The sequence below is a fragment of the Panthera onca genome, chromosome C1 (genome assembly GCF_046562875.1).
Source record: "Panthera onca isolate mPanOnc1 chromosome C1, mPanOnc1 haplotype 2, whole genome shotgun sequence".
NCBI classification, from domain to species: domain Eukaryota; kingdom Metazoa; phylum Chordata; class Mammalia; order Carnivora; family Felidae; genus Panthera; species Panthera onca.
In genome coordinates, this window is record NC_138346.1 from 9,037,788 (window position 1) to 9,511,495 (window position 473,708).

Below are 473,708 nucleotides of genomic sequence, written 5' to 3' on the forward strand. Positions count from 1 at the left end.
CAAAAAAGTCTTGCATTCCTGGAATAAACCTCACTTGTATTGATCTTTTTATACATTACTGGAGTCAATTGGTTGATATTTCATTAAGTTTTTTGTTTGTTTTGTTTTCATCTATGTTCATGAGGGCGATCAGTCTCTCTTTTCTGTAACGCCGGTTCTTGGTATCAGGGTTATGCTGACGTCATAAAATAAGTTAGGGAATTTCCCGGCCTCCGTTTTTTTTGTTGTTTTGTTTTGTTTTCTGAGAAAGTTTGAGATCGATGTTATTTCTTCTTTAAAATGTTTGATGTAATTCACCAATAAAGGCATGGGGATCCAGCATCTTTATTATGGGTGGGCATTTGATTATGAATTCATTTTCTTTAAGAAACATGGGGCTATTCAGATTTTCTATTTCTTCTTAGTCAGTTTTAGTAAATTGTGTCTTGGAAGGAATTTACCCATGCCATCTAAATCATCAAGGTGGTGACATTTTGATTGGAGAGGTCAGTGTGGAAGTTCGGGACCTCAGCAGGCCAGAAGAGAGAACTCTAGACCAAGGCCTTTGCCTGGGCTCTTTCAGCACACTACAGAGAGAATACAATAAAGCTGGCCTGGTGATCACGTGCCATTTGTGAAGGAAGAACAGGTGAAACATTCTTGGGAGTGGATTCACCACCAGAAAATTCTCATAAGGGAGCAGTGAGGTGCACGTAAGTTTGGCTTAAAGTTGTAGGAGCCTGGACACCCCCCTCCCCAAATTTTAATCTATTTAGATCACTGGTTCTCTAAGTGTGTTTTGGGGGCACCTGGGCATGTCCACAACTCTTTGTGAGGATGTGGAGGCCAAAGCTATTTTTCTAATAACACTAAGATGTTATTTGCCTTTTTCAACCTCATTCTCTCATGAGAGTACAGTGGAGTAATTGAGAGGTTACATGACATGCGGTGTCATAACAGATTGGCAGCAGAAGCAAGTAGGAGAACGCAGCTCTCTCCTCTGAAGCTAGATATTAAAGATATTTGCAAAAAAGTAAAAGGCTCCACTGCTCGTCCGATTTTTTTTTTGCTTTGAAAAACACAGTTTTTAAAAATCAAAATGTTATATATATTAACATGTAATAGTTTTGTGCTGTTACTTTTATATGACTTGATAAATATCCCATATATGTCTCAGTTTTAATTTTCAATATGTTAAATGCCATTAAATGTATATCCCACATAAACAAAAGATCTTTAGCCTCCTTGATGTTTTTAAGAGTTTAAAGGGTTCTTGAGTCCAAAAAATTTGAGAACTGCTGATTTAGACAGTTTTTTTTTGGGGGGGGGAGAGGAATACATTTTATGGAAGTATAATATATATACAGAAATGTTCTTAGATTATAAGCGTGCAGCTCAAGGAATATTCACAAACCAAACCAAAACGGAAATATTCGCACGCATGTAACTAGCAGCGACAGAAACAGAACATGAACATTCCCTTTTGTCCCCACTCCGGACCCAAGAGTAACCATTATTTCCCCGCCCAGTGAGGAGCTTTGTCTATTGAAAAAAAAATTTACCTACACATGAATCTCACAGTATGTGCTCTTTTCTACCCAGCATCTTAAGAAAAAAAATTTTTAATGTTTATTCATTTTTGAGAGATGGAGAGACTGAGCATGAGTGCGGGAGGGACAGAGAGAGAGGGAGACACAGAATGCCAAGCAGGCTCCAGGCTCCAAACTGTCGCGGAACCTGACACGAGGCCCGACCCCCCCGGACCACAAGATCATGACCTGACCTGAAGTCAGATGCTTAACGGACTGAGCCCCCCAGGCGCCCCACCCTCTGGCATCTTTAAGGTCACGACCGTGAGGATGGCCCGCGGGGAGGGTGCTGGGGGCTGGCTCAGCGTTGAGCGCACCCCCATGTGCTCATCCGCTCTCCTGCTGGTAGACCCTTGCGTTGTCTCCAGGGTGGGGCTCTTACCAACAGAGCTTCTGTGCACATTCTTACAGCGTCCTCCGGGAACGTTCCACCCGTTACTGTTGGGTACATACTGGGGGCCGGGTTTCCTTTGTAGTGTGTCGTCGTCAGGCCACAGACCGGAAGGTGAGACTTTCACGGCAGCGAGCGCATTCCACCAGAGCCACCCTGGCCGAGGTGGGGGGACACAAAGCTCTCGGTTATCCACTTGGAATCTTCCGCCAGCCCTTTCTTTTATCCTCGTGCCACACCCCAGGGCCGTCGGTGTGACCCGCAAAGCTGGATCGGTGCCGTGGAAGTATTTTGGTGGAAAGTGTCACTTTGGAAGAGAGGTGGGATGGCGACTGGGCTGCGGCCATACAGCCCTTGGGACTGAATCTCCACCCCCACCCCTTGCTAACTCCAGGGGCTTCTCACTCTCTCCAGGTCTTGGGAGCGCAGGGACAGGGGACTCTCCCGCAGTGACCCCACTAAAAAGGCTTCCTGCAAACTGTCACATCAACCTAGCAGCTTTGGCACAGGCCGTCGGCGCTGGGATGGGTGAGACATTCCCTTCAAGAGAGCGAAACCACAAACGTCACATTCCTGGGAATAAACTTGATGACCTGTGTAGAGAAAGGCACAACGTTTTCCTGAAGGCAGAAAGCATAAGAAGAACGGAGAGGCGAACCGAACGGTATTCCTGGACGGGAAGATGACGAAAATGTTGATTCCCCTCCAAATCGAAGCAAATCCAATTAAAATCCTAACAGCCTTTTGCAGACAAGTAGAAATACTATTCTCAAATTGGTCATTGCAATCGCCAAGAACTTTAAAAGAAAGAAAAAATGACTACAGTTTCAACCTAACAAATGGTGTGCTGAAATTTAGAAGAAGAAGATACTGGTGTGGACAATTTTCTAACTACACGAGGCAAGAAATCGTGATGGAAATTTTGATATATTTACATATATGAAAATACCATGTATGAAACAGAGAGGCGGATGTCAAACGGGAAACGTTCTGGTTATTTCCAGAACTAGTCAGAGGAGCGTGCGTTGGGTGTAGAGATTACTAAAAAAAAAGTAAACCAAACCTCAACAAATTAATAATACGAGAAATGAAGATGAAGTGAATGACTTAAGTATGGACACCAAGAACCGAGGGAGGGAACAACAAAACAAATCCGACGAGAAGAAAGGGAATGAATTAATGAAAAAATGGAAAAATGGAAGAACTGGTAAGTATATATATTGTTTTTCTTTTTTCTGAACTATCCCCCCCCCCCCCCCCCCCCCCCCCGCTTTATGGAGGTAAAATTGACTAACGAAAATTGTGTATGTACTTCAGGGGTACAGTGTGATGGTTTGATGTAGGTATACATTGTGAAGTGATCACTATGATTAAGTTACTTAACACATCATGCACCACCTTACGTCGTTGCTATTTCGTGTCTGTGTGATGAGACCATTCGAGGTCTCCTCCATTGGCGAATTTAAAGTATACGGCACAGTACGATTAACTAGTCTCCACGCTGCACTTTAGATCCCTAGGACTTAGTCATCTTAGAACTAAAAATGTGTACCTTTTGACCAGCCTCCCCCCCCGCCCCCCCGCCCCCCCCCCCCCCCCCAGCCTGTGGTAAACACCATTCTACTCTTTGGTTCTATGAGTTTGACTATGTCAGACTCCACATGTAAATGAGATCGTACAGTCTTTCTCCCTCTGGTTTATTTCACTTAGCATGATGTCCTCCAGGTTCGTCCATGTTGTCCCAGGTGTCAGGGTTTTCTTCTTTTTTATGGCTGAACAGTATTCCATTATATAACTAGTTTTCCTTATCCATGCATCCGTCGACAGACCCTTGGGTTGTTTCCAAGTCTTGGCTATTGTGAATAATGTTGCACGGAACACAGAGGCGCAGGTATCTTTTTTGAGACATTGATTTCATTCCCTTTGGGTATATACCCAGTAGTGGAATTGTTCAGTCATATGACAGGTCTGTTTTTTATTTTCTAGGAATTTCCATACTGTTTTCCATAATTGCTATACCTGATGAGTATATGAAGAGAGAGTTCTTCTGGAAAAATCAGTGGAAAGAGACAAATCTATAGACCATCTTAGTAATAAATAAGAGAGAAAATATTAATTCAGTGAGAAAGATATAATTATAGATAAGGTGGATGTTATAAATTATTTTATATACAATCATATCTAATCAATATAAATATTTTGAATTAGACGAGTTTATGGGAAAGTGCAAATGGCCAACATGAACTAAAGAAGAATTAGAATATCATAATGCCCTGTAATCAAGGAAGCTACTGAAGAAAGTTCTCAAAGAAATGATCTCAAAAAATGGTCTGAACAGGCAGACCCCTTAACGAGATAGTTCTTTCTTAATGAAGGAACGGCTACTTCTATGGATGCTTCTATTTATTTTAGGCACAGATGATATATTCTGACACAACAATCTGACAAAATAAACAAGAAAAATAGAATTTTAGCTATGAATATACAAAAATATATGAATATACAAAAAATGCAACAGTACAGGAGGAGGGCATTGAAGTGCCATCAAGTAGAACTTCTCCCGAGAAGAAAGACACAGATTTCATGTTTGAAAACCTATCTGAGGAGAAATTGCTCTGGAAAATAGTGCTTAAAAGTAATGGCCATTCAAACTTGAAAAGTGTAGAAAAGCATAAGAGAATAAAACAACTATTACGACAAAACCCACAATAACCACTGTGAATACTTTGCTACTTTTCACCCAATATTTTTTACTCCCCACAACAAAGAATTAATTATCCAGTCTAAAATACCAATAGTGCCAAGGTTGGGAAACCCTGATTAATATCTTGCTTTTTTTCTCTTTAAAATAATTTCAGGGGCGCCTGGGTGGCTCAGTCGGTTAAGCAACGGACTCTTGGTTTCAGCTCAGGTCACAATCTCAGGGTTTGTGAGTTTGAGTCCTGTATTGAGCTCTGTGCTAACAGTGCAGAGCCTGCTTGGGACTCTCTCTCTCTCTCTCTCTCTCTCTCTCTCTCTCTCTCTCCCCAAATAAATAAACTTAAAAATAAAAGCAGTTATTATAAAAAAAAGTCAGCATTTTCTCAGAGGTGGGCAGAATCCCCCCACCCCACCTCGCCCACCTTGCCCAGAACCTGTGAATTTGTCACCTCACATTGTGAAAAGAACTTCACAGAAATAACTCCGGTAGGAACCTGAAGGTAGGGAGCACATCCTGGATGATGTGCGTGGTCCCACTCTCATCAAATCAAAGGAGCCCTTAGAATCAGGGAACTTTCTCTGGCTCCAGTGAGACAGGCGAGGCAGAAGAATGCCGACAGACTTGAAGCGTGGAAAGACAGGGGTGATGTCGCCGATTGGGGATGGGGCAGGGGCAACGTGACAAGAATGCAGGTGCCCCTCGGGTGCAGAGAGAGACTCCCGGCTGAGGGCAAGAAGACAGGGACCTCAGTCCAGGCACCTCACGGAACTGAGTTCTGCCAACAACCTGAATGAACCCGGGTAGTGCCTTCCCCCCCTCCCCAGCCAGACCCTCCAGATTTGGAGCTCCAGCTGGCCGGCACCTTGCTTTTGACCTTGTGAGCCCAGGAGCAGAGCAAACGGCAGAGTCTGCCTACACTGTTGACCAGCAGAACCCTGAGATGGCGAATTGTGTGGCCGCGAAATTTACGATAAGGTTCCCGCAGCAATAGAAAACAAATACATCTGGCACGATGAACAATTCCACCGTATTCGCGAACATCTGTGTATGTAGATCTTTGGCCCCATCTCATGGGCTTTTTATAAATGTCGCCCGGTTTCTCTCTGGAAATGTGCTTTCAATTCATCATCAGCCATACTGGAGAGAAATGGCTACATCTTGCTTTTACCAACATTTAGGGAAGTCACATAAGACGTACCCTTTAATTTGATAAGTAAAAACGTATACTTTGATATAATAAGAATTTGTCAATTTTTTCATTAACATAATTTAAAGTGCCAGATATTTGCTAATTATGTACTTTTTAAAAAGAATTACCTCTTGGGTCTATCAGTTCTGTTTTTTCCCCTGTTTTCTAATTATTTCTGCCTTAAAAAATTAATTTCCTTCTCTTTTCTTCATGTGTATTCTTTTCTTTCTCTTCCTTTCCTTTCCTTTCCTTTCTTTTCCTTTCCTTTCTTTTCTTTTCTTTTCTTTTCTTTTCTTTTCTTCTCTTTTCTTTTCTCTTCTTCTCTTCTCTTCTCTTCTCTTCTCTTCTCTTCTTTCCTTTCCCTTCCCTTCCCTTCCCTTCCCTTCCCTTCCCTTCCTTTCCCTTCCCTTCCCTTCCCTTCCCTTCCCTTCCCTTCCCTTCCCTTCCCTTTCTTTTCTTTTAATTGCAACTGAAGATGAACTTTCTTTTCCTGATGTTCAGATTCGGGGAAATAAGTAATCCCATTTCATAGGTATTAATGACTAAATCATAATATTAGGCTTGGGGCGCCTGGGTGGCTCAGTTTGTTAAGCGTCCACCTTTGGCTCAGGTCATGATCTCGCGGTCTGTGAGTTCGAGCCCCGCGTCGGGCTCCGTCCTGACAGCTCAGAGCCTGGAGCCTGCTTCGGATCCTGTGTCTCCCTCTCTCTGCCCCTCCTCTGCTCGCTCTCTACCTCTGTCTCTCAAAAATAAATAAATAAACGTTAAAAAAAAATAGATTTCGAGGCAAATTGTTTCTACCTGTCTTATCACATGACATCAGAGACTTAATTTTCAATGAAAATTTACTTAAAAGGGAGATGCTTTCTTTTTCTGAGGATAAATTCAGTACATGCACATTGCAGAAACTTCAGACAGTAGAGAAAGTCAGCTGTATTAGTTAGCTGGGGCTGCCTTAATGAAGAAAGTCCCACAAACTGAGTAGCTCAAACAACGGAAATGTAGGGTTTCTCAGTTTGGGAGGCTAGGAGTTAAGGTCACACTGTTGCCACAGATGGTTCCTTCTGAGGCTGTGAGGGGAAGTCTGACCCAGGCCTCTGCCCTGGCTTCTGCTGGTTTCCTGGTCATCTCTGCTGCTCCTCGGTACGTAGAGCACCACCCTGATGTCTGTCTTCTTCACAAGGTGTTCTGTGTGTGCGTGTGTGTGTGTGTGCTTCCAAATTTCCCCTTTTTGCAAGGACATCTTTTATATTGGATTAAGGCCCATCCTAATGACCTCATCTTAACTAATTACCTTGGCATTGACTCTATTTTCAAATAAGGTCAAATTCTAAGGTCCTGTGAGGCTTAGGACTTCAACATATGAATTCTCGGGGGCGCGGTTCGACGCGTAACAGCGGCCTTGTTCATAGTCACCCTTCCCCAGGATGACTGCTGTTCTCGCCATCACCGTGCACTTGGTGTATTTTCTTCCAGGTTTGCTCTACACGCATACGAACACTCGCGCAATTTATTTTGTAAAACATGGAATCATACAGTTCTCTAATTTGCTTTTTTTTTTTCCACTGGACACAATGTTCTGAACACCTTTCCACGTGACCAGACACAGATGATATTTAAATGGGTGTATAGAATTCTATGCTTTGATGAGCCATGTTTTATGGATCTGAGAAATGTTCGTTTTTCCACGTTTGCCCTTCAAGCAGAGCAGCCACGAAGATGCCCATATGCAGAGCGCTCTCTGGATTCCTAGCTGCAAGCGAGTCCGCTGGTTTAAAATGGCCCGTGTCTTGCAAAATATTTTGATACATATTGACAACCTGCCCTCCAGAAACGCGGAGGTGACCCTTCACACTCCCCCCGCCAAAACCCTTTCTCCTCCATACCTGCTTCTCCCCAGCCTTCCGTACTGCAGCGAGGACAGCTCCGTTCTAGCAGCCGGGGTCAAACCTTTTTTGTTTTTAATTTTGTTATCATGCTTACTTATTTTTGAGAGAAAGAGAGACAGAGCGTGAGTGGTGGAGGGGCAGAGAGAGAGGGAGACCCAGAATCTGAAGCGGGCTCCAGGCTCTGAGCTGTCAGCACGGAGCCCCATGTGGGGCTCAGCCCCGGGGATCATGACATGAGCCGGAGTTGGACGCCTAACCACCGAGCCACCCAGGCGCCCCGAGGTCAAATCTTGAAGTCATCCTTGTTGCCTTTTTGCCTCACACCTCGCACTGAAGCTCTCAGCAGGTTCCCTGAGCTCTGTCCCCAAAGTCTATCCAATCGGACCGCTTCTCCCACCTTGGTCCACATCATCTTCTCACGTGGACCATCTCCCTGGTCTCTCACCTTGACCTGACCGGGGTCTGCCCCGCCCCCTCAAAGTCTGTTCTCCCTACAGCCGCCAGAGGGCGCACCTTAAAACGCAAATCAGACCCAGCCCGCCTCTTCTGGGACTTGCCAGAATAAACCGCAAGGCCCTAGCCAGGGGGCTCCAGATCCTATTCCGTGAGGCCCTGCCTGTGTCCTTTCCCCGTTTTTCCATTCCCGTGTTTATCTCATAAAAACACAGAGAAGACTCCTTTGCATATTAAGATTATTAGTTCCGTCCACCAGAAGTCACTGGTATTTTTCCCATTTGGACATCTGCCTTTTTATCGCATTCATGGACTGTTTTGATATGTAAATTCATCACATTTTCCATTAGGATTTCTTCCTTGCCTGTACACTTAGAAAGACTCTCTCCTCTTTAAACTTATATATTCACCAATATTTCCTTCTAGCATTGTTATATATAGAACATCGAAAACATTACTCACTACTTAAAAAAAAAAAGTTCTTGACAGTTGTAATGTATTGGCTTCTCAAGACAAATTTTAGAATGAATTTTCTTAGTTGTCTGCAAAACCCTACTGGGATTTTTGTTGGGGGCTGCTTTAATTTGGGGGAGAATGCGTATTCCTATCCAGGAGTTTGGTTTGTCTCTCCATTTATTTTAAGCTTTAGGGCCCCCAGTACAATTTTGTGACTTTTTAAAAAATTTTTATTCATTTTTTGATAGAGACAGAGTGTGAGTGGGGGATAGGCAAACACCGAATCCAAAACGAGCTCCAGGATCTGAGCAGTCAGCACAGAGCCAACGCGGGGCTCAAACTCGCGAACGGTGAGATCATGACCTGATCAGAGTCGGACGCCCCACTGACTGAGCCACCTAGGCGCCCCTTGTGGCTCATCTTTACCCAAGTATTGTATATTCGTAGTTGTTCTCGTGAAGGGAATGCTTTCGGGGCCGACTCTTTTCCTGGGGACCCCGTAGCAGGCCGGGCCCCTCCTGCTGCCCCTGGGATACCTGGAGGGCGAGAGCGCACCGGCGCCGCGGACAACTGGAACTCCCAGTTCCGTCCGCAGCCCCGCGGTTCCGAGCTGCCGCCTCCGCTGCCTGCCACGGCGATTCGGTGGCGCCCCCTGGTGGCCGTTACCAGTGTGGCGCTTCTGCTGCCTTTCAATGCCACGCAGGCATCACCTTCCCGGCTAGACTGTTGAGTCACCTCCCCATGAAGGAAGGCAAACGATTTTCAACATTTTGGATTCAGCAAAATACACCTCGGAAGATGAATACGAAAAAGTCACCCTAAAGCCAAACCGCCGCTTGAAAATGTAGCAGCTATTTATGTATTCACTCCGAATCGGCTGATGCAACGGATCTTAGGGGCCAGGCCACCGCAACACAAACGCGAACCGAGACAGACAAGGGCCCCACCGTTCCCCTGCACAGTGTATTCTAGTGAAAGGAGACACAGATAATCAAATAAGTCAATGTGATTATTTCCAAGAGAAATAAATAATTTGAAGAAAAGAAAGCAGGAACAGAGGCGGTGGGCGTGGCCAGCACTGGCTAGCGGCCAGGGCAGGTGAAGAGGTGTCCCATGGAGGGACAGGGGAACGAGAGGTCCACGCGTGGAGACGGGTGAGCTAGATACGACTCACTCTTGTCCAGTCCGGAGCCCGTCTTTTCTTTACAGAAGTGGAAATTCAGTTAGGAGAAAAGTGGAATATATACGTTCTTGCTGCCTTGTCCCTTCCTTCATAGCCATAGTTTACAATGCTGTTATGTTTCACCCACAAGAAAGAGCACAGTTCCTATTCATCACGTGGGGAAGTGGGGTCTGCAGGCCCAGAAAGTGACTCTTGTTCCCGGAATGTGGCTGTCGGGGCTTTGGCCTGGGTGTGGGAGGCATTTCTCTTTTGGCTTTGAGCTTTCGGGCTGGCTTAATGACATCTTTTTAGGCTGTAATTATTGTTGTCGATACGAAAGAGTAAGTCTAGGAATCGATGACACATAGCGTCCTGGGCTAAATTGGGTCCCCCCCCTTCCCAAGTCGAAGTCCTGACCCCACTACCTCAGAACGCGATGGCATTTGGAAACAGCATGTTTGAGGAGGTAATTAAGTTAATGCGGGCTTGGGGGTGGGTCCTCATCCAATACGACCGGAGTCCTTATAAGAAGGGGAGATCAGGACACAGGCACACACGGAGGGAAGACCACGTGAAGACAGCGAGGGGGCGGCCCCTACGAGCCAAGGGGAGAGGCCTCAGTTGGAACCAACACTGACCACAACTTGATCTTGGACCTCCAGCCTCCAGAATTGCCAGAAAGTAATTTCCTACGGTGTAAGCCAGACAGGCTACGGTACTTGTTAGGGCAGCTCTAGGGGACGAATCCATGTAGATGAATGTTCTCTTTAGAACGAAACTTAATGGTTTCGTTGAAATGAAACTTGATGATGGTTGAAATGAAGGGCTTACTCTAAGAAATGTTTGTAAACACGAGCTTAGAAGGTTTAGGAGCACCTACAAGTGGGGAACCACGAGGTGGGAATGCGGTGAAGCCGAAGGAAGCGGAGACCTGACGGATCCTGCTGGCCCTGGGGTGAGGAGGGAATGTGTTAGCGGGAAGAAGGTAGACCGTGGATGCTCAGAGGGTGGGGACCAGGCAGCTTGCAGAAACTCACTCATTCAGCCGACACTGAGTCAGGGTCACCTACCGGCCAGGGGATGGCAGTGAATCAAAGCTAAGGAAGGGACGCGTGAACTTGGGGGCAAACAAGACAACAGAGAGATGCGCTGGTGAGTCAAGGAGACGTCATCAGGTTTTTCCAGAATCTGCTGAGATAGCCCCTCAGCTCTGCCCTGTCGTCACCCACCCTTCTGCCCTGCTGGACGCTCACCAAACAACCTTCTGGTTTCCAACTGAGCTTTCCACGTCCCCTGACTGGGAAAGAGATATCCCCTCCCTTCGCCACCCCCACCCCTCCCCTCGCCACCCCCCCCCCCTCCCCCGGCCAAGTTTTATATGTTGAGGACCTGCTTTGTGCCAGGCACTAGAGATACACAGCGGGGGGTTGACAGGGTCCCTGAAAAGGGAGGCTTTGTATTCTGGATACGGAGAGAAGTGGGTGGATTCAAGACTGGCTGGAAGTAGAGTCAGAAGAATGTGGGAGGGATTGGATCCATGGGGAGGTGGGAAGGAAAGAGAATTCCTAAGGATGATTCCTGGGTTGGAGGGCCAAGGAATAGGATGCATGATGGGGAAATGGAAGGGGAATCTAGAATTTTCTTAGGCATCTGGGGTTTTAGATGCTCTTTATGCATCCAGGAGATACCAAACAGCAGCTCGATTTGTGAACTCTGCAAGCAGGTTGGGCCAGAGCTAAAAATGTGGGATTCGGCAGTTTGCAGACAGAATTTAAAGTCATGGGACGAGGTCAAGTCACCTGGATAAAGAAGCCGGAGGCCAGGATGACTTTTGATATATTAGGTTTTTATTTTCATTTACATTAAAATACTTTCTCATTTCCCTCATCCTTTCTTTCTTTCTTTCTTTCTTTCTTTCTTTCTTTCTTCTTTTTTGACACAGGATTATTGTAAAAAGTGTTTTTAATTCCTAGATATTTGGGGGATTTGAAAGCTGTCTTTATGTAATTGATTTCTAATTTATTTCCACTGTGGTCAGAGAACGGACCCCAAATAATTTAAATACTTTTTCTTTCAGATTTGTTGAGCCTCACTTGGTGATCCTGTATACAGTTGATCTTGACACACGTTCCACGTGCACTTGAAAAAACTGTGTGTTTTGTGCAGTTTGGGGTTTTAACTTCTACAAATGTCGATTATGGCAGGTTGGTTGGTAGTATTCGAATCTCCTGTATCCTCAGTAACTTTTTGTTTTATTTTATGATTTTTAAGTTTTTATTTATTTTTGAGTGAGAGAGAGAGAGAGAGCATGAGTGGGGGAGGGGCAGAGAGAGAGGGAGACACAGAATCCGAAGCAGGCTCCAGGCTCCGAGCTGTCAGCACAGAGCCCGATGCGGGGCTTGAACTCACGAGCCGGAAGATCATGACCTGAGCCGAAGTCAGACGCTTAACTGACTGAGCCACCCAGGCGCCCCTCCCCAGTAACTTTTTAAAAACTTAACTTCAGGGGCTCCTGGGTGGCTCTGTTGGTTAAACGTCTGAGTCTTGATTCCAGCGCAGGTCATGATCTCATGTTTTGTGAGTTTGAGCCCCACGTTGAGCTCCTCGCTGAGTGTGGAGCTGGCTTGGGATTCTCTCTCTCTCTTCTCTGTCTGCCCTTCCCCCGCTCTCTCAAAATAAACAAACATTAAATTTAAAAAAAATTAACTTCATTTATTAGAACAGTTTTAGATTTACAGAAAAATTACATATAAAGGACAGACAGTTCCCAGATGCCTCACATCCAATTTCCCTCACAATTAACATCTTACATGTAGATGTTTTATTCACATCAGGAATCCATATGGATATACTATTATTAACTACAGTTCATGCTTTATTCAGATTTCCTTAGTTTTTAGCTAATGTGACTTTTCTGTTCCAGGATCTTACCCAGGATCCCACACGGTGGTAATTACATTTCCTTAGGCTTCCCTTGGCTGTGATATTTTCTCAGACTTTCCTTGTCTTTTTTTTTATTATTATTAAAAAAAAATTTTTTTTAAATGTTTTTATTTATTTTTGAGACAGAGAGAGACAGAGCATGAGCAGGGGAGGGGCAGAGAGAGAGAGGGAGACACAGAATCCGAAGCAGGCTCCAGGCTCTGAGCCGTCAGCCCAGAGCCCGACACGGGGCTTGAACTCATGAACCGTGAGATCATGACCTGAGCCAAAGTCGGACGCTCAACCGACTGAGCCACCCAGGCGCCCCTGACTTTCCTTGTTTTTGATGACCTTGACAGTGTTGAGGTATTTTGTAGAAAGTCCCACTGGGGGATTTGTCTGATGTGCTTGTTACGATTAGATGGGGGTTAGGGGGTTGGGGGAGGAGGACCAGAGGTGAAGCGTCATTCTTACCGTGTCATGTCAGAGCTATGTATTATCAACATGCCTCACCCCTGATGCTGCTGACCACCAGGCTGAGGAGACACTGGTCAGTTTACCCGGGCATCCTGCCTTTTATCGGGCAACCCTCTCCAGGGGTCCTCCTGGCCTCTGCCAAATGTCCCCGTGGAACATCGGGGATGTAAGAATACTCTTCCAAATACATACATTCTTCCCCAGTGACTTACATCTGGATGTAGGAATGTTCTCAACGTTCCAAGCGTTTCTTTCCCAGCCGCCAGTGCTCTCCGCCCATCACCGAGAGTGTTTTTTCTCTCGTGGGAAATAAATCGGCTTCGGTAACGGCCCACGATCCTTTTGAATTTTCCCGATGGAATTTTGGCTCCTGTTCCGCAGTTGTCCAGCGCGGCCGGTCCTGCCATCTGCTTTGGAAAGATTCTCCTCTCCCGTTAAAGGGCAGATTCCTTCCAGTTGGCTATTTGCTGAGCGTTCGTTTGTTTGTCTCGCTGTAATTCAGGAAGGACTCAAAATTTCTGCTGGTGTTATTGCCTCGCCCTTTCTGTGTTTTCCTGACCTCGGCGAAGCTTTCGCAGTTTGAAGACTCTACATCTGCGGGGTTATACTTCGTCTTCCTCGGCTGATTTAGTGTGCATCTGATTTCAAGTGTTTTGAAATAACGCTTTTAACTCAGTGGCATCAACCAGTTTCTTCAAAAGTGCTTCGATTTGTCCAGGAAGCGTCTGTTTGCTCCTGTGTTCCTTATGCCGGGTCCCCGGCCCCACCATCCAGGCTATCTTCCCCCAAAACCACCACCCAGGCGCTCCTCCTTGGTGAGTGGTCACCTAGAGGCATCATCTGATTTTCTTCCAAGTTTTCTTTTTTTTTTTTTTTAATTTTTTTTTAACGTTTACTTATTTTTGAGACAGAGAGAGACAGAGCATGAACGGGGGAGGGTCAGAGAGAGGGAGACACAGAATCTGAAACAGGCTCCAGGCTCTGAGCTGTCAGCACAGAGCCCGACATGGGGCTCAAACTCACGGACCGTGAGATCATGACCTGAGCTGAAGTCGGACGCTTAATCGACTGAGCCACCCAGGCGCCCCTCTTCCGAGTTTTCTAACATTCCACTTTGTTTCATCTGTCCACTGACCCTCCTATTCCCTTCTTTGGCTTCTTGTGAAATCAACTTCGTGCATCCCTGAAGGTCATCATTTTCATCCAAAGTGTCTCTACCGTCGTCCCAAGCTGTCCTTTTTTTCCTTCTGATGTATTTTGAAGATTGCTCTGGCTGCAGGTACGTGACAGCGATGTGTTCTGACACATCTTCTGAAGACTGAAGATTTCTTATGATGCTGGCTGCCCACTCCACCTGTTCTGAATGTTCAGATTTCCCTTTGACATGTCCTTTTCTGAAAGCCTCTATTTTAAGTCCAAGAAGAGTCGGTGGTTTCCAGCTCTTTATTAATGGTACCCAGGTTTTTAAAAAGACTATATTTTTTAAAAAAATTTTTTTAATGTTTATTTTTGAGAGAGAGAGCATGCGAGTAGAGGAAGGGAGGAGAGAGAGGGAGACACAGAATCCAAAGCAGGCTCCAGGCTCTGAGCTGTCAGCATAGAGCCCGACGCGGGGCTCGAACTCACGGACTGTGAGATCATGATCTGAGCTGAAGTCAGACGCTTAGCTGACTGAGCCACCCAGGTGCCCCCAAAAAGACTATCTTTTTTAAAGAAACATCTTGAAGTCACGGTAAAATCGAGAGGAAGGCACAGAGACTTCCCATATCCCATCTGCCTCCACTCATGCACAGCCTCCCCCGTCATCAACCTCCTCCACCAGAGTGGGGCATTGTTACAGTTGATAAACCTGCATTGATGTGTCCTTATCACCCATGGTCTTAAGACCCTCCTCAACAAGAACTTGGGCCAGTCTTCCGGTTGCTTCCTGGGCTTGAAGACCCAGGAACGCTCAGGTTCCCAGCCTGGGGTGGACAGTCGCCTCCCTGCCTTCAGCAAGTCTGAGCTCCTGGCCCCTAAGAACCTAAGCCACCAGCCCAGCTTGGGTTCATGTTATTTTGTTCCATCACTGAGCGGCAGCCCTGATGGTGGTTTGTGGGCATTTGTCCCCAAGACGCTCCCCTGCCATCTGCTGGAAAGCTGTCAGGTTGAATAGACAGACTTGGATATGATAGGAAGGTGATGGTGCCCCTAGAGGCGTGCAGTGTGGTCCCCTGTTGGGATGTAGCTCTCGAGCTGAGCTTGAGTGATGCCCGACCCCTGAGCTCCCCAATCGGGGGAAGCTCATGGTCTAGGGGGACAGGGACAGACCCAGAAACAGAAACAGAAGGTGTGATATGCAGGAGAAGGATGGACAACCAACTGTGGGGGTCCAGCTCAGACCCACACCCTTTCTTGGGTGGCCGCACTTCCGGGTGTGGGTCCAGGCCTGGCTCAGTCCTCTGGCCCCCAGGCTGGTCCGCACCACACCCAGCCCCCCTGGTCTCTCTGGTGACGACGGCCATCGTGGGTGGCATCACAGCCCTGCCCTGCGCCCGGGGCCCATCCTCATCCTGGAGAGGCCCATCTACCTCAACCCCCTCAATCCCCAGCCTGTGCCTGGGGGCTGCTCCTTATTCCTTTGCATGGAAGCCGGATAACCAGCGGTTGATGTCACCTGCCCTCTCTTGCTTCTCCAGGTGTGGCCCCTGGGCCGCAGCACCTGGGGGCTGGTTAGAAGAGCAGAATCTCAGGCCCCATCCCAGACCCTCCGGACCAGAACTAGCTTTTTATCAAAACCCCTACGTGAGCAGCAAGCACATCACTGAGACCGGGCAGCACCTCGGAGGTGGGAGCACCTCGGGGCTGGGAGAACCACGGAGGTGGGAGCACCTCAGGGCTGGGAGAACCACGGAGGTGGGAGCACCTCAGGGCTGGGAGAATCACAGAGGTGGGAGCACCTCAGGGCTGGGAGCGTCACAGGGCTCCAGGAGCCTATGACGGTAAAACACTCCAGTCTAACGTACAAGGAGAGTGCCAGACGAATAGCTGCTTTGCTGTTAAACAGGCGATCAGAGTGGGAGGGATTCTGAGACCCCCCCCCCTTTGCTACTGTTCATTTTGCTCCTGGGGTGGGGGGGTCACAGGTAGAAAGTACACCAGGTGAGTTGTCTTGCAAAGCAGATACAGAGATCACAGGGAATAACTTCTGAAGCTCTGACTCCCCGGCAGGGGTGAGTGGGTTTCCTTTATTTAGGGTTAGGATGAATATTTAGAAAGGGGAGGGCGTCATCGTATGTGGAGGGCGTAGGGCCGCGCATGCACCGTGAGGAAACGTGCCTATTCACACAGTGTGATGTAAGTGAGGCTCGTGTTTGTCTTCGGGTGGGGACTTCAGTATCGTCATGAGGTACAGGTAACTGGGTCACTCGTGGGCCATTCCACGGTCCATCTGCGCAGGTGGAAGTCAGGGCTTGAGCTCAAACTGGTCTGGGCCGTCTGGGCCGCTTGAGCTCTCGGTCCGTCCGCGCGGTTATGGCTTGAAGGGTAGTGTGGGTTTCCATCAGAGGATGCTGTGCCCGTCTGGTCCTTTGCCTGAGTTAAGAGATAAACTGGAAAGAAGGGCTCAAGGCAAACATGTGGGAGAGAGGCTGATGGGTATAAGCAGGTGAGCAGTAAAGGTTAGGTGTTGGGCTGCAGCTGGTGACAACTGGGCCTCAATTATCTGCTTACTGATGATTTTTGGAGGAAGGCAGGCAGCTGGAAGAGCGTGTGGAATGTCGGACTAAAGAAGAGGTACTGCCTGCCGGGTCCACTCCTGGCTCTGCTGCCTGCTGCTGTGTGGCCTTGGCCAAGTTGCTTGACCTCGCTCTGTGCCTGTTTCCTCATCTGTCAAATCAGGATCCCAGAGGACCCACTTATCGGAGTGTCCTGAGGATTGAGTTAGCCCTTGTAGACACTTGGTAATCACTCAGTCAATATTAATGAGGGTTGTAGGCGGTTAACAGAGAACCTTGAAAGAGTGGGGCTCTGTTGACATGGGTGGTTTCGGAGGATTTAGCACATGGAGGTCAGCAAATATTTACCTGCCAGTTACCACAAAACAGAAATTAAATCAATACTCATTCTTTTAAAAAAAAAAATAATTTGTTTTTGGGAGAGCACAAGCAAGGGAGGGGCAGAGAGAGAGGGGGACAGAGGATCCAGAAGCAGGCTCCGCGCGGACAGCTCGAACTCATGAATCGGGAGATCACGACCTGAGCCAAAGTCCGATGCCCAACTGACTGAGCCACCCAGGTGCCGCATCAATACTTCTTCCGTATTGCATCATCACGCAATCGAATTTCTAAGTCTGTTTCCTAAGGAGGGAAGAGAGTTTTCCCGATTTGAGAATGCTTGTTATAATTATCGTAAGGATGACTGATTTGCAAGTCCCAGACCAACACATCTCAAGGCGGAGCCAAGCAGGATTTGCTGTCGACTGGATGGGAGGAGGGGGTAGCCGATGAGGCAGGAAGTCCAGGATGCTTGTTGACTTAAGGAACCAGGGCTGGAGGGGCTGGGGGGGTGGGGTGCCCTGGCAGGTGGGCTGATGTGAGTTCCGGGTTGGGCCCGCCTCATCCGGGACTGCTGTTGGACGCCCATGGGCCGTGGGTGGCTGCAGCTGGAGAGTGAACTCCGGAGGACGGGTTGTGGGTGCTGCTGGGTCCCCTCACATCCCTCAAAGCCACGTGGCCCTGGGGTTCAGCGGTATCTGCTGGGCGTATATCCCCCTCCCCGGGGCAATATTTTTGGATCATTTATTTTGTTGCCACCATTGTATTACAAAACATTTCAAGTGTTCAGAAGATACTACGAGGGAATTTTACAGGGGAAAATGATCTGATGGGGAGAAGAGACAGATGTCTCATGCAGAAAAATTCCAAATAATCGACGTAGATACTTGCTCTCAAGGAAGTGGAGCCTAATCCCCACTCCCTGAGTGTGGGCAGACATAGCAACTGTTTCCTGGGGACAGACTCGAAAGAGGGAAAGCGAACGAGCAGCTTTACTGCAGAGAAACCAGACCATGCCGTCTCCACCAGGTGATCAAGGTCAACATCAAGGGATTGAGTCACGGGGCTGCGCGCACCCTTGATGAGCTGTGATGAGGGCAGCGCTCTCTCTGGGTGGTCTCCTAATCAGGAGAGAAATAATCAGATCCCACCTGTGGGGGATTCTACCAAGTGCCTGTCGTGGAAAACACGCAGAGTCTGAGACACTGCCCAGCCAAGAGGAGGCTACCGACACAGGAGGGCTAGTAAGTGTCATCGTGGGGTCCTGGATGGGATCCGGCACAGGGAAAGGGAAAACTAGGGACATCTGAGTAATGGATGCGCTTTAAGTATTAATAATACTTTCACATATTAATAGTAGGACATCAATATTCGTCCATTAATTATGACAAATACACCACGCTAATTTACGACGTTAATAATAGGAGAAACCAGGTGCAGGGTGGATATGGAAACTCCCTGTATCATCTTTGCCTTTTTTTCTGCAACTCTAAAATTCTTTCAGACAATAAAGCTGCTTCAAAACCAAACAGCCATATACCCACCACCTAAATTCTGCCCTTCACACTTTACTGTCCACATCAGACATTACGTGTGTATCACGCATCTATCCGTCTCTGTTTACCTCTCTTGACTGCCCTCTCTTTTTTGCTCAAGACGGCACGTGGGAAGCTGGGACAGGTGGGCTCTCAATGCCACGGGGTCTCGGGGTCTCCAGCTCTCCGGGTCTCCGAGTCTGGTACGCTCTAGGAATGCCCCGTCCCCAGCCTCGGCTGTAGCTGGAAACAAAGAACTCTACTGTCACCCAATGGATACTTAGAGAAATGAAAGTTGAGTGGTTGAGGGCCAGCTGAGGAGGCCCAGCAAGGCAGGGAGCCCCTCTGGCTGGGGGCCAAGGCAGGACCCCTGACCCCTTGGCCAGTTCTAGCCTAGACCCGGACGTCTGCCAACTCCGGCCCCAGTTCCCAATGGCGCAGCCATTTCGTAAGGTTATGCGTACTACACTTTTCAAAAAAGTCTTTTCTGGAAGGAGGTAGAGCATGAGGGAACCGGGAGTCTTCTTTCCAGTTCTGCTAGTATTTTTGATGACCAGGAAGAACAATTTCGGAGCAGTGGCAGGGCCTGTCCAGCTGCTTTGGAAAGAGAAGTGTCTGGGGGCAGGGGCGTCGGCTGACGGGGCTTGGGGGGGCCCCGGGGCACCGACGGGAGGCCCAGGTCTGCGGCCTGTCTGGGGCCACAGGTACCTGGTGTCCGGCTTTGCCACACACGCTGTGGCCACGGCGCCTCCTGAATATGGAGGCGAGAGGGACGGGAAGCGTGTGACCTGAAGGGCGGGCGGCACAGCTTGGTTGTTCCACGTCCTGCTCTTCTAAGAGGGGCCCCACCCATGAAGCGGCTGACCACAGGCGTGGCTGCTCATGCCTCAGGGTTAGGAAAAGGAACAGAGTGTGCCTTAGTCTGGGTTTCCCCAGCAGCAGAGCCCGGGACAAGGGTTCGAACACTGGTCATCTATTCGGAACTTGATCCCAGCAAGCCCCTGTACAGAGTGGGACGGGAGCCAGGGGAGGGAAAAGATCGGATACAGGGTATGTCATTACACCACTAACATTGTGGTTTTGGGGCTCCGCCCTGCTGGGAAGCCCCCCCTCCCCCCGCCCATCCCAGCTGACGGCTGAGGACGCTGGGGCGAGGGCTGCTTCCAGGGACTCTTAACTGCCACCCTTCTGGTGCCCTGGCCCAGGGTAAGTAGCTTCTAGAGGGCAGAAGCGGGTGCTACGGGGAGGCTGGGGGCACCGCTCGGTCCTCTGTGTGTTCATGTGTTGAGGGCTGGCACTCGACCCTACCCCGCCCGCCTCATTCCCCACGGGGAGAGGTCCACGGTGGGGCTGCCCGAGGGCCGGGGAGAGGACCCCTCGCAGAGTCAACGGAGCACGAGAAGGTACTATTTGGGTTAGGAGTGGGGCCGGGACGAGGGGACCCTCATCCCTTCTCCACACAGGTGACACCGTCAGGTGGGGAGATGTCAATCTCTCTCAAGCGTGGAAGGGGGTGTGTGGGGCAGCTCACCAGGGAGGAAGGAGAGGAAACCGGCTGGGGCGCGGCCTCATCTGGAAGCTTCCCCTGGGCTGGCCCAGTGGCTCCCCCTACAGCCTTGTCCGCTGCCCCCGCTTCATCTCCACCGAACCGAAGACCCAGGTGCTGAAGAACAGAACAGGACCGTGTTATTTCCACAGATCACCAAGTACGTAGGTGATAAAAATTTGTTACCGAGGAACAGGAGTCCTGAGGAGCTGAAGTTCGTCTGGTAGAGAATGCTGAAAAGTTGAAATCTTCCCCCTAAATCTCTAGTGGCTGTCTTCCGGAAGGGCTACCTAGAAAAAAGTACTGCACGTTATAGAGGACACGACCTCCTACCTAGAAACCTGGCTGTCCCTGTACTGGGAGCCCCAGGTCCCCGGGGACGAGCCCAGCACTAGCCCTCGGGGCCCGAGGTCGTCGGCTCCCACCGGACCATCACGCGGGCAACCACACACCAGCGGGGCCGCGGCGGTCGCTGTGAACAGACGCCGTGCGGAGGCGTCACGCCACTCCTGAGGGGACACAGCTCTGTGCGAAGATCACCACCTCTTCGGTCGGCGTGAACTGGGGCAGGGACGAGTCTCCACGACAGGCGGTGAAGGCCTTTGTCCCTACTGACCGTGTCTTGGGTTCTAGACCCCGTGGAGGATCGCAGGCTGACCACAAGCGGTCAGGCGGGCGGGCGCTGACCGTCAGCGTGGAGAGGTGTTCAGACGGCTCCTGAGGGAGGCTTCCCTGTGGGGTTAGTTCCTGGGATCCAGCGCACAGGCCTTTGAGATGGTCGTGTGTGGGGTGTCTGGCCTCGTCCCTCACACCTTCCAGAAACAAAACGGCCGGAGAGAGGGCACGAGGCTCTGAAAGTGGCGGGAAGGCCGCAAAGGGCCGGGGAGGAAGAATGCTCCTTGTAAACCGAGCGGTAGCTGAAGGGCAGTGTGTCTGGGGGCATTTCTGGCAAATTCTCAGGGGATCGCTCATTCATGACCTCGGAATGGCAGAAAAAGCCATCGGGCACTGAGCCCTCACAGAGCTTGGAGAGTCATGATCTTCTTTGGCCCTTACAAATAATATATATACATAAGGAGGGCAGGGTAAGGGCTACACGTTGACCCCCGAGCAGCCCGAGACTCGCTTTTTCTTGGTGCGGGGAAGTGACACCGACAGGTGACCGGTGGGAAGTAGAACGTGAGCTAACGCACAAGTCCAGCCCTCAGCGTGGCCACTTCCTGTCTGATCAGAGAAAGGGCCAAGTCACAAGGTGTGACCTCACGGGGCCGTGTCATCTCTGGAGACGAGGGACCGAACTACCTGGAAGAAATAGGCAACGAATAAGATGTGTTCGGATGCGGGGTTGTGGCAAGGACACGTCCCAGGCCACGGCCCCAGAGAGCGGCGATCCCATTTACAGACAAGGGTTAAATTAAAAAGCGAGGACAGGGCTGTGCACCCCACAGCACAGGCGGCCCGGGGACAGAGGGCTCTCTCGCCCTCACTGTGATCTCACCCTTGGAACTTCTAATCCTCCTGCCGAATGTACAGTTTTACCCCCGAACGTTAATAATAAAGGGTCACAGAGCCATGGGCAAAGGGTCCGCTCCCCAAACGCTAGGGTCTAAAAAAGCGATCAAACAAGGAGTAATATCGTGCACGTGAAAGGCAGGGCGAGGGAACTGGGAGCCCGGTCGCATAACACTCCAAAAGTCGTGTAACTTTTAAGGGAAAGTCGCACCAGACACCAAAAATCAAACCCTGAATAGGAAAAAGGACTTAGAAAGGCATGTGTGTTAGCTGTTTCCCGTTAGCTTGTGACAAAATGTGGGCCGGGGTGTCTCCTGACGGGGCTGTTCACAGAGACACAAGTGCAACTCTCTGGAAGACACCATAAAAACGGAAGCGCTGTTTCTCCAAAATTTTATTTTTAATTTAAATTACAGGGCCAGCCAGATATTCTGATAAGAAATTTACGTTTCCTCAGGAGAAAGGAAATGCTTTCAGGGCACTGTTAACAACTGTATACATCTCCACCTTTTTTTTTTTTTTAAGGGTTAAAAATCACATTGAGTAACTGTACCTGACTCGTGTAAAATTAAACCTTTGTAACACAAAAAGAAACCACTTCCAGTATAATAGTTTTGGTGATATGAATATATTAAATGATCGTAACTTTTCACCTTTGAAGGTTTTCACATTGTTGTTAGAAAACAAAAACAGAACGGGTCTTAACTATCCCCGGCTCCCAACGCAATGGTGGCACATCGCCGATCTCCGGGACGTGCTGCACCCTCGCTGTGTCCCACACACAAGTGCAGGTGCCACCGCCCAAGTGGAAGCTGTTTTGTTGTTTCAAGTTCTAAGAGCCAGCTTGGCGGGGAAACTTTTCTGCCACTTGGTGTAACTGATGTTTTCGCACCAAATCCAGACACCAAGCACTGGACCGCGAGACCCAGAACGTCTCCTCACGGTCGAGTCCCCCGTTCCCTTCCTAAGTATCTTGGGTATTTTTCATTTCCGGGAGTTTGGATCGCTTTCCCGACTTCCAGTAGAAAAACGTGACTTATTTTACACAGATTTTGGAAAAGACAGCCTCAGGAAAAGCAATTATAATGCAGACTGCCTTTTGACTGAGATAGGATAAAACACATTTATATCTTCTGGAGCTATTTTCCTCGCCGGTATTCCCAGGAGGTCTGAAAACCTGCCGATGCTTAAAACATCAATTGGGAGTCTCATGTTGCTGGCTGATAAATAATTCAATTAGTAAGAGAGGCTAGCAAAGAGTAATTATATAAATTTCTTAATCAGCTACAGCCATGCTGAATTCAAACTGGCAAACTCTGATTTGTTAAGTTGTTAGTTGTGATCTTCGTATCACTAAGATGAACAGATACCATTCTAAGAACTTGACATAGATATGTTCTAGGAGACGTTCTGCCGTGGTCACAGTAACAAAGTGGTGCAAAATCAGTTACTTTATAAATACTGATAATTTGCAGCATTAAGGAACAGGACATTAAAACAAAATAAGTTTCCCCATAGGACACCTATGACTAGGGGCTCTTCTTTTCCTAAGAGAAGCCAAAGTTTTAATTATTCAGTTTCACAACTATTGTACTGGATTACTTACTCTAAGAAAGAAAAGGTGCTCTACAGAGGTTCCCCCCCCAACCCCACGAAGAATCAGCATGAACTTAGCATAATCAGCATCATTCATGTCTGGCGAGCTCATGACTCATTGAAATGAATAAGGCCGATACTGCGCAGGGAAGCGTGGCTGGCTGAGTGCCAGGCCTACCGAACGGCACCCCAGTAGATAGCTGAATACAAAGGATTGGTTTCCATTTTGTCTTTTAATGCTGTGATACTTAAAAGTTAAATCAGCATTTTCATGTGATCGGAAGTCTTTCAATTACATATGAGCATTCATTTTTTTTTTTTTTTGCAAAAACTCAATATTAGGTAATAGTTACATACTAATACAGTAACATTCCTCTGCTGTACAAATTAAATCATTTAAAAGAAAGGAGCATTCTAAGAATTATATACAAAAGAAACCTGTAAGCATTGTTGAAATGAAACGCAAGGTGTCACTGTTAGCTCTACTGGTTTAAAATACCTTCCAAAAAGTAAAATTAACAAATACCCTTCAACATATCCAGGTTTACAAGTCTCAAGAAAATCAAATGTCAAAAAATTCTAGAAAGCTGTGAAAAGCATATATACATTTTCCTCATGACCTTATGAAGCTTCACGCCTTTGAAAAGTTGCTATCGATTCATTCGCACACCAACTTTATCCACCCCAAAAGCTCCTACCTTGGATACAGCTCCCCTCTGATCTCAAACACAGCTCTGCTCGATCTTCCTTCAGCGAAGGCGTACAACCTCACCACGAACCCACGCTCAGATCTTTAACAGAGATCAAAGCAAGCACGCAGGTTGAATCTGAAAACACCAACCCCCTTCTTCCCTAAACCACACCGTCATCTACACATCTGCCTGCAGGAGCCTAGCCAGCCACGTTCAGAACTCTCACAGCAAACAGAGTCCTCGAATTCTGAAGCGACACACAGATCAAGAAAAAGTCCACGTGTGCTCTAGTGGGCAAGAAAGCAGCAGCTACGTTCTCCAACTTGGACTAAAAAAAAACAAAAAAGGTAAAATGAAAAACCGTTCACTTAACAGCAGGTTAGCAGTAATGTTCCTCATGAACCGAGAAGAGTGCCTGATGCTGAATAGCTAACAGCAAACGCTGAATCTGGATTTACTATTTTAGGTGTTGATTGGAAATTAGGCTTCTTGCTGAGCTGGTCTCTTCAAATCCCTGATCTGTTTAACTAAATAGGTCTTCTCATCGTTAAATTGTTCGTCCTCGGTCCTGTCATTCTGAAACTTGCTGAGGAACTCTATGAGTTTGGTCTGGTTCTTGAGGAGGATGTCTAGGATGGGCTGCGTCTTGTTAGGATTGGCTACGAACACCTGCACGGAGAGAAAGCAGCATCAGTTGCAGGAAGGGATGAGACCCAGATGTCCGCCCACAGCCAGCAGGGCACGCGTGGCACACGCCTGATGCTTCCCCGGGGCCTGTGGTCAAGTCATGGTTCAGAGGATTTTGTTTTGGAAGACTGCATTTTACAAGTGGGGGGGGGGGGGTGAGGTGGAGAATTACATGTTTCAGCACAGAAAAGGACTGACAGATTCATTCATGCTCTGAAATTCTGCAGCTTGGTATTAAAATATAGACTGATTTTAGAATAAAATGGGCAGAAATTATTTCTGGGCAAGGAAAGTCAGAATGGATTCCAAGTACTAAAACCTCCATGAAAAGCATTAAAAAATGCACTAAAAAATGCTTTACTTTGTGATTAGTAGTAGTCTACATCAGAAATGAATGATTCTCCCCTTGTCCCCCAGTGCAGATGGTGTACCTTTCTGGGTCTGTTTTTGTCAAATGTTGTGCTACACAAATAGGAGCTCAGATGACCAACACGAAGCTAGTAAAACCACAGCTAGTGGTAAATGAAGTGAGATGAACAACTGGAGAAGGAAATCCTGTCTGTGGCTCCCATGCTGTACCTTAAACACGTGGAAGGCCTCAAACTGGATGTTACGACTCTTGTCTCGGAGGAGATTCATCATCAACTTGAGGTTCTCTGGTTTACTGATGTATTTTGTCATAATTGTGAAGTTGTGTCTGTCTAACAGTAGTTCACCCAGAAGCTGAGAAGACATTTAAACAATTACTCTTACATTATCATCGAGATTTCAAGTAAATCCAAAGTTTAAAAAAATAATTCACTTTATAATCATCACTGTTAAGCCCAGAACAGTAGGCACTCAAAAGACCGATGAGTGGTACCGAATTACGACCTACAAGCTACCGAGAGCCACCACCTGCCACCCGACCACGTACACCGTTCTTCTGGGGGCTTAACCTATGCGGTGTCCAACAGCGCTCCCTGGTCTTGACATGTGCCAGCGCACATTTGGCCCAGAATCTGAAACTGTCACAGCCTACTTTTCACATAAGCATTCCTGTTGTCTCATTAAAAAACAAAAACAGAAACAAAAAACTATCAAAGAAAATGGTTAGAAGATAGGTTATTGATAATTCTTTAAGTTTGACTTAACTACAAATCTTAGTGTAATTAATTAAAATTATTTTATTTACTTGGATTTCCCAGGAAAGAGTGTTTCAGGGCCAAAGGTTTCCACACACTTACCCTTGAACTCGCCAAAGTTATGCTTTTATCATACCTGATTCAGGAAAGTTTATGAGTATTTCTCTGTTTATTCTTTCTTTAGCAAACTATCCTGAAGATACTCTAGTTTTTTCTTAATGATTCATCATCACTAATGACATTAAGCTAAAAAAATGTCTGTGTCTCCAGGGCTTACTGAGTTCTAGAGTCATTATATACCACATCGGTGCTTGATTTTCCAACCGTCCCTGCTCGCTCTAGCTGTCTTCGTCTGAAACCAGTAGTCACCTCCTCATGTCAGTGAGTCAGCTTCTAGGTGAGGTCTAGCATGCCCGCCGTGGAGGAGGAGTAGAGTTGCAGTCCTTGGGGCTGGGGCTGGGGCTGGGGCAGGGGCAGGGGCAGGGGCAGGGGCAGGGGCAGGGGCAGGGGCAGAGGAAGAGGCAGAGGCAGAAGCTGGGCCCCTGCATCAGCCCACCTGGGCTTGAATCCTGGCTCCCCACTGCCTGTAAGCTATGCAACCTTGAGCACATTAATTTCCTGGTGCCCCAGTTTCATCATCCACAGCGGGAGTGGATGACAGTACCTATACCTCCTGAGATACATGCATAGTGGGAAATAAAAGCACGAATATGTGCAAGGCCCGTGGGACTGGAGTCTACATAGAGACATGGACTGAGCTCTAAGGGAAGGAAAATGCATGAGTAGAGTTATTCTGCCCTGGATTAATTGCTCTGGTTAATTCCTTTCTGGATTCTTGACTGTGTCCTAGATAGTTGAAAATTTCCAGACAACTATCTCTAGATAAGTAATATGTAATATTAAATAAAAAATAACCTGATGTGCAGGAGAACAAATCTATTCTACTTAGGATTTATAATGAAATTCTAGAAAGAATTCAAAAGCTCAAGCTCAGGTTTCACATCAATCTGAATCACAAAATGTACAACTATCAGGGCACCTGGTGGCTCAGTCGGCTGAGTGTCCGACTCTTGATTTCAGCTCAGGACGTGATCTCACGGTTCATCAGTTCGAGCCCTGCGTCTGGCTCTGCGCGGACAACTCAGAGCCTGCTTGAGATTCTACCCGCCCCCCCCACCCCCACCCCGTCTCTCTGCTCTTCCCCAGCATGCGTGAGCGCACATGCACTCTCTCAAAATAAACTTTAAAAAAAAACCCCACAAACCCAAAATATACAACTTTCAAGGTAAGAAGCAACAAGTATTTACTCTTACAAAGACTCAAAAGTTACTATTAAGCATGTGAAGGGGTACAGCTTTCCTGGTGTTCATTTTCTATCACAGAAACCAAAGAAATACCAAGCATGGCTCACTTGGTTATCTGGAGGAGGATAACTGGTAATTCTTTAAATTTCTTGAGACCTAAACAAAAAAGTTGGAGGTCTTGCACAGGGAATACACATTTGCTGGTAAAATAAATATAGGAATACTTAATGCCTGTGTAGCTGGAAAAAAAGAGCACAAGTAAAAATCCATGTTTAAAGTACCACTGGTTCTCACAATTGCTGCATGCGCCCTGAGGTGTCACAGAGCCGCGGGAGCTGGGGACCGGCCCCATGTCCGTGACCGAGGGCTCGCACACAGCGGTCTTAACCGTCCTTTTCAGGTTGGCAATTCCAAAGTGGCCAGAAGGTCTTGAATGCCCTTCTCCTTATCGAAGCAACCCCAAGATTCAGAATTTGATTTGCGGACGCACTACCTTCCTCCCCCTCTCGTGAGAGGTATTGGCCCTGGAAGCTACTATCCTAGGTAGTCCTGCCTGGCCTCCTTGGCCTTGGAAGACACTGGCTCCATCCAGCTGCTCATCCCTGTGTGACTGCTGGGGAGACAGGGCATCCTGGCCCTCAGATATGAAGAGGTCACTTTACTGTGTTGAGAATCACAGGGGAGCCTACATTATACTATAAATATTACAAGTATATATGACATTATAGTACACTGATGTACAGGGAAGACAAATTCCTGAAACAGCTGCCAGAATTTCCACACCCACCCCTGAGGATGAAAGGACTGGCCTTACTGGCGGCCGTCGCCCAGCCAGCGCACCTGGAGAGATGACAGGATGGGCTGGGTGGCGAGGCCCCAACAGCGGCAATGAGCAGAAAGCACCCCAGCCTGAAGGGCCATTTCGGCCGTGATATATTTCCAAGCTGTGTCTATTACTGGTCCCCAACTGTAGGAGTTAGTCTTAAGAGAAAAGAAGGAAGTATCTGGCCAGATGGAAAGGATTCTTTTGGACATTTGGGTGGTAGAGAGTGTTCTAGTCAAAGGATACAAAGTCTAAAAGAGGCTCCTGAGGTCCTTTAGTCAATCCCCAGAGAAAGGCAAGGTCTTGAAGAGTGCTCTCCCTCTGGCAGGAGGGCAAGCAGGAATGGAGTCCCGATCAAAATGAATTTGGACACCTCTGAGAGGAACGACTCGGAGCAGAACAGAATTTGAAGTGGACCCAGCAAAAAGTACAGGTCGAGTTAGGATTGCGCCTTCCACCCCCAATCCTTTGTGAGCTGTACCTACAGTTCCTGTCAGCACCACTTACTGACAGAGTGAGGGGTATGCTTTTGTTAACTGCATTGAGAATCTTCTAGAGCAGAGGTCAGCAAACTTCCCGTAATGGACCAGAGACAGTCAATGTTTCAGACTTGGCAGGCCCATAGAGTCTCTGTGGCCACCATTCAAATCTGCTGTTATACTCTAAAGAAGTCTTATATGATATAGAAGTAAATGAATGTATCTATGTGCCAATAAACCTTTATTTACAAAAACAGGCATTGGGCTGGATTTGGCTCATGAGCCCTAGTTTGCCAATCCCTGTTCCTGAGTTTTAACTTTTTTTTTTTTAAGTTTATACATTTAGAGAGAGAGAGAGAGAGAGAGAGAGAGAGAGAGAGAGAAAGTGTACGCGTGTGCATGAGCAGGGGAGGAGCAGAGAGAAAGGGAGAGAGAGAGTTTGCCCAAGCAGGCTCCGTGCTGTCAGCGCATGGACCAGGCCAACACAGGGCTCAAGCTCACGAACCGTGAGATCATGACCTGAACTGAAATCAAGAGCCGGCACTTACTAGGCCACCCAGGCGCCCCTTGAATTTAAATTTCAAATGGAAGTATGCATGTCCTGGTCTGATACAAAGCGGCCAAACCTGCCTGCGGTTGAAGGTTTCACTGCTCATGGCCGCCCCGCCCCCTCCTCATGCAACAGCCTGCGTCATCCCGGAAGCACAACAGCTACCAAGACTTCATCTAGTTGGTATGAGTCTAAGTTTCAAAAACAGGCTTCCAAATCTAAAATACTGCATTGCTAAGAGGTAGAGACCTCTTCAAAATTCTGCATATTCTATGTTGATTTCTCCACTTACAAGCAGGTGGGCAGGTGCCCTGTGCCGACCACAGCTGGACTTCGTTTCCACAAAAATCCTGACCAAGGACAAATGTATTTTCCTCTCAAAGGTCTAAGACCCACACCAGCATATCTCCCATTCCCCAAACACAAATTTCACGCGCAGGGTGAAGAGAAGTAAAATACATAAAATAATCAGCCATACCTTGAGTGACTGTCTTTTTGTCACATAGTTTTCTGAATGAAGTAACTTCTCATATTCACTGAAGAACTAAAAGACAAGAAAACATGTATCAGGAATTATTTTCTTAAAGACTGGCAGAGGACCTTAAAAAGCTTGAGCACAAACTTCTAACACCACGAAGGCCAACCACTACCCATCTGTCTCACACAGCCTTCCTCAGTGGCGCTCAGAGACCCTCAGGCCCCCGCCCCGAGGATTACCTCCAGGAGGGGGGCTCCTGGGACCGAGTCCCGCCCAGTGCCGGCCAGGCCCACACAGCTGGAACCTGGTCCTCCTCTGTCATCCAAACTCCACGTGCATAAAACAGAACTCCTACCCTCCAGCTGTCTGCTCAAGGTGGAGTCTGGTCTCATTTCTTGGTTTTAGGTTAGAAGATTTCCTATTTTTTTTTTATAGTTCAGTGAGTCCAAAGCATATAGACAAAGAGAAAGTCACCTATTCTTTCAATGCATCAGGCAAGAGGAGAAAATAATTAAAACCAGACAAGAGGAGAAATTCAACACTCTCAAATAGGTAGGTGTCCTAGAAAAGGTGGGATTTGGGCTCAATCTTGAATAATAGCAGGGATTTCATTTAGAAAAGGGGAGGAGATAAAATGGGAAGGACACAGCATGAGTGAAGGCTGGAGAATGCACAACGTGACACACTTAGGAAGTGACACATGTCCACCAGATTTACACAGTGCTGCTCACTAACAAGCACGGTGTCACTGGCATGGTGAGGCGTGGCAGCCGATCAAAGCAGGAGGTAGGAAATGGACAGGAGGGACACAGGGTCCAAGGCCACAGTTGCTAACACGGGGCCTATGCTTCATGAGGGGTCCTGCTCAGCCACTCAGCTGTGATGCAGAGCAGGGACTCCTCGAGGAGCTGCTCTCAGGGAACTGCACTTCTGTCACCTCACCTCGAGGGCTGCATCCGCTACAGGCCACCGCGATCAGATCCCCCTGAGAACGCCCCTGGGAGAATGTGTTTTGTTTTACAGATGTTGTCATCTTTCGGTTGATTTTGTTCCCCTGAGTGCTTTCGGTTATTAGAAAGCTCAGGGCCGAAGTGTACAGGATTTGAGATCGTGTGATTTTGTAATTTTGTGTAAAAGCAATCCTCCCGGTTTAAATTACCTGCCTCCTCACTTTCCTTCTCCCTCCCTCAGATCTGACTGCATTATCTACACATTTCTGTTAGTTGCCTCACATAAATATTCCTGAAATTTTGTTGACCAATGTCATCTATTGATAACCTGGCTGAAGGTTAATAATTGTAGTAATATTAATTACTAGCAAACTGACGTCAGTGCCTGAAGTTAAATTTCTTGGAAATTGGTTTGTATCTTTGGTAGGCTTTAAACTAAGATACTGGTATGTCGGATTCTTTCGAATCTTTGAGGCCATGTCGTAGCACAAACAATCCGACTGAGCTGACGTTTACTGACGCTCACCGAGTTCCGGCAGTGCCTTCAGGCACTCGACACACATTCTTACTTAATCCTCACAACAACCCGCCACAACGCTTAGGTGCGATCACGAGCCTTCTTTTAGGGCTGAAGATCCTGAAGGCAGAGGGTGAACGAAGGCAGCCGCCCAAGGTCTGACAGCACAAGGTGGGGCTGGCGCCCGAAGCCCACACTTCTAATTGCTGCAGAAAGGCACCCGTGAGGTGACTGTGCTGCCGTCTGAAACCAACGCACAAAGACACACACCACATCCCGGTGGAAAATCAAAAAAACCTGACCGGCAACGTTTAAGCCCCTCCTGAGACTGCCTCCGAGGGACCGGGATGCACTCAGCACTGCATGCTACCGAGTGGGAGGGAGAGGTGAACACACAGTTCGAAAGCATAGATTCTGCCTCTGAGAACCTTACAACTGAAATTTAGTTGAAGAGTAAAGTGAACAACGAAGTATCAGCAGTGCCTAAGATTTCAAAAATTCAAACGACAAGTGAACAATGAAAACCCACGCCAAATCTCGCGGGTCAGACGGGAATTTCAAGCGGACTGTTACTATCCTGACTTCTCCAAGAACACCCATCGGGCTGTGGGCAGCGTGTAAGTCAGGCCGGTCCGGCCTAAGGATGCGCCCCTGGGCACGGCGGGGGCAGAGCTGGTGCGAGGTGGGGGCGAGCACCTGACCCTGGGACCTGAAGGCTGCTGTGCGGGCCAAGGGCACTCAAAATTGTTTATGTCGCTCAGGATGTCGGACATCAACTCAAACTGCTGGGCTAGTCCAGTGTCCTCACTTTACAAAGAGGACGGACTTCTGAATCCCCGGGGTAATGGCCTCGGCCATGGCCCCGAGGAGCCAGCGGCAGGAGCAGGGCTTCCCCAGGCAAGTGCTCTGCTCGCCCTCGCAGCTGCCGCCCCCCTCTCTCTCCCGGAGGTGGCAGCAGTGTGGGCAGCCGATGGAAAGGAAGGGAAACTTCAAGTTTGATAATAATTTTCTTTTTATCTTAAATGTATTAACTGAGGGTCGATGGGGGGTGGGAGATGCGGGGAGGGTGGGTGACGGGCATTGAGGAGGGCACCTGTTGGGATGAGCACTGGGTGTTGTATGGAAACCAATTTGACAATAAATTTCATATTAAAAAAAATGTATACTGTCCTTTGGCAGCAAAGGGCTTTTACTTCCTCCCCTAAAGCAAGAAAAGAAGGGTAGCGTGTCAATCAAAAGATAAAAATTCTGCTTCTGACCAAGTAACAGTCAATACCTTAGTTCAGTAGAGAAATGATTACAGCACCGTCTAAAACCATTACATATGCAAAATAAGTATCTGGGATACAATCTAATTTCAATCTTTCATTTCTGGTACAAAACTTACAATTTTAAAGTAGAATTTCATATACTTACTTTATCATAATGCTGTTCCAAAAATTCTGCACTGAGCAATTTATGTCTTGTAAGTAAATCCTAGAGAAAGAAAATACACTATTTTACAGCGGTTCTGCATTTAAGTTCTTTTAGAAAGAGAATCCTAAAACATGCCACGCCATTTTACCTGATAAAAACTGTTGTTAAACTCACTATACTTAAAAACATTTGCACATGAGTTGTACTGAAAATGTGGATTCTACGCAAGAACAAATAAAATCATTAATAACTGGCAACTGTGATTGTGATGGTGATGATTGGTCACGGGTCTATAGCTCTTAGAAGGAAAAATTTAAAAACAAACACATAAGGCAAGAGAAATACAAATTCAAAGAAAGGGAACATGGCAATAAAGTGAAAGAAAAGTAAATGATTGTGGTAAAGTATCAAAGAGAATACTGCTTCTGGAGGAGAAAGAGGGAATTTCTTTCATTAGAAAAAGTACTGGAGGTTCCATTTTCTTCCTCCTAACTTCTGTTATATCTAGTTTCATATCTAATGAAGTCTTTTTTTTTTGGATGCAAAAAGGTGATTTTATTAAAGCACAGGGACAGGACCCGTGGGCAGAAAGAGCTGCCAGAGACAGACTGTTTTAAAAAAGCCCCATTGTGTTATAAACATTAGCTCCTAAGTAAGCACAAGGCTGCCAAAGTGTAGGATCAAACATCAGAGTGACCTGGAGTACAGCTGCATTCCTCACCACGTGGCTTTCCCAGAAAACAACTCCAGGATCATTCATTCAGAAAACATATACTATGTGCCAGGTAAAGTTCTAGGTGCTGGGGCTCCAAAGACAAAAAGATGTGGTCCCTGCCTTTAAGGACCTAAAAGTTAGCAATGACTAGCCTGGGTCTCACCACGTGGGAAAGAGAATGGGAACTCAGGACAGCATAAATGGTCGATATTTGGTGAATTATGGAATAAAATTCCTTTAGAGCGGCCTACTGGAGAAGTTAGTGCCAATAATCCCCTTTCTCCGAACCAACTTTCCTTGTTCTCTTAGCTGTTTGTGTTTGAGTGGCCCAGGTCACAACGAACCATTGTTTCCTGAGGTATGTCCAAGTGTAAGATCGGTCCTGAGAAACGTTCGAGGAAACGTCCCATGGCCAAATGCACGTGGAAAATGCTATAGCTCTGGTTCCCTTGTGGGGAGCTGGCAGGTCTCGAGAGACCCTACAGGGAGCTCTTCTGTCATGTACTTTGTTACTGCCCTTCCCAAAAGGCCTTCCTCACACAGGCTTTCCCCTTGGCCTGCTGACCTACTGATCACCTTCGGATCTCGCCCCCACATCACTGCCATAGCTTCCAGACTGGTCACCAGCATGGACAAAGTTGTCTTTACGTCTGTGAGATTACATGACTGCCATCTCCCATGCTAGACTATAAGTTTTATAAATACCACGTTCATGTCTATTTTTACGAATCTTTGAACCCCCAGCACCGATGCAGTGCCCAGCACATAGAAGAGTGTGATATTTAATACATAAATGAATGAACCAACAAAATCAGGAAACAGGTTTGGGAAAACATCACATCAAGCAATCCTTAAAGCATGCTTTTAAGAAGGTTTCTAACTCCACCCCAAAGATTTACCGGTGTTCAAACTGCTGGATAGGGCACGCATCGTATGCCTTTCTTGGGCCATTTTTTCCAAATCCCCCTTGGGGACTCAATAGACAAAATTAGAAAACCTGGAGTTTGAGCATCCTCAAGAAGCTGGAAGAGAAATGCCATGAAGCTTCCCAGTATGGGGGAGGAGACGGGGGCGGGGAGAGGAGAATTTACATTAGTGTCCTGGCCCACAGGGTCAGCTATTAGGGAGACAGGGACATGAGAACTTGAGGGCAATATATGAGGCATGCTTATTAAAGGCACCTCCTCCTTCTATAGCTACTGCGATCTGCTTATGGTGGTCCCCCCGGTGTAGGAACCTCAAGGGCAGGGGTTTGTCTGGTTCACTGTTGAACCCCAGCACCTAAAGAACAGTGCCTGACACAGGGTAGGCAGACTCGTGGAATGAGCCGAATGAACAAATGAGTAAACGGATTAAGGGATTAGTGTGTCAGGATCCATATAAGACTGTGTCATTTCTACTTTTTTTGTGGCTAAATCATTCTGGAGACCACTAGAAGGAAGTACAGAGAAAAGAACTTGGTGTTCACTGCTCTGCCATAATCTGACAGAAGAGAATGCCAAAGGAGGGGATCTTAGAGACAATGGCTCTCAACTACGGTTGAATTTCAGAAACAGGAAGGTAGAAGATATTGCTCTAGAAAGCAAAATTCCTAGACACGTTGTGCACACATTTTTAGTGAAGTTTTGAGTAAGAAAACTACTCTGAAGGATAGATCTCAAGTAGGAACAAGAGCCTCGCAGCTGGGCCACACACGAAAAGGGGACCTCCAACGTTTCCCCAACTAGGAAAGATTTTCTTCATTATCATCTGGTTTAAAGAGACCAGGAATCTCAGGAAACCACTGCCAATGTAGGAACCAAATCTCAATGGCCTTGGAGTAGGAGAGACCGAAGGGGCGCTCTGAGATGGCTAACATAGGAGATGGACCCCAATGCACAGCAGGACGAAAGCCCCTTGTTAAGAGGGCCACACCAGGGCCTGGAGAGGAGAGTGAAACACTGGTAGGAGAGAAGAACTGCCGAGAGCCAGCACAGAGAAAAAGGCTGATTCCAAGCTGGGAAGAGAGGAGGTGGGGACTTGGGCAGAGCCTCTACCTACTGAGCGATGAGAAGGAATCTCACCCTAGGAGCTGGAGCCACGTGCTTTGGAGGGCTCCCCCAGGGTCGGGGACAGAAACCGACAGAAGAGAAGATGAGGGGGAAAGGTCATGCAGTCAGTGGTCAGTGAGCTGCAAAATTTCCAGCGTGCCACATGGTCCCAGACCACGAACTGCTGGGTCGGCTAGCAGTGGGGAGGAGAAGCAGGATCTAATTTCCCACCTCCCTAAATTCCAGTACATCCAAGGCCCTGGTAGCACTGGCAGACAGGGGTCATCTCCTGAGCCCAGCAGATTGAGCACCAACTTCTGGGTACACTGAATTTAGAAAGATTCCTAAAAGTGGGTCTGGGACTCAAACAGCATGTTGCAAGGACAGTCCTGGGATCCCTGAAGAAATGCTGTTGACCCCGGGGCTCGATTTCACAGAGCCCTGGCAAGTTGTTTGGCCCAATTTCTTCCTTGATGCTTGACCATGTACCAGGACGAGAGACTCAACTCTACCAAATGTGTGTGGTTCACTTTTGGAGCTCTTAACAGAAAGTTCTCCCTGTGCTAGAGTCAAACCTGTCCCCAGGTTATTTCCAGAAACTGTCAGAGCCGACAGAAATAGGTTCAACCCACTTTCTATAGGACCCCAACTCCACATACATGAAGTGCTCTCACGGCAAGTCCCTACCGAGTCTTCTCTTCTCCAGGCTAAATACGTCCAACTTCCTTTAACCACTCCTCGAAAGACAGGATCTGAGTCCCCCTCACCATCTACTGTCTTCTGAAAGCCATCTATTTGTCTATGTGCCTCTTACAGTGTAGCGCCTGGAACGGAACACATTTATGTGCTGTTACCTTAATGGCTCATAGTGGGGCCAGACCGTCAACAGCTCCTTAGGTCACACACTACATGGTCACATGTAGCTCTGGGGCAGCATCATCATACTGTTTAATTTTTACTGCACGTATTCAGAATTCTGTGTACTCAGAGTGGGCTCTGTAGGCAGACTGCCTGGGTTCAAATTCTGGCCTCCCATTTTTTGCCTGACCTCACCCAATACTTCTAGGCTTCAGTTTCCTTCTCTGTAAAGGAGATAGTAAAAATACCTCCCCCAGAGAGTTGGTTGAGTAGGGTATGGAATTGCCTGCACTTTAGTAATTGTTATACTTAGCAATTATTATATTTAGTATTGACTATATTATTATGCCTCATTCCCACATCCCTTATTTATAGAGTTGGGTCTTCAAGTGGAAGACGTCAGTTTGTTCTGTTCCATTCTGGCCTCTCTGGATCATTCTGAAGCCTTATTTTAGGATTACCGCGGTCTGCTGTCTTTCCCTTTGTAGTTCTCACCTATACATTTGAGAAGTTGTAGGTCTTGTCACATTTTATCTAAGTCATTAATAAAAATGTTCAGCTGGACTGAGACAAAGCCCACTGGAAATCCACTAGAAATTTCTCTCCAGGGTGATGGCAATCCATTTTGCAGCACCTTATGCATATGACCTTTAGTTAGATGTAAATCACTACACTGAAATTCTACCTAGCTCCTGTCTTTTCATTGATTCCATCGAAACAGATCTGTACAATTATTTAACATCCAGTATATCCTCATAGTTATAAAGGAGTAATTCTAATAGCTGCTGTTTGCTCCACACATAGTGTGTGCCCTGACATCCTAGTATTCTTACCTCCATTTTAACAGATGAAGAGCTTGAGATTAAATCCGCAGCAGGGCCGGGAACCGAACCCAGGCAGCCACACTCTGAGTACCCTCATCTACTGGCAACTATGAGATTAATATGACTGAACTTACTCTTCGTGAATCCATGCTGGCTGTGGGTACACGGTTTCCTTTCCAAAATGCTCAGATATCATCTCTTTAGAAACACTTTCTAGAACCTTACACAGGTAAAACATCAAGCTCCAAGCTCCACCAGCCTCTCTGGGGAATCTACCTTCTTTTACTCTGGAAAAATTGGAAATATATTTGTTGGCCTTCTGATGCCCCTCCCGTCTCAAGTCCTCAAAAAAGAAATCACGAACAATATTTGGCCACTGAGTTACTATCTTAGTACACATTCATTCAAGCTACGGATCTTGTTAGTTTTAATTCAGAGGGGGTAGTTTTAATTTCCTTTTGAGACCCAGCACCCATTCCACAGATTTGTAAATTCAAGTTTATGGATGAGCTGCATTTCTTCAAATTTTTTTGTGCACAGTGCAGTTTCTGGGGAGACGGGTCTGGTCACATTCTTCAAGGAGAGTGCGAGCCCCGGATCTACCCTCCTTTTCCGTTATGCAAATATTCTCTCAAAAAGGACGCCAGCAAACCAGGACAGGAGAGTTCTTCCTCCCCCTAAGCACCTTTGGCGTGAGGCTATCAGACTCTCACCGCTCTGACCGGGTTCCCTCTCGGAAGGATGGGGAGGGAAGGTGTGTTCTGATAGGTCCCGTGCCTCTCTCTCTCACATGTCGTCTTGGTCTGGGCTCTGCTTGATTTTGTCCTGGGCAGCTCTCTGTTCAGGGGCCTCTTTAGGGAGTGCTGCCCTTTCTATGTAATCAGGAGTGGCTGAGATACAGAAGCCAAGCCAGCTTCCCAACAAACACGGTCTCTTCCAGAGTCCATCCTTCGAATCCTGAACCATCTTTGAAAGCTTCCCTTCTTCAGGGAGACACTACCTGCCTGGCTCTGCCCAGTCTTTTCCTCTCTGGCTTAACATGAGCTGACAGGGTTGATTTACCCACAGTGATTCCATCACCACCATTTTCTCCTTGGGGAGAATGGAATTCAAAGAAGCAGCCCTAACTGAGGGCTGATAATGAAATTATCAGCAAGGCCAATCGAGACTGTCAGATTCTGTGAATCACATTTCTGGCACAGTGTTAACACGTCTCCCTTCCCGTCAGCCAGCCGTGCCACCTGCGCCAGGCGCATGGCATCGAGCACTCCGCTGGGCCGGGAGGTACGACTGTGCCCCCCGCCCCCACTCCTCTCCTTCCCACCCCCACCCCCACCTCTCCCAGAGTGGCCGCTCGCAGCTCATGGCTTGCTTTCTACACAGGATCTCTTCCCAACAGGTGGTATTACCACACCTCCCTTCATAACAGGCCTGCTGCTTTTCAATGGAGCATCCCCTTCCACCAATATATCCTGATTATGAGTCCTAGCCCCAAAATGCAGTGACACAAAGACATCAGATTTGTCACTTTATGTTATAACCTCGAATTCATTTCATTCTGCTTTATAAATTGACATATAAATATCTGAGATCTTACCTAAGGCTTCTGACATCCTCTTTAATAGTTTCAGGAAAATAAATCCTCGGGTACTTCTCACGCTATTACCTTATTCTCATTCCAGGTGAAACCCTAATGGCCAGGTCCCCAGGTTTTCATCCTGTTTTAAGGGTGTTCATTCACTGTGAGGGACATATTTTACCTAGAGACCAAGGCGGATGCTCATTATCTCAAGGGCTCTTTACCCTCATAAAACTGACCCTCACGAGGAAGTGGCTGCTTCTCACCCTAAGAGTGTCCATGGTTCCTGAGCATAGCTGTCTGCAGGTTAGTATGTTAAATCCTGATTAAAGTAGAGGTTCTAAATAGTCACCTATGAGGTCAGACATTTTATATAAGGGAACGTAACATATAAAGGCGTACTTTCATTGTGAGGAACACTAACAAATATTACTGCTTTATTTACCATAAACAGCACAGAACCTTGCAATTCAAAACAAAAATCTGCATGTTGTACAGTGCTATTGAATCCTAGGTGCGTTTAATTTATACAAATATAGAACAGGGCGATAGGGTGTCCTGGGAAGGGAGGCCACATAAAAACGTGAACAGGGCAGGCAATTCTGCTCCCCTTGCCCCGAGCGTTCAATAAATAAGCTTTGGCATGAACATGGGACGGAGAGCTAAGTCCGTTGTTCCCCAGGGCCTGTCCACAGTGTGGAAACTTCTGCCCTGGTTGTGCTTCTAATATTTGAAGACACGCATACCCCAAATTAGCATGGCCCTGAACAGAAGACAACGGCTTGGTGTTTAACCAAAGCAACTGCGACAGTACGTTCCAACACAGGAGAAAAACTCGTTTGTCCCACACACTGTGTATCAACATACCACGGCTGATGAGTATGTTCACAGAAAAGTGTACTTGTGACCATACTGCCCGTACTTTTAGACAGAGTTTGCAATCTAACCCTCCCACCCTGTCGAAGCTGTGACTCTACTGCACACACCTAAGTCATACATACACACAGAACGCAGATCTTCTCTCTTGCCGCTAGAGGGCAGACGGGTATAGACTCAGAGGTTAGACGTTTAGGAAAGAACAGCAAACTGGTTAATCTCACAAGTATATTTAGAATTCTACAGTTTTTATGTTACCTTGAATGTGGCAAATGCATCTGAAGCTATGTCAAACGTTGACATTTCGACATATCTGAAGAAGTCATAGAATTGTTCTGACCACAGAATGATTTTTGCAAGTGGTTCATGTCTGATGCATTCTCTTAACATTATCCCACAATTTAGAGCTATTTCAGGAGATTCATACCTGCAAAACGAAAAAAAACAACAACAAACCAACCATGATTGCTGTTTCAAAACCCCTATCACTAACCGTTCACATTTTTAGAACAGGAAGTTGAGATGTGTCTTAATTAAGTGACCAGAGTGGGTTACAAAAGGCATCTCTGTCACAGCAGGTGTGGTGAGCTCAAGTGGGTTTACCCCAGAGGGTGTGCGCACGCACGTGTGTGCACACACGCACACATACACACACACACCTAGCTGGCAACAACTGCTTCAACCCAAAGAAAAATAAAAGGCATGGGAGTGATCACATAAACAAACATTCCTTATTGAAGCTAAAAGATTTGAGGAGAAGTATTCGGGGTCACACCCCCAAACGAATTCGTTTTACGTGGGGTGCCGTCAAGACTTCAGAAAACCCAAAAGCTGAATTAAAAAAACACAACAGGAAACAAACAAAATCGTTTCCCAAACTCAGAGTATCTACATAGGTCTATCAAATATGCAGCATTTTTACTTCGTTGTTTCAAGTCAATACTCAAAACAGCGCCTCCAAGGCTCTTGGCAATGCCAAGCCTACGAAGCCGAAGGCCTGACCCTGCGGTCACAGAGCGCTTGTCGAGGAGGCCCTGCGGGACTTCGCAGTGGGTACTGGGGACGCCCTGGCATCTGTTCGGCACCCATGGCTGCGTCTCCCCTCTGTCAGGAAGGAGCCCCGTTTTCCTCTCAGCCCCACCACCCCCAACCCCCCCACTGCCTCTCGGGCTGCACGTGCTGGCCACGTGTCCTTCCCACGCGGCGTCCCCTCTACCCTCCCGCGCTCGTTGCATTTCCCCACATCCAACTAGCAAGGACCTCCTCCTGGCCGAAACAGACTTCTCTCATGACATAAATTCCACTACTTAGTGTCCCAATGGTGCTAACCTCTGCATCTCTGTCTTTGGAAAAGGAAAGAAAAAGCTCTCTCAGTTCTCCTTTCCACCCCTCGGACTGTTCCTCTTTCTTGCCTGGCCGAGGGCATCCCTCCGGTGCCGCCAGCCTGCTGGTGGTGGGGCATGCCCCCCACTCCCGCCCCCCGTGACTCCTAAATCCCTGCTCAGGTCTGCTCCTGGACCCTAGTCAGGCATTTTCTGTTGCCACTGGACACTTTCAGTGAAAGGTCTACCGCAGCACTACATCTCAAAATTCGAATCTCTTCTCCCTCCACAGAACAGCCGCCCTCCCCTGCTTCCTCATTTCTGTTTTCTGGCACCGTGATGTGGTTTCAGAAACCGGGTCTAAGGTCTTGCAGAACCTCCTCGTCCGATAACGGAAGCGTCCTAGAGCTGCAGTTACTACTAGCCACACGTGGCTACTGAGCACTCCAAATCTGGCTAGTTTGACCGAGGGACTGAATTTTACGTGTTAAGTTAACGCAAAATGAAATGACCGCCTGCAGCTTGGAAGAACTGCACTGGACAGAACAGTTCAAACCTCCCACCTTCGTCTCTTCTCAACGCTTCCATCTTTAGAGCCACCACTGGTCCTCGGGAAGACTTCTTTGAAACATTTTAGTTTCATTTCCTTTCATCCATTCCCACAGCTGCATTAACCCACACCTAGAGAAAGGTTAAGTGCTCCCTAACCAGCATCTTTGCTTAAGCTCTGTCTTAACGAATTTACCCAGCACACAAGTAGATCAAGAGCATTTCCAGTTGAGGAGTTCAAAATGATTTCTCCTGCCCATCAAATAAAGACAAACTTCCGGGCTTAAACGTCCAGGCTCATGAGATCCGCTCCTTCAGGAAAACGTCACCGCCCATTCTGCCATCAAGCACTCCAGTTATCTCCCTATTGCTGCCAATCACCATGTTCATTCCTGTCCCTGGACCCACTCTCCTTTTTTCTACTAGAATTCTAAACCCTCTGGAACTTCAATCCTTAGTCTCACCTCTTCCACCAACCCTTGCCTTATTGACTAAACCCACACCGCACCCCCTGTTATCCCACAGTCCTAATCGTTATCTGCAGTGTTATCCTTCTGTTACACATAGGTTCATCACAGAGCCTCAAGAAATGACTCCTTTGGATCACTTATGGCACAGCTTCTAGCAGGCTGACTGGCGCTTGGGTGACTACAGTGTCTGCCCACAAAGTGGCTGGTCAAACAATTCACCTTCGCTGATCTGAATTTAACAAGCAGGAGACCGGAAAGACAAGAGTAAGACAGTTTGGTACAAGTTGGGCAGGTTTTGAGTGGTTTTTCAAGCTTGTCTTAAATGACTAAGCCATAAACTATCGAGTACAAGGCAAACAGTTATGCTGTACAACCTGTTAGCACCAGAGTGGAGAGCACATTCACATTTAAGTCACCGGGGGAAAAAACTGCTGCCTCCAGATGCAGCCTAACACTAGCGACAAGCCTATGTTGAAACGCACAGTGACTCCGCCGGATGGCTAACGTCAAAGCACTTACGGCCTACACAGTGGTCACACTGCAGGAGAGGAGTCTAGACTCGTTAAGTGAAGTACAAAAACCTTAAAAGGTAGCTCACAAGGCTCCTTGAAGAAATGGCTGTTTCCAGGTCTGAGGCGGGAATCTGTACAAAATCAGCATGGGACGTCTTGTGCCAGAAAGCAAGGAAGCTATCAAAGACTGATGGGGTCCTGCCAAAAGGACACAAGAGCCAATCTGAAGGAGCTTCCCGATGGCCCAAGATGACGCAATTTGGATATAAAAATTTGGACATCGTGACTGTGATGGATTGAAACACACCAAGTATATTTTTAAAAACCCCACAACTGGAGTTCATAACGACCTGATCACCAATTTAAGAGAAAAGAGGACAAAGGAACATGTTAAATGAAACCACAGGGATGTAAAATTCAAAATATGTGATTTTTCTACAAAGATATGACCCCGTTGCTTCAACAAGTAAATGGCATTAAAAAAAAAAAAAAAAAAAAAAAAAAGGTGTAAGAGTCATATTAACCAAATTCAGTTTGTGCACCTCGCATGGAACTGGATTTAAACAAACTAACTGAAAAGTGACATTTTTGTGTGTGAAAATCAGGGACATCTGAACACTGGGTACAAGACAATGTTAGGTCTGTAAATGGTATGGTGAGTATGCTAGGGGAAAAAAAAAATCCTGGGGTGCACTATGTACTGGGGACGCACGCTGAAGGAATCTTATGTGTGAGGAGGGAAAAAAGGAGGCAAAGCGTGTGAAGTAATAACGACAGAATGTCAACAACCGTCCGCACTGGGTGACGGGTAGGAAATGGCTATTTTATTCCCTCCAGTTCTCTGCGCAGTTTCTACTCTAAGGGCTACGCGGGACGGGGAGACAGGCGCTGGCGGGCACGGGCACCGGCACCAGCTGCACCGCCCGGGCTCCTCCTCGCCTCCCTGGCGGACGTTTCTGCTGCAGCCACTCACGTGAGAGCTGTCAACTTTTAAGAAAAAGATAATTTAAAGATAAACTGTACCTTAAAATTCTTACTTTAACAACGTTTATATCGTTCTTTTGGCTACTCTTAAGCGAAAACACAGGCCAACTAATTTATGATTTTTAACCACCACTGCTTTCTACGGAAAAGGAAATACTCAGTTTAAAAATACACAAAGGCATCTGGAAGGTGCTCTAAAAACACCAAAATTTCAAACTACTCACTACATGCTTACACACACAACTCTGGATTGGTAACAACAAAAAATGAGATGCCAAAAGTTCTGTATGGCACCATCTGAAGAAGCAACCAACAGAGATTTAGAAACAGAATGAAGGAAACAGAATGCTGGCATCAAACACATGCACTGACTCATGCTTTGTCTAAACAAGTTTGAACTTGGGGGAAGTGTTAAACCACAGAGATGTGAATCAGAGGGAGGCAAGCTACGATGCGAGCGGTAGGAGAGCAAGCTGATTCACGCCAACAGTCGTGCCAGTAAAACGCCTGTCCGCCAAGTTAATAGAACAGCACCAACACTGGGACAAACAGATACACACCAGACCCAGAGCTGGCGAACAACTCCTGTGTGAAGCAATACGGTGACCCTGCCGATCGGGGAGGCTCACTGATGAGGGAGAAGAGGACTGGTTTTCTTTTGAGGTTTCAGTTTTTAGGCTTTTCTGGTTTTTGTTTGTTTGTTTTTTTCATACTGACAGACTACCACAAATGCCTGCTTACTAGTCCAGTAGTTAAATGCGCTGTCAATTACCAACCACGTCGGTTGGTGAGTGGACACAAACAGGTACAAAGCAAAGAGCACTACTTCATGAGCATGTTCTTTGTTGACCGAACAGAGTCAAGCTATGTAGCATCCAAGCTCCATTTACTAGGCAGCTTTCACAGCCTCACAGTGTGCATGTCTGCCCAAAGATGTCTTTAAGCACACGATTTAACTGATATTTCATATAAATAAACTTCTAAAATCTAGAGAACAGAAAGAAGACCACAGAAGACTTTTTTCTTCAGTTGCATAGGAGCTGAGAATTTAAGGGCTCACGATTCATCCACCTTTAAACTCCCATAGGTATTTGCAAACTCAATTTAACTCACTGGCTGAATTTTAAGAGGGAAGTGTGTTCAGGGCACCTGGGTGGCTCAGTCGGTTGAGCGTCCAGTTCTTGATACAGGCTCAGGTCATGATCTCAACAGTTCATGGGTTCAGGCCCTGTGTCAGGCTCTGTGCTGACAGTGTGGGGCCTGCTTGGGATTCTCTCTCTCCCTCTCTTTGCCCCTCCCCCGCTCATTTTTTTTTTTCCTCTCTCTCTCTAAATAAACAAAAAAAAAAAAAAAAAAGAGGGAAATGTGTTCAAGATCTATGGGAAAATGAAATGGCTGAACTACAGAGAGAATACTTTCCCACATTCACCATCGTGTTTTTGCCTAAGACCATCTTTCCTTTTTATTTTTCAACTGAGAATATAAATTTTGTTATATTGTACATACCCTTTCAATAACATGAACAAAATATTCTGTTGAGTGCAGATGTATTCAACAGTAGGAGTTCTTGTACCAATTTGTCTTCTGAGAATATTGTTGAAAATTTGAGCCACGTCTTTTTTGCCCTATTAGGAATACAATCATTAAAATATTTACCCGACTAACCACCAAAAAGCCCAGCCACCCTCCCAAATAAACTCAAATTAAGGCATTGCATATTTATATAATTATGACTGAATAGCTGACTTTAAAGTGCTCATAGATACTAAATTTTCTTTATTTATAATTTCAAATTCTAAGTCTTAATAGTATACTATATTTACCATGAGCAATGTATTCAAAGTGAAATGTTACTACATATAATTTCTAACCCTTAAAATCATGCAGACTCAGATATGAAAAATAAAACCTTGCTATATGCTTACAATGTTCAGGGATCTGATTCCCACCCATAGGGAACAAACAGCCTCAAATAAAATGCTCGTGTTGTAAACAATACACGTAATTTCCTCTTATACTGATGGATGAGGAGAAGCTGCACGCTGCTAGTATAATAAAAATGAAAGAATTCTGTAAGAAGCTGAGCTTTCATGGCAAGTAGACACATCCCCCTATTTAGTTAGGTCTGTTCAGGAGAGATTTTCTTTGATTAATCATGAAGGTTCTAAGTACCACATGATGTAGCAGTTCAGAGACCAGAATTATGTAACTGTGCTTTACAAAACGCAATAGAAGGACGTGACTGCTATACAGTGAACCTTATAATAAGAAAACTGCACAAGAAATTAACAAACGGAGAACTGAACCCCAGGAGAGGTTTCAGAAGGGCCACTTGTTACGAGGCTGACGAGCCTGCAGGGCACTGAGTGAAATGCTAGCTTTCCAGTGCCAGAGATCATCCCGGGGCCTGTGCTAGATCAGGAGCGGCAACGGCAGTCTCGAAGAACCCATCTCAAGGGCACACGCTTCTTGGTAAATTTAAGTCACTAAAGTCCCAAGTGAACATTAAATTCAGTGACCACGTTGGGGAATGAGATGTGTGGACAAAGGAGAAGGAACTGGACGTTCCAGTGCGTTCCCCACTTTGCAGGCAATAAAAACTGTTGTTGGTGGAATTTGATACACTATTAAAAATACATGAAATCGGCTCCCTAAATGGAAATATCATTTTTATGTGTTCTACAGGAGAGCAATACTTTCTATTGTCCTTTATTACCAATATTATTCAAGCAACCTACGAACCACACTCTCTCATGACTCTTCAAAACTGAATCTGGCTATGTATCTGCCATTCTTTCCCCTGGTTTTTCAGGCACCTGCACAGACATCTGATCGACCACTCAGGATGATAAACACTGGGGCTTAAAACAAAGCCCACCCGTGACAAAGACTCAGAGGAACCTGCTCATAACCATGCCACAGCCCTTCATTACCATATATACTTCTCAGACTACTTTTCAGACTGCTGTCAAGGACCATTATTCTCACCGTTAAATTCACTAGCTAAACGGCAGGGTTCCGCTGCATAAGCTTGGGCAGTAATAGCAAGTGCCTCCCAGGGCCAGGCAGGAGATGCACATGGGCCCAGCAGGCCTTGAGACAGAACAGCAAGCTGCTGTGTGCAGCACACCCAAGCACGTCATGGTGTAGGGGCTGCTCTGTTCCAGCTGAGGGGCCGGGTGGGCCCACAGGCTCAACGTTGCCAGAGCTAAAATTTTCAAGGGAAGCCAGAAATTCAAGACTGTGCATAAAATCTCCTGCTATTTAACCATTATCCTAATTTAAACATTTAAAAGTAGTGCCAAGCGAACAAAACGCATGATCTCTGCTGTAATGAGTTCTCAACAGGTTAAAAAAAACAAAAAACACAAATACATAACTGGATGTCTTCTAAAATCTCTTCTACCTCTAAAATTCTAACATTCCACAGTCTTTAGATTTATACTCTGAGAACGAAAGGCCAGTGAATTAGGTGAAACAGCAGGTGTTTATTAACTACGATGTAAACAAAAGGGCACAATGAATACCTAAGAAGCTTCATACACGACGTGGTGGAACAGGAGAAGAGAGACCTGGCCCAAGCCTGGGGCGCCCCTGAGCTCCTGCCCAGCTCTGCTAATTAGGTGGGCAGCCTGGGCTCGCTTACAGGTCAGTAACCCCTGGGCCAAGAGCTCGACAGGAATCTTAGGATGTTTCAAAGGACGGAACACAAGGAAAAGGACCGTGAATAAGGTACTGTTTTTGAAAAATAAGAAACTGATTTCTGACCTCAAAGTCAATGAGCTGTAAATCTGCTACCAGGGTGCTCAGGAGCCCGCTGTTGTAGAGTTCTTGAGCGAGCTGCGCCACCGCCTCTGTTTGTGGCTCTTTCTCATTCGTGCCATACAGAATTTCTTTCATGGCAACCAGATTTTTGGAAACTTCTTCTGTAGCCTAGATTTGGGGGGAGAGGAGAGAAACAACTCATTAAAAAAAAAAAAATATATATATATATATGTATATATATATAAAAAACATACCTACACTTGTTAAACACCTTCTCTCTACAGTACCTACCCAGAAAGCTACATAAAAGACACAGAGGTGTGCAAGCCCTGTGCCTGACCTGGGAGCTGAGCACTGTGGACGTGTGTACACGTGGGCCCCGACACACGTGTTCGAGGAGGGGCCGGCAGGTTACAACATGCACCCTTGAATACTGCCGACAGTGGTACTGTAGCAGGAACAGAACAGGGAGGGAAAGTTTAATCCGCCCCACCTGGCAGGGAAACAACACGGAAGAGGCACCTGAGCTGACCGGAGAACGGGGAACACTGACAAGCAAGAATGAGGGAAAAGGAGACTGAGGACAAAGGAGACGCATGAGGTGCCGATGAGGGAGCGGGAAGAGCACAGGGTCTGTCCAAGAAAAGGCATGGGGGAAATAAGGGAATGACACAGAAGGGGGCTTTGAACGTAGAGTTAAAATGTTAGGAATAAATAAAAAATCACTAAAGAGCCTCCACTTCTGGCCAAGACGGAGGAACAAGCGGCCAATTTACCTTCCTCCATGAAAAAGATGAAAAAATAGAAATTATATGAAACAATAAATTTTAAACCCTGAACTTCGGACAGCACAGGGCAGTGATCCTTGAGAGGAGGGAAACAAATGAAGTGAGGCTCACACCTGCCCCAGCTTATTGCCTGGAGAGGGTTTCCAGGCCACATCACAGGGAGGGAGAAGGCAGGCAGAACCAGCCATCTCCACAAGTTGAGGAGACAGCTGGGAAACTGCAGGGCAGGGTACCAGAGAGGAGAGAGATTAGCTTCTGTAGTGGAGTACTGATAAGCAGGTGCATGGGAGGAACACACCCAAAGTCAGGGAACAGCCATGGAGCTCTTTCCAGGCAGCCTGCCCTTCTCTGGTCTTCTCCAGAAAACCCCCTGTCAGGTTCTGTAACTGTTCTTTAAGAAAGGGGGGGGGGGGGTGCCTAATGTCCCAATCCCATCTAGAATGGAATGATGCAGAAGACACTAGACCACAACCTCCCTGTAAATGTCACAAATGTTAATGTACCCTGAGGCTACCATCAAGAATTTCTGCAACTAAATCAGAGAATTCATTTGAAGCCAGGTCTCTGAATGACACTGCAATGAAGGCTTTCATTTGGCCTCATTAACAGCCCATCATTCAACTCTGTGGAGGTAGCTCTAGACTGTGAAGGGCATCCAACATATCAGCTATCACTCTCATATTTGCAATCATCCGCGGATCTGACACGGCCACCTCCCATGGCCTCCATCGTTAACCACAACACTGAAAAGGAAATAACTGAATGGAACCCACCGTTATGCCTTTGAATCATCATACTCTTTTCAGTTAACAATCTACTAATAATCTTTGGGCATGGTCCTCAGTGACTTACATATAAACTTATTTCCAAATCATATGCAAACGACTTTCTGTTAAATACTTTGATAAAATACGAAAACATTTGACCCATGAACCACAAAAGGGTTTGAACTGTGCTAGTCCACTCACACGCATCTTTTATAGGACAGTACTATAAATGTATTCTCTCTTATGATTTTCTTAGTAGCATTTTCTTTTCTCTAGCTTACTTTAAGAATACAGCATCCAACATATATAACACACAAAACGTGTTAACTGTTTATTTTATTGGTAAGGCTTCTGGTCAACAGCAGGCTATTAGTAGTTAAGTTCTGGGGGAGTCCAAGGTTGTATATGGATTTTTGACTGTGTGTGGGGGGGAAGGCAGTGGCCTTATCCCCGTGTTGTTCAAGGGTCAACTGGATACTATTTCTTCCACATTTCCTGAACATAAGAAAACGAGATAAAGTTAATTTGGTATGATCTTTTTATTAGGCCTATGCTGATTTCTAAGGACTACTACTTTCTTTTCTAAATGTTTAAAATCATCCTATTAATCCCATACAAAACCTTATTCAGTACCAATGATAAACAGAATCTCTAACTTTTCCAGTCTGCTGTTACTACCCTGTTCTGTTAACGCCTTAGATTTCTGATCGCAGTTCATCATCCAATACATCAATTTTAAGCATCCCAAAATGTACTTTTTGGGGGCCAGTAGGTAAAATCATTTATCAATAGTCCATGTTCTCTTACAAACTAAGTACATGTGTTACCTCTGTAATTTCATTTTATTCATCTTTATTCTTCAGATGATTTTCTTTGACAGGGAGGAACCTGACATTCAGCAGGTTTTTGGAGTGTATTATCTGTGGGTTTTATACCAGTGACCCTAAGTAGTAGGCCTCAGCCCCCTGTGCTTCTCTGGCTAGCTTACCGTTGTGAGGCTCTTGGTAACCTTTCACATGCCTCAGCTTACAAATGCTCTTCTTTGAAGTCACGAGTTTAGATCTGAATCCAGACCATACTCTGTGCTGTCTTCCGACAGCAAAAGACAAATAAGAAGGAGGGGCGTGATAGTTAAAAGGTATGAAGTTTCTTTCTGAGGCGATGAAATGTCCTAAAATCGACTGTGGTTATGGTTGCACACTGTGAATAAACTAAAAACCACGGAACTGTGTGAGTTACCTCAATAATGCTACTTAAAAGAATAGGGAGGAGAGAAGCAAGGAAACAGAAAGCAACTTACAGTATTTCTGAGATGAAAGGCAACCTAGACCCACTCTTCTTCCCTCTCAGAAGACAACACTGTCACCTGTATTATGGGTGGTGGCGGGATGCGGGGGGCCGACGGGGGGCACCAATGGCCTTCCCACATCTGCTAACCACTGTACTCATCTGCTTATGCTGATCCTTCTGGATTCCACTCACTGTCTGGCTTTCTCAGGAACTCAACATGTCTATTTTCTCACCTCCTTCTCTAGTCAACTCCGTCTCACTTGTTTTTCCCCCAATCAGGTTTTAAATATGACCAGAATCATTAACAAAATCAAATAAGCTCTCCTTTCACCAACCACACAGAACCTTCCCGGCTACTGCCCACCCGTAATTAAGCCTCTAAAAAGCATCTACCTGTGAGTGCTACAGTCCACATCTCCTTCCTAGTCACTTCCAGCCCAATCCCACGTGGCTTCTCCACTGAGTACATGACAGCTTTTAGCCAGTCACCAATGGCCCGCCTGCCAGGAAACACAATTCTCAGTCTTTAGTACATGTCAGCTCTTGGCAGCATTTAAAGGTGTTGATTACACCCTTCTTTTAAAACTGCTCCTCCCCTGTCCTCTGTGACTCACCACCACCCTAATTTTTCCTGCCTGTCTCCCTGGTTGCTCCTTCTTGGCTCGTCCCTCTTGAAGAGGCCATTTAAATATTGGGAATTCTTCAAGGCAGGGTACAAGGCCTCTTCTTCTCGTTCTATCATCTCTCCCCCGGTGATTGTCATCTACACCCACAGCTTTAATTAACACCTAAATGCAGATGCCTCACAGATTCCTATCTCTAATCCAGTTCTCTTACTAGTACATTCCGCAGCCTACTTGAAATGTCTCCACTTGAATGTCTTGAGGTACCACAAACTCAATGCTACCAAAAACAGAACTCCTGATCTTGCCCTGATGCCTGACACATTTTTCTCTTGTTCTCTATTTCAGGGGATGATACCACTCCCGCTGCTCTTGTGAATGTCAGAAACTCAGAAGCCATCTTCAACCCTTTCCTCTTTCTCACCCCATCCCAATACCTAATTCAACACCGTGTCTCCCCAATCCATCCATTTATCCCCGTACCACCACCACCCACATCAGAGTTCCCATAATTCTTGCCTGGACTATAGTTTACTGACTAATTTTCTTGAATTCCTTATAATCCATTCTCCGTATCACAACTAGAATGATCCTTTTTTTTTTTTTTTAAACTCTATTTATTTAATTTGAGAGAGAGAGAGAGCATGAGTTGGGTAGGGACAGAGGGAGAGAGGGAGAGACAATTTTAAACAGGCTCCGTGTTGTCAGCACAGAGCTCAACGCAGGGCTTGAACTCACAGACCGCGAGATCATGACCTGAATTGAGATCAAGAGTCAGATGTTTAACTGACTGAGCCACCAGGGCGCCCCTAGAACGATCCTTTCTTAGCACAAATAAGATTGTCATTACCTTTGCTTCAAATGCTCCAATTACCTACTGCTCTCGGGATGGAGAAAATTTCTTAACTTGGCCTGTAAAACCCTGCATGGTCTGACCCCATCTTACCTTACCCTGGGCTACAATTTCTCCCCCACTATCTCTACGTCAATACTCTGGTCACACCGGAATTCTTTCAGGATCCCTGCGCATGTGGTCTGCCAGGCCCATGCCCTGCCCCCACCTCCCGGCCACCTCACATTCTTCCTTCATTGCTCAACTCAATGCTCGCTTCCTCAGAGGTGATCTTTCTAGGTAAATTCCATCATACATTCACCACCACCACGTACTTCTTTTCTCACGGTTGCATGTAATTCTGCTTTTCCTTGTGATTTCTAATTAACATGTTTTCTTCTGCTCTGTCAGGAGCCCAGTGCTTGCAAGTGTGCTATACACGGTCGATGAATGGCTCAACATCTGCATCATGATCATCGGGATGTAAAAAAAATCCAAATGAAAACCGAACATAGGGAAATATGATGTTATCACACCATGAAGCCAACGAATTCCTAAGACATAGTGCATCCAAGAAAGGTAATCTACCTGACAGAGCTACATCAGTGAGCAATGAACATAAATCCCTGTGCCATCACAGAGAACAATCTGGAAGAAGACACCCCAAACTGAGTATAGTCTGCCTATGGCAACAGGTAAGAAGAATATATATATATATATATATATATATATATATATATATATATATATTTAAAGTTTATTTATTTTGACACAGAGAGAGAGAGAGAGAGAGAGAGAGAGATCAAGGGAGAGAGTGCGCACACATGTGTGAGAGCAGGGGTGGGGCAGAGAGAGGGAGAGAGAATCCCAAGCAGGCTCTGTGCTGTCAGCGTAGAGACTGACTCGGGGCTCGATCTCACAAACTGTGAGATCACAACCTGAGCTGAGATCAAGAGTTGGATGCTTACCCAACTGAGCACCCCAAGGAGAATATTTTCACTTTTCACTTGCTCTATTTCAGATCTGTATATTTTACAATTCACATTTTATTTTTTTTTAAAGGAGCAAAAAAAATAAAGGGAATGAGATAAATAGATCAAAGTGCTTACTACACTGGTGCTGATTTATCTTCTTTAAAAAAATTTTTTTTTAATGTTTATGTGTATTTGAGAGAGGGAGAGAGAGTGTGAGCAGAGGAGGGGCAGAGAGATGGAGACAAAGGATCTAAAGTGGGCTCTGTGCTGACGCGGTGAGCCAAATGTGGGGCTTAACTCCATAAACCGTGAGGTTGAAACACGACCTGAGCCGAAGTCGGACACCCAACCGACTGAGCTACCCAGGTGCTCCTGATTTATCTTATCTCTGCTTCTGTTCACTTTTTTCACTCCTCCCCAGAAGATATCCCCTCTGAATTTCTAAAACTTCAAACAAATACTAGTATTACATATGTAAGTAGTTTACATATGTAAGTAGTAACTAATCACACCTTGAAAATCAACAGGGCCACAAACAATGCCAAAGGAAAAGCTAAAGACTGGAATGAGTTTAACAATAAAAGGCTAACTTGAACTCATCAGAAACAGAGAGTGGCACTGGGGACAGGAGACTTCCAAACCTGGGCATATTGTGCTCTCTCTGTATCTGAACATCTAGCTTCACTCCTGCCATATTGAGATAAGACTTCATAATGAGGAAATCCATGGTTAGTTAGCATCTACAGAAGATAATCAGCAGCATGATATGAAAAAACTAAACCTCATCAACCTTGTTATTTACTAGCAGTCCTGATAAATGAGAGATTAGGTGCATATTTCAATTGAGGACTTTTAATTTTATGCATATTTCAACTGTTTCTGTGATGTCTGTTCCATATGACATGGATAATTGTAAGCTGATTAAACTACAACTTAAAAAAAAAAAAAAGAAGAAGAAGAAACCTGTCCAAATTTTACTAAAACATGATCAGAAAACCTTAAGAAGTATTTCACCTGAAAAGGTGATGTGGCGGGTGTTTACTGAATGAAGATACAAGAGAGAACAGATACCCTCGCCTGTTCTTGTGTAGATTTGGCTTGGTTCCCTTCATCAGCATTCACAGTGGTGACCCCGCCTAGCCCCCCCATCTCTGACCTGCTTGCATTAAGTCAACATGTTCTCTGCCTCTCTGACCACATCCTCCTTACCTGCACCTCCTTGTCCGTCCCTTCACACCTCATGAGTAAGCTACTCACACCTGCGTTTCTCCAAGCCCTATACCCTTTCAAACTGCTGACATCATCATGTCACCTAAGCCACTGGGCTCCTTAATGACCACGTGGCCTATCCTGCTAAGACTGCATGTTTTAGTGCTGCCCGTGCCCACAGCTCCAGGTCTCTTGCCCCCCTAAACATTGGATGTTCTTCACTGGAACTTTCTCTATTTCAGCAACCAGGGTTCTGAGCACTGTAGAGAAAGGGCCGGAACCTGCGGACACTTGGTTTGCCGAAGTGCATGCTGTTCAATTGCCTTCAATCCAGTCAGAAACATTTCTACAAACTGGATTATTTCTAACCAGTAACTCCTAGCAGCAGATGTTTCAAAACTGCTCTGCTTTCCTCAAGAGACTTCAGTCTTTCTCTCTGCTCCCTATCTGAACATCTAGCTTCACACCTTCCATGCTGAGATAAGACTTCATCATGAAAACATCCCTGACTTCCTCCATCCATCTTGATGTATTTCTGCCATGCTCCATCTCAACTCTGGACACACACCATAATCACTTGGGGCCTTGAAAAAAGATGCCCCATCCCCCCGAGAGACTTACTAATGACAAAAGGAAAAATAGTACTTTCACATGCAGACACCGTCATACATGAGATCAAAGTAAATGGCAACGAGACCATTGAGCTCATAGCCTCCTGAGGAGGCGCTGCAAAGGGTACAGCATTCTGTGATTTTCTTGCCAAAAAGGCCTCACCTGCATTGAATCATAAGGAAACATCGGCCAAACCCAAACAAAGAGACAGTCTACAAAATAACTGGCCAGTACTTTTCAGAAGTGTCAAGGTCACAGAAGTCGACAGAAGACTGAGACACTGTTCCAGATTAAAGGAGAGCAAGGAGACGTCACAACTAAATGCAAAGTGACATCCTGAACTGCATCCTGGTCCAGAAAAAGGACATGAGTAGGACAACTGATGGAATTTGAAAAAGATCCATGGATTAGTTAATAGTATCCTATAAACGTCAGTTTCCGGATTCTGATCATTAGACTGTGGTTATGTAAAATGTTAACATTTAGGGAGGCTGGGTGAAAGGCAGTCTCTCTGCAATCATTTTGTAAGAATAAAAAGTTCATCTACTCTCTTATTTTGCTTTTTCTTCACAGGTGAGAGGCATCTCTCCTTAGTTCCAAGGCTGATGGCTCAATATATGTGTGCTGGAGAAAAGGCCCCTAAACAGAGAGTCTGGTCTTTCCTCAAGTCCCCCCATGTGCCATTTTGCCAGTTGTGTGGCCTTGTGGAAGATGTAGATTCCATACCTTCAGACCTGAGACTCCAAATAAAGGTCCTCCCTATTCTCTACTGCCCTCTCCTCTCCTCACCTTCCTGCCCTGATATCTTTGTGTCTCCTCAAGTGACCCTGAATGCTCACACTACTCCTCTCCACCCTCGGAACCCCCCCATTCACAAAGCCTTCCCTCGCTTCCCCCTCTCGTCCTCTGATGCCACAGCAGTTGCTACGCTGTTTAGGCCCCTGGCCTTGTAGCCTTAGATCTTCTCCTCTCTACCTCGCATTTCCCTAACTTACCCTCAGGCTATGGAAAGGGCTTGCTTACACTTTTTTATCCCCTCCCCTCTCCAATGTCTGAGATGGTGACTTACACGTGGCCTGACTTCATGATTTTGTTAACTGACTAAACCAAGCCTTTTAGTTAGTCGAACTCGGTGTTGTGGGACACAGATGTTACCCTTGGGTGTCCACTGAGCATCACATTAAGTTTCATGGGCACAGACTACTAACAGCAGCCAATTGTTTTACAAATACATGGTCATGAAGAAAACCATGCGGAACAATTAGCACCCCTCATGACCAGCCACTCACGTGACTGGAAAACGATGTGGATCATGCCTCACTAATCGTGCTGCTGCCCTGTCTGGGTGAGAAGCACAGAACTGTAAGTTCTTAGTTGTTTTCTTGAGGCTTTTGAGCCACACACAGTGGGAATTTGGGGATACCCCACAGAGCAGAGTCACAGGGACAAGAGTCCGGGGCTTGGTAAAGCTTCTTGGAATCAAGGCTCCAAGGTGAGAAGCCTTGCTGCTAACTGCCAGAGGTGAGGCATATTAATCCTATGCCAGAAGCCTCGCTGACTTCCACCTACAGCTTACTGGTAACAACTTCATTTCCAATTAGTATCTTCAAGAAATATTTTAAAATTTAACAATGTAAGTTACAGGATCAACCTAAAGCAGTAACCACCAACACTCCGAAGTTCACCTCCCACACTCACTTCACTAGTAACGATATCAGATCCATACCTCTTTCCCTCCCAGCGTGAGGACACAGGAACTACTTCAAATTTTTCAGTGTAGTATCCATATGATAACCTCTCCAATTAGAACTAAGGCTGGGAGCCTCTGCACCACCTGGTTTCCCATTAAAAAAATACAGTGAAGTGGCAAAATAATTGGCAAGCCAAACATTGGTGAAAATGGCCTATCTCAAGACCACCACCAACTCAGAAGGTTTCGTGTGAAATCTCTTGCCTTAGCCCAATGTTCCCACAGCACCCATCACTGTACTATTTTACCGTCATTAGGGGCAACCACTAGGCACAAAGTAGTGATACAAAAATACCATTTTAGAAGAGGAGAGACTCACTCACTCATTAGTGCTTGCAGACCATGTCCCTAAAGTGCTCATGTCCCTTTTCACCCTCCTCGTTTGGACCCAGGCCCAAATACTCAGTAGATCTCAAAGTGGCCTCACAGCAGGAATGCGAGGTGACAAGGTAGCTACTCATAGGTGCAGGCACAGGGTTGTATCTGGTGGGGTGTAAGACTGGGTCTGTCCGCTCTCTTACCCCCAGTTTTTAATACTGTTACTAGGTAAGCCTAATGTTAAGATACAAAGCACACTGAAAAATAAACACAGCTAAAGTAGTATGTTTAAAGTACAGATATGCCTGATTGCAAAATTAAAAAGTAAAAAACCCTTTAAAAAAAGATATTCTACTTCATAACGATAATTAAGTTAAAATGGTCCAATATGTTTTCCCTCCTACCAGAGGCAAAGACTTCTAAAAGATACACTGGGGTGGGGGGGGGGGGGTGGAAAATAAAATGAAACAACACACTAGATGGCAATTTGGCAAAATGTAGCAGAAAGTTTTAAAAGGTGCAATCTCTATGAATCCCACATTACACCTCTAGGAATCTATCCAAGGGAAATAGAGAATTATGCAAAGATGTAAGTATAAGCAGTGTGATTTACAATAGCAAAGAATTAGAAAAGTTATCCCACTGACCCGGTTAAATTATAATGTACCCATAAAACAGAAGACCATGGCAAGCTTTAAAAATAAGTAGATCTCTACTGACATGCAAAGATGTTAACATTAAAATGAAAACATAAACCGGGTTACAGAACAGTATGATCCCACATTCATTTACTTATTTGCCCCAGAGACAGAGTGAGAGGGAGGACACTAGAACAAGAATGAGAATCTAGAAGGATATCCCACCATGTCAACACTAGTTATTTCATGCAGTAGTGGAATTAGGAGGATAAAGCTCCTAAAGACAAAGATACACATATGGAAATCAATCACAACTATCAGACATAACGAAAGGAGCACAGCTCTCTCAGACACGTGCACCCCCATGTTACCCACAGAGTGTTTGAGAAAAGAGAAAACAGAAGGTGCCGATGTCAGCCTCCTCTTGCCCCACCAAATGATTTCAAATGAACAGGACTGTGGCAGATAGATGCTAAAGTAAGGAGAAAGAATCTGATGACTAAGGTTGTGAGCCATGAATACAAAGGCAACATTTCTTTTTCTTTCCTTTTCTTTTCTTTCTTTCTTTCTTTCTTTCTTTCTTTCTTTCTTTCTTTCTTCTTTCTTTTTCTTTTCTTTTCTTTCTTTCTTTTTCTCTCTTTCTCTTTCTTTCTTTTTCTTTCTTTCTTTCTTTCTTTCTTTCTTTCTCTTTCGTCCTCTCTTCCGTTCTCTCTCTCTCTCTCTCTAAAGATTTTATTTTTAAGTAAACTTTACGCCCAATGTGGAGCTCAAACTTACAGCCCTGAGACCAAGAGTCGCATGTTCCACTGACTGAGCCAGCCAGGCACCCCAAGGCAACATTTCTTAAACCAGTCAGTCAGGAGGAGAGGGACCAATCCTCTCCGAGAAAATGAATCATGAAATGAACTGTTAAGTTTGAGTGATGCTGCAGTATGCAGTCAGAGCACCTTAAGTGTTGAAAGAGACATCAGCAATCCTCCAAGTAAGTGGCTTTTAGATCCTTTTGGGCCACTGATATTCTGTTCTCTACTCTGTCCATAATCATTTTTTCAAAATAAAAATCTTACGTAGAATCCCAATATACAAATGAGGATAAAGGAAAACTAAAAAAATGTACAAAGGGAGGAGCGCCTGACACCAGAGCCTGTTTCTCGATCTCGAGCACACACCCTTGGAACGTCAGGCTTAAAAGCAAACACACACACAAAACACACATTTCCACCTGCCCCCACTTCTAACCACACTAAAACTCCCTGCTATAATCTGTCTCATTAGAAGTATCAAGCTCCTCTAGATAAGCAGGTAGCAAACTTTTTGTGGGTCATATAGTCTCTGTCACAACTACTCAACTCTGCCGCTGCAGCAGGAAAGCAGCCAGACCGTGTCAATGGATGGGCATGTGTTTAATACTACTACTTTATTTATTAAACCAGGTAAGGGGCCATCCCGGGCTGTAGTTATTGACTCATGCTCTGGAAAATATCTGGTGGGTAGAAAATAGGCCAAAGGGCACTTGACCCTAGAGTTGGCTACAGGCAAGCACCACATCCTCTCAATTCTCCCTCAGAAATCTAGTCTCCTATCTCAATCCTCCTTATCCTTTCATGTTCCCTCTCGCCGGAGTACTCTTCCGAAGTGCATCTTCTGCCATTACGTCCGTCTTCTCCAACACACTTCCCATCTCGCCCCATCTCTGACTGAAACGCAGCTGGTGGGAATGGGAAGTGGTACGGCAACTCTGGAAAAGAGTTTGGCGGATTCTTGCAAAACCAAACGTAACGGTTACCTTATGACTCTTGTACTCTTGGGCACTTATCCCAGAGGAATGAAAACCTATGTTCACACAAAACCCGTACAAAAATGTTCACAGCTTTATCTGTAACAGCCAAAGACTGGAAACAGTCTAGATGTCCCTCAATGGGTGAATGACTAAACGCACTGGGGTATATCCACAGAATGGACTGAAACTCAACAATCCGGAGGCATTACTGTTACTCAAAACTACCTGCATTGATCTCGTGGGAATTAAGCTGAATGGAAAAAAGCCAGTCTCAAAAGGTTATATACACTGCATGATTCTATTTATAAAATATTCTTGAAATAACAAGATCACAGATTTGTGGTTGCCTGCAAGGGTTAGGGAAAGGGGGAGAGGAGATGGGTGTGGCTATAAAGGGGTAGCAAGGGGGGCCACTGCGGTGATGGAACAGTTCTGTGTCTCGATTGTGGTGGTGGTTACAAAATAACCACATAGCTACACAGACAAAATTGGTGAAATGTGAACTAGGCCTGTGGACCCCACCAATGTCAATGTCCTGGTCCTGATACCGGACACAGTCATGTGCCATGTTACCACTGGGGGAAACTAGAAGAAAGGCACATGGCATCACCCCGTATACGTTTTTGCAACTTTCGTAAATAAGTAATTATTTAAAAATAAATTTAAAACAGAGCAAAACAACGACAACAAAGATTTCTCCAGCTCCCTCGGTATATCTTTAGGTTGTACAAAAGGCCTTTTTCAAACCACCACAACCTACATCTGTAGCCTCACTTCCCACCACAATCCTCTATCCAGTCCCCCCATCATGTCACCCTGAACTTGCAACCATGTTCTGGACATTCCATTCCCTCTCACACTTTGCGTGGCAACGCCCTAAAATCCAGTTCAAATACCACTTCAAACCTAACTTTCTACACGTACCTCTCCCTGACAGAGGCCATAACTGCTTTATCCCCTTGGTTCCCACAGAACTTCATTCCTACCTCCAAGCCTCTGTATACTATAATATTTATATACCTATTTCATCTAGTAGATTATAAACTCCTTAAGAATGGGGATAAAATTTGATCCATGTGCCCATCTATCTGCCCACATATATGAGGGCACTAAAATGTCTGTGGATTCAATCAAGTTGGGAATCATCTTTTGCAGAAGATGACAATGGAGGTAATGAAGTCACCTTTTGCCAGAGACTGTCCTTCCAACCACTGTGCACATGAAACTTGGCATAAGGAAACATAATTCAGATGGGAATCATTGTTTATAAAGCATTCTTTTTTAGAAACAATTTTGAAATGATCTATTAAGCAGAATTTTCCATGCTTCTGTTCACCATTAGTTTATATAATCGAGTTTATTATAATTTACATGTGACTAGTTTTTATTGAGAAATGTCTCAAAAGAGCCCAGATTTTTGGGGGACTGGGGAGGGAGGCTTAAATAGTTTATTATTTTGTCTTATATTTTTATATTTTTGCATTTCTTTATACCCATTTTAGCAAAAAAAAAAAAAAAATCATTTAGCAAACCAGAGTCTTCTAAACACGTAGCAATCTATATTTAATACCTTAAATATCAATTCATTCTCAAAAAGGGATCTATTAAATGACCTCATTGAAAAAAAGTAAGTTCTTAAAGCAAAGTAAATTAAGATAAAGGATGAGATGAAATCTAAAAGTAAACTGAAACATGTTGATGCCATTGATAAAAGCAATTCTATTTTCACAGTAATTCTTGTGTTAATTAAAAAAAAAAAAAACTCCTATAAACACACACACACACATGCACCTCTCTACTAAAGAAAATGTCTGAGTCTTCTAAGCGGAAAGATCATGGGCTAAGAATAACCTATTAATAACCTTATGGTGTCAAAGATTACTCTAAACAAGTTTAGTAACCATGAGTCACTATTAAATGGCCATGCTAGGAAAGGCTACTCCCTCTGCCCCTCTTAAATATGCCAACATAGAGCAAACTTATTCCTCTCATGAAATGAGTGAATATAGCTATTCAACACCGTGAACACATGCATTCACAGCGATGAAGGGACCCAAGTATAAGCTGAACGAGGCAGTCATACCTTCTTTATATAGCATGCCGTGGGCAAAGAGCATGTAAATAGTCATTACATACACAGATTTATGTGGCTGTTAGCAATGAAAGAAAAAATTCCACTCCATCCCACTCCACCCCCATGCCCTAGTTACCTAAAAATAAGGATGGTAAGATAAACCATTTTTTTCCTAAAGGTATAAGGAGAGTAGTTTTTAAATTCTTTTAAAAAGGTGTGACACGGGTCCTAAGGGATTAATCTATTTGTATTATACACAATTCATAATATGGCAACTGTGTACATATTATAAAATACCAACACGTTACAAATAGGGGAATAAGCACTCAAATGTTGTATTTATCATTTTGTCCACAAGATCACAAGAAATGAATGAGAAAATGCACATGGATGTAATGAGTAAATCAGAAACAGGCATAATTTCACAATGGGTTTGGCAGAACTGGGAGTGAATTCCATCTCTGACTCCAATACAATGGGTTGTATTAGAAACAATAGCTTTCTTCATGTGGATCATGAGAATAACAACAGGAAACTGCTCTACCTCGAAATAAGATGGATGCCTATTCTTACGAAGGCACGTTGCAAAATACAGTGCTGTATGCACATAAGGATGTGTCAACCATGAAAGCCTGTATTCCTTTTACAAGAACTAAGTGGGCTCTTAGCCCACACCAAATACATACCCTTTCCCATTCCTTAGGAGACAGAAATCTGCTATCTCATAAGGAAGACAATTTCCACCTATTATTTTTCCTCACGGCAAGATGAAATTGGACTCCCTGTTTTACTTCCACTTACAGGTCTTAGTTCTATCTCCTGCGACCATCTAGAACCTTCCCTTTCCTCATACGAGATATTCCCTTAAAAACATTTTACTAAGAGCCTAGGGCCCACATTTTATTCTTTCTCTACTTCACATCTCCAGTTCATTCGATTATTCCTCATGGCAGAGTTCTCAATTTCTGTGTCAGCTGGTCACTCCTCTCTCAACACATTCTAGTTTCTCTACATTTTCAAGTAAGGATTTGTCTACTCAGAGCAGATGATCACTTTGAATTTAAACAGTGTATTTCTATTATTGCCACCTAGGCTTTCAACAGTCTTTCTGGGTATTCGATGACATGATCTATTCTCAGGGCAAACATATGTGGTTTGTAAGCCAACTCTATCTCAGTTGGTCCATGGATAGTCTTTTCTTACTCTTTACTGACTTATAACTGACATGCAACAAACCACAAAGATTTAAAGTGTACAATTTGGTAAGTTTGGACTTACGTATACACCCATGAAACCATCAAGACAGTAAACATATCCATCACCACTAAGATTCCTCTGTAGTCCCATACTTTGCCAACCTCACTCTAACCCTCCACATCCCTGCCAATCCCAAAGCAACCACTGATCTGCTTTCTGTCATTATGGCTATCCATAGAGTATTGTATAAATAGAAGCATACATTATGTACTCTTTATAGTCTGGTTTCTTTCACTCGACCTCATTATTTTGAGATTTGTTCATGTTGTTGTGTACAGCAACAGTTCCTTCTTTTTTGTTGCTGAGTAGTATTCCATTGTATGGAAGCACCACAACTGGTTTATTTACACACCTAGGCTGTTTCCTGTTTTAGACTATTACAGATAACGTCGCTATGAACAGTTAGACACAAGTCTTTGTGTGGACGTAGATTTCTTGTTCTCTTGCGTAAATACCTACGAACGGGATGGCTAGATGTAAGTTTAGCTTTTTAAGAAACCGTCAAACTGCTTTCAGAAGTGGTTTATCATCTTACATTCTCACCACTTCCAGATGTTCTACATAATAATCTACATTTGCTACAGCCCAAGTTTTCAATTTTTGCCATTTTAATAGGTGTGTAGTGGCATCTTCTCATGGTTTTACTTTGCAATTCCCTAATGATAAACATCTTTTCAAGTGCTTATCTGAAATCTGTATATTTTCTTTGATGAAGTGTATATTCAGATTTCTTGCCTGGTTTTTACTGGATTGTTTGTTTCCATATTGTTAAGTTTTCAGAGTTCTTTACATATTCCGGGTGCAATCTTTCATCAGATATATGCTTTGCAAAGATCTTCCACCATTCTGTGGCTTTTCAGTCTTTTAACAGTGTCCTTTGAAGAGCAAAAAGTTTTCATGTTGATAAATTTCAATTTATTTTTTCTTTTAATAGAGTATGCTTTTGGTGTCACATCTAAGAATGCTGTGCCTAGCTCAAGGTCACAAAGATTTTGTTTTCGTTTAGAAGCTTTATGGTTTTAGGTTTTACATTTAGTTGTGTGATCCATCTTGAGTTAATTTTTGTATACGGCATAGGTTATGGGTTCAACATTTTTTTGCATATGTGGCTATCAAATTGTTTCAGTACCAACTGTTGAAACAACAACCCTTTCTCCATTGAACTGCATTTGCTCCTTTGTCAAAAACTTTCCATATGTGTAGATTTATTTCTAGATCCTGTTCTGCTTCCCTGTCCTATTTGTCTATGTTGATGCTACACTATTTTGATTATTGTATCTTTAGAATTATTGGTATTAGATGGTGTGAACCTTCCAACTTTGTTTTTGTTCCAACTTGTTTTGATTATTCGAAGTCCTTTACTTTCCACACAAATTTTAGAACCAGGCTGCCAATTTCTATAAAAAGCCTGTTAGGATTGCAATGAATCTATAAATCAATTTGGGAAGAACTGACATTTTAACAATACTGAGGCTTCCATGAACAAGGTATATATCTCTCACTTATTTAGGTCTTTCAACTCTTAGCAATATACTGTAGTTTTCAAATGCACAGATCTTTCATTTGATTTGTAAGATTATCCCTAGTGTTTCATATTTTTGATACTACTCCAAATGATTTTTTTCATTTTGATTTTGTAACCTGTAACTTTGCTGAACTTATGTATTAGTTCTACTAGCATTTTTGTAAATTCCTTCAGCTTTTCTAGGTTGTGTCATCCATACATAAAGACAGTTTTACTTCTTCCTTTCCATGCTTTTTATTTTTTTCTTACCTGACTTATAGGCTAAAAACTCCAAGCACAAAGTTAAACAGAAATGGTACTTTTATTTAACAGAAACTAAACAGACATCCTGTTTTCTTTTTTTACTCCTTTCTTATTTTTGATCTTAGACATACATGATTCAGCCTTTCGCCATTATATGTAGTGCTAGCTGGAGGGTTTTCGTGGATGCCCTTTGTAGACTGTGGAATTTCTATTCCTAATTCGCTGAGAGTTTTATCAGGATCAGAGGCTGGTTTTTTTGTTTTTCCCTCTTCCTCTTTTTCTTTCTTTTCATGTACTGACATGAGTTTGTCAATACAATGAATTACACTGATTGGTTTTTGAATGTTAAACCAGCCATGGGTTCTGGAAATAATACATCGCCTGGTCATGATGCATTGTCCTACTATTAGATTCAATTTGCTAAAATTTAGTTTATAATTTATGCATCTATGCTCATAAGGGATATTAGTCTATAGTTTTCTTGTAATGTCTTTGCCTTTGGTATCAGGATAATCCTGGCCTCACAGAATGAGTTAAGAACTATTTCTTCTTAACTTTTCTAAAAAAGTTTGTGCAGAAATTGTGTCATTTCCTCTTTAAATGTTTGGTAGAGATCGTTAGTGAAACCATCTGTGCCTAGATTTTTCTTTGTGAGAAAACTGTTAACTAAATTTTGAATTATTTTAATGGATATACGGCTACTAAAGTTACACACTTTTTTCTTGAGTGAGTTTCAGGATGCTGTGTCTTTCAAAAAATTTGCCCATTTCATCTAGTTGTCAAATTTATTGGTATAACGATGCTCAACTCACAATATCCTTTTATTACCCTTTTAATATCTGTAGAATCTGTAGTGATGTCAACTCTTTTGTTCCACATACTGGTCATTTGTCTTTTCTCCTGATCAGACCTAGCTAGAGTTTACAAATTTTATTCACCTCAAAGAACCAGTTTTGGTTCTGATTGTTTTGTTTGGTTTTGGTTTTCCTGATTTTTATTTGACAGATTTCTGCTTTGATCTTTATTTCTTGATGTTTAATTTGCTTTTTTTTTTCTAGTGTCTTAAGGTAAACACTAAGACTTTTCTTCTCTTCTAGTATTTGCACTTAGTGCTATAAAATTTCCCCAAGTAATGCTTTAGCAACATCACACTGATTCAGATGTTGTGTTATTTTTATTTCACTCAAATAATTTTCTAATTTCTCTGATCCATGCATTATTCAGAAGTATGATGTTTAGTTTCCAAATATTTAGGAATTTTTCCCAGGCTCTGTTATCGATGTCTAATTTAATTCTATTGTAGTCACAGAACATATGTTATGTAAATTTATCTTTTTAAAGTATTGGACCTTCTTTTAAGGCCCAAAATATAGTCTACATTTACTAAAAATGTGTCATATGTCAAAAGGGTGTAGGAGTGTTCTGCTGTTGTTGGATACAGTGTTCTATAAATATCAATTAGGTCAAATTGGTTGACAGTATCATTCTGGCCTACTAGAAGATCCTTGCTGATTTTCTGTTTTGTTCTATCAATTATTGAGATTGGGGCACTAAAATCTCCAATTATAATTGTGGATTTGACAGTTTCATCTTGCAGTTTTATCAGTTTTTGCTTTGTTTTATTTTGCTTTAAGGCTCTGTTACCAGGTGCATATTTAGGATTGTTATGTCCCTTGGATTAGTTGAACTCTATTTTATCATGAAATGATTTTATCCCCGGTGATATTCATTGCTCTAAAATCTACTTGTGTCTGATATTAATAGAGGCACTCCAGCTTTCTTTTCACAAGTATTAGCATGGTATATCTTTTTTCATCTTTGTAATCTAAATGTGTCATTATCTTTAAAGTTCATTTCACATAGGCACATAAAGTTAGGACTTTTTCATTCAATCTGATGATATCTGCCTTTTAACTAGGTTATTCAGCCCGTTTATATTTAATGTGATTATTGATATGGTACATCTGAGTCTATCAACTTACTGTTTGTTTTCCATTTGTCCCATCTGTTCTTTAATCTTTTCCTCTTTTTCTGCCTTTTTTTGGCTTAATCAAATATTTTATTTTCTCCTTTGGAATCTAGTCTGTTGTATTGTTGTTGTTGTTTTTTAAGATTCTAGTACAAAGCTATACTTTGATCTGTACTGCATTTTATCAGTTAGGATCACGCCCTTCCTTCAAGCCTTACCCTACCGACCCTAACAGCTAACCCTCTGGTGCCTGATTCAGTTACCTATAGAGTTTACTATCCTTCTACAATATTTGTAATTCACAGACTCTGCTAATAATCCCTTTAATTCTCTTCATATAAATCAGTAACAATAAATGTCACAGTTTAGAGTTGAGGACAGTATCTTACAACAGATCACTAGAACCCTGCCTAGAAGCTTAGAGTGATCCACTAATCATGTACTAGGTATAATTATTCATCCAATCATTAAAAATGTCCTCTGAGTATCCTGAACTAATTAATGAACATAAACCTATGTGGAAGATACTAGGCCCAACAGGGTAGATCTCCCAAGAAGGGTCATTTATCTCACTACTTCTGTGTGTGGTAGCTTTAAAGGGAATGTGATCCTTGGCCACCATCATAAAATCTATAAGATACCTGGCTATTATACCCTCTTATTGGTCACAAACTCAAAATACAAATTGTTACATACTCTCAGTAATACCTGTTTTATCCTATTAAGTAGGAATTAAGAGTTCAGAAGAGTCATAAGGTGACAGTATTTCAAGTTAACTCTGCTTTGTATTCCATTTTCAATAAATCCAAATAGTTATTGAGCTGTCTTTGGAAGGTTTATATTCTAACAGGAGGAAGAAAAAGTAAACAAACATCATTAGTATATTAAAAATGTTAAGTGCTACAAAGGAAAATAGAATAAGATCAAGGGGAACAGGAAAGCCAGGGAGGAGAGCTGCATTTTAAACAGGCGGTTGGGTGAAAAGTGACATTTGAGCAAAGATTTGAAGGTGATAAGGGAGTAAGCCAAGCAGAGAGCTGGGGGAAGAACATTCTAGGCAAAAGCAACAGCCAAATGCAAAGGCCTAAAGGCAAAAGCATGACTGAAGTATATCAGGAAAGGAAGTCGATGTGGGGGGAGCACTTGGAGAAAGGCCCATTGAAGCCCTGGGTCTGACTGTCCAGGGCAAGGGTCATTGTTTATTTTTTTGCTGAAGGGCAGATAGTAAATATTTTAAGCTTCGCAGGCCACATAAGGTCTCTGCTGCATATTCTTATTTGCTTTTTAAACCAACCCTTTAAAAATGTAAAGACCATTTTTTTTTTAATGTTTGTTTATTTTTGAGAAAGAGAGAGAGACAGAATATGAATGGAGGAGGGGCAGAGAGAGAGGGAGACCACAGAATCTGAAGCAAGCTCCAGGTTCCCAGCTGTCGGCACAGAGCCCAATGCAGGGCTCGAACTCATGAACAGTGAGATCACGACCCGAGCTGAAGCTGGACACCCAACCGACTGAGCCACCCAGGCGTCCCAGTAAAAATCATTCTTAGCTCACGAGCCTTACAAAAACAGGCCTAAGCAAAGATTTGGTCTGTAGAACTTAGTTCAGGTCCTTGTAAGGACTCTGACTTTTACTCTAAGGGAAATATTGTTTGACTCATGTTTTTTTTTTAATTTCGTTTTTATTTTTTAGGGAGAGAGAGAGAGAGAGTGCGCGCGCAACCAGGGGAAAGGGAGCAGAGAGAGAAAGAATCTTAAGCAGCCTCCATGCTCAGTGCAGAGCCCGATGCAAGGTTCAATCCCACAACCCTGGGATCATGACCTGAGCCAAAATCAACAGGTGGACACTTGACCAACTGAGCCACCCAGGTGTCCCATTTGAGTCATGTTTTGAAGGAACGAATATGGCCGTAGGGAGGCAAGAGACACCAGTTCAAAGGACACTATGGTATTTCAGAGCAGAAGACAAGGGGAGACCACACCAGAGTGTGTAGCAAAATGGGAGACATGGTTAGAGTCTGGCTTTTAAATCCCCCCAACCAAAGTGAATGGATTTGCTCATGAATTGGATTTGGGAAGTGTGAAAGGAGTCATGGATAACACAAGACTTTTGGCCTGAACAACAAGGACAGAAGGACCAAATTTCATTAACCATGCTTGGAAAGACTGTGAATGGATGTGTGAAGTGGGTGTTTTGCTTCCAAAGTAGAATTTATATTTCTTCAATCCGGCTACAACTTTGTGGCTCATTTATTTATTCTTCTAAAGCTTCAGAATAATTAATTACTTGTCAACTTACAAAAAGATCCTGCTCTGATTTGAATGAAATCACTTTAAACTTAAACATTAATTTGAAAAGAAACGACATCTTAACTATATTCCATCTGATAGAGTGGACCAGGTATTCTTTGGTGCCTCTGAACAAGGTTTTATAGTTTTCTTCAAACAGGTTCTGCATCCTTCCTGATGAAAGTATTCTCAAACATCTTATTTGTTGTTGTTGTTGTTGTTGTTATTGTAAATGAAATACTTGCTTAAAAAAACTACAATTTCTAGATAGTTTTGATTGGTATTTAGGGAGGCTATGGATTTAGCTGCCTTGTAAATAAACTCATTTTTACGTTGATTTGCTTGTGTTTTGTACAGATATATGAGAATGTCAATAATGTAATTCTCCCTGTTTATTTGCAATAGCTGTATTTTTTATTTCTAAACCATTTCTTCCTTCCTTCCTTCCTTCCTTCCTTCCTTCCTTCCTTCCTTTCTTTCTCTAAACCATTTCTTTATGCACTGGCTGGATTTCCAGAACAAGGCTAAATAAGTCATAGCAAGCACTCTGGTTTTATGGGACTACCTTCAAGCTTTCAGTCTTAAGTATGAGGTCAAAGTTGTTTTTCACGGTTTTTAATTTAGTGGTTAGATTTTCACCTTTCCATGTATTTTCAGGTCTCTGTTCCCTTTTTTGCCATTTGCATCAGTTGCTACTACCTTTTGAATGTTGATAACAAGGTGAATTGGGAAATTGCAGGGTTCTCCTCCCTCTTCTTAATCTATTTCAGAAAAAGTAATTTCTACAAGTTGCCTTTCAGAGTTGTCCCTTTCCACTGAAATGAAATTTATTTTTCATAAATTCAACTATTTTCCTTTGCTTTGTTTACCCTAATAGCAGGAGGTCTATTCTTCCTAAGGTTTAAAGAAATAGCTCTCAACCTTGGTGTTATGGATATCTGGGGCCAGGTAACTCCTTGTTGTGGGAGGCTGTCCCACGTTTAGCAGCATCTCTGGCCTTTCCTAACTAGATGCCAGTAGCCGCCTGTGCTCCAACACAGATTAAAACCAACAATGTCTTTAGACATTGCCAAATGTCCCACAGAAGGCAAACTGCCCCTGGTTGACAACCACTGGTTTAGTCAAGTAGATGATATGGATTCTAACGGAGACTAAGCATGCTTTCTATAACTTACAGGACTCACCTCCAGTGCCACCTCCTCATATAGCCCATCTAAGTTAGGACACTCCCCCTACCTGCTGCCACCCCCCACACACCCACACACCTTCAGTCGACTACCACAGATGTCAAAGCATGGACTCCTGTGGACCCGTGAGACCCTTTCAAGAGGCCCAGGAGGTCAGAACTGTTTTCAATCAATACAAACACATTTGCCTTTTTCTGCCGAATTGCCATTTGCACTGACAGTGCTGACCCTCTAGCCTGAGTCAAGGCGGGGACAACAAACTGTACCGGCCATCATTGCCATCTTCATCACCATGTACTCAGTTTAAAAAAAAAAAAAAAAAAAATGCCATTTTGCTTAAGAATGTCATGGGAAAGCAGAAAAAAATATTCATTTTATTATATTTTGATATTTGAGTACACATCTTTTTAACATTTGGTGTGATAAATACAGGGGGTATACGTAAAACACCTTCTGCCCCTTATTAAAGTAAATGGGTTGTCTTAAGGAAAAGTAATTGTATGACAGAGCTACAAGCTGAATAAGCCACTTTTTTAATGGAACATCATTTTAACGTGAAAGAAAAACTGACGAATCATTCAGGCTTAGATATTTGGCAGACATTTTCTCAAAAATGAATGAAGTGAGAGCTTGTCACTTTAAGGAAAACACCCTATAGTATCTGCTGCCCAATTTGAATTCTGAAATCTGAATACAACATGCATAAGTCTGACCACTTCCCAGTACTTCCAGACTTTTCTGATGGGATTAGTGGTAATACTTAAAAATGTGAATTTTTGAAATTGTATAATGTGTCAATATTTGGAAGATGTGTATACATCAGTGATCCAACACTTTCTAAATGATCAATGCATGTTACAACATCATGCATGGATAAAAGATCTTTTCAGGGTGCCTGGGTGGCTCAGTCAAACATCTGACTTCGGCTTAGGTCATGATCCCACGGTTCCTGAGTTCGAGTCCCACAGTGGGTGAGCCCTGCTTCCGGTGAGCTCAAACCCCGCTTAGGGTGAGCCCTGCTTCTGTCTCCCACTCCCCCCTCTCTCTTTCTCTCCTGGAATTCTCCCTCTCTCTCTCTCTGCCCCTTGCTCACTTGCGCCCTCTCTCAAAAAAAAAAATCTTTTCAAAATGCAGAGTATGAAAGTTTATTTATATACTCTCAGATTCTATTACAATCAAGGAGCTATCAATTGGGTTTTTTTCCTTTTTTATTAAAGATTTTTGTTTATTTATTTTGAGAGAGACAGAGACAGCACGTGTGGGGGAGGGGAAGAGACAGAGGGAGAGAGAGAATCCCAAGCAGGCTCTGTGCTGCCAGTTCAGAGCCTGAGGTGGGGCTTGAACTCATGAAACCGTGAGATCATGATCTGAGATGAAACCAAGAATCGTAAGCTTAACCAACTAGGCCACCCAGGTGCCCCAAGGAACTATCAATTGTTGAATTTTGGTGTGGCTATCAAAAATATTCAGAATTATCTGAAAGGCTATTAAAACACACCTCCTTTTTCCACCCATACATCTGTATAAGGCCAGACTTTATAACTTCAACCAAGGAACATATGACATCAGAGTGAATGCAAACACAAATATGAAAATCTAGCTATCATCTGTTATACCCAAATTTTTTAAAAAGTTTTATCATATCATAAACATTTATCTATTATCTTACAACGGGAATGCAAGAAACTCTAGAATTTCCATGAAAGATCTAAAGTTGAATTATAAAAAAATTTTACTAATTTTAGATTGCTTCTTTGGTTTTAAATATTTATTTGGGGGTGGGGGCAAGGGTTGAGAGAGACAGAGGGAGACAGAGGATCTGAAGCAGGCTCTGCACTGACAGCACAGAGCCCGATGCAGGGCTCAAACTCATGAACCATGAGATCATGACTTGAGCCCAAGTCAGATGCTTAACTGACTGAGCCACCCAGGCACTCCTAGATTGCTTCCAATGACAGAAAGATAGATTAATTCAATAGCCTGTAACAAATCTTAATCCCATGGGTGTGAACTTCGTTTTTTTATAGGAACACAGGTAAACCACATCTTAAAAAGATGGTAGTAGTTAAGCAGTCTACTATTCAACCCAAGAGAGGAAACAACCTCCTAAAGTAAACAATAGGGTGGAAGTGGTCATTCCAGTCAAATACTCATTCAAGAGACAGCAGGTATCCAGCCCATGGTAGACAGGTACTGTGGAGGGCACAGGTGGGCCAGAAATAACACTGGAATCAAAGAGCTCATGTTCTAATAAGAGAGAAAAAATCCAACACAAATAAAATCATGTTCAAAGATGGAGGCAGTGCTGGCATTTCCAAAGGAGGTGACCAAAAGGTAGAGATTTGTTTTAGGGGGCAAGCATGAGGAAGCAAAGGGAGTATTCTGGGAAGCCATCTAGGAAAAAGAGAGGTATGGGGTGGTTCTGAAAGATGAATGGGGGCTGGGGTGAAAATTCAAGGGGGTGGACAAGACAAAGGCATTAAAAATGGTATAGCTGATCATTTGCTTTAGTTGCTCTAGTGGACAGAGGCAAGCTGAGATTGCTAGAGCTCACAGAATAGTGGGGAGAAGGGTTGAAAACTGCCTAGAAAAGCAGAGACCAGGTCATGAAGGGTCTTGTGTGCTATGTGAGGAGTCTGCACTGAAGGTTTAAAGCAGGGGAGATATTTTAGAAAGAGCATTAAGGAGGCTACTGCTAAGATCCATAAGAGAGGTCATGAGGATCTTCATCAAGTGGGAATGGCAGTCAGGATCAATTCCTAATCCCTTAGGAAGTAGGATTCATAGTATTTCACGAAGATGACATTTTAAAGAAGGAGGAGAAGGGGTGCCTGGGTGACTCAGTTGGTTTATCTGACTTCGGCTCAGGTCATGATCTCATGGTCTGTGAGTTCAAGTACCACATCGGACTCTGTGCTGACAGCTCAGAGCCTGGATCCTGCTTCAGATTCTGTGTCTCCCTCTCTCTCTGCCCATCCCCGGCTCGTGCTCTGTCTCTCTCTCTCTCTCAAAAATAAACAAACATAAAAAAAAAAAAAAAAAAAAAAAAAAGGGAAGGAGACAGATCAGGATGAAAGCCAGGTTTTGGACTATGGTGACTGGACAGAGGGAGACACTTGTCATTGATACAAGGAACACAGAAAGGAAACTGGGAGAGATGCCACTCCAAGAAGACCACAGGTAGAAACACTGATCAGATAAACCACTTCAACAATGAACCCCCCTCCCCACCAAATTAAATAAATTTGAGAACCTGAAATGAAAAACTGAGAGAAAAGTGAGAAAGCGATCTGTTGGATGGCAGTATGGAAGAAAGTATGTGGTGTCTAGGCAGCAGCAAATGCCATTTGAGGACTCTATTTTAAAACCCCAAATAAACCCAAATTGGGATTTACTGATCTTTTAAAATCACTTCATAATCTGTCTTACATTTGCTCCTAATCAAAAGATTGAAAATATAACATAAAACCAAATGCATACCTTTTCTGCTTTTTTGTCAGAAATGTCTTGTTTTTCCAGAACAGCCATGCTCTCCTTCAGGTTCTTCACAATGTCTGCTGGGGATTTGTGAGACTTCCCAAATGGGAACGGCATGGCGGCAGCGACAGATGCCTCGCTGCGCTCTGCCTGCTTCACCTGGGGGCACAGCACAAGGCACAAGTGAGAAGAAGTGGGGTCAACAGAAGACATACTTTCTAAACCCTAATCTGGGAAGAAACCCACTGTCTGAGAGAGTCATTTTATGACAAGACTTGCAAAGTGAGTAGGAACGAGGAAACCTATAAATATACACAGGAAATGATAATGCAGAGAGATCTTAGAATTACAGAATGTTTCGTACCTCTCGAAACACCTTTTTTATCACCTGCACCCCTAACCACCCATTTGAGGAGGAACATGCTGGTGCTGGTGAGCAGGGCAACTCGCACTGCCAGGCCCCACGCTAAGCACTTTAATTCATCATCTTATGGGATCTTCTCAAACAATTCCCCGAGGGACATTATTACTCCCATTTACAGGTGAACTTTAGTGAGGTCAAGAAACTGGCTCAAGGTACCAAGCTGTAAAACCAGCTCAGGTCTATCTCAATCCAAAGTGTCCTTAATTACCACACGGTACCTCTAATTAACAGGTATCTCTTACGGTTGAGGAAACTGAGGCAAAGAGCTAGGTAAGGAGCTTAGCCAAACAGCACTAGCAACAGGCTCACTATCTAAGTCTCTCCAGATATGCCCTGGCCTGTGTTCATGCTGTTTCCTCCTAAGCACCCCGGGGGCACCCACCACCTTCTCTTCAGTCAGTCAGGGTCTCTGAGTTGGAGAATCTTGGACAGAGCCTTGGGCAAAGCTCCCAGCGGATCCTCAAGTCCCTTATGTGACAGTTTCATCATGTACTCTTTCTGCCTGGATAGGACTATCTCCTGTGAAGGAACTCACTGGATAAAACCCTTGGGGTAATGAACTTCTGGAAGTTCTTAATTTCTTATGGGCAGCAGAAAACAACATTCCAACCACATAAACCACAATATTATATCATGTAAAAGGAGGACATCCACTAGAAGTCACCATGAAAAAACAAAGTTAACAAGACAAACAATGGAAAGTAACTCGGGAACCAGTCAGAACTTACAACTTCTTTTACTAAATGGAAAGAAGCTATATTCACAGACATTAAACGACCTCATGGAGATACCAAAAGATAACTTTTTTTCCCACATGTGAACATGAAATATCTCCACTGCACAGCATCAGTAACACTTCTTTTGAGCTTTGCCTAAGACTTTATTTGAATAAAGTATTTAAATGTTTTTTTCTCCAGGGTTTGAGATACAGTGACCTGTTTACAAATAAACATATAGGGGGAAACAGCATGCAAATGAAGGTCAATGTTAAGCCTACAATTAAATCATGAGCATGTATGTTAATTCTTGACATGTTTTGATATGATCTGTCCTGACCAATCTTTACACCCAAATATCACCTATATAGCTCACTTCCTACTAGACTGTAAATCCTTCTTTGATCGCATTAAAACCACATCTCCATTAACAAAAGAGATATGTCCTCAAACACAGGTTTTTAAAAACCAAAGACGAATACATTCGTTTCTAAATATCTTTTCTATGATAAGAAGTTTGGATTTTATAGGTGAGTTATCCCAAGTGGCTGTTACATTATCTGATTACCTGGCTAGATGGTACATAAATCGTGGTCACTCTTTTCCATTATTTTCTTTTTAACCTTTTGTTTTTTGAGGGGGTAGGGAGTAATGCAGATGCTTTTCCATAAACACAGTGGACTCAGAATCACAGTAAATCCTCTGAAAATGCAATCTTTCCTATTTGTACTCTGCAAATAATAGCAACGATGCTACAAGTCAATGTTGGGTGGAGGGTGGGAAGAGTTTAATGGTATTTTGCAGGAAGTGTTATGGTGCTATGCAACAGAGATATTTTCAGCTTGGGCTCAATGGTGGAAGAAGTGACTTTCCAGGGCAAAGGGGGTTTTAAAAGGTTCTACCATAAACCAGATACTCGTCATAGCAGAAAGAGTACAGCTGGTGAAGATAACACATATAAAGTGCTTCTGTGAGGGAAAGAGGAAGCATGACACAATCATTCCTTTTTTAATTAGTATACCTATGCAGCCAAGATTTTGCAGAACATATATACTAGTAAGACTGTGCTTTGAGGAAATACAGTTAGTATTTCCTGTACTAAAAACAAGAAGTGGACACTCCTCAGCAAGATCCTTGAAGGATGTGAAACACACAGGCGTATGTCTGAGTTTTGGAACTGACAATCCCAAGAGTATGGACATAACCAGGCTGGAAGCAGCAATGGTTAAACAAGCATTAACATGGTTAAGAGACACCTTTCACCATAACAATCTACCTATCTTCCCTGTTTTCCTTCTTCCTCCTTTATCATCAGCAGTATTTCATTACAAATATCTGAGGGAGTTTTAGGGACTAATAACAAGAGCCCACTGGCGAAGGCCCTTCGATAACTCTTCACCGCCCTTATAATAAAATACAAATTCCTACCATGGCCCTCCTAGGCTTTGCCCATCTCCAACTCATGGCCCAGCATCCCGACCTTTATCATAGAGGTCCAGCCACACTGAGGTCCTTTCTGTTCCCAGAAGATGCCAACTACTACTAAGCCCGAGTGCCACATTTGCAAATATGGTAAGAATCTTAATTTTTAAATCTAGATGGTGGATATATGGATTTTCATTGTTACTCAGCTTTTGTGTATGTTCAAAGTATTTCTTAATACTGTTTTAAAACTGCCTAAACTATGTTTTGGACATAACTGGAGATCATGAAAGAGATAGACAAAAATATATATTACAATTGAAAAATCATTTAGCTTTCAAATACAAATTTCCTCTGTCCCTCAAAAAAAAAATACATATATATGTGTATGTATGTTTTTGGCTCATAATATACCTCAGCAGGATTCTTTGGACTGAGTCAAAATTATTATTGCGATTGGGAGAAAACCGACCACTGTTAGGATTCTAAAGAGGGCTGTGGAAACCCATACCTACAAATCTCAAAGTGGAGATAAGCCTGCTCCTGATGGTAAACAAACAGCAGTATATGCTTGAATCCCAAAGATAAAGAAGACTTGGAGGGGAAATTTAGCTTGAAATTTTGAGGGATTGGGGGAAGGGTGGGGTGGGAAATAATGAAACATACTAGTTTCATATTAAAATTAACATTTATGGAATTGCACACTAAAGCTGCACGAAAGGAATCTATGTGAACATGTAGCACTGCATACCCCTTAGCTTCCATGCACTGCTCTCCCTTAGTTGTTGTTTTCCTTTCTCTCTGAATGCCCTTTCTTTCTGCATTTAATTCAGTGCCTCATCTCTACTCCAATGTTGATGTCCTTCAGGGTTCCACCCTCAGCTGTGTTCTTACTCTGCATTCTCTGATTGATCTCACCTACCCATGGTTTCAATAACCTGAAACCCATTTCCTGCTCCAACCAAATGGACTACATTTCCAACTACTATTCTCTATAAATGTCTTCCAGGCAACTCAAACCTCACCCCAAGTCCTGTTTCTAAGTTCCCCTTCACAGTGAATGAATCCATCGTTCACCCAATCACAAAACCCAGTCATCATACCCCTCTTTCCACTTGTTAACTCTTCCATATGTGATCAATTCATAGTTTCGGTCAATTCTACTTTCTAAATCTCTATCCTACAGACACCAAATGTGGATCTTCACTATTCTCCACATAGGGCAGTGGTTGTCAATGGGGCCAATATATGACTTTTAGGGGATGTTTTGGGAAATCTCGTTCACACAATGATTGGGACCACAAATCACTCTCTCTCTCTCTCACACACACACACACACACACACACACACACACAAAATAACAACAACAACAAAAAAAAAACAAAACCAAAAACAATTTCTGTGCTGTTGTTCACATAAGCATAGCCTTCAGCTAGATTCTATATATTCTTGGGGCTGTGGGGTTCGGCTAGGGATCAGAATAATGAAAGTCTTTCTATCTACTTCTGCATCTATGTCAGCCACCGAGAGTCAAACTTAATAGTTTTTAAGAAATGGTTACATTATTCATTAGCAAAATGCAAACACTGAAGCACTACACAAGGCAGACAGTGAAAATCACCTGCAAAGCCTATAGAGACAACAGGTATTAACAGTCTGTCGTACATTCTCCTTTTTATTACTTGCTCCATGTCTGTGGTCGTTCGTACTGGGAGTCTATTCTCTTCTTCAAACAGAGACCAGATGATACTAGAAACGGTCACTTAATTTCTTACAAAGAACAAAAACTGCACATCACTGTTCTGTTATGTGAATGCTCTGAAAAGTACAATGTTCCACCCCCAAGAAAGTGCTGGAGAACATACAGAACACCTACTGGGAAAATAAAAGTCTAACATAATTAGAGTTAGCATTGCTGGGCACTGCCCTTCTTAGGCAATCTGTTTTGGCTTGTGCGGACACCCTCCTAACTGTAGCTAACTCTATTCACCTGTGTATTGACAAATACCGAAAAGTAGTCAAATGGTCCATAAGCCACTGATTAGGACATCCATTCATTTAAATACCAACTATGCACTCACAATATGCCACAAGCTAAAGGCATCAAGGGCACCTGCTCTACAGAAGACAGCATTCTGGTGTGTATGGATGTGGGTGTATGTGTTTAGAGACAATAATGAGAAGCTGCTGAATGACAACACATTCCTAGACAGCTGAGTTAATGGGATTCTATACTAACATACTGTTAGATCTGACTCATAAACACTTGGTGGTCAAATGCAAAAACTGAAAATTGACAAATAGTCCCACATACAATAATAAGACTTGCACACACGGCTGCTAAGGTAAATCAAGCAGTCATGAGAAGTGTGGAATGTACTGCACACTTAAACCCATTTTTAGACAGCTGGCTCTGAGACCTCACCTCCTGCTTCTACAGTTAGTGTGACTTACTTCAAATTAATACTCAATATCTAAAACATGCCAGACTATCCATATAGTAGTGTGGGGCAAGTATATAAAGCACAGTGGTTAATTACACAGCTTTATTTTTTTTTAATTTTTTAACATAATTTATTGTCAAATTGGCTAACATATAGTGTGTAAGGTGTGCTCTTGGTTTTGGGGTAGATTCCCGTGGTTCACTGCTTACCTACAATGCCCAGTGCTCATCCCAACAACAAGTGCCCTCTTCAATGCCCATCACTCATTTTCCCCTCTCCCCCACCCCTACATTCACCCTCAGTTTGTTCTCTGTATTCAAGAGTCTCTTACAGGTTTGCCTCCCTCCCTCTCTGTTGTAACTTTTTCCCCCCTTCCCTTCCCCCATGGTCTTCTGTTAAGTTTCTCAAGATCCACATATGAATTGAGAACATACGATATCCGTCCTTCTCTGACTTATTTCACTCAGCATAGTACCTTCCAGTTCCATCCATGTTGCTGCAAATGGCATGATTTCATTCTTTCTCACTGCCAAGTAGTATTCCCTTGTATATATAAACCACATCTGCTTTATCCATTTATCAGCTGATGGATATTTAGGCTCTTTCCATACTTTGGCTATTGTTGAAAGTGCTGCTATAAACATTGGGGTACACGTGCCCCTATGAACCAGCACTCCTGTATCCCTTGGATAAATTCCTATTAGTGTTATTGCTGGGGTCGTAGGGTAGTTGGTTCTATTTTTAATTTTTTTTTTTTTAATTTTTTTTTTTTAACGTTTATTTATTTTTGAGACAGAGAGAGACAGAGCATGAACGGGGGAGGGGCAGAGAGAGAGGGAGACACAGAATTGGAAACAGGCTCCAGGCTCTGAGCCATCTGCCCAGAGCCTGACGCGGGGCTCGAACTCACGGACCGCGAGATCGTGACCTGAGCCGAAGTCAGACGCTTAACCGACTGAGCCACCCAGGCGCCCCTATTTTTAATTTTTTGAAGAACCTCCACACTGTTTTCTAAAGTGGCTGCACCAGCTTGCATAATTACACAGCTTTAAAGATAACCTGGGTTCAGATCCTGACTGCCTCATGCCTTAGCTTAGACTTTTGAGACCCTTTTCCACATCTCTAAAATGAGAAAAATAGCTTACCTTACAACTTAGCACAAGAATTAAATTATATGTTTGAACATGCTTATTAGCACAGCATCTGCATATGGTAAAATTTGAATAAATAGTAATAAAGGATAGTTATGCGGGGTTTTTTGTTTCTCCTAACATCTGATTTGTGGGGTGTCTGGGTGGCTTAGTTGGTTAAGTGTCTGACTTGGGCTCGGGTCATGATCTCGCAGTTCATGAGTTTGAGCCCTGCAACAGGCTCTGTGCTGACAGCTCAGAGCCTGGAGCCTGCTTTGGATTCTGTGTCTCCCCCCCCCCCCCCCCCCCCGCCAAAAATAAACAAACATTTTTAAAAAAATTTAAAAATAAATAAAATCTGATTTGTGATCATTTCTAGAATGAAAAATGGGTAAAAAAAAAAAAAGGTATCTACACAGATTGGACAGCAATATAAAATGAGTGATCTTATTCGTCTTTTTAATTTTTTTTTTTTTTAACGTTTATTTATTTTTGAGACAGAGAGAGACAGAGCATGAACAGGGGAGGAGCAAAGAGAGAGGGAGACACAGAATCTGAAACAGGCTCCAGGCTCTGAGCTGTCAGCACAGAGCCCGACGCGGGGCTCGAACTCACAGACCATGAGATCATGACCTGAGCCGAAGTCGGACGCTCAACCGACCAAGCCACCCAGGCGCCCCCTTATTCGTCTTTTTAAACCTGCATCTTCCAAGTTTTGATTCAGCTTTTGGATGAAAAGGCTACATGCCCTTCTTAGCTGTAAATAAGATGCAATAACTTACCTCCATTAAAATAAACCATGAATAGCTTTAAGAAGCATTTGGACCTTTGGTTAATTACCAAAGCCACCAAATACATACATAGATCATCATTAACTATATCAAAACCAAAATTAAGTGTCCAAGAGATACAAGACTTTGGAGTGTGTTTTGCAATTAATATACCTTGCAGGGGCCAACAGTGTTCAAAACTGGGTACTATTCAGGAGTCAAACTGATACTCTTTTATAGCCTAGATGGTAAACCAGAGGGTTGTAGTTGTAATAGTAGTATTTAAATTATTTGTATGATCTCTCATGCACGTCACAGTTTATAAAGCACTGTCGCTTCTCTGTTCAATACCTCCCCCGATGACTTCCCATTTCACTCAGAATAAAATCCAAACTCCTGACCAAGGCATATAAGGCTCATTGTGATCCACGCCTTTCTATTCTTGTCTCTTACACCCCAGACGTTAGCTACACTCCCTGGCTTCAATTCCTGGGCCAGGCCTATGTACATTCCCCACACTGTCTAAGGAGAGCTTTCAGCTCAAATCCCTGTGGCTCTCTCCCTCATTTTACCCACACTTCTACTCAAATGACACCATATGAATAGGGCCTTCCCAGACCACTGTTTCCAAAATAGCACCTCTCCCCTACTTTCATCTCCTTATCTTGCTTCATTGCTCTTCCAGTACTTATCACCATAAACTGACATATGTTTATCTGCTCCTTTCTGTTAAAATAAGTCCTATGAAAACAAGGACTTCACTGGTTTCACTCATTCATTGCTGTATACCCAGAAACTCTTGATTTCAGCTCAGGTCATGATCCCGGGGTTGTGGGATCGAGCCCCACATTGGGCTCTGCAGTGAGAATAGAGCCTGCTTAAGATTCTCTCTCTCTCTCCCCACTCTGCCCTTTTTCCCTCACTTACGCTCTCTAAAATTAAAAAAAAAAAAAAATTAATACAAGATCATTTCTCATAGAGGAATCAGGTCTCCATGAAGGAGCAGGAAATACACAAGAGGAGCCTGGGACATGTTAGTTACTTCAGAAAGCAAAGATGAATGAATGGGTTCATACAAAAAAAGACACAGGAGCCAATCTGAGTAGGCTTCCACAGGCCAAAGATGATACAATTGGGGCATAAAAAGGGAAAATGACTACAATGAATTGGCACACAAATTGAACCTTTGCGTATATATTTAGTAGTAATATAAGTATATATAATTAATAGAAGTAAAACATTAAAATCTATGAAAATTATGGTACTAAAAAAGAAAATTTAGTAGTCACCTTAGAGCCTGTGAGAGCAACACCACAATACCCTCAAAACTGGTAAATGAAGGGAACGGCGCATTTATCCTGTCTCTTCTATATAGCCTGTATTTGAGGGTAACCAAATAGGTGGCAAGGAAAAGTTCTTTATAGAAGATTCACATAAACGTACTAAATGTAGGAAGAAAAATTGAAAATTACCATTTTGTAATCCTTATGAAATAATGGATCTAGGCAACAAACATCAATGGCCATTAAAATCACAAGTGAAAGGGTGAGGGAGAACTTCATAATGGATACACTGGAAAACACTCATCTATTGCTAAAAATAGGACAACCAGACATCAATCTGTCTCATGACATAATGCAATAGGAAATACAAAGTTCCATCTATAAAAATCTGATTTCCTTTCCCCTACTAGAAACAAAAAATCTGAATAACCAAGTTTCTAGAGCTACCAGCCTAAAGGAACAAGTTGAACAACATCACTAGGAAGCAGTAAGTCAAGCCCAGAACAAGGGACAAGTCAAATAACTGGTTTTCTCCAACAGATTAAAGGGCATAAGGCAGGGTGAGGTGAGAAGCAGAGAATATTAAATAGTGAGACACTCACAAGACATCGTCAAATATATGGACCTTCTCTGGACCCTGATTCAAATAAACCAACTTTTAAAAATGATATATTGGCAGCCAGAAAAATTATACACTGGACATAATTAAGGAATCACTGTTAATTCTGTCAGGTATCATACTGGACTATAGCAGACAGTCTAACCAACATGTCCCAGGCTCATCTTGTTTGTGTACAGTAGACAAGAGTAGATAGGAAAAAATATCCTCAGTTAGACACACATACCAAAGTTTGAGTGATTTGAGATTTCCTTTAAAATATTCCCTAAGAGTAAGGTGGGGGGGGGGGCAGATAGAGGAAACAAGGCTAGCGAAGTATTAATCACTGTTGAAACAGGAGATTCATTATACTACAGCCTATTTGTATATGCTTGAACATTTTCATAATTTTAAAAAGATGAGTAATAAGGAAAAGTTCCTATTCTGAAGAACTGGCCTGTCTACTGTGCTTTGCTTTTCCCCTCTTATTTGCCAAAACATCCAAAACTATGTGTTAACTGCAGACGACCACCTTAATCCATGTTTCTGACTTAAAAACAACACATTCTCCTTTACAGAGCCTCAGAGCTCTCTTACTGCACTGTTCCCATCTACACGTGTTCATTTTGTCCCCTGCAGTTCAATAAGTAAACTTTCCTGTTGAAGGCAGCTAGGAGGAGGAAGAACATTCACAGAGAGTAAGTACATGGGCAATGACTTCAAAAGCCGACATGCAGTGTCCTTCCTTGAAATAATCCTTGGAAAACTACAGCGATACCACCATGGGCAGTCCCTCCTTGGGAGCACAGTTACTTCTCTACTTGCCCCAAACCTGGCCCCTCCCCCTACCACAGATAAATGCCAGTCGCTCCAGGAAGATCCCACAGTAGAGGTCCCCACCCTTCTCACACTCTAAGCTTTTAAAATCCGGATGATGCTGTGCTGTTGTTATTTATATATGTATCACCTCCAAAGAGTCAGGAACCCCTGTGGTGGCCAACTGAGTATTACCCATCACGTTACATGCTTTGTACAAGACTCCAGATAAATTTATTGACAGGGAACCGAAAAAACACTTCTCAAAACAAAAACAAATAAGGCCACAGAAATGACTGATACATAAATAACCAGGAGTTAACTAAAAAATTTTAATTTGAAACCCAGCCTGAAAGGGGTTAGGGGCCACCACCTAAATAGTTTGGGAGGTCAAGTGAGCAGGAAATCCTAGGAAAGTCCCTATAATTTACCTGTTGCTATGCACAAAGCTGGACCCCTACTTACTGAGCAACTCTAATTTACCATATAAACATGGCAAAATTCTGATTAAAGTGTGACGGATTAAGGTATAATTAACCAACATGGAATACTGCTGGGTTCCCAAGATGGTGATACAACTGTAGAACTATCTTGTTTTGATTCGCACAACTTTTTTTGCATGGATTGCTTCTTTAACATTAAACTAGAATGAACTTAACAGCACTGATCACTTGTGCATTATACTGTGATGTATATATATTCTCTAATCCAATGTCTACACTTTTTTTTCATGTTTATTTATTTTTGGGAGACAGAGACAGAGGGCCAGTAGGGGAGGGGCAGAGAGAGAGGGAGACACAGAATCAGAAGCAGCTCCAGGCTCTGAGCTAATCAGCACAGAGCCTGATATGGGGCTCGAACTCACGAACTGCAAGATTATGACCCGGGCCGAAGTTGGATGCTTAACCGACTGAGCCAGCCAGGCTCTCCAAAACATTTTTTTCCTTAATTCAAGTGTAGTTAACATGCAGTGTTATATCAGGTGTACAAGATAGCAATTCAACAATTTCATGTATTACTCACTGCTCATCAAGTGTACTCTTAATCCCCTTCGCCTAATTACCCCCATCCCCCCACCAACCTCCTCTCTGGTAACCACCAGTTTGTATAGTTAAGGGTCTGGTTTTTGGTTTTTCTCTCCTTTCCCCTTTGTTCAATTGTTTTGTTTCTTAAATTCCACATATGGGTAAAATCATATGGTATTTGTCTTTCTCTGACTGGCTTAAGCATTTTGCTTTAGCATTATACTCTCTAGCTCCATCCATATCGTTGCAAGTGGCAAGATTTCATTCTTTTTTATGGCTGAATAATATTCCATTGTACATATATACCAGATCTTTATCCATTCATCTATCAATGGAAACTTGTGCTGCTTCCATAATTTGGCTATTGTAAACAACACTGCAATAAACAGGGGTGCATCTATTCCTTCGAATCAGTGTTTTTGTATTCTTACTACAAACACTTTATCCATTCCCACCTTCTTGAATCCTATGGTAAATACTTTTATACATCTTTCGAGTCACAGAAAAGGCTATCCCTGAGATCCTATAATGAGTGTGTCAGTCAGGATACAAGGCAAGTGTCTTGACTCCAAATTCTCTTTGTATTTACCTGTCCTTTCATCTTTAAAAAATTTTTGTTAATGTTTATTTATTTGAGAGAGAGAGTGAGTGAGAGAGAGAGAGAGAGAGCGAGCATGAGCAGGGGAGTGGCAGTGAGAGAGGTAGACATAGAATCCGAAGCAGGCTCCAGGCTCTGAGCTATCAGCACTTGGGGCTTGAACTCATGAACCATGAGATCACAACCTGAGCCAGTCGGACGCTTAACTGACTGAGCCACCTAGGCACCCCTATCTGTCCTTTCATCTTACATACAGATGAAGTATTACAAAAATGTACAACATAACGGTAATAAATTAATAAGTATCTAGAAATAAATGTTCACCAAGTCACTTTTTACAAAATATTGATTTTTAAAATTCTGATCAAATAGGCAAAAGGCAATCTCTAAGATTATGGAGTTAAATAAATGTGAAAAGAATACCCCTGAATGTCCCCTAGCCCTAAAAAACACACAAAATGAAAACTGGTCCATATCTCTGTTTCACTTGGTTTGGAAAAGATTTTTACTACTCGTTACTGAAAACCCAAGTTCCTTTTCTATTAAATATCAGAAATGCACTGCATAGAGAGCCAGGCTATGAAAACTGTATACTCCTCTCCAGTTTGAACTAGTATCTCAAACACATGCATCCGTCTGAGTGATCATGTGCTTCTCCATCCACTCATCCTTCATTCTAAGTAAATTATACAATGAGTACTTAATGAAATGGGCTGAGTAAAAGTGATGTTTAGGAATAATTTCACTTTTGTGTTCTTCTAAAACAGGCTGTTAATCCTTGAGAATTTCTTTTATACTAAACATGGAAATGTCAAATTATGAATGCTTATGAAATATTCTCTAATGGTAAAATTCATCCTATATTTGAGTAACAAAGCAACAGACACATACTTCTAGGAGAGGGCTCTGCTTTAAGTAGCTGATTTTTAGAAAAGTAATTTTACAAGAACTTGCTTTAAAGTATGAGATCTTATTTAAAAAAAAAAAACAAAACAACAGAGCTCTGTGTTAATTTTGCAAAGAGAAACCTCATGGTAAATTTCAAACACTTCTTGAAAGAATCATACTACTTGTGGTAAGTTGTACTGTGGTAATTCCAGAGTAGCATACAGTCAACATGGACTTTCAAGACTAAAATAAGATAACTAAAGTAAGACAACTAAGTACAACAGAATATTTCAAGCTAAATCCTCTCTGAAACAAAGGCGGGGCATATAGGAACATCACTCAAACAGTTCCAGGATTCACTTAAAAGAGTGGGAAGTATTTTAACTGAACACAGCTAAATTAACTCTTAGGAGTTAAGAATGTATCACGGATCAGAGCTCTGGGACTTCCTTCAGCACACACACTAGTAACTTCACTTCTGCAGAAAAAAGTTTGCTCTTTGAATACATATTTGTTCTTTGCCCCAGTTGAATATTGGCCTCAGTAGCAGTTTTCAAATGTCTTTTGTTGATTAAAAGAAACGTGGTTTGCTCAGGACTAAAGCAAGATGCCATGAATGGGAGTATTCTTAAAAATGGTTTTCTTCCTTAGATGCCTGGGGGGGGGGGGGGGGGGGGCTCAGTCAGTTAAGCATCTGACTCTTGGTTTCCGCTTGGTTTCCTCATGGTTCGTGGGTTGAAGCCCCATGTCAGGCTCTGCACTGACAGTGTAGAGCCTGCTCGGGATTCTCTCTCTTCTCTTTCTCTCTCTCCTCTCTTTTTTCCTCTCTCTCTGACCCTCCCTGCTTTCCTCTCTCTCTCTCTCTCTCTCTCAAAATAAACTTAAACAAAAAAAAAATTTTTTTTTAACGTTTTTTTTTCTAGAGGCGACTGGGTTGCTCAGTTGGTTGAGTGTCAACTCTTGATTTCAGCTCAGGTCATGATCTCACAGCTCCTGAGCTCAAGCCCTGCATCTCCCTCTCTGTCTCCCTCTCTCTCTCTCTCTCTCTCTCTCTCTGCCCCTCCCCTGTTCATGCTCTCTCCCTCTCTCTCTCAAAAATAAACAGTGAAAAAAAATGTTTTTCTTCTACTTGTGACTAAATGAATATCAAATTCTAACTCAGCTTAGTAATATTACAAATAAAGTTGAGTTTTAAAAATTAAGGTCCATGTCTTTTTGTTTCAATTTTCTGCATGAACACAGCTTCGCAAAACTTAATATTTTATATAAATAATTCCATGCAAAATACACCTTTAACAATGTCTTTTAAATTCATCATGAAAGTAAACACACATTTCAAAGCTGAAATTGTTCGATCAACACACTCTTTACTGAGTCAGCAGGGTGCCACTGTCGCATTTCTCCAAAGGACAGGCTGGTTTGTAACTATTTCAGCAGAAATACTCATGTCACAGCCTTTAGGTCTTATTTCTATTGGGCACCTGTATGTCCCCCCCATTGTGTTCAGATCTGCCCAGCTTTACTTTGTATTAAGGTACCGGGGCCAGTTGTCCCTGGAAGTCACGTAAAACGAGTGACGGTAAAGAAACTCCTTGTCTTCCCTCTCCTAGCCAGACGTACTGGACTCAGGACTGACACTGAGCATTAAGTGTCAGTTCTTCATCTTTATCAACTCTGAAGAAATGATCCCTGACCTACCCACCTTAGAAGGCAATGTCTCATATGGGGCGCCTGGGTGGCTCAGTCGGTTAAGTGGCCGACTTCAGCTCAGGTCATGATCTCACAGTCCGTGAGCTCGAGCCCCGCGTCGGGCTCTGTGCTGACAGCTCAGAGCCTGGAGCCTGCTTCGCATTCTGTGTCTTCCTCTCTCTCTCTGCCCCTTCCCTGCTCATGCTCTGTCTCTCCCTGTCTCAAAAATAAATAAAAACATTAACAAAAAGTTACCAAAAAAAGAAGGCGATGTCTCATAAAGAACAAGTAAATAATGGGTTTCTCTGGCCACAAAAAGACCACAAAATGTTCTGTACCAGAGTAAAACAAGCCAAGGAGATTCTGAGGGACTCAGGTAAGGCAGCAGTCTGAGTCAAAACATGAAGATTGTTAACTTGTACCAAAAACGGATGCCAATTTACACTGCCATCAACAGTGTACCAGCTCACTGACAGCAGGCTCTAGTAATCCTTCTGATTTCTTTTGTCAGATTGAAAATGCTATTTTCTTGACCTCCTCCTCTCCCTTCCCCTCTCATCAGTGCAATTCTTTTTATTTGAATTGCTGATAACTGATAACAATGAACACATTTGCATGCCTACTGTCCACGTGTACTTTCTTAGTAAAACTGTACATCTCTACTGCCCGTCAGTCTACTGGGTATGGAGTATGTCTTTTTCCTACTGATTTGTAGGATATTGTATAATTATGAATATTATCCCTTTGGCTGTTATTTTTTTGCAAATATGTTATCCTACTTTGTCATTTTCATTTTAACTTTTTAAATTTAATGCACAAATCATTTTCTTACAGCTTTATCGACAACCTTTCTCTTTATGAATTCCAGAGCTTCTACCAGACTTATAACTGCATGCTGAATACGAATGTAAGATTCCATATTTACAGGTATCAGACATTAAACAATGAATATCCTTTTCTGAAATAATGTTCTATGAGAATCTAATCTAACAAACCTCACTACATTATCCAGTTTGCCAAGGCATGTTAACTTTTACATTAGCACTGCTTAGCAGTGGGGAAAAGGTCAAGAAATCTACTATAACATGAATTCATGACCTTTCTCCAGTTAATCACCAACTAATTAAGTTAGTTGGGAGGGAGGGCGCACAGAATGCATTCTTTATACATAACTATACTAAAACGCATGTTAAGTACAATGTTAAATAAACACGAAAGTTGGTATTTTTCAAAATTATAGATGTATGGCTTGAGAATATTTTAAGATGAATCTATAGACATGCCTTTTAGACATGGATTCCAACATGATGTGATGAACTTCCTTTTCCTACACTTTATCCCAGTCTAAGCAAGCCCGAGGCAAATACCACGATTAGAAGGAAATTGACAATATGCCATCAAACCGCGGTAGCAATTTCAGTGAGCACCAGGTAGGAATATTTTGTAGTAGACATGTATCCTCGTGTCCTAGGGACTGACGCATCCAGGACTAGAGTAAAAGGAAAGTGAGAGATTCCTGTAGAAGAAACTCAAAGCTTTTTGAGCAGCCTAATCAGACATGTTGCTATGTAAATTACCATCACCACACTAGCCTGTGAGCTGTATGTGTGCAAAAGCCATAGATCCACGTCCAATCTGCACTACATTAAGCACAGGTGGCAATCAAATTCCTATAAAATTTATCCGGTTTTGGTTTTGTTACAGAGAACTGTGGGGGAGGTGACTCAGAGGACCCCCTCAGGTATTCTCCAGCATTCCAGCCTGTCACTGTCCTTAACAGTGCAGTGTTTCACAAATCAGAGGAACATATGGGAAGGAGAAGAAAAAAGAAGAGAGAGACAGGGAAGCAAACCATAAGAGACTCTTAATGATAGAGAACTGAGAGTGGACAGAAGGAGGTGGGAGGGGGATGGGCTAAATGGGTGATGCGTACTAAGGAGGGCACTTGTTCTGCTGAGCACTGGGTGTTATATGGAAGTGATGAATCACTAAATTCTATACCTGAAACCAGTATTGCACTATATGTTAACTAGAATTTAAATAAAAATTTGAAACAAAATTTCACCCACAAAAAATGCAGTGTTTCAGACTGAACCCTGCATTCCACATGTGCTCTGACTGGCTAACATCACCCAGCCATGTATTTCATAAACATAATCTTGGACTCCATGAAGAGCTTTGATAGTAACATACATGGCTGTTTTCTATTAAGCAATTTAATTGACCTAGGTCTTCTCCACATGTTCCCCATCTTATTACTTCTCCCTACCAGATTCCTGTCAACTACAAACCTGATCAGTAAGTCACACAGGTCTTTCTTTACTTATTAAAAGTACGTATACTGAAGCTTTCCAAATAAAGCAGGCCACCAAACTGCATTATAAGTTTAAACAACCACCAGGCCATCAGGCCACCTAACTGTATTACCACTAGTGGTGATGGCTTACAGATTTCTCTGACCTTATAACACACATATATTCACACGTTAAAAAAGTATCACACACACAGTATGAGCGAACAGTACTTATCCTTAAGAACTAAGATTGCAATGATATTCTCTCTTCTATTTCATTCCATCCTAGTCCCTTGCTCCCTTCCTCCCTTTAAAATGCTACTCAGAGCCCTCTGAGCCGATTTCACAAACAAATGACAGGATGGAACCTGCAGTCTGTAAAACAGACTTCTAATCAATTAGGGTCACTCTTTTACTAATGACAGCTAACTTATTTACAATGTTGAACTTCTCAAATTATCATAATATGGCAAAAAGATTTCATGACTTGGTTTAAGACTTGAAATTACAATTACATATTACAAAGCCTTATCTAGAAACATCTGTAATACATGACTGATTCCATGAATATGTTAAAGGCCTTTTATCAATATGATCTGTTATCTTTAATTTTATCTACATTGATTCATATACAGATAGTCTTTTTTTTTAATGTTAGCCTGCTTTGTTTTTTTTTTTAACGTTTACTTATTGAGAGAGAGAGAGAGAGAGAGAGAGAGAGAGAGAGAAGGTGTGCTAGTGGGGGAGGAGCAGAGAGAGAGAGACAGAGAATCCTAAGCAGGCTCCGCACTCAGCACAGAGCCAGACGCAGGGCTAGATCTCAAGAACCAGGAGATCATGTACCTGAGCTTAAACCAAGAGTCAGACGCTTAACCAACTGAGCCACCCAGGCACCCCTCATTTACAGATAGTCTTAAGGAATTAGGAGTTACATTGTTACAGTTTGAGAATTCGTTCCAGAAAATGTGAACTGCACAACTATTTCTTTACAACCTAGCACTGTATTTCAATAATAGAGGTTAATCAATGTTCACGTTTTAAAATGTGACACCACTCGTCCTCAAGCATGAAATCACAAATCCATTTTTCTTCTAGTTAAATTTACTACTCCCTTTGCTGCAGGGTTGTGTAAATATAGTCCATCTGATCATGGGCAAACATCATGGCTTCACCCATATTTTAGTAAACGAGAAAAGCAAACAGCCAATCCTGCTCTTTTAAAAAGCTGGCAATTCCTTAAAAAGAATGTATAATTCAAACTGGAACTGTAAACAAGTGGGAGAATATGAAACAAAGTTCAAATATGAAGAAAAAAGCCTTTTAGAAAATTATTTTTGTGTCAAAGAAAAGAGAGATTTTTAAAAAAAAATTTTAAAAATGCTGTGGTTCTAAAAAGGTATACCTGAGAGGGGTGAAATGTTCATTTTTCTCTTTTGAGAAAACAATTTCCTATATTTCGAAAAAAACAATTTCCTTTTGAAAATTTACACCCTTCAAACTTCTATCTAAAGGATCAGATATAAACCTGGAAAATCACTTTCCTTCAGGGTCCAGCACTGCTATTTTTGTTCTGGCCAAATGCCCATGAAAGCACAAACATGCCACAAAACCAGCCTGAGCCGAAGCACCATAGTTGGGGATTTGAAGGTTTATTTCCTTTTTAAACCACCGTATAGTGGTATTTAGTGTAAACAGGCTTTTTCCAGCACAAGTATTTGGAGCCACAGAATATATAGTTCCATGGCCCTTCAGAGGATGGTGTAGGACATTTTATACTCAAGGAGGATCTCTCCGAACCAGTCAGCAGATCCCTTCCAGCCCTCCATATCAACATACTAAGTGGCTGGCACGCAGATGTCTGATCCTGGGTTGGGAGAAAAATTCTAGGTGAGATAATGAAGCTAAAAAACAATTCATTTCAGAGGAAGTAACTGGAGGTCATTTGTCAACTGACTGGCACGATGAACTAGAAAAACTCTTGGGAAAAAGCTCCTGATCCTAGAGCCCAGACTCAGCTCATGGACCAAAAGATGTAGTCATGCCTCCTCCTGTGGTGCACATTCACTAGTTGTTGTTCCAGGACTCCGTTTACCACTGGGGAGCCACGGCACACCCACATGGGATGACCGAAACCTATGGAGGACTAACAGACACCATCAGACCCCGTATGAAAAACCCAGATACGTGACATGAGCAGCAAGTTCAGAGGACAGACACAGCACCCTGTGCTGAAGACCTCAGACTTCAACTGAGGGGATGTTTCTTGAGCTGTGTTCTGTAGACAGGATAAAATTGGGTAAGAGTCAGAAAATGTATTACAATATACTGGAAGGCTTTATGCAGCAATCTGAATTATGGTAAGAAAACAAAAATTATTTTGTAATTTCATCAAGCTCTGGCAGGAAATAAAGTATCAAGTGAAGAGGAAGGCAGAAGGTAAAAAACTCACGGTAAACCCAAGTGCTGTTTACAGAGTAATCACATGCCTTCTTTTATTGCCCAAAGAACATTCCACACTTGATGGAGTGGTGCTTTCCAGGTGAGTGTTGACATCACAATACAGTCACAATGGAAAACTGCTTTTTAATCTGAAAGCTGTATCTAAAATACACAACAAAAACATCTTATATCCAAGGGAGTACAAAAAGTTAAGTTTTAGGTAGAGATCCCACGCATCCAGGAAGAGCTATGATGGATGCAATTACTTAACACTGAAAACATATTTTCTTCTACAAAAGTTCTGAATATGGGATTCCATGTTTCCTTTACTATTTCAGCAGAAGAATCTACTAACTCAAGTGAATGTGGAGACTAAAGTATTCGTTTAAGTGCTATACAATCTGCAAAAAAACCCATACGGAGATTATCCCTTCTGTGCAAGCTTCAAAAGCTACTTTCTTGGGTTTTTTGTTTGTTTGTTTGTTTTTAATGTTTATTTGAGAGAGATTCCCGTGCATGCAAGAGGGGCAGAGGGAGAGGGTGGAGGCGGGAGGAGGGGCGGGAGAGGGGGACAGAGAGAGAGAGAATATCCCAAGCAGGCTCCTCACTTGTAGCGCAGTGCCTGACATGGGGCTCGATCCCACGAACCGTGAGATCATGATCTGAGCCGAAATCAAGAGTTGGACGTTTAACCAACTGAGCCACCAGATACCCTAACATTCCCGGTTTTTAACTTTATCTCCCAAATGCTTGGATTATTGCTAACCATATCGCCAATCTGTCAAAATTTTAGTGGTTCAAACAGGAAGTTAATGTTAATGAAAACTGGGCTTTCCACAGGTGTTCCTGGGAGTAGGAGGTTGCACAGGGTGAGCCTGTTCCGGTGGGTGCTTGACGATGCAGGCTTTTTAATTTTTCCAGACTAAAATGACATTAGTCATGAGTCGGACAGTGGCTTCTAAACCTAACTCTAAGGTCCAAGGAAGGCAGGTGACGGGCCATCTCTTCTCCAGCCCAAACACCTCATTCCTATCGGCTTTTTATACGGAACTTCAGTGTCAGAAATTTAACAAAAATTTTTAAACTACTACTTTATAATAAACATGTCTGCACGTTGAACACAGAACTATTTTCTGAGAAAAAACACTGACCTAGCCTCCAAGTCAATTTATATAACTAGATTTGAAATCAAGTCCCGGTTAAGCTTTCTTTTTTTCACTTTTACTTAAAAAAATGTTTTAACGTTTATTTATTTTTGAGAGAGAGCGACAGGGTGCGAGAGGGGCAGAGTGGGGGGTGGCACAGAATCTGAAGTGGACTCCAGGCTCTGAGCTGTCAGCACAGAGCCCAACGCAGGGCCTGAACTTGTGAACCAGGAGATCATGACCTGAGCCAAAGTCGGAAGCTTAACTGACTAAGCCACCCAGGTGCCCGTAAGCTCTTTAATTTTCAAAGGCTGATACTGGTACTGCTGGCCAGCTTAGCCAACTGTTAAGGCAGAGTGGTTACTAGAAAGTTACAACCTTGGACTTCTCTGCTACCCAATTTTAATAAAAAGTTCAGTGGTATGAACGATTACAGAGGGCTGCTCCCAAAGCTCCAGAGCATCAGAAAAATAATGATTTAACTGAACTGTACTCTGGCCTAATATTATTCTTTATGTTTTTATACTAAGATACGTTAAACTCGAACTTGGGTTTTACAGACACTGTAGAGAATTGAGAGAAATGTAGTATGGACTCAGAGCCTGCTAATAAAGGATCCACAGGGTCTCCATTCCTGGAAAGATTACACTTGTCCTAAGCAGCTGGTTTGTTTTTTATCTCAGGAACAGTCTTGCAATTGATCTTGTTTTCTTCTTTGTTCTGGCCACTAAAACTTAAGAGCCACAGGTCTGGTGCCTAAGTACGTAGTGTAAAAGACATGCACTTATCTGTGTACTTACCCTGCCCCAAGAATCATTCTATTTGCCTTTCTTTATTTTTCCTTGGCTCCTTATGTAAATCTTTGGGTGATGGTGGAGGAGGGGGAAGGGACACGAGGGGAAAGAAAAGAGAAGAAAACACACCCCTAACTTTTTCCATTTCCCTAAATTAGAAGGCAAGGAACATGAAAGAACAGCTAATTTTAGCACGAGGGTGTGGCTTTTAACCTTACCAACAACAGGATAAATTGGGTAAATACTGCAAGGTCTAGTGTGTCGATTTTCTCATTCAAGTGAAAATAGGTAAGGCTGCTAAGGGGACATCCTGTCTGGGAGAGATGACTAAATTAAGTCAAACAGGTAAAGTGTATCAAGGCAATCAACGGGTATGGGGTACGTTAAAATAAGGTACTCGTATCATTTTTCTTCAGAGTCAAATAATTCCTATCTGTGATAACAATGGCCCAGGCGTCCCCGTAATTCGAGAGGTGGTCGGAACAAGCTCATCTCTCAAACAGCACCTTCTCCGGTGTGCAACGCCTATTTAGGCCCTGTCATTCTCCTTTCTGGGAAGTAAGGATGAATAAAAATATTTCCAAGTTTATTCGACATATTTTTCAAGTCTCTATTATGTGTGAGGCATCGCAGACATTAAGGTCTAAGTGGCTGCCTTTCTAGAAAAATACTTTTTAAAACCACTTATACAAAATGTATTCTATTCAACTAGTGTATAAAATACCACTCATAAATTTAAATGGGTGAGCTGTACTTTCAAACTTTTATACTCTATTCCACTCTCTTCTCACATAAATTAGTAAAAGCAGTAAGATTACAACTTGCGGGGAGGGGACAGGCAAAGGGCACAAGGTAAAAATGTAAACAAACTGCAAATAAGGAGAGAAAGCAAAACGCCACCTAGTCAAATACTGGTGTTTTAGACTAAAGCAGATTAACAAAGTGGAACATTCCACCCTTGGGGAGCAAACATTCCAGTCCCTCCTTGTGTATTTCTGGGACTGCTGAGTGTCAGTGCAGTAGCTTTCAGTCAGGGCTGGAATTCCTTTGGGATTCTGTGATCCAGTCCTTTATAGACTCCTCTGGGCCCTGAGGATATCTAAGGGCAGAGGAGCTACAAAGGAGCCTGCTTTTCAGACTAAAATGTGAGGACAAAATGAGAACAGGAAGGGGTATGTGGCCTCAGGGCAGACAAATAACCAAGCAGTTCACCTGAACTTATTCTTGGTCACCTGAACAAAGCAGACAGGAGGATAAGAGCCCTAACAATCCTCCCGGCTGGGAAGGTCACAGGGTCACTCTGAAGATGCCCCCCCCATCTCCTTCTGGCAACTGCTCCCCCTCTCCGCCCCCACCATTAACACGGCTCCAAGGGGAGGTGCTCCAAGTGCTGGAAGAACCATACTCCCCCTGGCCCTAGCAAAGTAACATAGAGGGGCAGGCAGACCTCTCAGTGATAATCTCAACTGCAGGGCTGAAGCTCCGTGAAAGGACTTTTACGAAGTGCAGGGGGCCAGGCTCTCAGGTGGAGAAGGCTGGTCTGCGCAGAGGATGTGGTGAGCAAGCAGAGCAGAGAAACGCAGCAGCAAATGGAGACTCATAATAAAGTCTGCGTTCCTGGTTCCGACTGCTGAAGGCCCGGGTGCGTTACTGCCTTTTCCCATACTCCTCCTGAAATAAGCTTCCACCGAATCCCTGCCTTGTTGGAAGAAACAAGAGAGTTCCAAGTAGCACAGGGGCTACCTCCTAGGTATCGCTGCTCCAGTCCTGTGCCCCAAAAAGGCAGCTCTAACAGAGGGAGGGCTCAGACATTTCTCCTCTTAACTGGACCGGAACCCACCTAGTGAAGACTGAGAGTGGCACTTTTATTCCTGTATGTACCCTACACACCTCCATTCAGAGCTGAATATCTGAAATGCGTCATTAAATGACAGTGGAAGAAACATGAAAAAATTTGAAAATAGGTCTGTTTATTATCACAAATTGAGAATAAAGCTCAAGATTATACAAGCAAATGTAAATGAAATGCAGGTTTTTTTCCCAGCCATCCTAAACTGAACTCTCAGGATGATCTTGCAAAACTCCTGATCTTTCCCTTCAGGTACTGATGCTCTAAAACTTGGAAGAAATACGGACAGGTATAAAGACTACAAAATTACATAAATTAAAGTGTATGAATAGTGGTATATCATCCCCCTAAACTGTTATATGGCACCCAAGAACAACCATTTAAAAACTAGGACTCCACACCTTCTCTTCTTATTGAGCAGTTCCTGAGAACTGGAGGGAGAGCAGATGAGGGAATCTGGGTGAAAACAAGGTGTTTACATTTCGAGTGTCTCAGTGTCTGACCTGAGGCAAAGCAGAACATTTTAGAGTTAGAACATCACAGCTCTCATTCAAAGAGAAGCCAAGCCAATCCAGTGAAAAGTCCTCTGGGTTCCAGAGGGACTACGTAGCTGCTATGCTCCAGAACTAGTGCTTCGAAATCAAGCTATTTAAGGATCTGATGGACAGCCTTGTACTCTAAGCACCAAAAATGGGGGGGGGGGGGGGGGGGGGGTCAAGAAACAACTACTTTTGCAACTGCTATATGTTAGATGACATAATTTATCATCCAAACCAGGACAATTTGGGGAATGAAGGGGGATGCAATGAATAATTATGTGGGGACCAGAGGCATAAACCTGGACTTTCCCTGGCGAACAGGACATTTGGTCACCAATACTAAATTGTGGCTACCGTGCCTCCCCTATGACCACCCAACTTTTCTATTTCATTTCCCCCGATTAAGGAAAGCACCCTCCACTTACAGCAGGGCTTAGCAGAGTCACCTGCACATAAATAATTTATTAGTGGTGATAAAAATATGTCTCCCTTGGCAATATTTGGTATTTCAAATCAGTAAACATCAAAATTCACTAGGTTGATGAAGGAATACGCCCATGGCACAGAGTAACTGTAACTCTCCACTTCCCACCAAATACTCTTTGCTCCAGGCCAGGTGGTCAACAAGTTGCCAGTTCCCTTATAAGCTGAAATATTAGTCTGATTCACCCCACCATGCTGTCATTGCTGAAGGGATCACAACAGGCTGATCTAACTGATCTAATTTCCGCAAGAGCCCAGCTCCCCATCTCCATACCCTTGCCCAAACCTCTGAGCTATTTTACCCTGGCTTATGTACCCTTGTATTGGAAAATTACAAGAAATACATTTCATGTTTGCCCCTACGGAACAAGGGCCATCTTCACATCATCTTCACAAGGTAGGATACTAAAGGAAAATCAACAGTGAGAGGTGCGTTTGTGCACACACATGAGTTTTAAATAAAGGTTGGGTGTAATGTGTCTCCTAACATCCAAGCACGTGATCTTAGGAATGACTTTGATAAACCTGAAACCATAAACCTTCTGAGCTCCCTGCTAAGAGATGACTTCACTAGGCTTCCAGCTGTCTCTACTTTGACCACTAGGAGGATATCCTCAGCACTAATTTCACCTTCTTTAGGTTTATGGTGCTGCATCAGATAGGGCATTCCAATAAATCAGTGCAACATCAACTGGAAGAATCTAATTTTGAATATCTTTAACAATTCAATGATTCAGAGAAGCAAACTCCATTTTCTTCCTTCACCCAATAGCTAATTTAAAATAACAGCTTTACTGACAATAATTTACATACCACACAATTCGCTTGAAGTATACAATTCAATAGTTTCAATAGTTCAGAGTTGTGCAGCCATCACCACAACCAATAAAATACCTGGATTTTTTTGTTTGTTTTGAGACGCTGGAGATCACTTGCCGTGAGGATGAAAAACAAATGCGTGTTATTTTATCTTCTGGCTTACATGAAAGGAATATCTTAAGAATCTGGATATATGCTGGACCAAAATATTTCACAGAAAAGCCAAATGGGCAGCATATGAAATTGCCTTACTCTCCCTCTCAATGCATCCCTACTAACATAAGCATTACCACTTAAAAAAAAAATCTCAATTAACATCCCCCTCATTGTTTATTTGTATTTCTTTTATTTAGCCACTACCTGAATTGGCTGTTTATTTATCCAGTGTTTGAGTCTTTGACATGTTTGAAAAAAAGCACGTTTCAAGGGTTAAGAGGATAAGCTCTTACCAGACCCAAGTTGGAACCCCAGTTCTGCCATTTAGAAGAGAGGTATATACCTCTTGGGCAAAACATTTACCTGATTATAAAATGATAGCATGACTTAAAATTTTAACATGATTAAACATCCAAGGTAGCATTTACTAATAAACAGCAGTTGCCAGTTTGAACAAGCTTTTGCTATACTGAGCTAAATATTAACCCTTTGTCTATGATCATGCAAACTTTTTTTCACACATTTATCTTTTTTGTTTGTTTGTTTGCTTTTTTGCCTTTTGATCACTTGATAGCAATGGAAATAAGCCTACTTCCTCATCCAAAGGTCTATAAATATTCACATAAATGTTCTTCTAATTTATGTTTTTAAACTCATTCTTCCATCAAATTAATTTTCTGAATTGATTTTCCCAAAGAATAACCAATTATCGAAAAATCTTCTGCTAAATAATCCTTCCTCTTTCCCTACTGATATGTGATCTCACTCACCTAGTAGGTACATATATATGTACCTATATATATGTATATAGGTACATATATATATGTATATACCTTTCACTAAGCTCCCTAAGTTAACTTTTTAAATATGACTTTACTCTCTGGCCAACAGTAAGCTAACTTGGGCAATTTTCTTGCTTCCTAACATTCATTCAGTCTTCACATTCAAAAACATGGTAACTCTCCATTCTTACATCTTCTTTCCACTCAATTAAGTTTGTAGTTTTCTTCATAGAGATCCTGCCCATCTTAGGCATTTCATTGTTTGTTGTATGAGATTTTTCTCCTAATATATAATATACACAAGAAGGGGAGGGGCAGAAGGAGAGAGAATCCTAAGCAAATCCTAAGCAATCCATGCCCAGTGTGGAGCCCGATACTGGGCTCAATCCCACAACCATGAGATCATGACTTGAGCCAAGATCAAGAGTCGGATGCTTAAGCGACTGAGCCACCCAGGAGCCCCCTAATATTTTTACAACTGGATACGGCAGGAAAGAAAAACAAATGCTACCAATTTTAAATACCTTTATGTGGTATATGGCTACCTTACCAAACTTAGTTTTTCAGTTGATTCTTGTTTTCCTAGGTTTAAGACTGTAACATCTGCACGTATTGCTATTTTCTGCCGGTTTTTCCTAACAGTTATACATTCTACTTGATGTTTTCTAGCATTGGCCAGGTTGATACTGAGCATCAGAAGTGTTACTGGACATGCCTATTTCACCTTCTTATTTCAAGGGGAATTCTACCACAGTTTTCCCATTGGCAGGTTGTTGGCTGTTGGTTTAAGACAGATACTCTTTAATCTCCTACCAGCTTTTGAAGAGCTCATAATCAAGAACTGGTAAATTAGCACTGTTATCTTGGCGCATACTGAGATGACACAGCACAAGGGTGCCATATACACTGGTGCTGGACCCCAACGTACCCCGAGGGTTTGAAACCCCAGGCTGTGTGACTTACTACCCATTTATCCTCGGGCAGATTATTTTACCTCTTGGTCTAAATTCCTTCATCTGTAAAATGAGGCTAATAACACTAATAACCACCTCTTTGTCAGGGCTGTTGGGAGGACTGAAATAATTAGAAAAATGCCTGGCGCGCAGTAAATAGCAAGCGTTACCTGTTACCTATCTTCTTAAAGGAAGAGAACTGCCTATTTAATTATTTGCTGGTGTTTTACTTAGGATTTTCATGACTACTTTCCTAGGTGAAATTGAAACATAGTATCCTTCCTTTGTAATGTCTTATCAAGTTGCCATTCTTATATTCTATCAGGTTTGTAAGAGTTTTTGCCAGTTTTGAAACATGACTTCTTTATCTTTTGGTATTATTCTTCTAGGATCTAGAATAAATGAGATCATTTATTGAAAAATCTCTTTAAAATTTTAAAGAGAACTTATACTTTCTGTATCATCCAGGTCCAGAGCTCCACTCACTTTTTTGGTTCGGAGGCCATGGCCTTTTAACCTGTATCTAATACATTCCATGGTTAATAACCTCTTCAAGTGCTCTACTTCTCAAGACAGTTCTGAAAAGCAACCAGTTCCACCTTCATCGTTAGATCTTTCAAAGTCATACATGACACATTCACTGAGAGCCAGTGTTTCTCTGGTCAATTCTTTCTGGAGGCACTCCTCTGTCTTGTTTCTCCTATTTCTTATTTCTTCCTCCTCTTAACAACGAAAGCCTCTGTAGAAGAGAGTTTTGCCCTTTTCACACACCCACAGAGCGTCTGTATACAACATCCTATGCTAAGCACCCTCATCTCTCTGTCTTCCTTTCACTATATTTAAGTGTAAAATAAGATAAACAAGGAAAAACTAACATGCCTCACCCTCACCACCATCCCCCATAAGGTTTTGCCTTGTGTGGAGGAGGAATGCACTCTATTGTCCAGCCCTCTTCCCAAGGAGGCAGCTTCTAATCACACACCATGTAGTTAGTGTTCAGGAATAAGGGCAAGACAAGCTCTTGAGTAAACAAATGGGTTATGACCAACTGTAAAGAACAGGGATGAATAATTTTAACAATATAAAGCTAGAAAGTATTTACTTTGCTGTGTGCACATCCCAGGAAGCTGCTACCAGTTCTAGCTCCTTTGTGTCTACTTGAGAAGGCAAGGCACAGAGGATGTGGGCCACTGAATTTGTGTCTAATGTGCTCTACAGTACTTCGGAAGAGCATAATATACAGCTTACATTCCAATGCAACGAACAGAAGTAAAATGATCTTGGAAAAACATCAAAATGACTTCAAATCCTAGAAAATATTCCAACTTACACACTTGTACATTTTTCAGATAATCTCAAATATGAATGAAACTATCTTTACAGACATCTGTATCCTGCCTACATCCTTATCCAAGACACTTAGAATTCTATTACAAAAGGAAATAGTTAATAAACTGTTTTGTAGCTTCTAGAAATCAACACTTTGCTAATGACTCACTCCCTTCTGGAATATGTCAGCAATCAACATCAATTTCAGTCTCTATGATTTGTGGATTCCACCTTTCCCTTTTTTGGAAAAACAGTACATTAGTGTCTCTAATCTTCCTCTCTCTAATCTCCCTGTCTTGAGTGAGTCTTGACCTTGAGTGACTCCCTCAAAGGTCACTGACAGAAAGGGGCACCTGCGTGGTTCAGTCAGTTAAGCATCCGACTCTTGACTTCAGCTCAGGTCATTGAGCCCTGTGTCAGGCTCTGTGCTGACAGCCTGGAGCCAGCCTGGGATTCTCTCTGCCTCTGCCTCTCTCTTTCTCTCTCTCAATAAATAAAACATAAAAAAAAAAAAAAAAAAAAAAAGACAACTGACAGCCAATCAGTGATGTGAACATTCTCTCAGTGTCCTAGGATCTCACACATCCTGACCAGAAGATTTGACCTCATGTTTCTGTTACAGAAATTTCCTGTGTTCCAGGATAATTCTACATTCCAGTACCTTGTGGTGGAGGCAACATAGTGGTGGGTTACAAGTGCACACTCTGGGACCAGGGTTTCAAACCTAGATGTAGCACTTCAGGTCAATTATCTAGCTTCTTTTTTCTCCATTTACTCACCTGAAAATATGGGGATGAAAACAGGGTTATTACGGGATTAAATTAGGTTAACAGAGAGGTCAACGTGATAGCAGCAGGTAACATACGTGTGTTATGTTAGCAATTATTTATTCTTTTTACTTTGTTTTTGCTTACACAAGTAGATAATCTTTATGCTGCCTAACACTGAACTGGTGGTATACCTCAACGACGCCAATCAGAACCTCTCATTTCAGCAACTCCAGGCCCTACTCAGGACAAATAGGCAATAAAAGAAACAGGGACAGACAATGCAGATGTCTCAGCAGGTTACATAAATGTAGGAGGCAGCCAGCTATGTTCAGAACAGTGAACAGTTTGCAAACTAGATCTGGCACCCACCATTGTTAATCTCCTATAAATGCCCCTTTTCTTAGGTCAGGACACAAAATTAAACTCCCAATAGCAATGTAAAATATCGAGGATGGAGAATTTTAAAAACTGGCATAAAACAAGAAAAGGCAACTTTTGCCTTGCCTTGTTCTTCCTTTAGTGACCAAAATTACAGGAATGCTAAATTAATCATTGATGTGGGTATGTACATATTTCTATTTGATGACCTGTTATAAAGAGAAATTATTCTACCTTTAAGATATTGTTTAAAAAGAATGGTTTAAACAATAACAGTAATATAGCATAAAGTTCAGCAATTATGAGTCCATTTGCAACTATGAGACAAAACAACTCTAAGTGGGTCCTTTTGACTACTTTAAAACTATTCCAGAAGGTTGATATCACAATGAATGATACATCTAGCTACAGATCAAAAGAGTCGATGTTCACATAGAGTCCGCTTTAACACATTCAAAGGCTTAAAATATTTGTGAGAACGCGCATGTTGTAGCAGAGTCTCAGAGCTTCGGTCATCATAAAAGCTAAATGGACTGGGCGCTCGGAGCACATCAAACTCATGATGCGGAGCATTTCTCCCTGAATCTTCACAACTACTGAATGCACAGGTTCGTTCTATTCTCGCTACTTTACAGAGGAGAAAGCTGAAGCGGCATGGGGATTAAACACCCGCCCAAGAAAACACAACCAGAATCTCAACCCAGGAATTCCAAGGCTAGAGACCCTCTTCTTATCTCTACGCCGAGCTTTAGTGTTTTAAGTCTCTCCACTGCCTTCTCACAATAGCATCTGAGGCATTTATAAACTCATGTAATTTCACAGTGTTTCTCAAATTACATGGTGCATTATTTTAGTAGCTCATAGCATACATTAAAAAACAAAGCAGAATGAGAAGTATTCGAACACATCATACACAGGAAGGCCTAAGTATTGTTTCATGAAACTTCCTTCTCAGTTTTGACAGTGTGTTCATGTATGATGCTGGGTCACTGATTGAACATGTAATTTCTCACATGGGTTGAGGTTTAAAAAAAAAAAAAACTTATCTAGAGTGTTCATTCTTTTACTTAACAAAACTGAAAATCAAATTATTCCAATCTTAGTTGGATTCCAAACCTGATATAAGTAATCATCCCAATCAAAAAGTAAATGCTTTGAATTCCATACTATGTATGGATATGTAAAAAGTATGTAAATAAGAGGCTTTCTCAAATTGTGTTCCAAAAGAACCCTCCTTCAAGACTTTGAGGGGAGTATTTCCTAGGAGGTGGGGGGGGGGGGGGTGTTCTTGTAAACAAATTTGGCAAATTGGGAAATACTGCACATTATATTTCCTTTGTGGACAGCCACAATGCACATTACTAAAAACTCTGACAAGCTCTGCAGAAAACAGTAACACAATTACTACCAAAAATTAAAATCCGATTAACTGTTTTTAACCTGGTGTTTTCCCAAACTTAAACTTCATTCTGAAACTTCTCCCAACTACTACTCTCTCATAAGACTAGTGTTCTACAAAACAGAATTTGGGAAACGCTGTTTTAAGTGAGCTGATCTGGAAAAGGGAGATCGATCTCTAAGAAAGTTCAGTTGTTATAGTACATAAACCTTCAAAAATAAGCACAAATATAGCAGAGATAAATAAAACACACAGAAAATTGTGTTTTGGTTAATCTTTCATCTCTGAGCAGTTTTATCAGAATATCACACAGCTGTATCATTTAATAAACATTACCAAATAATGTGTTACACTATGAAAACACAGGGTGGGGGAAGAAGGAAGAAACGAGATATGAAAAGAGATTTTAAAAATCTGCAATTCAAATAAATTACAATCTATTGTACAAAACTTACATACATAGGAAAAACTTAAAACTCACACACGAACACCGAGTAGAGAATGAAACCATACTGTGAAGACACAGCCCAGATCTGCAAAAGTCTTGATAGTGACCTGAGTTTCTGTCTCACGACTTAGAGAATCTGGAAGTAAACGAACTGGCTGATAACATGCCAGAAAAGAGGGGAAGAGTTGTTTACCTAGACTAGGAACACTTTGAGACTGGTATATAGAACAGGACCCAGCATAATGGGCTACAGAAACTTCTTGTGGAACAAATTAGTTCATAACAGATGTTCAGGAGTTATGAATGCTCAGGGGTGGCAAATATGTCTGCCATCTCCTGCCAATGATAGAACCCTGGGCTGGAAGTAATCCCCTGATCTAAACCGGCACACCACCTTTCGTAGAGGATTAGTATCAATTATAGCCAAAGAATATTATCTTTAGTATCAATTATAGCCAAAGAATACTATCTTAAGCATGTTCTTCACATCTTCAAATTTGATTCTACATTTTGGTCCTTTCTTTTCCACCTCCATGGTCTCTGACTAATATTTTTCTTTTTCCCAAAGCAAAGAGCTCCTAGAACTCCACAGCATATATATTTAAAAGCTGACTATAAAATCTGATGTGAAGCGCTTGAGAATTTGTTAATCATTAGTTAGACTTATTAAGTTTGTATTTTACCACCAGATAACATTAGTTCTTAGCCATTTATTTGTAAGTACAAAAGTAGAAAATTTGAAAACACATATTGTGATGTTACATTACCTGAAGCAGAGAACTGCCGTACTGTGAAATAACACTAGGCACCTGACCAACCAGAAGAGAAAAATGTTAAAGCGTGGTTACATGCCATAAAGCCCTCATAAAGAAACTGACTTCAAGACCAAAGGCAAAAGGAGAGGTACCTGGTACAGGAAAAAAAGGCAAGTCAGAAAGTTTACACATAGGATCACTGAAAATAAGGGCCAAAGAGGGGCACCTGGGTGTCTCAGTCGGTTGAGTATCCATCTGATTTTGTGGGATCAAGCTCCACGCTCAGTGTGGAGCCTGCTTAACATTCTCATTCTCTGTCTCTCTCTCTCCCTGTCCCTCTGCCCCTCTCCCTACCACCCTCTCACTAAAATGAAGAGGGGGAAAAAAAAAAAAAAAAGAGCAAAAGAGACAAGGGGTTCTCAGTCTGATCCTCTTAGCGTAACAATGGCATGACTGGAAAGGCCGAGAGGTGGAATCACTTGCCCAGAGTGGACTGATTGGACACTGAGTCAGGACCCAGCCCAGGCCTTCCAATGCCCAGGCTTCTGTGTTGCCCGCTGTAACAAGGGCCTCCCATCTCTCTACAAGGCTACCATGAAAAATAAACACCACCTACTGGCCTAACTAAAACTAGAAACCACTAATCAACTCACAACTCCATACAACCAGAGCATGTAGAACAAACCATCTCATTTTGTATTATAACAGGTGGCTACTGTCTGGAAACCTATTAAAAGCCTCATTAGGCTATATTTACAAACTTAATTCTAAAGTACTAAATCAAGAATGGTCAGCAAAAAAACTAAGACTCTGTAGAAGAAAACAAAACTGAGAGTCATACCGCATTCCAAGGAGCACACATTTTGAAGTGAGGCAAATCTAGGTTTGAATGCTAGCTCAACTGTGCAGTGCCTGTGCGACCTTGGACAAGGCCCTCAACTTTCACTTCCCATCTGTAATGATGCTAGGGGACAACACTACCTACCTCAGAGGTTTGTGCAACACTCAATGGTACTCAAATGGTAATTTTCTCCCCTGATCTATTTTGTCCATCTCCCTTGATTCGTCGTCTATTCCAACTTTTAACTTCATACAACCACCCCCTAAGACTTGCCAGCTGCATCACAATTTTAAACATGAACACACACCTTTTAAAAGGGATTACGTGCCAAAGAGCATGTAATATGTGAATACAATCTTTGTAAATGTTAGTGAAAAGGTTTAAAGAAGACAGTGCTGCATAAAGTATAAAACTTAGTTTCTTTCAAGCAAACTGGATAAAGAATGAACAGAGCCAGGCTCCAGGATCAGCCCTGTGTCTAGTAAGTCACAGGACCCTGAGCAAGTGACTCCACTTTGCAGAAAGCCCCACGGGTTACTGCTCAAAGTTAGCCACACACGACTCTAGTTATAGTGGGCCCGTGTTCCCGTCTGCAGAAAGAACTATTCTGACCGCAGGGTCTCTAAAATGCTCAGGTTTCTTCCCCCTGCAACAAGTTTGGCATCAGCATCATCACAAAACTTATTGTGTCCAGTGCTTTTTATTTGCCAGGCCCTGTTCTGAGCACTTGAGATGCGGTACCTAATTTAATCCCCCTATGGTTTTCTCACGCATGGGCTATATTACACCTGTCCAAGAAATCTAAGCTACAGAGAAGTCAAGGAACTTGCCTAAAGTTACAGAGCCCGCAGGATGGGCGAGGGTTCAACAATCCAGGGAGTCTGGTTGCAGGGAGTCTGTTAGTGCTTTTAACCACTAGTAATACCGCCTCTCAGAATTCCATAAATCCCAGAGTGGGCCTTAACTATAGGCATGTAAAAAGAAATGTGCTCATGCTATTTCTTCCTCATGCCCAGATACAGCTGATACAGAACCCACTGTGGAGGGAGAGAACCATGAGTAACACGTTAACGGTACTATAAGACCAAGCTATTAGACGAAGTTATAAAGTAGCAACTTAATTAAGATCAAGCAACAAAATGTATATTTTGTTTCTCAAACATTTCATCAAAATAGTCAAAGCAATGTGATGCTTTAACATGATCATACTTCCTTAGTCATCAACAATTGATCTTCTGAGTAATGTTCACAGGGAACAATTCTAAAAAAAAAAAATGAGACTGCCACTAAACATTGGTTAACTAGATTTTCTCAGTCTTTGTAACTACGCATATGGAAATGCATATATACATACAAACAAACAAACCCAAATATACAACACTATACTTTCAGTATCAAAGTGTGAAGTTAGACACTGTGTATTAAGAATCATGCAAATAGGTATGTACCGGACGCTGCCAATTAAATGGCCAGAGCGTCTACCTCCCTCCTCTGGGGCCACTTTACACCTGACTGACCTCTTGCAATTCTCCGCATGCCATTCTTCCTTCCTCTGCCAGCTTAACATCACAGATGCTAATAAGGCACAACTCCTCCATCCCCTCACCCCTTGTATCTCAAGAGAGAAGTTAACAGCACAGTGGAGCCAGGAAGCTCAGGAAGGTAGAGAAGGACGCATACACATATGCACACACACAAATCCCAAAACAAAATGCTAATGGCAACCACCTGTTAAGCTTCATTTTATCACTATCAGTCTAGCATCTGTCACCCATTCTATAGTAACTCTGCTCCCAATCCTTGGAAGGCCTGAGAACCAGAAGCAGAACAAACATTTCACGCTTACCACCGGACGGGTCTACTCCACAAACGCTGGCGGTGGAAACGCTTGACTCACTTTGCTCTGCCGCCATGCTCTGGACTGATAAAGGCAGTGACGAGGGTCCAGTCAGATAGCATCGAAGGGTGAGACACACAAAGGAAGAGCGCTCGTACAGCTCAGTTCCTCCTTTAATTAAGGATGGCCCCGACACCAGGCTTCTCTCCAGTAACAACCAAACTATAGACTGATGACTAAATCTTTATGCCATTTTTAGGCTACTTGGCTTGATCTGCATTCACACAAATACAAGATCTTCACACCTCAGTAATAATAAAACAAGTCACAAGCAACCTCACCTGGAGGTTCAGAGATTTGCTCTTTCCCACAATCTGATAACACAACAAAGTTTTACCATTTTGCTATGATCCATACTAATCCACCTAACACATTCCTATTTCTGTAACACCAGACAACATCCATGAAATTCCAAATCAAAAGGAGCCATGGAAAAAAAGAAAATGGATTTTTAAAACAGAAATACCACCAGAAAGGTAACCAGAAGACACTTCCTGAAGTGAAATTTTACCCTATACTGGATTTTATATTCTGTGTGCTGGGTGTGGATTTGGATTTGTCTGTATTTTTACGGCAGATGGCAAAACCGGGAATGATCAGAAATCAATCCCTCCTGGAAAAAAGACTCTTTGGTAAGCGTGGCAGTAATTACAGAAATCTGCAACTTACCAAAGTTGATCAAAAGAAAAAAACTTTAGTAAATATTCAAAAGTAATAAAGGGTGCTTTGTGGTATATACATTTGGAATATAAAAATAAAGATTCAAATAAAACCAAGTTATAAAACAAAACCCCATACTTACATTAGACTTTTTAAACTATTTTTATATTAACTTTATGAAAATTTATAAAACCCAACTCAACATCTCACTTTATATGAAACAGAAGCAGAGTCCTCATTAATACATTTTAGAATGTAAAGCAAAAGGGGAAAAAAAAAAACTGTTTTAAATGAGAACCTGCAGTCTGAAATGCAAAGGAACTAACTTGAAGGGTCTTGAAATTAAAAAAAAAAAAAAAAAAAAAAAAAAAAGTCCCTTTTGTTATAGCAGCAAATTATTTCACCAATTTCTGTATTTTACTAAAGAACACCAACAGAAGAACTAAATATATACAGACTAAATCTCTGTGATATCATGATCAAAAAGTAGTTAACTTATATGGACACACCTAGCATAAAGACTATTGGGGGGGGGGGGCAGTGCTGGGATGGGGAGTATATCACTGTGTAAGGGAGATATTATACCAGCTAAGAAAATAATCTTTTTATAGTGCCTTTTAAAAAAATTCATACACTCATACAGCAGAAATGTGTGATCTCTTCCATATCTGACGACAACACACACCCCAAATAATAAAATCTTTCTTTATTCAACAATAGGATCCAAATCCTACAAAGAAGTTAATAAATATACTCCAAACAAAACGCCTTTAGAAAAAGTTCTGCCCACAGTAGCAGTTATTAAGCATGACTACTGCATTTGATCTGAGATAAATAATGAAACTTGTCAGAAAAAAAAAAATACATTTAAGACTTCCCTTACTTGGGTAAAAATATTTTTACATAAAGATATTTAATGACAAAAAATTTTAATAAAATCTCTCTCTGTCTCTCTCTCTCTATATATATATGCAGTTTTTATTTCATCACACAAAGAAAAAACAAGCACAAAAAGACTGAAAAGAAAATATGCAAAAATGTTAACAGTAACCAAATCTAAACGGTTAAGATTACAGAAGATAATTTTTAAAAATTTTCTAGTACTTAACTGCATTTTACAAGTTTTTTTAACTGAAAAAGTTGACATTCAATTGTCATATAAGCAAACAAGTAAGTGTTTACAAAACCAACACGGGTCCTAAGCTTCTTCAACAGATCATATTCCAGACTTCAAATACAGCTATTTGCCAGTAATTTGGGAAAAAAATGTACACAATCACACTAGATTTTCACGTCTCACTCTCCTACATTTTCATAACTAAAAACTAATAAAGGAATGTTTACCTTTTTCTAAATAGGTTCTATGTCCAACTTGCCATCCCAGAATATTAGTAACAATCTGATTTTTTTTTTAAATATCAATTTAGATTGCTTTACACAAATGCCACTTCAAAGACGTTATGATCAGCTCAGTAATTCCAAAGCGTAGCCACCTCATAATACACAGTGGAAGAAGTTTTGATGCATCTTAGTGAACTGCCTACAGAAATGCCTAGGTGCAGACAACCTTATTTTATACACATCTTTCCAATACCTCTTAAGCACCTGATATCTAGTGAAGCTTTTTGCAAAAGGTACTTCTCTTAGCTTGAACATGAATTTATTTGTAGCTGTCAAAATCGATCTCAAACTGCATTATATTCAAGGCACAGAATGTCAACTCTTTACTGGGCCTCCTCTTTCTTTCACAAGAACGCCTTTAGTATCTCCTAGCTTACATTTCCGGGCCCATGAGTCACTGAGAAATGAGCTCCAGGTTTACCTTAGAATGCCGTTCAAACAGCTCCTCTACAGTATTCATGGATCTGGCCCCCAAATACCTCTTTAGCCTACCCTTAACTGCCCAACATGGTCATAGGCAACTTAATTATCCACTACTTCTAGACTATGCCTTTTTATCTTTGTCCTCTAGTTTGCTGCCCCTCCACATACCGTCTGTTGCCCAGCCGTCCTCTCCTAAACCCCATAAGCCTTCAAGACTCCGCTTAGCACCACCTCGCCCAGGAAGCCTTCCAGATTTCTGCTAGGCGGAAGTGATCGATCGGTTCGGTCATCCCTGGGTGCCTTCCTAGCACTTTGTAGTTCTTTCACAGGACTTATCACCTCCTTCCTGGTACCGAGGTTATTTGTGTACTGGTCTTATCTCCCACACCAGAAAGTGAGCTCCTCGGGGGAGGGGACCGTGGGCCCCTGTTCACCTTTGAATCCCTCCGGCGCGGACCGACTAAGGCACCTGCACGCAGTGCAGCGGTCAGCCTGGTTCGACCGAACTCGGGAACGCTCTGGCCGCACAATTCCTAACCAGAAGTCAGTTAGGCATTTTCCCGAAATGAAGATCACAAAGATGCTGCCTGCCGCCCCATAACAGGAAGTTTACCAGGGGCCAGGAGCCCGTGCGCGGTGGGAGTGACAGCTGGCCCGGCCCGCACCTCCCTGCCCTCCCGACTCCGGCCGCGGCCGCCCCCACCCGCCATCCCTGCCAGAGAACCGCGGAGGGGTGGCAGGAGAGCACCGGGCTCCCAGAGCTCCGGCCGCAGGCCTCTGGGCGCCGCGCCGGCGACGGCGAGAGCAAGGGAGGGAAGGCTCCGTGAGGGGCCCGGGCCGGGCCGGGCCGGGCCGAGCCGAGCCGAGCCCAGCCGGGAGGGCGGGCCGAGCCGGGCCCGCCGCCTCCGCCACCCGAGAAAATGGAGGCAGCCCGGGGCCGGTGACGGGCCGGGGCAGGCGGAAGCCGGGCGGGCGTCCGCGCCGCGAGCAGGGCCGGGCCGGGGGTCACTCACGGGGCTGGGCCGGGCGGCTCCCTCTCCGCCTCCGCGTCGTCGCCGTCCCCGTCCTCGGCCGCCGCCGCCTCGGGCTGCTCGCTCGGTCCCCGCGGGGCGGCACGGGCGCTCGGCCCCTCCGTTGTCTTCCGCCTGCTCCTGCTCCCGGCGACGGGCTCCCGCGGCAGCGGCGGCGGCGGCTGAGCGGGCGGACGGCGGCCCAGGGGCTCCCGCGGCGGCCGCCGCACTGCTGCGCTCGCTCGCTCGGGCTGCGGCTGCGGCTGCTGCTGCGGGGCCCGGCGCCGCCTTCGCCTTCGCCTTTCAGCCGGCTTCTGGAAGCTCAGTCTCTCCCAGGCCGCGCCGCTCCCCGCTCCCGGCCCGAGCCCGGCTTTGACGTACGCACTGCGCAGCCGCCGAGGGCGCGACGTCGGGCGGTGCCGCAACGCCCCCTTCAGCCTCGGGCGCCCCCGGGCGGCCGGGCGGACTCGAGCCACCGGAGTCGGCCCCTAGGCCGAAGCAGAGGGGGACGCCGAGAAAAAACAGCAGCAGCGGAGGACGCGAGGTCTTGCCCCTGCCACTTTAAATGTTGGTGCTCAGCCCTTCTTTGTCGGTCTCGGCTCTCTTCCCGGAGGAACCCTACGTCTGCTTTCTACGACCACTTCCTCAACTCTTCACAAAGCCTTGTTTCTGCTAAAAGCTTTATTTTTGTTATTCGCTATTCTCGGTGGTGGCCAGTGAACGAAACAGTCCCTGCTCCTGAGACAACCAATAAACAAAGAAACCAGCACATATATGTCATTGGATGTTTCCAGTGCTATGGAGAAGCTAAGGAGGGGAGAGAACGGAAGATGTTGTTACAGCACTCCTGCAAGGAGAAGCTGCTTGAAGAAAGAGCGTGCTGTGGGCTTCGTGTTATGGAAAGGCAGAGGGAACAGCAAGGATGAAGGCCCTGAGGTGGGACAACAGGGAGTCCAGCAAGGCAAATGCACTGAGGGAGGGGACAGGGGAGAGAGAAGGAGAGAATGGGGGCCAAATAGAACACAGTGAGGACTTTGGTTTTTACTCTACTGGAGATGTGAAACTATTTGAAGGGTTTTCAGCAGAGAAAGTCATGATCTGACATTTCAGACGGCTGTAGAGACTAGCCTAAAGGGCCCGAGGGTTTCAGCCAAGAGACTGAATTGGGGTGATAGTTGATAGGGCCAAAGCAGATTTTTTTTTTTAAGTTTTATTTCATTTTGCGCACTTCAAGAGACTGGTTAGAAGGCTTTTGAAATAGTCTAGTCAAGAGAAGACAGGGGGCACCTGGGTGGCTGGGTCGGTTAAGCATCTGACTCTTGATTTTGGCTCAGGTCATGATCTCACGGTTTGTGGGTTGGAGCCCTGCATCCAGTCTCTGTGCTGACAGCACAGAGCCTGCTTGGGATTCTCTCTCTCTCTCTCTCTGAAAATTAATAAATATTAAGAGAGAGAGAAGACAGGCTCAGTCCAGGGTGGTAGCACTGAAAAAATAAAGTAGTCCGGTTCTAGACACATTTAGAAGGGAGCACTGACAGATATTTGCTGATTCCTAAAGTTTTTTTCTTTTCTCAAGCAACTGGAAGATGCAATTGGTAAAGTGAGGAAGACTTAAATAAAAGCAGACGGGAAGGGAGGAACTTGGGAATCCATTTGGGGGCATGTTAACTTTGAGCTGCCTGTTAGACACCCAAGTTGGAACCGGATATAGAAGTCTGGGGCCTGGGGGAGAGGTCCAGGCTGGAAATAGAATTTTGGGAGTCCTTGGAATAGGTAAAATCTGAGGACTCAATGAGAACATTTGGGAAGTGTTAATGAAGCGTAAGGTCAGGGATGAGCCTGAGGCCCCCAACGCTGAGAGGTCAGTCGGGGAGATAACAAGGAACCAGCAAAGGATTCTGAAGAAAGGAGCAAGGGTGCCATGGGAGACTGAGGAAAGCATCATGTGCTAGAAGTCCAAGGATAGAGGACGGATTAATGCTGCCATAGCAGCTAATGGTTCAAGTAAGGTTAGTGTTGGTGATTTGGACATGGGTATCAGCACCACAGAGGTAACTAGTGGCCTTGGTAAGCGCTCTTGAAGCAGAGATGGGTGGGAAAGTCTGACTGGAGTGGTTTCCAGGAAGAATGAGATCTAGGAAGATCTCTAGAAAGAATGGGACTGTAGAAAGGGATCACGCGTATAGACAACTTTTCCATGAAGTTTTTCCCCCGAGGATGAGCAGAGAATTAGGGTGATAGTTGGAAGGGAATACAGGATCAAAGCAGATTTTGTTGTTGTTTTATTTCATTTTGCATAATTCATTTAACCTGTTTGCGTGCTGATGGGAATGATTTGGTAGTGAGGGAAAACTTGGTAATGCAAGTAGGTGGGACAGGGGGCATTTTCTGGAGAGCTTTCTTGAGCGAGCAAGAAGAGAAGTTCTGGCCTTGGATCCCAGCGAGACAGGTGTTCACTGGCAGTAACAGAGGGCAGGCAGAGTGTGGGCCCAGGGGCAGGGAGCCAGTTGGACAAAGTGCCAGAACATGTGGACTTGTCCTTCTAAGAGCTTCTCTTTTCTCAGGGAAACAGGAAGCAAGGTCATCAGCTTGGAGTGTGGAGAGGGAGGAGGTGTTGGAAACTGGAGGGAAGAGGAGAAGGTGTAAACAAGGATCAGACGGCAGGGTTATTCTGTGTTTTTCACCAGCCACGTTGTGCTGGGAAGGTGCAGGCACAGGAAGGTGGGGAGTAGGATTCAACCGGGGTTGTTTTCTTCAGCTAACTCCATGGAGAGAGAAAGGGAGAGAAAGGAGAGGATATATGCAAAGAAGTAATAGTGACAATGGCCAGCCGTTGAATCCAAACCAGATAAGAGGGGAGTGAGAAAACTGGGGTGGGGGTGGCAGGGGCAGTGGTAGGGGAGGGACCCTGTAAAAGTGGTCGGATCAATGGAATGATGGATGAAAGGATTGTTGGAATCAGCACAGTAAGGGGAGTGAACCGGAAAGAAGGAGGTACTGGTTGAAAAGCCAGATTGCTTGCACTGAGATCGCGTGAGGGACAATTTTGAGTACATGCAAAAGGCCTGGGACAGCTTCTCAAACGGTAATGTCCACGCGCATTCTCAGGAGATCTTGGCAAAATGCACACTGATTCCATTGGTCTAGGGTGGGGACCATGAGCCTACATTTCAAACAAGTTGGGGGTAGAATGGGTGAAGATGCCGATTATTTTTACTCTTGTTCATAGTCTTGATACCCAAACCTCTGTTAATGCAACACACACACACAGACACACACACACACACACACACGAAAACTATACTAATCTTGCTAGTGAAAAATATATATGAAAAATCTAAACAAAGAGCTATGAAATAGAAGTACAATGACAGTATGTTAAAAGCAAAGTCCACACCAACCAAAGACAATTGAGAAGCCCTTAGAAAGGCCATAGCTGTCTAGGGACTGTCTCTGCTCACAGAGAAATAAGCTGACAAGCAGTCCAGAGCAAGCCCTGGACCTGGGGAGTGGCCGGTGCCCGGAGCTCTCTCTTTGCTTTGCTCTGGTAACAGTGGGAGGGAGGTATCCAGCGGTCTCAAGTTTTATCTAATTTTGAAACTTTGTTGCATGAGGACTTTACCCCCATAGCATTTTTATTTGTTTGTTTGTTTGCGTTTTTAACTGTAGTCCCAAAGGAAGGCCTTTGGTGTCCTCACATTCTGCAAAAACAACTCAAGACCCAACTTCCCACAGAATAAAAGAATGTAGGGGGGTGGATAATCCCATATGAAGGGGTTTGATTCCTTTGTTTCAAGGGTCAGAGCAGGGTTCCGGATTAATCTCTTAACTGGAATAAACCCACTGCAGTGGCAAGATGGCACATATTTCTGGAGCAGGGGTTTGTAACAAATTCTGAAGCCCAGGTGGAAGGAGTCATGTCATTTGACTGCTTGAATTTAGCTGGGAGACACCTTCTCAATCCTTCCATAGAGCCTTCTGGAAAGCCCTTTCTATGAATATATTTCTTTGTAGGCACAACCTCTTTCTGGGAAATTCTTCTATGTCTTCATCTTGAAACCCTGTTCACAGCCCCCCCCCTCCCCCTCCCCACCCCCACCTTCCTGTGCAGTGTCTACAGATCTCAGGATCATAAGGCAGGGTCATCATGTTCAAGGAGAATCAGTCAGTGATGGTCCTGTGTAAATGTCTTGTCACTTTCATTTCCCTTCCTCTCTGTTGAAGCTGGGCCATCAGATGAAGGCACCTCCCTAACCTTCATCATATCATCTGTGAAAGGACTTTGGAGCCTGACTCACAGCTTCCTCTCCTCCCCACCCCATGCCTGACTTCTCCTGGGCAACATAAGTGCCACTCATCTAAATATGTTGGATCATAGTCTCCTCGTATGGTCCGCCCCGGTGACCTTCACTTCCCTTCCACTTCAACAACTGCTTGATTGGCCCTACCATAGTCTCTGCAGCGGCCAGACTCTCCCTTTGAGACTTGAACTCTGTGACTTTCCTGGGTAACTGCTCCTCCCATCCACCCACCCTCTCCACACCCTCACACCCAGAAAACCTGCTCTAAATCTCAATGAAACCTTAGTTATTCAACAAAGACTTTTTGGAAGCATATAATTACTGAGCATAAGCAATGGGAATGAAACACTGAACCATCCATGGTCCCTGCTCTCAATGAGCTTATAGTCCAGGAGAGACACACAAGAAAACTGGCAATTACAGTAGGCTGAGACCTGAAGCATAAATAAGATCTAGGCAGTTGAAGATGGGGGTGAATGTTCCAGGAAAATCATGCAAATACCATGAAAGCAGGAAAGCACAGTGAATTTGGGGAAGTGCATATGAATAGCTCAGTATACAGAGCTTAGAGTTTTACTTTTTTATGCTTTTTTAAAAATTTACATGCAGATTAGTTAGCATATGGTACAACAATGATTTCAGGGGTAGATTCATTCCTTAATGCCCCTTATCCATTTAGCCCATCCCCCCTCCTACAACCCCTCCAGCAACCCTGTTTGTTCTCTATATTTAAGAGTCTCTTCTGTTTTGTCCCCCTCCCTGTTTTTATATTAGTTTTGCTTCCCTTCCCTTATGTTCATCTGTTTTGTATCTTCAAGTCCTCATATGAGTGAAGTCATATGATATTTGTCTTTCTCTGACTAATTTCACTTAGCAAGAGCTTAGAGGTTTAGAAGAGAATTTTTTCACTGCGATTTTTCCTCAGCTTTATTAAGATATTATTGACATATACATAAGTTTAAGGGGTACAATGTGATTAGATACATGTGTATGTGGCAAAATGATCACCATGGTCTTATTTCTTAGGAATGCATGATCCTACCTTATTCAGGTGTTCAAATCTCCTGACGACGTTTAATATTTTGCCTTCCCCAAGTTGAATCTAAGTGATACCTTTTGCACCTAAAACGGTCTTTTGAGCTTTCCCAAGGGAAAAATCACAAATGATTTGTTCTTCTATTTGTTCTTAAGAAGAGAGATGCTAGGGAGAGTTGGGTTTACTTGATGCTTGTTCTTGATGAGTTGTATAGGAAGAGATGCTGCTTAGCCTGTCCTGGGTTAAATCGGTATGGTCAGATTTCTAGAACCGTATGTTGTGCGGGAAATTCCCAGAGCTTTACCCACGGCCTTGCTGGCCCTGACATTTTTGGTGCTGCTGTAGCTGATAGTAGACAACCAAGGTCGATGTGGTCAGTTAGAATTTCAGATATTTCTCCAAATGGTGATTTGCTTACAACTTGCTTAATTTGAATCTAGTATCTCTTCTGGTGGCGGTTTCCAACAGGAACTCACATCACTTAACTGTGGAGTTATATTCGCAGGCCAGTGTTTAGAACTTATTCCAGATTTCCAGAGTATCTCTACTTGACATTCTTTATATGTTCTTAGTGTATTCTATCTGTATGTTGAGTAAACTCATGGAATATTATGTCAGGATTATTCAGTGTTATATCTGAAGATTTATTTTCTCTGTGAAGATGATGGTCTTCCATTTTTATGAATTAGATACAACATCTGCTCCTTTTTGAAAATACAGTAAGGCATTATGTTAATTGACATATTTTGTCTACAAGTTTGTCTGGATTGAGTTTATTATTTTGGTTTGCATGCCACATCAACAGCCAATGTCCTTGTCTGTTGTACTGTTCTTGTTATGAACTCCCAAGAGATAGTACACTTTTGAAAATTGTCAGTAATAGGTTAACTACAGACATTTTATTTTGTCATCGCAGATAGTTTTTTGTTTTTTGTTTTCTCTGATGCTTCCCCGAAAGTACTTGCAATCAGCTGCATTGTAGGGCGAATGTCCTCGAGGCACGTTAGGTTGCCTTGTAGCTGGCCTTTCCTCCAGAATCTGAAGAAGGCCTGTGAGCTAAAGCCCCATAACTTGGCATCAACCTCAAGGGGTCCAGCACACCGCAGCAGACCATGCCCGGGCTGGAATTGTCCCTTGACAAGCTGCTGCTGAGCCGCGAGGGAAGTCTGACAAAACGCTTGGGTCCCATGTGCTTTTGAAGACTATGAACATCTTAGCTTTGAGAAACTCAAGAAGGGATATTGCTAGATTTTCTTCTGTTGACCCCCGGAGTCCACTGGACTGGTTAATTCTCAAGATTTAACTCCTGGCTCCTAACTCTAATAGGACTACTATAGTATTATTTCTCTTTTTGGGGCATCCCTCTTTGAAGATGTCTGATCTCTAGGACTCTAAAACCATTGACCCAATTTGCCCCACCTCTCAAGAGACGGCTCACTGATTTTACAGGAACAACCCCGGCAAGAGTCTCGGAGGAACTATTTCTTAGGCCTTGCTTCATCCCGCTTGGGAGGTGTATGATTACTGAGTTATTCAGTGCCAAATGACTTTCATCTTGATCAAAAGGTGGTTCTGACAAGGTTGAACTTTATCTGAGCCCGGGTGTACCCTCAGCCATGATGGTTAAGAGATCCCTGCCCCCACCCCACCCCCCAACCTTTTGTGTTTTGGAAATGGCGAACCAGCTGACCACAAAGGGCCACACTCCCCTCAGAATTTCCAAAAGGGTCTCATCTCCATCCTTCCTTGTGATTCCCATAAGATTCCAAGATGACCCCTCTTTTGCCTGTCTCTATAAAATTCTAGGCCTCCTTCCTTTTCTTTGAGATGTTCCTCGTTAATGTGCTTTTTACTGCAATAGCCAGAATAAAAAACATCTTCTTAATTATCAGGTGACTTCTCTCTGTTGCAGCCCCAGGAAGACCTCCCTTTGGTGGCAGCCTGCGCCTTACCCCTGACTGTCCCACTGAAGCAACTACTGCAACTACCCCCGAGACTCTACTCAGCCCCACTGTGACTTAACCCTGTTGACAACCACCCTTTCAACAGTTCAAGATGTGAGTAAGCTGAGAAAAGGATGCATGGCCCTAGATACTTTGGGTCCCGGTGGAGTTGTAGAAGGGAGACAGAAAGAAATCAGTTTGACATGCTTCTGAGATGAGCCAGGGGCAGACACACCCAGTTACGCCTTTAAAGGAAAGAGGAAATGACATTGAGGCAGCTGAGGTCGCAGTCCAGACAGGTGCCCGACAGAGCGCAGAGCCACTCGAGTCTGGGAAGCTGTCATGGTGGCCAGTATGAAGGTCAGGGGTGACCCTGAAACACACAAATGCCAGGGGGCAGCTCTATAAGCTGGGGGGAGTGGAAGCCCCAAAGAGGGAAAGTCCAGGGGATAAGACTGGCCAAAAAAGTAAATAAAATGCAAGCCTTTAACAAGCCCCAACCCCTCCCATTCCTCTTCTTGTTGGGGGCTGGGGGCAGGCGGGGAAGGCTCCACTTCCCTGGGTAGAATGTGCATAGTCAGGGGTGTTTGAAGGCAGCATGCGACAGGATTCGCCACCTCTGCAACTTTACAGGAATCAGAAAGTGGCCTTCCCAATTTCAGCAGGGGCATGTCGCAGAGAAGGGTTAGAAGCCACCGTTCTGGAATCATCTCTCTAGTAGCCTGAAGGCTCTAGACATGTATGGTGGTTTTTTCTTTGATGTGTCAGATATCGGACTCCCCTCAGTGAAGGGAGCATGTCTGGAGTGAGGTCCCGGGGCCAGTGATATCCAGGGAGCCCCTGAGAATTTTCGGGGCCCTTGCATATTCTTTGTGCTCAGGAGGCATCTCACAGTACTAGAGAATCTATACTCACTGGGCAGAGTGTGTTCTGTATTATATAGAGACAGGCAGAGCCAGAAAACTCACCAGAGGCAGGGTAGGAGAATGGGTCATGCTTGACCATATGACATGTAGCCAGTGGTCATATTAAAACTATTTAATAACTAGAACCACACAAACACACACTGAGCAGAATGGAATCTGGCTGAAAATCAGGCCTGTATAGAACAATGGTAGGACCTCTCTGGGGTCTGGCTCACTTATTCTTTTAACAAAAGTGAGGGACAGAGGAATGGATTGGCACATATTAGGCTTTGACCTATGCCTCCAGAATTGAGGTGCCCACTGAGGCCCCGTGGACTGGAACTCAACCTTGATGAGCAGGGCTATGATGGCTGGAAATGGGGCTCTGGTCCTAGAGATTGTGCTCATTATTTGATGATGTCACCCATAACACCAGCAATTCAAGAGCCTGAGACATTATGGGGGTTCAGGTTTTTGGGGCCTGTGGCATCTGAGATGGATAAAGGAGGCTTTAGGGGCTTTCTGGGCCTCACCTTGACCTAAGTATATTCTGCCAGAAGACCTGACATCTGGGTCCTTCTGGGATGGTGTCCTGGCAGCAACACATACTTGTGCTCTGTTCCCCAAGGAACATGCTGGAAGGGTAGCAATGGCAGAGGAAACTTCCCATATCCCCTGCACCTTGGAATTCTGTATTGCAGGACCTTGTCCAGGGGCTGCTGAAGGCAACACTCTGTTGCTGGTGCCTGATCATGTTCTAAGAGTGCTTAGCCACAACTTTTTTTTCCACAACAGAGGATCTTTTCAAGTTAGGGTGCCCTCAGCTGGTTCCTGTTGTTTGGGATGGTACCACAAGGTTTTCGTTGAGTGATAGCCTAGGCTAGTTGTTTGCCCATCACTGAAAGTCAAGTGCCCACTCCAAGTGGCCAGGGCTAAGTTTGCCTGCCTCTTAGAGTTGTTTCAAGCCACAGTGGTCAGCCTTCAAGGCCCACCAATGCCAGTTTCCACTGAGTTCACCTCTCCAAGCCGTAAAGCCCCAGGACACAAATTGGCTGCACGTATAGAACTAGAGTCTTCAAAAAACAGGCATAAGAGCAAAAGTTCTCTAGCAACATGGTGGCCCCAAATACATGGTTGGGAAGCTTCTAAGTCAGGCAGACATGGGTGGGCTGAGTTAGGACCGTCTTTTTTTATTTTTTTAATGGTTATTTATTTTTGAGAGAGAGAGAGAGAGAGAGAGAGAAGGAGAGAGAGAAAGACAGAGCACAAGCAGGGGAGGGGCAGAGAGAGAGGGAGATACAGAATCCCAAGCATGTTCCAGGCTCTGAGCTGTCAGCACAGAGCCCCACGTGGGGGCTCGAACCCATAAACCATGAGGTCATGACCTGAGCCAAAGTCGGATGCTTAACGGACTGAGCCACCCAGGCACCCCTGAGTTGGGGCAGTCTTGAGGACAGAGGAGAGCAGGCTCATGGTTTCCTGAGGAATTTTGGCTCACTTTGGGGTCCAAATAATTTTCCTTTTATTTTGAGAAGGTCCATTGACAGGGTGGTAATGGAAAAGTGGGTTTTTGGATACCTATAGTAAACAGAGAATTTTTATTATTCCTGGGTTTGCTATTTGCCTGAAGAAACCTGGTTGTGGTGACCTCAAGTATTTTGAATATATATGTGGGGGAGAGGGCACTGGCCAGGGGTTCATGGTTAGATGGGGCCAGGAGCAGTGGGGCCTCCAGTCGCAAGGACTCATCTGTGCTGTCTGCCCGTATTGGTGTGGACCAGAGTTCAGAAGTCTCTTTGACACCCTGCCATCCGTCACGACAAAGATTATAGTTACCTGCAATTCCAGAGGTAGCCAGATCCTTTCTGCCCTGGGTTTTAAGGTTAGAGGGATGGGTCTTAATGCCTGACGAATATTATCCTTGGGGGCTAACAGGGGATCGATGCAAAGGAGCATCTATTAAGCTGAGGAATGTGCCATGCGTGGTTCCCTTGGGCGGCTTGCCCATTCGGTGGTGAGGACGTGTGAGTGTGCAGCGCATACAGGTGAATGAGCATGTGTGAGAGTAAGCATGAATGTGTGGAAATGTGAGCAAGGTACAGCAGGAGGTGGCCTATAATACTTCCGTAAGAAACCACTGCCCCTTCCCAGCCAGTTCATGCTGGGCTGGTCAGGAATGCAAGAAGATGTAGCTCTCCATCAACCTGCCGTCTTCCGCCTCGTCCATCCCCTACCAAAAACAATGAGTTGAGTGTGTCAGGTGAGGCAAGCCCCAGTGGAGGCATACCCGACCTCCCATGGAAGGGCGATCAGTGACTTCTCCCAGTGTGAGTCCTGGCTTACCTTCTGGAAGGAGAAGAAGCATCAGGGATCAGGGCCATCCAGGCCCACGCTCAAGCAGAAGCCTTGGCTGGAGTTCAGCCTTCTCAGGGAGAGAGCCCGGGGAAGCTGCCAGCCACTGTGGGTTAGGCTCACTTCTTCCAGAAAGGATCGTTCAGACCTAGAATGGTGCAGAAGACAGGCTCTTCCCCATTCAGGCAGTCTGGATGACAGTGCACCGTGGCACATGCCCAGATTGGTGCAGTGAGGACGCAGCTCATAGACTTGGCATCCGGCCCCCACCTGCCAGCAGGACCCCCAAGAGGGAGCGGAATCTCTTCAGCTATTTTAAGATCATGCAGGAGATGTTATTTGGATCGCCACAGTGGCTGAGGAACAGGACGTAACAGTATATAAGGTGCGTAAAATGCGCTGGAGATGGCCCAGATCAAACTGATCAAACTGGAGCTTGATTTCTTCCAGGCTGAGGATCCACGTATATAGTCACAGTCTCCACGCAGCTTCTGCACACCCCAGCGCATCCAGCCCGAGCAATTCCAAATTCTCTGCGCGCTTTCCCAGCCACCCCCAGGATCTCGCCAGTACATTTCCAGCCATTACAGGAACCAGCTGAGGGAGAGCTACTGACTAAGCAGGAAGCAAGTTTCAGATTAAAGGAGATAAAAATTACTTTCAAAATATATAAAGTATCAACAATGTAACATGTTCATTAGAAGTGTCTATTGTCGGGGCGTCTGGGTGGCTCAGTCGGTTAAGTAGCAGACTTTGGCTCAGGTCATGATCTTGCGGTTCGTGAGTTCGAACCCCGCGTCGGGCTCTGTACTGACAGCTCAGAGCTTGGAGTCTGCTTCGGATTCTGTGTCTCCCTCTCTCTCTGCCCCTCCCCCGCTCACACTCTGTCTCTCGCTCAAAAAATAAATAAACGTTAAAAAATGTTTTTAAAAAGTGTCTGTTGTCTGTTTGTAAGCTTGGGTTGATCCCAAGGGTTCAGATGGCCGGGCCTATTTTATGGTGATTTCACCACAAACCACCCCAGAAGACAGGCCAGGTTGTGGGTAGATGAGATACAGCTAAAAACGTAAAATCCCATTGAGTTCACCAATAATCATTGCGTGTGCCCATCAAAGTTACCAAGGAAATTAACCCTAACATGGAATGTTTTCAATTAAAATTACATTAAAACAGCCCATTTTCCATCTCAGCATTTCAAACGTAAGTTCCATGCCTGACTGTTTTAACACAAATTATCTCCAAAGAAAAGGCATCTTGATTAAATTAAAGCACATGTTACATCATAGAAAATATTTATAAACATGTTGTTACTTGCCAAGCTATCTTATGATCAGAAACTCAGTTCTGCATTTTTGTGTGATCTGTCTTTTCTGAGTATCATCCTGTCATACAATTTTATACTTTCCTTGAGCAGAATTGGCCCCACTTACATAACTGTATGGTGAATTATGTACAAAACCGAGCATTTTCACTGGGCTCTGTTCAGCCACAAAGGTAACGTAACAATTGGCAGTTCTACCCCTAGAGTGATTCATTAATAATTCCCTTTCCTCCAAATAATGAGCATCCTGAGTCACTACTTACACGAATTTCTTGGTAAGCTTATTTATCTTGATATTCTAACGTCCTCCCCTGATTCTTGTAACTGAGACCTGCAAAACCGTAAACACTTTGCATCCTGCAGAGAACTTCTCCAGATGCATACAGATCAGACCTTGATTTTACTCTAAATATTACCCCACCGCATTAAGAAATGAAATCTTTTTGTAAAAAGCATTTCAAAAACCAAATGAAACGTTCAAACGTTCAACTCAAGTACAAATACCCAGCTATTCACACACTAACAAAATTTTAACAGAATTGATACAGGGGCACCTGAGTGGCTCGGTTGAGCGTTGGACTTCGGCTCAGGTCACGATCTCACATTCGTGGGTTCAAGCCCCGCGTCGCGCTCTGTGCTGACAGTTCAGAACCTGGAGCCTGCTTCGGATTCTGTGTCTCCTTCTCTGCCCCTAACCCACGTGTGCCCTCTCTCTCACTCTTTCGCAAAAATAAATAAACATTAAAACAATAAAATTGATACAACCCAAATTGAACAAATCACTTGTGGAGGGGGGGTGGGGTGGCAGTAAGTGGGGGAACCGGCTGGATTCTAAGCTGAGGTAAATTCAGGCATTCTTTCCAGATCTACTGCCATAAACCTAACAGTGTTTTTTCATTTCTTTGAGAATCAGTCGGGAGCTTTGTACCAAGCAATGGGCTCTAGCTTTCCCATTAAAAGGAAAAAAGAAAAGAAAAGGTCGTATGTTTTCAGCTGCCAACTTTACGATAATCAAAGTTCATGGTTTCTTGATTCTTTCAGGACTGGCTCTCTGAGGCTGAGGATTATTGTTCTAGATGTTCTTTGCCCCTGGCTGAGTCAGTCACCAGGCTTCATTCTTTGCCATTCCCGGGCTTGGAACCAGCATCTTTTACATTTAAATTGCCATTGTAGGGTTTCAATGAGGTGATTGATTAATATTTCACCTTTAGTATTTCCTCTTGCTAAATTCTCTCTGCCCTTCCCCTCCCTCAATCTTCCAGCCTTTACTCTAGTCTCACCTGCAAAGTCAGAGCACATCACCCAAGTCTTGCAAGGATACCTCCTAAGGCTCATACAGGGCCTGAGGCTAGGAGTCAAACAATTCACAGAGACTTGGAAGACTTTTTTTTTTAAGTTAATTTATTTTGAGAGAGAGAGAGAGAGTGAGAGAAGGGCAGAGAGAGGAAGAGAGAGAATCCCAAGCAGGCTCTGCACTGTCAGCACAGAACCCGATGTGGGACTTGATCTCATGAACCACAAGATCACGACCTGAGCCAAAATCAAGAGTTAACTGACTGAGCCACGCAGGTGCCCCCGAAGACGTTTTACATATGTTGAAGTAATAGGGTTAAAATAGCAAATTTTTCTTGAGTCTCTAGTATGTTCAGGTCCTGTGCCAGAGGCTTTACCTATGTGCTTGTTGATCCAAAAATAAAACGGAAATACCATATTTCATTAAATCCAGCACACTTCGGTCGTTAGACTCACCATTACTTTATGTAACATTAAAAAAAAAAAAAAAAAACAACCCACAATCAACTCTAGGGTAACCTGTCACTGATTGCAAATTGCATCTGAATTTCAGAGGTGTTAAAGTGTGGGGCGGGGGGAGGGGAGGAGTACATGTTCAAACTGATGACAAAGAATTTTTCAGAGACGATGGGTAAGGTGGCCAGAACCACAGAGCTAACAAGAGGCAGAGCTGAGTTCAGATTGTTCTAGGGTTCACTGCCTCTCCAGAGGTTTGCAGGCTTTGTTTCCCTGAGCAGTTTCCTCCCCCCAACCCCTGCCTGCCAGTAGTCAGGGACCGGGGTCTAAGCCACCTGTCCTGGAAAACAGAGTCTCCCCTTTAAGTTGGCCTGACAGCTAACTGAGCTGAAACAACTAACCGGCTTTCGGTGACCGCTTCCCCTCTGCATGGAGCCTAATTATAGAGACCATTCCGCGGCCGTGGCTACATTATTTTTGGTGGCGTTGGGTCGGAGGGGAAGGAGTGGGTGTCGGCAAAGGCCACGCAAACTTCCCCAGCTCCCAGGCAGCCAGGGGCCACAGCACAGCAAGGAGATTAACCAAATCGGATTTAGGGAGCTGGAAGCTGCCGGGATAATCTACTCACGCCTCTGCTTATCAGATCTCCCTGCTCCTCTCTGTCTCAATGAGCTGCTGCTCCGCTCCCTACCTCAACTTCACCCCTGCGACTCGGTGTCTCCAGATGCGAACGCCCATCTGCGGCGCACGTCGTCTGCTTGTCTGGCTTTATTCATCCATTTGTTCATTCGTATTTAGTGAACAGCTACTCTGTCCAGGTGCTCTGAAGACGAACGGCAATCAACACACACAGTTCCTGCCTTCGTGGGGTTCATAGCCTAGCAAGGGCCACCGATGGCATCTCAAAAGCTTGCAGCCAGATGTGAAATGACAACGGTAATAAAAGATTCTCAGGAATTTTGGGGGATGGCTCAGTCAGGTAAGCGTCCGACTCTTGAATTCGGCTAGGGTCATGATCTCACAGTTCGTGAGTTCGAGCCCCGTGTTGGGCTTGAAGTGCAGAGCTTGCTTGGGATTCTCTCTCTCCCTCTCTCTCTGCCCCTCCCCTATGTGCTTGCTCTCTTTCTCTCTGTCAAATAAATAAGGATTAAAAAAATAAAAATAATAAATAAAAATTTCTCAGGAAGGAGCACCTGGGTAGTTCATTCCGTTAAGCATCTGACTTCGGCTCAGGTCATGATTTCATGGTTTGTGGGTTTGAGCCCCGCGTCGGGCTCTGTGCAGGCAGCTCAGAGCCTGGATCCTGCTTCGGATTGTGTTTTCCTCTCTCTCTGCCCCTCCCCAACTCATGCTCCGTCTCTCTCTCTCTCTCTCTCTTTCAAAAATAAGTAAACATTAAAAAAATGCTTCTCAGAAAAAGCTGCACAGAGACAGTGCTCCCCAAATATTCCGTGTTTTCCCTTACTTTTCCCAGCCCCTTTACAGTTTAGGTTGGGGCCATGTGATTAATGCTGGTCAAGAACCTTCAATAGATGTGCTGTGTGGGGCCTCCGTGGAAAGACTTTGAGAGCTGGGATGTCAGTTTCAACTCTCTTTGCTCTGCTTGATGACCTTGGGCACCGGGTGTTCCAAATGGCATAGCTACAGGATCAAGGAGGGCTACCCGCCCCACATGGAACTTTATGGTTAGGAGAAATAAACCTCTGTTGTGCTTGCTCACTGAGACCTCAGATTTGACTCAGCAGCTGATGGTAATTCCCTTAACCAATATAGAATCACATGTTCCTATGAGGGAAAACAGAGAAAGAACTGATCAAAGGGTCAGGAGAGACATTCTTAGGAAGAGATATTTAAGCAGGGTCAAAAGGAAGAGTGGGAGTTAACTTGGAAAACAGTGTGGGGAGGAGTATTCCAGGAAGACTGACAGACAGCTTGTACAAAGGTCCTGTGGCTAGAGGGTGCAGGACATATTTGGTGAAATGGATACAGGGCAGAGGGGCAGGAGGAGCTCAGTAAGAGGGGCTCATCTACTCGCTATCAGGCTGATCTGAGACAAAGCCTCACGTCCAGGCCACACACTGGGATGCCAACGCTTCCCAACTCCCCTGGACTGCCATGGCCTGCAGGATGGGTCACCCAGGCTGGAAACGGGGTCAGCTTTGCCCTCCCACCCTCGTTGGCCCCTCACGGCCAGTGTCTCGCCCGTGGTCTTTCCCTCTGTTGCTGTGTCTATTCTTCTAGTGGGACCCGAGGGCCCCGGGGACGGGGTGGAGGCAGGAGTCCTGGGAAGCTCTTACTCAGCATTGCTAGGGCATGGAACCTGAATACTGTTACAGGAGCCTCAGGGTAGCTGGGCAAGAAGCCCAGCATCCAATGAGAGGACCATGGTGAGGACCACAAGGCATGCAGAAGAGGCTGGAGGGATGGGACGCTGAAGCCTGCGGAGGACTGATCTGACCCGAGCCCCCTCCCATGGTATGCCACAGGGTCTTGACTTCGCTCACGCACAGAGCAGTATAACACGCATCCTGGGTTGCCCATCTCTGGGGGGCCCAGAGGCCTAAAGAGAGTACGGGGGACAGGGCAGTTTGGCACCCAAACTGGTGCCATGATCGTTCCCACCCCCCTCCCCCACCCCACTACATCTACCGAGGCTGGCTCGTCCATCTCCCTGAGTGCACCTGCTGAGAGCTCCCCCTCGAGCACAAAGTAAACTTGGGCATGGAGTCCAAGGACCCTGAAGCTCTGGCCTCTGACTACCTTCCTGTTACTCTCCTTCTGATCCTGCCCCTCACTGGCCTGAGTCCTACCCCTCTGGAGCAGGACGAGACCCGTTGCAACGGAGCTCACCCTTGCCTAACCAATATCCAGTCCCTGCTTCTTCCTTGAATTTAGTTCCATGCAGCCGTGTGCCCAGCCCCCAGGATTTAAATCTATCATGGCAGTCTCATTCCCAGTTGGCCCAGTTCTCTTGTAGCCAGGGAAGACCATGTGACTGTTTTCTCAAGGAGAGCTAGGCGGGGATCTCCGGGGGGCGGGGGTGGGGTGGGGTGAAGCAATGTCTTCTGGAAATGCTTTTGCTTTCCTAATAACAGGGAACACCTATCATTGTTATGGCTGGTACCACCTTTTCTCTTTCTTCTCTTCTTGACTGCACATGTGAAGGCTGGGGCAGGGGCAGCCACCTTTGAACCATGAGGAAATAAATGACCGAGTTCACCCTGTCATCATTAACAACTGTCCACGTCCGGACTTCCTGTTATGTATATCCTGTATTCACGTAAGCCTCTGTAGTCATTTTCTATTGCTTGCAGCTGAATATCATTCCTACCCGGTACGCCTATTCAGGAGCCTAGCCTCAGATTTCTTTGATCTCCTCAATTCCAATGACTCTTACCTCTGCCCCATTTCAGCACCATACCATCTCCAAAGCTTGGGCCTAGAACTGTCCATGCCCAAAATATCTGGTCGTCACCTAGAACTATTCCATGCCTGAAATATCTGATACAAACTGCTCATATTCTGAGCCCAACCCTGATCCTTCCTCATTCCTGGGGTGATGGTAAGAGGGAGCCATTGATTTGGAATTGGGCAGTTATTTTGGGCTCCTTGTGGAAAGGGTCAGGTTCTTCAGGCCAGTTCTTATTAATATTTCTCTCTAGTGTTCACCCTACTACGAACTATGTGTTTCCCCTGTGTTTCACACAGGCCCCCCCCCCCCCCCCCCCCCGTCTCTGGTCAAGTACAGCCCTTCTACCAACACACTCGATCCTGTTTCCTCTGGTGCCTCCAGAATTTACCCCATCCACTCTTACTGCCCTCTGATGTCTTCAACCTCTCCCCACTTACCCTCCACCTGGAAACAGGCCCAAGCCCCCGCCCACCCCCCACAAGCACCTTCCTTTGACCTTGTACTTCCTCTTTCCTCTCCTTTTGCCCTGAGCTTAATAGAACAGCCATCTTCACTGGGTAGAAGTCCCTCACCACTCAGTCGCTCCCCATCCACTCTGCCTCTATGACTGTTTACAGAAGTCTCCAATGAGTTCCAGATTATCAAGCCCGCTGGACACATTTCATTCCCTCTCTCTCTGGACTGCTTTGTTGATTCGACATGGTGACCATGATCTCATTCTTGGGGCTTCCCACTTCCTTGGCTTCCAAGATAGCCTCTCTCTTGTCTGGCAGTCCTTCTACTCATTAACCGGTGCTTCTGAGACTCCTTCATGGAGGCTCAGGGTCTTGAGACTTGAGTCTTGACTCCTCAGGGTTCTGTGTTCACACCCTTCTTTTCTTTCACACCCTGCCTCCTTTGTCATCCACGTTAGAATTTCTATGACCTCTTTGGTGTCAGTGCTTTGATATATATCTTCAGCCCTGATACTTACTGCTTCTAAGGTTTAAAAAATTATTCTATCACCTGTAGATTATATCTCTAGCTGCCCATGAACATGGCCGCATGGCTGGCCACCAAAGCCAAGTTCCTTGGGATGACATATGTGCCCTCGGGTCTCAGTTCCTGCTCTTTCTTTTGTCTTACTCCCTACCTAGTCATTCCAGACCCTCTGGGCTTCCCAGCACATGGCGTGATGCCTCATGCCTCTGCGTTTTGATACACACAGCCTGAAACTCCCTTTGCCGCTTCTTCCCTCCATGCCTCATTCTTACTCACCTTCAGTGCTCACCTCGGGCGTCACCTCTCTGCCAGGAAGCTTTACCTGTCTGGCGTCCTGAGACAGAGCCACGTGCCCCCCTTCTGGGTGTGCCTTTACCACTGCACGTATCCCAGCACATACCAGACCCAGCCTCTCTCTGTCTCTCTCTCCCTCTCTCTGTCTCTCTCCACCTCTCCATCTCTCTGTGTCTGTCGTTCTCTCACAGCCCCCACCTCTCTGCACACTTGTTCCACGGTCCCCTTGACGGCTTGTGGAGCTTTGCCTCACGTGCGGCACTGACACATGTCACCTCCCAGCTGCACTGCCCGCGAGCTAGCTTCCGAAAAGCCGCAGCAGCTCTGGAACTCGGGACTCACTTCCACATCCCCAGGAGAAGCTGGTTAGGTCACGTTGGGTCAGGGACAATCCATGGGAAAACTGGAGAGAGATCTCCTGAAACGCAAGCTGCCTATGTGAGCTGTGGCCTGGAAGGAAATGATACCCATTTCTAGCCTAACTGATTAAAAAAAATAAACCATGAAAAAGAAACTTCTAGAAAACAGCACTAAAGTTGGCTTCTTTTCCCCATGACCAGAGCCAGGGTCTCTGAGTGGATTATGGTTCCTCTGAAGTTATCTGGGCAGGGCTGTCTGCTAGTCATCTGGCTGTCACTACTGCATCGTGATTCAGAATTTGGATTGATTCTTTGCCTGAACTCCTCTTCTTTGAGGGCTCACAGAAATGACATTGGCCCAATCCCCAGAGTTGGTTTCAAGAAGGCCTGAATTGGCAGAGGTTCCTCGGGTGGTCCTGGGATCCAGGGAGAAGCCTTGCTTTGACTTTCTTGGACCCTTGCTCCTGGGAGACTCGTTGGGTCGTCTGGGGAGGGAGAGGCACAGGTTCAGACACCCAGGGATCTCTGGGGTCTCAAGGGGCAAATGGCCACGCGTGTGGCAACGCTGGGAGAGAGGACCACTCAGTAGGGTGCCTGGCAAGGCAGAAGGGAAACACAACCAAATGCCTTTCCTCTGGGAGCACACGGTGAGAGAGACGCGCCCATAACTGATCTCTCTGGCCTCATCCCCTTTGCTACTTTGTTTATCTTTATAGAACTTCAACTCTGACATGCCATGTAGCTTACTTACTTACTTATTGTTTTGTCTCCCTCACACACACTAGAAGGTAGCTTTCGGTTCTTTTGTTCACTGCTGCATCCCCGGGACCTGGGGCAGGTGCATAGTAGGTACTTAAGTATCTCTTAGAGGAACGAATGACATACTAGAAGCAAGGTTGTTACCAGTGTGGAAGTTTAATCCATACTAGGGATTCAGAGACGGCTCTCTGGAGCCAGTCCAGATGTGCTTAAGCTACATCTCTGAGCATCAGCCAGGCAAATCTGGGTAGGAAGAGGAGAGAGGGGATCGAAAGCAAAGGATGGAAGGAAAGAACAGCCCGGTGTGTGCTTGGCTCACCTGCCCGCAGGGTGGGCAGGCTTCTGGATGTGGGTGTGTGGCAGTGGCTGTGGGTCAAGGGCCCAGGCTGGCGGGTACTGATCGGGTGAATGAAGGGCCTGAAGCCACAGGTGTCCCTCTTTGGGGGTGGGCACCGCTGGGTGACACACAGGTGCTCACTCTTGTGTGGGGCCTCAGTAAAGGACCAGAAGGGGGGATGTGGCCCCCTCTCCCAGTAGCTGGACAGCCAGGCCCCTCTGCGGGCACTCACACTGGACCGTAGAACTATGGCACTTTGGGATTCCGGTCTGTGACGGGAGAGGGGCTCAGGATCTTGGTCAGCAGAGGGACAGAAGGGGCCAGGACCTGGATACACGCACTCCAGAGGGCACAGGATCCCCAGTGTCAGGGGAAAGTGGATGGAGACTTCAGTCTGACTGCTCACTTTGGCTGCCCCCGCTCCTGCCCCTCCATGGGGAGTTGCTGCTGGGAAAAGGCGCTGCGTGGAAGAAGGCCTCCTTGTTCTTGCCTGGGATGATGCCCTTACTCCGCTTTTAGCTCAGAAGGCAGAAGAGCCCCACCCTCAGCTTCCTGAATGTTCAGTTTACAGCCTCGTACTCAGCCACTGTCTCTGAAAGCCACTCCAGGGGGGAAGCCGGGTTGTTGAAAGCCCTTGTGTTGAACCTGGGCCCTGAGACCTGTCACCACCGTCCTCATGGTGACTTTCCCTCTGAGCGCCTTCCCTCACAGATCTTCATTTGGGACAGCCTCAGCTCATCAGAGGTGCTCATGTGACGCTGAAGCCCGAGAGCCCTGGGGCCAAGATCTGGGCTGCTTTGGTTCTGGGAGCCTCTTGGCCTTTATGCAAAGATGCCCACCCATCCCCAGGCCAGCTCTGCAGGGTCAGGGGCGATGACCTTGAACACCAGCTGCTGCGTCCTCAGAGACCATCTGTGGCTCCGCAATGCTCCCAGCAGCGTTGCACCTCTGGCTCTTCGTACCCCGCTCCTGCCAGGGCCACGGGCCCCTGTGTGGTCAGCCTGGAGCTTGCACTTGGTTCCGCTAGGCGTCTGCTTGCACCCGAACTCCCCTGTTACATTGTCCCCTGCTGAGAAGCTCCCCGTCTACACTGTAGTTCCTTCGAAGTCTAGCCCACGTGCAGCCCAGGATCCAAGCGTGGCTTTCAGAGCTGAAACCGGAGCTGAGGTTCTCCTAACCCTCAGGGTGACATAGACGTGGCCGCATCCCAGGCAGCTATGAGTATCGTCTCCCCAGAGACTTGACCAGGGAGTAGTGAGCAGGGGTGGGGTAGGGCTGGTGGCGGAGAAGGGTTCCCCTCTACTATCACCTGGCTCTTGTTAGACCCTATACACCTCCCACTGACTGGGACATACATGAGGTTGCTTTGTACCCACCCCCCCCCACCCCCACCCCCCCACCCCTGCTTTGCTCAGGCTTTTTTCTGCTTTTTCCTGGGCTGGAGGGGGTTTCTACACAGGATGGGGAGAGCACGTTTTGTTAAAAGCTAAGTTGGAGGGAGGGCAGGGAGAGATCAAGTAATTTAGAACATCTTTTTCAAGGCAATAGCTTGACTTGCAAGGCGATTTTTTTCCTCTATAGAAGCTGAATGGCACCTAGATGTTTTTCTTGATTTAACTTCCACAAGAAATCTTAAAGTGTCCCCAGGCAGATGGAGCACAGACCAAGGCGGAAGTTCAAGTTCTTATTAATGTTTTTTAAGCTAATGGCATACTTTGGTACGCATCCATTCCTCGTGTACAAATACAAAGTTCTTGCTCAAAAGAAAAACAACAACAGCGACAAAAGATTTGGTTTGGCTGTCTGAGGAAAAGGGCTGAGATCTCCTCTTTGTTTCCTTCTTCGCATTTTCTGAGTAACGAATGAGTCAAACAATGAAGGCGTCTGTTGGGGCAGCCTTTTATTCTCTCCTCTCAGGTGCCACCATCTCTGCTCCTTTTCTGGCCTCCCTCGTGACCCACACAGCTGTCCTACAGATTGTGGAAGAACGTGGGGTCTCTACCTGCGGTCCTCTGCTGTGGAGAAGCCCTTCCTGCTGGAGACGATGCCAGGATCTCAGGACACAACCTGACTGCGATCCCTGAAGTTGTACAGGGGACACAAATGGGTGGGTTGAGGCCCTCCCCTGGGACATTTGCTCGGTGGGGTGGAGGGGCGATGATAAGGGAGAAGTAAGTTGCACTTCTCACAACTGCCCGTGTGTCCTGAGTATTTATGGAGGGAAAGCTAGCAGAGGAAACCGAGTCCCTTGCTCTGTGGGACTCTTTCTGTAGGATGCACGACTCACGCTCAGAACAGAGAACCATGGCAACGGTGACAAAGCGGCTCTGTCCACCTGAGCCTCAACCGGCTGCTCCCTCACCCCAAGCCACACCCATCGGCATGGGAACCCACACGGTCCCCTTTGCCCTACGTCCCATCTCTGGCACCTAGTGGCTAAAAATCTGGGACTTGGCTCCTGAGTGGCCAGTTCAGATTCTGCCTCTGCTCCTTACTGGTTGTGTGTCTTCTGTTCATCTCTCTGAGCCTCAGTTTCCTCATCTATAAACCGGGGATCGTGCTAGGACTCGGCCATAGGGTTTTGTGAGGATTAAATGAGATGGAGTTTGGAAGGGGTTAAGCATAGTACGTGGCATGGAGTCCATAAGGAACCCTGGCTAAAGAGCTCTGAGCTGGAGCGGGAAGAGGGGAAGGTGATAGACTCCGGTTGGGGAAGTAAGACTAACCCATGGTGAGAAAATAGATACTGGCCACAAATAAATTAGGGATGAGATACGAAGAAAAGAAAGGATTGGGAATGGCTAAGGAGGTCTTAGAGCCACTAGAGCTGGTGTCCAATGGGACCAAAAGGACCCTCTTTGAGTACGTAGAGGCCATTCTTCCGAGGCCCAGTTGGGGCTGCTGAGGCCTTCCCCAAGGCGATTTGCACTTGGACTTAGTAAGCACCTGCTATGTGATCAGCATACATTTGTTGAATAACCCCAGTTTCACGAAACATTATTCCGGGAAGTGTAAAATACATGACTTGCAAGCTTGTTGTTAACTATATACCTAGAGGCTTCCTGGGTAGACGTCTGGCAGAGCTGAAAAGCTCGCTTGTTCTTCTGTGACGAGCACCCGATTGAGAAGTTTTTGAGGACAAACCCAGGCTTGCGTTGGCATGATTTTACTCCGCAATCACTGACCCTCCCTTATTTTCCTAGCCATGCCAAGCTTGTTGACTTAGAAAAAGCATTAGTTACAAGTTCCTGTTGTTGTTGTTGTAATTCAAATACCCGTTACACTTGGTTTTGCGATTCTGCAGGAGAACGGACAATTCTTCGGAGATGCCACTCAAGGCAATGAGGGCTGGTGGGTCACCATGTCTACAACACGTCATCAGACGTCTCAAATACAGGTGGGTGGATGGAGAAGAGGGCAAAAGGTCAGCAGTTGTTGCATCTGGATGGAGGCTTCACAAGTGGTTGTATGTATGTTCTTTCCATTGTTCTCTGTGTTTGGAAATTGTCAAGTAAAAAGGTGGGGAAAATACTATCTGGGTAAGGTAAGAGGAACAGCTGTCCTCTCGTGGCTGGTAGTTTGGGGCTCTAGCCGAGGACTTCCCTTCTTGTGCCTCAAGGTGCAGTGTTTCCCCTATACTTCGGGGTTCTTTAAAACTTGGGCATAGTGGCTGTTCACGACAGGTTTCCATTTTCTGCTGTCTGCCCTGGGGCCACCTCTGTGCCTCTCACTGGCTTCATCCTCGGCCGGTTGGACCTTCTGAGGAGCTACCAGACCCTGCCCTGGCTGCCAGGGCAACAGAGGAGCAGCCCTTGGAGGAACGTGAAAGAGAATGGAGAGCCTCTTATTTTTAAGATTTCTAGACGTGAGTTCTTTGGGGGACATGTTGCATAAACCCTGAGAATCCCTGTAAAGCACCTGTCAGCCCCAAAGCCTTGGGAAGACATCTTGGGGTGCGTGGGGAGTCGGGGGAGTACTAGATCCCTATCCTTAGGTTTTGTGGGGAGTGGGGGGGGGCGTTGTCTGAGGAGACAGGTCTTGTGGAGGCAATATGGTCCCATTGGACTTACCGAGAGATTTATGCCTTCCTGTTGGAGTTTCAAGGGTGATTTAAACTTTGAGCTCTTCACAACTTATTCGCTCCCTTTAGACCTAACCTCTACATAGCACACGATGCCACTGTGTAATAAGGTGGTCATTCATTCCACCCATACTACCTAGTGCTTGTTTGGGGCCCGGTACGTGCCAGTGCTGGGAACACAGGGCTCCACTGTGCCTTCAAATCTGCAGTTACCCCAGGCACTGGGAGAGGAGAGCGCTCTTTGGGAGGTGGTGGTTAAGGCAACGTTCTTTGGAGGGGTGGAATCGGGGCAGGTAAAAGAGGGATCGAAATTAGATAGAGGAAGGTGCTTTCTTGCAGGCTGGGTGTGCGGGACACCATGAGTGAAGGCAGCATCTGATCAATGTGCATTCTCTAGGCAGATGAAGATTAGTGGGCCTCTGTCAGGCTGGGGAAAAACCTAAAATTAGCCCGACCAGCTGGGCCTGGGCTGTGCAGGACCCACCCCCCCCTTACCCCCCTGGCCTCCTCAAATTTCAGAAAGCACGAGGGTGTGCAGGAACAGTGTGCTTTGCCCGGGTCACCAGAGGCAGAGCAGGTCACCCAGGGCTAAGCTGGGCAGGGGGTATGGCTCCCAGCAGAGATACGGTCTCTCGTATGGGCTCCCCAGTCCCACAGGGGCCAGGCATGAGGGAAGGGGGAGCCCCTGCCCTTCCCCTCCCTCTCCTTCCTGACACTGCTTCCTCTTTTGCTTCCTCATTCCCCTTCCAGATCCGTGGGCTCTGGCAGCGTGGCCAGAGGCAGGTCAGAACATTCCCCGGGCCAGCAAGCTGTGACCGCCACGGGGCAAACCCAACTGGGACGGAGGCCTGGGCAGGCACCTTCCTGGGGTATTGGGGCAGGAGCAAGCAGAAAGCCCTATCTTCACCCACTGCACCCCGTGCCAGCCTCCTTGCTGACCTTGCCTGAAGGTCCCTCCATCAGTCACCACGAGCAAAGAGCAGGTGCTGACATTAAGCCTTGGAGGTTGTTTGAAAAGCTAATCTTGCCTTAGAAGGTGCCGGGGCTGGTGTGAGAGGTAAGGAGCAAAGTGGCACCTTGGGAGTTGTGGGTGAAGCGGGGAGGACCCAGGTGGCGGCACTAGCGGGGGCCGGGGAGCTGGGCAGCCTCCTCAGTGTCCCCTACTCTCTCCCACACAGTGTCCACCCCACTCACATCGGATGGTTTTTCTTATGGGCTGAGCTGTGTCCCCCCCCCCCCCCCCCCAGTTTCGTGTTAGAGCACCTCACAATGTGACTGTATTTGGAGACAGGATTTTTAAAGAGGTAATTATGTTAAAAGGAGGGTGGGCCCTAATCCATTATGACAGGAGTCCTTGGACACCCGCAGACAGAAGATCATCTAGGGACACGGGAGAAGATGGCCAGCTACAAGCCAAGGAGAGAGGCTTCTGAAGCAACCAACCCTGCAGACACCATCTTGAACTTGTAAACCTCCAGGACGGCGACGACATAAATTTCAGTTGTTCAGGCCTCCCAGTCTGTGATGCTTGTCATGGTGGCCTTAGCCCACTAACACAGTCCCTGTCCCCAGAATGTCCTGTCTGGTGCCCCATCTTCTCATCTCTCTCCACTCTGGGGTCTTCCCTCCCGGGCCACCAGCCCCGGCTTTCACAGTCTCTGAGACAGTTGCAAATGCAAGCCTGGTCAGGACGTTTCTTGAACTGCAGGTGTGCTGGAACCTTCTGGGGAATGGAGCACAATGAGCATGAGCAGGGGGGCTCCGGAGCGCTTCCTGAGAAGGTGTGGTGAGGGTGAGCTCCCCGTGCCCTTTCATAAATGGCTCAGCATAAGCTAACAGCAGCAAGAACCTTCCCTGCAGCCTGCTAGGCGGCCCACATGCCCAGCAGCAGCATCCAATGATATATGACTTTGGGGTTCCTCTCCCTACATAACTGCCTTCATCCCCTTTCCAGCGCAACGCCTTGCTTGTACATCCCAGCCTTGGGAATTGGTGGAATATAGAATGGCCTGTCTGCGAAAGGCCTCAGCAAGTGCAAGCTGGCCCCGATTCCCAAGGAATAACAATAAAACTAGCACACAGACCCCGTCTCCCAGCTTCGCATTCCTTCTTTGGCAGAATGGAGAGGGAAGACCTTTGAGAAGCAGCGATCCGGGGTGATCTCCACCCCTCACCCATTAGTACCATGCTCACGGCATCAGGGAGCCCCCGTGACGAGTATGTGTGAGCGATAAGAGGACGCCAGTCTGTAGGATGGGAGCCGCGGACGCTGGCCCACAGGGGCCCCATGTGTAAATGGGAGGAGAGGGCACATTGTTAGAGAAGGGAAAAAATCTACCTACCCCTGCCCTGCTCATGCCAGGCAGGCTCTCTAGACACGCGGCCCCAGGCTCTGCCCTCCCAACTCTGGACTCTCCTGCCAGTTCTGGGGCCATTGCTGCTGGTGGGGGTGGTCCCAGGCCAGCCTGTTGGCTCCAGTTCTGGCCTCGGCAGGGGTCTGGTGCATCACCCACCCTCACCGTACCAAGCTCTGCTGAGAGCAGTGTGCCAGACATCTACCCAATGTCTAGTTTCCCCTTCTTCCTACCAGCGGGACCCTGACTGGGGTTGGGGGGTAGCCATGTGCCCAGGTAAAATGCTTCCTTGGATCCTTTGTAGCTAGTGGTGGCCACGTTGACCCAGTTTTGCCCAATGGAATAAGAGGGAAGTCGGTGGGGAGATATTAAAAAAAGAAATGACTCATCTGGCATGTTTGTCAGCCCTTGACCTCTGACTGCTGACTTCACCCTATCCCTTTTTGCCTTCCTAGAAGACCCTAGAAGGCCCTAGAAGACCCTAGAAGTAGCTCCTTCTGAAATCTCAGCACCTACCCCAGCCCCACAGCAGCCTGGCCCATGGATGGTTGGGCCTCTTCCCTGACCCCACCGCACGGAGGTGATGGCCCGAAGGTACGGGATCGCACCTTTTCTTCTCTGATACTAGAGCTGTGGGTGTGGGGGGCTGGCGAGCAGAGATGAGGGGGTTCACAGCCCAATGAATCTGATATGATTTCCTAGGAATAATAGATCAAATCCTCACTGAAGGTTTTGTCAAATGTTGCCTGAACAAGGCCTACCTTGACTACGCTGTTCAAAATTTCAACCCTTATTTCCGGAGTCCTCTCACCTTGCTCTCTCTTTGTTTTAAATTTCATACAATTGATCACCTTCCAGGACACCACTCGGTTTACTTTCATTGTGTTGGCTGTGTGATGTCTGCGCCTTTCTCCCCACCCCCAGGATGAAGCCCCACACAGATAAGGGTCTGGGTCTGCTTTGTTCTTTAATGCCTTTCTAAAAGCCTGGAAGCATTTCTGGCATAGAGAAAGCATTTGCTGACTGGAATTCATAGCTATGTGTCCTAAGCACCAGCTGTTCTGGGCTGACTTGTGTCCCCCCCAGTTTGCATGTTCAAGTCCTAACCCCAGGACCTCCGAATGTGAACCGTATTTCGATAAGGGGTCTTTGGAGAGGTAGTTAAGTTAAAAGGAGGTCAGTAGGGTGGGCCCGGCTCCAATATGACTGGTGTCCTCGTAAGGAGAACTGATTAGGGACCCAGAATGCAGAGAAGGAAGACGATGTGAAGACAGAACGGAAAGATGCCCAACCACGAGCCCAGGAGAGAAGCCTTAGAAGAAACCATCCGTGCTGACATCCTGATCTCCGACTCCCAGCCTTCAGAATCATGAGACATAAATCTCTGTAGTTTAGGCCACCCACCACGTCCGTGGTCCTTTGCTATGGTGGCCCCAGCACACGGATACAGCATCCATACCTGACACAGTTTGGAGGGGTTTGTACGCGTTGTCTCATTTGATCTGAACCACGATCTGAAGAGATAGTACCTACTTTGCAGATGCAGAAACTAAGGCCAGGAAATGTTGACGCGGGGGCCTGAGGAGGTCTACGTGTTGGGGTGCTGGGCCTCATGGGGCTGGGGTGGGGGAGCCCGGGTTGGTGACCCAACAAGGGCCCCTCCTTATCTGGAGTTCTGTGGGCAATCAGGCCGGTCGTCCCTCTGCCTCACTCCCAAACACACCTCGAAACAGGCCCATGCTAGCCCCTCACACCCCAACCTGCTCTACAGGTTTTTTTTAATATTTACTTTTTTAAAATAATTTTTTGATTTTTTTAATATTTATTTTTTTTTAGTTTTGAAAGACAGAGACAGAGACAGAGCGTGAGCAGGGGAGGGGCTGAGAACGAGGGAGACACAAAATCCAAAGCAGGTTCCAGGCTTCACGCTGCCAGCATAGATCCCGACGTGGGGCTTGAACCCATGAACCGTGAGATCACGACCTGAGCCAAAGCCAGTCGCTCAACCCACTGAGCCACCCAGGCACCCTGCTCCCTGCAGCTGTGTGCAGAGTCCTGTGATCTGAGACGCTGCCTGACGCTCTATGGGGCAGTTTCAACGCTGAGGCCAACGGAGGGAGGAGAAATAAGACAGCTTTGGGGACAGTGACCCTCAAAGCAGTTATTGCTGATGTGCTGACCTGCAGGTCTGCGCAGAGAGCCAGGTTCTCCATGAGGAGGGTGTGGGGAGCCCACGACTCTTTAGCTGCCACTCCTAGCCGGGACAACAGCAGTGGCTCACGTTAATTGAGGTCCTGGCAGCTGCCAAGCCCCGTGTTAAGTGCATGATACAGAGTTTCTCATTCAGTCCTCTGAGCAGCACTGCAAGATGGTCACTGATATTACCACCATTTGACAGCTCGGGAAACTGAGGCTCAGAGAGCTCAAGTAAATTGACCCCTCAGCTAGGAGTGGTCAGCGCTCAGCACTCCAGTGCTGGTTCTCTTCACCAGTAACTTACATCAGCTGTATACCCTGCCGCGTGCTTTCTCAGGCTGTAGTTGGAAATGTTCCCCCAAACCCCTTGCACTGGGCCGAGAATTAGGAAGGAAGTTTGTGGGGGGAGAGGACAGAAACTCTGCCAACCCATGTGACACAGATCCGAGCTGCTGAGCGTGTGGCTGGTAACCTCTCCTGCTCGCTCCCGCCTCCCCTGCCGACGACCTCCATCGGGGAGCTGAGGCCATCCCCTCTGTGTGAATCCCCCTTCAAGGCCACCCTGTGCTCATCTCAGCCAGGGTCATGGGGAAGGCAGAGGTGGCCCCTGCCACCCGCTCGTTGTCATCGGTGGCTGGTTGCGAAACACCCTGGCCAGTCCATGGCAGCAAAGGGGGAAGGAATTCCCTTGGATAGTTCCCTGGATAATTCCAGCCCCTTCCTAGGGGTACAGGGACAGCCTGGGGACAGTCTGAAGTGAGTACCCGGTGGTGAACCGCCTGTGCTCTGTGACAGTGTGGGGCTGATTCCCTTTGTGCTAAGAGTCCCGAGGAGGGGCCATCTGGGGCTTTGACCGTCTGCCGTGTAAGCTTGGCTTTGGACTTCACAGCCTGGGACACTGTGGGTCGGAACCTCGGTGCAGGTGAAACAGGGCAGTCTCTTCTCCACTCCTTCCGGAGGGTGGCTGCCGGTGACCTAGCCGTCTCCCCCAAGAGTGGGTGTGGCCCAATCTGGTGGGGGTGGTGTGCCCCCCACGTCGGATGTGCCTCTGTGTTAGGGGTTTGGGTCTCCGGTGCGTGTGCCCAGGAGCATGACCCTTGCCTGCTCGTGGGCCCGCCCCTGTCACCAGACCCCAGGCGGCCTACAGGAAGGTGTTTGGCATGGGAAGAGGGCAGTGATGTCCATGGGCCCAGGGCAAGAGGCAGGAGGACTGGATGGCCTTGGTGGGAAGCCAAAGTGCATGACAAGGCTGCATAGGGCCACGCCTCCTTGCCCGAGTCTGAGGAAGTGGCAAGGCCCCAGCTCCAGGTGCCCGAAAGCCACAGCAGGGCAAAGGCCAAGGGCTTGCACATCCGGGGCCTCTCAAGCTGCCGGCTGCAGGGGCTGGGCTGGGCACCAGCTGATGGAGGAGAGCCTCGAGGGAGGGGGTATTCCTGTGTGTCCTGGTAGGGCTCCCTTGGCAGGGCTCCCCCCTCCCAACCGCACTTATCCTGCCCTGCAGGCTGGCTTCTGGGCTCTTCTTTAGAAAAAGTAGCGTAACTGTCATCCTTTCTGACCCTCGCCTCCCCATAACCTGCAACCCCTCCAAACCCTTATCTTCACTATCAGACGCCCAGCACCCTGCTTCTCATTTCCTGGATGACTCTGTGGTTCTAGAAATTCAGAGCCACTGTGTTCTGAGAAGGTGCTTTCTGTCGCCCCTGGGAAGCGGGCAACACAGGCTTCATGACTCCACGGGACGCCCGTGGCTGCTTACAGCAGAAATGGTGGGAGGAGAGGCCCCGGCGCCTGGGCTAGGGCTGGCGCAACAGGCCAAGTTCTTGACGTGGCCGCAGGCGCTTCGCAGGGACAGCTGGGCCAGCAGGCCTCACAGGGGGAGCGGGAAGGGTCAGGGAGGGAGCGCTGGTGTCTTCCTGGTTGAGGGTAGGGAGCAGGAGCAGGTGGGAGGCAGCGGAGGCCTGGCTAAAGATGCTGGGGATACACCGGGCAGGGTAGAGTCATTGTCAGTGGGGGCGGAGGGCCAGGCAGTTTCTCAAGGCAGGGACTATCTATCCCAGGGGCCGTGGTCACCGGCGCTGTGGAAGAGGGTCCCCGGGGCCTCCCTGAGACGGCTGGGTAAGGCCTGGTCAGCCCAGGTGCTGTTTGCTCCACGGCAAGGCTGTTGGGGTCACCGGGGGCCTAGGAGGAGGCACGTGAGGCCCTCTCTGTGGGTAGGTGTTCAGGTCAGGATGGGGTCAGAGACAGGAGGACAAGGAACTTTCTTCTGGAAGAGTGCATTGCTGCTGCAGGGGGCCTGGGTGGCATCTACACCCAGGAGGGGGATGGTGGCCAGAGGAGGGATGACCAGCATGTGCCATCCGGTCCCTTTGGGGCTGTGGCAGAGACCTGCGGTTTGGACACAATAACCACTGAGGGGTCAACTGCCCCAGTTTGGGGAGCAGAGGCTACCACAGCTCCCTTTTGGGGACCCCCTACTCAGCCAAAGGACTAGTTTCTTCCCTTCATGCAGTAGGTCCTTCCAGGTGCCCACGAAGAACCTGACGTGTGCAGGGCACCGTGAGAGAGAAAGGTGAACGAGGCAGAGCCCTGTTTCCAGCCCTGAGGAGAAGCAAAAAGGCCCATGTGTCCAAAGAAGTCTTTTTAAATTTTTTTTTTTTTTTTTTAAGACTCAGAGCGTGGGCTCCGGAGTGAGACCGTCGCGGTGGTCTGGGGTGCAGAGCAAGTGACACTTCACTCGGCCCTGAGGGCTGTGTGGGCCACAGACAGAAGGACGACGGGGCCAGGATGGTGGGAGGGGCACGGGATGGCCTGAGGAGTCGAGGTGGAAGCGACAACCGCCAGTAGTGACTAGGGATTAGTAGTCATAGCCCCGGTCGCTATGGGCGTAAACCAGATGTGCAAAAACACTGGCTCCGGGCCTGGGAAATGGTAGCTGTTAATCCTACAGAAGTTGGCTCCCAGCAAACTGAAAGGCAGAGGTGTGAGTATGAGCCACCTCTTCTTTGCCCCCACGGGCGGGGCTGGGCCCCGGGTGGACCCAGCCCTCTGGAGCGCGGCCCTCCGGAGCTGAGAGCCTGGGGGATGGCAGGACAGCCCCATGCCTTACACATGCTGCCCACACTGCTTGGGACAGCACCGTGTGGGCCCCTCCACAGCGGATTAAGATGTCCTTTCACCTTGGCCTGGCCATTTCCACTGGGGGAATAGCAGGGTCAAGTTTCTTTGCGACTCGGGGAGATGCCTTCACTGCCCCGGAGCGGGATCTGGGTGTCCTTGCGTGACTCCGAGGGCCCAACTGCGGCTCTGAGGCACTTTGGGGTATGTTCCAGAACGCAGATGAGGAAAGCCCACCCCAACCCCACCCACAGAAGTCAGGGCATCATTTGGATGACTGTCTGTGCCTCAGAACCTGCTCCCTGTCCGGAGATGTGGCCCTGTCACCTACCCAGGTTCTGATCTTTCCACCCCCTCTCTGACTCCTCTCCCACACGTACCCAACTGACTCTGACTGTCTCGTCCAACCCTCTCAGACTCTCTCAAATCTTCCCTCCTCTCCTCCCCGAGGCCCTGTCTTCTCCTGCCTGTTATTACATTAGCCTCTCAATGTCTGGCTCCCCTCCAGACTCTCCCTTTCCGGGCCATTCTCCAAAGACCAAACCCCACGCCAGAGTTCCCCTTAATGACACTCAATAACCTTCTAGATAAAACCCCAGTTCCTCAGCAAACCAGGCTCTCTGTGACAGGGTCCCTCTTTTTCCCACCTGCCTACCTCTTGGACTTTTGGGTCCAGGCCCATTGAGGTCTCCACCTGAAGCCCCTGGCCCTTGCTTTCTCGGAACTCCCATACCTTTGTACCTGCTCCCTCTGCCCGGAACACCTATGCATCGCAAGCTAACTCCTACTCAATATTTACATCTCTATTTTACTTTCGTTTATTTTCTTTTAAACCGGAAATGTCTATCGTTTGCTGGCTATCAGTGTGACCCAGGATCGCTCTGCTCAGGGGTCACCGCCTTGACATACTTTACTCCCCACCTGGGTGCTCTTCACGTGGGTGCCCTGGTGCCTGTGAAGAACGCACAGGTAGCATGTGCGAGAGTTTTCGTTCTCCACCTTCTCCTGTTTTATCCTCCCCCAGCAGTTCCTGAGTTGCATTAGGTGCCGAATAAAGACATTGATTAAAACATCTAACTCATAGAGCGGCAAATTCTATTTCAAAGCTGTAGATCCAAGTGTACGAATTTAAAGCTGAGTTTAATTATCCCACCATTCAACTCTGTCTTCAGCCCCCTTTCTGGTTCATGGCAGAGATGTTAGCCAATTCCAGAAACCCACCACTTCTGTGACTCTCCTCCCTCACAGCCCAATTATGCTCGATTTATTTCATTTCCCCCTCTTCACTTCTGTAGCAGGATCCGTGTGGGGTTGCGTCTGTGACATGTCCAGACGTGGGGGCGAAGAGGTGGGTCATTGGGGGGCATTCTGAAGCCTTGCTGGCATCAGCCCCGTTCTCTGTTTGCAGTTGGCACCTGTCCCTCAGCCTTTGCTGAGCTGAATTCTCAGCACGTTACAGAAGACGGAAGGGGACAACCATTGAGTGCAGGGTCTGGTGGCTTCATTTGCTTCAAAGAGCCCTTTCCTCCTGCAAATCCCAAACCTCAAGACCCTACCCTGAGAAAACAGCACCTTAGAGAAGGAGGTGGGTGAGCAGGTGTCCACTCAAAAGTGGGGAGGGACCCGAAGAGAGGACAGATGTGGAGAAGGTGCCCCTTTATCTGGTAGAGCACACTTATGAGTCAAAAAGCCCTGTGGGGTCCAGGTTGGTGGTAGGAAGTCCTAAGCACATTGCTTTGCATAACGAAGGAGGGAGGAATATCTTTGGAGCTGGAGTTGAGGGTGGGGTTCTGGGCATCAGCAAAGGGGGTGAGTGGGATGAGTAGAGTGACTGCTGGCAGAATGGTCAAGGGACCATTCTTTGTCACTTCCGTGGGATGGGCCCCATCTGTCTCCCCAAACTTTCATAAAGTAGGCTGCACAAACTGAGGGGTTCACCTTTGCAAAGGAAAGGAGGTTCTTTCCATCCCATGTTCAAACTCCCTTCCACCCCCTTGCCCTTGGAAAGGCCCCCGGGAGAGGCAACCACATTTACCCAGAGCCTGCTATCTTGATGTGCCCAGCAGCAAGGAGTTCAGTGCCCGGCACGGCAGACAGTTTTGAAAAGGGTCACCTTTTGGCAGTAGGGTCTCTTGGACACACTTGGGGCGTGGAGGAATCAATCCCCGACCCTCCTCTATGAACACATTTGGCAATCTTCATGCCAATGGTCTGTAAAAGAAAAATTGTCCCCAAACTGCAAGGGGACAGAACTTTTTTGCGTGTGACGAAGTTAGCAATTTTCTTCTGGGAAGAACTCAGCGTTCCTGATGAAATGCACGAGCAGATTTCTGATGAACTTCAATGGAACGAAACCAGTGCCCTGCCCACCCAGTTGCCTTGAAGAAGGAAGGGGGCAGCGGATATGCCTGCATATAACAGAGACATGGAAATAGCTCTTTCCCAGCTCCTCCCCCGAAGAGAGGCTGTCCACAAACAAATGCCCTAAAACAACAATAAAATACGGGGTAGAGCGTCCACTGGAGTCTGGATGGACTCAGACAGAAACAGGCCCACGGCCACTGTGTGCCGAGATGGGTCTTGGGTGGGAGCACCGCCCACTGGGGGATGACGGAGCTGTTCATCATGAATGGGATCCTCTGTCTCTTTGTCCAGAGGAGGGTCGTGGCCCCGCCTCCGTTCCTTGAAGGCTGGGATAATCAAATAATCCCCAAGGATTAGGTGGGGACATACCTGGAAAAGTGGAAGGCAGCTCGTAAATCAGGGATTTATTATGATTACCATCTGATTCAGAGATAATCTGCCTCACGCCAGTGAAGTTCAAGATGCAGGTTCTATGCTGTTCTTCCTAAAATAGGCCTTCTTTTCGGCGGCGTGCAATTCCCCAACCACCCACCTTCGCCCCGTGCATTTTCTCTTTGCTTGCTGCAGCCTCGAAGCCTCTGAAGTGCATGGCTTCCTTCCTCCCTGCGACAGCTTCCTGACTCTCTTCTGAGGCCTCCCACGCAGGCTCCCCAACATTCAGACCGGCCCAGCCGCTCCCCAGCAGGCCCCCGCTGCTTGTTTTCAGCAAAGCCAAGGCCACCCGAGCCGGTGTTGGGAGAACAGGGCTACTCACCTTCCCAGCCCACAGCGGCCCCTGCCCAGCTTCTGCCCACCCCTAGCCCAGGCCCCGCGAGGTCTGCCTCTTTGCTGATTATGAGATAGCTCATGGCTGTTAGGTCCGCCTGAATAAGCTCTTTTGTCCCAGAGAATTTTCCCATGTCAAACATTTAGTCTGTTGTGTTATGGGTCAGTGAGCAAGGAGATAAGTCTGAATTCTTAAACAACCTTGTGAACGCAAGACATCTGTCTGAAAGGCAATCAAACAACATCTGTCATGCTGTCCCTAGCTTTCAAGACACTTAAAAAAGCAAATCATTATTTTATGTCTTTGTTCTTAGAGAAATACATTTTATTTATTTATTTATTTCATTTGAAGCTCAAATCTTCCTTTTCTTTTTTCTCTTTTAAGGTTATTTATTTATTTTGAGAGAGAGAGAGGGTGCGAGCAGGGGAGAGGCAGAGAGAGAGAGAGAGAGAGAGAGAGGGAGGGAAAGAGGTAATCCCAAGTAGGCTCTGTATGGGCAGCACAGAACCCGACCCGGGCTCGAACCCAGGAACTGGACGAAACCAAGAGTCAGACGCTATACTGACTGAGCCACCCAGGCACCCCGAACTACAATTTCTTTTAAAAATTCAAATATTATAGGGGCGCCTGGGTGGCTCAGTCGGTTAAGTGTCTGACTTCGGCTCAGGTCATGATCTCACGGTCCGTGAGTTCGAGCCCCGCGTTGGGCTCTGTGCTGACCTCTCAGAGCCTGGAGCCTGTTTCAGATTCTGTGTCTCCCTCTCTCTGACCCTCCCCCATTCATGCTCTGTCTCTCTCTGTCTCAAAAATAAATAAACGTTAAAAAAAATTAAAAAAAAATTCAAATATTATAGAAATATATACTTTAGAACATGAGAAATCCCTCATAAATTTGTGCCTCCCTTTCCTCCTCCCCTAATGCCAGAAAACTATTGTTAATACTTTGGTGTATGTTGCTAAGATTTTTTTTCCTCTGCACCTACTAACATAGGTAGTATTATTATTATCACCATCCTTTCTAACACCGTACCATAGATCTTGTGTTCCAACTTGCTTTTTGACTTAGCACATCTTCAACGTCTTTCGGTGTTAGGATCTCTCTAATTTAACAATTATAGAGTTTGTCTATAACTGTGTCTATGAAAAATCATCTATTTCATAAGTTTCTTACTGACAGGTACTTGAAATTCAACCCCTTCTAATGCAGTTTTTCCTCTATATAAACAACACTGCATATATGTGTTTGTAGAGTCATGAAGATGTTTCTATGAGCATAGGAAGCAGAAATGCTGGGTCAAAGGTGTAAACACCTAAAATTTAGTAGGCACTGCCAAACTGACAAAGCCAGCGTTGTTGTTCAGTTTGTCGATTTCTTGAAGGTGGAAAATGTCACCGGGCACCGAGAGGAGTCAGTGCCAGTAATAAGAAATGGCCGTTCATTTGGGTGTGCTCACGAGAGTGCAAGGCTTGGGACATCTTTTGAGTGTGAGGACTGACTCAGGAGAGGTCAGAGGCATAAACTATCGGTCTGGAAAGTACAGAAATCATCAGTTGAGTGAATTCCAGGAAAGGTGAAGCCTGAATGACACAGACATTTTTTTTTTTTTGAAGATGTGATTGGGTTTATTAATATGTCCCAGATAGCAAGTAGAGAGATGTTCCCCTGAATGACAAGGACATTTATGAAATTGTCCGTCTGGCACCCATTCTGTCTTTTGGAAACAGCGCATCCCTTTGAGAGAGACCTCTTTCCAATGCCCAGCTCCAGAAATTGGGTTCCAGTAGGATCTGCCTAGGTTATTGTTTACCAGCCTCGGCAGGGTCAGTAAACAGAATCTCTGGCTAATTAGAAGACTTCCCTAGAATTTTTTGGATGGGGAGTAAGGGAGGAGAGGTCTTGTTTCATGTAAGAGGTTGGGGATACATGTGTTCAGAGGGGGGCAGGGGCTATGGTTTCTGCCCTGCAGAGACAGCTATTTGGAGAGACTGAAGTTGACTTCTAAATAGAAACTCAATCAAGGGCAAAGAAAGCCCCAGAGCCCAAGTGTTGAGTGAGGCCCTGATTCTTGTCATCCCCAAGGCCCAAGGGCTTCCAGTATCTTCCCATACTTCTGATATGGGCCGAAAGATTAGTTTTGCCTGGTTTTGACTGTTGTATAAATGGAATTGTACAATTTGTGCTTATTTGTCCTGGTTTCTTCGACACAACAGTACATTAGTGAGACTCATCCATGTTATTTCATATAGCAGTAGCTTTTCACTTTAACTGATTTATAGTATTCCAATGCTCTTGAGTGCATACCCATGAAAAAGATTGCTGGGCTATGTGATAACTCCATGCTAACTTATTGTTATTATTGTTATTTTTGAGAGAGAGATAGAGAGAGAGACAGAGACAGAGACAGAGCATGAGCGGGGGAAGAGCAGAGAGAGAGGGAGACACGGAATCCAAAACGGGCTCCAGACTCCAAGCTGTCAGCACAGAGCCCGGCGCAGGGCTCGAACTCACGGACCACAGGATCATGACCTGAGCTGGAGTTGGCCGCTTAACAGACTGAGCCACCCAGGCGCCCCTCCATGCCAACTTTTTGAGGAACTGTCAAATAGTTTCCCAAAGCACTCACACCATTTTAAGTTCTCACTGAAAGTATGAGGGTTCCAACTTCTCTACATCCACACATATATTTGTTATTTTCTGTTTGTTTGTTTGCTTGTTTGTTTGTTTCGATTATAGCCATCCTAGGGGATGTGAAGTGGTATTCCATTATGGCTTTTCTTTGCATTTCCCTGATGGCTAATGATGTGGAACAAGTTTTCACGTGCTTATTGGGCATTTGTATATCATCTTTGGAGGAAAATCTATTCAAATTCTTTGCCAAGTTTAAAACTGGGTTATTTGTCTTTTTGAGAGGTGAGTTGTAAGAGTTGTTTAAATATTCTGGATACCAGACTCTTATTGCGTATATGCTTTGCAGATATTTTCTCCTGTTCTGGGTTGGCTTGTGTCTTCAAAAGATCACTCTGTGTTACTATTTGGACAGTAGGCTCTGGGGAGGGAGAAGAGTTGGAAACTAGGAGAACAGATATGAGGCTAACGCAGTCATCCAGCAAGAGAAGATGATGGTCAAAATGAAGTCAGACTCCCTGAGTTGTAAGGCAGATCCTTGTGTCTGCTCTAAAATCTCTGTCTGGCTCTGGCCCTGGCATTGTCTTTGACTCTCCCTGGCTCTGACCTATTTTTCTTTCTTTTTTTTCTTTTTTTTGCCTATAGTTTTGCTTGCCTCTGCCTGATTTCATTTTATGTCCATGTCCCCATTTTCCCTTCCATTTCTTCATATCTTGCCAAATAGTAGGCAGTTCTGTGAATCACCTCATATCCCCTTTGCAATGGGTACAAAACATGAGAAAATAAAGATAAAGCGGCTGTAGATAGGAAAATGGGTAGATAGGAAGATGGACTCCTGGCTTCCACGGACTTACGGAAGCTAGGCTCCTCCTGGCACTCGCCCTTCCACAGCTATTTATCTGGCTCTGATTTCTGGTTCCACTTTCTGGATTCCCAGTTTCCCATGATGCCCTGGGAGCCTGGTAAGTGACTCAGAAGTGGAGGGATACAATCAAGAACTTTGGGAGGCAGCCTACAGATCTCTGAAAACATAGAGACTCCATTCCTTTTTTTCTTTTTTTTTGTCTACGGGGCAGCTCCTTCTCAATCTTCATGTCACTGAGCTTTAATAGGCAGGAATCATGCCATGGATGGCCCACACTCCTCTCTGGGATCTAAAAGTCAGGGCTACAAAAGTCGCTAGATACAAAGTCTGTATACAAGAATCGACTGAATTCTTACGCATTGGAAACAAATTAGTAGAAATAAAAATTTTAAAGAAATATCACATAGAATAGCCAAGGCTAGGATAAGGGGGAGGCTAGGGTGGCATCTGGGGTGCAAGATTTAAGGAGGTATTCCCTTTCATTTTCTCCTCTTGCCTTACTTTCATCCTGGCCCTAAGAAAATACAGGAAAATATCAAGTAGCCAGGAATGAATCTAATGAAAAATGTTCAATATTTTGCCGCAAATACTCTCTGACCTTTACTGAGAATTTAAAGGACAAAATAAAGATCTCTACCTTGTTTATGGATCGGAAGATTAAGTGCTGTTAAGACCTTAATTTGTCAGTTCTTCTTAAATTCGCCTACAAATTCAGAGCAATCCCAGTAAAAATCCTAGCTGCTTACTTTGTGATTCTGAAATTTATATGGAAATTCAAATGATTTAGAATAGCCAAAGCAATTCTGAATACACACCAAGCTGGAGAATTCATACTACCTGATTTTGAGACTTACTATAAAAGCTACAGTCATTACGATAGTGTGGTGGTGGTCTAAGAATGGACAAATACACTGAAGCAATAACAAAGACACTTAAGAAACTGCCTCATGTATGTAGTACCTGGACTTACTTGCTCCATGGTAAGTCGGTAAGGAAATCCTGTGTTTTTCAATAAATGATACGGGTCAGTTAAAAATTCATACGGAACAAACGAATCTTGACCCCTACCACACACACAATAATTACTTTGAGATAAATTGTAGTCCTGCGCTTGAAAGTTAAAACAGTGAGTGTGATGGGATATCTTGATTTTGGTGGTAGTTATATGAACTTGTTAAAAGTTTGTCTACTTTGTGGCAGCTCATCCAGCTATATGCGTATGTTTTATGCTCTTTTAATCTATGGATTACACTTCACAATAAAATTTATTTAAAAAGCAAAAAAGAAGTGGGGCACCTGGGTGGCTCAGTTGGTTAAGTGTCTGACTTCAGCTCAGGTCATGATCTCACAGTCCGTGAGTTGGAGCCCCGCGTCGGGCTCTGTGCTGACAGCTCGGAGCCTGGAGCCTGCTTCGGATTCTGTGTCTCCTTCTCTCTCTGCACCTCCCCTGCTCATGCTCTGTCTCTCTCTGTGTCAAAAATAAATAAAAACATTAAAACAATAAATAAAAAGCAAAACAGAAGTGTCAAAGCTATAGATGAAAATTTCACTGCATGTAAATTATGCTTTAAAGAGAAAATGGACGAACAAAGTAAACAGGGCTGTTGGGAGCTAGCTACCCTGACATAGACTAGCCACCGACCCCAACTTTATGAGCTGTGCATCATGCAAGCTCTGCCCCCATGAACAATTCATCTCACTTCGAGGGCACCATGGGGGGAAGTGGAAAATTCACTAGGCAGGAAGAAGTCAGAAGAGTTGTGTGATTAGCATCTGACTCTATGCAGATTCAGTTTCAAGATGTGATGAGTATACAGCAGAAAATGGAAAACCCCACTACCTCCTGTCCCCAGGTTCTAATCAGGAAACTTCATTATGAGTAAAACCTGAATTACCAGTGTGGTTGATGTGTTGAATGGAAAAGCAGCAAGAAACCATTCTTTTTTTCTCCTAATGCCAACCCCAACTTGATTTTTGAAATCATCTTATCTTTTCCTGGGGTCTCGGTTGGGTGTCCCCAGAAGCAGACCCTGAGACACGAATTTGAGAGCAAGTAGTTATATGGAGGCAATCCCAGGACCCACGGGTAGGTGGAGTGTAGAAGTGAGATAGGAGAGTGAACCGGCCAATGAAGAGGAAGTTTTCAGGCCAGAGAGCACAGAGCTATCCCAACTGGGGACAGGTGGGGAGTGAAGGGCAGGAAGCTGTGCCCTTACCCTGCAAACTCCTGGTCCTCAATGGTTGAGGACTGCTACCTGGCCCTTGAGCTCTGCAGTGCTTCTGGTCTGCCTTTCTTGAGAGTTGGGCGCCCTCCCCAGCCAGATTAAAACCCTCAGCCAGAGTCGTAGGAATTGGCAATACACAGCCTTCCTGCCTAGGGTTAATGTCATGGCATATGGGTATGACCGTGTCTGCTAAAACTGCTTACAATCTGGGGAGGGCCCATATTTTTTCCAGGCCCTTTAGTCACAAGACTATTTTTTAATAATCAAAAAAGTCTCATCTGCTCTCATATTTGATATTGCACTCTAATCCTCTCCCAGACATTAGCTGGAGCCGGACTTAGTCTGGGGACCAACAGGAAAGTGATCTGATTGCTTTTCTTTCCTGATCACTCATTTTCCTCTATTACCACCTGCTCTTTTCAGTTTCTGCAGGGCTGTAGTGGCAGGGGAAGAGAGGAAGGGACAGGAAAGGCTTTGCTTGACCTGTTCCATTGTAGTTTTGTGATGGGGTTCTCTGCATGCATGGAGCAGATGCCCCGGCACTACATTATTTTCTCAGGGAGCATTTTGGGGAGGCTTGGGGGGGGGGGGGTTCTACCATTTCTGGATGTCTTGCACCCACAGTTCCCTTGAAGTGGTTGATGTCTCCTCTTGCTGGCCAAGTGATTACTAGCACAAGATTCCCTTCTGCTTTCTAATTCATTCCCCTGCTGTACTCCCATGCAGTTCTTTTGGGCAGAGCCTCCCTCAAGAAGACCTATTTGGGCTCCCTTCAGCAAGCCCCCTTCTGGCCTCTGGGAGATGCACATCCATCTTTGTCCATCAGGCTCTTCAGTGCAGGCATTTCCACCTCTCTTCCTCCAGCTGCTGGCTTCCTACAACTCACAGGGTGAGTTCAAGCCACAGCCTCCAGCCTTCAGACTCTACAGGTGTGGTTCCATCCCTGTGTCCTTCATGTCTAGCTCTCCAAGAGTCCCTTTTAAAGCCTCTTGCACTGATTGGAAGTGGTGGATATGCCTTGTGATGCCAGCTTGACATCTAGGAAGTGTTGGGTTGAGAGGAATGCAAAATTCAAGTCTTAAACTATAAAGCCTTTAGCATTAAGATTGGTGTGTTTCAGGGCAGACCGATCCAGGGTTTTAGAGATATCTCCAAGGAACCAGGGTGTTTGCATTTCTCTGTTCTGTTGCTCACCCTGTCGGCTGCAAATGAAGGTGGCTGTTACCAGATGTGGTCCACGTTGCATGGTTTTTGGTTCACATCTGGTGGCTCACATCCTTCTCTGGAGATCCCTCTGTCCCATTTTAAGGGAGAGTCCTGAAAGTCACTCTGGCCCAATTTAAGATATACAGCCACCCCTTAACCCAGTGACTCACAGGTGAGGGAATGGAAGATGCTGATCAGCTAAGCTGACCAGAGTTTTGACTTGGCATTGGAGTAGGTCCCTTCCTATGTGGTATGTGGTTAGTGGCAGAAAGGAAAATCTGGGTGTTGTTAGGGAGAGAGGAATGGATGCTGAGTGGACAACTAGATTAGTTCCAGGGGCAGTTGTAACAAAGTACCCCAGACCAGGTGGCTTGAAACAGCAGAAATGTATTGTCCGACTATTCTAGAAACAAGATGTCCAAAATCAAGACGGTGGCAGGGTGCTGTTCTCTCTGACATCTCTAAGGGGGAATCTTCCCCTGGGTCTTCTAGCTTCTGGTATTTGCCCATGATCCTTCGTGTTCCTTGGCTTGGAGATGCATCACTCCAGAGACATAGCTGTCTGTATTCTGTGTGTTTCCACACTGTTTTCTCTGTGTGTGTGTCTGTGTCCACAAGATGTCCCCTTCCTTTACGAAGATGCCAGTCATTGGCTTAAGGGCCCACTCTACTAGAGTATGACCTCATTTTAATGACTCTGCAATGACTCTACTTCCAAATAAGGTTGCGTTCTGAGACACTAGGGATTAAGACTTCAACATATCTTTTAGGGGAGACACATAAACAACAATAAATATCTACTTAAAACTATTCTCACGGCTTACTTTTTCACAAAATTATTTAATTACATTATATAACTTATTCATCACTCTTAAATCCCAAATTAAATTTGTCTAGTTCTTATAAGAAGCTTCACTTAAAAAAATATTGAGTCTCTCTGAAATTATTAAAAGGTATATGTTATCTATATTTTGAAGATAAATTCCAAAGAGAAGTATCAAAAATATTTTTATCCTGGTAGCATCATTGTGAATATAGGTGAAACCTCCAAAGGATAGTGTTGTGGACACTCACTCATTCAAGTGAATACCTTCTGGTGAGTTTGGGGAACAGTTACTCATGTTATACCCCTCTTAGAGGAACCTAGAAGAAGGTCAGAAGAAAATCTCAGTGGAGTGGCCTCTTTAGCTGCTATAAGTTGGTATTAGCTTCATAACTGATCTGCCTCCCAATGGTTACACGGTATGTGGGGTTTCTTTTGATGTTTATTTATTTATTGAGAGAGAGAGAGAGAGCACATGAGCAGGGAAGGGGCAGAGAGAGAGAATTCCAAGCAGGCTCCACGCTGCCAGCCCAGAGCATGATGTGAGGCTTGAACCCATGAATCGTGAGATCATGACCTGAGCCGAAACCAAGAGTCGGAAGCTTAACTGACTGAGCCACCCAAGTGCCCCTACACTGTGTGTTTTGTGTATATCCCATGGTTTTTCTCACATCTATCTATATATCATCTATCTCTGTCATGATTTATCTATGATCTACTTATGGCATATATATTTCTACCTAATCTATACATATTTAACTTTTTGATTACACAAATAAATCATGTTTACTGTCAAGTTAGTGGTTGGGTGTAGGGGTCATGATTTTGCTCCCCAGGAGATATTGGGCAATGTCTGGAGATACCTTATTTATCACAATTGGGGGATGTTACTGGCTTCTAGTGGGTAGAGGCCAATGATGTTGCCAAACATCCTAAAAGACACTGAATGGCCCCCACAATAAAGAATAATCTGGCCCCAGATGGAACCAGTGTCACTGGAGCTAAGATTGAGAAATCCTCCTGCAGAATAATAGAAAATTCAAGGAAAATCATTACCTCTGGGCATTTTCCCAATTAACATTTTGGCCAAATTCTTCCAGATGTTTTTTACACACGCAAATAGATCTATATGGGAATAATTACAGACGTATAGAGAAAAATGTGATTATAAATATACATGCTCTTTATAACCTGGCTTTTTTCACTTAAAAATATTGCTCCATGTCAGGAACTTTTTCTCATTGAAAAATGAGTTTTTTAAAGACAAAAGTGTTACATTCATGTGGTTAAAAATGAGAACTGCAAAAGGGTATACAAGAAAAACATGTTCTTTCGCAAGTGGTTATGTATACTTGAGTGAATGTGGATTCTTTAAAAAGCCACAAATTTGATTATGCAATAAAATTCCATATACTTTGCTTTCATGACTTAATAATCTATCTTAGGGCAATTTCTATATTGACACACAGAGACCCACCCCAGTCTTTACTCTGGTGCATGGCATTACCTACTGCCCTCTTGATGGATCCTTAGCTCTTTGCATATTTTGGCTGTTCCAATCAGTGATGCACCAATACTTCTATACCACCTCTCAGTAGACTCTGGGGAGTACACCCCAAGAATTGGAACTGAATCAAAAGGTCTGCCCTGACATTTTTGGCAGCTATTGCAAAACTACTCTACAAAGAGCTTGTCTCGTTTACCTTTCCCACTGTCTTCCTCCCCATAGTCTCACCCAAAAAATACTTAAATTTTGCACATCTGATTTAATAAAAATGCTATCTAGTTGTTTTCATTTGTATTTCTTTAATTATTAATTTTTTTAAATGTTTATTTATTTTTGACAGAGAGAGAAACAGAGCATGAGCAGGGGAGGGGTAGAGAGAGAGACACACACAGAACTCGAAGCAGGCTCCAGCCCCTGAGCTATCGGCACAGATCCCCATGTGGGGCTTGAACCCACGAGCTGTGAGATCACGACCTGAGCCGAAGTCAGACGCTCAACTGACTGAGCCACCCAGGCGCCCTGCATTTCTTTAGTTATTAATAAAGTACAGCTTTTATTTTTTCATTTTATGTTTAATTTTTAAATATAATTTATTGTCAGATTGGCTTCCATACAACACCAGTGCTCATCCCAACAAGTGCCCTCCTCCATGCCCATCACCCACTTCCCCTCTCCCCCAACCCCCACCAACCCTCAGTTTGTTCTCTGTATTTAAGAGTCTCTTATGCTTTGCCTCCCTCCCTCTCTGTAACTTTTTTCCCCCTTCCCCTCCTCCATGGTCTTCTGTTAAGTGGCCAACAGACACATGAAATGATGCTCAATGTCACTCATCGTCTGGGAAACACAAATCAAAGCTACATTGAGATACCACCTCATGCCGGTCAGAGTGGCTAAAATAAAGACATTTTTTAATGCTTAAGTGGTTGTTTTTCTTTTTTCCTATCAACTGTTCATTTCCTGTACCCATTTTTTTCTCTATTGGGTCTATTGGGTCTATTTTTATGTTGTTGACTATTGTGACCTCAGGGGATTAAAGGAAAGTAGCCATATGTCCGTAAGTACTTTCTCCTGGTTGGTCTATTCCCATGCAGAAATTTACATTTGTTTATTTACACAAAAATTAAAAAAAAATTCTGTTTATGGTGTCTGGATATGCTATACTACAAAGGCATTCCTTTCTTTCTCCTTTCTTTCTTTCTGATAATATTTTTAAGTAATCTCTACACCTAGCGTGGGGTTTGAACTCACAACCCTGAGATCAACGTCACATGCTCTTCTGACTGAGCCAGCCAGATAACAGCTGGCTCCCCATAACAAAGGCTTTTTTCATGCCAAGGGCATAACCAGATTCATTCATGTTTCCTTATTTTATGGTCTAATTTTTTTATTAAAAAAAATCTGTCTTAACCACAATGAGATACCACCTTACACCTGTCGGAATGGCTAACATTAACAACTCAGGCAACAACAGATGTTGGCGAGGATGCGGAGAAAGAGGATCTCTTTTGCATTGTTGGCGGGAATGCAAGCTGGTGCAGCCACTCTAGAAAACAGTATGGAGGTTCCTCAAAAAATTAAAAATAGAACTACCCTATGACCCAGCAATTGCACTACTAGGCATTTATCCAAGGGATACAGGTGTGCTGTTTCGAAGGGACACATGCACCCCCATGTTTATAGCAGCACTATCAACAATAGTCAAAGTGTGGAAAGAGCCCAAATGTCCATCGATGGATGAATGGATAAAGAAGATGTGGTATATATATATACAATGGAGTATTACTCGGCAATCAAAAAGAATGAAATCTTGCCATTGGCAACTACGTGGATGGAACTGGAGGGTATTATGCTAAGCGAAATTAGAGAAAGACAAAAATCATATGACTTCACTCATATGAAGACTTTAAGAGACAAAACAGATGAACATAAGGGAAGGGAAACAAAAATAACATAAAAACAGGGAGGGGGACAAAACAAAAGAGACTCATAAATACAGAGAACAAACTGAGGGTTACTGGAGGGGTTGTGGGAGGGGGGGATGGGCTAAATGGGTAAGGAACATTAAGGAATCTACTGAAATCGTTGCTTCACTATATACTAACTAATTTGGGTGTAAATTTTAAAAAAATAAAAAAATGAAGTTAAAAAAACAAAAACATGAAAAACAAAAAAGAAAAAACAAAACAAAACAAAACAAAAATCTGTCTTAAATTTATTTTAGGGGTAAGGACAAAAGGTAGCTACTCACCCTGAGACCATTCATCAAATCATCTATTTCACCTCACTAATTTGACATACACCCTCACCATAATCTCTATTCCTTAGGCATTTGGGGGCTACTTCTGGACTTTCTGTTCTGTTTCAGAGATCAGTCCACTTCTGTACTGGTGTCAAACTGTTTTAATTACTGATGCTTTATAATGTTTTTAGATACAGTAAGTCTGATTTCTCCATTATTCTTTTAAAGAAACGTCCTGAATAATTTACATATTTATTTTAAAAACATAATTATGTAATAACTCAGCTGTATGAAAATGTATGAAGAAAAATATAATGACACTCAGTTAAAAAAAAATTAAATGTTGCTAGTAAGTTGAAAGTCCCTGGATCACTTTCCTCTCTTCCAGTAGTAATACATATTCAGACTCTAGTGTTTATTTAGCATTCCATAAGCTTATAATATTTTTAACTTTTCTCTCTATTTATCCCTGTAATTATATGCAGTATTGTAATTCATGTTTTAAATGTGCTTATTTGTTTTAGAAAATATGCACATTCCTAAACAAACCAACTAGTCAACTAGTCTACCCTGGTGTGATGATTAATCTTATGTGTCAATTTGGCTGGGCCAGAGTGCCTAGATGTTTGGTCAAATATGATTCTGGATGTTTCTGTGAGGATGTATTTGGATGAAATTAACAGTTAAGTTGGTAGACTTTGAGGAAAGGAGACTGCCCTCTGCAACATAGGTGGGCCTCATCCAATCACGTGAAGGCCCGAATAGAACTTGAGACTGACTTAACCCGAAGCAAGAAAGGCCTTCTTCCGACAGACAGGCTTTGAACTTGAACGGCAACATGGTTCTTCTCTGGGTCTTCAGGCTGCCAATGCACCTTGCAGAGTTTGGACTTGCCAGCCTCCATAGTTGCATAGGAATGCCTTAAACTCTCCCTCTCTCTCTGTCTGTCTTTCTTGATTCTATTGGCTCTGTTTCTCTGGAGAACCCCAATATATCAGGTCCCTGGCCTTGGCAGCACGAAGAACTGATGGAAAGTTTAAATTCTATTCTCTTCCCTCTGTGGCCTCAATATCGTATTTTAAGGAAGAGCTCTCCCTTCACCAAGGGGAGGTGTGAAGCAGAAAGGTATCTTGGTCAAGCCTTTAAGAGTGAGTAGGAGACGCTTCTCCTATTGACCAAATAGTGCTTGGCACAGGGTGTATCCAGTCTATAGTCAGCAAAAAAAAAGGCCTCTCTAGAAGCACCATGTCACAGAGGCAAGCCTCCTGCCACACTTTCAGCGACATTTTTCACCATCACATCCACAGAGCCACAGTTTCACAAATATCTTATCCTTATAACTGTCTAATTAGAGGCACTGTGTTAGTCTCCCATTGCTGCTGTAACAAATTACCACACATTTAGCAGTTTTTACCAACCCCAAGTTACTGTATAATCTTTTGGTCAGAAGTCCTAGCTGGGCTCAGTTTAGGGTGTCACAAGACCAAAATTAAGGTGTCAGCTAGCTGCATTCTTTAAAAAATTTTTATTTTAGAGAAAGAGAGAGAGAGAGTGCAAGTGGGGAAAGCAGCAGAGGGAGAGAGAGAGAGAGAGAGAGACAGAGAGAATCTTAAGCAGGCTCCACGCTCAGCATGGGGTCTGACACTGGGCTCGATCCCATGACCCTCGGATTGTCCTGAGCCAAAATCAAGAGTTGGATGCTCAACGGACTGAGCCACACAGGTTCCCCCTCACCTAGCTGCATTCTTATTGGGAGGCTCTGTAAAGAATCTGCTCTAAGCTCATTCAGTGTGTAGGCAGAATGCAGATCCTTGTGGTTGCAGGACTGAGGGTCTCATGTTCCCATTGGCTGTCAGCTGGAGGTGCTTCTCAGCTTCCAGAGTCCACCTGCCATTTCTGGACTTGTACCTCATCCCTCCATCTTCAAAGCCAACAATGGTGTAGCAGGTTTTCCTGCTTCTCTCTGCCTTCCTCTTCTGACTTTAAGGGCTTGCGTGATTGTGTTGGGTCCTCCTGGATAATGCAAGATAATCTCCCTATTTTAAGGGCAGCTAATTAGTAGCCTTAATTACATCTTCAAAGTCTCTCTTTTACTCTGTAAAATAACATAACCATAGATACAACACCGGAGAGAGAAGGTCATGGGAGCCAAAATTACTGCAAGGACCATAGAGATTGGTTTTCCCAGACTAAAGGATCAGCCTGGTTCAAAAGTATGTTCAGATCTCATTTCTTGGGAGACAGAAAATTGCTTTCAATGTCCAGTTTTTCTCACTTGGAGGGATCAAGAATAGTAGTTATCACCGTTACCCAGGCACTATTTATCAGGCAGTGGGGATACAGCAGAGAATGCAACAGGGGAAGCACCCATCACGGGGGCATAACTGAGCAAACCTATGACAATTATATGAGGACTCCAAGATACCATTGGGACAGTGTTATGGTATGTCTCAACCTACTATCAAGACATTACAACAGGATTTCAAATAAAAAATTAACTGAGACAAAGTGCAGGAAATGGTGTACACTCTAAGAAAGCTGCAGGAGGAAACTCCCATGAGGAGCTGCGTGGAGATCTGGCTTGAAGGAAGACTTGGAGGAGGCAGAAGAAGAGGTCCCAGGGTCTTCCATTCAGGGAAGCAAGGGTCAGGTAGGATACAGTAATGAGACAGCCGAGAAGGAGAATGGAGGGAAGAAAGTGGTGGACACAGAGTCAATGATGTAGGAGACAGAAGCATAAGGACAGAAAACCATGAGGCAAGAGGAATATTCCAATTCTAAAGGAAATTGCTATGAATATTCTTTAAGTCAAGTTTTCAGATGTTTTGGTAATATCAGTAGCCTCCAGCCATCAGAGGCGGGTGAGGGCTCAGAGCAGACCTACAATGCAACCTTGCTTTCCCCAGCAGAGGCTGTGGAAGTTTCCAGCTTCTTACAGCTTCTTCCCCACATGCCTGGCCTCTCCCTTCTCTGCTGGACAGATGTCTCTGCACTCTGGCTGGTCTGTAGGCAGAGGACTTGGGAGTTCCCAGCAGTTACTGTCCCCAGGAACACCCCACCAGCTCTCCGGAGCCAGTGCTGAATCATGGGTGACAATTTCTCAGAGTTCCCTGCAGGAAGGAGCCCCAGATGTCCTCTCCCTCAGGACCAGGCCACTTGCTGGAGTCTCTCCCTCCTCCATCTCACTCTCTTCATCACATTTGTGTCTTAGTCCGTGTCATAAGTAAATCACCTGTCCCCAGGTCCTTGCCCTTGTCCTGTGTGGGGGAGTCAAACCTTCACCTCTCCCTATGTTAGGTTGTTTGGTTGGGGCTCTTTAACAAAGAGATTGACAAGAGGAAAACAGTTGGTTAACTTGTGTAGCACACACCATGTGGGGAAAATCTCTATACAAAATAACCCAAAGCTGTGGCTAGAACCTGCTTTATTAGCATCTTCAACAAAGAACAAAAATCTGCAGAGAAATAACTAGACAAAGGAAAGCAGTTTTAGGCTCCCAAGGGGACTTTCTGTGGGAAGGGAAATATATGGAGATCATGGATGGGGAAAGGTTTGTTTGCAGATTCCTCTAGTGTGGATAAGTCTATCTCCAGTATAAGCAGAATTCATATCTGGCCTTTAGGCCGAAAAGGGGAGGGTGGAAAAAGCTTTTTGTGGTTGCAACTTCTTAATTTCTTTGGCTTAAAATAAATTTTATGTTAAAGAGGTCTATTGGGGTGACATAGCTGGTTTCTTTCACCTGCTTCTGGGGAAACCTGAGCTAGTACCGGGGCCATGGGTCTCCTACTCCCCCAAAACCTCTTGTATTGTAAGCGGATCTTAGAATCAATCCAGAGCAGGTCACAGAAGTCCAGGGAGGGGGTCCTATAGACCAGTTCTATGACTTTGACTTTTACTCTGAGCAAGGTAGGAACCCTTGGAGGGTTTTAAGCAAAGGGGTGGTAAAGACTCCCACCTTACAGGACTGTTCTAGCTCCAGGCAAAGATGTTAAGTAGGCAGCACACATTCAAAAAGGCTCAGCTGGGAAAGGCTGCTAGGTGATAGGCTTTGAGAATCCTCAGCTCTGAGATGGTACCTGAAGCTGTGAGGCCAGGTAAGATCTTGGAGAAATGAGCACAATTAGGAAAAGGATGAAGTCCAAGGATTGAACCCTGGGGCATGTTCTCATTTATGGGGAGGAACCAGCAAGAGACTGGGGAAAAGCACCTGGTGAGGTAGGAGGAAATCCAGGAAAGGGTCAATTCCTAGAAGTCAGGCACAAAACTCATTAGGCTATGGCCAGGGACTGATTTTGTTCAACAGTGCCAGGAGTTTGAGTTAGAGTAAAAATTCAGCAACATGGGGCACCTGCATGGCTCAGTAGGTTGAATGTCTGACTCTTGATTTTGGCTCAGGTCATGATCCCAGGGTTATGGGATCGAGTGCTGCATGGAACTCTGTGCTGACAGCATGGAGTCTGCTTGAGATTCTCAGTCTGTCTCTCTGCCCCTCCCCAACTCATGTCCTCTCTCTCACTCACTCTCTGTCTCTTTCAAAAAAAAAAAAAAATCAGCAACACAGTTTGCTCCTGACCTTGAAAAGTGCAGTGCTGGTGAGTGGTGAGGTGGGAGCCTTCCTGCACTGGCTCAAGAGAGAAGGGAGGACAGGACTTAGAGAGAGTGAATAGAAACCTTTTTTTGGAGCATTTTGCTGTAAAGGCATGACGAGAAATGGAGCAGCAGTTGGAGGGGTGATGGGACAGAAAAAAGGCATTTTTAGAAGGGGAGAAACAGTTACGTTTTGATGCTGCTGGAAGAGACCCATCAAGTAAAAGACCTGATGATGCTATAGGTGGAGGATAGAATTGCTGCATTGAGGATTTAAGAAGGAATGGGCTTCACTGCGCAAGTAGGAGGTGTGACTTAGCCAAGGACATAATTATCGAATTATTGGTGGTAACTTTATAGGCAACGTAATAGAATATTACAAATGACAGCCCCGTTGTAAACACTATAACAACATGTCAAAAAGAAACAAAAAGTATAGATCAGAGTACCTCCCTCTACAGATGACTCCGCTCTGTTGGGATGATTTTGCACATGCAAATTTATGTCACGGCTCATGTATTGCCTCCTTTTTTTAAAAAATGAAATTTATTGTCAAATTGGTTTCTATACAACACACAGTGCTCATCCCAACAGGTGCCCTCCTCCATGCCCATCACCCACTTTCCCCTCCCTCCCACCCCCCTCCATCAACCCTTTATTCTCAGTTTTTAAGAGTCTCGAGAGGGAGGGAGGCAAACCATAAGAGACTCAAGTATTGCCTCCTTAAGGAAGCCTTCCCAACCCCCAGAGCCTATCAAATCACCCTGTCTTATTTTCCTCAGAGCCTTGCTCACCTGCTGAAAATAGCTTGTTAATCAATCGACTAGTCGATCAACCAATCAATTAATTCTTTGATCTCCTCCTCCTAGAACATGTGCTCCGCAAGGGTTATGACCTTGACTGTTTAGTTTGCTGCTGTATTCCAAAACATAGTGGCTGGCCAATGGTATACAGGCAGACCAACTCTCCAGAAAAAAATTCCAAACACCCAAAAACAACAAAACCCTGATTTGTAGCATTTGCTGATTCCTGTGTGTAAACATTCCTCTCATGGCCACTTTCAAGCTACTGACATGACGTCAGTGAATGAAGAGCTGGAAAGACAGGAGCAGGATGGGCTCTCATGAACCGGTTCAAGCCAGCTGCGAGATACTTGGCACAAGAGCCATGCTCAGTAAATAATGCTTGAGTGAAAGAATAAATGAATTATCATTAGCTTGAGCCATTATTCCATTAAAGGTAAGCCTCTCGATATTCCCAGAAGGTTTATACTTTTCCTGTTTTTTAGTTCTTTGTGTCTGCTCTTTTTCTTCCCTAGGCATTCTGTATGTCTCCCTAACTGCCTTGCTGAAAACCTTCCATGATGCTGCTCATACCAAACTTTTACTGAGGGTTTAAGGCAGTGGAGGGCGAGGTCTGTCAGGTCCCAACCCTGGGAGCATCTTCCTATTTGTCTCTCTGCCCAGGGCTCCAGCTTGCAGGGTCAATGCCATATTTCTTCATTTTCCTCTCTATCAGCTACTTCTGTAGAAACTAAGTGTTTGCCTCCAAGCCATCTCTTTTTGGTTCCACCAAACTTAAGCTTGGAGACCATCTTTCTGTAGCCCCAAATTCACTGATGTGTCCCTTCATCACAAAGGACATCTCTCTATTTGGCACCTTCCAGCATCTTCGAGCATTGTGTTGCAGCAAGAGAAACTCTGCAGTTCTTTTTTTATAATGGGTGGGGTTAAATTTGTCAGCAGGACTGCTCTCGCTCCTCCTCCCCCGTCCTCAACAACTTTACCCATCTCAGAAGGCAAAGATGACTTCAATGAGGGCATTTTCTTCTTCACTGTGAAAGTCTTTTCTTACAAGAAGAAACAGTCTAAATGGGGAGAGACACTCGTAAAAGCTGTCCCTGGGGAATCACACTGAACTGGTTCTACAGCCTTGACTGCAGTGTTTGATGGTGTCTCTGGGGAGGGGCAGAGAGAGAGAGGGAGAGAGAGAATCCCAAGCAGTCTCCCCTCTCAGCATGGAGCCCAACTTGGGGCTTGATCTCACGACCACGAGATCATGACCTTGGCCAAAATTAAGAGTTGGATGCTTAACCAACTGAACCACCCAGGCGCCCCCACACCAAGCACCCCCAAAGATGAACTTTTGAGTCCTCTTCTTGAGTGAAAACTCATCTGAGCAGGGCTGTGAAATGGTCATTTCTCTGGTCCCACCAGGATTTCCCTTTGGTTGTGTCCCAGTTTAGCGAATTCTCTTCGTGGGTCCTATGCAGATACTGTCCTGCACTGTTCTGCCCTGTGTAGCTGCTTCCTGATACTGGAGACTCTGTCACTCGTTGGCAGGAGCGCTTGAGACTCGGTTTGAGGCTCCAAATGAAATCAAACTATTTTTCAACTGTGATGAAGAGTGTTTTGCTCCAAGGCTGTCTGCAAAATGACCTGTTGCCCATTATTTGTAAATTTGGGAATGATTCTTTTCTTTCCTTGTTGCATGGTTCTCTACCTCTCTTTAGCATTCTTTGCTAGCTGCCTTTGCATTTTCCCATTTTGTTAATTGTTCACCAGGGCTGCGGTGTGAAGGGATTTATAAGTGTGTTCCTTTCTTGTGATGAGTTTTCATTATACAACAATATTAAAGTCATTCAGCTTCCTACATGACTCTTAAGCCTCTTCTCTAAGGTTAGCAGAATTTCTGTTTTATCACGTTATAGCAAGTTATTAAAACCCTCTGGCAACTTTGTGAGCTGATTAAACATTCTTCAACTTTTCATTTCTACTCCAAACAACAATTAAAATAAAGATAGTGACAAAAAATAGTTACTATTTATTACTTACCATAGGCCAAGAATTCTGCTCTTTCCATGTTTTTTTTTTTAAATTTAATTCTCAGAAAAACCCTAGACTTATTCGTATTTTAATATAAGGAAACAAACATAGAAAAGAATGTGCCCTAGGTCACTGAAAGTAAATGACAATTCTAGAAATCAAATCCAGGGCTGGCTGACTCCAAAGTCCTTGCTGGTAACCTTTCCACTAAATTTTGAGATCTGTCTCTTCTAAGGCCAGTTGGAACCAAATAGTTTTCTGGGCTGAAGCAACTATGACAAAAGCCACAGTCACCTTCGTGGTGATGAAATTAACTCAAGGGCTGCGGCCCTTGGGTGGCTTAGTTGGTTAAGCATCCAACCAACTTAGTTGGTTAAGCATCCAGCTCAGGTCATGATCTCGCCGTTCGTGAGTTTGAACCCCACATTGGGCTCTCTGTTGTCAGCGCAGGGCCTGCTTTGGATCCTTTGTCTCCCTCTCTCTCTCCTCCTCCCCCCGTGCTCTCTCTCTCTCTCTCTCAAAAATAAACAATAAAAAAAAAAAAGAAATTAACTCAAGGACTAAGCCCTGCTCAATGGATGGAGGACATCTACCTTTAGATCTTTTGTGCTATAACAACTTGTATTTCGTTGATCAGTGCCTATTGAGGTTGCTTCTTTAAAGATTACTTACAAGAAGGGTGCCTGGGTGGCTCAGTTGGCTGAGCGTCCAACTTCAGCTCAGGTCATGATCTCGCGGTCCGTGAGTTCGAGCCCTGTGTTGGGCTCTGTGCTGACAGCTCAGAGCCTGGAGCCTGCTTTAGACTCTATGTCTCCCTCTCTCTCTGCTCCTCCCCCACTCATGCTCTATCTCTCTCTGTCTCTCAGAAATAAACCTTAACAAAAAATTAAGTTATTTACATGAAAGCCAAGAAATACCCAGCAATATGGAAGGTATTTGTTGTCCTCCATTAGGTGGTCCAAGATGACTAATGTTAGAGAAATGGATGTTGGATCCACCATGATGATGATGATAATGATGGTGGTGGTGGTGATTTTTTTGGTCTAGGTTTATTTCTTGACTCCATTACCAAAGTGTCAGATCTTGGATTTTCTTAGATGTTCTAGTTCCTCTGGAAGGTACAAAGAGCTATCTTTCCTGGTTACATTCAGCTTATAATTGAAAGATCTTTTTCTAAAATCAAACCATATTCCAGATGCATCTTCTTCTTTGGGAACTTGGTAGAAATACAAATTTTTGGCCCCACCCCTGCTCTCCTAGGAGCTCTCAACCACTGCCATGGCTTCAATGACTGTCAAATGTCTGTAGCCCAGACCTGCTTTCTGAGTTCTCAACCCAGTATATCTACCTTCCCAAATGACATCTCTACTTGGATATATCACCAACACCTCAAACTCAGCATCTTCATAAACATTTACGTTTCACCTTAAATGTCATCTTCTCATTGGACTTTGTTTGCTTTGGACTGATAACTCCTGCACTTTATTACAATTCCTTGTTTAAACTGCCTTCTTTGCCTCACCAGAGTTTGACGAGGGCAGGGATTGGATCTGTCTAGAGATGGCTCAGTTGTGAACACAGCGAATATTTGTTGAATGAATGAATGAAGGTTCTTGTATACTCTATACCAGGGTTATGGACTGAATTGAAGGACATTGGTAGGACATTGAAGACCTAGCCCCCAATATGACTGTGTTTGGAGACAGGGTGCAAAGGAGGCAATAAAGGTTAAATGAAGTCATAAAGGGGGGCCTAAATTTGATAGGGCTGGTGGCCTTTTAAGAATAGGAAGAGATACTAGAGATCTCCCTCTCTCTTTATCTCCACATCTGTACACACGAAAGGCCATGTAAGGACACAGTGAGAAGGTGGCCATCTGTAATGCCAGGAAAAGAGCTCTCACCAGAAACCAAATTTGCTGGCACCTTGCTCATGGACTTCCAGCTTCTGAGACTGTGAGAAAATAAATATCTGTTGTCTAAGCCACCTAGTTGATGGTATTTCGTTACGGCAGTCTGAGGAGTCTAACACACCAGGGATTGACAAACTATGGCCCATGTACCAAATCCAGCCCACTGCCTATTTTGAAAGTTTTATCGAAACACAGCCACATGATTCATTTTGTGTTGTCTGTAACTGCTTTTGTGCTACAGTGACTGAGTAGTTTCTGCAGAGAGCTTCTGGTCCTGTGAAGTCTGAAATATTTACTATCTAGTCCTTTATAGAACAGGTTTGCTCCAGGCCCACCCTAATGTGTCTCTACAAAGGCCAGGCAGACACTCTTCTGCATCTGGGATGCACACTGAGCCCTCTGGGATGCCAGCCTCGCCCAGTGGGACTTCACATGGTCCCACAGCTGGCATAAACATCCCTGAGACAAAGACAATGTTACAGGGGAAAAAGCCACCTATGGGCTTGGCTCAGAATTTATATAAACAAGCTTTGGCATTTGTATGAACAAAGGAGGAGGGAAATGCTCACAGCCAGGGGCCCCGGTTAATGTACACATTCTATTTCCTACATTGTCAAGAAAAATGAACACATCACTGGTTATTCTTTCAGTGGAGTGCTGGTTATGCACCTTTGGTTCAACTTTTATCCCCCCAGGTATTTTATAACTGTAAGAAGTAGAGGTTAACTGGCAGAGAGCCAATAATACCATAAATGATTCTTGCCGGAAAGTTTTGTAAATGAGTCTTGGCCATTGTAATGCAAATGGCTTCCGTCTGGGACAGTGCAGTTGATTGCCCTCTGGTAGAAAAGATGGCCTCAGATACTTTCTCGCCCAGAAGGATAGTAACCAGTGTCACAGATATTAGTCAATTCTTTCCAGCATTCCTTCGACTTGACTGACATAAATCTCAGTTCTTTGAAATCTCCTTGGAACTAGTTTTCATATCTATTCATTAATTAATGAATTTAATAAAACCATGGGTACATGTTCATTTTATATTTGCATGAAGTTGTTCCTGATATGTTGACAATTCTAACATAAGTACAACCGATTCACCCCTCCATGGATTCCTCTGAGGTTAGCTGTTCAGGAAAAGCCTCAAGCCATGCAGGGAAGGAAGGTGAGACCCAGTGGCACTTAGCAGGGGACAGGACGATGGAACACTGTGGTTCAAGTTAACCCTCTTCCAAAAGGCCGTAAGGAAAGAATACCGATAACAAACATTTGGAAGAAGTGATGGCATTTGTCCTGTAAAACGTTTAGGATTTATAAAGCATTCTTAATATTTGCGCTGGGGAGAAGTGGGTTAAAGATTTCTTAGTCACTTGGGAGTTTAACTTTCAGGACTTGTGGCCTGAAATTCGTTTGCAGTTTAGGGAGGTTGCTTTCTTCTTCGTAAGGCAGGGAAAACAGGTTGCTCTGGATGCTGTTGCACCTGCTCTAGATACTTGCTTGTCCCTGGCAGATGGTCTGCATGAATATTATTTCCTGGGTCCAGGGCTTCGATGCTGTCTTAGTCACGGCTGTCTGTTTGAGAAGACCCGCCCTGTCCTCTGCACGGGACCCCTCATGAATATACAAAGTGTTTGCTTCCTCCACTGGCTGCATGTTTCACAGAGAGAGCTCCCACTGGTAAGGAGGGCCCTCATCACGTCGCCTCTGATGTGGAGCCACTTCTCCACCACACATCATCTCTAGGGCAGTGGTCAGATGCTGTGCATTAGGTCTTGCTAGAAAATACGTGAGACGCTGCAAGGATGAAGCCCCCTCCCCCCCACCCGTGATGGTGTCCGCTTCATACAACCCGCTTCGCGTCTCCCCTCAGAAGACAGCTGTCTGGTGTGGTTATGCTCACCTTACTACTCCGCCCTTTCTTCTCTGTTCAAGCAACCATCGAGATTCTCCCTGCAGGAAGCACTCAGAGAATCTGTAGGGCAAGCCGGTGGGGGGGGGGGGGGGGGGGGGGGAGCTTGCCAGGGGGAGCAGCTAACAGGCTCTGTGCTTTGGTGGAGGCTCCAGGTAGGTTTCCGGAAACCATCTCACTGCCCTGAAACTTCAGATACCTCCTTGCTCACTGTGTGAGTCCTCCGAGGGCAGCTCACTTCAGAGCATTCCAACCTAGGTGGGAAATCCAGAGGCCAGGGATCTCTAAGCCCACTGAAGATTCCAAAAACCTAGAAAAATGGACCGCTTACAAAAGGGTGGGAAAGAGTCAAAGACACAGGGCCTCCCTCACAATTTGAACTAAGACTTCTGTTGAGGTCAGGAAAACCATCTCATGCACCATTTCCTTATATATTTCACTCTTATCCACAAAGACAGCGTGGACCTTCTAATCTTGATTTTGAGCTATTCGGTTAGAGGCTTGAGAAGAGAGTTCTATTTTTCCCTGATCGCCTACATCGTGAATTCAGAGTAAAAAGTACAAGACAGTTAAGGGGACTGTGCAATGGCAAGGTTCGGCCACCAGAGGGAAGTGTAGACTTTCTAGAGACTCTGGAGAGAGGAAAAGGGAACCCTAAGAATACCGCCGGGAGGTGGCATGCAAATTGAAAATTAAGTTTCCCCTGCCCAAAATTAGAATACCACCCCCCCCCCCCCCCCCCGGTGTAGACTCTCTTTCTTTTCATTCTTCTCTGTACCTCCTGATAAGAACAGTTGCCCCCGAAGTCTGGAGCGGGTTCCTGAACGACCCCTTGACATCAGGTCCCTGATTTGTGAGGTCTTGTGGGGTGGGAGGTTAGGGGGAGGGGAGGTGGCCAAGGGCAACAGCCGGTGGACCAACTAGGTCAAAAGAAAGAACTAGTATCTGTAACTTCCGATATCCCGCCCCACCACTTGAGTCTTCTGTGGGGCCTCGCTTCAGGAGTGGAACTGCTTGGTCACATACTATTCTAATATAATTTTTTGAGCCACTAAGATGTTTTCCACAACGGCCGTACCACTTTGCGTTTCTTTCTTTTTTTTTTTAAATATATGAAATTTATTGTCGAATTGGTTTCCATACAACACCCAGTGCTCATCCCAACAGGTGCCCTCTTCAATACCCATCACCCACCCTCCCTTCCCTCCCATCCCCCATCAGCCCTCAGTTTGTTTTCAGTTTTTAAGAGTCTCTTATGCTTTGGCTCTCTCCCACTCTAACCTCTCTCTCTCTTTTTTTTTTCCTTCCCCTCCCCCATGGGTTCCTGTTAAGTTTCTCAGGATCCACATAAGAGTGAAAACATGGTTTCTGTCTTTCTCTGTATGGCTTATTTCACTTAGCATCACACTCTCCAGTTCCATCCACGTTGCTACAAAAGGCCATATTTCATTCTTTCTCATTGCCACGTAGTATTCTATTGTGTATATAAACCACAATTTCTTTATCCATTCATCAGTTGATGGACATTTAGGCTCTTTCCATAATTTGGCTATTGTTGAGAGTGCTGCTGTAAACATTGGGGTACAAGTGCCCCTATGCATCAGCACTCCTGGATCCCTTGGGTAAATTCCTAGCAGTGCTACTGCTGGGTCATAGGGTAGGTCTATTTTTAATTTTTTGAGGAACCTCCACACTGTTTTCCAGAGCGGCTGCACCAGTTGGCATTCCCACCAAGAGTGCAAGAGGGTTCCCGTTTCTCCACATCCTCTCCAGCATCTATAGTCTCCTGATTTGTTTATTTTGGCCACTCTGACTGGCATGAGGTGATATCTCAGTATGGTTTTGATTTGTATTTCCCTGATGAGGAGCGATGTTGAGCATCTTTTCATGTGCCTGTTGGCCATCGGAGGTCTTCTTTAGAGAAATGTCGATTCATGTTTTCTGCCCATTTCTTCACTGGATTATTTGCTTTTCGGGTGTGGAGTTTGGTGAGCTCTTTATAGATTTTGGATACGAGCCCTTTGTCTGATTTGTCATTTGCAAATATCTTTTCCCATTCCATTGGCTGCCTTTTAGTTTTGTTGATTGTTTCCTTTGCTGTGTAGAAGCTTTTTATCATCATGAGGTCCCAATAGTTCATTTTTGCTTTTAATTCCCTTGCCTTTGGGGATGTGTCAAGTAAGAAATTGCTGCGGCTGAGGTCAGAGAGGTCTTTTCCTGTTTTCTCCTCTAGGGTTTTGATGGTTTCCTGTCTCACATTCAGGTCCTTTATCCATTTTGAGTTTATTTTTGTGAATGGTGTGAGAAAGTGGTCTAGTTTCAACCTTCTGCATGTTGCTGTCCAGTTCTCCCAGCACCATTTTGTTAAAAAGACTGTCTTTTTTTTCCATTGGATATTCTTTCTTGCTTTGTCAAAGATTAGTTGGCCATACTTTTGTGGGTCTAGTTCTGGGGTTTCTAGTCTATTCTATTGGTCTATGTGTCTGTTTTTGTGCCAACACCATGCTGTCTTGATGATTACAGCTTTGTAGTAGAGGCTAAAGTCTGGGATTGTGATGCCTCCTGCTTTGGTCTTCTTCAAAATTACTTTGGCTATTCGGGGCCTTTTGTGGTTCCATATGAATTTTAGGATTGCTAGTTCTAGCTTCGAGAAGAATGCTGGTGCAATTTTGATTGGGATTGCATTGAATGTGTAGATAGCTTTGGGTAGTATTGACATTTTGACAATATTTATTCTTCCAACCCATGAGCATGGAATGTTTCTCCATTTCTTTATATCTTCTTCAATTTCCGTCATAAGCTTTCTATAGTTTTCAGCATACAGATCTTTTACGTCTTTGGTTAGATTTATTCCTAGGTATTTTATGCTTCTTGGTGCAATTGTGAATGGGATCAGTTTCTTTACTTGTCTTTCTGTTGCTTCATTATTAGTGTGTAAGAATGCAACTGATTTCTGTACATTGATTTTGTATCCTGCAACTTTGCTGAATTCATGTATCAGTTTTAGCAGACTTTTGGTGGAGCCTATCGAATTTTCCATGTATAATATCATGTCACCTGCAAAAAGTGAAAGCTTAACTTCATCTTTGCCAATTTTGATGCCTTTGATTTCCTTTTGTTGTCTGATTGCTGATGCTAGAACTTCCAACACTATGTTAAACAACAGCGGTGAGAGTGGACATCCCTGTCGTGTTCCTGATCTCAGGGAAAAAGCTCTCAGTTTTTCCCCATTGAGGATGATGTTAGCTGTGGGCTTTTCATAAATGGCTTTTATGATGTTTAAGTATGTTCCTTCTATCCCGACTTTCTCAAGGGTTTTTATTAAGAAAGGGTGCTGGATTTTGTCAAATGCTTTTTCTGCATCGATTGACAGGATCATATGGTTCTTATCTTTTCTTTTATTAATGTGATGTATCATGTTGATCGATTTGCGAATGTTGAACCAGCCCTGCATCCCAGGAATGAATCCCACTTGATCATGGTGAATAATTGTTTTTATATGCTGTTGAATTCGATTTGCTAGTATCTTATTGAGAATTTTTGCATCCATATTCATCAGGGATATTGGCCTGTAGTTCTCTTTTTTTTACTGGGCCTCTGTCTGGTTTAGGAATCAAAGTAATACTGGCTTCATAGAATGAGTCTGGAAGTTTTCTTTCCCTTTCTATTTTTTGGAACAGCTTGAGAAGGATAGGTATTATCTCTGCTTTAAACGTCTGGTAGAACTCCCTTGGGAAGCCATCTGGTCCTGGACTCTTATTTGTTGGGAGATTTTTGATAACTGATTCAATTTCTTCTCTGGTTATGGGTCTGTTCAAGCTTTCTATTTCCTCCTGATTGAGTTTTGGAAGTGTGTGGGTGTTTAGGAATTTGTCCATTTCTTCCAGGTTGTCCAGTTTGTTGGCATATAGTTTTTCATAGTATTCCCTGATAATTGCTTGTATTTCTGAAGGATTGGTTGTAATAATTCCATTTTCATTCATAATTTTATCTATTTGGGTCATCTCCTTTTTCTTTTTGAGAAGCCTAGCTAGAGGTTTATCAATTTTGTTTATTTTTTTCAAAAAACCAACTCTTGGGGCGCCTGGGTGGCTCAGTCAGTTAAGCGTCCGACTTCGGCTCAGGTCATGATCTCACGGTCCATGAGTTTGAGCCCCGCATCAGGCTCTGTGCTGACAGCTCGGAGCCTGGTGCCTGCTTCAGATTCTGTGTCTCCCTCTCTCTCTGACCCTCCCCCATTCATGCTCTGTCTCTCTGTCTCAAAAATAAATAAACATTAAAAAAAATAAAATAAAATAAAAACAACTCTTGGTTTCATTGATCTGCTCTACAGTTTTTTTTAGATTCTATATTGTTTATTTCTGCTCTAATCTTTATTATTTCTCTTCTTCTGCTGGGTTTAGGGTGTCTTTGCTGTTCTGCTTCTATTTCCTTTAGGTGTTCTGTTAGATTTTGTATTTGGGATTTTTCTTGTTTCTTGAGATAGGCCTGGATTGCAATGTATTTCCTCTCAGGAAATTGGATTGTTGTATTTTCATTTTCGTTTGTTTCCATATATTTTTTAATTTCTTCTCTAATTGCCTGGTTGACCCATTCATTCTTTAGTAGAGTGTTCTTTAACCTCCATGCTTTTGGAGGTTTTCCAGACTTTTTCCTGTGGTTGATTTCAAGCTTCATAGCATTGTGGTCTGAAAGTATGCATGGTATGATCTCAATTCTTGTATACTTATGAAGGACTGTTTTGTGACCCAGTATGTGATCTATCTTGGAGAATGTTCCGTGTGCACTCGAGAAGAAAGTATATTCTGTTGCTTTGGGATAAAGAGTTCTAAATATATCTGTCAAGTCCATCGGATCCAATGTATCATTCAGGGCCCTTGTTTCTTTATTGACCGTGTGTCTAGATGATCTATCCATTGTTGTAAGTGGGGTGTTAAAGTCCCCTGCAATGACCACATTCTTATCAATAAGGTTGCTTATGTTTGTGAGTAATTGTTTTATATATTTGGGGGCTCCTGTATTCGGCACATAGACATTTATAATTGTTAGCTCTTCCTGATGGATAGACCCTGTAATTATTTTATAATGCCCTTCTTCATCTCTTGTTACAGCCTTTAATTTAAAGTCTAGTTTGTCTGATATAAGTATGGCTACTCCAGCTCTGTTTTGACTTCCAGTAGCATGATAAATAGTTCTCCATCCCCTCACTTTCAATCTGAAGGCGTCCTCAGGTCTAAAATGAGTCTCTTATAGACAGCAAATAGATGGGTCTTGTTTTTTTATCCATTCTGATACCCTATGTCTCTTGCTTGGCGCATTTAGTCCATTTACGTTCAGTGTTATTATAGAAAGATATGAGTTTAGAGTCATTGTGATTTCCATAGGTTTCATGCTTGTAGAGATGTCTCTGGTGCTTTGTCTCACAGGATCCCCCTTAGGATCTCTTGTAGGGCTGGTTTAGTGGTGATGAATTCCTTCAGTTTTTGTTTGTTTGGGAAGACCTCTATCTCACTTTCTATTCTAAATGACGGATTTGCTGGATAAAGGATTCTCGGCTGCATATTTTTTTCTGTTCATCACACTGAAGATTTCCTGCCATTCCTTTCTGGCCTGCCAAGTTTCAGTAGAGAGATCCGTCACGAGTCTTATCGGTCTCCCTTTATATGTTAGAGCACGTTTATCCCTAGCTGCTTTCAGAATTTTCTCTTTATCCTTGTATTTTGCCAGTTTCATTATGATATGTCGTGCAGATCAATTCAAGTTACGTCTGAAGGGAGTTCTCTGTGCCTCTTGGATTTCAATGCCTTTTTCCTTCCCCAGATCAGGGAAGTTCTCAGCTATGATTTCTTCAAGTACACCTTCAGCACCTTTCCCTCTCTCTTCCTCCTCTGGAATACCAATTATGCGTAGATTATTTCTCTTTAGTGCATCACTTAGTTCTCTAATTTTCCCCTCATACTCCTGGATTTTTTTTATCTCTCTTTTTCTCAGCTTCCTCTTTTTCCATAATTTTATCTTCTAGTTCACCTATTCTCTCCTCTGCCTCTTCAATCCAAGCCGTGGTTGTCTCCATTTTATTTTGCAGCTCATTTATAGCATTTTTTAGCTCCTCCTGGCTGTTCCTCAGTCCCTTGATCTCTGTAGCAAGAGATTCTCTGCTGTCCTCTACACTGTTTTCAACCCCAGCAATTAATTTTATGACTATCATTCTAAATTCACTTTCTGTTATATCATTTAAATCCTTTTTGATCAGTTCATTAGCAGTTGTTATTTCCTGGAGATTCTTTTGAGGGGAATTCTTCTGTTTGGTCATTTTGGATAGTCCCTGGAGTGGTGCGGACCTGCAGGGCACTTCCTTGTGCTGTGGTATATAACTGGACTTGGTGGGCGGGGCTGCAGTCAGACCTGATGTCTGCCCCCAGCCCACCGCTGGGGCCACAGTCAGACTGGTGTGTGCCTTCTCTTCCCCTCTCCTAGGGGCGGGATTCACTGTGGGGTGGCGTGGCCCGTCTGGGCTACTTGCACACTGCCAGGCTTGTGGTGATGGGGATCTGGTGTATTAGCTGGGGTGGATTGGCAAGGTGCACGGGGGTGGGAGGGGTAGGCTCAGCTCGCTTTTCCTTCGGAGATCCGCTCCGGGAGGGGCCCTGCGGCACCTGGAGGGAGTCAGACCCGCCACTGCCAGAGGTGTGGATCCACAGAAGCACAGTGTTGGGTGTTTGCATGGTGCAGGCAAGTTCCCTGGCAGGAACCGGTTCCCTTTTGGATTTTGGCTGGGGGATGGGCGAGGGAGATGGTGCTGGCGAGTGCCTTTGTTCCCTGCCAAGCTGCACTCTGTTGTCCCGGGGCTCAACCACTCTCCCTCCCGTTGTCCTCCAGTCCTCCCGTTCTCCGAGCAGAGCTGTTAGCTTATAACCTTCCAGATGTCAAGTCCTGCTTGCTGTCGGAACACACGCCGTCCGGCCCCTCCGCTTTTGCCAGCCAGACTCGGGGGCTCTGCTTGGCCGGCGAGCCGCCCCTCCGCCCCGGCTCCCTCCCACCAGTCCGTGCAGCGCGCACCGCCTCGCCGCCCTTCCTACCCTCTTCCGTGGGCCTCTGGTCTACGCTTGGCTCCAGAGAGTCCGTTCTACTAGTCTTCTGGCGGTTTTCTGGGATATTTAGGCAGGCGTAGGTGGAATCTAAGTGACCGCAGGACGCGGTGAGCCCAGCGTCCTCCTACGCCACCATCTTCCTTCTACCTCTAAACTCCCACTTTGCGTTTCTATCAACAAGTGAGGATTCCATTTTCTCCACATCCTCACCAATACTTGTTATTTTCTGTGTGTGGTTCTTTAAAAAATTTTTTTAGTATAGCCATCCTAGTAGGTATGAAGTGACATCTCATTATGGTTTTGGTTTACATTTGCATAATTATTAATGATGTTGAGCATCTTTTCATGTGTTTATTGATCATTTGCATATCTTCTCTGGAGAAATGTCTACTCATTTGCCTGTTTTGAGTTCTTTGTGCTTTGCTGTTGTTGTGAAGCTTTAGAAGTTCTTTATATATTTTGAATACTAATCCCTTACCAGTTATGTGATTTGCAAGTATTTTCCCTCCATTTTGCAGGTTGTCTCTTCATTTTCTTTTTTTCTTTTTTATTCTTTAAAAGTATTCTTTTTTAAATTAAAGTATACTTGACATACAATAGTAAATTAGTTTCAGGAGTGCAACATAGCGGTTTGACATCTTTATACATGATGAAATGCTCACCATGGTAAGCGTAGTTACTGTCACTTTACAAAGTTATTATAATGTTATTGGCTATATTCTCTATGCTATACTTTATATCTTCATGACTTATTTATTCTATAATGGGAAGTTTGTGTTTCTTAATTCCCTTCATCTGTTTTGCTCGTCCCCACCCTCACCCCCCTCTGGCAACCACCAGTTTGTTTTCTGTATTTATGAGTCTGTTTTTGTTTTGTTTTGCTTGTTCATTTGTTTTGTTTCTTAGGTTCCACATATAAGTGAAATCATCTTATACTTGTCTTTCTCTGTCTGACTTATTTTAATCAATGTAATACCCTCCAGGTCCATCCATGTTGTTGCAAATGGCAAGATTTCCTTCTTTTTTGTGATAATTTTTTCTATTTATTTTGAGAGAGAGAGAGAGACAGACAGACAGAAAGTGAGTGGCAGAAGAGCAGAGAGAGAGGGAGACACAGAATCCGAAGCAGATTCCAGGCTCTGAGCTGTCAGCATACAGCCTGACATGGGGCTTAAACCCATGAACCATGAGATCGTGACCTGAGCCGAAGTCAGATGCTTAACGGACTGAGCCACCCAGGTGCCCCTTGATTTCCTTCTTTTTTATGGCTGAGTAATATACCATTGAATATATTCCATTGTATATACACCACATCTTCTTTATCCGTTCATCTATTGGTGGACAGTTAGGTTGCTTCCATATCTTGGCTGTTGCAAATAAGGCCGCAGTGACATAATGGTGCATGTATCTTCTTGAACTAATGCTCTTGTTTTCTTCGTGTAAATACCCAGAAGTGGAATTGCTGTATCATATGGTCGTTCTATTTTTAATTCTTTGAGGAACCTCTATATTCCAGAGTGGCTGCTCCAGTTTGCATTCCCACCAACAGTGCAAGAGGGTTCCTTTTTCTCCACAACCTCACCAACACTTGTTATTTCTTGTCTTTTTGATACTGACCATTCTAACAGGTGTGAGGTGATATCTTGTTGTGATTTTGATTTGCTTTTCCTTGATGATTAGTGATTTTGAGCATCTTTTCATGTGTCTATTGACCATCTATATGTTTTCTTTGGGAAAAGGTCTATTCAGGTCCTCTGCCCATTTTTAAATTGGATTTTTTTTTTGGTGTTGAGTTGTATGAGCTCTTTATGTATTTTGGACATTAACCTCTTATTGGATATATAATTTGCAAATACCTTCTCCCATTCAGCAGGTTGCGTTTTCATTTTATTGATGGTTTCCCTCACTGTGCTAAAGCTTTTTAGTTTGATGTAGTCCTGATTGTTTATTTTTGCTTTTGTTGACCCTACCTGAGGCGACAAATCCAAAAAAATATATTGCTAAGGCTGATGTCCAAGAGTTTACTGCCTATGTTCTTTTTAGGAGTTTTACGGTTTTAGGTCTTACATTTAGGTTGTTAATTCATTTTGGGTTTATTTTTGTATATGGTGTAAGAAAGTGGTCCAGTTTCATTCTTTTCCATGTAGCTATCCAGTTTTCCCAACACCGTTTATTGAAGAGATTCCCTTTTCCCATTGTATATTCTTGCCTCTTTTGCCATAGGTTAACTGATCATATATGTGTGGGTTTGTTTCTGAGGTCTCTGTTCTGTTCCACTGATCTATGTGTCTGTTTTTGTGCCAGTACCATGCTGCTTTGGTTACTCTAGCTTTGTAGGATAGTTTGAAATCTGGCGGTGTGATTCTTCTAGTTTTCTTCTTCTTTTTCAAGATTGCTTTAGCTATTTGGGGTCTTTTGCAGTTCTATATAAATTTTAATATTATTTGTTCTGGTTATGTGAAAAATGTTGTTGGTATTTTGATAAGGATTACAAGTGTCTGTAGATTGCATTGAGTAGTATGGACATTTTAACAATAATAATTCTTCCAATCCATGATCATAGCATATATTTCCATTTATTTGTATCATCTTCAATTTCTTTCTTCAGTGTTTTATAGTTTTCAGAGTATAGGTCTTTCACCTTGGTTAAATTTATTCCTAGTTATTTTATTCTTTTTTGATGTAATTTTAAATGGGATTGTTTTCTTATATTCTCCTTGTGTTTGTCATAGTATATAGAAACACAACAGATTTCTCTATATTCATTTTGTATCTGGCAAATTTACTGAATTCATTAGTGCTAATAGTTTTTGATGGGGTTTTATATATATATAGCATGTCTTTTGCAAATAGTGACAGTTTTACTTCTGTACCAATTTGAATGCATTTTATTTACTTTTCTTGTATTGTTGCTTTGGCTAGGACTTCCAGTACTATGTTGGATAAAAGTGGTGAGAGTGACATCCTTGTCTTGGTCCTGATCTTAGAGGAAATACTTTTAGTTTTGTACTGTTGAGTATGATGTTAGCTGTGGGTTTGTATTTTCACTTTCTTGATAATTTACTTCCATGAACAAAAGTTCTTAATTTTGATGAAGTCCAATTTATCTATTTTTTCTATTCTTGCCCATGCTTTTGGTGTCATATCCATGAAATAATTGCCAAACCCAGTGTTATGAAGACGTTCCCCAATTTTTTCTTCTAAGAGTTTTAATGTTGGGCTTTTGATCTATTTTGAGTTAATTTTTGTATGTGGGGATTTTGTGCATGTGGATATCCAGTTTTCCTGGCATCTTTTGCTGAAAAGGCTATCTTTTCATTACTTTTTTTCAAAAATTTTTTAATGTTTTATTTTTTGAGAGACAGAGAGAGACAGAGCATTAATGGGGGAGGGGTTGAGAGAGAGGGGGAGACACAGAATCCAAAGCAGGCTCCAGGCTCTGAGCTGTCAGCTCAGAGCCCAATGCAGGGCTCGAACCCACAAACATGAGATCATGACCTGAGCCGAAGTCAGATGCTCAACCAACTGAGCCGCCCAGGAGCCCCTATCTTTTTGTTATTGAATGGTCATGGCACCCTTGTTGAAAATCAACTGACCATATGTATGAAGGTTTATTTCTGGTCTCTCTAGTCTATTTTACTTGTCCATATGTCTGTACTTATGCCAGTGCCATACTGTTTCAATTACTGTAGCTTTGCATTGCTAGCTTTGAACTTCATTCTTTTTCAAGACTGTTTTAGCTATTCAAAGCTATGAAAAAGGCTTTTGGAATTTTTGTAAGAATTGTGATAAATCTATAGACTGCTTTGGGTAGTGTTGACATCATAAAATGTTAAGTCTCCCAATCCATGAACATGGGATTTCTTTCCATTTATTTAAGTCTTCATTAATTTCTTTCAGCAATGTTTTATAGTTTTTAGGAAGTCTTTCACTTCCTTAGAGTTATGTTTAAGTACTTACTTCTTTTAGATGATTTTGCTTCCTTAACTTTTTTTTTTAACTGTTGAAGGATAATTCTCAGCTGTGGGTCAGCCTGAAGAAAAAGCTTAAGGTCTTTTCAGGTCTTCTCTGAGCCTGCACCTGTCCATGGGCAGATGTGCAGTGGCCTTCTAAACTCCCCTGTATATGGTTGCTTTTGAATGTCTGAATCTTAAATGTCTGGCTTCCAAAAGGGAAGTAAGGGAGAAAAAACCCAAACAAAAAACCAGATGCAGCTCCTTAAGTCCCCAGGAAGCCACCCCAACCAGTGGGGCTGCAATAATGGCTGCTTCTGTGCTGATACCTCAGCAATGAGAAGCTGTCATCAACAATCAGAACACAGAACCCTAATATTTGGAGGACCAGTTCCTTATCGGCCACCCTGGCTGCAACAAGCTACCCTAGGAATGTGAGCACAGCTGCCTGCTACTGGGCTTGGGGCTCAGGGATAGGCCGCTGCTGTAGGCTGAAATATATAAGCTAAATATATAGGCTACAGGCTGATATTGACCAAAGTTAGCCACACTTTCTTGGTCAAGCTTTCTCCTGGAAGCTGCAAACATTCAAATAGACTGCAAAGTTCCAAAGTAGTGACTTCTGACAGTTTCCCTCCCATTGTCAAGTCCCATAGTAAAATTGAGGAACCAGAATGAAATCTCCCCTCATTTTTAGGTTAGTCTCCCAAGGAAATTATAACCCCAAAGGTCCCTCTGGCTGATATCCTGGTTCTGCTCAGACTCAGCTGCAGAGGACTGGGTGCAGTCCAGATTCTCACCGCTCTGGCTGCAGCAGCCTGTGCTCTTTGGGAAATGTGGTTCTTAGCACTACTAATCCAGGTGCATCAACCCGTGGTCTCTTATGTGTCCCGCATTTCCAAATTCCAAGAGGCAAGAGGGTTACCAGAACTAAGAAGAATATTACAAGTCTGGTTCCAACCCACAAAAGAAAAAAAAACCCACAGAAGTTAATTTGTAGTCAAGCCAACAATGTGAGAATTCCCTGATTCCAGGACCCTTACAGCCACAGACTCTAGCAAAGACTTCCTCTTATCTGAGGTGTGGGGAACAGACAGGTCAAACTATAGAGGGAAGGAAAGTTACCAGTCAGTGTTGAGGGTCCATTGCAGAACTTAATTTTAACTGGGGATAGCTTCTACTTGAAGGCCAATTGTGGCACATAAGTTTCCCAGATCCTGGGGGAAATCTGCCTATTTGAACAACTTCCTTTTTCAGAAAGTGACATTTGTCCACTTGCCAGTTTTGTAAATTTTCAGTGTTCAGCCCTGTTCCCAAGGCTTCTTGTGATTCCCTTTCCCCATGCAGAATCCACATTGGTTATTTAAAACCTTTTGATTTCTATTTGCCTTATGAGCCCTGTGTTCTGGCACACAATGATGAGTCAGTGTTTGACCTGTCCAGGGAAGCAGTTTCATTTATACAAGGCACATCTCCAAGCAGAGGCTATTGCTATGCATCTTCCTTGGTTTTTGTGGGGATTTGAGGGCATCTTATAATAATACCTTCTATATGCTACAGTTCAAAGCCACTTGAGAGAGAAGAAGTCAGGTAGTTGGAGATCATAACATCAGTTTATTATGAATCAAAACTAGGTTGGATGATATGGCTTAGATATGTCACAGCAATGAGTTTCCTCATACTGGGCTCCATGATTAGGGACCTCACTGTAGCCGGGCAGGGCCTACTCTCACAATGCCTACACCTGGGGCACCAGACTAGAGGCCTTCTCTATGCTCCCAGTCTGGCTCCAGAGAGACAGGCAGGAAGAGACCACACTTTATAGCCTGTGCTTTTCCTCCTTACCACTTACCGCTCAGGGGAAGGAAGAGGGTGCAGGGAAGGATGAGGAGTATCATGCTGACTGATGTCCCTCTCCTGGAAAGAGGAGGCGTGGGGAGCTGGAAATGAATGTCCCCAGCCAAATTCCCCAGGCTACTTCCTACTCTGTGCTTCCAATTCTCATTCATAAGAGGAAGCCTGGACCCTTTATTCTGTAGCTATAGTGGCCACTGCTCCTGCTGTTGCCTCCTACCTTGAAATCTGCAGGCCCAGGGAGCCCCCTGCTCTAGATAATAAAGCCCTTGTCTCAGCTTGGACCCATCCCTAAATACAGAACCCTGAGCTGAAGCTGCTCTTGGCAAAGCCTACCAAGATGGTTATTTCAGTGGTCCAGTAAGGACCAACATAACTGCTGGCCCAGGCTTTACACCAGCCTCAAATCTTCCTCTGTTTCTGAATGTTCCAGGCTTTGAATAATCTGGGCTCTCCCTGTGGGGGCAGAAATGTGACAAGCCATGAAAAGGCCTCCTGTATGACACACTTCCTTCAAGTTCCAGCAGAGTCTTCAAAGTTCAACCTGCTTCTTATGTTCTGTCCTTGTCTTCTATGTGTGGGTCTGATGCTGTTTCTGAGAGCAGGACATCTTTTTTCTTTCCTATCCTTCATGTCTTGACCATGGGGCCAAAACCTAGCTCTTAAACAGAGCTCTTTTTATTTCATAACCCTTTTTTCTTCACATATTGCATTTTGAGGATTTTAAAAGTTAGGGCACTCTCTGTTACAAGTTAACAAATACCTTGGCTCAAATTGAGAACACATTTTAACTTTCATAATGGAAAATCTAGCGGCAAGACCCAGGTTTCAGGGTTGGTTGATTCAGTGGCCCAATGATGTCATCCATCATCTGGGTATTTTACATCTTTCTGCTCTGATGCCTCAGCACCAACTTCCACCTAGGGTTGTTGGTTCCTCTGGGGGTGGGGAGGTGTAAGATGGCTACCAGCAGCAACTGGGTAACATGCTGCCTTGTTTAGAGTCACATGGGATGAAAGACTGGCTGGTTTTACACAGAAGCAATAGGAAAACTTCTAGCAACTCACTGATCCAAACTGACTTAGTCCTGGCCATCCATAAACCAGTGACTAGAAAGGCAGAGGAATGGATTCCTGCCACTGGAATGGAGTGAGGGTCTGGGGCAGAGGAGTTTTGGGGAGCCAATGAGAATGTTCCCTTTCCCTGAGCTGAGTACTCCCAACATAGATATTTCAATCTCCTTAGCATGTAGTTTGTGTTTTGTGTTGATTCTACTGAGATTTCCTCTACCTCAGCCAAGAATCTGATGTATCTCCTATAGCATATGGATCCTCATTGCTTTTTATCTGTCTGCTAATACAGCCACCACATTGCCAGGACTGAAACAAGCAATCAGTTCTCTGTAGTTCACTCCATAGCCACCCCTCTCCAATGGGGGCACATGGTTCCTCCAAGGGAGGAGGGAAGATGGGGGTTGAGATAACCTCCACCTTCACTCTTTGAACCTGGTTGGAGTTCCAAAGAATTTAAAGACCAACAGAAGTTGAGATAGTTTATATTGCATGTCCACCCATCCCCAGCTTGAATAGCCCGAAGACCAAAGAGGTGTGTGTTTCTCGATGCGGGGTCTATGGACCACCAAATCGGAGCCACAGTCCCACCAAATCTCTCATATTCTGGTTTTATTTCATGTTCCCCCTTTCATTTTATTTTTTCCAATTTATATTTAACTTCTACTTACATATTTTAAGTATTTTGAAGACACTTTAAATGCTTTGCTGAAATGATGGCAGAGTATACATAAAAATAAATCTTTGTGCCCATATTACATTGTCTTACACTTGATCTTAGCCAAAAGGCCAAGAAGCGATCCATATTACGTTGTCTTAATAGCAAGTTAAACATTGTTATTCTTTTTCAAGATTGTCTTGACTAAGCTTGCCTTTTTGCATTTCCATTTATATTTTAAAATCAGTTGGTCAATTTCCACAAAAGTTTTACTTGAAACCAACATTTTATTGAGCTCTCTCTACTCCTCAGTAATCTATTCCAGCAGATTTTCTCTTTGACACAAACATCACAGACAGGGAGGTATGACCAGCATTCCACCCAACGCCCTCCATATAACCAATCCATGAGAGGAAGGCTCTTTCTCTGGGACAGGCCACCACAGAGCAGGCTGGGGTCAGGAGTAGAGCAGGTCCAGCCAGGTTTTATTGGGGCAGCTAACCAGGAACAACACCAGAGGTGTAATGAATTCATGTTTTTACAAAAAGACAAGTATGACACCTCAGTAGTGTCCTTCAGTAGTGACACTCAGAGTTCAAACATAAGAAGGGGATCAGAAAACAGTTAACAAATGCAACAAACCAAAGGCCCCCTTCAGGGTGGTGGTCAAGGACGAGGAGCTAGCCCTGCCCCCCAACCCTGTCCCAATGCACTGACCTGCTGTGTAGTCACTGCAGGAGGTGGAGCCCCAGCTGAGAGGTGGCACCAGCTCTAGCTCCACAGGTAGCACCAACTCCCACCATGATTGGGGGACACCCTGTTCCTGAGGATCAGGAAGTTCCAGTACCTTATGCTCTCCCTGGGTTTGGAGGCCATTGATAAAACTTCTAAAGGTACTCCTCAAGCCCTTCTGGCTTCAGGTGAAGGCCAAGGTGGGGAGCATGGCCATTATGGAGAGCTCAGCAATGGGGGATGGCATCAATCTTAATTCTGTCTAATCCATTTGAAGGCCAGTCACAGGGCCACATTGCTGGATGTCACTGTGAGAGGAGGACTTTCAATGGATGTTATCCTTGAGATTGGTCATTCTGAGACTTCTCCAGGGTCTAGGATATGCTCATACAGAAAAGCGCCCCCCAAAAAGAGGCACCCAGAGAGAGGTTCTGCTTGAGACATTTCTTTTCTTGCATTGGTGATGGTGGTGTTGATGGTGGCGGTGGGCAGAGCACTGGAGCCAGGAGGCCTGTTGTCTGCCTCAACTTGCATTTTATTGAAATTAAGTTGGATTTATAGCTTAGTTGGGGAGAGTTTATATTTTAACAATATTTAGACTTCAAGTGCATAAAAGGTGGATTCTGTACCTGACAGTCAGAGGCAGACGGTGCAGTTCCCGACACCCTAAACAGAGGAATTGGAATTTTAGTTTCATAACAAGGAAGTACCAGCAGTTCTTAAGCAAGGGGAAGAAAGAAAAAGAAGCTAAAATAATGTATGGAGTGTATTAGTGAAAATAGTGGATTGATGAAAATAAGAACAATATAATTTCTATACTAATATCTGAGTTAGAGAAAGGAATAGAGAGAATCAAACACCTGGGCGCAAATTTCAAGTCAATAATTTTTAAAAGTTTTTTTGAGATAAATTTACATACCTTAGGTCAATTTATTTGCAACCAGAATGCCCTGGGCCATGGGAATTAAGGGAATGGCAGTTACCTGTCAACTGCCTACATCTCAGCGGCTCTGATCGTCTCCTTGGACTGCAGGGACTCCCCTTTCCAGATTCACTGTCCACATCACACGTGTTAGGTTCCAGGGCTCCCCGAGCTGGGGTAACCTGTACCTACACTCGCTGCCGCCCACCTTCCTGCGGAGGTGGCAGCTGTCACCTCCCGGACGCTGTTGTCCCCGGGAGCTGTGGGTCAGCGACCCAAAGCCAAGATTCTGGGGGCTGTGGCCCGAGTGCGGCACCCTCTCCTGCTCCCCAATCCCCACCTTCATCTGGTGCTCAGAGGCCCCTGAGCCCCCACGGGACCCTCTACGCACAAGCCCCCTTCACCTTTCCCTTTGTTCTCTCATATCTTCCACCTGGTCTACCCAGGATCTGAGGCCACGTCCTGGGATGACGAAGCACCCGTGGCTCCCACCGTTTAGTGGAACTCAACCTCCCCCAAGGGGCGCTGCCCTAGGAGGAGCTTCTGCCATTGGCCCTGGGCAGTGGGTCTCCTCCTCCTTGGCGCCTCCCCCTCCTCCCTGGCACATCTTCCTCCCCGGACTCCCCGCAGACACGCCTCCCCCACCCAGGCTTCCTGGTTGATTTCCTTCCTCTCATGTGTGCTGGGTCACCAGCTGGCAGGGGTGCTGGGCTGGTGTCCCAGCCACCGGAGGCCCTGGGGTGGGTGTCTGGGGTCGTCCTCCAGCGCTGCAATCTGCTCTGTGATCAGAGCTGCAGAGTGTCCTTTGTTCCTGGGACCTGGGCCCCCGAGAGGTCTGTCTGGGTTCCTGCTGGTGTCCTCAGCTTTGTGTCTTTGGGAAGCCCTCACCCTCCCTGCTCTAATCCTCCTCTTGTCTAGCAGCATCTTTAAAGTAGCTAGGCTTTCTCTTTCATACCCAGGGATCTCTCTAGGAGCCTAGCTCTTCTGAAGAAATCCTCTGTTCCTTTGAACAGTTCACAGAGACATTCCACTTACAGAATTTATATTGAGATAAGCTTTCCCTTCTCCCTGGTCATCTTGTTGGGTGACTAATTACTATTTATAACTTTCCCACTGTTCCATAATCCTTAAACCTGACAGTCTCATCACTTATAAGATGTGTGTGTGTGTGTGTGTGTGTGTGTGTGTGTTCTCTTCGATGTCCCAGGGAAAGGAGCAAGCAACACCAAGTCAGGAGCCACTGAGATTAACTGATCCAGGGTCCGGAAGTCCCCACTGAAGTACATGGATTCTTGGGGAGGGGTCCAAATATGTAACTATGAGGTGGTATCCCTGATCACTTGGGTGCAATCACTAATTAGTTTTTCCTCTGTTTAGTAATGGAAGACCAATATTTCCCCCAGGAAAGTGAGAGAGAGGAGACACAAAAAATGCCCAGCACACAGCCAAGTTGTGAACAAGGAAATTATAACAGAATACAGTTTTCTGGCTCAAGAAGGGTGACTGTGGTACTGGAGAAGGAATCCAGAGGGGATGGGGAAGGTAGATGAGTGTGGCTTTGAATCGATTCCAAAATGGCATGACTCTGTTTGGAATCCAAGACCGCAAAAGGTGGCAAAGAGAGGATTTCTGCCCAGTAACCTGGAGAGTGGATAAGAACCTAACTGTGAATTATGAGTTTCCGGAGGTGACCTTCAGTGTGAAGTTGTGAAGGGCTAAGAGCTCATGGTCAACGTCAAAGAGAAGACCCTTGATGATGGTAGAAGGGACCGATCTCAATATGGGAGATGTCGTTCAAGAGCCCGGATATTCAAGGAGAAGTCCAGTCACATAGAGAGAGATAAGAGGAAGTGGTAGAAAGGTGGAGGGAAGCATGTGGGTATTTTGAGAGAGAGGGAAGGAGGGGAAATGAAAGGCAGAGAAGAAAGGGTTAAAAGATACAATAGAATGAACCATATTATTAATATCTCACTGGTTGACCGTTTACTCTGGCAGTTGTGGGTTTAACGCTCAGGCTACCGCCGGCAGTTTGCATTGCTTATGTGCCCATTTTGCAGATAAAGAAACTGAAATCTAGAGACCATGTGCATAGTTGGCCTGGGGTCAAATGAGCAGGTGTAGACTGCATTCTACTCTCAGAGGTGAACCTGGGCATTCTGAACCCAGTGTGTGTGTGTGTGTGTGTGTGTGTGTGTGTGTGTTTTAATTTTTTAAATGTTTTTATTTATTTTTGAGAGAGAGAGAGAGACAGAGTGTGAGTGGGGGAGGGGCAGAGAGAGAGGGAGACACAGAATTCGAAGCAGGCTCCAGGTCCGAGCTGTCAGCACAGAGCCCAATGCGGGGCTCGGACTCACAACCACGAGACCATGACCTGAACTGAAGTCAGATGCTTAACCAACTCAGCCATCTAGACACCCCTGTTTCTGTGTTTTAATGGGGGTAAAATTCACATAGTGTAAAATTAACTATTTTAAAGTGTACAGTTTAGTGACATTTGGTGAATTGATAATGTTGTGCAACTGTCACCTCCATCTAGTTCCAAAACACTTCAGTCACCTCCAAAGGCAACCCAATCTTATTCCTCATTCCTGTCTTTCCACTGTCAAGAGCCGTTGATATAACTAAAAGGTGTATCTTTTCATGTCTGTGTGTTGAATGGGGGAAATCAGAAAGACAGAAAGAAAGGGAACAGAGCCAGACATGGAAGATGGGAAGATGCAGAGGAAGAGAGCTGGGAAGGAAAATGGAGCGAGCAGGGACTGAGCAGAGAGTGTCGCAGGAGGGAAAAGTGAGACAAAAACACAAGGAGACAGAAGACAGCGGAATCCAGGATGCAGAAATATTTTCCTAGAATAGACCCAGCAGTGCCTGGGTGTTGGATTCTGGTGGAAAATTGAGGGAGGGAGGAAGGTAGTGAGGTCTGATGTGATGGAAAGAAGCAGAACAGGGCTTGCTTGGATTTTGAGTGGAGTCTTGGAGCAGGAAGAATATTTCTTCACAAGGAGCAGCTCACCTTTTTTTTCCAACCTCAGAGCTCAGTGTGGCCACAGTTTGTTCCCTGGCCACTGGCTCTGGGTTCTCCTTTCCTTTTCTCTCTCTTCAGTGCCTGGTGAATCTAAAGTTTTAGGAATGAAGAAGGAGAGGAGGTCAGAGAAAGTGTGTGGCTTGCTGGATGGTGAACAAGGTAACTATGATGGAATCCCATATTTTAAATAACCAGTTACCTGGACGGCTCATTATGTGGAGCGGGGAGTGGCCATACACTTGAGCCCAGCCTCTGGCCACTTTCTAAGGTGTGAGGGAGGCATGCATGCATGTGAGACCCGTGGAGGGCCTAGGGGATGAAATTTTTTTAATGTTTATTTTTTTTTATTTTGAGAGGTGGGGGAAGGGCAGAGAGAGAGAGAGAGAGAGAGAGAGAGAATCCCAAGTAGGCTCCAAACTCAGCACAGAGCCTGATGTGAGGCTAGATCTCATGACCGACCATGAGATCAAGACCTGAGTCGAGGGGCACCTGGGTGACTGAGTTGGTTAAACGTCAACTCTTGGTTTCAGTTCAGGTCATGATCTCACAGTTCATGAGTTCAAGTCCCACGTGAGGCTCTGTGCTCAGTGCAGAGCTTGCTTGGGATTCTCAACCTCTCCCTCTCTCTTTGCCCCTCCCCTGCTTTCATGTGTGTGCACACACACTCCCTCTCTCTCAAAATAAATACATAGACTCAAAAAAAAAAAAAAAAAAAGAAGACCTGAGCAGAAATCAAGAGTCAGATGCCTAACCCACTGAACCACCCAGGCACCCTGGGGTTGGGGGGGATGAAATTTAAAGAGAACCCTAGAGTAGGTGCCTCTTTAAACTTGTTGCCTTAGGCCTCGTGTTTGCTTCTCCTACAAGAGGCAAGAGGGAAAGGGGAACTAAAGTTCTCAGTGGAGAAAGGTGCGCTGTGTGGAGGAGAGTGTGGAAAGATAGATTGATAGGACCGTCCAACAGGAATTATAGGAGCAAGTGCGGTTTTACCAAAACGGACGTGAGATCCAAACTTCTCCCAGTTGGCAGAGGTGTGGCAGGGAAAGAACTTTATCCTACTTGTCAGAAGCTGTCACAGGAACTGGAAATAATGTATGTGATGGTCAGATGGACCAGTCAGTGAGATCGCTGTAGAAGACCCTAGAGGGAGAGGTGGGAAAGGGGCTCTGAGGTCTGGTCAAAGCCCAGTGAGAGACCTGGAGTGACGGAGGGACCCAACCTTTGAGATGAGGACAACACAGGACAAGGATTGGGAGTGTGGATGGTGAGCCTAAGAGTAAACAGAGGTGGAGGAGGGATGTGAGGCGCACAGCAGAGAGGAGATAAACTGACAATTCACACCAGACACAGGGACAAAGATTATATGGAGAGAGTAGGGGACAAAGTAAATGCCAAGGAAAGGGAAAGTAGGAGAGGGACGCAGAGAAGCCCTGAAGACCCAACGTTCAATGGGAGTGAATGAAACGTTGCTGGAGGTCAGTGAGGCAGGGAGAGAGGAGACACAATGGGACATCAGGGGGAGAAGCTTCTGCCACAGGGGGGCCATCCCTGTAACAGTGAGTTTTCAGAACCCTAAATGCTGGACACATGTTTTGGCAAACACTACATTACTGATGTATGGAAAATTCTACAGAAGTGGTTCTAAGAAGTATTATTAATGTAGACATGTATTAAACTCCCTTTGCAGAAAAGAACACAAGAATAAACACAAAATTCAGCCAAGATCATTTTCAATGAGCGAATGAGAAGAGCAGGTTAAGAGAAAAGAGGAAAAACAAAAAGGTAGAATTCAGGGTAAAAAGGAAAGCCCTTGAGAGATGGAGAGAGAAGGACACAGAGGTACGGACACACTTCTCAGGTGGACTGAGGAGAGAGGGGGACAAGGGGTCTATGAGGGAGACAGCTGAGGGGTCTTTATGGATCATTATATATCCCAGGGGCAGAGCTATCCAGATACAAAAATCTAGTACAGTCTTGTGTTGTGGGTCTGGTGGATATACAGAAGACAATTTCATCTTGTCACCCCAAAATTAACCAAGAGGGCCAGCCAGCAAGGACAGCATATGGCCAAGCACCTGAAATAATCAGTAAGGCTGGCTGAGGGAGTCTGATGTGGTGATGCTGTGTGTGTTGCAGCACAGTGTCAGAAGGTGGCCCAGGAAGGCAGGAGAGGGAGACCGGTGCACAGCAAAGGGGCTCTTGCCCAACAGACGAAAGTTGGGCGTGGAGTGGGGATGTACTGAAATGGGGGGGGGGGGTTCTACAGGGATGTGTAGAGCAAGATGGCAAGAAGAGATGAGGGGACAAAAGGCACATCAGGTCATAAGAGGCAGAAATGGAAAGCCCTGAAGAGAAAACACTCCGAGGCTGAGAAGAGGATAAGGAACCACGAGAAAGAGAGGCAGAGGCGGGGAAATGGGGAGAGACAGCTGGAAGGGGAAAAAAGAGTGAGTGGCCAGAAAATGGGGAGCAAGATGAGCAAAACTGGCTGCTTCGGCCACTTGTCCTTACACAGCGTCCGGTGAGAATGACTGGAGCACCATCAACTTATGGGCCACAGGATTCCTTGAGAAGATGGCACCATCTGGAGCAGGGACATTCCTGTCCGGAAGTTACCCAAGCAGCCGGATCTTTCCTGGTGTCCCCTTATTATGGGGTTTCCTGTTGGTTCCTTGGCCCCATGTTAAAACCGTAAGGGGTTTTGTTTCTTTGTGCAGTGATCAGCAGTGAATCCAGCGAGGAGGAAGAGCTCCCTAAGCTCTGAGCTCAGCACAGGGACGGGAACATGGGCCGGATGAGGAGGGCGAGGCTGGTGACTTGGGGCTGCAGACCATCAGACATCTGAATTCGGAGCTCCTGCTTCCCGATGTGCTGTACTTGAGCGCGCTCTACAGCCAGTGGTTCTGTCCACCCTGGAAACACATTCTCTGCATTTACCTCATGTGCCATTTTGGGAAACGTGAGAGACAAGGCCCTATTCATTGAGCATGTGTGCTCATATATAAATGTCAGAGTAGAAACAAACCAGCTTATCTCTGTTTGTTTTTTCTTTCACGCCATCATGCCTGTTGTGGTGTAACAAAAAATAGGTACTTGGTCTTTGTCCCCAGTTCCTGGCACAGAGCTCCCCAAACCCTTGGAATTTCTTGAGTGATAAGAATGTCTTTATGCTAATTAGAAGGTTAGAACTTTCAGCTCCACCCCTTGACCTCTGGGGAGAAAAGAGGTGGGCTGTTAAGTTCAATCACCAATGGCCAATGATTTAATCAATCACGCTTACATAATGAAACCTTGATTTTAAAAAAACCCTTGAACAGTGGGGTCAGGGGCCCCCGACTTGGTAAATACACTGATGCGCTGGGAGGGTTGGTTGCATGCTGGAGAGGGCATGGAAGCTCTGCACCCCCCCCCCCCCATCCCCATACTCTGCCCTATGCATCTCTTCCATTTGGTTGTTCTTGAGTTGTATTCTTTATAATAAAACTGTAATCATAAGCAGAGCACTTTCCTGAGTTCTTTGAGTCATTCTAGCAAATTATTAGACCTGGGGGGCATCATGGGAACCCCCAAATTTATAATTTGCAGGTGGAAACATGGGTAGCTTGGCCCCCATTTGTAGCTGGTGTCTGAAAGGGGGGCAGTCACATAAGACCGAGCCCTTCTGCTGTGTGGTCTGTGAAAACTCTGGGCAGTTAGTGTCAAAATGGAATTGAATTGTTCAACACCCAGTTGGTGGTGAAGAGCTGGAGAATTGACTGGTGTTGGAATGACCTAATTCCCATTGGAAAAGACACTGCACAGTTGGTGTCAGAAAAAAACCACACACACACAACTATTCCTACTCATGGCTTCAATTTAGGTACTGATTTCTGCCTTAACTAACCCCCATCATCTGTAGATCACGAAAAAGGTAAATAATTTTTGATTGCTTTGATACACATATTGTTATATGAAACTTGGAAATATCTAAAAAGCCCAACTAAGTCCTTCCGACAGGAGTTCTCCAGCATGCCATTAGCTTATACTCCAAAAATAATTTTGGAAATAATATCTCGTAATTCTGAAACATCAGTAAGGAGTAGGTGGAATAACTATTACCGTCCTTGTTTTATAGATGAGGCAACTCTAGCACATAAATGTTTAAGAACCTTTTCCAAAGTCAGATGGAGAGTTAAAGGCAGAGTCAGAACCGTTGTTCCGGATGCTCTGATTTCAATATAGCAGATGTGTTCCCTTTAGAAGGAAGAAAGGGGGAAAACCAATCAGACACATCTGCAAGTGTTCGTTGTTACAGGATTTATAACTTTTTAAACAATTTTTTTAACATTTATTTATTTTTGAGACAGAGAGCGACAGAGCATGAGCAGGGGAGGGTCAGAGAGAGAGGGAGACACAGAACGCGAAGCAGGCTCCAGGCTCTGAGCGGTCAGCCCAGACCCCGACGCGGGGCTCGAACTCACGGAGTGGGAGATCATGACCTGAGCCGAAGTCGGATGCTTAACCGACTGAGCCATCCAGGCGCCCCCAAGATTTATAACTTTTATCAAGCAGTTACTGTTTCTCTTCCATGGATTTTATGAACAAAATTAATTTGAAAATATACACCATGTGTAATAGCAAATAAGATAACTTAATGTCAAAATGCACATTTTTTTCCAACAAAAAGATTCATTTTAATTGTTTGCTATATTTTTCATAAGCAAAAACTAAGTTTATTTTTCTCACCGTCTGTTTTTAACAAATGTGTATTTTCTTGAACCCTAGAAGTCTATTTGTTACTCATGGAAACAGGTTCTGGGTTGGCGAGGGGGGCTGAGTAGGGCTGGGGGCAAGGAGGGAGGGGGCAGGGCTCTGATCCACACACTCATTCTGGGATCCATCTTCCGGTGTTGCCCTGGTCAAGAAATCGAGGCAGAGGAAATGTGTAGGGATTAGTTGGAAGGATAAGAAACAGAAAAGCGAGGTGTTAGGAAAGGCAGAGCGATATATAGCAAAACTGCCCAACTTGGGGGAATTTTCTCAGCTACTGGTGATGGCGACAGAAACAGTGTTAACCAAAACCAAGGGGGTCTGTTGAATTCAAAGAGCAGACTGGGGTTCCAAGAGTTTAATCATATTCCCTGGTCTTTCCTCATAGTTTTCTTAAGGAGTTTCTTTTTATGTTGGCTCCTTGCCTGCACACTGTGGATCTGATTGCTCTGTGCACACACAGCAGCCTCCTGGAGGGGAGGACTGCAGAGGAGACCAGGAGCCTCTAGGTCACCCCGTGGAATCATCAGCAGGAAATTCAAAGGGACTCTGGAGCATTAAGAAACAGAGAATTATATAGTTGGTAAAAAGGAATGTCCAAGTAAGATTGCTAAATTAGGTGTACAGCTGGTTAATTTCTATAGAGGAATAAATATCACCTTTGCAGTTAACTTCTCTACAAGCCCATAAAGCTATAGCAGTGTATTAATTTCTACAGTTTACCTCTAACCTTACCAGGCTATTAACTGTCTGAGCCTTTATAAGTTGTAAGTTGTTGAAAACATGAATACACACTTCTCTAAAGAAGACATCCAGATGGCCAACAGGCACATGAAAAGATGCTCAACGTCGCTCCTCATCAGGGAAATACAAATCAAAACCACACTCAGATATCACCTCACGCCAGTCAGAGTGGCTAAAACGAATGAATCAGGAGACTATAGATGCTGGAGAGGATGTGGAGAAATGGGAACCTTCTTGCACTCTTGGTGGGAATGCAAACTGGTGCAGCCACTCTGGAAAATAGTGTAGAGGTTCCTCAAAAAATTAAAAATAGACCTACCCTATGACCCAGCAATAGCACTGCTAGGAATTTACCCAAGGGATACAGGAGTGCTGATGCATAGGGGCACTTGTACCCCAATGTTTACAGCAGCACTTTCAACAATAGCCAAATTATGGAAAGAGCCTAAATGTCCATCAACTGATGAATGAATAAAGAAGTTGTGGTTTATATATACAATGGAATACTACTTGGCAATGAGAAAGAGTGAAATATGGCCTTTTGCAGCAACGTGGATGGAACTGGAGAGTGCTATGCTAAGTGAAATAAGTCATGCAGAGAAAGACAGATACCATATGTTTTCGCTCTTATATGGATCCTGAGAAACTTAACAGAAGACCATGAGGGAGGCGAAGAAAAAAAAAAAGAAAGGTTAGAGAGGGAGGGAGCCAAAGCACAAGAGACTCTTAAAAACTGAGAACAAACTGAGGGCTGATGGGGGGTGGGAGGGAGGGGATAGTGGGTGATGGGCATTGAGGAGGGCACCTGTTGGGATGAGCACTGGGTGTTATATGAAAACCAATTGGACAATAAATTTCGTATTAAAAAAATAAGTTGTAAGTTGTTAATCAAATTATTGTAATATTCTCTCAGAGTGGCAGACTGAGGTCAGTCAGGCAATTAAGAAAAATTATCCATACTTGGCAATAAGGCAATAAGGTGAAAGGCATGTCCTGATTTATAATTTACTATTAATTAGGGCCTGACTTTGTGAGGTTACATGTTAATTTACAGGGTTTTTGTCCGGTAGAGATGCATATTATTTGTTTGGTAGAAAAGATAATACCAAAGATTATGGGTTTATTGCCTTGTAGGACATTAACCAGTTTGGGGTCTCATTTAGGAAACTTGTTTCAGCCAGCATGCTATTACTGGCCAACTTTATAAACCTTTGTTCCTTGAATTCTATGTTGGGGGGGTCACACACACTGCAATTAATAAGGAAACTCATTCATTTATTTAGAGAATATCAGTGACAACGATTTGGAAACAAATGTTGGAAAAGAGAGCCAGGAAGCTTCTAGCTCACCATCAAAAATTGTGGGGCTCCTGGGTGGCTCAGTTGGTTAAGTGTCCGACTCTCAGTGTTGGCTCAGGTCCTGATCTCACGGTTCGTGGGTTCAAGCCCTGTGGGTTCAATAGCTCGGAGTCTGCATGGAACTCTCTCTCTCTCTCTCTTTCTCTCTCAAAATAAATAAGTAAACTTGAAAAAGGTATGTCAGGTAGGCACGCAAGTCTTGGGTTTGAGGATTTTAGGAATCTGAATTCAGAGCTACTTTTTCCTGATGCCTTTTACTCTAAGCACCAAACAGATGAAAATGAATCAATGATATTAAAACCCCATTCTCTGCATTTCTTTGTCCTACTACCTATGCAAAAACATAAGAAATCCTTATAAATTCATATTTAATAGTATGGCCGCTGTTGACTGAATAGATGCACTCATATTTTGATGCTATAGACACATGTTCATAAAACGAGAGCTTTGTGATTAGCTATTTCATGCCTATTAATACTGAAGTCTGGAATTTGTATGGTGTTTTCCACACCCATTCTCTTCTACCTTTTTATCTTCTGTGGAGCACAGAATGCTCAGTACTTCTCTCCTGGGTAATAATACTGTTATCATTTGGTCAGAAACCCCCAACAGCTCAGAAGTCCTGCTATCTAATTACTGTCAAAAAGAAAGGAGTCAAACAGCCACAGGCCAAGTCAAGTTTTAGATTTTGATGGAAGTCCTCCAGCAAGGTGTCCTGATCCAATCAGTTTAAGATTACCGGGGACAAACAAGCCTGGATTTCAACAGATTTATCGACTCCTTGCAACAAGAGAGAGGAACACACACCAGAGAACCATGGACATTGCCCCGAACAAAGATACAGAGAGTTATTATACGGTTTGGGAAAGGGTGGAGTTTAAGCGTAATTTGTTGGATGCAGTGATTTGATAGGTTCAAGCCAAGCCTGAGCTGTGTCAAGATCAGGTCCGGATTGTGAAGTGAACCCAGGGTCCTGTTGCTGGAAAACTACAAAGTTAGGAAAATGCGAAATGTTGTCTTTGGAAACCCTGTGTTGGAAGCTGTGCCCCTGGATTGGAATCAAGATTCCATTTCTATCAAAATAACTCAGGGACACGTGGGTGGCTCAGTCGGTTAAGTGGATGACTCTTGATTTCAGCTCAGGTCATGATCTCACTGTTCATGAGATCGAGCTCCAAGTCCGGCTCTGCATTGACAGCATGGATCCTTCTTGGTATTCTCTCTCACCCTCTCTCTCTGCCCTTACCCTGCTCATGCGCTCTCTCTCTCTCTCTCTCTCTCTCATGAATAAATAAATAAACATTTAAAAAAATAACTTAAACCTTCTGAGCAAGGGTGAAATGCTTTTTTTCTTTCTTGCTGATATCATTTCAAACAACAAGTTTCTGAGAGTGTGTGGATTTTGACAACAAAGTTCCTCAGTGAGTAAGAAAGCACTAGTCCTTCAAAGAAGGGTTGTTAGGACATTTTATAGCTGCAGCAAGTTCTTAGGAGAATGTTTCCCATTAAATTTGCAGCTGGCTTTCTCTGCATCTGTTATTGCAGTCTCATGAATGGCAGGGCAGGTTTTTGCTTCTCTGAACTAATTTCGACTTTCTCAATGCCCTTGAGTATGTGGTGGTTTACCAAAGGACTCTGCAAAAAAAAAAAAAAAAAGAAAAAAAGAAAAAAAAAAATCTCATTTTAACTTCACCATGATCAGGAAATGTAAGGCAGACCAAATGTTGATAGCCCTGTTTTATACATGAGGAAACCAAAGCACACACGTTTAAGGTTTTCCCTTCCTTCTTTTTCCACAATGCCAAATAGCAAATTAAGAGAACTAGAGGGGCATCTGGGTGGCTCATTCAGTTCAGCAGCCAACTCTTGATTTCGGGTGAGGTCGTGATCTCACGGTTTGTGAGCTCCAGCCCCGTGCCGGTCTCTATGCTGACAGTGTGGACCCTGCTTAGGATTCTCTCTCTCTCTCTCTCTCTCTCTCTCTCTCTCTCTTTCTCTCCCTCTCTCTCTCTGTCCCTCCACTGCTCTCTCTTAAAATAAATAAAAATAGAACTTAAAAAAATAAAAGAACACCTAGAATTACCACCTTTGATTTCTAGAACTCAGTCCCATAGCTGTTTATTTTCTTTAGAAAAATAGACAGAAATAATATTCAACATGTCTCAATTCTGACTGTGAGTTGTGTGAAATATCAAGATCTACCGCTCTTCAAGGTACAAGTTACTATTTTCTTCTCGTGCTTTATAAATCTCATGGGTATTGGAGACACTTTTTTACTCCTGACATACCTGTTAGAAGAGAAATGTGTGCAAATCAGATTCCTGGCGTGCAAAGGAATCTTCAACAAAATTTCCACAACACATTAAATCCAGTTGTCTGCGAGATCATTCAAAGGTAAGATAATAGGCGTTAAAGAGTCCAGATTAATCTTTTTTATTAAAGTGGGCCATCTGTTATATGAGATAGAATCTGAACATTTGTAATTGGTAAAAGAGAAGTTGTTTCTTGCTTGAGGGAACGAGCTCTGTGGTATTCTAGGCCATGAGTAGGAGGAGGGGTCTGGGGAGATTGGGTCTGGATTGGTGTTACCTCTGGTTTATAGATGAGAGGCAAAAGTGAGGGTCTCGACAATGCCAACACTCCCACACAATGCAGCTCTTATTGGTTTTGTAAAGGGAATGTCCCCCGGGCTCATCTGGGTCACAAGCCATATGGCATGTCTTCAGGTCTCATTGATACACCCACGTGAACATTCCTACCTCTCTGAGCCTTCTGACCCCTTCTTCGGTACTAGGCTAAGGCATTTGGTGCATCTCTCCACTTCATTTGCTAAATGCCATCCTTTTGTCCAAGCTTCAAAGAGCTGGTTCAGTCATAGACATGACCAGGTCCACGTGCCTGTGCCAGGCCCTTACGCCCTGATCAGAGGAGAGGGCTTCCGTGTCAATGAAGTCTCCATTATCCAATTTTTTTTAAGTTTATTTATTTATTTATTTTGACACAGAGACAGAGAGAGGGAGACGGGCAGAGAGGGAGGGAGAGAGAATCCCAAGTAAGCTCCTCGCTGATTTCATGGATCTCACAAACCGTGAGATCATGCATGACCTGAGCTGAAATCAAGAGTTAGGATGCTTAACCCACTGAGCCACCCAGGCGCCCCTCCATTATCCAGTCTTATGTTCTACCCTTCCTGGTCGTACACCCTAAACACCCACTGCTACAAGTGCTTTTCTCTCTTGTCTCCAATACATGTCAGCCAGCTCTTTCTGGGTCATGCTATGGCAATAAACAACCCTCGAGTTTTAGTGGTGTAGACAACAAAGTTTCCTTCTTGCTAACTCAAAGTCACAGTGGATCGGGGAGCCCTCCTGGGGTGGGGTCAAGTACCAGGTGGGGTCAATCTCTAGGCTCTCTCATCTCAAAACAAGGCCTCCATAATCAACGTGGCAGGAGAGGGTACACAGGGAATTCTTAGTGCCTTTCTGTGAATTAGCTTGCAAATGATGTGATCATAATACATTGGTTGGTGTTTTAGTCATTTAGACGTGCCTAATGCAAGGAGCTGGAAAACTTAGGGGGATGTATATGATATTTGGACAATACTACTGTTTCTGCCACAAAATAAAAATGGGAGGTTGAAAAGAACCAATCCTAGATAATAGTGAAAGAATGAATCCACATTACTGATCCCCGCAGTTCAACAAAGCAAACAAAAAAGAGTTAGCATTTAAAAGGTAAATCCAGTGGCGCCTGGGTGGCTCAGTTGGTTAAATGTCCAACTTCAACTCAGGTCATGATCTCACAGTTCATAAGTTCAAGCCCCGTTTTGGGCTCTCTGCTGGCTCTCTGTTGTTGGCACAGAGGCTGCTTCGGATCATCTCTCCCCCTCTCTCTCCTCCCTTCCCCTGCTTGTTCTCTCTCTGTCTCTCTCAATAAATAAATAAACTTAAAAAATATTTTAAAAAATAAATAAAAGGTAAATCTAAATGAAAAATAGAACTTTATCAGGAGGCAAAGGACTAAAAATAGAATATGTTAAGGAGAGATCTTCAAGAATAAAATGCTTTGCTTGGTCAGTGATGGAGTTTATTGAATTTTTCTAGCTAACTGTAGCCCCAGAAAGTTTATTTTCTGGCAGGACCCCTGAACTTTTTACCTGTGTAGGAGACCATTCTCCTTTCAGTCATAACATCAGGAAAGGGAGACAGAGCTTCAGTCACATTTGTTTCTGAATCACCCCTAAACACTCTCATCACTTGCATTAAGAAACTTCTCCCACTAGGTGTACCGGGAGATTAAAACCACATTTACTGCCTGAACCTCTTCAATCAGGCCATCGTGACGTTTCAGGCCCCAGAATTAGCTGAGGGTCCATATTCAATAATCTTTTAAGGACATGAGAATTTTCTCTCTTTTTTTTTTTTTTTCAGAGCATCGTTACCTTGGAAAATAGACAAAGGTCTCTTTGGGAAGGGCTATCAATTTTGGCTTTTATGGCCTCCATTTGTCTGAGTATCTATCAACTAGCTAAGTAGACAACTAGAAATGCCTCCTTTTGCTTGAATTAACATTCTGAATACAGAATCCCTACTGTGTGTAGCCACAGTGGTATATTCATGTGTCTCTGACATGATTTTAAACAGCTCCCATACGTAAATTAATTTCATCTTCAAAATGACCCATTCCAACAACAAAATTTCATGATTGAATGAAGTGGTGTGTTGGAGAGTCACCTTTGGAACGAGCTGGAGGCAATCATTCCCGAGTGGAAGTATTTCCCTGAAGGGCGTAGTGCGTGCTCTGAACCAGCTACCAATCTGGGGTACTCCTTGTCAGGTGCTCTAGCCAGAAGATGCTAGATCCGGGAACCTGTCCAGCAAGGCTGACTGATCTGGCTGGTAAGGAAACAATGCACTTTTTTTAGATTCAGACAGTTTATGACTTATGTAGACAGCAAAAGCAGGAAGAACAAAGGCACCAGCTCCCCATGTCCTTTGTCTCGTGGGGTGGCACCAAACAAAAGGGGACGTGGCCTTTGCAGCAGCCTGAGATGCGGCACACGCTCAGGTCACAGTGGAGCAGTTACAGGGCCCAGCAGCCAGAGTCTAAAACAAGAGGCAGAGGCCTCACACCTCACTGGAATTTACAGCCTGAGGAGAGAGCGTGTCGTGATAACCTCTGCAAGATAAGGCGGTGAATGGGACATGTCACCAGCCTCCTATGCTCTCGTGTTCTGGAATGATCGCAGGGCCGTCTGCCAAGACTCGGATCGAATCAGTGGCAGTTAAACTCTGCCTATGTGGTTTATGTGGAGACGTGCAAGGTCACGAGAGTGCCACGGCAGAGCCATTCATCGACAGAACCAAGAACTGTCGGAGATTTCAGGGCCCGAGTGAGGAATGCTTCCATCAGCTGAACCAATTATGATCCGTGAATTGAAAATTGGCTACTCTGCTTCCTGATGCCACTGGGTATGAGGCAAAGAAGGATGCTATCCAGTATTCAGTAAGGTAATCGGTGACCACAGTATATAAATTACAGTAGCTTTCTATTAGGGATCAATATTTGGTAATAAAATATATTGGGGGAAAAGTTCACTTTCACAATAACATGAAAAAATATTAACTACCTGAGAGTGTAAAAAAAAAAAAAAAAAAAAAAGGAAAGAAAGAAACAGATAAGTCCTGTGTGGAGAGGAGAAAAGAGGTGAAAAACTTTACTTAAGGACCTATTAAAAGATTCCAATAAATGGAAGCACACAAGATGAGCCTTTGTGGAAAGACCCAACGTTTTCTATTGTAAATTTCGCTCCAAATAATTCAATAAGATAACTTGACAGGATAATTTTAGATTTTATTTAGAAAAATAAATGAGTGGAAATGGCCACAAAAAATATGTTTGGAAAAGTTTTTTGCACAGCAACAGGCAAAATGTTCACATTTTGACCACAGCGCTTTATCATGTAGTTGCTAACGATGGAAGGGGGGGGGATGGGCTACTTTATAAAAGAGGGGGCTCCAACTGAGAACTGTTCTCGCTTCTTTCCTTAATTGCAAAGGTGTTTCTGAAATTATTCTGAAATACGTCCTCTACTTGACTTCCCAGTCTGATGAATTTCTGGTTGTTCTGGAAAAGCAAAGACAAAAACAAGAGTAACCATTGCTGCTGAGTTTGGTTCTCATTGTCTCATACAATCCAGGCTTCATTTTAGACGATCCCACGTGTTAAGTGAGAATTAATACAGTTAAGACTAGCTTATGTTCCCTGATAACTTGATCATTTCTCTCAGAGATCATCTCTTCTCAGAGATGCAAAAAATTGTACTGTATTATAGTCTAATTCTTCATCAGAAACGTATAGATTCATTTTTTTCCCAAAAATTCTAGTTGTTCGATTTTCTCACATAGCACCTATGCCTTGCATGACCACGGTGGTACGGAAATGTTGAAGGCAGATTCATGATGTCCCCTTTCCTCCTTCACCCCTTGAGATATTCCTTGTTTATTACTTTTTTGATACAGCCCTAAAAAATTCATATATAAAGAAATCCAGGATTTTGAAATTTGAGAAATGTGATTGGGTATCTTCCTTTAGAGAAAAGAGACACTAGTTGCCTTTTACAACACACTTCTAGCAAGGGAGTGATCTGGGAGGCCTGGCGCCTGTAGGGATGCCCTTCCTGGCACCATGGCCTTGAGGGATCTGTCTGGAAGCAGCCTCCCATGCTCTGCGTCCGGACTGCAGCCCTGGGAACCAATGGAAATAGGCATTTGCCCGGGTGTGAGGGGGAGGCCGCTGCCCGCACATCCCAGAGAGGCCGGATACCAGCAGGCAGGTGCACAGTGGCAAGAGCAAACTGTGCACGGGCAGAGTCTGTGCCTCGGCACCCGGTCTCCCTCCACTGGCTCCCTTAGTTAGGCCGAGTAAGCGTAGGAACCCGGGACAAAGGTGGAGACTCCTGGGACACGAACATAGCTACCCAGGTCCAGGAAAACATGCGTTTCCATTTCTTCTGGAAGCAGGTCATCAGTCTGCCGCTCTCTGTGGGCAAAAACTGAGTATCTACAAGTGAGTAAACTATGAGGTCCCAAGGTCATGTTTGCAAAGACACCTTATGGCTTGCTATAATTTTCCCCACCTTAGACCACGGGGCTTTTAGAATACTTCCAGAATTTGTACTTGTGTGGGCTGGCCACACAATAAGGGAAACTGCAACATTTCCCTGATATAAGACCATGAAAGGCAGAGTGGCTTTAAGACAGAAAGAGGGACGCCCTGGGAGCCGCTCACCTTGTAAAATGCCCTGTGGTTCTGAAAGATGAGGCTCATGTCCCGCACGAACCCCTCCACTCGGATGTACAGTTTCATATTCAGCTTTTTCTTGATTTTGCTTAGCCACATGGGCTTTTTCAGGCCATGAGATGCCTCTCGACCCTGTTGGTCAAAGTGCCAAAGGACAGGCTATTAGCACTGTTCCCAGTCTACCCGCTGTTACAGATGGACGGCTTGTGCCCTCCCCACCTCCCCCTCACCCCCCTCATTCCTGGGTTGAAATCCTGTAACCCCCACTGTGATGGCGTCAGGAGGTGAGGATTTGGGAGATGATTAGATTGTGAGGGTGGGCTTCATGAAGGGGATTAGTGCCTTTATAAAAAGACCCCAGACAGCTCTCTTCCTCTCTTTCCACCTTGTGAGGACACAAAGAGAAGTTGGGAGTCTGTAAGATCACACTGGCACCCTGATCTTGGACTTCCAGCTGAGAAATGAATGAAAATAAAAATGTGAAAGCTAAACATCTGCTGTTTAAGCCACCCTGTGTGTGGTACCTTGTGACAGCGGCCTAAGTGGCCAAGGGCTGAGTAACCTGACCCAGATATCCATCAATAAGACGAAAGATAACGCTGGTACCCACTGGATTCATCTCACAAATTTGAGAATGCCAGTTTGGGGCTTTGTTGCCGTTACTTACATAATGCGGTTTTGAGGCAAAAAAGGAGCTTTTTGAACAGGAGTAGACCTTCAAAAGGACAAACTCACATTTCTGCAAAAGATAGAGGAGATTTTAAGTAAAAAGCAGCTTAGAGAGAATGAGGTGTACATATGCTCGGACAGAATGCACAGCTCCCAGACCTGTGGTCTGTGAAACAAACATGGAATGGGAATTTTCTTTGGAATACAAACTTTAGTGTTAGGTCATGTGATCAAAGCACAGCAAGGAACAGCAGTTCACCCTTGGGCACCATCCCTCCAGCCCCTGCAAGACTGTGTTGCTTCTCTCAAGTCAACAGCAAGGAGGAGACTTCAGGTTTACATTTCAACTCACCAACTGCTCCTCAGGCAGCATCCGCCTCTTCAGTACCTCTGACTCCTGGTGACATACCTGGCTTTGTGGGTACCTTTCCATAATAGCTTTTACCCTGCAGATGATGCAACTCCATGGGTTCCTGGAAGGTTGGGCATAAGGTCAGCAAAGGTAGGTGCTCTGTGAATCAGCCACTGTTTCTATAGCTGCTGAAGCCCTCTGTTCAGGAATGACTGGTGGTTTCCACCTTTTATCCAGCTTCTCTTTTGGACACTCCTTTGCACGAGAGCCCCATTTGGGCACCCTTGCCAGGCACCCCTCCCACTAATTGTGGTACCAGGACCGACCGTTTGTTGAGTGAGATGCCGTGGTGGGTGATGGTCTTTCACCTCAAAACTAAGAGTTCTCATCTGAGCCACTGTGGGCTCAGTAATGAGCCCTGTGAGGATTGGAAATTGGTACCTTCAGCGCTGGAGTCTTGGGCTTCAGTAAGCCATCAGACCGTAGTAAAAATCAGGAAACCAGCTCTTGTTTCTCAACGTTGCTGAATTAGCACAAGACCACAGAGCTATAGGCATCCTCTCGTCTGGCATTGCCATATCTGTGCCTAGAATCTGCGCTGCAGAAATTTCTTGGAAAGGAAATCTATGAACAGAGTAGTGCCAGACATCTGCCATATTCCTCTAGATTCATTCTCCATTCTTCTCTGCCAGGCGACCTGTGCTGAAGAGCTCTCGATAATCAAGTGGATACAGTGATCCTTCTTAGACATGCCATTTGCCTCTGTCCCTGGCTACCCCAGTGCTTGCTTGAGGGGCCCACTATCAAATATCCATGGTGTGAGGTTGGGCACTATACATGGGCTCAACAGTAAAGCAGACCTGTCTTCTGCCTCTGCAGATTGCCCAACTACAGAGCTTTATGCCGAATCTCTGAGATGACACCATTCCCTGGGAACTACCTGGAAGAAGGTAGATTACATTAGACTCTCCCATTATGAAGGGACAATGCTCTGTCTTCATAGGGACAGACACAATCCTGGTTGAAATCATCCATCCTCCTTGGCCATAGCAATTCTGCTCACACTACCACTTTCAGAATGCCTTATTAGTCTCCGTGTTATCCAACATACCATCAGCTCTGACCAAAGATACATTTGCTTGGATTTTAGAGCAAAGGAATACAGTATAAATGGCCTTCTGAAGGCTCACCACAACCCCAGATTTGTCAACTTTTTAATGTTCCCATCACAGGTACGTTCTTTAAACCAACAGCTAATGTATGGTGTCGTCACCCCCATCAAAGTTCATGGGTCTGGGACCTGGTGGGGGGGAGTGGGGGTAACATCTCTTTCTATTACACTGAATAACCACTTGAAGAGTTTTTGCTTCCCATTAATCTGCTGCTTCTGGCAGTAGTAAACAGCTCTGGACCATATTTCTGGATCCTGATACTTTAAGACTCTGGTCCCTCTGCACCAAGACACATACGACCAGAGTCAAACTTTGCAGGATGAATGCGCATGGTGGCAGGAGCTGTGCCACAAGAAGGAAGGGCAAGAGGGGGCCAGGTCTCACCAACCTTTTAGCATCTACAGGGTGGATGTGGCATGTCTCATGAAAGGACCTTGAACAAGTATCACAGCAGAACAGCATCCCGCGGCCGCCGCACACCTCACACTCATTTGAGTTTTCCGGCTGGAAGGGGAGATAATGCAGACATCACTGCGACTAGTAAGTCCCCAGAAGGTCAACACATGGGGCTTTAGAACACATGGCCTTTGCCTGTACCAAGGTGACACAAATTTCTGTCCTCAAAATATTAAGGAACAACACTGAGTGAGAATTTCAAAAGAAGACATTCTGGTCTGCAGTGAAGTTTGGGAGGAGGTGGTTATTAGACCATCACAGTTTTCTTTATGAAGGCAGAGATTCTGATACAGACTAGCAACGACAACAACAAATGAGGGATTAAAGGTAACCTGAGAAATTTATTAACAAATAAATGTAATACGGTGAATATAATACAGTGTCTTATCTAGTTGTCTACATTACATCATCTACATTGACTCATTGAAGAGTGATTTATCTAGAGTTTAATGTAATGGATTAAACTTATGACATAACACTGCATCCCATTTTCTTGGCCATAAGTTTCCCATGATTTGAAGGACCTGAGAAGGAGTTCCTGCACTACGGCCTCTATGCCTGGAGGGTCCTTGGGCCTGTGGCAGTACCTCTGGGTTGGAAAGACATGGGCACAGATGACCAGAAGGATGCCAGAGCTCTTTGGTTTTGGGAGCCTGGGGGAAGACACCCATGACTCAGCTCGGCATGTAAGGTGCGGAGGTGCTACCTCCAAATGGCCAGGGAGGGTCCTACCAGCAACTGCCACTGTTGAAGCCCAAGGCCTTACCCTCATTTTCTGAGCACATAGAAGATTTGGTGTTTTTGTATATAAGGAAGATGGAGGGGTCCACAAAATTGGCTGATGCTGGATTTTTCACCTCAATCTGTGGGACCTTTAGCCAGATTTAATTTCATTTAGTGAAGTTAAACATTTGATAGTGTTTGTATCTAAGTATTATGGAGTAACAAACATGTTAAGAACAATAGAATTAATAGACCAAAATAATAATTGGTCAAGGAATGAGCCCATTGATGGGCAAAAGAAATCACACTTTTTTCCTCCTGTGTTGCGCGCGCGCGCGTGTGTGTGTGTGTGTGTGTGTGTATGATAATCTATGTGGCAATAACGCGTGAATCCCTACATACTATAATTTCTATGTAAGAAGGTGGTGTGTCTGTGCTGGAGAAATGCCCAGAGGATGAACACCTGAATACTCTCCTGGGACCACCTGGGAAGCAAGAGAACCAGTTGAGGAAAGCCGCATGGTGGGGGAACATTTCATCCAATGGGTGGCAGTTCTACACCTAGATGAAAATATCCTGTCTACACTGTGGACTGGAAGAAGGATTTATGTCCTCATGTGACAATCTAGGTACAAAATAGTGCACAGACTTGGGGACTGGCCAACCCAGTGATATGGTTGGGTCTCTTGATGGTGATGAGGAAGGGGAGCAGTGACAGGGGGCACCATTTCACCTCTTCCTTCTAGAAACACTCTTCATACTTTGTTCCAGGATATTCCACTCTCTTGGATTTTTTCCCTAACCCTCTGTCTCTTTTTGTTCAGGTTCTTCACTTGGAATGATGGGAAATCTTTGGGGCTCTGTCCTGTGTCCCCTGTTCATTCCACTCTGCTGGATGACCACAACTGCTCCCATGACCACGCCTTCCACATCTATCCCCAGACTTTAAAGCGGTATCTCTAGTTACCTTTTGAGTCCTCAAACATCCAAACTCAACTTTCCGTCACTTCCGGGTAGATGTTTTTCATCATGTCTGAACCCATCCCAACCCCAACCACATTCCTTGTCTTGGATCTGCTCCTCTTCGGTTGTCCCTCATCTCACCAAGCACTCCAGCATCCACCCAGAAACCTGGAAGTGAACATACATCCCTCCCTTTTCACATCCCAGATATCCAACCCATCACTGGTCCTGCTGATCTTATTTGTCAAATATCCCATCTTCTTCTTGGTGCCTCTGTGAGGTCTACAGCCACAAGGATGCAGAGCCCTTACTTACAATGCTGCCTTATTAGCCAAAGCACAGTGGTCTGGTTTTTGGGTTCCAGATCATAATAGTCAGAATATTATCCCTGTGCCCAATAAGCTGATGTAAATTGGGATATGTCTCAATTTGTAAATTCTTTTCGTCTGTAAATTCAATATAAGAAGGACACAAAAGTCACACATAAGAGGAAATTCTAGGCTCTTGTATCTAGCCCATGTCTTCCCTTTATTGAAAGGGAAAACTTAAGGAATAGCCTGTCAGGGACATACCTGGGCACATCCCCACATGGGCCTGAGGTGGTCCTGGTATGGGGCCATGTAACCATTTTTCTTTTTTGTCATAACAGATGACACTTGTGGATGCTGACCATTGATGGGTCAAGATTTCTGGACCATCATATTATAAAGTGCACTGCAAGTAGGCCCTGAGAAAGAATGAATAAACATGCCAATCCCGTGCTGGAATAAACATGCCAGTCTGTAGTCTAGGAAGCCTGTGCACTTGGCATACGTCTCTTCAGTCTTTTTTCTTATTTTCTTTTTTAAGTGTTTATTCAGTTTTTATTTTTTTAATTTTTTTTAATGTTTATTTATTTTTGAGACAGAGACAGAGCATGAACGGAGGAGGGTCAGAGAGAGAGAGGGAGACACAGAATCTGAAGCAGGCTCCAGGCTCTGAGCTGTCAGCACAGAGCCCAACGTGGGGCTCAAACTCACGGACCGTGAGATCATGACCTGAGCCAAAGTCAGACGCTTAACCGACTGAGCCACCCAGGCGCCCCAGTTTATTCAGTTTTTAGTGTGAACAGGGGAGGGGCAGAGAGAGAGAGGAGACACAGAATCTGAAGCAGGCTCCAGGCTCTGAGCTGTCAGCACAGAGCCCGATGTGGGGCTCGAACCCACAAACTGCGAAATCATGAGCCAAATTTGGAGGCTTAACTGACGGAGCCACCCAGGTATCCCTGTCTCTTTAATCTATTTAGCAAGAAATTTGTCCTTTTGCTTGGCAGCGGTTCTCAAACTGCTGTACAGTAGAATCACCTGGGGAGCTTTAAAAAAAACTCTGATGCCTAAGGCCCCACCCTCAGAGATTCAATTAATTGCATGTGATTTTGGTGGTTTGCTTCACCAGGATGGACACATAGTTAGTATGTTTTAAACATTCCCCTGGTGCAGTCATTAGTGGAGACCTCTGGCTTCTAAAGCAGTGGTTTCTGGATCAGCAGGAGCAGCATCCATTGAAACTTGTTAAAAGTGTAAATTCTCAGGCCCCCCACCTCACTCACTGAATCAGAAGCCCAGAGATTCTGATGGGCACTACAGATTGAACAGCACCGGCTCACTGTGGTCAACTTTGTGCATTAAAACCACTAGAGTTGCTTTGGAAAATGTCAACCTGCAGGCAACACCTTAGAAGACTACTATGAGAACCTCTGAGGGTGGGATCTTCAGCTGATGGCAATGAGCAGCCAAGGTTGGGGGCCCACGGTCTAGAGGGATTTCTTCCATCAAGGCCTGGGAGCTGTAAGTAGAGTTATTATCAGCCCACAGAGTCTGTCACAGAAAGGTTATGAAAAGGAGTGAGGACATTCTTGCTGGAAGAGGTGCCTTTTAATCTTCACAGAGGGCTTGGTGGTGAGCTGTAAGAAATAACCCTCTGTGTCCATTTCAGAAATCAGAAAAGTTGCACAGACCCCAGGATTCAAGGGTCCCACCTCCAGCAGAGGAATGGGAGTGGTGTGGATGCATCTAGATCGTGCTGGGCAATGCATTTGCTAGAAGGCCAGCATGGGCTTGGCGACCTTTTTCTATCCCCTCTCTGTTGGCGTCCCATATCAGTACAGCTGCACATCATACTAAAATGGGAGGTTCCCCCAGGAGTTGTGCAAAAAGCTGACTGCCTAAAATGTCCATCTTGTTGCAATGAAAGCAATCAAAGTGTGATTTATCTTAGACAGAGGGGTCATCTCTGCTGTTGGCCGACTCTAAAGCGGTCAGCCGTAGCAAAGCAGAGAATGGACAGAATGGTCTGCACATCATCGAGCACTACCCGAGCAGTTAGCGTAGAACTGTCTGTGACTTGCTCCGTGTTGATGGCTTCAGTCTTAGCCAGCTCAGCATCCTGATGGCTCCCTTCAGATGGACTCCAGGGTTTCCATAAGGACCGTGAATACGTTACTCTGCAGCACCCACTTGCCCTGTGTATATGTCTCTGCAGGACTCGTGACAAGGTCCACCCCTGGACTTGCCAGCTGGGCCCAGCCTGTTCCTTCTGGCTGATGCTTAAAACCATCTTAGCTCTGCCTGCACCTTAGAGTGGATATTTGAGGTTTTCCTTTCCTTCCCTATCACCTTTAAATGCTGATATTCTCTCAAATTTGCTCCTTACCCCTAATCTGCAGGCCAGTCTTGACTATTACCACTGGCTCTAGAGGCCCCAGTGATCTAGAGTTCTGCCTCTCCTACCCACTTTCGAGGGGAAATAAGCAGGAAAGTTTCCCTGAACAAATTGAAAGGATGCTTTCATGCAGAGACACCAGCTCCAGAACCATCTCCCTGGTGTGGGTGATGTGTCTGCCGTTCTCTGCCCATCACACACGGTGACATGCCCCAACTGAGTATGCACATGCTTTGGGGGAGCACAGCAGTGACACAGATAATGTATGGAGGAACAAGGCCAGTATTATTCTGGGGTTACAGGTGGGAATTAGTACTTACGTAAGGGTCATCTCTCCCACACTCTGGGACAGTCTGTAGAAAAGAGATAAAGATTGAATGACAATATTGTATATGATTTTTTATTGACCACACATTTGAGCAGACTTCTTTATGTAAAGGATTCATGCCACAGCCCTCCCTTTGTTTTATATCTGTTTTTATGGATCTATATATCTAACAGGAGAATTAAAAAGCATGAAATTGTTTGTTTCTGGCAGTTTGGCCCAATGAAAGTTCATTCTCTGGCTCTCAGACCCAAGGCAGGCCTTTGTGAAGCTGTGAGGGGACTCTGGCCCTGGATGCCACAGATGGGGTTGGGATTGCAATGAGAGAATCAGGCTGAGGACTGAATATCCACAGCCCCCAGCAGCCACAGTGCCCAGAATCCTGGACACCATGCAGCTGTCCCAAAGAACCCCACTGTCTTCTGCAGCTCACTCAGGACATAGCCCTGAAGATCAAATGGGTCTAAGGTCCCCCGTCCTATAGTTCTTCTTCCTGAAGCTAAGCACCTCACCACCTTCTCCTGAATCCCAAAAGCTTGCACTGACTGATATCTGTGGAATGAGTTGGCTTTCTTCAGTCTGGAACAACGGCGGCCTCAACTTTTACCTCCAGCCCAAGGCAGAGAGGCCATAGACAAGTCACACAGTGTGATCCAAAGTACGATGACTTGGGAGGCAGCCACATCACTGCTTGCCTCTCAGAAGGGCCTAGAACCTCCACCCCACCCCGATAGTCATGGTCCCATATTAGACAACAAAGCTGAAACAATCCTTTGGGTCTGTCTGGCCTCCCGCGCACTGCCGTTGGCCAAGCATACACTTAGTGCTTAGCGCTTGCTCCCCAGGTGTTTGGTAAGTGGATACATAAGAGCACAAACAAATGAACACAACTGTCACTCAGAGACAAGGTTTCTTAGCAGCCGGTAAATGATCGGATTGGAGTTTCATATCTTACTATCTTGGAACACCTCAGCTGTCACTATCAGGCTTAACAGGAATCGTATGAGCAGGGAAACTGCCAGAAGCACCACTTGTCATTTGATGACACAAAGGACAGAAGCCTAGGGTCTGGGGAAGGAAGAGACCCTCTGGAGCGATGCTCTGAGAACTGAGGTGGTCACAAGGCTGTAACCCTCGGCTCCCTAGCACGGGGTGGAGATGTTTGCTCTTAGTGAACAGAGCAAATAGCATCTCTTTCTCCAGAAAACCCGGTGGATGCAGACCCTGGTGACTGAGTCTCTAGCATAAGGTCAGTGGGGCAGGTAGTCCCAGAAACCAGCTTGGTGAAGACCGTGACTTTCTGGTGCGGCAGAGATGGGCCAAGGTCACCTCTCAAGGTCACCTCTATTGGAGGTCAAGAAAATGGAAGTTCTTCCATATCCTTTCTGCACCACACAGGTTATCTCTCACACGTACTCTTGGAGAGGCCATAGAAGACACCAACTATCCCACCACCTTCCCTGGAATCCATACAGCATGAAAACCACTGGTCCATGAGCTCCAGAAGGGGACTTCGAAGGAAAGAGAATGTGCTCCATAGACAGAACTGAGGTGTGCAAAACCCATCTGGTGAGGCCTGATGCTTTTACACAGAGACGCTCAGCTACAAAATCATGTCCATGGTGTCTCTCCACAAAGGAAAACTCTTCTGGGTCAACGATGTCTCGCCCAGTGTACATCAGCCTTCCAACCTCTCTATTCTCTAGGATTACATCTCCATAAAGGAATTGAAAGTTCCCTTAAAGAAAGACCTCTTGAAGAAGTCCTCAGTGTGAGTTTGTGTGTGTGTGTGTGTGTGTGCGCGAGCATGCGTGTGTGTGCATGAAAGAGAGGAAAGATATAAGAGAATGGGAGAGAATGTGATTTGGGTTTCTTGCTTCACCAGGTGACACACGACTATTATCTATTCCAAGGGGTGAGACATTGGTAGAAGGTCATGTGATAATTACCTTTCTTCTCCTTTTTCTTGGTGGGTCTGGTAGAAATTTATTCTGAAATAGAAATGAGATTAATGCCAAATGGGTCCTTGTTGCTACTCTGTGAGCTTTGTATCTCCAACTGCCTTCCAGATATGCCCCACTATCAGCACAAATTCAAAGTGTCTTCATGGAAAATAACATCCCTCTCCGAAGCCCTAACACACTGCTCTCTCTTACCCAGATTTAGCTTTAAGGGCAACTTTAAAAACCGTGCCCTCTCTTTTGCTCCCCTCATAGCCATGCCAGGTTTTCCTTCACAATGTCTTCTATACCCACTGCTTCCTGTCCAACCTCCAGGACCTCTCTAGCTTGTGTCTTTATACCTCACATGCTATAGCTACTCCACTGGCACTTAGCCAGTGAGTGACAGACTGGGGCAGGCTCTTAGTGGCCTTGGGCACGTAAAGGTGTCCATGCCTTTGGGGAGACAAGTGGGAAGAGCCATTATGTAATGGTGATGGTGATGGTAAGGTGATGATGGTAAGAGTGATGAAGTGTAAACCATGCTCTCACAGAGTATTTTGGATCCAGAGATGGGTCAGTATGGTAGGCTAAATAACGACCCCCAAAGATGGTCAGATTCTCAGACCTCTGAATGTGTTAAATTAAGTGGTAAAAAGGACTTTACAAATGTAATTAAATTAAGGATCTTGCAACAGGAAGATAATTCTGATTATCTGTGTTGGGCCAATGTAATGACAAGCATCCTTTTGCAAGGGAGGCAGGAGGGTCAGAGTGAGTAGTAGGAAGTGTAACGATGAAACATGAGGTTGGAGTGACGTCAGGAAGAGCCTTGAGCCAAGGAACGCAGGCAGCTTCCAGAAGCTGAAAAAGGCAAGGAAACTTCTGGAAGGTTCCAGAAAGAACCAGCCCTGCCAACACCTTGACTTGAGCCCAATGAAACTGATTTCAGACTTCTGGCCTCCAGAACTGTTAGGATAATAGATTTCTATTGTTTTAAGCCACCCAGGTTGTGAAAAGTTGTTACAGCAGCCACAAGAAACAGAGGCAGAGGGTTTTAAAGGACTTCAGAGAGTATGCTGTTTGAACTGGGCCTTGCAGGCTGAGTGGGGGTGTATCAGGCACAGAGGCAGTCAAGGTCACATGAGGTATCTGTGGCTGCAAGCACTCCATCCTCCAACCCATCTTGCATTCTCTGATCAGATTAATACTTCTATTTAAAAAAAATTTTTTTTTTAGAGAGAGAAAGAGAGCACAAACAGGGGAGGGGCTCAGGTAGAGAGAGAGAGAGAGAGAAAGAGAGAGAAAGAGAGAGAGAGAGAAAGAGAAAGAGAGAGAGAGAATCCCAAGCATGCTCCACATTCAGTGCAGAGTCTGACATAGGGCTGAGTCCCATACCCTGGAATCATGACCTGGGTCAAAGCCAAGGGTTGGATGCTTACCGACTGAACCATTGGGGTATCCCTGACTGGATTAATACTTCTAAAGCAGTGTCTCACCTATGTCAGTCATCACTAACTCAACACCCCCCTCCCCCCATGATCCCCTCATGATGAAAGGAAGGGTCCAGCCTCTTTCCTCTGGCCTTAAGATGTCTTCCATCCGCTCAGCCCACGTAACAAGCCTACAACTTCTTGACAAATCACAGGCAGGATTTTCACTCCATCCTTTCTATGTAGAATGCCTTGTTCCTACATTTTTGCTCATCAGGACTATTCTTTTTTTTTAAATTGTTTTTAATGTTTATTTATTTTTGAGAAAGAGAGAGAGAGAGAGAGTGAGCGAGCACTGGGGAAGGGGCAGAGAGGAGACACAGAATCTGAAGCAGGCTCCAGGCTCTGAGCTGTCAGCACAGAGCCCAACGTGGGGCTCGAACTCACAAGCCTAAGATCATGACCTGAGCCAAAGTTGGACACTTAACCAACTGAGCCACCCAGGCGCTCCAGGACTATTCTTTTAAGACTCAGTTCAGAGCACTATCAACAATAGCCAAATTATGGAAAGAGCCCAAATGTCCATTGGCTGATGAATGGATAAAGAAGACGTGGTATATATACACAATGGAATATTACTCAGCAACCAAAAAGAATGAAATCTTGCCATTTGCAACAATGTGGGTGGAACTAGAATGTATTATGCTAAGCAAAATAAGTCGGTCAGAGAAAGATAAATATCATATGATTTCATTCATATGTGGAATTTAAGAAACAAAACAGATGAACATAGGGGGAAGGGAAGGAAAAATAAGATAAAATCAGAGAGGGAGGCAAACCATAAGAGACTTGTAAGTACAGAGAACAAACTGAGGGTCACTGGAGGGGTGGTGGGTGGGAGGATGGGCTACAGGGGTGATGGGCATTAGGGATGGCACTTGTTGGGGTGAGCACTGGGTGTTATATGTAAGTAATGATTCACTAAATTCTACTCCCGAGATCATTATTACACTATATGTTAACTAACTTGGAAGTAAATAAATTTATGTTTTACTTTTAAATCAATGATTTTTTTAAATGTTTATTTAATTTTGAGGGGGGTGGTACGGGCAGAGAGAGAGAGAGGGAGACACAGAATCCGAAGCAGGCTCCGAGCTGTCAGCACAGAGCCTGATGCGGGGCTTGAACTCACAAACTGTGAGATCATGAGCTGAGCCACAGTGGGACACTTAACCGACTGAGCCACCCAGTTGTCCCTAAATAAAATTTTCAAAATTAAAAAAAAAAAAAAGACTCAGCTCGGTGGAAACCATTCCATGAAACTGTCCTCAACCCCAAGTTCAGAAATAATCCTCCCTCCCTGGAGCCACTGCATCTCTTCCTGCCAGCACCCTTCCTTATAGCACCGTGTGCTGTGTGGTCCCCTGGTGACGAGGCTCGTGTGCCACCTACTGCATCAAGGAGGTACCTGGGCCTGTGTCGTAAACATGTAGCCCTCCTCCGGCATGGCTGGGGCTCACACCTTACACCCTGTGGATTTAGATGCAACTCGGTAGATATTTGCTGAGCAAAGAGCTTTTCTTCATCATTAGAGTGGCACAAGGAAGGGACATCTGGGTCATGCGACAGAGTCAGAAGGCATGAGCTTGTCTGCAGTAGAGACCCAGCCTGTTTTGTCTACGTCAAGGGGCTGATATGGGGGCCAAAGGAGATATTTTGAAATGCAATTTATTTATATTCTCTTTCAAGAATGAATCTCAGAAAGCTATCAAAAGAAATAACGGTAAAATATTCTGCAATCCAAGAAACACTTATACTGATGTGTTATTTTCAGATACAGAGATCTACCATGGTCTCCCCCCCACCCCCGACACACACCAATTTAAATTACTTTGTGTGACCAGATTACACAGTGGCAATTATTAGTGCTTGAGTCAGAGACATGATTTACGGTTCTACCTTCAAAAGGATAAGAGCTTGGGGGGTGCCTGGATGGCTCAGTCGGTTGGACATTTGACTCTTGATTTCGGCTCAGGTCATGATCTCTCTGTTTGTGAGATCAGGCCTGCCTCAGGCGCAGTGCTGACAGTATGGAGCCTGCCTGGGGTTCTCTCTCTTCCTCTCTCTCTCCTCCTTCCCTGCTCATGCTCTCTCTCTCTCTCAAAATAGATATAATTTTAAAAAACATTAAAAAACTCCAAAAAACAAAAGGATAAGAGCTCATGCATTTAGAGGATTAACGTCTAATATAAAGCAGCCAAAATACTCTTGAGTGGAATGTTAGTACGTAACATGTGCATTGTGATCTGGGCAAGGGGGTCATGGCAGTTTTCCGGACACTGAGAAATTCTGCTGATGCTTGGAGCTGATGAACCGTGACACTAAACCCTTGATTTGAGCCCTGTGTCAGTGGGATACCTCAATCAGCTGTTTCAGGGGGAATCCACCACACCTCACGCTCATCTTCCAGTTCTTGGATGGTCCGTGGTTTCCTTCAATTTCAAATTCCCTGAGGGTGAACCACCTTCCATCCTCACCCTTTATACACCTCTGTGCGATTCCTGTGAGACAAAAATAAGAAGTCATAAGGGAGCGCCTTCTCAACTATAAAACCCCCCAAATATGGCCCCTCCCCCCCCCCCCCCCCCCCCCCCCGTGGATCTTGGCTCAGAATCTGTAGCGAGAGAGCTGAGATCCCTCTCAGGGCCCTACAAGCAGCCTGAAAGGCAAGGGCAAGAGGGGACTTCCTGCCGTGTGCACACGTATCATTGACCTTTGTGCAACAAGGAAAATAATTAACACCAACATGTATTTTTTAGAAGTATTTCACGACATTCAAAGGAGAAAAAACTGAATGGCCCTGAAGATGGATGAGCAGGCTTCTTTTTCTTGCCTTCTCTGAGAGGTAGGCTGGGTTTCAGAGGGGACGCGAGGGCACACAGGTGGATGAGTGGCTGCTGTCACCACCGCCACATCTGCCTCACCTTGTTGGTCATCCGGCTAATGGCAATCAGTTATTTCTCATATTTTGGACTCAAAGCTATTTTATGTGAAAAGCGTGGAAATGGCATCAAGGGGGCAAAGTTAAAGTACACACCTGAAATTTGGCCCCAGGGAAACATTAACACTTGTTGGTGCCTAAAGAACTATATTTGGGGAAGGGGTATCAATGATGACGGATGAATGTTTCTAGTGTACTTTAACAGTGATGATTTGCAAAGTATTTTATATCCATTATCTCATTTTTTCCCCCTCATAATAACATGGCAAGTTTTATTATTATTCTCACTTTGTACAGGAGGAAGGTCAAGGTAAGAAAGACCAGGAATTTGGCCCAGACGAAACACACACTTTTGGTATTGCTGAAACATGAATCTGGGGCCTCTAATTCTAAATCCTGTGCTCCTCCCAGCGAGATCAAGGCCATGCAGATGTTATGAGGATGGTACCATGAAGGTTGTTGCCAGATTTCTCAAACATGTACCTTTTCTGCCCTGATATTAAACTACTTGGTCTCATTGGGTGCTGGACAGCATCCTGTGGACCATTTCCATGGGGGAAAGGAAAAATGTCCTGTTACGTTTGCTAATTTTAAGTGTGGAAATACCATTTCTTCCCTATCTGGGATGCTGTGTGCAGAAAAGAGTTAACAGGGCAGACCTGAGGCTGCTACCTTTAGAAAGGTCTGCTTGCAAGGTTGGCTCTTGACTGGTATCTGGGAACTTGCATTTAGGGAGGGGTCCTACCATTCCTAGAACCTAAGAGTGTCTCGCTGCCCTAAACTGTTTATACAAACAATATGGTTTCCTTTTGGGAGTCTAGAAGTTTGGCATGTGCTAGGCAGAGGGCACCTACGTGATGACCCCCTGGTAAAAACCTGGACTCTGAGACTCAGAGGGGCAGATCCTCTGGTAGACAGCATTTCACACATGTTGCTACAATTCGTTGCTAGAGAATTAAGTGCACCCTGTGTGACTCCGCTAGGAGAGACCCTTGGAAACTGGCACCTGGTTTCCTTTGGACTTTGTCCTGTGTGTCTTTTCCTTCCTTCCAATTTAGGAAATCATCACCATGAGTTCACTATATGCCGAGTCCTACGGATCCTCCTAGGGAATCACCAAACCTGGGGATGGTCTTGGGAACCCCCTGACACAGGTGTCTACCCCTGAACAATATATTATTCACACGGGTACTTTCCAGTTGAAAAGCATAGAAGACCATGGAGCCCACCTTCTTTCATTTTTCTCTTATATAAAATCCCCTTTGCCTCTCCACAGGTCACAGGAACTTTTGGAAGGTGAAAATTCATATTTGTATCTCTGGGAATTCTTGGACCTGCAAAGAAGCATTATTGTTTTTATTCCATCTTTCTCTCCAACTGTGCACTGTTCCGACCTCCTCCCTCTTGAGATCTTTCTTTTATAATTTAAAATGTATTGGAGGGATTTGCCCCATGAACTCATTACCCTTCTAGGTCTTTCTTCTATAGCAGATTAGATGCACAAAGATAATGTCATCCTCTAAAAGCCTGCATTAAATGTCTTGTGTGGAGGTGTCTGAATCTCCAAGTTTGTTGACTACAACTCCCCATCATGCAATAATTTTCCTCCTATCATATTATTGCTTTGAAGTTATGTAGATGGAGATAAACCCTTCAGCTTTTAGTTTGGTCTCCTCACTTGAGGAATCAGCCGAGGGACAGAAAACAGGATTGTAATGGAGTGCCTAGAAGGGATGGTGTCTGTCTTCCCTCCTTGTTCTCTGCCTGTTGCACTTTTACTTCATGTGAGCTTTCTCTGTGGCTAAAGGAGAAACTCAGGGTGGAGTGTGCTAGAACTGAAAATTGCTCAGGGAGGGGACCTCTGCACATCCTTTGGGCAGGGTCACTGGGATCCGATTCTGCCGAAGCAGGGGTTGCAAGTCTTAAAACTGACTTCAGAACATTCTGGCCAACATTTAGGGGGATTCATTAAAGACACATGCTGGGGCTTCTCTCTGGGATGGGAAAGATGGGTGGCCATGGTCTTTCCAGAGTCAGTTCTGTTAGAGCTGGGGTAGGCCTAGAAGGCCACCCAGTCTAATTTACCTGCCACTCACCCAGAGAAGGAAAGGGAGTAAAACACCCACAAATGGTGATCCAAAGTCACACAACCAAAGGAAGTTTGGGAATTAGGACATAGGTCTTGTATTACCAGTGAGGGTCCCTCTTGATGGGCAACCTATGGCTCTCTAAGCTGTAAGAGATCAGCTAAAAATCATGTGAGTCACACCGTTTGCATTTTTTTCTTTATATTTTCCTTCTTCAAGTGTCATCAGTGTAGTGAAAGAAGCTCTGTATGGGCCCAAGGAGGCCTAGGATCTCTCAGATCAACTGACTAATCAATGGAGTGGGTGTTACTACCATTTTGTCTTGTTGTTGAAATTAACCAAGGCCAATGAATATCATAACATTTGTCACTTGCTCTAAGAGCCAATTAAGAAACTTTATGGATCACTCCAAACACAGAGTATAAAACAAGAATTTAGATACTTAATTATCAAAAGTATATTAATTCCTTCCTTTTACCTCTTTTTCTGACTCTTCTCAAAGGCCCAGTGTTGACTGTTTTTCTCCCTGAGAAAGTAAAAAAATAACATAAATGTGTCTTGTTTATAATATTACATTTCAAATAGTATTGTTTTGTAAAAACACCATTCAAATGTAACTTTTCAGAAGCCTGTCTAGTACTTCGAGAAAAACAGCAAATGTGTGGATCAGGAGTCAGGAACTTTTTCCTGTAAAGGACCAGGGAGTAAATACTTAAGTACATAATTGCTGTGGTGACTACTCAAATCTGGTGTTGTATTGTGAAAGCATTCATAGATAACACTGAAATGAAAAGATGTGGTTGTGTTCCAATAAAACTTTATTTATAAACAGTCAGTGGGCTAGATTTGCCCTGTGGGCCATAGTTTGCTGAACCCTGGCCTAGACTTAGTTACAAAGATGATACTTAACTGAGATTCATCCTATATTTCTTTTACTATTATCTGCAAGTCAGTCCAAATAAATTTGAAATAGTGTTTTATGTATTTCCAAAGCAACTGGGTAAGAAGAGTGAGTTAGACATCTATTGAGTGCTTCTTGTGTGCCAAGAGCTATCCTTAGACCTTGTCCTTATCAACTTACTTCATCCTTAGAACAAGTGATCAGATAGGAACTAATACTGTCCTCATTTTACATAGGAGAAAAGTTAATGCTCACAGATAAAAATACAAATTAAAGGAAGATGCTGAAGACTTCCTTTGGGGGATGGGGAAGGGGAAAAATAGTTTCAAAAAGAGAGGGAGGCAAACAATGAGAGACTCTTAAATACAGAGAACAAACTGAGGGTCAATGGGGGGCAGGGGAGAGGGGAAAATGGGTGATGGGCATTGAGGAGGGCACTTGTTGGGATGAGCACTGGATGTTGTATGTAAGCGATGAATCATGGGAATCTACTCCCAAAGCCAAGAGCACACTATACACGCTGTATGTTAGCTAACTTGACAATAAATTATATATGTTTTTAAAAGGCGGGAATATAAGGTCTCAAGAGAGATCACATGATGGATTCTACAAGTAGATAGCTGCCCAAAACTCTAAACTTGAAAGAAGATTTTTGTGTTGAAAGTGGTGGCAAAAAGGATCAAGGGGTTCAGAACTAACACAATGAAAGGGAACTTCTAGAAACTGATGCCCAAATTCTAAAAGGTGTAGGTAGTGATAGCACAAAGGGTTGATTTAAAAGAATCTTGAATCTTTAGTATCAATAGCTATGCTTATGATACTATGCTTAGATACTACCCAGAAGAATGTAGTATCTAATCTATGTGTTGATTGTGTCCAAAAAAAGATTGAGTCATGTCCATGTGCATATTTGTGTCTACCATTATTCAAAAGTGTTTGAATGTTGAGGGCAGGGACACACCTGGATGCTTTTTCTTTCTAAAGGTCTGTGCCCATGGCTGGAACCCTGGGGTACTAATTTGGGTAGTTCAGGGCCCAGGATAAAATCTCCTCCAGATACTCAACCATCTGATCTTTCCTTTAAGCAGACTATGATCAGATGAGGCTGGAAAGGAATCTTTTTCTTCAACCAAGCACAAAAAGCCTTCATTTTGGGGGCCTTTGCTATAACAAAGGGTTTTTTTAAAACTCATCAAGATACAATGGACCCATGAGATATTTATTGATGATTCCTATTCTAAGAGGAATCACATCCCAAGATCAAGCGTGTTCTACCCTACAAGGTATCACCCTAAGGAAGTTTATCAAGATGTTATGGAGGTACATAGAAAGGAGAGATTCCCAAACCTTCATAAAGGAATCATAAGCATAGCTATTGATACTAAAGATTCAAGAGATGTAAAATAAGTAACACGTAGACCTCAAATAAATAAATAAATAAATAAATAAATAAATAAATAAAACTTTCTTTAAAAATTGCTCTACATTGATCGGTTCCAAAGAACATGATTGTGCCAAGTATGGCAGTTAGTATGACTAAAAGTGACAAAAGCCAACCCACAAGTGTGGCTCTCTGTGGAACAGCCCTTTCCTGTCACTTGTGATGATGAAGTGGTAGGTTTGCCCAGGAAAACTAGCCAGTTCTGACTCAATCTACCTCCCTTCCTTCCTCCTCCCCCCCCCGCCCGCCCCACCCGTTCTCTCTTTACTTGCAAGGGTCAAGGCCCACTGTCCCATGAGAAAGCTCTCTCTGCTTTCTCCGTGCTGTCTGTCCTCTCCTTTCCCATAGGTGGCCAAACTTAAACCCCAGCCCTAGCTACAGTCTGAGTCTGTTGAGTAGTAGCCATTATTGGCAAACATGCGTTCTCTTGCTCTCAGTTTCTCTATGTCTAAGTCCTCTTGGGACTAGTGTGTGAACTAGACTCTCCTTTCATCAAAATCACAGGATATAAAGCTGTATGTGAGGTTGAGATGGGCCTTGGAAGGCAGTGAGTCTATTACTATTTATCTTACTTTATAGATAAGGAAACTGAGGCAGAAGGGAGAGAGTGACACACTCAAGTTCACATGATTACCTCAAGGTCATGGAACATGAGGAAGGACAGCTACATCATTTGTGAGTTACATAGTGTTTTATGGCTAAAACTACTTCTAAGCTAAAAAGTGTCAGCTCAGTAGAGGCTGAATCATGTTCAGTGCAATCATGCAGTGGCACTTGGGCCCCAGTTTCTGATTGCAGATTCACCACCAAATTACTTTTTTGTGGTGTTGCCATCTTTCTCTCCCTGTCACATTTTGGAAATTGACTAAATCTGATGTATTTCTCAACAGTACAGCTACACAAAGCAATAGGGAAGTAGGTTGTTAAAAACATAGAATAAAGCATGAAAATTTAGATGTTTAGTTACTGAAAATGGAAAATGCATACATATTTTACATCTTTTTTTTTTTTTTTTTACCTTTTGGTCTGCCTCTTTTCCTTGGAGCTCTGTTACTCAGATTTTGGATTCTACGTTTGTATCTCCTCACTGAGAAAACAAAAATATAAAAATATTGCTAAACATCCAATAGGTCAATGAAGAAATCAAAGAAGAAATTTAAAAAATACATAGTTATGGCCTTTTGTAGCAACATGGATGGAACTGGAGAGTGTGATGCTAAGTGAAATAAGCCATACAGAGAAAGACAGATACCACATGGTTTCACTCTTATGTGGATCCTGAGAAACGTTAACTGAAACCCATGGGGGAGGGGAAGGAAAAAAAAAAAAAAAGAGGTTAGAGTGGGAGAGAGCCAAAGCATAAGAGACTGTTAAAAACTGAGAACAAACTGAGGGTTGATGGGGGGTGGGAGGGAGGGCAGGGTGGGTGATGGGTATTGAGGAGGGCACCTTTTGGGATGAGCACTGGGTGTTGTATGGAAACCAATTTGACAGTAAATTTCATATATTAAAAAATTAAAAAAAATACATAGAAACAAATGAATATAAAAACACAACAGTCTCAAATCCTTGGGACACAGCAAAAATGGTTCTAAGAGGGAAATTTATATTGATACAAGAATACCTCAAGAAACAAGAAACATCTCAATACATAATCTAACCTTACACCTAAAGGAACTAGAAAAAGAATAAACAAAGCCCAAGGTTAGCAGAAGGAAAGAAATAATAAAGATCAGACCAGCAATAAATGAAATAGAGACCACAAAATAGAAAATATCAATGAAACAAAGAGATTTCTTTAAAAAGATAAACAAAATTTAGCCAGACTCATTAAGAAAAAAAAAGAGAGGAAACAACATCAGAAGTGAAAGAGGAGAAATAAGAACCAACACCACGGAGATACAAAGGATTATAAGAGAATGCTACAGAAAAAATTATATGCCAACATATTGGACAACCTACAACAAATGGATAAATTTCTAGAAACATACAATCTTCCAAAACTTGAATTAGGAAGAAATAGAAAATCCAAACAGACAAATTACTAGTAATGAAATGGAATTGACAATCAAAAACATCCCCCAAAGTCCAGGACCAGATGGTTCACAGGTGAATTCTACCAAACATTAAAGAGTTAATGCCTATCCTTCACAAACTATTTCAAAAAATAGAAGAGGAAGGAAAGCTTCCAATTACTTTCTATGAGGCCAGCATTACCCTTATACCAAAACCAGACAAAGACCACAAGAAAGCAAGAAAGGAAGGAAGGAAGGAAGGAAGGAAGGAAGGAAGGAAGGAAGGAAGGAAGAGGAGCACCTAGGTGGCTCAGTCAGTTGAGCATCTGACATTAGCTCAAGTCATGATCTCACGGTTCATGAGTTTGAGCCCCACATCAGTCTCACTGCTGTCGGCCTGTCAGCACAGAGCCTGCTTCAGATCCTCTGTCCCCCTCTCTCTGCCCCTCCCCTGCTTGTGCTCTCCCCAAAATAAATAAATATTGAAATTTTTTTATTAAAAAAACAAAAGAAAGAAAGAAAGAAAGAAAGAAAGAAAGAAAGAAAGAAAGAAAACTACAGGCTAGTATCCCTGACGAACATAAATACAAAAATCCTCAACAAATTATTAGCAGACTGCAATCAACAATACATCAAAAGGACCATTCACCATGACCAGTGGAATTTATTCTAGAAATGCAACGATGACTCAATATTTGCAAATCAATATGATGTACCACAACAACAGAATGAAAGATAGAAATCATATGATCATTTCAATAGAGGCAGAAAATGCATTTGACAGAATTCAACATCGTTCATGATAAAAACTCTCAACAAAACAGGTTTGGAGGGAACGTAACTCAGCATAATAAAGGCCATATATGAAAAACCACAGCTAACATCATACTCCATGGTGAAAAACTGAGAGCTTTTCTTTTAAGATCAGGAATAAGACAAGGATGTTCACTCCCACCTCTCTTATTCAATATTGTACTGGAAGTGCTAGCCACAGCAGTCAGACAAGAAAAAGAAATAAAAGACATAAAAATTGGTAAGGAAGAAGTTAAACTATCACTATTTACAGTTGATATGATACTATATATAGAAAACCCTAAACACTCCACAGAAAAACTATTAGAAGGAATAAATGAATTCTGTAAAGTTATAGGATACAAAAGTAATGTGCATAAATCTGTTGCATTTCTATACACTAATAATGAAGTAGCAGAAAGAGACATTAAGAAACCAATTCTGGGGGCACCTGAGTGGTTCAGTCAGTTGAGCATCTGACTCTTGATTTCTGCTCAGGTCATGAACCCAGAGTTGTGGGATGTGGCCTCGTGTCAGGCTCTGCACTGACCATGGAGCCTGCTTGGGATTCTCTATGTTCCTCTGCCCTTCTCTCCCACCCTCTCTCTCTCTCTCTCTAAAAAGAATTCCATTTGCAATTGCACCAAATATAACAAAATGCCTAGGAATAAACTTAACCAAGGGGATGAAAGACCAGTACTCTAAAAACTATAAAACATTGATGAAAGAAATGGAAGATGATGCAAACAAATCCAAAGATATTCCATGCTCATGGATAAATAAATATCAAAATGTCCAGAGTAATCAAAACAGAGGTTCAATGCAGTCTCTATCAAAATACCAACAATATTTTTCACAGAACTAGAACAAATAATACTAGAATTTGTATGGAAACACAAGAGACCCCAAATAGCCAAAGCAATCCTGAGAAAGAAGAACAAAGCTGGAGGCATAACACACCCAGATTTCAAAATATATTACAAAGCAGTAGTAATCAAAATAGTATGGTAATGGCATAGAAACCGATGCACAGTCAATGGAACAGAATAGAGAGCCACACTAGTATGGCCAATTAATTTATGGCAAAGGAGGAAAGAATATGCAATGGGAAAAAGACAGTCTCTTCAACAAATGGTCCTAGGAAAACTGAACGGCCACATGCAAAGGAATGAAACTGGACCACTTTCTTACACTATATACAAAAACAAAATGAATTGAAGACTTAAATTGAGACTTGAAAACATAAAATTCCTAGAAGAAAACACAGGTGGTAATGTCTTTGACATCAGCCTCAGTAACATTTTTCTAGCTCTTGCTCCTCAAGCAAGGGAAATAAAAGCCAAAATGAACTATTGGGACTATACCAAAATAAAACTTTTGCATAGTGAAGGAAACCATCAACAAAATTAAAAGGCAACCTACTGAATGAGAGAAGATATTCACAAATGATATATCCAGTAAGGGGTAAAATATATAAAGAAGTTACAAAATTCATTAAAAATGGTTAAAAATGGGTAGAGGATATGAATAGACATTTTTTCAAAAAAAAACCCCATACAGATGACCAACAGACACATGAAAGATGCTCGACATCACTAATTATCAGGGAAATGAAAATCCAAACCACAAGGAGATACCACATTATACCTGTCAGAATGGTTAGAATCAAAAAGACAGGAAACAAAAAGTGTTGGTGAGGATGTGGAGACAAAAGAATTCTTGTGCACTGTTGGTGGGAATGTAAATTTGTGCAGCCACTGTGGAAAATAATATGGAGGTTCCTCAAAAAATTCAAAATAGACATAACATATAATCCAGTAATCCCACTACTGGGTATTTACCCAAAGGAAAAAAAAATTCTAATTCAAAAAGAAGTATGCATTCCTATGCTTGTTGCAGCATTATTTACAATAGCCAAACTATGGAAGCAATTGAAGTTTTCATTTACAGATGAGTAGATAAAGAAGATGGTGTGTGTGTGTGTGTGTGTGTGTGTGTGTGTGTGTGTGTGTGTGTTGGAGTATTACTCAGCCATAAAAAAGGATAAGATCTTGCCATTGGTGACAACATGGATGGACTTAGAAGGTATAATACTAAATGAAATAAGTCAAATAGAGAAAGAAAAACACCATATAATTTCACTTACACGTGAAATATAAAGAATAAAACAAATGAATAAACAATAAAAAAGCAGAAACAGATCTATAACTATAGAGAACAAACTGATGCCAAAGGGGAGGAGGTGGGGGATGAGGAAAATGTATGAAGGAGAGTGGGAGACACAGGCTTCCATTATGGAAGGGCTAAGTCACAGGCATAAAAATTATAGCCTAGGGAATATAATCAATCTAGGTAGGGTGACTATGTGGGGGACCAGCTGCACACCCACTGACAGTAGGACCATAAGAAGACATGATTCTCATGGCTCTCTCCGGGGAAAGGAGGCGCTCAATTAGCTTTTCTTGAAAGATATTCTGTCCAGAAAGATGAGATGAACTCAGCGGGGGTGTGGACCTCCTCTAAGGGGGAAGTGGTAAGCACTCAGCTCCTGTTTTAGAGGAACTTTCATGGACAGATTCTCTTAAAGAGGAGTTCTTTAAAGAGCCCACAAACGTGGCTCATGCATCCTCCATATCTGGAAGACATGAAGAATTGATCACAAGAAGGCTATTCCTGCTCCTTCCTTCTCCTCCTCTTCCACAACTTGAATTAGCTGAAAACATAGATACTGAGTAGGGTTAGATAAGAGTATGCATAAAAGAAGCAGCTGGTCTCACCCAGCTTCTTCACTACATGTTTTCCAGTTGTAATATTATATCAGTTCAGGCTTTTTAACATTGTATGAGAATATCACCGCTGCCCAAAAGGATGAGCACAACTCCAAATCTTACCTAAGACTTCGCCTTGGGGCAAGAAGAGAACTATTTCAGAGAACAATTTTGAAAAGGAGTAGAAGGAACAAAGGTGATTTGTGCTTAAACTACCAACTGCAACATTTTAACAAAGCAGGCAAGACAGAGAGGTTTCACAAAAACTCAGAAGAACAAAATCTGGGACCTGGGTAAGTGTAACCTAAGAAATAACTAAGGTAGGCAAGTATGGAGGTAAAATGGTACAGATGGTAGGAATATATGTATATATTTATTCATATGTTTATATTTTATTTATATTATTTGCATAAATATAGGCATGTATTACATACATATGAAATGGGAGGAGTTCGGTTATGTTATATATATAACGATGAGATGACAGAAATAATCAGAAGAAATGGAAAGGAAACAAAATATATCCAAATATGTTTTGACTCCACAAGAAATACCCTGCCACCTCTATGTGCCATATCAACTTAGTAGCAGTATTTCATAGGATCTGATGTTAAAGAGTGAAGAAAAAGAAATGTACTCTATAAGAGGAACATAAGTAGAACAGGATTGGGAAAGAGAAAAGAAAGGACAGATACCATATGTTTTCACTCTTATGTGGGTCCTGAGAAACTTAACAGAAGACCATGGGGGAGGGGAAGGGCGAAAAAAAGTTAGAGAGGGAGGGAGGCAAACCATAAGAGACTCTTAAAAACTGAGAATAAACTGGGGGTTGATGGGGGGTGGGAGGGTGGGGAGGGTGGGTGATGGGCACCTGTTGGGATAAACTCAGGGTGTTATATGGAAACCAATTTGACAATACAGTTCATATTAAAAAAAAGAAAGAAAAGAAAGGAGAATAAGATGAGGAAAGAAAGGAGGAACACAATGGAAATAAACAATTGCAAAGCTGGATGCAGAGAATGAAGTGTCACTCATTTTTTTTCATCCTCTGCTGCATGAACACAGTATGGCGTATGCTCTGATTGAGCTTGGTTTAAGTAACTGTTTCCCAGGCTTAGATCTGATGTGATACCAGGACTCTAGCTTCTGCTTAACTGATTCAAGTTCCCTCTGTCTGTTTCCCCTCATTCTGTTGAGGGGTGTATTCATTAGTTACAGCAAACATTTCCAACATTTTCTCTTGGTGCCTCATTTCCCATTCAGGGCTAGTTTGTCTCTGACCATGTAGCTCTGTGCTATATTCAGGTTCTAGCTCCTATTCTTGCCAAAGAGTCTCAGGTGCCAAGAAGGCCAGGTTTGAATCAATAATCTGAGTTTTCCTCCATATATGAGGAAGTCAGTGACTTTGGATGAAAACGTGAAGGGCATGTAGCAGATTGCTATTTGTCCCCCATGATCATTCTCTCCTTCTTTCATAGAACTAGAGTTACAGCTGAACCCATGGCTGCCTGACTAGAGATTGTATTTCTTGGCCTCACTGGCAGCTAGCGCTGGCCATGTGAGTAAGTTTTGGGCAATAGGATGTGAGGAGAAGACTCTGGATCTTTCCATTAAAAGAAATAGGTGATTTCTCTGCCCATTTTTCCCATTCCCACTGGTTGGGAGACAAAGGTCTGGTTAGACCTGATTTCTTGGACGCAGAGAGGGAAACTATGTGTTGAGGAAGGCAGGTTCTTCCTCCCATTTCTGGACTGTTTGATGAAAGAGAAATAAATTATGTGGCTTAGACCACTGTATTTTGGGCTCTCTTTGTTACAACAGCTTAGCCTGTACTCTAAAAAATTCATTATTTATGAAGCCCATTGGAGATTTCAGAGGTGCAGCAAAGAAAGGTCTGGAAGGAATATCAGAGTTGCAGTAGCACACACATGTGAATTCACAGATTTACCTGTACCTTTTTTGAGACTGCTTTTTTTACATTTATATCTTCTCTTTTTTCCTTCAAACAGAAAAGAAAATAATCCTTTAGAATTATAAACAGAAATTTACAAGATTTACATGCCAGTTACCTTCAAGTATTTTATTTTTAAGTTTTCACTCCACTTTTGTAGTGCTAAATCTCCAGCTACTGACACACTATCTTGGTTGTCATTACACTGAAAACAAAAATAGCAGCAAACACAACCTACATTTATACAGTACTGGTCATTTACTGTATACTTTTACCTATTCACATGAGGGTTTCTCATTCACAATAAAGATAATGCAAAAGGCAGTTGAAATTGGATAGGGGCTGACAGAGAAGAGGGGGACTGTCAGAAGGATCAAGGAAAAGTAGGTATCAGAAATCACGAGTATATGTCCTGGGTTTTGGGGTTTGCCTTGAAAAGCTAAAGATATAATCCATGTTTATAACAACAAGAACTTAAGAAATAAGTAGAAAAAAATCAGAGAAATGAAGACAAATTTAGAAGGGGATAAAAGAGATTAGATGTTTCAGAAATTAAAACGAAGAACATAGATTTGTAAAAAAAAAAAAAAAAAAAAAAAGAAAGAAAGAAACAAAAGGAAACAGGAAGTATAAGAACAATTAAGAAATATTAGAAAAAAAATAACCAATGGAAGATAGTGAACAAGTCAGCAGACTTCCTAAGAAGAAATTCAAAATAATAGAAGTACTTCAAGATAAATTCAAGAGCAAAGTTTTTGAAATTATAACAAAAAATGAATATACATATCATAAGTACATGTATTTTCACCCTGTAGCAAAGAAAATTGACTCCAAACCATCAACCCTGAGATATAGTCCAGCAAATTTACTGGACTTTAAAGATAAAGAAAGAATGGAATGGGCATTGTAGACAAAAATGTCAAGTCATTTTCAAGGGTGGGGATCTTATTGGCTATAGAATTTTCTCCAGTAACACCTAATGCCACAGGAAAAATGGAGAAAAATCTACAAGATGCTTCTAGAAATAGTGAGTAAATTATTTTTCACATGTGAAAAACAAAACCAAATACTTCTAAACAGGGAAATTCTGAGAAGGTTGTTCCTAGGAGTAATTATTGAGAAAACTACTAGGGGATTCACTTCAGCAAATCAAGATGAGACAGGAAGAATTTTGGCAAAAGAATTACAATAAAAGTGGTGAGTGAGGTGACGGACCAGAATGTTAAACATACGTGCCCTGACAATGTAGAAATGGTATAACAGCAAAAAAATGTGTGAGGAAGGGGGAAATATGGGTGGTAGAGTAGGATCATTGACTGGTGGGGTCACAGCATGTTATTTGGGCAAATCAAGGAGTAATATAAAAAACATTTAAGAGCAGAAAGATAGGGGTGCCTGGGTGGCTCAGTTGGCTAAGTGTCTGACTTTGGCTCAGGTCGTGATCTCACGGTTCATGAGTAGGAGTCCCGCGTCGGGCTCTGTGCTAACAGCTCAGAGCCTGGAGCCTGCTTTGGGTTCTGTGTCTCCCTCTCTCTCTCTGCCCCTCCCCCCATTCATGCTCTGTCTCTCTCTCCTTCAAAAATGAATAAACATTAAAAAAATTAAAAGGGCTGAAAGATAAACATAAGGGTAACATCACGATGGATCTAGAGAATATAATGCTAAGCAAAATAAATCAATCAGAGAAAGACAAATACCTTATGATTTCACTCTTTTGTGGAATTTAAGAAACAAAGCAAATGAACAATAACAAAAAAGAGACAAACCAAAAAACAGACTCTTAACTACAGAGAACAAACTGGTGGTTACCAGAGAGGAGATGGGGTGGGTGGGTGAAACAGGTGAAGGGGATTTAGGGTAAACTTATCATGATGAGCACTAAGTAATGTATAGAATTACTGAATCATACCTGAAACTAACATAACACTGTATGTTAACTACACTCGAATTAAAAAAAAAATGCTATTTGACATCAAAGGAAAAAAAAAAGAAAAATAAAATCATGATCTAAACTTGGGTGGGAAAGGAAGAGTGGACAGAGAAATAGGGCACATGCTAAATTTATCAATTTGAGGGGACAGAAATTAATGGGTACTGTCTAACACAGTACAGAGGGTATATAAAAGGAAGGTATATGAAAGTAATGCTAAGAGTAATCACTAGAACAAAAATATAAACATTCCTACGTTTCACAAGTATATACTTACTCCTAACCAATGAAAATATGAGAAATGAGTACAGCTCAACCATTCATTTCTTTTAAGGGAAAGACCCAGAAGTGGCTTGCACTTCTTTAGCTCAGGGGCCTTTTGCCAGAACTTGGTCACAAGTCTGGGACTAACCACAGGGAAGGTTGAGAGGTTTAGTCTAGCTAGGCAGCCATGTGCCCAACACTAACCACTGGAACAGAAATGCAAACCTTCCCAGCTATCAGAAGTACGCACGTGCACATAAATGCATAGAAGATAATGTCGATATTTTTAATATCCAAGACACTAGAATACATAATATAAATTAGCATAACAGGAACCAGACCACACATTTTGGTCCTATCAATAAAAGTAAATGGATTTAAATCACTTGTTTAAACAAAGAATTTGAGATTGAATTCCAAACTCAACTCCAGCTTTGAATCATATATAGGAGACCCTTGGAAAAACATATTTTTAAGATGTTGAAGACAAATGTATAGGCAAAAGTATATTGAGCTTACATCAACAAAAGAAACCAGGGAGTCATCATCTTAATATCATAGGAAGTATAATTCAGGCGAAAAAGTTTTAAGAAAGTAGGCATTACGGAAATACAACGAGAAACAGGTAGAAACACATGACTAGTAACAACTTTATTTTTACCTCCCTCAGTCAATGAGAGGTCAAGTGCACAAAACAAGAAGGCCCAAATAATACGTTTAACAGGGTTGATATGATTAACTCATATTCAACTCCATATCCAAAAAATAGAGAATGTTCATTTCTTCCCAACTTTTCTTTTCTTTTCTTTTTTTTTTTTTTAAGGTTTTATTTATTTCTGAGACAGAGAGAGACAGAGCATGAACAGGGGAGGGGCAAAGAGAGGGGGAGACACAGAATCGGAAGCAGGCTCCAGGCTCTGAGCCATCAGCCCAGAGCCCGACCCCGGGCTCAAACTCACGGACCGCGAGATCGTGACCTGAGCTGAAGTCGGACACTTAACCGACTGAGCCACCCAGGTGCCCCTTCCCAACTTTTCTTAAACAATTCTTGGGTCAAAGAGGACTTACAAATCCAAATTGCAGACTATCTAGCAAATAACAATAATGAAAATATTTGCTGTGAGAACCTATGCACTATCTAATTTTAAAAAGCACTAATTTTGGAAAGAATGAAAAAAATACATGCATACAGTCAGTCGTTTATTCACAGATTCCATATTTGTGAACTCACTCACTCGCTAAAATTTATTTTTAACCCCCAAATCAAGGCTCATGGCACTTTCATGGTCATTCATGGGTGGGGACAGAGCATTGGGTCCTTTGAGTTGCTGATGGCGCGTGTTCCCAGCTAAAGTGGAGCAAGGTGATGTTCTACCTTCTTGCTTCCACTCTCATTCTGTACACAAGGGTCCCTTTGCCACTCATGTAGTGTTTTTGCTGGTGATTTTGTTGTTTAAAATTGCCCCCAAGTGTAATGCTGCTGTGCGATCTCTTGTTCCTAAGCAAAATAATTGTGATGCACCTTATGGAGAAAATCTGTGTGTTAGATAAACTTCATTCAGGCAGGAGTTCTAGTGCTATTGGCTATGACGTATATTGGATATGAAATATATATATATATATGTGTATATATATATATATGTATGTAAAATAAGATATCTTTAAGTAGAAACACTCATAAGAACACAAAGGTATGTGTTGATTGGTATATTGTGACCAGAGGCTCACAGGAACCTAACCCTGTATTTCCTCTAGAAGCCATAGTTCAGTATTAGCTAATTCTGTGTTTAGGGTGACTTTATAGAACATATCTACTCTGAATAATGAAAATTCGTTGTTTATGTACATATATATGGATATGTATATATGAGTATACAATGTATTTTCAGAATCCATCCACTTTTTTTCATTGCTTTTTATTTCAAACATATTTTTCAATCTCAGAATTTTTATTTGGTTCTTTTTTATAATTTCTATTTCTTTGTTGATATTTGCTATTTGCAGAGAAATAATTTTCTTACTTTTTACAAGACTTTATTAAGCGTGTTTAAAATAGTTGACTTTAAAGTCTTTGTCTAGTAATTCCAGTATCTGGTTTACCGCACATACAGTTTCTATTTTTCCTGAGCATGGGGCCATACTTAGTTGTGTTTTTTTTTTCTCTAATGTTTATTTATTTTTGAGACAGAGAAAGACAGAGCATGAACGGGGGAGGGTCAGAGAGAGAGGGAGACACAGAATCTGAAACAAGCTCCAGGCTCTGAGCTCTTAGCACAGATCCTGATACGGGGCTCGAACTCACGGACTGCAAAATCATGACCTGAGCTGAAGTCAGACCCTTAACCGACTGAGCCACCCAGGCGCCCCTTAGTTGTTTTTTTTAATTTTTTTTTTGCATGTCAAGTAATTTTTTCTTAAAAACCTAACATCTTAAATAATATGTAGTAACCCTGGAGATCAGATATCCCCCTTTCCTCAAAGTTTGTTGCTATTGCTGTTGGGTTTTGTTGCTTATTTTGTGCTTTGTTTGTGTCAAGTCTGTGTATTTTGCCATGTGGTCCCTGAAGTTTCAGCTCAGTTAGTTTAATGGTCAGCTAATGACTGGAAAGAGATTTCCCTGAAAAGCTAGAACCGATAAGTCTTCCAGTATTTGTCAAGGGGCTATAAAAGCCTGTGTCGATGCATGCCTTCAATGCACAGCTAGGCAGTTTACAATTCCACCTTAGCTGTCACTTCCTGCTTGAACAGAGCCTCCAGGTTAGAGCTGAGGGTTTTCTTAGGTCTTTCCTGAGCCTTTGCATAGCCCTGAGCATGTGCATTTCCCTAGACATGTGTGTGGCCTTCCACACGGCCAGGGATATTTGCAAGTTTTATATATACATATCTATCTATATTTATATATTATATATAATGTATTACATATTTATATGCATATAAGCTATACATATTATACTATAGTACTGTATGTTTATATTTATGTATAATATACAAACTGTAACATTTATATGTATAAAATATATACTTTTATAACTTTATATATATTTATTATTTATGTATGCATTGTCATATAAATATATAATAGCTTTATAGTTTATATTTATATATTTACACATTACATATATTATATAATTTATAGACATTTTATATATTTAATTATATATGTGTCACATTCTACCTGTAGTTCACTTATAATTTATAATTTTTATATATTTTCACATATGACACATTCATATTTATATATTATATATTCTATTTATCTATATAAATACATTTCCAGATTATATATATTTGCACATATGTAATTATATATCTTTAAATAAAATATATAAAAATATACGCTTACATACATGTTGGTGTGTTATATGTGTGCATGTTTTCAGAATCCACATATTTTCGAACACCTCTGCTGCTCCCAGCTTAGTCCAGCCCAACAGCCCCCTTGCCTAGATCATTACAACAGTCTCCTTACTGATCTCTCATGCTACCCGCCTAAAGTCTATCCTCCATGTGGACTACAGAGCAATCCTTTAAAAACATAACTGAGAGTCTACCATTCCCTAGCTCAAACCCCTCCAATGTCTTTTCCTCTTACTGAGACAAGAATCCAAAGTCATTGCTATGGCCTCTGAGGTCTATATGACCTTAAAAACCACTTTCCACTCACCCCTCTTTATCTCTCCAGCCAGTGGTCTCCTTGACATTCCTCAAAAGACCCTGCACATCTCAGCCTCAGCACCGTGGTTTATTCCTTCACCCACTCAGTATCTACTTATGTTTCAGTTTGTCAGTGAGGCTCTAACTGGCCACCCCATATAAGATGCATGTTTCTGCTTGTGCCAGGCTGTTGCTCAGTAAGCATCTTAGCTGCCACCGCTTTCACTACAAACATTTTGCTGCATAACTAATTGGCTGTAAGGCAATTTTCCCGTAAAAGATAAATCATGAAAAATAAAAGAGGGATGTAATGGAACATGAAAAATGAATAACAAAATTAAAAACACTTTATTGGCAAATAAAAAAATAACTGAATACATTTAAAATGTGTAGTGCAGATTCATGGCAACACTGAACACACAAGTAACTGATTTTATTTTGTGGATTATACCTAAGCCCTTTCTTTAAAGTCTTTTGTTCATAATATTATAATAAATATATATATAATATATAATAATATATATAATATATATAATAATAATATATATAACCATATATATTATATATATTATAATAATATATATAATATATATAATATATAATATATAACAATAATGTATATATATTTCTTTGCTTGTTGATTTGTCTCCATATTCAGCATTACACTTTTTCTTTCTTCACTAAAATTTCTTTCATCATTAAGAGAGGTGTCAGTTTCCAAATACTAGGATGTTTATCTGTAACTGAGCTTTGGAATGTGTTGTGAAAGTTTTCTACACTGTTCTTGGCATATTGTTACATGTCTATTGAGGGATATTCCAAACTTCTGTGGGAAATGTGGGCTCAAAACTATACTACTGAATAGACTGTTATGAGGGCTACGACTTATATAATACAAAAATGTGAGTACTGTGTCAGTGAAGAAACAAAACCAAACTGCCATCCAGTTCTTCAAAAAAATTTTAAGGCAAAATTGCCTTATAGCTGATTAGTTATGCAGTAAAAATGTTTGCAGCAAAGATGTCTACAGCAAAGATGCTTACAGTGAAAATATGAGACACAGTTTCTGTCACTCTACACCTTCAATTACTCTTTATTTTCTCTTCACTTCAGCTGAGGGGAAAAACATTTTATGTAGGGTCAACATCAAGTGCAAAGGTCCTGAGGCAGAAAATTATTTGGTTTGTTCAAGGATGCCAGAGTGGTGTGTGAAGAAAAGGATAATAGACGAGATTTTAAGAGATAATCAGGGGCATCTAAAATATTATATATTTATTTACTTGTGTATAGTCTATACCCCCCCTCCACTAGAATGTAAGTTCAGTGAGATTTTGCTCACTTCTTTGTTCCTATTGAGCAGCTTTGGCAATAGATACTTGCTGAATAAATAAATGAAGAATGTAAAAAGAAAATAGAATGCATAAGTAGTGAGAAGGATCGTGTTCGTGAGTTGAAAGACTCAATGTTTTAGAAATGTCAATTCTTTCCAAATTCATCCTAAGCAATTTCAATAAAAATTCAATAGGATTTTCAAAGGAACTTGACAAGATGCTACCAAAATTTACATGAAAGAGAAAATGTCCAAAATAGCTAAGATCATTTTGAAAAAGAAACAAGTTGAGAGAAACTTGCTTTACCAGATATCAAGATATTATTAAGTTATAGTGCTAGAGTGATGCAGAGTTAGATAGAGCAGTGGATCAGACTAGTAAGCCCCCAAACAAAACCATATATACACATGGCATCTCAATGCATGCCATATGTGACATTACATACGGAGAAGCTGGGACAACTGGTTATCCACGTTGGAAAAAAATTAACCCCCGTACCTTATATCACACTAAAAAAATCAACTCCAAAAGGATTAAAGAACTAAATGAGAAAAGAAATAAGAGTGTCTTAACCTGGTATTCCCCAAAACAAATTTTGAGTTAAGTGTTTGTGTTCAGGAAGTTTATTTGTGAAACCGTGTCAAGGATTGGGAGTCAGAATGGGAAAGAGGCAAAGAGTAGGAGAGACAGCCAATGGGGATGGTTGCCACTGTGGTCAACTGGGTCCTGATGCTGCTCATCTTAGAAATGGAAGAGAAAGTATTTATTCCTGGATCCTGTCCTTCATTCCTCAAGATATTCCTCCATTTTTGGTTCAAGCTGCTGAGTATATGTATTGCCATTTGCCGAGATAAGGGTGACTGGTAGTGAGTTACAGGTTTGGGAGTGAAATAAAGAAAATTGCTTGGGGTTACCTGGGTGACTCAGTAGGTTAAGCGACTGACTCTTGATTTAGGCTTAGGTCATGATCTCACTGTTGTGAGATCGAGCCTGCATTGGGCTCCACACTGAGCGTGAAGCTTAAGGTTTCTCTCTCTCTCTCAAAAAATTTTAAATTTTAATACAGTGTAGTTAACATACAGGGTTATACCAGTTTCAGGTATACAATATAGTGATTCAACAATTTCACATTGGCCATCATATTTTAACTGACATCTGGATCCGCAAACTGTATAAATGTTTATGAGATTTTTATATTCAATCAGAAAAAAATCCTTTGCATTCTGATTTCCTCACATGCAAGTAAGTAATAAAATGACCACAGATTTCCTATTTAAATAAAGATTTGAGAGCCTTGTCTCATTTAAATTCACTCCGGATTATGTAATGGGGAAAAAAGATATTCTTAGTAACAAGCAAATTTGTACACCATATAAGACTTTTTAAAAAGTGTAAGAAAATTCTTATTGGAAGAACATCAAATAAGATGTAAGTGGGTAAAAGTTTCTGTTCTCCTTAAATTAATATGCATTTTCAATGCATTTCTTTTTTTCAAGTTTTTATTTAAGTTCTAGTTAGTTAACATATATAGTGAAATTGGTTTCAAGTATAAAATTTAGTGATTCATCACTTACATATAACACTCAGTGCATTTCTGATCAGAGATTCCAGTAAACTTGGGAAGGAGGTGGGGGATCTTCTCAAGCTGATTCTAAAAATCACCCCCAGTGGGTCATCAGGATGGTGCTACCTGTGAGCTCTTTTTTTCTTTTCTGTAGCCCCTTTGATTACAAAAGAAAATCTAGTATATAGAGAGGTAAAGGCACCATGTGATTAAAGTGGTAGTTCAGTCACAGTGTAATAATGTAGGGAATGTTTTTTAAATTCCCACCTCACATAAAAGCAAAGGGGCAAAACCCATGGGATTATAGGTGTAAACATTACAAATGGGGCAACATATTAGCAACATATATGATGAAGATTTAATGCATATATCAGATAGGCTTTTCTATATTCATTTGACAACACAAGGAAAGACAACCAAACACCACAACAGGAAATATCGACACAGTACTCTATGACAAAAGAGTTCGATGAAGAAGAAAAAAGAAATGACCAGTAACAAATGAAGAATGCTCAAGCACCTTAAAAATGAAGATAGTGCATGTTAAAGCAATAGTTCAGTTAAGATGTTAAATGCTATTATTGTTTAGCTTTGATGTATGAATTTTAAAAGGCAAGATGGTATAGAATTACCATATTAAGAGAAATAACAATATATTCCAAACTGAGCTAACACATGCATAGAAAAATTCTGGGAAGGCATACACAAATGTTTATAAGAAACATTTTAAAATCAGAATAAAAGACAATGTGAAGATATGGCCATTTGGAAAAAATAGTTACTTTAAAGGCATTCACTTTTTGTCTTATGAAAGGTATAGAAAATAATGATAAGCTTTAGCATTAAAAAAAACCAGTTCATTTGTAACATAAAAATCAAGTAAATTCTTATTCACTCTTACGTATTTTCTCATTGTGTTTTCCCGAAGTAGAACTGTTTCCAATATCCATGGAATCTAGAAAGTAATAGGTGGTGGTCAGATGACTATAATTTATAAATAAAAATTACAAATCTTATGACAATTCCTACTGTGGAAGCCTTGAGTTTATAATGATCTGAGTACCATTTCTGTCTTCCTTCTAAAGGAAACAGACAAGTACTGGATTGATATCTAAGGTCTTCCTTTATTTCTCGGAGACTTTGAAAAAACTCTTAATCACTTAAATACATCAGTTTCCTCTTTCATGAAACCAGGGATAGCAACTGTTATCCTGTTAGGCTTTAAATTTTTTATGACAATAAAATAAGATCTTATTTACAAAAGTTACTGAGAAATCACCTGGTTAGTCAATAACATGTGGGAGGGCATCCTTCAAAAACATATGTTGAGTTTAAGAATAGTTATCTGGGGCCTTGGTTTCCTGACAGGTAACAGGGCCATTTGTCTTCCGAGCCTTTTCCAAGGTCGTGACAAAGTGACACTATTATCCACCAGCTGAAGAACACTTGGATTTCTTCATGGACAAGGGTGGATGTCACTATATAAATCCAATACTTTAGTATTGATATATTAATAGAGTAAATGAGATACTGCCATTTTTACCAGTGTATTTCTACTACATCATACATGTAAATCGACCAGCCCACCCTGTTAAACACGACTGTATAAAGATTTCTTGCCTCCTTGTCATTCCCAAAAGGCTCAGGTCAAGCAAATGCAAAGAATGGGATTTGGGCTTGGATGAATCCCTTCTTTATCAAAGGGTGCTCAGAGTCAAGTCCAGCAGGAAATGAAAGCTCTGATTTCAGACTCCTGACATCCTGTAGCCCGGGGCCATGTGGGGGGTATATCCACCCCAAGACCCTTGGGCAGCCTTACCCATCATGTCAGATGCTTGGCTACTCTTACCCCTTGTTCCTTGGCCTCTTGACATACCTTTTGAAAAACACATGACACAGGAACACTTCTTATTTCCAAGTCCTTGCGGCTCTGCTCCTAAATTGTGATTTGTAAAGAGTTTTCATTTGTATCTCCTCTCTTCCAATGATCCTCTGTTCCCCCACTCCTCCACCAAAGGGTCGCTCTACCTCTGAGATCTCTTTGTTTTTTCCCCCATTGTCTTTGGCCTTTCTCTTCAACCTATTTTTTCACTTGAATCATTTTCTCTTTGCCCCAAATCTGTATTTTTGTTCTTCCATTTTTCTTCATGTGCTTTTCCTATCCATTCATTTATGACATTTATTACCTGCTTTTGTATTTACTTTATGTGATATTCTTAAAATAGGTTTTGTAAATATTCTGTATAACACTATAATAAAGTAAATTTTGCCAGAGAAATTTCCAAATGTTGGAATATAGGAAGTGAAATTTTTTTTCCCACTCATTCAATAAGCTTTCAAAGCCTCTTTCAGGTGCCAGGTGCTGAGATGGGTGCTGATAATAATTCAGGCACAAGACTACTGAAGCATAGTGGCTGCCAATCTTATGAGCAACCAGGGAATTGACACAGAAATAAATGAGGAAACATATTGAAATATGAAGAAGCATGTGCAAAGATGTAGATCCATTAAGTGCAAGTAACCACAAGAAGTTTAGTATGTCTGAATACGAAGTGAAAGAATAAAGGGCAATGATGAGGATGGAGAAATAAACAGGAGCCCTGAGTTAAGTGACTTTAGAGGCCACATGAAGGAGACCTAACTTAATACTAAAGGAAATGAAAGGAAATTAGATGCAGTTTTGAAAGATCAATTTAGCTAAATCACTTAGCATACATTTGGTGGGAGCAAGATTAGAACAGGACCCTGTAGACCTAGTTCAAGTGAGAAGTGATACAGATGTGGATTAGCGTGTTAGCACTAAGAATGGAGATGAAGGGACAGGTCGGAGACATTTAAAAGGAAGAATTGATACAGGTAGGTTATAGATGTGGTATATCAATTGAGGAGACAACGGTATCAGGGATGACTTTGAGAATTTCATTGTGAAAGAATGCGACAATTAACAGTGTGTTTTAGAGACAGAGAACATTGAAGGAGCAGATATTTGTTTTAAGGAAGAAGATGATGTGCTCAGTTTTGGAAATGTTGTTTGAAGGTTTTGAAAGACACCTAAAATGGAGAAGGCTAGGACCTTCAGGACCTTGGACAGAGGCCAGCCTTCCATTTGGATGAGTGTGCTTAGCTGTTTTGAAGACAGGGCTGGGCTGGATATGTATGCTTAGGAACTGTTAAGTTGTGGGTGGTGATTGAAACCATAGGAGTGGATGAAATTCCTGGGCGAGGCAACTTGTAATCTGTGTGAGTTATAGGGGACACGGATACCTGGACACACATTGCCCTGAGAACTCACTGCTACTGTGAGCCACCCTTTGTGCCAACATTGCTTTTGTCTTGTGGCCGTTTCAGATCCCACAATTTCTCCACCTCACTTCTCTTCCTTTTACATTCTGCCATCTTTCTCTCATCTTTTAACTCTTTCTCTACATGGTTCTCTGTGTGCCTCCCCTTTCTCCTCTCCACTTATTCCCCTAGGTATGTACCTCATTCCATCTATTTTTCTATGCTTCTATCCCTGGATCTAGTTTTATTATTGAAGTAATCCTCTTCCTACTGTCACTTCCTTTTCTATTTTCTCTTTGCTTCTAGTCTGTTTCTTTTAATCTTATCTTGATCTTTTGGCTGTTTTTATAATTATAATCTTTGTCTTTATATTTTATCTATATTCAGCTTCATCTCACAGATTGCTACTTTCATCAAAGTCAAATGCCTACTCTTTTGACATTGACCACACTGTTGACCATTATTATTTTTGCCAGTTTCCTATGGGCTCTCTACATTGCAAGACTCAGTCAGTCATGGACTTTATTACCATGTTTCTTCATGCGACTTCTGAGAGGTATCTGGAAAATCATCACCCTTCTCCCTCCAAAACTCCCCAGTCTGGTGATATTTGGATTCCATGTCCACTTGAAAAAACTTGAAGCTTACTCGGTCAGATGTCTTTCCATTTGGAGACCCCGGACTATCTTTTCCATGCTTCCTCCTTACATTATCCACTCAGTGTCACCTCCCTGCATTCAGGAACACAGCTCATCTTTCTCTTTTGGCTCCCTCAAGCCTGTTGAAAGCAGTCCAAATCTGTGCACACATCTCTGCCTATGTATAGGAGTCTGTGTGCATGAGTGTGTGCATTTGTGTGTGTATGTACATGCTATGTTTTGAGGGGAGAGGTAAGGTAAAGAAAGGAGAGCTTTTCCTCTGTGCAGACAGGAAAACAAAGATAATTCATAATATCAAAACTGGCTTCTCCATCAGACGCTTATAGGTTGGCATCTCTTCTGACTCTCTCCCTCTACTCATCTGAAGAGCTTAGAATTCATAGGACACTGAAGAGAAAGACACACTATAGGCAGTGACTTCGATGTGGTCACACTCATCTATGTTCACTGCTCAGATGAGTTGAGAAAACACCCACTCCAATGACTACACCTTATATCCAACAAAGATTTGCACTGTCACCTTTTCTATCTGGCCGCACCTCATTCTCCTCCTTATTTCTCAATTTTTTGACCATTTTCCTGCCTCATGCATTTCTATCTCCATCACTTGATTCTTTGAGCTTCTCTCCCTGATTTCTCTTGTCCTCTGTGTGGTTTTCTGTCTTTTCGTCAGTGATGTTCTTCATCTCTATTCCTTTTTATTTCTCTATTAATCATTTTTGGTTCTTCCCTTCTAGGTATTTTGTACACCTTATAGCTGGCTCCACTCCTACCATCTTTTTTTCTTTATGATTTTCATTTTTACCTATTATCTATCTATCTATCTATCTATCAATCATCCAAATAGCTGTTAAATAAATTTTCTTGTATCAGGCACTGATACATTCTGCTGATACTATATATCAGTTCCCTTATATCTTCTTTTTGGACTTTGATCATGGGATACAGCTCTTATATTCCTGCCTGTTACATACAGCAGTCACACTTCTTGACCCTTATACATTTGTATGTGTATTTCCTCATCCCAAAATGTGGATGACAAGAATTAGCCTGCCTAAGTCTTAAGGCTATTGTTATGACTAAAGTAAAATCTTATTTGCCAAAGTACTTTAAAATAACACAATATAATCAAATTACAATGTAATGGACATCTGTTAAAAACTATACTAAAGTTTGAAAGTTGTTTATCTGAAGCTTTATTTCTGTCTATAATTACATAGCAGGACCAGTTGTTTTTTGAGGCTTTTACAATTACAAATGACATTGGGGTCAATTAATGTATCGCTATAGAAGTCTAAGATCTTAGTGTTAGTAGGCATAACAGTAGGTATTAAAAAAGATACCACCAGTTTGCTATTAATTTCTTCTACAACAGCAATGTATAATTACATACATTTATTCAATAGGACTCATCCTGTTAAACATGAATTTATAATAATTTCCTGTCTCCTTCTATTTTCTAAAATGCAGAAAAGGAGTTCCCAGGATTAACTGGATACAGGTCTTCAAGGTGCTCAGAATAAAATCATCAGGAAACAGTAGCTTTTAATTCCTGACATTCTGCAGGCCAAGGCTTGGCATCCTAATCTTCGTTACCTGACCCACTTCTTAGGTCTGAGCTAGAAGATTCCTGAGGTTCTTCCGTGTGGATCAATTCTGAAAAGTCATCACTGCTGATCCCTGCAGAAAGAAAGAAAATTCCTTAGCAGTCTCAGTCTGTGTCTTACAAACCAATCCGGCACCAAATCTTTTAAAAGGAAAATTGAAAAGGGAAGCTCATGTAGGAGGAGCAGGAGTATTCCTACTGCCAGGCTACCCTGTGGCTCCATCTGACCTGTCAGTCAAGGTTGCTCCAGGAACCATCCCGGGGCTGGGCTAGAGGACAACTTTGCCATCTGTCACTATGTCCTACCCTCTCCACTTGTCTTTGCATACTTCTTCCGGTTCTGTTGTTTATCCAGGAAGTCTGTGGAAGCAGCATTTTCAAGATGTCAGAGCCTCCATCAGCTAGGCCCTTAATAATCATGTGAAGCAGAACGCCCCTCCACCCTGGGAACTACTTTATCCTATTGAGGCGAATGAAGAATATACTTCTATTTTACTTGTGCCACTGAACCTTTTGAGGACTACATATTGTATCAATTAGCCAATCCCACCTATTTCAAAATATGTAATATGAATCAATTAAATTACCAACAAATTCATTTTTTTTTTATTTTAAAGGAGGTAACAAAAATTTTGGGCAACGTTTTAGTAGTAAAGAAAGATATTTGTTACATCAAAAGTTTTAATTGCTCTTACGTCTTTTCCTATTGTTTATCCCCCAAATAGATTTGTTTCCAATGTCCGCAGGATCTAAAAAACAAAGGAAAACACAACTAGTCATCCACAACTAAGAGTTGTAAAACTTACGACTACTCACATTGTAGACAGGATTTGGATTAGAAAGATACTACGATGATCATTTCTGTTTCTTTCCATCCAAAGGAAAAAGATCACTACTAACTAGAGCCAAGAACCACAGCTCTTTGGCCCTAATTGCAAAGTCAAAGAAGTTTTGAAAATCCTTATTTTTCCTACAGGTTTGCAGCTAAGTACCTTGGCAGTGAATCTGGACTTGAGCTGTCATGAGTCCGTGTATAATCTTTATTTCTCACACTTGGTGTGAATTCACACAATTTGTCGCAGGAACATCAATATAGTGTATTTGAGAATGCGATTCTGCCCCAGACCCTCTTGGATTTTTTTTTGTAATGTATAGGGTATAAACCACATTGTCTTTCTGAAAAGAGATTATTATTGTATGTCTGGCTTCAAATGTTTGAATAAAAGACTGTGGATGTTTGGTAGGAGTCCAGGCTGCTCTGTCTCTTCTGGTAACTTTCCATATGTAATGTGTAAAACATCCTTAAATGTTTATGGGCTAGAGTTTTCTCATCTGTGGAATGGGGAGAGAACAACAGTTATCTGGCCTATTTCTAAGTTGTTATAAACATAAAAGGATATTTTATCAGTGAAGATATTTTCAAATATCATTATATAGGCCAATGTCATATTAGGGTCATGTGTCAGAAGTTATAAATCGAATTTGATGGTAATAATCAGAAGCTTTTCCTTCTGTTGATAATCAGAGTCTATGATCAGAGTCTTCTGAGTTTTGAGCAAGTTTATGACAAAATCAAGCAATGTCAGATACCCCACTTTCTCTACAGAATAGGAGTGGACAGGGGTAGAAATCACTACATAATTCAATACTTTGGGGTTAATAAATCGGAGAGCACGTCGTACAGATTGTACTGCCATTCAACTAGAGTCATCTTGCTAAACCTGAATTTATAATGATTTCTCTATTTGCATTTTTCAAAATGGCCAAATGTGACAAATGCAGAGAACGGGATCGTAGACTGTGAAGTGTGCCTGGAGTAAAATGCCCAGGAAACAAGAACTCTGAACTCAGATTCTTCATGTCTGGGAGTCCAGTGATGACGGTCCTTACCCTCCTCATCAGGATCACATCTCAGTGCTGAGCTCAAGACTCCTGGGGGCTCCTCTTCTTCACTAGACTCTGAAGAGTCATCAAATTTTTTCACTGCAGAAGGAGCAAATATCCCTTGAAAGTCTCAGTGTATGACAAAGGAACCGAGAGGGAAACACTTGAGAAGTTCTAAAAACCCAGAGCAAGAATATTCCCAAGGATATTTGGAGTCTGGTATTGAAGAAGGCAGATCTTCCCCTTGGCAGCTTCCCTGAATCCCACTTGAAACATGGGGGATGTTTCATCTAAACTTCTAAAACTTCTCAGAATGTTTACTTGAAAAAAAAAAATAATTCTACTGTGTTTGAGTCCTTAACTTCTTTGGGTTTATTTGTTATGACTGTTAGCCTAACTAACTAATACAAAAGTTAAAACAAAACCATTTTAAATTAAAGTAAATTTATATTTTACTTTGAAGGATATAGCAAAGAATTAGAATGAATCTCTTGTGGAAAACGCTATTCATTTGTAACCATGAAGAGTTCTTATTTGCCCTTATCTACTTTCCGAACTCTTTTTTTTGGGTATAGGTGATTTTCTGATATCCGTGGGCTCCACAGGTAAAGGGGAGGAAATAATTATTCACACTCAAGAGTCTACAGACTCTGTGACAACTCAATGGGCTTACAATCATAATATATTTTTTTTATTCCTGAGGGAGAGAGAGAGAGAGAGAGCGAGTGAGCTGGGGAGGGGCAGAGTGAGAGAAGGACACAGAATCAGAAGCAGGCTCCAGGCTCTGAGCTGTCAGCACAGAGCCCGACGTGGGGCTTGAACCCACAAGCCATGAGATCATGACTTGAGCCGAAGTCAGATGTTTTACCAACTGAGCCACCCAGGTGCCCCAATCATAATAATGTTTTGATGATCATTTTCCTCACTTTTCTTCAACTGAATCCAGTTCTGGTGGCCTGGGTTCACAATGCTGAGTTCCTGCTTAAATTTCGTTTTCACTCTCCCTGTGAATTTGTAATTGACTTTGAAACATTACTAGCTCCAGTTTCCTGATCTATAAAGCTGGGATTACCTGGTTACCCTATCTCCCTATTAAGGTTTTTATGAAAACAAAATGCAGCTTAGTTTACAAAAGCCCTTTAAAAAAATCACACTGTAAGCCAATGGATTAAGTAATTTGGGTTTGAGAATAGCTGATCAGAGGCCGTTTCCTCACCGATAATTAAATGTCAGCACAAATTATGCTTCGAAGATTTTCTGCATTTGGGACTAATGACAATATTGTGAACAAATAGAGGAACACCATGGTTACCATGTCGGCTAGAATCTAAAGCATACAGGTAGAGAATAAGTACATTATTTCAACCTTTAGCACTAATACATATAATAGTGTATAGTAAAAAAAGTTTGTCATTTTACCAATTCGTTTTTGCTACATTTTTTATATACCAATCAAATGGATCGGTACAGTTAAACAACAATCAATAATGCCTTCTTGTCCCCTTCTTCGTCCCAATAGGCTCAGAGAAATTATGCAGAAAATAATCTCATGGAAGTAATAGCATTAAGGCATATGGGGCGTGCTCAAAACAAGATTCATCAGGAAGACAGAGCTTTGGATTTAGACTCTGAGTATTTGTTACCCAGGGTTTCAATCCTAATATTCTTACCTACTGTAATATGGAGTGGTGAGCAGGCAGCTTCTTGGGACTCTTTTCTCTTCCTCGATTCGAATGAGTCAAGGTCATTGGTCACTGCACAAAAGAATAGGAATCTTTAGGGGTCCCAGTGTATGACTAAGAAACTGAAATATTAGCAGGAAATCTCCTCATAAGAAAACTTAGAAAAATCTTGAAAACCAATGCATGTCATGGCCTGCAACAGTGCTACCTTTCTTGGTCTGTCCTTCTAAGCCACCTGCCTTGTATGATAGTCACCTCCATCCCCTGTCCCCAGAGGCAAGGGGCAACTTTGCAGTGCTTGAACCTTACCTTCCTACACTTCTTCCTCTTCTACTTCTTAGCCCCTCTACTGTCACTTCACACTTCCTATCTCTGCTGTTTCTCACACAGGGAACCCTTGGAAATCTTGTGTTGATGATAGCAAGCTTCCTCTACTCCTTGCCAACCTGGTGCCATGATGAAAGTTGGCAAGGCTGAGAAATAAGCTCTGTGCCCATATCATAGACATATTTTGGGGTTGCCTTCTAGAACAGTTTGCTAACCCTAAGACCAAAGCTAAAATGTTCACTCTTTAACATTTGAAGCAAATTCACATTTTACTTTGACGGATATAGTGAGCAATGAGAATGAACATATCATTTAGTTATGGTTCGTTTGTAACATCAAGACCAGGTAACATTTTTATTTGTTCTTACATATTTTCCAAGTATGTTTCCCCCAAATAGGCATGTTTCTAAAATCCTATGGGTCTAGAAAGTAGAAAGAGAAAACGAATCACCAATTTGTGCACTAAAGAGCTCCAAATCTTAGGACAGCTCCTGCTACCCATGGAATTGAGGAAACACATTATGATAATTGTTTTTAGCTCTGTGTGATAAAACAAAAATGCAGAATCCAGGATGCTAGTCTTGTCAGTCCCATTAATTTGCCATGATACTTTGTAGAAGACCTTGATATGATTGCGTTTTCTCTAGAAAACAAGGGTAACAGTGTTTAGTCTCCTTACCCCTTAAGATTGTTGTGAATTAAAAAGTAAGGTATTATTTGCAAAAGTCCTTTGAAAAATCACCATATATGCCATGAATTGCTGAAGAACTCTCAAAAACGATACTTGGGTTTCAGAGTACTTAATCTGAATCTTTTTTCTGCTAACACTAGATAGCTGGATGAGTTGTCTTTTGACACAATTTGTGATCAGAAGACAATATGACCTTCTAATAAAGGAATATTTAGCCTTCTGTTCCCTGTAGAAATCACTGTATAATTCCAACACTTTATAAGCATAGAAACTAGCTAATTTGAAAAACAAACTCATCATTTTGGAAACCTCTTTCTACTATAGAACCCATACATGGATGCATGTATTGATATCAGGCAATAGGCCTCATCTTCTATAAATATATATTTCTTATATGATTTCTTATCTCCCTTCATTTCCCAAAAAGGTCAAGTGAAATAAATGCAGAGAATTGGATTCCAGGATAAACTGAATCTATCATACAGAATAGGCACAGGGTAAGATGCATCAAACTGTAGCTCTTAATTCAGATTCTTGCAGCCAAAGCCTGCTTTCCCACTGTCCTACCAGGTCCATTTTCCAGTGCTGACGTGGAGGCTTCTGAGGGCTCATCTCCATCACTGGATTCTGCAGAGTCACTGCTGATCACTGCACAGAGGAGCAAAACCCTTTAGTTGCAGGTGGGGCCAATGAGCCCACAGAGCAGGCAACACTGTAAAAGAGCACTAGAAAGACCTGGAAGCTAAGTTAACGCAAGGCACCCTGGTCTGTGCGTGAATATGTATGACTTGTGGGCTGCTCCAGGTCCTAAACCAGAGGTGACGGAATCCATGCACGGAGGGCAGCTTTGCTCATCCTGCCAACACTCTTCTTTCCCCACTGTCCTGCGACCTCCTACGCCTGCCCTTATGCTACCTCTTACTCCTGCTCTCATGCTACCTCTATCTTTTTTTTCTCAATTTATTTCTTGACTTTCCTCTTGGCTCTGACCATTTCTCTTACTTAGGCCTCTCTTTCGGGCAACGGTATCTCTTCACACCTCTCTTTGTCTTCCATCTCCTCTCATGAATATCTTGGCTCTCTGACTTTTTTTTCCCTTTTCTTCCACATCTAACCCCATACTTTCTTCTTTTGATTTAGAAATGGTCTCCTGTACATTAATACTTAAACCTAACCTTTCTGTCTTTTGGTATTTTTCCAATTACTGGGACTTTCTCCTGCAGAGCTCACTGCCTAACTGGTTCCTCACCCCTTGCCTCCATCCAAGGCCACCTGGACTGCCTCGATGGACCCTGCTGACATGTCCCAGCCCCTTGCCTGGAACTGGTGACTCACATTACACACTCGTACAGTCAGACTTACCTATTATGTCAGAGGCCTGGTTACAGTTGGTCCTCGCTTGGGCTTGCCGATCAACTGTCAAGTTAAAAAATGGCTTTTCCTTCTTTATATCCACCAGATATACAGAACAGGAATTTATTTGGATCCCATGGCCTGGTAGCTCTACTCCTGGATCAAATTGTAATAAATGAAGAATTTTCATTTGTCTCCCCCAAAGGGAGTAAACATGCTTTACTCCTATTGATAAGTCCTTCTCCCTGTAAATCCACTGCAGGGATGAAGCTTCACCCCCCACCCCTCTCCCTTCCTGCTGCTTAACTGTGTCCCTTCCTCTGTGCCTGTCTGGATTCTGGGCTTTGGAGGTTTTTTGTTTTTATTTTCTATTCCCATCCTTTTATGAATTACTTTTTGCTCTTTTAAAAATAAGAAGTATATTGGGATACGTGGGTGGCTCAGTCAGTTAAGCATCTGATTCTTGATTTCAGCTCAGGGCATGATCTCACGGTTCATGAGTTCAAGCCCTGAATCAGGCTCTGTGCTGTCAGCTGGGGCTTCTCTCTCTCCCTCTCTCTCTCTCTACCCCTCCCTGCTCACATGCACACACTCTCTCTATAAAATAAGTAAACATAAACAAATTAAAAATTAAAATTATATTTTCTGTATAATGTACATAGATAAAAATAAGCAAATCATAAATTTTGAATCACCACAAAGTGAGCATATCTGGGTAACTATCACTCGGGTCCAGAAATAAAAGATTACTAATACCATGGAAGCCTTTTAGTGATGCCTCCCACCAATTGTCTCCATCATGTAATTCAAATTAATCACCACTTTGATTAGTAATTCCACTGATAATTAATTTTGTCAGTTCCAAAATATACACAAGTTTGTATAAATAGAATCATGCCTTTTCTCTCTCATTTGCTATTTCTCTGTCTTTCTGTCATGGGGCAGGGTGATCAATTCACGTCCCTTTCTCAGCATTATGTGTGTGGTAGTCATCTGTATTCACTTTGCTTTTTCACTGCTGTATAGTATTCCATTGTAGAAATAACCCATTAAAAATAAAACCATAAAAGTGAATTTGTGCCATTTCAAGATTTTAGTTATTATGAATAGTACTGACCTTATATGCATTTCTTTTAGTTTTTTTTGAACAATGTGCATTTCTGTTGGTTTCTGTTGAGGAATGCAATTGCTGAGTCACAGGGTATGTGTATTTTCAACTTTGAAAGAGTATACCAAACTATTTTCCAAAAGCATGTGTAAAGGCAGAGATATAATTGAGAGATCTAGGAAAATTCAAGTAAAGAAATGGAATTTGGTGTGGTGGGAACTTGGTGGAAGGGAGAATGAAGGGGGAATATGTAACTGCATGGGAAGTATCCTTCAATACTACATACCAAGCTGTGTTGACCTCATGCTGAGGGCCACAAGAAGGCACTGGGTTTAAATAGGAAAGACATACGAACTGGTTTGCATTTTTGATATGCCCATTGAACTGAAGTGTGGAGAATGGATCTGAGGGGAGCAAGACAGGGAGGAGGCCAGCAGGAGAGTTCCTCTGTTTGAAGTGAGAAGTGATAGGAATCTGGATTAGAGTGAGCATCCTGGAGATGGAGAGAAATGAGCAAGTTGGACATATTTTAAAGTTGGAATTGACAGAAGTGGCAAATAAAGTCAGTTGTTTTAATCCACTGAATTTGGGGATTGTTTGTTACACAGCAGTAGATAACTGATACGGCCTCCAAATAGAGAGAGCTTTCAGATCTTTGAATACAAAAATTTAGGCACTTGAAGGGATGAATCTAGAAAGCAGGTCCAGACTGGAGATGTGTGTGTAGGAATCCATAGATCACAGATGGTGACTGAAGCCATGGAGAAATGAAATGCCTGGGTAAATGCTTACTTTTATCTGAGGGGGTTAGAAGGCCATTTTGGTCATTGCAGACACCTTACCCTTCTCAACGGTCTTAGAAAGGGCCCTTTGTGCTTTCTTTCCAGTGACCGACTCTTCAAATTGGACAATGTCTTGATTTGTCTTCTGTCTCATCAGTTGGTCCACTCTTCACCAGTTTTTCATTTATGGTCCCTTAACTCATCCTCTACATAGCTCTCTCTATGCCTCCTCCCATTTTTCTCTATTTACTGGTATTCATTTCCTTCTGTATATTTCTCTATCATGCTCTTTTTCTCAACATTTTTTTATCACTGTCTCCCAGGGCCCAGCAGTGTCTAGGATGGGGCAGGGGAGGTTGTGAGGGCACAAGAAACCAAGAGTAAGATTTTCTTTACATGTGCCCAGGGCCTCGCTGCCTCCCCCGAAAACTGGCCCTGCTGTCCTCCACCTGATTTTTCAGTGTATCCATTCTCTGTTACATTTTCTACTTTCTCCTATTCTTTGTTTCTTAATTATTAAAGTGCCTCTTCTATACTGATTTTTTCTTTCTATTCATCTTCCCCATCTCAAGCATTCCAATGATCATCAAAGTTCTCCCCCTATGCCACTGTCCTCTGCTCCAAGTCCTTCCATCTGTCACTTCTTTCCTAAAAGTCCTTCACTGGGGCTTCCGTACTCACAAACTGACCAGCAGCATCACGCATGGCTTCCATGTTTCTGCTACAACTTCTGAAAAGCAAGTTGCAAATTACTCCTTTTCATCAACTCCACAAAGTGGTACTGTTTGGATTCCATGCCAATTTATCTAAAACCTATGTAGTTCATGTACTTTGCCACCAGTGTTCCATGGTTCGCTTTTTCATATTTTCTCTCCTCACATCCTCTCTTCAGGGACACCCCCTCCATTAAAGACCTGAGCTCTGTTTCCTGCTTGCTTACTTAAAAGTAGTCAGAGGCTGTGCACAAGGCTGTGGGTCTTGGATAGGGCCAGAGAGGTGGTTGGTAGAAAGAGAGAAGAGGAAAGCTTTTTTTCTCATGGAAAAACAAGGATAGAATTAGAATATTGGTAGGAAAAGTAACAATTACTTTCTTCATCACAGGGCAATGTGCTGGGTGTCTCTTCTCTTGTGTCTCCATTATTCACGTGGATAGGTGCTTGTTCACAGGACTCTGAGGATAAAATAGACCACAGCTGAGTTCTGACAGAGGGACCTTATTCTGCCCATTTCCATTTTGCATCTCACCTGACTTCTCTTTTCTTCTCATGTTTCTACTATAGCTTGTCTGCATATATTGCCACCTTCACCTCATGAAAGTGTCTGTGCTTCAGTGATTCTGTGGCCAATCTCTCCCTGACTTCTTTTGACTTTTCTTTCTGTCTCTCTTCCCCGATTAGGTACTGCAGAATTTCATCCTTTGTCTCTTTGTTAGTCCTTCCTAACTTTTCTTCCTCCAGGTCTCTCCCATCAATATATTAGCCTCCACTACTGCCCCCTCTGTGTCTGCATGAGTTTCCCCTTCTTTGTTAATAGATATTTCCTTGGGTTGTGCAAGACTCCATTCTCTACCACCAGCAAGGACTCCTTGGCCTCTCTATGCTCATGCAAACCCAGGCAATCAGTCTTACCTGCTGGCTCAGACTCTTGGGCACACTCTTTATTTGCTTCTTGGCTTTCTAGTGCATCATTTTTGTCACTCGTTGTATCTTTTCTGTTTGCATTTATCTGTTCTGTTTCACAGAGGTTCTCCGAGAGTCCATTTTCAGATGGGGTTGTACCTAAACCATGTTTTGATTCATAGATGTTTTATTCTCCTCTATATCAATCAGGGCCCAACAGGAAAATACAAATCGCTCTAGCTTTTACAGCAGAGGGAATTTAATCCAGGGGGGTGGTTATGCAGTTGAAGGAACAGCTAAGAAGTCCAAATAAAAGAATGCAGGAACCGGAAGAATATTTAACAGTAAGCTGTGGGAGGGCCGGAGGGTGAGCCCAGAGGCCAGGATCAATGGGTGGATGGAAGCTGGCCCCTGGCTGGCCTGCTTGGTGGGAAGTGGTATCACGGGCGAGATGCAGCCGTTGCCAGAATTATGGACAGATCCGACTTCTCCCTTGTTCCTACTCTCCAATCTCTTGTTAGTGCCCCATGTCGGGAACTCAACAGGAAGCCAGCAACAAAAGGAGCTGGCAAGTAAGTCCACAGGGGACAGTGTCCAGAGATAGAGGGCAGAGCAGAGCAGCGGAAGGTAAGGAATGAATTCCAGGGCAAACACCCCAGGACTTCCTTGGAGAAATTGCAGAAGGAAAGATGGACATTCTGGGTAATCAGCAATACAAAGAAGCAGCCCCCACCCTTCTAGCACATTCCAGAATGGAACGAGAACAGCAAGGGATCACAGAATACAGTCAACAGGAACAGACCGTTGTAAGATGAGGACTGTGGGCATGACCAGGTCAGGCTTCGATATGAGTTTTCACCAGTTCCTAAGGGGAAGAAATTGAAAGTTTCTTTCAGAAACTGAAGTATGGTCTGTGCTGTTCTTCCCTAATCCCCTTTTTTATAAAGTGGGAGGTGAAGATCCCCTCCAGGTATCAATACAGAGGCCATGTGGGCTTGGCAAATCCCACACAACTCTTGTAGTCAGACCCCAGTTGGCAGAGTGGAGGACGAGGGTCGCCCGCATCCCAGGCTACGAGGGCCTCGTTCAAGCCATCTCACTGCGTGTCCTACACGAGGTACTTAAGTAACTGGAGATGGTTGATCCTGACTCCCGTGGCCTCAGTGATGCCACCTTTGCTTCCAAAGCTGCCCTGACCAGCAGACTTACCTGGGTTCTTACAAAGTTCTGGGGCTTTGTCCCTACCTCCTCTCCCTCCACACCCTCCCTTTTCACATCTGTTCAGTCTATCTCGTTGGCCTGTTCATGAGGATTCTGGGTCTGATTCTCCCATTTTTGGTATTTTTTTTTCTGTATCTTTCTCTGCATATATTTCCCAATTTTTGTCTCATGTTTCTGTCTTTTTCATTAGATTACTGGAATGGCAGTACAGGGTTATTAATGCAGACTCTGTCACAGCCAAAAGGTAGAAACAACCATCACTGACCGAGGAATGGATAAGCAAAATGTTATATAGCCATACAAGGGAATACTAACCACTAATAAAAAGGAATGAAGGACTGATTCATGCTACAACATGGATGAACCTTGAAAACATCACACTGAGTGAAAGAAGCCAGACACAAAGTCCATGTTTGTATGATTCCATTTACATGAAATGTCTGGAAGAGGTAAATCCAAAGAGACAGAAACTGGACTAGTGGTTGCCAGAGGCTCGGGAAGAGGGGCATGGGGAATGACACGGAGCTTCCTTCTAAGGTGATCCAAATATGTTGGAACTAGATAAACGTAGTAGCTACACAACATTCTGAATGCACTAAATATCACTAAACTGTATACTTTAAAATGCTTAATTCTCGGGGCGCCTGGGTGGCTCGGTCGGTTGAGTGTCCGACTTCGGCTCAGGTCATGATCTCAAGGTTCATGAGTTCAAGCCTCGCGTCGGGCTCTGTGCTGACCGCTCGGAGCCTGGAGCCTGCTTCCGATTCTGTGTCTCCCTCTCTCTCTGCCCCTCCCCTGCTCATGCTCTGTCTCTCTCTCTCTGTCAAAAATAAACATTAAAAAGAAAAAATTTAAATAAAATAAAATAAAATGGTTAATTCTATGTTATGTGAATTTTACTTCCATCAACACACACACACACACACACACACACACACACACACACACACAGACTCTGGGTTCAAAATGCCTGGGTTCATCCTTGCTCATCTGATTCCAGGCTAACTGCCCACAGGGTCTGCAAAATGAGCACATAAGCAAGGCCAACCTCCAGTGGCAGCCTGAGCACTGTCAGGCTACAAACCTACAATGGTCAGAGCAAATGTTTAATCAGTGAGGTGTTAGTAACATGGGTATTTCGGGGCACCTGGGTGGCTCAGTCAGTTGTGTCTGACTCTTGATTTTGGCTCAGATCATGATCATTGTTTGTGAGATCGAGCCCTGTGCTGGGCTTTGTGCTGATAGCACAGGGACTGCTTGGGATTTTCTCTCTTCTTCTCTCTGCCCACACCCTCCTCTTCCCGTGCACTTTCTCTCTCAAAATGAATAAACAAGCTTTAAAAAAAATAACATGGTTATTTCTATTCTTTTAACCCTTTCTTCCCTGTTTTCATTTCCCTTCCTTCTCTCCCTCAAAGTGCCCACATCCTCCCCTCCACCTCTGTACCACTTCCTCTTTTCTGTGACTGGCATTCTCTGAATAGCATCTTGAACAACATCCCCCACATTGAAATTGGTCCCATCTGCCATTATTTAATATTGACCATGGGCCCAGTTCTTAGCCTTTCACAGCTTTACACTGATCTTCTCCTATAGGGGCCTTTCTAAATCTCAATTACTTCCTGGTAGTTAATCTGCTTAAATCTGGTTTTACTGACACACTGGGTTTCTGTCCCTTCATCTTGGTTATTGGGCCAATAGTCTCTTGTCATAGCTACTCCTCCAGGATTTTGCCTCTGGTTAGATGCTCACACGAATACCGCTCCTTGCCTTCTCCTTGGTCCTTAACATTTCTTCCCTGATTCCCCAAATGCACTCAGGACTCGGGCCTGAGTTCCCTTTCTCCTTTTCTTCTTTGCAGATGAGAATCGGTATTTATCAGGTTACAATCACCTTGTTCAAGGCTCAGTTGGATATTAGGATTGTTCACCGCCTCTTCTCCATCACTTTCTTGGTAACTAAGTTTTTCTTGGATTGCTGAAGAGAGGGAGACAGAGGAGGCAATTAGGGATCCCCATCAGAGACCAGGAACAATACCTCAATATTGCACAGTTACCAACTCCCATCCCCCAAGCTCAGTGTCTCTGATCCTCTTTGTAAAATTCCCCCATCATCCCTGGGATAGAAAAGAGAACTCCCAGCAAGAGAATCTATGTTTCTCACACAGAAAGGAGCTCCTCCAATATAAGGATAAAGGAAAACATCATGATGCTATTAGCCTTGTAAAAGAATTTGTGGATGGCCAGGAAATGTATGTATCAAAATAAGTAAAAGGACTGAAATGTGTTTCTGAACTGTTCAAACTGAAAGGAAGAAACAGGGATTTCCTTGGGAGATGAGCTAAGCTCCTAGAGAGATCCCTGGGTATGAAAGAGAAAGCCCAGCTACTTTAAAGATGCTGCTAGACAAGAGGAGGGTTGGGGTAGGGAGGGTGGGGGCTTCCCAAAGACACAAAGCGGGGGACACCAGGAGGAACGAGACAGACCTCCCAGGGGCCCAGGTCCCGGGAACAAAGGACAATCCGCAGCTCTGAGCACTGAGCAGACTGCAGCGCTGGAGGACGACCCCAGACGCCTTCCCCGTGGGCTCCGGGCTCCGGAGGCTGGGACACCAGCCCAGCGCCCCTGCCTGCAGGTGACCCAGCACACATGGGAGGAAGGAAATGAACCAGGAAGCCTGGTGGGGAGGGCTGTCTGTGGGGAGTCCAGAGAGGAGGGGGCACAAGGGAGGAGGGGACCCATTGCCTCAGGGCTGATGACGGGAGCTCCTCCTGGGGCAGCGCCAGTGGGGGTGAGTTCCACTGGACGGTGGGAGCCACGGGTGCTTCGTCATCCCAGGACGTGGCCTCAGATCCTGGGAAAACCAGGTGGAAGATACGAGAGAACAAAGGGAAAGGTGAAGGGGGCCTGTGCGTGGAGGGTCCCATGGGGGCTCAGGGGCCTCTGAGCACCAGATGAAGGTGGGAATTGGGGCGCAGGAGAGGGTGCTGCACTCGGGCCACAGCCCCCAGAATCTTGGCTTTGGGTCCCTGACCGTCAGCTCCCGGGCACAACAGGGTCTGGGAGGTGACAGCTGCCACCTCCGAAGGGACAGATGGGCAACAGCGAGTGTAGGTGTGGGTCACCCCAGCTCGGGGAGCCCTGGAAACTAACTTGTGTGATGTGGACAGTGAACCTGGAAGGGGGGGGGTCCCTGCAGTCCACGGAGAGGATCAGAGCCCCCAAGATGTAGGCAGTTGACATGTAACCTCCATTCCCTTTGTTCCCATGGTCAGGGGCATCCTGGTTGCAAATGTAATATTGAGTTGAAATTTCTGATTAGGTATTTAATTTCCTTTATTCCATTTCTAACTGTACTGACTTGCTGTAGAAATTTTGTTCTCAGATAAGGTTACTGTTGACACAAGTCAACAAAGCACATGCTTTTTAATTTTTTCCTTGCTTATAAAACTGTTGATATCTCTTTATTGCCTATTAATAAACTTCTAATTTCTTAGCTTTTTCTTTCTTTAAAGAAAATCTTCTTCAAACTTATCTCTCACAAATCAGATCCACAGTCTGCTTCTCACTCTCTGAGACAAATCAAATTTGTCTTTGGTTTTTTGTTTTTTGTTTTTTAATTTTTTTTAACGTTTATTTATTTTTGAGACAGAGAGAGACAAAGCATGAATGGGGGAGGGTCAGAGAGAGGGAGACACAGAATCTGAAACAGGCTCCAGGCTCTGAGCTGTCAGCACAGAGCCCGACACGGGGCTCGAACTCACGGACCGCGAGATCATGACCTGAGCCGAAGTCGGACGTTTAACCGACTGAGTCACCCAGGCGCCCCATCAAATTTGTCTTTGTTTTGAAGACAGGCTGGACCCTTGGACACTCCATGCCTGATCCCATAATGCCAGCCCTCCTCAGGACATGTGAGCCTTCTTCTTATGATGTGTCTCTCCCTTATTTGGAGAACTCCACTGACACTAAACTCTGTTGAAACAAAAGGTTTTCTAGGCAAGTAAAAAAATTACACATACACACACACACACACACAAGCATTCTCTTAATTCTTGCAGGCCTTAAAATAAATGAAAATAAAATCATTTTAAAAAATCATGCTTTCCCAGGAAAAAAATCGAGAATCAAACCTTTAGTTTTGTAGAACATGTGGCAGAGCATTGTTTTTGTGATTATTTGAATAATGTTTGTTTCACCCCGAAAGACTTAATAAAACCAATTCTCCAAGACACCTGGTTAGCTCAGTCAGTTGAGAGTCCAACTTCGGCTCAGGTCGTGATATCACGGTTTGTGAGTTTAAGCCTTGCATGAGGCTCTGTGCTGACAGCTCAGAGCCTGGAGCCTGCTTCCGATTCTGTGTCTCCCCTCTCTTCACCCCTCCTCTGCTCTCTCTCTCTCTCTCTCTCTCTCAAAAATAAACAAACATTAAAAAAATTAAACAACAACAACAATTCTCCTTCTTTAAGGGTAAATTTAACCTTGGGTTAATTTTCTGGCTCGTTACTCTGGAAACCTAATCAAGGTGGCCTCTCTCCTGTGTTATTAGGCCAACATCAGCCTACTTAAAACCTAGTGTAGGGGCACCTGGGTGGCTCAGTCGGTTAAGCATCTGATTTCTGCTCAGGTCATGATCTCACGGTTCATGAGTTCAAGCCCCATACCGGGCTCTGTGCTGACAGCTCAGAGCCTGGAGCCTGCTTTGGATTCTGTGTCTCCCCCTCTCTCTCTCCCCCTCCCCTACTTGCAGTCTGTGTAGCTCTCTCAAAAATAAAATAAGCATTAAAATTTTTTTTTAAAAGCCCTCGTTTAGCCCTAGTTTAGGGTTAAAAATGACTGCAAAGTGCATGTGGATTGGGAGGGATTATCTGGAGACTACAAAGCACACTCTGGTCTTCCTTCAGTGTGGTGACTCTTTTTAACTCTCCTTGTCCCTTGTGAGGTCCCTGAAACTTATAACTACAGCTCTGTTACATGAGATATTGATACCCATGGGCATGGTGCTGCTAAGCCAGGGTGGGTCCTTTATCCACAGCTAAGCTGACAGTTGAGTTGGGTAGTAGTCAACTTGGTGGACTGCAGTGTAGACCACTGCAAGGAGTCCCACAATTGGCCTGTTGGGATGCTGTATTTCCTGTAATGTGTCCTTCTAAGTCGATCTGATGCCATTTGTCTCTGGTCATCCTGTGAGTCTAAAGGCCTAGTTAAGCAGACCTCCAGATGGGTGTTTCCTATAGCCATTATACCATAAGCTTTAAGAAGGCTCATGATTTGTGTTTTCCTATATCCTCACTGCCCGGCACTGTATGTAGCAAACTGTAGTGGCTCAATATACACCTGTCCAAAAAAAGAAAAAAAAGAAAAAAATATAAAACATCAAAAGATAGATAATAAGCCTAATTACCATTTTCGAAGCTGTTATAAATGTGATTTAAATCAGGGTATTCTTGCATGTTGACCTCGCTGAACAATGCTTCTAGAAGTGGCAGGTCAAATGTCTTCTCCAGCTCATTTAGAACGTTATACACCACTCTTTGTACAGGGACCAGGTTTCTACAAGAATCTTGACAATCCTTAAAAAAATATTGAATAGAGAAAATATAAATACAGACTTCCAAGTTACAGAAGAGCCCCCAGAAAGTGATTTTATGGGTAATGTATTCCAGGTTCCGTCCATAGGTACCTTCTCATATAAAGTTTTAGAATTTCTACATATTTGTATGTAACTCCTTCCTCCTTAAAAATATTCACTTGTAAAACTGATCTCCTCACCGTCATTTACATTAGATGTGAGAGCACCTTTGAAGAGTAACAGTTTCAAAGTTAAATAATATGTAGCCCTTTAAGAACCTGGCCAGATGTTTTAGGAATACATGTTTAGGAATGATGAGCAGCTGTCCTGTTACGTGCACAATCGTTGCCTTTTCCCCAGGACTGACTTGGTCTTAAAGAGCTCAAGGAAAGCAGGTGACAGTTCTCCCCTTTTGTGAACGTGGCCATAGAGAAAGCATATTCATAGGGCAAAGAGAAGACTTGCATTGGGGCACCTGGGGGGCTCAGTCAGTTAAGTGTCCAACTTTTGATTTTGGCTCAGGTCATGATCTCACGGTTCATGAGCTCGAGCCCCTAGTCAGGCTGTGTGCTGACAGTGAGAAGCCTGCTTGGGATTCTCTCTGGCCCTCTCTCTCTGCCCCTTCTCCGCGTGTGCTTGCTCTCTCACTCTCTCAAAATCAATAAATAAACATTAAAAAAGGAAGACTTGCATCTCTGTATCTCCATTAATGCCTACTACTAAAATTCACCCAAATTCCAAGACTCCAGAGGTACCATTAAAAAAAAGAGAAAAAGAAAAAAAGGAAAAGAACCCTAATAGCTGAAAACTGCTGGAGAAAGAATAACAATCATCAATTCCCACGTTTGGTCCTAACAGGACACCAGTTTCCTGTAGGCTTTAATGTTTTCAGATCTAAGGACTCAAACTGATGTCCATTGAAATGTGTTTATTATTATTCTATTAAATTAACTCATTTACATTACACAGCAATTCATTAAAATTACCTTTAATTCTTAGTTTATGCTATATTCTATGCATTCCTACAAGGCATTACGCATCTCTGGAGAACTCCTGGTTCAGATCCAGCCCATTTGCAGTGCTGTTTAGCACAAGTCCAGTGGGCACCACAGAGCTCCAGTCCCTAAGTGAGAAGCAGGGCTGCCTCTGGTGATGACTGATTCTCCTTTCACTTTTTGCCTTATAGGAAACACTTACAACAGTACTTGGAAAGGCCTCCCACTCATAGGAGACTCCTCAGTCGGCCAGTTGTGCTTGATGTTTGCGTGCGGGGTATTAAAATACAATTTCATTTGGGGCCAGTTTACCATACTGTGACATAACATACGTCACTTACTTCATACATTTTATTGGTGATGAGTTCACGGTCACGGAGGCATTCAAGGAAAGGAAATGTCTTTTTTATTGCATTGGAAATCTCCACCTTGTGTCTTTTGAAGTGTTTGAATACAGTTTCATAGATGAGTCTGTCATCGGTGCTCTGGTCTTCTGCACACACCCTAGGAAGGAAGGATACCATATGAAAACGGTCATCGAGATGTCTAAGATGCTTGTGGTGGCTGTAAGATTTATATATAAAGGATAAGCTGTGAAAAACTAACGTATATAAGTTAAGTGGTCCTGAGTAGAGACAGAACACATGGAATTAAAGCAATAAGCAAAGATATTATGAACAAAGCATGGGGGTTAAGAAAGACTGAAATAAAAGGAAAAAAAAAAGAAAGACTTAAATGCAGGATTGAAAAATCTGTTCTAGTCTGTCTGGATCAAAGCCATTGTAAAGATATCTTCACATATCTGAAATATTTTTGCAATTAAAAAAATTAAATTTAAACAAAATTGAGATATAGTGAACAGAGGAATGAAAAGCAATGGAATAAACCACACTCAAATAAAACCGTTTTGAAAAAAAAGAAAGCAATGGACTAAAAATCTAACCTTGAAAATACTTCCCAATTAACAACTAAGAGAAAAATAGTATCAGAAAGAAAAAACAAGCTGTCCCCTTTCTGATGTATAGCTGTTAAGAGAAATGCCATCCTGCTAATATTATAAAACTAGTTTATAAAGGATAAGATGTGGTTAATAATGATATGACACAGTATAAATTGATAATTTCACAAGAATATCAAACATTTCTCCTGGGACATCTGCCCTTCTTTGTGTTAATATAAATCTGTCTGTGCTAGTGAATCTTTTCAGGCACCTGAATTTCAGAAATCGCTGATGTTTCCTGTGAAATTAATTTTAAACTGGAGTCTGTAATTCCAGTTGTTAGTTGATCATTTTATTGCTCTGATAATAATGTTTTAATCAACATCTTGTATCATGAAGACTCAGAAGCTTTCTTTGTCAAACCAGAAGAGAATCATTGCCACTTGCCAGTACTTAGCGTTCCTCAGGGAATAATGATGTCACATGATTGTGAAACATCCCTGAAAAAACAAGTTTCAGTTCAAAGACTGCAGGTTGAAAAGAAGCATGTGTCTTGTCTTTTATTAAAAGCCCTGCTAAAATGATAATAAAGAAATTGGATTCACACTGGCAAGGAGAATCGCTGGGCAATGAGGACAAGAGAGATTTCCATCAAAATCCGTAGACGAAAGTGGGCAGAGGGGTGCTCATTGCTGTTGTAGGTGAAGGATGCTCCCAGAGGTCAGAACAACAACTAGTTTGCCCTGAAGAGCCCTGAAGAGGCAGTGGAGATCACAAGGGATGGTTCTGGAAACTTACGTGTTAATTTAAAAATGGCAAATAGAACAGCGTACGTCTAACCTCTCCACCTACAAGCTGACCCCCTGGATCCAAGCAACCTCTCAAAGGCAAACACTGCTGACCTCTCTATCACCATGTGCGAATTTAGCCTGTTACCAGATTTCATGTACATGGAATAATCATACATCATGTACGCTCTGTGCCTGACATTTGCTCATAACCCATGCTGTTGGATGAAGAGAAGTTTGTTCCTTTCTGTTGTTGAAGGTATTCCATTGTGTGGACCTACCACAATCTGCTTATTCATTTTCCTGTTGATGGTTATTTAGATTGATTCCAGTTTGAGACTTGTGTGAAGAAAGTTGCTGTTCTTGTCCGCATCTTTTTATGGCATGATGCTTTCGTTTGTCTTGTGTAAATAACTAGGAGTGGGGCATGGTGTGAATATGCTTAGCTATTTTAGAATCCGCCAAACTGTTTTTTAGAGCCTATTAGATATAGTTTTCCTAATTTAAGCCACTCTCATGTGTATGGTGTGGTATCTTAGATAGTTTTAATTTGTATTACTTTAATGATGTTGAGCACACTTTCATACGTTCATTGGCAATTATGCATCTTGTTTTGTAAGGTGTCTGTTCAAGTCTTTGACCTATTTCTATTGTTGGGTTATCTTTTACTACTTACTGATGTGTAGCAGCTTGTTTTATATTATGGAAAGAATTGTTTTGTTTGATTTATGTATTATGAACATTTTCTCCCAGTCTGTGATTTGCTTAACCATGTGTTTTGATGAGGAGAAATTTTTAATTTTGATGAAGCCAAACCCATCACTTTTTTTCTGTGGTAAAAACCTTAAGGTACTACGAAATCTTTGCCTATCACAAGTTAGTGAAAATATTCACAGAGCAATTTACAATGTAGGCATGGGTCTATTTCTGGACTTCCTATTCTGTACCACTGATCTATTTGTCTATCCTTATGCCAACAGCATATCGGCTTGCACAGTGTAGCTTATAGAAAATCTTGAAGCCAATTAGGGAAAAATTGTCTCGACTTTTCTAGGTCTTTTGGCTTTCTATATAGCTCTTAAAATCATTTTGTCAATTTCTACAAGAAAAGCCTTTTGGATTTTTATAGGGTTTGCTTTGAACCTATAGGTAAATTTGGTAACAACTGATATCTTAATGATATTGAACTACAATCTGTTAACACTGTATAGCTCTCCATTTATTTGGTTTTCCTTAATTTTGTCTAGAAATGTTTATAGTTTTCATAAAGAAGTCATATACGTCTCTCATTAAATTTACTCTTAACTAAGAATGGTATTGCTTTTTTAAAACTGGCATTGCTTTAAATGGTATTGCTTTTTAAATTGCTTGTTATAATTGTATGGGAATAAACTAATTTTCAAAAATGTTAACCACGTATTTATAAGCCTGCTAAATTCTTGTATTCTAATAATGTATTTACATATTTCTTTTGGATTTTATAGAAAATAAAGGATCAAGCAAAACCCCTTCACTTTTTTTCCCCCAACAATTATTTCTTTTTCTTTCTTATTGTAATGGTTAGGAGTTTAGACACAATGTTGAAGAAAAGTGGGGAGAATGGACTGCCTTGTCTTGTTTCCAATCTTAAAAAAAAAGCACTTAGGGAGCACCCGGGTGGCCCAGTCGGTTAAGCATCGACTTCGGCTCAGGTCATGATCTCGCAGTTTGTGAGTTTGAGCCCCACATCAGGCTCTGTGCTGACAGCTCAGAGCCTGGAGCTTGCTTCGGATTCTGTGACTCCCTCTCTCTCTGCCACCCGCCCCCCACACTCATGCTCTGTCTCTCAAAAAATAAACATTAAAAAAATTAAAGAAAACAAGTACGACTGATATATTAATAGAAAAGATACGATGGGCTCATATAAAATGCTCACTTAAAACCAGACAAGGTAGAAAAAGAAGGAAAGAAGAAACAAAGCAAATGTAATGAATAAAGAACAATAATGTAGATGGTAGATATTAATAAATATATAAAGAAGTATTTTCAGTATGAATGGTGTAAACGTTCTAATTCAAAGCAGAGATCGTTGGCGCAGGAGCTAAGATGGTAACATAGTAGGAGAACCCTAGGCTCATCTTGTCCCTTGAACACAACTAGATAACAAATCATTCTGAAAACCCAAGAAGTCAGCCTGAGGGCTGACAGAACAAACTGAACAAGTAGAGGGAGAGAAGAGGCCACAGTGAAGAAGGTAGGAAGTGTGGAGACATGGTTTGGGGGAGAAAGGGATGGTGGGATGCTGCGGAGGGGAGAAAGCCCTCGTTGCAAAGAAAGGTGAGAGAGGAGCACACAGAGATATGCACAAGGAGAATACTTCCTCAGAACCGTCGGCTGGGGAAATGAGAGGGGCTGATTTTAGTGAGTTCTTGCAACCAATGGGGCTTGAAGTGAACTCCAGGGAGTTTTAAAGGTCTTTGGGCACGGCTGGGATAGAGCCTTGAGAGGACTGCCCTGCTCCTGGAAAGGAGGCAGGGAAACAATACCGGGACAGACAGCACAACTTGAGGATCACCTGGGCACACAGTGGGGAGATTATTCGCCCTCCTTGGGGCACATCCCTGAGAGATGGCATTCACAGAGGCACCTCTCCATGGGACAAAGTTGTCCGCAGGTGTCATTTCCATCCCCCACCCCGCCACGCCCTTCAGCATAAGCACAGAACCACCTGACCGGGCAGCTCAATGCCAACACTGGCTGCCTAGCCTGCCTGCTCCAAGTCCCACACCCCTGCACTCCAAGAAGGTGTGACTGCCCTTGGCCAAACCTCCTTCAGTCCCAGTGTGGTGACACCTTACCCCAGAAGGCCAGTGTAGGCCCCCACCAGAGCACTTCCCCAAAGTTTGGAGTTTTAAAAGTCAGCAGGCTTGGCTGGGATAGAGCCCTGAGGGAAATGTGCTGCTCCAGGAGAGAATGCAGGCAAGCAACCCAGTGGCAGACAGCATGAAAACAGTGAAAAATGCCTGGAATGCACAGGGGGAGAATATTCGCTCTTCTGGGAGTGCTTTCCTGAGAGCAGCAAGCATGGAGACCCCTCTCTGGGGAAAGAGCAGCTGGCTGATGCCATTTCCCTCCCCTGCACCTCAGCATAAACACAGAACCACCTTTTAGTAAACAGCACAGCACTGACACTGGCTGCCTAGCCTGCTTACATCAGATCGCACACCCCTGCGTTATGTTCATATTGCCCTTCTCGGTCAAGTTTGCCTCAGTCCCAGCGTGGCAGGGCCCTTCCCCAGAAGACCAGCAGAAACCCCTGCCCACACCACATCTCCTGAGCAGACTGTTCTGCAAGGCTTCAGTTCTAGTGTAAGTAGCATCAGGTCCCATTTAACAAGCAGACCAGACCACGCCTCGTTAAAACTTGCCATGATTTGACCAAGAACCAAACACTGCCCATTGCGGGCAAGGAGAGCCTCTGCAGATGCCTGGCCTGAAGGATACAGCAGCCAAAACACAACAGCAGAGTGCATGCAGCACATACCAGAAACACTTCCTGAAGCACCAGGCCCTGGATACCACATGACCTCTTTTTCATAAAGCCATTACTCGCAGAAGCAGGAAACATAAGAAGCTTTTCTAACACAGAGAAGAAGACAGAGACGACAAGATGTCAAAATGGAGGAATTAATCCCAAATGAAATAATAAGATCAGGTCTCAGCCAGAGATCTAATCAAAACAGATATAAGTAATATACCTGACAGAGAATTTAAAGCAACAATCATCAGGATACTCACTGGGCTTAAGAAAAGCATGGAAGACATCAGGGAGAACCGCATTGGGTGATGGGCATTGAGGAGGGCACCTGTTGGGATGAGCACTGGGTGTTGTATGGAAACCAATTTGACAATAAATTTCATATTAAAAAAAAAGAAACAGTTAAAAAATAATCAGTCAGAAATAAAAAATGCAGTAACTGAGATTCAAAACAGACTGGATGCAGTGGCCACAAGGATGGAAGAAGCAGAGGAATGAATAAGTAATATAGAAGATAAAATAATGGAAAATAATAAAGCTGAACAAAAGAGAGAGAATTATGGAACACAAGAATAGACTTAGGGAACTCAGTGACTCCATCAAACATAATAACATCATATCATAGGAATCCCAGAATAAGAAGAAGAGAGAAAAGGGGGCAGAAAATTTATTTCAGGAGATAATAGCATAAAGCTAACCTAATCTGGGAAGGAAACAGACATCCAGATCCAGGAGGCACAGAGAACTCTCATCAAAATGAACAAAAGCAGATCAAGACAAAAGAGGTCCCTACCTTACAAGGGAAGACCCATAAGTCTAGCTGCAGATCTCTCCATAGAAACTTGGCAAGCCAGAAGGGAGTGGCATGATATATTCAATGTGCTGAATGGGGAAAGTCTACAGCCAAGAAAACTCTATCCAGCAAGGCTATCATTCTGAATAGAAAAAGATATCAAGAGTTTCCCAGACAAACAAAAACTAAAGGAGTTTGTGACCACTAAACCAGCCCTGCAAGAAATTTTAAGAGGGACTCTCTGAGGGGAGAAAAGACGAAACAAAACAAAAAAGACTAAAAGCAACAAAGACTGGAAAGGACTAGAGAATATCACCAGAAACTCCAACTCTACAGGCAACACAGTGGCAATAAATTCATATCTTTCAGTACTCACTCTAAATGTCAATGGACTAAATGCTCTAACCAAAAGACATAGGGTAACAGAATGGAAAATAAAACAAGATCTATCTATATTCTGTTTACAAGAGACCCATTTTAGACCTAAAGACACCTTCAGAAAGTAAGGGGATGGAGAAACATCTATTATGCTAATGGTCACTGAACGAAAACCAGAGTAGCCATACTTATATCAGACAATCTAGACTTTAAAATAAAGACTGTAAGAAGAGAATGAAGAAGGGCACTATATCATAATTAAAGGACCTATCCACACGAAGATCTAACAATTGTAAACATTTGTGCCCCCAACCTGATATAACCCAAATATATAAATCAATTAATCACAAACATAAAGAAACTCATTGAAAATGATACCATAATAGTAGGGGACGTCAACACCCCACTTACAACAGCGGACAGATCACCTAAGCAGAAAATCAACACAGAAACAATGGCTTTGAATGACACACCGGATCGGGTGGACTTAACAGATATAATCAGAACGTTTCATCCTAAAGCAGAATATACACTCTTCTCGAGTGCATATGGAACATTATCCAGAATAGATCACATACTGGGACACAAATCAGCCCTCAGCAAGTACCAAAAAGATTGAGATCATACCATGCTTATTTTCAGACCACAATGCTATGAAACTCGAAATCAACCACAAGAAAAAATTTGGAAAGACAACAAATACTTGGAGACTAAACAGCATCCTACTAAAGAATGAATGGGTTAGCCAAGAAGTTAAAGAGGAAATTAAAAAGTACATGGAAGCCAATGAAAATGATAATACCACAGTCCCAAACCTCTGGGATGCAGCAAAGGCTGTCTTAAGAGGGAAGTATATAGCAATCCAGGCCTTCTTAAAAAAAGAAGAAAGGTCTCAGATACACAACCTAACTTTACACCTTAAAGAGCTGAAAAAAGAACAGCAAATGAAATCCAACACCAGCAGAAGACAGGAAATAATAAAGATTAGAGCAGAAATCAATGCTACCGAAATTAAAAAACCTAAACAGTAAAACAGATCAATGAAACAAGGAGCTCGTTCTTTGAAAGAATTAACAAAATTGATAAACCCCTAGCCAGTTTTATCAAAAAGAAAAAGGAAAAGACCCAAATAAATAAAATAAATAATTAAAGAGGAGAGATCACAACCAATACTGCAGAAATGCAAACAATAATAAGAGAATATTATGAGCAATTGTATGCCAATAAATTGGCAATCTGGAAGAAATGGAAAAATTCCTAGAAACATATAAATTACCAAACTGAAACAGGAGGAAATAGAAAATTTGAACAGACCCATAACCATCAAATAAATATTATTAGTAATCAAAAATATCCCCAAAAACAAGAGTCTAGGGCTGGAGGCTTTCCAGGGGAATTCTATCAAACATTTAAAGAAGAGTTAATACTTATTCTTTTGAAGCTGTTCCAAAAAATGGAAATGGAAGGAAAACTTCCAAACTTATTCTATGAGGCCAGCTTACCTTGATTCCAAAACCAAAGACCCCACTAACAAGGAGAACTATATACCAATTTCCCTGATGAACATGGATGTAAAAATTCTCAACAAGATACTGACCAAATGGATCCAACAATACATTTAAAAAATTATTCACCACGATCAAGTGGGATTTATACCTGGGATGCAGGGCTGGCTTCAACATCTGCAAACCAATCATTGTGATACATCACATTAATATAAGAAAGGACAAAAACCACATGATCCTCTCAATAGATGTAGAGAAAGCATTTGACAAAATACAGCATCCTTTCTTGATAAAAACTGTCAAGAAAGTAGGGATAGAAGGATCATACCTCAGGATCATAAAAGCCATGTGCAAAAGACCCACTGCTAATATCATCACAATGGGGAAAAACTGAGAGCTTTCCCTCTAAGGTCAGGAACACAACAGGGAGGTCCACTCTTGCCACTGTTATTCAACACAGTATTAGAAGTCCTAGCCTCAGCAATCAGACAACACAAAAAAATAAAAGTCATCTAAATTGTCAAGGAGAACGACAAACCTTCACTTTTTGCAGATGACATGATACTCTATATAGAAAACCCAAAAGATTTCACAAAAAAAAACCCTGCTAGAACTGATCCATGATTTCAGCAAAGCTGCAGGATATAAAATCAACGCACAGAAATAGGTTGCATTTCCATACACCAATAATGAAGCAGCAGAAAGAGAAATCAAGGAATTGATTCCACTTACAATTGTACTAAAAACCATAAAATACCTAGGAATAAACCTACCCAAAGAGGTGAAAAATCTATACACTGAAAATTATAGCTTATGAAGGAAGTTGAAGAAGACATACACACAAAATAAAAGGAAAAATATTCCATGCTCATGGATTGGGATAACAAATATTGTTAAAATGTCAGCACTTCCCAAAGCAATCTACATATTTAATGTAATCCCTATCAAAATAACACCAGCATTCTTCACAGAGCTAGAACAAACAATCCTAAAATGTGTATGGAACCAGAAAAAACCCCAAATAGCCAAACCAATCCTGAAAAAGAAAACGAAAGCTGGAGGCATCACCATTCCGGACTTCAGTATGTATTACAAAGCTATAATCATCAAGACAGTATGGTACTGGCACAAAAACAGACACTTAGATCACTAGAACAGAGTAGAGAACCCAGAAATGGACCCACAAACATATGGCCAACTTTGTGGCCATATGACAAAGCCGGAAAGAATATCCAATGGAATGAAGACAGTCTGTTCAGGAAATGGTGCTGGGAAAACTGGACAGTGACATGCAGAAAAATAAACCTGGACCACTTTCTTACACCATACACAAAAATAAACTCAGAATGGATGAAAGATCTAAATGTAAGACAGGAAGCCATCAAAATCCTTGAGGAGAAAGCAGGAAAAAAACTCTTTGACTTCAGCTGTAGCAACTTCTTACTTACCACATCTCTGGAGGCAAGGAAAACAAAAGCAAAAATGAACTATTGGGACCTCATCAAAATAAAAATCTTCTGCACGGTGAAGGAAGCAATCAGTGAAAGTAAAAGGCAACCAAAGGAATGGGAGAATATATTTGCAAATGACATATCCGATAAAGGGTTAGTATCCAAAATCTATAAAGAACATATCAAACTCAACACCCAAAAAACAAATAATCCAGTGAAGAAATGGGCAAAAGACATGAACAGACACTTCTCCAAAGAAGACATCCAGACGGCCAAGTGACACATGGAAAAATGCTCAACATCACTCATCATCAGGGACATACAAATCAAAACCACAATGATATACCACCTCATACTTGTCAGAATGGTTGAAATTAACAACTCAGGCAATACTAGATGTTGGCGAGGATGCAGAGAAAGAGGATCTCTTTTGCACTGCTGGTGGGAATGCAAACTGGTGTAGCCGCTCTGGAAAACAATATGGAGGTTCCTCAGAAAGTTAAAAATAGAACTACCCTGTGACCCAGCAATTGCACTACTAGGTATTTATCCAAAAGATACAGGTGTGCTGTTTCGAAGGGGTACATGCACCCCAATGTTTATAGAAGTGTTATGGACAATAGTCAAAGTATGGAAAGAGCCCAAATGTCCATTGACAGATGAATGGGTAAAGAAGATGTGGTATACAGATACAATGGAGTATTACTTGGCAATCAAAAAGAGTGAAATCTTGAGATTTGCAACAACATGGATAGAACTAGAGTGTATTATGCTAAATGAAATTAGTGAGTCAGAGAAAGACAAATATCATACGACTTCACTCATTTGTGGAATTTAAGATACAAAAGATGAACATAAGGGACGAGAAGCAAAAATAATATAAAAACAGTGAAGGGTATAAAACATAAGAGACTCTTAAATATTGAGAACTAAGGGCTGCTGGAGAGGATGTGGGTGGGGGGATGGGCTAAATGGACAAGGGGCATTGAGGAAGACACTTATTGGGATGAGCACTGGGTGTTATATGTAGGGGATGAATCACTGGATTCTACTCCTGAAATTGTTATTGCATTATATGCTAACAAACTTGTATATACACTTAAAAAAATAAATTGATTAAAAAAATCACTCTGAATGTAAATGGACTAAATGCTCTATAGAAAACAAAACAAGACCCATCTATATGCTGCCTATAGAAGATTCATGTTAGACCTAACAACACCTGCAGATTGAAAGTGAGGAGATGGAGAAACATTTATCATGCAAATTGAGGTCAAAAGAAGGCCGGAGTAGCAATACTTAATCAGAAAAATTAGATTTTAAACCAAAGACTGTAACAATAGATGAAGAAGGGCACTATATCATAATAAAGGGGACCATCCAACAAGAAAAGTTAATGATTGTAAATATTTATGCCCCGAACATGAAACAATACAAATATATAAAACAATTAATAACAATCATAAAGGAATTCATTTATAACAATAATACAATAATAGTAGGGCACTTTACCCCCCTTTCATCAATAGACAGATCATGTAAGCAGAAAATCAATAAGGAAACAATGGCTTTAATGACAATGGACCAGACGGACTTAACACATATATAGGAAAACCTTGGATTGTGAGTAACTTGTTCTGTGTATTCCACAAGACGAGCAAATGTTTCTAATAAATTTTAACTTGATAAACAAGCAATGGTCTGCAATGTGAGTAGTACATGATGCTGAACATCACATGATCACAACTGAGCCATTGGTTCTTCTCTCTCTCTCTCTCTGTCTCTGAGGGCTCGTGGGTGATCGTCTCCCATGCTCAGATGCTCAGTCTCAGGCCACAGTGTTTGGCAGAAATCAGTGATTTTTCAGAATGTTGGAAGGTGCCCACAACTGGCACTAATATCAGTTTTTGTCACTTCAAAGCACCTATGGACAGTCCTTTGCTTTTCCATATAAGAGTAAGCTTAGGAATGATTTGCTTCATTCTAGGTCAGGCTGCCTGTGGATGTAGACCCTTTCCTCTGCTGCCTTATTGCCAGTTACATTAAATATGGTATATGACAAGAATTTATTAATACTGTCTTGTAGTCAACATCCATGAGAGCATATAAATGGCCCCCATGCAGAAAAAGATTCTATTGAACAAATAGATAGCAGTGATTCCGTTAGTGATAATGAAAGTCATCCTACACAAACCCTCTTCTCTCCTGTTTCCTCACACCAGCCACAAAGGTTTTCAAACGTAAGTGCAGGTTAATTTATTTTTCTTTATATTCTGTATTTTCTTTATTATTTTCTACTATATTAAAGTGTTGTACCACTTTATATGAATTTTTGTTTTTGTTTTGGCTGCAGCAGCTTTTTACTCAACATGTCTCTGGAAGCAAGGGAAACAAAAGCAAAAATGAACTATTGAGACCTCATCAAAATAAAAAGCTTCTACACAGCGAAGGAAACAATCAACAAAAGTAAAAGGCAACTGACAGAATGGGAGAAGGTATTTGCAAAGGTATTTGACATATCAGATAAAGGGTTAGTATCCAAAATCTATAAAGAATTTATCAAACTCAACACCCGAAAAACAAATAATCCAGTGAAGAAAGGAGCAAAAGACATGAATAGACACTCCTCCAAAGAAGACATCCAGATGGCCAACTGACACATAAAAAAAAAATGCTCAACATCACTCATCAGCAGGGAAATATAAATCAAAACCACAATGAGATACCACCTCACACCTATCAGAATGGCTAACATTAAAAACTCAGGCAATAACAGGCTATTGGCAAGGATGCGGAGAAAGAGGATCTCTTTTGCATTGTTGGTGGGAATGCAAACTGGTGCAGCCACTCTGCAAAACAGTATGGAAGTTCCTCAAAAAATTAAAAATACTATCCCTACGACCCAGCAATTGCACTACTAGGTATTTATCCAAGGGATACAGGTATGCTGTTTCAAAGGGACACATGCACCCCAATGTTCATAGCAGCACTATCAACAATAGCCAAAGTATAGAAAGAGCCCAAATGTCCATCGATGCATGAATGGATAAAGAAGATGTGGTGTGTGTGTATGTATGTATATATATATATATATATATATATATATACATACATACACACAATGGAGTATTACTTGGCAATCAAAAAGAATGAAATCTTGCCATTTGTGACTATGTGGATGAAACTGGAGGGTATTATGCTAAGTGAAACTAGTCAGCCAGAGAAAGACAAAAATCATATGACTTCACTCATATGAGGACTTTAAGAGACAAAACAGATGAACATAAGGGAAGGCAAGCAAAAATAATATAAAAGCAGGGAGGGGACAAAACATAAGAGACTCTTAAATATGGAGAACAAACAGAGGGTTATTGGAGGGTTTATTGGGAGCGGTGGGCTAAATTGGTAAGCAGCATTAAGAAATCTACTCTAGAAATCATTGTTGCACTATATGCTAACTAACTTGGATGTAAATTTAAAAAATAAATTAAATTAAATGGTAAAAAAGAAGAAGAAGAAGAAGAAAAGAAACAGAACTATAGAGAACAAACTGATGGTTACTGGAAGGGGGTGGGCAGAGGGATGGGTTAAATAGGCAATGTGTATTAAGGAGGCACTTGTGTTGAGCACGGGGTATAGGTGATGAATCACTAAATTCTACACCTGAAACTAATATTACACTGTATGTTACCTAACTGGAAATTAATTAAAAACTTGGAAAGAAAAAAAAAAAGCAGAGATTGTCAAAGTGACTGCAAAAACAAGACCCAACCCAGAAAAACCAGTATTGTCACCCAGAAAAACCCATAAATAAAGGACTCAGGTTAAGAATGGAGAAAGAGATACCATGCTAACACTAACGAAACAAATAAACAAACAAAAAAGATGGAGTAGCCACATTATTTCCATACAAAAAAACTTCAGAATAAGAAAAATTATCAAGGAGAAAGAGAGCATTTCATATGATAAAGGGGTCAGTTTTCCAAGAAGACATAACAATCCTTAACATATATCTCCCTAAACACAAAACATCAAATTATGGAAGCTAAAAGTTGATAAAATGATAATAGAAATAGACAAATCTGTTACTACAGTTGGATACATGAAAAGCCCTTTTTTAGTAATTAATAGATCAAGCAGGTAGAAAAGCAATAAGAATGTAATTGACCTAAACATCTTTGCCAAACAATTTGATCTATTTGGCATTTTTATAATACTGCATCCAACAACAGCAGAATTGCTGCTGTTGTTGGAGTATGAGAACACACATACTCCTCAAAATCACACAGAATAACAACCCTCACCAAGACAGAGCACACAGTGGGCCATAAAACACATCTTAAAAAGTTGAAAAGAATAAAAATCATGAAGTATGTTCTCAGACAACACAGGAATTAAACTACAAATCAATAACAGAAAGAGCTAGAAAGTGCCCAATACTTGGAGATTTAAAGATACACTTCTAAATAACACCTGGATCAAAGAAATCTCAAGAAAAATTTAGAGATATTTTGAACTAAATAAAAATGAACAGACAACTCACCAAAATTTGTGGGATGCAAAAAAAGCTATGATTAGAGAGAAATGCATTCCATTAAATGCATATATTAGAAAACAAGAAAGATTCAAAATTAATAATCTAAGTTTCTCCACTTAGAAAACTGGAAAAGAAAGAGCAATTTAAACCTAAAGCGGAAGTAAGGCAGCAAAACTTAGAGCAGAAATCAATGAAATTGAAAATAGGAAATAACAGAAAATTCCACCAAACCTAAAGCTAGTTCTTGGAAATGATCTAGAAAGTTGATAACCTTCTAACCAGGCTAACCAAGAAAAAAAGAGAGAGAAAGAAAAGACACAAAATATCAAAGTGAAAGTAGGATCACACAATTGATTCCATGGATGCTAAAAAGATAACAAAGGAATACTATAAATAAAGGTATCTCCACAAATTTGATAAGTCAAATAAAATGAACAAAATCCTAGAAAAAGAGAAACCCACAAAACTCACACAAAGAGAGGTAATTTGAATAGACCTATGTTCACTTTTTAAAAAATTGAGTCAGTAATTAATAACTTTGAAAAAGGTAAGCACTAGGTTCAGGTATTTTCACTAATTCTACAAAATATTTAAGGAAGAAATGGTACCAATTCGCCACAGTCTTGTCCAGAAAATAGAAACAGAGGGAACACTTCTTAATTCCTTCTATGAGCCCAGCACTATTGTAATACCAAAACCAGATAAAGACAAACTACAGACCAATATCTCTCAGACTATACATCCAAAAGTCTTCAAGAAAATATTAGCAAATCTCATCCAACAACGCAAAAAAATTAACTCCAACCAAGTGGAGTTTATTCTAGATATGCAAGGCTCATTCAATATTCAGAACCAATCAGTGTACTCATCTAACACATCAACAGGCTAAACTAGAAAATTTGAATGATATCAACTGACACAAAAAAGTCATTTAATGAAATCCAACACCTATTCATGTAAAAACTCTCAGTAAACTAAAAATAGAGAGGAACTTCTTCAACATGAAGTCAAAAAACTTCTACAAAAAAAACTTATAGCTAATATCATACTGGAGAGAACTGGTACACTTTTCCCTAAGATCAGGAACAAGGCAAAGATGTCCTCTCTTACCGCTCCTATTCAACATCTTACTAGAAGGTGTAGTTAGTGCAGACAATGAAGAAAAAAATAACATATAGAATTTGGGAGGGAAGAAATTAATTGTCTTTATTTGCAGATTATATAATTGTTTATGTAGAAAATCTCAAATTGCCAAAAAGAAAAAAAATCTCCTGGAACTAATAGGTAACTATAGCAAGGTCACTGCACACAGGTTAATATACAAAGATCAACTGCTTTTGTGTATACCAGCAATGAACAATTGGAATTTGAAAAAAAATACTACCAGGAGCACCTGGGTAGCTCAGTTGGTTGAGTGTCCAACTTTGGCTCACAGTTTGTGAATTTCAGCCCCATGTGGGGCTCACTGCTCTCAGTGCAGAGCCTGCTTCGGATCCTCAGTCCCTCTGCCCCTCCCCTGCTGTGTTTTCTCTCTCTCTCTCTCAGAAATAAATAATCTTTAAAATAAAATGAAATAACATAACATAAAATACTACCATTTACAATAGCACAAAAAATGTGAAATACAGTATTAATCTAACAAAATGCGTACAGTATCTACCTGCAGAAAATTATTCTAGAAACTACAGGTTCAGTGAAATCAGACTCTATAAAACCCTATGGAACACTAAAGAATAAAGGAAAAGAAAAAGAAAACACACCTTGCATTTTTCAGAGAGAACAAACAAGGAAAACAATAGGAGTTCTAAAAGTTAAAAAAGGAAAAAAATACCTATATGAAAAATATATTTAAAATATTAAATGGAAATGCAAAAAAAAAAGGATAATATTGAAAGACACAGATCAAAAATGGAATCCAAGAAAAGATACAAAAAAGACAAAGTGACACAAAATTTGTAAAATCAAAGAAAGGTAGTTATGGTATTCAAATATAAACAAAACAAAAAATAATGGTATTCATAATCATAGCAAAGCAAAAATTAAGAAACAAATAATGGAACAAATGTTTTATGGATGTTGAAAAGCAATTCACCTCTAATTTTTGACTCTTCACATATTCCAAAAATGATCAAAATATACAGGCTCTGGATAAATTAGCAAGAATAATTTATTATTTAATCTTGTGACCTAAAAACAAGTAACACACCATTTTCCCCCACTGTCCTTGAAATGTGTATCAATATGGATTATAATCTTGACCACAAAAGGGGCGCCTAAGTGGCTCAGTCAGTTAAGCATCGACTTCAGCTCAGGTCATGATCTTGAGGTTAAGTTCGAGCCCCATGTTGAGCTCTGTGCGGACAGCTCAGAGCCTGGAGCCTGCTTCAGATTCTGTCTCTTCCTCTCTCTCTGCCCCTTCTGCCTCTCTCTCTCAAAAAATAAATAAATGTTAAAAAAGTTTTAAACAATAATAATAATCTTGGACACAAAAGAAGTCTCAAGAAGTTATAATAAGTAGAAGCTAAACAGGCTGCAACATAACGAAAATAAACTTCCCAGAGATTTTACAAAAGAAAAATAAAAAGTACTATGTTGAGTCTCAAAGATGAAATAGACCTTGTGGTTAGAGGCTATTTCAAAAATAGAGGAAGAGGACTATTCCATTATATTTATACACCACATCCTCTTTACCTATTCATCAATCAATGGACACTTGGGTTGCTTCCAAGACTTGGCTATTGTAAATAATGCTGAAATAAGCATAGGGGTGCATTTATCTTTTTGAATTAGTATTCTTGTTTTCTCTGGGTAAATACCCAGTACTGGAATTATTGGATCATTCGGTATTTCTATTTTTAATTTTTAGAAGAATGAGATCTTGCCATTCATGACAATATAGGTGAACCTAGAGAGTATTATGCTAAGTGAAATAAGTCAGACACAAAGAGATAAATGCCATATGATTTCACTTACATGCAAAATCTAAAAAACAAAACAGAATAAACCAAAAACCAAAAAACACCAGACTCTTAAATACAGGGAACAAACTGGTGGTTGACAGAGGAATGGTATGTTGGGGGATGGGTAAAATAGATAAAGGGGATTAAGGGGTACAAACTTCCAGCTATAAAATAAATAAGTCACAGAGATGAAAAGTACAGTAAAGGGAATATAGTTAATAACATTGTTATATGGTGTTATATAATGTTATATGGTGACACGTGATAAGTACACATGGTGATGAGCACTGAGTGATGTGTAGAATTGTTGAATCAGTACATCAATCACATGTGGGTACACCTGAAATTAATAGAACATTGTATGTTAATTATACTTAAATTTAAGAAATGATCAATAATAAAAAAATTTTAGCCTAAAAAACATCAAACTACTTTACTAAGGAGAAAAAGAGGAGGAAAAGGAAGATAACAAAATGAGTAAAGATGGTTCAACATTAAGAAATATCCTTATATAATTCAGTACATCAACAAATAAAAGGAGAAAGTATATAAATATACCCCTAAATTATCTTAAAAGGGAATTGGTAAAACCTAGTAGCTATTTTTATAAAAACTATATGAAACAGATAGATGCTATTATAATATAAAGCCTCCAGAAAGAACAAACATTACAGTGAATACTGAAATGGTGAAGTCATTTAAATAGGAAAAAAAAAGGACAAGTTGCTTACCTATAAATATTTTTAGAAGGTTTAGCCAAGGCAACAGGGTAAGAAAATTAAGTCATTGGTATAAATATGAACATGAGATACAACATTATATGTCTTACAAGTATATACATAGAAACCCTAGAGAACAAAAGCAAAATCTATAAGAACTAGAAAAGGAATTTACCAACATGCATGAATTTTAAAAAGTAGATATATAAAACTTACAGCTTTTATTTGGAACAATATAAATTTAAAAGAAATAAAATCATACTCCAGACACAGTAGCAAATAAAATACATGTATATTTATAAACATTTCAAAGGTATAGACCTATATGAAGAAAACTATAAAATCCTATTAAAGGAAATTAAACAAGATCTAAATAAAGAGACATATAAGGCACCCCCAATTAGGAAAACACAGTAATTTAAAAATGTCAATCCTTCTGAAATTATTGTGTAAGTGTGGTGTATTTGCAGTTTGTAATTCCATTGAAACTGGATAAAGTAGTTCTACAGAAACTTACATGATAGAATGAATATCTGAGTCAAGCCAGGAAAAAATATGTAAAGTAGGTGGAGGAAGATTTAATATATTTAAATGTAAAAAAAAAAAAGCAATACAGATATTAGAAGACAATGTAGAAAAGTATTTTCAACACATATGAGAAAGGGTTAATTCACTTGATACACGAAGATTCCAGGCTAATAATAACATTTGACAAACCCAAAGGAAACAGACCTGAACACGTAGCTTAGGGAAAAGAAAATTAAAATGTCCAATAAACATATGAATACAGATAAACTGAAACACCAGTGAGAAACCATTTCTTCGTAGTTAGAATGGCAGACAGAATTTTATATATGATGCTGCAGTGTGGGAGAAGATTCAGAGCAACATTCCTTGTTGGTGTGAGCTTGAATTGCTAAAGCCGTTTCAGAAAGGATCTGGCAATAATCCATGAATTTTAAGATATACTACAGATTACCTCAGCAGTCATTTTTGGAACCTAGCCTATGGAAATAAAAACAATATGCATCTTGTAGAAACTCCAGAACGTTCGGTGGCTCCCCATTTCCCTCAGAGTAAAAGCCAGGTTCTTACAGTGTTCAAGGGACCTGAAATGATACAGCCTTTCTCTCCTCTCCCCTAGCTCAACCCTCTCTGGCCCCACCCTACTCTGTGCTGTTTCTTGACTACATCAGGCACACTCCAACCCTAGAAACTTGGTGCTGGCTCTCTCTTCTGTGTAGTATGTTCTTTGTCCAGACATCCATGTGGTGAACGAATTCCCTCGTCTCCTTAAGGAACTTGCTTCATGGTATCTTCTCAAATGAGGCCTGCTCTGACCAACTCACTCCCGTATTCTAGCTCTATTTTTATTCATGTCCTTACCACTCTCTAACGTATTGAATTACTTATTTATTTCATTCAGTGTTTATTGTCTGTCTTCTCACAAAATATATATACCACAAGCATAGGGATTTTGTCTGTTTTGTCCCTTGAGTTTTCTTAAGTACCTGAGATGCATAAGACATTGATCAATATTTATTGGTTATCAATATAAATAATGATCCATATTTATTGATGCTTACAAGTACAAAAGTTTTTATTGAAACATTTTTTATAGCAAAATACAACCATAAAGACTACCCCCAAAACCTGACTGTCCGTTCAGCTGAATAGCAGAGGAGCTTATGGCAAATCCATACTTTGAAATGGTATGTTGCTATTTATTCCCAGTAATTTGGAATGAAGGGCATAATTCTACTGATAAATGAAAACATCAGGTTCAGATTAATATGTTATGACCCCATTTTTATACAGATCAAAGTAGTAAAAATCTCTCATTTGTGTGTCAAGTTTGGAACAAATTTTGGGAAAAACATGGAGTGCTGCATCCTAGGCTGTTAACATTGGCTTAATGAAGAGAATCAGAATTCCACCCAGGTCCCTTCAGATCCATCTTTGACCATATTTTGGTAACATCAGAGGAAATATAAATAATAGAGCCAACGAGAGGGGAGGAGCCAAAATGGCGGAACAGCATGGAAGCATTTTGTGTGCCTCGTGTCCATGAAATACAGCCAGACCAACGCTAAACCATCCTACACACCTAGAAAACTGATGGAGGACTCACACAACAATCTGCACAACCTGAACCACAGAATTCAGCAGGTATGCGGCGCGCAGAGGTGAATTTGGGGAGCGAGAAGCCAAGGAGGGTAGGGAACTGCTTTTGCGGGTGGAGAGAGGACAGAGACTGGGGAGGGGGGGGGAGAATACGGGAAAAGCACCCCTCCCCAAAAGCAGCTGGAGAGAAAGTGGAAAATGGGAAACGGCCACAGGGACTAAACTAAAAAGGGAGAAAGGAGAAAGGAGAGAATTAAAATTCCATTAAGACTGTAAACAAGGGGAGCGCAAACGTTGCAACTCCACAGCACGATACCTGGCGGTGCTCTGGTGGGAAGGGCGAGTCCCCAGGAGCAGAGTGGGGTCCGGGAGGTTCTCGGGCCACACGGGGAGAAGCGGTTCCACTGCTGGAAGGGCATTTGGTAGAGACTGTTGAAGCCACCTGTTACCAGCAGACCCCAGAAAACGGCCACATTCGCTGGTGCCGGGGCAAGGTCGTTAAGGGTGAAACCTGGTGCCAGAAGTGTGTGGTGCTTTTCCATAATCCCTGAAAAGCTGCTGCTACGCTATCTCGCGAATTTTTTCTGGGGCGGGCTGGCACCTGGCCGCAGTCTCGGGGCACCGGCGGCAGCAGCAGGGTCCCGCAAGCGTTCCTGGGCGCAGCTGACATTCGGCCATTGCTCATTCGGCCGGTGCTCGGTGAGGCCCTCCCGCAGAGGGGCGGGACGGGTCAAAGCCGCGGTCCTTCGGAAGTAAGGGGTCGGGGAAAACAGCCGCGTCTGAGACAGGGCTCGGGAGAGAGGTGCTGCCTGGGACTAGGTCACGGACAGTGAAGAAGCCGGGAGTGGACGAAAGCTGAAGACAGAGGATGGTTGAGCGATTGCTGATCGCAGAGAAAAGTTCGCATACTAGAGACTGAGGAGCTGGGAGACGCCATTTTCAGCCCCCCGCGCATGCGCATACGCACCTAAGAGCGCCGCAACCCTCCACCCCAGTAGGGTAGCAGCGCCATCTAGTGGAGAACGGAGCCAATACACTGAGCCCCACCCAGTTGGGTCAACCTCGCTCTTCAAGAACACAAGTCTCACCGCCGGCTTAGTTTATGGACTATAAAACGCTGCATAGTCTGGCTTCTAGGGGAAAACGAAGTAATTTCAGTCCTATTTCAATCTGTTAGGTCCATCTATTCAATTTTCTTTCTTTCTTTTTTTTCTCTTTTACACTACTTTTCTTTGTCTTGAATACAAAAAGAGAAAAAAATTCATTTTTATTTTCAATTGTTATTAAAAATATTTTTCTTTAATTTTTTTACTATTTTTTTACTTTTGTGTAAATTTTTTCAAATTCCATCTTACTTCCATCATTTTATTTTAGTTTACTTCAGTGTATTCACCTTTTCAAATTTTCAAATGATTTTTTTTCTTTTTTCTTTCTTTTCTCTCTTTTTCGTTTCTTTTCTTTTTCTTGAATGCAGAAAGAGAAAAACTTCATTTTTACTTTCAATTTCCATTAAAAATATTTTTCCTTAATTTTTTTACTGTATTTTTTGCTTTGATGTAATTTTTTTCAAATTCCATTTTACTTCCATCATTTTATTTTAGTCTACTACAGTGTATTCACTTTTTCAAATTTTCAAATGATTTCTTTTTTTCTATTTTTTCCCTTTTTCATATCTTTTTTCTTGAATACAGAAAGAGAAAAAAATCATTTTTATTTTTAATTTTTATTAAAAATATTTTTAATTTTTTCTACTATATTTTTACTTTTGTGTAAATTTTTTCAAATTCTATTTCACTCCCATCATCTAATTTTAGTCTACTTCAGTGTATTCATTTTTTTCAAATTCTCAAAGATTTCCTTTTTTTCCCCCCTTTTTTTCTCTAATCTGTCAAACCACTTTCAACACCCAGACCAAAACACACCTAGGATCTAGCATCATTTATTAGATTTGTGTGTGTGTGTGTGTGTGTGTGTGTGTGTGTTTTAATTTTAATATTTTTTAATTTCTAATATTTTAAATTTTAATTTTTCTACATTATTAATTCCTTTTATCCCTTCAAAATGACAAAACGAAGGAATTCACCACAAAAGAAAGAGCACGAAGAAATGACAGCCAGGGATTTACCAACACAGATACAAGCAAGATGTCTGAACCAGAATTTAAAATCATGATAATAAGAATACTAGCTGGAGTCGAAAATAGATTAGAATCCCTTTCTGCAGAGATAAAAGAAGTAAAAAATAGTCAGAAGGAAATTAAAAATGTTATAACTGAGCTGCAATATGGATGGATGCAGTGGCAGCAAGAATGGATAAGGCAGAACAGAGAATCAGCGATATAGAGGACAAACCTATAGAGAATAATGAAGCAGAAAAAAAGAGGGAGATTAAGGCAAAAGAGCACGATTTAAGAATTAGAGAAATCAGTGACTTGTTAAAAAGGAATAACATCAGAATCATAGGGATCCCAGAAGAGGAAGAGAGAGAAATAGGGGTAGAAGGTTATGTGAGCAAATCACAGCAGAAAACTTTCCTAACCTGGGGAAAGACAGACATCAAAATCCAGGAAGCACAGAGGACCCCCATTAGATTCAACAAAAACCGACCATCAACAAGGCATATCATAGTCAAATTCACAAAATACTCAGGCAAGGAGAGAATCATGAAAGTGGCAAGGGAAAAAAAGTCCCTAACCTACAAGGGAAGACAGATCAGGTTTGCAACAGACCTATCCACAGAACCTTGGCAGGCCAGAAAGGAGTGGCAGGATATATTCAGTGTGCTAAATCAGAAAAATATGCTGCCAAGAATTCTTTATCCAGCAAGGTTGTCATTCAAAATAGGAGAGATAAAAAGTTTCCCAGACAAACAAAAATTAAAGGAGTTTGTGACCACTAAACCAGCCCTGCAAGAAGTTTTAAGGGGGACTCTCTGAGGGGAGAAAAGATGACTATCAAAAGCAACAAAGATTAGAAAGGACCCACAAACATATGGCCAACTAATCTTTGACAAAGCAGGAAAGAATATCCAATGGAATGAAGACAAAGCAGGAAAGAATACCCAATGGAATAAAGACAGTTTCTTCAGCAAATGTTGCTGGGAAAACTGGACAGCAGCATGAAGAAGAATGAACCTGAATCACTTTCTTACACCATACACAAAAATAAACTCAAAATGGATGAAAGACCTAAATGTAAGACAGGAAGCTGTCAAAATCCTCGAGAAGAAAGCAGGCGAAAACCTCTTTGATCTTGGCCACAGCAACTTCTTATTCAACATGTCTCCAGAGGCAAGGGAAACAAAAGCAAAAATGAACTACTGGGACCTCATCAAAATAAAAAGCTTCTACACAGTGAAGGAAACAATCAGCAAAACTAAAAGGCAACCAACGGTATGGGAGAAGATATTTACAAATGACATATCAGATAAAGGGTTGGTATCCAAAATCTATAAAGTACTTATCAAACTCAACACCCAAAAAACAAATAATCCAGTGAAGAAAGGGGCAAAAGACATGAATAGACACTTCTCCAAAGAAGACATCCAGATGGCCAACTGACACATGAAAAAATGCTCAACATCACTCATTATCAGCGAAATACAAGTCAAAACCACAATAAGATATCACCTGACACCTGTCAGCATGGCTAACATTAACAACTCAGGCAACAACAGATGTTGGTGAGGATGCAGAGACAGAGGATCTCTTTTGCATTGTTGGTGGGAATGCAAACTGGTGCAGCCACTCTGGAAAACAGTATGGAGGTTCCTCAAAAACTTAAAAATAGAACTACCCTATGACCCAGCAATTGCACTACTAGGTATTTATCCAAGGGATACAGGTATGCTGTTTTGAAGGGACACATGCACCCCAACGTTTACAGCAGCACTACCAATAATAGCTGAAGTATGGAAAGAGCCCAAATGTCCATCGGTGGATGAATGGATGAAGAAAATGTGGTATATATATACAATGGAGTATTACTTGGCAACCAAAAAGAATGAAATCTTGCCATTTGCAACTACATGGATGGAACTGGAGGGTATTATGCTAAGTGAAATTAGTCAGTCAGAGAAAGACAAAACTCATATGACTTCATTCATATGAGGACTTTAAAAGACAAAACAGATGAACATAAGGGAAGGGAAACAAAAATAATATAAAAACAGGGAGTTGGACAAAACAGAAGAGACTCATAAATATGGAGAACAAACTGAGGGTTACGGGAGGGGTTGTGGGAGGGGGGATGGGCTAAATGGGTAAGGGGCACTAAGGAATCTACTCCTGAAATCATTGTTGCACTATATGCTAACTAATTTGGATGTCAATTTAAAAAAATAAAAAATGAAATATAAAAAAAAGAAGAAAAAAAGAAAAGGAAAAAAAAAGAGTTTAGTTACATTATAACCCAAACAGATTGGGTGTATTTATGAGCTAAAGCATCTATGGAATGTACCTTATTTATAAGTTAGGATGTTTGGCAAATAAATGAAGTTATTACTATTAAAAAATAATAATAATAGAGCCAACGAAGCAAGGCTTTAGAGTAAGTGTATTTAATACTCTCACAGCTTATGAGGTAATATTGCTTCTATAATAAAATTAACCAAAGCAAAATAAGTCCGTCAGAGGAAGACAGATATCATAGATTTCACTCATATGTGGGATTTGAGAGATGCAACAGATGAACATAGAGGAAGGGAAGGAAAAATAAGATAAAAACACAGAGGGAGGCAATCCATAAGAGACTCTTAAATACAGAGAACAAACTGAGGGCTGTTGGAGGGGAGGTGGATGAGGGATGGGTTAAATGGGTGCTGGGCACTAAGGAGGGCACATGTTGGAATGAGCACTGGGTATCATATGTAAGAGATGAATCGCTGGGTTCTACTGAAGCCAAGACTACATTGTAAGCTAACTTGAATTTAAAAAAAAATTGAGTTTTCTAATTTAAAAATAAAGGTAGGGAAAACAATGAAATATTTAGCAATAAATTTAGCAAACTAAAAGCAATTTTATATGCTAAAAACTACAAAACATTGGTAAGAAAAATTAAGATTCGAAATAAATAGAAAAATTCCATGCTCATGGATTGGAAAACTCAGTATTTTTAAGATAGCAATTCTCCCCTCATTGATCTATAGATTCAGTGAAAGTCTTAGCAAAATTCCAGAAAGAGCTTTTGTAGAAAATCCTTTCTGATTTTAAGACTTATTATGAAGTTAACAGTAATCAAGACAGTTACAATACTGGCATAGAAATAGATACATAGATCAATGGAATACATTGAGAGTGAAAAAATAAACCTTTATATTATTGGTCAATCGATTTTCAAAGTGCCAAGGCAATTCAATGAGAAAAGAGTCTTTTCAACAAATGATGCTAGGACATTTAAATACCCACATACAGAATGATTAATTTATACCCTTACCTCATACCATAGACAAAAATCAACTCAAAAGGGATCCTAGATCTAAATATAAGAGCAGGACCAAATTTGGGGTCATGCATCCTACATATTCACACAAGGCCTTGTGCTTGGTTTAATGCCCTGCTTTCACTGTTATGAAATTCATGATGATTTTTGAACAAGGGTCCCCCCCTACGCTCATTTTTCACTGGGTCCCACAGATTATATAGCATCCTGTGTACAAGAAAACATGATAAATAGATAGAAAATATTTGGAAAACAGTGTGGAGGTTCCTCAAAGAATTAAAAATAGAGCTCTCCTATAACCCTGGAATAGCACTACTAGGAATTTATCCAAGGGATACAGGAGTGCTGATGCATAGGGGCACATGTACCCCAATGTTTATAGCAGTGCTTCCAACAATAGCCAAATTAAGGAAAGAGCCTAAATATCCATCAACTGATGAATGGATAAAGAAGATGTGGTCTATATATTCAATGGAATACTACTTGGCAATGAGAAAGAATGAAATCATGCCAGTTGCAGCAGTGTGGATAGAACTGGAAGGTACTATGCTGAGTGAAATAAGTCAGTCAGAGAAGGACAGATATCGTGTGTTCTCATTCATATGTGGATCTTGAGAAACTTAACAGAAGACCATGGGGAAAGGAAGGGGAAAAAAACGGATACAAACAGAGAAGGAGGGAGGCAAACCACAAGAGACTATTAAATACAGAGAACAAACTAAGGGTGGATGGGGGAGTGGGGGAAAGGGAAATTGGGTGATGGGCATTGAGTAGGGCATGTGTTGGGACAAGCACTGGGTGTTGTATGTAAGCCAATTTGACAATAAATTATAGTCATAAAAATTTTTTTTAATCTACAATAAAAGTAAAAAAAAAAAAGAAAATATATGTGATTTGGGGTTAGACAAAAAGGAAGCTACAACAACAAAAGCATGATCCATAAAAGAATAAACTGATAAATTGGAATTCATCAAAATTTAAATCCTTTGTTTCAAAAGACACCATTAAGAAAATAAAAGACTAGTCCTAGATTGTGAGAAAATATTAGCCAATCATATTTCTAATGAATGATTTGTATACAGATATGTAAAGAATTCTTACAACTCAATAATTAGACAACCCAATTAAAACCAATCTTTTAATTGGATTGTCTAATTATTTTATTATATACATATATATAAATAAATATATATATATATAATATGTATATTATATATATAATATATATAATATGTATATAATATATATTATATATTGTATATTATATATAGAGAGAAAGAGAAGAATATATATATATTTTGAAGAAATAGCTATTAAAATAGTATATATATATTATATATAAAAATATAATATATATTATATATTAAAATATAATATATATAATATATAATATATTTTTATATATAATATATATTTATATATATTATATTATATATATTTAATATATTTATATATATTTTTATATATATTTATATATTTTAAATTATATATTTATATATATAGCTATTAAAATAATATATATTTATATATATAATACAATATATATTATTTAAAATATATATTATATATTATATATATATTATATATAAAAATATATATAATATATATATAATTATATAATATATATAATATATATATTATAACAAGATTATATAATATATATATCTTATATATATATAATTATATATATATATATCTTATATATATATTAATTATATATATATATTATATATATATAATTTATATATATATAACAAGATATCCAACATCATTAGTCATTAGGGGAAAAGCAAATTAAAACCAAAATGAGATACCAGTGCATACTTACTGACTTGGCTATAATCAAAGACATAATTAGCAAGATTGTGGAAAAATGGGAACCCTTATACACTGCTCATGGGAAAGCATAATGTTACCATATGACCCAATAATTCCCCTCCTAGATATCAACCTAGAAATGAAAACATGTTCACACAAATATGCAAATATTCATGGCAGCATTTCCATAATAGTCAAAAAATGGAAACATTCCAATTGTCCATTAACAGGTAAATGGATAAATAAAATGTGGTAGATCCATCCAGTATGTATTACTCAGCAATAACAAAGAATGAAATACTAATCATGCTACAACATGAATGAACTTCAAAATATTATGCTCAGTACAGGGCGCCTGGGTGGCTCAGTCGGTTGAGCGTCCGACTTCGGCTCAGGTCATGATCTCGCAGTCTGTGAGTTCAAGCCCCGCGTCGGGCTCTGTGCTGACAGCTCAGAGCCTGGAGCCTGCTTCCGATTCTGTGTCTCCCTCTCTCTCTGCCCCTCCCCTGCTCATGCTCTGTCTCTCTTTGTGTGTCAAAAATAAATAAACATAAAAAACATTTTTTAAAAATATGCTCAGTAGAAGCCAGATGTGCAAGACCACCTACTGTATGATTCCATCTATATGAAATATCCAGAAAAAGGAAATCTACAGAGACAGAAAGTAGATTAGTAGTGACCTGGGGCTGGGGGATAGGAACAGGGACTGACTACAAATGACAAAAAAACTGCAAACTTTGTGAGGTAATGAAATGCTCTAAATTTGGATTGTGCTGATGGCTGCAGAACTCTGTAAATTTGCTAAAAGTAATTAAGTTGTACACTTAAACAGGTGAATTTTATAGTATGTAAATTATACCTCATTAAAACTGCTTTAAAAAATAAAGGTAGGCATATTAATAGCTGAATAGACTCAGTTGAAGAAAAGTTAATTAGATGTATTTTTTTCCTGGAATGTAAGAAAAAAGAAGACCTGGCAAGTGTGAAAAAAATAAGATATACTGCAAAATCTGATGTTTTGACATTCTGCCAGTGGGAATTTTAAAAGGAGAGGAGAAAGAATGAGGACACAAAATCAAATAAAAAGAGAGGGGAGGGGAATTTCAGAATGAAAGCTAGAACTCCTTTTTTAAGTTATTATTTAAATTCCAGTTAGTTAACATACATTAGTTTCAGGTATAGAATTTTGTTATTCAACACTTACATACAATACCTGGTAATCGTCAAAACAAGTGCCCTTCCCAATCCCCACCTCAGATTTAACCAATCCCCCTGCCCACTTCCTCTCTGGTAACCACCAGTTACTCCGCCCATGTTTGTTTGTTTTGTTTCTAAAATTCCACATATGAGTAAAACCATATATTTGTCTTTCTCTGTGCATTATCAACAATAGCAAAACTATGGATAGAACCCCAAATGTCCATCAACTGATGAATGGATAAGGAAGATGTGGTTTATATATACAATAGAATATTAGTCATCAAAAAGAATGAAATCTTGCCATTTGCGATGACATGGATGGAGCTAGAGTATTATGCCAAATGAAATGAATCAGTCAGAGAAAGGTAGAACCTTATATTAAAAAGGCTCATCAAGTACAGAGAATGAATATTTAAAACACATACCTAGATGTATTATGGTGAAATCTAGAACATCAAGGATAACAAACAAACCATAATGGTTACAGAAAGTAAAAGCGACTTACCTACAAGAAATGAAGATTGGATGGAAGTTGGAATTTTCCCATGCAACACCGAATTCAGGAAGACAGTGAAGAAAAATGACCAAAACTTAAGTGAACTTTAATTTTAAACGTACACAAACATTCATTCACGTATCAAAGTAAAATGAAGACATTTTCAGACTCAAACATTTCACGGAGGGCATAGGAAGAGGGATGAGGAAAAGAAAATCGAGTTCCAGTTTTTAGCTTAAAAAAAGGTACTAAATAACTCCAGGCATTGGGAGAATAATAGAAGCCTAAGTATGTTTATTAAAAATTAAATTTCAACAACAACAAAAAAGGCAATACTTCCAAAGTATCGGGGGGAAATATGGAGCAAAGGAAATGCCACCAATTCAAAAGCAGGTAAGAAAGAAGGTGAGAGAACCAGAAGAAATTCTTGTAAATATTAATAACTAAGAGAATAAGAATAAATATAAATATACTAGTGATCAAAATAAATGTTAATGGAATAAAGTGACATAAAATATGAGAATATATAGATTGGATAGGAAATAAAATTCAGCTATATATATTTTTTATTGATCTAAAATTGGCATATGATATTATATTCAGGTATACAACATAATAATTTGATATTTGTATACACTACAAAGTCACCACAATAAGCTTCATTACCACTCATCACCATGCAATTGGTCCCCTCACCCATTTTGTCCACCCCCACCCCCATCCTCTCTAAATAACCACAGATCTGTTCTCTGTACTTATGAAGGGTTTTTGTTGTTTCTTTGTTTTTTAGATTCTACATATAAGTGAAATCATATGGTATTTGTCTTTTTCTGACTTATTTCACTGAGCATAATACCCTCAAGGTCCAGCCACATTGTTACAAGTGCCAAGATTTTCTTCTTTTTTATACCTGAGGAGTATTCCATTGTGTAGTATTATATAGAGAGTAGTTATATCATATATAATGTTGCAATGAACATAGGATTGAATATATCTTTTCAAATTAGCATTTTTGTTTTCTTCAGATAAATACCCAGAAGTAGAATTGATGGGTCGTATATACGATAGCTCTATTTTTCATTTTTTGAGGAACATCCATACTGTTTTCCACACTGGCTGTACTAATTTATATTCTGATTAATTGTTCATGAAGTTTCCTTTTCTCCACATCCTCACCAACACTTGTTATTTCTTGTCTTTTTGGCAATAGCCATTCTGACAGGTGTGAGGTGATATCTCATTGTGGTTTGGATTTGCATTTCTCTGCTGATTAGTAATGTTGGGCATATTTTCATAAGTCCATTGGTCATTTTTATTTCTTTTTTGAAAAAAAAACCTGTCTATTTAGAGCCTTTGCCCGTTTTTAAATCAGACTTGGGTTTTTGCTATTGAGTTGTTTGAGTTCTTTATATATCTTATACATTAACTCCTTAGTGAACATATGATTTGCAAATATTTTCTCCCATTCAGTAGGCTGCCTTTTCATTGTTGATTGATGGTTTCTTTTGCTGTGCAGAAGCTTTTTAATTCAATGTATCCCATTTGTTTATTTTTGCTTTTGTTGCCTTTGCTTTTGAATCAAATGCAAAAATTCAACACCAAGACCAATGTCAAGGAGCTTATCACCTATGTTTTCTTCTAGGAATTTTCTGGTTTCAGGTCTTACATTCAAGTCTTTAATCCATTTGAGTTAATTTTTGTGTACGCTGTATTCTATTTATAAGGGACATAGAAAAAATAAAATGGCTCAAGAACACTGGAAATAAAGGGATTGGAAAAGACACATTAAACAAACACAAAGTAAAGAGTGCTCTGTAGCAAAACTAAAATCAAAAGCAAATGGAAGTTAGGTTGAAAAGCATTACAAAGAATGTAGAAGGTTATTTCATACTTATAAAATATACACTTCACCAGACTTCATGGTAGAAATCATTATGTGTAAGAAAATATCTTTAAAATATTGAAGGGACATGTTTTACAGCTATGTAGTGCCAGAGCTAGGGTTTGGAACACCTCTCCCCAAATTTCCTACCTACTCCCTCAGCTCCTACCCTCCATCCTGGCTGGCCTTAGATAGCACAATATTAATCACTACATTATATTACCCTTCAAACATGAAAAACCTGCAAAATCACATGCATTAGGCCACAAGAAAAATAACAACAGATTCTGAAATGGAAAACAATCTTAAGGAACACATTTTCTAAACACACGTCATAGATCAGAACAAACAACCAGGACAAAGGAACTCCTTCAATATTATCCACTGGGAAGATTTTAAAACTCTTTCCAAACAGTCCTTAGTTGAAAGAGAAAATCAGGATAGAAATTACAGATGAGTAAGAAATAAATTCTAATGAAAACATATAAAGCCACAAACATATAAGAACCACCGATATACCCAAAGTAGCAAAGAGATAAACACTCATGGCCTAAGAAACATTTTTTTAGAAAACAAGAGACACTGAAAAGTAAACTAATTTTAAATTTTTTTAAATGTTGATTTATTTTTGAGACAGAGAGACAGAGTGTGAGCGGAGGAGGGGCAGAGAGAGAGAGGGAGACACAGAATCCAAAGCAGGCTCCAGGCTCTGAGCTGTCAGAACAGAGCCCGACACGGGGCTCGGAGTCACGAACCCACGAACCGTGAGATCATGACCTGAAGTCAGACACCCAACCGACTGAGCCACCCAGGCGCCCTAATAAACTAAGTTTTAAATCATAGTATTAAGAAAAGAGATCAAGGAAATTCCACCCCCCAAGGAAATTGAAGACAAAAATGAGGAAAGAAAAAAAAATATGAAAAAAAAGAAAAGCAGAATTTAATTAAATCTCAAACAAAAAAAAATAAGAGTAATGGATCAATACAACCAAAAGATGATTCCTTGAAGAGAACAACAAAATGGAAAATTTGATCAAGAGAATGAAAGACGGGTGGCTGGGTGGCTCACTCGGTTAAGCGACTGACCTCAGCTCAGGTCATGATCTCACAGTTGGTGAATTCAAGCCCCACTTTGGGACCTATGCTGACAGCTCAGAGCCTGGAGCCTGCTTCAGATTCTGTGTCTCCCTCTCTTTGCCCCTCCCTGACTCACTCTCTCTCTCTCAAATATAAATAAACATTAAAAAAAAGAGAGAGAGACCAAAAGAAAAGACATAAATGAACAATGCTAGGAATGAGGAAAAGGATGTGTCTGCAGTTAAGGAAAAGATTAAAACTTTACGAAAGAAATCTTTATATATTAAAACTTTACAAAAGAAATCCCTGTATATTAAAACTTTACAAAAGAAATCCTTGTATAATTTTCTACCAATAAATATGACAACCTAGAAAAAAAAGCTTACTTTTTAGGAAAATATGAATCATCAAAACTGACAGTCAACATGAGAACTAAATAGAATTAAAAGTGATAGAATAAATGTATAAGGTACTTTGAGACCTACCCTATCCCTGCCTTCTCCCCACACCTACACACACAAATATCAGTTTCAGAGGCACCTGGATGGCTCATTCAGTTAAGTATCTGACTCTTGATTTCTGCTTAGGTCATGATCCCACAGTTGTGAACAGAGTCCTATGTCAGGCTTTGCTCTGGGTGTGGAGTCTGCTTAAGATTCTCCCTCTCTCCTTCTCCCTCGGCCCCTCCCCTGCTCACTCTCTCTCTCTCAAAAAATAAAAACAGTAACAAATATCAGTTTCGAACAGTTTTATGGACAATTTCCAGCAATCCTTCACAAAACAGAAAATGTCCATATTAAACAAACCATTTCAATATATTTTTTTAAATTTCAAATCACCCCAAATCATCAATAGACTACTATAGTTCTTCTATAAATGCCAGATAAATACAAAGTAAATGAAAATCCTCAATAATTAGCAAACCAAATTCAACAATACATTAAAAGATAATACACCATGTTCAAGTGGAATTTATTCCAAGGATACAAGGGTGGTTCAATATCAGGAAATTGATCTACATGATACACACATTAATAAAATAAAGGATACAGGTTATATGATCATGTCAACAGATGCAGAAAAAGTATTAGACAAAACTCAACATCCATTTATGATAAAAATTCTCAACAAAGTAGGTTTAGAGTGAACACATCTCAGCATAATAAAGGGCATAAATGACAAACCCACAGCTAACATCATGCCCAATAGGGAAAAGTTAAAAGTGTTTCCTCTAAGATCATGAACAGGACAAGGATGCCCTCCATCTTGCCACTTGTATTCAACACAGTACTGGAAGTCCTAGCTATAGCAATCAGACAAGAAAAAGAAATAAAAGGCATCCAAATCAGTAAAGAAGATGTAAAACACTCACTGTTTGCAGATGACATGATACTATATGTGAAAAAAAACTAAAAACCACCAAAAACACTATTAAATCTAATAAATACATTCAGTAAATTTTCAGGATACAAAATTAATATACAGAAATCTGTTGCATTTTCTCTACACTAATAATGAACTAACAGAAAGAGAAATTAAGAAAACAACCCCATATACAATTGCATCAAAAATAATAAAATACTCAGGAATAAACTTAACCAAGGAGGTGAAAGAACAGTACTCTGAAAACTATAAGATATTGATGAAAGAAATTGATGATGACACAAATAAATATACTATGGTCATGGATTGGAAGAATTAATGTTAAAATTTCCATGCTACCCAAAGCAATATACAGATTCAATGTAATTTTTATTAAAATACCAACAACATTTTTTTCACAGAACTAGAACAAATAACCCAAAAATTTGTATGGAACCACAAAGGATCCCACGTATCTAGAGAAATCTTGAGAAGGAAAAACAAAGCTGAAGGCATCACAATCCCAGATTTCATGATATACTACAAAGCTATGATAATCAAAACATTATGGTACTGGCACAAAAATAGACACAAAAATTGATGGAACAGAATAGAGAGCTTGAAAATAAACCCACACTTATACAGTTAAGTAAACTATGACAAAGGAGGCAAGGATAAGGGGAAAAGACAGTCTCTTCAATAAATGGTGCTGGGAAAACCGGACAGCTACGTGCAAAAGAATGACACTGGATTGCTATCTTACACCATACACAAAAATAAACCCAAAATGGCTTTAAGACCTAAATGTAAGACCTAAAACCATAAGACTCCTGAAAGAAAACATAGGTAGTAACCTCTTGGACATAAGTAGTAAACTCTTAGCAATGTATTTTTTTGGATCTCTTTAGGCAAGGGCAACAAAAGCAAAACTAAACAGCTGGGACTACATCAAACTAAAAAGGTTTTGCACAGTGAAAGACACCATTAACAAAATAAAAAGTCAGCCTACTAAAGGGGAGAAGATATTTGCAAATGATATATTCCATAAGGGGTTAGTATCCAAAACACATAAAGAACTCTTACAACTCAACATCAAAAAAGCCCCAACAATCCAATTAAAAAAATGGACAGAGGACCTGAATGGACATTTTTTCGAAGAGGACATAAAGACGGCAAACAGACATAGGAAAAGATGCTCAACATCACTCATCATTAAGGAAGAGCAAATCCAAACTACAATGGGATATCACCTCACATCTGTCAGAATGGCTGGAATCAAAAAGACAAATAACAAGTGTTGGCAAGGATGTGGAGAAAAAAAAAAAAAAAACTTGTACCCTGTTGGTGGGAATGCAAACCGGTGCAGCCATTATGTAAAAACAGTATGGAGGTTCCTCAAAAAATTAAAAATAGACATACCATATGATCCAGCAGTCTACTTCTGGGTATTTATCTGAACAAAATGAAAACAGTAATTCAAAAAGATACATGCACCCTAGGTTCATTGAAGTACTCTTTATGATCGCCAAGATGGAGAAGCAACCTGTTTCCATCAATAGATGAATGATTAAGGAACATGTGGTGTGCGTGTGTGTGTGTGTGTGTGTGTGTGTGTGTGTGTGTAATATTACTCAGCCATAAAAAAAGAAGGAAATCTTGTCATTTGCAATGGCGGGTGACTTAGAAGGTGTTATGTTAAGTAAAACAAGTCAGAGAAAGACAAATACTAAATGATTTCATTTATGTGTGGAATCTAAAAAATAAATGAATAAACAAAACAAAACAGAAACAGACTCATACATACAGGGAACAAAATGATGACTGCCAGAGAGGAGGTAAGTAGGGGAATGGGCAAAACAGGTGAAGGGGATTAAGAGGTACAAACTTCCAGTTATAAAATAAGTAAATCAAGGGATGTAAAGTACAGCACAGGGAATAGAGCCAGTAATATTATAATAATTTTGTTTGGTGACAGATGGTAACTAAACTTACTGTGGTGATCATTTCATAATGTATACACATGTTGAATCACTCTGTTGTACACCTGAAACTAATATAACATTGTATGTCAACTATCCTTTGATTAAAACAAAAAACAAACCCCAATTAACAAAAACCAAAAGACATCAACTCACAAACTCAAGGTCTGGAAACCCCAAAAGGATAAACGCAAAACAAAAACAAAAAATTAAAAAAAAAAATTTTTAAACGAAACTAGACTCGTTACAGTATACATTCTAAGAGAAAAATCTTAAAAGCATTCAGAGAAAAACTTCGTGAGTCACAACCAAACGTCAAGCAATAAACTTTGAAAACTGCCAGTTAATCAACCAATCAATCAATGACTGGAAGTTCCTGGTGTGGTGCAGGATTCAAAAACTCCAATCTTCCCCAACTCACACAAGCCATACAGATTTCTGTTGGAAAGACCGTAAAAGTTGAGAAAAGCATCTAAGAATGTTACTGAAGACATGAAACTATGTATGGTGAGGCTTCACCAGGAGGAAGTAAAGTGAAAGAAGAGACCAGAGAGGCAGGCAAGCAGAGAGCCACTTTTGACTTAGGGGCATTTGCTGATCCTAGAGAATCAGAACCTCAGGTCTGACAGCTTTAAGGGGAGAGAGGGACAGAAATGAAGTCTAGAGTCCATACAAGATGGAGGGTCCAGGGGTGCCTGGGTGGCTCAGTGCGTTAAGCGTAAGATTGTTGGTTTCGGCTCTGATCATGATCTCACAGCTCACGAGTTCAAGCCCCGCAACAGGCTCTGAGCTGACAATGTGGAGCCTGCTTGGGATTCTCTGTCTCTGCCTCTCTCTCTGCTCTTCCCCGCTCACTCTCTGTTTCTCTCTCTCAAAAACAAACAAACAAACAAACAAACAAACAAACAAAAAGATGGCGGGTCCGGCGGGAGTCCCAGCTACCACCACCACATCTTCCCAGTGAGAATTCCATGAAGGGTGCAGCTGTAGCCTGGAATAATGGCACTCCCAGAGAACCACCTGGCTTCACCCAGGTGCTCTCAGACGCTGACCCATGTTCAAGAGTTTTCAGAGACACCTGGGTTTGGCAAACAGAAACCCTTTCCAAACCTTCATTGCAGTCCTTGATTTACCTACAAATAATTTCCCCAGTACAATGCTAATACACAAAAACACCCAGCAAAGTGATCTTTGTAATCAGAAGAAAATTTATCCCTTTGTGGAAAGGGGAAAATGGTAACTTTACAATGGAGGAGGCTGGAGCCTGGCAAATGCCACCCTAATTAAATAATCAAGGTCAACTTCGCTGGTGGTAAGTCAGGTTGGCTATATCCCCAGATATGATGTGATGAGAAGGGCACTTCACTTCTGTGGTAGTCTCTCAAAAAACCCTCAACCTCAGTCTAATCATGAGAAAAACATAAAGATGAACAAAAATTTAAAAATGGTCTACAAGATGGGGCACCTGGGTGGCTCAGTCAGTTAAGCGGCCGACTTAGGCTCAGGTCACGATCTCGCAGTCTGTGAGCTCGAGCCCCGCATCAGGCTCTGTGCTGACAGCTCGGAGCCTGGAGCCTGTTTCAGATTCTGTGTCTCTCTCTCTTTGACCCTCCCCCATTCATGCTCTGTCTCTCTCTGTCTCAAAAATAAATAAACATTAAAAAAATTTTTTAAATGGTCTACAAAAAATAAAAATAAAAAAAGAACTAAAAAAATGCCCAAAACCCAGAAAACTAAAATAACTAACCAAATAAGAACAAAAACAAAACAAAAAGAAAAAAAAAAACAGCCTACAAAATGCCTGACCAGTAGTACTCTTCAAACTATTAAGATCATGAAAAACAAAGCGAGACTGAGAACTTGTCACAGACCAGATGGAATAAGTGACAGGCTGGCTAGATTAAATGTGGAGCCCTGGACTGGATCCTAAAAACAGAATATGTGCGTTGATGGAAAATCTGTTGAAACTGAAAACAAGTCCGGGGTTTAATTCACGCTGACATTACCAATATTGGTTTTTCATTTTTGAAAAACGTAACCAGAGTCACGTAAGAGGATAATGTCGCAGGAAATAAGCCTGGGTGTGCAGAATACGGAAACTTCTGTACTGCCTTTGCGACTTTTCTGTAAGCATAAAATTATGCCAAAATTAAAAGTTTATTTAAAAAAATTGTGAGAACCAGCAGAAACAACAGAAAACAGGGCTACAACCACCTCCTATGTTGAAAATATCAGATGCCAATATAAAACATCTCTAATCTAAGTATTTTATAAAGTCTTTCCATAAAAGAAACCTACAGCAAACATCATCCATAACTGTGCAGTGATAAAAACTTTCCCTTTGAAATTAGGGTCAAGATGGAATCATTACCATCAGTACTTGTATTTGTCATGTACAAAGTACCTAGCACACACAGTAAGGCAAGAAAAAGGAGTAATACGTAGAAGGATTAGATCAGAATAAGCAGAACTGTCATTGTGTTTACATTATGTAAAACCACATATATACACACACACACACACACACATATATATATATGTCATCAGAATTCAAAAGAGTTTGGCAAAGTTTTCATTTATTTTTGTATCTTTGTTACAGGCAGCTAGACAGCCTATTTTAAATTATGTAGATTTGATATAAAGATATCAAGTATCTATGAATAAATCTAGCAGAAGTATAAGACCTCTATAGAGAGAAATATAATTTTTATTAGAAAATCTAGTTCAATTAGTAATACGCATATACCACAGTAATGAGATAGAAGACACAATATTGTAAAGGTATCAATCCTCTGCATACTGATCTATAGATTCAACGCGATCTAAATGAATTCCTGGCAAGATATTGACAAGCCAATTTGGAGACGCAAAGGGCCAAGCCACTTTGGAAGAAAGGAAGGTAAGAAGATTTACTGCCACAGATATCAAAAGTTCATCTGAAGTCGTGGTCACAATGACAACGTGGTGCGTGGGGAGTAAGAAAAGGCTCGTGCAGGCCAATGCTGGAAGAGAGAGCCCTTGAAATGGGCCCTGCATACAAGACCACTGAGTAGTGAAGACAGTGGTGTTGGCAGATCAGCAGGGGAAAAGGATAGTGTAACTCATAAAAGTTTCCTCAGGAAAAAAAAAATTTTGATAAGAATCAAATTAGAGCCTTTCAACCGTAGATCAGATGGGAAGCAATTCAGTCTCAGATAAGATGAGACATTTGGGGGGAAAAAACATTCACCCAGATCAAGTCTGTGTATAGCGGAGGTTGCGGGGCGGGGGAGGGGGGGTCCATCACGAATGACATAGGCTATAAAACCATCACAGGCCTGGGAGAAAGCAAGTAAAAACAGCACTGAAACCAAACTGCTGACAGAATCAACCTGGAAGAACAACCCAGGGGATGAAGAAAAAATCCCCAAAGCACTTACAAACTTACAATCATCCAAAAGCCTCAATCGATCAAGCAAGAGCCTGAAGATGGGATGGTGTGTGTGTGTGTGTGTGTGTGTGTGTATATGTGTATATATATATATATATATATATATATATATATATATATATAACTAAAAAACAAAATGTAGCTTACAGTGGAGCCTGCAGAGATCTAGAGACAAATTCAGATCCCTCATCTGTCCCCCCTCCAAAAAAAAACACAACCAACTTTACAAAAAATAGAAATAACAAGAAATGAAAAAGCTACTTAAAAAATAATTGTTGTGGAAGAAAAGTTTGAGACCACCATTCTGAGCAGAAAGTTAAAAAGTGAAAGAGGTGAAAATTTAGGGGGCAGATAAAAGCTGTGAAGGCTAGCATTGCTTCAGTGGAAGAATCACTTTGCCCCCAAATTGAAAAAGGAAACGTTTTGGAGATGTGAGAGAAGAAACTTCCTGTGCAATGAAGACAGAGTTGAATCTGCCGTCTTAAGAACACAAGAACTGTGGTTAAAGAGTGGAATTCATCAGTAATTTTTGGTTCACTTTAATTATTTATAACAACGAGGGTGCATCTAGCTCATAAAATCAATACTATAATAAGTCTATATTGTACATTGTCAGCTTTAACAAGATAAAGTCACCATAAACAGAGTTCAAAGACAAGGAGAGTATATACCTTTCAGAATATTTAGCAAACTCTCCCTTTTCATCAAAGAAAGGACAGTCATGTCAACTGAATAACATCGGCCATAAATAAAGCAGCAATTCACAAAAGAGGCAGATGGCCAATAAACATGAAAAACTGTCCAACCTCCCCCTGTAACTGGGAAAATGCACATTAAAAGAAGGTGCAGCTCCTTATCCAGCACCTTTGCAAAGGTTGGGCATGGGGAGATGGTTTATCTCATTTGATGTTGTTAAGAGAACATATCGGGTCAGCTACTTAGAAAGGCAATTTGGCAGGATCTATAGACAAGTAAATATTAGTAACCTCTGCCTCCACGATTCCACGTTTTGGGTTGTTGACACAAGACAGATACTCATAAGCGTGCAAAAATATAAGGAAATAGATTATTCTTATCATAGCTTGTTGGTAAAGTGAACAATCAAATATGACCTAAATTGTCCATCAATGGGGAGTGGGGGAGGATTTAAAAATTATGGCATATCGATTCTATGGGATAGCAATGGCTATTACAATAGCTCTTAAAAAGAATGAAGTATGGAGCACCTGGGTGGCTCAGTCGGTTGGGCATCCGACTTCAGCTCAGGTCATGATCTCACAGTCCAGGAGTTCGAGCCCTGTGCGGACAGCTCAGAGCCTGGAGCCTGCTTCGGATTCTGTGTCTCCCTCTCTCTCTGCCCCTCCCCTGCTCATGCTCTCTCTCTTTCTGTCTCAAAAATAAATTTAAAAAAAAAAAAAACATTTTTAAAAAAGAATGAAGTAGATCTATATGATTATTAAGGTGATCTCTAGGATCTTCACTCTTAAAATAAGAGAAAATGAAAAATGCAAAACAGCATATACAATATAATCCCATTTATTAAAAACACAAAGCACAGAGTGCATATATAGGAAAATAAGCTATACATGGAAATACGTAGAAAACGATCTGAAAGGCTGTGCCTGAAACACTTAATAGGACACAGATTAGAAGCTGCATTGGGGTAGGCAGTAAACAGGAATTTTTCCCTCTACATACCTTCATTTGGCATAAAATTTTATGAACAAGAATGTATAATGTATTCCTTTTGTATTGAACAATACATTAACTAAAAATATTAAGTAATATCATTTCTGACGCAATGCTAGAGAGTAAGATAGGATTTCTACCTCCCTCCTCACCGCCTTTTTCTTTTTCTTTTTGTTTGTTTGTCTGAGGCATAACCCATTCCAGAACAGAAAATCAAAGTAAAGACAAAAATACTGAGCCTGCACTACTCTTTGGCGGTCTGGGCCTTTCTCTTCCCTTTTACTTCCTTTGGTCATGATGATGAGGAAGAAACCCCCCCAGCCAGAGACAGGAATGGCGCAGGCGCTGACAGAAGCCTGTTCACAGGACAGGTGTGAGACCGTAGCACCCAGTGTTTGAACCTGTCAGATGTTTCCCCTGAACTTTATGTTTTCTCAACTGCCTTCTTTGAAATGGCTCGTGAAAGTAGGGGACGCCTGAGGGAAACGAGAAAGTTCAGAGGTCATGAACAAAAAACAAATCCCTGTCCTAAAACCCTGGGACTTCAGACGGGCCTCTGTCTGAGCAGCATGACAAAACAGGAAAGTCATGTGTGCAGATGAAAACCTGATTTCCTCATTGCCTAGTCCTCTACTTTATTTACGTTGCTAGTGAGCTTTCTTGGAAACTAGGTAAAGTAGAGATTTAGGTTAGTGTCTTTAGAAGGACACCGGAGCAAACAGGCCATGGCCAGAGAGAGAGAGGTTCAAAGGGGGGGAGACGAAGACTAACCTGGTGCTGAGGTCGCTGCCCCCATCAGCCATCTTTCCACTCTGGGCCCCGCCTGGGCCCCGCCTGGGCCTCAAGTGTGGCCTCCGAACCCTCCAGTTGGTGTGGCCTGGGTCAGGGTAGCTGCTGAGCCCAGAGCAGGAAGTTTGTGAATTGACTCACGCAGAGGCAGCTCCGCCCAAATGGGGAAAAGGGAAGTGAAAGTATCTCTCAGCTGCTGGGCAGACAGACTTGTGGCAGCAGGAACAAAGGAGTGACAGTCAGGGCCTGGAGGAGCAGGGCCAGCCCCCCGGGGGGGGGGGGCACTTCGGTGTGCAAAGACACAGAAATATCTATGTGTCCATAAGTGTTTCTGTCCTTCTATCTAAGGTCCCTGAGGGTAATAGGGGTGGGGAGAGGGGAGCTGTGTGTTTGTCACCTTCCCCTCGCCAACGAGGCTGTGGGGGGACAGAGGGAGAGACAGAAACTTAAAATCTCCCTTCCTGCGGGAGAGCCTGGACCCCGACCAGGTAAGGTCCCAGCATGGGAACACAGGGCTGGAGAGAGCACAAATGCTCAGCATCATAAACCCCGGGGGAATGTGCTTAGTGTTCCTGGAACTCAGTCAGACGTCAGGGAGAAATCAGCAAGGCTGCAGCCAAGGTGATGACGGTGGCTAATATCTCAGGTGCAAAGGTTTAAGGTGCCCCCAACTTCTGAATTGCATCCAGGGAGAAGGAGACACGTGGAGAGAAGTCGCTGGAATGCTGACCGGCACAGGCTTCCCTTGGATGCAGATGGAGATTGGAACCGAGATGATCTGGAAGCAAATACATGGGCAGGCGAGCCCCGCTGGGAGGGTGACCCTCTGCCTCCGACTCCTGTCTGTTCACAGATTTCTCATTCGGATTTGGAGTCATCATTCCACAAAGCATGAGACTTAATTCCATTTGAAACTGCAGGGGAAAGAGGTTTCTACCCTCTTTCTGTGGATGTTCTGTCTTCCCCGCAGAGGGGTGAACATCAGCCTGCTTGGGATCCCGGGATGCTTCTAAGGACGTCTTTAACCATGAGCAGGGTCTCTGTGTGCACCAGGTGCTGTATGCGTGTGGGTCTCGTCCCCTCTCCCTCTCTCACTCACTCTCAGGGGTACAAGGACTAGGAAGTTGAGCTACTGTTGGGCACAACTGTCCTCTGCTTCTTGCCTCCATAGGACACGTGGCCCAGACAAGGCCTGACACAGACGACACGACTTTTCTAGCGTCCCCTGTCTCTGTCCCTGGGCAGCAGGCTGACCCAGGCGACCACTGTGCCGGGTGTTGGCGTAAACGTGCCAGCTTTTCCGTGGCTCCGCTTAGGGTGGCTGAGATGAGCACTCTGAATAGAGGCCACCGAGCAGCTAGCCAGTGGGGTAGGGAGATCCACAGGTGGCCCTCGTGGGGCTCACAGTGACACCTGGGGCTGGTCCTGGCCTGGAAGGAGGGAAGGGGCTGCCCCCGTGGGGCCGGGGGGGGGGGGGCTGGACACGCATCACCTCTGTAAGAGCAGCAGTGGTTCCTGAGGAATCTGGAGGCCTCTGTAAGGAAAGCAAAGTTTCTGTGATCCAGAAGAAGCCAGACCCGCCAGGTTAGGATACGGACAGGACCAGCTTGAGGAGCAGATTTCACTCCTGAAAACCCTCCTGGACTCATTCAAAGGAAACAAGGAAGCGCCTGGGGCACTTTCTGCAGCTTCAAGGAACACTGACACCAGGGCCACCGTCACTGTTCCGGAAGTAGCCCAAGTGCTCGACCTGGAGGCCTGGACAGCCGGAGAAGCCACACTGAGGAGGAACCACAGGGCAAAGAAGCCACCAGGGGGACGGGCTCAGTAGGTGTCAGTCACCAGGAGCAGATTCTGTTCAGACTTTGAAGGTGGGTCCAATCTGGGAGACCCCTGTGGGGACCAGAGGTTTGTCACTGGGAGCTCAAGGTGGGGAAGAAGGGGTAGAAGGTCAGGAAGAAGGGGCAGCAGCAGGGGCAGTGGCTGCTGGGGCAAGGGGCTCAACACCCTTGGTACCTCTGTGTATGTAGAAACGGGGGGGGGAGCTGGTGCCTGGGACCTATGGCCCTACTCCAATGTCCCTGGAAGGGACATCCATCAGCGGGAGTCACCCCTGCCCCTCCCTGCTTTCTGGGGTGACTCTCTGGTGGAAGGGGTGAGTCTGCTCCTTGTTGGGTCTCCCCGGGCTTATCATGCCTGGAGAGGCCAGAGCTCTGTTGGCTTTTCCAAAGTCAAGTGCACAGGGACAGGAGCTTGGGGGGCTGTGGGAGGTTGGGGGTGTGTATGATTGATTGGAGCAGCCTGAGGCTGAATATGTGTGGATAAGCTCAATTTGGGGGTTTGGTTTTAGGGACCCCTTTTTTGCTACACACTAAGCCGCCACCCCCAGGGTAGCTTTTATCAGGATGGAAGCTGGTATTGTGAACCCCGTCTGCTTCACTTTTGTATCTATCTGTTGGTTTGGAACGCAGGTGAGGGAAAAGGACGCACTTTGGAGGGGCCCACTAACACCCTAAATTTGGGTCCAGCATATGGGCATACATCTCTTTCCATGAGTTCTTGTCTACCTGTGCCCGGGATGGGTAGAGAGGCTGGTAGTCCTACCCCCTTGCAATTGCATGGTCACGATACGGTTATCACATGTGGGTTCGGTGGGCATTTGGTGACAGTATTACAGTTTTGAGGGACCAGGGTGGGTGGTGCCCCTTCTCCTTCTAAGCAGAATCTCAGCGACCGGGCAGGCGTTGGTTGACCCGTGGCCTCCTGAAGCTGCAAAGTTGGTACAAAGCCAGAGGGATTGCTGGGGGTGGAAATGTGAGGATTTCTATAGGGAAGAGAGTAAATCCTTGAAGGAGGGGCTGGGAAGAGGCATCGGGGCAGGGAAGGAAATGGTTAAGGGGTGAGTGGAGGGAGGGAGAGAACCATTGGGCAATTTGGGAAAATCCATCTGGGCCACTTTCTGGAGGTCTGCACTCCCCTCTGGTGGTCATGCTTGGTATCACAGCCTCCTGAGAACTGGCTTCTGTTGCCGGTTCAGAGAAACTGAAACCGAAAATCCCTCTGGTAACTATCGAAACCCCTGGAAATTAGTCGTAGCAGCTCCATCATTTCTTCCCAAATAAAGGCTAACTAATTTAAGGATGGGATTCTGAGATCATTTTGATATTTGGCAGTTCAAACACACACAAACAAGCTTATAGCCTGGACGGAGAGGTCTAGGGCACATCTGCTTACCATTATCTGGAGGTGAAGGGAAGGGAGCCTGTCTTACCAACAGGAGCTCTTGTTAGAGATTGTTGTGGTTGGGGAGACCTTGGGCATTCCCGGAGCACCTGTGCCCAGGGCTGAGAAAGTCCTGCACAAAGGATAAGGTTGTCCTTCTCAGACCGTCAGCTCTAACAGTCCTGGCCCAGGAGAAACCCAAATAGAGTCTAATGAGCTCTCCCCTGGATCAAGTCCTGTGCTTTTTCCCTGCCTGGGGCATGTGCTTCCTCACATGTACAAGTACTGTGCCCATGAAACGGGCTGGCATCCTGGCGGGTCCAGGGTCCAGCACTAGTACACAAGGACCACGTGGCTCCGGCCAAGTCCTAAAGTGGCCCCGGGAACACATCGGCGTGGCCCTGAAGCTCCACCAGCCTCTGCTGGGCATCGTATGTCTCACCTTAGAATGAGGTTTGCGGGTGGGTTGCAAAGCTGCACAGTTTTTCAGGACCAGGTGGCCACCAGGGTCTCCAGGTACAATGGTTTATAGGCAAGACCACAACCAGCATAGTCGCACTGATTTCTCAAGACAATGACACTGAAGCTGAAAACATACCTCTCTCATTGGACTCTGGTTCGTTGTCCTGGGGCATAAAGGGTATACGGGGAAAGTTCCCGGGAGATCGGATGCCATTTCTGCAGCTTCCTCCACCATTTGAGAATGGCCAGTGTCAGTCTACAAGGTGACACCCTCCCCTCCATAGAGAAAGGAGACCTCTCTGCCCTTTCATCAATATGGGGGCCCCATAGGCATTCCGCCAAAAGCCTATGGGACCCCCTCCCCTGAATTATTCTAGGGAGCAGGGGTGGGGGTGAGTGGGGCGGGGAGGGGACTTCAGCCTCCTAAATGTGGAGCCATGGTGAGTGAGGGGCTCAGATATATATCCAAGAGCCTGGATTGTGTCCTCACTGCACAGCGTGCTTGAACAGGTTGGGCCTGGATTTCCCACTTGCCATCAGACAAAGGTACAACGTAGGAAACCAGGGCCCGTCTGTATTTCCTGAACAGACACAAAGTAAAGACATCAGCTCCTCCTGTAGGGCACTTCAGGCCACAGGCAGTGACACAAGAGTTTGCAAAACTTCTAAGAGCAGGCATGTGCAAAGGCATACAGAGTGCATATGCCATGGGCTCTATCACTATTCCCAGGGACCCCGAGGAGAGGTCACAGACACCAGACAAGCCAGGGGCCATGTCATTTAAAAAAAATTTTCATGTTTATTTATTTTTGAGAGAGACAGACAGACAGAGCATGAGCAGGGGAGGGGCAGAGAGAGGGGGAGGCACAGTATCCGAAGCAGGCTCCAGGCTCTGAGCTGTCAGCACAGGGCCCAATGCGGGGCTCGAACCCACGAACCACAAGACAATGACCTGAACCAAAGTCGGCTGCTTAACCGACTGAGCCACCCAGGTGCCCCAGGCCATGTCATTTTATAGCTAAGACTTGTGCTCCTGAGATCTCAAGGCTGGGGTCCTGCCTCTCCCACCCCCCTCCCCCATCCAGACACAGACAGCTGTAGATGGGCCGTTGGAGGTGGTGGGATGGAACATGGTCCTCCCTACCTCCCCAGCAGCTCTGCCAGAATGCGGTGGAAGATGTAAGACAAGTGTCTCAGCTCCCTGAACGCTCCCCACTCTTGTTTCCAGTAAAGATGTAGGTGAGATTACCACGATGGGGATCCAGAATGCATTGTTGGGTATGAACCAGTGTAGACTCTTTCCATCCCCCACACCATGGGTTCCGGGGGCAAACCTGAGTGAAGATTGGTGGGGGAGAAAAGTCCCAGACTTGATGGCACGTAGGAATCAGTGGTTTCAGGTCAGATGAAAACAATCTCAGGCCTATCGGTCCGAGTAGCAGTACCAGCTGAAGGTTTGATAAGTATCTGATGGATATGGTTCCGCACAACCTCCTGTGTCCAGGCTGGGTCTAGATTTACTAAACGGGCTGCTGACTGGCACCTCTCGCTGGGATCAGAATGTGCTCAGCTCGTCTTAGCAGGCCACTCACGTGGCCAGGCTCAGACTGCACACCCTGCCTCCTCTTTGGGCACAGCTCAGACTAGTTCAGACTGGTTTCACTCAGTCCCGGGCACCAACCAGTGGTTTGGGGAGGGTCTAGACACAGAAATTTGGGGTTCCTCTCTGTGACTTTCTCTTTTCCAGCCTTTCCCCCTCACCACCCAGAAAACTTAGTGGCCCTGGGCTTCTTCCCTGGCTTTGCTAACCAGAGGGAAGGTGTGAACTTTCTACCAAAGTTTTGCCCTCCCCTCCTCCATGCAAGACTGGCCTGGCTACTCTCAGGGCCCCGTGCTAATAAACAGTAAACATCTCGTATTGGCTGTTTCCTCTCGAGTTTCGAATTCCCTCCAAAGTCGGTCTGCTTTGGCTTACTTTTCAGTTGTTTTTTAGATGTTGTCCAGAGCGTCTAGCAGTTTTCTAGAAGAGACTGGTTGGTTAGGAGCTCTCGCCCTTGGTCCTAAGCAGTAGACCAGCCCTGCCCACCCCCGGGGCCCAGCCCTGCTTCTGGGGACATCAGTGGTTTCAGTGCCCGCTAAGCCTCCTGCTCACCCTAGGGGACAAGATCCTATGCTCAGTACATCGAACAGAAAGCACCCCTCTGTCAGGTAAGGCACAGTCAGATCTATGCAATCGTGCGCTTCTGTGCCCGCGGGAACACGAATGCTCACCCACTTAGGGCGGGCTTGTTCACTAAACAAAATGACAGAGCAAACGATGTGCCTGGGAGGACAAACATGGATTATTCTAGAATTTCAGTTGGAGTTAATACTTACAAACCTATACAGATAAGGCCTACAACTTGTTGCCCAGAAGCCCAAGACTCTTTTTCCTTTGTTAAAAGAGGAGACGGAGCCATCTGTATCGAGCCTGGTTTTTGTTTCAAAGGTCTTACTTTTATGCAGCCCTGTCTTTCCAAGGAATCGGGTCCACAGCCCGCCCTCTGCCTCCCTCCCGCACAAACTCCCCATGCACAAACTAGGGAAGGAAGAACCCCTGACTGGGTGTGTGTGAGTGAGCGTTTGGCCTGATAGGAAACCCAGCCAGGTAGTTCGGTCCCTGGGGCTCTGATCTCGAGCCTTGTGAAACCTCCCCACCCGGTTTACGCGGAGAGAGCTGGAGAAAGCCCTAGAGCTGATGCCCAGAGGAGCTGCCCTGGGAAGCTCAGGCTGAGAGGTCCTTACCAAGAGCCCCAGGTCCTCCTGTAGCTCCCAGGGACACAGGCACACAGCCCTCCCCCTGGAAGGTCACAGCCGAGCTCCCTAGCATCTCGGCAAACAGCCCCCAACTGAATCCAAGTAAACCAGACTGATGGGATGATAGGCTTAGTGCCCTTCGTTGCCCTTGGCTGTCCTGAGGGTGGGGTGGACGCCTTCCCTTCAAGCATGAAGACCAACTCAGCCTTTCTCCGCACAGCACAGGGCAGCGGGAACTCAGTCAACCTGCTCCCTTTGGTTCCGGGACCTCGGCCCTTCTGACTGACCTTGCACTGCCCCATCCACTGTTAGATACCAGGGCCTACCTCGGAGGGTCTGTTGGTCAGGCCTGATTTCCTTGGCCATCTGGCCTGTTCCCCCACCTTCCTAACAGCACCCAGTTTCCTCTGGGGAGATGACCTCTCCCCTTCGTGTGCGGGAGCAGAGGGACTGCTGTTCAATAGCTGGCCCCCGAGCAAGCCGGGCCAGCCAGAAGCTTTGGGGAGTCAGACTCTTGAGAGAAGTTTGCTAAGGAGTTTAAAAAAAAAAAAAGACGGAAAGCATTCATTCCGTGGTGGCTCCTTGACAAGACGGCTGAGTCGTTCCTGGTGCACAATTCTTGGATCTGCTCTGCTACGCTGCCCTGGTTCTGGGGCCATTGGTGAGCTCCGCACCCAGCCTTCCCGCCCTTGCGTGAGCCACTGGGCATCTGTTTAAACAGGGTCTTTTTGTCTCACCGAGGTAAAGCCAGTCTCACTGGCAAGGAGCCCCAGCCGACACGAGGACGTTTGTAGGTGATTTTCTTACTGTTCTCAGGATCAGGCACTTCCTAGGAGCACAGTAACTATTAACTCATTCATCCTCACGACCCAGCGAGCTAGGTACTAGCTTCTCCATTTCACACAAGGCGCTAGTGCACAGGGGAGGTAGGTCGCGTGCCCAGGGACGCCCAGCAGCTCGCTCGTGAGGAGCTGGGATTCCACCTCCTCTGCTGGCTTCGCGGCCGGTGTTCTCAAACGCTAGGCTCTGGTAGAAGGGCCAACTGCGACTGAGGCTTGATGAAAAATAACAGCTGGGATAGGGATGACACAGAACTATATTTACCAACATGCAGCCATGCTCATTCTATACTATGAAGTGAAATACATTGATTGGAACACATTTTATTGTCAAGATGGTGTAAGCACTGTTACCCTCCCAGCTTGCACTCCGCCCCTCTGCATTACAAAGCCTAGAATACTTTTCATCAAATTGGCAACCATGGGTACTCTTCTTCCCCAGAGAGGCCTACCGAGCATTGTGCTTCTTAGTGGTAGAAGATGGCTTGGAGCTTTGGGGGGGATATCCTGATATGCCCCTGACCGTTGAACCCCTGAGAGCTTATCTGTATGTCATGTCTCTGAATTCTTAGTAGGGTTTCTCTCTCACCATCTGGGACACATGTGACTCGACAAGGCTTTCGGAACACCCAACACTTTTTGCTGTTCAGGTCCAGTTAGCATACTGTCACTGTGATGGTTAATTTTGTGTCCACTTGACTGGACCATGGGGGTCCCTGATTAAACATTATTTTTGGGTACTTTACTGAGGATGTTTCTGGATAAGATCAGCATTAAAAAAATTTTTTTTAAATGTTTATTTAGTTTTGAGAGAGAGACAGAGTGTGAGTGAGGGAGGGGCAGAGAGAGGGAGACATAGAATCCGAAACAGGCTCCAGGCTCTGAGCGGTCGCGCAGAACCCGACTCGGGCTCGAACTCAATGAACCGTGTGATCATGACCTGAGCTGAAGTCGGACACTTAACCAGCTGAGCTACCCAGGCACCCCGAGACCAGCATTTTAATCAGTGGACTCAGCAAAGTAGATTGCCCTCCCTAGCATGGGTGGACACCATCCATGCTGTTAAGGGCCTGTTGAGTGGGAGAAAAGGGGAGAAACGCAAATTCATTCTCTTCCTGCCTGCTTAGTTGAGCTTTCCTCTTGGATTTCTGACTTTCTTGGACTGAGATTTATACTCTCTGCTCCCCTGGTTCTCGGGCCTTCAGACTTGGGCTAGAATGACACCTCGTCTTTACTGGGTCTCTGGCTCACAGATGGCATATCGTGGAGATTCTCTGTATCTGTAAGTATGTAAGCCAATTCCACATAATAAATCCCTGTATATATAAATGTATGGCTCTGTTTCCAAAACTTTTGGTTCTGTTTCTCTACAGAGCCCTGATTAATACAGTCAACAATATAGCGGATTGATGTACTGTATTGTGGTGTCAGGGTAGACTAGGTTCCTTCAGACTATATTGTAATAGAGGACAGGAGAATTCACCCCGTCCTGGGGCAGGACAGTAAATGTGTACAATTGTCCAGTCCATGGGGACATGAACTGCTTCCGATCTTATTTCCTACTAGATATTTTAAAAGCACATTTTCCATATTAACAGTTGCACAGCACATACCATAGGCCATGCTACTCTGCTCTAAAAGAGCACGTCTAGCACAGCAGCTGGTTGTTTCTAGTAGCCACGAACCAAGCAGCTTCTGCGGAGACCAGCCCAAATATAGTGGCAACGAGGACCCAATAGCTGCCGCCTTTAAATCTTGGCAGGTGGCACTAATCTCTGTCATTCTCCGGCCCAGGAATACGACATTGCTTTTGACTATTTTCACCGTAGGGAATTTCAGTTTCAGGGCCTTCCACTGGGCTTCTCTGAAGACAGTGATTATTATTTCACGGGATGCTTTGTAGGTTAAAGAACCGGTTCATCCAACTTCCATGTGTATCCTGATTATACCCTCAGGAAGTGGGGCGGCTTCATGGATCGAGTGGACCCATTGTGACACGGATATTACCTGACTTCCATACACTTTACTCAACAGGGACCATGATGGTGCTTTATGTCCCTAGAGTAGCATCGAATTCAGATGCTATATTCAACAACCTTTGAAACACCTATATATTTTCCTTTATAGGACATATGGTTTCTAGAATAAAAGACCGTTGGTCCTTTTGGTGAAGAACTGAGGAAATCACTATGTGTACATTTGCAAAGTTCTTTTTTTATGACACCTGCCTTCATTTCCCTCAGCATGTTTGGGGTCCAAGAATTGACTTAGGTCTGGAAACTGGGCAAGGGATCTTGACTTTTCATTGAGTCAGCTAAACGCAGCTCTCTGATCATCTATTTTTAATCTCTAATCTTTTTTGAAGGTATATATGAAGCAATATCCTTGTCGGCTGCCCATTTGTCTTGCCTATAAGAACACCACGTCTTGTAAGCTATCTCCAGAGACATCCACGGACCAGGCCCCACGGCTGTCATTCTAACCTTGCTGCGCATTACAGAAGTTATGTTGTCGTGCTCTGACAGTGAAATGCTACCCCTGATTTTGTTATCCAATCATTTCCGTTGCTGGAATACAGTTCTGTGCAACATTCCCACATCATTCTGACCTATAGAGGACAGCCCCGGCTGAGCATCTCAAGGATGCTGTTGCCTCTTTAGCAGTGTGTTCCTTATCACCTTGGTAAGTCAGTGTCTCTGAGGCCTCCTGAGGAACAGTTACCTGTAGTTGGTTTTTCCAGCTGGAGAGAATAAAGCCATGCCAATTTCATTAGGCTTTTGAATTTCCCTTTTCCATAATCTGCCCTACCAAGCCCAGTATGCTCTACTTCTGTTTCATCCAGCGTGTACCCTGGCTTATAGCAAGCCTCTGCGAGCCACCCAGGAATGTATTAGAATCATCACCTCTGGCCCTTGCCAGGATAACTAAGTTCTGTGGCACGGGAGAGCATGCCTGCATCAACAATTCTCCTCTTTCCAGTTTCCTATTCCCTTTCTTCTTTCAGGACCCACTCACACACAATCCCCTGGCACCTGCTGGTATATGTTGGCCCAGTCTTCCAGCTGCACTAGAGTAGAACCCTCTTTTCATCTCGCAGGCCCACTCAGCATACTCCCAGTTAGGTCATGCTGAGGCTACTCTGCATAGCCTTCATTCAGGCAGGAGGTGGGCTGGTAAGGGTCCGTCTCCAAAGCAGGGGCAGGAGTTTTCTGCAGGCCCTGAAGGCTCAGGGGGATCTGGAGTTCAGAGCTCTCCTGTACATCTACCTAGAGTTTCGGGGCTTCACTCCTTCTTTATTGGTGCCCTAACTTTGGCACAGGAGGCCACCCTGAGCTAGAATTCAGGCTTCTCTGAAATTCTGCCCTTCTGAAAATCAGGGCCAGGCCTTCCTTACTGTCTACTTTCCAGCTGCAGGGATGGGGGTGATTTTGGTTTAGGTGATTAATAGCCTTAAGCCTGTCTTTTACTCTTGTCAACATATTAGTGGCACTTACCAACAGCCTTCCAACCTCCACACTTGTTTCAGTTACTATCTCTCCTTCTGTAAATGTCAGATCATTGTTCCAGCGAATATGCCTCTCCCCCTATAGCCCATCCGGTTTCCTACAGGTGAAAGTTTTGGCAATGGCACGGTTGTAACACCTCAGGCACTGTCAACATTCCACTTGTCACAATCTGACTAGACGGTGACCTAACATCAGAACCCCATCCTCAAGTCCTGCTTGCTAGGACCAATACCTTAAGTTGGGTTCCTTGGAAGCAGAGCCCGAGATAAAGTCTCTTGAGTAAGTGATTTATTATGAGAATTTTCTCAGAAGAAGAGGGGTGAGGGAAGCAGGATAGCGTGGTAGGAAAAGCCAAGCATGGATTGGTACCAGCTGGAGACTAGCTCCAGCCTGATCTTGTGGAAAGTGAAGGGATACGGATCACTACAGGTTGGTTCCACCTTGGAGCTGGAAGCTGGCCCCCATGCCCAAGAGGTGTAATCTCCAGGTGAAGTTGGCATTGGCAGAGGGTGGTACTTTGGGGAAGAGTGTCATCAGCAGCCAACCCTCACAGCAGCTGGGACATGAAAGTTCTGCCCAAAAAGGAGATTTTCCAGGGTGTCAACAGCCTCCACTACACCAGTGAACTCCTCTCATTTGCTTCCTCAATAGAAAACACTTCCTTGAATTTCTTCTCGAACTCTGCCTCCAGTCTAAGTCCCATTAGGCCAAAGTCATTGTACTGAAAAATAAATCATAAAGACAAAAATAGCGATACTCATTATCAGTGTTATTGGACACCTTGCAATCAAAAACGTTTAGGACCTTGTTTTAAACACCTAAGTTACATTAACCAGGTGAAGCTTAAAAATTCAAGCAGCCAAGAACAACTTGTTTCCTACGTGCATGATTATTTCTGATTAAATAGACAGAAGTGAGAAATCACTGCCATACTTGGGACTCTGACGTATGTTGTTTGGGTTGTTTATTTCAGTGAGACTTAGGAAAGCCATCTATGTCCTTTGAAACCATCAAAGAGCACAGTCTAAGTACAATGAGCCATCCTGCTTCCCTGAAACTTCCAGTCCTCTCTGGTAACCCCTGTAAACTACACGCTCCATTCACATGCAAGAAGTCTAAAATTGGGGTTTCTAAGAGGTTGAGTTGATCTGGGGAGAGATAAGAAGGGTGATATAACTTTAAGATGCCATTCTCTCCTCCTTGGATTTGGAGCAGGTGGGACTCCACTGCTCTCTATGGGCAGCTGTCACCTTTGAGGAGGGGAATGAGCTCTCAGGGGCCTGGGGTTCTGGTTGCAGAAATACCTTCTGATTCACTACTACTCTGCCGTGGTGAGCTTAAGTCCTGAAATGGAAAAGTCACTCATGTCCAGAGCTCTTTCTTGTGCAGGCTTGTCATAGGGTGAGGGAAATGTAAAATTTTCCAGGCACCAGAAAACGAGGGCAGAGTGAGTCAGTGGAAAGAAAATGAAATGGAGGCAGAGAGAGCGCCTCTTACCTTGTAAGATGCCCTGTGGTTCCGAAAGATGAGGCGCATGTCCTGCACAAACTCCTCTACTCTAGGGTAGCCTTGTTTATTTAGCTTCTTCTTGATTTTGTCCAACCACATGGGTTCCTTTAGGTTTTGAGACACCTCTTTAATCTGGTGGGGGAAAAAATATCAATGGGAGAGTTATTGGCATTGTTCAATGTCTGTCTCCAGTGGATTTCCTGAACTCCAGCAGAGATGCAAGACAAAGAAAATGGCGGCTCATGCTCTCCCTCTCATGGGATTCAGATCACAGATCCCCCCTGTGTGAAAGTCACTGAACATCACAGCGGCCTGTAATCATGGTTGGTTGCTGTTACTTACATAATAATAGTATGGAATCTTCGAAAAAAAGGAGCTCTCTGAATGGCAATAGACCTTCAAGAGGAGGAACTCACATTTCTGCAAAAGAAGGCGGCTGTGAATTCACAGCAGTTTGGAGACATTGAGCCCATTCACATGCCCAGGCAGAGGCATGACTTAACACTGTCTTCTGGAACTTTCCCCAAACACGTTTGGCTTTCAGAAACAGACATGTAATAGGTGAATTATATATTCTGCAATTCAGTTCTGGTATGATTTCAGCATGATCGAGACATGGCTTGGAAGAGAAGGCTCCCTCAGGCGCCCTTCCCCTCCCTCGAGACCTGTTGGACTTCTCGGTGTCAGGGGGAAGGAGAAGCCTTGGGCTTTGCACCCAGCTCACCAACTGCTCCTCCGGCTGCATCTGCCTCTCCAGGACCTCAGATTCCCCATGACACTGCTGCCTTTCCAAAAACTCCATCCTGCAGAAGGTGCAACTCCACGGGTTCCTGAGAGGTCAGGCAAAAGTAAGCAAGGGCAAGGCCCCTGGAAACAGCCGCTGTGCCTATGGCTGTCATTGTCTTCCTTTTAGACATGGTTGATGGACACAGCTGGGAGATGAAGGGAATCCCTCTCAGAGCCTCCAGGACCCCCACGTGGAGCCTGAGCCCATGAGGATGGCAAAAGGGTGCCCATGACCCTTCTCCCATTGAGGGTGGCAATAGGGGGCTCTGTGCATGGAGGGTAGGGTTAGGGTGAGTAGTGGGCCCTCCTTTTCCTATCTGAGCTGCTGGGAGCCCTGCCTGCTTCGTCTGAGTGTCAAAACTGAGCCTTAAGCCCTGGGGCCCAGGCTTCTATCAGCCTGTGGAGCCCATGGTAAAATGCACAAACCAGGCCATGTTTCCTGCCTTTCTGAAAAAGTGCAGAACACAAACAGCTGGTGTTCCCACCTCTATGAACAGGGCTCAGGGCTAGAAAATCTTCTCAAAGGGACAGTAACACTAGGTAGGCAAGGGACCCAGCCACCAGCCTCAGCATCCCAGAGGGCAGCAAAGAACAGTATTCCCTCCTGCTGCCAGAGTCTTTAAACAGCTGGATCATGCTGCTGGATGCCATACCTATGGCCCTGCTCCTTCTCTCTGCAGGGGGATTTCCTCCTATGGCAGGAGGAGGGGTTCCTAATCCAAGTGGGGGGACTTCATCTCACAAACCTCTCAGTTTCCACTGGTGGGATGTGACAGTCCTCATGAAAAGATCTTGAACAGGTGTCACAACAGAACAGCTTTCCTCCATCCCGGCACATCTCACACACATCGGAGTTTCCCGGCTAGAAGGAGAATCAATGTCGGCATCCCTAGTGAAACCCCGGCAGGCCACCACTATGGGAATCTAGAACTCACTGCCTTTGTGTGAACCTGCATGAACATATCTATGCTTCTCCCTGAGGTATGAAGGAGTGGCATGGAGTGTAGACTTCAGAAGAAATCACGGTCTGCATTGATGCCCAGGAGGAGGGGCCTGTGTATCAGACCAGAAAAAATTCTCCCTATAAAACCAGAGATTCTAACACAGGAAGACTAGTAGCAAAACAAGATGATTTTATAGGAGTTGGAATAATATTGTTACCTTGCTGATAAAACAAGTTCCTGAAATAAAGTATTAAATGCATTTGCCTATACTGCAATGAAGAAGTAGAATCATGGAAGGGCAAAATATTGAGAATGTAATAAGATGTAGTAAGCTCCTTAGTGTGGAAAGTGATAAAAGATGAAAAGACACTCATTAACCATTATTGAGTCTTGTTTTTGGCTCATATTGGGTAAACGGGGTTCTAGCTATTTCTTTTGTTTTTTAAAATGACCCTATATGAGGAAGTGCTAGTCCCAATGAATGTCTAACCAAAAACTCCCATTCTGTGTCCCAGGGAATCCTCAAAGACACCTCCATCTGGGGTTGAGCCTGCTCTGGCATGGAGACATGGGGCCATTTTACTTCTCATCAGTGCAGACACTCATAGATTACAATCATCAACCTCGAGGAAGCAATGACCCTCTTTCCGGAAGAACAAGGAAATAACAAATACAACAGTGCTTAAGAATCTCCCACGCATATACTTTTTAACAGATACAGCTCTTTGTTTCTTAGTCCGGCTGCACATTAAAATCATCTGGGCATTAAAATACTAATGTCCTGGTCCCAACGCCAGAGATACTGGGTGGGCATAGCCATTGATAGTCTTTAATTATAAAACAGGTGATTTTGTGTATCAGAATCATTTGGGACTTTCAAACAATCCTAATGCCCAAGACGTAGCCCAGACTTATTAAGTCAGAATTTCCTACAGAGTGGAATCCAGGTAATATTATTTTTCAAAGGTCCTTGGGTGACTCAGTATGCAGCCCAAGGTGAGATTTAGCCTGAGCAAAGTCTGGTTATTGGGCATAGGGATATCATAAGTCAATGTTGCGTTGGCCCACAATATCTACCCCTGGAAAGATTATGAACAGGGGTGAGGGTCTCCATCCATCCCAAACAAGCCACCCAAATGCTGGACTCGAGAGCTGTTTAGATTATTGAAGACCCCCTCTGTTGGCCTAGGGTCAAAATCAGTGTGGATAAGATCTAAATCTTGTCAGGGGATTGCTTTGGAGGTAAAGTACGGACAGAACTATTTGACTATCCCTCCTCTGTTGGATGGCCTGTGTCAGTATTACGGCTTATGGAAACCCTCTGTGAGTGCTGCCCCTGGAGTCGTGCAAAGGTGACTCTGCCTCAAGTGTCTATTTTGTTGCAATGAAAGGAATCAAAGCATGATTTAGTGTAGAGAGTGTAGCCACCCACAATCCTGATAGACATTATAGCCGGCAACCCTGTGGGACCACACTGTGATTGGTTGCACAGTGATGGTTTCAGTCCTAACCAGTTCAGCACCTTGGTGGCCCCCTTGAGACTGGATACATGGCCTCCATAAAAGGCCCACCTGCCTTGCATGCATTTCTCTGCAGGACTCACGACAAAGGTCTACCCCCTGGACTCACCAGCTTGGCCCAGCCTGTTCCTTCTGGCTGATCTCAGCTCTGCTGCACCTTGGAGTGGCTGTTTGGGATTTTCCATCTCCTTCACTATTGCCTTTTTTAAAATGCTGCTATTTTTTCAAATTTGCTCCTTACCCCTAATCTGCAGGTCAGCTCTAGCTCTTTCCACTTCAGCCCAGGTTCTAGAGGCCCCAGGGGACTAGAGCTCTGTCCTCTGAGCTCCCATACTCACTTTCAAAGGGAAATGAGGAAACAGGAAGGTTTTACTAAACAAACAGGAAAAGATGTTTTCATGCAGAGACACCAGGTTGAGAATCATCTCCCTGGTGTGGGTGATACACCTTCTGTTCTCTGCTCATCACACAGCGACATGCCCCAACTGAGTGTGAGCACGCTTTAGTCAAACGCAGCAATGGCACAGATAGTGCACGGAGGGACAAGGCCTGCATTATTCTGGGGTTAGAGGCATAGTACTTACATAAGGGTTAACTAAGGTATTGTTGTGAGACTTTGGTATTATCTGTTGAAAAAAAAGAAAGATTGAATGACAATATTGAATGTAAGGATTGCATCCATCCCTTCTTTAACAGCCATTTGTTGAGGAATTAAGCCACAGTCTACCCATTATTTCATACCTGGTTTCATGGACCTAGATATCTACTTGGAGAATAAAAAGTACCAAAATACCACTGTTGGGCCCAATGCAAGTTCAGTTTCCTGGATTTCCTACCCAAGGTAGGCCTTTGTGAAGTCATGCAGGGAGTCTGGTCCTGGTTCCCACAGATGGAGTTGGAGAGACTCCACTGGTTCTCCTAATTTGAGGATCTCTCAGGCATTTTTCTCTACCTTAGAAAGTATCATCCCACTGGGAGGAGGTGTAATGAGAGAATCAGGCCGATAACTCATCACCAACAGCCCCCGGTGACCACAGGACCTAGAGTTCTGGAATCCATGGGAACGTCCCAGAGAATCCCACTGCCTTTCATAGTCCTCCTAGAGCACAGCCCTAAAGACGAAATGTGCCCAAGGTCCCCAGTGCTGCAGCTTTTCTTCCAGAAGGTCACCCTCCTCTCTCCTTCTAAAAAGATGTCAGCTGGGTGACTTTTCAGAGGTAATTGACTATCACTCACTAGACTTACAATTCTTTTGCATATCCAGTAGAATGACCTGGCTTTCTTCCCTCTGGAATGCAGCTTTTATCTCCATCCAGGACAGAGTAGTCATAGACAAATGATCCATGGGACCATGACCTGAGAAGTGGCCATGTCATTGCCCCTTTCTCTGTGTAACCTAAAATTTCCGTCCCCCTCCCCCTTGGTTAATCTTCCATGTTAGAATTTGAGGTTGAAACAATCCTCAAGGTCAGGAATATTATTTCAATCATCTCTAATGGCCATTGGGCATTTAGTATGGGTTTGATGATTATATGTTGAATGACTAAATAAATTGAATATTGCTTAACTTAAGAAAAGAGATTGCTATCTCTTAAGAAATATTAGAATATGATATACTGGAGAAATATATTATTTACAACACAGCAGCTGTCACCAAAGGGGATTAGTGACCCTTGTCAAGAGCCAATAAGCTATCACATGGTTTCAAGAGTAATACTTAAGTTTCCAGAAGCCAAGGGGCACTATCAGCAAAAGTGGTTCTGAGACTCACAGAGGACTCATGGGAGTAATATTGGATCCTGAGATTTGCCACTTTGGGGAGTTCATGGGGAGACAAATATACAGGCTTGTTGCTAAATAGTGCTGCACCCATGCGTAAGGGTAAAACCTGTTGATAAGAAGTTGCAAGCTCACAGGGGTAATCTAATTGAGTAACTATTTTATTTTATTTTTTAAATTTTATTTTTATTTTACTTTTTAAGTAAGTTCTATGACCAACATGGAGCTTGAACTCACAATCCTGAGATCAAGAGTTGCATGCTCTACCAACTGAGCCAGCCAGACACCCCTAACTAAGTCTTCACACCTGGGGAATGATATAGATGCTGGTCTTTAAAATACCAAAGAGATCAAATAATTGTTTCCCTTTAGGAAATCCAGGGGATTAAATATCCCAAGGACCGAAAGTTCAAACAATCCAGAACATCAGATAATCACGTTCCCAGTGGAAGATGAAGACCCATTGCCCAGCTATGCTTGACCTACCTTAGAAGTTTGTGAAAGTCCCAGATGGCCACTCCTACCTGAAGTATGTAAGAATAACATGTCTCACCTCCTGCTCCTCGCTAAGCTCTTATTCATACCCAATCTTGAAAAACCTTGTCTTGAATCTACACTGCACTTAACCTGTTTATTTGCTGTCTACATAGATTTCTTCCATTTAGAGAGAAGTCATTTTCTCAGATAGAAAGGAGATCTGTAGCTGAAAGGGTAGCATCAAAGTAAAAAATTTTCCAGGTTGGCCCCTCCCATATGATACATCAGTCTCCCAAAAACTTCCTTCCCAACAGCACTGTCTTCAAAAACGGCAAATAATTTCCCCTGAAAAGAATTGCATATGTATGTGCGTTAATTTAAATGGAAGGTGAAAGGGTATGAAATGGGTCAGAAAAGAAATATGCCTTTTGTTACCTGTCACGTGGAATAATACAGTTTCATATATGTCCCAGAGTAGACTGTCTACCAGAGAGGGGTCGTCTGAATCACCAGGAACAAACTTGCTCCATCAGATTTCATTTAAGTTAGACAATAGTAACAATGATTTTTTTAGAATATGGGTTTGAGGGGCACGTGGGTGGCCTAGTCTGTTGAATGTCTGACTCTGGATTTCTACTTAAGTCATGATCCCAGGGTCGTGGGATCAAGCCCCACATCAGGCTCCACACTGAGCGTGGAGACTGCTTGAGATTCTCTCCCTCTCTCCCTCTGCCTCTCTCCCCATCTCATGCTCTCTCTCTCTCTCTGTCTCTCTAAAAATAAAATAAATAAATAAAAGAGGTGCCTGGTGGCTCAGGCAGTTTAAGCGACCAACTCTTGATTTCAGCTCAGGTCATGATCTCATGGTTCATGGGATTGAGCCCCGCATTGGGCTTCACGCTGACAGCACAGAGCCTCCTTGGGATTCTTTCTCTCCCTCTCTCTCTGCCCCTCCTCTCTCTCTCTTTCTCTCTGTCCAAGTAAGTAAATAAACATTAAAAAAGCAGAAACTCTGAAGTCACATGCTCAAAAAGAAGGGTGGGGAGATGGAGGAAACCTAAGTATAATAACTCAACTGAGAATAGTATATAATTGTACATAATAATAGCAGTTATGTGATGAGAACTTATAAAAAGTGACATAATAATCACCTTTCTTTTCCTGAAATATTTTCTTAGAGGATTATGTAGAAATCCTTTCTGAAAGATAAAAAGATCCAAGTATGTGGTTACATGTGATTCTGCTTTGTGAGTCTGGCATTTTCAGCCTCTTCCCATATATTTCTACCTGAGTGTCCCACTGTCAACTCAAAGCCAGGGTGGCTAAATGACAAACCATCTCCCTCTCTTCACCTGTACTTCTTCTAGAATTCTATCAATGGTAGAATTTCAAGCAATGGAAATATCATCTTTAGAACTTTTTTTTCTCATGTGCTTTTCCCCCCCAAATTTTAAGAGGTTTTCCTTCACAATCTCTTTGACACCTCCCATTTCCTTTCCATTCCTGCCAATGCCACTCATGCTGAGTCCATTGACCAAAGCAATTCAATCAACACACACTTATCCCATGCGTACTGGATATCAGATACTCTGGACAATCTTGGGAACACAAAGATGGGCAAACCCTAGAGGTGTCTAGAGAGAAAAAGTAAATACATGGAAAGATAATTATGAAACAGTGTAATAATGGTCTTGGTAGTGGGCTCGTGGATCCCAGAGAGGGAATGGAAATCACTTCAAGGCGCCATGGTTGTCTAAAATACTGCTTTAAATATGTCATCTCACATCTCAGAAGAATTCACTGATTTTTCATTGTCTATATTATGAATTTAAACTCCTTAGGCTGAAATTAAATCCCTCCATAAACAACTCTAATTGATGGATCATGCCTGTCATACACAACCTGTCTACCCCAACCCACAGAGCCACTTTAGTTGTAGCTCTGGTTTTCATGCCGTTCTTTCTCTGGAGTAGCCTCTTTTCATTTGTATGACTGTACACTGTCTTCTTTCAGTGTATTACATGAAGTTGTCTGCATGCACCTGAGTCACAGTAGCCTCTCTCTCCTCTCAGCTCCAGCCCCTATCCAGGCAAAGCCCCCTTTCTGGCATTTGATGTGGCATTTTACAGAGGTTATGAATGTGGGGCATCTCTTCCTGGGTAAGTGGATAAACTCAGGGGCATCAGGTTTTATCTATAACTCAACAAAAAGGTGGTGAGCAAATAATGACCACACAACATGGAAAGTCCATCTGCTCCAGTCCCTGGAATACCTCCATCAGCCATCGTAGAGGCCTCCTACCACAGCGCACACTCAGCTTCCAGTTCTTTGATCTTGCGTAGCCTCCTCTGATTTCAAACTCCCTGGGGGTGAACCATTTTCCATCCTCACTCTGTATAGATCTCACCAAGGATCCTCCTGTAAGACCAGGGTAAGTTGATTCTGAGCCCTCTGTGTCTTCAGAACTCCAATGATGGGCTCCTACCACAGTGCATCTGGAGCCACCCAATTTGGGCTCCAGATGTGTAGCGGGAGAGTGTAACCTTCCTTTTCAGCCTTCAGACTCCCCAAATCTAGCCTGTACGTCCCCTCAAAGGAGATTTCCTGCCTTGGGGCAACATTTTTTAAACCTCATGCAACAACAAGGTGATGATTACCATCAAAATCAATCTTTTATAAGTGTTTCAAAATCATCTACAAAGGAAAAGCAAGTGAACCTGAAGGGTGAGAGGATCTCAATTTGCTGGGGAAAGAGAACAGACCAGAGCCTCCAACAGCCCTTGGGGGCAATGTGGAGGCAGAACCTCAAGTTGAGACTGAGCTCAGAATGGCACCACCCAATATCTGTAGCCTTTGTTACAACATTTTTTATCCAATATAATGGCATTATTGAGCAGATATTTTCCCATCCCCAAATCACGGATAGCTGATAATAAAAATAATTAGGGAGGCACCTAGTGGCTCAGTTGGTTGAGCATCTGACTCTTGATCTTGGCTTACGTCATGATCTCACAATTCATGGGTTCGAGCCCCACATTGGGCTCTGCACTGATGGTGCGGAGCCTGCTTGGATTTCTGTCTCTTGTTCTTTCTGCCCCTCCCCTGCTTGTGCTCTCTCTAAATAAATAAATAAATAAATGTTAAAAAAATAATTGTGAAGTGTTACCCAGTGGAAAATTAAGCTATGCGTAAAAGATAGTCATATGCTATACAGCATTTCTCAGTCATTAGAAAAACACACATCAAAATCACAATGAGATACCACTCCACACCCACTGGGATGGTTGTAATAAAAAAAAGTCAGACACTAACAAGTGGTGGCAAGGAAGTAGAAAAATTGGTGCCCTCATACATCGCTGGTGGGAATATAAAATAGTGCAGTCACTGTACAAAACATTTTGGTGCTTTCTCAATAAATTAAATATAGCTTTACCCTATGAACTAGTGGTTGTACTCCTGGTCTAGAACCAAAAGAACTGAAAACACTTGTTGACACAAAACTTTATACATGAATATTCAAAACAGCATTGGTCATAATAGCTAAAGAGTGGAAACAACCCAAAGTGATGAATGAATGATGTGTATGGTGTATTCATACCATGAAATGTATTATTTGGCAAAAAAAAAAACCAAAAAACAAAAACGAATACATGCTATTACACAGATGAACCTTGAAAACATGATGTTAAAGTGAAAGTGCTCAGCCAGAAAAGGGCACATATTAAATAATTCTGTTTATATGAAATACCCAGAATAGTCCAATTTATTAAGCGGAAAATAGATCAGTGGCCGCTTAGGGCTTGACAGTGGGATGAACTGGGAACGCGTACTGACTGCAAATAGATATGACATTTGCTTTAGTCGGGGACAGACACAAATGTTCTGAGATTAGGTTGTGGTGATGGCTGAACAATCCTGGGAAAATGCAAACAAAGTTCAACAGTGAATTGTATACTCTGGGTGGGAAACTGTACGATATGGGATTGTATCTCAGTCAAGCTATTTAAGTATTTTACATCAATTACATAAATTAATTCCTCAGAGCTACACTGTGAGGTAGGTTTTTAATTATTATCCCCCTTTTTAGATGAAAAACATTTCATCTAAAGCTCAGAAAGGTCCCACTCTCTACTCAGATAAATCAGGCCCTCCTGGTATAGGTGTGGCTGGGGTTCAGGCTTCCAATTCTAAATTCTGTGCTCTTTTCACCACATCAACACCTTGCCCTGGTGGTGATCATCCAGAAGGGAGAGAGGATATGAAGGTCGAGGTTGAGGGCTTCTCCCTTTTAATTCTGATTTACTTCTTTTTGGTTCTTTGGGCACCCCCATGGACACTTCGATGTGGGAGTGAGCACCTAATATGTATGATTTCTGAAGGTGTAAACATAGCATCTTAGGGATCCCTTCTTCTTTCCCTTGAGCCAAACTTCAGCCTCAATACCTCGACCTGTGCAATTGACATGGGTAATTCACATACTGCAAATCAAAGTAGACCTGGAACCCACCTTGTTTCAGTTTCTTCTTATATAACATCCCCTTCACCTCACCACAGGTCACAGGAAGTATTTGAGAGCAAAAATCCACCATAGAATCTGTGTGGCTTCTTGACCCTGAAAGAGAAGATTTCTTCATTCTACTTCATTGTGCAAATTAATCTTGTCGATTTTGTTCCTATAAAGATATAGAGGTGCTTGGAGAAATCTATTCCACAAATGTCTAGAGTCAAAGTCTTTCTTCTATGTGGCATTTTTGATACATAACGACAAAATGTCTACCTTTATCTTACCCCTCAAATCCCACACAAAACAGAATGCTTTTTCAGAGAAATCAGGCTTCAAGAAAACTGCCTTATTCTCAATCATTTCAACCTTGTTGGTTCTTCTATGACATTGAAACCCACAACAGCTGCCATGTTCTGAAGGGAGCTGTCCAGCCCCACACTATTTTACTGCAGTTAGGTAACCGGAGACAAAGTAGCAGACTGCACTAATGCCTTCTTGATTGAGATCTGACTGAGCAGAGGGAGGGTAATGAATGACAGGCTAACCTAATGGAGATGACGTCTGCCTTCTAGTCTTGTTCTCTGCTTTGCTTCATTTCTCTCTCACATCAGCTTTCTCCATAGCTAAAAGAGGAGCTCAGGAAACTCTAGAATAATCTGCACACTGCATGAGGAAAGGCAGCTGGAGACCTGACTCCACAAAATCGGGGGTGAAAAGTCTTCAAATGAACTAACTCAAGGAGGATGTGTAGCTGATGCTGTCCTTCCAGCCAATGTTTTAGAGCCAAGATGGGAGGTGGGGGCCTGTCCATGGTCCAGTTTTGATCCAGGTAGACTATCAGAACTGCAATGAACAAGAGGGTTAGCCTAATTCACTCTCTTGCTTTACAGATGAAGAAACTGAGGCAAAGGAAGTCAAGTGACAGGCCTAAGCCCACACAGTCAAAAGGAGAGAAAGGCACAGACTGCTACTGACCACTACTCTTGGCTGGTGTGCAACCTGTGACTCTTGATGTAGCAAGAGAAGGATCAGCTGAATAATTTGTGGGTTGTATGGCAACAGACAATTCCCCGCTTGGAAGTTGTCAGTTCAGTGGGGACAGCATTCCTGTAGTGGCCCCTGGACCTGCAAGTCCTGGTCACCAAGTTACTTGTTTATGGGATTATCTTCTTTCTCTCCCTGACATGGTTTGAAAATGATTCAAATTGTATACATCTCTCAACAGCTACTAAAGCTGCAAAGCAGTTAGGGAAGTGGGTTTATTGCTAAAATCACAGAGCACAGGAAAATAGCCGTTTAGTTACTGAAGTTATTCCCCTTTTCTTCTTTACCTTTTGACCGGACTCTTTTCCGTGAGGCTCTGTCACCATGAGTTGAGTAAACAGGAGGTCTGCCTCTCTTTTTCCCTGAGAAAATAGAAAAATGTAATCACTGAATGTATTAGTGCTTTCCAAAATTTCCATTTAAATATAACTTCCCCAAAGTCTGTCTAATGGATAAAGAAAAATACACAATCCCTAGTTTTAAGATACCAAGAATTAGATAGGTCATCTTATGTTCATCTTGTATTTTATTTGTCATATCTCACATTAGTAAAACAAACAAGTGAAATCAGCATTTCATTTATATCTCAAGCAACTATGTGTTAAGTACTTAATAGGTGCCAATTGTACATCTACTAATTGACTTAGTCTTCTCAACAAACATATGAAATCAAGATGATGATCACTGCCATTAAAGAAACTAAAATATTCAGGGAAAATTGAGACAAAAATTACAAAATTAAGTGAAGGTATTTCAGGTTTCTTCTTGCAGAGAAATAGAAATGGAAGTTCTGTGAGGGAAACTCTACGGTGAGCTTCACAGGTGAGACACATGTTCCACATCACCTTGAATGAAGTTATTTATACATCTGTGCTGAAAGCAATAGTAAATAGTAAACCAAAGGCTTTGTCCACCTGGGTTTTGACAAAGATATTAGAATCTAAGAAACTAACCAGAAGAAGGCTAACCTAAGAAGACTGGGTAGAATTGAGTCTTCTAAAATCTTAATTTCAAGCAGTTATTAAGGATTGACCTGGTAGATGTTGCAGGGAGGAATGTTCTTCCTTTTGAAAGTTTTGGCTATGGATATGCATCTCAGTGTTTTCTATCATGCAAATGTGGTTTATTTTCTCAGACAGAAGGATAAATTCCTTTTCTCCTCTCTGTGTTCAATGCCCTATCACCTGGTGGTACTGGGTTAGGTTATTTAGACCCCACAAGGAAATATTTTCTAGACTACCCTGTCCTAAGTGCTGTAAAATGTCAGCAGGTTACAAGCATATTAGACCAGCAAAGTAAAAAGAATCTTTCTTTCAATCAAACCTAAAATGGACCAATTGCTTGGTTAGTAATTCCACTTTCTGGTCTTTAGCCTAAACAACCACTGAGAGGGTTTTTCATTTCTTCAAGACCAAAATGGCCCCATGTACAAATATTGATAATTAGACCTTATCACAACTTCAAACAAGCTACAGACTGGCAAGTTGTCACTCTGTTTTAACTTCACCAAGATAATAGCAGTTCAAATGAGGGTCTACAAAGATTTATGAGCTCAATCTATTAGAATCTTCTATAAGAAGGTGGAAGACTTGGGTAATACTAGCCATGGGGTAAGGATAACTACTAAAAAAGGTGGAAATATGGTTCTCAAAAAGGCAGATTAATCTCTTTGCCCCATCTTGCTTCCTCTCTCCAGAAAGTGGGGTCACCAGGTGATAGAAGGTCATCGACCCAGGTATGGTTCTCTAAGGGGGCCCTCCTCGCCTCCTCTCCACCCAAGATGCCAAAGTAGTTATGGACTCTCTCTGCTGCTCTCCCTCATCTCTTTCCTGAAGGCCCATGCTCACAACCCAGTAAGAAGAGATCCAGACAGCTTATTCTTGCCTCTCCTAACTGCCAGTCAGGCTTGGCACTCAAACTCTAATCACAGTCTTGAACAATCCAACAAATAAAAAGTTCTTTCTTGCTCTCTGTCTCTCTCTGGTTACATCTTTCCTGGAACTAGTGGCTTTGTTAGATTTACCTTTCATCAAACCTGTAAGGCCTAATATTCTTAGGCAGAAAAAGGAAATACATTGAAGTCCATTCTAGTCTGTGGAGCTTTTGGCATAAGGAGATTTGGATCTTAAAACCAACTAATTCATAATACAGCACTATTGTGTTTTACTTTGAAAACAGACTGACTAAGCAAGACAGGATGTAACTATTTTTTGTGTTCCCAGTTTGTAACACCCATTTAATAATTAAAGCCCCCACCACAAACTCTAATATGGCAGTCAGAATATAATTTAAGGTTATTTTTTTAATTGTTATGCTTGGTATTAATTAATCTCTAATAGTAAGTGGGACAGAATTTTAAATTTTTTCCTGCTTTCCCAAAGTTTTAGAAGAAGTTTCAATAGCTGGGAACAATTCACTAAGTGCTAATGGGGGTAACTAACTGTCTCAGTCTACCCAGGACTAAGGGGTATCCAGGATTCAGGATTTTCAGTGGCAAAACTGGGACTCTCCTGGGCAAACCAGGGTGAGTTGATGGTCTTAGTTTCAAGCTATTCACAGAGGCAATGCACCAAACCACCTATGTGACCATACAAAGTATTGGGGGAACAGGTTACCCCAGCTCTGGCTCTTCACTCACATCCAGGCAGCAGAAGAAGGTCTACATTTCTCTCCAAAGAAGTCAAGCAGTGGCGCCAGACCACACTGAGAAGCTGATGAAAGAATCTTGTGGAGGAAAGAGCTAGTGACTGTGTACCCTGCATTCCCAATGTTATCTCAGAGCTGCCTCTGTCACGTGAGACACTTCCATATTCTTATCTCTCTTCTCTCATCCATCCCCCCTAATCATGGAGGGGCCCAAACCAGCAGCTCTTGACTGGGGGGGGGGGGGTGCAGAGCCAAGAGAGAATGTGAGAAGAATCTGACCGTGCCATTTCTGCACTACAGGTGCCCCAGACCAACGTTTGCTCAGGCTGAAGGAGGGGAAGCACTTTGAAATGGAGAAAACATTGACGTTTTAATGTAGTACAGAAAGGATTCCCAACTAATGGAAAGAGAATTTCACTCTTGGGACAAGGAAAAAGAACGCCATCAGGCATGCCCAAGACAAGAAAAACTCATCCAGAAGGCAGACTTGAAAGAACAGTGAGAAAATGAACTTGCTTTCCATTTGTAATTTACCAAGTCTGGCCATTTTCATAAGCCAATGATGTAAGGTAAAGAAGTTTCCATGAAAAGCAGATAAAACTCAAGAAAAGGATTTTAGGTCCTGGGCAAATAAAAACTATAATATAAATGCAAGCAATTTATAACCTTGGCTCCAAATGGGTTTGTTTGCTTTCTAGATTTCATAGCTTCCAATTTGACTGGTAATGTTGCCTAGTAAAAAATTAAGGAGGATCTATGTTCCTCAAAACCTTAGCAAAATTCGCATTTGCCCCTGAGGCCAAGTGTAAGTGACACCAACTTTATCTTACCCTTGATCTTGGCAGGTTCTCGCAGATGCATTTTCCCCTTTTTCCCACTGGAGACCAACTGGCCAGGAGTGTTGTTGCTCTCTAGGGGATAAGCAGGGGAAGATACAGAGTTGGACAAAACAGGAGTTGACATGAGAGACCAAAAGCAAGTGAGTGAGTGAACACCAGATTCAATTCTGAACCCCCTTTCACTGTTCACTCAGACAAGAAAGCACATTAATGGTAAGGGATCTCGAAGAGAAGTCTAGTACATGCTCCACTTTTAGGAGGACTTATAAATGACATATAAGATTTCATTGTATTTTGGAAAGAAATGGTTTAGAATTTATCTATGTACACAGAGACCTAAATGAAAATGTATGATAATTAAATCCAAAAATTTGGCATTCGGAAAACAAGTGTGCTTAAAATGGATGCAACCACTTTTGTTTTTCTTTCCCAACAAAATTGTACACATTCGCCAACAGGGAAACCATGTAAATTGAGAAGAACATCAGATATAGAGATTGGTGAAAATTAATAACTTTCAATTGGACTCTGAAATCTTACTCTATCGATCTGGTTCAAAATTGGCCATCATATGGAAAATTTGGTCTAACTCTCATTGTCTAAAAGAAAAGAGTTCTTTAAACCACTACTGAAATAAAAGATTTCAGGGGTCCAATTAGAAGTAATACATATAGGGGTGCCTGAGTGACTCAGTTGAGTGTCTGACTCTTGGTTTCAACTTGGGTTGTGATCCTGGGGTACTGGGATCGAGCCCTGCATTGGGTTCCATGTTGAGTGCAGAGCCTGCTTGGGATTCTCTCACTCTCTGTTTCTCTCTCTCTCTCTCCCCCCACCCCACATGTATGCTCTCTTTCTCTCAAATAAAACTACAACAGGGGCGCCTGGGTGGCGCAGTCGGTTAAGCGTCCGACTTCAGCCAGGTCACGATCTCACGGTCCGTGAGTTCGAGCCCCGCGTCAGGCTCTGGGCTGATGGCTCAGAGCCTGGAGCCTGTTTCCGATTCTGTGTCTCCCTCTCTCTCTGTCCCTCCCCCGTTCATGCTCTGTCTCTCTCTGTCCCAAAAATAAATAAACGTTGAAAAAAAAAAAAAAATTAAAAAAAAAAAAAAAAAAAACTACAACAAAATTCAAAAAAGAGGTAATACATATATACTACTGGAAATTTAGAAAATGAAAATTGTATGAAACATCACCATTCTAGAGAGAGCCATAATTAACTTATTCAACAATATTCCCCTAAGCTTTTGTCTTTGTATACTTTCCTATTTATTTGCTTTTAAATGTTTATTTATTTTGAGAGAGAGAGAGCATGTGTGCACATGTGTACACATGAGCAGGGAAATGGCAGAGAGAGAGAGAGAGAGAGAGAGAGAGAGAGAGAGAATCCCAAGCAGGCTCTGTGCTGGCAGTGCAGAGCCCAATGTGGGCTCTGAACTGAAATCAAGAGCTGGATGCTTAACTGACTGAGCCACCAAGGCTGTGTCTTTACTATTTAAATACTTTTTCATTGCAAAATTTGAACGTGTTTAATATTTCCAACGTAAACACGTGCATTTAAAAACCACAAATAAAAAAACACCTCAACTCTAATGACCATATATATGCAACTACTGCTTATATTTTTATTGATGAACATCTACTGATTTTTCCCCTATATCTATGTCTCTCTCCATACAGATCAATATGTACAAATAAGAATTTGTAGACAGATAAAAACACATTTGTATAGTTACATGTTTTTGCTTTTTACCACATGCACACATGCGCACACACCTACACAGTCTGCTTTTGCATTTGTCTTTCTGTGGAACATCTTACCAAATTAATACAAGTTTCTCGAGCCAGCAGAGAAGCCACATATTGAGGATGGCAGTGTCTCCCTGAATCATTTAGCTCTGGGTGATTACATGTTAGAGAACTAAACGATTTTGTGGAAGCCACTGTGTTTTCAGGCCTCTGTTAATAGTGGCTTAGCTTATGTCCTAAGGACACCACTGCTAGGAAGCAGCTCAAGGGCTTACCTTTTTGGGATATGTTTCTCTGAAATTTCCTTTTATGTCTTGTCCAGCAATGGCCTTTCTTTTTTCCTTCGAACAAAAGAGAATAAAGTTAATCATTCAGAGCTGTAAATATAATTCTCAAAGCCATATGTGCTGATAGTTTTCATGTACTTTTACAGGCCACAGAACAGGGCAAAATTCTTAACTACAAGCACAGCAGTGTGAGGCTGATTGCAGAGTTCTGCTTTATTCTGCACGGACTTGGGAGACTATAGGAGATGACCTTCCTTTGAAAATTAAAAAAAAAAAAAAACCACTAAAATTGGAAAATAAATTCCTGCTGGTGCCTTCACCTGAATGATCATTGTTGTGGGTATATAGCAGTATGTTTCCTCTTCAAGTGTCTTTCTGGTACATTCAAATGTGCAATAAGGAGGCACACTCCTCACAGCTGGATCGTGTCACGGATAATCCGCCGTGCTGGGGATTCAGAGGCATTCTCAGCTTTGACGTGGAGACTTAAGCAGTCTCCGTACGTGCAGTTGTGACTCAAATCCTCCCACTTACATGCCATCTAATGCTCGAAGTTCCGGGAGAATGTAAAGAAACCGCAGCGGGTTATGTGTTGTGTTTTGCATTCTTGTGAATGATGTGAAAATACAGGCACGTGAGAAGACCGTTGGCACTGGATAAACAGAGCTCGTACCTTGTTACTATTGTGAAATAACAATAGCCAACTACTAGATTTTTACTGCTAAGGGTGAAGACCCAATCCATGGAGGAGGCCTTCCAACTCCCACTTGAGATTTCCATTCGTAGGTGGGTCAACTCACACTCTGGGACTTAAAGGCAGGAAGGGCCTTGCTCATCCAATGGAAATGGTATGTTCAAGAATTCGGGGGTCTTGCCCCATTGGCACCTCAACTTTCCATGACCCTTTACAGCCCTCTGTAGGGGCTACAGCTGCATGCCAGGCTTGTGACTCCTCCCAGAAACTGCCCAGTTTGTCTCTTGGTGGGGAGAGCCACATCCCAAGGGGCTTTACCCCTAACTGCTCCCAGCACACTTATCAGGCCTTGAGGCCTTTTGGGCCCATGGGTGGTGCCTCAACACCATCCATGCCTCAGCTTACAGACCAGTTGACTCTGGCCACACCATGGTGACTCTAGAAACTCACAGGTGTCATGAGAGTGACATGAACCATTTGTAGTCTGGCAATGGTGTGCCCTTATCCAAAAAGCTACTTCCAATGCACAGATTGTCTGACTCTATGTCCCTCAGCTTTTCCTGTCCATGCACTTCTGGAAGGCTCTTTGGTCACTGAAGGCAGCTGTCCCCAGAAAGGATCAGCTTCATTCCTGCATCATGATCAGGATCAAAGCAGTGGAGGATTAATGGTGTTAGATAGACCAATTCTGAAAATTCAGGATTCTGTTCTGCCTGTTCCTGGAGACGATACCTCATCGTTTCCCCTACCAGCCTAGAGGGCACAGCCTTCAGAGAGCCCAGGGGATTCAGATTTAATTCTGATTACATTTTATGCAAATGCCTTTACTCCACTTGTTTCTGGCCATCTGGATAAAGGGTCTGAGTGGGAATAGGAGGTGATTTGGAAAGGAAGATGAAGTTCCAGCCACCTGAATGGTACACACAGATTTTGTGGCGGTAAAGGAAGAGCAAAAATCCAGGCATCTGAAGAGGGAACCTGGGAAACCCTAGTAAGAATGGAGGAAGGAGGAACATTAATGACATCTGCCTTGCAGAACTATCCTGAACCTACCACCAGAGAGAAACCACCCTGGTACATGCCTCTTACCACAGAGATGCTGAGTCTGGCATTCTGCATCAGACACGAGAAAACAGAGACAGGCCCCAACTTCTGCACATTCTGTGCAAGATCCCTCTGGACATCATCCCCACCTCCACTCTCAGTCATTGGGGAAGGGAGACAGATGCCACTTGGTTGGTATGATGGACAAAGAGGACAGATTAGATGGACTGTCCTCAGGAATTTCCCCCCAGCCAAACCCTACCCCCAAATCAAGGACTTAATGCAACAAATGGAACTGGGAAGTCTAAGGTTTATAGCTGGCCAGGGGCCCACGTTGGAGGCACTGTCCATCTTCCCCTGGCTGATGTATGTTCCTCAACAACTGCAAACATTTCCCTTCCAGGGCCACCACGTGTGCCCATGGGATTGCCCTTTTTCTGTGAAAACCAAGCATTCACTTGCCTCCTTATGCAAACATGGTAAACTATAGCTTAGGCTACAAATTTAGTGGCTTTAAACAACACAAAACTATTATTTCACAGTTATGTCAATTAGAAGCCTGACAAGAGTCTCTCTGGGCTAAAATCAAGGTTCCAGTAGACCTTCATTCCTTTCTGGAGGCTTTAGAGTAGAATACATTTCCTTGACTTTCCTAGTGTCCAGAGGTCATCCATATTCTTGTCTCCTTTCCTCCATCTTCCTCCTCCTCCAGCCAGCAACATGGCATCTCTCTGTGACTATCTTCCATAGCCACCCTTCTACCCCAACAGCCAGGAACAACCTTCCATGTTTCAAAGCCTATTCCATTATATTGAGTGTACCCAGATAACCGAGAATAATCTCACCTTTCGAGGTCCTTCGCTTAATTATATCTGTAAAATCTCTTTTGCCAGGTCAGATAACAGATTACAAATTTCAGCAATTAAGATATGGACATCTTTAAACAGACATCCTATTATTATCTCTTATTATTGTAAGTAATAATAACGTTAGCATTAAAAAACTCATTTCTAACATCAAAAGCAAGTAAAATCTTATGCACGCCTACTTCTTTTCCTCTTGAGTTTTCCCGAAGTAGAGTTGTTTCTAAGATCCACAGTATCTAGAATCACAGGTGAGGGTGAGGAAACAGAAATTAATCAATAAAAGTTACCAATGTTAGGATTACTCAAACTGCAGAAGGTTTGAATTTACAAAGATGTTTGGGTTTATCATTTCTCTCTTCCTTCTAAAGGGACTAAAAACCTACTGACTTTAGAAGGAGTCCAGAATGAGCCTTCCTTTATTTCTCAATAGTAATTGGAAAAACACTCTTAAATACCTATGTACTTCAGTCTACTCAGAGATGTTTGTCTAGGTCTTAAGATTTTTGGAGGATTAAATAAAATCTTATGTCCAAACATGTATAGGAAATCACTCTGTAAACCAGTGACATGCTAGAGGGCATCCATCAAAAATATATGCTAGGTCAAGAATAGTCTTTCCTCATGGCAATTAAGTGGCACGATCAGTTGTCTTTTGAGAGTTTTGTAAGGTTGTGACAAAATGACACTATTATCTACTAGCAGAAGTATGGTTGGCTTTCTTGATCTCCACAGGAGATTGGCTGTGACAGGGTGGAAATCACTGTATGAATACAAGCCTTTATGATTAAGACTAATGTAGTCAATGAGATACTGCCATCTTTAAGAGCATATTTCCACCACATCATTCATGCATAATCAGCAGGGACCATCTTGTTAAACATGACTTTATAATAATCTCTTGCCTCTCTATTGTTGTCAAAGGGGTCAGGTCAAGCAAAGCAGGGAACAAGATACTGGGATGGGCCAGAACACCTGACACCATCCTACTTGGGTCTGTGGTGCCCATAGAGTCATGCCCATCCCACACCCACAGGTGGCTTTACCTATCATGGCACATGCTTCGCTGTCTGCAGTGCTTGCTTCTGGACCTTCTGGCACATCCTTTGAGAAGCACATAACACAGGTACACTTCTCATTTCCATGTGCTGGTGGCTCTGTTCCTGGGCCAAAATTGTGATGTATGAAGACTTTTATTTACCCCGGTGATCCCCTTTTCTGTACCCTTCTGGATCTCTACTTCTCTACTTCTTCCTCCAAAACCTTTCATTGGCCCTACCCATCTCTGGCCCTTCCTTTAAGTCTTGCTTTTCCCTTCCTTGTCTTTTTCTCTTTGTCAGCTTCTGTTTCTGGTTTTATTATTCTTTAAGTCATAATTACCTTGTCCATCATAGGGTAGTAGGCTGGAAGTAAGCTCTTCTAATTCTTCCTCACTATTTATTTGGACAGCTTCTAGTTCACCATATGCTAAAGAGAAGCAAGAAAATTACAGTTTGTGGATCCTGAGACAGTGATTAGGGAAGAGTTCTTGGTGCTTTCATGTTGCACCCTGATATTCTGAGTTAGAATGAGCTGCTTTCTGGGAAAAGACTATTCCTGCTCCCATAATCACAACCAAGAGCTGCCAAAGCCATGTTTTTCCTATCTTTTGTACCTCATTCTGCTTTCTCTACTCTCACATTTCTATCTGTAGCTCTAAGAATAAAATAAAAAGATCCTATCCTTCCAGGAAAAAACCAGCTGTTCTTTGAAAATTGTAAAAAAGTAATTACCAGAATGAGTTTTAAACTCATCCCATTTGGCCAATCACTATTTACATCACAAACCACATTTAAAGCCAGGCAATTAGTGACAGCTTTACACTTCTGAAAATCAGCCAATCATCAACAACAACCACTCTCCAGAAAGCCCGAGTCTATGACTAAATGATAACCTAGTTGTAAACTCTCCCTGGTTCTAAAAGTCTGTAGCCCCTGAACTACAGCCTTCCCAAAACTCTAATAAAAGCAATTTTCTTTTTAAAAAAATTGTGTCCTGTAAGTACAGTACCTGCTTCCACCATGTGCCTTGCTCAGCAAGCAATAAATCCCTCTTTTAACTTCAGATGTTGTACGATGGTCTAGCCCTTCAAAAATGGAGTTCCCACCAAGACCATCCTGAAGAGTCTTGTTTAGGGATCTCCTGTGGGACCCGTGGATCAATAGGTGTAAATCCACAGCCTCTTGTGCCCAACTCAGATGGTCTTCCTCATCAATCCATCTCAACAGTGACTTGAGCTCTGACTTGTTTCACTGAGTTCTTACTTCTGAATTAATTTTATTGTTTAAAGATGTGTATGCAATTAGATGCAAAGTAGTTAGACATTTTGGTTTGGAGGTACAGCAGTTAGCAAATATTCTGGTAATGTTTTTATTCTTCCACTGTTTCACTTACTCTCACTTTTGTCTATTTTTCAAAAGTCTTATCTTATGTGTGTTTGCTCCTGATTTTCTTGTGCTTCTTGAATGTTAGAAGAAAGTGATCCAAAGCAAACAGATGGAGGCATAGACCTGATAAGTCCCCTATCCAAAGCTAATTAACAGATGTGGGTCTATTAGACAGTAGCCAATTTGTGCAAATATATTTGGTCACTCTTGGTCTTGAGTCCCCCACCAAAACCTCTTGTCAATTTTTGAAAGTAAATCATAATCTGAGGTCAACTATTATCATGTAATCAACCCTATGTCCCCATTGTAGTCTTTGCTCTCTGGATGAACCCAATACCACATTCACTTGCAGGACACCATTTGCACTAATGACTGCATATAGTATCTTTGTTGCTATTTGTCATAGGTGTATCTTGGCCAAAGCCACAGTCTTCCACTGACAGAACTCTACTTCTTCTTTGTACCTGCAGAATGATTCTTGCACTTATCTTAGTAAATGGCAAAATTTCACAAAAGATGACTTTATGTTTCATTGACAACTTTGGGCATGTCAAGAGTAAACAGTGCATTTGATAGTATTTTTTTAATGTTTATTTATTTATTGAGATAGAGAGAGAGTGCTAGTGGGGGATGAGCAGAGACAGATGGAGAGAATCCCAAGCAGACTCAGCACTGTCAGCACAGAGCCAGATGGGGGGCTTGACTCACGAATCGGGAGATCATGACCTGAGCCAAGATCAAGAGTCTGATGCTTAACTGACTGGGCCACCCAGGCGCCCCTGATAGTATTTCTACAAAAGAGAGAGAGATGACCGAAAGTTCCCATGTCCCAACCACTTACTGCTACTTTCAGACCATCATCTAATAGTTTCTTCCTTTTCTTAAAAAAAAATCCCTATAAATTTAATAGGTAGATATATATTCTGCAAATCAAACTACCAGATCAAGTGTACTAAAGAAAAGAATAACTTTAGAATTCCTAGAAAATTCTCCTAAGCATTATCAATTTATGTTTTTTTTAATTTTTTAATGTTTATTTATTTTTGAGAGACAGAGTGTGAGCAGGGGAGGGGCAGAGAGAGAGGGAGACACAGAATCAGAAACAGGCTCCAGGCTCTGAGCTGTCAGCAACACAGGGCTTGAACTCACGAACTGTGAGATCATGACCTGAGTCAAAGTCGGAAGCTCAACTGACTGAACCACCCAGGTGCCTCTACACATAATCAGTTTATAATTGATGTGAACATTAGTACGTCTACACTATGCATAACTCAAGATTTGCAAGCAATCAGCAAAGTAGGTATATCTCACTTCTCTGTAGTGCCTAATGCAATTACTATAATCTTTTCTAATTCTCAATGTCCCCTTGGATCCACTTCCCTGATCACAGGAACTGTGAATATCATGAGATATTACCCTTATTATTAGGTTATGCTATATGGCGGAGTCGATATTAAGAAAAAGAGATTATCAAGACATGAGATCATCAATGCTGGTGAGGATATGGAAATAAGGAAGCTTGGTGCACCGTTGGTAGGACTGTAATGTGGTACAGCCAATATGAAGGACAGTATGAGAGCCTCAAAACATTAAAAATAGAACCACCATTATCATCCAGCCATTTCACTTCTGGGTATATATCCAAAGGAAACAAAATAACTATGTCAAGGAGATATCTGTGCCCCCATGTTCATTGCATTATTGTTTACAATAACCAAGACATGGAAACAACCTAAGTGTCCATCAACAGATGAATGGATAAAGAAAATGTGGTGGATACACACACACACACACACACACACACACACACACACACACACAGGAATATTATTCAGCCATTAAAAAGGGGGGGGGGAATCCTGCCATTTGCCCTTCCTTACATGATTCGCTTTCTGGCAGTGAGCTCCAATCTTCCTGGGGGTCTTCTTCATAATACATCTCTAAACAGTCACTGCTACTTTCTGTTGAATAGAATAAAATCCATTAGCAAATCTGGCATAGGACCAATGGAAACCATAGTAGAAAAACTCATCCTGAGAAAACAGACCACCAAGGAGGCTCAAGTATCTTCCAGGTGGGAATGTCCCTGCCCTCATACCCTCCTGCCTTTGAGTTCACCTGAGCTGGGAGTTGACATAGCTCATGCCACTATCACCAGAGGCTGAGAATGGTCACCCATCTCCCTCCCATCCCATACACCTAATTCTCTATTTTTGATCCTTTTCACTTGGCTCTACACATTTCTTCTGTATGGGTAAGTGAAGGGGAACAGTGGAGGTGGGGAGAAGTAAGGGGAGATTTTCCTACTTGCAGACAGAGAAACAAAGATTCAGTGAAATGGGAATTGAAATTATAATCACCTTCCCCATCATATAGTACTTGGCTGGGCACCTTCTCTGGTGCTTCTTCACTGGTCATTTGAGGAGATTCAGGATCACAGGACCCTGAAGGGAAACAAGGAAAGGAAGCAAACCAAGATTTTCGGAGCACAGGTGAACTGCCCTTTGGGAAAAGGGACATCTGCTTCAAGGACCCCATCTGAGATCCAACAGAGCCCTGCTCTGCCTCTGTTTCCATCTCCATCACCTAACTCTCCTGCTCTCTGCTTCTGTTTCCTTCCCATAGATCTGCCTCCAAACATTTCTGCTTCTGCACTAGGAGAATATTTATGCATCTTTGATTTTGTGGGCTCCATTCCCCTGACTTCTATCTCTTTACTTTTCCATCATTTTTTCCTCAATGGTGACCTTGATCTTTTCTTTTCTTATTCCTCCTAGCTCTGCTCTTCTAGGTCTCTCTAATCCCCATAGCAGGATCCATTCGTTCTGTCACTGTCTCTCTTGACTTCTTCCCCTCCCTAGTGGCATTCTTTATTAGTGAAGTGGAAGTCTCTCTCTCTGCATTAGGCCTTGTTCTGGTCCCCTTAGGAGCCACAGGTATCCCTTTGGACTCTTATGTGTGTCCACCACATTGACCCCTGCTAGCCTCACGCAGCCACTACCTGCAATGAGATGCTCAGGGCACAGGTCTTTGCTCTTCCTCCTACTTGATCTTTGGGGGAAAGAACAAGTATCCTTTGTCTGTGCTTCCATGTCTTATCTCTAAGGAAGAATAGCCACAGTTTCCCTAGCTAAGTCCTAAAGTTTTCTGAGGAAATCTCGCTTGCTCAAGTCCTTTGAAAAGAAAAAAGTGCAACATAATCCAAAACCTGATGACAGATATGTGACAAAAACTGTAATTTGGGCTGGAGAGCCCTTGGTCTTTCCTCCTGGAAAGTAGATCTCAGAACCACATTTTTCTGAGGCCTACCCAAGGTTATGACAATATAATAATAATATTAAGCACTAGATAAATACATAGTTTTAATTCTTTATAGAAAATAAGGGGTGGGCAGGGGTTAAAATCACAATATTGAGTCTTTTGTATAAATAGACATAAAGAGTATGAAGGAAAAAGATGCTGTCTTCCCAGTATTTATCTACTATAACATTAAGAGGGAATGCATCTATTCCAACAATAAAGGCCATGTTGCTCAGCTCTGAATGCAGCCACCTGATACCCTACAGCCCAGAGCTGGCCATCCCTTTCTTACCTGGCCCACATGCTGATGGGGAGCTCAAGACTTCCTGAGGCTGCTCTGCAGGAAGGAATGAAACCCGCCAGCCATTTCAGTACACAACCAGGGGAGATCATGGTGAGAAAACTCATAATGAAGACATGGACACTCAGGTATCTGCTAGGCAGAACTGTCCCCATCCCAAACCATCTGGTCCACCTCTGGGCTCACCTGGCCTGCAGGTTAACTTGATCTTGTCACTATCATCAGAGCCTGAGGACCATCTACCATCTTCCTTTGTGTACATCTAATTCTCTCTTACTTCTTCCCCTTTCCCATTGCCCCTGCTCACTACTTCTGTCTCTGCCCTTGTCTCCTGCTACCAGTGTCTCCACGTGCTTCTCTGTGTTTCTGTCTCTTCTGCTTCTGTCTTTGTCTCTTGTGTCCCTGATACTCATTAGTGTCTTTATGTCACTCATTCTCTTCTTACTCCCTTCCTTGTGCTGGCCATCAAGAGAGGCATCCCTAACATAGTGCAATAGGACCCGATCACGGGATGGGTTATGGAGCAGACTAGGCCAAGACAACACCACCAAACACCCGGAAAAGTTGCTCAAAGGCCCACATATAAAAGAAAGATCAGAATATCACAATCACTAAAAATATTTACACTATCATTAGCGATGAGGAAGAAGAAATAGGGTGGCGCCCTACAGTGAAGGGGAGACACAGGAAATCACAGGAAGGACAACTGATTTAATTCTAAGGCAACAAATCTCACTGTGTTTATATGGGAAAATAATATGATCTGACTGACATCTTGCAAATAACAATCATGCTAAAGTGGAGAAAATGAGTGGGATGGGAGCAAGAGGAAATGGGACATTCGTGTTCCCTTGCTGGAGAAGGAGTTTCTAGTTTCACAAAAGAAGCTGTTGGTTTCAATTTGGGAAGTGTCAGTTCCTGAAAGTCATCCAGATGGAGAAGATCCTGTGATAAATGCCTTCAGGTACATATATGGATGAGCTTGGGAGTCAGGTGTGCCTAGCAGGCATGCATTTGAGACTCATTCTGGTACCTGAGAGTAGCTGAGACTGACAGGGAGAGGGATGTTGCTCTCCCAGTGTGCCGGGCACTACTCTCTTACTAGGGAGATTAAATCTGAAGACTCACTACTGAGATAGACCCCATTTGCTGGAAGATGCTCCTGTCTAGACTCAAACATCAGTGTTACAAGATCCCAGCTTCTTCCCTCCCTATACAGCAATTTTCACTCCTTGCTGACTTTTAAATTATTTTGATATAACTCTCTACATAGTTCCTGTTGTGCTTCCGTCCGCATTATTATTATTTTGGTATTTACTTGCCAGATGATTATATAATCTCTCTAATTTTCATCTCCGTATCTCATCTCTTAGTGAGTTTATATCCTTTCCATGTTGCCTTTCGCTTTCTCCTTTTCTATCTCTGTTTCTCTGACTATTATCTTCCTGGATGCCTGTAAAATTTCCATCTATTTTCCATCTATTTTCCTCAGTCTCACAGATGCTTCCCCCCAAATTGACAAAAGTTCTTCCCTCTTGACATGGACCACAGCACCATATGGCTTTCTCTTAACAGCTCTATCCTAACAGTCTCCCAAAAGACCTTCTACAGTGCAAACCTAGCAATCACTCACAAAATTTATTTCCATGTTCCTGGTACTTCCAGAAGTAGGCTGAAAACGATCTCATTGCCTCAGCTGCCAGAGCCTGCTGGTATTTGGATTTTCATGTGCATTTAATAAAATCACCCAGGTCCTTCTGTTCTGGTACTGTAGCCTACCTTTGCTATATCCTGTCCCTTGTTCTCCAGGCAGGAATACCCTCTCCACTCAAGAGCTCTGCTCACTGTTATCCTTAGTCTCTCTCACAGTTTTGAAAAAAGCAAAACAGAAAATGGACACAGGGCCATCTGTATGTACGTGAATATGAAGAAGAGAATGGTAGGATGGGCGAAAGGCAAGATTTTTCTTTGTGCTGATTAGAAAATACAGATTTATTGAGGTGGTTGGGAATTTAAATCAGAATTACCTTCTCCCTCTTCTCCAGGTAGGCTGGGCATCTCCCCTGGTTTTCTTTCATTAGTCATTTGCAGAGCTCTAGAATCATAGGTCACTGTGGAGAAACAGGGACATGATGGACCATGGAGGGCAATGGGAGCAAACCTCAGCATGTCCATGCCCACCAGGATGGGAAAGTGAGCGCCTGCTCCATGCCACCCCTGGGAGGCTGTCTCGTTCTACTTTCTGCCATCTTGTTGCACTTCCTCTGTCCACTTCTCAGGGTCCTACCTGCATTTCTGTTTCCTAGTAGTGTATCTCTTCCATTGTCTGGACTTCTCCCCCATCTCTTGTTTTTCGCTCTTGTTTTTGTTTTTGTCTTTCAGTAATAATGCATCTCTTTTCTCCTATTACCCTTTTGAGCTTTCTGACTCTAGATGTCTTCAAGTCCAAGTGGTTGAGTCCATTCCCACGCTTTCTCTCCCCACCAATGTTAGTTTTTTCCTTAATGAAGGTAATGAGGGTTTATGTTGGACCCAGTTTCACTCTTTTGGGGCTCACCTGTTAGGGCTCCTGGGGCTTCCTCTTCATGTTCCCTTTGTGCCCCCACCCTGACTTCCAGGTGGTTTCCCTATCATTGTCACCCTCAGTGACACACCCACTGCTGCCCACTCTTCCTTTTCTATTTTGCCCTTGCAGAAACAACCAGTGTGCCTTTCTGTGCTTTCTTTCCCTGTCCACAAAACAGAGGTTACAACAGTTTGCCTGCCTGTGTCATAAGGTTTTACAAAAGTAAAAGGAAGCCTCACACAGCCCAGTAATGTGACAGAGACTGTCAGAAACCTTGCACACTTTGTCTCCCACACTTTGTTTTCTCTCTCATTTTCACCCTTCCTGCATGTGTCTGCCTCTTGCATTTCTACTTCTGTATCTCACTCCTGGGATATCTTGGCATTCCTCTTTGTCTTGGTTTGTTTCTTTCCCCAAGTCTATTCCCACCTCCCTTTTTTCTCCTCATGCCTTCCTGATGCTGTGCGTTATGTCTTCTCCCCATCTCTCATCTTGTTGCTTTCTAAGGATCAGAAAAGGCCTCTCTGAGACAGTATCTAATTTCCACATGATTTCACCAAATTAGTGAACAAGAAAACTGTCCAGAATAGTTTCGGTGTCCAAGCACAGGGCCAAGCATGTGCCAAAGCTCAGATGAGCAAGTATTATCAGAAAATTAAAATCACTGAAAAAACATTATGCAAATTTTTGAAGTAATTGAAGGGCAGGAGGAGTCATGGGAAGGAAAATTGACTTAATCTTTCTGACAACAAGAAGTTATTGGCTTAATGTAAGAAAGTAGGATAAATCAACCTGCATTTTCAGAGTCCTCTGGTTCACCTGGAGAGATGGGGTGTGATGGGAATATGACTGGGGCAAAGATTTGAGACTAAAGGCTGTTGCTCTGTCTCCAGAGAGAAGAGACATCTGACCGGAGCATTTGTGTTGGGTGTGGAGAGGAATGGATGGGCAAGAGACAAGTTTGAGGTACAGCTGACTAACCTGGATGACTGATAGGCTGTGTGAGTTGAGGGAAGGGGATCGGTCACTGATGATCCCTAAGTTTCTGTCTGAAGAATGGAACAATGGTATTCCATACTGAGATAGGGAACACTGGAAAAGAAGCAGATCTGGTGTCAAGAGAGATGGCACATGCAATTGTGGGTGTCTTGTATTGAGGTTCTTGTAAAACTTCCAAATGGAGATGTCCTTCAGACATCATAAGACAAGTCTGGGCAAGACATAGGTGTTTGGGGATCATACGTTGTAGATGGGAGCAGACAAGGCTTCCTAGGGGGAGGTTCACTCTCTCTGAGAATATTACAGGTGCCATACTGGTAACTAGGGACATCATAACCTCAAAACACATTGCTAACATGTTCCACCCTTAGTTCCAGACTTGTTTCTGACCAGCGACTCTTCTCTCAATTCCTACAATGTCCCAAACTGTCTTCTATATCCCTTGTAAACAGTATTCACCTCTGCTGAATTTTCACTCATCTCCTGTAGCTTTTTCTCAATATATAATTTCTATGCCCCTCCTCACCTTTCTATTTCTTAGTGTTCCCTCCTGCCTCTGCATCTTTCTGTCTTAACATCATGTTCTCTACCTGTTTAAGATTATTGAGCTTCTCTCCTTTCTTCCATGGTGCTCATTTCCCTGCTTCTATCTGTTCTCTCTAGTTATTAACTCTGTTTCTAATTTTTCAACCTAAGAATTGAAATTGAAAACTTAAATTTCAGACTTTCTGCATATTTTGTCCACGTCATATTCCTTCTCCCACATTATCAATGTTCTGGACTGTGGCCATTGGCAAACAAGCAGAGATCCTTAATTTTGCCAGGTCCATTTCAAAACCCTTTCACATGAGTTCTCTGTATTGCAATTATACTCATTATGCTCATGTTCCTGGCACAACCTCAGGGAAAATAGGTTGAAAATGATCTCCCCTCACGATAACACATTCCAGCTTAGTTATATTTAGACTTCATGTCTATTTAGGTAGGATTGTCAATCACTCTGGTCTGTCTTCATTTCACGATTCCATCTATATTTTTCACTCTCCGTCTCTTTGTCTATGTTCTACACCCAAGGAAACAGCAACCAATCTGAGATCATTCTTCACTGCTTGTATCTTTCAAAGGAAGCAACCAGAAGCTGGCCATAGTCTATGTTTATGTGAGTGTGGATGAATGGATGGGTGGATGGATGGATGGATGGATGGATGAGCAGGGAAGGGGATGAAAGAATAGGTGTTCCTCTGTATTGACAGGAAAATAAAGCTTTGATTAGACAATAACTTATCTAAATCCTAATTACCTTCTTCATCGTAAGGTAGTAATCTGGGAATTTCTTCTGAGTCTCCTCCTTCATCCCTTTGTAGAGCCACAAGTTCACAGGATGCTGAAGATAGAAACAGGAACATGATAGACAGTTGGCCTGGACTCTGCCTGACATGGCCAGTGCTTAGAGAGCATCGGAGCTCTGATGCTCAGAGTGCAGGAGAATGGCTCCTCATGAAGAAAAGTATGTATGTACCGACCGAACCTGCTCTGCCTTTTTTTAACACCTTGTTAGGCTCCTTCTCCTTCTCTATCCTTCCTTCTTCTCCCTCCAACTCTGTCCCCACATGTTGCTGCACCATGAAGCAATGGATCTCTTTGACTATCATTTGCTCTCCCTGACTTCTGCCAACTGTTTGCATTTCTGTCCTTTTGTTCCTCCATGATGTTCTGTATCTCTTTGCTCCAATATCTCCTTATTTATTCTCTTAACTCACTTCCTCTATCTCTGCTATACATAGTTTTCATTAATCATACGCAATGCCTAGGAAGTAAGTTTAAGATTATCTCTCCCCTCCCAAATCCCAACCTGGAAGTATTTAGATTCCATGCACATTTAGATTAAATTGGGCCCACTTAGACAACTTCATTAGTGCCCCCAGTCTGCATTTTTATTATTCTATACATATTATTGTTATATTATATTAGTATTCTACCTGTATTCATCTATATCCATATATATCCCCCTTACCTCTCACATACCTGAGGAAAAAAACAGGGGCTGAGTAAAAGTGTGTATTTGTGTTTGGGAGAAGGAAAGGAAGTGTCCCTTGCATACAGACTGACAAACAAATTTAATGAAGTCATTGGCCATTTAAGTTATAATTACCTCCCCCATCACCTGGTAGCAGTTTGGGCATCTCTTCAAAATGGCCACCATTTGTCCACTGGAGAGTGCCATGCTCAGAGGAAACTGAAGGGAAACACAGGAATGACCAACCACATATGATGATGAGGGGACAGACCTTAGCACACTGAATTCTGGTGTCAGGGCTCAGGCGAGCGTCTCCTTGGGAAAATAAAACCTCACCTAAGACGATCCACAGCCCTGCTCTGCCTCTTCTTCTGTTATCCTTCACATACCTTCTTTCTCCCTCTTGTCATTCAGTCACCACACACCATTGCTTCTATACCATGAAGGATTGGCCATCTCCGTGAATCCCTAGACTGCCCTTTTGGTCTTTTTCTTCTTCATGGCTCTTTATTGCCCTCTGTAAGTTTCTTTTGTGGCTCAGTTTTTCTTTTAATATCTCTTGCGTCCCACATGGTAAGCCTCAATCCTACCAGCCCCTTCTCTTTTTCCCTGCTCCTATCACTGAAATATATTTGTTGGATGAGGAGCTTCTTGCACCGGGTCCTGATCCACTCACCTGGGTAGCTGAACATCTCCTGGGTTCTCTGGTGTGAGCTCTGCACTGGTGATGCTGGCCACCCTGACCCTCTGCCAGCCCCACATGACCATCACCACGGTCCCTCCACTTGCGTAACAAATTTGACCTGGTAAAAGACCCTCACACACTTCAGTGCTTCTATTTATTTATCTATAAAATAGGAAGAAGCAACAGTCTGTCTAAATGCACAAGTTTGTGGAGGTGAAATGACACGTTGTTTGCCAAATTTCTTTGAAAAATCACAGTAACATAATAAAAACTATTTGTCAAAAATTATAATTTAGAGTTGAGAGCAGTTGATCTGAAGGACCATGTTTCTCCTGGGGTTTTCTCTAAACTTAGGCACAAAATACTGTTATCAGTAAACAGAATAATACAGAGTTTTTATTCTCTAGAGAAGCTAAATGCTCAGTTGTTATCAATTCAAGCCTCTACTATGAATAGGTATGAAAGAAATTGCCCTTTCTTCAGCATATTTTTCCTAGAATGTGCACTTGGAAACATTTATGTGACTCATGGGATTCTAGAACACACTGGATCTTTTGACTGTGGCATGTGCTCAGAGTAAAACACATCAGGAAACACCAGCTCAAAATCCAGCCCCCTGACACCCTGCAGCCCAGCACTGGCAACCCCCTGCCCCCACCTTCCTCACTGGGCCCACATCTTGATGGGGAGCTCAAGGCTTCCTGTGGCTCTTCTTCATCACTGGTCTTCCAACAGGACTTGTGGCATAGACTCTGGGTCTAAAGTTCTCTCTTGTCCAGCAAGAGAGTGAGACGCAGGATTAAAAGCTAGAGACGGCTAATGTCCAGGAAAAGACAAGAGCCCCGAATAAGCGTCCTTGCCCTGTTTTTATTAGGATCAGAAGGCTCACAAACATGGTGATGGACGTGCACAAAGAGACTATGAATCTGTGAACATTAACTTGAGGATGTGAGGGAAGTGGGGTCTTGAAGATATTTAGGATTAGGGGTTTGGGTTAATACAAAACAAAATCCGGGTGCCGGGCAATTGGGTGGAAGGTTGTTTATAGCTGACATGAGGCACCACTTCTGTTTATCTTAGCTAGCCTAGGGGATGAAACAGGTAGGACACATGACTTCAGGATCGACAAGGCACCTTTCTTTTGTTAATCATCTCTGCTCTGGGCAACTTCACCCTGCAGCGCAAAGCAACAATCTATACCCCAATTTACCTGTTGACCTAACTTGATCCTTCCTGTGAAAGCAGTTTTCTGCTACAGTACTAAATTGGGGGTGCTTCCAACCTGAATACTTAATCTTGTTTATTTCATATACCTATGTTCTATATTGAAGCCTTTGTCCCTCCCTCTCTATACTGGGGCTTCTGCCCCACCTTCTCTATACTTATTTACCTAATCTTGTCTACCCAAACTTGGGTGTGAGCATCCTATGACTTTGTAATTCTTTATGCCTTGTGAACCCATTGGTGTAAGCCTAGGGGATTCCTAAGCTTATTCCCAACAGCCTTGTTGTCCTCAGCAGAAAGGAATGAAATCTCACAGACATCTCAATTTATGACTAAAGAGAACTCACGGCAAGAAAATAACAAAAACCAAGTATGCTCCACTCCACAAAACAACAGCCCAGACCTGAGGTTGCCTTCCCTTCAGTAGCTTTCCCTGGAAACAGAGAATAATTCATTCATCATGGGAAAAATCTTCCATTTCTTACACATCGTTCTTTTTCTACTTCTTCTCTTTTCCATGTGATTCTGTCAATCTTACCAATCTCTGCCTCTGTTCTGCTGCCATCTCTTGGAGCTTCTCTTTCTCTCATTGTGCTTCTCTCTTGTTCTCGGTTTCTGCGAATTCTTCCCTTGTTTTCTCTGAAACTTCTATTCCTTTTCTACCCTTTGTCCCTTGGTTGCTCCTCTCGGTTGTCTAGCTTTCTCTAAAGAAAATCTTCCCTAGGGTGGTATGTTTTAAATAGGATTTACCCAGAGTGGAGAAGGGTAAATAGAGGACAGCAGAACATAAAGACCATCCTAAGTAAGGTATATGGAAAGGCTCAGATATGAAAGAGATATTTAACATTTAAAATTATTAGGGAAGAAAGTTTATTCTATCTTGAAGTAGTAATGTAGGAGGCAGGTGATGAGGATGGAGAAACAGGCAGGTGGCTCACTGTAGGTGACCTTGGACCCCATTGAAAGAAACATTTATTTAATCCTTGGGGTATTTAAAAGTAAGAAATACTTCTTATTATTCCTTAGAAGGAAAGTAATACAATTTAATTTTTATTTTCAAATGCCCCATTTAGTTGAAGTGCAAATAATACATTAAGTTTGGAGGAAGGAGGTAGGCAGAAATCTGCCTCTGAGAACAACAATAGTGACAGAGACATAGGTTAGAGACTCTGCCCTGGGAATGTGATAGATGGACAGTGGACAGGTGGGAGATATTCTGAAGAAGAAATGACCATGTTGGAGCAGTAACAGGCATGTCATTGAGGGCAAGAGGAGTCTGGGGCAAACTGCTAGGTTTCCAACTTGAAAACACATGGGTCAACAGTGATCTATCATGAGGGAAAGAATGCTGAGGAATTGGCTCTAGCTTGAACAATGAAGAGCGAACAATGCTTTCGGTTCTAGAAGTGCCAAGTTTCAGGTTCTTGAACGAATATCAGTGTAGGGATCTATCACGCCCCTGGTCTTCAGGTCCACGGATAAATGAGCTCTGAAGATAAGCTAGGGTGGAGGGTTGGTCTTGGGAATCACTGGAATGTTCAGGGAGAGGCTTATTGCAGTGTGACATTTTGTAAGTGTCACTTTGATAATTAGGGACAGTTTCATCTGGAAACTCGCAGCTAACGTCGTCAGCCCTTGTGTCCAAAGGCATTTCTATCCAGTGCTCTGGCCTCAAACCTGCAGCATCCCAACCTGTTCCTCTTCCCCATTATCCTCTGTTTACCTTTCACCTAGTTTCCATCTACTCTCTCTGCATAAGTGCCTTTGCTTTTCCCTGGCTTTCTCCACTTCCTAGTACTTACTTTCCTCTCCATATTTCTCTTTCCTTATGTTTTCTCTCACTTTTTACCTCTGATCCTTGAGCCATATTTCAGTTTCTCTCTTTTCTACTGTCTCTGCTTCCTCCCTGTCATTGCTGTTTCTTCCACTTTACCTTGACCTTCAGTCTATCTGTGCACTGGCATCCTCCAGGCTCCCCACTCTTGCTGTCTCAACCACTCACTCCACTCTGGGACTTTGACTACAGTATGGGGTCTACCCCACTGGCCAGCCCCAGGGGGAAGTTTTCCCACGTGGACTGGACATGGCATGCTACCTCCAAATTCCTCTCAGTTGGTCTCTTGAAGTTAACTGAAAATTATCCCCCTTCCCCACCCTGGAGTTTATGTTCCTTTTGGAAAATTGGATCTCTTTATGTAATTTGTTTTCTATTACCCCTAGCTACCTTTTCCACTTTCTCTTTCTATAACCTCCATCACCAAATACTGTCTCTACCGAGGAGCTTAGATTTCTCTGCCCATAGTCTCTGTCACATCTGTGGGCAGGTAAGGGCCAGTAGAAGCAGACACTAGAAGAGACCTGGGGTAGGAGACAAAATGCAGCCTTTGCTCCCATGAAGACAAGAAAATAAAGATTTAATACCAAATTGTAACATGAATAATAGTTACCTTGTCCCACATATGACAGTAAGTTGAGTCTCTCTTCTGGCACACTGAAATTATTCATTCGGAGAAGTGAATGTTCACAGAACTCTGAAGAAGAGGACAAGAAAATGGCAGAATTTAGACAGTGACCGGAGAAGAGACCCCTGTGTGCTCAAGCTGAACTCTGATATTCAAGCTCCAAGGACCCCACCTGGGGCTCAACAAAATCTTGCTTGCCTCTTTTTCATGCAGATGCACCTAACTTAAGTAAGTGTAAAAGAGCTGTGTAACCAACACCACAGTCAACATCTGGAACATTTCCACCATGCCAGAGAGTTCCCTTATGCTGATTTCAAGTCAGTTTCCACCCACTGTAAGCAGCCATTGTTCTGATTTTTATCACCATTAAGAAGAACTTCCTTTCTGGAACTGTACTTATCTGTCCTGATGCTCATATAAAAAGGGTTACACAGTATGTATGCTTGTGACTGGCTTCTTTTGCTCAATGTACATCGGACTCATGAACAACATGGGTCTGAACTCCGTGGGTCCACTTGTATTTTCTTTCTTATGAATTTTTAAATAAAATTTTTTCTGTAGCTTACTTTATTATAAGAATACAGTATAGAATGCTTATAACATAAAACTGTGTGTTAACTGACCACTTATTTAGTGGAAAGGCATCCATTCGACAGTAGCCCATTAGTAATTAAGTTTCTGAAGGGTCAAAAGTTATATGTGGATTTTCAGCTGTGCAGGGGGTTGGAGCCCCTGCCCCCTGAGATATTAAGGAGTCAACTATAATGTTTTAGGGATTCATCCATGTTGTTTCATATACTAGTAGTTCATTCCTTTTTTTAAAAAAAAAATGTTTATTTATTTTTGAGAGAGACAAGAGACAGAGTGTAAGCAGGGGAGGGGCAGCGAGAGAGAGGGAGAGACACAGAATCTGAAGCAGGTTCCAGGCTCTGAGCTGTCAGCACAGAGCCCAAAGTGAGGCTTGGACTCATGGACTGCAAGATCATGACCTAAGCTGAAGTCGGATGCTTAACCGACTGAGCCACCCAGGCGCCCCTAGTTCATTCCTTTTTATTGCTGAATAGTATTCCACTCTGTAAATGTATCATAGTTTATTTATGGATGTTTCCATATTTTAGCTGGTAGGAATAAAGCTACTATAGGCATCCTTGTACAAATCTGTGTGTGAACATAAGTTTTCATTTCTCATGAGTATGATACCTAGGAGTCAAATGACTGAGTCACAGGTTAGATTTAACTTTATAAGGGACCGACAAATAGTTTTCCAACGTGATCATATCGCCTTACATTCCTACCAAAAATATACGTATGGAGTTCTAATCACTCCACTCTCTCACCAACGTGTTGTCAGTCTTTTTCATTTCAGCAATTTTAGGGAGTAAATGGTAACTTGTGTGTTCAAATTTGCATTTCCCTGATGATTAATGACATTGAACACTTTGTTTATATACTTACTGGCCATTTTCTATTGTTTGTAGTGAAGTTATCAGGTCAAATCTCCTGTCCATTTTTTGAATTAGTAGGTGTCTTATTATTTGTTCATAGGAGTTCTTTATTCTGGGTACAATCTTTTGTCAGGTGTGTGTATTGCAAATACTTTCTCCCTCTCTCTGACTTGCTTTTGCCTTTTCTTAATGGTGTCATTAGAAAAGCACAAGTTTTTAATTTTGACGAAGTCTAGTTTGCCAAGTTTTTCTTTTGTAATCCATGTTTTTTGTGTTCTATATAATTCATTTTTGCCTACCGTAAGCTTGCAAAGGTACTTTCCTGTTTTTTCCTCTAGAAGTTTTATAGTTTTAGCCTTAACTGGTAAATCTGTGATCCAAGGTGAATTACTTTTTGTGGATGGTGTGAAGTAGGAGTGGAGGTTTCTTTTTTCCATGGAACATCTCTAGATTTTCTCTTTTAGCCTCTCTGCCTATGCTATTCCAGCATCCTACCCTCCCTGCCTCTCTGTGGTCTTTTCTTTCTTTGCTTTGCCACAGGAACCAGACACCCTTTTTTGGTAAATAAATGTCTCTTTGCCTCAGGCTCTGGTCTATGCCTCTGACCCACTCATGGCTCCTTGGAGCCTTCTTTCTAAACTATGAACACATGACACAGCTTGTACCTCTGCCTGTATGTGCCATAGGTCACAGTCACCCGGGAAAATATTGGACTGCCAGTCAACCTTACCTGTTTGTTCAAATTCTTGGGCACGTTTATTTTCCATTTCCTCAGTTCTTACGGTGTCATTTGGGTCATGAGATGAATCTCCTTCCATTATGTTCATCTGTTGTCCATCACTGAGCTGCTCTGGGATTCCAGCTACAAGCAGGGCATCACCAAGATGACATCAGGAACGTTCAAGAATTCGTTTCCCTCCCTTCCATGATGAGCCTTTTTTACTCTTTTCTAATAACTATCACTGACCCTTCTACCATCCCATTCTCATTCCTACTAGCCTCAGTAGATGAACCTCTGGAATTATTTTTGACGTGCTTTGTACTTTTTAATGTACTTTTTAGGCTTTTAGCAATTTTATTTCATTCAAAAGAATAACTGTATGTGGGGAAATAGGTTCTACTTACATAAATGGGTTAGAAAAAAACTTAGGGTGGAAAGCCACCACCACGGGGCAAAAACGCCTGAGGTTAGCTAGATATTGTAATGGGATCACAAGTACTTTCCATCTGATGCCAATACACTATTGTACTCTGATCACAAACTCCCCTTGCCTCCCAAACCCTTTGCTTCTTACATAGACAAGTTAACAATTACTGTCTGATTGTTTTCTCCTTGTTCATGTGTGTAACATCTTGTTTTCTTCTCGTTCACCACGTGGATAATATCTTGTGAGCTCAATAAATACGGAGACAAAACCTCTGCTCTGGAGTCTTGTCTCCTCCCAGACATTAGCCTCTCTTGTATTCAATTCTGCATCTGCTCTCTTGCTGGACAAGAGAGAACTGCAGACCCATAGTTTGTGACAACTGTGATTATTAAAATAGATCCAAGTTTTATATAAATGCATTAATACATTGAAAAAATATATACTGAGATATAAATACAAATGAAAGGATATATATTAATGGTATTCTATAAGTCTGGTTATAGTCTGTGGTTTTTCTTACATTGATCATTTGCAAGGGGGGAAAATCAACATTTAACAAATAAATAATTCTTTGTAGGCATTTGGCTTGAGGATAGAGACCTTTTCTTGGTCTTAAACACTGTTTCACTTACTGCTACTCTAGTCTGAGAAATAACTTTCTCTTCAGTGGGCATCTGAGGAGAAAAGTCTTCAAATTTGGAGCATTGTTAAATGTCCAGGTGTTGGAATCAGAAACACATTATAATAAAGGTAGTAAGCATATAACAATTGCTTTGTGCCACAAATTATTATAAGTGCTTCATATCAATTAAATCATTAAATTCTCCAACAACCTTATTTTAGAATAGATTAATAGACAGATTTATAGCTTCAATTTATACATTGGAACACAGAAATTAAGTAACTCGCCCAAGTAAGCAAGAGGTAGAGCCAGAGGTGAAGCCCAGCAGCAAAGCCTCAGCATGTTTGCCCTTGGCTGGCACGTAGGAGAGGGTTCAAGTCCTAGATCAGTCAGGTGACCTTGCACAAATCACTAACCATCCTCATGCCTCAGTTTCTTCTGGAAAATGGGAATAACAAAACGCTATGATAGGGTTGTTATGAGGAGTACTTGTAAAGGGAAAACAGAGTTATAGTAACTTAGCAAGAAATCATAATTTTCAATATTAATGGTGTATATGTTATAATTTAACAATTAATTATTGTTAAGAATAGGAACAAAAGAATGATCGAAAAGCTGGAAACAGTGGCTATTGTTTACAAAAGTACATAGTTCAGGGACACCTGGGTGACTCGGTTGGTTAAGTGTCTGACTTTGGCTCAGGTCATGATTTCATGATTCATGAGTTCAAGCCCCACATTGGGCTCTCTGTTGTCAGTGAACAGCCTACTTCAGATCCTCTGTCTTTTTCTGTCTCCGCTACCCCTCTGCTCTCTCAATCTTGGTCAAAAATAAACAAACATTAAAAAAAAATTTTTAAGTATATAGTTCATATGTGAGGAATATTTTGCCTCATGGGAAGGGCTGACCTTATCCCTAGCGGTCTGAGAAAGGTCTGTATCACTACTGTTGTCACTGTTAAAGTGATTACTGCCTTTAATTCTCTTTTCCCCTTTACACTATTTTCCATTTTCCTCTCTTTTCTACACAGTACCACTCCTTCCATGTTCTCTTCTGCACATAATTACAACCCTCCCTCTCCTCTTTTCTTTTATTGGCAGAAGCATTTATAGCAGTTCCTTCTTGCCTTTCTCTTTGGACCTGTTACCTGGTGGCAAACCTTACCACTTCCCAGATCTACTGAATGTCTAACTCACAGTTAACCACTGTCAGCTCCTCCCCTTAATTCTGCCTCATGGTCACAGTAAGACCTGCTCTTGTGCGTTCCCGTTCCATATTCTGAGTGGTCTTATCTGCCTGGCAAAATTTTTGGATTCCACACCTGGTGGGTTAGCTGGGATCCCATATCGCCATCCGTGGTCTGGCTCCCCATCTCTTTCTGTGCCCCTCCCCATGGTGCACTGTCCACCCAGGATCTCGGCCCCCTGATCTCTGCTCGCCTTTCTGCTCAGCAGATGAAAGAACAAGTCTCTATTGAGTCACAAGTACCTAGCATATGGTGTACTTGGAAATGGAGCATCTCCTTTGTCTCTTCTTCATCAATGGCTTCATAATGGAAGTTGTCATAAATCACTGGGAAGAGTAAGGAAAGGCAGTTAGAGCCCTCCAACGGTGACCAGGTGCTTCCTCTCACAACTACACACCTGGCACAGCCTTGACTCTGGCAGTTCAGCAGGAGCCTCCCAGCCGTCAGGGAACCCTGGGCTTCAGTGGGTTTCACAGGACCAGAGACTGATGCTGCTCCTGGAATCCTACATCTGCTCTACATCAAGATGTGCCTCACAGGACTTAAAGGATGGATGATGGAAAAGTTGTAAATAGTTTAGACTGGCCAGAGACCAATGAAAGTTCATTAAAAATAAATAATATATATGGACTGTGTTTTGTAAGTTCTACGTGCAACTAGGAAGAGAGAAGAAGCAGAGGCATTTCAGCCAGAGAAAAGTAGTTTATAGAGAAATAGACCTATATGAAAAAAAGAAAGCCCCAACATCTTTTAAGGATGGAGGTTTTAAAGAAAAGAAACAACAAAGCAAAGAAATGAGAGAAGAGGGAGAGAAAGAGAGAAATAAAGAGACTGAGAGAGAAAGAGAAAGAAAGAAAGAAAGAAAGAAAGAAAGAAAAAGAAAGAGTAAATGAAGGAAAGGGAAGGGAAGAAGGGAGGGAGGAAGGGGATCTTAGATCAGGGAAGGAAGATGAGCTGGTTACAAAGAAACACAACAGTGAAGAGGAACTGGCATTTTCCTGGGGTGGGATGGGTGGGGAGAGACACAGGTAACAACAAGACACTCTGTAAGGCACAAACAAGAAGTGCATATTGTTTGAAAGGCACAACAGAAAGTGAATATCACAGCTGTACCAGTGACCCAGAAAGTGATCACACGAAATGCAGAAAATCAGCTCAGGGCACCCCCGCTTCGCAGCTGCGTTTCAAGGTACCTCAGCAAAGACAGGTGGAAAAAGAAGACTGACAAAACATGAGGAAAAAAGTCCAAGAAATAGAGAAAGATGCTGGCCAAGAAAGACAGCTGTCCAGAGCACACCTCCTGGAGGCAATACCCACTGCAGGGTCAGGGCAGTAGGGTGGGGGTGAAGGTAGAAAGGTTTTATTGGGACAACAGATGCTTCTGCCATCCCCAGGACATGTTGGCTCCTTGTCCAGGCAAACTTCCTGGGTCACCTACTGGTACAGCTGCCATATTCTTGTCTGAAGGAGGACATGGGGGCAAATGCTGTGTGAGTCAGAGGTCTTGGGAACACAGAGGGGGGCCCAAGCACAGGTGTTTCTCTGCACATTGTACAACCCTCCTACCAGTTTCTTGGCTTTGGGCTACTGACCTGCAGTTCCCTTGAACACCAGGGTCTAGGAGATGCCAGTAGTGACCTCCCTGGGGGCAGGTGGACAGTGCTGCCGTGAGCCTCAGTGCAGGGAGCCCCAAAAGCTAACACGTGATGTGGGTGCTGAGGCCCAAGGAAGGGGATCCCCACAGTGCATGGAGAGGATTTGAGCCCCTGAGATGTGAGTAGTAACAGTAACTGCCATTCCTTCATAACCATGATCTGGGGCCATCCTGGTTACACATATAACGCTAACTTCAAATTTATGACCAGGTATTTGACTTCCTTTATTCCTTTTTCTGACTTGGATACATCATAGCATGGAAATATGATCGCTTTTATTTTCAACAAGATACGGTTTTCACAAATCAGCACATCCCATTCTTTATATTGACTTCTTTTACTTTTTCTCTGCTTAAAAATCCTTCACTACCTCTTTATTTCCCAAATAATAAGCTTCAAATCTCTTGGCACTGGGCGTTGGACCCTCAAAAATCCCCAACCAACTTCCCTTCTCAGAATTAGCTTCCAAACATTCCCTCCCGGGCGGTATTTTCAGTCACACCATTCTGTCAGTCCACTGTGTTGCTCATGCTCGGTGGCTTTCACAAGCTTCCCCTCCCCAAGCCTTGGGTATTTCCTGGGCTTCTCTTGTGACATCTCCACTGTTTGTCTGGAGAAGTCAGTTGGCACACAACTGCACCAAGTGACAAATTTTCTAAGACAAAGAAAATCTCTTAATCTTTGAACATGTCTACAAGTAACAGATGCTTCCTCCTTTCTTACAAAAGCATATACTTCATGCCTTCCCCCCCACCCCCCCCAAAAAAGTAGAGATTCAAATCCTATGTTTCAGCAAATTCAGGTCCTGGCTGAGCAATTATTGTGGGGTTACTTGGTTAACATCTGTCACCCCCACTAATTGTAAGTTTCATGAGGACACGGGTCATGTGTATTTTCTTCACCACTGTACTCTCTGTGTCTGGCATGTAGCAGTCACTCAAGAAAAGCAATCAGCAGGGGGATGACTTGAATGGCTCTTTTTGATTGAGTATACACTGCCAAGGGCACTATAAGAGACTGACTGTTGGGAACAATGTTTATCTGAGGAGTAAGGAAGGCCAGGGTACAGATGCCCATCTAAATGGCTGGTAGACACAGGTAGGCATCTGTCCTACATACAAAGAAAAGCCCTGAGAGGGGACAACACCAGTGTTGGGTTGTAGGAAGATGACTATGTTCTTGACTGTCAAGAGTCTGGTTGCACTGGCCGATGGTCAGATTGCCAACTGGCTCTGTTCCCATTTTGTTTCTCAGGCACCTGGGAGCTGTTTGGGACAGTTCAACTCCAGTTAGTACAGGTCTCAATGTGGGGGTCTGGGTCTTTAGCTAACAAGGTAACATTTATAGTTGCCTGTGTTATCAGAGTAGCTGTGTAAAGAGGGGGTCGTGTGGACAAGCAGAGCCAGCAGGCTCTGGCCAGGCTGGGATTGGTATCATTGAGGACACAATGGGTTGCACTCAACATCTGGTCCAGGTGAGGATCTAAAGCAACTGGTCTGCCCGATTCAAGTGTAGGTAGAGGCCGATAGGTTGGGTCAGAGGTGACCCAACAGTCATGGGGGATATCAGGGCAGGTCGGATCAGGCAGCCCCCAGTAGCGTCTCATTTTTAATTTTCCCATCCAGTAAGTTCTCCTGTTTCTGTTACAGGGAGTAATCTTCCTGGCATCATAACATCTTCCTGGCATGTGGGGGTAAACAGTGGTCAGGGGCATGGTGGTAGTATTATCTCATCCTTTAGGCCCAGAGGAGCAAGGGGAGGAGTAGGAACAGGGGGAGGAGCAACAGGGGAGGGAATACGAGCAGAGGGAGGGAGAGCAGGGTAACAGTCAGGGCAATCTGGGCCTGTAACATAAGGCTGTCCGTCCTGGAGGCAAAAGACATCAGAAGATGCTTTGACACATCCCTCCAGTAAGGGAGGAAAGTTCCAAGAGGGGCAGTGGTAAGTGGAACAAGAACACGGTTGGTAAGATGAAAAGCTCCCTTTTGAGAATGTTAGGAACGGGAATATACACAATGGGGATAGGAGACAAGGCTGATTCAGCATCAGTGGGAGTGATTCCATCCTGGGGATATAAAGGCAGAAAACAAACATACAGAGAAGGACATCAATCACAACTCAGATCATATACATATACATACGTACACACACATATATACATATGTATACATCTAAGGAGAATAAGGCATCCTGACACTAGTAGGTAGAGGAAGGCTAACAAGGTTTGTGACTGAGGTGCCAATCTGAGGGAATAACTTGGGTAAGCCCCACAGCAAAGAGGATAACAACCAGTATGGGAAGAGAAATAGGTAGGGAATGACAATGAAATTCGAGAGACAACGATTTGCTGTAGTTCATTTAAGTCGCTTGGTGATTTCCTCAAGCTTCTGGTTACAGAAAGTTCCCAGGTGTTGGCTGCTGGCTGCTGATAATCTGCTGTCTTCTTAAGAATGATCTGTAGAGGATTGTTCTGGTTAGCATTCAAAGTGGTTGTCAGGTGACAGATGGGCTGCCTTTACTCAAGAATGGTGGATCCAGGCGGTTAGTCCTGCAACCTTGATGGCTGTGGGCATGGTTAGCACAACTAAATAGGGTCCCTTCCAGGTAGGTTTGACTGGTCTCCTTTTCCAATCTTTTATCCAAACCTGATCCCCAGGTTTGCGAGCGTGCCCAGTTATTCCTAGGGAAATGGGTAATCCTGTCTGTCACCCATCTATGTATCTCAAATATAGTTTTCCTTAATCCTTGTACTTGTTTTTGTATTTCTAAATTCCCTAGCTCTGTCAGGTCGCCCTTGAATTTGACTAGTGAAGGGGGCTTTCCATATAGGATCTCGAATAGGGAGAATCCTGTTTTTGTCCGGGGTATACAACATGCTAAGAAAAGAGCTAGGGGTAGTATATCTGGTCATGGCAAGTTAATTTCCTGACATAGTTTTGCCATGATTTACTTAAACTGTGATTTAAGGGTCCAGTTCAGATGGCCCACTTTCCCTGAACTCTGGAGCCAGTAGGCTGCATGTAAGCTCCATTGGATACCTAGGGTTTGGGCTGCTTGTTGCACCACCTTGGCCACGAAAGCTGGGACATTGTCTGAGCCTATGGGTTAATGACATTCCATACCTGTACCAGAAGAAATTTGTATCCTCCACTGGGTCTTATTTTGATAAAGTCTGCCTCCAAATCTTCGAAGGGTGCCTGACCATAGTGTCGGATTCCCGTGGGCCCAGTAGGGGCTTGTTTGGTGTTATTTTGAGTGCTGAAGAGGAAGCATTGAGAGATCGAGGCACAGAGGGATGGGAGCTGAGCAAGTACATCGTAGTAAGCTTTCAAGGGCAGTTTTTCCCAGGTGGGTGAGCTCACGCTGTTGGAGAACCACTTGGTGGGCTAGCTGCTCTGGTATAGACTCTTTGATCGGGAAGTATCCACCATCCTTCTTTTGTCTGGCTTCCTTTTTCCTGTTGTGCCCATTTTGTTTCTTGGATTGTGTGCCTTTCACAAATCCAGGAAGTTGGCAGTTCCTGGACCAGCATGATTTTTGAGGGCGTTGTTTGTCTTTCTGCTGCTTGTTTAGCTGCGGCATCTGCCCATCGGTTACCTTCCGACACTGAGTCCTTTCCTCTTTGGTGTCCCTTGCAGTAGAAGACTGCTACCTCCCTTGGCTCCCAGACTGCTCTTAATAGTTTTGGGATTCTTTCCTGATTTTTTATTTCTCTTCCTCTTGCTACCAAAAGTCCTCTCTCCTTGTATAGAGAGTCCTCTCTCCTTGTATAGTCCTCTCTCCCATGTACGTGTAGAGTGGTGAAGGCATAGAGTAAGTCAGTGTGTATGTTGGTCATTTGTCTTTACTGAGTTCTAGTGCTCTCATTAGGGCCCACAGTTCTGATGTTTGGGCTGACCATCTTGTGGAAGGACCTTTGCTTCTGTGACCCCAAAATCAGAGACTACTGCATAGCCAGCATATCTTTTGCCTTCGCTCATGAAGCTGCTGCTGTCTGTGTATATGATGAGGTCAGAATTTCGTAAGGGCCTGATAGGTCGGGTTGACTAGAATGGTCCTCATCAAGTACCTCTAGGCAATCATGCTCTGGGGAGCCCTGCTGCTGCAGGCCAGGAAGTGGCAAGATTTAGGGTTTTTATGGCTTCCAATATTACTCATGGGTTTTCACATAGTAGTCCCTGATATTGTGTCATCCAAGCATGAGTTAACCAGTGTTTCCCCCTGGCATCCATCAGGGCAATAACTGAATGGGGAACCTCAATGTTTAGGTTTTGCCCCAATGTGAGTTTGTCTGCTTCCTTGGTTGAAAGTGTGGTGGCTGCCAGTGCCCTCAAACAGGGTGGCCATCCCGCTGCAACTGAGTCAATCTGTTTTGAAAGGTATGCCACTGGTCTCTGCCAGGTTCCAATTCCTGGGTTAGAACCCCCAGGGCCACCCACATCGTTTTCATGCATGAACAGGTTGAAATCTCGTGATACATCTGGGAGTCCCAAGGCTGGTGCCTCTGTGAATTTCATTTTTATGTCTGTGAACACCTTTTCTTGATTAGGGCCCCAGAAAAGGGATCCCCTTTCTTCCCCCTTTAGTGTCTCGTATAGAGGTCTGGCCAACTCTGAGAACCCTGGCATCCATATCCGACAGAATCCTGCTGCTCCCAGAAACTCTCAGACCTGCCAGCAGGTAGTGGGAACTGGAATGGCACAGACTGCCTGTTTCCTTTTGGCTCCCAGCATCCATTTGCCTTGGGTAATGCCAAATATTTAACTTCCTGTTGGCAAATCTGTGTCTTTTTCATTGACATCCAGCATCCCACCTCTGGTAGTGGCTTGAGTAGGGCCCTGGTTCCCTCCCAGCATTGGGTCTGCGTGGGACTGGCTAGCAAGAAATCATCCACATATTGGAGGAGGACACATACTAGGTCCTGTCCTGGAAACCTGGCTAAGTCAGATGCCAGGCCCCACTGAGAAAGGTTGGTGGATTTTTGAATCCTCGAGGCAGTCTAGTCCAAGAGAATTGTTCCTTTGTTCCTGTGGCGGGGTTTTCCCCTCAAAGACAAATAGGGGTTGCCTATTAGGTTCTAGCTGGAGACAGAAGAAGGTGTCCTTTAAATCTCGACCTGTGAACTATCCTTCTTCAGAGGGTATGAGTCCTAGTAGAGTGTATGGGTTAGGAAACACTGAATGTAGCATTATGACTGCTTCATTAATGGCTCTTGGGTCCTGTACAGGGTGGTAATCATTTGTCCCATGCTTTTTCACAGGCATCAGGGGAGTATTCCGTGGGGACTGGCACCCTTTTAGAAATCTCCATTTGAGTAGCCTGTTTAAGTGTGTCTGGGTCCCCAGGTGTGCCTCCCATGGGGCCATATATTGGCATATTTTGACAGGTTGGGTCCCAGGCTTTAGGTCAATTAATATTGGGGGTGGTTTTTTGCCAGACCAGGGAGGTTCTCTTCTGCCCAAACTGAAGGGAATTCAGCTTCTACCTCGGGGGCCACAGTTGGCTCATCGGGAGGAGAAATATGTAACCTCCACTCTTCTTCCTATGATATCGTCAAGGATAAAATCGTGGGTTGGGCCTTTTCATTTAGGCACAGTTGTGTCTTTTCATCTGAAGTGAAAGTATTTCTGCTCCCAGCTTGGCTAGGAGGTCTCTACCTAACAGTGAGACCAGGCAGTTGGGTAAATACAAGAATTCATGAACTACTTGGTGACCCTTCAGCCAGCATTGTCAGGACCACAAAATGGCCTTCGGGTTTGCATCCCAGTGGCTCCTACAATGGTGACTTCTCAAGCCGACAGAGGTGCCACCTTGTGTGTCATCACAGAGTGTTCAACCCCAGTGTCAACCATGAAGTCTCTTTTCTGGCCCCCTACCTTCATGTTCACCATGGGTTCATGGGGGCCTAGTTGGATAGAGCCTGGTCTCTCCTAATCAGAGTCCATTCCTGCCTGTCTGATCAGGTCAGCCTTGGGTCGTTCTGGTTGGTAGCAGCTGAGTGGAGTGGAAGTTTTTGGTTTTCCCTTTTGGCAACTGGGGCATTCATTTTTCCAGTGTCCAAATTCTTTGTAGCAGGCACATTGATCCCATCCCAGTGGCACCCTTCTTTTTTGTTCTTGAATCCCTCGTGGTTTCTGTGGGGTCCATTCCAGATGTGGTGGTCTTCCCAAGGCTGCAGCCAGGAGAACTGCCTTTTGTTTCATTCTTCAGTCTGCCTCCTTTCTGGCAGCTCAATCCCAATTTACAAAAACCTTGTTGGTGATTTCCATCAGTTCAGTGGCATTCTTTTCCAGCAAATCCTTCCAATTTTTGGAGCTTCTGTCTAATGTCACTTTGGGCCTGTCCCACGAAGGCAGCATTGACCATGCACTGGTTTTCGGGGGCTTCTGGGTCGAACGAAGTATAAACTCTGAAGGCGTCACATAATCTTTCCTAGAAGTAAGCTGGCTCTCTTCTGGCTTTTGTAGGACCTCAGATACCTTTGCCATGTTGGTGGGCTTTTTGGCCCCTGCTTTTACTCCTTGGAGGGAGGAGAGTCGGTATCTTTCTAATCTGGCCCTTCCGGCTTCTGTGTTTGGGTCCCAGCAGGGATACTCTTTGGGCATAGCCTCCGGTGCCCAAGCTTCAACTTCTAGTTGTCCATCTGGTGACTGAGTCTGGAGCCATTTTTTTTTTTTCCCCCTTCGGTGACGCTTCATCGGTGCTCTTCCATGTTGAAAAGAGTGAGCAGAAGCTGCTTACAGTCAACCCAGGCAGGGCGGTGAATCTGGAATCTGGATTCTAGATCTCTCATCACCTACAGCTTTCCAGAGCAGGACAGCCTGTGGTGTTTCCAATTGAGGAGGTCAGTGGAGAACGGTTGGTAGTAGAAAACTGATGTCCCCTCTTGTAGGGTCCCGTCGAAGCCTATTTTCTGGAGACCCCCTAGTCACCTGCTATGGCATCTGCTTGCTGTTGGGGGCCTTGGACCTTGAATCGAGGACCTAAAGTATCTGCCTACCGGTTGAGATGTCCCTGTTGGGACAGATTGGCCACTGGCAGAGGCGAAACCGACAGGGGTGAACTTTCAGGCACTTGAGGTTCCCCTCCCTCAATTGATGGGGTCCTGGAGGCATATGGTGGTTGAAAGGAAGGACTTCTGAATTTTCTTGGAGGATGGGGCGGTGGGGTTTTTTTGCTGTGAGGTCTTCTTTCGGCCTGCGCCACTAAAACCTTACATTGTCACTTACTATTAATGCAGAACTAGACCCAAAGAAGCTTGACTTGGGCTATTTCCAGCCATTGGTCGATGTATGGGAATTGATCTGGATGGCTGGGGTCCCCAGTAATTACCTTATAAACAGCTCGGACCGTGGGAACCTCTAGGGTGCCCTCAGGGGACCAGCCTACACAGAACATAGACCATTTTAATTCGCAGAGGGTGCATAATTTCCCATGGGTCAGTTTGACCCATAGTCACCTGAAAATCTCTTTTTAAAATTCTTTTTTTAAAAGAATTTTTAATGTTTATTTATTTTTGAGAGACAGAGCATGAGCAGGGAGGGGCAGACAGTGAGAGAGAGACACAGAATCTGAAGCAGCCTCTAGGCTCTGAACTGTAAGCACAGAGCCCGATGCGGGGCTCGAACTCACAAGCCATGAGATCATGACCTGAGCTGAAGTCAGATGCTTAACCGACTGAGCCCCCCCACCCCAGGGTCCCTCCCTTTTTAAAATTCTTAATCATGCACTCCAAAACCGTTGATTTTGAGGACCTTTCCCCATCCTGGTATCCTAGATGGGTCCCTCCCAATGAACAGTGTCGCAGGACAAACAGGGAAGAGGTCGGTTCTTCTGCCTGGCCACGCCCCTCATGGGGATTAAATGCCTCTTAGCATTGGCAGGGGTATAAACCCCTGACTCAGATCAGGCCTCTGCAGACCTGATTCTGCCTTGAGCCGTATGAGATCATCACAGAACCGCAGAGTAGGACCCACTCAGGCTCACGGAGCACGGGCACTCACACACATTCAGACAGATCACAGACTTCCACCCAGGACTTCCCTGTTCTATTCAGTGACTACGTTGCCCGGGAGGTGATTAAGCTCCCCTTCTGCCTCAGGGGTGGGCCTGGATTCGTCTGAAGTCCCCGGGGACACTTACTGTTTCAATGTCCTAGGACAGGTCTTTTCTGTTCCCCCTGGAGTCCGTCCGAGTGCAGTAGTGGCCGGTACTGCTGGGTCCGGTGAAATCAATGTCGGTGCGCCTTCCTTTCCGTGGCGGGGGCCCGCAATGAGTGGCCTCTCCGCTGCTCACAGACAACGGTGGCTCAAGGGGTCAGCGTGGCTGTCGTCTTCCTGGCCAACGCACCAAAAGTGTTACAGCAATACTTGGCACACAGGAAGAGACAAGAAACACGCGCTCGGGGAATCAGAAAAGACCGTTTATTTTGCACTGGCGCTGGCCCGGCAGAGTCACCTCCAAAGGCTGAGCCCCCGAGCCCCGGTGCTGGCCTTCTTTTATGCTGGGCTAGATTCCAGGTACTTGGAAACTTTCTATCAGCTGCACAGGTAGGTGGGATTGCAGGGACTCAAGGGAAAAAGGGGGGACACGATGGGGACAGTTGGCTGATGGAAGAGGCAAGCAAGATTACAGAAGCAAAGAGCATGCAAACGGGGTATCCAGCCTGGGACATTTGGCTGGCCTTCTTTATCTGTTCTTACAGGCTTTCCTTCTCACTTGAAGGGTGTTGGGGGATGAGATGATCATTTCAACTGGACGGCTCTGAGCAAGCAGGCCCTCCATAATGTGGGTGGGCCTCATACAATCAGTTGAAGGCCCACCTAGAGCAAAAAGACTGACCTCTCCCTGTAGGAAGGAATTCACAAATAGACTGCTTTCAGATGGGAACTGCACCATCGACTCTGCTGGGGCTCCAGTCTGCCGGCCCACAGGGCAGATTTGGAATTGCCAGCGTCTATATTCACGTGAGCTCTTTCCTTACAATAAATCTCTGTTACACACACACACACACACACACACACACACACATTTTGTCTTTTCTGTTTCTCTGGAGAACCCTGACCAATACAGATTGTTTGTTTTAAAAAGTTTACAGACAAAAAAAATAAAAAGCCAACGAAGAGAATATCACAGAACCTACCACCGAAGAGCAAGTTTTTTTCTAAACAAGGTATGCCTGTATTTGCCTTTTTTCCATGTGTTATTTATTTAAATGTGTCCACATTGATATTTTTAAGTCAAACCAGGGCATTTTAATTGCTGTGCAGTAATATTTTACATAAATAGAGACAATATTTGCCTAACAATCCTTTACTGGTAAATGTGTAGGTCTATTCCAATTTTTTTGCTATTATGAGTAGTATTTTGGTAAACACCCTTGTTTATAGCTCCTTATGTGCATGTAACAAGAATTTTTTAGCATTTGTACCTAGAAGAGAATTGCCCAGTACTGGGGTACGATACCTTCCAACTTCTAGGTTGCTAACTTCTCTTTCAAAATGATTTGTCAGTTTATAGTCCTGCCAGGATTTCACAAGAGTTTTTCCTCTATACCTTTGTAGACCCCAAGTATTGTCATACTTCAAAATGTCAGCCAATACGGGTGTAAAGCCAACTTAATTTTGTTTTGTCTATGTTAGGAAGTATTTTCTGCAGTTAGAAGAATGCGTGTAGTGCATACGATCTGGCACCAAAGCAGAAAAGGTCTCTTGACCTCTGCCCCAGGGTTCTTTCCCTTTATCCTATTCTGTCTGGTGTGTTTCTGGAGATTCCACCATATATTATATAACTGAAATCACAGACTTAGATGAAACCGCGCAAATCACGCTATTCTGCTACATAATGTTATGTAAGCAAAACACTAATTGAATAGTCTCTGCCTAGCAAAAGCCTACTCTTTTTCAAGAACAGCTTGGTTATCACCTCTGAAAACTCCTCCTCACAGTCTCCTGCCTAACGTGTTCTGCTGTCTGTTTGCCTCCATCAGACGGAGCAAGGTCATTCTTGGTGATTCCAGATTGTTCACTGACCCCACCGTGTGGTACTATAAACAGGGAAGGGAAGGTCTAGTTTTGAAAAAGCGCGTTCAATTCGCCCATTTCATAACGAACCTTCACAAAGTCAGGTGCAGGCCCTGGATGCAGGTTGCTTGCTAACAAATCCTGGTTTGCCACTTTCTCTAACCTCGGCCAACTTTCTGAGATTCCGTTGCCAGAACGGAAGTAATAATAGTGTCTATTTACAGGATTTGGGGAAGCTTGAACAAGAGGTGTGGTGCTGAGTGTGGAGAGAGCAGTGGAACAGCAAGTCTTCTTAGCTACCACCAACCGGAAGAAATCTCAAGGAAGGTGGAAAAGAGGTAGAGTTCTCCATCCCACAGGGGCAGGAATGAGTGACATTTCACATAATAAAATTAGCTCAAAGACACCCACCCCTATGGTCCAGTTTCAATTAACAACAGTCACAGGAATATGTGTTTTTCTCCTGTTGACTATAGAGACTTGTGTGTATATTCAAAACAAGGACTCATCGTTCTGTAGCTAAACTTGCCTGCGTACGTGTTATCCGTACACGGAGACCTGTAAGGCCCCTGCATTTCAAACATTATGGCCGTGCCTGGGAAAACCAATTTTTTTTTAATGTTTTTCTTTAAGTTTACTTATTTATTTTTGAGAGAGACAGAGACAGATCGAGAGGGGGAGGGGCAGAGAGAGAGAGAGAGAGAGAGACAGGGAGACAGAATTCCAAGCAGGCTCAGCACTGCCAGGGAATGCAGAGGCCCACGTGGGGTTCGAACCCACGAAACCCCGTGAGATCATGACTGGAGCCGAATGGGAGGCTTCACCCTCCGAGCCACCCAGGTGACCCATAATGTTGAAACTGAAAAAGCTTTGTAATTCTGATTCTTACTTGAAAAATGGTTCCCTTTGCCGATGATGCCGATGATGTCTTGGGAGTCTTCTCGGTAATTCTAAAAGGTGTAAACACTTGGGAGACGTTTATTCCCATTATAAGAGGGTCATTGGGACCTCCCATTATAAGGATGCATTGGAATAGAATGAAACCCATTCTTTCACTGAATTCCTTTAAAAAAGAAAAAGACAGGGGCCCCTGGGGGCTCAGTCAGTTAAGCAGTTTAGCTGCAGACTCCTGATTGTGGCTCAGGTCATGATCTCAAGATCTTGCGAACTGAGCATCTCTCTCCCTCTCCCTCTGGCCTTCCCTGGTTCTCTCCGTCCTCTCTCTCTCCAAAACAAAAACAAAAACAAAACAACAACTTCTGGTTAAAGATAGTTGCCGGAGGACAAGCGTTGCGCTCCCCTTAGACTGGAGGGTTCCCTAAAATGACAGTAACGGAAGAAGTACAAGGGAAGAGAATTAGATGAGAAAATGAAGCCAAAGTCCGAAAGAGAAAAAGAGGTGTGAGCCTCACTGCTGTTGCTTTCGGAAGACAATCCCAGAGGGTGTCCTGCAGCCCTGAGAACAGTGGGCCTGGAACGGAGATGCCAGCAGGAACCAGCAGGATTGCTTGAAAGGCAAAACACTAAAGGATCTGCCCCCAGCTCCTTTCTGACCCACAGCCAGGCAAGACACTAGAGGCTCCTTCTTTTTAAAAAAAAAAAAAAATTTTTTTAATGTTTTATTTATTCTTGAGGGAGAGAGAGACAGAGCATGAGCGGGGACGGGGCAGAGAGAGAGGGAGACACAGAATCCGAAGCAGGCTCCAGGCTCTGAGCCGTCAGCCCAGAGCCCGACGTAGGGCTCCAACTCATGAACCATGAGATCATGACCTGAGCCGAAGTCGGATGCTCAACCGACTGAGCCACCCAGGCGCCCCTAGAGGTGCCTTCTTAAAAATGTAGATGCCCCCAGAGAAAGAGGCCTTCACCCTCAGGCATCTGGGATTCCCACAGCCGAGCCCACAGCTTTTCAAGCCTGTCTCCTTAAACACATTTCCAAGCTAGCTCTTCAGTGCCTGGTCCTCAGGTAGGAACAAACAATAGGCCACACACACTGGTGCAAACCTACCTCAGGAAGGAATAGAACCAAGGTGAGCAAAGAACAAAAATTACCCCCGGGTAAATAGAAATAGTGCCAGGAGCAGGAGAGAGTTTCCAAAAAACAAGTAGTGTCGTTCGAATGGGAGAAGATATTGCGCCCAGGATGCCATGAAGAAAAGATCAGAAAATGAGACGGCAGGCCTGGAAACTTAAAATGAGAGCTAAAATAAAAGGGAAAAAAAAAAAAAAGGCTAGCTAAAATGGATGTAAAACGAGGAGAGAATTTCCCCAGAACATAGCTGGTAAAAACCCTGAAGGGGAGGGGTGGGGAACACCTAAATTTGAAATTTTAAATGTCAGTTATGCAAATCTATAGATTCAGAGGTAAAAGGAAATGACTAAAAATATACACTCTTCGTGTGTGGAGACAAGATACTCGCCAAGGTGCCCTGTGGTGAACCACAGCACGATGCACGCTTGAAGCTAATGTAACACTGTGTGTCAACTCCACTTCAAATAAAAAACGAATAGCCGCGTAAGGGCTCAGAAAATATCGTACTCCTGCACCATCTCTGGTGGTCACCCAACGTTCGGTCACCGTGGCTGTCACTGACAGCCACTCAGCAGCCCACACTGTCCCAAGCGAGGGTTCTCTGAAGCAGAGGCGAGTGACCCGCTCAGATCTCAGAATTGCGTGTTCCGGTAGAATAATCTAGTCTGTCCTTACCGATGCAGTCTTTCTAGGACAAATTATTCGATGATGTGCTAAGTAAGAGAACCAAGAGGGGCGCCTGGGTGGCTCAGTCGGTTAAGCGTCCGACTTCGGCTCGGGTCATGACCTCGCGGGCTTTGAGTTTGAGCCCCGCGTCGGGCTCTGTGCGGGCAGCTCGGAAACTGGAGCCTGCTTCGGATTCTGGGTCTCCCTCTCTCTCTCTGCCCCTCCCCTGCTCACGCTCTGTCTCTCTCTGTCTCAAAAATAAATAAAACATTTGGGGCGCCTGGGTGGCTCAGTCGGTTAAGCGTCTGACTTCAGCTCAGGTCACGATCTCGCGGTCTGTGAGTTCAAGCCCTGCGTCGGGCTCTGGGCTGACAACTCAGAGCCTGGAGCCTGCTTCCAATTCTGTGTCTCCCTCTCTCTCTGCCCCTCCCCCGTTCATGCTCTGTCTCTCTCTGTCTCAAGAATAAATAAACGTTAAAAAAAAATTTTTTTTAAATAATAAATAAATAAAACATTTAAAAAAAAGAGAGAGAGAGAACCAAGATATCAACACCAGCAAAGTTTTGTTATAAAAGAAATAGAAGGCAACACTCAAACCACTTAAATTACTGATGTCTAAAAACCGTAAAGTTTACTTGAAAACAAAAGCACATCTCAAAAATTACTTTAAGTTTATACATATATATATTTTGAGAGAGAGAGAGCGTGCACAGGGGAGGGGCTGAGAGAGGGAAAGAGAGAGACTCCCAAGCAGGCTCCGTGCTGTCAGCACGGAGCCCAACATGGAGCTTGATCTCATGAACCGTGAGATCGTGACCTGAGTCGAAATCGAGAGACGGACGCTTAACTGACTAAGCCACCCAGGTGCCCCTTAAAAATTATTTTAAAATAGTGATTTTGAAAGTATGGTCCAGGGACCCCTGGGATTGTGTAAGACCCTTTCACGTATGACCAAGGTGAAAACTGTTTTCATAATAGTACTAAAATGTTATTTACCCTTTTTCTCTCTCATTCTGTCACACATGTACAGTAGAATCTCCCAGAGGATACACATTTTGTGAGATCACATTGGGTTGAAAGCAGAAGCAGACAGAATCCCGCCATCTTCTACTGAGCCAGTTATTAAAGAGATTTGCAAAAATATAAAGCCTTGCTACTCTTCTTACTAATTTACTTTATTTTAGAAAACACAGTTACTTCTCATAAAATATTTCATTTATGTTAGCAGGTAATGAGTTCATTATTATTTTTTTCACGAACAAATAAATATTTAAGTGTTCAAAGTTTCCACTCCTAATATGGTAAATATCTATTGATGTAATTTACAAGAACAAAGATTAGCTTTTTGGGGTTCTCAATAATTTCCTATTCTAAATTCATTTAAGAGGTAGCTGTTTGTTCAAAGTAATAATAGCAACATGTGATTAGAACGTATGGATAAGTGAAATGACTGACAGCAATGTTAATAAGGACAGGAGGGAGGAGTGTGTGACATTCCATTATAGGATGCATGTGTCACTCACAAAGCCATAGAGTATAACTTGAAGAAATGGATATGAAAAAAATAAATGGTACCAAGCAAAGTCTAAATAAGTAAGTAAATAAATAAATAGCAGTATGAATAGCAGAAAATATATATTACAACCTCTAGGGAAACCACTACAAACGTTTTAAAAGAAGCATGATTCATATGCTAGGAGAAAAAGAGCAAATGGGGTAATAAAGTGTTCAGTTGAAACCGTAAAAGGAAGAAAAAAAAGGGAAGAAAAAGTAGAAACGAAGACAAGCACAATGAGTAGCAACAGTTGCAATTTGGTAGATATTAATCTAACTACATGAATACTCTAAATGTGAATGGCCTCGATGCAACAATTAAAAGACAGAAATCGATAGAGCGATAAAAACCGAAAAGAAAAAAAACACAATTGTATGCTGTCTATGAGAAAGCCACCTTAAGCAGAAAAACACAAGACAGATTCAAAGTAAAGGGGTGGAGAAAGATATGTTGTCAACAGCATTATCAAAGGAAAGTTGTAGTCGCTACATTAATTTCAGACAAAGCAGACTTGAGAACAAGGAAAATTGTCGGGTGAATAGGAACATTATATGGTGAAGGGGTCAATTTCTCTAGGAAGACACAGCAATTCTCAATGCGCAAGTAACAAAGTGGCATCAAAGTACAGGACACAAAAACTGATCGACCTACAAGGAGAAACAGACAAATCGACTCCTATCATTGGAGTCGCCAATACCCCTATTTTAGTAACTGACAGATCAAGCAGGCAGAAACTCAGTAAGAATATAGTCAACCTGAACAGTATCATTAAGCAATCTGGTCTCACTGACATTTATGGAATATTCCATTCAACAACAACAAAATGCACATTGCCCTCAAGCTCACATGGAATATTGACCGAAACATGCCATATTCTGGGCTGTAAAACACACCCTAACACATTTAAAAGGATAGAAATCATTTAAAAATATGTTCTCAGACCACAATGAAGTAAAAGTAGAAATAACAGATAGCTGGGAAATCCTCCAAATACTTGGAATCGAAGAACACACTTCTAGGGCTAAAGAAGAAATCTCAGGAGAAATTGTAAAATATTTTGAGCTAGATGGAAATGAAAACACAGCTTATTAAAATTTGTGGGACGTAGCAAAAGCAGTGCTTAGGCGGAAACGTATAGCACTGAATTGACACATTAGACAAGAAAGATCTAAATGAATAATCTAACCTCCCACCTGTGGAAACTACAGAAAAATAGAGAAATTGAAACCTAATGCAAGCAAAATAAATCAATAAATAAACAACAAAAATTAGAGTAGAAATCAGTGAAACTGAAAACAAGAAAACATCTAAGAAAATCAATGAAGTCAAAAGCTGATTTTTTTAGAAAAATCAATAAAATCGACAAACCTCTAACAAGGCTAGCAAAGGAAAGAGAGAAGACAGAAATTAGTAGTATCAGACATGAAAGAGGGGTTCATCACTATTAGTCCCACGGACACGACAAAGATAGCAGACAAACAACACTAGGGAAAACTCTAGGGCGAAGAATTTGATAGAAGGTGAAACAGACAAATTTCTTACGGGACACAAAACACCAAAGTTCACACAAGGAGAGACAGTCATCCGAATAGGCCTGTATCTATTAAAAGAATTGAATCAATAATTAAGAGACCTCCAAAGAAGAAAGCATTGGGCCCAGAGGGTATCACTAATGAATCCTACAAAATGTTTAAAGAAAAAATGACACCCGTTCCGTACAACATCTTCCAGAAATCAGAAAAAGAGGCAGCGCCTACCAACTCATTCTCTGAGGAGAGCGTCACTTCTCTTTCCTACCCGGAGGCCGAGCGCTGGCTGGTTTCAAGCTTGTTCATCTCCCGTCTCTCGGGAACCGGTGGAGGAGAGGCTGTGGGCTGGGTGCTGGTACTGAGTGCTGAGGACCTACCTGTCAGTTCTGCAGCTGCTGATAGCAATGCTGTTGCCTTCTTGGGGCCCTGCCCACCTCCAGAGTCTGGGGTAGAGGGGTTTCCACACACTTTTACCTTGCTTTAAGAATGCATTGATGTATTTGCCTTGTATTTTAAAAGACAAATTCCCTCCTAGTCAACTGCATAACATCCCAGCACAGACAGAACAACGCCTCACTCCCCACTCGGTTGCATTGGTCAATGTTGGGTCTGCTTTCACTTCCCCTAACTCATCCGTGTTCAGATGCCACGCACAGATGCACTCTGGGACAAACTGGCCCCCAGCTACCCAGAAATCACAAGTTGGACAGCACTTATTCAATTTCAATGTTAATTTTTCTAAAAGGAACTGTTCTGGGCGGAGCTGTCTTTTGCGGTGTGGGGGAGGGATAGAGGAGGCATGGGGGAAACGAAAGTGTTTGTAGAAGGTGATATGAGTCAGCCTCAAGTTTCCCCCGGGGAGCCAATCCTCTACGATTTAAGAAATCTGATTTCCTCATTATTTCTTTATGTGCCATCTCATTCTGTCATATACCCGTGGAATGAGGCTGGAAAGACAGAAGTAACATGGGTAGATGTCGACCTTCCTGGAGATGGGGAACCAGGACAGGAGGTAAGGGCTAACCCGCAATTGACTGGTGGCTTCCACCTTCCATCTTCTACTGCCAGCCCCACGGGGCCATGGCACTGGCCTGGGATCAACCTTGAGCAGACATCGACTGCCTTTGTGCCTTCCCGGAGCTCTGAGGAGCTCCGATCAATCCAAATGATTGATCTCTTATGTGTGGCACCCAAAGAGTAAAGGCTAAATTGCTGAACAGGGTGACATGGCTGCACCAATGCTGGATGCCCCTCCACCCAGTCTCTGTGGCAGTTCTCAGCCCCAGGGAGGAGAAACAGGGCCAGCTCGGGGTCCATGGCAGATGGGCCACTGTTCATCCAAAGGCAAGAGAGTAGAAAGGTCTATTTCATTCAAATGGATCCAGGTTGTTTTGGAGTAAGGGGGCAAAGCATGTGTAGGCAGGAAGTGAACGCCATGTTGCACCTGCCTCTCTGCTAAGGTGCATGTTTGTACCTGCCTCTCTGCCCTTAAGGTGGTCGTGAGAAGGAAGGAAAGCTGGACATTCCAGATCATCTCTCAGGCCGGTGGACTGGCCGGGCACAGTACTCAGCCTGGACTGGACACGGGGCTGGAGAGAGGCAAAATGCTCTTCATTATAAGGCAGGGAAGATGTTCCTCAAATTTCTGGAAAGCAGTCAGAAGCCAGAGAAAACTCCGCACTCCTGCAACCAGAGGGAAGCGCCAGGTTTGGACAGAGAAGCCTGGTGTGTGAATTTATTCAAGTTTCTTGAATAAATGGACCCTTTACAGATGCAGCCTCGGTCAAGGGAATTAAAAGCAAAAACAAACTATTGGAACCTCATGAAGATAAAAAGCTTCTGCACAGCAAAGGAAACAATCAACAAAACTAAAAGGCAACCAATGGAATGGGAAAAGATATTTGCAAATGACATATCAGACAAAGGGCTAGTATCCAAAATCTATAAAGAGCTCACCAAACTCCACACCCGAAAAGCAAATAATCCAGTGAAGAAATGAGCAGAAGACATGAATAGACACTTCTCTAAAGAAAACATCCAGGTGGCCAACAGGCACATGAAAAGATGCTCAATGTCGCTCCTCATCAGGGAAATACAAATCAAAATCAAAACCATACTGAGATATCACCTCACGCCAGTCAGGGTGGCTAAAACGAACAAATCAGGAGACTATAGATGCTGGAGAGGATGTGGAGAAACGGGAACCCTCTTGCACTCTTGGTGGGAATGCAAACTGGTGCAGCCGCTCTGGAAAACAGTGTGGAGGTTCCTCAAAAAATTAAAAATAGACCTACCCTATGACCCAGCAGTAGCACTGCTAGGAATTTACCCAAGGGATACAGGAGTGCTGATGCATAGGGGCACTCGTACCCCAATGTTTACAGCAGCACTCTCAACAATAGCCAAATTATGGAAAGAGCCTAAATGTCCATCAACGGATGAATGGATAAAGAAATTGTGGTTCATATACACAATGGAGTACTACGTGGCAATGAGAAAGAATGAAATATGGCCCTTTGTAGCAACGTGGATGGAACTGGAGAGTGTGATGCTAAGTGAAATAAGCCATACAGAGAAAGACAGATACCATATGCGTTCACTCTTATGTGGATCCTGAGAAACTTAACAGAAGACCATGGGGGAGGGGAAGGAAAAAAAAAAGAGGTTAGAGAGGGAGAGAGTCAAAGCATAAGAGACTCTTAAAAACTGAGAACAAACTGAGGGTTGACGGGGGGTGGGAGGGAGGGCAGGGTGGGTGATGGGTATTGAGGAGGGCACCTTTTGGGATGAGCGCTGGGTGTTGTATGGAAACCAATTTGACAATAAATTTCATATATATATATATAAAAATGCAGCCTCGGTGATTAGAAAAAACTGAGCTTCAGCTAGTCATTGAAATCTCAAGGACAGAGACAGGCTTCCCGTGGGATGGGGAAAGGGTTTGGAACTGACATTACCTAGACCTCAAAGGACAATGTGATTTGTGGGGTTTTGTTTAATGTTTATTTATTTTTGAGAGAGAGAGAGAGTGTGTGTGTGTGTGTGAGAGAGAGAGAGAGAGAGCAGGGGTGGGGCAGAGAGAGAGGGAGACACAGAATCCGAAGCAGGCTCCAGGCTCTGAGCTGTCAGCACACAGCCCGACGCGGGGCTCGAACTCACAAACCGTGAGATCATGACCTGAGCCGAAGTCAGATGCTTAACAGACTGAGCCCCCCAGGCGCCCCGCTACCAAGTGCGTTTGTACATTATGTCTGTATGTAATTTTTTCCCCAATAGCAGCCCTCATTCTGTAAAGGATTTGAAGCAACTTACAAAAACACACTATAGCAGCATAAAGTTGGAAGAAAAAGAAATGGGAGCAAAGCACAAATAGAATAAACAAAACCAGAGCACTAGAAATGCAGGTAGGACAGATAAATGGGAGCCGGGGCGTGTGCAGTTTCCAGGACCTTAGTCAGAGCAGTGTGGCCAAAGCAGGAGAGGCCTGGGGAACAGAGGCAAAGCAGGATGTTTCCAAAGTATGTTTCACTGAATCCTGCTTCTTCTGACTCACTCTAGATGTGCTAGAAATTTGCACAGACATGTTTGCAAAGTATAGAGGGCCAGAGATTTCTACCTTTCTGCCCACTTCTGTTCTTTCTTTCCTCCAAAGAAGTGAACGTGAATCTGGCTGGGACAGATTCCAGATTCCAGGATACCGCCGAGGACATCTTTTCCAGCGGGTGGGGTGTGCGTGCCTACCAGGTGCTGCACACGCACGGGACTGCCTGCCACCAGTCCCTGCCCGTCCTCCCTCTCTCCCTCTCTCGCTTTGTGGGGCAAAGTGGCCGTTGGGCATGGCTGTCCTCTGCTCTTGGCCTCCCAGGGGGCACAGTGGCCCAGACAAGGCTGGACACAGACTACAAGAGCCCGCTCTGGTGTCTCCTCCCTCTCCTCTCCCTGCCCTTAAGCAGCAGGCAGGCCCAGGCCACCACTCAGCTGGGCGATGACATAAATGTGCCAGCTTCCTTTGCTTATAAGCACAAGGTCTTTGGCATTCCTCAGGGGTACTTCCGTTAAGTTCACAAGAAAGCCCTAGTCTGCAATATCATGCATCAGCCCAGATGACAACAGGCTGCAGTTTTAGCTTGCATTTCCCACTGTCTTGTTTTTTCTCTCTCCTCGCGAGAGAATCAATCTCTCTGGGATAACGTATCCTGGACTGAGACCATGTATGCCGATCAGACAATCCCTGGTTCCTAACACAGGGATAGAGTTGTTTTCTTTTCCTTCCATACGACCCGTGGGATGAGAAGATTCTGGCCTCCCTCCTTTCTCTGTTTTCCCACCCAGATTTAGGCCAAGTAGGTGGTAATCTCTGAAGCGAAGTCAATGCTTTCTTTTTACTGGACAAACTCCTCGCCATTTTGCTAAGTGTGCTAAGATCTCACACTTGGAATCAGGGAGTGACTCGTAGAGTCCTGAGCACAATCCAGCGCTAGAAGTTCCTCTGCTCCCTTGCCCCTGCTTGCCAAAGTCTACCAAACCCCCATCTTTGAACGCCAATAGGCTGTCCACTACTTTTATGTCCAGGTAGGTCACACAACCAATCTCAGATTGATCCTATTTCTGTGAAGTTTCTTCACTGGCAACTCATTCTCTGATACCAACTTACAAGCAGCTGGAGTTTTGGGGTATGAGTAATCAAAACTGATAATGGCTAACTCGGACAGAAAGTCAATTTCTTAGAAGTGTATCAGGTAACTCCCAGAATTTATAAGAAGGCCGAAGACTGGGATAAGAAAATAAGCAGTCTGGGCAGTAAGATCCCCAGCCCAGGTCATTCCATGGACCTCAAGTACATAGTGTGGGGGCGTTGATCTGGTCAATGTTTTCTTTCCATCCTGGTTAGAAAAGGAGGATCGGAAAGAGTTTTAGCTCCTGCATGACAGATAAGAACATTCGTGTACAGTTTTGTCTTGGGGGTTATATTAACTCACCTGCCCCTTGTCATAAGATAGTCCAAAGACATCTGGGTCACCCGGATATCCCATAGAACATCACACTTATCAATTACGTTGGTGACATCATGGTGATCGGACAGGATGAACAAGAGTCGGCCAGCACACCTGCTAAAGAGGAACCAATTACCGACCCTCAGCAACAGAGGTGAATGTCAACAGCATTATGATGACCCAAAGAAGTCACACGTCAAAATTCACGTACTGCATGTTTTCATTTATGTAAAACTTTGATACAGGCAAAACGAATCTGTACTAACAGCAGGTGCATCAGTGGTTGCCTGATGACGAGGTTGGGGAGGAGGCTATCTATCTGCAAAGGGCACGAAGGAACTTTCTGGAATGATGGAAATGGCCTACGTCATGATTGTAATTACGATTACATTTTTTTTTAATTTTTTTTTAACGTTTATTTATTTTTGAGACAGAGAGAGACAGAGCATGAACAGGGGAGGGGCAGAGAGAGAGGGAGACACAGAATCGGAAGCAGGCTCCAGGCTCTGAGCCATCAGCCCAGAGCCTGACGCGGGGCTTGAACTCACGGACCGTGAGATCGTGACCTGAGCTGAAGTCGGACGCTTAACCGACTGAGCCACCCAGGCGCCCCTGATTACATTTGTTGAAACTCAACCACTTAAATGTACACTTGAGATGAATGCATTTTATACCCCAATAAAATTGAGCTAAAAAAGAATTGTACATGATTTTAGTAAATTCTCAGAATATATGTCACTGAATATAGTAGCTGAAGTTTTCCCATTATTACCATTTTCCCAAGCAGGTGTCACTTACATAGAAACATCTTTTATCTTATTTACATCTTTTTCTAGGCTAATCATCGGGCATTATGTTTCCACTCCTTTGCCTTTGCCTAATCTATCTCTGGGCAGGCTAAAGGAGGAGATCCTTGTTTCCAGGCTGGGATGTCCATGGAGGGGTTTCCCAGGTAAGTGGAGGGTTTCAGGTAAATGAAGTGTAACAAGTGAACAGTGGACTGAACTCCTCTCCCTGTTCCTGTCCTGGCATTTCGAGGTGCTGCTTGCTACCTTCCTGTGGCTCCCGAGCCTCTGTCATCCTTACAGGAGTGACCTACCAGCACCAGGGCTGAGCCTATTGACCTAGAATGTGCTCGTGTGGGATATGCTGTGCTGGTGCCTCTGTAGCAAGCAGGTGAACCTAGGTTTCGAGGCTTCTTAGACGCCAGAACCATTTTTCCCACCTTTTTTCTGAGGAGCTTTTGGGTGTCCTGGTAAGGAGACCCCATGGGTTGAATCCATTTGAGAATTATTGATTCCAGTAAAGTTAAACAGATTTCTATGTTATAGGGTCTCTCACAGACATTATGTGCCAATGTGCATAAGGCATCTTTATTTTTATTTTTTTTCAATATTTATTTTTGAGAGAGAAAGACCGAGTGCGAGCGGAGGAGAGGAAGAGAGAGAAGGAGACACAGAATCTGAAGCAGGCTCCAGGCTCTGAGCTGTCCGCACAGAACCCGATGTGGGGCTTGAACGCACAAACTGAAATCATGACCCGAGCCAAAGTTGGACACTTAATGGACTGAGCCTCCCAGGCGCCCCTGCACATAAGGCATCTTTAAGGGTGTGTGTGGAGGGCGTATCCCATCTTCCCTGAAGTGGCTGTTCTAGAGTCTTCTCCCGGCCCTTTCTCTGCCTTAGACCTGACTTCCTCATGCCCCTGGCGCCCAAATGCCTGCCTGCCCCCCGGCCATTTTCCTGCCCAGAGGAATGATTTTCCTCTATATGATTTCAGTTTATATTCAGGTTCCCTTTTGTCTCGACTTTCTTAGGCAATAATTTTATCCTGACAAATTATAGGCATTTCTGGGTCACCTCCCCTCCCCGTCTGGGTTTTGTTTGTCTCTTAAAGTTCGATGATTTCTAGTAAATTCATTCAGTTGTGTTACCAGCACCCCGATTCAGTGTAGGAAGATTTTCATCTCCCAAAAGTACAGGAGGGGGAAATAGCCTGGGGGAATAGAAGTGAGTAGGGAAGCACACAGATGGTGAATCCCCAGCTCCTGTCCGTGGATCCTGGGGCTGGGCCCTGATGCCTCCTCCCCTCTGGACACCCCTCGTCAGGCTACCCCATGACGGGACCCCCCACCGCTTCCCCTAAATGCCCCGGGAACCTCACAAGTGTCCGGACGGAGATGGAGGGAGGCGGCAGGCACTGCCTCCAGCTTCCTGCACGATCAGCTCCGAATACTTTCACTTTTCTTTCCTCCGGAAGCCTGGCCCCCCACTGCATGTGGCAAAGCACAGACTTCCTGCTTCACCCACTGGTGTCCCCCTGCTGTTCTCTCCGCCTTCCAAGAGCCATCCCTGCCCCAGCCCCTGACCAGGGAAGGGGCAGGAGCAGGTGGCAAACCCAGCCTCCAGGTGGGTTTTTGTCTCGGCTACTTTATTCTTCATTTGGGGTGATCAGGCTCTGATAGCTAATTTCCTGACAGCAGCTACAGAGTGGAACTCAGCTATTTTAAACTGTGAGACTCTCTCCTTGTAAAATATTGTCTTCCAAAGATAGAGAGGTATGTGGGGTTTAACCAGAGACCATGAAAAAGGGGGACAGACGTGGGAGTCGGGGGCGGGGGGAGCAGAAACAGAGCTCAACTCCTTTTGCCCTAAATTCTAGCCCGTTGTTGTGGGTGAAAGGGAGATTTGCTCTCTACCCTCCTCCTCTGTGCTCTGTTGATTCTGCACTCAGCCCCAAATGGGCAGCTCATTTATTATCCACAGTGCAAGTGACTAGATGTGGTTGGTGGAAAAAAGAAAATGAGGAGGAAACCCTTCATTTCTTCCCTAGTGTTTCATGAGATTTGTATATATTTTCCTTAAGCGCATTTATGATTGTTTCCTTGAAGTGCATTCCTAGAGGTGGAATCTGGGACTCAAGGGAATCCATATTCTAGGGCGTTTGACCCTGATTGCTAACTTCGCCTCCAGAACATTTGGATCTGTTTACATTTGCACCAGGACCATCTGTGGTTATTGCGATTAGTCTTTATGTTGGGCAATCTGATAGGCAAATGCTATTAAATCGTCTTCTTTTGTACTGTTCCAGCTACTAGAGAATTGCCATGCTTTTCATATATCTATTGCACATTTGACTTAATTGCCTAGTTAAGCCTTTTGCTTTTTTCCCCCATATGGATGTTTGTCTTTTGCTTATTCATTTTTAAGACTCCTTCCCATAATAAAAATCTGAACACTCCCATATGAGACCCTATATCATGCACTAGCTTTAATGGGGCTTTATTCAGACAAGCTCTGCTTTGCCACCTTGGGCTATTTACTTAACCTCTCTGTGCCTTGCTCTCACTCTTGAGAACCATAATAGTTGAAGAATAAGGAAGCTGGTGGATCTTATGTTCTGAATGCTGTTGTATAATCATCCCAAACGTAACCTCAGGGTCACTTCCTCTTGTTACCATGTGACCGTTCTGGATTTCTGGGGCTCTGTGCTTGCCTTTGCAATTTTCTTCCCCACATCGTGGATTCTGTCCTCATCCTGGTTGCTAGATTTCTCTTCCACCTGTTCCCAATCTCCAGTATTTCTTCGTGATTATAGACCCCCTGCGGCATCTTTTCTTTTCCAGCACTATTGTGGATTACTTTACTCTTACAATATGTTTTGTCTTTTTTCCTTCTGTCAAATGTAAATGATGTGGGAATGAGGAGAGAGCAGGGCTGCTCAGTCTACCACTGGGATTAATCCTGGAAACAGTCATTAGTTACAGTTCAGTTTTCTATTATACACAAAAGGAAGTAGGAAAAACAGGATCTTTATTTCATTTTTTAAAAAAATCTCTGGGTGATTGAGTTTTTCTGTTTACACTTCTATTCCCTTGACAAGTTGTCAGGAATTCATCTGTAAGTTTTCTGCCTCTAATAATTATTGATATTTTCTCATGACCTATCAATGGCTAATTTTTATCAATGTCGCATGGGATGGGAAAGGCACATGTCTGTTCTGCGATATGTAATTGATACATATAATAAATCAGTTAAGTTGCCTTTTACTAATCACGTCTTATACCTCCTTCGTGTCTATTTATGTTTGGCCTATTTGTGTGTTGAAGGTTGTAGGTGGTTTACTAAAGTTTCCAAATATTATCGGGTTTCTATCTTTCCACTCATCATTGGGTGGTCCCTCTTACATGAGCTTTGCTAGTGTCTGTCGTAAGGTGCGGTCCAGACAACCTTAACTCTGTTCAGTGTAGCCACAGACCATAGTACTTATGACCATAAACCTAGAAGCAGAACATCGGAATGTGTTCACCTCTATCACTTCCAAGTTGTGCGATTTAGGGCAAGTTCATAACACATCTCTATGTCTCCATGTCCTTCACGATACAATGGGTGAAATCATAGAAACCATCTTGCAAGGGTTTTGTGAAGATCAAATAAGTTACTGCATGTGAAACCTTTATAATAAAGTCCAACACATAGGAAATACTCAATAAATATTGGTGATTTTTATTGTTTTTAATTTTTTAAATTTTTTTCGTTTATTTTTGAGAGAGAGAGAGAGAGCAGGGGAGGGGCAGAGAGAGAGAGAGAGAGAGAGAGAGAGAGAGAGAATCCCAAGCAGGCTCCACCCAGTCAGCTCAGAGCTCGATGTGGGGCTCAAACTCACAAATTGCGAGATCATGACCTGAGCCAAAATCAAGAGTTGGACACTTAACTGACTGAGCCACCCAGCTGCTCCTATAAGCTATTTTTAATATCTGTCTTATATTTACCAATACCCCTTTGAGATTTCAGCAACCTATTGTCGGTCAATTTCAGCCTCCATTGTCCTTGGACGTTGTCATTGCCTCTTACACCCATGAGCCTTTGAGGAAGACTGCTATAGGATGACTTTGGGACCAGGATGGTGATCTGAAAATGCCCACTGAGCACAAACAGCAGCTCCCCGAGTTTCCAGAGTCTTTCCTCTCTTCTCGTGCCTCTTCCGTAGGATGTTCACCATGACCAGAGCTTTAGAAGAGACTCTACGCCAGCACTTCATATACCAGAAGCTGGAGATTGCCTATGCCATACACAAGCCATTTCCCTTCCTTGAAGGCCTCCGAGACAACTCCTTCATCACTGAGACGATGTACAGGGTGAGTCGTGCTGACTGCTTTTCCATGGCAGCCCAGCCCCCCCACCAACAGTTACTGAAGTCTCAAACCACAAACCCTTAGAGCTTGGAAGGTCTAGTCCAAAATGTTCATTCTCAGGGAAAGATCGGGTTACAAGGGCAGTCATACAAACAACTTCGCCCCATGTGCCTTAAAACGCGAGAAATTTATTCTCTCACAGCTTGGGAAGCCAGAAGTACAAAATCAAGGTGTTGGCCATGTTGGTTCCTTCTGGAGGCTCCAAGAGAGAGCCTGTTCCCTGACTCTCCTACCTTCTGGTGGCACCAGAAATCCTTGTAGAAACTTCACTTCCAATCTCTGTTTCCATCTCTACATCAATCTCTCCATCAGCTTTTCTTTCCCTCATTTTTTCTTTTTCTCTTCTCTTCTAAGGACACTTGTTATTGTGTGTTAGAGCCCACCCTAATCCAGGATGATCTCTTCTCAAATCCTAACTTAATTACATCCGCAAAGACCCCTTTTCCAAATAAGGTCACATTCACAGGTTTCAAGTGGACACATCTTACTGGAGGGTGGCACCATTCAACCCACTAAGGGTACCCTCCCAATTCTTAAGAGCTTGTTGTACGCAGTCCTTTCAGACTTGAAGCAAAGCAGGCATTGGAAGATATGGCTATATGGACAAAAATGGCATTCTTTTCATGATTTTTGTTTTTTATGCATTTCCTGAGCCCTAAGCCCAAGAAAGGGCAGCAGTGGTTGAGTGTTCTTCTCCCAAGCTTGGCCTGGTTGGCTCCAACCCTTCTTCGGGTCATAGCCCGGATGTCACTCCTCAGAGAGGATTCCTTAACCCACTCATCTAATTGATTTCTCATAGAAATCTATGCTTTCCCTTCATAACACTTCTCTCAAAAGCAACGGGGCATTTCTTTAATTTGTGTTTATTATTGAATGCTCATCTTCTCCACCTGACAGTGTCCCTTCCCTCATTATGGGTAGCACCACGCTGGTCTTATCCACTGCTATATACCCAAGGACAAGCCTAGTAGGTGCTCAGTAAGTGTTGTGCAATCAATTCTCCTGCCATGTTTCTCCTTTTGGCCAACTTCTCAGGAAGAGGAGTTCTCTGGATGATTTCCTTGTTGGCTAGAACCCATTCAGGCCATCTCAAGTCAAAGAGAGAGAGTAAGAGAGAGACAGAGAGAGAGACAGAGAGATCAAACAGAGGCTAACAAGCGATCAACAGAATTGTCACTTGTGACCAACTAATTGGTCCTTTGCTACAGAGTTCTGCCCAGAGCCTGAGAGACATAGTTACATAGTAGGAGCCTTTGACTACATTCCCTTCCCTCAAATTTCTCTCTGCCCTCAAATATACCCAAAATAAGGTTCACAAAGCAGACTTATTTTAAAGACGGCTAAGTTATTTATTCCTACGACCAACCATCCAAAAATAGGTGAAGTTCTGGAAGTAAATATGTGCAACTGTGACTTCTCTGCCTTCGAGTCTATCTATACGTTTGTGTTAAATTCCTTGTCAGAAGAATGAAATACTACTCTTACACTGTAGCAAACCACAAATGTAAAAGAAACTTCCATTCCATTTATGATTATTCATCAGCATCCTTGATGCCATTTTTTAAGGAATCCATGGAAGCCTACAGAAATCAGGTCCCTGTACCCAGACTGGTGTACAATATCCTCAGCCACCTGGAGAAGATGTTCAACCTGTCATTTCTGCAGATGCTGTTCAGCCGAATTAACCTGCGTGAATACCCCCACCTGACAATGATCCTCAAGAGCTTCAGAAGTGGTATGAGTCTTTCCGAATATCTCTCGGGCTGTAGGAGCAGGGACCAGAAGTTGCTTTGCTCCAAGTGTGGGTTGGCTTTCAGCCCCGTGGGCGGTGCCCCTCAACTGGCCGGTTCTCTGGGGAGATAGGAAGCTGACTCTCTCGCAGTGCGGCGGGAAGAGCCGTCTCTGGCCCACTTCTCTAATATGAATTTCTAGAAGACACAAACATTTCTGTCTTACCTGTTCTACGAAGTGGGGGAAAGCTGTACCGTTTAGCACCCTGGACAGTCTCTAGGGAAGGAAAAATGTGACTGAAATGCAGTTACAGAGACTCAGTCTGGCAGAAGGATAAGGAGGGCCAGAGGGGAAGGGAAATGAATAGGGATAGATAATAAGTATCTCTCTCTCTTTTTTTTTTGAGTACTTACTATGTGCCAGGCATCGTCCCAAGCACTGTATAGGGTTATCTCACATCATCTTTATTTTTTTTAACATTTATTTATTTTTGAGACAGAGAGAGAAAGAATATGAGTGGGGGAGGGTCAGAAAGAGAGGGAGACACAGAATCCGAAACAGGCTCCAGGCTCTGAGCTGTCAGCACAGAGCCCGACGCGGGCCTCGAACTCACAGACCTCGAGATCATGACCTGAGCCCAAGTCGGACGCCCAACCGACTGAGCCACCCAGGCGCCCCTCTCACATCATCTTTAAAGCAACCCTGTGATGTCATCAGCCCCATCTGACATGTGAAGAAAGTATAGCTCAGAATAACTCTCCCCAGGTTACTTGCCTGTGAAGAGCAGAGCAGGCGTCCTACTGGGTCTCCTAACTCTGGGGCCTGAGCTCTCAATCCCTCTTCCCAACAAGGCGGAAGGCGCCACCTAAAGCTGGAGGAGAGGGGAGAGGGAGCTGGAGACAGACAGAGGGTATGAGAAGGAAAGGGAACGTGGAAGCACGCTGTGAACGAGAAAGAGCTGGACAAATACAGAGCAGGAGAAAGAGCGAGGACAGAGCTGGGAAGAAAGAAGCCAGGGCAGGAAGAACAGGTGACACCATCGCTTTGGGCTTGCGGATAAACACTTTGGCCAAAGCGCACGATTCGCTTCCCCGAGAACAACAGGAAGAGGATCGGAGGCTCACACTGCACTGGGACCTTACTGTGAGTGGGGTCAGCGCTGTTGACAGCAAGAGGTTCCTCCCCAGGAGAAATGACTCCTTGAGCTAAAGGGGCGGCAGGGCGCAGGTGCACACGGGCCGGTGCTCCCGGCGGCAGCCAGGCAACGCGGGGAGGCCTGGGTTCTCAGAGGCCACGCTAAGTCAGTCCGAGGGCCAGAGGTACCACACACCGCTGTGCTCCCCGACCCGGCCGAGCTCGAGCGTCTTTCTGGATCTGTAGCCCTAAGCTCGTGTTCTGCACCCCTCTCCAGAATCCCAGCTTGCTTTCCTTTTTCTGTTCACTGGTCGAGACGACTTAACTTCTGAAATAAATGATGGAGAAGAATCGTAAGAGAAACCTGGCCACGGGAGGAATAGCGTTCAGAAAGGCGAGGGCCTGGGGTATTGAGGATGGGGAGGAAGTTTGCTGTGGCCCATGTCAGGGTGCAAGGCAGGGAGGCACAGAAGCGCAATCTGCACAAATGAGCAGAAACCAGAGTAGACAGAACACACCTTGTGAAGGAATTTCTATTTTATCTTCTTTGCTACAGGGAGGTGTGATGTGTTTACTTATTAAAACAGGGACACGTATTCAAATTGTACCATTGTACAAGACACTCTAAATTCTGAACCAAAATTAAAGAAAAACTTAAGAAGATTAAGTCCCTGAGGACTAAGTCAACTTCATGTGTGAAACGACTTTGGTCTTAGCCCAGAGATTGGATGCAGTTATATTTGAACTGAATGCCCCAAATCAGTAGCACAGAGTAGAAATGGGCCACGAGTGGATGATGCTGGTGATAAATCAGTTCTCCACACCTAGGGGAGAATGAAACAACCACCCCATGCCCCTGACCCTTTGGAAGTCATGTGTGAAGAAATTCCTTTCCCCCAAATAATTCTTTTTTTAAAATTTTATTTTAGTGTTCTTTTTTTTTTTTTTTTTGAGGGAGAGAGTATGAGCAGGGAAGGGGCAGAGATGGGGGATGGGGGGGGACAGAGTATCCAAAACAACCTCTGTACTGACAACAGAGAGCCCGATGAAGGGCTCGAACTCACAAACCGAGAGATCATGACCTGAGCCGAAATCAGAAGCTCAACCTACTGAGCCACCCAGGCGCCCCTCCCTTCCCCCAAATAATTCGGAGTCCCCGGGGTGTTGATGTGTGCTCCTTCACCAATCCCAGTTGCCATTTCCTATGGAGGATGGAACAGAGCCAGGCCTACCCTCCTTGAAGTCCCAGCCAACTCAGCCGAAGGGAGCTCCCTCCAGACCCTGCTGTCATTGCCCCCACCCCAACACCGATCACAGAGCCTCTCGCCCCGTGAGCCCAGTGTCAGTGAGCCCAGCGCATCCACCCAGCACAGCACTGAGATCCGGACTGAATCATCCAGCCCTCCTGGCCCTGCCGTGGCCCTCCCCAGAACCACCCAGGAAGGAAGGATCACTCCAGGTGAGAAGCAGACCTTGTCCAACACCTGTGTATCCCCAGCCTAGGGTACCTGCAGTCGTGTCTAGGACTCCAAGGTCTCACCCTTTTGTTAACCTGGTCCATCCCATGTGCCCACCTGCCACACACAGCCCCTCCCGGCACTTCCAGGGGCCTGGGTAAAGTCAGGAGCCTGAACACCTGCTTCCCACCCTTGGAACAGCCCCACCCTCTGCCCTTGGGCCCTGATGCTTCTGGCCTGGGTGTTTTTAAATGTTTAATCTCCTCCCTGACACTTGTCCCCATGCCCTGTAATGATTTTTCTTCCTCTCTTCAATGACCGACGACAACTTAACATCCTGCATAAATGCCGAAGAAGACTCACAAGAGGGACCTGGCACTCCGCCTGCCTCTGTGCAAGGTAATGTTGCTTGGGACTGAGTTCAATTCGAGGTGGGTATGAGGGGCAATCATGCACCTGTCGACCCAGGGGCTTGTGGCAGGAGCCCAGGGAAAAAGAACTGAGTGTGACAAAAGAAAAAGAAAACAAGGGACTGATGCTCCAACTCAGCACTGGAATCCTTGTCAGGGATGCCTCCATGACCAGTCTGATGCTGTGATGCCCACCCAATAAGTGTTCTTAAATGACATGTAACTTGTGCAGTACACCCCTCTGTGACCCTTACTCAATTGCTCAGGCTCTGATTACAGGGGCTTTTCAGTTTCAACCACGTCCATTTTTATATGGCTTGGATTCTAAGAGTAATGTTATTGAAATTATTGGAAAAGATGATAAAACATTTAAAGACCTGATGGACCTGATTTAGCTTCCAAAATTGTTTCTAATCTCCCCAGCCATCATCATGAAGGACTCTGTTAACATTAAATATAACCATGGAGTACCATCGGGTGTTGTCAAAAATGGTATCGTGGATTCTGAGTTCTCCAATACTGAGAATAAAGGGCTCTATTTGGTTCAAATGTTTCCTTCACTCCTCTAACACCTAACATCCAAATAAGGTTAACATAATCACGAAGCCAATGGCAGTGGAAGACTCCATCTGCTAGATGAGCGAAAGAAAGCAGTAATTAAATTATTCAATTCGTAGGTAGTGAGTCACTATATTGTACACCTAAAACTAATATATGCTAACTACACAAGAATTAAAAAAATTTTTAATAATAAAACAGAAAACAAATTAGTAAGTAGCTAGTTGATTGTTGACTCCCCCCTCTTTCCCACCCTTACTGGGCATTGGTGTTCCGTTGGCCCCGCCACGTTTACTGGTTGGAATAGACTGTTTTTGTTCCTCCTCCCTCTGGTCCCTGTTTGCTGGTCCTGGGATCTGAAATTCATCTTCTTCCTCTGCTCAGTGTGCGGTAACAACCCGAGGCCCCAAATAAAAGATAAGGAAATGCTCAAGAGATGCCCCACCCTCCCTCAGGCCCCGTGCCAGGAAATGTTGATGCGGACAACTATAGCTTGCCTTACTTTTCATGTCTACCAAGAGGAGGGGTCATTTGGATCTTCTCGAGACAGGGCTCTCCTTGCCACTCTTGACCACCATCTTGGCCCAGCTTCCAGCTGCACACCCAGCCCTCAGGAGCTTGGATGGGCAGGAGATCCTGGGGAAGACAAGGGAGATGAGTCTGGAAAAGGTAGACTTGTAGGAGGGGCACCATAGATGAGCGAGCCCAATAGCACCCACAGGACCTAGACTACAAACATCACTAGGAGGTCTACTAAGGGAGAAAATTCATCTGCGTGAGGGCTGTTGCAGGACCCCTGGGGACAGGACAGGGGACTGAGCCAGAGCAAGACTGTGGGAGTCAGCCACACTCTGAGGTGCTCAAAGACCTGTGTGGCCCTGACACAGATGGCCCAGATGCGGACGGTTCTTTTTCTGAGCCCTCATCCTGACTGTGGAGAATGTTCTCCTTCAACCCTCATCATTTCTATATTGTTTAGATTTTTAAGAGTTGATCAAAATAATTTGAAAGTCAACAAACTATTTAGAATGTCTAATGACTTCTTGCCATCTGCCTCAGATGCCTATCCTAAGGAGCCCAAAATTTGAGACAGATCTCATTGAACCGTGTAAACAAGGAGAAGGTGGCAGTCTTACCTGAGATTTGTTATGGCTTCAAACCCTGCGGTCTTCTTAGTGCAGCAAAAACAAGAACTTTGCATTTATTTACTATTAACAGGTGCTGGCAAATAGAGACTAGCTCCTGCTTTCTTGTACACAGAAATATAGAAGGCACTTAGCCTCCTTCACTATTTTTCAAGGTGAAGTAATGACAAGGAGAGAGGTTTAAAAGATTCACAAATCTTTAAGGACTAGCATGTATTTTTTATATGGCAAAGACATTCCCCTTCACTGAAGCCAGTGACCTTGACCAGAATTCAAGATCAGCACTCTCAATGCTCGCAGCCTTATCCCCTGCATGAGGGTTACTGAGGGCCCCTTATTCTTCTCTTCTGTCGAGTAAGGGGAGTCCCTCAAAACAGGTCAAACTGAGCCCTCCTCTGGGGGCGGGGATATCACTGGGATAGCCACACTGGTAAGTGTAACCACAAACCAATCAAATCAAGGCAGGGCAGACTTTTCCCTCTGCCTGTTCCAAGCTCTGAATCGAATTCTGTTTCCTTCGATAGAGATAAGAGATGGCTCTCCTGAACCAAATGACCCCAAAGAGTTCCAGGCGGCATCCATCACACTTCCCAACAAGAAAGGTAAGGGAGGGTTACCGTTCTCCTGTGGACCCCAGGAGCATGACTGTGGAGTGACTTTCTGTTTTTCTGATCGTCTTTTGTCAGAAGCACCCACCATGTGATTGGAGTCACGATGCTCATTACAGTTTGTTTCTGTAGCTCCCATTCACTGCATCTTCCTTGAAGGCCTCCATTAAGATCGTAGGGAAACCAGACGGCACTGGGGGCCATTGAAATACGTATCCATTGCAATCGCCTGCCCTGAAACAATCAAGGTCTCCTTTACCCACAACTTCTTGGAGGGTTAGTCACACCTCCTCTTTAACTGAAAGTTGGTTCCCCGAGAGGGCACTGCTTTCTCGTAAGACAAGGCTGCCTATTATCTGCTCTTGCTCACCTCATGGTGGGAGACAGGGTGGATGTCCACTGCTTGCCACGTACTGCCCCTGACTAGCCCTTTGCTCCTCTGCCCTCCATGTGAATGAAATACTCCCTCTGTCTTAATCACTGTCATCCTTAACTTGTCCCTATTTCCCCAGCAGACCTCTAAGGCTAACTTAGAATTTTTCTGTCAGTTCAAGTCGTGCCACCATCCTGGACACCTTGAAGGTGTCCCATCCAACAGACCCATCCAATACTCTGGTCCCTCAGAACCTTCCTCTGCTCTTTTCCAGTGACTTTTTTCTGCACCGATTCTTGGCCTCCTGGACCCAAAGACAGCCATGGGTCCTCTCATCGTTGAAGCCTGGCTCCACCTCCCAATAATTAATTTCAGAATTTTTTTTTTTGACATCTAATCCTTGAAGTCTGCTCCTTCTACAGCTATTGTTCAACCTCCAAACTCTCCTCTCCAGCCCAATCTTAGACAATTAATTCAAAAGTATCCCTGCCCGCTTTCTCCCTTACAACTTGTTCCCTCTGGAGCTGTTCTTCAGCCTCACTTGGATGACCAGTCCATTGGCTTTTCCCTTCTCTGGTTCATCATATGCCTCTCTTCATGCCCCTTCATACCAGGTTACAGTCCACAATCCATTGCTTCAGTAACTTATTGCTGGTATCTTCACCTTGCCACTCTGCCTTTTCCTAGAACCCTCTGGCAGGTCTTGGAGGGACCCATTATCTGCTTTATGCACAGTGGGTATGAAGGCAGGCACTTCACTATGGGGAAAACCACACAGCAGGGCAGAGCTCATGTGTTGTGCCTTCACGAGCCCAGGGTAAATGATCCTTCTACACTGCGTGACAATTTCACTTCCTGCAATGATCCTTTCCAACCCTGAGCTTTTTTTTTTTTTCAAACTGCTGGCCCCCCTCACCACCTCCTTTTCTTCTTTTTTTAAATCTTTATTTTATTTTATTTTTTTTTAATTTTTTTTTTAACGTTTATTTATTTTTGGGACAGAGAGAGAGAGAGCATGAACGGGGGAAGGTCAGAGAGAGAGGGAGACACAGAATCCGAAACAGGCTCCAGGCTCTGAGCTGTCAGCACAGAGCCCCACGCGGGGCTCGAACTCACGGACCGCGAGATCATGACCTGAGCGGAAGTCAGACGCCCAACCGACTGAGCCACCCAGGCGCCCCTATTTTATTTTATTTTTTTAACGTTTATTTATTTTTGAGACAGAGAGAGACAGAGCATGAACGGGGGAGGGTCAGAGAGAGGGAGACACAGAATCTGAAACAGGCTCCAGGCTCTGAGCGGTCAGCACGGAGCCCAACGCGGGGCTCGAACTCACGGACTGTGAGATCATGACCTGAGCCGAAGTCGGCCGCTTAACCGACTGAGCCACCCAGGCGCCCCCCCCCCCGCCTCCTTTTCTTAACAGACTACTTTTCCTCTTACTACACCGAAAGGTATTGGATGGGAATACCCTCACTTCCTGCTACCAGCTTGCATTTGCCCCCTCCTCTCCACTTCCCTCTTTCTCTCTAAGGCAATCCTTCTGCCTCACCTGACCGTGTCCATGACCCCTTTCTCCTCTGAGAATTCAGCATCTCCCTGTCACGGGATCTGCATTCAGTCACTGCCCCAGCCTATCACAGCTCATCAAAGGAGCTTCCTCTTGATCCTCAGCTCACTTCACCAGCTTCCATAGCTCACTCTTCCATTTCATAGCTAGAAACAAGCTACCTACACTCGTCCCAATCCTTCATGTCTCTCTCTCCTCTGCCACTTTAGAATATCTTCTCCATCATTACTCCATGAGGCAGCATCACATAAGGCCACCAATGACCTGCTCGCCACTATGGTTTGAAGACCAAAAGTGAGCGCTGAAAACTGTTGACCTTTGAGGTTGGCAGATCTATGTCTGTAGCCAGGAGAAGATCATCTGTATCCTTTCTCTTTAGGCAAGAAAAGAAAAAGATGTATCTGGTCAACTCCAAAAAAGAGACGCCAGAAAAAAAGCCTCTCAAAAGGTAAGACGAGAGAACAAGAAGAGGCGGGAGGCAGCAGGCAGCTCGTGCTTGTAGGTTAAGGTGTGGGAAGTTGAATTTCATTCTAAATGAAATGAGGAACCACCGAAGAGATCCGATCAGTGAAGTGACATGATCCCATTTTACATTTGACAAGAACAGTTTTGGTTCAGTGTAAAGGATCAATTGGGAACAGAAGAGAATGGAGGCAGGACAACCCTTGGAAAGGGGAGGACGCCATGCAGGTTGACAGAACTCTGCATTCAGATCTGGCAGTGGAGACAAGGGCCGGTTCAAGAACAGCTTGGAAAGAGTTGATAGAACTTGCACAATTAGGAGCCGGGCAGGAGAGAGAAACCAAGGCTTCCTCTTCAGTTTCTGGCTTGAATGGCTGGGTGAATGCTGGTGTACATTGCTAAGGGGAGATGCAAATAATTTGGGAGGAAATCTTAGAATTTTCCATTTTTGACCTGCTCACCTCAAGATGTGTGCTAGCTGTCTATGCTCTGGCTCCATGCTTTGTCCAACACTGTGAAGGGTCTGAGATGGTACCCCACTCGCATAGGGCCGTTCTTTGTGTATATGACCGCGCAGGAACCCCAGGCACCTGGATCAGGGGAAAGAAGTCCTCATTGACATCACAACCAGCTCAACATCCAGAGTCACACTGCATTATCTACCCCCAAATGCAGACCCACAGGCAGTGAGAAGAGAGCTGATGGAATCCTTCTGAGAGGCAGATGGTATCCCATAGACAAAGGATAAAGAATGATGGATTTTCCGTTTATAGACAGGACAAAGAAGCCATCTTCCTCCTCTCCTGAAAGGAGGGAAAAACAAAATACAAACAAACAAGAAAAAAACTTTGCTGCTTTGAGATAAGATTAAACTGATCTTCTGTCCTCACCCTCATCTTTTGGAATTTAAATGCCTCTTTCTAAGAGGCAGAGAAACGCCAAGTGTCTTCAGCTTTTATTAAAGATGATCCACATTCTGGGCTTCATCCCTTTTGATGTGTAAATACCAATGGAGAGAGGGCTGCAGTAATCCTGGTGCTTTGGGACTTAGCTTAGGAAGCTAGCCCTGCTGTAGGCATTTGGCAATCTCAGGAGAGGAGAAGACTTATTATCCTTTTGGATCAAACAGCAGTTTACCAGCTACAGATCTCATTCTCATGGTGTATGAAAAGCAAAATGTTTCTAGGGATGTGAAAGCAAGCACTCCCTGTCTTAATTCTGTATACATTTTCATGCCTCAGGAGTCTAGGGCTTTTCACAGAAGTACTGAGAAGTCAAGGGAGCTTAATTTCCCCCACAATAGGGAGAGGGCAAAGTGGGTGATGGGCATTGAGGAGGGCACTTACCGGGATGAACACTGGGTGTTGTATGGAAACCAAATTAACAATAAATTATATTCAATAGAAAAATAGAAAAAAATTTCCCCCACAATAGGCAAATCTGGCACTCAATAAAAAAATCAGATCCAAAGATATAAATGTGAGTCCTCGGCAAAATAAAAGTATCCAGATCCGTGGGAAAGAGAACCCTAACCCTTACACCCTTCCTTCTGTCGCCGTCATTGTAAATCCTCTCTGTCCTAGCCTCACACTCTACCACGCAGCCCCTCGATTCTTTGATACCTTGCACTTTTCCCACTGGAGGCACCTGGGGAAACTTGGATCCCTCCTGATCCACAAATAGGTCCTCGGGAATCTGGAGAAGTACGTTATAGCACTCCTCCTGTGCCAAAACAGGCTACCTGGCCATCTTTACTTGGATGTGGGCACCTCCAGGAAGAAGGTGTACACAGACATGGCCCAGGAAAGAAAGCCCTCTGCTCCGGGAGTCTGGTTAATTTCAACAGGTTGCACAGGGCTGAGAGCAGATGGTGAGTCTAAGGGAGAAAGAAAGGTGCACACAAGAAAGATACAATTGCAGAGAACTAGCAGGAGAAAAATGAGGTACAGGGGTACAGAGATCTCAAAGGGGCTGGGGGCATGGGAGGGGGAGGAGGAGCTTCCCAGTGAAAGGGCACCCCAGTGCCTTCACTGGAGGGCACCCCAGTGAAAACTATTCACAAATCACTATTCGGCCCAGGGAGAGCCTCACCTGAACACACAATCCAAAAAAAGCTCCGACTGATGGATCAGGCGACTGAAAGGAAGGACGATTCAACCAGCAGCTCAGAGGTCATGACGAGGGTCCAAAAGGCAACGAGTGGATGTACCCAAACCTTTGGGCCAGACGGTAAGGCTGGTGACTGAATTTGCCACGAATGCTCTGCGTGGGAGGGTCTCTCACAGAGGAGGCACAGCATTGGGTGGACATGTGAAGGTAATCGTAGAAGGAAAGAGAAGCGCAAAGAAAGACGGTGAGGTGTGTGTGACAGGAGGGAACATCTGAGGAGATTTTGTGCAGAAATACCCGTGTCCACAGGGTACAGCTGGCCTCAGCTGTGGCCTCAGGCAGCAACCCTTAAACTTTTTAGTCCCAAGACTTCTTCACACTCTTACAAATTATGAAGGACCCCAAAGAGCTTTTGCTTAGGTTGTTTCAATTTATCTATATGCACTTCATCAGAAATTAAAAACTGATCATTTAAAAATATTTCTGGGGCCAGCTGGGTGGCAAGCATCGGACTTCAGCTCAGGTCATGATCTGGTGGTTCAAAAGTTTGAGACCCCCATTGGGCTCTGTGCTGACAGCTCAGAGTCTAGAGCCTGTTTCAGATTCTGGGTCTCTTCTGTCTGCCCCTGCCCCACTTGAGCTCTGTCTCTCTCTCTCTCTCAAAAATAAATAATAAAATATTTTTTAATTAAAAATATTTATGTTAATTCATTTAAAAGTAACAATAACATATCAACTACCTATTAACATAAATAACATACTTTATGCAAAATAAATATATTTCCCAAATTAAAAAATTGGTGAGAAGACTGGAAGCATATTACATTTTTTACAAACCTCACTAATGTCTAGTTTCATCAAAGACAGCTGGATTCGTATAGCTGCTTCTCTGTTCAATTGGTTGGGATACTTTGCTTTGTGCAAGGACAGGAAGATAATCGAGCTTCACAAGGATCTGTGGTTTAAAAGGATGGAATATCTGAATAGCCCTTTGAGGTATCTATGTACGTTTATGTTCACCTTTAATATTGCACTGCCTAGTGCAATGCATTGTGCTGGCTTGGATTTTATTTTATTTTATTTTATTTAAATGTTTTATTTAGGGGCGCCTGGGTGGCTCGGTCGGTTAAGCATCCGACTTCGGCTCAGGTCATGATCTCGCGGTGTGTGAGTTCTAGCCCCGCGTCGGGCTCTGTGCTGACCGCTCAGAGCCTGGAGCCTGTTTCAGATTCTGTGTCTCCCTCTCTCTCTGCCCCTCCCCTGCTCATGCTCGCTCTCTCTCTCTTCTCAAAAATAAATAAATGTTAAAAAAAAATTTTTTTTTAAATAAAAAAATAAAAAAAATAAATGTTTTATTTATTTTTGAAAGAGAGAGAGTGTGTGCAAGAAGGGGAGGGGCATAGAGATGTGGGGACAGAAGATCGGAAGCAGGCACTGTGTTGACAGTAACAAGCCCAAAGTGGGGCTCAAACTCGTGAACCATGAGATCGTGACCTGAGCCAAAGTCAGACGCTCAACCAAGTGAGCCATCCGGGCGCCCCTATGCCGTCTTCCGTTTTAAATGAATCTTACACTTAGGCAGGATTTTATAATATCATGGACACTTGGAAAACATTGGTTCCCTGAATTGTACAGGGAGCTTGCAGCTCAATCCCATAAGTATTCTTCTTGAGACATTCGTGCTTCAAGATATAATGAACTGCTTTATATGGACTCCCCAGTTTTTCACACAGACCATTAAGAAGATGCATACTCAACGGGAGAAATATAAGAAAGTCAAAAATTTTAATTGGCTCATCAAGCACATTCTTAAGGGAAACTGGCTTTTTTCTTTTAATGGTCTGCAGGAGGGGAGACTGGAGCAACTTCTCCTTAGGTTTTAGGGGCACTGCATTGATGTGTACTATGGCACCAGAAGCTTTACCTGCCTGGGCTCTTGCTCCCATGTGAGCACACATCAACACAATGGAAAGGCATAGAGCCTCTTAGTATGAAAACAGTTTGGCCTCAAAGATCTCCTGAAGGGGCTTCCGGAATACCCCAGGGATCCACAACCTCATGTTGAGCCTCTGGTTCAGGGGCTCACATGACAGCCCCTCACTGGGTGTCTCCATTGATAGAGGACTCTCTGTTGCCCAGCCTTGCTCTGCTCCTCCCCAGAGTGGCAGACAGACCCAGTGGTAGATGCACGCTCAGGACGGGTCATGGAGGCTCAAGCAAGGGCTGGAACTTTCTTTTTTTTTTAATTTTTTTTTAACGTTTTATTTATTTTTGAGACAGAGAGAGACAGAGCATGAACGGGGCAGGGTCAGAGAGAGAGGGAGACACAGAATCCGAAACAGGCTCCAGGCTCTGAGCCATCAGCACAGAGCCCGACGCGGGGCTCAAACTCACCGACCGTGAGATCATGACCTGAGCCGAAGTCAGACGCTTAACCGACTGAGCCACCCAGGCACCCCAAGAGCTGGAACTTTCAAGACAAAGGTTCCTGGGACTCCAGGAGATTCCTACAGAACATTCCAGGGGACATTTTCTGAGATCTCAAAGGAAAGTTGTTCCTTTTTTCAGAGATCCGTGATGACTGTTCAGAAATGAACGGGGAAAAGGGACCCCGGGAGCCACCCAGCACACCACCAAGCATCGTGCGTGGTAAAGATCAGGGACCGCAAGTCTCAGAGAGTGGTCCTCAGGAGCCCAGATTCAGAGCTGTTTTACTCTAAACCAATGTTTCTCCACCGTTTTCCCATCATCACCGCCCTAAGGAGCCCTCTTAGATATTTTTTCCTAATTATGAACCCAACCCCTGATATTGTAATACCACAAATATGTATCTTTAATATATCTATTTAACATACCTATATCTATTTATCTTTAAATAGACAGATATCTTGACGAGGGATAAATATCTATCTGTATACGTCATGCATAAAAAGAATAAGATTCCCCACCCCAATCCCTGAACCAATGTTTTCTACCTTCGGGCCACACCACCACTGCTGAATGTGTTCTAAATATATTCGTGGTGCTCTATCGAAAGGGCCCAAGCCATGGAACACAATTTTTTCCTAAAATCCCAATTTCCATGTTCTTCACTTGACCTTTCTGGGAGAATTGGGAAGAGAACGACTCCTCATAAACACAAATGTAACGATACTACCACCAACTGAGCAGCCACAGCTGACGTCATTGTGGGCGTTCGCTGATAAACAGTCACCCCATCCTCACCACCACTGCCATTGTGCATTTCCTACCACTGTCTTCAGAGGGGGGAAAAAATCTGAACATTCTTCTGTTTGTTGGTGATGTGGTCATTGTGTCACAAATTCACGGGATGCAACTCTCAAATGACAAATATTTATTGTCGGAAACAATGGGTTAAACTTGACCACCTTAAAATACAAGCGATCATTTCGAACAGGTTCTCCCACATTGCGCTAACTTATACAGTAATATCGTAAATATTCCTCACGGATAATTTCATTTTATTTCTACAACAACTCTTAGAGAGGGTTGAATAACTAATTCACATTTTACAGATGAAGAAACTGAGGTGTGTAAAGGATGAATGGATTTTTCCAAGGTCCCGTGGATAGACGATGGTGGAACAGGACGAGCAACTTGGTCCCCTAGTGGAGCTTACATTCTAGTTGATGCATGTGTAATTAATAGACAAAAAGAGGAGTTGAAAGGGAGAACGGGAAACAGGACAGGGTATTGAAGAAAAAAAGATATAAGAGAGAAGAGGGATAATTGTAAGAAAATAGCAGATGAAAGTGTACCAGGGTACAGGGATTTCCTGAAAGGTTGAGGGATGGGGTACGAGAGGGGAAGTCACTAATAGGGAGAGGAGGAGGTTCACTGGGGACCCCAACTTCAACTATTCACAAATCCCACGAGCAGCCTCGCCTGAACATAGAATCTAAGAGAAGCTCCAAGTGGTGGATCAGGTGACTGAAAGGAAGGACGATTCAACCAGGAACTCAGAGGTCACAACAAGGGCCCAAAAGGCAAAGAGTCTACATGTTTAAGATTAGTACATACCAGGGCGCCTGGATGGTTCAGTTCGGTTAAGTGTTGGACTCTTGGTTTCAGCTTAGGTCATGATCTCACAGTTCGTGGGTTTGAGCCCCATGTCAGGCTCTGTGCTGTCAGTGTGGGATCTGCTTGGGATTCTCTCTCTTCCTCTCTCTCTGCCCCTTCCTCTCTCTCCCAAAATAAATAAATAAATTTAAAATAAAATAAAATAAAATAAAATAAAATAAAATAAAATAAAATAAAATAAAATTAGCACATCCTGATGATCAAATTATTGCCAGTTTAGACTCCCATTAACATCATACAGATGCCATTTTCCCTACACCTTCACCCAAACTAGAAACAATAAGAGTCTTCTGTGTTGACAGATTAAAAGCAAAGAATGATATGCCACCCATGTTTTCCTTTGGATTTCTTTGCACCATGCATGTGGTTAAACATGCTGTGGTAGATTGTATTACTACTCACCGATATCTCAGAAGGTTATACACTCTTGCCCTGTGGACTCCAGAATGGCCATGTCACTTGACTTGGCCAAAGAAATGCGGACAGAAGTGTGAGGGTCACTTCAAAGCCAAAGCTTTAAGAGCCTGTGTATCATCTTTATTTCTGCCATGGGACCAACAATGTTCTAGACACAAGTTGCTTTGTCCCCAGGATCCGTGTGTGTCAATAACATGGAACCTCATCTAACTTGTGATGAATGAGTAGCACAAGGGAGAAGTAAAACTGGGTTGTTTTAAACCAACACTTGGCAAACTTTTTCTAAAAGGGGCCAGATAAGAGCTTTGCTGGCCCTACAATCTCTATTGCAACTACTCAGCACTGCCATTGTAGTATGAAAGCAGCCAGAGACAAATATGTAAACAAATGCACCTGTCTGTGTTCCAATAAATCTTTATTTACAAACACAAGCATTGGACTTATTTGGTCTTCATGCTATTATTTGCTGATACCTATAATTAACCACTGCAATTTGGGAGAGTCATAGTTTATCATAACATCACCTAGCCTCTTTCTACTAAGATAGCTGTTTGTTAAATAATTTTTTATTAGAAGTTTTTTCCTTTGAGGTTCACTTGTTCATATTTGCCCATTTCCGTGTAGGACTATTCATCTTTTTGCTTGATCAATGATGGAAATCTACTGTTTGTTATCTCATTGAAATGTTTCTGCTTTTGTTTTTATTTTGTAACTCACTTGAGAAATTTTGGGTTGTGGAGAATTTTTTGTGAATTTGTTTAGACAAATCAGTTTGTCTTTTCCAAGATGGTTTATGCCAGAGTTTCTCGACCTTGACACTTACTAGCATTTGGGACTGAATGATTCTTTGTCATGAGTGCTGTCCTGTGCCTCATGAGATACTGGGCAACATCCCAGCCATTAGATGCCAGTAGCGTTTTCCTCCCAGTCATGAGAAACAAAAAGATTTCCCAACATTGTCAAATATCCCCTGGGGGACCAAATCAACCAGCATTGAGAACCATTGTTTTATGCCCTATATTTCTTCCTTAAAAAGTCCTTTCTATGTGATATTTATAAGTTTATATCCTTTATCTACTTCTAGTGTTTGTATTAAATACATATGTACATATGTAATATGTTGTATTAAATACACAATGTACATATGTACATTGATTATTATATGTTAATATATATTACCTTATGAAAACATGGTTTCTGTAATGTTTTTAGCCTTCCTATCTATCTATTAACATGAACTTGCTATTCCTCCATGATCAATGCTATAATATTCCTTTCATAAGACCCACATCTAGGGGAGCCTGGCTGGCTCAGTCGGTTAAGCGTCCGACTTCGGCTCAATTCATGGTTTTGCGGTTTGTGAGTTCAAACCCCGCGTCGGGCTCTGTGCTGACGGTTCAGAGCCTGGAGCCTGCTTCGGATTCTGTGTCTCCTTCTCTCTCTGCCCCTCCCCCGCTTGTGCTCTGTCTCTCTCTGTCTCTCAAAAATAAATAAATGTAAAAAAAAAATTTTTTTTTAAAGACACATCTATCTTGTCTCTCCAAAGTGGTAGAAAGACAGAAAAAATTACTTGAAAATCGTTGATATATAAAGCATATAAATCTATGTTTCCAATTATAAATGACATTAATTTTTTTTTTTAGAAAAGAAAAGGAACAACGGTGTCGGCTCAAGTTCAACCAGAAGGTGTCAGAAAAATATTCCCACAAAGGGTAAGTAAGCCAGAGACGGGGACTGGCCGTCAGACATCACTGGTGCCCTGGCCACCTGCCGATTGTTTGTGTCCTCTCTTCCTCTTCTTTCCCTCCCATCTTTGTCCTCCTCCTCCTCTTCCCCCTCCTCCTTTTCTGTGAACATTCATTTCTCTTCTGCGTTGGTAACATTTCTTCAGCACTGTCCCCTCTCACTCTCCCTTCCCTCTTTAGGCTCCGGCGACATTGGCATTCCTCCCCCCTCGCCCCCCATGAATTTATCATTGAAGTAGAACAGGGGCTACTTGAGGTAGGGTCCGCAGACTGGTGCCATCCACAAGTCTGTTGGTTGCAAGTCTGCAAAAATAAAGAGCTTATAAATCAACCGTGACACTGAGCACCCCGTTTTCACAGCAGGACCTCCTCAGCGGAGATGCCTTATTTCTATTGGATCAAGCTCCTGTCTTGCCACGCTCCCGGCACATTGAGTAGCACTGGTGTGATGCTTAAGAAAGGTGCACGTACCGTAAATGTACAGCCTGAGGAATTAACACAAAGGCAAAGCCCGCATGTACTTAGCGCCTAGGTTAAGAAACAGAACATAGCCCACACCCATCATCCAATCCCCACCTACACCCCGAGGGTCACCGCCAGCCTGATTTCTCAAAGCATAGGCTCTTTGACACTGGATGCTTCGCCCTCCTTTCCTGCCCAGGGCTTCCTCGGTGTGCCCCCCTCACCCACCCCTTCCCCGAAGCTGACCGCCCTTGTTCTCCTTCTTCCCTTTGCTGCACATCCTCAGGCGTCACCTTGAACTAAGCGTTCTCTGTCCCAGCAGGCAAGGGCAGGTTTTCCTGACCTGCCTTCGTGGAACCCAGCATTTTTTTTTTTCTTCACGGCACTTGTCACGACTAAAATTAACTGTCTGTGTACATCCTGTTCACCGTGTGAAAGTCCGATGAGGTCAGTAAGTGGTCGGTCTTGCTCTTTGCTCTATGCCCAGCGTTCCCGTGCCTCACACAGTGTATACTTAAATAACTCTGCAATCAGTACCTTATCTGTTCTTCTTCATGAAGTGTGACTACCAATACAAGAGACCCCATGTACTCAGAGAATGCACTTGTGCGCATTAGAAAAAGTGCCCTTCCCTCAATACGCTTTACCCACATCTGTCGGAGCTGACTCCTAAAACCAGGTCCTTTGCTGCCCTCTGAGAGAAGGTCCTCGTAGAAAGTATCCAGCTCTGGGGCGCCTGGGTGGCTCAGTCGGTTAAGCGGCCGACCTCGGCTCAGGTCATGATCTCGCGGTCCGTGAGTTCGAGCCCCGCGTCGGGCTCTGTGCTGACAGCTCAGAGCCTGGAGCCTGCTTTGGATTCTGTGTCTCCCTCTCTCTGACCCTGCCCCGTTCATGCTCTGTCTCTCTCTGTCTCAAAAATGAATAAACGTTAGGGGCGCCTGGGTGGCTCAGTCAGTTAAGCGTCCGACTTCAGCTCAGGTCACGATCTCGCGGTCCGTGGGTTCGAGCCCCGCGTCGGGCTCTGGGCTGATGGCTCAGAGCCTGGAGCCTGCTTCCAATTCTGTGTCTCCCTCTCTCTCTGCCCCTCCCCTGTTCATGCTCTGTCTCTCTCTGTCCCAAAGATGAATAAACGTTAAAAAAAAAAAAAATTAAAAAAAAAAATGAATAAACGTTAAAAAAAAAATAAAACATAAAGAAAGTATCCAGCTCTGAGTATGAATCAGAGCCCTCCTTAGAGGTGGGATCCTTGCTCAGTGTACAACCCACCCAACCATACGCAGAGGCCCTGATAACAACAGAAGTGTACACATTTTACAATTGGCAAAGCACTTTGTTCTGCGTTTTGCCATTTAGCCGTCATATAAGTATTGTTCAGCCCACTTTACGGATTCAATTAGAGCATAAAAGACTTGCATGAACTAAGATCAACCTAGGTGTTCTAAGTGCAAGTTTTTTGTTCTTTACACTGAAAAAAAGAAAATACTCCCCGGTGTCTTTAGGAAACACGAGTAGGAAGCACGAATCTAAGCAGATGCTGAGAGCTGTCTGTCAGCGTCAGCTTCTTCTGGCTCCTTAGCACTTCTGCCCTGGCCGTGCCTTCTGATTTAATGCCGGCTGTCTCTGTGTTGTTATCGACATACAGTAGGGAGTCCTGTTGAGGCATTTCTGACAGTATGATAGGAACTGGGGGTGGGGGGGGGGGGGTCCAGCAGGTCTGGATTCCACTGCCAGTTCCACCTTGTACCGTGTGGGGATGTCCGGGAATTCTGTCTCCACCTTTGAGCCTGAGTCCCCCATCTATAAAATGGGGATCACCATCATTGCCTTCCCTTTTATAAGTTGTTGTGAAAATAAGCTACACAGTGTGTGTGTGTGTGTGCGGCCTTTACTATTGCCTTGATGATGGCTTTTTTCCAGCCACCCCATCTCCCCACGAACCCTTCGCGTTCAGATCAGGGAGCTCCAGACCTCTCCCCAGGCCATGTCTGTCCATGCATGATTTTCACCACGTGCCTTCACCCTGTGTTCTGAAAGGATTCCTGAAGTTCATCTATCTATGAAGTTTGTTTCCATTCTGCTTTTCTTGCCTCTGTTAGGCTTTCTTTTCGTTTCCTGCACCCTGCTTTCCATTTCCAGGAACTCTCTTTATTAATTGCTTACCTTCATAGCAGGCTCCTCATTGTTTGCTCACGCTTATGAATGGTGATCTGACAGATGTGGGAGAGCGCCAAGGAGGCCTTCCCCTCAGGGTTCCATCCTTAAAAAGCCTGTTTCCAAGACGGAGCAGGTGAGACGAAGCTAAATGCAGGATTACCGGAACAGATCAGAAAGCTGTCCCTCCTTAGGCGCAGGGTAGTGGCTTTGGAGCTACCCAGGACAGAAGGTCCTGGCTGACTTGGTAAGCTGCCTGAACCAGGTAAAGGAGGGAGTTCTGCCTGTGCCCGCAACTCTGCACCCTGGCTTGCTGCCCAGAACTCCCAGTGCCGCCCACTGCTCCTGCATCTGCTTGCGAGCCTGTCTGGGACGTCTGTTTTGGGGCCTATACTTATCATAGGGAATGAGTTCCGTGAGACAGACAACTATGCAAGGTCCGCGATGCCCTGCTAATCCCCCTCGGGGTTTGCGGCAGTGGTCCAAAGTTACCTGTGCCTCTGCCTTGTCTCCCAAGTTAGGAATCCGCCATGGCTGGTCTTCCATTCGACCTTGACAATAATATGCACTTACATACCCTTGCTAGGAAATTGCACAGCCCAGATCGTAAGCCCCGCCAGCCTGGCTCCTGAGGCTGAGCTGTCATCCCCTGGGCCCTATTTATTTAAGTGGGCAGAGTCCGGAGACAGTGGTGGAGCCAGCCACTCCATGCAAGAATGCTGGCTGGCTTTTGAAACTAAGTTCTTCCCACCCCCCTCACTCCTATCCAGCCCCTGCCCCTCCAAGACTGGACATCCTTCAGCGTTCCGTCCAAGGGAGCCATCCGGTCACTTCTCAGGGATCTCTGCTTTCTCGTCTGCCTCTAGTTCATATCCTTCCAAAGTAACTAACGGTTTTTTCACCATTAGCATCGATGCCGCTCGTTTCTTTTTCCGGGGAGGCTCTTGCCTTTTCGTACATTTCCTTTGGCTCTTGCAATAAGTGTTTGAAGCAAGGGAGAAGGTTGGACTGGCTGTTCTCCTAGCCTCATTCTGCATGTAACATCCCGTGTAACTCAACACAAGCCATGGGCAGCGCCTTCTCCTCGCCCCCAGAGACGGCTCCTGCAGCCTATCTGGAATGAATTCGCCCACAGTGAGGCTGTGGTAAAAAGCGGCAGGAGTGGCTGGTATTTATTTTAAACTCTTTTCCAACTGCTTCTCTCCTGAATCAATACCCCCACATCCCTGCTCAACGTTTCACCTTGCCAAATCTCTCCATGTGCAATTTGCAGATTAGGCTAGAGTTCTTGGCGGTGAGGGGGGGTGGGGTGGGGGTGGGGGGTTCTTTTTTGACTCATGGAGGAAGAAACAGAAAAGCAATAAAATGAAAAAGGACAGCAGAAAATGAAGACGGACACTAATCTCTCGGTGCTGAGCACCTCACTTACCCCGCCTTGGTGTAAATCAGGTGATAAGATTATAAACAAAGACCTTTCTTCCAGCTACCTGAGCACCAGGAAATATTCTGGGCCGGCAACTTCTATCCGGGTAGAGGGATAAACAGGTTGCTTATGGAATAAAGGAGCGGTGGGTGATAGCCAATTAGCTTATGAATTAAAACCCACCACAGGAGCCCTATCTGCTTTACTAAACATTTTGTTTGATGCAGTGTTGGTGGTGATGGCTTTGTTGATCAGAGACTACTCTGTACACGTGGCTAATCTGCCACTCAAAATGGAGGAAGTGCTGCCAGTTAGCCAGAGGCTGGTCCCCAATGCCATTTACATGATTATTGTTACTATTACTGTCGTTAGAATTCGGCGCAAGGGGAAGGCCGGAAAGAATTAAAACGAAAACTGAGCGAAACTATACTCTTGTACTTTCCCTTCTACTTCCAGAAAAACCCGAAGACGACCCCGTGGATTTTCACTCTCCTAAACTTCCCGTGACGTGTGGTGAAGCTAGAGGGATTTTATATAAGGAGAGACTGAAACGAGGTGGGTTTCCTGATCTTCTGCTCTTTGGAGCGCCCGGAACCACTAGAAGAGAGGAAAATACCCATGTGTCTCCTTGTCCAGGAGATAAACCCTGCCAGCTAGGCTGCAGAGAAAGAAGTGCCTTGTTAGCAAGGAATTCTCGCTTTTCCGCGTCGTGGTGAACCCGGCTGCCAGGCCACTGCACCACCGTGGACCCAGTGGCAATACTTGCCGCATGCAGATGTCGCACAAAATGCAAACCCTCTCCCGCTCCCACAGGGTTCAGGGCTTCCTTCAGCCTGAGAGAGGAGGAATCCAGGCTCGCCTGCTATCCTCCCTCCCTGCAGAGAGTCTCTCTGGACCCAGGCAGGCGGAACAACCGCAGTTAGGAGTTTGGAGGTTTAGGGTGAATTCACAGAGCATGAGATTGGGTCCAGGAATGGGCCGTCTTTATCCTCCAGGATCCTCAGAGAAGTGCATTCAGAATGAGGAGGGAATTTGGTTCACCCCAAAAGAATTTGAAATTGAAGGAAAACGGGCAACTTCAAGGAAATGGAAACAGAGTGTGCATTGCAGAGGAAAGACCTTAGAAGAGCTGCTGAAGGTATTATGACAGGGGACGGCTGGGTGACGGGTTTAATTCTTGCAGGATGAGTGCAGTTTCAATTACAGAAATGTGAAGAAATTTTCATTAGGATTGACAAAGAGCTCAATTTTTTATAGAGAAAAGTTATGGGTGATAAAATTAGAAAGGTTGGTGCTGACCGTGGAGAACTTTAAATGTGAGCAAAGGGCTGTGAGGTCAGGAGAGACTTAAGAAGCTTAGCCTGGGGGTACTGGGTGGGGTAAACCAGGGGAAGCCAGATTGAGACCCAGATCTCTGAGAGCTTCCCTGCGCCCTCCACCCAGTGAAGGCCTCCTCCAGACCCAGCTTATCTGGACCCCTGGGTGACGCATTTCTAGACCATCCTGTCCATGGGCAGTGTCTCCTCTGCACTTCCCTGGCTCACACTCAGTCCTCTGAGCCACAAACAAGGCTACTAATCTCTGTGATCCCAGACCCCAACACAAGGCCTCAAAAAACACCCAAAAAGAATATCACTGGGATGAAATCACAAGGATTTAACCTACCAAGGAAGAAATGGAGAGGAGAATGTGGGTGGGAAAGGAACTGGGAAGGAAGGACTAATGGGTCTTGGGTTTGAGTAACAGGAAAAAAATGAGTTTATCAAGTGACGTTCAGAAGAAGAGCCGATTGGAGGTTGGAGCTAATGGTGTTGCTTTCAGACACTTTGGGTTTGAGACCCGGTAGGACGTCCAGGTATAAATATTCACTAGGAAGTGGAAACTTCGATATGGACGAAAGAAGAGCTTCCCGGATAACCTCGTTCATTGACCCCTTCTCTCTTTCAGAAAGGACTTTTGTTCTGTCCCCCAAGAGTAAATGTCAAGAGAAAGGTAAATAGCAGGTGAATTTCTACCACATTTTCAGTCGCCATGTTGCACACTCTCTGCATCCAAAGGCTCACCTTCGAGTCCTCAAGTTCCCCGGCCCTGGGTCACCTTTCCTTTTAGTCATTGCATCTTCACGACAATGGCATTGGCATACTGGTACATGTATGTACCCCTGTTGTTTTCATAATTTGGGAGGGGGACACAAAAACTCTTTAAAATAAAGATTAGAACAAAAACTGATGATGTACATGTGTTTTAGAAAAAGCACCGGATGTTTGGATGATGACAAACCAAAGGTGTCAGAAATAGAATGTTCCAGTTTGAGAAGTAAATGTGGTACGGAGATAGACAAAAACGGTACGTGAAAGAGCAAGGAGACCACCCTTGATTGAACACAAAGAATTCCTCAATTCAACCTTTCGTTATCAGTGGCCCCAAAATGGAATCGCATTTGAATTGAGCTTTGCCTCTGCATAGCATCCCTCCAGGTGAAAAGGGCAGGCATCCATTGTCTGTACCAGCTGCTCCTTCTCATCCTTCTTTGCTTGCTTAAATATGTCCTCAAGACACAAATCTCATTCATGAACTTCCCATAAGATACGAACCTTCAGCAGAGGCAATGGTGCCTTTCCCACCGTGCCCTGAAGGGTTGGCCTGACCCTTAGCTGGATTCATTGAAAAGACAAGGTGCCCTCCCAATGCCGTTTATTGTCTGAAACATCTTTTCCATGCTGATTTGCAATATCTTGATACGTACAGGGAGGCTCCTTGTAATAGCCAAAAATTAGGGAAGAATCCTGCCCATGGACAGGATGGTCTGGAAATGCGTCACCCAGGGGTCCAGATAAGCTGGGTCTGGAGGCGGCCTTTACTGGGTGGAGGGTGCAGGGAATGCCCTTCAGTCAATGGAAAACCACCCAAGGGTTCTAAAGTCAAGAAAGCTTCTAGACACTTAAACCGGTAGTAATATATATGGAAGGAGCCCAGTTTTGTTTACGCGACCATGGAGATCTTTGATTGCAAATATCTGAGTGAATTGGTTATTTGGGGATAGGATTATAGGGAACATTTGCCTTCCATATTATACATTTATGTACAGGTAGAATTTTCCTAATGACCATTTATTACTTTCATAAACAGCAAAAAAAAAAAAAACAAACCAAAAAACCAATAAAGATATTTTTAATCCAGAGCTTTAATTAATGGCCCCAATATTCTAGTTGCTGCTCACTCATGATACCACAGGTCAGTACATTATAGCCAGAAGCACACTTGGCCTGACCTTTCAGTCCCACCCAGGAGAAGCCGCGTTGGGGTAACGAGACTAAGTTTAGTTCTGACTACAAATGGGCTAATGCAGGCCCTTTCTTCAGCAACGTTGTCTAATACATCACTGTTACTCTGCCATATACCCATTCTCTGTCGGTGTCTATCTTTGTATGTGTGTACCATCAAGAGACCTGATGCTGATACTCCAAACGTGTGTTTTGGGGTTTCCCTGCAGGACGCTGCTTCCATGACCCAAGGCAAAATGAGCACAGGCTGAGTGCTTGTGAGAACCTCCATCTCTAGAAGGGCTCAGGATGCAGACAGAAGTTGTTACTCTAATGGCATACGGTGGGAACTGAGAACAGCTTTTTGCTTTATTTTGGACAGATTCTAGAGCCTTTGACTTAAGGGATTCTCCTTCACAGTGGGTCAATTTGCAAGTAAGCCTAAATGGGCATATGTAAAATCTGTAAATGAGGAATGTGTTACCTTGAATCCAAAGGCCTAAAAAATGTTGGGCAAGAGTTGCGGGCATTGAGAGGGTCAATAATCGTTTCTTGACTGTGTCAGGGACAGAACAGCCTTCAAATGATCAAATGATGCCCAGAAATTTGCTGAGCTGATGGGGCCCTGTGCTATGTGTGCACAATGGCCTACCCCTCTCTGGGAGCTCCTTTGTGAGTCATTGTATATTCTGAATGAGTGTGTCAAATGAGAAGGATGTCATGGGGGTAGTGTCAGACTTGCGCTCCTGGGGCAAGTCGGATGCAGTTAAGATCTTGCCTGCAGAGGGTGTGTGTGATGATAAAGCTGTTGAGACACTGCAGGGAACAAGGAGGGCTGTATCCCCACAGCTGCAAGGCAGCTGAGATGCTGTTGGAATAGGCACAGAACAGAACTTACTAGCCAAATATGGGACAGCAAAACACTTGTCAGGTGGATGGTGCCAGTCATTTCAATAATATTGTATGTAGGGAACTTAATGGGTGGAGTCCTTTTGAGTAATTATATCCCACTCAATTTAAGCAAGTTACCCTCTACCCTCGTAGGGAGTTTCCAAAGGTAAACTAGAGGGAAAACAGTTACACCTCACACCTCACTTTAACCATCAAAATTGCTGCCCCCTGGTCATAATACCCACTGCCCTGAAATATCCTGTAGTGAATGTGCATGCTCTTACCCGACGACTAACGAAGTAAGATAAAATTAAGCTTTTGACACTTAACAATCAGCCTTACAAAAAGGAGCCCACGGATCTTTCCCCTCTGTTAAAACAGTGAATGGAATCCAGTACAAATTTCAAGGATCAAAACTTATCATACGAGATGCAGGAGTGATTATTTCTACTCTTCCACTATTTGCCCAGTTTGGTCTGTTCTTGAACTTGAAAAGAATGAGCGGTCCCTCATGGTAGATGACTGCAACCTCAGGGCCGTGGCCCAGCAGACCCAACACAACTCAAAGAGTAAGCCAGTTAGCAGAACCATTTAGCCAACCAGAGCAAGAGAAGACAGACCCCTGGTCACCAAGACTCCCTGCCTGTTGAGCCGATGTCTTGTGGTCACGTGAAGCAAGGTGGGATCAACTGGGTTCAGATATCGAAAGTGATGATGCAGCACTCACACCTAGCGAGTATGAAATGATTTATCACTCACATACTGAGGCTTCCTACGGAGGGCCGGGCAGGTTGCCAAGCTGGTCTGAAAATGTCTGAGTGGCGAGAGGGAATAGCTCCAGGTTTTACCATGGCTATGAGTGGGGCCAAGGTGAGAATTCCCTTGCTGGGGCAGAGCTTGTCTGGTTTGAACTTCTCTCTGAGGCCAGGAGGGGGAGCGCATGAGCTTCCTTATCGACTCGCCGACTTGCCGAGAGGTGGTGAAAGGGGTAAGAGAGAGGGGTGGGACTTGAAGCTGTCAGCAGTGGAGCAGAAAAGCCAGAGTCAGAAGGTGACCGTGCAGTTGTACGTCCTTTCTCTCGTTCGCTGTCATATCATGTGTGTTGGAAACTATCCTACTCCAGAGCCTAGGGAAGGGGGTGTTTTGTGCTGGTCACAGACTATCCATAACCGATGTGGTTAGATGGGCCGTTGTGGTTCTTAATATAATCGCAAGGTGCCTTCCAGCAATAACCATCAGGAAACTGAAAAAAAAAAAATTTTATTACTTTTTATTACTTACAGGACATGGAAATTACAGAGCACACCTGGGGTCATACAGTGAGGTGGCCAAGAGATTGATGGAGAGAGAGAGAGATAGAAGGAGAGAGAGAGAAAGAGCACAGGCGAGGGTGGGGGCCTAGGGCTTTGCAGGCTCACTCTTTATTGGTGAATTTAAAACATAACAGCTGGAATTTAAAGTGTGAGAAGAGAAAGAAAAAAAAAAAACAAGCGACCCAAATGGTCAGTTCTTGAAATCAACCAAGATCTCTAACACAAAGGAGCCTCTGTGGGGACAGGCAGCCTGGCTCTTTATCTAGTTGTGTGGCTGGCAATGCATTTACTCCAGAAATAAGGAGATAGCTGTGTTTGATGGGGTGCTAGAACAATCCAGGCTTTGGTCAGGCACTTGCATTACAAAAAAAGGAGAAAAGAAAAAAGCTGTCAGGACTCACACCACAGAGGGACTGGGGCTCTGGATCCAACCAAGGTCTCAACTGGGAGGAGGGGGGAGGTCTGGGCTGTGGGAAGCTGGCGTCTGCATCTCGGGCCTAGGCAGGTCGGGTGTCCAGTCAGAGGGCACTCCAGGGACAAAGAAAGGCAGACTGGTGAGTTCGGGATGGGAAGGCCAGAAAGTTCACCTGAACTTCAAGGTTGGCAGGGAGCCCTCTTTATGGAGTCCTGGGGCCCTCCGAAGTAGAAGAATTTGCTCCGGAAGCCTCCCCAACTAAGACCGTGATGAATTTCATCCCCAAATCAAAGGGAATTTTTACTCTGACTGAGTGGCTAGTTTTGAGAACGGACAAGACATTTCCATCCCTCCCGCCCTCACCCAGGTCCTTGTGCTTGTGTTGTGGACAGTTGAGGGTAGTGGCAGGATTTCTCTCCTTAGCTGTAACTGATCCCCAGCCCCCTCGATCCTCCGCTCCAGCTCCTAATGGTCTATTTCCTGCCTTTTCACCTCCCAGAGGCACAGACAGAAAGGTGCCTCTTCCTGACTCCTACCTTCAGTGCAGAGAAAACATTCCCCTTGTGTGTAAAGCCCTACTGTCCATCTTGCGGGGTCAGGAGATCAGGGGCTCCTGCCTGTAGGTCTTTATCCAGCAGTAAAGATCACCTGGAGAATTTACTGGATCACATTCTAAGGCCATGAGAAAGACGGTGATTTCTGAGGCCCACAAAACAACCCATTTGTACAGCAGCGATCTGTCTTTGTGTTTCCATCAGGAATTGTTCTGGGACTGCCCAGCACGCTTGCCTGGGACGGCACACGGCGGACGGGAACAGCTCTGAACCCTGGCACGGGCGGCCCAAACACTAAGTTGTGTTGACTTCGCGGAAAAAAAAAAAAAAAAAAAAAAGCATCTTGTCTTCCCAGGCTTGTAAAAAGAGGAAGTTGCCTAAAGCTGTGTTTCCTCAAATGTCATGTACTTCCAAAGCGCCTGGGGTCCTGTTAAAACAGATTCCAATTCAGCGGGTCTGCCTCTCTCACCGCCTCCCAGGTAACGGTGATGCCGTTGGTCCTCAGACCACGCTCTGTGCAGAAAGGGCTTAAATGACCTTCCAGTCCCTTCCGGCTCTGACAATGTGCGGTTCAAGGGGCAACTTGAGGCTTCTTGCCGTCTGCTTTTCTGCGATCGATCGATCGGAAAGGCCAGGCTGGTGCTCCATCGGCGCTCTCTCGGAGCACCGTGGTCAGCTGGAGACATCCACTCTGGAACACACAGGGACGGCGTGTTCCAAGGCCCCTCGGTGTCGGTGTGCTGTGGGTCTCACTGATGCCTTCCCTGCTACATTATCTCCGCTTCCAGGGGGAAACCTCCAAGGAATGTGAGGTGTGCTGTAGAGGAGGACCACGGCTCTGCTGTGTCCCTTGTCCGAGAGCCTTTCGTGAAGACTCGCATCCCGCCTGCAGAGGCTGAGAGGTTAGTGAGACCCAGCCCCGCCTTCCGCACGCCCACTCTGCCCGCTTCTGCTCTGGTCGCCCATCTCCGGGCAGAAAAGCCGGATGTGTAAGCATCGTGGCTGAGGTGTGGCCCAGAACAGCTGGATGGGGCGGCAGCCTATGTTCCGTCTGATATCAGTGTCCGGCATCTGGCTCTCTGAGTCTGCGACCGAGCCTCCTTGACTCCACAAGGCCACTGCCCGTGGGAGGTGCCCTTTCCTGGTTTTGCAACCCTGCCTCCTGTCCCAGGGGCTTGGGAATGGGAACCGTCAGTTGGTTGTGATCTGCAACTGTTCAGAAAGGTAGGAAACGTGGCCTGGTCCGTGCATGTTACCATGGGCTCAACAGGCTGTTAGAGGCCCTGGCCCCCAAGGGTTAAGGCCCAGATTCGACCCTTGGGCACTGCATGCAGGGCTCCCAGCAGCTCAGACAGGGAAAGGAGGACCCACCACTCACCCTGACCCTGCCCTCCACGCACGGAGCCCCCTGTTGCCACCCTCGATGGGAGGACGGTCATGGGCTCAGGCCCCACGTGGGGGTCCTGGAGACTCCGGGAGGGTCCCCTTCATCTCCCAGCTGTATCCATCAGCCATGTCTAAAAGGAGAACCATGGCAGCGGTAGGGACAGCGGCTATTTCCAGGGGCCCTGTCCCCCGCTCTCTTCCGCCTGTCCTCTCAGGAACCTGTGGAGTTGCACCTTCTGCAGGATGGAGACTTCAGGAAGGCAGCAGTGTCACGGGAAATCTGAGGTCCTGGAGGGGCTGCTACAGCCTGAGGAGCAGTTGGTGAGCTGGGTGCGAACTCCACCTTCCCCCTGACAGCGAGAAGTCCGACGGGACGAGGGAGAGGGGAAGGGCACCCGAGGGAGCTTTTGGCGTCTCTCTTCTGAGGATGGAGATTCGGTGCCTGAACATAGTTCAACGCACACCGCTGTCCTTTGGCAAATGTGGCTGGGTCTGCCTGGGCACAGGCCTGGCTTCACTTTCTCTGAGCTGCATTTCACTCTAAAAGGTCTCTTCACATTTTACAGAAATGTGGGTTCCTCCTCTGGAAGGCCTACCGTCATCCACAAAGCTCCTTTTTTGCAGAAACCCCGCATAATATAAGTCATGTTTTTTGATTCTCGTCCTCCGGGCATCTCTCTTATGTACAACTCTTTCTGGAATTTTGGAGTGTGACTCCTGCAGGCACCCCTGCTTGCAGAGAGAGGGTTTGGCTGCAGACTGTGGAGAGGGACTCCCTGGGTCCCACTCCACCCGCCACGTCCTGGTTCTGGGACACCGGGCGACTTGTTCCGCCTCCCATGTACCTTAGTTTCATCCTCTCTTAGGTGGAAACGTCTTTCTTACAGATAGCACAGGGTTTAGAGCCCCCTCTCAGGGGACTTCGAGTCCAGCTCTACCACTGTTTAGCCTTGAAATCCTGGGTAGGCGGCTGAACTTCTCCATCCCCTGGTTTTGTCATCTAGAAAATGGGGGTAATGACAGCCCCTGCATCATTGGGTTGTTGTAGGATCACGAGTTAATATCATGGCAGTGCCTAGAACGGTGCCTGGCATAGACATGGCAGATGGTAATATCATTACCACCCTGGACATGAAGGCTTGTTATATTTCAGGATCCATTATATTACTGGATCCATTATAATTCAGGATCCAGTTACATTACTGGATCCATTCCAGTAACAATGGCTGTGCTAATATCACCCCTTTGGTGGCTTTGTCTCTAGATTTGCGATTATGGAGAGCCCTTTAAGGAAGCCGTGTGGTTGGACCTGGTTAAGGAAAGGTTGACTGAGAAAGTGTATACGGTGCCGTGCTTTGTGCGGGACGCGCGCCTGATCTTTCACAACCATAAAATGTTTTACAAGGTAAAGGGCGTCTCCTCTTTCTTTTGCATGTCCTTTCCAATTTTCCCTAATTTCCGGGACAGCAGAACTCTGCAAGAGTTGTACGGACCTTGTCCCAGAGAGAGGTCAAAAAGAGTAGGATTACAGAAGAAAACAGCCTGTAAATTCCAGCGGTGGTGAGGAGGATGTCCGAGGGGATAGCAAGCAGGACAGGGAAGAATCCTTGTAAACAACACCTGAAAAAAAGCTCCATCCTCCGCTCGAGGACAGACAAGAGAGTCCCACCGAGGACAATCCATTTCATCCTGCCTTCTAGTTCAAACAGAGAGGAAAGGTAGTTAACAGTTACATTGTTCTGCATGCCTCAGAAATACAGAAATCAATGAATGAACTAAACTTGATGAAATAACTTAAACCCCCAGAATCCTCATACTAGGATTGTTCTACTCCTAAATTTCCCAGTGGCCCCAAACATCCAGACTTGTCTCAGGTGGTGGTGGCTTCATCCTTTGTCAGTAGGGAGAGACAACTGCTGTTGTGAAAGCCGACGCGTTCTTAACTTTACTTTGCTGAGTTTATCCTGATTTTTTCCTATCATTTGTGCAGATAGCTCTTGGGAAGTACCTACGGAAGATTTCTACCTCCACCCAGCCTCCTTCCCCTTCTTCCCATGGCACAAGCTGGCCTGCTCCCAAACCACAAACTGTAAACTGGTGTCTGTGCAGGGTGCTGGAGGGAAAAAGAGTCTACCCAGGGAGCCCCTCCAAGCCTGGCCCAGTCTTAGCCTTGGAGAACGGAACACTCATCTTTCCTTCCGAGAGTGGGGCTGTCAAGAAATGCTTTATCTTTATCTATTTTACACCAAGTTCGGGCTTTGCTGTGATCAAAATCATCTCTCCAGCCCTGACCATTTGTCAGTTCCAAGTTAGGAACTGGGCAGAGGCTCATCCATTTCAATATTATGGCAGCAGCATTTCCCCCCCAAACTACACACACACACACACACACACACACACACACACTGCCTGGGTGATGGGGAAGCACTGCATTCAGGACAGGGAGGGCGGGGTTCCAAAAAATGCAAGTGATTTGATGGTCCTGATTCTTTGTCCTTAGACACCTGTTTGTTTGCCTTTTTTTTTTTTTTTTTTTTTTTTTTTTTGTCTTTCAGGCTTCTGACTTTGGTCAGATAGGATTGGACTTGGAGGCAGAATTTGAAAAGGACCTCAAAGAGATGTTTATTTTTTGCAAAGCCAATGAGAACAGCTTCCAGACTCTTTGACCCTGTTCTAGAAAAACTAAGGCACCCCAACTTCAGGATCCAGATGATGTGACCCTGGCCATCTTTAGACAGCCAGTGAGTCTAGAATGTTATTGGCTGCCCTCTTGACTCAAAGCCAGAGCCTTGTACCATCATCACACCTGTCTTTTCTTTCTACACCTAAAAGTGTGTGTGTGTGTGTGTGTGTGTGTGTGTGTGAAATACACTTCTCATCCCCATCTAAGGCCTCTTCCTTCTCAATATTTACATCTCTCTTCTCCCACAGTATATATACTCATTTGTTCAACTAAAACAATACTACAACAATAGCTTCAGAATTTCTACCCTCACATCACTATGAAAAAGAAACTAAACTGAATTCTAAAGTTGTATGCAATTGATTTTTGTGTATATATATGTGTGTGTGTGTATATATATATATATATATATATATATATATATATATATATATTTCAATATCATTGCAGAGAGTGTTTTTCAGAATTTTTGTTCCTGTACTTATGAAAGAGGTTGGTCCTCACACTTTTATGTCCTGTCATAATCAGATGTAGGGCCACCCCAGCTGGGTACGATAATCCCTAACATCTTCTACCTTTTTATATGCTCTGGAATAGTTTATAATGTTTTCAAAGAACCAGCTCATAAAATTATATAGCCCATCATTCTTTTGAGAAGTAATATTGACCATGATCTCTGCTTTTTCATGGTCATTCAACTATTCAGGTATTCTCTTGCTTTTGAATCAGGTCCACTTTTATAGTTTTCTATGAAGTCATTCATGCATGAGTTGTTTGTAGTTAGCCTTATTTCTGCCATATCATTTTATTCCTTCTCTTTGGAATACTTTCCCATGATTTTTGTCGACATTTTCTTTGTCTTCACCTTCTACTCTGGAAGGCATCTGTAACAGTTTTTAATTCTCCCAATATTTACCTGCAAGTTTTGTGAATGTATTTTTAACTTATTTTTTAAATGTCAGAGCCAAGGGGCACCTGGGTGGCTCAGTGAGCTGAGCATCTGACTCTTGATTTCCGCTCAGGTCATGATCCTAGGGTGGTGGGATCACCCCCCATGTTGCACTCTGCACTGACACAGAAGGGCCTGCTTGGGATTCTCTCTCTCTTCCCCCTTCCCCCTACTTCTAACAATAAATAAATAAATAAACTTAAAAAAGTAAAAAATAAGGGTACTTGGGTGGCTCAGTCAGTTGGGCATCTGACTTCAGCTCAGGTCATGATCTCACGGTTCATGAATTCAAGCCCCGCATCGGGCTCTGTGTGGACAGCTCAGAGCCTGGAGCCTGCTTTGAGTTCTGTGTCTCCCTCTGTCTCTGCCCCTCCCTTGCTCACTCTCGTGTCTCTGTCTCTATCTCTGTCTCTGTCTCTCTCTCTCTCTCTCTCTCAAAAATAGATAAAAAATAAAATAAATAAAATAAAAAACAAAATAAAATATCTTTAATGAGCCACACATTTAGGCCAAAGTAATTTTCACCTTTTGTACCTCTCAGTCCCCTTATTCCAGTCTATTCACTGTTTTACAATGTAGCTCTTTATGATAATTAGTAAATGTTCACTTTTACTCTATATTAATTATTTTAATTTTATTCAATTATATATGTCATTACTTTGTTATTTTTACATTGCATAAATCATTTGTTATGTCAAATATACACCAGAATTGAAAAGCAAAAGTTAAAAATGTGTGTAATACAATCACCCATGTTCGTGAGAGCAATATTAATGGTGTGAATTAAAGTCTTTTTTTGCCGTGACTTTGCCTTGCTTCTTTTTCGGCTCCTTCTTCCCATCAGTGAAGTATATGTTTAACTAACTTTAAAAGAAGGAGCACCCGGGTGGCTCAGTCGGTTGAGCGTCTGACTTCAGCTCAGATCATGATCTCATGGTTCATGAGTTTGAAATTTAGCATCGAGCTCTGTGCTGACAGCTCAGAGCCAAGAGCCTGCTTCGGATTCTGTGTCTCTCTGCCCACCCCCCTCCACTCACACTCTGTCTCTCTCTCTCAAAAATAAATAAAACTTAAAAAAAATTTTTTTAAGTAATTTTAAAAGAAAAGTTCCCGGGTGGCATGTTTTCTGAATCTGCACAGCTCTGAATGTCTTCTTTTGTTTTCCTAAACTCACTACTGGGGTACAATATGTATTTTATCACAACTTCTCACCTTCAAAATCGATTTAGACTTTGGCCCACTGTGTCTGGGCATTTTATCCTACAACGGTGAAGCCTGCATTCAGCCAGAATTCCATTTCTTTGTCGGTATGTGGACACATATCCAGTTTCCCCTTTCTCTCTATCGCTATATATTTTTGACAGGATAGGATTCAATGTAATATTCTTATCATTGATCTTGCCTGGCACACTGAGCCCTTACAATATACATCCCTGCTTCTTTTTTTTCAGCAGCTGCATTAAATCTTTCTGATCCTTTTGTTCTGGGCTCTCTTTCAAGAACATCTATTATCCATATGCTAGCTATCCATTCTCTGTCCTCCTTATTTATCATTTTAAAAAAAGAAAAAATAAATTCTGGGAAGCACTCTTCTTCTGAGGTCATTTGTCTAAGCCTTAAACATACTAACTTAAAACAACTGCAAGTCTGTGGTCAATCTTTGTGAACTAATGATTTTTTTTTTATCATTTGAATAATGCTAAGCTCTATCTGTTGACCAAGTAAACTTTTCCTACCACAATGCTTTTCTTCTCTGAAGACAAAAGTAAAAAGCTTTCTGCAACTACTAAGTTGTCCTGATCTGTGTTTTTGATTTTTTTTTTTTTTCACTCTTACTTAGTGCCAGTGGAGAAGTGTTATGGACTAAATTGTGTCTTCCCACCAAATTCTTATATTGAGGCCCTAACCCCCACTGTGACGTACTTGGACACAGGGCTTGGAAGAGGGTGTTAATGGTTGGATGAGGTCACAAGCGTAGGCTTGAATAAGATTAGTGCCCTTATAAAAAGAGGAAGAGGCCCCAGAGATCATCTTACATGCGCAGAAGAAGGGCATGTGAGGAGAGGAGGAAGGAGGAGGCCCCACTCCAAGCCAGGAGCAAAATCTCACCAGGAATGGAGACCGCTGGCACCTCCATCTGGGACCTCCAACCTCCAGGCCCGTGAAAAATAAATGCCTATTGTCCAAGGTGCCCAGGCTGTGGGGCTGTGTTGTGGCAGCCAGAGCTGACTGATACAAGTGGTGAGGGCCACCTTCGGAGCCCAATGTCCTCCTCCAAGAGGCACTCTGTGGGGAGTGTGTTGGCGTTCCCATTTCAGCACCTGGTGTCGCAGACTAATAAACAATGAACAGAGATTCCCCAGTGTTTCCACAGCAGTGTGAACTACCATACGGACTGACTTCACCTACGATCCAGGAAAGGGTGGAGGCAGTTTGAACCCTGACTTCAGAAAAGCTTGTAATGAAATAGAATTCCTTTTATTATGTGGGAAGAGGACAAACATGATCACAAAGACTGCCACTCCTGATGCCATTCTGGGAGGGAAGGGTGGGTCCTAGATATGGTCATCCCTTCGGTACAGATTTCTCCTCCTAGCACATTCTTGGTGTCTCATGACAAAAGATCCCCCCACTCCAGTGGCTTACCAGTGGCCAGGATTGCTGGGTACTAAATGATCTCACATCCAGGGGTGGCTGTGTGGCTCAATTGTTTGGGCTGAGCATCTGACTCTTGACTTTGGCTCAGGTCATGATCTTGCCGTTCATGGGATCAAGCCCTGTGTTGGGCTGTGTGCTGATAGCATGGAGCTTGCTTGGGATTCTCTCCCTCTCTCTCTCTTTCTCTGCCCTTCTCCTACTTATGCGCTCTCTCTCTCTCAAAATAAATAAATAAACAAAAAAAGAAAATAAACAATCTCACATCCATTGTGACCCTCATCCATTCTGGCACAGGCAAGCTGAATCTCTCTCTCTCTCTCTCTCTCCCCTATCACAGCTCTGGCTTACTCCATACCAGGAAAAAGAAACCCAACAACACTACAAGAGTCATTTGTTTCTTTCAAATGTTTGTTTCTTTCAAATTTGTTTCTTTCAAAGTTTCAACCACTGTCAGTATAGTTGCCATGACAACCAAAACCCTGTCTCTGGAACCATCTCTCCCTTTGGCTCCCTTTTGTTGCCATACTGCTCCCCTGGTTTTCACTATTTCTACCTGTAACAGTGGGATTTGGTTTATTCTCCTGCATTCAGCTGTCCCTCATCCTCCCCCCAGTGCCCTTCCCTTGAGTCCCCCCCCCCCCCCCGCCCCAGGCTCACCCTGTGTCAGCACCGATGTCCTTAGACATTAAAAACTCTGGGTTCTCCTGGCTGGTGAATGGTGAGCATGCAGCTCTCGATCTCAGGGTTGTAAGTTCAAGCCGCACGTGGGGTGTAGAGATTATTTAAAAATAAAACCTTGAGGGCCACCTGGGTGTCTCAGTCAGGTAAGCGTCCGACTCTTGGTTTTGGCTCAGGTCATGATCTCACGGTACGTGAGTCTGAACCCCGCATTGGGCTCTATGCTGGTAGCTCAGAGCCTGGTTGGGATTTTCTCTCTCCCTCTCCCTCTCTCTGCCCCTCCCCTTCTTGCTCTCCCTGTCTTTCAAAATAAACAAATACCCTTAAAAATTTTTTTAAATAAATGAATAATAAAATCCTGAAACAACAAAAATTCTTAATGAAACCAGCAGATGCCTGCACACTCGTCAATCGCCTCCTCCCAGGGACCCCTTCTAGCTCTGCCCCCAGGCTGTTTCTCCCTTCCTGGTTCAGCTCAGTTCCATTCTGCACGCCCCCCCCCCCCACTTCCCCTGGCCAGGGCTTGCTCAGAGCTTAGGTCTTCCCCTGCCCAAGAGTGACGGAGGAAATGTGTCTAAGAATATGTTCCCCCCTCCAGCAGATACCAGAAATTCAACCTCGGAAAACGCATTCTTAGGAGCTGGGAAGGCATGGTCTCCCGGTCACGTACACCTGCTCTCAGGGGAGGTAGACTTAATGGGTAATCAGCATCTGGGCTGAGTACCTTTCTCAAGATTCTCTCTGAGCTCTGGCACAGCCAGGCCCTGTGAGCAGGCTCACATCCTGCAGGTGGCTTGGACCTCTGCCTCCAGCTGACCTGGTCGGTCCCGCTGTGAGACTTGACCTCTCTCCTTCCCTCCCCTGAGCCCTGAGGAGCCTGACTGCTTCTTTCCTCCTAAAGATGCTCCCACGCCATCCCATAGAGCTCCTCTCCTCCTGAAATTGGGTGTATAGGCTACGGGATTCCAGGCTCTCCCTTCTGCCATCATCCCTGGAAAAAAGAAGAGCACAGACCCTATTCATTTCAACAGCCGTACCATGTGAAGCAACCATGAGATCATAAAATCCAAGAAGCTATACCATCTTCCTCACTCTTCCCCTGGTCTCAAGCAGGCCACTCACATCTCCAGAGCCATCTAGTAGAGGGAGTGCCACTCAAAGAAGACCCTCCCAGCATAGGATGCCTATGGGCAAGGTGCCACCAGGTGTGTCCCTTGGACAAGACCAGAGATGAGATGCATTGGCACTGGGGACAGCTTTGCTCCATGATCAGCCATTGGCATCTGATTAGAGAGAGAGAGAGCCAGGCCACCCTGTGGCACCTACAAATGCCAACACAGCCTGAATTTGCCCAGGCAGAGGCCAGAGGGCAGATTTGGCTGTTTCCATATCTGGACCATGCCTGATTTACATGCGTAGCCTGTGCCTGGGAAACCATCTCAGTTTCCAGTTCCTCAGACCTGGACCCTTTGGCCCTAGGTCTGAACTCCTTGGAAAGTTCGGGCAGAGCGGATACAAAGAAGATCATTTCCTATTATCCCAGGACAGGCTCTGAACCCAGTTCTGAGAGTGGCAGGCACTCTGGACTTCTGCGGTGACTGAGGATTTCCTTACTGTAACAAAGGCAAGGTCCCATCTGTGCTTTATTACAAACTTCAAACCTCACGGTCAATGTAGTGTAACAAGCTGCATTGGGAACTTGGGCTGGAAAGGGGGCTGTGCAGTTCAGAGGCTGGGGTCTGCGGGGAGGCCCAGCCTGGAGGTGGCCAGCAGCCTCTTCCGGCTGGATTCTGGAATCTTCCATTTGCAAGACTGAAAGGGTCCGTGGACCACCCCTTCAGAATCGCCAGGAAGCCTGTGAATATGCAGATTCCAGGGCCCCTGGCCCTGAATGGGAGTCTCTGGGACTGATGCCCAGAAAGTGGCATTTGTAACAAGCTTAACAGGTTTTCGAGGTGACCCTTTTTTTGCCACAATGAAGTCTGACTGACATCCCTTACCCTTTGATAAGACTCAGCTTTTATCTTCTGACCCAAGAACAAATGTAGCTAATGCCTTGGAGCCTGCTACTTAATAGCAAGAGCTTCCCCGCCCTGCAGGGCGAGTTAGCACACATTTGTGCTTTGCTTGATTTCCTGGTTGTTTTGTTTGGGGGCGTGGGGGTGTTTAGCTTTAACTTTTCTAGTTTATTTAAGCATTTACTCAAATAGAACCAGCTTCCTGAAACAATAATAAGAAAAGGAATGAAGGGAAAGCTAAACCAGGAGGAGAAAGCAATGGGTGGTGGGGGGAGGGAGAGGGCTGGGAAGAAAAGCAGCAGGGTGGGTCCCCTGGGGGCGGTGGGGGTGGGAAGAAGATGAGGGAGGGAAGGTTGTCACCTCACAACGGTCAACAGGATTTCAGAGAGAGAGTGGAGACATCTTTGACACGCTTTGCTGCAGGTCAATCTTGAGAGACTGGAGACACCTACATTTGTTATGAAGCTTTGCTTGGATGTTGTCCAGTATCATATTTGAATGTGAAATCACCCTGAGGTGGCTGGCGGGCACCCTTGTTGGATTTGGGCTGTAGACAGTTGCGAAGAACAAGGAATCCAGATTAGTGACAGGTCCAGGGTAGAAATGCTGTACTACAGTGGCTGCAGGGGAAGCAGGAAGTGAAGGCAGGAAGGGCCCAGAGCCGAGGACCAGAGGCCCCAAGGAGGCACTGAAGCATCTTGAAAGAAGCCCCAAGGTCACCCACCATCTAGGGTCCAGGGGAGGTGAAGACAGGAAGTAGGGGAGGCGGGGGGGGGTGGGGGTGCCCCTAGTACAACCACCCCCTTCCCTCTAAGTGATTCAATGACCAAATTCCCAGTGTCTAGGCTTTTCAGGGAGTGCAGGGGGCGGGAGAAGGACTGCTATTTTCAAGGCAGAATGGGCAGAGAGTATGTATGGGGGTCAGGGGGGTCCACTCTAGGCTCTAACTTCTGTCCTAAAATACCTAAAATTGAAACACACCTTACACTGAAGACTTGCTTTGCTTCTGACCCCTGCTCCTAATCCCCGGGAAGGATTCAGAGTCCTATTTAGCTGGCAGAGCCCATCAATGGTCCACGGAGCTGAGGTCCCATTGCCCTGCATGCCTCAGCCCGGACACAGCACAGATGACTAGCTTCCATCAGGCTGACCAGAATCCACCATCCGACTCAGGCCAAGCAGGGGGATCCCCAAAGAAAATAGTGACCCCAGGGGTGCCTGGGTGGCTCAGTCGGTTGGGCATCCGACTTTGGCTCAGGTCATGATCTCACAGTTCGTGGGTTCGAGCCCCACGTCGGGCTCTGTGCTGACAGCTTGGAACCTGCTTCGGATTCTGTGTCTCCCTCTCTCTCTGCCCCTCCTCCTCTTCTCTCTCTCTCTCTCCCCCTCTCTTTCAAAAATAAATAAACATTAAAAAAAATTTTTTTAAGAAAATAGTGACCCCAGCCCCAGCCCAGGGAGACTCTATGGCTAGGGAGACAAACCTGGGGACAGAGGGAAGCTGTGAGGACAGAATTCCTGAGACCTGGCCGCCCCTTGTTCTTCATTTCCCCAAGTATTTTTGTGTGTGTGTGTGTGTGGGAAACCTTCTTTAAAAGGTAGGGCAATGTTTTCTCAAAGATATTCATGGCACGACACCATTCCCACCTCACTTCCCCACTCCACCCCTCCCCCAGCTCCTTGGGGTGGAAATTCCTGATCTAGCCCATGATCCAGCCCCGGTGACATTCCAGATGAGAGGCAGGAAGTCAGCAAACATCCACAGCCCATGATTGGGCCCTCGATTTTCTGGCTGTGTCGTGAGGTGGCATAAATGCAGAATGGGGCACATGTCCTCACCTCCGCTGGAAAACCATCATCGCCCAGGTTTTGCGTTAGCTTCCCTGGGGTCCCCACTTCTACCTTTTGCCAACCCCCATCCCAACCACACCCATTCCTCTCCCCTTTGCTGGGTCCTCTGCCCCTCACTCACCCCCCTCACTGTTCCTGGACACCAGGGGCTCCTGCTCATTGGCGGGGGCTCCTGCCACATTTCCCGTGGCATTTCCCTGGGCCTGGAAGTTTCCTGCCCCTACAAGCACCCATGGTTCACTCTCTCATACTTAAGTCTTTTGCTCAAATCTCTCCTTCTTGGGGAAGTTTACCCTGTCTTGCCCCTACCCCTGCAACCCTGCCCTCACCTGGCCCTCTCACTCCCTCTTACCTGCTTCCTTTGTTTCCCCGCTCTCAGGGAAATGCCTGTCTTACCCTACAGAAGTAAGAAGGGAAAACCAGGGGTCTTTTTATGGTTTCCTTCAATTGTAGAGAACTGTAGAGCACCCCTGAGCCCACGAAGCCATGGATTCCATGGCCATCTGTAACACTGAGTGTGTTTAGAAGGTGAGAAGGGGAATGGGGTGCCATATGCCTCAACTCCTAAAAATTCCCAGAGAAAAACATTTTTTGTAAATGCCAGAAATATGATTGGACTGCTCATGAAATCAGCTGACATGAATCATGATTCTGTTTGTTCTGAAACCATAAAAATCACAACTTTTCATCATGATAGAAATTAAAAAAAAAAACTAACGTGTGCAGCAAATAGTTCTAGAACAATTGGCTATCCATATGTAAAAAAATTAAAAAGAAAACAAAAGAAAATCCACCTCATAATCTCATACCACATACAAAAATCAAATGGATCATAGGGGCACCTGGGTGGTTCAGTAGGTCAAGCGTCCGACTCTTGATTTCAGCTCAGGTCACCATCTCACAGTTCATGAGATTGAGCCCTGCATTGGGCTCTGCCCTGACATTGTGGAGCTTGCTTGGTATTGTCTTTCTTTCCGTCTCTCTCTGTCCTCCACTGCTGATGTTCTCACTCTCTCTCTCTCAAAATAAATAAATAAACTTTAAAAAAAATGGATCATAGACCAAATTGTAACAGGTAACACAATAAGCTTCTAGAAGAAATATGAGAGAGGATATCTGAGACTGTGGTCAGCAGGATGACTTCCCAAAGATGTCCATTCCCTAATCCCCTAGAACCTGTGGATATGTTAAGTTCTATGGCAGAGGGACTTTGCAGATGTAATTAAAGTTACAGACTTTAAAGTATGGAGAGTATCTAAGTGAGCCTAATCTAATCATGTGATCCCTTAAAAGCAGAGAACTTTCTCCAGCTACAGCAGAAGAGAAAATTAGAGATTCCAACTATAGAAGGATTCCCCGTACTCTTACTGGCTCTGAGAGTTAGGCCCCCAAGTGTGAACATCAGAGAGAAGCCTTTGGGAGCTAAGGGCAGCCCCGGCTGAAACTGACAAGGAAATGGAGATCCCAGTCCTGTGACCTCAAGGAAATGGGGCCTACCAACAACCTGAATGAACTTGGATTCTTCCAAGGAAGTGGATTCTTCTTGAGCCTCTCAGCAAGAGCTCAGCCAACCAACACCTAGATTTTGGCCTTTTGAAACCCAGAGCAGAGAAACTGGCCAAGGAAACCACACTTCTGACCTATAGAACCGTGAAATAACAAATTTGGGTTGTCTTAGGCCACTCAACTTGTAGTAATTTGCTACAGCAGTAATAGAAAACTAATAGAGACCTTGGGTTAGACAAAGATTTTAGATAGGACATTAAAAAAAAAAAAAACATGACCTGTAAGAGAAAAAAAAATATGTGAATTGAACTTGATCAAAATGAAAACCTACTGTTCTTTGGAAGAGACTTTTAGGAAAATAACAACAACAAACAACCAAGCCAAGACCAAAAGAAAATTTTTACAAAACACGTATCTGCTGAAGGACTCAAATCCAGAATATACAAAAAAATCTTGCAACTTGGTAATTAAAAAGACACAACGGCCGATTTTTCTTTCCAGTGGGGAGGGCAGAAGATTTGAGCAGATGCTTTGTCAAAGAAGAAAAATAAATGGCAAATTAAGCACACAGAAAGATGCTCAGCATCACTGGCCATCAGGGAAATGTAAATTAAAGCCCCAGGGAGATAGCATTATATACCCATCCACATGGCTAAAATTTAAAAGACTGACAATACCAAGAGGAGACAAGGATGCAGAACAACTAGGAATCACACGTATGGCTGTTGGGAATGCAAAATGGTACAGCCATGTTGGAAAACAGTCTCGGTAGTTTTTGTAAAATTAAACCTATGATTATCATTTCCTCCAGTAATCCCCCTGTAGGTATTGAAACGAAAACACAGGTCCACATCGGGGTGCCTGGGCGGCTCAGTCGGTTAAGCATCCAACTTCGGCTCAGGTCATGATCTCATGGTCTGTGAGTTCGAGCTCCACGTCGGGCTCTGTGCTGTCAGTTCAGAGCCTGGAACCTGCTTCCGATTCTGTGTCTCCCTCTCTCTCTGCCCCTCCCCCATTCACACTCTCTCTCTCTCTCTCTCTCTCTCTCAAAAAATGAATAAATGTTAAAAAAATCAAAAACATAGGTCCACATAAAGACCTGTACATAGATGTTCATAGCAACTTTATTTGTAAGGGCCAAAGACTAAATTGGGAAGTGACCCAAATGTCCATCAACAGGTAGACTGGTCAAGAAATTGTGGTTCGTTCCTGCAATAAATGTACATAGTCTGCAATAAACACCACTCAGCAATAAATAACCAAGTATTCGTGCAACAACATGGATGATCTCAAGAGCATTATATTTGCTGAAGAAAGCCTGACTCATAAGGCGGGTGCATTAGTCTTCCAGAGTTGCCGTGATAAAATCTCAGAGACTGGGTGACTGAGACCACGGAAATGCATTTATTTTCTCACAGTTCTAGAAGCCAGAAGTCCAAGATCAAAGAGTCAGCAAGGTTGGTTTCTGGGGAGAGCTCTCTTCCTGGCTTGCTCACAGCTACCTTCTGGCTGTGTCCCTACATGGCCTTTTCGTGTGTGTGTGTGTGTGTGTGTGTGTGTGTGTGTGGAGAGAGATTTCTATTGTTGCTTCTTATAAGGACAGCAAACACTGGATTTGGGTCCACTCAAATGACCTCATTTAACCTTAATTATCTTGTGAGAGGCCCTATCTCCAAATATAGTCATATTCTAAGGTCCTTGGGATTAGGATTTCAATATATGAATTTGGGGAAAAAAACACAATTCAGTCCATAATAGCTGGTAATGGTATAATTTCATTTATCTGATGCCAATTGTATGACCTTCTAGAGAAGGAAAAAGGAGAGGAACAAAACACAAATTGGTAGTTGCTCTGGGCTGGGGGCCAGGGTTAGAGGAGGGAACTGACTGCCAGGGGGCCAAAAGGAACTTCCTGGGGTGAAGAAACTGTTCTCTGTCTTTCTCTTTTTTTTTAAAGTTTATTTATTTTGACAGAGACAGAGAGCAAGGGGGAAGGGGCAGAGACCGAGGGAGACAGGATCTGAAGTTGGCCCGGCGCTGAGAGCAGAGAGCCCGATGCAGGGCTCCGACTCACAAACTGCCAAAGTCAGACGCTAAACCAACTGAGCTGCCCAGGCGCCCCAAGAAACTGTTCTCTGTCTTGAGGGTATTGGTATCACGTAGCTCTCTACTTTTGTCAAGACTCACAGAACCTACATCCAAAAGGGGTGAATTTTACTGTATGTAAATTATGCCTCCATAAGCCTGACTTCAAAAAACCACACAATCAAGCAGTCGGATCCCTCCCTCCCCCCAAAGTCAGACCCCCCACTTGGGTCCCGCTTGGTCCACAGGGTCCCCAAGATTTGATCATTCTTGTCACTTGCGCTTTTGACAGTAACAGATGTGTTTTCTAGACTTTTTCCGCCAAGACCTCTGTAGTGGAGGATCCATTTACAGGTGCAGTTACCGGGAAGAAGGCTCTGTGTCTTTATGATCCCTACAACTCCAGATAAGGATTTAGAATTAATCCAGACTATATTTCATTGCCCGTGTAGGCGAGTCTTAAACACAAACAACAACAAAAAACCCAAACAAACAAAAAACAAAAAGCAAAAACAAAAACAAAAAACCCAAAAAACGAGAAACAAAAACAAGAACAAAAAACAAAAAACAACACCTTTATTTCATCTTAGATCTTTAGTTTTCCTATATTTTACCAGAAACCAGTGGCTGAATTCTCTAAAGTAAGGACGCGCCAGCTGCCATTCTCAGAAGTGCTGACAACGGAGACGACAGAAAACAAACACACACTCATCCCAGACCTCTCTGGCAGCAGTTACTAACCTTCTTGGTGTGGAGACGAGCATTTCTCAGCAAGATTGGGAACAGCACGCGCCTAAGGCGCTCCTGCCGCGGCTTGCTGTTCCAGGCCTCCCACACGGCTGAGTGCAATTCAGAAAACGCCCTAGGATTGAAGACTCCTCAATCCTAATGCTCTACCTGGATACCCAAGCAACTGCAAGAAGTCACAGCCCGCTGGATTATGTTTAGCTGGCCGCTTGCCAAGAGTGGAGTAAACAAATGGAAGAAAGAGCTGATGCGTCAGACTGTTGATCATAATTAGCCTTTCAAAGACATTTCCAGAGAATTCTTTCACTTTGGGTCATTTATGCTATCATATTATCATTGAGTCGAGGACACCACAGATTGTAAGGAGGGGGAAAAAATTGCAAATTAAACTGTGTCACCCTGATTTCTTATTTCTTAGGGACTGCATTGTGTACTTATTCAAGAAGCTTTTAAACTTCAGACTTTTTTTTTTAGCCCATATCACCCATGAGCCAATAAAAATATATATGCAAAGAAAATTGGTCAGTTAGGGTGTTTCTCAAACCTATTCAGTCCAATTTTCTTGAATCGCATTTCAAATCAAAGTCGTCAAATTCCGTGTTTTGCCAGACTATCGTCTGCTAGGCCAAGGTTAGCAAACTCTGCAAAAGGCCAGAAGATAGCAAATAATTTGGGCCTTGGAGGCCATACACCAACTCAACACTGCTGTGACGCACAAACGGCCATCGGTGATACTTAAATGAATGAGCACGGATGTGGTCCAAAAAAATCTTTATGGACACAGGAATTTGAACTTCATATAATTTTCACATGTCATGAAATATTCTTCATCTTCGTTTTTTTCAACTATTTAAAAATATAAAAACCATTCTTTTAAAAATTTTTTTAATGTTTTTATTTATTTTTGAGGGGCAGAGACAGAGCACAAGCGGGGGAGGGGCAGAGAGCGAGGGAGACACAGAATCCAAAGCAGGCTTCAGGCTCTGAGCTGTCCGCACAGAGCCTGACAGGGGGCTCGAACCGGTGAGCCACGAGATCATGACCTAAGCTGAAGTCAGATGCTTAACCGGCTGAGCTACCCAGGTGCCCCCAAAACCATTCTTATTTACTGGCTATCCAATAGTAGACAGTGGACTAGATTTGGTCTATGGGCCATAGTTTGCCAACCCCTGCTCCATAGTGAAGGGAGCATCGGGAGCACTGGTAATGCAGTCTATCTTTTTTTTTTTTTTTTCATTAATGTTTATTTATTTATTTTTGAGAGAGAGAGAGAGAGAGAGAGAGAGAGAGAGCACAAGCGGGAGAGAGGTGGAAAGAGTAGATTATACAGAATCTGAAGGAGGCTCCAGGCTCCGAGCTTCAGCACAGAGCCCAAACACAGGACTCAAACCCACAAAGTATGAGATCATGACCTGATCCAAAGTCAGACGCCCAACCGACTGATCCACCAGGTGCCCCCAGTCTATCTTTTTAAATCATGAACTCTAGTCTCCAGGATTGTCCTTGAACAACCCATTTTGCAAATTTGGATGCTGGGGAAGGAACACTGGTCAGGATAGATGGGGTTATGATGCAGTAACTCCAAAATCTCAGTGGTTCAAAACAACAAAGGTTTATTTCTCACTCATGCAAGGTCCTTCGAAATGTCAGGGCTACTTTCTAGGGCAACTGTCCCCCATGCAATGACTCAGCTTTATTCCTCCGTATCAACACATGTCCCCTCGATATTGGCAAGGGACAAGAATGTGGAAAATCACACACCAGCTCTTAAAGGTTTCCCTCCAGAAGCGACATATTTCACTTTTCATTGGCAAAACCAGTCACGTCGCATGATGGCTTTTAAATACATCTACAAATTCATGGACACTGCCACCTCCAAAAGGTGGAGCCTAATTTCCCTTCCCTTGCAGGTGACTAGACTAGGCGCCTTGATGCTGACATGGGGAACGTTGTAGAGGCTGTGCTGTGTGACTTTCGAGGCTAGGTGTCTTATCCCATTTGGGCTGCGAGAACAAGTTAGCCCAGGCTGGGAGCCTTCAACACAACAGAAATTGATTGCCCACAGATCTGGAGGCTGGACATCTGAGATCTAAGGTGCCAGCATGGTTGGATGAGGGCCCTCTTCCAGGTCACAGTCTTCTCACTGAGTCCTCACATGGCAGAAGTGGGAAGGGAGCTCCCTGGGGTCTCTTTCATAAGGGCACTAATCCCATTCATGAGGGTTCCCCTATCATGTCCTAAGCACCTGCCAAGGTTCTACCTCCAAAGACAACATTGAGGGTTAGGTTTCAACATGGGAATTTTAAGGAGACATAACATTCGGTCTAGAACAAATGATTGAGCGATATTTCTGAACTTAAAAAAAAATATGTTAATGCAACATAAACTATAGGTGTAATGATATCACTGGGGTCAATCTGACCTTAAGTCATTGAAGTATACCAGATCCAACTGCCCAAGAATGGTCCTGTCACTTTACATGTACACAGAAAGAAATATAAATTTCTCTCCACACACACACACACACACACACACACACACACACACACACGTAGCCTTATGTAATGTTTATACCTATATGTCATAGCTAGAAATGAAATTTCCTTTAAAATTTGCTTTTAACAAGTCCTTAATAATGAACACTGGCCTTGTTTATAGTTAACTGGTAACCATTATATCACAATAGCAGGACATGATAGATAGGATACGAGCAGGAAACAACTCGATTCTTTTTCCCAGGGCCCATTCAAACCACATTTGTGGATTCAACCTTTATCTCCCCTGAAGTGAAAACTTTACTGAGGTTTTGGATCCCATACTTCTTTCACTCTTTTTTTTAAGGTGGTTAAAAGACACATAACATCAAATTTACCATCTAAACCATTTTTAAGTATAGTTTGGTAAATGTCAAGTAGAGTCACATTATGGTGAAACAGATCTCCAGAACTTTTTCATCTGAAAAAAAAAAAAAAGGTCATTTCAAACTCTTTACCCATTAAACAAAAACTCCCATTTTCCTCCTTTTCCCGGCCCCAGCTTCCCACCATGAACCACCCCTTTATTCTCCGTTTCTATGAATTTGACTACCGTAGATACTTCTTATAAGTAGAATCAAACAGCATTTGTCTTTTTGTGACTGGCTTATTTCACGTAGCACAATGACCTCAAGGTTCATTCATGTTGTAGCATGTGATGGCACTTCCTTTGTTTTGAAGGCTGAAAGATATTCCAGTGTATGTAGAGACAACATTTTGTTTATCTATTCATCCACCAACGGACATCTGGATTGCTCCCACCTTTTGGCTGTTGTGAATAGTGCCGTGAACATGGCTATGCAAATATCTCTTCTGGACCCTGCTTTCCAAAGTATGGGATCCAGTGGAATGACTAGACCATATGGTGGCTCTAGTTTTGATTTTTTGAGGAAACTTCAAACTGTTTTCTGTTGTGGTTGTGCCATTTAGCAATCTCACCAACAGCGCCCAAGAGTTCTGGTGTCTCTACACTCTTACTAACACTTGTTATTTTCTGTGTTTTCAATAGTAGCCATCCCAACGGGTGGGAGGTTTTATTTCACTGTGCTTTGAATTTACATTTTGTTTAGCCACTCTTAAACAATAAAAAGTCCTTTGGTCTGTTTCAGCTCCAAAGGACAATCTCATTTTAGCAAATATGGTAGGCAGAATAGCACCCCTAACACAAAAGATACCCTAATCCCCGGAACCTATGGATATGTTTTGTTACAAGGGAGAATTAAGGTTTCTGGTCACCTTCCCTGACGTCCCCAGACAGAGGCTGGGAGGACATGAAAGGGGCAGGAGAGACCATCCTTACCAAAGGCAGATATAGAACGATGTTTGCATCTTCTGGGTGAGGCAGTTTCCCAGTGATGATTCCTTCTCTTCAACAGCACTTTGCGGAATCCTCACCAAAGTCACTCCCTGGGGACCCTGGGGCCATTCTGGTCTCTGGCCAAGTGCTTCTCATCCAATCTTCATCCTCTGTAGCCAGTGATACCTTCCAGCCTCTTTTTGCTGATGGCCTTTGTCCTTTGGCAAGAAGCCTTCAAAGATAAGTGTTTTACAACGACCCCAAGGCCAGATCCTTCCACAAGTCCTCTTGGCTCATAAGAACACTCTGGCATCCCACAGGGGCACCTGGGCGGCTTAACTGGTTAAGTGTCAAATTCCTGGTTTCGGCTCAGGTCATGATTTCACGGTTCGTGGGTTCAAGCCCCACATCAGGCTCTGTGCGATTGGTGAGAAGCCTGCTTTGGCTTCCCTCTCACTCCATCTCTCTCTGCCCTTCCCCCACTTGCTCTCTCTCAAACAAACAAACAAAAAAAACCACTCTGGCATCCTTTCCCCTCCCCCGTCAGGGGAAAATGCAGTTTTCTCTCCATCACATATATATCTTTGTTTGGCCATCAACAGGGCAGTTCTAGCCATAGCCATTGACCTTCTCAGAGAAAAAAAAAAATGCTTAAAAATTCATTAATATAGCTGCTTATACAGTCTTTAACTTCTAAACAATGGCCAGGATCCATTCAACATTTTCTTATCGTGAGTATTATGAACCACTTTTCTGTTCTTGCTTTTAGAGACTTTGCCCAAGTTCATTCTTAGTTAGCCAATATACGTATGAACCAGCAATAATTTCATGCATTAATAATACACTTGTAGTCATGGTAAATACAATGTTCATAAGAACTTAGGAATCTTGAGATAATTCGCATCTTATCCTTAAGTAAGTTATTTTCATAGAGCTATTTGCAAAGTGTGTGTTCTCTGAACATTTCCCCCAAACCGGCACCCTTTCTGACTTTAAATTCAATATCATTGCACCATCTCCATAGAGGAAAGGGACACATTATGGGAACTCCCCATTAATTACAAGTGGCTTTAACTACCCCTTCATCTCTCCCCTTCCCTTCCACATCTTATCCAAGTTTAAGTTTCTCTAATGAGTGCAAAGGATTTTTGCATCATGAAAAAGATTATTGCTGATGTCATTTGACCTCAACTCTCATTCTAAAAACCAGTTTAGACAACTTTGCAATCCAAGACCAGGATATTGAGACCAAAATGACCTTACAAATTCTTAGTAATTAGTTCTTTGTAGATCACCTCTTAAGGAAAGCACAAGAAGCTAATAACAGTTGTTGACTCTTAGAAGAGAACAGGGGATCTGGAAAAAAAAAAGGGAGGAGAAGAACTTACATTTCACTAAGTGCCATTTTTAACCTTTTGAGTTTTGTACTATATATTCCCAACTCAATTTTTTTTAATTTTGAAAACAGTAATTTGCATTTGAAAGTATAAAACTACTTTTCTACCAATGGTGTAAGTAAAAGTCACCTTTTTATATAGTAAAATAGTTTTAGGGGCACCTGGGTGACTCGGTTGGGCATCTGACTTTGGCTCAGGGCATGATCTCACGGTTCCTGAGTTTGAGCCCCACGTGGGGCTCTGTGCGGACAGCTTGGAGCCCGGAGCCTGCTTCGGACTCTGTGTCTCCCTTTCTCTCCCCTCCCCTGCTCATGATCTATGTCTCTCTCTCTCTCAAAAAAAACAGTAAACAAAATTAAAAAAAATAGTTTTAGAAGTTTTAAGATTAATAAGATTTCATTCATATTAAGATTAATAGATTTCATTATGGGGAGTCTAAAAAACAAAATAAACAAACAAACAAAACAAACAGACTCTTAAATACAGAGAACAAACGTGGTTGCCAGAGGGAGGTGGGTCAGGGAATGGGTGAAACGGGTGAAGGGGATTAAAAGGTACAAACTTCCAGTTATAAAATAAGTAAGACACAGAAATGAAAAGGACAGCATAGAGAATATAGTCAATAATATTGTAATATTGCTTTATGATGACAGATGGTGACAACACTGCACTGGATAATGCGTAGGATTGTCAAACGAGTATAGCGGACACCTAAAAACAATATAACAGAGTATGTTTACTATATTTCAATAAAAAAAAAATACCCCCAAAAAGAGGGAAAAAAAGAAAAGTTTTAAGAATAAATTTGTGTATATTAGATCTAGGACTTATAATTGAGCTAACTTTGGTAACTTTTTTGAGTTTTTATTGCACTCTCAGCTCCCAAATTGTTTAATATTTCAGCAAAAACAAAGAGACAGCCTGGGTTTCGTGGGGAGGGAGTTTATAAAAAGGGCACGTTTTACGGACCACATGAGTCCATTACATCACTTGTGAAGAGCCTGCCATCTACCAGGCACTGTGTTGGGTACCAGGACACGAAGGTACTCGGCCATGGCAATCTCTGCTGCCCCGAAGACACTTGCATATTGCAGAAGAGAAGCTCAGGCTTTGAAATCCCAGAGTTGAGGATGGAAGAAGAGAGAAGGCAGACTGAACACCCAGAGAAGGAGGAGTTGGAGCCAAAATGGAGTCTAGACATGGTACAGAAGCCGCTAGAATCTGAAAACAGGCTGGGGGATCTCAGGATGGGAGAGGGTAGTCAAAGCAACGGATGAAAAAGAGGCTCTTTTCCAGAAGGCAGGTGTCCACACCCAAAGCACAGTGGAGAACTGAGGCCCAGATTTCCCAAGCAATTGGTCCACCTCTCAACAGCAATAAAATCATCACCTTTGGCCAAGTCATATAAATGGCAAATCTGAAAGGGAAGTTCCTGACCTAAGCTCCTGCAAGGCTTTTCTAAGCCTCAGCTTTTCTCATTCGTAAATCAGGAATAATAATACCTACATATACCTGTTATGAGAATTTGACATTTAATATATATAATATATATATATATATATATATATATTATATATATATATATTATTAGGTGCCCCTAAATATATATATATATATATAATGTCAAATTTTATATATATATATATAATGGTTTGCATTGTGCCAGGAGCATAATAGTTGCTCAACAGTGAGCAACTATTTTGCTTCTGTCGTTATCACCTGTAAATAAAACTAAACGTCCTAATGGTGGATCCCGTGGATGCACTCTTTCAGTTCTCGGTTCACCCCCATTTGGGGACAACTTCCTGTACTGTAACTTCCTGTTCCTGTGAAACTAGGAACTACATTTCCCAGACTTCTTTACTCTTAGGGTCTGGAGGCCAGATGGGTTCCACCAGTTAGAGACAATCACTTGAGATTTGAAAGACGGAAGGAGGTGGAGGCCATCTGCCAGCTGCTCTTTCTTTTGGAAATTCACTATATTAAGGGGGGGGTCTCGGGTGGGGGCGGGGGGCAGTGGTGGAAGCAGCTGCTTGATCTCCAGATCCCGGCTGCAATGGTTTTCTCTTGACGCCAACAAGTGGTGGCTCCTGATTTCCCCTCCCCCAGTCCTGCCAGAGACTTTGTAAGCATCTAATTCCTGTATTAAATCCCATCCTACAGTGATGATTCCTGTTTCCACAACTGAATCCTGACTTGCTTAGAAGTGGATGTTTCATCTAAAGAAATCTCATATGTAAACTCCTGTGAAAGACTTTGTTTTGTGCTGCTGCCTCAAAATGGCTCAGGTTCAAGTCATGAGTTAATTGCCATGTTTAAAGCAGCTCAATGTTCTTCTCGATGCCGATGCCGTTCCCTTTGAGAACTGTTAACATTATACAATTAAAGTGTTCTGGGATCTTGAACAGTTAACTCCAAATATCACACTGAAAGGCAGAGTATAGTTTTGTAATGATTATAACCCATCCGTTATCTTTCTTTATACTTTATTTGGCTGAAAGGAAAATGGTCCCCGAAATAATTTTGCCTCCTAATAGCCATTCTTCCTTCCTGTCTTAGGATCAAGAACCCCAATGTTTAGCCAGGGACTCTACTACCCAGCTAAAATTCATTCCCATTCTCTCTTAAAGCCAGGCATAGGCGTATGAGTAAATTTTGGCCAGTTAGATAGAAGAAAAAGTATTTTGTGTAACTTCTAAAAAGTGTCTGTAGAAGGAGGGTATAGGGGTGCCTGGGTGGCTCAGTCGGTTGTACTTCCAATTTTGGCACGGGTCATGATCTCATGGTTCATGGGTTCGAGCCCTGCGTCAGGCTCTGCGCTGACGGCTCAAACCTGGAGGCTGTTTCAAATTCTGTGTCTCCATCTCTCTCTGCCCCTCCCCTGCTCACTCTCTCTCTCTCTCTCTCTCAAAAACAAATAAACATTGAAATTTTTTTTTTTAAAAAAAAAGGAGAATATAGACCTTCCTTTGCCCCTTACTCCTTCCTGTTGGCTGGAGTATGAACATGATGACAGGAACAGTAACAGCCATTTTGGGCCATGAGGTAGCATAATAAGCATATCAGAGTAGAACAGAATGAACCTGTTGTTTGCAGAGCTGTGATATAAGACTGCATTGTCTACCTCCAGATTTCTTTTACATCAGAAAAAAATCTCAAACTTTACAAAATCACTGTTATTTGGTTTCTGCTTTGTTACTACATGCAGCGAAGCCTACCCCTAATGAATAGAAGAGGAACGGCCAAACTTCTCTTCCTATCAACCATGGACTATTTCTCCATTTCTAAAAACAAGTGCGTTCTCAAAAGCTGCCTGACTACTGAAACACAGTAGGGCATGCCGCCAAAAATGTTGATCTGGGTTTAGAATTAAAGATATAAAACGATTTCTGTGAGGCCAGTTCAACGCACACAGCAACGAAGTTTGCAAGCGAGATGAATAGCTCTGACTTACTCCTATCGCTTCCAGAATCAAACCAAGACACCAATTTTAGGTTGCGTAAAAGGCAAGTCCTCAAGCCTGGCTGATGGTCCGCTAGGGCTAGAGTCATTGATTCCAAGTGGCTGAGTTCCAGATTAAACTGGCTCTCTGTCGTTCATAATGTGACCACACCACAGCTGACAGCACATCCAGTGGTATAATCCGCTTTGCAGCTCTCTGTTCCAGAGCCCATAGATCAGGGGGTTAAGACACTGTGCAAATGCAAAGACTCCAAAAAGTACCAGGTTTAAAGCAAAGAAAAACACCCCACACATCTTTCCCAAACCTATGAATATCAGGATTGGTATTACATGCAAACTCATCTGCACTAAATGAATAAGGACTGTTTTTTTTGCTTTGATATTTGATCTGTTAAAATGGCCAGCCCGTTTGCCTTCTCGGTAGATCAGAAAGTAACTTATAAGAATGATGGACAGAAGAAAGAAAAGGAAAACCATGCCAACGGCTCTGGCAGGAGGGCCGTTCAAGATCACAGGGCACAGGGGTTCAGATTTAAAAACGGCAACTCGAGGGGGGTTAGCGCTTTCTATGAGGAATAAGCAAACATTCTTGAATATGATGATTACCCAAGACCCAGCCAAGATCCTGTACTTAACCGAATCTACCAAGGACAGAGATTTCAAAGGCCAGCAAATAGCCAGGTAAGTGTTGACCGCCATCAAGGCCAGCGTAAAGAGGATCCCTTCTCCAACACTTAGCTGGACCCCAAATACCACCCAGCATACCAGCACGGGGCTGTTGGCCAGCAGAGCCCGCATCCCTTGGAAAACCACCCCGAGGCCACAGTAGGAGGAGATGCATAGCAGATGGTGGCACAGGAGGATGTGTCGGACCTCTTTCCTCAGCTTCGAATTCTGTAACACTATTGTGATGATGATGACGGTGACGAATGTGGCAAAGAAGAAGGCCACCACATACACAGAGGCCTTCACTGTTGCTTCCAGCCTCAGCCAATCCGATATGTTGCAGTGGTCAGAAGACAAGTTCATGATCTTCAGGGCAACTTGGCTCCTGAGGGATTAAAGCACCAGAAAGAGTGAATCACGAAGCATCTTGGGTGGTTTTCCAACTCTGTGACCTTGTAAATCTCAAGGAACACATTGCACGTTTTTTGGTATAGAGGATGAAAATTTTAGATGTATGGACATGAACCAAAGAAACTAGAGAAATCAGGGGTGCCTGGGTGGCTCAGTTGGTTGAGCATCCTACTTCGGCTCGGGTCATGACCTTATGGCCTGTGAGTTCAAGCCCCGCATCTGTGCTGACAGCTCGGAGCCTGGAGCCTGCTTCGGATTCTGTGTCTTTCCCTCACTCTCTGCCCCTCTCTCACTCATCCTCTGTCTCTCTCTGTCTCAGAAATAAATAAACATTTTTAAAAATTAAAAAAAAAAAGAAACTAGAGAAATCATTTGGGGGTCTTCTCTTTATTTCAGGAGAGGGGCACATACTCAAACCATCCAAAAGGGAGGTCTGAAAGGTGGACTCTCAGTACTCAGCAAATTGCTCAAAATCAGGTCAAGGTTCCACCCTCTGTGCATCCTTTTCCATCTTTGATTGTGAGAACTTTTTCAACTTGGAGCCACAAAGCACAACAGTGTAAAACTCAGTTGATTGATCACCAAGCACTAGTTAACAGCACGTGCAAAGGTCTGGGGAATGGATTAGGGCAAGAGCTGTAAAGGATGTGAGGAAGCTATTGACGCAGAGGCTGGAATTCATTTGGGTCCATAAGACATGACAAAGATATTAACAAAAATGATAGCAATCATCGGTGACATTTACCCAGTACTTTCTAGGGATCAAAACTGTTTTTAGAGCATATTGTTCTAACCCTGGGGTATGGTTTATGTTTCACCGAGTGGTTTTATTATGCACTTTTTTGCAAATGGGGAAACGGACTTAAGGAGGCTAAGTAACCTACTCAGGGCCATATAGTTATTGGGGAGAGGGGCCACGATTTGAATTTCAGAGTACAACGCCAGCACCCATTCTCTCAACCACTACAAGGAAGTTCATGTCAAATGCAAGGTCACTTTTAAAAAAAGGGGGGGCTGGGGGAGAAGGGCGCCTGGGTGGCTCAGTGGGTTAAATGTCAGACTCTTGATTTTAGCTCAGGTCCTGATCTCGTGGTGAGATCAAGCCCCACATCAGGCTCTGCATTGACAGCACAGAGCCTGCTTGGGATTCTCTCTCTCCCTCTCTCTCTACCCCTCCCCCAGTTGCCTGCGTTCTCTCTCTCTCTCTCTCTCTCTCTCTCTCTCTCTCTCTCTCTCCTCTCTCTCTCAAAATAAATAAATAAACTTCAAAAGAAATCCAACGTCGAATGCATGTTCCGAGTTCTTCTCGGGTCAATGTCGTGTGACCAACCCAACTGGACCCCGTTTATAGAAATACCATTTCTGTGGTTCAGCTGGAAGACCATCCATCCTAGAAGGTGCTGGGACCTTAGGATTACTGAGGAACTGTGGCCACTGAAATGATAAGATGTGTGTAATAGCCTCATGGAATCTTCTCAAGCCTGCACAGCAATGAACAGCGCACTGTGCCACAGCCTGGGGAACCCCGGAATTTCTGGATCTCTGTCTCTGAAAGTCTATGGCAGAGATGCCAACTGTTGCCTCCCCGCTACTAGCTTTCCTTACTTCCCCACCACCTCAGTGTTGTGTGGAACTAGGGGTAGCTATCTGACGCAGGGAGAATTATTCCGGAGACGGTGCTGAATCCACTGGTGTCTGCCTCTTAAACATCCAACTGCAAAGTTCTCACAGAGAATGTGGCCCAAGTATGATGTCATGTCATTGGCCTGCCAGTAATGGTGGAATGTGGGTGAGTGAAGAAAGTGACAGCGAAGGGCAAGAGGAGAGCAGAGGGAACGACAAGGTCCCCGAGAGTCTACAAAGGCCCTCGCAAGACAAAGAGAACAGCATGGGCTCCTGAATTTCTTTTCTTTAAATGTTTATTTATTTATTGTTGCGAGAGAAAGTGGGGGAGGGGAAGAGAGAGAGGAAGACTGACGATGCAAAGAAGGCTCCAAGCTCTGAGCTGACAGCAGAGAGCCCGACGTGGGGCTTGAACTCCAAGCAACGAGATCATGACCTGAGCCAAAGTTGGACGTTTAACTGACTAAGCCACCCTGGTGCCTCTGGGTTCCTGAATTTCTGATTCCATTGAGGTTGCTCTGCATTTTCTGTCCTTGGGTCCTAAAAATATAACACACCGCTCTATTATTTGAGCTAGCTTAAATGGGTTTCCATTCCCTTATATAAGCCCCTCGCGTGGTAAGTATATAAAGTGGACTTTAAAGAGGCACAGTATATTACATTGATTTCCTAAAGGGCATGTCACCGTGGAGACAGCTACCGCAAGCTGCTGAGAATCTAAGATGCCACGGCTCCTTATGCAATCCCTGCCAAAGGCACCGTTTTCCCTCGCATATTGCGTTGTCACCCTTTGTGGAGAATTTCCCCTGCTGGGATGGATTTTTGTGCCATTGTCATGCGGCCAAACTCCAGGCATTTATTTCTCTACTCCCCGGCTCTCCAGAGGGGAATAGAAATTGTAATGGTCAGGGGAGCCTGAGTGGCTCAGTCGGTTGAGCACCGGACTTCGGCTCAGGTCATGATCTCGCAGTTTGTGAGTTCAAGCCCCACATCGGGCTCTGTGTTGACAGCTCAGAGCCCGGGGCCTGCTTCAGATTCTGTGTGTGTGTCCCTCTCTGGTTCTCCCCCGTTCATGCTTGCACTCTCTCTCTCAAAAATAAATAAACATTAAAAAAATGTCTTAATACAAAGAAATTGAAATGGTCATTGTCATTGTCAAACTCATCATCAAGCTTTCTTTTAGCTACAGCTTTTTCGGTCAAAATCTTACTCCAGAACCCTTCAACGATCGATAGAAAAACGCATATCTGCCCGCATTAAATGCCTCCTCATGGCTCTCTCCCAGAGGACGTTCTTGTAACTGTCCTCAGGACACCACCACGGACACTGAGGGCTCCAGTGGAGATGGGGCAAAGTTAGGGGTTTATTATAGCTGCAGCTACAGTCATTCAGGTGGAAAAAAGGAGGTTGTAAAATTTTTTTTCCAAAGGAAGTACAGTGAGAGTCACTCAGGCTCTGTGTAGGGTTTCAAGTCTTAGAACACAGCCAGGCCAAGCCCCGCCCGTTGCTATTGGGGAGGTGCTATCAGATGAACTAGACAGGTGTGCAGGGGCCGCCAGGCGGAATCACAAGGACTGGGCTTTAAACCTAGGTCTGCTGCCAATGAGGAGTGGGATTTTGGACACTAAAGTCACTTCCCTTCTCTGGTCCTTCGTTCCTGACATCACAGCCACATAGGATTGCAAACTCCACATCCTTTCTCTCTCTGTCCACAAGGTCGTCTTCACTCATATCCACAGCCAGCTCTTATCTGGGACTTTTCCTTATTTTTGAGACAAGATTGGCCCTGTCCTCGATGCAGAATGTCCTCATCTGATTCCCCATGGCTGAGCCTTGAATAGAATCACCAGCTCTCTAGGACAGGTCTAGACCCCTCCCAGGATCTAAAACCCAGCCTCCGAGTCCCAGTATTAGGGGGGTCACTCCTGCCAGGCTCTTCTATGGTCCACCTGGGCCTCCCAGCAATGCCCACTCCTGGGCTCCATTGTTACCCGGTTTGACCTACCTAATGCGCTATAACTCGCCCCCCTTTATTCAATCTTGCTCTCACCCCTCATTCTGCCCAGAATCCTCGTCTTCTCTGTAGCTTCCCTGTTGGATTCCTCATTTCTGCTCACCAGGACTACCTTGCACCTGCATTGCCCCCCATCGGCCCCTGCACACCTGTCTAGTTCATCTGATAGCACCTCCCCAATAGCAACGGGCGGGGCTTGGCCTGGCTGTGTTCTAAGACTTGAAACCCTACACAGAGCCTGAGTGACTCTCATTGTACTTCCTTTGGAAAAAAAATTTTACAACCTCCTTTTTTCCACCTGAATGACTGTAGCTGCAGCTATAATAAACCCCTCTCCCTCCCAATCTGATACGGTTTCAGGGAACTATTTACTATTGAGAGCAAGCAAGAACTAGTCTCTGTAGTTTTCTAATACGTTTAACACTCTGATCAACACGGCACGATGTCACACGATTGTACTCCACAATCTTCCTTGTGCGTCGAAACATACAATGAATATCCAATACAATGGAAAACAGTGAGGTTACAGGTGGTAAAACACAGGCGCTGACATACAGAAGCTTCTCACCCAGGGGAAGAGGCAGAATACAATATAACTGGGTAGTCATAACCAGAAACATCATGTGTCGTTTCACTCATTTGCCAACTGAGGAAGAAGGTTGGGTGTCTCTTGCGGGGGTGGGGGTTGGGGGGAGCAGGGGGACGTTGTTCAGAATGGAAGGGGTCACAGAGGCAGTGAGAGAAAGCTCGTTGGAAGATGTGAGACTTGAATCCAGCCTTTCCAGGTTGAAAACTAGAGCAAAGCAGGGGCAAAGGTGGATAGAGACGAGGAGAAGTGCAGATTGTAGCCAACAGAAAGCAGCAAAAGCCAAGGTGGGAACCATGAGCAGATTGAATTTGGTGGAGTGGAGGCTTATTCAGAGGACAAAGTACAGGACCAGTTTTCAAGGGCCTCGATACCTTTCCGAAGGTTAAACTTCACTTCGTAGGCAATGAGGAGACTTGCATGATCAGAATTAGAAGTAGCACATGCCACAGGTTAAGAGGCAACATGGGATGCCCACCCTTGCTTGCGTAGTGGTGTCTTATAGGAGCTCTGACAAGCAAGAGCCCGGCAAAGGACAAATGTGCACAGTGAAGACGCTGCTATGACAGCAGGTGGCTTAAAACTCTTTTTATAGACAGGAACGTTGCAAATCTGCAAAATCAACGAGGGCAAGTTTTATTGCCTTTAATTTATTTATGAGAGCTCAGAAAGATGAGTAATTTATTCAGGATCATGCAGCCAGACAGACGCTCCCAGTCTCCAAGTTCATATTCCGTCGCAGAGGTATATTTGCATATCAAGAGCTCATGGCAACAAAACCCATGTAATAAATCCTCATCTATACGCACGACCTCCACTTATGGATAATTCCTAGAGCGTTTTTCTTCCGAAATCGTAAAATGGGAATACCTGTTTTCTTCTGGCCCCAAATGTTCCTTTGGCTTCAGCTCTGAAAGACAACCCTGGAGGCTAACAAATTTCAGCAGAGAGTTACATTCTGGCCACAACTGCCCCGCAAAAAACGGGCACCACCACTCCCTGCGAAAATCCTGTGGGAAGCAGACATGTGGGAAGGGCTGCGTGGGCACCTAAGAACGTCAGGGAAGCAGCTGGTCTCATCCTAAGAACGCTGCTCGGGGCAACCCCCTGAGGACAACGTGCTGCCCGTGAGAGACGGAATATATCAACGGATAAGGCCATATTTAAAAATTAAACTCTGATCCACAACCCGCAACCACCTGCCAGGAACCCAAGCCGTCCTCCACAGTCACCAGCCCAGGGGGGGCAACCTGCTGTCTCTTGTGACAGTCCAGCCAGCCAATCAACAGCCTCTGTAACGACTGGTCCCAAATGGCCAGGACTCGATTAATCACGGACAGCGTCCCTGATTTTTGTCCCTGCTTCCAACTTAGGACCAACCAGAGAGAGCCACGTACGTCCCCCGAACAGTCACATAGACACCCACAGCTAAGGAACGGGTAACGACACAAACTGAACAGTGGCTAATTCGCGCTGATGACTCACTACGAGACGGCTCTGGTGAGAGATGCCTCCTTCCATCAGCACACCAGCCCAGGAAGGTGGCACAATTATTATTTGCATTTTTCCGAAGAGAGAGCTGAGAGATAGAGGCAGGAGGGAACTCAGCCAGGGTTAATGAGCTGGTGACAGGGACGCTGGAGCTTGGAGCAGGCAGTCCCCCTGCAGGTGTGATCTCTAAGCCACTGGGCCAGGTGTTCCCCTCCCGCCCGGACCCAGCTCCCCACATCAGGGAAAGACTCCACGTACATAAAAGTTGTGAGGGGCTCCACACATCTCTCAGGGAGTTGCCGGTTAATGGTGAAATCTGGCTTCAAACCCAATTCTCCTGATTTCTGAGATGACATTTTGTTAATGTCGTTTGTTAAGGTTTTTCCTAACAGTACTGGTGCGGGTGGGTTGAATTCTTTTGTAAAAAGAAAAAAAAGGAAAACTTAGCAGGTGTTGTGATCCCAATTGTGTCCCGCTCAAGTTCATATGTCGAAGCCCTAACCTCCAGAACCTCCAGTATCTGCATCTGGAGACTGGGTCTTTAAAGAGGGAATTACGTTAGAATGAGGGCGGGAGGGTGGGCTGTGATTTCATCTGATTGGTGCCCTTGTGTCCTTGTAAGAAAAGGAGATTAGGGGACTGGGTGGCTCAGTAGGTTGAGCATCCATCTGACTTCGGTTCACGTCATGATCTCGAGGTCCGTGGGTTCGAGTCCCACATCGGGCTCACTGCTGTCAGCACAGAGCCTGCTTCGGATCCTCTGTCCCCCTCTCTGTGCCCCTCCCCTACTTGCGCTCTCCCCCAAAATAAATAAATTTAGAAAGAAAAGAAAAGAAAAGAAAAGAAAAGAAAAGAAAAGAAAGAAAAGAAAAGAAAGGAAAAGGAGATTAGGAAACCCAGAGAGCCTCCAGATGCGTGTGCACAGAGAAAAGACCATGTAAAGAGGCGTCAAGAGAAGACAGTCATCTGTAATCCAAGGAGAGAGACCTCAGAGAAAATCAACCCTGCCAGCACCTGGATCTTGGACTCCCAGCCTCCAAAACTGTGAGAAATTAAGTTTCTGTTGTTTAAGTCACCCCGTCTGCGGTATTTTGTCTTGGCAGCCCGAATAGACTGATTCCACGGGGCAGAGCAGCTCCCGGCTCCCACCTTATTTCCAGGTAGCTGAGAAGGTCTTCCCATGGGTCTCTCCAGACTCTCCCCACCCCCAGAACCTATGCCCTCTAAGAGGGAGGAGGGCCGTTCCTTCCTGGGCCTCGCGGTCAGTCAGGCAGTGGACGCCAAGGTTAGGGCCAGTATCTGACTTACCACCAGCAGAAAGGACTCATCAGCTGAGAAAAGACTTCAGGAATGATTTCATGTGCTCTGTAGCTGCTGGCAGAAGGCCAATAAGATGAAGTGGATACTTCCAGAATAGCTCTTAGAACCCTCCCCGGATGATCAGAACTTCTCCTCTCCCACGACAGACACGCCCTCCCCACGTTAAACATTTAGTCTTCCCCTTTGCTCTAATTGTGGCCTTACTTCTCTGGTATTTGAAAAACACCACTCCAGTCTGGGAAGCTTTGGTGATCTCCACTGTTATTCTCCTCAAAGCGGGCAGGAAGGAAGGGAGGAGACCGGTGTCTACTGAGCACCAGTCACTCAACGTCGAGGACAAGCACTTAGTAAATATTAGCTATGACTGTTAATCATCTGAGAACAGCTCTGGAGGTGACGTGGGAACTGGATGAAATCACAAAGCCTCTGAAGGTGTATCCTGTGACCTCTGAAGGCAGAGAAATCACACATTTTTCTGAGTGCTTTTCTAGGCAGTTAACTTTTTAACTTTGAACTTGCCTTTTCATATATAAAGGGAAATTCTCTAGCTTCCCTCCCCAGTTTTGTTCTGACCACAATTTTGATGCACAGATATTCTTTGAAGTACTCACAGGATTCATTAATCCAGAGATCTGCCACCTGGCTTTAATAGAAACTTGGCCTTTTCTAAACTATTTAATGCGTAAAAACACATCTTGCAAAACAATGTGCACACACATGTTTACTTGAGATTTTTGAAACACCAGGCTGCTCACAAACAAGGATATGGTGAAAAAAATTCCCCAAAACCTGGAATATAAATAAATATTAAATAATGAAGTATTGAAAAGAAGGTAGCTCATAAGAATGGTGACAAAGCACTTTTCATTTTATAACCTAAATAATAGTAAGTGTGTGATCTAACATTACAGTCACCGTGATAACAAAAAGGACACAATTTAAGGACACATTTCGCCGTCCCATATATATCTGCAGATAGAAATAGACATAGGAGCCATTCTAGGATTTCAGAAAAGGATTGTGCATTACTAACTCTAAGAAGATCACATGTAACGACATTTTCCGTGAATCTTAATATAAACTTAAGTAATGAGTTTATACACAATTATGGTCCACTGGCTAAAAGCAGAGCCATTCAACTCTGCTTGGAAGGAGCCCTCTGCATTGGCAGGGGACTAACCAAGAACAAAAGTGGCAGTCCCAGCTGACAGACATCTATTCTATCAGTTGGTGAATTCCAGCTATAGGTATCATCCACCTTTCGAAAGGTTGTGTTTCACCGCTTTGCTTTTGAGAAAGATCTACGTCAGTTTCTGTTTTTACTAACTGCAAGAAATAAAGAGGATTTTTGTTTTTACAAAAAAAAAAAAAAAAAAAAAAAGGCAAAAAGCCACCATAGCATCCCGCATGTGTTTTGCAGGGAGCCACGATAGAGGCAGCACGCGTCCCGAGCAGCGAGAGTGGCCCCACCACCTGCTTCCCCGGAACCGTGCTCAGCATCTCATCTTCAGGCTGCCAGAGTTTTGAGCTGTGTCTATGAGTTTTACCTCGATTTATTTTGTGTATCCATTAGCAAGATGTGTCCTGTGGTATCAGAAAAGTCTATGAGAGGTAATTTGGGGGTTTGGGAACGCTTACAAGTTTCCCATTACAATTAATGGTAATTGCTTCTTCGCTTGATGTCGTTCTGGTTTACGAAAGGTTTCACAGGAACACTGGGCTTTCAGGTAGCAGGGTAAACCCGTCTATGTGGGCCCACCAACACGGATCTAATCGGTGGAGACAGCACAGTAACTAAAACACGCCAGGTGTCCGACACCACGGAGCTTCCGTGGTCCTGAGCCCCTGACGGTAACCGGGCAGGCAGTAAGCAGACGGTATTTTTCTCCCTTCCTCCCTATCTCTCCAGATGCCAAAGGTCAGTATGATGTCTATAAACCACAAAAAGCAAACAGTAATCTGTATGTTGCTAAGCATGTGATTCATTGCTGATACCATTTCCCAGACTCTGAGAGGATTTTGTTGGTTTGGTCGGTCTGTTGGTTTGTCTCTATCGAGTTGGATTTAGTTTTGAAACCCACTGAAGCTATTTTACTGTTGGATTATTGAAATTACTAAGCTATTCAAGAATTAATTACCTGCGTATCACTTCAACATTATGAAAGCTTACAAATCAACAATAGCTGCCGAGATAGTGAATTTTGTGTTCTGCTGGTAGGCAGGCAATCCTCCACACCACAGCCAATGGGTTTGTTTCGTTGCACAAAGAGTTGGCCCATCCCAAGCGTCAGGACATACCGTTTCTGCCTCAACAGACCACACCTGGCTTTAGCCATAAAGCAGATGTTTTCTTTGTATGATCTCGGCAAAGCTGGAATCAGCAGATTCCGTGAAGCTCTTTGGCTTTCTCTCTCTGACTCAGCATTGGGGATTGCTGTAAACTTTCTGTCAGGTTTAATCCTATTTCCCCCAACTAAGGTCCAATTGTATTATAGCTATTCTTACTAGCCTTTTTTACATGCTATGATTTGTTTCGCTGATGAAAAGAACTCCCTTAGTTTTGAAACCCACATATAATATACATTACTTGTCAAATTCTCTTACCTGTATTAGGTATCTTTGAGTAAAATATATATTATGCTTGATTATATATGTCATACAAAGTCGACTCTCTAGACCTGAAAACTATGATTTAAATAATTGAAAGTAAAACCCGTGGAATGCCTTAACCATGGCCTTCTCTGAAAACTTTTACTTAGCACATAGTTATTAACTTTATCTTTTACTTAATTATTATATAATTGATTTCTCTCGGTTTTCAGAAGCGTATATATTTACAGAGTTTCTTTGGCAGGGATATAAGCCCACGGTCACAGTGAAATCTATTACCATATGAATGGACTTGCATTTTTCCGTATTAAAGTCCACTTATACCAAGTTATTAATGCTCTTGCTTATTTTCACTAGCATTTATATTTGCCTTTTAGGAGTGGCATAGAATTTTGAATCATATTTATTAGAGCAAATGGCTATTTCAATATTTATCCTTGTGATAATCTTAAAATATGATCACTATATTGATCTGTTTATTTAATAGACTTATTCCCAAGTAAAGAAACATCATTGTTATCAGTGTTATTTTGCAAACATGATCTGTAATTATATTTTGTATTTTTCAACAGGAATTACATTCTAAGTATTGGTGACAAAGAAAACTATTAATGTCAAAAACCCCAGCTATGTTATCATTCAACCACTTTTGAATGATCAAAAAAATTTATAATTTGAATTTTAAAATTCACACCCATGTCCCATTTTCTCCACTTATGTGTTCACTCACTCGTTCATTCATTCAATAAACATGTATTGTGTACCCACCTTGTAACAGGCACTGTGCTAAATGCTGAGCTTGCAGAGAAGAACGGGATATGGTCTTCGTCCTCAAGAGATTTACTTCACGAGTTTAGAAGTAAGAGCAGGTATGCACACTGGTGTAGTGTTTGAGAGAGATGGCAAAAACATAGATCAATTTCACACATTTTGAATTGGAGAAAACTTATGAAAACCCACAAACCTTTGGTTGGACAGATGTGTGTTTTTCTTCTCCTTTTCCCAAGAAGAGGATCTGGGGAAGGTATTCTTTTTCTTGCATGAAAAACCAGGGCAGGAAATGATGAGATGAATCCCGGACGGTAGAGACATGGGGCTAGCAGGAGGAACTCACTGGAAAGAGCAAGAATACCAGAACGTTTAGTAAGGCTGACGGAAGAAGACAGAATAAAGAAGCCCTCTAGAAAACCACAACTGGGCAAAAAAGGCTGGCACTGTGGATAGGAAATGGGGACCAATGATAAAGGCTGACTTGTCAATGATGCACAGGCATCAGCCAATGATGCAGAGGGCAACAGCCATGAAATGATCGAATTTAAGGAAAGGTGTGTTTGAGAGGTATAGATAGCTAGGCCTACATACTGGCCAACTTCTGGTTTTGACCCAAATGACTTTCAAAGCCAACAGAATGCAGACATATAATGAAGCTGCCCCCTCAAAGAATAATGACCGGTCACCACAGGGATTCTCAGTGTACAACTGGATGGATCCAGGCGACAAAACAAGGATGCAAGGCCTCCTGGGAGATGAGGGTGGGCTTTAGATAGGAGAGCAACGGCTGATGTACATATCCCAGCGGTGTGTACCCCACAAACGTACATCTGTGTCATTCTGGCCTTTGAGATTTGCTCCCCTACGCCGAGAACCTTCCCAAAGAACTATAAATTTCCTGCCTTCTTTTTCACCACCTCCTTGGCCGCTTAAACCATCCACATCCATGAGCTCAGCCTCCTGCAAACTAACAGCAGATATGGAACCCTTGGCTGTAGCAAAGTCCATGAATCAGGCTTATATCATGAGTCTCTGGTTATCGCCAATTTCACCTAACCTGAACACCTACCCCGTTTCGTACTTTCAGCCTACCCTGATCTTAAATGTGTGGTTGCCATTCAGTCTATGTTTTGACTTCCTAAATGTGTGGTCTCAAAACATTGAATATTATTTCTGGACGATCCAGGACTGGAGCCGCGTGAGGACATTTGCTCTTCCAGAGTTGTCAGAGTAGTACCATGCAAATCCCCACCTGACCCCAAAGGAAATGTGACCTGGTCAGAAGGCAAGTGCACTAATGAGAGGAAGTGCAGTCTCCAGACAGAGGACCATGGGTGATAAAAGGGATGAGCCAAAAGTAAGTGGGGACCAGTTTGGGGACTTTAGTTTGTGTGAGCAGAGAAGTAAGAATCCATATAACCAAAGAGGGATGCGCTGTCTCTAGATGGTATTAATGCATGCTATTTTAAGACTTAGAGATGGTTTGCTTGTGAGGTTAAGGTGCCTCTTTGTACCACGTCAGGAGGTGACTAGTTTGATCCTGGAAATGTAATCTATGGAAACCATTCAGTGTATTTGTAGGTTCAACAGAAAGGAATTGAAATAGCAGCTGAAAATAGAAGGATGTTTGTTCCCTTGGAAGCAATGAAAAGCAAAGAGCAAGAAGTTAATAATGCATCACCATTGAAAAAGCAAAGGGGTCCCGAGTAATGCAATATCCTGATCTACTTAATAAGCATATCCCATAAGCTGAGAGATACTCATGAGGTTGCCACAGTGTTATTATTTTATTCTGCTATGTGCTAGAGTACTCTGAAGTATCTATCGTTAGTTAAATGGAAAAATAAGGCAGGATCCCTGCATTTGTGGAGCCCGCAATCTTTTAGAGAAGATAGATGAGCAAGCAAATAGTTTCGATTCTGTAATTTAAGTGCTTAATTCCAAGTGCCATGGAAACCAGACGAGGGAGTCTAATCTTCCTAAAAGAGTCAAGGAAAACTTCTCATGGGACAGTGACTCCAGAAAGAAAGAAACATTCATCCATACAGCTAGCCAGCCTCTTAGTACTCAACAGCCAGTTGAGTACCTTCAACTGTTCTAGATGAGGTGGATGCAAATTTGAAGAAGACAGACAAGGTCCTTCCTCGAGTGACATTTACATTCTGGTGGAGGTTAGATGACATCACTAGGAGAAACACAGAATGGCGCCTTAAGACCCTCTAATATCCACTTTCAGGCCTCATTTCTTCACCCACAGGTATTCTCCTACTGAGACCAGGGTGCCTCGACCACTCAAACTGGAGCATTTGCATCCTATGGGCTTAGTTCTCATCATGAAACCAAAATGCCAGTGTATTGCTTATCATCAAAATGGGATAATTCCAGAATGGCATGTGCAGATAAAATCAAGTTTCCGAAAATGCAGAGCTGAGGGTCAATGCCAAGCAGAAATAAAAGCGAGAAACGAGATGCCCAGACATGAGAACTCCTCACCTTGCATTACGAGTGGAAGTCTTTTCTGCCAGTGGGAAACTGAGTAGTCTTCTCCAGGAAAAAAGTATGTGGAAGAGTAGCAGGAGTTTCTCCATGAATCCTGGGAAGAACCCCCAATACCCAGCATCTAACAGAAGTGAGTCAAGGGAAGTGCCTCACTTCACATTCTCCCAGGCTCCTGAGCCTTCAGACCCAGAGCCCCTTCCCTGGGACCACAGCCAGTTTCACACCGTGATTCCCGAGAGCTGCGGGCTCTCAGAGGAAGCGGGGACTTTTTGTGCTAGCCACTTCTTGAAAGAACACCCTGCTCCTTCTGTCCAAGAAAGAAATGGAGGAACCTGAGGCCAGTGCTTCCCCTTCTGGAGTTGGGACCCACTTCATGGTGTTTCAAGCTGACAAGTGAAAATGTCTCTAGAGAGAGCTAAAAAGTTTCGTCACCCCGCCACGAGGGAAAGACCCAAGCCGCTGGAACCAATGGTTTTAAGCCAGGCTAGCCTTCAAAAATCTCATGGTACAGCTATAGAAATGACCACAGTTTCATACAGAGGCAAGAGAAAGGCAGTCAGAAGCTTCTCCAAGGCACAGTTGGTGCCGTTCTGAAAATTCAGATTTCCTGTTTGCCAACATGTCTGCTTTAAGTCTCTCAATCTGTTAATTACATCGCAAGTGTTATACACCAACTTTTTCTCATATTTATAGCCTTCGTTTCTTTTTAAACTTTTTCAAGTAATATGTTTGTTGTCAAAAATGTAAAATTAGCAAAAAAAAAAAAAAGAAAAAGTGTAAAATAACAGGCATAAATAAGAAAAATGAAAATCCCCCATAATTCCACTTGAAGACAACTGCCGTTGGTATACATCCTTCCAGGCTGTTTTCTGCGCTGAGGGTGAGCTTTTCAACATCCATGCCACTTCCCACCATTGTAGAATATCCATGCAGATTTGTTGGGATTTACCCCATGTCTACCTCCATTATAGAGACTGATTTGGCTAAACTAAATTACAATAATCTTATGCCCTTGCCAACAGTGTTTGTTTTAGGAACCAGTACCCAATCCAGACCTAAGCCAATCAATACAAAGCATTCCTCTGGAAACGCCACACAATCAGGGTGGTCCAGTCAGAAGGAAGCCGAGGGCTCCCGCTACAGACCTGGGGAGAAACACTCCCTTCTCTGCGGTTGGACAACCGGAAGCTGTTGGAGGCCAGCTTGCCTCCGTGACACAAACCAACTTTCAGCCGAAGCAGGCTCTACAGAAGGCAAAAAAGAGATATAAAAAGAAATTGGGTTTTTAAGGAGATTTCTGAGCTGCTAAATTCAGCTGACATTAAAATCTTTCTTACTTCTGGAGTTTCTACTTATATGAACAAATAAATTTGCTTGTTGAAGTGAGTTTAAAGTGAATTTTCTATTGCTTATGAGTTGCATCCTAAATGACTCATGTAGATACTTTTATTAAAATGGGGCCGTCTTGTACACATTGTTTATGCTTTCGTGCCTAAAAATACATAATAACCACCTCTCCTTTTTTACGATAAATATACTTTTACAAAATTGTTAATTTCGTCAGAGTAGTCCATTCTATGGACAGACATTAAATTACTTCTCCAATTCCTTTTTGAGGGGCATTTTACATTGTTTCTGGATTTTTCTATATTTTGTAAACAATTCTGTGTCGAGTTTTCTAAATATTAGAGAACATACGTTTTCCTTAGGACGCATTTCTACTGTAGGATGTCTGAGTCAAAGTATGTACTTTTTCAAGGGTTTTGATTCATATTGCCAAAAGGCCCTCCCAAAGATTTATTTCAATTATATCCCAAGCAACAGACCACAAGAATGCTCAAAAAGCCTCTCTTCCTCCTCCCGGCCAGGAACTCGTATACAAAGTTTCAACACATATAAAGTTTCAACACATATAAAGGAACTCATATATAAAGTTTCAACACATATAAAGTTTCAACACAAGTAGTCCCTATCTATGTGTTAAATAGTGCATACCCTTTGTTGCTTAATTTGCACTTAAAAAATCATATAGCATGCTTATAATGTTTATTTTTCATATATCTATTTGCTTGTTGTAGTTCTCTTTTTCTAAATTGCCACTGGCATCCTTTGCCCATTTTTAATTGAGGCACTGACTTCTTACAGATTTGCAACAGTTGTTAATACGTAAGATTATTACGCACCTGGCACCTGCATATTATACATGTTGCGAATCATTTTCACGGCACGCCGCCACGTGCCCTTTAATTTGCACACAGTACTTTTCACCGTTCTGAAGTTTTAAATTTTAATTAAGTCGATCAATCTTTTCATTTTACTTTTTTCCTGCCCTTTCTGTGTCATTCTCTAACCAGAGAAGTCACAGCAGCAACAAACCAATGCTCGGGACGCCCGAGACTGAGCCGTAGGGAGGCAGCCTGGAGTTGTCTGGACCCTTCCACCCCTGACTACTTCTCCCCGGCCTCCCCTGCAGTGAGATGTGGTTTGTGATTAAATGATAGCCAGTGGGATGAGAGCGGTTATGTGCAACTCCCTGGTTGTGCTCTTTAAAGGGAAATGCCTTCCCCTGGATTTTCACTCCCTCCTTGGGTGGGAGTGAAGAAATGGTGGTAATCTTGTAGATGAGCAAGATACCTGGGGATGACAGCACAAGCCAGAAGGACCCTGTGTCACTGACACTGTGATAAGTCCATACCTCCTAGACTGCTTATAACTGGACTCTTTCATGAGCAAGAAATAAACTTCTCTCCTGTGAGAGCCACTGTTTTTTGGGGGCTTTATCATGGATTCAAACCTGTATCCTAACTTAAAGAGTAACGTATGATTCCATTCTACACGCACACACACATCCCAGCACGCACACACACACCAGCATAAAAGAAGATAAAGAAAATTATTAATGTTAATTAATTCAGGGAATGGGATTGCAGGAGTTTGGGAGGAAATAATGAACATTTCTTTTTTTTTTTTAATGTTTATTTTTGAGACAGAGAGAGACAGAGCATGGACGGGGGAGGGGCAGAGAGAGAGGGAGACACAGAATCGGAAGCAGGCTCCAGGCTCTGAGCCATCAGCCCAGAGCCCGTCGCGGGGCTCGAACTCACGGACCGCGAGATCGTGTCCTGAGCTGAAGTCGGACGCTTAACCGACTGAGCCACCCAGGCGCCCCTGAACATTTCTTTTAATATTGACTTTAGTTTTTTAGTCCAGGTAGCTCTTACTCATGCAGTCATATTATCCAACATGGTGAAACACTTTTTTTTTTTTTTACTAGCCCCTTCACTTAAAGTCACAGCCCTAGACTTTATGGGTGGAAGAAAAGTGTACTGGAGGCAACAGAACAAGCATCACAACAGGTGGAAGAGTGTAATTTTAACAACACTGGCTGTGTCGTCCACGGTGAGTGTGTACTTTATAACTACCATCAACCAGCATTCAATGGCATCAGTATATTTCTTTTCAGATAAACATTTTTATCTTTTTTTAAAGGTTGCCAGAAAATTATTGCAGGACTCTCTAGTGGATTGTGAGCTATAATATATAATGCGCATCTCAATATGTTTTTCCCATAAAAGGAAAAATATTTAGAATAATTTCAATACACCTAAGGCAAAAGTTCTTCTGTTTTTTTTAAAAAGCCCTTGTAAATTTAAATATTCATTCACCTGTGCCTCTAAATATCCAAATAAGTTATGTTTTTAACATATACTGATATATGTCCCTTTCACTCATAGAAAAAGATCCAGAAGGATGCACAACACATTGACAATAATGGTTATTTTCCAGAAAGGGTATTGGGTTAGCTTGGGGGAAAGGGAAGGCTGGAGGAAAACTCTGGCTTTTTATATTAATCAGGTGTGTATAGTTTGTATCTTTACAATGAGACTAAATTCATATATTGAATTCGTAAATTTTAAAAAAGCAACATGCAGGGGCCCCTGGGTGGCTCGGTCAGTAAAGCATCTGACTTTGGCTCAGGTCATGATCTCACGGCTTGGGAGTTCGAGCCCCACATCGGGCTCTGTGTTGACAGCTGGGAGCCTGGAGCCTGCTTTGAATTGGGTCTCTCTCTCTCTCTCTCTCTGCCCTTCCCCCACTCGCACTCTGTCTCTGTCTTCCAAAAATAAGTAAACATTAAAAAATTTTTTAATACATAAAAATAAAAATAAATAAAAAACAATGTGCACAGTTTAAATAAACAGTGGGAACATAAACTAAAAATATTTTTAAGTGGAAAATCTATAGCCTGTGATTTTTCAGGAATGTGTTGCAGCTGATAAGACTGGACATGTTAGATAAGATGATTCCTGCTACACATAACAGAAAACCCCAACTCTTACGGACTCGAGCTGTCATGCAAATCTTTTTCTCCTATAACAAGGAAGGTCGTGTAGGCTCCAAGGTTGATTATTTCCCTGGCTTCGCGCGATCATCAAGGTCTAGGGCTTCTCTGTCTTTTCGATTTGTCATCTTCTGCAGGCTGACTGTTTGCCCTCGTTCTGATTCCCCTCACAGATGACCGCAACAATTCCTGCTGTCATATCTAGACATTACAACATGCAGAGAAAGAAAAGGGCCTCTCTTCCGGAGTCTTCTTAGGACAGAAATATCTTTCCCAGAACTCTTCCTCCGGCCTATTGGCCAGAACTGAGTCACAAGCCCATTCCTGAACCAGCCTTGGCAAGAAGAGGGGTACGGTCACTTTGGACTTAGACTAATTGTCAATCATGAGCAATAAACATATAGGAACTGAGCAAAACAATGAGACTTTCCAAACATTATCTCTTCAAAGAGATACGCATAAATCAGAAAACTCAATATTGTTAAATTGTCAGTTCTCTCCAAACTGATCTAGACATTCAATGCAAAACCCTAGGAGGCTTTAAAAAAAAAAAAAAAGAAATTAACAAGCTGATTCTAAAATTTGTACATAGAAACAAAGGAACTAGAATACATAAAACAACCTGGATAAAGAAGAACAAAGTTGGAGGAATAACACAACCGAATTTTAAGATTTACCATAAGAGCTACAATAACTAAGACACTGTGATATTGGTTATGGAGAGACCTGTACTAATGATAGTGTCTAGAAAAAGATGTCATGGTAAATCAACAGTCAATGGAGAATATTTTCAACAAATAATGCTAAAACAATTATATTTATTTTTTCATTTATATTTATATATTTTTAAAGATGAACCTTGATGTGTACTTTGAATCATATACAAAATTCAACTTGAATGGATCATAGACCCGAATGTAAAACCAACAACTATACAGCTTTTAGGGAAGAAAAACAAAATAGGAGAAAAATCTTTACAACCTCAGGTCAGGCAAATATTGACTATATAAGACACAAAAAGCTCAAACCGTCAAATAAAAAGTGTATAATTTTTTCCATATTCAAAAAGTGTATTCAATTTTGTCCATATTATATAGGACACAAAAAGCTCAAACCGTCAAATAAAAAGTGTATAATTTTTTCCCACTTTTGGATTCATAACTTAATAATGAAAAGACAGATAACACAGTTTTTTAAAGAGCCCAGTATTTGAATAGACATGTCTCCAAAGAAGACATACAAACTGCCAAGAAGACATGAAAAGATGCTTATCATCACTAGGCATTAGGGAAAGATAGATTGAAGCCACAATGAAATACCACTTCATACCCACTAGGAGAGCTAAAATCAAAAGGAAAGACAAAAACCAGTGCTGGAGATGATGTGGAGAAACTGGAACCTCGTACACTGTCGGCGGGAATGTAAACGAAGCAGCTACTTTGGAAAACAATTGGCAATGTCTCAAAAGGCAAACATAGAATTACCATATGTCCCACCAATTTCATACCAGCTAGATACCCTCAAAATGAAAACGTACATCCACACTAAAACATGTACACAAATGTTCAGAACAACGTTGTGCATAATAGCCAAAAAGTGAAAACAACCCAAGTGTCCATCAACTGATATGTAGATAAACAAAGTGGGGTTTACCCATAGAGTGGAATATTATTCAACCATGAAAAAGGAGTGATATGTGCTCCAACAGGCATGAATCTCGAATACATTATGTTAAGTAAAAGAAACAAGAAACAAACAAAAAACCCCGCATATTATATGATTCCATTTACATGAAATGTCCAGAACAGGCAAATCTATAGAGACATAAATTAGATGAGTGGCTACCAGGGTCTAGCGGGAGGAGAGAACGGGATGTAACTGCTAATGGTTATGGAGTTTCTTTGCAGGGAGAAGAAAATGATCTGGAATTGGACAGTGTTAGTGGTTGCACAACTTTGGAAAACAGTTTGGCAGTTTCTTCAAAAGTTTCTACGGTTACCATGTGACCCAGCCTTTCTACTCCTATGTATTTACCCAAGAGAAATGACTACATACGTTCATACAAAAACCTGTGCACAAATGTTCATAGCATAATTATGCATAATAGCCAAAAAATAGAAACAATCCAAATGCCCATTAACTGGTGAACAAACAAATCTTGGTATGTTGATACCGAGAATACTATTCAGCAATAGAAAGGAATGGTTAAGCTATACTCACACACACTGACACACACAATATGGGTAAACCCCAGAAGAAACAAAACCCAAAAAGATACCAAATGCATAATTCCATTTACACCATATTCTGGAAAAGCCGAAACTGTAGAGACAGAAATCAGATCGATGGTTGCCAAGAGTTAGGGATGGAGAAAGGGATGACTACAGAGAGGCAGAAGGGAAGTTTTTTGTTTTGATGGAATTGTTCTAAGTCTTGAATGATACAACGGCAAACATTTGTTAAAACTCAAAGAACTGTGGGGCGCCTGGGTGGCTCAGTTGGTTGAGCGGCCAACTTCGGCTCAGGTCATGACCTCACGGTCCGTGAGTTCGAGCCCCGCGTCAGGCTCTGTGCTGACAGCTCAGAGCCTGGAGCCTGTTTCAGATTCTGTGTCTCCCTCTCTCTGACCCTCCCCCGTTCATGCTCTGTTTCTCTCTGTCTCAAAAATAAATAAACGTTAAAAAAAAAAAAAGAGAATAAATAAAAAAAAAAAAACTCAAAGAACTGTAGGATTCAAAGGGTGATTTTTTTTTTTTGCTGTATGTAAATTATACCCCAACAAATCCAATTAAAAAAAGTAAACTACATTACCTTCATCCACCTCCTCTCTCCAAAACAAAAACAAAAACAAAAAACTATATTGAAACTTGAATAGACAAGTTTAAATTTAAATTTAAATTCAAATTTATTTAAATGTCGGAGATTCTTGTAAAGAGGAAGAAAAGCCAAGTGCATTTACTTCCTCAAAAGCATGCATCCTCCATTTTCCAAAACACAGTTAAACACCTGTGAATACCCACACGTCGCCAGCTTCGTAAAAACTTTTAGCAATCGACTACTTACTTTTCTGAGAAAGAAATCAGCTTGGCCAAGACTGTCTGTCCCTGTTCCTCCAACCTGGTCACACTTGTTTTCAGCTGGCAGCCGGCTGCTGGTTAGGAGGATGTTTCGTTTCGAGCGTTTTCACTTCCTCCAGAAGAAGGTTACTGTGGGCAACAGTGGATAAAATTGAGAGTGATAAAATTGGATCCAATCTGCTCACATGAGAGGTGTGGCGGGTAGAACCGATGCTCTGCCCACGTCCCCTCGGATCTCTTTTCCATTTCCCCTAGTTGTATGCTTTCCCTCCCAGAAGCCAGCATCCGCTTCTCTCTGTTGGAGGACCACCCTCAGGCCGCCCAGATCCACCCCCCTGCTGCGTTTGGTAAACCAGTAATCCTGGGAAGAATTCACCCTCATGGCAGCAGTCCCTAACTAGTGACTTTGGCGGATAGTCTATCTAAGCTCCTTTGTACCCGATGAAGACAAGTCCAAGGTATATTTTACACCACTGCTTCTCATACTTTTACGCTGGTATGAAGTGGCTGGGAATTGAGTTCAAATGTAGGTTCTGAGAGGCGCCTGGGTGGCTCAGTCGGTTAAGCATCTGACTTCAACTCAGATCATGATCTCATGGTTCACGAGTTCGAGCCCCGCATCAGGCTCTGTGCTGACAGCTCGGAGCCTGGAGCCTGCTTCGGATTCTGTGTCTCCCTCTCTCTCTGCCCCTCTCCCGCTCACACTCTGTCTCGCTCTCTGTCCCTCAAAAATAAATATTAAAATTTTTTTTAAAAAAAGATTCTCTCTCTCTCTCTCTCCCTCTACCACTCGTGTGCACCCTCTCTGTCTCAAAACAAAACACAAAAACAAACAAACAAAATAAATGTAGGTTCTGATGCAGGAGGTCTTTGAGGCTCCAGTTCCAACAAGCTCCCGGGTGATGAACAGCTTCCACCCACAGATCACTTTAAGCAGCAAGGGTCTCCTGTCAGAGCTCCCTATAGAATCTAGCCAAAACCAATAGGCATCTACACTTTTTTTGGTGTATGACAGCAAGAGGAAATACCCCAGGGACAAAATGTGGATAAGATGGGTAAGACGTGGATCCAGAGGCAGGTTATTGAAGGGCTCCTCTCCAGAATTTCCAGAAGCACACCAGGATGTAGGACTTCAGCTGACATGCCTGGAATAGACGTGTGTTTGTGGGCTGAAAGGCAGAAGAAATTTCTGCCCACCTGACCACTCAGAGGCAGCGAGCCGTGTCCTGTCTTTGACATGGAGAAGGGGCCATGCGCAAGGGAAATCGGGAGCCATGAGCACACACGGTGAGGTTGTGAAGGATACAGCCGCGCCTGACAGCAGGGGAGCCGAGGTGGGTTTTAGACCATTTCAAGAATGTTTTAAAAAGGGAAAAAAATGATTGTTGGCATTAAGACTAGTGCGCTTTTTAGCTCTGTCAAAAGATTGCTCTGTTAGACCATGTCACAGAGCATATAAGGGCTGTTAATCAATCTAGTCCATATGACAGCTCAGGAAGCAATTACCTGATAAAGTATCAAGGTTATGAGGCTGGAAAACGTCCTCTCCTCTGGGCTCCCACAACACTCTTTAAAACCACTGCTGGAAAACTCACTTCTCCCTTTCATTGTCATTCGATAAATATTCACTGGGTGCCAATACGTTTCCCGCAGTATTTTAGGCACTGGGGATCCAAGGATAATCAACACAGAAAAGTGTTCACAGAATTTATATGACAAGTGGGAAATATAAATAATGAACACGGCAACAAACACATACGAAATGTACCAAATAACTACCACGGAGATAATTAAAAAGAGGTGGAGTCATAGCAAGGGACTTGGAAGCTACTTTAGAATGAATGGTGAGGGAGGATGTCTTACTCCTTTCAGGCTGATATAAAGAAATGCTCCCTCTATCCCCGCCCCTCCCCTGCTTATGCTCTGTCTCTGTCTCTCTCTCTCTCTCAAAAATAAATAAATATTTTAAAAAGGAGGGGACACCTGGGTGGCTCAGTTGGTTAAGTGCGCGACTTCAGCTCAGGTCATGATCTCGCAGCTGGTGAGTTTTAGCTGAAACTCAGAGCCTGGAGCCTGCATCAGATTCTGGGTCTCCCTCTCTCTCTCTCTCTGCCCCTCGTGCTCATGCTCTGTCTCTCTCTGTCCCCCCAAAACAAAAAAATGTAAAACAACTTTTTTTTATTATTTATTTTTATTTATTCATTCATGTCTTTGTTCATCACAAATAGGAACTGATCTTCTCATGGTTCTGGAGGCCAGAAGTAGGCCGTCAGTAGCGTTGGGCCAAGGCTCAGCTGTGTCTCCCAGCTTCTGATGGCGGCTGGCATTCCTCGGCTCATGGCTGCGTCACTGGTGACCTCTCTGCCTCTGTCTTCATATCGCCTTCTCGTCTCCGTGTGCCAAAGCTCCCTCTGCTGCTGTCTTATTATAAGGACACCTGGCACTGGATTTAGGGCCCACCCTGATGATCGAGGATAACCTCTCCTCTCAGGTCTCTTCACCTAATCATATCCGCAAAGACCCTTTTCCAAATAAGGTAATGCTTACAGATTTCCAAGAATAGGACCTGATGTCTTTGGGATATCTTATTCAGCTCGCCCCATGGGCCCAGAGGACCATCGACAGCCTGTGCCCACGTCCAGGCAAGACGTCTATGTCCTGGACCAGAGTGGTGGTAGGGAAGAAAGGGCAGTGGACACATTCAAGGTCATTGCTAATAGATTTAATGGTGGGGTTGGAGGGCAATGGGAGGTGTAGGAGGAGGGCAAGTAATCAAAGAACCTCCTGGAGACTGTCTAGTACCCCACTAATCTCCACTAATCGGGTTGTCAACCCCTTGAGAGCCCAAAGCCTTTCATTATATCATCACCCCTGGGACCCAGCCTAGGGCTCTTCTTATAGGCATCTACACAATTTTTTAACAGAACTGAAAAGACACATGGGGGTCAGAGCATCACTTAGCCTCTTTGCCAGAGCATAGCCATGTGCAGAAATGCCAGAAAAGCTCTGTTTGGGGTTGTTCTTTGAATGCTCACTACCGAGTCTGAACTTCTCAACAGAACCTTGTTCTTAACTCAGGGGTCCTGCTTCCCCTCTGTCTGACCTGGGTGACTACAGTAAGGAGTCTGGAGAAATCTCTGAAAAAGATATTTTACAAACAAAGCAAAAGCATTTTTTTAAGTTTATATGTTTATTTTGAGAGGGGGAGAGAGAGAGGGCACGCACGTGGAAGAGGGAGAGGGTGAGAGAGGGAGAGAGAGGGAGAGAGAGAATCCCAAGCAGGCTCCATGCTGTTAGCACAGAGCCCAATGCGGGGTTTGAACTCACGAACTGTGAGATCATGACCTGAGCGGAAATCAAGAGTCGTGTGCTTAACCCACTGAGCCACCCAGGCACCCCATGCAAAAGCAATTTATGTTTGTTTGTTTACTTTCTCTTTTAAACAGTCTTCAGTACTGTTATGTTTAAATTCATCTGGTTTTACTGATTGCTTTAAGACCAACAGCTGACAGGCTGTGAAAAGCACTGATAAGCATATGATTTCCTGACAACTTTATCTTTAGTATAAATATAACTAGGGGCCCTCATCCATTTTTATACCTTAAACAAAGAATCTAAGACCAAAAAAAGAAAAAAAAAAATCTTTGAAGCCAGTACAAACAATGCTCAGCCACAGCCACATTCTGTGAAATACAGATGTCAGATACATTCTACCAATGAAATTAACTTTCAAAAGACTGCCAATTATTAGACTTTATCTTATCAACTAGTATTGTTTGCTTTCCTTGGCTCTTCTTAAAATAACCCTGAAGAAAGAAATGAGTATCTATTTCCACTTATTTACTCATTGCAAAGACGGATACCAAAGAGATTTGCTGCATTCAAAACAAGTCTCCCTCCCCGGTTCTCTCTAGCTGGGACATCAGATCTTCCTTGCCAGCCGCACACAGGTCCGTCTTCCGGTGGCTCTGCAAAGCCTGGAGGGACACAGAGCCTCAGAGGGATGTTCCTGCCTTTCCCAGCCTCAGGCAAAATTTGGCATGCCTACCAAGTGCCAGTCCCCTAAAATAGCCCCACCCAACCACAGAAGAGCGTGAAGGGAATGAGATCACCCCTGCTGGAGATACACCCGCTGCAGATTTCATACACATCAACAATCCTGTTCCTTCTATCTGTTCCTACCCCTCCCTGATTCTTCCTGGTCCTGGCTCTTATCTCACCACTGCTACTCGCCCTGGCTCTTACTGGCTCTCAAGATCCGTTGTGGACACCAGCTTGACCCCAGGAGTACTCCTGAGACCCAATTCAGGGTTTCCCTCTCCAACACTGGGATCTGAGGCTTCAGGTTAGAGATATCCGGGTTTTCCTTTGGATCTCGGGGTGGCTTCCTCCCTGGAACAGGGGATGGGAACCGTAGAGAACAGGAATTAGGCGCGAGTCATTTCAGCAAACACTGAAGTCTACCACTTGCCTGATCACGTCTGATGCACTGGGGATTCAGTGGTGAACCAGCCATGATCTCTGCCTTGGAAGAGTTTACCATTCAGTAGGGGAATGAGTGGAGACGGATGCATGACTCACTCTGAGAACAGATGATAGGCACCCAATTCAGAATCGGGAGGGGAGGAAATACGGGACTCGGGGATGCGATTGCTAGATGCAGTAAATAGTAATACAGGATGCTCTGTTAAATTTGAATTTCAGTTAAAAAACAAAATAATTGTTTGGGGTAAGCATATCCCATGAAATATTGGGGGCACATACTTCCATAAAAAAGTATTCATTGTTTATCTGAAATTCAAATGTAACTGGGCATCCTGTGTTTTTATTTCCGCCTCCAAAAGCTGATTTGACTCAGCCTACAAGACCGAATCCCCAGATTTTCAAGAGTAGACCCTGCAAGTGGGCAGAAAAGAGGTGAATACCTATGTCATGAGGTTTGAAAGAAAGCTTTTTTTTTTTTAAGTTTATTTATATTTATTTTTAGAGAGAGAGAGAGAGAGCAGGAAAGGGGCAGGGAGAAAGGGAGAGAGAATCCCAAGAGAATCCCACTTGGGCCTTGAACTCACCAACCATGAGATCATGACCTGAGCTGAAATCAAGATTCAGACGCTTGGGGTGCCTGGGTGGCTCAGTCGGTTGAGCATCTGACTTTGGCTCAGGTCATGATCTCACAGTTCCAGAGTCCGAATCCCACACTGGGCTCGCTGTCGTTAGCATGGAGCCCTGCTTCGGATCCTCTGTCCCCTTCTCTTTGCTCCTCCTCCGCTTATGCTGTGTCTCCCTCTCTGTCAAAAATAAATAAATATTTTGAAAAAGAGTCAGATGCTTAACCCACTGAGCCCCTGGTGCCCCTGAAAGACAGTTGCTTCCAAAGCCCTCTTTTTTTTTTTTCCTCATTTCCACCTATTTGTAAAGGTGTTTGTAATTCTACCAACAGAAATTAGCTCTTTGGGGTTATCGGAGTTTTTAGTTTTCCGGTAAAGTAGTAGAAAGAAGACAACCAAGAAAGTTAATGCAGCTGAACATAAGAAGGAACCAGAAGAACTGGTGAGTATTAGGAAGAGAGCTGTTAAGGTGTTCAAGTACTGGTCAAACAAAAGGAAGGTAGGCAGGGTTAGGTTGGATCAGATGTTGCTTGGTTTGTAAAGGAGTAAATGGTAAATACGTTTGGCTTTGTGGGCCATGTGGTCTCTGTCACAACTGCTCAACAATGCCAGTGTTGCCACTTTGTAGCACAAAATAATGTAGAAATACACGGGCATTGTATTCCAATAAAACTTAATTTTCCAAAAATGGGCATCAAGGTAGTTTGGGTCCAATTGGCTGACCCCTAGCTTAGATAATCTCCACCATCTTGTCCAAGCCTCAGAGTCTCTGATAAGTTAAAACTTTCAAAATGCCAACACCCCCCAGTGGTGGTCCCTTAACAATTTGAAATTGAGTCTGGAATGAGTTTTCAATTGAGGCTCGTGAGAAGGGACATGGGCGGGCCCCAGGATGGTCAGGAAGAGGTCAGTGTGCAGAGGAGGGGAAGGGGTGGAGGAAAAGTGGTCCTGTTGACCTTCAGAGTGTAGAGGACCCAAAATCAGAGAGGGTCCCTACATGGCCAGCTTCTGTTGGAGCCCATCTTCCTACCACCCCCACCCCCACCAGCAGATGGAGATCAGGAACGAGGGGGAGTGTTGCTTGCTTCAACCATCCACTTGTTCAAATGAATGACATGAAAACATGTTCATAGCAAGAGTGGAGGAAAGGCCATTTTATCATCTTAGTGGTGAGCAGGTTAAAAGCCAATGCCTGCCCGTCCACAGCAGAGGCCTCTGTTCAACGAGGAGATCCTGCTCTCAAAAAGGCATGGAGGAGTCAGACAAGCCCTCAAGGGGTTAATAACAAGGAAGACAATTAAGAGAACTTTAGCATTTTTTCCTTTGCCTTTTTAAAATGCATTCCATCTACTACCTTCATTTTAGGTCATTCTAAAATCATCCAAGACTTGAGAGAGAATTTTGTTCCCAAATGCCCCAAATACTAGGAAGCTCTCCTTGAGTCATGTTGGCCCGTTTTCCTGCTGCCAGTTCAAGCGCCACCACCCTGTAAACTCTGCCACCCATCACCAAGGCTCTGTCACACTGCCACCACCCCCGAAAAAGCTTCAGTCCTCACTCAGACCCTGAGAATTCGGTTCCAGTGCCCTCTTCCATGGGTTAACTCCTTGGGTGGCTTTATTCTTCCACTCACTCGGGCACTCTGGGACCTCCGGATCTCCAGATGGGAGAACCACATGGCACCTGCTCCTTCAGCTGCTCTGTGGCTCTGCAGGACGAGGGCTCCGCTTGGTCCTCCAGAAAAGAGAGGGCACAGAGGAGATCTGTCTGGGCTTAGTTATTACAGCGTTCCTTTTTGTCTTTCCTCTGCTGTTTCTCTTCACTTATGGAAATGGGAGACTGAAGCAGGCAAGCATCTGGGCTTTTGTGGGTGAAGTGGGTCAGCATGGCGGTCGTGGGTGTCTCCTACATGCTATCTACCCCAGCATGCAGACTTTATCAGATCATTTACACATAACAGACACTCAGAAATTTTGGATTTGTAGCAAATGGTTTAACTCGATACCTTTAAATGTCTACATGCATACATAATAAAGAATAATAGCTAAGCTGTGCAGCATTCTTAGGTATCAAAACATTTCATATCTGTAAAGCAAGTGTACCCACCAATCAGAATGGACGAGGAAGTGATTATTTTCCTATTTACCAACCATGATAGAAATGTGTCAACATTTTTTTTGTTTTTTTTTTTTCACGTTTGTTTATTATCAAGAGACAGAAAGAGAGCATGAGCATGGGAGGGGCAGAGAGAGGGAGACACAGAATCTGAAGCAGGCTCCAGGCTCTGAACTGTCAGCACAGAGCCCGGCGCGGGGTTCAAACTCACAAACCACGAGATCATGGTCTGAGCCAAAGTCGGACTCTTAACAGACTGAGCCACCCAGGCGCCCCATCGTTTTTTTAAACTACAATATAGTTAATATGCAGTGTTATATTAGTTTCAGGTGTGCAAAATAGTGGTTCAACAATTTTCTGCATTACTCAGTGTTCATCAAGATAAATGTACTCTTAATCCCCTTCACCTATTTCACCCCTGCCCCTGCCCACCTCCCCTCTGGTAACCATCTATTTGTTCTCCATAGTTAAGAATCTGTTTCCGGGGAGCGCGTGGATGGCTCAGTCGGTTAAGTGTCCAATGTCAGCTCAGGTCATGATTTCGCAGTTTGCGAGTTGGGGTCCCACCAGGTTCCACACTGACAGCAGAGAGCCCGACATGGGGCTCAAATTCATGAACCGTGAGATCGTGAGCCAGACACTTAACCAATTGAGTCACCGAGGCTCTTATAGGCAGCATATAGATGAGTCTTGTTTTTTTATGCCCTATGTCTTCTGATTGAAGTGTTTAGTCCATTCACATTCAAAGTAATTATTGATAAGTATGAACTTATTGCCATTTTGTTACTCGTTTTATGGTTATTTTTGTGGTTCTTCTTTGTTCTTCTCTTGCTCTCTTCTCTCAGTTTGCTGGCTTTCTCTAGTGATACACTTGGATTCCTTTCTCTTCTTTTCATATCTGTTACTGGTTTTTGATTTGTGGGTACCGTTAGGTTTGCATATAACATCTCATGCATATAGCAGTCTATATTAAGTTGATAGGCACTTAAGTTTGAATCAATTCTTTATTCCTGTCCCCCTACCCCCATGTTTTAGGTATATGGTATCATACTTTACCTCCTTTGTGAATGTATTTTGTGAATCCATTGATTGGTTTTTATAGATATACTTCATTGTACTGCTTTTTTGCTCCCTATTTTTCTTACTCCTGTTTATAGTCTCCTTTTCACTCAAAGAGTCTACTTTAACATTTCTTGCAGAGCTGTTCTAGTGGCCATGGATTCCTTTCACTTTTGTTTGTCTAGGAAACTCTTTATCTCTCCTTCTATTCTGAATGATAGCCTTGCTGGATAGAGTATTCTTGGCTGTGGATTTTTTTCTCTCAGCACTTTGAATCATACCGCTCCCTTCTGGCTTGTACAGTTTCTGCCGAAAAATCAGCTGATAGCCTTGTGGGGTTTCCCTTTATGTAACCATTTCTTTTTCTTTTGAGGTTTTTAAAATTCTCTCTTTATCACTACTATTTTACCATTGTAGTTACTATGTATCTTAGTGTTGACCTCCTTGGGTTCCTTTTTTTTTAGTGGCACACCATGCCTCCTAAATCTGGATTTCTGTTTCCTTCCCTAGATTCAAGAAGTGTTCGACTACCATTTCTTTAAATACATTTTCTGCCACCTTTTCTAGCTCTTCTCCTTCTAGAATCCCCGTAATGTGAATGTTATCATGTTTGATGGTGTCTCTGAGTTCTGTAAAATCTATTTTCAGTTTGTATTATTTTTTTTCTCATGCCTGTTCAGCTTGATTGCTTCCTATTACTCTGTTCTTGAGGCCACTGGTCCATTCTTCTGCTTCCTCTAGTCTATTCTTTATCCCATCTTATACATTGTTAATATAAGTTATTGAGTTCTTCATCTCTGATCGGTCCTTTTTAATGTTTCCTGTCTCTTTGTTAAGGGTCTCACGGAGGCTTTCCACTCTCTTCTCAAGTCCAGGGAGTATCTTTAGGACCATTACTTTAAATTCTCTATCAGGCATATTACATATCTCCTTTTTGTTTAACTCTCTTGCTGTGATTTTTGTCCTGTCCTTTCATTTGGGACATATTCCTCCGTCTCTTCATTTTGTCTAACTCTCTGTGTCTATTTCTATATGTTTGGAAAGTCAGCTATATTTCCTGCTCTTGAAAGTAGCGACCTTCAAAAAAAAGAAAAGAAAAGAAAGTAGTGGCCTTATGAGGAAGAGGTCCTGTGGTACCCTCTGATCGTTTCTGTTCACCAGGACTTGCACTTCAGGAGTGTCTCCTATGTGTGTTTCATGCACCCTGCCGCTGTGGCCGAACTACTTTTGCCTTTAGCCTATTCATCTGCACTGGCTCTCATTGCCTGTTGTAGGCAAACTTTGGTCCCTGTGTTGTTAGTGGCCAGTCTGGGGCCACCTGGGGCTTCAGTTGAGTCAGACCAGGTGTTTACCAGAGATACGGTATCACTGAACTGCAATGCACTTTCCTGGTGTTGTACCTTGAAAACCTTTCACTGACTTGCAGTCACACCAGATGTCTGCCCCCAGTCCACTGCTGCAGTCAGACTGGTGTGTGTGTGTGTGTGTGTGTGTGTGTGTGTGGTTATCTTCCCCTTTCCCCAGGGTAGGAGTCACTTTGGGGTGATGCTGGCCCCTGTTGGGACTGTTTGCACACTGCCAGGCTTACGGCACTGCTTTGGATGAGCTCCAGCCAATGGCTTATTAGAAGGGGGCAGGGACTCTGGAGCCAGACCACCTTGATCCAAATCCCAGATGTGTGAATGTAGCAAGTTCCCTAACCTGTCTTTGCCTCTGTCTACTCACCTATAAAGAAGAAAATAATAGCATTTTCCTTTTGGAGTAGAGTAAAATAGTACATAAAGATCTGGGAACAGTGCCAGGCTCACTGCAGGCACTGTGATTATTCTTATTAAACAGCACACACCAATGGCAGGCCAGTTGAGTGGTACCACCTACGAACTACCACTGCTGTGTGACCTACTTAATTCAGGATCGAACCAACCCCTCCAATTCCAACTCCAAAACCCACTTCTTAAAACTCAATTAACTGAACAGGTGTAGATTTGGACTTCCTTCCTCTACTCCTTTGTTAGAAAGCTGATTAGAAGTGCCGTGTTCGTGGGCAGATTCAAGTGTGACAAAGGAGATGTGTTTCACTGGTTACTATTGGGTTCAAAGCCAACTTCTTCATAAGGTACTACCAAAACATCATTATTTGCAAATCATTTTTTCCTGAGATCATTCAGTTTCTCTGGGGAAGGAGCTCCCAGGCTCCTCTTTGGGGAATATAAGCCAGACTCCTTGTGTCTGGAAGAGCCAGTCAGGTGAGAGGTGCTGAGGGTCTCAGCATTCACCAAGCAGACTTCACTCAATCCTCCAGCTCTCTGTCTGGATCCACGGCCCCACCTTCTGCCCTGCCTGATATCTGAGTCTGCACCCTGTCTAGTTCAGTATCTCCAGAAAAGAAACCCCCTATGGGTTTGGAGGATGGGTAATTGCTTGACGAATTGCTCTGATGCCCCTGGTCTGGAGTGTGGCTTGACTGGAAGGACTCCCCGGGTGATTCTAATGCTCAGCCAAAGTTAGGAACCACTGCCTTAAAGTATTTGCCTACCATCTTGCTGAACAATTATTTACTTACAATATTCTTTAAATAAAATCAGATTTTAACTTAAGTTTTATTTTAAAAGGAGATGTCATTTCATTAGTGGAAACGGAAAGCAAGTCTACCCCTTGTCAAGGCAAGCCTTGACCTTATAAAAGAACAAAACAACCCTCTCCTCACTCCCTTCAGCCTCCTTAGTTTTACTTTGTAACACTTGTCACCACCTGAAATGTTTCATGTTTCATTCTGTCTTGGAATGCATCCACCATGGGTGCATGGGCTCCATCAGCTTTGTCCCATGTGGTAGTCTCACCTGTCACGTGGTAAATTCTCAATAACTACTGTCAAATACATGAGCAAGTAAAGGAATCCACAAATAAATAGAGGAACATAAAACAATGTTATTAAATTCTAACCAGATAGGGCTACTTGTTGGATGCCTCTAAGCTTGAAGCCCGATTTCTCCTTTAATAAATTAGAGAGGTGCTAAAGACTTTTCCACTCCTAACAGACTTTCTCACTGACTATTCAAAAGACTAAAAAAGAATTAGACATACGTGTGTTTATTGCTGATCTCACTCTCTGGGAGATAGTGCCTCAAATCGTGCTGACATGGTCCTAATACCCAAGAAGTACACCCTCCTACTTTTGCAAGCAACACAATATCTAGGAATGACACCTCTCTCACTCCTCTCAAGTGTATACAGATTGAGGGGAGCCAAACCATTTTCCATCCTTCCCATTGGCAAACATCTCTCCATTAAGATTTAAAACCACATTCACTCGGTCCACTCACCCCAACGTAGAAGTCACCAAGTGTTGGTTCAAGGTTTAGCCATCCATGCATGGCAAGGTTTTGAAAGGTAGCTCTCTTGCCCTTATCTGGCCACATCGGTCCCTTCAGAGTTATCCACACGAGGAATTGGGAACCAACATATGGCTTGGGTAGGTAGGCATTTTTATTTAACACCCCTCCTTCATATACCACCTGATTAGCTCATCCTATGGGGGAAGACAGGACCATGGTAAAGCACTTAAAGATCTCTGGGGAATATTCTTCTCTACAAATGTCCCACTCCCCTTGGACAAGCTGCCCTCCCAGTGCCTGGTAGCAGGGATCCTCTACTGAGGCAGATGAGTCGATCCACTCCATTTTGTTCCAGGTACCCCAGGTAGGTTCACCTTCCATAGTCCAAATGCACTGAACTGAACTAAAAGAGGCATGGAGAGAGATAGAGAGGGCAGGAGGAACCAAGAGGAATGGAGAAATGTTAAGTCTGCAAAGAAAACTCACTGTAGCTTTTCTATATTTTCTGAGACTGCATAAGATCCAAAATCAAAGGCTGAGAAACAGGAAAAGTAAAAGCAGTCAGATTAGCCAGTTCCCTACAACATTGTTAATGAAGGCCACAATGGGCACTGTTTGACGCTAAGTGGATTTTGGCACCAGAAAAAAATTCAGTTAGCAAATAACTAAAAGTTCAGTTAGCAAAGAACAGGGGACACTCTTGTCCTGCTAAGTGCCAGGCATTGTTCCAAGGACTTCCCATATTTTTAAAATTCTTCTTCACTCCCAGATACTTCGGGGAGCGTTTCCTAAAAACGAGGGCATTCTCTCACATAACCAAAGGACAACTTCCAAAATCAAAAATTTAGCAACATCATAACACTATAACCTAATCTCCAGAGGTAAGTCTGATTTAGCTCAAAATTGTGTAGCGCGGTCCAGGATCCCACACTGTATTTAGTTGTCATGTCTCTCTCGGCTCCTTTCATCTGGACTGCTCCCGAATCTTTCTCCTTCCTGACACTCCCCTTCTTGAAGAGCACAGGGAAGTTATGCTCTGGAAAAGCCCTAATTCGGGTTTGTCTGATGTTTCCTCATGACGAGACTTAGCTTATGTATTTTCTGTCAAGAGTCTCACGGAAGGGGGGCGCCCGGGTGGCTCAGTCGGTTGAGCGTCCGACTTCGGCTCAGGTCATGATCTCACGGTCTGGGAGTTCGAGCCCCGCGTCGGACTCTGGGCTGACAGCTCAGAGCCTGGAGCCTGCTTCGGATTCTGTGTCTCCCGCCCTCTCTGCCCCTCCCCTGCTCATGCTCTGTCACTCTTTCTTTCAAAAATAAATAAACATTAAAAAATTAAAAAAAAAAAAAAAAAGAGTCTCACAGAAGGAATGCTCCCTCTTTCTCAGTGCCTCACATTGGGAGCCAGATGTCACTTGACTTTATATGCTCTAAATCATTTACACCTCACAACAACCCAAGAAAGACACCACCTTCTTCTCCTCCTCACTCTCCCCTTTCTTCTCCTCCTCCAACTCTTTCTTCATCCTCCTTCTTCCCCTTCCTGTTCTTTCCTTCCCCTTCTTCTTCTTCTTCTTCTTCTTCTTCTTCTTCTTCTTCCCTTTCTGTTCTTTCTCCTTCTCCTTCTTCTTTCCATTTTACAGAAGATGACACTGAGCTATAAATAAGCTAAGTAACCTCATTAAGAGGTTAAAAAAATAAAAGTGAATATTGGGATTTGGATCCAGGCAATAAGGTTCCAGAGTTTATGGATTTTTTTTTTTTTGATGTTTATTTATTTATTTTGAGAGAGAAAGAGAGAGACAGAATCCCAAGCAGGCTCCACAATCAGCACAGAACCCAATGTGGGGCTCGATCCCACAAACTGCGAGCTCATGACCTGAGCTGAGGTCAGGAGTCAGACACTTAACCAACTGAGCCACCCAGGCGCCCCTGTAGGGTTTATGCTCTTAACCACTATTTTATGTTGCCTCTCAAAAGTGCCACTATAAGGCCATTTTCTCTCTGAAATGGAATGGATCTAGACGACACCATTTTCACTATGTTAAAATGAAGTCCCCTACTTACATGCGAAGTACGTGCTTTGCACGCATTATCCTACTTAACCTTCACAATAACCCTTTGATGCGGCCCTGTCATCACGTCTACTCTAGGGCCAATGACCAGGCCACATAAACACCGAAGGGAAGAACAGGGTCCAGCTCAGGTCTGGCTGACCTCACAACCTAAATACCTAAGCACTGTGTGCTCTTGGCTTCTGGCACACATTTCTGCTGCCTTGCATCCAGGAAGAGGATAGCTCTTTGCTTTTCATAATCACTCGTTACACAGTCCTAGGAGTTTCCTAATGCTGGCCTCTGGCCTTCACAATATATTGAAATCAACTGATCTTCTCTCACAGAGGAGCCTATGTAGGCCCAGCTGGGGGACTGGCCTGCTGAGCAAGGTTACAGAAACCATCTGGGGCTGGAAGATCCACTGGTGTCCCAGAGAGAGAGCACTGGAGGTCCAGTTTGCCATCAAGGTGACGAGGAAAACTGGAAACCTCAGACAGAAGGTCAAGTCAACATGAGCAAGAGTCAGGCAGAAAAGAGAGTGGAGAAAGGCCCAATGGCAGGACAGAACGAAGAGGTCCACAAACACTGCCACAACGGGCTGAAGAGGTGCAGCCTATCCTGACCTCTCGCTAATGGGTTTCCTAGGTTTGTCTGTCCAGCTGGAAGGTACAGGGGTAGAAGCAAAAGAAATCCACTGAAAGTGACCATAAAAAACAGAGTCAAAGGGGGTGCCCGTGGCTCAGTCGGTTAAGCGTCCGACCTCGACGCAAGTCATGATCGCACAGTTTGTGGGTTCGAGCCCCGCGTTGGGCTCTGTGCTGACAGCTCAGAGCCTGGAGCCTGCTTCAGATTCTGTGTCTCCCTCACCCCCTGCCCCTTTCCCGCTCGCACTCTATCTCTCAAAAATAAAGGGATGTTAAAAACAACAACAACAACAACAACAACAGAAAACAGAATTGTAGAACAAAGAGCCATCTTCCTCCTATGTAAAGTAAAAGAACCTGCTACTGATTCTCCCTTAAAAGACACATTGTCCTACAGCAGTTTGTGTCACTTCCTGGAGAACACACTTGTCCCACAAGTAGGAAATGTCAAGTGCTCCCATCCAAACTCTTTTCCTCTTCGGATCACAGCATCCATCTCACCGCTTCACCCGGTTTCATCGGAAACATTTGCTCCTGCAAATAAAGGCTGAGGTCATGACTGACAAGAGAAAATGCTAGGTCTTTCTCATCTGGGTTCCTGGAGTCCCAGATTCAGTCCTATTCATTAGTGACCTTCTCAAAGGAATATGATGTGGAGTTGACTTTTGAGCACAGAGCATGAATGTTTAATGACAATGATCCGTTTTTAAACACTGAGAATATTTTAAAAATAGTAGAAGTTACAAGTATACTCTGCTTTAAGGGAAATAATAAAGTTTAAATCTGAACCTATAAAACAATGAAGTCGGTACGTAAATACATCAGCATATGAGTGTTCTTCTAACCTCAGAAGGATTCATTGGGCATTTCCATTAGTGAACGCCCTGAGAGCATTTAAAATAAGATTTGATCTACAAGCAACTATTCAGGACAACGGATATTGAATAAAAGAAGAAAAACTATAGCTGCAAGAAAAATGTTTAATGATGTGCTCACTAACATCACTGATTTCACAGAAGTCTTTAAAACTCGGGTAATGATATTAACCAACAAAACTATCATACAATGCCCACGAACTGAGCATTACTTCTTTTAAGACACACGCGTGAGAAAGTGTTTAATTTCCAAGTTAGCGGCAGCACTGGCATTTTTAGAGCTTCTACTCTTACGGAATCCCATGCTACTTCATAAGGATATTGATTATTTTTATCAGAAAGGAAAATGCAAGAAAATTGGAAGACTAATGTAAAGACAGAAACATGTTGCTGATTTTGCTACATTTCACTCTGATCTGTTCTTGAACTTGAATTCATGGTAAAGGTAAGCTTGAAACCACCTGGGGCACAGGCCGTGGTGGTGCTTTGGGATCAAGTGTCCGAGGACGTCCTACATCAGGAAGAAAATTCCGCCCTGAGCGCTTGGGATTGCTCTCACGTCCTTGCTTATAACACCCTCTTGGAAAAGCAAATGGCCTTCTGGCTCGTGAACCAGACCTTCAGGCAAACACTGGGCTCTGCCTGTCATATCAGACAGGTATGTGCGGACAGTGAGAGAAAAGGGGGGTGTTGCAGGAAACACAGAGCAAGACACAGGCTGACGAGCTTTAAAATAATTAGGCTTTTAGGGGCACCTGGGTCGCTCAGTCGGTTAAGCGTCCAACTCTTGGTTTCAGCTCAGGACATGGTCTCACGGTTTTGTGAGTTCAAGCCCCACGTTGGGCTCTGTGCCGACAGAACGAAGCTTGCTTGGGATTCTCTGTCTCTCTCCCTCTCTCTGCCCCTCCCCCATTCATGCTCTCTCTGTCTCTCTTGGGATAAAGCTAAAAAAAAAATTTGTCTTAATTTAAATCAGTAGGCTTTTCCAATGATATGCATTAGACAAATATATTACTAGGACGTCACAACCATGATTCCATGGATATTGTTGCTGAAGATGAGGTTAAAGAAGGTACTTAAAGAACAGAGTTATTTAATTAATTGTATCTTGGACTTTAGGTACATAGCCCGCCAAATCGTAGACGTTTATACGGAGGCTTTAACTGGGTTCAGTCACGTATACTGTGCAGGTGTTCTCAACACCACCTACTGTCTGAAGGCTGTGTCCTCAGAGCAGCCTCTGGGAGTGGGAAAAGCAAGCAGAACCCACATTTCAAGGACAGGGGAGGGGATGAGGGGTCTCCGAGTGCCCAGGTCCAGCTCACGGATCGACGGGTCGTCTCATCTCCTCGATGACCTCCCCAACTCTCCACCCCTTGTCGTGACCAGCTCTTACAATTCATACGTGCCCCTCTTCTGCAGTGGCACTGAGCGGTCCGCCAGGTGGCTGACCTTGGCTCATTTGTCGTCCGCCTGGCTGCAGGAGGCAGATCCCACAGCAACGATACAGGCGCGTGTGAGGGAAAACCCAGATCAAGGCAAGGATTCCCAAAATCGGTGACAACCTTTTCGACTAAGAGCCCCAGGTTCCGAACCACTGATGTATCAAGTCTCCTAAGCTTGGCGTTCACTTGAGTCCCCGTGTGATTTAATAAAAATGATACGGTAGCCGACTCATCAGGTACGAACACACAACTTTCTGTCTGGATAATGACACCAGTGCCTCCTTGTAGTAATGGCTAAGGCCATTCTATTTTGGAGGACAGCTATCTCCTCAGGGACATTTCAGTGTTCAGTAAGGACAGGCTTTGTTGAGTCTTGCCAGGTAAACTTAATAAGGACTTTGGTATAAGCTGTGACATTTTCCAAGCCAGTGGAGGGAACAGAGACACTGTCAAACGATCATACCAGTGAAAGACATAATATGCCCATCTGCCCTTGAGGAGAGGGAGGTTGGCCGATTGGGAAAGGTGACCTGGCTGCACATACTAGACGTGTTGGCCAGGGGAGACGGCGCACGAGGCGATGCACTGGGGACAGGACGCCCCCTTCTTCCCCTCTCTTGATGGCGGGTGTTCCGTTTTGCACACGGTACATTTTCACAGGTCCGGCTCGCTTCAGGACAATGGGATCCCAATGGAGATCGAGTACTCCACCCCACCACCACCCAGGGGTGCAAACTCATTCACCGTCCCTAACTCACCGTCCCAGTAGCACATCCCAGTGCAAATTTCAGTCGATGACTCCTTTCCAGGTGTGCTGGGCTTGGTGTTCTCAGCGTCAGAGCGGCTCGATCTCGGGGAGAGTCAGGCAACGGCTGTCTGACTTCCCCGCCTCCACCGTGTCGGATGCCTTTCTTGTGTTAGATGCCTCGGCAGAGGTCCCTAGCCTGGCATGTGGGACAATAAGCCCTACTGGTTGGTCATTTGAATGTATTTCAGCCTGGGACAATACTTTAGTCCACTCGGCCAAGGTGGTTTTACCTGGTAACAGTTTCTTCTGCTACTCTAATATTCCATTTGTTCTTTCTACCTCCTCCGCTGTTAGTGGGTTAGGGGGGGAGTTAGAATCTCCATTCAGTGTCACGTTTTATTGCCCAGTCTGCCCACCATGACCCTTAACAGGTGCTCCCTGACCGCCATCTATTCAACGAGGGTACTTGTACAGAGTACTCAGTTTCTCTAGTCCCCTGACAGTGGCAGCTTGGTTTGCATGGCAACAGGGAAAGTTGGAGGCAGGCCAGATGTAGTTGTCCCTACAAACCAAGGCATATTTAGAACGCTCATTCAGAGGGAAGGGACCACCATAATCAATTCGCCAATCCCTCCCTGGCTGGGAACTCCGGCGAGTGGCCCCAGATTCTTCTGGTATTTGCCCTGGGCATTATTCAGAACATACGGAACATGCTGTTCCTGCATTAACCAAGTCACTATCCTTTAAAAGCAATCCAGCATCCTTGGCAAAATGCCATTTTATTTGGGCACTGTGGTGGCCATTCTTTTCTCTGCACCCAATCTGCTGCATCGACTAGGGCTCTGACTCTTGCCAGGTCGTCAGCTTCCTAATTGCCCTGAGTGTCAGTGCCTCATGAGCTGGGACATGAAAAACAGCGAGGGCTGCCTTAGGCTCTTACAGATGTACCAAAAGTCTTTCCAGGACTCATGAGTAATCACCAGGCAGACATGCTCTGAGCTCAGCTTACTGGCTGCTGTGAGAGAGGCTTCACCCAGAGGAACACCGCATCCACTGCTCTGCGGGAGGACATTGGGCTTCTGCCTCCTTCCAGAGCTGGAACCAAAATCCTAGGGCCCCTCACCACTTTGTTGTCTCTGCCACAGTGTCTGACCATCCCTCCTGGGGTCACTAACACATCTAACTCTAACTTGAGGGATGCCCAGAGTGTCAATGTGTTTCATCAGGCTTTTTTGCTGTTTCTGTTTGTTTTTGCCTTCTCAAAGGTGGCTTATAGGTCTGATCCCCAGTCCCATATATGTCCTTTCTTTGCCAGGTGGCAGAAGGGACGGAGACACTGTGCCAGGTGGGGAATGAGAGTTCTCTGACACCCCAAATTCCTACAAAAGCATGTACCTCTTTCACATTCTCAGGGGCTGGATAAGCTTGCACCTTATCAATCACAGCTTTGGGGACAAGGGGGGTCTTCCCCAACCAGATGACTCTCAACACCTTATGGTGGTACCCAGGCCTGGATTTGTCTGTGGGTTCACTGCTCATTCTCTGCTTCACAGGCGCTCCAATAAAGCCTCTGTCCTGCAACACAGGCAAGTCTTTATATGTTAACATTGTGTCAGCAATGTAATGAGCCCATTTCACTGATGTGGGGAAAGAGAACAGGGACAAGTGTCCAGCTACCATCCCATGACGTATCTGGGGGCCAGGCAGGTAGCCTTCAGGAAGCACTTGAAAGGCTCACCGTTGTCGCTCCCATGTGAAGGCACATTATCTTAGTTATCAGAAACTGTCAAAGCCTTTTCCATGAATTTCCTTGAAGACGAAGCACTTTTGCCAAAGCATCAGAGTAAAACAATCGTCTGCAATGCAAAAGACTTCAAAATGGCCATGGTGAAAGATCTGATGAGAGTCGGTTCAGTCGGCTAAGCGTCTGACTTCAGCTCAGGTCATGATCTGTGGGTTCGACCCCACGTCGGGCTCTGTGCTGACAGCTCGGAGCCTGGAGCCTACTTTGGATTCTGTGTCTCTCTCTCTCTCTGTCTGCCCTTCCCCCACTCATGCTCTGTTTCTCTCCCTCTCTCAGAAATAAACAAACATTAAAAAAAATTTTTTTTTAATTGTCCTTTGTTTTAGGGGTCAGAAGGCACAGGGGATTTCCTCTGTTTTCCTGTCACTCACCATGACCTCCTCTTCCTCATTTCCATCACTTTCTCAGAGATTCCAACCCTCAGTGTCCTCACCTGGCTCTGTCATAAGCGCCCGGACCTGAATCTGTGACACCTTGCGCCCTCCTAGCTTTGAAGAAAGGCACACCGGGGTGTCTAATTTAGGATCCTGCTTTCCCACCCCAAAACCAACAGAGTTGCGGGCACTTGAACATCCTTCTCTAACCGGAGCCCTTCTTCTAACTTCCTGACTCGAGCTTCAGCCACTAGCCAGGGGCCGGTTGAACTGCCCGCAGTAGAGGCCAGCCCACCGCACAGCCACGCGTTTCTCTTCCTCATCCCAGTGTGCTCTGCGCAGTGCCTCCGACAAGCGCATTAGACCAGCTGGGGTTTTCGGGGCGCCCCTGTACTCACTTGGCAGTCCACGAGCACCTGACATACAGGCCACTCCTCCCCGCACAGAGGTCCCTGGCCCACTCCAGATTCCCCCCTAAGAGCCTTTTCCCAAGGCCCATTTCTCTGGTCTCCTTGGCTGGCCCTCCAATTGGTTCATAGCTCTTCTGGGAGCTTCCCTGGTAAAACCTGAAACTAGCCCCCCCCCCACCCCCTGCCCTCAGAGAGCAGGGAGAGACCAAAGAAAGAGGCAGGCCACTCCAGGTTGTAGATGGCGGCTTTAAGGAGCAAGGGAACTTACATATGAGGCTTGTCCTGGGCACCAGAAAGGCAAGTGGGTCCCTGTACCACCCACCACATCTTAAAAGTTTAGATAGAGACCTTAACTAGGTTGGGTCACATTTCCCAGGCAGGTGTTCTCAACACCACATCG

At 43.6% G+C, this 473,708-nt stretch overlaps 7 protein-coding genes and 4 long non-coding RNA genes across 32 annotated transcripts; 6 read left to right on the top strand and 5 right to left on the bottom strand.

The window, feature by feature from the left end:
• Positions 1 to 22,214: 22,214 nt before the first annotated feature.
• Positions 22,215 to 110,012, bottom strand: CAB39 (calcium binding protein 39). 5 transcript variants are annotated; one of them, XM_060624078.2, is made up of 9 exons: positions 109,907 to 110,012; positions 72,540 to 72,695; positions 46,939 to 47,103; positions 44,677 to 44,795; positions 39,592 to 39,760; positions 32,452 to 32,511; positions 29,569 to 29,634; positions 25,390 to 25,533; positions 22,215 to 24,792 (listed from the first exon to the last, which is right to left on the bottom strand). In XM_060624078.2, the coding sequence occupies exons 2-9, from the start codon at positions 72,651 to 72,653 to the stop codon at positions 24,604 to 24,606; spliced, it is 1,026 nt and encodes a 341-aa protein (XP_060480061.2). In that variant the 5' UTR covers positions 72,654 to 72,695; positions 109,907 to 110,012; the 3' UTR covers positions 22,215 to 24,603. The 5 variants fall into 5 exon arrangements, with proteins under 5 accessions (XP_060480061.2, XP_060480063.2, XP_060480060.2 ...); XM_060624080.3 differs by lacking the exon at positions 109,907 to 110,012 and adding an exon at positions 109,062 to 109,261; XM_060624077.3 differs by lacking the exon at positions 109,907 to 110,012 and adding an exon at positions 108,892 to 109,028.
• LOC144617323 (uncharacterized) lies at positions 108,978 to 117,560 on the top strand. The gene is made up of 3 exons (XM_081796534.1): positions 108,978 to 108,987; positions 109,613 to 110,839; positions 117,153 to 117,560. Exons 1-2 carry the CDS (start codon positions 108,978 to 108,980, stop codon positions 110,827 to 110,829), a joined length of 1,227 nt encoding a protein of 408 aa, XP_081652660.1. The 3' UTR covers positions 110,830 to 110,839; positions 117,153 to 117,560.
• Positions 117,561 to 131,584: 14,024 nt separating this feature from the next.
• Positions 131,585 to 144,446, top strand: LOC132672246 (uncharacterized). Its single transcript, XR_009607440.3, has 4 exons — positions 131,585 to 131,759; positions 132,957 to 133,517; positions 134,484 to 134,790; positions 135,082 to 144,446. It is a non-coding gene; the product is annotated as an uncharacterized LOC132672246 (long non-coding RNA).
• A 17,101-nt stretch (positions 144,447 to 161,547) lies between these two features.
• On the top strand, positions 161,548 to 189,949 carry LOC132672244 (uncharacterized). Its single transcript, XR_009607437.3, has 3 exons — positions 161,548 to 161,844; positions 186,632 to 186,712; positions 189,271 to 189,949. It is a non-coding gene; the product is annotated as an uncharacterized LOC132672244 (long non-coding RNA).
• Positions 189,950 to 199,236: 9,287 nt separating this feature from the next.
• SP100 (SP100 nuclear antigen) lies at positions 199,237 to 298,914 on the bottom strand. 6 transcript variants are annotated; one of them, XM_060624064.3, is made up of 28 exons: positions 298,773 to 298,872; positions 263,424 to 263,491; positions 258,260 to 258,422; positions 256,756 to 256,924; positions 253,246 to 253,329; positions 250,934 to 250,996; positions 250,141 to 250,290; positions 249,600 to 249,683; positions 246,632 to 246,778; positions 245,837 to 245,917; positions 244,240 to 244,323; positions 242,576 to 242,668; positions 241,381 to 241,434; positions 240,676 to 240,759; positions 237,015 to 237,074; positions 236,040 to 236,093; positions 226,393 to 226,443; positions 219,888 to 219,956; positions 217,006 to 217,053; positions 215,670 to 215,774; positions 213,858 to 214,000; positions 210,016 to 210,057; positions 208,062 to 208,094; positions 203,288 to 203,403; positions 201,728 to 201,848; positions 201,374 to 201,445; positions 200,695 to 200,838; positions 199,237 to 199,530 (listed from the first exon to the last, which is right to left on the bottom strand). In XM_060624064.3, exons 3-28 carry the CDS (start codon positions 258,266 to 258,268, stop codon positions 199,405 to 199,407), a joined length of 2,286 nt encoding a protein of 761 aa, XP_060480047.2. In that variant the 5' UTR covers positions 258,269 to 258,422; positions 263,424 to 263,491; positions 298,773 to 298,872; the 3' UTR covers positions 199,237 to 199,404. The 6 variants fall into 6 exon arrangements, with proteins under 6 accessions (XP_060480047.2, XP_060480042.2, XP_060480041.2 ...); XM_060624059.3 differs by lacking the exon at positions 263,424 to 263,491 and having other exon boundaries at positions 226,399 to 226,443; positions 298,773 to 298,914; XM_060624058.3 differs by lacking the exon at positions 263,424 to 263,491 and having other exon boundaries at positions 298,773 to 298,914.
• A 69-nt stretch (positions 298,915 to 298,983) lies between these two features.
• On the top strand, positions 298,984 to 309,750 carry LOC144617113 (uncharacterized). The gene is made up of 3 exons (XR_013557165.2): positions 298,984 to 299,278; positions 299,480 to 300,661; positions 308,475 to 309,750. It is a non-coding gene; the product is annotated as an uncharacterized LOC144617113 (long non-coding RNA).
• A 138-nt stretch (positions 309,751 to 309,888) lies between these two features.
• On the bottom strand, positions 309,889 to 375,459 carry SP140 (SP140 nuclear body protein). The gene is made up of 27 exons (XM_078452580.2): positions 375,354 to 375,459; positions 373,176 to 373,304; positions 360,535 to 360,728; positions 350,980 to 351,063; positions 348,452 to 348,583; positions 346,262 to 346,345; positions 342,041 to 342,124; positions 341,189 to 341,272; positions 338,327 to 338,434; positions 336,315 to 336,359; positions 335,083 to 335,166; positions 334,603 to 334,683; positions 331,677 to 331,763; positions 331,343 to 331,459; positions 330,482 to 330,535; positions 327,684 to 327,749; positions 325,655 to 325,735; positions 322,466 to 322,540; positions 321,138 to 321,242; positions 318,903 to 319,048; positions 317,782 to 317,829; positions 314,959 to 315,000; positions 312,657 to 312,772; positions 311,849 to 311,954; positions 311,467 to 311,544; positions 311,113 to 311,256; positions 309,889 to 310,336 (listed from the first exon to the last, which is right to left on the bottom strand). Coding segments are annotated over exons 3-27 (2,160 nt in total). The 5' UTR covers positions 360,536 to 360,728; positions 373,176 to 373,304; positions 375,354 to 375,459; the 3' UTR covers positions 309,889 to 310,228.
• An 11-nt stretch (positions 375,460 to 375,470) lies between these two features.
• On the top strand, positions 375,471 to 407,056 carry LOC132672241 (sp110 nuclear body protein). Of its 7 annotated transcripts, none has more exons than XM_060624065.3 (14): positions 375,471 to 375,598; positions 378,008 to 378,327; positions 379,951 to 380,119; positions 382,442 to 382,708; positions 383,061 to 383,105; positions 385,344 to 385,421; positions 387,750 to 387,818; positions 389,912 to 390,061; positions 392,510 to 392,590; positions 396,103 to 396,171; positions 400,697 to 400,795; positions 401,236 to 401,378; positions 402,188 to 402,232; positions 406,881 to 407,056. In XM_060624065.3, exons 2-14 carry the CDS (start codon positions 378,181 to 378,183, stop codon positions 406,944 to 406,946), a joined length of 1,428 nt encoding a protein of 475 aa, XP_060480048.2. In that variant the 5' UTR covers positions 375,471 to 375,598; positions 378,008 to 378,180; the 3' UTR covers positions 406,947 to 407,056. The 7 variants fall into 7 exon arrangements, with proteins under 7 accessions (XP_060480048.2, XP_078306920.1, XP_060480049.2 ...); XM_078450794.2 differs by having other exon boundaries at positions 383,064 to 383,105; XM_060624066.3 differs by lacking the exon at positions 406,881 to 407,056 and adding an exon at positions 403,734 to 406,874.
• Positions 407,049 to 412,122, top strand: LOC132672242 (sp110 nuclear body protein-like). 5 transcript variants are annotated; one of them, XM_060624073.3, is made up of 5 exons: positions 407,049 to 407,155; positions 407,465 to 407,578; positions 408,278 to 408,392; positions 409,327 to 409,467; positions 410,618 to 412,122. In XM_060624073.3, the coding sequence occupies exons 1-5, from the start codon at positions 407,079 to 407,081 to the stop codon at positions 410,726 to 410,728; spliced, it is 558 nt and encodes a 185-aa protein (XP_060480056.2). In that variant the 5' UTR covers positions 407,049 to 407,078; the 3' UTR covers positions 410,729 to 412,122. The 5 variants fall into 5 exon arrangements, with proteins under 5 accessions (XP_060480056.2, XP_060480057.2, XP_060480052.3 ...); XM_060624074.3 differs by lacking the exon at positions 409,327 to 409,467 and having other exon boundaries at positions 408,278 to 408,383; XM_060624069.3 differs by lacking the exon at positions 409,327 to 409,467 and having other exon boundaries at positions 408,278 to 408,383; positions 410,053 to 410,726.
• Positions 412,123 to 424,502: 12,380 nt separating this feature from the next.
• Positions 424,503 to 429,987, bottom strand: LOC132672239 (uncharacterized). Its single transcript, XR_009607436.3, has 2 exons — positions 427,072 to 429,987; positions 424,503 to 426,192 (listed from the first exon to the last, which is right to left on the bottom strand). It is a non-coding gene; the product is annotated as an uncharacterized LOC132672239 (long non-coding RNA).
• A 1,422-nt stretch (positions 429,988 to 431,409) lies between these two features.
• On the bottom strand, positions 431,410 to 453,472 carry LOC132672236 (odorant receptor 131-2-like). 3 transcript variants are annotated; one of them, XM_060624054.3, is made up of 3 exons: positions 453,324 to 453,472; positions 443,613 to 443,761; positions 431,410 to 432,978 (listed from the first exon to the last, which is right to left on the bottom strand). In XM_060624054.3, exons 2-3 carry the CDS (start codon positions 443,738 to 443,740, stop codon positions 432,042 to 432,044), a joined length of 1,065 nt encoding a protein of 354 aa, XP_060480037.3. In that variant the 5' UTR covers positions 443,741 to 443,761; positions 453,324 to 453,472; the 3' UTR covers positions 431,410 to 432,041. The 3 variants fall into 3 exon arrangements, with proteins under 3 accessions (XP_060480037.3, XP_060480040.3, XP_060480036.3); XM_060624057.3 differs by lacking the exon at positions 453,324 to 453,472 and adding an exon at positions 443,417 to 443,526 and having other exon boundaries at positions 443,613 to 443,722; XM_060624053.3 differs by lacking the exons at positions 443,613 to 443,761; positions 453,324 to 453,472 and adding an exon at positions 440,027 to 441,380.
• Positions 453,473 to 473,708: the final 20,236 nt, after the last annotated feature.

What these genes read in the sequence shown, in the direction of transcription:
- CAB39 (XM_060624077.3), bottom strand. Translation starts at nt 108,930, where the DNA reads ATGAATACTGTAGAGGAGCTGTTTGAACGGCATTCTAAG. An exon ending in TACAGCTCATTGACTTTGAG is followed by an intron (nt 44,796 to 46,938) that starts GTCAGAAATCAG and finishes TATTCCTAATAG; the next exon opens with GGCAAAAAAGACGTGGCTCA. An exon ending in CAAAAAGACAGTCACTCAAG is followed by an intron (nt 25,534 to 29,568) that starts GTATGGCTGATT and finishes ATGTCTTCTCAG; the next exon opens with CTTCTGGGTGAACTACTGTT.
- LOC132672241 (XM_060624065.3), top strand. Translation starts at nt 378,181, where the DNA reads ATGTTCACCATGACCAGAGCTTTAGAAGAGACTCTACGCCAGCACTTC. An exon ending in CCTCAAGAGCTTCAGAAGTG is followed by an intron (nt 380,120 to 382,441) that starts GTATGAGTCTTT and finishes CACCAATCCCAG; the next exon opens with TTGCCATTTCCTATGGAGGA. An exon ending in CCAAACCTTTGGGCCAGACG is followed by an intron (nt 390,062 to 392,509) that starts GTAAGGCTGGTG and finishes TCCTTTTTTCAG; the next exon opens with AGATCCGTGATGACTGTTCA.
- SP140 (XM_078452580.2), bottom strand. An exon ending in CCACCAGTGGAAACTGAGAG is followed by an intron (nt 311,955 to 312,656) that starts GTTTGTGAGATG and finishes CTGACCTCTCAG; the next exon opens with GAACCCGTGGAGTTGCACCT. An exon ending in ACCACAGGGCATCTTACAAG is followed by an intron (nt 310,337 to 311,112) that starts GTAAGAGGCGCT and finishes TTTATTTTTCAG; the next exon opens with TACAATGACTTTGGCCTAAT.
- SP100 (XM_060624058.3), bottom strand. Translation starts at nt 298,804, where the DNA reads ATGGCTGATGGGGGCAGCGACCTCAGCACCAG. An exon ending in CCAACTGAGCCTTGAACAAG is followed by an intron (nt 250,997 to 253,245) that starts GTGATTGTAACC and finishes TCTTCCCCTTAG; the next exon opens with GAACTGGTGAAAACTCATAT. An exon ending in GTGGGAGAGATGACCCTTAC is followed by an intron (nt 203,404 to 208,061) that starts GTAAGTACTAAT and finishes CTCCCCTTCCAG; the next exon opens with CCGGAAAACTCAAATGAGTG.
- LOC132672242 (XM_060624069.3), top strand. Translation starts at nt 407,079, where the DNA reads ATGTACTTCCAAAGCGCCTGGGGTCCTGTTAAAACAGATTCCAATTCA. An exon ending in CCTCTCTCACCGCCTCCCAG is followed by an intron (nt 407,156 to 407,464) that starts GTAACGGTGATG and finishes CTCCGCTTCCAG; the next exon opens with GGGGAAACCTCCAAGGAATG. An exon ending in TACAGCCTGAGGAGCAGTTG is followed by an intron (nt 408,384 to 410,052) that starts GTGAGCTGGGTG and finishes TCATTTGTGCAG; the next exon opens with ATAGCTCTTGGGAAGTACCT.
- LOC132672236 (XM_060624053.3), bottom strand. Translation starts at nt 440,208, where the DNA reads ATGTTTAACGTGGGGAGGGCGTGTCTGTCGTGGGAGAGGAGAAGTTCT. An exon ending in ATGAGTCCTTTCTGCTGGTG is followed by an intron (nt 432,979 to 440,026) that starts GTAAGTCAGATA and finishes TTAATCCCTCAG; the next exon opens with GAGCCAAGTTGCCCTGAAGA.